The sequence below is a fragment of the Homo sapiens genome, chromosome 4 (genome assembly GCF_000001405.40).
Source record: "Homo sapiens chromosome 4, GRCh38.p14 Primary Assembly".
Classification (NCBI taxonomy): Eukaryota; Metazoa; Chordata; class Mammalia; order Primates; family Hominidae; genus Homo; species Homo sapiens.
The window spans coordinates 75,943,289-76,428,495 of NC_000004.12; the positions used below are offsets into that span (position 1 = coordinate 75,943,289).

At 40.1% G+C, this 485,207-nt stretch overlaps 11 protein-coding genes, 3 long non-coding RNA genes, 1 other non-coding gene and 4 pseudogenes across 94 annotated transcripts, besides 19 other annotated features; 9 read left to right on the forward strand and 10 right to left on the reverse strand.

The window, feature by feature from the left end:
- Positions 1-6,626: 6,626 nt before the first annotated feature.
- On the reverse strand, positions 6,627-47,657 carry SDAD1 (SDA1 domain containing 1). 5 transcript variants are annotated; one of them, NM_018115.4, is made up of 22 exons: positions 47,464-47,657; positions 38,645-38,749; positions 38,084-38,182; positions 34,358-34,468; positions 32,636-32,707; positions 32,456-32,556; positions 30,788-30,845; positions 30,029-30,103; positions 28,069-28,170; positions 27,021-27,090; positions 26,008-26,111; positions 23,989-24,046; positions 22,476-22,534; positions 20,847-20,923; positions 17,923-18,020; positions 17,740-17,816; positions 16,778-16,904; positions 14,559-14,653; positions 14,230-14,420; positions 14,037-14,121; positions 12,687-12,848; positions 6,627-7,509 (listed from the first exon to the last, which is right to left on the reverse strand). In NM_018115.4, the coding sequence occupies exons 1-22, from the start codon at positions 47,551-47,553 to the stop codon at positions 7,462-7,464; spliced, it is 2,064 nt and encodes a 687-aa protein (NP_060585.2). In that variant the 5' UTR covers positions 47,554-47,657; the 3' UTR covers positions 6,627-7,461. The 5 variants fall into 5 exon arrangements, with proteins under 5 accessions (NP_060585.2, NP_001275913.1, XP_005263159.1 ...); NM_001288984.2 differs by having other exon boundaries at positions 38,084-38,257; XM_005263102.5 differs by having other exon boundaries at positions 47,408-47,657.
- On the forward strand, positions 37,502-62,654 carry SDAD1-AS1 (SDAD1 antisense RNA 1). Its single transcript, NR_125906.1, has 3 exons — positions 37,502-37,677; positions 52,818-53,456; positions 61,785-62,654. It is a non-coding gene; the product is annotated as an SDAD1 antisense RNA 1 (long non-coding RNA).
- Positions 57,987-64,221, reverse strand: CXCL9 (C-X-C motif chemokine ligand 9). The gene is made up of 4 exons (NM_002416.3): positions 64,098-64,221; positions 62,860-62,986; positions 61,521-61,605; positions 57,987-60,411 (listed from the first exon to the last, which is right to left on the reverse strand). The coding sequence occupies exons 1-4, from the start codon at positions 64,159-64,161 to the stop codon at positions 60,310-60,312; spliced, it is 378 nt and encodes a 125-aa protein (NP_002407.1). The 5' UTR covers positions 64,162-64,221; the 3' UTR covers positions 57,987-60,309.
- Positions 67,832-68,476: an enhancer, noted in NCBI's record as "H3K27ac-H3K4me1 hESC enhancer chr4:76932273-76932917 (GRCh37/hg19 assembly coordinates)". NCBI's record gives its function as "activates a minimal SCP1, AML or CMV promoter by ChIP-STARR-seq in primed H9 embryonic stem cells {active_cell/tissue: H9 hESC(primed)}" and the evidence as "EXISTENCE:reporter gene assay evidence [ECO:0000049][PMID:30033119]".
- Positions 67,902-169,498, forward strand: ART3 (ADP-ribosyltransferase 3 (inactive)). Of its 45 annotated transcripts, XM_047415695.1 has the most exons (14): positions 67,902-68,032; positions 110,898-110,986; positions 114,702-114,782; positions 115,304-115,337; positions 132,593-132,670; positions 138,536-139,247; positions 154,356-154,388; positions 155,667-155,699; positions 157,003-157,032; positions 157,507-157,536; positions 157,702-157,731; positions 160,649-160,681; positions 161,309-161,341; positions 169,098-169,498. In XM_047415695.1, exons 5-14 carry the CDS (start codon positions 132,602-132,604, stop codon positions 169,229-169,231), a joined length of 1,137 nt encoding a protein of 378 aa, XP_047271651.1. In that variant the 5' UTR covers positions 67,902-68,032; positions 110,898-110,986; positions 114,702-114,782; positions 115,304-115,337; positions 132,593-132,601; the 3' UTR covers positions 169,232-169,498. The 45 variants fall into 45 exon arrangements, with proteins under 45 accessions (XP_047271651.1, XP_047271653.1, XP_047271652.1 ...); XM_047415697.1 differs by lacking the exon at positions 161,309-161,341 and having other exon boundaries at positions 114,691-114,782; XM_047415696.1 differs by lacking the exon at positions 161,309-161,341.
- Positions 68,764-68,823: an enhancer, noted in NCBI's record as "active region_21624". NCBI's record gives its function as "activates an Ori minimal core promoter by ATAC-STARR-seq in GM12878 lymphoblastoid cells {active_cell/tissue: GM12878}" and the evidence as "EXISTENCE:reporter gene assay evidence [ECO:0000049][PMID:35858748]".
- Positions 70,198-70,317: an enhancer, noted in NCBI's record as "active region_21625". NCBI's record gives its function as "activates an Ori minimal core promoter by ATAC-STARR-seq in GM12878 lymphoblastoid cells {active_cell/tissue: GM12878}" and the evidence as "EXISTENCE:reporter gene assay evidence [ECO:0000049][PMID:35858748]".
- Positions 73,796-74,295: an enhancer, noted in NCBI's record as "H3K27ac hESC enhancer chr4:76938237-76938736 (GRCh37/hg19 assembly coordinates)". NCBI's record gives its function as "activates a minimal SCP1, AML or CMV promoter by ChIP-STARR-seq in primed H9 embryonic stem cells {active_cell/tissue: H9 hESC(primed)}" and the evidence as "EXISTENCE:reporter gene assay evidence [ECO:0000049][PMID:30033119]".
- CXCL10 (C-X-C motif chemokine ligand 10) lies at positions 77,830-80,209 on the reverse strand. Of its 2 annotated transcripts, NM_001565.4 has the most exons (4): positions 80,083-80,209; positions 79,403-79,529; positions 79,078-79,167; positions 77,830-78,660 (listed from the first exon to the last, which is right to left on the reverse strand). In NM_001565.4, exons 1-4 carry the CDS (start codon positions 80,141-80,143, stop codon positions 78,642-78,644), a joined length of 297 nt encoding a protein of 98 aa, NP_001556.2. In that variant the 5' UTR covers positions 80,144-80,209; the 3' UTR covers positions 77,830-78,641. The 2 variants fall into 2 exon arrangements, 1 of the variants encoding a protein (NP_001556.2); NR_168520.1 differs by lacking the exon at positions 79,403-79,529.
- CXCL11 (C-X-C motif chemokine ligand 11) lies at positions 90,394-92,782 on the reverse strand. Of its 2 annotated transcripts, none has more exons than NM_001302123.2 (4): positions 92,639-92,782; positions 91,928-92,054; positions 91,759-91,831; positions 90,394-91,524 (listed from the first exon to the last, which is right to left on the reverse strand). In NM_001302123.2, the coding sequence occupies exons 1-4, from the start codon at positions 92,697-92,699 to the stop codon at positions 91,465-91,467; spliced, it is 321 nt and encodes a 106-aa protein (NP_001289052.1). In that variant the 5' UTR covers positions 92,700-92,782; the 3' UTR covers positions 90,394-91,464. The 2 variants fall into 2 exon arrangements, with proteins under 2 accessions (NP_001289052.1, NP_005400.1); NM_005409.5 differs by having other exon boundaries at positions 90,394-91,528.
- On the reverse strand, positions 93,462-93,776 carry RPL36P8 (ribosomal protein L36 pseudogene 8; annotated as a pseudogene).
- Positions 152,252-152,753: an enhancer, noted in NCBI's record as "NANOG hESC enhancer chr4:77016693-77017194 (GRCh37/hg19 assembly coordinates)". NCBI's record gives its function as "activates a minimal SCP1, AML or CMV promoter by ChIP-STARR-seq in naive H9 embryonic stem cells {active_cell/tissue: H9 hESC(naive)}" and the evidence as "EXISTENCE:reporter gene assay evidence [ECO:0000049][PMID:30033119]".
- A 1,877-nt stretch (positions 169,499-171,375) lies between the features above and the next one.
- On the reverse strand, positions 171,376-205,109 carry NUP54 (nucleoporin 54). Of its 10 annotated transcripts, XM_047415785.1 has the most exons (13): positions 204,191-205,109; positions 202,267-202,289; positions 201,102-201,185; positions 200,861-201,004; positions 192,898-193,124; positions 190,887-191,074; positions 189,235-189,431; positions 187,942-187,996; positions 187,368-187,461; positions 181,361-181,468; positions 174,787-174,906; positions 174,376-174,486; positions 171,376-172,206 (listed from the first exon to the last, which is right to left on the reverse strand). In XM_047415785.1, the coding sequence occupies exons 6-13, from the start codon at positions 191,054-191,056 to the stop codon at positions 172,078-172,080; spliced, it is 984 nt and encodes a 327-aa protein (XP_047271741.1). In that variant the 5' UTR covers positions 191,057-191,074; positions 192,898-193,124; positions 200,861-201,004; positions 201,102-201,185; positions 202,267-202,289; positions 204,191-205,109; the 3' UTR covers positions 171,376-172,077. The 10 variants fall into 10 exon arrangements, 7 of the variants coding, with proteins under 7 accessions (XP_047271741.1, NP_059122.2, XP_047271740.1 ...); NR_103782.2 differs by lacking the exons at positions 190,887-191,074; positions 192,898-193,124 and having other exon boundaries at positions 204,191-204,352; positions 205,020-205,109; NM_017426.4 differs by lacking the exon at positions 202,267-202,289 and having other exon boundaries at positions 205,020-205,109.
- Positions 205,059-205,218: an enhancer, noted in NCBI's record as "active region_21626". NCBI's record gives its function as "activates an Ori minimal core promoter by ATAC-STARR-seq in GM12878 lymphoblastoid cells {active_cell/tissue: GM12878}" and the evidence as "EXISTENCE:reporter gene assay evidence [ECO:0000049][PMID:35858748]".
- LOC124900718 (uncharacterized) lies at positions 205,261-215,479 on the forward strand. The gene is made up of 2 exons (XR_007058144.1): positions 205,261-205,314; positions 205,919-215,479. It is a non-coding gene; the product is annotated as an uncharacterized LOC124900718 (long non-coding RNA).
- Positions 211,060-211,889: an enhancer, noted in NCBI's record as "NANOG hESC enhancer chr4:77075501-77076330 (GRCh37/hg19 assembly coordinates)". NCBI's record gives its function as "activates a minimal SCP1, AML or CMV promoter by ChIP-STARR-seq in primed H9 embryonic stem cells {active_cell/tissue: H9 hESC(primed)}" and the evidence as "EXISTENCE:reporter gene assay evidence [ECO:0000049][PMID:30033119]".
- On the reverse strand, positions 215,449-291,244 carry SCARB2 (scavenger receptor class B member 2). Of its 4 annotated transcripts, none has more exons than XM_047416429.1 (12): positions 291,015-291,244; positions 252,419-252,576; positions 237,666-237,813; positions 236,229-236,417; positions 233,149-233,240; positions 232,503-232,622; positions 230,856-231,025; positions 226,579-226,697; positions 225,115-225,188; positions 222,962-223,013; positions 219,937-220,095; positions 215,449-218,463 (listed from the first exon to the last, which is right to left on the reverse strand). In XM_047416429.1, the coding sequence occupies exons 4-12, from the start codon at positions 236,364-236,366 to the stop codon at positions 218,425-218,427; spliced, it is 963 nt and encodes a 320-aa protein (XP_047272385.1). In that variant the 5' UTR covers positions 236,367-236,417; positions 237,666-237,813; positions 252,419-252,576; positions 291,015-291,244; the 3' UTR covers positions 215,449-218,424. The 4 variants fall into 4 exon arrangements, with proteins under 4 accessions (XP_047272385.1, NP_005497.1, XP_047272386.1 ...); NM_005506.4 differs by lacking the exon at positions 291,015-291,244 and adding an exon at positions 270,139-270,536; XM_047416430.1 differs by lacking the exon at positions 291,015-291,244 and adding an exon at positions 252,670-252,765.
- Positions 236,780-236,839: a silencer, noted in NCBI's record as "silent region_15485". NCBI's record gives its function as "represses an Ori minimal core promoter by ATAC-STARR-seq in GM12878 lymphoblastoid cells {active_cell/tissue: GM12878}" and the evidence as "EXISTENCE:reporter gene assay evidence [ECO:0000049][PMID:35858748]".
- Positions 252,230-252,289: a silencer, noted in NCBI's record as "silent region_15486". NCBI's record gives its function as "represses an Ori minimal core promoter by ATAC-STARR-seq in GM12878 lymphoblastoid cells {active_cell/tissue: GM12878}" and the evidence as "EXISTENCE:reporter gene assay evidence [ECO:0000049][PMID:35858748]".
- Positions 256,553-256,742: an enhancer, noted in NCBI's record as "active region_21627". NCBI's record gives its function as "activates an Ori minimal core promoter by ATAC-STARR-seq in GM12878 lymphoblastoid cells {active_cell/tissue: GM12878}" and the evidence as "EXISTENCE:reporter gene assay evidence [ECO:0000049][PMID:35858748]".
- Positions 256,763-256,822: an enhancer, noted in NCBI's record as "active region_21628". NCBI's record gives its function as "activates an Ori minimal core promoter by ATAC-STARR-seq in GM12878 lymphoblastoid cells {active_cell/tissue: GM12878}" and the evidence as "EXISTENCE:reporter gene assay evidence [ECO:0000049][PMID:35858748]".
- Positions 269,937-270,341: a silencer, noted in NCBI's record as "fragment chr4:77134378-77134782 (GRCh37/hg19 assembly coordinates)". NCBI's record gives its function as "represses an EF-1alpha promoter that drives an FKBP-Casp9 reporter gene in an ReSE screen in K562 erythroleukemia cells {active_cell/tissue: K562}" and the evidence as "EXISTENCE:reporter gene assay evidence [ECO:0000049][PMID:32094911]".
- Positions 269,937-270,874: a biological region, named in NCBI's record as "ReSE screen-validated silencer GRCh37_chr4:77134378-77134782".
- Positions 270,255-270,874: a silencer, noted in NCBI's record as "silent region_15487". NCBI's record gives its function as "represses an Ori minimal core promoter by ATAC-STARR-seq in GM12878 lymphoblastoid cells {active_cell/tissue: GM12878}" and the evidence as "EXISTENCE:reporter gene assay evidence [ECO:0000049][PMID:35858748]".
- FAM47E (family with sequence similarity 47 member E) lies at positions 270,752-340,495 on the forward strand. 2 transcript variants are annotated; one of them, NM_001242936.1, is made up of 8 exons: positions 270,752-271,136; positions 274,291-274,400; positions 320,416-320,555; positions 325,372-325,525; positions 328,280-328,480; positions 334,781-334,936; positions 336,976-337,053; positions 340,093-340,495. In NM_001242936.1, exons 2-8 carry the CDS (start codon positions 274,320-274,322, stop codon positions 340,168-340,170), a joined length of 888 nt encoding a protein of 295 aa, NP_001229865.1. In that variant the 5' UTR covers positions 270,752-271,136; positions 274,291-274,319; the 3' UTR covers positions 340,171-340,495. The 2 variants fall into 2 exon arrangements, with proteins under 2 accessions (NP_001229865.1, NP_001130042.1); NM_001136570.3 differs by lacking the exons at positions 270,752-271,136; positions 274,291-274,400 and adding exons at positions 308,433-308,532; positions 312,890-313,235 and having other exon boundaries at positions 325,372-325,480.
- Positions 290,608-291,484: an enhancer, noted in NCBI's record as "NANOG-H3K27ac-H3K4me1 hESC enhancer chr4:77155049-77155925 (GRCh37/hg19 assembly coordinates)". NCBI's record gives its function as "activates a minimal SCP1, AML or CMV promoter by ChIP-STARR-seq in primed H9 embryonic stem cells {active_cell/tissue: H9 hESC(primed)}" and the evidence as "EXISTENCE:reporter gene assay evidence [ECO:0000049][PMID:30033119]".
- Positions 295,418-308,389, reverse strand: LOC105377286 (uncharacterized). Of its 3 annotated transcripts, none has more exons than XR_938897.4 (3): positions 307,820-308,389; positions 301,807-301,882; positions 295,418-298,710 (listed from the first exon to the last, which is right to left on the reverse strand). It is a non-coding gene; the product is annotated as an uncharacterized LOC105377286 (long non-coding RNA). The 3 variants fall into 3 exon arrangements; XR_938896.4 differs by having other exon boundaries at positions 301,807-301,877; positions 307,820-308,333; XR_007058143.1 differs by lacking the exon at positions 301,807-301,882 and having other exon boundaries at positions 307,820-308,333.
- FAM47E-STBD1 (FAM47E-STBD1 readthrough) lies at positions 308,433-367,842 on the forward strand. Its single transcript, NM_001242939.2, has 7 exons — positions 308,433-308,532; positions 312,890-313,235; positions 320,416-320,555; positions 325,372-325,480; positions 328,280-328,480; positions 334,781-334,936; positions 365,856-367,842. Exons 1-7 carry the CDS (start codon positions 308,459-308,461, stop codon positions 365,883-365,885), a joined length of 1,056 nt encoding a protein of 351 aa, NP_001229868.1. The 5' UTR covers positions 308,433-308,458; the 3' UTR covers positions 365,886-367,842.
- Positions 358,122-358,266: an enhancer, noted in NCBI's record as "145 bp enhancer 290 fragment used in the MPRA reporter construct; PK_construct_3861". NCBI's record gives its function as "activates an SV40 promoter by MPRA in HepG2 cells {active_cell/tissue: HepG2}" and the evidence as "EXISTENCE:reporter gene assay evidence [ECO:0000049][PMID:23512712]".
- Positions 358,189-358,199: a transcriptional cis regulatory region, noted in NCBI's record as "NFE2L2 motif; enhancer activity is reduced when this motif is scrambled". NCBI's record gives its function as "necessary for full MPRA enhancer 290 activity {active_cell/tissue: HepG2}" and the evidence as "EXISTENCE:site-directed mutagenesis evidence [ECO:0005528][PMID:23512712]".
- On the forward strand, positions 363,445-367,842 carry STBD1 (starch binding domain 1). Its single transcript, NM_003943.5, has 2 exons — positions 363,445-363,701; positions 365,856-367,842. Exons 1-2 carry the CDS (start codon positions 363,482-363,484, stop codon positions 366,710-366,712), a joined length of 1,077 nt encoding a protein of 358 aa, NP_003934.1. The 5' UTR covers positions 363,445-363,481; the 3' UTR covers positions 366,713-367,842.
- A 1,908-nt stretch (positions 367,843-369,750) lies between these two features.
- On the reverse strand, positions 369,751-478,581 carry CCDC158 (coiled-coil domain containing 158). 15 transcript variants are annotated; one of them, XM_011531909.3, is made up of 26 exons: positions 478,453-478,574; positions 470,973-471,076; positions 468,802-468,844; positions 459,850-459,992; positions 452,981-453,198; positions 441,268-441,377; positions 440,800-441,127; positions 440,374-440,450; positions 439,322-439,432; positions 436,002-436,116; positions 428,129-428,248; positions 426,138-426,335; positions 424,006-424,488; positions 418,838-419,027; positions 414,086-414,238; positions 412,036-412,148; positions 409,835-409,993; positions 408,432-408,524; positions 407,708-407,833; positions 390,722-390,879; positions 389,144-389,203; positions 388,056-388,115; positions 385,612-385,679; positions 382,569-382,727; positions 380,014-380,121; positions 369,751-369,958 (listed from the first exon to the last, which is right to left on the reverse strand). In XM_011531909.3, the coding sequence occupies exons 4-26, from the start codon at positions 459,917-459,919 to the stop codon at positions 369,882-369,884; spliced, it is 3,354 nt and encodes a 1,117-aa protein (XP_011530211.1). In that variant the 5' UTR covers positions 459,920-459,992; positions 468,802-468,844; positions 470,973-471,076; positions 478,453-478,574; the 3' UTR covers positions 369,751-369,881. The 15 variants fall into 15 exon arrangements, 13 of the variants coding, with proteins under 13 accessions (XP_011530211.1, XP_011530210.1, XP_016863649.1 ...); XM_011531908.3 differs by lacking the exon at positions 478,453-478,574 and adding an exon at positions 477,677-477,853; XM_017008160.2 differs by lacking the exons at positions 470,973-471,076; positions 478,453-478,574 and adding exons at positions 476,887-477,500; positions 477,677-477,853.
- On the forward strand, positions 401,247-402,446 carry SNX5P1 (sorting nexin 5 pseudogene 1; annotated as a pseudogene).
- RNU6-1000P (RNA, U6 small nuclear 1000, pseudogene) lies at positions 413,322-413,427 on the reverse strand (annotated as a pseudogene).
- Positions 437,286-437,790: an enhancer, noted in NCBI's record as "H3K27ac hESC enhancer chr4:77301727-77302231 (GRCh37/hg19 assembly coordinates)". NCBI's record gives its function as "activates a minimal SCP1, AML or CMV promoter by ChIP-STARR-seq in primed H9 embryonic stem cells {active_cell/tissue: H9 hESC(primed)}" and the evidence as "EXISTENCE:reporter gene assay evidence [ECO:0000049][PMID:30033119]".
- Positions 445,090-445,589: an enhancer, noted in NCBI's record as "H3K27ac hESC enhancer chr4:77309531-77310030 (GRCh37/hg19 assembly coordinates)". NCBI's record gives its function as "activates a minimal SCP1, AML or CMV promoter by ChIP-STARR-seq in primed H9 embryonic stem cells {active_cell/tissue: H9 hESC(primed)}" and the evidence as "EXISTENCE:reporter gene assay evidence [ECO:0000049][PMID:30033119]".
- On the forward strand, positions 457,936-458,331 carry RPL36AP18 (ribosomal protein L36a pseudogene 18; annotated as a pseudogene).
- On the forward strand, positions 458,788-458,858 carry LOC124900891 (small nucleolar RNA SNORD50). Its single transcript, XR_007058526.1, has one exon. It is a non-coding gene; the product is annotated as a small nucleolar RNA SNORD50 (small nucleolar RNA).
- Positions 478,582-485,207: the final 6,626 nt, after the last annotated feature.

The window sequence follows — 485,207 nt, forward strand, 5'->3', positions numbered from 1 at the left end:
TAGCTGGGCGTGGTGGCGGGTGCCTGTAATCCTAGCTACTCGGGAGGCTGAGGCAGGAGAATTGCTTGAACCCAGGAGATGGAGGTTGCAGTGAGCCCAGATCGCACCACTGTACTCCAGCCTGGGTGACAGTGAGACTGTCCCCCCCCGCAAAAAAAAGAAACTGTGAAATAATGTTTATCACTTTATGCCACTAAGTTTTGAGGTAATTTGGTATGTGACAAACAGATCATTAATATAGATTTGTTTGGGAACGTAACTGTAGTGCTACCATAACACATGCCTAAAAATGTATTGCTTTGGAACTGGTAGTAGGGAGAAATTGTAATAATTTTGAGCAGAATGTTAGTGAGAGCCTAAAGTTCCTAACAGACTGATGATTAGTAGAAGTCTGATGATTAGTAGAAATCCCTTGAGAAACAAACCATCCTAAGAAAGAAACAGTCTGATGGTCTTGAAGGAGACTGCCAGCACTAGCCACTTCAGAAGTGAGAATGTTATTGGAAACTGGAAGTAAGAGGTTCCTTTGTTATGTAGTGCCAGAATGTTTAACATGATCACCTAGAGGAATGCAGAACACAGAAAAATGTACCTAAGGAACTAGGTACTCTAGCTAGATCTCCAAGCAAAATGTTGAAGTTGCTACCTGGCTTCTTGCTGCTTATAGTCAAATATGAGAGGAAAGAGAGAAGCTAGAGCAAGGACTGTTAAAAAGGATCCAGAAATGGTTTTGAAAATCCTAGGCCCAAAGTATACATGAGAACTTAGTTTATCATAGATATCGCATTGTTTATCTGTGGAGATATCTGCAACATAGGTAATTGATAAAGAATTAGTATCTAGAATGCGTAAAGATCTCCTATGTTTTTATTACTAAAAAAAAAAAAGGAAAACAAAAGGCTATAAAAAGAGGAAAACCCAAATGAACATAAAAATGTGAAGTTATTTCAACCTCTCTAGTAATCAATGAAATGCAAATTAAACCATGATACCATTTCATAAACAAAGGGTTGTCTTAAGTTTCAAAGTCTAATAACATCTTGTTGACATGGATGTAGTAAGATACAAACTTACATGAGTTACTGACGAGAATATAGTGTTAATTCAGTATTGCCTAGTAAAGTTGAAGAATTGCAGACCCTACAAACCCAGTGATTTCATTTTCAGTTTTCTGGATTTCTTTTTTCTTTTTTTGAGACAAAATCTTGCTCTGTCGCCCAGGCTGGAGTGCCGTAGCGTGATCTCAGCTCACTCAACCTCTGCCTCCCAAGTTCAAGCAATTCTCCTGCCTCAGCCTCCTGAGTAGCTGGGATTACAGATGCGCACCACCACACCTGGCTAATTTTTTTGCATTTTTAGTAGAGACAGGGTTTCACCATGTTGGCCAGGCTGGTCTCAAACTCCTGATCTCAAGTGATCCGCCTGCCTTGGCCTCCCAAAGTGCTGGGATTACAGGCGTGAGCCACTGTGCCCAGCCCATTTTCAGTTTTCTATCTAAACTTTGTTTAAAGAAAAAACTCTAAGACCATGAACCCTAGAAGACATGTTCAAAGATGCTTACTGCAGCAAGGTTTTAATTAAATTAATTAGTTAGTTACTTTTTTTGAGAGGGAGTCTCACTCTGTCACCCAGGCTGGAGTGCAGTGGTGTGATCTCAGCTCACTGCAACCTCCCCCTCCTGCCTTCAAGTGATTCTCCTGCCTCAGCCTCCCAAGTATCTGGGATGTGCCACCATGCCTAGTTAATTTTTGTATTTCTTAGTAGAGCAGGGTCTCACCATGTTGGCCAGGCTGATCTCAAACTCTTGACCTCAGGTGATCTGCCTGCCTCAGCCTCCCAAAGTGTTGGGATATAGGCGTGAGCCACTGTGCCCAGCCTGCAAGGTTTTTAAATAGCAAAAAAAGTGGAAAACTTTTTCTAACTGCTTTTTGGTAGAATGATAAATTGTGGATGTATGAATAAACAATGGAAACTATACAACAATTAAAATGAATCTCCATCTATCAAGAATCTAATGTTGAGTTACATAGCAAAAGAATTTATAGGATACTGCTTATGTAAAAATTTATATATACATACAAATATACAAGGGAAAGAAAAAACTGCAGGAATGATAGGCATCAACCTCTGGATAAGGATTATCCCTGAGAAGGGGGTGGGAAATGGCTGAGTGGGACATAGTTATACTCTTAATGTTCATCAACTTCTAGATAAGGGTTATCCCTGAGAAGAGGCGGGGAAATGGCTGAGACATAATTATACTCTTAACGTTCTAGTTTTTAAGTTTTTAAAAAAGCAAAATATTAACACTGAATAAAACTTGGAGATGAACAAGTTTCATTATTTTCTATATGTATGTTTTTTAAAAATCACAAAATGATAAAATGTTTAAAAGATTTAAAAAGATTTAAGTATCCTTAAAACAAGATGTTCTGTTGAACATCATTTATTCTTAGTTTCCATGTAATTCTTTTGAACTTCCCCTTTTGTAACATTTCCCAGAATTAGGGTTTCCATTTTGTTCTTAATTTTCTTTTCCTCCTTGGCCAAATTTCTTTTAAAAACACCTCTGATGGTAACATAGATATTAGGAATAGCAAGTACAACAAAATTGGATCTTACGAAGATGGAACTAGAAGTATTTTAGATTAAAAAAATTTTTAGTAGAAATGTTTGATAAGCAACATTACAAAATATTTAAAATGTAAAGGAGTTCATGGCCATGAGCTGTAAAAAAATTTTTTTAAATGTAAAGGAAAAAATCCAATCAGTTATATTCCCATCACCCAAACCTAGCAACTACTTTCATATGCATATTTTATTTATGAAATTGTAGTTATACGAAGCACCATTATTTTATGTATCTTGAAGAAAAATTCACTGCCATTTAAACTATGATACGCTGTCTTACTAGAATTTAAAAATGTGTATGTATTGAAAGAGTTTTCTTAAGTTTTTTGTCAAAATTATTTGAAAATCACATATCTACTCTTCTATGTTTTTAAAAAGTGAAATAAATTAAGCTATTGCTTAAGCTTCTTTGCATTCTGAATTAGATTCTCCTGAATCACCATTTGACTACAGATACCCATGTTTTTCCACACCACACTACTTTTCTGTGCCATTAAGAATCTTGGCTGGATGTGGTGGCTCACACCTGTAATCCCAGCACTTTGGGAGGCCGAGGACGGTGGATCACTAGAGGTGGTCAGGAGTTTGAGACTAGCCTGGCCAACATGGTGAAACCGTCTCTACTAAAAATACAAAAAATTAGCCGGGCATGGTGGTGTGCGCCTGTAATCCCAGTGACCCGAGATCGTGTCACTGCATTCCAGCCTGGGTGACAGAGTGAGACTCCGTCTCAAAAAAAAAAAAAAAAGAAAAAAAAAGAATCTTAGTGCTGGCCAGACATAGTGGCTCCCACCTGTAATCCCTGCACTTTGGGAGGCCAAGGTGGGAGGATCACTTGAGGTCAGAAATTTGAGACCAACCTGGGCAACATCGCGAGACCCTGTCTCTATTAAAAATAAATTTTAAAAAATGATTAATAGCTAGGCATTCTGGCCTGGGCCTGTGGAGGATCTCTGGAGCCCAGGAGTTCAAGGCTGCAGTGGGTTCTGATTACACCACTGCACTCTGGCCTAGGTGACAGAGCAAGACCCAGTCTCTGAAAGAAAAAATAAAAGTCTTAGTGATGCCTCATTTCTTAAAAGTTCTCCACTCACGAAGGAGGTTTCAAGGTGTTTGTAATGTTTCTTAATCTGAGTGCTGGTTACAGGAATGTATTCAGCTTGTGAAAATTCATTGAGTTTAAGTACACTTGATGGTACCTGTACTCTTCTTTACATGTCGATAAAGAGTTTGGAATTTTTTAAAAGTTCCAGTTTTTTTCTGGAATTTTCATAAAGGCTACTAATTCCCATTCTGCAAATTTTGATGTTGGTCCCTGCTTCATGTTAGCAGATGTCAAGTGAAAATAGCAGACCAGGTTTGTGAATGTGCAGGCAATGACAACTACATCAAGACTGTTGTCTGGCTGCAAACATTTTTAAACATCTCAATTTCAGAGATTAAATGTGTAAAGAAATTGTCTTAAAACCACTTGATCATTTTATTTATTTAGAGACAGAGTCTCGCTCTGTCACCCAGGCTAAACTACAGAGGCTTGAACTTTACTCACTGCAGCCTTGACCTCCGGCACTCAAACGATCCTCCTGCTTCAGCCTCCTGAGTAGCTGGTATGGCAAGCATGCACCATCACACCTGGCTAATTTTTACAAGGTCTCACCATGTTGCCCAGGCTTCTTTATCATTTTATACTCTGCTTTTGAAAATAATAGTGGCCAGGTACAGTGGCTCACGCCTATAATCCCAGCACTTTGGGAGGCTGAGAAGGGTGGATCACTTGAGGTCAGGAGTTCGAGACCAGCTTGGCCAACATGGTGAAGCCCTGTCTCTACTAAAAATACAAAAATCAGCTGGGTGTGGTGGCGGGCACCTGTAGTCCCAGCTACTCAGGAGGCTGAGGCAGGAGAATTGCTTGAATCCAGGAGGCAGAGGTTGCAGTGAGCTGAGATTGTTCCAGTGCTCTCCAGCCTGGGCTGGAAAAGAACAAGGTGATCTGCCTGCCTTGGCAGAAAAGAACAGGAACAGCCTGTTTTGAAAAGAACAAAAGACATTGTAAACACTGGAAATGTTTACAATGGGAAATGCTTATTATAATAATGGCTGCATAATACTCTATCATGTGGATAAATGATAGTTTTATTCAACCATCTTCACACTGGGATTGGACTGACAAAACATGAAAGCAGAATCTACAGAAGGAAATAAGTTTACTACCTAAGAAATGGTCTATACAAATATAAGCTTATGCTATTTAAGGAGTACAAAATTAGCTGTGTTCTCTGCTTTTATTTGCATTTGTAAACACGTGCAGACCAAAGACTCTGCTAATATTGGAAAGGTTCTTTCTAGAGCCTTGACCTTGTAAGAGAAAAGGCTACAAGTCATTGTCCTATATTTTTATTCATATTTAAGATCTTTTAAAAAATCTCATAAAGTACATTTCAAAAGAACATAAGCAATTGATGAAAGACTGTCACTTGGTAGAACTATATTATCTATATATGGTTTTAAAATGTGTTATCTAAAATAGTTTAAAGAACAGAATATTCTGAGTAAACATTCTAGTTGAAATGGAGTTGCAATGCAAGTCTATACAGAGTAAATTTTCAAAGGATTAGACTTTGAAGAAATAACATTTATATTAACCATGGTCACTTGCTGAGATCATATAGCTAATATATCAGCATTCTGGATTTATATACCACTTTTATACATTATGAGCCTGGACAAAGTTAAGTTCATCCCTGAATGGCTTCATTCTCTATGTTGACAAAATTTGAGACTAAATAGCTCAAGTTCAGACACTGATGACTTCTTCAAAGTAGAATTCACCTTGCAAGCTCACCTACCCTCTAATGAAGCATTCACCCTTCTGAGAATCTCATCTTCAAATGGATAGCAAACAAAATATTCTCAAGAGAAGATTTGGAAAACAATAAAAGGAATCAGATAGAAATAAGATACTATGGGATTAAAGAAATAAAAGTTCAGAATATGCATTTATAAACCACATACTGTATCTTTCTGTCTTGCATGTAAGAAAGGCTAGTTAAGAAGAGGGTGAGGGCACAGTAGAAGAACAGAAGTCAGAACACAGAATGGACTTTGGTCTCTTGGTATCTGAGTGGGAAAATCTAGAGGAAGGATGAAACTTCCAGGCGCCATCACAATTCACACAATAAAGCTATAAAAACTTGTTGCTATTTTGAATTGAATTTTTTTCACTTTCTGGATCCAGACACAGGAGGAGACACCCAGTTCAAAAATGCGAAAAAAAAAAAAAAAAGGAGCAGTTTCCGGTCTAAAATATACAAATTTGCATCGAACACTTCCTGTAAAGCACTGTAGTTGCTGGGGCTTGACTCTGGTGACTTGACTAATCCCCCAACAGCAATCTGGGGCATTTTAGGGAAAGTCTCTAAGTCTCATTGAAATAAAACTGAAGTTGAATGTAGAAAGTGAACAGAAGAAACTGGAAAGGAAATAAGAACACTGGTTTTAGAAACTGCTTTCTAGGCCAGGCGCAGTGGCTCATGCCTGTAATCCCAGCACTCTGGGATCACCTCACGTCGGGAGAAAGCCCGTCTCTACTAAAACAAAAATACAAAATTAGCCAGGCGTGGTGGCGCATGCCTATAATCCCAGCTACTTGGGAGGCTGAGGCAGGAGAATCGCTTGAACCTGGGAGGCGGAGGTTGTGGTGAGCCAAGATCGTGCCATTGCACTCCAGCCTTGGCAACAAGAGTGAACTTCGTTTCAAAAAAAAAAAAAAACAAATAAATAAATAAAAAAGAAAATGCTTTCTGAGTGCAGAAAATTGCCCTTTACTCTAACTTGAGGTAACATCTACCACAACATTATCTGAGAAAGCTGAAGCAAAAGGCACCAAACTATTTCCAAATGCAAAAAATTGCATGCAAACAGACTGTCCCCTGAAATGGATGTAGCACGCCTGTGGAACGTAGAACACCACACACCACTCCACATACAAAGGTACGTATTTGGCATTAGAAACCTTTTATTGAGACAAGGTAAACAGTGGGCTGAAAATATTACAGGCTGAAGGAAGGCTGAGGAAACCAGTATGAAGGCAGCTCAAATGATGAACTAAATATATTCCAAAGGTACTATTTATACTTAAGGCAGTTTTAAAAGTGAGGTCTTAACCAAAAAGCCTTTACATGGCATTCAAAACAAAAACAAAAACAAAAAAAACACGGGGGGGGGGGGGTCACTTAAATCTCTTGGATTGACTAAAAGAGCTAAATTATGTACCCAAAATCTGTACAGCAGGGGCCTGTTTTCAGCAGGAAAGCCTATGTACAAGTAAGAACCTCTTACTCTTGTAACATTGTCCTGTTTTGTTTTGTCTTATAAGAATATATAACTCCTATCCTCACAGAGTTAGTCCATAAGGCCTCAGTGACCTCACAGAAATATGGAGTTAACCTCTACTACAGAACTATTTACACTGCACTGTAAATACACATATGTGTGTCCACCCTCACAGCTAAGCTGTCAATGCCTTGAGTGAAGGGGTTACAGCTCATTCGTTTTGCATCTACAGTGACAATGAATAGGCACTCAATACATACTTTTTTTTGCATGAATGATAAATGAAATGATTTTACATTACCACCACTATTTACATTAACATTCCTACCATTAGCCGTCTCCAAAATAAAAACACAAAATTGCTGCCACATGTTCAGCAGTTTTCACAATACAGTGTGTCTGGACTTTTTAATGTAAACAAACATGCTTGATTTACCAATTTTCAGAGCAAGGACACAAACTTAGCATTCTTCTAGGAATGGAAAACTTGCCAGGAAGTTACTTCATTCTTTTTCTCTTTTTCAAAAGTGCATCTCGTAGTGCCAACTGTAAGATAAAAAAGTATTGAAACATGATAACTCTTGGGTACCCTATTATACGAATTTGGTTACATGAAAGTTTACTAAAAAGGAATCACCAAGTCAATACACCATCCTGAAAAACTATAAATGATAAAATATTCCAAAACAGATCACATCTGAATCGAGGATGGGGCATATTACTGCTAGGAAATATGCAAAACTCTTGACTGCTGTTCCCAACTCATGGAGGCATAAGCTCAAAACAGGAGCAGCTATGGAATGCAGAGACTACTATTTATTATCCCTGTCTCCAGGGATAATAAATAATACTTATTTGGTCTATGTGGCTCTTAATATTTTGGAGTTGTGGATGGAATACATTGTCTAAATTAAAAGTAACAGGAAAACAGATTTTTCTTCATAATCAATCACCTTTCCCAATATCACATATATTCCACTAAATATGGCATGTATGGATCACTCAAAGATTTTATAATGGCATTCAGCACTTGTGTAGATTTATGATAACTCTATCAATATAAAATCTGAAACAAAGAAAAGTGATACCTTACTAAGAAAATGTTCTAAGTATATGCTAACACTAACCCTTTATAATGGCTCAAACATGAAGATATTAACTCAGAAATTGAAGCCCTGACAATTGTAGCTTATGGCAAAATATTTATTCTAGTTAATACAGGCTCTAATTTTTAACTTGTTTAATTATTTTGTGTTGGAAGTATGTAAAGTGAACATGAAGAATGAAAGCAGTGAATTGTATATCATAATGAGACTCAGTCTAGGCTTTCATCTCCTGGAGTTTGTCTCTAACCAGAGGCTGGGTTCTTCAAGATCCCCAGGGTAGAACTGGAAGGTGAAGAATTTAACATCTAGAGAAAAAGAAGACTGAAGGATCAGTGTCTGACGCAAACCTACAAAAGCCCTTATAAAGTTTTACATGTCAAAAGAAAGCAAACATAGTATTAAAGATGATCAAAAATAAACCAAAATTAAAGTTAACCAAGACCAATGTATACATCTTAAGTTTGTGATGGATACTATTCCATTAATTCCCAAGTACTATTCTTTGTCCTAGAAACTTTTAAAAATCTCTAGCTTTTATTTAATTTTTATTTTAAAATTCTAGCTTAAATTTTAACAAGATACACCTAAAACAGTTTCGGGGTAGAAGTTACCTGGCTCTACATACAAATGTTCAAACTTTTTGGATTTTATGATTTCCAGTTGACTCTTTGCCTTTAACTCACACCTGGGTCTTGGTATGTCTTTGCAGAAAAGCAGAAGAGCTGGGATACTTAAGGCAGAACAAAAATCTGTAAGTTCATTTCAACTTAATTTGGCTAAGGAGGTATTTTCCAGATTCATCTAATTCTATCTTATTTTCCTCATCTGCAAAATTGGTTTAATCACAGTAACTGCACATACTGTTGTATACTGATTAAACAAGTTAATAAATGGAAAGCCCTGGAATAGTGAAGTCTCATGCTAAGAACTAAATGTGTTAGCTAATGTTGGTTATGGGAATTTACTTCCACTCATTAAGCTTTGTAGCAAAGCACAGCCTACTCTCACACATATTTCAGTTCCTTCCCCTTCAAATGCCACCAATTAAAGAAAAGGAACAGGTATATCCCCCTTTTCTTCTTTTATCTTTCTACAGGCTTTACTGCAAGATCCTCCTCTCCTTCCCTATCGTATGCTTTACTTCCCTCTTCTAGTCTCATCCCAGTCACCTCTTCATATTCTAACAATTTACAGTAAGACCTCATGTACACTTTCAAGCCAGGTAAGATTCCTTTATTTAAGACACTGAAATATCACCAAAGGGTAGGGGGGTGTGTGAAGTGTGATGCTCCTTTCTCACAGGGCCCTTGGGGTCACAGGGCAGTTTTGGGGATGCTCTGTAACTGTTGTGTCCAATAGGGTAGCCACTAACTACATGTGACTACTGAGCATTTGAAATGTGGCTAGTCCAAATTGAGATGTGCTGCAGTGTTAACGACATGCTGATTTCAATTAGCTCAGAAACAAAAATGTACAATATTTCACTCATAATTTTTATATGTTGAACTACATGTTGAAACAATACTATTTTAGATATACTGGGTTAAATAAGATATATTGTTACAATTTCCTCTTTTTTTACTTGTTTATTTTTAAGTGATATATGTGGTTCATATTATATTTCTATTGAACAGTACTGGTCTAAAGGGGAGAACAGAGAAAATCAGGAACTTAAAAGTTTATGTTTATAATGAAGAGATCTTGAAGAAAATACAGGGCAAAGGGACACACATAGAAATTCTGATTAATATCAGGTTCCAAATGACAAGAAAATTGGAGAACAAGAAAAAACATTCTTGAACCAACAAGTGCATATGTCCAATGAAATCTTAATTTACTCTCAAAAAGATTCTTCAATCTTTGAGAGTTATTTTATGACTCGAGGTGCTTGAAAGGAACAAAGCTGGGCTTTCCCTTCATGCCAGAAAAGGCATGCTAAAAAACAAAGGAAGTAGGGGTGGGGGGAGCCCTAACTAAAATATAACAAGCTCACAGAAACCTTATAATGAAACAAGGCCTACCAACAGGGTAATTAATACTTCCTCAACCCTGAAATGTTAGTTAAGGGCCAGTGAAGGACAGACTAATGGATTTAAGTCAATCCTATTATAATTTTAGGAGAATGTGGCAAAATTTAGAGTACTTAAAATCCTAAGTGGCACCTTTCCTTTCACCTCAGTTTCAACAGCTTCTATTAAAAATGCCGTCATTATTTAAATGATGTTGTTGAACACAGTTTAGAACTAGAAAGAGTCAACAGGGAGAGCTAAATGGTACCTTAATTCAGTGAATACTGACTTGGAACCCACAGACACAGCACTGCCCTAGAGGGCTGGCCGTTACATTCAGTGCTGGCAGGCTGATCCTTGGCTAGCTATTTAGGAACACTGATTCACAATATGAGACTGTTTAACCCAGAGCTGATATCCTGGCAATTCTTCAGAATGATATTTAGATACACTGCTACACCACAAGGAGAGAAAGATACAAAAGCATAAACTTGTTTTATCACAATGAATAACTGAAATAAATGAGCTGCCTAAGTAGCATGGGATTACCATTCAAAGGCCATGAATGGATAAAATGTAATCCCAAAGCCTGTAAACATCAGGGCTTTCAAAAGGGCACATACAGGAAGGATCATGCCAACACACTATTTATTTTGCATTGCTTTTCTGAAACTGTTTCTGAGATATCACCACACAAAATTATTGGGTTTTGAAAAGTACCCACGCCTGGGGCCAGGCGCGGTAGTAGCTCACGCCTGTAATCCCAGCACTTTGGGAGACCGAGGCAGGCAGATCACGAGGTCAGGAGATCAAGACCATCCTGGCTAACACGGTGAAACTCCGTCTCTACTAAAAATACAAAAAAATTAGCCAGGCGTGGTGGCGGGCACCTGTAGTCCCAGCTACTTGGGAGGTGGAGGCAGGAGAATGCCGTGAACCCGGGAGGCAGAGCTTGCAGTGAGCTGAGATTGCGCCACTGCACTCCAGCCTGGGTGACAGAGCGAGACTCTGTCTCAAAAAAAAAAAAAAGAGAAAAGTACCCACACCTATAATCCTAGCGCTATGGGAGGCTGAGGTGGACAGACTGCTTGAGTCCAGCAGTTTGAAACCAGACTGGGCAACATGGCAAAACCCCATCTCTACAAAAAATACAAAAATTAGCCGGGTGTGGTGGCAGACGCCTGTAGTCCCAGCTACTTGGAGGGCTGAGGTGGGAGGATCACTTGTAGGGAGACCCCCTGAATCTATTGCTACAGAATAAAAGATGAAATGCTCCTCATTATTGTAAATACAAAATTGCATGCAAGATTGTGTAAAAACAATGCCAGGTTGGGCTGCCAGAATGAGCCAACAGCACATGATGTGCTTCCCCCTGCAGAGAGCCTATGAACGGACGTGCAGTCAGGGAGGTTTCACATCACCAAGATTCCTATCCCAGAAAAGCAGATGTTCATAGCTCTGGGAATGGAATGTGACCCTTGTGGAGAGCCTATAAATGGATGCATGAGGGGCGCCTGTCCATATGGATAAGATAGGGTTATAAACGCCCTTATCTTGCCACGGCTCTTGTAGGTCTCTTCAAGAGTAAGGCATACTACCTTCTGAGAATTTGTGGTCTAACCAGTTGTCTAGCTTCACGTCCTGTTTCTATTGATTGTTTACAACCAGTTTTTGCTGCAACTGTTACTGCTGATTAATATCTTGCTAAACGTAGGTTATGGATAGACTGTGTTTCTGTTTTAAGGCTCTGTTAGAAATTGCTGATGCACACACTATATTGTAAATTCTTATCTCTGTATACTGTACTTCTGCATACCAATGTTATGTTAAAGAATTACTTCATCCCCATGTGACCATCTCACCTCATAATCAAACGACCCTAAATCCCTCACTAACCTACGCCCACTCTCACTAAACTTAATAATAAATGGTGGTATATCCAGTGCATTGGCAGCATCGCAGGACCAGAAGGCGGTGACCCCCCTGGACCCAACTTTCACTATCTTGTGTGTGTCTTTTATTTCTCCACCTGCCTTTCCACTTGGGAACAAAGAAAGAGCCCCGTTGCATTGCGGGCTGCTGGCCAGATCCCGCAATAATCACTGGAGCCTGGGAGGTCGAGGCTGCAGTGAGCCATGAGGCTGCAGTGAGTTGTGACTGCACCACTGCACTCCAGCCTGGATAGCAGAGTGAGACCCTGTCTCAGAAAACCAGGCATAAAATTGGCACTAAAAAGTTATTCAATTAATTTTGATATTATATTTCACAGATCAAATGTCAGAGAATTTTAGCATGGGAAGGAACCTCATGGATGATCTAGCTTGCATTCCTTTACTTATACTGGAGGAAAATGGATTCCCCTCTGGTCCCACAGCTGAGTCTCAATCAAGTCAGGTCTGGGATTTACATACCCTGAATCCTTCTCACCTCTCCATGCTCTCCAGCAATGCTCCCATTAATGGGAACTCTCCAACAATGCTCTCCAACAATGCTCCCAAGACACACACAATAATGCCCAGTCTTCAGAAGGCGCAAGTCCGTCTCAAATGTAAAGCTGTCTTGGAATTACAGTGCTGTTCTTGCCACCCAAGCTTCAAGTGGAACTCACCTGTTTTTCTCGGAAGGAACGCTTATTTTTTGACCGGACATTCTGGCTATACCGCATCATCATAAAGTTCTTCTGTTTTTTCTTCTCTTTATTTGTCGAACTGGAAAATGGATTTGTTTTGGTTTTCTTCCTCACAAATTCTTTTCGGTCTGTCTTTCCAGCCTACCAGAACAAAAAGTTTGATATTTCTTCTTCAACAACATACTTTAGGAGTCATCTAATCAACATTAATGTCTCCTCTGTGTCAGAAGCTCTACTAGGTGCCAAGGGCACAGAATGGACAGGACACAGTCTTTGCTCCTTGGGACCAAGAAATGGCCATACAGTATTATAACAGAGCAAGGGGAGCTCGGTGGAAGAAAAGTCATAATTTAGCCTGGTGAGGTCAGGGGAACTTCCTAGAAAGGGAGACAGGTAGACTGTTTTTTTTTTGTTTTTTTTTTTTTTGCAGGATGAAGGCATTCATGGTAAGGGAAAGGAGGGGAAAGACAGAGCATTTCCGGAAGAAGGGACAGTGCACACAAAGGTGTGGAGGAGAAAGGACACATGGAAGACAGAGGATGAGGTGGAACTAGGAGGGGACAGTGTCTCAAACAAGTGGAGATACAGAAAATGATGTTGGAAATGTAGGCAGGACACAGACATGAGCAGCCACAGCACTAGCCACAGGCAGACTCCAACTGGCTCTGGCTTTTCACTGGTGACTGTAAACACATTCCTACTTTTCTCTTAGCTTTGATAAATATAGTGGCTTCCTGACAATACAGACATGTAATACTGCCTTCCTGTGCTCTCTACCTTGTTTTGAGTGGTGGTTACATGGCTATATACAGTTGTCAAAACTCATCTAACTGGCTGGGCGCAATGGCTCATGCCTATACTCCCAGCACTTTGGGAGGCTGAGGCGGGTGGATCGCATGAGGCCAGGAGTTTGAGACCAGCCTGGCCAACATGGCGAAACCTTGACTCTACTAAAAATACAAAAATTAGCTGGGCGTGGTAGCAGACACCTGTTACCCCAGCTACTTAGGAGGCTGAAGCAGGAGAATCGCTTGAACCTAGGAGGCAGAGGTTGCAGTGAGCTGAGATTGTGCCACTGCACTACAGCCTGGGTGACAGAGAGAGACTGTCGCAAAAAACAAACAAACAAACATACTAACAAAAGCAAACCCAAACAAAACCCCTCATCTAACTGAACATCTAATATCTGTGCATTTTAATTTCTGTGTTAATTATACCTTTATTTAAAACATTTTTAAAAATTGCCATTCTGTGGCTATACAAGTTCTGGCTTATGTTTCATTTTATTTGCTTTCTGTTTAAAAAACTAGGAATGATATGCTCACTCACCATTGCAGTTGCTAGTCTTGTCTCTTTGTCAGACTTTGGCTTTTTATGAAGGCGTTCAATGTCCCGAAGAGAAAGTAATTCACCCCTGGGGTGAGGGAAAAATAACACATGAAACAAGAATGGAATTCTGTTTCCTGATGCTTTCATTACCACATGAGCTGACTGAAGTACTAAAGTGGATGTGCCATTTTACCTGGGCTCTTCATCACTGTCTATTTCAATGTATTTCCTCTTCTGGGATTTCCCGGGGGCAGCATCAAGTTCTTTTCTCATTTGGGCCATGCGGATTTTCTGGAAGTCTTCCTGAGTTAAAACTCGGCTAGTGCTGATGGCTGCAGCTTTGGCCTTCCGCTCCTCCATGGGCATGCTGTTCAGCTTCTTGGACTTGAAACCACACAAGGGCTTAAATGGCTACCAGCTCAAGTGAGAGCTCAGCCATTTAAATTGTAGCCTCCCAACAAGGCCCAGAATAAATTACGTCTTAATAAACACCAGGTTATAAGATGAAATTTTCAGACTTACGATTTCTTGCTGTTCTTCATCGGAAGAGTGTTGCACATCAATCCATTCACCATCAGCATCCTCCTCCTCACTGAGACTGGTACTTTCCCATCCATCTGCGTGAAAAAAGCAAACCCACTACTGCCATTTTATGTTGCACATTCAACATAAAGTTGAGATGAAGCAAGCAACAGAAAAGTAATGAACCTTGAACAGATACATTATTAACCAAGAACTGAGCAATATTTATTGTTAAATAAACAATGTGCCTTTAGTTAATCTAAGGAATAGGAAATAGGCACTGATCAAGTATCTACCATGAGTCAAAACCTTACAATCACTCTCTCTAACCCTCATAACTCCAAAGAAAAGGAACAGATGCTCAGAGTTTAGTAATGTGCCCCAAGCCACACCGCTAAAAAGGCATCCTACACTGAAATCATGAAAATCATGTCTACCTTTAGGGTCATGTTCTTTCAACTAAACCAACTGTGTCCATCAAAACTGCACTTGTACATTTATCCTGGCCACGCAGCAGGCATCTAATTTGTCCTATGCGTGTTACCCACGTATGAGAATCTAGTTAGTCATTCAGACAACTGAGGTAGAATATTTGGGATGTTAAAGAATCCTGAAGACACCTCAATAAAAAGGTATCAGGCTTCTTAATGGAGCCACCACAGTTTAAATTTTCTAAATCACAGACACTGCAATCTTTCCATGACTCCCTATGATCTTTAAGAGAACGTGCCAGCTCTTTTGTCTGGCATATACATAACCAAGTATGAAAAGGTCACCAAACTCTATCTCAAGCCTCCTGTCTTTCTATGTTCCATCTTGTATCCTACATTCTAATAGTTAGTTCCCTAAATCCTTCAAGACTTTGCTCACACTTTGCCTGGAAAGTCTCTGCTATTCTAGCATTCCTTGCCAAATACCTGGCTCATCAGTCACCATCTCTCCAAAGCCCTTTAAAAAAAAAAAAAAAAAGGCCGGGTGCAGTGGCTCACGCCTGTAATCCCAGCCCTTTGGGAGGCTGAGGCGGGCGGATCACAAGGTCAGGAGATTGAGACCATCCTAGCTAAAACGGTGAAACCCCGTCTCTACTAAAAAATACAAAAAATTAGCTAGGTGTGGTGGCGGGCGCCTGTAGTCCCAGCTATTCGGGAGGCTGAGGTAGGAGAATGGCGTGAACCCAGGAGGTGGAGCTTGCCGTGAGCCGAGATCACGCCACTGTACTCCAGCCTGGGCGACACAGCAAGACTCTGTCTCAAAAAAAAAAAAAAAAAAAAAAAAAAAAAAACCTAAAAAAAAACTTCCGAGGTGGACCTGACTGCTCTCCTGCCCTTATGCCCCCACCCACTCCAATCATAAATCCTGTTAACACTTCATTCTTCAGCCCTTTGGAAGCCCTCTAGAGCAGAAATAATACCATTCATCTTTGCATTGGCAGTGGCTGGCTCACAACAAATGCTTAAGAGGGCTTTGATCAAATAGGCTGGGTGCACTGGCTCACGCCTGTAATCCCAGCACTTTGGGAGGCCAAAATGGGAGGATCACCTGAGGTTAGGGGTTCAAGACCAGCCTGGCCAACATGGTGAAACCCTATCTCTACTAAAAATAAAAAAATAAGTCAGGCATGGCTGCACACGCCTGTAATCCCAGCTACTCAAGATGCCGAGGCAGGAGGATCGCTTGAACCTGGGAGATGGAGGTTGCAGTGAGCTGAGATCGTACCACTGCACTCCAGCCTGGGCAAGAGCGAGACTCCAACGTGAGGAAAAAAAAAAAAGATTTGCTGAATAATGAATGAATGGACAGGAAGAATACACGACTCTGGAAATTAGAATGGAGTTCCTCGAGTATTTGCCCACAAATTCAACATGCATTCTCCTTCAACAAGGAGAATTTTGGGGGATTCCTCTAAGGGCTAACCCCCGTAATTTTTTCTAGGCAACAAACACAAGATCATTGTCTTTCTCAAGCACCAAACAGCATGCCCTTGGATGAGCGGCAGCCACCCCGAAGGTCATGAAAAGGCATTTCCTATGCTAGAACATAAGTTCCGCAAGAGGAGGAACCATGCTCAATTGATCCCCCATACTTCTAACAGTGCGTGGCACATAGTCATTGCTCAATAAATATCTGCTGAATGAATGTTCAAATAGTATACAATTTAAAGGTCTGCACAGATACTGCAGGAGTGTTTTGCCCAAAATAAGGGTGAAATAAAAATCAACCTTCATCATTTTCAGCATTCTCTTCTTTCTCAACTTCCAGAACTTCTGCTCCTGGAATGTAATCTTTAGCATCTAATTCTCCATATTCTTGTACTCTTGCTTCTATGGAGGCCTCTGTAGGCTTACCCTAAAGGAAAAGAAATTGTTTGTAATAAGTTGCTTAGATCATAAAACCTTAATCATGAAAGGTAGTCTCTGAAATTATGAATTTATTTTATTTATTTATTTGAAGACAGGGTCTTGCTCTGTTGCCCAGACTGGAGTGCAGTGGTACAATCTCAGCTCACTACAACCTCCGCCTCCTGGGCTCAAGGGATCCACCCACCTCAGCCTCCCTAGTAGTTGGGACTACAGGCACGCACCACCACACCCAGCTAACAAAATTATGAATTTAAAAGGGAGCACTATAAAAAATGCTGGTAACCAAATGACAGCAACAGTTTGCTTATGTCTCAGGTCAAAATAAATCCCCAGCCAGCAATCTGTCCACTATTTTCTTGTTGTGTTTTGATCTAGATCAAGACACTGGTAGTTATTAGAGAGTAACTGCTCTAATTTTTTAAGTCTTGAAAAACGTCATCTCTCTTTCTGTTACATACATGCATCCCTCCTCCCTTCCAACTTGAAAGAGGTAGTATCTGGCTGTGCAATAGCCTGTTCACAAAACTGGCATCAGCTACTGACTGATCTTTGAGATTCCGATCTGTTAATAACATTAAAAGCTTTCAAGCTGAAACAGCCTGATAGGTCTTCAAGACACAGTCATCATCAATGAATATGTGCCAACTATAAAATATTCAGGGCCATGGTATTTGATTCCAAGCTTAAAGAATACAACCGTGTGCATCATAACCATGTAATCATAACAGAAGCATCATAAGTACTAAAATCCTAATTGTAGGAAATTTCTCTCAGTTTGTGAGACCATAACCTTTAGACCAACATAAGTGTGCTTTACCTACCCGGAATTTCTTCTGCAGCATCTGAGGATTCAGTGTTCGGAAGAGGTGAATCAAAGTTCTAGCAGACATCATTACATCTGTAAAATAATACTTTTAATTAGAAATTCTGGCCCATAGAGTACAATGAGGTAAAAAGGAGTCACACTGTACTCTTTGGTGTGTAGAGAGTAACATGCAGCTTACTCTTATCCTTGTGTGTTTTATACTGAGCCAGGTCTTGGAGAAGTTCTTCAGTCATGGCCAGAGGACATCGAGCTGTTATCTCCTTTATAGCATTGATTCTAGAAAAAGAAAAACAAAGTTTAAAAGAGCCCGAATAGCAATTTTTTCATGATTCAACACAGGAAGACTTCCTAAAAAGATTAACTCAAAAGGAAAACACGTTGAGTTTTATATAGCTTAGGTCTCCAAAACTGCAGCATGTTAGAGAATGTCAGGTAGGCAGCCTTAGAGGGCTTTTATTCCAGTTACTGCCATTTCCTCTACTGGTGGAATAAGGAACAGTGTCCGGCACACTAAATCAGAGAAGCATTTACTTGCCAACTCTAAGAAGAGATGGGACTAGCTCAAATAAGAAAGGTTAAAGTCTTTAGGGCTATTATCCTGCAATATTTTCCAAGGAAAATAAAAAGCTGCTGTTCAGCATATCACTTACTTATCAGGACAGATTAGACAATCCTTAAACCAGTGATTATACTCATTAAGTGTTTTTTAATCAACCAAAAGGGCTACTAAATTGCCCTAGGAAAAAAGAGTGCTTCAATAATAAATCACTCGTTCCAGGGTTCTATGGTTTGAATGTTCCCTCTAAAACTCATGTCGAAACTTAATTGCCACTGTAATGGTTTAAAGAGGAGAGACTTTTTTTTCACTGTTTTATTATTATTATGCTTTAAGTTATAGGGTACATGTGCACAACGTGCAGGTTTGTTACATATGTATACATGTGTCATGTTGGTGTGCTGCACCCATTAACTCGTCATTAACATTGGGTATATCTCCTAATGCTATCCCTCCCCACTACCGCCACCCCACGACAGGCCCCGGTGTGTGATGTTCCCCATCCTGTGTCCAAGTGTTCTCATTGTTCAATTCCCACCTGTGAGTGAGAACATGTGGTGTTTGGTTTTCTGTCCTTGCGATAGTTTGCTAAGAATGATGGTTTCCAGCTTCATCCATGTCCCTGCAAAGGACATGAACTCATCCTTTTTTATGGCTGCATAGTATTCCATAGCGTATATGTGCCACATTTTCTTAATCCAGTCTATCATTGTTGGACATTTGGGTTGGTTCCAAGTCTTTGCTATTGTGAATAGTGCTGCAATAAACATATGTGTGCATGTGTCTTTACATCAGCATGATTTATAATCCTTCGGGTATATACCCAGTTATGGGATGGCTGGGTCAAATGGTATTTCTAGTTCTAGATCCTTGAGGAATAGCCACACTGTCTTCCACAATGGTTGAACTAGTTTACAGTCCCATCAACAGTGTAAAAGTGTTCCTATTTCTCCACATCCTCTCCAGCACCTATCGTTTCCTGACTTTTTAATGATCGCCATTCTAACTGGTATGAGATGGTATCTCATTGTGGTTTTGATTTGCATTTCTCTGATGGCCAGTGATGATAAGCATTTTTTAATGTGCCTTTAGGCTACATAAATGTCTTCTTTTGAGAAGCATCTGTTCATATCCTTTGCCCACTTGTTGATGGGGTTTTTTTCTTGTAAATTTGTTTAAGGTCTTTGTAGATTCTGGATATTAGCCCTTTGTCAGATGGGTAGATTGCAAAAATTTTCTCCCATTCTGTAGGTTGCCTGTTCACTCTGATGGTAGTTTCTTTTGCTGTGCAGAAGCTCTTTAGTTTAACTAGATCCCACCTGTCAATTTTGGCTTTTGTTGCCATTGCTTTTGGTGTTTTAGATATGAAGTCCTTGTCCATGCCTATGTCCTGAATGGTATTGCCTAGGTTTTCTTCTAGGGTTTTTATGGTTTTAGGCCTAACATTTAAGTCTTTAATCCATCTTGAATTAATTTTTGTATAAGGTGTCAGGAAGGGATCCAGTTTCAGCTTTCTGCATATGCTAGCCAGTTTTCCCAGCACCATTTATTAAATAGGGAATCCTTTCCCTATTTCTTGTTTTTGTCAGGTTTGTCAAAGAACAGATGGTTATAGATGTGTGGTATTATATCTGAGGGCTCTGTTCTGTTCCATTGGTCTCTATCTCTGTTTTGGTACCAGTACCATGCTGTTTTGGTTACTGTAGCCTTGTAGTATAGTTTGAAGTCAGGTAGCGTGACTCCAGCTTTGTTCTTTTGGCTTAGGATTGTCTTGGCAATGTGGGCTCTTTTTTGGTTCCATATGAACTTTAAAGTAGTTTTTTCCAATTCTGTGAAGAAAGCCACTGGTAGCTTGATGGGGATGGCATTGAATCTATAAATTACCTTGGGCAGTATGGCCATTTTCATGATATTGATTCTTCCTATCCATGAGCATGGAATGTTCTTCCATTTGTTGGTATCCTCTTTTATTTTGTTGAGCAGTGGTTTGTAGTTCAAAGAGGAGAGACTCTTAAGAAGTGATTAGGCCTAATGTTGTTATCTTGGGAGAAGGTCCCTTATCACCAGTGAGTTATAAAAAAGTGAGTTTGGCCCTCTGTTGGCTCTTGTGCTCTCTTCCCCTTGTGCCTTCTGCCAATGATGCAGCAACGAGGCCCCCACCAGGTGCCAGACAGACACCAATGCCATGCCCTTGGACTTCCCAGCTCCAGAACTAGGAGCCAAATATTTATTTTATTAGCAGTACAAAGTTTACGGTGGGAGATCAGAAGAAAAGCACTTAGTTTGCTAATCAATTATTCATCTGTAAAAGTAAAACTGCTAAAAAACAAAAATGCTAATTAGAAGGAAAAGTATCTTTTCTCTGGCTCCCTTCTCAAAATTCTGACCAATAAAAAAATTATCAAGCCTCCCAAAAAGACTGAAATATATTTTAAACCAATTTTATAGAGGTGATACTACCAGCTACAATCTTACATCTTGGTAACTTATAGCAAATCTAGTCCATTAAACAATGTATCTTCTGCCTCCAACCAGATTCTACATACCCTACTGTCATGACTTCTCCAGAGTTCTTGTCGGTAACAAAATTGTTTGCCACAGTCATAAGCAATGATTGAATAATCTGAATTGGAAACAAAAAAGAGATGGGTGCTGATTAAATGTCTGCATACACAAACACATAAGAATGAAAGGACAATAGATTATTCATAGTGGAAAACCCAGCCTTCCACCTTCAGTTTAGGAATTGGAAGTAATCAAGATTAAGGAAGACAGAAGAAAACACTCCACTTAGGAATTCAGTGTTTTTCTTGGCTATCCTCAGACTAAATCAAAGAAAGGAATTACTCTATAAATTTACTAATATTCTTGACCTCCCCTAGTTATACAAAATTTGCTTATTAAAGAAAATCAGAATTCTAAACAACTTGTCTGAAAGAAACTTCTTTTTATGAGACGTACAACTGAACTTCTGTGTAGATCCCCTTAAGAGTTAGTGTCTCTTCTATCTATTAAAAGAAGAAAACGGTGAGGGAAGGGGGGACAGTAACCCTTGTGGGAAAAATGACCCTTGTTGTGGGAAGTCAGAGACCCCGAATGGAGGAACCAGCTGAAGCCATGGCAGAAGAACATAAATTGTGAAGATTTCATGGACATTTATTAGTTCCCAAAATTAATAATTTCTTATGCCTGTCTTTGCTGCAATCTCTGAACATAAATTGTGAAGATTTCATAGACATGTATCATTTCCCCAATCAATACTCTTGTGATTTCCTATGCCTGTCTTTAATCTCTTAATCCCGTCATCTTCATAAACTGAGGATGTATGTAGCCTCAGGACCCTGTGATGATTGTGTTAACTGCACAAATTGTTTAAACAATATGAAATCTTGAAAAAAGAACAGGGTAACAGCGATGTTCAGGGAACAAGGGAGATAACCATTAGGTCTGGCTGCCTGAGAGCCAGGCAGAACAGAGCCATATTTCTCTTCTTTCAAAAGCAAATAGGAGAAATATTGCTGAATTCTTTTTCTAAGCAAGGAACAGCCCTGAGAAAGAGAATGTGTTCCTAGAGGTAGGTCTCTGAAATGGCCGCTCTAGGGACATCTGTCTTTTAAGGTTGTAGATAAGGGATGAAATAAGCCCCGGTCTCCCGTGGCACTCCCAGGCTTATTAGGATGAGGAAATTCCCGCCTAATAAATTTTGGTCAGACTGGCTGTCTGCTCTCAAACCCTGTCTCCTGATAAGATGTTATCAATGACAATGCGTGCCCGAAACTTCATTAGCAATTTTAATTTCGCCCTGGTCCTGTGATCTCGTCCTGCCTCCATTTGCCTTGTAATATTTTATTACCTTGTGAAGCATGTGATCTCTGTGACCCACACTCTATTCTTACACTCCCTCCCCTTTCGAAAATCACTAATAAAACCTTGCTGGTTTGGAGCTTGTGGGGCATCACAGAACCTGCCGACATGTGATGTCTCCCCTGGACGCCCAGCTTTAAAATTTCTCTCTTTTGTACTCTTTCCCTTCATTTCTCAGACCATCTGACAAGAAATAGAAAAAAACCCACGTTGAATTATCGGGGGCAGGTTCCCCCGATAGACCCTGAAGTACCTAACAGTAACACTGTCATCCATGCCCTAGGTCCAGAAGTCAGGTTACAGGTTCTCACCTCTGGGGGTACTAGGTGATGAGATGCTTGTGCAGCAAACAGAAGGATCTTGGTTACTTCTGAAAACATAAGAGAACAGAAAGGTCATGGTCAGTGTATCACCCTGCCTCTGAGGACCACAGCAAACATGGCAAGCTCATTCTGGTCTAAATGGTATTGCTGCGTATTCCACCTGGAACACTCAATCCCCAGATATCTGCTTGGCTTACCCCCTCACTTTCTTCAGGTCCCTACTCAATAGCTGCCTTATCAAAAAGTCTCTCCTGACCACACAATGTAAAACAGAACCCGTCCCGACACTCCCTATTGTCCTTATCCTGCTTCCTTTTCCTTCAAAACACTTATCTTTACCTGGACATATTATATATAGCACATCTACATCTGCCTCCAGATGTAAGCCATGAGGGTAAGGACCTTGTTTTACGTTTACTGTGGAATTCGTACTGTCTTAATGCAGTGCCTGGCATAAAAATCATTAAATAAATACTTGCTGAATGAATGCATACACACACACACACACACACACACACACACACACACACACACACACTGTCTCTTTTCAAAGGGGCAGCATAGCATAGGTAACAAACAAGGCCACTGGCAAAAGAAGTGAGGTGAATCCTGATTTTCCATTTATTTGCTGAGTGACTCTAGTCTTTTTTTTCCCTCTCTTTGTATACCTCACAAGATTAATGTGAGGATTAGACAAAATGACGTATGTAAGGCACTTAGCACAGTGCTTGGTCCATGTTAGATACTGAATAAATGTTAGTTTCCTTCCTACTTTGGTTCAGGTTCAAAGACAAGAACAATCATCTCTTCTTTCCTGCTTTTGTGTTGTTTTTCATTGAGAATGCATGCAAGGTCAATGTGAGCAGTGAGATCAAATCTTAATATCTATTATGAAGATGCAATAAAACGTCAATTTTTTAAAAAAGAATTTTCCATGAGTATTTACAGTATTACAAGAAGACTTGCTTTGAGAAACCAATTTGTTGTTGTTGTTTTCTTTTCTTTTCTTTTTGAGACAGAGTTTTGCTCTGTCACCCAGGCTGGAGTGCAAGGGCACAATCTCGGCTCACAGCAACCTTCGCCTCCTGGGTTCAAGCGATTCTGTCTCAGCCTCCTGAGTAGCTGGGATTACAGGTGCCCGACACCACATCCGGCTAATTTTTGTATTTTTAGTACAGATGAAGTTTCACCATGTTGGCCAGGCTGGTCTTGAACTCCTGACCTCAGGTAATCCACCCATCTTGGCCTCCCAAAGTGCTGGGATTACAGGCCTGAGCCACTGTGCCCGGCAGTTGTTGTTGTTTTAAAAAAACAATAGTTTCTTAAAGTTGAGGGTAACGACAAACCCATAGCAAACTCTAGAAAGAAAACAAGGGCTTCTCTTCACATCTCTAATGTAGAGCACACTGCACTCCTGTCTTTAGTGATTCCAGAACAAAAGACTTTGCATGTTTATTCTATTACCAAGGCCACCAAAGAAACATGGCAAGTGGCAGCTTACCTCTTTGGTGGGGCTGCAGAAACCTTTGCAAAAAGGGATAGAAATTGAAGAGGAAAAGCTGTGGAGAGAAAACCGACTTTAATACTGATGCAGCTGACACTATGGAGTTCCATTTCTTCTCAATGCAAACATATCACCAAGCTCAACTAATTGCAGAACACTTTTGTTTTTTTCTCAGTAAGCAATCATGCCCTAGGATGATTCAATATGCTATATTAACCAAGGCTAGGAATTCTCTCAAATGAGGCTATGCTGCTATCCTTATTATGTAAAGGAGGAAGCAAGTATATGCAGAATGAACTAGAGGAAGGAAAGGTAAACAAAATGTAACATTCTTCTACTCTTAAAACTGGTGTGGCTGCAGAAACTAACTTTTTAGTGTTCTAAGGAGAGGGGATTATAGGAAGGAACAGCATTGATACCAAGGCTCCAAAACAACAGACAAGATCGGAATTCAAATCTGAATAGCACCGAGTATAATTTAATCAGCAAAGCTCACTCCTGGTTATATTCTTGTATACCAGTCCAACCACGTGGAAGGAGTTGGGTCCAACCACATGGAAGGAGTTACTCTGTGCACCATAATTCAGAGGGAAAACGTTAACACTCTGAAGTCCACCTAAACAAAGGTGACCAGGGTTATTAAGGAAATGGTAATGTTTAATTTCAAGAAGAGAAACTGGAAATAAACTGGTCTTTTTCAAGGTATATCAGTTAGGTGGGAATAAACTAATTTTTTCTATTTTAGCCACAGAGCAAAAGTAGGATGGGCCACTGAGAAGTTGCAGGGAAGACTTTGGTTGAACATAATGATGGATGTTCAATTGTAGTCAGTTGTGAAACTCCAGTATCATTTCCCTCAAACCACGCTTAAATCACAAATCACTTTTTCTTTCCTGTAGAGCTCAAACTCAGTCTGAATGAAATTGCTGCACAAATGTAACAAGAATTGATCCTACACTGGGACTACAGCCATGGAGAAAAAGCAATGTAGTCAGCAAAATGTTAACAGGTTTTTCTCAGAGAAAGGGAACAATTACTTTCACTCATGTGTACTTTCATTTTCAACGTGATATATGTCTATATTGTTTGAAAAGTGTTTTTCTTTTCTTTTCTTTTGGTTTTTTTAAATGGATGTTCAGAGCAGCACCAGTCACGAGATCAAAATGATAAGGAAAAACCTTAATGGTCATTTCTTCATGGCTTAAATTTCTGGGTATCTCTTTTTCTACAATGGCATCTAGTCTAACAGTATGTGTAAAGTTCCCATATATATACCACTGAGAAACTCTTGCAACTAACATTTGTAAACATGACAATTTCCTACTAGAGGGATCTGGAAGTCAGGAAAGCCAAGAAGAGTTAAACAAACAGTGAGATGTAGTAAGTCAATTAAAATATGTGCATTATATTGGCTCAAGAAAATGTGTATGCGTAACAAAGTGAACAAAAAGAAAGTAAAAAAGCAGAACAGGCCAGGTGCGGTGGCTCATGCCTATAATCCCAGCACTTTGGGAGGCCAAGGTGGTCAGATCATGAGGTCAGGAGTTTGAGACCAGCCTGGCCAATATGGTGAAACCCCGTCTCTACTAAAAATACAAAAAAACTAGCCAGGTGTGGTGGCATGCGCCTGTGTCCCAGCTACTTGGGAGGCTGAGGCAGGAGACTCACTTGAACCCAGGAGGTGGAGGTTGCAGTGAGCCGAGATTGCGCCACTGCACTCCAGCCTGGGCAATAGAGGGAGACTCTGTCTCAAAAAAAAAAAAAAAAAAAAAAAAAGCAGAGAATAAAATAGCCTGTCCATAAATGGAATATATGTACAAATTAACATCCACATTACTGCAAAGAAAATGAAGTGATAAAAATAGTTATTTTCAGAGATGTTACTCTTCTGTAAATTTTATGTGTTTAAATGTATGAGGGATAAAATTAAGCCACTGCTCTACCTAATGGCTTTTCTTTTACCATGGTAAATTCTACTTCAAATATTCACCAAGAGAAACATAATATAATTCAAACCTCATGAATTCCCACCAATCTGGAGATAAGGTTCATGAGCATCATCTTCACTTCAAACCTCTCCTTACAGCACTCAAGCTGCTTTAGTAGTTTTTCCGCAAAATCTGGCAAGGAGAGGATGAAAGAAGTACATTGTGAGTCTATGGTCTATGTGACATTTATGTAACAGGCGTAGGAAAAGACAATAGTTAGATCAGTGAATAGACTGACAAACAGGTGAATATGTCAATATATGTAATGGTGCCCAAAGTTAAGTCTTAATAATTCCCAAGTTTTTTAGCATCAACATCTAGAGTGACTGTTTGACAGGTGCTCGCTTCACTTAATAGCTCTCTAGATCCTTGCTTCTTAAAGGGGTAGTCCACAGACCCAGCAGCTGCTGGTCCACCGGGGAGGCTCATTGGAAATGCAGAAGCTCAGGCCCCACCTCCCCAGGTGATCTGTATCTACATGCAAGTTTGAGAAACACTGATCTAGAGCAGGGGTCAGCAAATCTTGCCATACATTAGAGTACTGAGAGCCCCAACGCCCAGCTACACCCCATACCAACTAAATTAGATTCTCTGGAGATAACAGGACCCAAGCATCAGTACAGTTTTTATAAATTCGCCAGGTGAGACCAATGTGTGGCCTAGTTTGAGAACTAGTGTTCTCGAACAAGGTTTCCCAGATTTTTGGTTTCCACAGACTAGGTTTTTTTTTTTTTTTTAAAAAAGGACCAACAAAAGACTGCCAGTTTATTTGGTCAAGTACAATGCCCTATTACAATTGTGTTGTTAAAAACATGAATCTCAGAAACATCCGTTTTTCCATATTTTTCTTGTTCTGCGATAGACTGGGAATCACTGCTTTAGATGACAATTTTGTAGGTTACAACCAACTAGTAACAACTAAGCATTTATTGACTATCTACTAAATGCCAGGGATCTTATATTCCCTGAAAACCCCAAAGGCAGGAAATAAAATAGGCAGAGATAAGGCCAACAAGGAACTCGGACGTCATAATAACGTACCTTGGGGATCATGAATCAAGTGAATGGCTGAAAAGTTAAACACCTCTGGTTTTTTCTTCTTTTTTTGTTTCTGAAAGGGAGAGGAAAAACATTTTCAGTCTGAGTTACAGTGATGATGCTCTTAGAACTTAATGTGCTAATAAGGCTGTTATAAGTCCATTAGACTCTTTAAAAAGAAAAAAAACTTTGTTCTAAAAACCTTTTCAACTAGAAGAATTAAAGTTGGTTTTTGCCTTTTAAGATTAAATGTGGGGAATGTGTTCCAACCATTAGCACCTATGAGACTTACAGGAATTTGGAAATGCAAACATTAATAATATGGTTTGGCTCTGTGTCCCCACCCAAATTTCATCTCGAACTGTAATCCCTGCATGTCGAGGGAAGGACCTGGAGGGAGGGACCTCGTGGGAAGTTATTGGCTCATAGGGGCAGTTTTCCCCATGCTATTCTCGTGATAGTGAGTTCTCACAAGATCTGATGGTTTAAAAGTGTTTGGCAGATCTCCTGTAGTGCTCTCTCCTGCCACCATGTAAGACATGCCTTGCCTCCCCTTTGCCTTTCCCCATGATTTTAAGTTTCCTGAGGCCTCCCCCACCATGCAGAACTGTGTGTCAATGAAATCTCTTTCCTTTATAAATTACCCAGCCTCAGGTTGTTCTTTATAGCAGTGTGAAAACAAACTAATACAATTAATAAACACACAAGGGCCAAATTAATGACTTTCAAAATAATCATTACAAAAATATGAAATGTACTGCATTTATGTACTCTTCTGACAAAACATGTCTAGCAAAGATACCATAATACAAGCCACCTTGATCAGAACAAGTAAAAAGTGAATTTAATTAAACTAATTTATCCAAGTCACTGATTTTGCTAGAGCTGAATACATTTATTCATCTAAAATATTAGTGCTTAAAAATTTATCTAACATTTCTAAGTATTCTGAAAATGGTACTCTGATTTTAAATTCTTAAAAGCTCTGGCTAACGACAACATATTCTTCACTCTAATCACTCCTATCTCATTTTCCAGATACAAGTCCCACCTTGAGCACTTTCATTGCCTTTTCCAACTTTTTCTTGTTTTTGGAACTTTTCTTCCCTGTAGCATATTGTACTAGCAGGTCTCTTGCTGTTGGTCCATCATCCTAAAGAAGAAATTACTTTGTAAAATTGTAAACAAGGAAAATCTGCATAGAATGAAAGAGTAAACCTTTCAGCCACTTCTTCGTTCTTATACTCTTTGCACACAGCTATTAAAAATGAATACTACTTTTAGACTGGGCGCAGTGGCTCACGTCTGTAATCCCAGCGCTTTGGGAGGCCAAGGTGGGTAGATCACTTGAGGCCAGGAGCTTGAGACCAGCCTGGCCAACATAGCAAAACTGTGTCTCTACTAAAAATACAAATACTTAGCTGGGCTTGGTGGTGCACACCTGTAATCCCAGCTACTCAGGAGGCTGAGGCAGGAGCATCACTTGAGCCCAGAAGGGGGAAGTTACAGTGAGCTGAGATCACGCCACTGCACTCCAGCCTGTCTCAAAAAACAGGAAAAAAGAAAATTAGGTGGAAAAAATATGCCCACATGTGCACAAACAGGTACATACAAAGATTTTCACTGTAGCACTATTTTTTTTTTTTTTTTTGAGATGGAGTCTCATTCTGGCACCCAGGCTGGAGAGTTATGGCACAATCTCAGCTCACTACAACCTCCACCTTCCAGGTTAAAGTGATACTCCCACCTCAGCCTCCCAAGTAGCTGGGATTACAGGCACACGCCACCATGTCTGGCTAATTCTTGTATTTTTAGTAGAGACGGGTTTTGCCATGTTGGACAGGATGGTTTTGAACTACTGACCTCAAGTGATCTGCCCGCCTTGGCCTCCCAAAGTGCTGGGATTACAGGTGTGAGCCATTGCACCCAGCCCTCATTTTTCCTTTAAAAACTGTTGTTGACAACCCGCTTGGGTCCCTTTCCATGCTGTGGAAGCTTTGTTCTTTCATTCTTCACAGTAAACCTTGCTACTGCTCACTCTTTAGGTCCGTGCCATCTTTAAGAGCTGTAATACTCACAGTGAAGGTCCGCGGCTCCAAAAAAAAAAAAAACACACAAACAAAGACTGTTGTCTTCCTTTACAAATATGTACATAGTTTACTATGGCATATGTATTCCCACTGCCCTATTCTGAAATAAGTATCATTTGCTTTTAGAGAGTTTCTCTCTTTTTGTTATTTAGGTTGCCATTTACAATAAAATGTATTAGTCATATACTGTTTAAAAGACGTTATCACATATTCCAGTACTTTGGTTACCAAAACACTAAAATGGGGAAGGATAATTTTTTTTTTTTTTTAGAAATTCTTATTTTAATATTTTATGCCATCATGAATCTTGATTTTTTTTTTTTCCTCAAAAACATGCTGGTGATGGCCAGGTACGGTGGCTCACGTCTGTTATCCCAGCACTTTGGGAGGCCGAGGCGGGTGGATCGTGAGGTCAGGAGATCAAGACCATCCTGGCTAACACGGTGAAACCCCATCTCTACCAAAAATACAAAAAATTAGCCAGGCGTGGTGGCGGGTGCCTGTAGTCCCAGCTACTCGGGAGGCTGAGGCAGGAGAACGGCATGAACCCGGGAGGCAGAGCTTGCAGTGAGCTGAGACCACACCACTGCCCTCCAGCCTGGGCAACAGAGCGAGACTCCGTCTTAAAAAAAAAAATGTTGGTGACAATTTTCATCCTAAATTTACATAGTGAGATATAGGTATAACTTTAGAACTAAGATCAAGGTTGAATAAATCTGTTTTATTAATTATATAACCAAGATAATCTTACTGAATACAAGTGACAAATTCCAAGTAGAGTAAAATAGCATGGCAGAATTCAATAACAGGGCAAAGGTGTCATCTAAGTTTCTTTCTAACTTCAGCAGTCATAGACTTTACAATGTGTACTCAGAGCAATAATAAAAGGTAAGATTCAGAAGCAGCTATGATTAAACTAACCTCAGATTCGGAGTCACTGTCCTGTTTTTCATCTTCATCTTTCCCAAGAAAGAATGTCAAAGCGGCAACTAATATCTAAACACCAATGAGAAAAAAGTCAGCTACTTGATTCAGCTTAAAATAAAGAATAAATCCTTTTGAGTATGCTTTATACATGTGCATGAACTAAGATCTGAAGAACAAATTCAAAGAGTGGTGGGATTTTTGTTCATTTTTTCTTAATTAAAAGTTGTTTTATGTTATTTCTCTAATAAATAATTTTAAAAACTAGATAAAAACTGCTAGGCTCTATATAGTTATCCTTCAAGACTGTCGAGAATTTCTACATCCCCTATAAGAAAAGTGACATTGCAGTTCTTCTAACAGACAAAAGTCAAACATTGACCTTAAATTTCTTTTAGCAGTGCCGAAGCCCAACGGAAGTCAAGAATCACAGGAGAAAACAGTAAAAAACCACTGAGGCTATCATTTATTACATAGCAATTTAAAAACTCATAATTCTATTGACTCTTTTAAAGTTCAGATGACCCAGGAAAGCAGTATAGGAACAAAGAAAGCATCACTTAACATAAACTGCATGCCTGCACATCACTGCATGCCTGGTGTGCAGGCATGCAGTTTATGCTGAGTGATGCTTACTTCTAACTGCATGCCTGGTGTGCAGGCATGCAGTTTATGCTGAGTGATGCTTTCTTCTAACTGCATGCAGAAGCAGACCATCCACAGACAGAGCTTACACACAGCCCTATAGGTGCTCACCTTGGTGACCTTAGAGAAACATGCAGTTGTGATAACATTGACAGTTTTTGCATCATTCCTGGGGGAAGACAATGAATGCTTTGAAGTAAATTTTCATTCTACTGTATTTCATAGCACAGACAATGGCACAAAATAAATGATATAACAAATGTTTGTGACGTACTAGAATTCCCAGTTGTAATATTTTAAAAAGATACGAGTTGCTAAATTACTTAACCACAGGTAAAACATTTCATCAGATTTTAGCCCAGACTTACGACAAAATTTGCAGCCATTAAGACAGACTATTTAAAGAATTTTTAATGACGTAGGAAGCTAGTCAAGTGCAAAAAAAAAAAAAAAAAACAACAACTGAGAAGATCGGGGACAGTGGCTCATTCCTGTAATCCCAGCACTTTGGAGGGCCAAGGCAGGCAGATCACTGGAGGCCAAGAGTTCCGGTCCAGCCTGATCAACATAGTGAAACCCCATCTCTACACAAAATACAAAAAATTAGCTGGGCATGTGCCTGTAATTCCAGCTACTTGGGAGGCTGAGGCACGAGAACTGCTTGAACCCAGGAGGCGGAGGTTGCAGTGAGCCAAGATCACACCATTGCACTCCAGCCTGGGCAACAGAGCAAGACTTTGTCTCAAAAAAACAAACAAACAAAAATAATCGAGAATTTAAAAACTATAATATATAGGCCGGGCGCAGTGGCTCACGCCTGTAATCCCAGCACTTTGGGAGGCCGAAGCGGGTGGATCACGATGTCAGGAGATTGAGACCATCCTGGCCAACATGGTGAAACCCCGTCTCTACTAAAATACAAAAAAAATTAGCCGAGCATGGTGGTGCATGCCTGTAGTCCCAGCTACTCGGGAGGCTGAGGCAGGGGAATCGCTGGAACCCAGGAGACAGAGGTTGCAGTGAGCCAAGATCATGCCACTGCACTCCAGCCTGGTGACAGAGCAAGACTTTCTCAAAAAAAATTAATAAATAAATAAAAATTAAAAAAAATAAAAACTGTAATACAGAAAAATTTCAACCATATTTAAAAATTCACATTAAACAAAAAAGACTGGGTGGAAATACCATAAATACTAACAGTAATTGATTAAAACCACTTTTTAAATTTCTCCAAATTTTCTGCTGTAATGAATATTACTTTTATAGTAAAAAAATGTTAGTCAATAAGAAAAGCAAAAGAAATGAGTTAGGGACACTGTATCAACAAACTGAAGTGTACGAAGCATGATATTTTATATAAATAGGATGAATTGACTTGAAAATCTTCAGAGCGGCAGAAGAGAGAGCACAGATTTTGGAGTCAGTTAGATCTGGGTCTGAATTTCAGCTCTGCCTCTTAATAGCTAAACTTTTACTAACTCTAAGAACTTCCATGTCATTACTTATAAAATGGGGATAATTCCAGATAAGCTACATCTTCTGTTCTCAAGTTGTTCTAAGTGAGGTCATGTCAAAGTGCCCGACCTCAGTAGCTGCTCAAGAAATGATAACCAATGTCATTAGTCATTTGAATTGCCTCTATTTTTACTTCCAACTTAAATCTATGACATAAGTATATTAAAGAGCTCAAGCTCAAGAAAAGTATTTGTATATGTGCTCTGTATTAATTACAAATGAAAAAAGAGTCTACTTCTCAAGAGACAAATATATATACACTACCAGATGTTCCTTCTGTAGAGTTCAATCATTACATCTAAAGACATCTTGGCTGCGGTTGCATTGCTATCTCTTAACATGGTGTACATGAAATTTTGCAATACCTGCAGAAAAGGAGGAGAAAGAAGACTTAATGCACTGATGGTACAATGCTGCAAACATGGAAGACAGAAGAGTACTTACTACATTCACTTTATTGTTCTTGTGTTTTGCATTTATATTCTTGATATCAGTCACAATATGTGTGTATAAAGTCTGAGGAAAAGAAACAAAAATATATACATTAAACCTAACCAACATTTTTAACCTTGCTAAATTTGGAGAACAGTATGAATGTACAGGATGACTTAATTTTACCTATTTTTCATTCTATCCCAAAAGAAACCCAAACCAAGCAAACAAACAAAAAAGCAACTACAAAGCAAAGCAAAGTTGTCCTCAAGAAGTTAAACATGGAGTTTAATGTAATACGGCACAATTCTCCTAGGTATATATCCTAGAAAATGAAAACATCAGTGTTCACACAAACATTCATAGCAGCCTTATTCATAGTGGCCAAAAAGTGGAAATAACTTAAATTTCCACTAACTGATGAATGGATAAACAAAATGTGGTATATCCATACAATGGAATATTATTTGGCAACAAAAAGGAATAAAGTACTGATACGTGCTACAACATGAATGAATCTTGGAAACATTATGCTAAGTGAAAGAATCTAGTCACTAAAGACCACATATTGTTATGATTCCACTTATATAAAATTTCCAAAACACACAAATCTATAGTGACCCAAAGTAGACTGGTGATTACCTAGAGCTAAAAGGGATGAGGAACAGGATTAACTACTAATTGGAATAGAGTTTCTTTTGGGGGTGACAAAATGTTCAAAAATTGTTTGCAGTGATGGTTGTACCACGCTGTGAATACACTAAAAAACACTGAATTGTACACTTTAAGTGGATGAATTTTACATAAATTATATCTCAATAAAAGTGTTATTAAAAAAAAAATGCTCCAATTTACCAAGCACCTAACTGCATGCAGGAAAATACTGTGAATGCATATATCACTGGTGCCCACACCATGCTCCCATGGACCACTTTTATTCCACAAATTAGACCAAGAAGTACAATTGCTAAAATCAAACAGTGGTAGTCTCTTAATACTTTGAAAAAAATTTTAAATTAATGAATGTAAACTTAAATTTTTCTTTCCTTTTTTTCTTTAAATACAGCAGTGGTCTTGCTGTGTTGCCCAGGCTGGTCTCAAACTCCTGGACTCAAGTGATCCTCCCACCTCAGCCTCCCAAAATGCTGGTATTGTAGGTGTGAGCCACAGTGTCCAGCCAAGTTTCTCCATCTTAAATTTCTTTCATAAATCTTCAGCTTCTAGTCTTATATAAGCAAATGCAAAATCATGGGAAAATGTTAATAACAACAAAAAAGTTTTTTGTGGGGGAGTGGGTCAGTTATAGCTGTGAGTACCAATGTCCTGATTTAGCCAGCCAGTATGGTGCAGTAGTAAAAGGCTTGGGTTCTGGAACCAGAGCCTGGGCTTATATCCAATCCCACCACTAAGAAGCAGTGTGAGAGTGGGCAAGTTACTCTATCTCTCTTTAACCTCAGCCCTTTCATCTGCAAAGTAAGAATAATAATAATGAGGATCCCTCTCTCATAGGGCTTTGTGAGTAAATGAGTAAATACACAAAGCTCTGAGAATGGTGCCTGGCACAAAGTATGCACTCAATAAATATGGCTATTAACACCATATAGCATGCACACAATGGTTGCTTTTTCCTGTTAAAGTTATTATTAACAATGTAAAGCATCGATAATTCAAGAGACAACAAAATTTTATGTCGCCTCAAGGAAGATGCAGGGAAATATTTGTTTTGCCCTTTACCTTTCGCAGAAGTTTATCATGGCAACGAAAAAGTTCAAAGAAGAGTTCTAGCAGGCTTGATGGATTGATGAGATTCTTATTTCTCAGCAAGATCAAAGCTTTGCAAAATGTCTCGGGAAGGAAAAAAACATACCATAAGACAATGGTAAAGTTAACAAGGTGAGAAAATACAGCGTATATGTCCCAAGACCTTAATGTCTTTTACTAACTAGACACTATTGTAGGATTCAGAATAGTCAGTCTCTGCCTTCATGGAGCTTACACTGGGGATAGAGCAGAACGGAGGACAGACAAGCCAAGTAAGCATATAAAAAGGAGGATCTAAGAAAATAAGTGTCATGAAGGAAGTAAAACAGGGTTATGTAATTGATCAACAGTGACTGAGGGAGGGCCACAGGGAGGTCAAGTAAGGTCTCTTTGTAGTGTCATCATACGGCAAAACCCTGAATCCATAAAGACAGGTGGGATAACAACATAATACACTAAATTGGAATAATCAATGAGAGTTTATGACCTTACGAGGCATTCTTCTGAAGTACCATCAGCACTAAGAATGGCTCAACAGCAGTTGTTGCATGCCTGCCCCCCGCCTTTTTTTTTTTTTTTTTTTGAGACGGGTCTCGCTATATTGCCTAGGCTAGTCTTGAACTCTTGAGCTCAAGTGATCCTGCTTCAGCCTCCTGATTAGCCAGGACTGTAGGTACCCAGCTATTTTTTTTTTTTTTTCTATTTTTAAGAGATAGAGTCTCATTATGTTGCCTAGGCTGGTTTCAAGCTCCTGGAAACTTCTCAAATGATGCTCCTACTTCAGCCTCCTAAGTAGCTGGGATTACAGGCATGAGCTGATGCGCCTAGCAGCTGTGGCACTCTTGCTTACCACCAACTCTTACATGTAGCCCTATCACCCAAATTTTGTGTTACCCTTCATTAGATGAAATACAATCCTTGAAGAATAGTTGATTCCAAGTCTTGGGGCAGGAAAAACGGTAAGAATGAATTTGGAACTATTTCTGCCAGAATTCAAGGATGCTTTCAAAAACAAGGGCAAGGCTGGGCATGGTGGCCCACACCCATAATCTCAGCACTTTGGGAGGCTGAGGTGGGAGAATCACTTGAGGCCAGGAGTTCAAGACCAGCCTGGGCAATGTAGTGAGACCTTGTCTCTACACAAAAAAAAAAAAAATTAGCTGGGTGTGGTGGCACACACCTTGTGGTCCTAGCTACTTGGCACGCTGAGGTGGGAGGACTGCTTGAGCCCAGAAGCTTGAGGCTGCGGTGAGCTAAGATCGTACCACTGTACTCCAGCCTGGGCAGCTGAGTGACAGACCCTGTCTCAGAAAAAAAAAAAAAAAAAAAAAAAAAAAAATTCAGGGAAATTGCTAAAAGGACTAAGAAGCTTCCCCTGGCAAGGTGGTGACAATCTGAACATAAAGTAATTAAAATAATAATACTAAAAAAAAGTTTTAAAGTACATAAAAAGGTAGTTATAATGTCAATGAAATACATATAACTTGACTTTTATTGATTTGACTAAGTAGGTAAGAATTACTATATATGGATATTTTATTTCTTCCAAAAAAAATACAATGTTTCTATCTGTGTAAGCAGGACAGAGTGAACAAAATCTTGGGAATGATTCAAAAAGTCTTGGAAAAATAGCAAATACACCAGGTAGAAAGATAGCCCAGTGGCTGATAAGAATTGTTGGTTATCCCAATAACCAATTAAAAAGAGCTTCTTCCAGTGTGTTCAATGCTTCCTCTAAAGAGCAATGCTAACTATACAGACGCAATCCTTTATCTCCTAGTAAAGGAAATCTCTATTATTATTATTATTTTTTTTTTTTGAGACAGAGGCTGGAGTGCAATGGCGCGATCTCGGCTCACTGCAACCTCCGCCTCCCAGGTTCAAGCAATTCTCCTGACTGAGCCTCCCAAGTAGCTGGGATTACAGGCACGCACCACCATGCCCGGCTTATTTTGTATTTTTAGTAGAGACAGGGTTTCTCCATGTAGGTCAGGCTGGTCTCGAACTCCCGACCTCAGGTGATCCTCCTGCCTCGGCCTCCCAAAGTGCTGGGATTACAGGCGTGAGCCACCGCGCCTGGCGGAAATCTTTATTATTTTTTAAAAACCTACTAATCATCATAAAGCACTATAAAGAAATATACATACACATTTTTTTCCATTTAAAAAAAAATTTAGAGGTGGGATCTTGCTATGTTGCCTAGGCTGCAGTGTAGTGGCTATTCACAGGCATGCTCATACCACACCTCAGCCTCAAACTCCTGACCTCAAGCAATCCTCCTGCCTCAGCCTCCCAAGAAGCCGGGACTACAGGTGCACCTGGCATATATATTAATTTAATAATGCCCACAGACCAGTTTGGTGGGGTACTGCCAGGAAAATAAAACTTAAAGAAATCCTAATTACTTGGAAAGCCATTAAGTCTCTATACTCAAAATATCAAATCTCTATGACCTACAAGGACTTCAAGAGTAACATGACATAGGTAAAAGCCTTTAGACTAGGGGTTCAAGTTTGGAGTCCCTTGGGCTATACTGCCAGGTCCCATGTACCAGCTGAGTATCAATCAGTTGACAACCCAGGGCCTGAAACCTTGGCTTGTCTGAGACAGTATTCTTTTTCTTTTTGGCCTAATCAAATTACTAAAATCCTAAAGTAGTATAAAAATGATAGAAATACAAAAAACCTGAGAAAGTCTAAAAGAAAACAAATATTCATCTAAAGACTTGGCATTTCTACAAGTTGTGCTATAGGATATTAGTACGTTTTGTGATCATATTTGCGTACTTATCTGCTGTAAAGAGGTTTGAAAAGCAGATGTATTAAATTTGGAAATGTCTTAGTCCCTAGAAGCAGAGACTGATTTATTACAAGTGATTTGTTGGGGGTATGATCTCAGAAAGGAAGTGAAGGAAGGAGGATAGTGCAGAGACACGCAAAGCAAAGCAAGGATGTGCCCTTGACTGGAGACTAGCTTTAGTCCCAACACAGGAAAACACTGGAGCACATCCTGCATTGGAGTCAGAGCCACCCTGAGGTAATGGGCTGGGCTTTTGTACCACATGATAATGGGCTGTGGGCTACTAGGGTAGGAGGACACCTCCCAGGCACTAGGACTCCGATTTAGCTGAGGACAATGTTGCAGAGAAAGGGCAGCTGAGGGCCACCAGCAGCTGACATTCACAACAAGTGGGGCAAACAGGTACACCGGCCTCGTGAAGGGAATGTCAGCCAGGACTCAACCCCAACCACTAAAAGGACAATGATGAAATGCTCAAACTGACTGTCTAATGGGTAAGTTTACTAATTTAAGGCATTATAAAAATGACAAGTTGTGATTAGGATTCTACATGCATATGAGATTTGAATGACTAGAAGAAATCATCTCAAAAGGTTAAAGAGCATCCTGTAGGGTTAGTGTGCTGGAAGAATAGAAAGATCACAGTGTAGCTGAAAACAATATGATATCAGAAACACAGGCTGGAAGCAGATCATGCAGGCACTTTTGAGCCAGGTTATTAAGTTTCCGTTTTACTCTAAGTATAAATGAGAAGCCATAGAAGGATTTTTAGGAAAGGATAATACATTATAATTTACGTTTTCTGAAGATAATTAGCTTAGAGGCTGTTCTCATTTAAATATATATGAACGCAGCACACATGAACACAGCACAATTTATTCATCCAACTACTGGTCCTACCATTCGCAGATCTGGATCCAATACGGTATGATTGCAGGAGAGAAGATCTTTCACCTCTTGAGGAAAATTACTTAGGTACTCTGGGTAGCAGTGACTAATCTGTAACAAAGCAAAGGCTCTTCTGAAGTTGCTCTCTTTCTCTCCTATAATTCAGATGCATACATTTAGGATGTTCTGCAAAACGAGAGTAAAAGGCTATGTTTCATAGAAGTAGATGGTTCCAAACAACCTTCTTTTCCTTCTACATGTTAATTTCTCCAACATTTATCATGGTTTCTCTAGTCTTAGTAATATTTATGGCATGATTTAGTACCTGCTTTTATGATGAATTTGAAGAAAAAAAATAGTCTTAAAGTTTTGTCCTGGTTAGTTATGCAAAAAGATCTAGTGACATTCTCTAACTCATGATAGGGAGAAAATAAAATTTGCAAAAAGGGAAAGTTAGAAAAATATTTTAATTAAGTTCCCATTCCAGAGTGGAATAAGGTTGAGTATTAGTGAAAAAACATTCAGCAAACTGTGTGTTAATACTGGTCTTTATTTAAGCAATTATATTCTTACCTGTGCCATAAACATCACCAGCTCTGCTAGTTCTTTGCTGGGTTTATTTGGTTGCAATTTGAAAATCTCCACATTGGATTTGTAGTGATTATACTGCTGTAGAAACTGCAGAAAAATAAAATTTAAGTTTGTCACATTGTATTACATGACTTTCTCAGTACAGACATTCAGTAGAGAAATTCTTAGTAGAAACTGTTGACGATCACATGGAGAAAAAGATAATGCAAAAGTATATAAAAACACTCCTTTTGCCTTATCTGCATTCTTCAAAGTGCGCTTTTTAAAGACCTGAGCACATCACAGATAATCTAAAGAACTTTTCCTTGGAATTATCACTACAAGTTTAGGCAGCATGGTGTAAGAACAGAGAAGCATGAATCCCAAATTCAGATTGTAGCCCTGTTCTGCCAGTTACTATCTAAATGATCCCGACTGCTGGGTGTAGTGGCTCACACTTGTAATCCCAGCACTTTGGGAGGCCAAAGTGGGAGGATCACTTGAGCCCAGGAGTTCGAGACCAAACTGGGTAACACAGGGAGACCTTGTCTCTACAAAAAATACAAAAATTAGCAGGGTGTGGTGGCGTGCACCTGTAATTCCAGCTACTCAACAGGCTGAAATGGGATGATCACTTGAGCCCAGGGAGGTTGAGACTGCAGTGAGCTATGATCATGCCACTGCACTCCAGCCTAGGCAACACGGAGGCCCTGTCTCACAAAATAAAAATAAAAATAAATGACCCCTACTACCATATCCATGTATGCAGAGCACTCAAATCAGCAGAAAAATAACAGGGCAGAAATATAAATTATATCTCAAGTACATGAAGCTCTCCAGTCAAAATCCCACCCCCCCACTGCCACCCCTTTTTAAAAATTATACTTTTAAGTTCTGGTATACATGTGCAGAATGTGCAGGTTTGTTACACAGGTATACATGTGCCATGGTGGTTTGCTGCACCCATCAACCTGTCATCCACATTAGGTATTTCTCCTAATGCTATCCCTCCCCTAGCCCCCCACCCCAACAGGCCCCAATGTGTGATGTTCCCCTTCCTGTATCCATGTGTCCTCACTGTTCAACTCCCACTTATGAGTGAGAACATGCGGTGTTTGGTTTTCTGTCCTTGTGATAGTTTTCTGAAAATGATGGTTTCCAGCTTCATCCATGTCCCTGCAAGGACATGAACTCATCCTTTTTTATGGCTGCATAGTATTCCATGGTATATATGTGCCATATTTTCTTTATCTAGTCTATCATTGATGGGCATTTGGGTTGGTTCAAAGTCTTTGCTATTGTGAATAGTGCTGCAATAAACATATGTGTACATGTGTATTTACAGTAGAATGATTTATAATCCTTTGGGTATATACCCAGTAATGGGATGGCTGGGTCAAATGGTATTTCTGGTTCTAGATCCTTGAGGAATTGCCACACTGTCTTCCACAATGGTTAAACTAATTTACACTCCCACCAACAGTGTAAAAGAGTTCCTATTTCTCCACATCCTCTCCAGCATCTGCTGTTTCCTGACTTTTTAATGATTGCCATTCTAACTGGCGTGAGATGGTATCTCATTGTAGTTTTGATTTGCATTTCTCTAATGACCAGTGCTGATGAGCTTTTTTTCACTGTTTGTTGGCCGCATAAATGTCTTCTTTTGAGAAATGTCTGTTCATATCCTTTGCCCACTTTTTGATGGGGTTTTTTTTTTCTTGTAAATTTGTTTAAGTTCCTTGTAGATTCTGGCTATTAGCCCTTTGTCAGATGGATAGATTGCAAAAATTTTCTCCCATTCTGTAGGTTGCTTATTCACTCTGATAATAGTTTCTTTTGCTGTGCAGAAGCTCTTTAGTTTAATTAGATCCCATTTGTCAATTTTGGCTTTTGTTGCCATTGCTTTTGGTGTTTTAGTCATTAAGTCTTGCCCGGGCCTATGTCCTGAATGGTATTGCCTAGGTTTTCTTCTAGGGTTTTTATGGTTTTAGGACTCTTGTTTAAGTCTTTAATCCATCTTGATTTAATTTTTGTACAAGGTGTAAGGAAGGGGTCCAGTTTCAGCTTTCTGCATATGGCTAGCCAGTTTTCCCAACACGTTTTATTAAATAGGGAATCCTTTCCCCATTGCTTGTTTTTGTCAGGTTTGTCAAAGATCAGGTGGTTGTAGATGTGTGGCGTTATTTCTGAAGCCTCTGTTCTATTCTATTGGTCTATGTATCTGTTTTGGTACCTTAAAAAAAAAAAAAAAAGACTAGGTCTCCCTCTGTCACCCAAGCTGGACTGCAGTGGCACAATCATAGCTCACTGCCACCTCAAACTCCTGGGCTCAAGAGGTCCTCCTGCCTCAGCCTCCTAAGTAGCTGGGACCACAGACGTTCACCACCATACCCAGCTGATTTTTCATTTTTATTTTTTGTAGAGACGGGATCTCTTTATGTTGCCCAGGCTGGACTCAAACGCCTGGCCTCAAGTGATCCTCTCACCCTGGCCTCCCAAAGTGCTGGGATTACAGGTGTGAGCCATAGCACCTGGCTCCCCTCTTTTTTTACCTCTTCTTTTAAGTGTCAGTAACTTTATGCTAGAGCTCTAGGCAGGATGTGTTAACAGCCAATAGCAGTAGACACATGGAAATAATAATAGCTTCCACTTATTCAGCACTTGTTATGTACTAAGCTCCTTATGCACATCAACTCACTTACTTATGTTTAGTTGTAACAGCCACCTGATAATCAAATGTTGGAATTCACCAGGCCTCAATTCCACAGTTCCATGCCTTACAGCTAACTACTCTCCACCCATACATAGTCTATGTCTTTAAATTATGTGACATACACACACACACACAAACACACACACACACACACACACACACACACACACTCTTTCTCATCATCCCTACCTGGTCCAGTGAACTCCCAATTCACATATCCAGTCACCTGTCTGACATCTCTGTTTAGGTGTCTAAACAGACATCATAAACTTAGCATGGTCAAAAAACACAACTTGATTTCCTCAACAAAACTGCCAGGCTTTTTCTAAGAACAGAAGTCAAGTCCCTACATGCTTCAGATAGAACCACTTCTCTCTTGACCCGACACCTCCACTGAATAGGAGTGAGGAGAGGGCTACACAACTCTTTATGCTACTGACAAAATCCTCACCCCATTTCTTCCCCCACCCCACCCATGGCCCAGCTAACACTATTTACCCGCCTTGAGATGATCAGGACTAATCTCATTACACCCTTTATGTGCATCAGTCACCACAAGAGCCCAGTATTCCCTGGCCATCCCTCATCCTCCTCACTGTAATCCTCATTCCACTACAATCCTGAAACTCTTGGGGTGGGGCCAAGGCATCTAAATCAAACAGCCCAGTCATTCAGATGCTCTATGGGAACAGTGGTTTTCTCCTGACACACTGCTACGTCGTTTCTTTCTCCCAGCATGGATGAGTCAGTAGGCATCCTCCTTTTTCATCAATGCTACTTCCAGAGCACTCATATCCCTCCAGATTAATATCCTTTCTCCTCAACTGTCCTCACCCCCAGCTTTGAATCTTATGCCACAAGACCCACTATTCCTCCTTGTAGTCATCTAAAGACTAGAGTTATCCTCACATTCCTTCAACATTTCAGCTCTTTGCTCACTGTCTTCTCACCCTCTATCTCAATTCCTGTTATAATACTTGGTGATTTCGTATCCACATGGAGGGTCTTCCCAATACTCTGGCCCCTCATTACCCTGACTTCTCCTCCTCTAATCATCTTGAACTTACTGTATCTTAGCACTCACTTCCATGGTCACACCCTAAATGTTGTCATTACCAATAACTATATTACAACTCCATAATCTCAACTAGAGGTATATTCCTCTCCAACCACATCTCTTATTTTCCAAACTCCAACGATCCTTCAATCTCATCAGAATCCACAGTCCACTAAGCCTACTACCTTTCCACTGCACCTAAGTAACCCCCACGCCAACTTCCCTTCTCATCCAGCTTCAATTCCATGATCAATCATTATAATCACCTCCATGCGTATACTTCAACTCACTTGCCCATTTCTCTTATCATTATACCCATTTGGTAAAATGCCCACCCTGTGCTTTCCTTCTCTACAGCTATACTCCCAGAGCTGAACATGGTTGGAGAAAATCGGCTAATTGGTGTCATTTTATTTTTTTCATTTTAATTTTTTTTAGAGCCAAGGTCCTGCTCTGTCGCCCAGGTTTCCGTGCAGTGGTGCTATCATGGCTCACTGCAGCATCAAACTCCTGGGTTTAATCAATCCAACTGCCCTAGCCTCCCAATTAGCTGGGACTATAGGCACAAATTCATAACTACAAACCTCAATTAAGCCCTGCGTGTACTCCAGCAATCTCATTACATTTCTCTAGTCCCTTCACTTTCCCACTTTTCTGGACAACCATTTCATACTTTGCAATCTGTCCTCCAACCTCACTTTTTCCCTGTCCCCATTCTCAGCAGATGATCTTATCTCCAATTTCACTAGGAATATAAGCAATCTGAGGATAATTTCCATTTAACCACCTATCTTCTCCTGTGCCCATATACTTTACCTTCTCTCCTACTACAAAAGCTATCAGGCCACCATCTAAGGCTAGCCCCTCCAGTTATGCATTAGATTCTAAACCCTGTAATGTCACTCAATCAAGGTCTTTGCTTCACTAGTCCCCACCTCCCATTTCCTGCCTCAACAGGTTCTGCCCCATCAGTATATAGACATGCTGTTCTTTCTGCCATCTTAAAAACAAAACAAAACAAAACAAAACAAAAAACACCTTTCTTGGTTGGGCATGGTGGCTCATGCCTGTAATTCCAGCACTTTGGGAGGCTGAGGCAGAAAGATTGCATGGTTTCAGCTTGGAGACCAGCCTGGGCAACTAGCAAGACCTCATCTCTACAAAAAAATCAACTGGGAATGGTGGTTGCACACTTGTGGTCCCAGCTACCCTGGAGGCTGAGGCGGGAGGATTGCTTGAGCCCAGGAGGTTGAGGCTGCAGTGAGCCGTGATCACACCACTGAACTCTGGCCTGGGCAACAGAGCAAGACTGTGTCTTAAAAAAAAAAATCCTTTCTTGATTCCACTTTACTCTGTACCTTCTACTCTATTTCTCTCTTCAGAAAAAGTCCTTTAAAGAGTTGTCCATATGTTACCTAATTGCCCTCCTTTTTCAAAAAATCCTTTAAATTGAGATATAATTCATATACCATAAAATTTACCCTTTGAAAGTATACAATTCGGTTCTTCAGTATATTCACCAAGTTGTACAACCATAGGTTTTTCATCATCACCAAAAGAAACCCCAATCCATTAGCAGTTATTTCCTATACCCCTTACCCTCAGCTCTGGCAAACACTAGTCTACTTTCCATCCATATAGATGCACCTATTCTGGACATATTCTATTCATATACATTTCATATACATAGAATCATACTCCAATTGTTTTTAAACCTTCTGTAATCAGATTTTTGCACCCATTCCTCTTCCCAAACTGCTCAATGAATCAGGGTAGCCAATGACATCCATGTCGCTAATTTTTTTTTGTTTTGTTTTTCTGAGATGGAGTTTCATCTTGTTGCCCAGGCTAGGGTGCAGTGGCGCGATCTCGGCTCACTGCAACCTCCGCCTCCCAGGTTCAAGCAATTCTCCTGCCTCAGCCTCTGGAGTAGCTGGGATCACAGGTGCCCGCCACCACACCTGGCTAATTTTTGTATTTTTAGTAGAGATGGGGTTTCACCATGTTGGTCAGGCTGGTCTTGAACTCCTGACCTCAGGTGATTCACCCACCTTGGCCTCCCAAAGTGCTGAGACTACAGGTGTGAGCCACCGTGCCCGACCCCATGTTGCTAAATTTAATGGTGGTCAACTTTTGGTATTCATCTTATTTGACTCATCAGCATCTGATGTGCTTGGGTTCTCCCTCCCTTGGGAACATCTTCTATACTTGGCTTCCAGAACACCTCCTGGTTTTCCTCGAAACTTCACTGGCTGCTTTCTCAGTCCCTTTTTCCAGTTACTTAGAAACTCACTGGCCTTTAAATGTTGGGAATCCCCAGGGCTTTCTCTACCTACCCAATCCAGGATCTAATCACCCTTCTTACTACTTCCTGTTACCATCCTAGCACCACTCAACCCAGCATCATCTCTTGCTGTGGATAATTCCAATAGCTTCTTATGTGGTGTCTCTGCTTCTATCTTTGCCCTCCTACATACAGTCTATCCTCAAGTAACGGTGATCTTGTTCTCATATAGGGTGGTTCATGTATTCTTCTGCTCAAAACCCTGTAAAGGCTTCCATCTCATTGGGAGGTAGAATCCCAAATTCACCCCCTTTCCTCATTCCCTATTTGGAGCCACACTGGCCTTTATGTTCCTGAAATCTACCAGGCATACCTACCCCAAGGTCTTTATACCTTCTGTTCCTTCTGCCTAGATCATTCTTCCTAAACATATGCACAGCTCTCCCTCATGTCCTTCAGGTTTTCACTCAAAGATTACTATCTCAAGAAGACCTTCCCTAACTATCCAATTTAAAACTGCAATACCCATCTCACCCCCAACATACATAAGTACTTTCCTATTGTCTTTTTTTCACAGCACTTTTCATTATTTAACATACTATATTATTTGTTACTGTATATCACCCCCTACTAGAATGTCATTTAATGAGCATAGAATTTTTATCGGTACAGCTCAATATTATGTAGTCCCAGGGCCCAGCATTGTGCCTTACATATAGCAGGTAATCAACAGTATTTGTCAAATGAACGAACTTCAGGAAATGGCACTATCATCTACCTAGACATATAAATAAAAAACCTGGGTGATCCTTCATTCCTTCTTTTTTCCTTATCCCCCACATCCACTCCACCAGAAATCCCAAGGCTCTACTAGCTCTACCTCCACGTAGAACAGCACGAATCTTTGCCCATAATTCCAATGACACCACAATCCCTTGCTTGGTTATTCTGAGATCCATTATATTAGTTACCCTGCTTCCAGTGTTGCTCCTCTACAAGCCATTCCACATGTAACTTCCAGAGTAAATTCTTAAAAAAAATATGTCAGATCATGTCACTCTCCTGCTTAAAACTCTTCAATCACTCCCCGAGGCACTCAGAGTGAAATCTAAACTCGTTAACAGGGCCTAAGAGGCTCTGAATAAGCTGACCCCTGCCTGCATTTCCTACATCATCTTCCACTGCCCTCTTCTATGCTGACTACACTTTAGCTACACTGGCTTCTTCTCTGCTTTTTTTCCACCAGTAGCTTCTGCACTTTCTATTCCTTGTACCTAAAATGATGTTTACCTGCCTGGCTCAATATCATCATTGCAGAGCCACCTTCCCTGTTTACGGGGTCTAAATCAGAAGCCTCCAATTCTAACCTATTCCCATCCAGTTTTATTTTCTTCATAATCTCTACCATAATAAGTCTACACTCACTTGAATGTAAGTCCAAGAGAAGAATGCTTTCTTATCTGTCTTATTCATTACTGTACCCCAACGCCTACCTAGAATAACAACACACAGTAGTTATATGTGATTTTGCATATATACTTAAGTGAATTAAAGAAGTAGTTATTACCCCCTTCTTACATATTAAAATACCCACATAGGCTCAGCGATTAACCTGCTTCGGTTACACAACTGGTTAACAACAGTCAGCAGCAGGAGTTATCTAACGGAATTATATAGACTCTCAACTTACCACTTTCTTTGCGAATGGCTATACAATGCTTTAAGCATCTCAAAGCCTTGCCTATGTTACTTAACTTCTTGTACTTGTTTCCTACTCTTTATTTCCACTACCTTGATCCTTGGAGAGGCTTTCTCTACTGGTGACCTAAGCCACTGAGATTGCCATGTGTTAAAAAGCACTCATAAAATACATATATGTGAAAATTTAGGGGAGGAGGGAAGTGAGAAGGGCAATGAAAAAATAAGTAATTGTGTTAGCCACTGAACAAATCACAATCTGGTAGAAGCACAAACATGTAATTGCAGCAAATGCCTAGCAGAGATACCTGTTTAATGCCCGTCTGATAAATGAGTGTCTGAAGGAAGCACCTGTCAGATTAATATATCAAAAACCACTTTCGTTTTGTCGGTACTTGGTTCAAACACCCCTAATGTTCACAACTTACATGAGGTCAGTACACAAAGCCCATCACAATGAGGGCCTAATTTTTCAACCTAATCTTTTCCCGAAGCAAATTCTGACATCCGAGTCATGCCAGTCTCCGGTAAGTTTGAATCCTGGCTTAACTAAATATACTAAGCTCCCGAGTCTGTCCGTTGTGCTTGAGAAACCCCCCCCCCCCCTTTCCTGGCACAGTCCAGGGTACACAGCCTGCTCTCAGAAACGGACGTCAATCGAAAGCATTCTAACATACGATTCATCAAAGGTTACCGACTAATTCAAGTTTGGGATTTCTGAAAAGAGGCTGAGAAATCCGCGTGGAAGTTGGTGGTTGGGTGCGGCCCATTTCTCTCTCCACTTCCGTGCGGACGAAGAAAAATATCTTAAAACAAAATGAGGTTTTAAAGGTGTTTCAGCGGCAGCAGGGCAGGTAGAAAATCCAAAGGGGCAACAGATTTTCAAGAGGTGGGGAACGAACCCTAAGGCATGTCCCGTCCCCAACCCCTTCTCTCCTCTGGAGGGACCCCTGAACCTAACAGAAGAATAGGCGGCGAGCCTGGATCCCAGCCCCACTCCATGCTTTCCCGCACCGGCGTCTCAACCATCCACTATCCGGCCTCTAGCGTCTGCCGCGCCGCACTCCCACCTCCTCGATGTAGGCCGGCGGGTCTCGCTTGATTAGATTCTGTAACTGCGGCAGGTTGCTGGGAAGCTTGTTGTTGTTTCTGTTGGACATTTTGGCTGCAGACAGACTTCGCGGCGAGCAGTTTTAAAAAAACTCAGACGGCCGGCACCCCGCAATCCCTGCCAGCTGCAGCTTGGACTCGTGTTTCCGGGTATGACCGGAAATAGCGCATGGGACTCTAGGCAGGCGACACCTTAGCGGTTCCTAAAGCGAGCTATGCTACGGAAGCCTCAGAGTGTCAAAATTACTCTCGTTGCCAAAATACTCTGTGGTGTATTGGAGAGCCAGCCACCGCCGACCCGCCCCTCGCCCTTGGGCATATGCTACTACTTAATATTGCCTTGCGTTTCTGAAAGGATCTGAAATGTAAATTTTTTCACGTGTGTTAGCATGTATCGTCATTCCGACACCCATATGAAGCACATAAATGAGGATTAATCGTTTATTTTTAATCCCGCAGTCTAAAATTAGAAACTGACGCCTGTAATCCCAGCACTTTGGGAGGCCAAGGCGGGCCTGAGGTCGGGAGTTCGAGACCGGCCTGATCCACATGGAGAAACCCCGTCTCTACTAAAATTACAAAATTAGTCGAGCGTGGTGGCGCATGCCTGTAATCCCAGCTACTAGGGAGGCTGAGGCAGGAGAATCGCTTGAACACAGGAGGCGGAGATTGCGGTAAGCCGAGATTGCACCATTTCACTCCAGCCTGGGCAACAAGAGCGAAACTCCGTATAAAAAACAAAACAAAACAAAACAAAACTGAAAAGAACCGTGGCGCTAGATAACACTATTCCCTCTTAGGAGGAAAAAAGAGCAACGAGGGTCATATAAGTTAATGTGTATGATTTTAGATATGTTTTTATTTTGGTTTTGGTTGTTTCAACTTAGCGTGACCCATACAAGGGAAAAGAGGGCTGGATAAAATGTGATCATGTTGACCATTAATAAATGCAATTAATCGTTAAAATTCAACCATCGTTATAAGCTTTGTAAGCACTCCTCAGTCAGAGTTTTTAATTCAGATCCTGGTAATTCGAAGAGGAGAATACATTTCTACAATCTCAAGGTGTAAAAAATCAATAAGGGTTGAATGAATGAGGTAGGGTGTTGTGAATTAGAGAGAGAGAAAAAAAAACCTAATTACCCACCCTGTGCCAGGCACTATTCCAAGCACTTGTATTAACTTATTTAATCCTCAGAACAACCCTCTAAAATAGGTGCTATTGTTATCTACATTTTACAGAAGAGGAAACAAGCTCAGGGAAGTTGACTGCCTCAATTCATAGCCTGTGAGGAAGATGAGATTTCAATCTAGACAGTCTTGATTGTAACTACATGAGAAAAAACATAGCCTAACAGCTGGTAGCTGGTTGCTGGTCTGGCAAAATAGCCAGACAATAGGGTTCTGCTTAACCAAAGCAATTTTATAGAACGCCAACCTCATCTGTGACGATGATAAAATGAGCCCCAAACAAAACAACTCTGTAATCACACCTGCACACAAAATAAAGAATGCTTCACAAACCATGTTATTCAGCTGCTTTTGGAGAATGACTTATTTATTAATTATCAAATCAGTTACCTGTGAAGTTAAGAAATAAATGTCAGCAATAAATCTTTTTTAAAAAGCATAGATTTAAATTAAAATTTTTTGGCTAGGTTGTTTTAGTGAGGGCAAAAAAAGTATTCTCAAAACAAAATCTGGCTAAGTGTGGTAGCTCAAGCCTGTAATCCCAGAACTTTGGGAAGCCAAGGTGGGAGAACCACTTGAGCTGGGTAGTTCAAGACTAGCCTGGGCAATATAGTGAGACCCCATCTCTACCAAAAAGTTGAAAAATCAGCCAGGCATGGTGGCACAGGCTTGTGGTCCAAGCTACTGAGGAGGCTGAAGCAAAAGGGTTGCTTGAGCCCAGGAGGTTAAGGTTGCAGTGAAGCACTGCACACCAGCCTGGGCAATACAGTGAGACCCTGTCTCAAAAAAAAAAAAAAAAGAAAAAAGACTGCGTACAGGTACTTGAAAATGTCTGGTGTATTGAAACAATAGCCATAAGTTTGGTGTGACTAAAGGCTGGGAGGGCAGGGTGCAGCAGGGAAAGAGCTGAGAAGGTTATATTGTCCTGATATGAAAGGCTTTAATTGCTATTCTAAGGAGGGCATATAGGTCAGTTCATTTTACCTCCAGCAGCATGGAAGGCAGGATTTGTTTTTGATAAATGAGAACTCTAAGACTAAGAGTGGCTAACTGAATATATATTTTTCAGATGTTAAATAATTTGGGTATCTAAGGCCAACATCTCTGCTTTCATGTGAAATTCCATCCTTTATTTTTAAAATTATAATGTATTTATTTTATAGCTTTATTAAGATATAATTGATGTACAACAAACTACCCAGTGAACAATTTGATAAGTTTTGACATATGTATGTACCCATAAAACCATCATCACAATCAAAATAATGACTATATCCATCATCCCCAAACGTTCCTTGTGCCTCATCATCCCCAGACAAACACACATCTGCTTTCTGTCACCAAAGATATGTCTGTGTTTGCTGGAATTGTATACAAATGGAATCATACAGTACCTATTATTTGAGGTCAAGGTTCTTTCACTTAGCATAATTATTTTGAAATGTATCCATGGTGTTGTATGTATCAATAGTTCACTCCTTTTATTCCTGAGTAGTATTCCATCATATAGACATATTGCAATTTGTTTATCCATTCACTAGTTGCTGGATATTTGGGTTGTTTCCAGTTTTGGCTGTGAACATTCATGTTCAAGTCTCTTTTTAAGAGATAGGGTGTTGCTCTGTCACCAAGGGTGGAGTGCAGTGGCATGATCATAGCTCACTGCAGCCTTGAACTCCTAAACTCAGCCTCCCTAGTAGCTGGGACTACAGGTGGTGTGCCACCATGCCCAGCTAATTTAAAAAAATATATTTTTGGCTGGGCTCAGTGGCTCACGCCTGTAATCCCAGCACTTTGGGAGGCCGAGGCGGCGGGTCACGAGGTCAGGAGATCGAGATCATCCTGGCCAACATGGTGAAACTCCGTCTCTGCTAAAAAATACAAAAAATTAGCCGGGCGTGGTGGCGCGCACCTGTAGTCCCAGCTACTCAGGAGGCTGAGGCAGGGGAGTCGGTTGAACCCAGGAGGTGGAGGTTGCAGTGAGCCAAGATCGCACCACTGCACTCCAACCTTGGTGACAGAGCAAGACTCCGTCTCAAAAAAAAAAAAAAAAAAAAAAAAAAATATATATATATATATAAAAGACAGGGTCTCACTATGTTGTCCAGGCTGGTCTTGAATTCCTGGCCTCAAGTGATCCTCCCGCCTTGGCCTCTCAAAGTGTTGGGATTACAGGCTTGAGCCACCATGTCGTGCCATCAAGTCTCTATGTGGACATAAATATCTTGGTAAATGTCTAGGAATAGAATAACTGGATCAATATGATAGGTTTACGTGTAACTTTTAAGAAACTGCCGATCAATCTTTTGCTTCTACCATTCCACTGAAACTGTTTTTTATCAAGATCACCAATCACATCAATTTTCATTATTTAACTTAACCTGCAGCATTGGACACAGTTGGTCTCTCCCTTCTCCTGGAAACATACTTGGTAACTGACCTTTAACTGGTCTCTCTGCATTTTCCCTTACCCTCTTACACTGTATTTCCATGTAGTGGTCAGAGAGAGCCTTAAATGGATCAGGTTATTCTTCCAACTTCCCTTCTCACTCAGAGTAAAAGCTGAAGTTCTTCAGTGGCATAGAAGGCTGTTATGAACTGCATGATTGTGTCCCGCCAAATTCATATGTTGAAACCCTAACCCCCAATGGGATGGTATTAGGAGGTAATTAGTTCATGAAGGTGGAGTCCTCATGATGAGATTATCATCCTTGTAAGAAGAGACACAAGAAAGCTTACCTCCTTTCTCTCTGATCTCTGCCATGTGAGGATACGAGAAAACATCTGTTTGCAAATCAAGAAGAGTGCCTCATCAAATACTAAGATACTAGATCTGCTGGCACCTAGATTTTGGACTTGCCAGCCTCCAGAACTGTGAGGAATAAATGTTTGTTGTTGAAGTCATCGAGTCTGTGGTAATTTGTTATAGCAGCCCAAAACCTTATATGATCTGACCCCACACTATCTCACTGGGCTCCTCTCCCATCACTCTCCCCTTTGCTTACTCTGCGCCCCTTCAACCCTGCAATGATCCCCTAGCTGCCTTAAATGTGTCAAACTTCAGGCCTTCACACTTGCTGTTTCCTCTGATTCAAGTGCCACAAGCCTTGCTCTCTCATTGTCAAGTCTCTGCTCAAATGACAACTTATTAGAGATGTCTTCCCTGACCTCACAGCCCTCTGCTCACCCCACACTCCCTTCCCCTGCTTCATTTTCTCCAAAGCCCTTATCCGTCTCTGATATATCGTATACTTACTAGTTTAGTTGTTTATTGCCTGTCTTTATGCACTAGAATATGAGCTTAATGAAGACTGTTTTGTTCATTGTCTATCCTGTACACTTGGAGCAATGCATGCATATAATAGGTAATCAGTTAATATTTGTTGAATGAATGAATGAATGCATGGATAATCTCTAATGACTTCCAATTCTTCAACTGTGTGATTTATTAAAGCAGGAACTTAAAATATCTTGGACAAACGCAGATAAAATTTACCTGAAAATCAGTAAGTGACTAACGTGTGAATCCTTGTTATTACCTTTCTCATTAGAAACCAATGATATTGACTGTGTTCGGAAAAGCCAGTCATGTCTTCATCCTTTTCTGATTAAAATATATTGTTTTATTATTATTATTATTTGAGACAGGGTCTTGCTGTGTCACTCAGGCTGGAGTTCAGTGGCACAATCATGGCTTACTGTAACCTCAGCCTCCTGGGTTCAAACTATCCTCCTGCTTCAGTCTCCCAAGTGGCTGGGACTATAGGTGTGCACCACCATGCCTGGTTAATTTTTAAATTTTTTTGTAGAAATGAGGGACCGGGTGGGTGGGTCTGGCTATGTTGCCTGGGCTGGTCTCAAACTTCTGGGCTCAAGTGATCCTCCCGCCTCAGCCTCTCAAAATGTTGGGATTACAGGTGGGAGCTGCGATGTTTGGCCTATTGTTTAAAAAAACTGTTAGATTAGCCACTAGAGGGAGCTCATGCTTTTCTTGTTAACGGGAAAATTACATGATTTGACATGCCCACAAACTAAACAGAAATCTCATAAAGAATTATAGTCCTTAAAGCTAATTTAATTTTTTATTGCATTTTCTTTCTTCTTTCTTTCTTTCTTTTTTTAGACGGAGTCTCACTCTGTTGCCACGCTGGAATGCAGTGGCACGATCTCGGCTCACTGCAACCTCCGACTCTCTGGTTCAAGCGATTCTCCTGCCTCAGCCTCCTGAATAGCTAGGATTACAGGCATGCGCCACCACGCCCAGCTAATTTTTCTAGTTTTAGTAGAGACGGGGTTTCACCATGTTGGCCAGGATGGTCTCGATCTCCTGACCTCGTGATCCGTCCGCCTTGGCCTCCCCAAGTGCTGAGATTACAGGCGTGAGCCACCGCACCCGGCCTTTTATTGTACTTTCTTCCTCCTCTCTCTCTTTTACAGCTTTGTTATGAGTTTTCCCCACAAGCCCATGTATTTCTTTGCTCCTGTGGGCAGCGAAAACTTTTGGCCTTGCCTCTGGACAAATCTATCAGGGCTGATAGATTTTGTCATTGGTACAGGCCCTCGCTTCTCATCCACCTCCACTGCCTCTCTTTTTGCTGATCCAAGGTCCCCAACATTCTCCCTAGCTGGCAGAGATCATCCCTGTTTCCCCATTATTCAGAGAAATTTAGCTTAGTTTTGCTTTAACTTCCATACCATCAAAAGTCCTAGGCCCATCTCTCCCTAATCAAAGGCTCCATACAAAAGAGACATCTGCCCTGAGGTAAATTCTGAGGCTTTCAGTATTGCAGAAGTGATTGCTGGCATTTCTTTTTCTAAGCAACACATTTTTTCCCTCTCTGTTATATAGTTTATTTTGACATGTATCCTCTTACCTAATAGATTGTGATTTTTAGTTCTTCATTCCAGAGGAAATGCAGGTTGTCTACTCCAATGGTTAAAGAAAGCTGGTGGTAGATGGCTGTACCTACTTGGTCCTATACTCTACCAGAAGGCAGAGGCCAAGATTTAGTTTTCTGGAGATGGAGATACCAGCAAGTCCTTCCTTCTTTTTTTCTTTGAGCAAAACAAATTCTTTATTAAAACAGTTGACTTGAAACAGTATATTATATCTAAAGGAAGAGTTTTTTTTTAATCTGTATAGCAGACTTTTAAAGAAAGCAACTAGTTATGTATAACTTGACACCTTTCCCTCTAATCTTTTGTCAGTTTGCCCCAGTTCATAATCTTATTAATGGACTTAGATTAGACTGTTCCTTTGTGATTTATTCATCTCCTTAAAATGTAGGGTCCAAAGTTGAAAGTTCCCTCCTGAGAACTTTAAACCAATGTGGGTATCAAAATGCCTCAAGTGACTTCTTGGCTTGTGATGACTTGGGAGCTAATTCCACTCCCTATTAAGAAGTGTTGCCTGTTTTTCTTTCTCATTTAATTTCATCTCCTGTCTATATAGGCCAAAAACGAGACAGTACCTAAAGTATCTGTGATTGTAGTCTCTCTTTATCTTCCTTTCCAATAAGAAGGCAACTTTCCAGTTTCCCCGTAAGGATAAAACAACTACAGATAGCTTCCTCCCAGTTAACTGACCTAGAGATCGCTAGCATTTATTTATTTATTTATTTATTTAATTTATTTTGAGACAGAGTCTCACTCTGTTGCCCAGGCTGGAGAGCAGTGGCACGATCTCAGCTCACTGCAAACTCCGCCTCCTGGGTTCAAACGATTCTTGTGCCTCAGCCTCTCAAGTAGTGGAGATTACTGGCGTGTGCCACCACGCCCAGCTAATTTTTGTATTTTGAGTAGAGACAGGGTTTCACTATGTTGGCCAGGCTGGTCTCAAACTCCTGACCCCAAGTGATCCAGCCACCTTGGCTGGGATTACAGGCGTGAGCCATGGTACCTGGCCACTAGCATTTAAATTCATAAGAATAGTTTACAGATTAAATACGTCTGAGTCTTTTATCCATTGCTCTAATGTATAAAATTTGTTCAGGCACAGACTGCTTTCTAGTATAGCAAAATAATTGAAGATTTTAATCATAGAACAATCCTTACTAGTTAAAGTCATTTTATGACAGGGCATGGAGGTGGATATCAGTGTGGCCAGGAGGATTCTGGGATGGAGTCATGGGAAAAGTGGGACTTGAATCATGTGTAGGTGGGAGTCAGATGAGTTGGAAAGTAGGACAGGGCGAATAAAAGAATGAGCAATGCGAGGGCAGAAATGAGCATGAGATGAACATGACAAGAGTAGTTGAAATTGATTTGGAAAAGGCCTAAAATGAAAATTTAGGGTGAAGTATATGTCAATCAACTAAAAAATACATATTAGGAGCTTCCTAAGTGCCAGGCACTGCTCTAGGCATGCAGTAGTGGGGAAGACAAAGTTTCCATGGTCGAGAAACCTAAATTTGTACATGTGGTAGGGTAGGAGGGAAGATATAAGTACACACATTATTTTAAAAGGTAATTGTAGATTGTGATGGTTTGATCATTATATCTAATCATGATAAAAGAAAATGAAACAGACTCTAGCCACCGGATTTTTAAAATTGTGTACCCTTCTAGTTAAAATTAGAACAGCCATCCCATCTATGTATGTTTTGTTCTCTTGTTAGTTTATATTAGCATTATTAATATGATCTTCCACAGGAATTTCTTAGCAGGAGTCTTTTAGAGCCACTTGCCCATTTTGTGAAGGTTGGCTTAGTGAGCACTCTGTCTTGTAATCCTTAAATCCCCTTAACTACATGCACATAAATGGAAACTCATGTTGCAATCTGCAGAAGGTGAATGACTGAGTGAGGGCACATGCCAGCCCCTCAGTTGTGGCGATGTCACCTTTTCCTCAGGAATTTCTTAGCAGGAGTCTTTTAGAGCCACTTGCCCATTTTGTGAAGGTTGGCTTAGTGAGCACTCTGTCTTGTAATCCTTAAATCCCCTTAACTACATGCACATAAATGGAAACTCATGTTGCAATCTGCAGAAGGTGAATGACTGAGTGAGGGCACATGCCAGCCCCTCAGTTGTGGCGATGTCACCTTTTCCTCAGGAAATTAGCACATGACAAATGATTTACAGTCAATTTTCAGTTTTTTCTTGTTTTTTAGACAAAAATGTAAGTTCTAAATATTTTCATCAACTCCATAAGGTACACACACTGGAACCACTACCACTACCAGAGAGAGAGTCTGGGGAAAGAGTGGTTATTTTACTAAGGGTCATAAGAGAAGGGGACTCTGTGAAGTGACATTTAAACTGAGACTTAAGTGATGAGGCAAGAACCGCCATGCAAAGAAGTGTGTGTAGGCCCAGGTGTTTCAGGGAAGCAGAGCCACTATGAGTATTATGAGGATAAAAATTTACTATAGGATTCAGATCTCACAGATGAGGAAGGATCTCAGGGAGTGAACATCTAGAAGGGAGAGTCAGGGGATCAGAGGAAGAATCAGTGACTGGTCCATCAGAAGCACTGGGACAGTTGGACAAATAGAGCTTGTGTGAAAAATCCAAGAAGTTAAGCCCGTTCAGCGCCAAATTGGGGCTGCTAGGGTCTATGGGAGCTGTTGCTTCTGTGTAACTACCGCCTCTGTGGGTCCACTGCCAAATATCTGGGTGGGGGGCCTGGGACCATCACTGATCATGAGGCCAGCAGTCCTGAGCATAAGCTGAACATGGAGGAAAAGAGCAAGGACAAGCTGGGATCCACTGGCTACCAGTGTGTCTGTCAATATGTCTAATCAAGATTAAGGGTCACTCCTTCACTTTTGATTTCCAAATCTCACATGAGTTCTTCTTTGGCTAACTATAACCTGGAACCACACAGGGAAGGAGATTCTGGGAAATGTAGTTGTAAGACTAACCAAGTTGATATAGTACAACCCAGAACCACAGGGAACAAAAACCCCAGAAGGCAATGAATTCAGTGTGCTCAAGAGACATACAGAAAAAAGGTGATGCTGAGGCTCAACAAAGGAGGGGAGGGTAGAGGGAGCATGATTAGATAAGCAGGCAGATCCCAGCTTATGTTAGGCCAGCTCATGGTATGTTTTGACTTAATGCTAAGCTGCAGGATTTTAAGCAAGGTGGCAGCATTCTGTAAGTTATTTTTTAAAAAGATTATTCTAGTTGTCATGGAAGTTAGGGAAGCAAGAGAAATGTTGAGAAGAAGAGCCAACAGGGAAAACAGCAGGCTACTGAGGTAGCTCAGGAAAGAGACAATGATGGCCTGGACTAGGATTATAAAATACAGATATTGAGAACTGGTCAGGAAGCCTTTTAGTCTCATTTCTCCAACATGTTTTTTCAGTGCTGGAAACATTTCTCTCTCTATGAGATGTAGGATCCATCTGCTGCAAGGAAGATGCAGCAGAGGTAAGTGGTTAGGGAGGATCTGGGACAAACATTGAGGACTTTCTCTGCACCAAGACCTATGCTGAACCTGCTCCTCACAACAATCTGGAATGAGGAAAATGATGCACTGGGAGGTTAAATATTATACTTTAACCAGGGTCACACAGTTAATAAGTAGTGGGCCCCTGATTCTAACCAGGATATCTCAGAATCCAGGATCTTAGCTCCTTCCAGAGTCCTGTTGCCTCTCAGGTGAAGGCCCTTGTGAGAATTCATGTCTACCATTAGCAGCTGTTATCTGCCCGAATATTACACCTGTCTGGCCTCTAAAGTGTACATCAAGTGTACAGGCTGATGCTCTTCGTTCCACTCTCAACCTTCTTAGAGACTCCACGCTGCGTAATGCCTCCAGCCCAAGTTTCCTGGACCCTTAAATAATTCATTCAGTGTTTAGGTCTCCATCATAACTACTTGAGGCTTTACAATATTTAAACATATACAATTTTAGGGATAGAAAAGAAGACGTGTTGGCTTCCTGGGGACACACCTCATTGGAATAGTGTTACTCTTGAGGATTAGGAAATACATTGAATTCTACATAATGCTTTTTTTTTTTTTTTTTTGACAGAGTCTCACTCTGTCACCCAGGCTGGAGTGCAGTGGCATGATCTTGCCTCACTGCAACCTCCACCTCCCGAGTTCAAGTGATTCTCCTGCCTCAGCCTCCCAAGTAACTGGGACTATAGGCGCATGCCACCATGCCCAGCTAATTTTTGTAATTTTAATAGAGATGGGCTCTCACCATATTGGCCAGGCTGGTCTCAAATCCCTGACCTCAAGTGATCCGCCCACTTCGGCCTCCCAAAGTGCTGGGATTATAGGCGTGAGCCACTGCGCCCAGCCCCACATAACTCTTTTAAATCAGTGTTGTTGTAAGGCAGTGTTGTCATATTTTCCATAGGTTTTTTTTCCTGTTCCCGATCGACCCTTTAAAGAGCTTTCATGTGTTATCTCAACTAGTGTTACACTTTATTTGAGAGAAAGCTAAAAAGTAAATAAGGACATATAAGATTTACTATTAAACATTCAACAGTTGAAGGGTACATTCAAGAGAAAAAAAATCAAGATCTGTTTTCTGATTAATGGTCTATTTATTGATACCATTCTATTTTAACAAAGAAAATATTTCAAATTACAAGGTATACAAGTCAATACTGTTTTGAAGTGAAAAATTATTTGCTTTGAGAGTGTATGCATGTATGTATATATATGATAAATGATTATAACGTGTGTGTCAGTGACAATATGTAGTCTTTGGTTGTTAGTTATATACTGTCTACCTGTGAGATGCAAGGTAAGTGGGTCACAGACTCTCAAATTTATGAAACACTTAGATTTTTCAGGGAAGTTACATGAAGGAACTAGGGAGTTTCATGATTAGATAAGACGTTCGGGTGGGATCTCCACCGGACAGCACTCTAAATCATCAGCAGTGTGAGCAGTGATTCAATTTGGGAAAGTGAGTATAGGTTTAAATTCTGGCCACAGACAACCTCTCCTACACAATTCACTGAACCTCCCCTGGAAGGAGGTTTCCACATCCTGCAGAGGCTAACTGGGCACCAATCATGCTTCCACTAACCGACTTGGCTGCTTCCTCTAGCGCTTAGTACTTCACCGTTCCCTTTCTTCATGGGAGATGGTGTGGTAATTGATAATCACAATACAAACTCTGAAACAAGTAAACGGACAATAAAACTCATATTTGCCTAAAATGAGTTTCGATAAGGATCTCGGTGGCTATCTTGTTAGATCTTAGAAAGCTGAGGCTTATTGAGAAAGCCCTTTTCCTTCGGGAAAAGGAATTTTTGTATGGTTGGGAAAAGGTTGGTCACTGGCTGATCTATAAAGTCCTTTTCATTGTAAGATTATATGATTTTCGGTAAACTGTATATTTTTTAAAAACAGTCCAGAATATCCGCAAGTGTTTTACCACGTGCTTCTTATTGTTGGAGAAGCTGAGCAAACATCCTGTCATAAAAAGACAAGGATGTTGCATCATCCCTGGTCCCTGTAGTGAGTGTCCTGAAGATAATAAGTAAGAGGTTACCAGAGGCTAGCCAACATGGAGTAGCCAGGAAAGAGCCAGCACCTGCTCTGAGACAATGGTCTGGTTGCCATCCTGCCCATAACAACATCAATTAAAAAATTATTAAAACCTAGTTCCACAGTATTATTAGGCACTGTGGAAGAAACAGGGAAATATACTGTGGCTCTTGCCCTCAAGGAGCTGACAATCTGGTTGGAGAGATAGGATAAACACCCAAGAATTAGTTAACCATTGAGTGTTCACCCATGTGGTACTGAACCAAGTGAAACAGGAGTTTTAAGATAATTTGTGTGTCCAAAAAGGTTTATTTAAGAGGCAGGACTTGAACTAAGCTGGACTGAGTGAGGATGAATTGGGAGAAGAAAGCACTTCTGTGGGGTGTTGGGGACAAGATGAGAAAGGAGTTGACTCAGATAAATCAGAGCATATGACAGGTGCACTGGAGAGAAGAAAGGCACTGCATTGTGGTAGGATGGAGAAGAGCTGACTTGAATGAAGCAAAGGGGAACAAAAAGAAATAAAGTGGTCAGCCTGAGCGGGCAAGATGGAATCACATGGCTTCCAAAGCCAGAAAGGAGGCTCTGAAAGCCACACACTGGTGATCTCCAGTGGTGATACCCAATAACAATCAGCATGAATCTCTCAGACACATTGTGTGTGAGGCCTGTAGGCTGATTCAAATACAGAGGTTGATGGCCACAGCAGCTTGGTGAGGTCCAGCTCAATTTCAAACTGCTTGGCTCACCAGCATGCTAACAGGCTTAGGACTTGCTGACATGTGCCTCAGATACTCTCTGGAGGCTGCAGTACGTGGAAGCCTAGGGCTGCTCTTCCAGGCAGCTGTTGTGAGTGGGATGTGGTTGGGTGAACATCTGTGTAGACATGGGTATTGCTAAAATCATGGCCTTAAGCATGATGAAATTCAACTGGTGGGTGGTAGAAGAACAAAGACAATCATAGCCTTTAACAATTCTTAACGTTTGGATTCTTAAAATCAACTTTCTAACTTTAGTTACAATTTCAGAGTAATGTTTTAAATTTTCTAGTCAAATTAATAAGCCTTTGTATTATATGCCATCCTCCTTTGGAATGATAGCGGTATAATTAAAATAGAACATTTTTAACACAGAATACTTATTGGTGAAGTGGTCTCTTATGTAGTCTTCTTTTGACGAGAACGTTGAGATTTTCGAACTTTCAGAACTTTCTTTTTTTGATGTTTTTTCCCATTCTTTTGCTTTTTCTTTTGGCTGACCTGTGAGAAGAAGGGGAAAAAGGGCAATGTTTCTGAATCTTACCATTTTTACTTCCTTTTATTTGGACTCTCCTGATCATTGTCTCATACCCACATAGTCTCAAAACCACATTAAAGTCACTTCACTCTCAGAGGGGCTCCCTTAGATTCTCTCTACTTTGCTCACTTTGAGGAGGAGGCAACAGCCTTCAAACTGGCTGTCTTTTGTCTATTCTTCTGGCTTATTACATTCTCCTGGCAACCTTGCTTACCACTCACCTGCCCCAGCTACAACCCTCTGAAGGTGGCACTATTATCATCCACGTTTTACATAGGAGGAGGCTGAGTTCTGGAGAGGGTGACTTTCCCAAATCTAGACAGCTAGTATGTGGCAGAACCTCCAGTCTGTGAGACTCCAGAACCCAATCTCCCACCCACATATTCTGTGGCTCTCTTCAAATCCAACTCCTTAGTATGCCATGCAGGATTCCTCCCGCTTTGTCCTGATCTACTTTTCTGCCTCAGTCCCTTCACTCTCTTCACACAAACTCCAGCCACATTAATGGAGGCTCCCTGAACACAGCAGGTTCTCTCATGATTCTACTCTTCTGCTCATGCTGTCCTTACCTTCCTGGCAAATTATTTATCCTTCAAGACCCAAATCAAATATCACCTGACATGAGAAATCTTCCTTAACACTTTCTCCTGCCCCATTCCCCCAGCAAAGTTAAGTACTCCCTCCTCTATGTCGTCAAGATTCTTGTGCATACTTTTATATTTCTCACATTGTACCATAATTATTAGCATATGCACTACAACAGGAAGGGACTATACCTTATTATCTTTGTATCCTGTGTCTACCATTCAATTCATTACATATTTATTGTATTAAATAAGGACAAGCTCTGTACCCCCAAGGAACACACATTCTTCCAGTGGGAGACAGAGAGGGGATACTATATGTAGGAACCTAATTTTGTCCTAGGAACAAAATAGAAGCACCATAATATGAATGAAAAATGTATTCTTAAAAGTTATGTATTCTTATAGTGTTAATGAAAAAGCAGATTCTTTGTCTTCTAAAGTTAATTTCTAAAAGAAAGAAAATTTTGATCTTCCTTTTCACCAACCTGTTTCTCCCACTTTTTAATCAGTTCCTTCACATCTGCTGAATCTGGGTTTAGACATGTTTGAACTCCATTCTTCAGTGTAGCACTGCCAAAGAAATAGCAATGAGATAGTTTTTTCTCATTAATAATTTAAATGCTTCTTCTCAGAAATAATGAAAATCAGTATGAATTGTGCTGAATTTTCTAATGAAACTACTTAAAATTATTTCCTAGGACAAGATGAGTCACTGGTTGAATTTTTTTTTTTTTCTTTTTTTGAGACAGAATTTCGCTCTGTTGCCAGGCTGGAGTACAGTGGTGCGATCTCAGCTTGCTGCAACTTCCAACTCCTGGATTCAAGCGATTCTCCTGCCTCAGCCTCCCGAATAGCTGGGACTACAGGCATGCGCCACCACGCCCAGCTAATTTTTGTATTTTTAGTAGAGACAGGGTTTTACCACATTGGCCAGGATGGTCTCAATCTCTTGACCTCATGATCTGCCCACCTCAGCCTCCCAAAGTGCTGGGATTACAGGTGTGAGCCACTGCACCCGGCCCTGGTTAAATTTTAAAAATTACTTACAGTAGACTGTCTGGAAATAATTTAAATGTTCCTTTAATTTTTCTGTATAGTCTGAGAATAAGAGTAGTCAAGGATGACTTATAAAGACAAAATATGCACACATCCTTCAACCTAGCAATCCTAATCTCTAGAAAGGAAAGAATTACAGACACAATACTGCCACAGTAAGTTTTATTTCAGCAGTAAAAATTTGGAAATAATCTATATTTCCAACAATAATCCTGGTCATATAAATTATGGTTTATCCATATGATGAAATACAGTTTGGCCATTAAAAATGACATTAAGTAAAAATGACATTATTAGAGATTTACTGACACGAGAAAATGTTCATGATATAGTGTTAATGAAAAAGCAGATTACAAAACAGTGTATAGTATATGATTTAATTTTTGTGCTTATATACGTGTATGTAAAAACATATCTATGTTATGTGCACACGAAGCAAGTAAGGAAGATTTAGAAAACTGTATACTAAGGGGTTAACAGTATTTGTCACTCAAGGGTAGAATTATGCGTGATTTTTATTTTCTTCTATTGTGTTACCTGCATTAAACATTTTGTACAATAAACATGTGTCATTCTTGGGGCCTAATCTACCAGAAATTCCTTGCATTTTTAAGGAGAAGAAAAGAAAGGAGCTGCCCAAATTTATGGAGGGGGTAACCATCTGATTTTTAAGTGTTTGTATGGGCAAGCACTCCAAGGGTAAAACTCATGCTAAATTTAATGTTCTTGCCAATATGGTGCATGCATGTTAGCTGGGTTGTTACTTACATGATTTCAATTTTCTCGCAGGAAGGGCTTGGGGCAAATTGTTTAAGGTCTTTCAAGGATTGTAGGTGGATAGTCCCTTGGTTGGTGCTGATGCAGGAACAGCGACCCTTTCTCACTACTGGGGTTCCTGAGGGAAAGAAAAAGATAGAACACATCAGTATAGGCCAATGTTTCAGTTTAGGTGATCTATCAAAATGATACACTTGACTGAGTCATGATTATTGCTATCATTTACCGAGTGCCTAAAAATAATCACCACAAACCTTTGAAGGAGGTATCATCTCTATTTTATACATAAGGAAACTAAGGTTCAGAAAGATTAAGAACAAAGTCATACAGCTTTTAGGGAGCAGGGGCAGGGTTTTAGCCCAGATCTCTCTGAGTCCAAAGGCGTTGCTCTTAACTACCACACCGTAAGTCCGTGGGAGAAAAAGAGACTTTCACAATATTTAATAAATGCCTATCACAAGACAAACAGATAACTAATTCATGTATGCTATGCTGATCACAGTTTCTTAAGCAACTCCTAAACCATCTATTATTTATTATCTGACCTTAAGGAATGGAACTGGTGTTGGTGTTGAATAGAAAGCACTCCTTTGTAACCAATCACCACTTTCATCCTCATCCTCTCTCCTCCCCACTGCCTTGCTTTTCAATAGTGTTTTAAATTTTTGAAAACCCCTTAAAATACATTATCTTAATTCTTAAATTCATATATTTACTTGGTACTTATTGTACCATATGCCATACATTGTGTAGCAGTCAGAAAAGGTATAACTACAAAGTTCTATTTTACAGATGATGAGGAAACTGAGGTCTAGAAAGATTAAGTAATTTGTCCAAGGTAACAAAGATAGTTAGTAAATAGATTAGGGACAAATTCTCTGATTATTGGTTGGATCCTTAATTGGTTAGCCACAGATATACTTAGCAAAAAACAGTATCAGGGAGAAGAAAATAATTTAGGAGATAGAGTTCTCATTATTACCCAGTTCAATGAACATTTATTGAACACTTACTAGGAATTCATACACCTAGACTACAAAGACTTGTGTTTGACTTGGCAGATCGAAGTTATGAACTTTGGATAACTGGTCATGTCACTGAGAAGCTTTTATGACTGACCAAATATTACTCTTCAATGCAGGCAGAACATTCACCTTTATCTGGCTAATCAAGATTCTTTTACAGTGAATCACTTCTCTTACTTTACAACCTAACTCAGAACCCCTTACCTTGCACTCCAATCAGAACCAGCAAGATGATGCCCAAGAGGAAAAGAACACCACTTTTCTTCATAGTGATAGAATGGAGTTCCAAGTCACTCCTGTATTGGATTTTGAGCCTGAGAAATTCTTTAGAGAACACATTTTGGGGATCATATTTATTTAGGATATTCATTTCTCTCCTAAACTCTGATTGGCTAGTATCTTTAGCTGAGCTAACTAAATTGACCACAAACTTGATTGTGCTGGGGGAAACCCTAGTCTCAGATCCAAGGGAATTTCTGCATGTTTTTATTTCCATTTCACATAAATGGGTGGTTTATAGTAAGGGATGTGAAACTAGCAACACTGATAGCCTTTGGCACATTCACAGTTGCTCACCTGTGTGAAGAATAGGTTATATAATGAATATACTAATGTTATACAACAAAGGTTGGAGATGTGGTTTCCAGATGGGAAATATTAAAGTCCAGATAAATAATATACTTTTCAAATTCCCTTACTATTTATGGCATATTCTTCTGTATAATAGATGGCTACATTGATATTTTCTTATATTGCCCACTTAACAACTTAAAGCACCTTAATTTCCTCTGGGACCAGGTCATTTTCTACTAGTGGTAAGCTCATTCTGTATCATTCCTGCTACAGTATTATTTTTTAAACTAATAAATTGGTTAGAATAAGGGGTCAGTTGCATGTAAGAGACCCAAATTAACAGTGGCTAAGAAATGCAATAAAAATGAAGATAAATAGCTGGGACCTAATTAAAGAGCTTTTGCACAGCAAAAGGAACAGTCAGCAGAGTAAACAGACAACCCACAGAGTGGGAGAAAATCTTCACAATCTATATACCTGACAAAGGACTAATATCCAGAATCTAGAATGAATTCAAACAAATCATTAAGTAAAAAACAAACAATCCCATTAAAAAGTGGGCTAAGGACATCAATATACAATTCTCAAAAGAAGATACACGAATAGCCAACAAACATATGAAAAAATGCTCATCACTAATGATCAGGGAAATGCAAATCAAAACCACGGTGTGATACCACCTTACACCTGCAAGAATGGCCATAATCAAAAAATCAAAAAACAGCAGATGTTGGTGTGGACTTGGTGATCAGGGAACACTTCTACACTGCTGGTGGGAATGTAAACTAGCACAGCCGCTATGGAAAACAGTGTGGAGATTCCTTAAAGAACTAAAAAGCAGAATTACCATTTTATCCAGCAATCCCACTACTGGGTATCTACCCAGAGGAAAAGAAGTCATTATTTGAAAAATGTACTTGCACATGCATGTTTATAGCAGCACAATTCACAATTGCAAAATCATGGAACCAACCCAAATGCCCATCAATCAATGAGTGAATAAAGAAACTGTGGTTTATATATACACAATCGAATACTACTCAGTCACAAAAAGGAATGAATTAACGGCATTAGCAGTGACCTGGATGAGATTGGAGACTATTATTCTAAGTGAAGTAACTCAGGAATGGAAAACCAATCATCATCTGTTCTCACTGGTATGTGGGAGCTAAGCTATGAGGACACAAAGGCATAAGAATGATACAATGGAGTTTGGGGACTTGTGGAGAAGAGTGGGAGCGGGGTGAGGGATAAAAGACTACAAATAGGGTGCAGTGTATACTGCTTGGGTGATGGGTGAACCGAAATCTCACAAATCACCACTAAAGAACTTATTCGTGTAACCAAATACCACCTGTACCCCAATAACTTATGGAAAAATAAAAAAAAAAAAAACAACAACAGAAAACAGTGGCTAAGATAGAAGCTTATTTCTCCCTGAGAGATGTAGGTGGATTAGCACTTGGATAGTGGCTCTTTCCCATGAGGTCTTCCAGGCTTCTCCTTTCTTGTGTTGTCACCATCTCTAGATTGCTGCCCTCATGCACATGGCCAAAGGTGGCTTGCCACCATGTCCAATTTCCAGGTATAGGATGATGAGAAGGCAGAAAAAGGGCATGTCCCTCCTTTTTAGACATCCTAGAAGTTGCACCCATCATTTTCTATCACCTCCCATGGAGGCAGGCCTTAATCACATGGCTACACCTAGTTGTAGGGGAAGTTAAGAAACGTCATCTTTATTTTGGTTGACTAGCTAAAGATTGGAGATTTCCTTATTGTAAAACAATGTTTCTCAACGTTTTTTTTCATTATGGACTCAGCACTGCATGCGTGTGTGCGCGCATGTGCACCCACACACACACACACACCCCCCCACATTTCACCTTGCTCTGAGAAAAAATAAAATGAACTGAAAACTAAATTTAATTTCTTCCTGAAGAGAGAAATCAAATGCTAAGAAATAAGATTTTGTTGGGTAGGGTTGAACCTTGGTAGGCCACTAGTCATTGCAATATCTAAAATTTTTTAGCTCTCCAAGAACCAATATTTTCCCCCTTGGGAGCAATTTACCTCTCTTCCCATTGACAATGCATGCTGTAGAATTGGAGGAAAATGGATATTAGCATTTCATGTCACATGGTGCACATTTTTTGACTGACTTCTATACAGATTATTAATACTTAAATGGAATTACAGAATTCTTTTTGAATAAAACATGTGGTGACCATTGATACAGCTTATCCATTTGCTCATGCTTAATTTTGGTACTGACTGTGGCAATGCATAGAGTGCAAATAGGTTCACGTTCCTGCTTTACCACTTAATGACTGTGTGCAAAATACTTAATTTTTGTGAGCTTCATCTCCCTCATTTAAGAAAATTATTAGACCTCACAGGGTGTTAAAATTAATGCCAAGGACGGATTGTCAACTGCAAAGCCTCACAGGGCTAGTGGCTGTTCTTTCCAGCAAAGAAAGGAGGATGGAAATTTCTTAGGATAAGAACTAAGGCCCAGCACTGTTGGTGCTACCCACCTTTCTAGCCTCTTCTTACACAGCTCTCTGCTCCCATCACTTTGTCTTCTCTCAGTTTTCTTTTCTTTTCTCCTTCTCCTTCCCCTCCCCTCTTCTTTTCTTTTCTTTTCTTTCTTTTTGAGACCGTTTTTTTTTTTTGCCCAGGCTAGAGTGCAATGGTGCAATCTCAGCTCACGGCAACTTTCGTCTCCCAGGCTCAAGCGATTCTCCTGCCTCAGCCTCCCAAGTAGCTGGGATTACAGGCATCCACCACCATGCCAGGCTAATTTCTGTATTTTTAGTAGAGACCGGGTTTCACCACGTTGCCCAGGCCGGTCTCGAACTCCTGACCTCAAGTGATCTGCCCGCCCTCCCAAAGTGCTGCAATTGCAGGCGTGAGCCACTGCACCCGGCCCTTCTCTCAGTTTTCAAAGGGGACAATGCTCCTTCCCATGGCACTGTTTTTGCTCATGCCATTCTTCTGCCTGGAGCGACTGTGCATGCTCCTCATTCCTGCCCTCCTGCATAGTAGTTACTCACCATAGTTACCCAGGCCAGCATCATTTCCCTGGGAAGACTTTCCTGAACCCCAGAGGGGCTCTCACCGCACACTTGCAGAGGCCTTGCTGAGCCCGTGTCCGCAGCAACGCTACGTTTCCCTGCAACCCTATGGTTAACATTTCCTTCCACCACTAGGCAAGGAAGGCCTGCGACGCTCCCCGTCTGAGCATGGTGCTAAACACAGTGCCTAGCACCCAGTAAGCGCACACGCATGAGGGAAGGAGCTGGGAGCTGGCTCGGCAGGTCTGGAAGTTGGATAGGGTCTGTAAAGGGCTGCCTGGCTCCAGGGGCCTCACACGCAGCGACCTCAGCCGGGCCCAAGGTGCGTGTACTGCGCATGCCCAGCCAACTGGTCTTCCAGAACCTTCTTCAGTGAGGAGGTTATACCCGGAGGTCTCGACGCTCGCTCGTGCTGCTCGTGTTGCCGCTGGGTACGTTTGCTGCCAGTGCTGATCCAGCCGGAGGCGAAGAGAAGCACTTTGGGGGCAAAAGGTAGGGGTTGTGCCTTCAGGATCTCTCCTCTCTGTCCCCTGAGCGGCCCGCAGCCTCCCCAGCCGAGATGGCCGTGCTTTTGGGGATGGGTGGGAAGGTTCTCAGCGGCGGTGGCCATGAGCGAAGAGGCCCGTTTTGCAGGTTTCACACGAGGCTTGGGTGAGGCCAGCAGGGAACGACGGCCCCAGAAGGGCCAGGGCACTGGGCTTAGGGGTAACCCTGGGCCGTGGGCTTCAGTGACTGGGAAAGAGGCCCTTCGGATAAGAGAAAGGAGGTGTTGGGGTCAGTTGGGAGTCACTGAGGCCAGATCTTATTTGTTACCCAAAAAGGGGCTAATTTTCTGAGATAGCAAGCGGAATGGGAGGGCTTCTCTCGCCTGACCCTACTTCGTGGTGAAACTGTTCTGCCATGGTAGGGTAGGGCCCCGCCCCTCTGAGCAGGCTGGGGCCGCTGCGCCCAGCTCAGGCCTGTCCAGACACTAGTTTCCTGGGCTTCGTTTAGGAACTTGTCATGCAAAGTCTGAGAGCAACCACATTCTCTCAGGAAGCAGGCAGCGGGAAGGAGAAAATCCCATTGATCGTTGCATTTATGGCTAGACAAGGCTTTTAGGAGAAACAGAAACCTGATGAGAGGATGTTGCAGGCGTTTCTCACAGCCCTGGGAATGGAGCCAAAGATGATCTAGAGTTGAAATCAACAGTTACCAATTCCTTTTTGGACAAGAATTTTAACTTCCTGTGCCTTGAAAAATTCCAGTTCTGTGTCCGTAGGGGATCCAAATGCTAATGTAACCCCAAAGAACTTTACAAAGCGGAATTCTTAGTTTTCACAAGTGTGGCCCAGCCTCCCTCTTGAATCTTTTTGGTTGTGGAATCGAGGTGTTCTGTTTAATTATCCAGTGTGACTGACTCTGTGGCAGGGACGGTAAGAGCCTTCCCTTTTTACTTGTGAGAGGAGAAGTTTCTCTCATAAAGAAACCTCCAGGCCTGTTTGAATTTCTCACAGTGTGGATTTCCCCTCCTCTCGGCAGCTGTTGTTAGTATTAAACTGACTAGAAAGGGGTTTATTTCTTGAAAGTCTTAGAAGCCCCAAGAGAATATTCTGATTTTTCTTTTTCCCTCTCCTCTCCCCACGCAGGGAGTCATTCCTTCCTTCCTAAATACAACATGGTGAGTTACATGCAGGCAAATCCTAGCTGTGGGAGGTTTTATATCCTGTCTGCATCTAAGTCACTAAGAGAAAGGACCAAGTTCTTCCTTTGCTAATCTTATTATCTGGCTTCTTGGTTTATATTTCTCATGTAAAACTTAAGGACTGGGTTAGGTTTGTGAATAAACAGTTTTGAGAGAGCATGTTAAGGACATGATGTAAAGGACAACTTTTGCAAAATGTTGACAATAGCAACATTTTTGCTTGGTGACTTTAGGCAAGTCAGCTTGTAGTCTGAGGATATGTAACAATAGCCATTAAGAAGCTGCTGACTAACCTGGAGAAAAATTATCCTGAAAAGAAAACATGTTTATACTTAAAATATCCATACTTATTTAAAATGTCACTTTAAAATTGCATATGTAAGTAATTTTACAAGAAAAAATCCACATTCTTAAAAATCTTCATTTACTGTTTATCATTCATTTCATCCACCAAACTTTTATTCTTATGGTTCTAGACTCTGAGGTCACATATGTGAACAATGATTTCCTCAGAGAGTTCACAGTTCAGTGGGGGAAAACAGCATGTACATTAACACTTATTATAGAAGAAGTGGTATGATAAAGGATTGTACAGAATAATTGGAGGTACAGAGAAGTGCACAACCCTGGCTGATGGGTTCAGACGCAGCTGTCTGAGTTAGGTCTGAAAAGGAGAATTGGCTGGAATTTGTTACAAGAAGAAGTTGGGGGAATATTCTAAGCAAGAGGCAGGAGAAGGTATGCCAAATTTGAGAACCTGCAAGTACTTTAGCAAGGGTGGACGGTAGAGTGAATAATGGAGTGGTGAGAAATTGGTCTAGAAATGTGGCAGGAACAAGACGATGAAGTGCCTTGTGAATCTCTATGTGGGGAGGAGACACTGCAGAATTTTAACTAAGGGAATAACATGAGATTTATATATACACACACACACACACCCCTGTGTATACATCTGCCCCTTGTCACCAGTCTTTAATCTTATTTTACTTGAACATTTCCTTGTGTCTACGTAGTTTATATATTTGTAAAATGTTCTCATATTTCTAGCCTCTTCATTCTCAGTTCTGTGTATTTGAGTTGTTTCCAATAATGTCTCAGTAATACAACAGTGATCTTACTATTTTAAAAAAGATTTTACTCTCTTGGGGTATTTCCCATCTTTGAAACTGTAGGGACAAAGGTTAAAAAACGTTTCTGTATCTTCTGTAACATTTTGACAGATTGCTTGCCAGAAAGATTGGGCTATCAGTATGTAGATGTATCTGTTTCACAATCCTCTTGTCATTTTATTTACTTTTGTTCATTTAGCATGTGAAAATTGGCACTAGAGACTAGTGTTAATTCCATTTTCTTTACAAATTGATATTTTACTTTGTATTGGTTTAACATCTGCATTTCCTACCTTTTTAAGACCACTTGTCAAGTAGAGTCAGAGTTTTGACCTTGTAAATATCTATCAATTCTTTACATATTTTGATTAGGAAGCTCTAATGCATTTTTAGTGAAAATATTTGCTTTTTCCATTTTGTTAAATTAATTTCCTTCATAATTAAAAAAAAGAAAACACAACTTAGGGGCTGAATTGTGTTCCCCCACCGAATGCTTATGTTGAAAACCTAACTGCCAGTACCTCAGAAGGTGACTGTATTTAGAGATAGGGTTTTCACAGAGGTAATTAAGTTAAGGTGAGGTCCCTGAGGAAGCACAGTCTTTGGACTTACTAGACCAAGATATTAAATCAGCTGTCTTAAATATACTCAAAGAACTAAAGGAAATCATGTACAAAAAAACAAAAGGAAACAAGACAAAATGAGAATATTAATAAAGGGGTAGAAATTATAAAAAAGGAAACAAATAGAAATGATGGAGCGGAAAAGTGCAAAACTGAAGTGAAAAAATTTAGTAGATGGGTTCAACAGCAGTTTTGAGCCAGCAGAAGAAAGAATCTGCAAATCTGAAGATAGGACAATTGAAATTTTCAAGGCTGAGAAGTAGAAAGAAAAAAGAATGAAGAAAAGTGAACAAAGCCTAAGAGACCTATGAGACACCATCAAGTGGACCAATATATGCTTAATATGAGTTTCGGAAGGAGAAGAGAGAGAAAGGGACAGAAGACTATTCACAGAAGTAATGACTGAAAACTAACGAAATCCAATGAAACGTATGAATCTGCGTGACTCCAAGAAGCTCAGTGAACTCCAAGCAAGTTAAACTCAAAAAGATCCACACTGAGATACCTAATAGTCAAACTGCTAAAACTCAAGAGACAGAGAATCTTGAAAGCAACAAGTGAAGTGATTCATCATATACATCCAAGGGATCCTAGATAATATTAACAGCTGATTTCTTATCAGAAGCCAAGGAAGCAAGAGGGCAGTGAAACAACATGTTTAAAGTGCTGAAAGAAAAAAAATCTGTCAATGAAGAATTCTATATCTGGCAAAACTACCCTTCAAGAATGAAAAAGAAATGAAGACATTTTTAAATAGACTGAAGCTAGGGGGAGTTTATTACTAGTAGACTTGCTCTACACAACATATTGAAGGCAGTCCTGCAGGCTGAAATGAAAGGATACTAACTCCAAGCCATATAAAGGAATAATACTGGTAAAGGTAACTATGTAGGTAATATAAAAACCAGTATTATTGCACTTTTGGTTTGTACCTTCTCATTTTTCCTATGTGAATTAAAAAATGCATAAAACCATAATTATAAATATGTATTAATGAGCACACAGTGCTGTAATCTGTGACAATAACAATTGTCAAAGGGGAGGGATGCAGATGTATAGGAGCAGAGTGTGTTTGTTTACTGTTGAAACTAAGGTGGTATTCAAACTAGGATGTTACAAGTTTAGGATGTTAATTATAATCCCCAAAGTAACCAGTAAGAGAATAACTAAAAATATACAGAAAAGAAAAGAGGGGACTCAAAATAGTACACTCTAAAAATTCAACTACTTACCAAAAAAGGAAGTAATGGAGAAATTGAGGAACAAAAAAATAAGACACTTAAAAAATTCAATAGCTGAAAGGCAAAGTAAAACCTTCCTTATCAGTAATAACTTTAAATGTAAATGAATTAAGCTCTGGCCTAATGAGCTTATATGTATAAAGGTTTGATTTGCTTTGGTTTGTTGAGACAGGGCCTCACTCTGTTGCCTAGGCTTGAGTGCAGTGGCATGATTATGGTTCACTACAGCCTCAACCTGGCTCAAACAATCCTCCCACCTCAGCCTCTCGAGTAGCTGGGACCATAGGCATGCGCCACCATGCCCAGCTAATTTTTGTATTTTTTGTAGAGATGGGTTTTTGCCATGTTGGTCAGTCTAGTCTGGAACTCCTGGGCTCAAGCGATCCTCTGGCCTTGGCCTCCTAGAGTGCTGGGACTATAGGCACAAGCCTGGCCTGGGATTATAGGCACAATGCCTGGCCTAGGTTTGTTAGTATTTTATTGAGGATTTTTGCATCAATATTCATGAGAGATATTGGCCTGTTGTTTTCTTTTTTGATGTGTCTTTGATTTTGGTATCAGGGTAATACTGGCCTTATAGAATGAGTTTGGAAAGTCTTTATTTCTCCTTCATGTTTAAAGGATATTTTCACTGGATATGCTATTCTAGGTTAAACATGTTTTTTCTTCAGCACTTTAAATATGTTATGCCATTCTATCCTGGCCTGTAAGGTTTCCACTGAAAAGTTTGCTGCTAGACATATTTCCAGATATTTGAAGATATTTGAGTGTTGCTATCTAAGCCATATTTGCGTTAGGAATACCCCAAGCCCAGTAATACTGTAGTTTTTGCAGACTCAAAGAGATACCGCCTTGGTCTTAGATAAGATTTGGAAGAATTCTCTGGATTACCAGGCCGACTCTTGTTCTCTTCCCTTAGTTTCTCCTAAACAAATGAAGTCTCTCTCTCTGTGCTGAGCTGCTTGGGGTTGGGGGTGGGGTGACACCAAGCACACCTGTGGCCACCACCACTGACGTTGTGCTGAGTCAGACCTGAAGCCAGCACAGCACTGGGTCTCACCCAAGGCATGTCACTGTAACCACTACCTGGCTACCATCTGTGTTTGCTCAAGGCCCTACAGCTCTACCATCAGCATGTGGAAAAGTCAGCCAGGCTTATATCCTTCCCTGCAAGCAGCAAGTTTTCCCAGGCACCAGATGGGCCCAGAGATGCTGTCTGGGAGCCAGGGACTGGAGTCAAAAACCTTAGATATCTCCCTGGTGCTCTATTCTGTTGCGGCTAAGCTGGCACTCAATCTATGAGACAAAGTCTTTCCCATTCCTCCCTCCCCTTTCCAGAGGCAGAGGAGCCTTTTACTCATGCCCATCACCACAGACCCATGGGATGTACAGACAGGCTACCTAACACCAATATTCACTTAAGGCCCAAGGGCTCTTCAGTCTGCTTATGGTGAATGCTGCCCAGCCTGGGACTCACGTTTCAGGGCAGTGGGCTCCCCTCTGGGCCAGGGCAGGTCCAGAAATGCCATCTAAGCCCAGGCTGGAATTGGGGGCCCAAGAGCCCACTTGGTGCTCTACCTCACTGTGGCCGAGCTGGTACCTGTGGTTCAAGAAAAAGTCTCCTTTACTTTTCCTTCTGCTTTTCTCAAGCAGAAGGAATCTCTCACTATGACCACCACAGTTGGGAATGTGCTGGGTCTCACCTAAAGCCAGCATATCTGAGTCTCACCCAAGGCCCACTGTGTACTACCTGGGTATTGGCTGCTGGTTATTCAGTGCCCAAGGGCTCTTCAGTCAGCAGGTGATGAATCCTACCAGCAGTGGGTCCTTCCCTTCAAGGCAGCAGGTTCCCTTCTGGCCCAGGGCATGTCTAGAAATGTCATCCAAGATCTAGGGCCTGGAATAGGGGCCTCATGACTCTCTGCCCAGCACTCTATCCTACTGTGGCTGAACTCGTATCCAAGTTTCAAGACAAAGTCCTCTTTATTCTTCCCTCTCCTCAAGCAGAAGGAAGGAGTCGCTTTTATTGCTGTGAGCTGTGTTGCCTGGAGTTGGGAAGGGTGGTGCAAGCACTCTCTTTGCTGTCCTGGTTGGTGTCTCATTAGGTCATGTTCCCCCAACTAGGTTGTGCACTCCCCAAGTCCACTGGCTCTTCAGCACAGCACTAGGACTGCCTAGGACTTGCAATCCTTGTGGCCTAGACTGCCTTTCAGATTTATTTAGGACCCCAGAGCACTTTAGCGAGCAGAGGCAAGACTTGCCAAAACTCAACTTCTAACCACTAGGATGGGTGATTCCCCTTTGCCTGGGGATGGTCTAAATGCTCCCTCCATGGGCATCCACTGAGTTCAGCCTAATTTTGCTTTCCACTGTGACAGAGCATGACTGGGTTCCCCCAAGCACACAGATTATCTTTCTGTGCCTCATGGCCACTGCCAGGGGAAGGGAGAGGGGTGGCATTGGCCATTCAAGACCATCTTTCCTACCTGGTTTTAACTTTGTATCACTGAAAGAAGTACTGATTGGTTCAGCCACTGTGAGAAGCAGCTTGGATATTTCTCAAAGAACTTCAAATAGAACTACCATTCAACCCAGCAATCCCATAACTGGGTATATACCCAAACAAGTGTAAATCATTCTACCATAAAGACACGTGCACATGTATGTCATCACAGCCCTATTCACTATAGCAAAGATATGGAACCAACCTAGATGCCCATCAACGGTGGACTTCATAAAGAAAATGTGGTACATATACACCATGGAATACTAAAAAAGAACAAAATCATGTCCTTTGCAGCAACAGAGATGAAGCTGGAGGCCATTATCCTAAACAAATTAACACAGGAACAGAAAACCAAATACTGCATGTTCTCACTTATAAGTGGGAACTGAACATTGAGTACCCATGGACACAAAGAAGGCAACAATAGATACTGGGACCTACTCGACAGTGGGGGTAGGGAGGAAGATGAAGATTCAAAAACTACCTATCTGGTACTATGTTCATTACCTGGGTGATGAAATAATCTATACACCATACCCCCACAACACACGATTTACCCATGTAACAAACCTGCATGCGTACTCCCTAAACCTAAAATAAAAGTTGGAAAGAAAAAAAATTCAAGAAGTATTAAATACAAAGTAATATGCCATGAAAAGTCTCCCTGTGCTATGAATGGAATACCAAGTTTACTGTATTTTACATTGCCATATAAAAGTGAATCTAAACAAAGCAAATGAAGAACATATGCCAGAGCTGAGCATGGTGGCTCATGCCTATAACCCCAGCATTTTGGGAGGCCGAGGTGGGTGGATCGCCTGAGCTCAGAAGTTTGAGACCAGCCTGGGCAACATGGTGAAGCCTCATATTTGTATTATCTACCAAAAATACCAAAAAAAATTTAGCTGGCGTGGTGGCACATGCCTGTGGTCCTAGCTACATGGGAGGCAGAGGTGGGAGGATTGCTTGAGCCTGGGAGGTGGGGGTTGGAGTGAGCCGAGATCACACCATTTGCACTCCAGCCTGGGTGACAGAGTGAGACCCCATCTCAAGGAAAAAAAAAAAAAAAAAGAACATATGCCAGAAAGGAAGTAATCCAATGAAGTCATGGGAATTTGAACATAATAAGATTCTTTGTGAAAAAAATGGCCCCACCAAAAGATGAAAAATATCAAAAAGATTAGAACTAAGTGTGTTTTTGTAATACTCAGGAAAGGAGTAAAAAAGAAAAGTAGAGTAATTACAGAGAATAAAAGCAGTACTATTCTGGTGATGGCTTGTATTGGCTAGGGAGAGCTAATGGTTAGATTTTCATGAATTATGTGAGTTAGTTTTAAAATACAGTCATTATTAAAAAATAAACTACGTATTTGCAATTGAATGAACTATGTTAAAATTATACTACAACAGATTTTATTGTTTCTTTCTAGGAAGATCAGTGTACTGTACACTGAAGCTTGTTAAATAAAAAAAATTCAATCTGATAAAAAAGCAATTCTTGGCTGGGCACCCTGTAATCCCAGTTGAGATCGCGCCACTGCAAGCTCTGCCTTCTGGGTTCACCCCATTCTCCTGCTTCAGCCTCCCGAGTAGCTGGGACTACAGGCGCCCGCCACTACGCCTGGCTAATTTTTTTGTATTTTTAGTAGAGACAGGGTTTCACCATGTTAGCCAGGATGGTCTCAATCTCCTGACCTCGTGATCCACCCATCTCGGCCTCCCAAAGTGCTGGGATTACAGGTGTGAGCCACCGCGCCCGGCCATATCACATTCTGATGTATGTCCTATGCAAGAATATCTGTGGTATATACATAGTAGTAGAATTGCTGGAACATGGGGTATGCCAGTGTTTAGCTTTGTGAGATAATGCCAAACTGTTTTCCAGAGTAGTCATAGCTATTTTTTCTTTCATCAGCAGTGGAAGAGCATTCCTCATTGCCTTGCATCCTTGGCAATGGTTGATGTTATCAAACTTAAAAAGTTTTGCCAGTTTAGTGGTGTGAAATGTTATTTCACAATGATTTGAATGTACATTTCCTTGATTACAAATGAGGTTGAACATCTTTGTATGTTAGGGGCTTATGCTTCTTACTTCTGTGAAATTCTTACTCACTTCTGTTTCCTTTTTTTTTTTCTTCTTTTTTTTTCTTTTAGAGATGAGGTCTCACTCTGTTGCCCAAGCTGGAGTGCAGTGGTGCAGTCATAGCTCACTGTAACCCCAGACTCCTGGGCTCAGGTGATCCTCCTGCCTCAGCCTCCTGAGTAGCTAAAAAAATATATTTTTTTTGGTAGAGACAGGGTCTCACTGTGTTTCCAGGCTGGTCTCAAACTCCTGAGCTGAAGAAATCCTCCTGCCTTGGCTTCCCAAAGTGCTGAGATTACAGGCATGAGCCACCACACCCAGCCTTGTCTTTTCCTTTTTGATCTATGGGAATTCTTTACATATTCTAGATGCTAATAATTTGCCAACTAAATGTATTGTGAAGATCTTCTTAGTAAGTAATTGGATGTGGGAGGAGAGGAAGAAGTAGTATAGAATTACTCCCAGGTTTCTGGTTTGGGAAACTGATTGGATGATGGTGCAATTAAACTAGGACATAGAATAGAGGAGGAGAAACAGATCTCAGGGAGAGGAGAATTAGTTTATTTTGGAGTTTAAACTAAAGTTCCTATGGGATATTCAAGTGGACATGTCTTAGAGAAATTTGGCCATAGGGCTGGATGTGGTGGCTTGCACCTGTAATCCCAGCTTCTCTGGAGGCTGAGGTCAGAGGATTACTTGAGCCCAGGAGTTCGAGGCTGCAGTGAGCTATGATTGCACCACTGCACTCCGGCTTGGGTGACAGAGGAAGACCCTGTGTCTAAAAAAATAAGAGATTAAAAAAAAAAGAAATTTGGCTATAGGGATTTGGAGATTAGGCCAAGCTCTGTTATGCTACATTAGTTCTGTAGGATCTTATATGATGGGCCTTTCAGGAGATTACAGTTGGAAGGAGAGAGAGTGGTAATTCTCTAACTCATTTGTCTTCTGCCCATGCCACCTTCTTCTCCAGGCCATAGATTTCTCCAATCTAAGTTTCTTATGAAATAAATATCCCAACCAAGTGACACACAAGGCACTTCATCTTAGTTATAATTACTTTATTAACCTTTTGATCTTTCAACATTTAGATAGTCTTTCTTAATATTTCCAGGAGAGTACCTCATTTTTATTTTGAAAACCATTCAGCACATTTATCTTATGTAACATGCAGAGCATATATCTATCTGTATTTTTAAAATTTTCCTGTTACTCATTGATACATAGTACTTAATTACATGTTATTCCATGTACACTGAAAACAATATAGGAAATATATACATCTAAGACTTCTACTTTGTACAGTCTTTCATTAAATAAGAATACTTACACATACATTTTCAGATATTTCTACCTTCCTGTATGTGTTTGGAATTGTATGTAGGTAGCCACTGAAAGAATTTGGGCCCCTTGGGAGGATGGCAGTGGAAGTCCATGAAGTAAAGAGCATTCTTTAAAAAGCAGATTTGATTGCATACCTTTTAGTTATTTGAGATTCTGAGAATTCTGATAAACCCCAAAGCAGAAAGATTCCTTAGTACCCTTGGAAGATGGGAAAGGTGAGGGAAATATTTGAAGCAGGGTCAGAACATCCACTAAGAACATAGCACCTCAGTAGAGCTTACATTATAGTGCCAGGGTAGAGTTATTACTGAATAGCTTAGGATGATGAACATTAACCTTCCTACAGGAGTAGTAGCAGCTGATTTGGTGACCATCATTGGTCACCTTTTAGTGTAACTGCAAACTAAGAACAATTATGGCTTGACATATACTCCATGTAGGGAAGTGATGGGAGAGGCAGCCTCTGTGTGGTCCATCCTTGGAAGCACTGCATCGATTTTGCTCCCCTCTGGTTTTAAGGAGATCTTTTAGACCTGTAAGAAGAGAAAGGGGATATAAAAGTGTGATAGTCTGACTCTGGCTTCAGATTGGGTTGTGTTTGGAAAGTACCGAGTTCATAGAATAGATAACTGAGCTTTCCTGCTGCTATGCATTCATTATGGATTATAGGGGTTGCTTTTTTCAACCATGAAAGACTTGGGGAAAATGTTGTCAGTTTTGCTTAGATAGTTATAGCTGTACTTCAAGGTTGACTGGTAATCAGGGTAACTTCTGATACTTATCACACAAGATGGTGCCTCAGCATTTAAATAAATGGAGGTAGGGGAGGGCGTGGTGGTAACATACTTTTAAACCAGCGATTGCACAGCAAACCACAATGCAAGTATTTCTGACTCCCAAGATTGCCGTTTCCTAAAGAGCAATTCTTCTGCAGGCAACAGCAAACCTACCTTTCCTTGCTAACTGCTTTCAGTAAATTCTTGATGGCCTTCGATTCTGGATTCAGACATCTCTTCTCACCCTTCTTTTTCATTGTAGCACTGTAGAAATAAATAGGGATGAAAATATTTAAAACTGTGTTGGGTCAATAAAACAGATGGCATACGCAGTTCTGAAGTCAGACATTTAAGTTTCACTCTGCATGTTTTTGTTTGCTGTACATTAGTTTTAGAATCATCACAAACCCTTTACTGATCTTTTTTTATTATCATTACATATTTAATACAGTATATAATTACAACCAGGGAAGTGATAATCAGATGGGATTTCACTCACATGATCTCAACACGTGGACAAAATTGGCTTGCAGGAATAATTTCAAGTTTTTCTAAAGACCTTGGATTAACAGGTTGATTACTAATGCTGATGCAGGTACAGCGTACAGTTCTAGAGAGAGGTACTCCTGTAGGAAAAGAGGAACAGCAGAGAAGGTTAGCACAGTGTTCATTTTAGGCATTTAATGTAGACTGGTGGTATTTAGCAGAACCTATATCCCCATATCAGCAAATAGTCACTTAATCTGAGGAGGAATGGATCACATCATAACACAACTGTAAATGATTAAAGAGTTGATTATCTGGAAGAAAAGAATTGCAGCTTGTTGATTATAAAGTCAAACCCTTAAGCACAGTTCATGTGGTTCATTGAGCTTAGTTAGGTAAGGAAGTATCTGTATCTCATCTCTGTCCGCATTCCCTCACATTTTCTCTCTCTATCCTCCCTCTTCCCCATCTCTTCTGTCCTCCTTCCCTTTTTCCTTCTCTTTCTCTTATTCTATTTGTTTCTCTCACTTCAATTCATATAAGTTTTATGATCTGAGGGAATCTCTATTTATTTCCCTCTTATTTATAAGCATGCAGTGAAACTTTTACAAATACATTATTTCTGTATTTTTAGAATTTATACCTATTCCTATTTCTCATTTTACAAATTAAGTATCCTTTGATGTTCCTTACCTTGAATGCCACTTAGAGTCAGAAAGATAAGGCAGCAAATCAGAATGGCAGTTTGATTCATGGTGCTGAGACTGGAGGTTCCTCTGCTGTAGGCTCAGAATATGTCTAAGCAATTGAGGAATGTCTCAGAAAACGTGGGGCTAGTGTGCCATATTTATCTGCAAAGCCATTTTCCCTCCCTAATTCTGATTGGATAAGGGCATTACAGTTGACTTAGCAAAACCTGCTGGCTGTTCCTGGGGAAGTCCCATGTTGCAGACTCGAAGGTATTATTTATTGTAGCCTCCAAGTTACGGAATTTCCCTCTGCTCCTCTTTTTTTGGTAATAGTGAATTAGGTTTCACTTTCCAAAACATGAACTGTTTCTTGAAAAAAAGAACTTCATTGCATATAGAAAAAAACAAAGGTTGCAATCCATTCTAACTATAATGCTTTTTCTCAACACTTAAACTTTTACAGTTACTTTCAGAGGTTATTTTTCAAAATATCCCCAGTAATAGAAATTTTTCATCCTTTATAGGTAAACCTAATTTTTTGGTAACAGCAAGTTGTGCCTGATTATTAGAACAGTGATTTACCTGGACAGTCCTCCTTGATCAAATACTATAAAGTAATAGGACTGGCCTGCTTTGACAGGGTCAAAGATCTGGAACTGGCAAGTTTTAAATAATTCAATAAATGCTTTGATCATTCATAACACCATTAGATTAAGTAAATAGCCTCCAACATAACTATTTTGAGGGAAAACATTGCTCATTTGGGTATCTGATTTGTGGTGTGTTAAAACAAGTTTCACGTCTTATAGCAGTCCCTGAATGAAAACATCATAAGATGGTATCTAGAATGGTGTGAGAAAAGGATTCATAGCTATCCTAGGGTTATTGTAAAAAACAAAGGGTGCTTTTTGAGGAAATGAATTTAAAAGCGGGGGGGCACGCATAGAGACAGACCTTGGGAAAGTAGCTTGAGACAGAAGGGAAACAGGTTGATTTACGATGGGGTTCAGCTCCAAGACACTGTTAAATGCAAAGAAAAAGAAAAAAAAAGTGTTGGCCATTGAGCTAGTAACAGTGATAACTGAAATTGGCACAATTTTAACTGGATGATGAATCGTGGCAAAACTTAATTTCACAGCATTCAATAGTACTTGACTGATTATTCATAGTAGCTAGCAGTAGAAAGCACATGATACTCATATAATGGAACACATGTTGAACCTGAGAGTGGAAATTTAGCAGTATCCATGGATATAGTGGTCCTTGGTTGTGTTCTTTGCAAATGATTAGTAACAGGGAATCCAAGATGAAATACTGTTTCAAAGGCAGGCACCACCCTGCAATGAGAGATCTGAGGCAAGTGATATTTAGAACCTAGGAAAATATATGGGAGTTCTTTTCATAGTCAGCTGGGCTGCAACAATGCAGGGATTGGTCAGGGAATGGAAAAGCTTCCATCCTAGGATCAGGCTACTGTACTAGGCAGATACTGTCTCAGAACCTGGTATCAGGGGCCAAGAATAAAGCCTGTATCTGCAAACTGGGTGCACATAAAACTTGGATCCTCAAATGTAGGAACTCCATCATTAAAGCAGAGAGTGAGTTGCTTGGGGTAAATGGAATTTGCTAGAGAGCTGAATCCCATGTTAATCTGTTCTAGGAACTGGAATAGAGCTAAGCTTTCAAGTGAATAAGTCAGTGGAATTAGCTGTGGGAAACCGGAAAGGCAAAAGAGAGGGAGGTGAGGTAGAGACTGACAGAACCCAAAAGACTTTCACCTAGCAAAGAGGCGTTCGTTCTGATGAGGGAAAGTCTTATGAGAAATAGTGACAATGGAGGGATCCTTCCATACCTATTTGTGCAGAACAAACATTTTACTGTGAATAGAATGCCAACAAATTTCAGAGAAATGTCTGACATCATGAATGGAAGAGGCCTAGAAAAGTTCAACATTAAACAATCAAAATGAGAGATGGTGACAGTTTTATTTTAGTTGGTATCTAAGTTGTCAGCTAAAATGTCTCTATATAGAAGACAATGTAAAAAGGAGATACTTGATAAATGGACTAAAAATCTGTTATTAGGGATAAAATATTTGATTTTTACTAAACATTGTATTACATTAACTGTGTGCCAGGCATTGTTTGAACTGCTTTGTGACTATTGACCATATTGACTCATTTTATTCTTATAATAACATCTACCTCTGACCCAGCCACTCTTCTATTTTTTTCACCATAGATTATTTTTGCCTGTTCTAGAACTTCATATAAATGGAACCACTTGAGTATATACTCTTTTGTGCAAGACATCTTTTGCTCAGTATAATGTTTCTTAGATTCATCGATGTAGTTGCATGAATTAGTAATTTGTTTCTCTTTATTGATGGGTAGTAATCCATTGCACAAACATATCAGTTTGTTTCTTGTTGATGGACACCTTGACTGTGTTCAGATTTTAGTTATTATATATAAAGCTGCTACGAAGATTTTTTTATAATTTTTTTTCTGGGCATATGCTTTCATTTTGTGGGGTACATATGTAGCAGTGGAACATGATCACTTACTTTTTTTATTTAAAAAACGTAAGTGATCACGTCACTCTTCTGCTTAAGACCTCAAACAACTTCCAGTTAGAATAAAATCCAAATTTCTAATTAAGCTGCTTTACTAAATCCTCTATGATCTGGCTGCTACCTATTTGTCCAACCTCATATCATTCCTTCTCAACCACTACAATCCAGTCAGTGGCCCATACACTGGCAATTTTCTCCATCTGGTATGCTTTTCCTCCTGTTCGTCACATAGAGAGTTCCTTCTGGACATTTAAATTTTAGCTGGCTTGTACCTTCTCTTGTCACACAATCTGAAGCAGACATGACTTTAATTCTCTACATGGCATTTCATACTATCTGATATTCAGTTCATTCATTTTTTTTAATTAGTGTAATGTCTGTTTCTCCATGCTAAAATGTATGCCCCAGGAGAACAGGGAACTAAAATGCATATGAGAGGCATTTGGTAAATATTGGATAGAAGGATGGTTGAATGAATCTTTACAGACTTTAAGTGACAGCATACCAGGATTGTATTTCAAGAAGTATTTCCATTTGTTCATCAGATTTCTGAATCTGGACATGAGTATTATTGTTTTCCTTAGCTTTAAGAACCAAGTTTAATTTAAGAAGACTATAATTTCCCCAGAAGTTAGTTTAGATTTAAGTAGGTAAAATCAATACAGATATTCTCAGCTAGCTATAGGACAGACTCTTCATTCCGGAACTCTGGTAAATATAGAGTGGTACCCCTAAAAGCTTCTTAGTTATTTGCTGTTTTTTTATCTGTAATTAAGCATTGAATGAATGAATGCAGGAATGCAAATATCCTCAGTGCATATCATGTATATGGCCATGGATGGTGTTAGAAGAAGGAGGAGAAGTAGGCTTGTTCTCATTATTTTCTGTGCACTTTGTGTAGGGAACTAAGCTAATCTCAGGGAATACTAGAAGGGTTGAGATCCAATATTTATCCTTGATGGGTTTACATTCTAATTGGGAAGACCAGAAACTATGAAACAATAAATATCAATAAGAGAAACTTTATGGGCCGGGCAAGGTGGCTCATGCCTGTAATCCCAGCACTTTGGGAGGCCCAGGCGGGTGGATCACCTTAGGTCAGGAGTTCTAGAACAGCCTGGCCAACATCGTGAAACCCTGTCTCTACTAAAAATACAAAAAATTGGCTGGGCGTGGTGGTGGGCGACTGTAATCCCAGCTACACAGGAGGCTGAGGCAGGAGAATCACTTGAACCCTGGAGACGGAGGTTGCAGTGAGCCGAGATCACGCCATTGCACTCTAGCCTGGGCAACAAGAGCGAAACTCCGTTTCAAAAAAAAGAAAAGAAAAAAAGAAACTTTATGATCAGTACCAAATGAGTGGTATAGAAAATAAATAATGTGGAGGTTCATAGGAGACTGTACTCATTAAGGTCAGAAGTTTTCAGAAGATCCTTCAGAAAAAAAGACCTCAGATGAGCCATAAAGTGTGAATGTTACTTAAGTAAGTGGCCAGGAGAGGAAAGCTTGTGCAATTACAGATAAATGTCATCAAAAAATGGTAAAGGGGGAAGCCAACCAACCAGTCAGAAAAATTGGTAGACTCATAGGGGTGATAATGCCGTGTTAGGATTCTATAAAATCTGGTCCTCAGTTTTTCCAGTCCAGAAATTCTCATTTTTTCCTAATCATCCAGGGTAAGCATATTCTCAGAGAGTTAACTCTGCTAACCAAATCTCAGATAGACTAAGATGAAAATTAAAAGACAGTGTATCCATTACAATCCATTACATTTGATGACAGATAAATGTCATCAAAAAATGGTAAAGGGGGAAGCCAACCAACCAGTCAGGAAGATTGGTAGACTCATAGGGGTGATAATGCCGTGTTAGGATTCTATAAAATCTGGTCCTCAGTTTTTCCAGTCCAGAAATTCTCATTTTTTCCTAATCATCCAGGGTAAGCATATTCTCAGAGAGTTAACTCTGCTAACCAAATCTCAGATAGACTAAGATGAAAATTAAAAGACAGTGTATCCATTTACAATGAGAACCTTTTCAGTGACTAGGATGATTGGTTTTGGTATCCAAGTCACCCCTTTCCCAAGATCAGATTGCCTAGGAAATTGAATTAGTATCAGAACAGTACCTGGTGAGCAGAGTCAAACGAAGGACCCTTCTCTTCTTGTTTTAAATGAGGGTTCTGCTCAGGGTAGAAACCTGACAAATGTGATCAACATGGAAAATCATTTAGAAAAAAAAAATCAAACTTTTAGAGACAGTAGCAAGCCCACTATTACTTATTTCACCCAAAGCCAAGACTGCATGTGTCATTTGAATAAAAATCTAAATGATAACTCTTTTTATATATTTCTCTCAATTTTTGCAACGTTTATGGTATAATCACGTTCCTAGAATTCACTGATCTGAGTATAATTTTGAAAGAAAATGAAAGTTAAGGAAGTATCCCGCTTTAGTTTCCGTTTCAGTCGCTATTGATTTATCTTTAAGCCTGTGATTATGGCATCAGGCCAAAAAAGACAACAATGAAAAAAGGAACAGTCTGCCCTGACAAACTAATGAGCACAGACGAAGGCAAAAATGCTTTCCCGGAAACTGTTATGCTTAGAAGAAATTTTCTAAAAAGTGAGCAGGAGGACATCAGTGATTTCTGTGGACTGGGAATCCCCTCAGCTGGTGCAGAATATGCCTTGGAAAGTATGGGAGAGCAGGGCAAAGCTTCCCCTTCACAGTTTTCACTCTGAGCTCTCAAAAGATTCCCCGAGCTCACAGTGTTTGGTAATACTGGTTACATACTTTTCAATTACCCATGTGTCTCATCCTTCATAGCCAGCCTAAGCAGAGGGCAAACTGAGTGCTGGCAAAGTGGGTGGTAGACCCTAACAATCATCATGGCATTGGAGGAGGCAGAGGCTCAGAATAGCTTCTGTTTGGATACATTTTAGGCTATGCAGTGTTTCTGAACTCGCGCACTTGAGAGGACTTTTACAAATATGGCAGATTTCATCATTTGGAGGAAGAGACAAAATTGGAGGACATTATAATAAAGTAAATGTGTTTGGGGGAAGTATGGTGCATTTCTTTCTCCTTCCCATAAATAAGATATTTCAACAAAATAAATTAGAATTTTGTGATACTTTGTTCCATTTTTAATCAAAATCTTTAGAAAATGTCTAGTTTTAATTTTAATTGATTCATCATTGGTTGTCTTTTCTTTTGAGAAGAGGAATCTTGAGATATGATATAGTTCAGTAGTGCCTGTTATTCCATATTTTAGATTATCATTCAGTTTTCTTCAACTTCTTATTGACAGTTTGTCTTTGTGAACAATTTGAAGAAGAATGCTAAGTCAGGATTTATTATATAGAGTCTATAATTCACGTTAGGGCATTTCCAATTTAGTAGCAGTTTATTGAGCAGCACTAAGGAACTATGAATACATCTGTACTTATGGTGCCAGGATTTTTAGGACGTATTCTTCTTAGGTACTTAAGTGAAACTATGGTTTCAGTGTTATGTGATAATCTCAGACTTGCTCAATTTCATTACCAGTGTCTGGTTAATAAAATTTGCAGACAAGGCAAGAAGAAGCAACTAAAATTGCCTCATTCACCCCTTCTCCAAAAAAAACCCTAACAGTTTTTTTTGTGTGTGTACTACTTATAATCCACAGAATGTGCTGACCATATCATAAAGATTTATAATTGTTGGCTATGAAAATCTTTTCAGAAATAGATACAAAGAGGTATATTAATTCCATGTGGGCATATTAGGTCCTGTACTCAGTAGCCAAAAATAATTAAGTATAATCTTTCCTTTTCTAATAGCATTATCCAAAACTACTCCATTTGTTTGAAAGCTCTTCTTGGCTAATTAGAGGAAACAGTCCTGAAATTTTAAGTCACTGTGAGTGTTTGGCATCTTAAGTTCCATGTATTTAAAATCGAATCTGCAGTTTTTTCTGCTAAACTACATCTTCCCCCTCATATCCCTATTTCTGTTAGTGACAGAACTATTCTTTCAGACCTCAGAAGTTCAGCCTTTTTTCCTTGTCTCTTCTCTGCTTTAAATTCAGACTCAAATCCTTAACATGTTCTTTGTTTCTTTTTTGCATCTTCAACTTTCTTTTTCTGAGATGGAGTCTCGCTCTATGTAGCCCAGGCTGGAGTGCAATGACGCGATCTCGGCTCACTGCAACCTCCACCTCCCGGGTTCAAGCGATTCTCCTGCCTCAGCCTCCTGAGTAGCTGGGATTACAGGCATGCACCACCATGCCCAGCTAATTTTTTGTATCTTTGGTAGAGACGGGGTTTCACCATGTTGGCCAGGCTGGTCTTGAACTGCTGACCTCGTGATCCACCCGCCTCGGCCTCCCAAAGTGCTGGGATTACAGGCGTGAGCCACCGTGTCTGGCCTCAGCTTCAACTTTCACATCCAATCTATCACTGTCTTGATTATTTTTGTACAGTGTACTTGTCATTATATTTCTACTCTTACCAATACCACCTTAGTGTAGCCCTTCTTCTTTTTATGATAGTAAAATACAAATAACATAAAATTTACCATTTTAACCATTTAAAAGAGTACAATTCAGTGGAGTTAAGTACTTTCACAGTGCTGTGAAGCCATCACCATAATTTAGTTCCAGAACATTTTCATCACCCAGAAACTCCATACTCATTAAGTAGTTACTCCTCATTAACACCTCCCCCAAACCCCAGTCAGCTAATTTGCTTTTTGTTTTTATGGTTTTGCCTACTCTAGATATTTCCTATAAAATGGAATCATACAATATGTGGTCCCTTGTGTCTGGCTTTTTTTACTTAGCATATTTTCAAGGTTCATCCATGTTGTAGCATGTATCAGTACTTCATTCCTTTTTATGGCCGAATAATCTATTGTGTGTGTATACCACATTTTATCCATTCACTTGTTGATGGATATTTGGGTTGTTTCTGCTTTCTGGCTGTTGTGTATAATGCTGCTATGAACATTTGTGTACCAGTTTTTGTTTAAAGAGCTGTTTCAGTTCTTTTGGGTATATACCTAGGAATGGAATTGCTGGATTATATAGTAATATATAATTACTATAATTATGTTTAACTTATTGCAGAGCCAGCCCCATTACTTTTCACACCAGTGTTTCCCAAAGTGTGGGACACTACCATGTACATTGATAATAACGTTTAGTATCAGTGAATTATTCTCTTCTTAACTTCAATCCCTCTGATTAATTAAATCAGGGGGAATATTAGTATTTTTTCATTGTATTTTGTTTTATCATTACATTTTATTTCCATGGCATGTATTACCGATTTTACATGTACAGTAGTGAAAGTTTACTTTTCATGTAAATGTACGTAAAATAAAGTGGTATACAGAGTTTCTAAAAATATAATGAAGATCAAACAGAGAAATGTTAAAAAAAAATTGTAAAGATGATATGAGAATGCCTTGAAGTTTTGGAAATACAGACCTGAGATATTGCAGCTATTGCAGCAAATCCCAACTGATTTTCCTCCTCCACTCTTTCCCACTTTCAATCAACCATTCATGCAATTCCCAGAATATTTTCCAATGACTTTGATAGGGTCACTCTCTTCTTCACAAACATTTATTGAATCCCCATTTTGTACAGAGTAAAATTCAAGGTTATTTACAGTTTCATGTCCTTCATCCTTCCAACCAAACGAATCTAATTATGATTCCTAAAAATCACTTTATACTTCCTACTACTGTACATTCCCTTGTGTCATTCCTCTGCTGTAAATTCCTTTTCCCTTAGTTTATATTGCCATTCAATAGGGTCTGATATGCACCAGAAACTGTACTGTTGGCCTGGGCTACAGCAGCTTTCTTTTACACTTATGAGAGAGCAGATATTAGGCACAGGAATAATTCATTAATTACAATTGCAGTAAGTAGTATGATGGAAAAATAGAGAGTGTTATGGAAATAAATAAATAGGACACCTAATCTAGTTAAAGCTGAAGTGGTGGTTTCAAAGGCTTCTTGGAGAAAAAGTCATTTAAGCTGAGACCTAAGCAATTAGTAGGCATTAGCTTAGTGAAGAAATGGGCAGAGAGAATAGTATGTGCAAAGGTACCAAGGTGGGGAGGATCTTGGCTCAAATATGTTAATTATTAATATTTCATATATTTATTTTGCTATGAAGAACTTTAGGTGTATGTTTTCTTCTCAGTAATAATGTACTGGCCTATAATATTTAATATACTTCTTACAAATACCAATTTATCATGCAGCCTTAACTCTGTGAATTTTTTTTTTTTTTGAGGCAGGCTTTTGCCCAGGCTGGAGTGCAGTGGTGTGATCACAGCTGACTGCAGCCTCAACCTCCCAGACCCAAGTGATCCATCCACCTCAGCTTCCCAAGTAGCTGAGGTTACAGGCATGTGCCACCATACCCAGCTAATTTTCCTATTTTTTATAGAGATGAATTTTCGCTATGTTGCCCAAGCTAGTCTTGAACTCCTGGGCTTAAGCCATTCACCTATGTTGGTCTCCCAAAGTGCTCAGATTATAGGTGTGAGCCACCATGCCCAGCTGACTATGTGAATTTTTATTTTTAAAGAGACTTAAAAAAAAAATCACTGTAAGTAGTCAAAGATTAGATTCAAGTCTTTTTTTTTTTTTTTTTTTTGAGGTGCAGTTTCACTCTTGTTGCCCAAGCTGGAATGCAATGGCATGATCTCAGCTCACTGCAACCTCTGCCTCCCGGGTTCAAGCGATTCTCCTGCCTCAGCTTCCTGAGTAGCTGGGATTACAGGCACGTGCCAGCAGCCTCGGCTAATTTTTTGCATTTTAAGTAGAAATGGGGTTTCACCATGTTAGCCATGCTGGTCTTGAACTCCTGACCTCAGGTGATCCGCCCGCTTCGGCCTCCCAAAGTGCTGGGATTACAGATGTGAGCCATCGCACCCAGCCAGATTCAGGTCTTAAAACTATCCAGGGAATTTATATGGAAGTCCCATCTCTATATAGATATTTATATAGATTTATATAACAATTTATTATAAATCTATATTGTATCTATAACCTATATAATAATGCAATATAGATATATCTGATTATAATCCTATAATAAATATTTTTATTTTTCAAATGTATGGGTGCCTATATAGAGAGTACTGCTATCAGTCAAGGCTTTTGGTTACATGCAGAGAAACCAACTCTGGCTATCTTAAGGAGAAAAAGAATTTAGTTGGAGGTTGAAGAATCCACAGGACAATGGAGAATAAGTCTTGGAAAATGGACAAAGACCTAAGGGAACTAGGTGATAGGAAGGACTAGCCAGAGTCATGCTACAGGAACACACATTGGGAAGACACTACTGTAAGACTTTCATTGTTTCTCCTGCTGCTGCCAGGCTTGAAATAATTTTCTTACTAATAGTATCTTTGTGATGCCAGCTGGAGTTCAAAGTCTAGGGTAGAAACAGCATGGCTGAGTCCTTGTTGTGGCTACAGGAGAGGATCTCCTGTCTTTGGCTTCTCTCTTTTGGCCTCCCACCAACACTCACATAAGGGATTTTCTCCAAGTAAGAAGGGGGTTTGGACTATCAAGACCCCCCAAGGCCGACAAAAGAAACAACTGTCTTTCCCACCTACCCATTAAAATATATTTCTAAACAGTTTTTCATGATGACGGATAGGTGTATGTTTCTGAAATATAAGGCAAAATTGTTAAAGGCATCTCAAATGTCCTGGAAAGTATATAGATCTTTTTTTAAAAAAGAAAGGTTGTGGTAGTTTATTAGAGAAAAAAATGACTTTGATTCTTTAAACTAGTCTTGAGTATACCTAAATTTTACAGTATATAGGCATGAACAAAGAAATTGATTAGATTATGTATTTTTCTAAGAGACAGAATTACAAAAAGTAAAAGTGATTGCTAGGTATACATTTGCTTATTTTTCAACATTTTTCTTTGGTAGACAAAAACATTTTGTATTTCAGATGTGTCCAAGATATTGCTATCATTTATACAAACGGATCAAAACAAAAAGTACAGTAAACACACATATCCTAATTGCTTCAAAACATCTCAATGAATAAAAGTTGAAAAACATCAAATTAAGACTGGTGCTACTAATTTGGTTATGAAATATGTGCACTTTTGCCAGTATCCCATAGCGTATAATTTTTTTCATAGTACATTTTATGAATTACATTTAATGAATTGGTTATAAAACAAACCAAATGATGCATAAGAATGTCTCCCTACATATTGATGTGCTACATGATGTTTGGGGAAAGAAGTGTGTATTTGCATGAAAAAATGTTTGAGGAATGTTTTACGACACATAGATGCTTTTGACTTATAAGGGCTTGACTCCAGTAATAATGTCAATGTCTCCACCGTAACCACAGATAGTAATATAGCATAAAGATCAATACAGACAGATGACTTCTAGAGACAGAAATGTTCTCATAGTCACAACAGAATAGTTGTAAGCATCAAATCTAGAAGGTTCTCTAGCCTAGAAATGCATGAATGTATAATGCAACAAGTAAGAACGTGAAAGCACTTTGTAAACTCCGATGGTAACCAGCCTTTCTTAAGGTAGCTTTTCCTAGAAATCCATTTAATTGTTGGACTCCTTTGGGCAGTGGAATTCTGATTGTCATTCATTCAGGAAGACTGTATTTCTGTTTTTGGTCCTTTCACCCACCTTTCATCCTTCACATAACTGTACAAAAGTTGAAAGTCACAAAACCATAGAAAAGTCTCAGTTTCCTACTGTAGAATTCTTGTCATTTCAGTAGTCACAGTTAAACTTGTTCTAGGTTTTTCAGATGCTCTTTTCCAGGACTTCATATGTTTTGATATTTTTAAAAATTCTTTCTTTCAACTTTCTGGAATAAGAAAACAAGAGTTTTATTTACTTGGGCTGTTCTTGTTTCCCCCAGGACATCTAAAAACATGTAGTAAGAAGGGGAAGCTGTTACAACCAAGGACCCCTTAACAGAATATTTCACACAGGATCATAGCAGAATCTTTCTGTAGTTGTCCACATTATTTTCTTTTTCAAAAGATCTGTCTTGGATAAAACAGATTATAACATGGGAGTAATTTGGTAACTTACTTTGATTATAAGCCTTGCTTGCTTCGATTTGGGATTTAGGCATCGTTGTCCTTTATTTTCTTTCAGGGTAATACTGTTAAAAGAACATACAAGAGTCTTAAAGTTTAGATGCAAATACATAAACAAAAAAGCCTGCACCATTGTCATCTTCAGCAAGTTCATTACTTACATCACTTCTATTTTGTCACAGTTGTTACTTGGGTACATTATGGAGGCTTTCTCAATATCTGCCACTTTCACTGCTTTTACCCCAGGGCCTATGCAAAGACAGCGTCCTCTTTTGAACATGGGGAAGCCTAGAATAGATCATAGCATTAGTTAGTAATGCATCTGATTGCAACAGATGGCTGTGGTTTATAGCTGGTGGTGAACGTGAGCAGAATTTTCATTAAGGGTAAAGATAGTAATTTGTCAAATAGCACTTAACACAACTGTTACTGGGAAAAGTTAAGTAAGATGTTGATTATTTTCTCATTAAATTAGTAAGCAAATCGCTAACAAATGGGAAGCATGAAGGAAGTTTATTGGAGGTGAAGCTTGTTTTGCCCCCTTGATTTTATCCTCAAATATTTTCCCAGGAAGCTTGTTAACATGATCGCTATATAAAATCTTCTTAACAGACATTTAAAACTGTTGCTAAAGGCTTTTGCCAGATATTCTAGCCAAATCAAAAATTCCATGAAGTTCATAATTTCTAGTTTCAATAATCATCTCTAGTATCTTAAACATGTCCACCATTTCTGTGCTAAAGCTGTAGTAACTTCTAATCTGTGAGATTAAATAAAACTTTATCATGTCTTTTAGGATAAAAGTGGAAGAAAAGACATTTGAAACATTAGAAAAGGAACTTATAGGTTGAGAAATAAAAATTACTGCATACCTTGAACAACTGTAGCACACAATATCACAGCCAAGGCTATAGCCATGCCCTTCACACTCATGTTTGTTTTTTGCTGTTGCTGCTGGTGCTGCTGCTGCTACTTCAGCTTTGCTGCTCTTCTTGGAAGGAGTAGAAATGCTGAACATGAAAGGAAATTGATAATTGGCATATATAGAGCATTTTATACACCAGCAATCCTTTTATGGCACAGGAATTTCCCTCTTTGAGTCATGCACCTTTCCTGCTTCCAAGAGTTTCTGTTTTGTTCTCTTCTAAATGTTACTGTCCCTTCCTATTTGCAGTAGTGTTGAAAGTGATAAGAATGTGAAAGCACTGTGAAAACCCAGATGGTAACCAGCCTTCTTAAGGTAGCTTTTCCTAGAAATCCATTTAATTGTCGGACTACTTTGGGCAGCGGAATTCTGATTGTCATTCATTCAGGAAGACTGTGTTTCTGTTTTTGGTCCTTTCACCCACCCTTCATCCTTCACATATCTATACAAAATAATATTCTGAAAAGCTTTTTTTTATTATCTCACTTTTGCTTTTCAGTCCAAACTCTTATAATAGATAAGGCCTATATTATTTGACACCAGATGACCTTTATTCAATTTCATATTTTTACCTGTAAATGAGTGCCTAAAGAAGTTTCCCTGTGTTTCTGTATTTATGTCCATATTGTTTTGCATTTTCAACAATTTTTACTTTATATATTTTATTTTGTTTTGCTTTATTTTATTTTTAAATTTAATTTAATTTTATTACTTTATTTTATATTTATTTTATTCTGCAAAGCTTTCATTATAGGCAGATGGCAGGGGGCTCAGTCCTTCTTGGCAGCTGCTTTCCTCATGGCAGCCAGGACGTTGCTCAGCTCCTCCTGCCTTCTCTTGGTGCAGATGTTTGTCCCTACCCTTTTCTTGATGAATTTGAGGGCCTGTTTGACCTTGGAGACCTTCAGTAACTCCATGCCACGCCACTCGTTAGGGGTGAAGCCACACACCTCTGGGATCATGTCCCACACAAATTTAGTGAGTTTGGTCAGGCGCCCACAGTGGCTGTGCCTGGGCTTGCTCACATTCTTGGTCACCTTGTGGCCCTTGTTGAGGCCCACAGCTATAGGGTAGTGCAGTGTCATGGCTGCTGCCCTCCAATGGTGGCCATGGTGGAAAGCTACTTTATATATATTTTAGCACTGTTACTTAGTACATGAAGTTGTATGAGTTGTATTAGGGATCATAAAAAAAAGTGATCCTCTTTGCTCATGTGATAGTTTTACCTCTGAGATTCTACTTTGATGTAATTCCTATTTTTTTGTCTTTATCTTTTCCTCTTAAGCTTCCTAAATCTTTGTTTTAAGTGTGTCACTTGTAGATGTTTAAGAAAATCATATCAAAGGAGCTTTCTAATGGGTAAGCTTAATAAAATATATTTACTGTATAACTGGTAATCTGTAATTTTTAAAATGCTTCCTTGCTGATTCTTTATGTTTTCTTTGATTTCTTTCTAACTTTAAATATATTTTATTTAACTTTTTGAAGCCATTTTTGTTTTTTTTAATGAGATGGGTCTCACTCTGTCACCATTCTGGAGTCGAGTGGCACAATCATAGCTCACTGCAGCCATGAACTCCAGGCCTCAAGCAATCCTCCTGCCTTGGTCTCCCAAAGTGCTAGGATTACTGGGATGAGCCACGGTGCTTGGCCTTCCTTAAGTAATTTGAAAGGAATACATTGTTTTACATTTTGATATTAATTCTTAAAATTCTTTAAAAAGATTTTTACCTGAATTTTTCTAATTATTTACATCAACCATCAATAATATTTTTTTAGCTCCTGTCTTTGTAACATGAGAAAATCACTGTAACTTTCTTTCAAGAATTTTCTCCTATTTCCTAGTTTTACCAATAAAAGTTGGTATAATCGGGGAATTTATAGCCAGTTTATTACTTTTAGATTATTATTTTATCTTATTCAACTTCTTTTTTTGAGAATTATCATTTGCATTTTATCTTGAAATTATATATTTATTTAGATATAATCCTGCATTTAAATTCTTTAACAACCATGACTAGTCTTTAAAACCTTTGAAAGTCTTTACAGTAGTCCCCCATTAAATGAGAAATTCTAGAAATAATTCATAAGTTTTAAATTGTGCACTTTTCTGAGTAGCATGATGAAATCTCACATCATCTTGCTCCATCACTTCATCCCATCACATAGACATTTTATCATTTCACAGCATCACTAGAAGAGTGAGTATAGTACAATAAGATATTTGAAGAGAGAGAGACTACACAGTCACTTAACTTTTATTACAGAATATTGTTGTAATTATTCTATATATTAATGTTGATGCTCTTACTGTGGCTAATTTATAAATCAAACTTTTTTATAGGTATATATGTACAGGAAAAAATACAATATATACAGGGCTCAGTACTATCTGCAGTTTCAGGCACTCATTGGGGGTCTTGGAACATATCCCCCAAGGATAAGGTGAGGGGGCTACTGTATTTTAATTAATTTCCAAGTAGCTGGAATATTCTTTCCTTCTTTTCCATTAATTCATTTAACATATGTAAAGAAAGACTAATTTTCCCTCAGGAATATGGGTAAAGTAAAAGGAATGTGTTCTTGGAGCTCATAAATCCTTATCTGTTATTATTTTTTAATGTTGCTTTTCATTTTCTCAGCATTAGAAACACAGTAGAGCATAGTTGTTAATAGGGAAGGCTCTAGAGTCAGCCTGTGTTCAAATCCACCCTTGATTATTTATTTATTTATTTATTTATTTATTTATTTATTTATCTTTGAGATGGATTCTTGCTCTGTAGCCCAGGCTGGAGTGCAGTGGTGTGATCTCGACTCACCACAGCCTCTGCCTCCTGGATTCAAGTGATTCGCCTGCCTCAGCCTCCCAAGTAGCTGGGATTACAGGTGCGTGCCTCCATGCCTGGCTAATTTTTATAGTTTTAGTAGAGATGGTGTTTAGCCATGTTGGCCAAGCTGGTCTTGAACTCCTAACCTCAGGTGATCCTGCCGCCTTGGCCTCCCAAAGTGCTGGGATTACAGGCGTGAGCCACTGTGCCCAGCCCACATTCAGTTATTTATGAACAAGTTACCTCAACTTTTTGAGGCTATTTTCTCATCTATAGACTGGGGATAATAATAGTACTTTTTTTTTTTTTTGAGATGGAGTCTCTCTGTGCCACCCAGGCTGGAGTGCAGTGGCATGATCTCGGCTTACTGCAACCTCCGCCTCCTGGGTTCAAGCGATTTTCTTGCCTCAGCCTCCCAAGTAGCTGGGATTACAGGCATGTGTTACCACGCCCAGCCAATTTTTGTATTTTTAGTAGAGATGGGGTTTTACCATGTTGGCCAGGCTGGTCTCAGACCCCTTTTTCATAGGGCTGTTATAAACTAGGTATTAAAAGAGGTAATGCATATTAATCATTTAGAAAAATATGTAGCACTCAAAATGTATTAACTGCTATTATTATTATCAGTGTCCTTTCCTGAATTGGCATACCACATCTAGCTTGTTTTCAGCTGTTTTTCAGCATTAACACAAACACAACCACTTAATAAAAGATGAGTTGACATTGTTATAGCATATAAAAATATTTTAAATTATAATAACCATGAATATAAAAATAGCATACTAATCATAAAAATCACTTACAGAAAGTGCATGAATGCAATAGCATAGTTCAAATAATATAGACAAACAATAGTGAATATTTCTGCTTACTAGCTAAAGTGTTGTCATATAGCTTTGGTGTAAGACAATTTCTTAAATAGGGATTCTTAATTTTTTTAAAAAGACCCTGGAAATTATTAAACATATTTTTACATTATACTATTTTAAATAGAAAATAGACATAATTCAAATTTACATAAAACAAGACTAAACTCTTCCTTTTGCCTTCATGTGTGAATTACTACTTAGCTGTGTAGAAAAACTGTGGATCACAATTTTCTCCTTCAGTACTCTGCTGGGAGTCTTGGAATGTATCCCCCAAGGATAACAAGGGGACTACTGTATTTTATTTTCTATTGTTTTATTTTCTTCCTTACTGCAAAGGTAATATCTGATATTTTAAAAAAACATTAGAGCTGGGCATGGTGGCTCATGCCTGTAATCCCAGCAGTTTGGGAGACCGAGGCAGGCGGATCACTTGAGGTCAGGAGTTCGAGACCAGCCTGGCCAACATGGTGAAACTCTGTCTCTACTAAAAATACAAAAATCAGCTGGGTATGGTGGCGCATGCCTGTAATTCCAGCTACTTGCAAGGTTGAGGCAGGAGAATCGCTTGAACCCAGAAGGCGGAAGTTGCAGCGAGCCAAGATCGCGTCACTGCACTCCAGCCTGGGTGACCCAGAGAGACTCCGTCTCAAAAAAACAAAAAACCAAACATTAGAAAATGTGTAATAAGAAGAACCTTACCACCAGAGATGACCACTGCTTTAGTTTTCTTCCCTCTGGATGGATACGCACATACACTGGATACACACACACACACACACACACACACACACACACACACACACATTTCGCCTAACAAGTTCTATATCAGACTATATCAGGTTCTCCCCCCCGCCCCCTCCATGTGTCAGGGACTATATAGATACTTCAGAAGGAGACAGAGGAGAAGACAGGGAGAAAAAAAAATTCTTCCTTTTCCTCTGTGAGGAAGACTACTGCATAATCTTCCTCACGGAGGCTGCTGCTTGTGTATGACCCTAGAGGAGGGGGCTATCCCTCCCCCATGTAGACACATCTTTGTCTGCTTTTCCTCAGAGCTAAATCACAGTTTGAAAACTGAGGGAGGTTTATTTAGTTCTTCACTTCTTCAGGTGATAGATCCAAAATTATGCAGAGTAAGGAGAGGGATTGGTTTTGTGCTGTAACCTTTTCACTTCATCTCCTTGAACCACAAAATAAGCCTAATTAGGCTTTAGCAGGTGCTAATGTGGATACTCTCTCCTTCTATAACACTCTCTCCCTCTTTACTGCTCTTCCTCCCAGTGTTCCTGCCTTAGAGTGTCCTGGAAAGCACTACCCTTTTCTATAGTAGTTCATTTATTCATTTACTCATTCATTCAGCAAATGTTTATTTTAGATGTCTGTCACATGTCTGGCACTCTTTTGGGTATTAGAGATAGAACAGTGAACAAAACTCACCAAGTCCTTTCCGTGTGTTCCAAATTTCAAACTTTCTGCCTTATTGTAGAAGTTAGTCTGCCTGATTTCTGCTGGCTTTGTAGATGTGTGGGGTCAGACGTGTCTTCAGGATTGTGACTTGTTCTGGCTCTATACTCTCTGACATCACATGAGGAAGATTACCTTCTTTCACAGCATCCCCTCATCTGGTGAGCCTGAGAGATCCCTATTTTTTATATTTGTATAATATGGTTTTTCTAGCATGAAAATGCACTTTCCTCTCCTCTTTTGAATCCTTTCCTTCGTTTAAGTCTTGATGTCTTCATGAAGCCTTTTTCATTATATCGTGGTATCTTCTTGACCTTTATACTTTGTAGAACTTACTGTCTTTTCTAACTTTATCCAGTAGAAATACAGTGCAAGGCATGGACATAATTTTAAATATTCCAATAGCCACATTTAGAAAGTAAAAAGAAACAGATGAAATTAATTTAAATATATTTTCTTTAATTAAGCATGAAAATATATTATTTCAATGTGTAATCAATGTGGATATAAAAATGTTAAATGAAATATTTTACCTTTTATTACTAAGTCTTCAAATTGAACTAGCTACATTTCAAATGCTTGATAATAACATGTGTTTAGTGGCTACCATATTGGACAGTGAAGGTCTAGTTATTCATTTGGCATGTATTATATACTGACTCCATACTTATTTTAAACTAAAGCTGAGGTTGGAGAGGCAGATAGATAACTGTCAAACTCCTGTAAATTTCCCTAGTTGTTTTCTTCTTTCTCTAAGTCATTATATCTCATTGCTCTTTTTCTTTGATTAAATGCAAAAAAGATCAGATACATTCTCTGTGTTCTTAGCAGTGTTGGCCTTTTTTATTGTTTCCAGAATTGGACTACTTTATTTTATTTTCCCAGGTTCACCCACTTAAATAAGTTTTGCTTTTAATTTAAAGACATAGGAGCATCCCAGGAAATGATGGAATCTAGTTTCCATAAGTAATCACCTTTTCAGCTTAAAAAATCTGTAATCTGTGCTTCATCTGAAATTTTATTAATGCTGCTAAGTTAGCCAATTAATGTAGAATTTTAAAATGTTTCCAAGTTAAAAGAGATTAATGTAAGCTATTTAAAAATAATTTCCAACTCACCATTCACCAGGTCTCTGAATAATATATTGCCTGACAAAAGAAAAAAGGTAGTATCAAGGATATTTTATTCAGTTAAGTTAGTGAAAAGTGGGTTAGAAATGAAAACTAATGTTTCCATTTATTATAAATAAGTATGACTTAAAAGAATCCTGTTTTGAGTGTTAGAAGACAGATGACTCACTCCTAGGGAAGAGGTTGCCAGGCATGTAATAGACACCTGAAATAATATAGATAGACTGAACAGATTAATGTAGAATCCTAAACTCTTAAAAGTGTGTCCAGAATTGGTGGGTTCTTGGTCTCGCTGACTTCAAGAATGAAGCCACGGACCCTCGCGGTGAGTGTTACAGCTCTTAAGGTGGCGCGTCTGGAGTTTGTTCCTTCTGATGTTCGGATGTGTTCGGAGTTTGTTCCTTCTGGTGGGTTCGTGGTCTCGCTGGCTCAGGAGTGAAGCTGCAGACTTTCGCGGTGAGTGTTACAGCTCATAAAAGCAGTGTGGACCCAAAGAGTGAGCAGCAGCAAGATTTATTGCAAAGAGTGAAAGAACAAAGCTTCCACAGTGTGGAAGGGGACCTGAGCGGGTTGCCACTGCTGGCTCGGGCAGCCTGCTTTTATTCTCTTATCTGGCCCCACCCACGTCCTGCTGATTGGTAGAGCCGAGTGGTCTGTTTTGACAGGGCGTGATTGGTGCGTTTACAATCCCTGAGCTAGACACAAAGGTTCTCCACATCCCCACCAGATTAGCTAGATACAGAGTGTCGACACAGAGGTTCTCCGGGGCCCCACCAGAATAGCTAGATACAGAGTGTCGATTGGTGCATTCACAAACCCTGAGCTAGACACAGGGTGCTGACTGGTGTATTTACAAACCTTGAGCTAGATACAGAGGGCTGATTGGTGTATTTACAATCCCTGAGCTAGACATAAAGGTTCTCCACGTCCCCACCAGACTCAGGAGCCCAGCTGGCTTCACGCAGTGGATCCCGCACCAGGGCTGCAGGTGGAGCTGCCTGCCAGTCCCGGTGCTGTGTGCCCACACTCCTCAGCCCTTGGGTGGTCAATGGGACTGGGCACCGTGGAGCAGGGGGTGGCACTCGTCAGGGAGGCTCGGGCCACACAGGAGCCCATGGAGGGGGTGGGAGGCTCAGGCATGGCGGGCTGCAGGTCCCGAGCCCTGCCCTGTAGGAAGGCAGCTAAGGCCCGATGAGAAATCGAGTGCAGTGCCAGCCCACTGGGGGACCCAGTACACCCTCCGCAGCTGCTGGCCTGGGTGCTAAGCCCCTCATTGCCCGGGGCCGGCAGGGCTGGCCAGCTGTTCCGAGTGCGGGGCCCACCAAGCCCACGCCCACCCAGAACTCCAGCTGGCCCACAAGCGCTGTGCGCAGCCCTGGTTCCCACTGGCGCCTGTCCCTCCACACCTCCCTGCAAGCTGAGCGAGCCAGCTCCGGCCTTGGCCAGCCCAGAAAGGGGCTCCCACAGTGCAGCAGTGGGCTGAAGGGCTCCTCAAGTGCCGCCAAAGTGGAAGCCCAGGCAGAGGAGGTACCAAGAGCAAGCGAGGGCTGTGAGGACTGCCAGCACACTGTCACCTCTCAATCCCACCTCTAAACAGGACACCCCAACTGCTGTTGGGAATTTGGCCGATGACCACTCTAGCTACTTCCTGCTGGATAGGGGTGAAGAAGGGGCCCTGCAGTTGTAGTGTCCTTCAGAGGGGAACTCTCTAGGCCAGGGGAAGTGCCAGCGGGTTGGTCCAGGGGTCCTTGGTAGAAGTTGTTAGTTGAACTCATTTGGGGTTCCATTTGTAAGACCATCTGTAGCTTGATGGCCTCGATTCTAGAGGAAACAAATTTGACAGGAAGGTTAAAAATACAGGGCCCAAAAGCGAGTAACAGCAAGATGGCTGCCATGGGACCTAGAAAGGGGAGAAGCCATGTTGCCCAACTCCAGAGATTGGTATAAGAATTTGAAAGGCGTTGTCTGATTTCAGAAGCCTTTTCCTGTAAACGCCGGGCGGCATCTCATACTATCCCCGACTGGTTAGTGTGAAAACCACATTCTTCCCCTAAGAAGGTGCAGAGTCCTCCTTTCTCAGCAGTGAGGAGGTCTAGGCCTTGGCGTTTTTGGAGAGTCACTGCTGCCAAAGAGTCTATTTGGGATTGTAAAGTAAGAATAGATTTCGTTATTTCTTGCAAACTGTCTGAGAGGCAGATATGGGTTGAAGATCCACATAAGTAGAATATGCCTTGGCTAGGAAGACAGAAATTTACCCTGGCTTTTAAAGGAAAAGGGTACACTGTTTTTTCTTTACTACTTCCATCTCTTTCTTTCTCTCTTCAACTTCTTTGTCTCTTCCTCTCTTTTTAACTCTCTCTTTGACTTTCTGTGTCTGTCCCTCTTTCTGACTCCTTTTCTTTGTCTCTGTTTCTGACACCCTCTTTAACGTTCTGTCTCTCTGTCTCTTCCTCTCCCTGTCTCTTTCTCTGACTTTCTCTTTCTCTCTTTCCTTCTTGCTGGTCTTTCCCTACCTCTGCCAGCCGCTTATGCTGCTGTTCTCCCCTCTCCTTCCCATTTTGATGGCCTTGGTAGTGTAAGACTCCCACCTCTTTGGGTTCCTGCACCATGTGCAATAACTCCATAACTTCCCTGTGGCATCCAGCGGGGGTTCCCAGAGGTTAGGAACTCCCATTCTTTCCATATTGCAGCATGGGCATGTAGGATTAGATAAGCATACTTGTTATCTGTATACACATTTATTCTTTTTCCCTTTCCCAGTTCTAAGGCTCGGGTAAGTGCCACTAGTTCTGCTAACTGGGCACTGGTCCCTGGGGGAAGAGGCTTGCTTTCAAGTGTGGTTACATCACTATGGCGTAACCTGCCCTTCGTATCCCATTCTTCACAAATGAACTTCCATCGGTATATAGGTTAAGGTCAGGATTAGTTAAGGGGACTTCTAAGAGATCATCTCGGGCGGCATAAGTCTGGACTATAATTTGTTGGCAGTCATGCTCAATTGGTTCCCCATCCTCTGGGAGAAAAGTGGCAGGGTTGAGGGCCACGCACGTGCATATTTTAAGCACCAGTCCCTCAAGGAGTAGTGCCTGGCATCTAAGAGGCGGTTGTCTGATAGCCATAAACTTCCTTTGGCACCTAGTATGCCATTTACATCATGAGTAGTCCAGACAGTGAGATCCTTTCCTTGTATTATTTTGATAGCCTCTGACGCTAAGACAGCCGCTGCTGCAACTACCCTTAAACAGTGAGGCCAGCCTTTGGCTACTACATCAATTTCCTTACTTAGGTATGCCACTGGTTGTGGGGTTGTCCCACGAGTCTAAGGACTCCAAGAGCTATCTTGGCTCTCTCTGTGATGTATAAAGAGAAGTTCTGTCCTGTGGGAAGGCTTAAAGCTGGAGCTTGTACTAGAGCCTGCTTTAAGCTTTTGAAGGCTGTTTCTGCCTCTGGTTCCCTTTCAACTAGATGAGTATTTGCCCTCTGGGTTTCCTTGATTAGAGTATAGAGGGGCCTGGCTATCTTGCTGTATCTGGAGATCCATAGTCAGCAAAAGCCAGTAATTCCAAGGAATCCCCGCAACTGTTTTAATGTCTTAGGGTGAGGATAAGCCAGTATAGGCTGTATTCATTCCTTGCTGAGGGCCCTGGTCCCTTTGGCTAAGATTAGGCTTAGATATTTAACCTGCTGTAGGCAAAGCTGGGCCTTCGACCTAGACACCTTGTACCCTTGATTAGCCAGAAAGTTCAAGAGATCCAGAGTAGCCTGCTGGCACGAGGCTTCCAAACTGGTAGCCAAAAGTAAATCATCCACATATTGAAGGACCAGAGTGCCTGGACTTGAGAAGTGGCCTAGATCCTGGGCCAGTGCCTGACCAAACAGATGAGGGCTATCCCTAAACCCTTGGGGCAAGACCATCTGTGTAAGTTGGGACGTGTGGTCTGTGGGATCCTCAAAAGCAAAGAGAAACTGGGAGTCAGAGTGCAGGGGAATAAAGAAGAAGGCATCCTTGAGGTCCAGAACCGTGAACCATTCTGCTTCCCCTGGTATTTGAGAGAGCAGGGTATAGGGGTTGGGTACAACTGGATATAGAGGAATTACTGCCTCATTAATGAGTCTAAGATCTTGCACTAGTCTCCACTGACTGTTCGGTTTTTGTACTCCTAGAACTGGGGTGTTGCAGGGACTGCTGCATTTCCTCACTAAGCCTTGAGCTTTTAAATGTTTAACAATATTCTATAATCCTTTATGAGCTTCAGGCCTTAAGGGATATTGCCTTTGATACGGAAAAGTGGTGGGATCTTTTAACCTGATTTGGACTGGGCAGGCATTTTTTGCCCTTCCAAATTGTCCTTCCAATGCCCAGACTTCAGGGTTGATTCCCTCCTCAAGTAGGGGACAGCAAATGGGTAACTTTTTCCCCATATTCATGTAGATAATAGCTCCAGCCTTGGCTAATATATCCCTCCTTAATAAGGGTGTGGGACTTTCAGGAATAACAAAAAAGGCATGTGAAAAGAGCAAAGTCTCTCAATTACAACTGAGGATGTGGGAGAAATACCTGGTTACAGGCTGTCCCAGGATTCCTCGGGTGGTAACGGACCTTGAGGACAGTCATCCAGGACAGGAGATTAACCCTGAGAAGGCCGCGCCAGTGTCCAGGAGGAAGGCAATTTCCTGGCCCTCAATAGTTAAACATACCCGGGGCTCAGTGAGGGTGATGACATGAGCTGGCACTTGCCCCGGGCACCCTCAGTCCTGTTGTCGCATCATCTGGTTGGGGGCTTCTGACCCAGGGAACCTTCATCCTCTGGGGCAGTGCACCTTCCAGTGATTGCCTCAGCATAGTGGACATGGACGAGGGGGCAGCTTGTTTCTCATTGGACAATCTTTTTTAAAGTGTCCTAGTAAACCACACTGATAACAAGCCCTACCAGGTGATTGGCCTGCTCCATTTTCTGTCCTCTCTGAACCACCAAGGCTTGTTTGTCTGAGGGCCATGACTAAGGCTGTGGCCTTTCTCTGATCTTGCTTTTCCTTTTGGGCCTGTTCCTCTTGGTCCCTATTATAGGACACCGAGGTTGCCAGGTTTAATAATGCCTCTTGATTTTGTTCAGGGCCCAGGGCTTGCTTTTGGAGCTTTCTCCTGATATCTGCGGCTGATTGGGTAATAAACTTACCCCCGAGTGATTCAGGTGACAGGGGAGTATATTTTCTTAAGGCCTCTCATAGCCGCTCGGGGAAGGCAGAAGGATTTTCTTCCTTTCCCTGAGTTATGGCGGATATCATTGAATAATTCATGGGCTTTTTTCTAATTCTCCTTAGTCCTTCTAGAACACAGGTCAACAGATGTTTACGACTCCAGTCCCCATGATCTGAGTCAAGGTCCCAGTGGGGATCCATACTGGGGATGGCTTGCTGACTGGTAGGGAATTTGTCCCTTTCTTCAGCTGTCATTCCATCATTTACTTGACTAAGATACCGGGTATCTCCAAACTCTCGGGCTGCAGCTAAAGCCACATTCTTTTCATTAAAGGCCAGGGTTTGATCTAACAGTGGCATGACATCTCTCCAAGCGAGGTCAAAGGTTTGCCCTAGACCCTGTAGGACATCTATGTAGGTACATCTGTGTACCTCTCAGGATCATCTGAAAACTTCCCCAGGTCTGCCTTGATCTGTTTTAAATCAGAGAGGGAGAAGGGGACAGGTACCCGGGTTGGGCCAAATTCCCCTCCCCCTACAGCTTGAAGGGGACATAACCTATAGCCCAGGGGTTTTTATGGTCGTTTGGAGATTTCTTTGCTTATTTCCTTCTGGGCAGGGGAGATTAGAGGAGGATTATCACTAATAGGAAGGGGAGCTATAGGGAGGCTAGGATATGGGGATAAGCTGAGAGGTCCTCCTGTAGGATGTAAATTGTAAGCTTTGCATAGTTGTGTATTCTCCCTCAATGAAAAGAAAGCTTGGACATAAGGTATTTCACTCCATTTCCCTTCCTTCTTACAGAAAAGATCAAGCTGCAGGATAGTATTATAATTTGTACTTCCCTCAGGTGGCCATTTTTCCCCATCAGAGAGAGAATATTGGGGCCAAGCCATAGTGTAGAAAAAAATGAGCCATCTCTTTTTCAGGGTTAGTGGGTCAAATTGGTCCCAATGGCTTAGGATGCATTTCAAGGGTGAGCCTGTTGATGCATGAGTGTTTCCCATCTGAAAGGCAAAACCACCCGTGGTTTTGGTTTATTTTGTTTCTCCCCCTGCCCAAGAACCCACAACGGTCCCTGGACCCTGCTGATTGGAATAGTTGCGCTCACCGATGCAGCAGCAGAAACAACCCCTGCCCAAGAACCCGCAACAGTCTCTGGACCCTGCTGATCAGAATAGTTGTGCTCACTGACGCAGCAGCGGAAACACTAGTTTTCCTCCCAGACCACATGGAGGACTGAGGAAGGTCGGATTTAGTGGTCCTTACCAATGCATTCTCGAAAACCTGCACCCTTGCCTGTCTTCCTAGACCACAAGGAGGACCGACCACAAAAAATCGGATTTAGTGGCCCTTATGATGCATTCTCAAAAACCTGTTAGAGTCCTAAGCATTCTCCTGTTAGTATTGGGACTTTACCCCTGTCCTATAAAGATCTTATGCCCCAAAAATGAAGTGGAGGGCCATACCCTGAGGGAGGGAAGGGATCTTCAGGGTTGGAAGAGTGACACCTTTTTCCTCACTTATATGAATAGGAAGGATACAATTTCTGAGGCTCCCCATATCCTAGCTTCAGGAATAGCTTTTGTTAGGCCTGTTAGTCTCAGGAGGGATCCTAAAATTCCAGGTAGTCCCCACTATGACGGGGCTTTGGGCAAAAATCATGTCTTTCTGATTGGTGAGCCTGGGTGCCTAAAGAAGGTAACAGAGTCCTGGAGTTTATACTATAAATCATTCTTATAGGAGAAACTAGAAAAGCACCAGGGACAGGTAGCAATTTTTAGAAGTGGGTCTAACCTCAGAGAAGACAGGCGAGAGGAAGTTTGTCTGGCAGGCATTAGGACCCAGGCGGCAAGGGTCAGGATAGATAGGATAGATGGGTGAGTCTTTCTTGGGCGACATGCTTTTGAGAGTGCCGCTCATGGCCGCAGGGTCAGCCAACATGTTGTCGGGACCTTGGAGCTGCATGGCTTTCCTCTCTGTCGACCCTCGGCTCAGCCCAGAAGTACAGGAAAAGCGGAAGCTGGTTCTAGGCAAACCAACGGTCCCAACTCCAAAGAGTCAGGGGTTGTTAGAGAGCCCTTTCCCAGACAGCCTGACACCCATGTCTTTAGTCCGGCAGCCTCACTAGTCTCTTTTAACTGGCCGACAGGTGCCCGGTATTTAGCCCCCGAAATTTTAAGGAAAAATAGGACAGAATAGCAAGCGAAAGGGGTCTGATGGTACTCACTGCTTGGCGATAGGCGATTGTCTCACCGCTCGGCGATAGGCGATGGTCTTACCGCTCGGCGATAGGCGAAAGTCCCTTCGTGGTTGCCAAGATGTGTCCGGAATTGGTGGGTTCTTGGTCTCGCTGACTTCAAGAATGAAGCCGCGGACCCTCACGGTGAGTGTTACAGCTCTTAAGGTGGCGCGTCTGGAGTTTGTTCCTTCTGATGTTTGGATGTGTTCGGAGTTTGTTCCTTCTGGTGGGTTCGTGGTCTCACTGGCTCAGGAGTGAAGCTGCAGACCTTAGCGGTGAGTGTTACAGCTCTTAAGGCGGCGCGTCTGGAGTTGTTCGTTCCTCCCGGTGGGCTTATGGTCTCACTGGCTCAGGAGTGAAGCTGCAGACTTTCGCGGTGAGTGTTACAGCTCATAAAAGCAGTGTGGACCCAAAGAGTGAGCAGCAGCAAGATTTATTGCAAAGAGTGAAAGAACAAAGCTTCCACAGTGTGGAAGGGGACCTGAGCGGGTTGCCACTGCTGGCTCGGGCAGCCTGCTTTTATTCTCTTATCTGGCCCCACCCACGTCCTGCTAATTGGTAGAGCTGAGTGGTCTGTTTTGACAGGGCGCTGATAGGTGGGTTTACAATCCCTGAGCTAGACACAAAGGTTCTCCACATCCCCACCAGATTAGCTAGATACAGAGTGTCGACACAAAGGTTCTCCAGGGCCCCACCAGAATAGCTAGATACGGAGTGTCAATTGGTGCATTCACAAACCCTGAGCTAGACACAGGGTGCTGATTGGTGTATTTACAAACCTTGAGCTAGATACAGAGGGCCGATTGGTGTATTTGCAATCCCTGAGCTAGACATAAAAGTTCTCCATGTTCCCACCAGACTCAGGAGCCCAGCTGGCTTCACGCAGTGGATCCCGCACCAGGGCTGCAGGTGGAGCTGCCTGCCAGTCCCGGTGCTGTGTGCCCGCACTCCTCAGCCCTTGGGTGGTCGATGGGACTGGGCACCGTGGAGCAGGGGGTGGCACTTGTCGCGGAGGCTCGGGCCACACAGGAGCCCATGGAGGGGGTGGGAGGCTCAGGCATGGCGGGCTGCAGGTCCTGAGCCCTGCCCCGCAGGAAGGCAGCTAAGGCCCGATGAGAAATGGAGCGCAGTGCCAGTGGGCTGGCACTGCTGGGGGACCCAGTACACCCTCCGCAGCTGCTAGCCCGGGTGCTAAGCCCCTCATTGCCTGGGGCCGGCAGGGCCGGCGGGCTGCTCCGAGTGCGGGGCCCGCCAAGCCCACGCCTACCCGGAACTCCAGCTGGCCTGCAAGCCCACGCGCAGCCCTGGTTCCCGCTGGCGCCTGTCCCTCCACACCTCCCTGCAAGCTGAGGGAGCCGGCTCCGGCCTTGGCCAGCCCAGAAAGGGGCTCCCACAGTGCAGCAGTGGGCTGAAGGGCTCCTCAAGTGCCGCCAAAGTGGGAGCCCAGGCAGAGGAGGTGCCGAGAGCAAGCGAGGGCTGTGAGGACTGCCAGCACACTGTCACCTCTCAAAAGTACAGTAGTATAGTACCTGATGCTGTTTTTTAGAGGGATTTAGGCATGCCAATGACTTTAGGGAGCTGCCGGTGGATTTTTTTTTAAGAGTTCTTAGTAGAATACTACTGTGAGTTTCTTATAATATTATTAAAATACCCGTCCCAGAAATGAGACAGATTCTGCAGGCTATATTCAAGGTAGCCATTAGGCACTGGGTAAGGCTCTATTTTTTTCATCAAAACTTGGAGTAAATTGTATAAATAACATTAAAATCATTAAGACGTTGAGGAATAATGCATGTTTTAATGCCATTGAAAAGAGTTCCAAAGTGATGATGAATTTTTTGTTTGTTTGTTTTAGACCTGCTCTATCGCCCAGGCTGGAGTGCAATGGCGTGATCTCGGCTGACCGCAGTATCTGCCTCCCGGGCACAAACCATCTTCCCACCTCAGCCTCCTGAGTAGCTGGGACTATGGGCACACACGTCCACAGCCAGCTAATGTTTTTGTATTTTTGGTAGAGTTGGGGTTTCGCCATGTTGCCCAGGCTGGTCTCGAATTCCTGTGCCCAAGTGGTCTTCCCACCTCAACCTCCCAAAGTGCTGGGATTACTGGCATAAGCCACTGTACCTGGCTGACAATGAATTTTAAATAAGGATGTTTCTGAGTTTATGTTGTATCTCTCTCTCTCTCTTTTTTTTTTTTTTTTTTTTTTGAGACAGAGTTTCGCTCTTGCTGCCCAGGCTGGAGTGGAGTGCAATGGCGCAATCTCAGCTCACTGCAACCTCCGCCCCTGAGTTCAAGCCTTTCTCCAGCCTCAGCCTGCCGAGTAGCCTGGATTACGGTCGCCTGCCACCATGCCCAGCTAATTTTTTTTGTATTTTTATTAGAGACGGGGTTTCGCCATGCTCACGCCTGTAATCCCAGCACTTTGGGAGGCTGAGGTGGGCAGATCACCTGAAGTCAGGATTTTGAGACCTGCCTGGTCAATATGCTTTATCTCTTTCTGGGACTTTGACATAAGAAGAGATTTCCAAAGGTTGTATTCTGCTAATGTAGTCTGGTATTTGAGAATGAGATATATCAATGCTCACATTTTATAAGGATGACTTCATCCTTGATATGTGCTACCCCAAACATTGCAGTCGCAAGTGCATGCACAGAATAAGGGCCAGTTTTCAGTGACTACCGTATCACCATACGGAACTTCTCATGCTTGAGAGAGCCACTGGTAGCCATCTACCTTTCCTTTCCTTGTCAGTATAAATTTGGGGGATACAAATATAATTTTGTTACATGGATATATTGCATAGTGGTGAAATTAGGGCTTTTAGTGTATCCATCACCAGAATAATGTACATGGTACCCATTAAGTAGTTTCTCATCATCCACCGCCCCCAACCCTTCCAAGTCTCCACTGTCTATCATTCCATACTCTATGTCTATGTGTACACATTATTTAGCTCCCACTTGTAAGTGAGAACATGCGTGTACCCAATTTCTTTTTTCCTTCTTTTTTTTTTTTTTAAGACAGAGTCTTGCTCTGTCATCCAGGCTGGAGTGCACGGGCACGATCTCGGCTTGCTGCAACCCCTGCCTCCCAGATTCAAGCAAACAGATTCAAGCAATTCTCGTGCCTCAGCCTCCCAAGTTGCTAGGATTACAGGCCTGTGCCACCGCACCAGGCTAATTTTTGTATTTTTAGTAGAGACGGGGTTTCACCATGTTGGCAAGGCTGGTCTCAAACTCCTGGTCTTAAGCCATCCACCTGCCTCAGCCTCCCAAAATGCTGGGATTATAAGCATGAGCCCCTGCACCCAGCTGGTGTGTACCAAATTTCTGACTTTAAAGGAAGGGCAGTTATTTGTTCCCTGAAAGTTGAGCACAAAAAGAAGAAATAAGCTTTAGTTTCCAGTGATTAAGGATTTGAAAAATAGTTACTGGTAGTTCAATTTACTTTGTTTTTTAACTATGCCTGTTCATGCTGATCACGTACAGGTTATCTCTATCTTGTCACTGGAATTGGATTGTTTCTCATTGGCTTAATTAAATTTATTGCACAGGAAGAGTCTTCCTGGAACATTTAAGCTATACCTGATTTATTAACTACAGCTCTCTCATTTTCTTATAAATTAATTAAGAGTTTGATCTACCATTCCTCTTCTGAAAAGAAAACAGTGTTTCTCTACCTTTTTGGTAGAAGAGTTACTAAAAAAAAACTAGCTATTATTTGTCTCTTTTTTCAACCTGGCAAAGCACAGTATATAAATATTGTTTGTTTTATCTATAACCAAATTTAATTGCCTTGGAATATTACTTTTTGCCAAGTCTACTGCCAAGTTAATTTTATTAGGGTATAATTAACAGTCGTCAAAGAAAAGCTACTTAATTTATTTCCACAGGAATTCAGAAGAAAAAAAGAATATGGGTTTAAAACCAATTACTTTCCTTTAAAATTGTAGGTAAAATTCAAAGTCGCATATGTTAAAATTTAGAACACAGAAGTAGAAATGATCAAGTTCTGCCAGCTCATTGAATAGACTAACCCTCTTTTCCATGTCCTCTGTACCTCTGTCAGAATGTTTGCTGTCATTTGTATGTATGTGAGCCAGGAACAGTGGGTTGTACAAAACAACTTCAGCATCACCATAAACTTCAGAGAAATCATGTTTCTCACAACAAAGCAGCTCTGTGCATGGCCTTTAGTTGGCTGCCTGGAAAATGACTGCACTCGACAACTGCCAGGTCAATGTAGACGTTCATGTTAATTTTTCAAGTTGGGAAACAACATGCCTATTGTTAGGGGATAGAAACGTGAGAGATTAAGCAATGAGCAACTTTACAAGCGACTAACTGAAGGAAGCTTGATTCAGTAAGAAGGGAGAAATAGTAGCTTCACTTACCATTATTAGTTTATTGCTTCTGCTACTCAGAGAAGCTGGAGGAGAGGAGAAAATAGATCTGGTCGATATTATTTCAGGGCTAGTTGGAAAGAGAATAAATGCACAAAGGAGCTTGCTTGGAGAGATGACCCCTGCATGTGAATGTTAGAAGAGCTATGTCTGCAAGGTATGAAGCTTCATTGGATTTATTTGTATTTTTAAAAAATAGAATATAGTAAAATGACCATTTATAAGGAGTATTTCAGGACACATCATTTGCCAGTTTGAACTAAGTGTTATTAAACTTAATGTTTTAAATAGATATAGTTGAGAGTGCGAATATAAAAAAAATAGGACAGGAAAGATGTTTTTTGTTCTAGCTATTTTATTTCTTATATAATCTTGATACTTAAATTACTTTCTTTTGGATTCAAAACAAAAATAATACTTTTAAAATATTTAGGCTGGGCTTAGTTGCTCATGCCTGCAATCCCAACACTTTGGGAAGCTGAAACAGGAGGATCACTTGAGCTTGGAAGTTTGAGACCAGCCTAAGCAACATAGTGAGACCCCCATCTCTACTAAAAATTTGAAAAATTAGCTGGTTGTGCTGGTGTGCACCTGTAATCCCACCTATTTGGGAGGCTGAGGCTGGAGGATCACTTGAGCCCAGGAGATCAAGGTTGCAATGAGCTATGATCATCCACTGCACTCCAGGCTAGGCTACAGAGTGAAACCCTGTCTCAAAATAAATAAATAAATATTTAGGCTATGTTTTCTAAAATTTTATACATTGTGCTGAATGCTATTTTCCTTGTAATGAAAAGCCAATAAAACATTTCTGTCAATTTTCTTGTTTTCTTTCTTTTTTTAGAGACAGTCTTGTTATGTTGCTCAGGCTGGACTCAAACTCCTGGCCTCAGGCAAGTCTCCTGCTTTGGCCTCCCAAAATGCTGAGATTACAGGCGTGAGCCACAATGCCTGGCCTCTTGTCATTTTTCTAAGGCTTTCCTAACATCCTGGTTTCACCTTTGAATCTACAACCTAGCTTACTTTCTGTGTTTCTTACTTCCCTGTTCTTACTTTCAGTATGAGCAGTAAAAGGTGTAGTCAGAGAAATGTGGCTCACTCTTCAGCTCTGAGTGTCTACCTCTCACCTTGTATTTGTGCAGTTGGTGGCTGGGTATGTGGTGGTAACTGGATGAGTGATGGAGTCCAGAATAATTGCCATCATTTGTTTAATGTCTCCCATGTGGCACGTAATGTACATAGTGTCTCACTAGTCCTCACAATAATTCTGTAAGAAGGGGCACTGTAAAAAGGACATTAGTGGCAATTTAGAGAAGAAGAAAGTGGGCCTTTAAGAGTTTATATAACTCCCCCAAATCACTTAACACATTTAGTTAAGAAGCGGGGTCAGAGGACAGCAGCAATGAAAAACACAAGAATTCCTTTCTGAGATGAAACGGGAGTGAAAGGCATCTCAAAGGTCTGACAATGTAATTCCCAGACCCAAGCCTCCCTGGAAAATAGAAAATGCAAAAGAAGATTAGAGCAGAAGACTAAATGTGGAACAATTTGGGATAAATAAAATCTGAGGGTCCTGGTGAGAAAGCAATTAAGAAAGCTAGAGAAGGTGTCTAGAGCCCCATTTAATTTACATTTCATTGAATAACAGGAGAATGATTATGTGAGACTTGTTAAAACTTGCATTTTGTTGGTAAAGTTTATCCTCTACTTCCCCATTGTGATTTGTAGCAGTAACCCTTAGAAAATTTCAGACCAGCCAATGTTTATTCCAGGGACTGGGTAAAAAGAGAGAAGCCTGTGTTATTTTCTGCATTTAGCTGTGATGAACAGAATCTCTGATCTGAGGCAGTAACTGATGTCAGTGCAATAGGTAGCCAGCAGGTCAACTCCTGTCCCTAAGGATTTATACCAGATGAAGGTCTTGTGACCTTCCAGAGGAAACAGAAAGGACAGAGAAGGAGGCAACGAAACTACTTTAAGACTTCGGTGACAGTGCTGCTCCCTCAGTGCCATCCCTCTACCCCACTACCTTTCTCCTTCTTTAGCTTTTGTTCTAAATTATTTCTCAGAGTCCCAGTAACCCTAGGTGTTATCTCTCTGCTCATTCTAGGTCCCTTTCCTTCCAGAACCCTTGAAGTTTGAGTTTACATTTTTGGAAGGATGCCAGGGATTAGCCCAGTTAGTAGATCAAGCTTCTAAGGGTTAAACTAGTGGAGGGAGACTTTTTACCTCTACCTGTGGGGTCTTCCCAAAATCTGATGAATATGCAGAGCCCGAAACTGAGTCTGGAAAGCCAGAGAGGACTTTGAACATATTCTAAAACTAAGGACTCTAAAAATAGGTCTTAAAAGCCAGGAATCAAGGGTTAGGGGAAGAGAAAAAGAGTTGCAGGTTTAGAGTAAGGGGGCAGCGGGCCTGGAAATTGCCAAGAACCAGCATTATAGTTTAATAGCACCAGAGTAATGGGAGGATGGGTTGGGGGTGGACAGTGTGTGTGAAGAGACCAGGAAAGGTGCAAAGTTCCTGTTGCCCATCAGGCTGAGGAGGAGAAAGAAATGTATTCCTGACATCTCACGTTGAGATTTAGAATACCTTTCTCCCTAGGAAAAAAAATACGTACTAGATTAGATTTCTAGGCTAGCCTGCTAAAATAGTTTCCTCATAATGAACTTGAAATACAGATTCTAAGTATCATGAGAAAAATCTTGGTAGAAAACAGTGGGTTATCAAATGAACTTTTGAATTAGGTTCCACTAATAAGAGGGGAATCACCTGTAAATTAGAATTAAAGAAGAGTTAGCCATACTTTAGTAGTTTATCATGGCTTACACATATTCATTAAGATTATTTACTATTAATTCTTTAAAAATTTAAAAAATAATAGTGACACTTTTGAAGAGTATTGATTAGTTATTTTATCAAATATCCCTCAGTTTGTCTTATCTGATATTTTCTCATAATTGGAATGAGGTTTTGTATTTTTGGCATGAAAACTACAAAATTATGTTTTCTTTTCAGTATGTTGTATCAGGGTTCATAATATTGATATGTGTTATTATTAGTGATGTTTACCTTGATTATTTTATTATATTTGCGATCTACTAGGAAATACCTTACAGGTTGGAGGAGACTTAAGAGAAATAACTAAATGCAATGTGGGTTCTGACAGGAACCTAGGAAAAGGATATTAGTGGCAAAATTGGTGAAATTAAAAGAAGGTGTGAAGTTTAGTTAACAATATTCCAATGTTCCAATTGGTTCCAAGTACCAACGCTCATTTCCTGTTCTAGATAATTGTACTATGGTCATAAAAGATGTTAATATTAGGGGAAGAGGAGTGAAGGAAATAAAGGTACTCTCTGTACTATCTTCTGTAAATCTAATATTAACTCAAAATAAAAAGTTAAAAAATAATGCTATCTAACACTTATATAGTGCTTCCTATTTGCCACATGTACTCTGCATCTATTAACTCTGGCTCTTTTCAACAACCCTGTGAGGGGAACTGCTATTATCACTATTTGACATATGAGGAGACCTAGATACAGAGAGGTAAGAAGCATGTCCAGTGTCACATGGCTGTGAATTGGTCACATAGCTAGAAAGTGGCTGAGTTGGGATTTGAACTGAGGCACTTTGGATCCAGAAATCAATTACAGCATACTGGCTTTCAATGTGCTATATATGCGCATAGTTTAAAAAGATTCAGTTATACTCTTCTGTGAAGCAATCTCTGTTACAAGTTTTTTGGCTTTTCTTTTAATCCTTCAAAGAATAATTTACTTTCGAACATTGATAGGAAAGCAACTCACTTTGGTTTTTATTTGTAATATTCAGAGCTGTGCTATGACCATGTTTTAGTCTCTCTTCAGAATCTTCTGATGGCATGCTAACAATTGTAGATGGCAACTGTGTTGGAAACTAGGGGATCCCATCTGAGTTGGTCAAAGTCTGTGAGTAAAGTGCTAATTGCTCATGATTACTATGTTATGATTAAGTACAATATGATTAAGTAGACTCAAACTTCATTCAGAATTTAACCAAATTCTGCAGTTGCTCTCATGAGTACTTTGGTTAGTATGAATGCCTTTTTCATTTTACTATTGGAATTACATTTTCTTAACTCAAAAACTGTCAGCTATTGTAACAATGACTTTGTTTGTAGTCTTTAAAATTGAAGAAAGAGTACAACATGAATTACTATACATTAGACCTTTGACAGTCTGAATGAATTGCTTGAGTTTGGTCTGATTAGTGTACCTAATGTAGAGACTGAGCTTCCTTAAATTGCCAGAGGTGTAAAGTTTCACAAGGTACTGGTTGCTGTAAAGGAAGAATGACTTTGAGTTAAATAGAGAGTTGATTAAATGCATATATTGACAGTTACTGACTCAGTAAGCTTCATAATTCTAGGAATCAATCACTGCTGATTCATATGTTTAGATATATTCATTTCTGTCTTTCTGTTTCTTAGGCCAAAAAGAAAAAAGAAAACCAATATTTAAGAGGTGAGAAAAGTAACAGGAATTTCCTATCTATTTATACACATACACACAAACACAACAAACCTGTAGTCTTTGCTGCAGAAGCAGCTTGTTTTTCATTCCATAGGGTATTTTTTTTTCTGTGCATTGAATTAAAATTTGTAAACAGCAGGAATTGTGGCTTGTTAAAAGAAAAACCTTAGACAAATTAAATTTAGCAGAGCTTAATTGAGCAAAGAATGATTTGTGAATTGGGTAGCCCCTCAACCAGAATAGAGAGGTTCCAGAGCTCTGTGTGGTGAAAGAAGATTATGGATAGAAAAAGGAAAGTGACGTAGAGAAAATGGAAGTGAGGTACGGAAACAGCTGGATTGATTACAGCTTGAAGTTTGCCTTATCTGAGCATAGGTTGAACAGCTGGCTGTCCTTGATTGGCTGAAACTTGGTGATTGGCACAAGAGTAGATTACAGTCTGTTTACACATCCAGTTAGGTTACAGTTCACTGTGTATGAAGAAACCTTTAGGTTATAGTTCACAATGTATGGAGAAACCTTTAGGTTATAGTTCACAATGTATGGAGAAACCTTTAGACTGAACTTAAAATATGTAAAGAGACAGCTTTAGGCTAAACTTAATTTAACAGACTTTTTGGTTGCCTTTGGATTGGTGGGGCAGGGGAAGAATCTAATAGCAGATATTTGCTTTGCAAGGTCCAAAGATCAATTTTGTTTTCTTGCTGTCTTCTCGTTATTTTCTCTTGTTTTTTTTTCTTTTTTTTTTCCTGAGCTTTATTTGCATCTCCAGTCCTTTTCTCTATCCTTACTTTTTAATTGACTATAATATGGAATTGAATTTTTTAAAAAATCTGTTAAATTTATTTTTAAAAGTTTATTTCTTGGTCTTGCATTTAAAAGGCTGTGAATTGAACCTTTCTTCTTTAACTAAAAAAAACTGTAATTAAGTGGCTTTTTTCTTAAATATGTTCTCAACTAATTTTCCTCCTTGTAGGTAGCTTAAAGGAAAAAGAAATGTCCTTTCAGTACTCTCATTACATATTCAGGCAATCCCAATTTGTATGGACAACTAAATTAAAGTAACAAGTGACTCTGACAATTTAGAGAAATGAATTAGTAAAGTTTAGTAGCATTAAGCACAGGAGGATTTACTTAAGAGAAAAAGCAGGCAAACTTTATAAACACAAGTTGGAGAACTATCAAGTTTGTACATGTCTCACAGAGATGAAGAATACAGAATAAACCACTGGCCAAATATAAGTTAGATATGTAACACTAACACATAGAATTAGCAAAGAGGATGTTGTGGGTTTATATGGAAGAAATCTGTTTGTGAGTCACTGGTTAGGAAATCAGAACCTACTTTCCTATAGATGTCAAATGGTAAGGGTGATTGTTCAGTCTGAGAGGTCCCTCCAGGGCAAGGAACCTTGTCTAATTTATCTTCCATCTCATCCTGTTGCCTTGCATGGAGTCAGGTCTTAAAAAACTCATTTCCGTAGTTCCTGGTTTATAAAGTCTAATTAACATGTAAGATACCCCAAATTCAAGCCTTTGTCCTATTTTCTTCTTAACCTACTGATGTCAGATGTTTTTCTATTTTGGAACATAATACTGTTGTAGAATATTGTGGAATCATAAGTTACTGATTAAGTTACTGATATCATAAGTACATTGGTAATATATAACCAAGCCCAAAGAACCCTTATTTCATATCAGTTTGATTTATTTTGGCTGTGACAATCAACTGTTTTCTCTCTCATGAAAATCTCTTTTCTTGAGGCTTCTTATTCTCCTTCTCAATCTCCTTCTTGAAATCTTGTCTCTCTCTGCACCTAAATGCTAGTGTTCTCTAGGGTATTATGCTCTCTATCTGCAAGCCTACACACCTATTGGCTAACATGGTAGGCAGAATAATTATTCCCCAAAGATTTCCATGCCCTAATTCCTGGAATCTGTGAATATGTTATATTACATGGCAAAAGGAACACTGGACTTATATTATGGACCTCAAAATACATATATACATTGGGTGGACCCACTGTAATAACATGGGCACTTAAAAGAGGAAGAGGAAGACAGAGCAGTCAGTTAGAGAGATGCAGTGGAAGAGGCAGGAGGTATTTGATTATGAGAGATTCCACTTGCTGTTATTGGCTTTGAAGATGGAGAAAGTGGACCACAAACCAAGGAATGTGGGTGGCCTCTGGAGTCTGTGAATAGCCCTCAGCTGACAGTCAACAAGGAAACACAGGTCTCAATCTTAAGTCTTCAAGAAACTGCATTCTGCTAACAACCCGAATGAGCAAAGAAATTGATTCTCTTTTAGACTCTCAGAAAGTAACTTAGCCCTGCCAACACTTTGATTTTAGCCTACAGAGATCTATGTTAGGCTTCTGATCTAGGAACTTTAAGATAAGAAATGTGTATTATTTTAAGCCACTAAGTCATGATAGTTTGCACAGCAACAGTAACAAACTATTGCAGCTAATGACTCTCAAATTTAAATGACTATCTCAGATCTTTCTCTGAACTAGTCAGTTGCCTATTGGATAGCTTCTCTACAGTATCTGGCTGGAACCTCAAACTCATTACATTGAGATAAAACTCTTTTCCCTAAAACCTGCTCATATTTTTTATCTTGATGTTGCTCCTAACCATTCAGACTCCTTAGCCAGAAATCTGGGGGTCAGTTTAAACTCCTTTTCTCAAAATACACTATTTCTCTACACATCCCTATGCTATATAATTGATACCAAATCATTTTGATTTGGGGTTTATTACCACTGATTTAGGTCAAGCTCCCACCACTTCTCACTTGGATTTCTCAGGTAATCTCCCAACACATCTTCCTGCCTCTTGTTAAAATGTCTTGGTAATTTATTCTTCTGTTCTATGAAAGTGACCTTTTCAATCAGATTATGTTTCTCCTCTACTTCATGGTTTCCCATTGCCATTTCAGTCAAGTTCCAATTTCTAAGCATTACACACAAGGCGCTCTTTATGATCTGATTCCTCTTTCCTCCCCAACTTTTTAACTCTTTGTGTTCCATAAAACATATCATGCTGTCCAGCTGTATTAAATGGCTTGCATTTTCTTGAACATGTGCTATGTATGCCATCAGTGCCTTGTACATACTTTTTTATCTGACTGGAAGGCCCTCCTTTCTTTGTTTCCCTAACTCCTACTTCTTTAGTCTTCAACTGAATTGTCACTTTAGTTAGGGGCTCAGTAAATGTTGGTTTAAAGAGTAAATGAGAAGAATGCCAAAGAATAAGAATTGTGAACCACTGAAGTGGATTTTTACACGAATTTCTAGAGTCCCTTTCCCTAAAGGACAATTTTAGATGGCAATGTTTCTGGAATAGTTTGAGGGTAGCCTTTTGTTAGTTTTATGTAAATGCTAAGAAGAGAGCATTTGAGTTTGGTATTTGGAGTAGGAATAGACAGGAACTCACTAAAGAGTTACTTCAGAAGAGAAAGTCATTATGGATGATGGTCTCGTATAAGAAAGCTACCAGACCTACTCATGTAATCATCCACTGTTCTTATCTGCAAGAGGGATTACCCCTTTTAGTTTTGCTTCCTATTTTTTAAAAGCTAAGATATCCTGTTCCAGAGAGAGTAAGCTTACATTAAAAAGCATTAAGTATCTTTAGTTTTCTTTTAAATTTGACTTATGTTCTAATGATTGTTACTTCATGGGGGTTTCCAACCTTGGGAAAAAAGTTAATAACTATTTTTTTAGGTTTATTATGAGAACTATACAGTTTAGTCAATATAAAATATACAGTGCCTTGTGTGTAATTAAGTAGTTAATAAAGGCTAGCTATTAGTTGTTATAAATTATCGTTATTGCTAAGCATTTAAAAATGATCCACCATTTTGCAGAGATTTAAACATCTCAGAGCATCTCATCCTTATGTGAAAGAAAAATAAATCTTTTTTTTTTTTTTTTTTTGAGACAGAGTCTCGCTCTGTTGCCCAGACTGGAGTGCAGTGGTGGGATCTCGGCTCACGGCAAGCTCCGCCTCTCGGGTTCACGCCATTCTTCTGCCTCAGCCTCCCGAGTAGCTGGGACTACAGGTGCCTGCCACCATGCCTGGCTAATTTTTTGTATTTTTAGTAGAGATGGGGTTTCATTGTGTTAGCCAGGATGGTCTTGATCTCCTGACCTCGTGATCCGCCCACCTCAGCCTCCCAAAGTGCTGGGATTACAAGTGTGAGCCACCGAGCCCGGCCCCAAGTCACATTTCAAATGCTCAGTAGCTACATGTGGTGGCTAGTGGCCATTGAACAATACACTTCTAGCTATTCTCTCTGTAAGGAATGCTTTCCTACAGCTAATCACTTGTTTAAGTCCCTTACCTCCTTCAGGTTTTTGCTAAATTTCACTCTCTCAGTGAGGCCTACCTTGACCACTCTATTTAATACTATAGTGTGCCCCAACTCCCCACACTTCACACTTCTTCATTCTTTATCTCTTTCACTGCGTAATTACTAATTTATTATTTTCATTGTTTATTGCCTGCCTTCTTTTTCTCTACTACTTCATGGACGGAAGCTTCCTGGAGGCAGGGATTTTTATTTTGTTCACTGACAACATCCCAACACCTAGAATAGTGCTTGGCCTATAGTAGGTGCTCAGTAAACATTTGTAGATTAAATGTAATGAAGGAATGAGTCATTGCAAAAACTTGTTACAATTATAAATAAGCATATACTAGATTCAAGACATAATTCAGGAAGAGTTAAAAGCATTGCTGACCAAATCTCTCTTAACTAGGTCTTGAATATATTCTCTGTACCTTATACCATTTTAAGCTGGGAGTAATGGGGAGAGAAATGAGGAGTTTAAAATGAGATTAAAAGAAGCTTATAATCTGTAGTTAGGAAGACAAGATTCACAAAAAGAAACTAGGAAAAAATCCTGAATTTTGTTGAAAAAATTAGAAAATGGACTTACAATAAGGTCTCTCCGGTTGTGCCATATATATTCCTTTGATGAGAATTTCCCAATAGGTATTTAAGTAGTCATGTATTTATATATCATTATTTGACAGAGACTCGGAGAACATAAAAACAAGAAAGCTAAAAGTAATATAAAGCCTGCACTTGAAAATTAGTTTAAAACAATGATAGTGAAAAATAGAATAATTTTGGCACTAAACATTGAATTTATACAAATCTTTTAGAGTTTCATGTATTATACAAAGTTCTGAGGAAAAATTATTTTGAACCTAGAATTATATACTAGCCAACTGTTCATCAGATTCACATTTCAAAAATGAAAGCACTGAAAATGTTTATCTTCCATGCATCCTTTTTAAGGAAATAATTTCAGAATATATTCCTACAAAACAAAGATAAATATGAAGCAAAAAGCTGTAGATGCAGTAGCATGAGACAAAAAATAAATTAAAAAAATAAAACCACTGTAGAGTACAAGAAATGGAAAAAGTACCCAGGGATTCAATTGAAAGATTTTCTAGTCTCCTAGTTGTTGGCCTGGAGAGCAGTTTGTCCAGGTTAGAACTGGTCTTCAAGAATAAGAACAAAATGGATTCCAAGCAATAGAATTGGAAATAGAAGCACATTAGGTACACGATGGAGACAAATACTACTTTTCCCAACAACCACCATGATCACCACTACCATCACCACCAAAAAAGGCACTCAGAAACTAAAGGAAAAATAAAAAATTTTAGTGATCTAAATACAAAAGAGACAAAAGTGAGGCATGATTTTAAGGGATTAGTGGAGTATGGGAAAGGAATATTCATTTGATCTTGACATAAAAATGTTTTGTTTTGAGTGTGAATAGTGATCATGACATTGAAACAGCAGAGATGGAAATAAAATCCTAACTTGTGTCTTGTCTTTATACTAAAGAATATATAGCTGGTTGCAATAAACTTGCAGTAAACTATACTTTTGATTTTTAATTTTAGAATAGACCTTTACTTAAAGCATGGCTACAGAACAAAAAGCAAATGTTATTACATTTTGACAACATAAAGATAAAAGAACTACTGATGGAAGCTGGGAGGTGAAAGGCAGAAAGGAGGTGAAGGGAAGGGTAACAGTGCTAACGTCCTCTTATTACAAAATGAGTACCAAAAAGAGAATATTGAAAGTGGATGCTTTAAAATATACTAACAATATTGCTTCAATTATCAGTGTTGGTAGAAAGATGGGAGTTGGAATATTGAGTAAATTTTTTTTTTTTTTTGAGACAGGGTCTCACTCTGTCACCCAGGCTGGAGTGCGGTGGCAAGATCATGGGTCACAGCAACCTCCACCTTCCAGGTTCAAGCGATTCTCCTGCCTCAGCGTCCTGAGTAGCTGGGATTACAGGCACCTGCCACCATGCCTGGCTAATTTTTGTATTTTTAGTAGAGACGAGGTTTCACCATGTTGGCCAGGCTGGTCTCGAACTCCTGAGCTCAAGTGATCTGCCCACCTTGGCCTCCCAAAGTGCTGGGATCACAGGCGTGAGTAATGGTAGCCATAGTGGTGGTGAGTTCAATCAAGGAGGAAGTGTTTGCAAAGCAAAAATTGTGAGGTGCACTTCTTAACACCACAAAGTTCAAAAACAAACAATTACAAATATGGCGAGCTCACTGAGTGCTTTTGTACTGAATCATTTAATCTTGTGCATTTGTATTATTATTGTATACTTTTGGAATTTTTATTATACAATAATTGGTGTTCATTCATTCATTTCCAAACCTGTTCACTTAACATGCCGATCTTTGGGATGTGGGAGGAAACCAGAGTCCCTGGAGAAACCCACACAGACATGGGGAGAATGTACAAACTCCACATAGACAGTAGTCCTGGCTGAGAATCAGGTTTTTTTCTCATTAATGGTATAATGAAATGGCCTTATTCAAGGACCTCCTGAACCTCCCACACTCTGATATAACCCTCCAACACACACACACACACACACACACACTCGTTGAAATCATTACCATAGAGACTCCTTGTCCTTGATAAGAATGTGTCTCTCTCACTGAAATAGGGGGAAAGAAAGTTGAGAATTAAAGCCTAGAGGCCTAAAATCTACCAATAGGATTTGTCCACAAATATAATATTACATTATAATAATATATACATATATGAATATGTTGTATTATATAACATCAATATATTAAATATAATAAAGCAATCTAATCATTATATATTGAATGGTGTAGGGATAATACGCATTATTTTGAAAATACTAAATAGATATATGTTTCATTCCCTTTATAAAGTCTGTCTGTACTCTGTAACCTTTAAGATTATCCTTAGTAGTCTGAAGGAAGGAAAAGGTTGATAATGCCAGAATAAGAAGTACATAGGATAAAGGTGAAAGAAATAGCACATAGGAAGCAATGCCTAACAGGAATTGGGAGTGGAAGACCTGATTCTAGAACAGAGAAAAGGAGAAAAGAGAATTCAGACTCCTGTGGCTCCTCTGGACTGAAACCCTAGAAAGCATTGATGTAGGGGTTTAGAAACACCCTAGTAATTTTCAGGGAATCTTTTAGCAGCAGAGATTTTTTCTTTTCATACTTCTCCTTGTGTTATAGGATCTTTGGGGTGTTGATTTTCTTCCCCTGTAAACCTCTGTTGCCAGTGGGGCCTTTGCCCCATTTCTTGTCCTGCGTCCAGGAAGAATGAGGTATGCAGACAAATGAAGGGTGAGGAAGAAGAAGAGGAGATTTATTTAGTGCTGTAACTGCTCAGAAGGAGACCCACAGTGGGTAGCTCCCCTCTGTGGGCAGGCAGGTCGTCTGTCAAGTGTTCAGCTCTCAACAGAGAGGAGGCCCTGGAGATGGCAGCTTCTCTCTGCTCGCTGGTCATCCTGAGGTCTGCTTTTCTCTGCAGGCAGGTCATTCGGCAGTCTCTGCAGATCTCTGAAGCTATTAGCAGAGAGCGTAATTAGCAGAGAGGGTAGCTCCTCTCTGCTGCTGGTCATCCCATCTTCTGCTCAGCTCTGGCTGAGCCCGGCTATTTATGGACCTCAGAGGGGAGGAAGTGCACACTGGTTGGCCCATGGGTGGTCATGGGCAGGCCTGGAAAAGGCACCAGTGTCCACTCCAGTCAGTGGAACTGGCAGCCTGGGCCCCAGCCTTCAGGCCCTCCCTGACCTGACAGAAGGACCTTACTGGAGACCCACCCCCTTCCACGTGGGACTCTGCCTCCTACTACTCATGACGCCCAGGCTCAGCCTGACTTTGCTCCAAGATTGGAGCAGGAGCCAACAGCAGGGAGAAGCCAAGCAGTGGGAGCAGGCACTTTTAAGCTTGTGAGGGCAGGGGGGCCTTCCCAGGCCCCCAAGAGTGCAGGGATACCTGAGTCTGCTGCCATAGTTTGGGCAGTTGCACCCCTGCCCAGGAGGGCAGGGCTCCTGCCTGCTCTGTGGAACAGGCAGCCCTGGCCACACCTTCCTGCCACAGCTGGGATGATGGCAGGCCAACTGGAGTGGCTGCCACCATCACTTGGGCAAACTGGAGAATTTTTAAGGTCTCTTAGAAAAAGCATTATATTTAACAAGTTGAACATAACAAAGTAGCAGAATGAGTTGGGAAAGGACAAAAGATTCTCTCCAGTTTTCTAAAATCAAAGTTGTCATGATAGAATTCCTAGGTTTCCCTTTGGGCTTAGGGAAGGTAACTGGGGTACAAACCAGTTTATGATCTTCTTTAAGAAGATGCCCGCCAAGGGCAAAGGAGTGCATCTTGAGTTTGTGGGAGGCCCACCGAACAGGGTGAAAGGACATAGAAATTGTTTGTCTTTAGAATGCCCAATGCCAGGAGGCTACGATGGGGGAATTTAGCAAACATTTTCCCAAAATCTATAAAAAAACACTAAATTACTGAGCTAGCAATTAAATGTCACCATTGCTGGAGACCAGACTAACAGCTAGAACTAACAGAGAACAGAGAACAAACTACAATTTTTCCCAGTGTCAGTATGTCATAGTGTGAGGAATCATGTGCAAAAAGGAATATGTATTTCTCTTTATTGGAAATCAACGTAGTTCACAAACCCCCATGTAAAACACTAATCTTGTCAGTTAAAATTTGGTAACAGTAAAAACACTTAATCTTGTCAATTAAAATTTAGTCACTTCAAAGTTGAAAGTTTTCTTTGAATAAATATTTAAATTCAGAGTTCTTTTTCTTCCTAAGAGCAGTGGCCTGCCATTGAAGAAATATCTTGTTCTGGTGCTGACCTCTAGCGGTCATTGGCCTTCCCCGAGGTATCTGATCCTGCTTGGTCTTTGGCTGATAGAAATTTGCACTCACCACTGTAATGTTGTGCCTTGGCATCCAGTCTCTAAAATATAAATACCTTGTATTTATCTTACCACAACCCTAGGCTCCTTTGACTCACCTAGTTCTCTTTCCTCATCATTCATGGGCCATTGCATTACAGATACTTTACTGTGGTAGTCTTCAAATTGGGATACATATATATCTGGGGGTACACAAATTTCAGGGAGTATGTAGGCAAGATAGTTTTTGTTGTTGTTTGTTAAAATTTGCCTTATTTAGGTATGACTTATGTAAATAAAATTCACAAATTTGAAGTGTACAGTTCTGTGACTTTTGACAAATGTATATCATCATGTAACATCTACTACAATCATGATATAAAACATTTCATCACCCAAAAAATGTGTTCCCTCATGCCCATATTGTGGCATGTATTAATAGTTTATTCTTTTTCAAAGCATGTTTATTGAGATACAATTCACATACAATACCATTCATTAAGGAAGACTGGATAAAGAAAATGTGGTACATATATACCATGTAATACTATGCAGCCATAAAAAAGAATGAGATTATGTCCTCTACAGGAACATGGATGAAGCTAGAGGCCATTATCCTTAGCAAACTCATGCGGGAACAGAAAACCAAATATCACATGTTACCACTTGTAAGTGGAAGCCAAATCATGAGAACACATGGACACAAAGGGGGGACCAACAGGCAGTGGGGCCTACTTGAGGGTGGAGGGTGGGAAGGGGAAGAGGATAGAGGATAAAAAAAAAAATAACTGTTGTGTACTAGGCTTAGTACTTGGGTGATGAAGTAATGGGTACAACAAACCCCTCTGACACGAGTTTACCTATATAACAAACCTACACATGTACCCTTGAGCCTAAAATAAAAGTTTAAAAGAAAAAAAATTCATTCATGTAAAGTATTCACTTGTATGGGTTTTGTTTTTGTTTTTGTTTTTAAGAAATGAGGTCTCACTGTGTTGCCCCAGTGGCATTGAACTCCTAGGCTCAAGTGATCCTCCTTTAGCTACTCCAACCACTGTGCATGGCTTAAATAGTTTTTATTGTGTGTACAGATTTGTGCAACCATCACTGCAATCATTTTTAGAACTACTGATACATGCAACAACATTGATAGATTTCATAGTGTTATGCTAAGAAGTTAGTCATAAAAAATTACATACTGACTGTATGATAATAGTTAACATGTCATGCTGGGAAAGGCAAAACTGGTGACAGGAAGAAGATCAGTGACTTCCAGAGCCTTGGGTGAAGGGAGGAGATTGACTACAAAGGACATGTGGTGACTTTTTTGGGGAGATGAAATGTTTTCATTACTCTAAAAAGAAGCCTAGTACGCATTAACAGTCTTCCTCATTTCCCCATTATACGTCCAGCCCTAAAAAAATCAATAATCTACTTTCTGTCTGTATAGATCTGTCTACTCTGGACATTTCATGTAAATGTATCAGTACTTAATTCCTTTTTTTTTTTTTTTTTTTTTGAGACACAGTCTGTCTCTATCACCCAGGCTGGAGTGCGGTGGCACTATCTCAGCTCACTGCAACCTTCACCTTCCGGGTTCAAGCGATTTTCCTGCCTCAGACTCCCTAATGGCTGGGATTACAGGCACGCGCCACCACACTTGGCTAATTTTTGTATTTTTAGTAGATACACGGTTTCACCATGTTAGCCAGGCCAGTCTCGAACTCCTGATCTCAAGTGATCCGCCTGCCTTGGCCTCCCAAAGTCCTGGGATTACAGGCATGAGCCACTGCATCCGGCCTTAATTCCTTTTTATTGTGGAATAATATTCCAGTGTGTGGGTATATCACAGTTTGTATATCCATTTACTAGTTGGTGGACATTTGGACTGAAATCTAGACCACTTTTTGACTATTATATTTATAGATATATTTATATTTATATTATATTATAGATAATACTGCTATGAACATTTGTGCACAAGTGATTGTGTGCACATATAACATACCCAAGATGTAGGCCTCAGAGTGGAATTTCTGGATCTTGGGCATATACCCAAGATATATGCCTAGGAGTGGGGAAATTTCTGGATCATGTAGTAACCCTATGTTTAACATTTTGAGGACATTTGTTCCTTTTTATTGCTGAGTGTTATTTCATTTGTTTATCCATTTACCAGTTGATGACATTTGGGTTGTTTCTACCTTTTGACTATTATGAATCAACCTGCTGTGAACATTTGACAGGTGTGAACATACACTTTAATAATTTCTTTTAAGTATAATGAATTCCTGTTCTTTTAAGTATAATGAATTCCTGTAAGTAGAATTACGGGGTCATATGGTAAATATATAAGTTTAACTTTATGAAAACTGCCAAATTGTTTAAAAAATAGCTGTATCATCTTGCATTCCCATCAGTAATGTATGAAAGTTTCAGTAGCTCCATATTCTCATCAACATTTTATGTTGTTAGTCTTTAATTTTAGCCATTCTAGTGGATGTATAGTGGTTTTAATTTGCATTTACCTGATGCTAATAATGTTGAACATCGTTTTCTACTTGTTTGTCATTTATATATCTTCCTTTGTGAAGTGTCAGTTCAGATCTTTTGCCCGTAATCATTCAATAAAATAATCATTTTATCCTTGCTTGAAAAAGCTACAGTCTTTATTCAATCCAATTTAGCTTAGTCTGCATCTACCATGGAACTGAACGTAGCTGGAGAAAAATACAACCATCTTAAGTGATTTCATTTTAAATTCAGGTAGCCCCTTAATGCAGCCCAGCAATCATAAGGCATTCACTCTTCTCCTTTTCTAGATGACTATTTCATTCTTTCTCCAATTTCTTCAAGTCTCTGTCACTTAAACCATCATCTTTTGTTACTACTTTTTTGAGAAAATTGAAGCAAGTAGAAAAGAATTTTTATTGCAACCCACTTCTTTCCAGCATCTGCCAATATACTGTGCCTTTCCTCCTGTTCATATTAGATGAACCTCTCCTGCTCTTATCTAAGGCCACCTCATCTGCTTGTATGCTATGTCTCATCCCCTTTTGCCTACTCAAGAAGATTGACCCAATCATTCTACCCTCTCTTTGCTATATTATTAGTTTTTTCCTCTATCTACTAGATCATATCCAACATGCTGGTTTTTTTCTGTCTTTAAAAATATTTCTGACCAAGCACAGTGGCTCATGCCTATAATCTCAGCACTTTGGAAGGCCAAGGCAGGCGGATCATTTGAGGCCAAGAATTCAAGACCAGCCTGGCCAACATGGTGAAACCCCGTCTCTAGTAAAAATACAAAAATTAGCCAGGCTTGGTAGTGGGCAGCTACTCTGGAATCTGAGGCAGGAGAATCGCTTGAACTGGGGAGGCAGAGGCTGCAGTGAGCCGAGATAGGGAGGCGGAGGCTGCAGTGAGCTGAGATCGTGCCACTGCACTCCAGCCTGTGTGACAGAGCGAGACTCCATCTCAAAAAAAAAAAAAAAATTCTTGGACTCTCTTCTTTACCTTTTCCCTGGTCCCACCATCAAGCTATACTGCCTCATTCCTTTTATGTCCTTTATAGAAAAACTCCTTGAAAGAGTTGAAGATATTAACCATCTCCAATGTCTCCAATTCCTCTTTTCATTCTTTCTTAGGCCATTCTAACCAGGCTTTCATCTCCACTCTTCTATCAGACCTGCTCTTAAACAAAACTTTCAATATCCTCCACATTGCTAAATCCAATGGTCAGTTCTCAGTCCTCATCTTACTTGACCTATCAGAAGCTTTTAACACATTTGATCTTTCCTTTCTTTTGTAAGTATTTTCTTCACTTGAGTTCCAGGATACTTTTTCCACACACGGTCTTCTCCATGTCAATCAATGACAACTCCATCCTTCCAGCTATTCAAGCTAAAAATCTTGGAACTATTCTTTACTCCCCTCTTTTTCTTGCAGCCCACATCTAGTTTGTCAGTACATCCTATTGCCTCAATCTTCAAATTATATCCTGCATTTAAGTCTAAACATTTTTTTTTGTTTTTGTTTTTGTTTTTGAGACAGGGTCTTACTCTGTTGACCAGGCTGGGGTGCAGTGGCACCATCATAGCTCACTGTAATCTGCAACTCCTGGGCTCAAGAGATCTTCCTGTCTTAGCCTCCCAAGTAGCTAGGACTACCGACATGTGCCACTGCACCTGGCTAATTTTTAAAATTTTTTTGTAGAGACAAGGTCTCCCTGTGTTGCCCAGGCTAGGACTCCTGGCTTCAAGCCATCCTCCTGCCCTGGCTTCCAAATCTCTGAGATTACAAACACTTTAACTGTATAATAAATTGATATCTTTATAGATCATTTCCATTTACTTTTTTGTGAGTTATTACATTTTTGAAAATACAGTAGACTTTTAGAACCCACAAATGCTTTTCCTTATCGTATCAGGAAATACTGTGTCTAATCTACAAAAGTCGGATTTTTAACAGGCTCAAATAAAAATGGCCTGTTTCTAACAACCAAAGAAACAACAAAGCAACAACATAAACATACACTCAGACATCCACTTCATACCACCTCAGCAACAGCAACAACACACATACACACACATCTACTTCTCATTACGTTTAATGCTGCCTTCCTGATTCAAGCCACCATAATCTCTGCTTGCATTATTATAATAACCTGTCATTTAGTCTTCTTACATTCACCCTACAGACCATTCTCAGCATAACAGCCAGAGTGATCCTCTTAAAAAATAAATCAGATCATGTTATACCTCTTTTTAAAACCTGTGATTTGCTCCTTTTCTCTTAGAGTGAAAGCCAGTGTTCTTACAGTGGCCTGCAGAGATTGACATGGTCTTCCCACCACCCCCTTACATCTCTGACCTTATCTTGTACTACTCTAATGTTCCAACCATATTGGCCTGCTTACTATTCCTCAAACAAAAGTAGGCATATTCTTGTCTCAGGGCTTTAGTACGTGCTGTTCACTGTGTTTGACTGCCACAGTCTTCATGGCTGATCTCTTTCAAGTCTTTGCTCAAATACCACCTTTCAGTGAGTCTTCCCTAACAATCCAATTTAAATTGCAAACACTCCATGCGCTCCTAGTCTCCTTTGTGCTACTTATAAACAAAAGCCAAAACCATAGCACTCACTACATTCTAACATACTTGCATAATTTACGTACTTATTTTAGTTATTTGACTGCCTTCCCTCACAAGAATATAAACTTCACAAAGGCAAGATATTTATCCATTTCGTTCACTGGTATATCTCTAGTACCTAAAACAGTTCCTAGCACATTTTAAGGACTCAAATATTTGTTCAATGAATGAATGAAAGAAATTTGGTTAAAAACTGGAACAAAACAGGAATGGAGGCCAGCGACAGGAGAACTTCTCTACCTCATTTCCTGTAGGCCTACATGCTTGGAACTTAAAAGCAGGTTGTTGTGAGCCTAAGGCCTGAAGACATGCAAACTTTCTTTTTTCTTTCTAACCAAACTCCTGCTTTTTAAAAAATCATATTATTTCTGGGAGTGAGTCTGTGCTGTGTATTTAATCTTGGATTGCCAAGCCAGTGAGGTGGGAAAAGGTTGGAACATATCTCTATTCTAAAGAGTAGAGTTGGATTTTGTAAATATAGGTGTATTTCATGATAATTTAAAATGTTTTCTTGAAGTAATATATGTGTGTACAAAAAAAACACATATCATAAGTATATAGCTCACTGAATTTTCACAAACTGAATTTGTCAATGTAATTGGCATCCATAGCAAAAAGCAGAACCCAGCTAACATCTCAGATGCTCCTCTGTGCCCTTTCCAGTTACTAGCTACTACCCAGGGTGACCACTATTCTGACTTCTCATGCCTTGGAAGTGTTTTGCCTAATTTTGTTCTTGATATAAATTAAATCATACAGTATAAACATGCTTGTATCTCTTTTTTTACTCAAAATTTTGTTTGTGAGATTTATCCACATTGTTATATATGGTCAGAGTTTGTTCGTTTTCATTGCTATATAAAATTTCACTTACAGTCTAACCATTCTACTGTTGATGGATATTTGGTTTCCAGTTTGGGGGTTATTATGAATAGTGCTACTATCAACATTCTATTAATGTATTTTGGTGTATGTATGCGTGAATTTCTTTGGACATTTTTGTGTTTTTTAAATCCACAGTCAGTGAACCCTAAGTGTTCCTCAGCATTGCAGTCAGTATATTTACCATGTATGCGTTACTCAAATGACAGCTGTAGTTGCAGGCATTACCAAATCCTTCCCTCCTTAATGTTATCACTGGACTTTGTCTATACTTGGGATTCTTAACATGTTGTATTTTGGTTAAGTATGCGTATTCATGTTTTTTATTAGATTTTGAGTGCTTTTTAGTACTTTGTTTTACTTGCTTATGTATCCCGACTCCTGACGAGGTACCTGAAATATAGTAAGCTAGTTGAGCGAATGGTGATAGCTGTCACCATTGCCAGTGATTAACAGAGCAAGTTTCCCTAGTTATGTGAATCACTTAGCCTAGAGTAAAATCCATGCTTTAGTTTGATATCTCAGTGTCAAAGGATTAGGAATGGGAAGTCATTTCTCTCTGAGAGAAGCCCAGAACTGTGGGCTCAGAACTGAATGTGCTGTGTGGCTAAAGGGAATTGCTATGGCTTTACAAGCCTCTTGGAGATTTAAAGTGTTAACAGCAGTGATTCCAAGGCATAGTGTGGGGGGGCCAGATATAAATAGCAGAACACAAGTAGCGTAGTGTGCCACTGCCAAGCTACTGCTGGGGGTGTTTATAAAAAGAAAAGCATTCCTGTCTCAGCTCTCACTGTCAACAACATCCCATCCTGAAGACTTGCTTACCACAACTGAGAGTGGGGAGTCAGTTTGAGGCCTAGCATCACTTAAACTTCCTCCAAAGGCACAAAAGCCAGGTAAACCTTTTGACTTATTTACACTCAGACTAAAGAAATGAACAATTTTTAGGAAAATCCTGATCAAAGCTTGCTTAAAACATATTGCCTTGTGACAGATATCTATCATCTTATATTCAAATCTTTTTTGGAAAGAGAAGTTTAACACAAAGTAGCATGTTGGTACTATATTTTAGTATTTTTAGTAAAAACAAAACAAAACTGCTTCTGAAGAAATATGGGAAACTGAGGCCAAAATGATCTATAAAAGGGAAGACTTCTCCCTTCCCCTGTGCTGTTCATTCTCATTTTTAGAATCCAGAATATGGTGATTGGTAGGGTAAAATAGAAGCTTCATTTGAGTTACATTATCATAAATACTGGGATGAATATTAGGCATTCGGCCAATAGTTGTATAATCTTAGAATTGCTGCCTACCCAGTTCCTTCTTATTCTTGTTCCCGCCTTCAGAAAGTTATGTAAGACACTTATTTTACCCTCGGGCTTCTCTTGATTGTATTTGGGGGAAGGGGGCCATCTCTGACAATCCACTGCTTTGTACCACTACTGACCTCATCATCTCCTCTGTCCCACTCAAAAGGGCATGACAATGTGCAAAGAGGATAGAAGAATGGATAATGTGCATGGACATATTCCTGGGGAATTCTTAGAAACTGGGAGCTAGGGGACCAATTTGAGACTGCTGTTTTTTAGTCTGATTGTGTTATTTCCTGTGCACGCTGAGGGGAGATTTAGAGATGGGAAGAAAATATGACTCCCAGTGACTGTGGTGGGAGAGATGACATGTCTGGAGGAGTATGGAAATGCACAGATTTAATCTTGAGCAAATCACTGAAATTCTAAGGTGTTTTTGTTTCCTCGTCTGTAGAATGAGAGCATTAGACCACTAGATAAAGCCTAATGGCTCTTGTAGCCCGTTAGGAATTTATTGATAATCACTTCCTGACCATCATGCTATCCACTCACATTCTAAATGAAAAAATACGCAGTGTCATCCTATTCTACTTCCCTACACCTCTTTTTTGAGTCTACTGAATTGAAATTTCTTTATTTTAATTTAGAAGAGAAAAATGAAGACGGGACATTTTGAAATAGTCACCATGCTGCTGGCAACCATGATTCTAGTGGACATTTTCCAGGTAATGTTGGGAATGGGAAGCATGTGGTCATTGGAATGGAAATTCGTTTTTTTTTTTTTTTGAGACGGAGTCTCTCTCTGTCGCCCAGACTGCTGGAGTGCAGTGGCTCGATTTCGGCTCACTGCAAGCTCCGCCTCCCAGGTTCATGCCATTTTCCTGCCTCAGCCTCCCCAGTAGCTAGGACTACAGGCGCCTGCCACCACGCCTGGCTAATTTTTTGTATTTTTGGTAGAGACGGGTTTTCACCATGTTAGCCAGGATGGTCTCGATCTCCTGACCTCATGATCCGCCCACCTCGACCTCCCAAAGTGCTGGGATTACAGGCGTGAGCCACCGCGCTTGGCCTGGAATGGAAATTCTTGATATAACATTACCTGAGGCATCTGTGTGGCTTGATGGTGGAAATGAAAGTAGGTAGGATAGGTAAATTAATTATAAGTAGCTCTTTTCATTTTAAATATGTGACAGATTAACTGTAAAAAGTTGAAAAAATTAAAATTAAGCAAAAAGAGGAAAGTAAAGATTATTCATAATTCCTCCACTCAGAGGGAATGATTCCCAACCTGTTGGTGTATACAGGCTTCTTGGCTTTTTTCTATGTGTATACTGTTTTTAATTTACAAAAATGGGTTCACACTGTACATAGAATTTTTTCTTTGCATTTTAAGTTAATACTATGCTGCATGTCACGCATGTCATCAGATATTCTGAATATATGTTTTTCTCCAAATAAGATAATGCTGCATTGTTTGATTACATGTTTTTTAATTAATGACCATTTTCCCACATTTTTTTTCTGGCAGAACTTTTATGATTTTATTTGCAATTGACTCTTTAAGCATCCTGTAACATATTTTTATGTAAAATATAATATTTCACTTGATTTTTTTTCCCCACGTTGTTAGCTGCCACATTACTTGTGGGTATTTGTGCACCATTTTAGATGCCTTTTTAAAAATATCTTAAATTCTTAAACTGTTATCCTTTTTTGAATTTAATATTCTAATCCATTTTCTATAGAATCATTGTGTATCCTGTTTCCTGTGTCGCAGTATGTTTTTTATTGAAATATAATTTACATACCATAAAAATTCACCATTTTTAGCTGTATACTTCAGTGGTTTCAGTATATTCATTATGTTCTGCAACCATCACCACTATCTGATTGCAAAACATTTCCGTCAACCCAAAAAGAAACCCTGTACTTATTAGCAGTCAGCCCCAATTTTCTCCATCCCCCATTCCCTGGCAACCACTGTCTACTTTCTGTGTCTATGGTTTTGCCTATTCTGGATATTTCGCCTAAATGGAATCATACAATATGTGACCTTTTGTGTCTGGCTTCTTTCACTTAGCATAATGTTCTCAGGAGTCCTATCAGTACTTCATTCTTTCTTATAGCCGAGTAATATTCTATTTTATGGCCGTACCGCATCTTGTTTATCCATTTATCAGCTGATGGACATTTGGGCTGTTTCCACTTTATGGCTATTACGAATAGTGGTGTTGTGAACATTTATGTACAAGTTTTTATGTGAACATGTGTTTTATTTTTCTTTTTAAAAAATTTTCTAATCATATAGTCTTGACATATTGAGATACTACAAACACTATTTGGTTATTTGGTAGCATTACAGAGTAAAGTTTACTTATATATAGGAAATATATATGTAAGAATGAATTTGGGGGTTATGATTTATGATTCATAGCAAAATTACCTATTGTTGTGAACATGTTTCACTTCTCTTGGGTGTACACCTAGTAGTGGAATTGCTGGGTTGTACGGTAATTTTATGTTAACTTTTTTAGGAACTGCCAAACTTTTTCACACTAGCTGCATGGTATTACAATCCCACCAGCAGTATATTAGGATTCTAATATCTCTGCATCCTTGTGTTACATGTTACTTGGTTTTTCATCATTTATAGCCATCGTAGAGGATATGAAGTGGTATTTCATTGTGGTTTTGATTTGGTTTTCAATATACTCTTGCAACATAATTTAAGTGTATTTGTTCTGTAATTGTTTCATGATTTGCTTAGCCAGTTTCTCTCCTTGACCTTTAGGTCATTTCCATATTTTTGTAAGAAATTTTTGGTAATTGAATTTCATTAGTATGGGCTTTTTTTCTCGGTGGTTATATCAGAGAAATATAATCAGCTTGTTCACCTAGCCTTTTGTACCTGTTTTTTAGTATCTGTTCAGTTGTCCCTGAATAGTGGTGGCATTTATGAACTTTGTCACTGCTCAAGGCACGCACCATACAAAATACACAATCAGCTATGGTGTCTGGCCAGAAAGACTTGATGTCTAAAATTAGACATTTGGAGACTGGTTAGAGGCATAGGGAAAAGACAGGAACATAGTAGATCAACTCTGATATAATGTAAGGAATGTGGGAGGTGTTTTCAGGGTCTGGTGTCTTATACGGTGTTGAAGTCTTGAAGATAAATCAGGCATTGGCACCCAAGCTGCACTCTGGTACATTCTGTGCTGTGGAGGAAAGTGCATTTCTTGGCTATGAGATGGCAGTGATTTGATCTCCTGAAGCTCAAATTCCCATGTCAGGAAACTGACCTACAAACCCAGGACTACGGGGGTCTTAATGACTTCCATGGCAGAATTCTCTGTGGCTAGTAATCAAGATAGTTTCTGAAGCTGGCACAATTCCCTCGTTTGTAAAATGGTGTTAACTATTTTTTGTTAACCTTTTATAAATGTTGTAATGAAGACAGAATTACACTCTTTTTCAAGTGCTACATAAATGTCCATGGTCTTCATAATTGGAAACATTCTGATTCTTTAGAGGCAACAGAACAGTTTGGTTAAGAGGACAAGACGGCCGGGCACGGTGGCTCACGCCTGTAATCCCAGCACTTTGGGAGGCCGAGAAAGGCAGATCACGAGGTCGGGAGATCGAGACCATCCTGGCTAACATGGTGAAACCCCGTCTCTACTAAAAATACAGAAAAATTAGCCGGGCGTGGTGGCGGGCGTCTGTAGTCCCAGCTACTGGGGAGGCTGAAGCGGGAGAATGGCGTGAACCCGGCAGGCGGAGCTTGCAGTGAGCCGAAATAGTGCCACTGCACTCCAGCCTGGGCGGCAGAGCGAGACTCCGTCTAAAAAAAAAAAAAAGGACAAGACTCTGGAATTAGACTGCCTGAGATCAAATTCCAATTCCATGTAAGTCTCAATCTCTTAGTTTCCTCATCTTTGTTAAAAAAAAAAAAAAAAAAGGCGGGGGGCTAATAATAGTACCTACCTCACAAGGTTGCCGAACACTTAGTGCCTGGCATATAGAAAGAACTCTGGAGATGTTTGTTAAACTTAGTGATAGAGTGTCCACCCAGTGTGTCTGAGAAGGAAATATGTAGGAAAAGTTCACAAATGAAAAATGGTTTTAAATAAGAACCAGGTCGTTGTGGCTGTACGATTGTAAGTTTCGTCTTAGACATGTTACGTATGAAGGTTCTTTGAACATTCAAGTGGAGGTGTTAAGTAGGCAGATAAATTTGATATATAGGACTGGCACTTACAGGATAGATCAGATATATTTAGATCATAATTGAAACTGTAAGCATGTATATAACTGCCTGGGGAGCGTAGAGTTGAGAGTTAGAAAATACGTAGCCTTGAGGAACTCCAACATTTAATGGCTAACTGGAATATGTTGGGTCTGCAAAAGAGTCTAAGAAGAAATGCTCCCTTAAGTGAGAGCTGTTTGGGTGGAGAAATGGGTGGGAAGCCATAATGGGGAGGGTTGAGCTATACGTGGGAAATGAAGTGGAGATGGCAAGGACAGACATCTCTTTCAAGATGTTTGTTCGTGAGGGAGAGAAGAGAGATGGGAAAGGAGATACCTAGAGCAGGATATGGAAGCAAGTTTTGTTTTGCGTTTACAAGTTAGTATCTCTGTCTCTCTCTCTCTGTCTCTCTCTCTTTCACTCTCTCTCTCTCTCTCACACACACACACAGAGAGAGAGAGAGAGAGAGTTTTTAAGTATCATTCACATAGAACCTGTAACTTTTTTTTTGAATCTGTAACTTTAACAGCTTCTAGCTAAATATGTCTATAAAGTCTCCAACTGAGGTCCCTAAGCAGACTTATGCAACTATGCACCATACAAGTATAGACTAATGGAAGAGGCATTATCCTTTTATTTGTAGAAACTCATAAATGGTATTCCTGGGGAGATTTGATCATCTTATTTTTTGATCCATAAGCCAGAGTACAGGGTTCTAATGTAGTTCACTTGAATATTTTGCCAGGTTCTGTGCTAGGTGTGTAGGATTCAAAGATAAAAACGATACAGACCGTACCCTTAAGGATCTAACAGTATAATACATATATTCCTAGCATGAAATAATACAAAAAAACCACATCACACTGGAGAAAGACCTTATGAAAAAATAATAATAACCACGGCATGTTAAAGACTTGATATGTGCCAGGCATGGGGCAGAGGGCTTTGCATATGTTCATTACATAATTTAATTCTCACAGCCATCCCACAGTTAAATACTATTTCCTCCACTTTGTCTTCCTTTTTTAATTTATTTTTTATTTTTTGAGATGGAGTTTTGCTCTTTTGCCCAGGCTGGAGTGCTGTGGTGCAGTCTCCGCTCCCTGCAACCTCCGCCTTCTGGTTTCAAGCGATTCTCCTGCCTCAGCTTCCTAAGTAGCTGGGATTACAGGCGCCTGCCACTACGCTCAGCTAATTTTTGTATTTTTAGTAGAGATGGGGTTTCATCATGTTAGCCAGGCTGGTCTTGAACTCCTGACCTCATGATCTGCCCGCCTCGGCCTCCCAGAGTGCTGGGATTACAGACATGAGCCACTGCACCTGGCCTTTTATCCTAATTTTTTTTAAAATTGAAAACTTGAGGATTAGAAATGTCAAGTAACTTTCCCATACCTAGTTAGTAACAAATGGGATTTGAACTCTGATCTGCCTGGCTTCAAAGTGGTGTTAATTACATTACACCACCCTGCTTCTTATGTTATGTGAACATATGTATATGTATAATTTAGTTGTATGTGGTATTATGCCTCTTCAGTTGTATGTGACTGAAATACAGTTCAAACTAGCTGAAGCAAACAGGGAATTTATTGATTCTTACAACTGGTGAAGAGTACAGTTAGGCCCAGCGTCTAAAGTATGTTTTCGGGTCCTCATCTCTACCTCTCAGCTCAGCAAGCCTTATTTGTTGCTTTATTTTAAGACAGAATTCTCCATGGGACTAAAGAATAACTGTTGGAAGCCCTAGGCCAATATTATCCTTAGAGCTTACAGCTTTAGAGGAAGAAAGATCCATTTTTTTCCTCTGGGAGCTCTGATTGCTAGACTTTAGATCACCTGCTTATCCAGGAGGTGCAAAATCATTTCTACCCAGGCCATATGGACAAGGGAGGGGGCAACCCCAAAGGAAAAGGGTAATGTTTGTCATTATGTGTTATAGATCATGAATAATATTTTGCATATGATACTTCAAATTCCCAACAGCCTTGAAGGGTTGAAGAAATCTAGCTAAGATGTTCAAAGCCAGGACTGCCACCCATTTCTTTAGCTTCACATCCATTGTTCTTTGCTCTGTGCCATAATGTCCAGATAAATGAGCTACAGGCACAATCTCACCCATACCTCTCACCCACTGACATTTACTCTTTCACACAAATATGGCACAGCTGAGAAAAGTTATCAATAGCAATGGAATATACTTCCTGCATAAAAACCTACCCAAAATTGGTTATAAGTCAGGCGAGAATTTTGGCAAGGGATGAGAAGGTGGGGGTAATAATGTGAGAGAAAATGATATTCACTGAATTTCTTATTTCAAGAGTATTAATTTCTTTTTCCTTTGAAGGTGAAGGCTGAAGTGTTAGACATGGCAGATAATGCATTTGATGATGAATACCTGAAATGTACGGACAGGATGGAAATTAAATACGTTCCCCAACTGCTAAAGGAGGAAAAAGCAAGCCACCAGCAATTAGATACTGTGTGGGAAAATGCAAAAGCCAAATGGGCAGCCCGAAAGACTCAAATCTTTCTCCCTATGAATTTTAAGGATAACCATGGAATAGCCCTGATGGCATATATTTCCGAAGCTCAAGAGCAAACTCCCTTTTACCATCTGTTCAGTGAAGCTGTGAAGATGGCTGGCCAATCTCGAGAAGATTATATCTATGGCTTCCAGTTCAAAGCTTTCCACTTTTACCTCACAAGAGCCCTGCAGTTGCTGAGAAAACCTTGTGAGGCCAGTTCCAAAACTGTGGTATATAGAACAAGCCAGGGCACTTCATTTACATTTGGAGGGCTAAACCAAGCCAGGTTTGGCCATTTTACCTTGGCATATTCAGCCAAACCTCAGGCTGCTAATGACCAGCTCACTGTGTTATCCATCTACACATGCCTTGGAGTTGACATTGAAAATTTTCTTGATAAAGAAAGTGAAAGAATTACTTTAATACCTCTGAATGAGGTTTTTCAAGTGTCACAGGAGGGGGCTGGCAATAACCTTATCCTTCAAAGCATAAACAAGACCTGCAGCCATTATGAGTGTGCATTTCTAGGTGGTAAGTGTCTGCTCTGTCTGTGCTTGGCTGGGAGGGAAGGAGTGGGATTCTTAGGCTTAGGGAAAGGTCAGTGAAAGGAGAGTGAGAGGTGTTTGAAAGGTGAAATGACATTCCGTCTAGCTTCTTTCATACTATCTCTTTACCCATAGTTAATTTTATGAAAATTGTACATTTACAGTATTATTAAAAGTTAAAAAAAATTAGCACTATAAGGCAGTGGTTCTTAACCAAAGGCAGTTTTGCCCTGCAGGGTCATTTGGCAATGGTCAGAAACATTTTTGGTTGTCACAGTTGGGGAAAAGGGGGATTGCTACTGACATCTAATGGGTAGAGGCCAGAAACACTGATAGACAATGCATAGGACAGCCCCACACAACAAAGAATTATATGGCCCAAAATGTTGGTAGTGCTGATGTTGAGAGACCCTACTATAAGGCTTACAATAAATAAATAGTGCAGCCTGGGAAACATAGGGAGACCACCATTTCTGCTAAAATAAAAATAAATTAAAAATTAGCCAGGCATGGTGGCACATGCCTGTGGTCCCAGCTGCATGGGAGGCTGAAGTGGGAGGATTGCTTGAGCCCAAGAAGTCCAGGCTGTAGTGAGCTGTAATCACACCACTGCACTGCAGTCTTGCAGCAGAGCAAGACCCTGTCTCAAAAAAGAAGAAAAAGAAAAATAGCAGTCGCCAGCCCCACCTTTCCTCAATTTCCACTCCTCAGTGGCATCCAGTTTTCATTCTTTTAGCTATTTCTTCAGGTGCTTACTGTCATGTTTCCAAGTAAATAACATGCTTCAACATGTTATTTCTTGGTTTTTAAATCTTTAGACATCATGTATTGACTTCCTACTACAGAGAATGAGTATGTAACCCTCATCTACCGTGTATTAGTTAAGAATTTTTTATGTGTTCAGCTGTAAATAACAGAAAACCTGACTGAGCTTTCATTTAATAAGTCTTAGAGGCAGGCTGTTCAGAGTCAGCGCAGTGGCTCATCCATGTCATGTCACTCATGCTCTTTCTTTCTGTTCCACCATCCTTACCATGTTTTGTTTGTTGATTCATGTTTGCACTTGTGACTGTTGCAGCTCTAGGCATCAATCCATGTCCAAGACAAAAAGAAAGTAAAGGGGATGACAGCCAAATCTACTTGTTCAGTAAGGAAAGTAAAAGTTTTCCCAGAAACCCTTACTAAACTCCTGATTACAGGTCATTGACTTGAACAGTTTCTTGGTCACCCATAGCTACCAGAGAAGCTTGGGAAGGGGGTAATTATCCTTTCTCCAGCCAAGGGAATATAGTGTGTGGGGGAGACAAAGGAAAAGGGAATTAGAAATGGCTGTTAGATCAGTAAACCAAAAGTTTCTGAAAGCCAACACCCTCCTTCCCAATGTACGTCCATTTCCCCCTTCCCATTCTCCCAGCATAGTAAAGACAGGTCATAGCTCAGTTAGAGTGGTTTTTCTGTGCTTAAATCCCTCTTTTACCCCAGGGTTATTCTATGATTTTTTTGTTTGTTTCCTTAGTTTTTTTAATATCCAATCAGTAATTCACCTCCAAATCCTTTGACAGAAATATAAATTTCTTCTTTCCCCTGGATAATTCCCTCATCATACTGCTCTATGATAAGCTCTTTAGGCCTGCTGAACATCCTGAAATCTCTCATTACCATTCTGAGATATTGCTTCTTCCCTATGAGAGATCTCCTATTTCTTGGATTTGCAACTCTTTCTTGGATTACTACTTTGTTTGGTGTGGTGGGGATGGGGGTTCTGCAGAAGTTTCGGAGAAATGGTCCACTAAAGAAAATTTTCTAAGTCTCTGCATCTCTGAGAGATCTGCCTTTAAGCTTGATTAATAGTTTATGTAGATTTGCATTTCTATTTTAGAAACTATTTTTCCTTGGAATTTTGAAGATATTCCTCCAGTGACTTCTAGGTTCTGTAGCTGTTGTTGAAAGGTATGAAGCCATTCTAATTACTAAAACTTTGAATAAGACTTTTTAAAAACAAAAATCTGGAAGGTTTTAGGTTGTTTTCTTTATTCCCAACATTCTGAAATTTTATGGTGTTGTGCCTTAGTGTGTGTGAGCAAAGGGTTAGTAAACTCCTTCTCCTGTCTTCTGTGAAAATGGCCTCCTGGTGATCTTCCAGCACTCTCTCTGCAATCTATGAAAGGTGGAATGACAGCTGTGTGACCTTACAGCATTGCCTGTGGTAAACATAACCCTTGATTGGTAAAGTGCATCTGAGCTGGGAGGATTGTGAATGAACTATAAATACTTGAGGAGAAGCCATAGCTTTGGGCTTTCCTGAATGTGGTGTGACATACCCAGGTGTTCTTCTTGTTGAGTCCTGGAAGGACAGCAGTACTCTCGTACCAATCCTGCATAGGTTCAAAATATATTGTATTTTATATGTGGCATGAGGCTACTAAGCTAGAGAGGCTCCTACACCCACCTGTGTAATCTTGTTTCCTTGAACCTGAGCTGTAATTTGGAAGCAAAAGAACAGCCCTGGACTCCTGTGAAGACTTGCATTAAAGGAACACATCTGATGCTGCTCTGCTGCTAGACAGTATGCTTTATTCACTGCTGTATATTCTTCTGCAAAACTGAGTAAACTGGTGAGGGGTTGGCCTTTTTGGGTCTTGAAGGTGTGATTGCCTAACTGAACCAAAAACCATCGCTGCTGGGTCAAGTAAAGTGTGCAGTAGGCCTCAAAGTGGGATAGACTTTTAGATCTTGACTAAATGTAGCCAAGGTACTATGAGATAAAAAAGGCTGGGTGGTAGGGAAGTGCTAATGAGACATTGATGTCTGGGTAGGGACAGATCCACTTATGATTGGATGGCAGAAGCTGTGTGGCTATTGAGGTGCCTAGGGTGAAAATTTTAAGGAAGTCCTCACTCTTAGGGCTGTACCTGCACTTGTATATTCCTGAGAGTGCCTCCTTAAATTTTCTCTAGGCACCTTATTTGCCTCACCCTAGTCCTGCATCTGAGTTGCACCTGAGAAGGACGATTCTAGTTAGAGCAGATGAAAGCTGAAATGAGTAAATTTGGTTGAAAGAAAAAGTGTTTATAAAAAGATAGGGGAAAAAAGACAAAAGACGAGATGAGAAATGCTGGCTAGGGTTTGGAGAAGAGGGAACCCTGGAACACTGTTGGTAGGAAGGTAGATTGGTGCAGCCATTATGGAAAACAGTATGGAGGTTTCTATCTTTAAATAGAAATTAAAAATAGAACTGCTGGTCAGGCACAGTGGCTCATGCCTGTAATCCCAGCGCTTTGGGAGGCCGAGGCGGGCAGATCACCTGAGGTCAGGAGTTCGAGACCAGATTGGCCAACATGGTGAAATACCATCTCTACTAAAAATACAAAAATTAGCCAGGCGTGGTGCCACGTGCCTGTAATCACAGCTACTTAGGAGGCTGAGACAGGAGAATTGCTTGAACCCAGGAAGAGGAGGTTGCAGTGAGCTGAGACTGCACAACTGCACTCCAGCCTGGTCAACAAGAGTCCCCCCCCCCGCTCCCTCCCCGCAGAAAAACAGAACTACCATATGACCCAGTAATCCCTTTCTTGGGTATATACCCCAAAGAGTTGAAATCACCGCCTCATAAAGATATCTGCACTCTCATGTTCACTGCAGCATTATTCACGGTAACCAAGATATAGAAACAACCTAAATGTCCACCAGCAGACAAGGGGGTAAGGAAAATGAGGTATATATACAATAGGATATTATTCAGCCTTAAAAAAAGAGAGAGATTCTGCCATTTGCCACAACATGGATGGACCTGGAGGACATTAGGCTAAGTGAAATAAGCCAGACACAGAAAGCTATTGCATGATCTCAGTTATATGTGGAATATATATGAGATCAAAAACGAGAGAATGAAACAGTAGTTACCACAGGTGTGGGGAGAGGAACTGAAGAGATGTAGATCAAAGGATACCAAATAGCAGACAGGTAGGATGAACAGATTTGGAGATCTAATGTGTAACATGAGGACTAAAGTCAGTAAAATTGTATTTTACTTAAATAAGGATTTTAGCTCTCTTGCTACATATACAAAAATATGTGAGATGATAGCTATGTTAATTTGCTTCACTATAGTAACCATTTTACTATCCATATGTATTTCATGGTTTCATGTAAACCTTAAATATACACAATAAAATTCAGTTTTTAAAAAAGGAAAGGTGCTCATTCTCACCAACCATACATTGGACCTGACCCAAAACCAAGCCAGCTGGGGCCAGTTTAGACGAGCTCATGGGAACTGATCGTGGGTATGCATGTCTTCTTTCCTGCTCCCCCTATGTGACAGTAGCCTGAAATTGGCCATAGTTTAGAGTTATACCATGGAAATCAGAAAACACTGCAAACCAGGGTCTCCCTCCCTCCCTACACCAATCTTGTGAAACTTTATCAGCATAGCACAGCCAAAAACCCGGCTGCAGCTGGGCTGACAGAAATGGTACCGCTTTTGGTGTTTTTGATGCCTTTGGCCAGATGCCGTTTGTGGAACCGTTAGTTATATCAAAGCCCTGGCTGCAGTGGCTACAAGCTAAATGTAGCACAGGGGTCTGGTTGATGGGCTGAGGTGGGCAATGGAGCCCACAGACTCCATGTTTGTGAGTGGGATTATGAAAGAACCAAAGAGGTTCTATTGGATTGATTCTGAAAATGCCAGAGTTCAGACCCGCGTGGAGAAGTGCGGGTCATTGTGGAGGCGCACGTGTACCATGTGTTTAGGGAGCTATGACAGTCAGCCATTGTACTCGAGTGTGTTGATTTAACCCTGGGCTGGAGTCCTCTGCCGCCATCTAGAGATGGAAAGTCAGGATCAAAAACTCCCTGGAGTAACCTTTAAAGACAGGCAGTTTGAAACAGTGTGAAGAACAATGGCCAAGTGTTTTAAGAGCCCTAGCTAAGGAGAATGTAGTGAGAATCTTGTTCCATTGTGACTGGATATAACTGAGCCTTTGGATTAAAAAAAGACAATGTTTCTAAAAGGGGTAAAAAAAATTTTTACTGCGTTACGTTTAGTGTGCTAAACATAGTCCCACAATGTTTTAAACTTGCCTGTGATTTCCAAGATAAATATATATTGTGAGTTTTTCAAAAACTAGTTAGCTGAAAACTTTGTTCGTTAGGAAGCAGAGAGAATATCAACATCTCTTTAGATAATATAGTTCCTGGTGGTCATAGACATTAATCTTGGTATTAATCCAAGCTGATGTGAGTGAAAAGGAGTAACAGAAACCTTTCTCCTTCCTCAATAGAAAATTAGCCCAGGTTAACTAACTTTTATGCTATTTTTCTAGAAAATGCGATAAAGTTGAAATGTTAGCTGTATAATCAAGCTACATCCATTATCATTAAAAATTACTCCATTGGGGCTGGGTGCAGTGGTGTGTGCCTGTAGACCCAACTACTGGGGAGGCTGAGGCAAGAGGATCCCTTGACCCGAGGGATTCAGGTGCAGCCTGGGCAACATAATGAGACACCCATCTCTTAAAAAAATTACTCCATTGGAAAATTATACCTCAATTGGGAGGACGGTGAATGAATTATAAATACCTGGTGGGAAGCCATGGCTTTGGGGCTCCCTGCACCCTACAGGGCAAATATACTAGGTTTATAGGAAGAAAATTTATATGCAGAGAAATAGTAGAGCACATATCATCCCCTGAACTCTCTTTTTTTTTTTTTACTGAACAGAGTAGGCAGAGATTATCTGGCATTTTGGTCAATGTTTCCATAGAGAGAGGCGTGCCTGTATAATGCTCTACATAATTTATAGAGTAAGAGGGCCAGGGAATATTGTTCCCTGGCTGGAAAGTAGCCTTGATAGAAAGGAGGAGCCTGTAGACTCCAGTGGCTAGTAGTATTATTTTGTAGAGTTTACTGAGACCTGTTGAGCCAGCTCTCTGCTAAGCCATCAAAAGGGGGAAAGAAGGTGAGCCTACAGGACTATCCAGATTTATTTGTTATAAATCTACCCCAGCCCTTGTGTGCTTATTAAATGTTAAGTATCTCCATTGGTTCTGATTGGCACCTTTCTTTAGCATTTCCTGGGAGTAGCAAAGTTTCTGTACTGTTGTCTGGGATTGTCTAAGATTGAGACATCAATAAGATCCATGTCTCTAGGCCTAATAGGAAGTGACATATCCAACACCATAAGAAATTCGTACTTCTAAACAGTGGCTGAAATGTCCCTGAATGCTATAGCAAATTCACCAGGCTGCCAAGGAATATTTTTAAATTTCAAAACAGACACCGCCATACTTGATATTTGTCAGACACTGGGTGAACTACTAGCTTGAGGTGGAACTCAGTTTCAAAGTTACATGTTATATCATAGTACATTCTGTTTGATGACATCATAAATTTGCAAAGCTGGATCTTTTTAGCAATTGTTGTAATGAAACCAAGTATATGTGAAAATCAATGTGGCATTTATCAATACCCCAAATTAATAAATATTTATATCTTAACACCTTAGTAAACATTTGAAAAAATAGCACATACTTTTTAAAAGTACTATTATTTTATTCTTAACAATAATTACTTGCTAATGGGATGTGTTTGCTTTTTGGACATTCACAGCTTCTCAGACCCTGGAATCAGATTGTGTACTATCTCATTTCCTGTTCCACACTGATTTTCACATATACTTGCTTTTTGCGACAACAATTGCTAAAAAGACCTACCTTGCAAATGATATGGTTTGGATCTGTGTTCCTACTCAAATCTCATGTTCAGTTGTAATCTCCAATGTTGGAGATGGGGCCTGGAAGGAGGTGATTGGATCATGGGGGCTGTTTCTAATTATTTAGCACCGTCCCCTTTGTGCTGTTATCATGATAGAGTTCTCACAACATCTGGTTGTTTAAAAATGTGTAGCATCTTCCCCCTCTCCCTCTTCCTCTTGCTCTGGCCATGTAAGACGAGCCTGCTTCCCCTTCACCTTATGCCATGAGTGTAAGTTTCCTGAGGCCTCCCCTGCCACGCTTCCTGTACAGCCTGCCGAATCATGAGCCAATCAAAACTCCTTTCTTTATAAATTACCCAGTCTCAGATATTTCTTTATAGCAGTGGGAGAACAGATATATGTCATCAAACAGTTTGTAACATGATATAACCTGTAGCTTTAAAACTGAGTTCTACCTCAAGCTAGTAGTTCACACGGTGTCTGACAGATATCAAGCCTGGCTGTGTTTTTCTTGAAATTTAAAATATTCTTTGGAGGCTGGGCGCGGTGGCTCACGTCTGTAATCCCAGCACTTTGGGAGGCCGAGGCGGGCAGATCACGGGGTCAGGTGTTCGAGACCAGCCTGGCCAACATGGTGAAACCCCGTCTCTACTAAAAATACAAAAATTAGCCAGGCATGGTGGTGGGTACCTGTAGTCCCAGCTACTCGGGAGGCTGAGGCAGGAGAATCACTTGAACCTGGGAGGCAGAGGTTGCAGTGAGCTGAGATTGCGCCATTGCACTCCAGCCTGGGTGACAAGAGTGAAACTCCATCTTAAAATAAATAAATAAATAAAAATATTCTTTGGTAGCCCTGTGAACACCTCAGCCACTGTTTAGAAAAACCACAGATCTAATGGCAGGTCAGCCACATGTTTGTGAAAGTGGATTAGGTTTTAGTAGCCAGGTTTGGCCCTTTATTGGAGGTAAGATTTCCATATGACAGTGGAGCTTTCGAGAGTTCGTCCAGCCTTATGGGAATTTAGTTCAGAGAGAACGTATTGCATAATAAGATACTGGTTTAGTGAATCATGACTTTTCTTTCGATAAGACAGTCTGTCTCAATTAGGCCCAGTTAACAGGCTAGCAGTAACAGCCCTGCAGAAAGAGGAAGTCCTCGTGACCTACAAATTCTGACGTAGCCTTGTTGCCAGAGATTCTAATCAGCTGTGAGTATAGTCATTGACATTTGTAATTTCTTTGGATCTGAAAGAGATAGGGAACTTGTGGGAGGGCTTTATTTACTCTTGTCCAGACTGCGTCTAATGTTTCTAACTGTAGACTTCTCTGCTAACATGACAGCCATGTAATCTCCAGTATTTAACAAGTCAGGGATGTGGAGGGCTTCTTTTGGTAGGGAACTAGAGACCAGATCCAAAACCTAGTCCTGTCCTGTTCATCCCATCCTCATAATTAAGAAAAAAAAATTTAATAGCTTTACTGAGTTATAATTGATATGCAATAAACTGCACATAAAGTAAAATTTAGTAAGTTTTGATATATGTATATGCCAATGAAATCATCACTACAATCAAGACAATGAGCATTTTACATTTGTTGCTTACAAAAGTTTCATTCCTCTTTGCAATTCCTTTCTCCTCCCTTTCCCTGTTTCCCAGTCCCCCCAGGCATCTACTAATGTACTTGCTGTCACTACAGATTAGTTGGCACTGTCTAGAGTTTCATTCAAATCTTATCATACAGTATATTCTCTTTTTTGCCTGGCTTCTTTCACTCGGCATAATTGTTTTGAGATTCATCTGTGTTGTTGCATGTATCAATAGTTTATTTATGCTGTTGTAGAATAGTGGATATAACACAGTTTACTTGTCTATTCACCTGTTGATGAGTACGTGGGTTGTTTCCAGTCCTTGGCTATTACAAATAAAACTTCTGTGAACATGTATATACAAGTCTTTGTATGGACATATGCTTTCATTACACTTGAGTAAATGCCTAGGAATGCATTGGCTGGATTATATGATAGGTATATGTGTAACTTTGGAAGAAGCTGCCAAATGGTTTTCCAGAGTACCTGTACCATTTTACATTCTCACCAGGAGTGTATAAGAGTTCTAGCTATACCACATTCTTGCCGACACTTGATAGATGTCTTTTTAACAGTTCTAAATAGATATGTGGTGGTATTTTATTGTAGTTTTAATTTGCATGTTCCTAATGAGTAATAATGTTGAGCATCTTTTCACATACTTATTTGCCATTTGTATATATTTACTGAAACACCTGCTCAAAGATTTTTGTCCACTTTTAATGAGGTTGTTTTCTTATCTTTTGAGAATTATTTATGTATTGTAGGTACGAGGTTTTTGTCTGATATGTGATTTGCAAATATTTTCTCTGAATTTGTAGCTTATCTTTTTTTTTTTTTTTTTTTTGAGACAGAGTCTCGCTCTGTCACCCAGGCTGGAGTACAGTGGCACAATTTTGGCTCACTGCAACCTCTGCTTCCTGGGTTCAAGCAATTCTCCTGCCTCAGTCTCCCAAGTAGCTGGGACTACAGGCATGTGCCATCACGCCTGGCTAATTTTTTGTATTTTTAGTAGAGACAGGGTTTCACCATGTTGGCCAGGCTGGCCTTGAACTCCTGACCTGAAGTGATCCACCTGCCTCAGCCTCCCAAAGTGCTGGGATTATAGGTGTGAGCCACTGTGCCTGGTGATTTATCTTTATTCCAGTATCATATATTGATCACTATAGCTATATAATAAACCTCAAAACCAGGTAGTGTTCATTGTATTCTTTTCTTGCAAAGTTGTTTTGGTGATTATATGTTCTTTATGCTTCCATATGAATTTTAGAATCACCTTGTCAATTTCTACAATTTCTGCTTGGATTTTGATTAAGCTTGCCTTGCATTTATAGATCAATATGAGAAGAGTTTTAAAAAATATACTTTTCCAACTCATGAACACAGCATAACATCTCCATTTATTTAGGTCTTAATTTCTGTCAGCTGTATCCAAATAGTGTTCAGTGTGTAAGGCTTTTCCATCTTTCGTCAGATTTACCTTTAAGTGTTGTATGTATGAAAAGTTTATTTCACCTTCAGTTTTGAAAGCTGTTTTCACTGGGTATAGAATTCTAGATTGATCTTTTTTTTGTCTTTTAGTAGTTTACAAATTTACTGTTCCTCTGTTGTTTTACTTAAATTGCTTCTGACAAAAAAATCTGCTGTGCTCCTCATTTCTGCTCCTCTTTATTTAGCTCCCCTGCTCCCCACTGGCTGCTTTTAAGACTTTGTGTTTATCATACTTATTTGGACCAATTTGATTATGATGTAACTTAGTGTCATTTTTTTTTCATGTATCTTGTGCTTGGAGTTCATTGAACTTATGGATTTGTAGGTTCATAGTTTTCATCATATTTGGAAAGTTGTGACTACTGTTTGTGCAAATATTTTTTCACCCCTCTCTTCTTCCTTTAGGGATTCTGTTTATATGTATATTAAACTGCTTGAGGTTGTCCCCAGCTCAATGAAACTCTAATGTTTCTTGTTATTAGTATTTTTCTCTGTTTCATTTTTAGATGTTTTCTATTGTTTTGTATATTTCAGTACTTCATTGCTGCCATAACAAATTACCACAAATTTAATGGTTTAAAACAACACATCTAGATTTATTATCATAAAATTCTGTATTTCAGAAGCCTGACATAAGTCTTGCTGAGCTGAAATTAAGGTGTTGGTAGGGCTGCATTCCTTCCCAGGAGCTTAGGCAAGAATCTGTTTTCTTGCTTTTTCCAGCTTCCAGAGGTTACCTGCATTCCTTGGTTTGTGGCCTCCTTCATCCATCTTCAGTCAGAAACAGCATGTTGATGGCCAGGTGTGGTGGCTCATGCCTGTAATCTCAGCACTTTGGGAGGCTGAGGCAGGAGGATCACTTGAGTTCAGGAGTTTGAGACCAGCCTGGGCAACATAGCGAGACCCTGTCTCTACAAAAAATAAAATAAAAAAAGTATCCAGGCATGGTGGCATGCATCTGTAGTTCCAGCTGCCTGTGATGGGCTGAGATGGGAGGATTGCTTGAGCCCAAGAGTTGATGTTGCAGTGAGCCACGACTGCGCCACTGTGCACTCCAGCCTAAGTGACAGAGGGAGACCCTGAGACCCCATCTCAAAAAAGAAAGAAACAGCATGTTGAGTCCTCCGCACCTCGCATCTCTCTGATCATCTCTTCTACTTCTTGTTTTTTCCACTTTTAAGAATTTATGTTATTAGATTGAGCTCACCTGGAAAATCCAAGATAATTGCCCCACCTGAAGGCCAGCTAATTAACAACATTATTTGCATCTTCAACCATTGTTCTCTTTTGCCATGTAAAATAACATATTCACAGGTTCTGGGGATAGGATGTAGACCTCTTTAAGAAGGGTATTATTCTGCATACCACAGTATGTCAAGTTTGCTAATCTTTTTTCTTCAGTGTCTAGTTTGTCAGTAATTCTATCTGGTGTATTTTTCATCTCAGAATTTTTATCTCTAGAAATTCAATTTGGGTCTTTTTATATTTTCCACGTCTCTACTTAACACCTGTTAGTAGTAATGACATACACTACTGAATGTATCCCCCCCAAAATTCATATGTTGAAGCCCTAATCCTCACTGTGATGGTATTTGGAGGTTGGGCCTTCAAGAAGTAATTAGGTTTAGATTAGGTTTTGATTAGGTCATGAGGGCTGGGAGTACCCATGACGGGGCTAATGTCCTTATAAGAAGAGGAAAGGAGACCATAGCTTTGTTCTTTCTCTGACATAATGAGGATATAGTGAGAAGGTGGCTATCTGCAAGCCAAGAAGAAAGCCTTTACCAGAAATTGAACCTGCCATTACCTTGATCTTGGATTTCCCAGCTCTGGAATTATGAGAAATAAAAATCTGTTGTTTAAGCCATCCAGTCAGGGTATTTTGTGTGGCAGCTGGAGGTAAGACAACACCTTTAACTATTTTTTGGACACATGGAATACAGTTGTAATGACTACTTTAATTTACTTTTCTGATAATACTAACATTTGTGTCAGCTCTGGGTTAGTTTCATTAGATTGAGTTCTCTTGTCATGATGAATTGTATTTTCCTGCTTCTTTGCTGGTAGTTTTTGATTGGGTGCCAGATGCTGTGAATTTTACCTTGTTGTGTGCATGGTAATTTTATATTTCTAAAAATATTCTTGAGCTTTGTTCTGGTACATAGTTAATTTACTTTAGAACAGTTTGATTGTTTTAGGGCTTATTCTTCAGATTTTCTAGGCAGAACCAGAGACACTTTAATCCAGGGCTCATTATTTCTCACTGCTGAGGCTGTACCCTTCTCAATACTCTACCTAATGCCTGTGAATTATAAGGTTTTCCAGCCTGGTTGATGGGAATAGACACTATTCTTGACCTTGTGGGTTCTTTCTCTGGCCTTGGGTAGTTTTCTAACACATATAATCTGATCAGCACTCCACTGAATACTTGAGGGAAACCCTTTGCAGATCTCTGGAGTTCTCTGTTTGTGCCACTCCTTTCTCTCTGGTACTCTGTCTATAAAAATTGAATTATCTTGGTATATTCTTTCTGGAAAAATTTTAAACTACTTAAGGGTTGGTAAGTTAAATTTTTCTGGGAATTTGTCCATTTGCCTTTGTATTTCAAATTAGTAGGCATAAAGCTGTTCATAATATTCTCATATCTTTTTACATCTGCTGAATCTGTTGTTAGGTTTCCTTTTTCATTCCTTATATATTTATGCCTCTTCTTTTATTTCTGGACCAATTCTCTTATCCATTTTTAACCCTGCTATTTCTTTAGAAACTCAAAATAGTTTGATTACTGCTATTGAAAATGCTAAACAGAAGATTAAATCCAGAGTTTAAATAGGGAGGAGAAATGCAATCTTAACAAAATGACTCTGTGTTAAACATTAAAGAGGCCAGTACAGTGGCTCATGCTTGTAATCTCAGCACTTTAGGAGGATGAGGCAGGTGGATCATCCAAGGTCAGGAGTTCAAGACCAGCCTCGCCAACATGGTGAAACCCTGCCTCTATTAAAAATACAAAAATTAGCTGGATGTGGTGGTGGGTGCCTGTAATTTCAGCTACTTAGGAGGCTGAGGCAGGAGAATTGCTTGAACCCAGGAGGCGGAGGTTGCAGTGAGCCGAGATCGTGCCACTGCACTCCAGCCTGGGTGACAGAGCGAGACTCCATCTCAAAAAGAAAAAATAATAATAAATAAAGATACCCATTCTTTTCTATTCAGGAGGCCTTCAAAAATTTTGTGCATAAAAATCACTTGGAGTGCTTATTTAAAATGCAGATCACAAGGCATCCCCCTCTAGAAAGTATGTAGCAATAATAGTCCTGGCTATGGTCCTGGAATTTGCCTTTTTAATAAGCACCCAGGTGATTCTGAAGTATGTGGCTGGAAAACTACACTTTGAGAAACATGCTCTAACTTGTGCTACAGACAAAAGGCTTTTAAAATCCCCCTGGTGCCTGGTCCCCAGGCTGCACCTTTCAACTTACATCTGTAGCTTTCTTATCCACAATTCCCCTCACCTTCACCTTACCCTCAAATAAGCCCTCTGGATGAGGCTTGTACTCACTCATCTCCTGCTGAGACAACATTTTTTTTTTTCTTTTGAGACAGAGTTTTGCTCTTGTCACCCAGGCTGGGGTGCAGTGGCGCAATCTTGGCTCACTGCAAACTCTGCCTCCCATGTTCAAGTGATTCTCCAGCCTCAGCCTCCCGACTAGCTGGGATTATAGGCACGCACCATCACGCTGGACTAATTTTTGTATTTTTAGTGGAGACGGGGTTTCACCATGTTGGCCAGGCTGGTGTCTAACTCCTGACCTCAGGTGATCCACCCGCCCTTGGTCTCCCAAAGTGCTGAGATTACAGGTGTGAGCCACCATACCCTGAGACAACATTTTGTAATAATCTCTAGAACCAATTTTTAAATTTCTAGTCTAGTCAAATGCCTGAGTTTAGCCTCAGGGCACTGTCCAGATTCTAACACATCTGTTATTTCCTGGACCAGTAGAAAGTGGACCAAATCACCTGGGTTTTTGGTTCAGACACTCACTACAAATGGAGCAGGACTTGAGAGCAGATTATAGAAGTATATATCTTTTTTAGGAGCCAGGCCTCTCTAGGGATTCTCCTATTGTAGGTAAAGAGGCTCCTCCTCAGGTAGCTGAACTTCCAGATTAGATTAGTGTGTTCGCCAGGTATGAAGTAGAGACCACGAGGCATCTAGACCTTTGTTATGCATTCTGGTAGGCCTTCCGTATGGCTCATACTGCACCCAATCTGTATACTGTCTCACTAACCTTCTTACCTTACTGCTGTTGGCTGGTAGATTCCCCTTTCTGTCAAGTCTCAGGGGAATCACTGCAGTGCTGACAACTTTTTCTAGGGCATCACCAGTGAGAGCATCTAGGGCCTTTCAAAAAGTACTGTCAGATGCCACGTTCTGTTCTCCAAATATTGTGGATTTCCTCATATACAAATGAATATTCTGGGGCATGCCAACCCGTTTTCTTTATATGAATGTGAAGGATCTTTGTTCAAATGTTAAAGGATGTTGAAGGTCTGATTGAGATTCTTCTTCTTCAAAGGATAGGAATTGTTGTAGTAGAGGGATAGGTTTGCTGTTGAGGACGTTTAGTATCTGAAGAGAGGATTAATTGGACAGGTAAATTTTCTCCTAAATTTTGCCGACTAATTATAGAATAGAATGATAAGGTATTAGCCCTGGATGGGCCCTTGAAAGTCATTTGAAGCAGTCTCCTAGTAAAAGATACAGATAAGAAAACTGAATTCCGGAAAGCTTAGGTGTTTTGTCAGAGGTCATATGGCTGTTTGGTGGCTGTACTATAAATACTAAAATATAATTGTTCTGCAATTTTTTTAAATAATTGAGATAGGGTCTCACTCTGTCACCCAGGCTGGAGTGTAGTAGCATGATCACAGCTCACTGCAGCTTCAACCTCCTGGGCTCAAGCGATCCTCCCACCTGACCCTCCTGAGTAGCTGGGACTACAGGTGTGTGCCACCATGCCTGGCTAATTTAAAAAAAAAAATTGTAGAAATGGGGTCTCCCTATGTTGCCCAGGCTGGTCTTGAACTCCTGGGCTGAAGCGATCCTCCTGCATCAGCCTTTCGAAATGCTGGGGTTACAGGCATGAGCCACCATGCCCAGCCTGCAATTTGCATCTTACTAATTATGAGTCTGATAAACCAGGAGCTGACAGATTAGGTTACCAACAGCCATAGATTAATTGAAATATTTACTAGGGTATATTATGTCTAACTAATAAAGCTTTATCTTTGTGTTTCAGGACTAAAAACCGAAAACTGTATTGAGAACCTAGGTAAGATAGCTTTAAAGTCTTATCCCTATAATAGGAATTTTATCAGTTACTTCTCATAGCTATGGGTCAGAGCTACCCCACCACTGTACTGTCGTTCTGTCAAACATCATTTTCTCAAGGCTAAATTGTGCTACTACTGCTAGTACCTTTTCAGGTGGAGAGCCTAGGAGCCTTTGCTGCCAGTCCCCACTGCCACCCTCATCCCCACCCCAAGACTTGCCTGTGGCTCTTCTCTCAGACACTGCATTGGCCTGGGCATGAAGGGAACACGCCACTGTCATCTGAGCCTGACCTTATAGGAGTTTAAGGACTCCTTAATTCCCCTACATCTTCAGCCATTTCCCACTTGACTCCTATGCAAAGAGCTAGCTCCTGTTCCTGTATTTTGTTATCTTAGGAAATAACATTTGGGAGACCAATGAAGGAATGGCATGAATATAGGTCGAGGAAGGAGGAGAATGGGATGACAGAAGGGTAATGCGGTAGATTTTAACTTCCTCGGGGAAAAATAAGAGGATGTGACCAAAAAAAAAAAAAAAAATCTTTCTTAGAGGACTATGGGAAAGATTTGGGAAGGCAGACAGAAAATTCTAAGAGTATTAAGGAACAGCATTATCAAAGAGGCCTAATAAATTTGAATTAAAGATACCAAAAATGCCTTTGGATTAAGACATGCTCTGGGTGGATCCTTTTGAAGATTTCCTCATTAAAAAGTTTAAAAACATACCAAAGGTATCAGAAGAGAGAGAAAAAAAGTTCAAAAGCAAGGTTCTGTTTCTAGCTGTTTTTCTGGCTAGCTTTCCTGTGAATTTTTTTTTCATGTAACTTAAATGAATCCACATCCAGAGGCTGAGGCGGGTGGATTGCTTAAGGTCAGGAGTTTGAGGCCAGCCTGGGCAACATGTGAAACTGGCTCTACTAAAAATACAAAAATTAGCCAGGTGTGGTGGCAGGCGCCTGTAATCCTAGCTACTTGGGCGGCTGAAGCAAGAGAATTGCTTGAAACCCGGGAGGCAGAGGTTGCAGTGAGCCGGGATCGTGCCACTGCACTCCAGCCTGGGCGACAAAGCAAGACTCTTGTCTCAAAAAAATAAAAGTGAATTCACATCCATTTGTCTTTGAATTGAAATTTTATATCTGTTATAGTAACTGTATTTTTATGTTTCTTAAATATAAGCCAACACAATCTTTATTTTTAATGAACATTTAAAAATAGACTGATCCTGACATTCACATCTGAGCATAGTACCATGTAATGAAAACATGTCTGTATTTCAGAATATTTTCAACCCATCTATGTCTACAACCCTGGTGAGTATGTTCTAATTTTTAAAAATAATCTTGGTTGGGCATGGTGGCTCACGCCTGTAATCCCAGCGCTTTGGAAGGCCGAGGTGAGTGGATCACTTGAGCCCAGGAGTTTGAGACCAGCCTGGGCAACATGGCGGAACCCCATCTCTACAAAAAATACAAAACTTAGCCAGGCATGGTGGTGTGCACCTGTAGTCCCAGCTACTTGGGAGGCTGAGGCAGGAGGATCACTTGAGTCTGGGAGGCAGAGGTTGCAGTGAGCCAAGATTGCACCCACTGCACTCCAGCCTGGGTGACAGGGTGAAACTCTGTCTCCAAAGTTAATAATAATAATCCTTACCTGGATGTTTAATAGCTCTTTCTTGTTTAGCAAATGTATTTCTTAGCTGAAGAAAATTTGCAGATATAAAGCAGTGACTTGGCCTATATGAGAGGAAAAAAATAAAGAACCTATTCTAGGGAAATATACCTTCCTCAAATAAGAGAATTGGCTTCGTGGAGATCTGAACAATATGGAAATTTTCCGGGGAATACGGGTGGTGAGAATGAAGAGCTAGAGTCATTCTTGACCAGTTATGAGGGCTTCTTAGGTATAGCTCTGTATTCAGTCATTGAAATGAACCTGTGTGACTCCAAATACTCAGACAAAAATACAAAACTCAGCATGTTTGCATCTCTCAAATATGCAGATGCTTGATGTTTACTATGATTTAACTAAAATATGTAGGTGATTAGATGCTCTTAAAGTTTCCACTGAAGGATATATGGCCCAAATCATTTCTTTGCACATAAGTTCCTTATCATGTGTTTGGCTCATGTGGCTACAATAAATTTTTCTTTGTTGAAAAGAGAAGAGGTTCCAGCCTTTTTAAAACATGCAATTTATTTCATGTTTGGGAAAATACTTCCTGTCCTGATAGAAGTGAAGCACTTTATGCCTTGAAGACTTGCTTAGCAGCCCTTCTTTTTATTGTTCCGTTGCAGTCACAGGTTCTACTGATCACTTCCCAGGGACTTTAGCTGACTCTTCAACAAAGACATTTTCTCGGCTCCTTGAGATCCCTGGTAGACAAGCTATTTGTAATGACTTTTCTTAATAGTAGGGGCAGAGAATGTTCCAGCTCATTAGCCAAGGTACATTTAGACTGTGACCGACAACTTAAGTTTAGTAGGGTAGTTTCCTGGACGTATCAAATGGTTCTTTATAGTCATATTTCCTGAAAATAATTTTGCTGTAGCAATAGTAACTGCCAGTTCTTTTGTTCCATTGTTAAAACTGATGAACTTCTTTTCTGTGACTCAGGTGAGAAAAACCAGAAGCTTGAAGACCATAGTAAGACATTTTTATAAATTCTGGGGGCTTGGCCAGGCGTGGTGGCTTATGCCTGTAATCCCAGCACTTTGGGAGGCCGAGGCGGGAGGATCATGAGGTCAGGAGATTGAGACCATCCTGGCCAACATAGTAAAACCCCATCTTTACTAAAAATACAAAAATTAGCTGGGCGTGGTGGCACATGCCTGTAGTCCCAGCTACTCGGGAGGCTGAGGCAGGAGAATCCCTTGAACCAGGGAGCTGGAGGTTGCAGTGAGCTGAGATCGTGCCACAGCACTGTAGCCTGGAAACAGAGCGAGGCTCCGTCTCAAAAAAAAAAAAAAAAAAATTCTGGGGGCTTGCATTTTGCAAGATACCTCCCTTTACAGGTGGGAATATTTTCATATTTCTTGCAAATAATTTTGCTGTAGCTGTAGTAACTGCCAATTCTTTTGTTCCTTCGTTAAAACTGATGAGCTTCTTTTTGTGACTCAGGTGAGAAAAACTGGAAGCTTGAAGACCATGGTAAGACATTTTTTATAAATTCTGGGGGCTTACATTTTACAAGATACCTCCCTTTACAGGTGGGAATATTTTCATATTTACTGAAAATAATTTTGCTGTAGCTATAGTAACTGCCAATTCTTTTGTTCCATTGTTAAAACTGATAAGCTTCTTTTTGTAACTCAGGTGAGAAAAACCAGAAGCTTGAAGACCATGGTAAGACATTTATGTAAATTCTGGGGGCTTACATTTTGCAATATATCTCCCTTTACATGTGGGAACAGGGAAGAATGTCGTGGTAAGAAAAGTGGGAGGAAGGCAGAGCTCACCTTAGCTTACTGGTTTGGTATATTAGAGACTCTCCTGGGTTTCAGGTAGAATTCTTTAGAAAAATGACATAGCAGCTCTGTTTCTCCTGTCTAACAATCTTTAGGTCATCCCACCAAATAGAGGAAGGTGTGACTAATTATTCCCCACATTCTTGTGACCTCTAGGATATTGGGCAGGGCATAACAAATATTGTTTTTTCTAAATTAAAATGACTATTCTTTGTATTTATTTCTGTCACCAGCAATCTGATTAATATATGCCATTAGCTATATCCATTTGATTATTTAGTACATTCCAAGTGTAACTTATCCTCAAGTATTTGTTTTTGTTTTATTTTTAATATTACTCAAATGGCCGGGCGGGGTGGCTCACGCCTATAATCCCAGCACTTTGGGAGGCCAAAGTGGGCGGATCACGAGATCAGCCTGGCCAACATAGTGAAACCCCATCTCCACTAAAAATACAAAAATTAGCCGGGCATGGTGGCACACGCCTGTAGTCTCAGCTACTCAGGAGGCTGAGTCAGGAGAATCACTTGAACCTGGGAGGTGGAGGTTGCAGTGAGCCGAGATCGCGCCACTGCACTCTAGCCTGGGTGACAGAGTGAGACTCCATCTTGGAAAAAAAAAATTACTCAGATGTCCTCAAGGATACCGGGACAGGAACAGTCTCATAAATTACTGGCGAGATTATAAATTGGAACTTTTTTGGAGAGCAATTTAGTAGTATGTATTACTAGTCTTAAAAATGTTTGTACCTTTTGACTCGGTTATAACACTTTTGGATATTTGTCCCAAGGAAATTAGAGATGAACACAAAGATTTGTGTACAAAAATGCCTATCACAGTGTTATGGTAGTGTCAAAAGACAAAATTACAACAAATTTAAAGAGATCAATTGGCTTTATTTGAGATTCTAGAATTGGGCAACACTTTATTCCATAGAATAAGCATTCATTGAGCTGAGCACAGAAGTTTGGCTTTAAAGACAGAGAAGAGCCAAAGAAAGTGGAAGCAAAGAACAGAGTATATTAATTACTTTTAGACAGAACAGTAGAAAAATAACTGATTAGTTAACATCAGTTTATTTCAGGCTACCTTTTTTGTGTGTAAGGATTGAAGCATCGGGAACTTCATTTATCAAGCTGATTGAAGATTTTAAAATGGCCAATTTGGGAAATTCTGTTATTTCTTTCTCCTGATTTCTTAGAAGTTCAGACAACTTAGTTTAGATGATGTGGAACTTTAGCATGGGTGACTCCATTTCGATTTTTAGTCTGGTCTGTTGGGGCCTTCTGCAGAAACTTAGTCTGAAGCAATGGCCTCCTATAATTTTTATTTGACAGTAGCAAAAATTTAGAAACAACCTGTGTCCAACCATTGGGTATTGTTAAATAAAATATTACCTATATTATGAAACACTAAGCAACTTAAAAATCATGTTTTCAAAACCATCTAAAGATAGAAGAAAGTACTCTTAATACAATGGTAAATAATTGGATATAGAACTGCATATAGAGTATAATATTAACTTTTAAAAATGTATATGTATATATATGTATGCATAGCAAAATGATTGAAATACACCAGAAATGTTAAGAATGAGTAGAGTATTTCCGAGATCTGCAGTTTTAAGAGAACTTTAATTTTTAATAATTTTCTGTATTTTTCCAAATTATCTATAACGTATTATATAGTTAGGAAGCATATTTTATATATTACATATAATGCCAATTTTGGGTCGAGGTCTTTGGGTTGAATTTTTAAAAAACGAACAAGAGGTGCTTAACCTAGGAGAGATTCTGGGTCACTAGCCTTAGTTCTTATCATCAGTTAGGCTCCAGTGGGTTAAATCTCTTCTTTTTGTTACCTTGTCCTCTGCCATTTCTCAAAGCGTTCTGAGTTTTCTACTACAGAAGTCAAGTATAAGGTCAAATTAATTTTCAAGCTGATGGCATTTTTTTACTAAATAGTTCTTATTCTCGTCCTTAGGAATAAAAAGCCAGAGGCTCACTGTTTCACCTGGGAAATAATCTATTTACTGAGACTAGCTACATGGTTAGGAGACGATAAGGATTCCTAGGATTAAGAACATTGTGAAAAGCCAGCACGGTGGCTCACACCTATAATCCCAGCTCTTTGGGAGGCGTAGGCAGGAGAATCATAGTGAGTTATGATCGTGTCATTGTACCCCACCACAGCCTGAGCGACTCAGCGAGACCCTGTCTCTCAAAAAAGAAAAAAAAATATTACTGAGCCTGGAGAGTTTGAGGAATGAGTTAGACAAGAACAAAGGGACTTCATTTATTGAGTACCTTTTTTCGCTCCGTGCAGTGTACCAAGCACTTTTATGCAGTCTTTCCTTCAATCTTCACTAACTACAAACCTAAGAGGTAAATATTTCTCTTGCAAAGTGAGAAACTAAAGTTAGGAGGGATTAAGTAGTCTGCCCAAAGTCACAGAGCTAATAACTATAATTACGATAGAGCTAAACCAAGCAGAAATGTAAAACCAGTAGTGTTTCATCCAAAAACTGATATATTGGGACTGCCTTCTGAAGATAAAGCTGGAGAGACGGGTTAGATCGTGGAAGTTCTTGAAGTCCAGGCTAAGGAGTTTGGACTCTGTCACATGGAGAATGAAGAGCCATTGAAAGGTGTTTTTGTTGTTGCTGTTTCTTTTTTCTTTCCCCCTGCCTTTTTTTTTTTTTGAAAGTTGGAAATGGAGGAAATATAGACAAAAGAAGAGTATTAACAGTATAAGATAACTGATTAATACAAACCAATATTTATTTCTGCCTTTAGGTGTGAAAATCCTTGAACCCACCCAAATACCTGGTAAGACAGCTTTCTATTTACTCCCTGAGCCCAAGAATGAGTTGAGCAGGATTCCCAGGCATTTAAGAGAATACTGTCATGAGACTATTATTCATGAATATTTCCCTTATAGCTACCTGCCAGTCATCTACAAATATTTAGCTGGGGAAGCGTAGAGAAGTCTCTTTCCTCCTGTGCATTCATGTGCTCCTGGAGCATTGTCTCTGGGGCAGGAAAGTTAGTTCTGCTCTGGATGTTGCTGAGGGGAAGGCTCCTGGGATCTGGATGCATCAGTCCAACACCTTCCAGGTTCTACAGCTAAAGTTATTCAATAGAAACCTACCTTTACGCACAAGTTGACTGTTAGTCTTGGCTAACATCTCATTGCCTGTATCTCCAGGTAACAAAACACGATATTCTCCTGGCATAAACATGCTCAGTGAAGTGCTATGGCAGAAGACTCCTCTAATCATGGTGTGGATTTGTATAATAAGGGTTTACGTAAGCAGAACTTTTAAATAAAAAGCCAGAAACTATAGTGCATTGGGGCCTTGGGTGCTTGCATCTCTTAAGCTCAGCAGACAAGAGTTTGAAAATTATACTCAGTGGAGCAAACTGTAAGTCATTGGAAACTTCCTTCTCATTTAGGAATGAAAATTCCAGAACCTTTTCCACTACCTGGTAAGCAACTGATAGGCATGCCAGAGGGGAACATGCCAGTTTGGGGAGTACAGTCACCATTAGATATGCATGGGACTTTCTATGCCTCATAATTGTCATCTATCAAATGTAGCCATCAGTAGTCACATGTACATGACAGGAATATTTGTAAGGACTATAAAACCATGGAATCTCAGGGTGCAAGCCACTGTCCAATGCATAAATCCCTTTCTCCTGAGTTCATGTAGTACTTTGAAATATTTTTTTGCAGGTTTTGTTATTATGGAAATGATGATCTGTTAAGGAAATTAGATATTTGGCATCTTAAAAACTATATCCAGCCACACAGTGCTGAACTTCACGTAACGCTGCTGTCAATGGAAGCTGCGTGCTGTATAAAGAAACAGCGTTTTCCATTAGTTAAATAAAGGCTCAGAGAACATAGGCTCAGAGAAAAGGGTCCAGGACCTCTTTTATATTGACCCAAATTTGCACTGTTGGATTTATTTGGCCACAACTTTGAAGTGAACCTCTAGTGACACTGATGACACACCTTGTGCGTCTACATCTCTTCAGCTCGCTAGTCCTGAGTTTGCACAGTGCCATCATTGGGGTCTTGCTCATCTGGCTATCTGAAAGGCAGCCACCGAGCATGGTGGGAGATGAACATGAGCTGTGTAGACAGATAGACCTGGCTTCAGGAAGTCTCTGCCACTTTCCTCTGAGTAGCTTTATATAAGTTACTTCACTTTCTACGCCCCTGCTTTCACATCTGTAAAATGAGGAAAGCTTCTGTCTTGCAGGACTGATGAGATAAAGTACCTAGCAAAGTACCTAGCAAAATGAATGGTGGTAACATAGTAGTAAATGGTAGCTGCCTTTGTTATTATCTGAAAACCTCTTTCTTGTTTAGGAATAAAAATGATACAACTGAATGAAAAACCTGGTAATATATTCTTTATTGGGGGTGGAGGCACCATGGATTCTAAGTCCTTTACCATAATCATTCAGTTAGTTCAGTCTTATGGGGTCTGGGGAAGACATCTGGGCTGTACACTTTCCGATATCCCAGTCTGCAAGCCAGACAGGGAAAGTGTTGAGAATTTCTTTCAGTGTGAGCAGCAGGCTGCTATTACGGTTCTCTGGGCCAAACATCAAAAAAGGCACTTGATCTTAAACTGGAACAGTTGGCTTCCAGCTGGGCCTGTCTATTCCAGAATGAGGCAGGCTTCTCAGGGTGAAGGAATCTGTAGACATAGAAATAGCATCATCCAAGAACTGTGAATGAGGACTGTGCAGCATGCCAATACTGGGACCAGCCATTCTGTGTGCTCCTCACCACACTCTACAATCGTCCAGTAGGCCACTAGATTTTGTTGGGACTACAGTGTATTGTGCCCTCTCCTGGAAAGCTATGTGTAGCTTTTTAAAAGGTGATGTGAAAACAGTACACAGGAGCTCATTTAATCCAATACGATAAATATTATTGACACTTCAGAGATGAGAACATGGAACATAAGAAGGCTAACAAATTTATAATAGGCTAGAGACAACCAGGACTCAAACTTTTCAAGCTTTGTTCACTTTGTGCTACACTTGTCTTCCAAACAGATTTAGTTATCCACTTCTATCCTGGGCACCTAGAATTGGTATTTGGCTTCAAAGCTGTTAAAATATGGTAATATCATAATATTTCTATGCTAGGCACACACTTGGTAGTACAGATGGTCTCCAAGTTACAATGGTCAGTCTGTAAGAAACACGAAAAGGTGGCTTGCCAGTTAGGACAGATTTATTTTAGAGAAAACAAACTTGAGAGGCGCCTTCTGGCCGAGTTAGGTTAGAGGCCCACTTTTTTACAGACTAAGAGTTTTTAAGGATTTAGGGTGGGAGAGTTTATCAGCGGCTTGGACTGCTTCTGTGTCTCTTTGTTGTGCTTATCTGGGAGAGAGCGTTGTGTGTCTGTTCCCATACATCATTCTGCAGCTGCAGGCATATTCCCCAAGTCTGCTTTTAGCTTCCCTAACTTAGTGCACCTGAAGAGAAAGGAATGTGCTTATTAAGGCCCACTGTTTTACTGGGGCCCACTGTATGAGGGCGAAGTTTGGGAGTTACTCAAGAGACTTCCCCCCCACCTCCCTTTGTGCCCGAGCTGTTTTATCTGTGTTTTACTGTTTGCTCCTTCTGGCTGCTTGTAGTTAGAAGAGGTGATTTCCTTGAAATGCATGAGGCTAGAAAGGGAGCTCGAATTTAAAGTGGTGGTGTTTGTCCAAGATGACGGTGCTCCTGCTCTATCAGGTTCAACTTGGGATTTTTTGATTTTGCAATGGTCTGAAAGCCATACACATTCAGTAAAAACCATACTTCAAGTACCCATACCGTTCTCTTTTTCACTTTCTGTACAATATTCAATAGATTACATGAGACATTCAATATTTTATTATAAAATAAGCTTTATCTTAGCTGATTTCGCCCAACTGCAGGCTCATGTAAGTGTTCTGAGCACGTTTAAGGTAGGCTAGGTTAAGCCATGATGTTCTGTAGGTTGGGTGAGTTAAATGCATTTTTGACTTATGGTATTTTCAGCTTACATTGGATTTATTGAGACACAACCCCATCATAAGTCGAGAAGCATCTGTATAGCATAGTAATTCAGAGCAAATTTGAAATTAGATATTTCTAGCACCAGTTACCCCCGTGATTTTATGCATGGCATTCCTCAAAACATTTCATAAATGTTTTAAGGAATATCTGTGAAATATGGATAATTATACCTGGCTAATAAGACTAAGAAGTAAAGGTGACAGTGTACATAAAGCATTTGCACAATGCATGGCACATAGTGAACACTCAATAGTAGGTATTAATGTACTTGGGAATCTAAGTTCAATATGTAGAAAATACTTTTTGTGAATAAAATTTTAACTTTTATTTTTATGTAAACACATATTGATGGGAAAAAAAATTCAAAGAGCACAGATGAGAACAAATTAAACCCTTCCCCTAACCCCACACATACCCGTAAACCTATTACCCTGCCCCTCAGACCCACTCACAGAGATAACCAAGTTTGCTTAATTTTTAATCAGATCTTTCTTTTCTGGATAAACAGATATACAATATAACTAACTCAAAATCTCTTTATATTTTAGAAGATAAAAGTCAAGGAAATATCAACAATCCTAGTAAGAAGTATCTCATTTCCTCAGTTGATAAATGCCTGCTTCTGTAATATAGAAAAAGTGAGAAATTTATTTTTCCTCAATAAAGGGAACAAAGTTGCAAGGTTTTAAGGCATCTTAATAACAGAGTATAATGTCATATCCAAAAGCTTGTGTGTGCATGTGTGTGTTGGGGACAATATAGCTTTGTTTTTTCGATAATCGTTTTCCATTGTATCTAGAGTTTCTACTCTTAGAACAGTGGTTCTTACCAGTCTGAAGACTGGGAGCAAAATATAAAAATAAAAAAGAAAATATATATTAAAAAAAAAAAGAACAGTGGTTCTCAACCCAATTCTCCCTTTATAACAAGTATTTTATAAAGTCCTTATATTATCCAGAAAGAAGATCCATAGATGAGATGCATTTGTACCCATAAAAATCAACATCATGTCTAAAGTAGACCGATGTTTACATTTATGCAAATAAATTTGGGTTGAAGAGAAGATTGGAAGCTATTCTATACAGGAAGTATAAGAAAATGGAGTGAAGAAATAGAGTAGATACTAAATAAAAACTGATGTTTAATGTTTATCAAAACTATTAAAAATATACATAAAACTGCTTTAGGTTCTGAGTTTGATTATTTTAAATAGGTTTTAACTTACATGTATGTCTAGCAGTACATTTTAAAGTTGTGCAGGAAGTTGGTCAATTTTTCATGGTCCAGAACTAGAGCACTGCAGGATATCTATCCCTCTACCTCCACTCCACTGTTAGCAATGATTAAAAAAAAAAACAAAAAACTCTTGACAATCGTCCAAACTGCCTCTTGGGGCAGTAATGCCCCCCTGAGAACCACTGGTCTGTGGTAACATACAGTCATGCATTGCTTAACAAGATGGGGTATGTTCTGATTAATGTGTTAAGTGATTTTGTCGTTGTGCAAACATCATAGTGTGTACTTACCCAACCCTAGATGGTATACCCTGCTACACATGTAGGCTACATGGTATAGCCTACTGCTCCTAGGCTATAAACCTTTACAGCATGTTATTGTGTTGAGTACTGTAGGCAGCGGTAACACAGTGGTAAGTATTTGTGTATCTAAACATAGAAAAGTTATGGTAAAAATATAAAAGATAAAAAATGGTACAGGTGTATAGGGCACTTAACATGAATGGAGCTTGTAGGCCCAGAAGTTGCTCTGGGTGGTGTTGAGCGGATGTGAAGGCCTGGGACACTACTGTACACTCCTGTAGACTTTATACATACTATACAGAGGCTACACTAAATTCATAACAAATTTTCCTTCTTCAATAGTAAATTAACCGTAGCTTAATGTAACTGTTTTACTTTATAAACTTAATTTTAATCTGACTCTTTTGTAATAACACTTAGCTTAAAACACACATTGTACAGTAGTACAAAAATATTTTTTCTTTATATCCTATTCTATAAAGCTTTTTTATCACCTTTTTTTTTAACTTTTTAAACTTTTGTTAACAACTAAGACACAAACATTTACATTAGCCTAGGCCTATACAGGGTCAGGATCATCAATATCACTGTCTTGCACCTCCACATCTTGTTCCACTGGAAGGTCTTCAGGGGTAGTAACGTGCATGGAACTGTCACCTCCTATGATAATGCCTTCTGGAGTAGCTCCTGAAGGACCTGCCTCAGGCTGTTTTATAGTTAACGTTTTTTAATAAGTTGAAGGAGTACAGTCTAAAATAATGATTAAAAGTATAGTAAGTACATAAAACAGTAACATAGTTGTTTATTATCAAATGTTATGTATTATATATAATTGTATGTGCTATACAGTTATACAACTGGCAGTGCAGTAGGTTTATTTACACCATCATCACCCCAAACACGTAATATGTTACAACGGCAACGATGTTGCTAGGCAGTAGGAAATTTTCAGCTCTATTATAATTATAGTCTTATGGGATCTCTGTCATACATGTGGTCTGTCATTGATGGAAACATCATTATGCATTGCACGACTGTACTAATGCATGTGTGCATCTGCCTATCCACTTCTCTGTGTGTATACATCCAACTGCATGTTTATAACTATGGCAAGTACATTGATAATATGAAGGCTTTTACAAATCTGACTGGCTATTTTTCTTGGTTTTATTTATGAAATCTGAGTGGTGATCCCATTTGGATACTTCCAGTCAACGCTTCCCCGTAGTTCAAACAAAAAGAGTTTAGGTCAGCATGAAACAGTTTATCCTGTGGATGGACTCCACTGCTCCTCTCCACTAGTTCAAATGAAAGGGAAAGAGTTTCTCCAGCAGTGTATGTATGGAGGGAAAAACATTTATTTTTTTTTTATCATCTTGCAGAGATTAGTGTTTAAAAAACAATGCAGCTATAGTTAGCCCTCTGTATCCTCTGGGATTCAACCAACTGTGGATCGAAAATATTTGTGGGAAAAAATAATACAAATTTAAAAACCCATACAGTACAACAACTACTTGCATTTCATTTACATTGTATTAGGTATTATAAGAAATCTAGAGATAGTATAAGGTATACAGGAGGATGTGTGTAGGTATATGCAAATACTGTGTATGCTATTTTATTTATTTATGTATGCTATTTTATATAAGGGACTTGAGCATCTGTGGATTTTGGTATCCTCAGGGGTTCTAGAACCAGTCCCCAAAGGATACTGAGGGATGACTGTATATCCAGTTGTATGTTGGTGGTTATCTTGTTTGAAATAGAAGACACACAGAGTTAAACTTTACCTTGCATGTATATACAGAAAATGGAAATAGAAAAATTGCTAAAAAAAAATGCTAGAGAACTTGAACAACAGAAAATCATTATATTGGCTATATAGAAATGTAAAAGCATGTGAAATCCTACATAAAACCTAGCGTAGCAGATCTTGATGATATATAGTCGACCCTTGAACAACACAGGTTTGAACTGCATGGGTCCACTTATACATGGATTTTTTTTAAATAAATATATTGGAAATCTTTTTGGATATTTGCATCAATTTGAAGAAACTTGCAGACAAACTGCATGACCTAGAAATATATATATATATAAAAAGAAAGTATGTCATGAATGCATAAAATATATGTAGATGCTAGTCTATTTTTATCATTTACTACCATAAAACATACACAAATCTATTGTAAAACGTTAGTATTTATCCAAATTTGTGCACACAGACCATATGTGGCACCATTCAAAATCAAAAGAAACGTAAATGTAAAGATGCGGTATTAAAACTTAACTGCATAAAATTAACTATAATACATACTGTATCATTGTAATCATTTCATGGCCACCTCCTGTTGCTATTGCAGTGAGTTCAAATGTTTCGAGTATCCTCTTAAAACACCATGTGTTGCTAAACATCTCTGAGGAGTTCATCTCCAGTAAATTGCACATCACAGCAAAAAGTGATCTCTCACAGTTCTCCTGTATTTTTTGTCATGTTTGGTGCAATACCAAAAACCTTGAATAACACCATAGGACTCAAAGGAAGTGCCACTAGTGAGGCCGGAAGTCTCACAAGCAGAGAGAAGCCATGACATTACAAGAAAAAGTTGAATTGCTTGATATATAGATTCAGGTCTGCAGCTGCAGTTGCCAGCCATTTCAGACAGATAATTCATCTTATAAACAGATGATGTAAACTTTGGGTATTAGTAAATACAGTACAGTACTGTAAATGTGTTTTCTCTTCCTTATGATTTTAATATTTTTTCTCTATTTTATTGTAAAAATACAGTTTATTTATTTATTTATTTGAGCTGGAGTCTTGCTCTATCACCCAGGATGGAGTGCAGTGGTGCAATCTCTGCTCACTGCAAGCTCTGCCTCCCAGGTTCACACCATTCTCCTGCCTCAGCCTCCTGAGTAGCGGGGACTACAGGCGCCCGCCACCACGCCCGGCTAATTCTGTATATTTAGTAGAGACGGGGTTTTGCCGTGTTAGCCAGGATGGTCTCGATCTCCTGACCTCATGATGTGCCTGCCTCCGCCTCCCACAGTGCTGGGATTACAGGCGTGAGCCACCACGCCCAGCCAAAATACAGTATATAATACATTTACAAAATATGTGCTAATCAATTATTTTTATCTTTTTAAAAATAGAGATGGGGTCTCGCTATGTTGCCCAGGCTCAAACTCCTGGTCTCAAGTGGTCCTCCTGCCTTGGCCTCCTAAAATGCTGGAATTACAGGTGTGAGCCACCATGCCCCAACCAGAATACAGTATATAATACATATAACATATAAAATATGTTAATCAACAATTTCTATTATCAGTAAGGCTTCCAGTTAATGGTAGGCTATTAGTAGTTAAGTTTTTGGGAATCAGGTTACATGTAGGTTTTCATTGTGTGGGGGTTGGCACCCCAACACCCGTATTAAGGGTCAACTGTATATGGAAATATAGCCTGAAATCTGTAATGAATTACACTTATTTGAAAATTGCTTTTGGCTGGAAGTATTTCAGGTAAGTTTCTACTTCAACTTTAGTGTCATTGTTTACATATTCAGGATATATTTTATAGGTGGATGATACTTGACATAAAAAATGATGTGTCAGTGACTGTGTATTCTTGTTAACAGCTCCAGGTCCAGTTCCTGTTCCAGGTCCCAAAAGCCATCCTTCTGCATCCTCGGGCAAACTGCTGCTTCCACAGTTTGGGATGGTCATCATTTTAATCAGTGTTTCTGCTATAAATCTCTTTGTTGCTCTGTAGTTTGATGCATTGTTTATCTTTCTTATTCTTTACTTGAAATAACTATAGGGATCCACAGGAGATCAAAAGGAATGATGTATTTTTTACGTGTTGGCCAAAGTCACTGGATAAAATGAGAATTGTATATTTGTTATTCATTTTGCAAATTCAGAAAGTTGGTCCAGATATATGTCACAGAACTTTTCACTTGTATACTACTCTTACAATGGAAAAAAATCCCGAAAACTGTATACTTCTGATTAAATTCAATAAAAGATTTTGATTAGATATTTCAGAATTGCCAGTATGCTCAATACTGTTAGTGTTTAACATCAATTTAATATCTGAATTAGAACTTTAAGGATAGTCTACTCATCTCTTTGTCTTAGTCTGTTTGGGTTGCTGTAACAGACCACTGTAGACTAGGTAACTTGTAAGCAACATTTATTTATTTCTCACAGTTCCAGAGGCTGGGAAGTCCAAGATCAAGGTGCCAGCAGACTTAGTTTCTGGTGAGTGTCCTCTTCCTTGTCCTTTCCTCACCATCTCACATGGCAGAAGGGACAAGAGAGATAGAGCACTAATCCCATTCATGAAGGCTCCACCCTCATCATGACCTCCCAAAAGCCATACCTCCTAAAATCACCATATTGAGTGTTAGGATTTCAAGATGAATTTTTTGAGAACACAAACTACTCAGTCTATAACACTTGCTTCGATAACTGAGTCTAGTTATCTCACCAGTTATATGCTCAAGGACCACAGGCCTGCCTTATATATGCAGTCACCAGTGGGACAGAAACCCAACAGGATGACTGGGCCTGCCTTTTTAAAAGGCTGACCTTAGGCCCTGTCTGGTATATTTATCTGGTTGAACTAGCAACCAGCAATATTAGAACATGAAAAATCAAAGGCTAGAGAAGCGACCATGGTATGCATGATGAGTGATCCATCCACTAGATTATATAGCTCAGTGAGTAACAATTCTCATCAATTAGACCAACAACTCTTCCTACTATAAGGGGGTGTGCAGAGGGACAAAAACTCCTATACTTGGCTACATGGGTAAGAATGATGGACATGCAGATCTTCTGGGCCACGGAGAAAATGTGGACAAGGCAAGAAATTCCTGTCCCAACACTGTTGGTATTGCAATATAATGGGTAGGAAAGAATGATGAGAGGGTAGTAGAGTAGTGTAACAAATTTACACACCATAAACTTGGCAAAAGTAGCTGCATACTTCTGGCAGTCAATTTGGAAAGAAACAATCAGTTTTAAAGTTCCTAGTCTTGGCCAGGCATGGAGGTTCAGGCCTGTAATCCTAGCACTTTGGCAGGCCAAGGTAGGAGGATTGCTGGAGTCTAGGAGTTCAAGACCAGCCTGGGCAACATAACAAGACCCCATCTCTACACAAAATAAAAAATAATAGCCAGTTGTGGTGGTGCATGCCTGTAGTCCCAGCTACTCAAGAGTCTGAGGTGGGAGGACTGCTTAAACCCAGGAGGTCAAGGCTGCAGTGAGTCGTGATTGTGCCACTGTACCCCAGCCTGGGTGACAGAGAGACTTGTCTCAAAAAAAAAAAAAAAAAAAAAAACCCACAAAAAATCCTAGTCTACACAACTGTAACCTATACAACTGAGGAGAAATCTCTTCAGTGGATTCTCAGAGGATGGACTCCAGATAGATATACAGTGCATCACACTCTTCACCATCCCCATAGTAAATACAATAGCAAGATTCATGGGCCTGTTTCTTCTAACACCTGTCAATACAAGCCAAAGCATCACAGAGAAGTGCAAAGTTAAAGCATCTCAAAAGCGGCCAACATGATGCAGCCCAAATATAGTGTAGTCAGAAATACTGTTTAAAATGATCCACTGGTTAAAGACCCACTATTTAACACTACTTAATCTGTTTAACTCAGATTTTCTAGTATTTCGAATACTAATGACATATTAGGGAATTCTTAATACTAGATGATATCTGAAGTAAGTTTTACTTGCCATACCCTAATCAAAATATAACAGCACTGACAAAAATCCCTAGGAGGCAAAAATAAGACTTAAGACTAAAATTCCTGACTTGTGATTATGAATTTAGTACCTATGTGGACAAAAAATGGTCATTCCTCAAAAGCCAAATAAAGCACCAGACAGAATTATATAAAAGTAATTACAAATTAAGAATTTATTTATAAGTTTTCATCTTTTTAGAAATAAAAAGGCTTAAAAAACAAAATGGTTGCAAAAATGGTTAAGTAGTTTTGTTATATCCTAATTGCTTAGGTGTGCTCTGTAAATTCCAAATAAGTAAAATAATATAAAAATACATTTTCATATCTTTATAGAACAAAAACAAAACATTAAATGCTTTTGGATTTTCTTTACTCCTCCCACAGATGAGTTCACAAATACAAAAACTGGTGTACATTTATACTCAAGTACAAATCTCCAACAGCCAAGTAATTATAGTTTGTTCTGTTATGTGCAAAGTAGATTATTTCATATTTACTTGGTATGGAAAGCAGAGTACAGGCTCAATGGACAATAATCATTAAACACAGATTATGTTTAAGAAAATGCTGTTGTAAAAATGTACAATAGTACATACAATTTTGGTAATTATGCACTTCTTTTAAAGTAAATACAGCTTTTAGATATAAATCTTTCAAAGGTTTTCTTTGAAGAGCTGTGAGGTGACTATTTCAGATTTGATGAACAGTAATTTGTCAGTAAACTTCTCAAAAAACCAATCCAAGAAAGAATTGTTTTCTTTTTCCCTCCATGTGGTCGGTTTCATTCTTAAGGAAGGTCTGATGCAGTAAGAAGATGCATTTCACAAACCTTTACACAAGTTTGTGAACTGTCAACTAAAGACACCACCTCTGATGTGGATGGTTTCATTCAATCCATGTTCGACCAGCTTTATATCTTCTAGATCGTCTTTAATGATGCTAATCAAATGGCTAAGGCCTTCCTGTTGTTGTTTCAAATGCTAGAACAAATTAAGAAACAACATATTAATGTATTAATTTCTTAAAACTGCAAGCTAGTCACAGGAAAAAAGACTCCACTTTGACTATTTTACTAGCAACACAGTACCTAGTAAGTGCTCTAAATATAGAGGGCATGCATATTTAAACATTTGTACTACATCTTTTGCTAACAGTGAAAGACAAACTCTAAAGAACAATAAAATCAAACAAATATATAATGAACAATATCTTCCAACAAAAATGTTTTTTAGATAGCTATTCCTTTTACCAACTTTTGATAAAGGCATGATAATAAAACAGAACTCAAAGGAGGTATTCAAATATAGATGACTAGCAAAATAACATTCTGAAAACTGAGAATATTCATGTTTTGAAGTACAAAGTACATAGTGATAATGGTGGTGATGACTACAGATGCTAACATTTTTTTAAGACTCCTCCTCATGGGTTAAGGTGCTGTTTTAACAGTACTGGTATTCACTCACTTAACTCATTTAAAATCCTTTTGAGCCCCCTTTGGGGTACCATTATCATCTCGACAGTTAAAGAAACTACAGGTAAATAACCTGCCCAAGGTCATAAAGTAGATGGTGAACCATGATTCAATCCCAAAACAATACACTGCTCATAATTTTAAAAAAGACAGGTGTTTAAATTATTCCCAGTTTTATTGCATATATCAACTCTATTTAATACAACTATTTATTTCAATATACTGGAACCTGTTAATTTATTGCAAATACTTAAAACAATGGAATATAATTGGTTATGTGTGTAATATCCAAGAACCTGGAAGCCAAAGTAGTTTTTGGTTGCATAAAACCAGCCATATCCATTCTAACATAATAAAATTGGATTTGTTGATGACATTTATAATCTTTATCTAAAATCCTCAGGGCCATGCCAACAGTCATTAGCTACCTAGTATGTTCCACAAAGTTCATCATCTTCATATATTTTCTTTAGATACAACTGTTCATTTTCATTAAACCAATCTGCATTTATACTAATGAAAATAAGCCAAAGCAGTGTTTCCCAACTTTTTCACACAATGTGAAAACCCTAGAAAAGTGGTTGGAGGTTCTGGCCACCTCAACCTACCTCCATCCAGATCTCCTGAGAGCTTAGGGGACAGATCAATAACCAAATGTTTATAACTTACATGCGACATATAGGCAGGGAAGGTATTATCTAGAGCAGTTGCTTCTCAAACTTTAAAGTGCATACAAATCATTCTATGATCTTGATAAAATGCAGATTGAGTACGTCTGGAGTAAGGACTGAAATTTTGCATTTCTAATGACCTTCCAGGTGCGGCTACTACCTACACTTTAAGGAGCAAGGTCTAGGAAACTTTAGTGTCTCTACTACCTCTAAATTCATCTTTTTGGCGAGGAGAGGGATAATTCACTTTTTTAAACAGTGGCAAAACAGGCATACCATAAAATTTTGCCTGTAACTATTTTTAAGTATACAGTTCAGTGGCATTAGGTACATTTATGCTGTTGTGCAATAATCAACACTATCCACTTTGTTTAGAACTTTTCATCTTCTCAAGTTGAAATTCTGTACCAGTTAAGTTCCTCCCATCCCCTCCTCCCCTCACACCCTGGCAACCACCTTTCTACTCTCTATTAATTGGACTACTAGGTACTTTTCATAAGTGAAATCATAAATATTTCCCTTTTATGAGTGGCTTATTTCATGAAGCATAACTTCTTCAAGGTCAAATTGCATTGTAGCATGTGTCAGAATTTCATTCTTTTTTCAAGGCTGAATAATATTCCATTGTGTGTCTATATACTACATTTTGTTTCTCTATTCTTTGATTGATTCTTGGGTTATCTCCACATTTTGACTATTGTGAATAAAGATGCTATGAACATGGGTGTACAAATATGTTTTGAGTCCCTGCTTCCAACGTACTTGGGTATATATCCAGAAGTAGACCTGCTAGATCATATCGTAATTCTATCTTTAATTTTTTGAGTAAACACTACACTGTTTTCCATAGAGGCTGAACCATTTTACATTCCCCCAACAGTGCAAGAAAGTTCCAATTTCTCCACATTCTCACTAACACTTTTCTTATTAGGATAATAGCCATCCTAATAGGTGTGAAGTGGTGAGCTCACACTTTAAATAATGCAGCCTCATGCAACACTTACCTGCTTGATTTCTCGTAACAGATCTGCATCTATGTAATACCTTTCTTCAGATCTGACTGCTCCAAAATGATTCTGCATCCTGATTTGAGACATCAATTCATTTAGTCGGCCCTAAAAGTTAAGACTGAGTCAAATTACAACTGCCGACGAAGACTTGTAAAAGACAATGTTTTCTTCTGAAAGGATGGTTTCAAAACCATCTATTAAAAATTTCTATTTCTCTCTCTGTACATTATATTCGAAACACTAATACTAGCCAAAAGAACCATGACTGAGTTTACTTTAGAAAGGAAGTTCTAATTGGAGATAAGAAACACAAGTATACAAAATTCCTGCTTGAAGATTACATAACTTTTTGTCTGCAGATCCACCTGAAACAAATTTTAGAATTATGGTCTTAGAAGTGGTTACCTTGAACTGAGTAGGTGCATTTAGTTCACCCTGAATCGTATCCAGCTGAACTCGCAACTGCTCTTCATCAGCCTGAATGGCATAACCACTCTTCCTTTGAATTTCCTGTTTGATTAGGACCTATACAAATAAAAACCACCAATAACAACAGAATCATCTCTTTTTAGTTATGCAAGTAGTAGTAGTACAATTAGTTACTGAAAGAAATCAGCTGAAAATCAAACAACAGTAGGGTTCAACAGTTCAGGATTTGAATTATGTTTCTGTCCATTTTAACTAGGCAAAAGTTATCATATAAATACAATGATATAGACTTAATTGTTTTTTTTGAGACAGGGTCTTGCTCTGTCTCCCAGGCTGAAGTGCAGTGGCGTAAACACAGCTCACTCCTTGACCTCTGTGGCTCAAGTGATCCTCCTGCCTCAGCTCCTGAGTAGCTGGGACCACAGGTGTGCACCACCGCACCTGGTTACATTTTTTAATTTTTTTGTGGCGGGGTGGGGGGGGGGGTCTCACTATGTGGCCCAGGCTGGTCTTGAACTCCTGGGCTTAATTAAGTGATCCTCTAGCCTTGGCCTCCCAGAGTGCTGGGTTTACAGGTGTGAGCCACTTTGCCAAGCCAACAATTTTAAAACTATGGTATGGCTTGGCCGGGCGCGGTGGCTCACACCTGTAATCCCAGCACTTTGGGAGGACAAGGCGGGTGGATCAAGAGGTCAGGAGATTGAGACCATCCTGGCTAACATGATGAAACCCCGTCTCTACTAAAAATACAAAAAATTAGCCGGACGTTGATGGTGCACGCCTGTAGTCCCAGCTACTCGGGAGGCTGAGGCAGGAGAATGGCGGAAAACCCGGGAGGCAGAGCTTGCAGTGAGCCTAGATCGCGCCACTGCACTCCAGCCTGGGCAACAGAGCGAGACTCTGTCTCAAAAAACAGACAAACAAAAACTATGGTATGGCTTAAAAGCAGTACAAAAAAATAGACAACATAATACCAGTTTCAGACATTTACTCACAGCCTTTCCAAATAAAGTGTTCTTTAAAGATGAGTTTATAATATTTAGGTCTAAAAATTATTTCTTGGATTTTTTTTGAGATTACAAAAGCAAAATGTACTTGTTAAGAAACAATACGAGAATGTAAAAGACAAATTTTCTCTCATACCCCCAAGACAAATAGTGCTAACTGATGTTTATTCCCCTGTACCTTTCTCCTTGCTCATCATACAGAGAGAGCACACACACACAGATCCAAAATAAAACTAAACTGTATATATCACTCTGTGACATGGTTCCTTTTTTTGGTTGTTGTTTTTGTTTTTCTGAGACGACCTTGCTTTCTTGCCCAGGCTGGAGGGCAGCTCAATGCAGCATCGATCTCCTAGGCTCAAGCAATCCTCCCACCTCAGCCTCCCAAGTAGCTGGAATTACAGGTGCTCACCACCATGCCTGGCTAATTTTTTTTCTTTTTTTTTTTTTTTAGTAGAGATGAGGTCTCCCGATGTTGCCCAGGCTGGTCTCAAACTCCTAAACTCAAATGATCCTTCTGCCTCGGCCTCTTAAAGTGCTGGGATTACAGGCGTGGGCCACTGTGCCAGGCTGCTTCTCTTTCTTTCCAATTTAACAATGCATCGGGGGAAAGGGTCTAAAGCAGTGGCCTCTAAAGGCAGACTCTTGGTTTGCTGCTACTCTCCAAGCCCAGCTTACTCTGTTAAAAACAGTGCAAATCCTTCCATACTCTCATCCATGCTCCTATAACCATATCTTTTTCATAAACACACACATAGACCGACTGCTTTTTACTCATCTAAGTTTTTAAAAATGGATTATATAAAATTAACAAAATTTTATTATCAATATTAACCATTAAATTTTATAATTAAAATAATTTTATTATCAAAATCTCATGAAATGCCTTAAGAAGTATAGCTCTAATTTGTTATTTTTAATGGCTGTATGCTTTTTAAATGTTATTAACCAATAATCAATAATTATTGTCTTGATGGATATACATTTTGTTTTCACACTACAATGCCATAATAAACATTTTTGTAGCTTTGACTCTATAAACAATGCTGTAATAAATTTTGTAGCTTTGACACTACAATGCTATAATAAACATTTTGGTGCATATATCTATTTAACTGGTATAGATCTTTAACAATGAGGCTGAGTTTTAAAGTATGTACGTTTTCAGTTCTAAAGCTGCTAGATTGCTTTTTCAAAATATCCTAATGATTTAGATTCATAGGCCACACATCAGAATACCCTTTCCCCACATTCCTGTCAAGAACAGGTGGTGGTGGTTTAAATTTTTCCCAACCGCATGAGTGTAAAGGGATCTCTTTTTTTTTTTTTTTTTTTTTTTCCCCAGATGGAGTTGCACTCTGTCACCCAAGCTGGAGTGCAGTGCCGTGATCTTGGCTCACGGCAACCTCCACCTCCCAGGTTCAAGCAATTCTCTGCCTCAGCCTCCCAAGTAGCTGGGATTACAGGCACCTGCCACCATGCCCAGCTAATTTTTGTATTTTTAGTAGAGTCGGGGTTTCACCATCTTCGCCAGGCTGGTCTTGAACTCCTGACCTCGTGATCCACCCGCCTCGGCCTCCCAGAGTGCTGGGATTACAGGCGTGAGCCACTGCGCCCGGCCAGGATCTCATTTTTTTTCTTTAATCTGCAATTCCCAGATTCCTAGTAAATTAAAGGGACCATCTTTTAATGACTAAGAACTATTTTGCATTTGCTTTTTCTATGAACTGCCTTTACACATCTTTTGCCCAAATTTCAATTGGGTTTTACTGTCAAATTATAGGATCTCTTTGTATAATATGAATATGAACACTAAATCTAAAATGAATGCTGTTTGCAAAATTTCCTTTTCCTAAACTCTATCACATGACTATTGACAAATGGCTTCTGGTATCTTTTGCTACACAATTTTTTATGTGGCCAATGTTGGTTTATAGTTTCTAGCTTTTTGATCAATGTCTCTCAAATCCCAGGCTGTACATACAGCTTTGAAAGTTTCTTAAAGTCTTTAGTCCACTTTATTTTTATACAATGCAATGGTCTAATTTTCTTTTCTTCCTTATGGATAGTTATACTCCAGCATTATTTATTAAATAAACCCACTGAATTGAAATACCACCTTTCTCATATATTAAATTTTCAGCACACTTGCATCTATTTGTAAATTCCCTACTCTGTTCCATGCATTGTTCTGTCCAATCCCATGCAGACACTATATTGATTCAATTATAAGAGGTTTAAAATAGGTTCTGAAATCTGGTAAAGAAGTCCCCTTCACTATTTCTTTTTTGTTCCTGAACAAGCTAGTCTCAAACACTTATCCTTCTTTATAAACTTAAAGAAATTTTAATCAAAATTTTTTTAGAGACAGGGTCTCCCTATGTTGCCCAGGCAACAGAGTGCAGTGGCTATTCATAGGCACAATCATAGCTCACTAGAGCCTCAAACTCCTGGGCTCAGGTGCTTCTCCTGCCTCAGCCTTCTGAGTAGCTGTGACTATAGGTGCCATGTCATCACACCCAGCTTAATCTATTTTTAAAAAGCTGTAATTCATTTTTAATTTTGTAAAGTGGGTATTAAGTATTCTCATCTAAGAATATAGTTTATCTATTTGTAAATACCTATACTTTCCTCAGAAATATATTCCTATTTTACAGTTTTGTCACCATAGTGAATGGAACATTTTCCTATTTCCAGATAGTAAAAAGGAAAGTTGATTTTTGTACTTTTATATCTAGCCAGCTTACTACATTAATTCTATGGTTTATTCCCTTGGGTTTTCCAGATATACAATCATATCAGCAAAAATAGATCACTTAATCATCTTCCCAATGTTTATATTATTTCTTTGCTTGTTTTATTTATGAAAACCTCCAAGATAGCAACAAATAATGATGATAATATTGGGTGTCCGTTGTCTAGTTTCTAAATGCGATTTTAGTGTTTTGCCTTTTGGAGTATTTGCTATTCATTTTTGGTTACAGTTTCTATTATATATTTTCCTTTAATGTGTTGCTATAATAAGTCATGTTGATAGATGTCCTGTTATTAAAACCAACCTTGCATTCCTGAAATAAACTTTACTTGGTCATAGTATATTTTTTAAGAAATTGATAAATAGCTGGATTCTCTTTGCTTATACTTCATTTAGAATGTGGTTTTTTGGTCCGATTTGAGGTATACTCTACATATGACAATTCACCTGTTTTAGGTGTTCAGTTCTATGAATCTGGCAAATACATACAGTCGTGTAACCACCACAGTGATTAAGATACAGAATATTTCCATCACCCCAAGCCCCTTGTAGTCACACTTCTCTCTTCATCTACAGTCCCTGGCAACTACTAATCTGTTATCTGTCCCTAATTTTCTTTTGTATAATGTTATATAAATAGAATCATGCCTTACACAGCCTTTAAGTCTGGCTTTTTTCACTTAGCATAATTTGCATCTCTTTAAAATAGCTGTTTATAATTTCTTTTTTTGAGATGCTACAAACAGAAATGTAAAATGGTACAGTTGCTTTGGAAAACAGTTTACGTAGTTCCTCAAAAAGTTAAACATAGTGTGCATATGACACAGCAATTTCACTCCTAGGTTTATACCCAAGAGAAATAGAAGTATATGTCCAAACAAACACTTGTAAATAAATTTTAATAGCAATATTATTCATAATAGCCAAAAAGGAGAACCACCAAAATGTCCATCAATTGAGTAAAATGTGGTATAGCCATATGATGGAATATTCAGCAATAAATGAATAATAATCATTTATTAGTACCTGAAGTACTATTACATGGTACAACACAGTTGAACTTTGAAAACATTATGCTAAGTAAAAGCCAGTCACAAAAGACCATATATCGTTATGATTCCATTTATATGAGGTTTCCAGAACAGGCAAACCCATATAGGCAAAACTGGTTGCATAGGACTGACAGATTTGCAGTGAAACGGGGAAGTGACTGACAATGGGTACGGGATTTGTCTGTAGGGTGACAGAAATGTTCTAAAATTGATTGTGGTAATAACGGTTATACAAGTCTCTGAATATACTAAAAGCCATTGAATTGTACACTTTAAATGAGTAAATAGTATGGTATGCAAATTATCTTAAGCTGTGAAAAAAGAACAAATGAAGCTGTATAAATTATTCCTCAATTGTCTAGAATAATCAAAATAACACTGGATTAGCTCTTTTGTGGTTAGACAAAATTTGGCAATGAAACTATCTGTCCCTAAGGCCTTTTTCATGTTTCATCTTTCATTTTTCCAACTGTTTCTGTGGTATTTGTTTTCTTACTTCTCTGTAGATTTTGGTAATTTTCATTTTCATAGAAAAATCAAAATAAAACTTCCTCTGAGTTCCAAATCTGTTACCCTAAAGTACATGCAGCATCTTCTTTTTTTTTTCTCCTTTTTTCTGAGATGGAGTCTTGCTCTGTAGCCTAGGCTGGAGTGCAGTGGCGTGATCTCGGCTCACTGCAACCTCCGCCTCCCAGGTTCAAGCAATTCTCGTGCCTCAGCCTCCCAAGTAACTGGAACTACAGGCACAAGCAACCATGCCTGGCTGATTTTTTTGTATTTTAGTAGAGATGGGGTTTCACCGTGTTGCCCAGGCTGGTCTTGAACTCCTGAGCTCAGGCAATCCACTCACCTCGGCCTCCCAAAGTTCTAGGATTACAAGAGTGAGACACTGTGCCCGGCCCATGCAGTATCTTCTTATTCTGTTTTGTATATCTACGGTGATGCCTCTTTTCCCACTACTAATTTTGTATATTTTACTCTGTTTTTCCCTTCTTCCAGCTGATGAGATGCTTAGTAATTTTAACGGTCTTTTCAAAGAAACAGTTTTTTAATTTATTCTTTCCACTATTACATTTTTTAGTCTTTCACTAATTTCACATTTATCTTTCTTTCTTTTTAGTTTCTTTTGGCTTATCTTGATATTCCTTTTCTAATTTAACATGAGTACTAAGTTCCTTTATTTTTCACATTTGATTTTTTTAAATGAGAATTTTTTATGGCTGTAAGTTTTCCTCTGAGTACAGATTTTGCTGTTTCCCACTGGTTCTGGTATGTAATATTTCTGTTTTCATGATAGTTTATAATTTCAGTTGTTATTATTCTTTTAATTCCTCCTGTTAATTTGGAAATTCTATTGTTTTTCGACCATTATGGTTACACTCCTTTTTCTAGCACTCAAAAAATTTTCTGAACTATTTTATGAAACTATTTTATGAAATTTATGAGACATCAATAATCTCACAGAAGCTTCCCTTGCACTAAGATGCTTTATTTCTTCACTGCTTTCCCTCAAACTGTCACTAAAATACGAACTTTAGGATATTTTTATTCTCCTCACTCAAACCTATGAGACTTGTTTTCCAATTTCAAAGTTTTACTGAAAGAATTCGGTACTTGTAATTTCACATTATTCTTTCATTTTAGTATTTTTTTTTCTATTTTAAAAATCTATATTTAGTACATTATTTCACACACATAGTCTTATAAACACTGGGGGGGAAAATCCAAATTACTACCTGTAAAGTTCTATGGGAAAGATCCATGAGTTTCCTCTTGTATTGTGCAATTTTGGCTACAGATGTAGTTTGATTCTTTTGTAGCTCACTAATATCTTCAGATATGATCTGTTTAAAAAAAAATTGGGGGGGGGAGGGTTAATCAAATATCACAACTATTTATCAGTTACACCTGTATGGAAATTCTAATCTTGGGATAAGCCTGAGATTCATCTCTCAAAATATAAACTCTTTCCCTATAAATCTGTGCTTTATATTTCTTCCCTTTTTACATACCTAAAATTTTTTTAAAAGAATCATGCAAAGATATCTTTAGAGCTCTAGGAAATTTAGCAATGAGGCAATACATAGAAAAAATAAGCTGGGCGTGGTGGCTCACACCTGTAATCCCACCACTTTGGGAGGACGAGGCAGGCAAATTACTTAAGGTCAGGAGTTCAAGACCAGCCTGGCCAACATAGTGAAACCCCGTCTCTACTAAAAATACAAAGAAGTAGCTGGGTGTGGTGGCATGCACCTGTAATCCCAGCTACTTGGAAGGCTGATGCAGGAGAATCACTTAAACCTGGGGGATGGAGCCGAGATCGTGCCACTGCACTCCAGCCTGGGCAACAGAGTGAAACTCCATCTCACAGAAACAAAAAACAAAAAACAGAGTGAGACTCCATCACACACACACACACACACACACACACACACACACGGCTGGGCACAGTGGGTCACTCCTGTAATCCTAGCACTTTGGGAGGCCAAGGCAAGAGGAGTGCTTGAGACCAGGATTTTGAGACAAGCTTGGGCAAAATGGCAAGACCTTGTCTCTACAAAAAATATAAAAAATTAACCAGGTGTAGTGCTACATGCCTGTAATCCCAGCTCCTTAGGAGGCTGAGGTGGGAGGATCACTTGAGCCCAGGAGTTTGAGGTTGCAGTGAGCCGTGATCATGCCACTGCACTCCAGCATGGGCAAGAGGGAGAGGGAGAGGGGGAGAGGGGGAGAGGGGGAGAGGGAGAGAGGGGGAGAGAGGGAGAGAGGGAGAGGGAGAGAGGGAGAAGAGGGAGAAGAGGGAGAGAGGGGGAGAGAGAGGGAGAAGAGGGAGAGAGGGGGAGAGGGGGAGAGGGGGAGAGAGGGAGAGAGGGGGAGAGAGGGAGAGGGAGAGAGAGGGAGAAGAGGGAGAAAGGGGGAGAGAGGGAGAGAGGGAGAGAGGGGGAGGGGGAGGGAGAGAGAGAGACAGAGAGAGAGGGAGAGACCTATCTCAAAAGGAAAAAAAGAAAACACATACTTCAGAAATAATTAAGGAATCTGAAGTAACATGGAATACAGCCAACAACCAGGTCTGAGTGGAAAAAGTTAAGATGTGTAAGATGATATCTAGGGGGTGTCTTAATAGACAATTAGCCCTGTATCTAACTACTGACAGCAAGTACAGTACATTTCAACATTAACTGTTACAGAATACTTGGAGGGAGTAATCAGAGTGCAGAGGAAAAGGAATGATATTAATTATGCAGCAGGATACATTTTTATGCCTCTGGATCTTTGACTTGCTGTTTTACCTGACTGAAATCCCACTATTCTGCCTTAGGAAGTCTTAACCTTACAGGGTAGGTTAAAATCTCACTATTTTATTAAAGCATCCCAATCAGAATTAATCCCATAATTGTCTCTATCATAATTAATCATTCTATGCCACTGGCTTACATTTACATGTTACAAGAAAGAGGTTAAGATTGTGCAAGACATATTTTAGCACATCCACCTGCACACATCACCTTTTACAGAAACTTTCCAATGCCAGGCCATGCTGAAAGGACAAAATTAGGTGGCCATGTTTTATATTACAAAACCTAGGCAATCTCCCCATCCCAATTTTGAAAAATCACCAGGGTTTTTAGATACAAGAGTACTTACAACATTATTTTCTACCAGTAATAACTAAAAAAATTAGACATGTTATCAGCCACAGTATTTATTAACAAATACTAAAACCATCTAGGAATTGATCCAAGAAAGCCATCTAGGAATTGATCCAAGAAAGAACGCATGAGATTTTAAAAGGGAATATTTTAAAATTATTTTAAAGGACATAAAAGACTGCAAGGATTAAAGAGACATACCACATTCATGGATGAAATGATTTAATATTAAAATTCAATTCCCACAAATTAGTCTTTGCATTTAATGCAATTCCAACCATAATTCTAGCATTCTGACAAATTGATTCTAAAGTTTTTATGGAAGAATAAAGACCCATAAAGACCCAGAAAACTTTGAAAAGAAGAACCAAGATTAGAGATTCATGCTACTAGATATTAAGATACACTACAAAGCCATAAGACTAAAAAAATGTGGAATGGGTGGGTATAAGAACAGACCAACTGGCCAATGAAACATAAGAGAGGGTCTAGAAATAGATCACATATATATATGCAAACAGTGTAATTTAAATTCTTTGATAATCATTGAGGAATATCATATTTTTATAGGCAATATTAAAAATATAGGGCTGGGCGCAGTGGCTCACGCCTGTAATCCCAGCACTTTGGGAGGCCAAGACGGGTGGATCACGAGGTCAGGAGATCGAGACCATCCTGGCTAACACGGTGAAACCCCATTTCTACTAAAAATACAAAAAATTAGCCAGGCGTGGTGGTGGGCGCCTGTAGTCCTAGCTACTTGGGAGGCTGAGGCAGAACAATGGCGTGAACCCAGGAGGCGGAGCTTGCAGTGAGCCGAGATTGCGCCACTGCACTCCAGCCTGGGCGACAGAACGAGACCCCCATCTCAAAAAAAAAAAAAAAAAAAAAATGGACCCACTATTTAGAGAAAAATAAATCTGAGTTCATACCACATACTTTATATAAAGGTAAACTTCATGATGACAACAAAAGACTCAAACGTGAAAGGTTAAACTCTAAATTTTTTTTAATGTAGGATACTCTCAGACTTTGGGGTGAAAAATTATTTAAGCAAATTCCCAAAAAGAAAATACAAGGCAAACATTTAATGGATATCATTACATTAAAATTAAGGATTTCTCTTCAACTACAGACACCAAAGACAGAATTAACAAAGAGATGAGAAACTAGAAGATATTTACAACGTTATAAACAGAGACTACAATCTAGAGTAAATGATTACTGAAGTTCAATAAAGAAAAAATAGGAAGCCCAGTGGAAACACTGGCCAAAGATATGAATGATTTCAGTTCTGGACAAGATGGACTAAGCATATACAACCCCAATCTCTCCCATTTAATATAGCTATAAAACTTGGATGGAATACACGGGGCAGCTATTTGGGAACTCTGGCAGGAAGATCAGGTAAGATAGGAATTTAAAGTACCAATAAACTTGTGGTGAGTTTACCCATTTTTCCCCTCAGGCGTCCCTAGTCTGGTTTCAACCCAGCCTCAAACCTGGAAATGAGCATAAATGCTGAAAGGGAGCTCCAAGGGAAGTCTGCTAGTTATAGTGGGAGGAGATACATCGTATTACCTAGAGAAAGGTTTCTCAACTTCAGCACTATTAATCTTGGGTAATTCCTTGTTGTGGGAGTACTGTTCTGTACACTGCAGAATGTGTGCAGCATCTGGGCCTCTACACATTAGACGCCTGTAGTACTCCCCAACCAAGAGTCTCCAGACATTGCCAAATGTGCTCTGGGAGACAAAATCACCACCACCACCACAAGCCACTACTAAGAAGTACTGCTCTAAGACTTGAAATAATAGATTAAAAGGAAATGCTGAAAAAAAAAAAAAAGTCCAAATAACTCAAAAGAAAGCAGAAAAGTAGAAACAGGAATGAAAAACAGAGGCTACAAACACAAAACAAATAAATGGTAGGACTAAATCCAAACTTTTTGCTGTCTACAAGAATCTCGCTTCAAATATAACAATATAGGTAGGTTAAAAGCAAAAAGATGGACAAAGGTATGCCATACAAACACTTTTTATCAAAAGAAAGGTAGCGTGGCTATGTTAACACCAGACAAAGACTTCTGAGTGTCTTGAGTAAGTGTCCATGAACAGATGAATGGATAAAGAAAACATGGTGTGTATGTGTACACATATATACACACACAATAGAATACTATTTAATCATGAAAAAGAATGAAGTGCTACCATTTGCAGCAACATAGATGAACTTGGAAGACATTTTGTTAAGTGAAATAAGCCACGTGCAGAAAGATAAATTCTGCATGTTCTCACTCATATGTGGAAGCTAAAAAAAGTTGATTTAGTAGAAGAAAAGAGTAGAATAGTGGCTACTAGAGGTGGAGAAAGAGTAGGAGTAGGGAACTGCCAAAGGTTGCTTAACAGATACAAAAGTACAGCTGGATAGGAGGATTAAGTTCCAGTGTTCTATAGCACTATAGGTAACTATAATTCACAACCATTTATTGTGTTTCAAATAGCTATAGGAGTGAATTTCCCATGATACCAACAAATGATAAATGTATGGGGTAATGGATATGCTAATTACTTTATTTGATCATTACACACTATATCCATGTATTGAATTATCACACTATGCCCCATAAATATGTAGTTATGTATCGATTAAAAACAATAAAAGAAAAGGCCATTAGAGAAGATTTAAAACTTACCGAGGATTAAGAGGGATATGATATAATAATAAAAGGTAAATTTGCCAAGAAAACACAACAATCCTATATAACAACAGCCCTTCAAACTATTAATACATGAAGCAAAAACTGAGAAATGAAAGGAGAAAAACACAAATCCGTAAGTGTTGCTGTAGATTTCAAATCTCTTCTCAAACTAGCAGACAGAAAAAACAACAAGAATACAGAACTGAGCAATACTATCAACCAACTGGATCTCACTGACATTAATAGAAAACTTCACCCAAGGACTGCAGAATACACATTATTTTCATAGGCTCCTGGGTTATAAAACCTCAGCAAAGTTGGCCGGGCGCAGTGGCTCACGCCTGTAACCCTAGCACTTTCGGGAGGCCGAGATGGGTGGATCACGAGGTCAGGAGATCGAGACCATCCTGGTTAACACGGTGAAACCCCGTCTCTACTAAAAATACAAAAAATTAGCCGGGCGTGGTGGCAGGCGCCTGTAGTCCCAGCTACTCCGGAGGCTGAGGAAGGAGAATGGCGTGAACTCAGGAGGTGGAGCTTGCAGCGAGCCTAGATCGCGCCACTGTGCTCCAGCCTGGGCGACAGAGCGAGAGACGTCTCAAAAAAAAAAAAAAAAAAAAAAAAACCTTAGCAAAGTTAAAAGAATTGAAATCATAGAAATTTCTCTGACCTTTAAGAATCTTTAAGTATTTAATTATGAAAGTTTTTTTTTTTTTTTTTTTTTTTTTTTTTTTTTTTGAGGAGTCTCACTCTGTCGCCCAGGCTGGAGTGCAGTGGCACGATTTCTGTTCACTGCAACCTCTGCCTCCCGGGTTCAAACAATTCTCATGCCTCAGCCTCCCAAGTTGCTGGCATTACAGGCGTGCACCACGACACCCAGCTAATTTTTGAATTTTTTAGTACAGACCAGGTTTTGCCAAGTCGGCCAGGCTTGTCTTGAACTCCTGATCTCAAGTGATCCACCCACCCTGGTCTCCTAAAAAAGTCTACTTTATGAAATAAAATATTAAGTATATTTAAGCATTAATTTTATCAACATACAATAATATACCAAGACAATTATATGTCAACATAAAATAATCATTACTATAACCTTCATTTTCATAAGGCCCCATAAATAATAATATGCAATCCCTGGCTGAAACTGGAAATGACAGTCTAATTAATCCACTAAGACAAGAATTCTAAATTCATTATTATATCAAATCAGATTCATGTGATTTGGGGACTTCTATCATAAAGAAGGTAGTTGTATAAAACTATTAAATTGCAGTGTATGCTACATTGTTTCCTGATTAAGATAAAACAGTAGCACATATACTAAAAAGAATTAAATGTCTATAATCCCTTTCCCTACTTCCAGGGCCAGGGAATAAAAAGCTAAATGCTTACATCTAATCTGGTTTGATGCTGCTTAGTCATCTGATCTTGAACCTTCAGTCTTCGGAGAAGTTCCTTAAAACCCACCATTGGTACAGGAATTAACCTGAAGAAACGCAGTGAACAATTTTCAGACCTTAAGCCTATTACTACAAAATACAAGAAGTGAAGGTTTTAGTAACACTCATGTAATTTTACATCAACTTTCTAGGGCTCTAAGGCAGATCTATGACTATGAGATAACCATGTTATACCAAAGAGATTTTATTCAACCTCCCTATTTTACAAATGAGGAAATACAGTTCAGTCAAAACATTACATTATTAAATGAAAACGCAAATAGAATTTTCCGCTCCTAGTTAGTTCTCACTATGCTATGCTGCCTTACCATAATCTTTTTTTTTCTTATTTTTTTCTTTTTGTTTTGGCTGAAGCTTTAGCTGGACAATAATCAATATTTTTTAAAGGCCAGGAAAATGAAAATAAACTTGTCTCATATGTAAGAATTATAATTAATAGCTCCCATGTTTGCTTTCCTAGTAGCAAATATTAGTTCTTAAATGAAACAAGATGAAGACATACTTACTTTTCAGAATCAGGGTTATCTACCTTGGCCTGTTCCCAGATAATAGGATCAACACCTACCACAAATAAAAAATATTTTTTCTAAAACAATTTTCTATTTTTATAATATGTGTATGACAAAGGCTTTCCTAAAGCAAGACCCTATACCTAGAAGCTATAATGAAAAGTGACTGTCAAATATAATCATGGTAAAAATACAAATTTTTGCAGAATAAATAAAGTTCAAAAAAAGCACAGATTGAAAGGAACTATCTATAACCTATAGGATAATAGATTAACCTCCAGAATATAGAAAGAGTTCCTATACATCAAAAAGGAAGACAAAAAAATCTAGAAAATGGGCAAAGGACACAAATAGGTAACTCACAAAAAATATAAATGTAGCTAATAAACATATTAAAAATAAGTATTAATTTTTAAATTAATTATTTTGCCATCAGTGGCCAGAAAAAATAACATTCCTGTTATGAATATAAACGGTAGAACTTTCCCTGGAGGGCAATTTGGCAATATCTAACATACATAATATTGACTCAAAAATTTCATTACCAGAGATCTATTCTAAAGAAATATATACCAATGTGTTCTAAGACATGTTTACAAGGATATTGTTAATTACTGTACAGTTTATAATAGTAAAAAGAAAACAACTTAGAGGTGTTAAGTAAAGGTGTATCCATGGAATACTATGCAATGTTTAAATACAGTAAGATTTATCTTCATGTATTGACATGAAAAGTGCTAAGGAATACTGTAAAAAGGCAAGCTGAAGGTGTATATGGAGAATCCTTTTTTAAAAGATCTACATGTAAATATGCTTACATTTCAAATCACAGATAAAGGATTAAACATAGTACCATAAATTGACAGTAGTTACTTCCGGGGAAAGGAACTAAAGGTAATCTATCACATAGTCAATCTAGTTATGCCATCCAGAATATTTTACAGTTAGAATACATTCAGGTTTTACTTGAATATTCAGTTAAAATGAGATAAGCTAGAAAAAAATAAGCCAAAATTTTACTAGTAAATTACCTTTGGGTAGATGGATTATGGACTATTTTTCTTCAGTTCACTATTTCTCAAAATTTCTATTTTAACATATACATATTAGCTATATAATAAAAAACTAAATGAATACAAATATTCAAAACTATTTCCCAAATAAGTAGATATATGACAAGATGATACTAATTTTATTAGCATTAATAACCAACCAACACCTCTGAAATACGGGGAGTGTTTAGTTCTAAATCTTTCTTTTTTTTTGAACTCTGTGATTCTAGAAACATACCAGCAGGAGGATTCTGTAAAAGCTGTTTGATCTGTGCAGGAGAAAGTTCTGTTCTAGTCATAGAAAGGGTTACACCAAGTTGCTGCAATTGTGTTTTTATATTGGCTTGTTCAAAATGGGCATATAGCGTTGTAGCTGGAACTCTTCTTGAAGTACCATTTGGCGAACGCTCAACAACATAAATAACAACTTCTGTCCTGAAGGAAGAATAACCAATTTATAAAATATGGAGCACAAAACTCATAGCGACAAACCTCAGCATATCATAGCATGTGATTTCAGAAGGGTTTAAGTTGAATTCAGAAATGGTTGTTTTAGGAGGCAATTAAAATGTTTCCTTTTTTTTTTTTTTTGAGCAAGGTTTGCTCTGTTGCCCAGGCTGGAGTGCAGTGGTATCATCACTGCAGCCTCAATGTCCCAGGCTTAAGCAATTCTCCCACCTCAGCCTCCAAGTAACTGAGAGTACAGCTGCACACCCGCTACGTTTAGCTTACATGTATGTGTGTCTATACATAAATATATATGATATATATATATATATATTTTTAAATTTTTTTGAGAGACGGACACTCGCTATGTTGCCTAGGCTAGTCTCAAACTCCTGGTCTCAAGCAATCCTCCCACCTTGACCTCCCAAAGTTCTGGGATTACAGGTATGATGAGCTGCTGTGCCCAACTGTTTTCTTCTTAAATCTTGGAAAATAAGAAAGTTTTACTTCATGTAATGTTCATTTACAAATCAACCTAAATGATAAAGTTAAAAAGAACCAGGTAAATAAGATAGTATTTGTTTTTTTTTTTGAGACGGAGTCTCTCTCTGTCCCTCAGGCTGGAGTTCAGTGGCTCAATCTTGGCTCACTGCAAGCTCCGCCTCCTGGGTTCATGCCACTCTCCTGCCTCAGCCTCCCTCGTAGCTGGGACTACAGGCACCTGCCACCACGCCCGGCTGATTTTTTTTGTATTTTTAGTAGAGACAGGGTTTCACCGTGTCAGCCAGGATGGCCTCGATCTCCTGACCTCATGATCCGCCCGTCTCGGCCTCCCAAAGTGCTGGGATTACAGGCGTGAGCCACCGTGCCCGGCCAATAAGATAATATTTATAAAAGGGTTTGCTTAGTTGCAAAATCCTATGTAAATGTTATTTACTATAGGAAATTCTGTTGAAATTTATGGGCTGCTTCTCTGCAATTACAACCACAAGTAAAATCTGTTCAATTATTGCATCTCATTAATAATCATTCCTCCAAATATCCTAAAATAAATGTCTTGCCACTAACACTGAGAATTATACTTAGGTCAAGGGAAGTAAAGCAATAATATTTATTCATGAATGAACATGAACAGTAATGAGTTAATAACATTTTCCAATAACATCTTTATGGCCCTCAATTTGCACGCATCTATGACAAATGGTCCCTTCCTGGCCTGAATGAAAATCTAGAAAATTATTAGCATCTAGTAAGTTAAAAAATCCAAAATTTTAAAAAAACTTTTAAATAAATGTTTTTATCAATACTGAATAATCACTAGCTGAGAAAAGGCATTCTGCTCTGAGAGTTAATTTGTGCTTTAGCAACAAAAACATTATTGATCACTCCCTTAGGACCAGAAATAAATACACAGAAATAAACAGTATATTTATGTATACTTACTGATCATCTGGCAATGTTTTAGTGCCCTCTACATTTACAGTAAGGGTCTGGTTTCCTCCCAAAACTTTATGCAATGATTCTACCAACTGTTGTTGTTGGCTTCGAATCTCTGTTTCTTTTTTGTTGAAAACTAAAACCACTAGCCCATCTTCATCTTTATTACTGGGCATGCAACTATAACCTACTGCCTGTGGAATGACAAAATAAACAATATAAAAAATATGTACAGATCTTAAATCAGGTGTTTAATATTAATAGCTTAATATCTGCTAAAATGGGAAAAACAACTTAATGTCTGGTAATTAAGGGAATAATGATTCTTCCCACCATTTTGTGCCCTAGGAGGTCACAAAATTATAAAGAAAAACTATTTTACCCAGGAATAACATTAACCTATAGAGTAAGATTAACATTTCCTCTTTGAGAGAGTAACTAAACAGCTTTCTCCCCTAAAAAATTTTGATATTCATTATTGTTGGTTGTTTCTGAACCATCTGCATGTCATTATAAAAGTGACTGCAAAAATCACCAACTAATTATAATTTATTTCACTATACAGATTCTCAACTTATGATTTTTCCATTTTATAGGGTGTGAAAGCAATACGCATTCATATATACATACATGTAAACCATACATGGAATTCTGATCTTTTAGTTTTTATTATAAAATTATTATTATTATAAGATGGACTTGATGTTAGATTATTCTGCCCAATTGTACACTAATGTAAGTGTTCTGAGCATGTTTAAAGTAGGCTAGGCTAGGCTATGATGCTTGGTAGGTTAGGTGTATTAAATGCATTTCTGAATTACAATATTTTCAATTATGATGGGTTTATTGGGATGTAACCCATAATAAGTTGAGGAGTATCTGTATATCTGATTCATGGAATCTTAAACTAAGTTTTAAATATATAAAGAAGTAATTTACAAATAAATACTTTTAAATCACAGTAATGACAGTCAACTTACAAATACTATAAAGAATGTCTGTATCACTTTATTGGTTTATATAATACAAAACTTTATGAAACAGGGTTGTTGTTTTTTTACATATTAATATGACCAATTATACTTTTCTAAATAATTGCTCTTTTAGATAGAAGCCTTTTATCCCTTTTCACCACTCACCTGCAACTTTTAAAAAAGAATTTAAATTAACTCAAGTGTACATTATGCATTTTACCATGTTATACACCAACTTTATTGTTATATTCAACTTATGTCTATTATTGAATACCTCTTAGCGACTAAATACATGTATCAAAATTTCAACTATATGCACTCAATATACTTTTTGTTAGTGATGACACAAAGAGATGTTCTGTAATAAGACAGGCTGACCACTTTATTCAAGGATCTGATCCTCAGCCTTACAGCTCCAAACACAGGGTTATGTACATATTGATTAGGTTTAAGAGACCAACGTAGGCCAATATAACTCCTAAGAGGCTGAGGTATAAACTGGATTGCAATACGTAATTTGTTATGGAAAATGCATTACCAAATGGACCTAAATACTCTCACTGGCTGATAAAGAGATTTTCTGAAGAGACAAATGAGAAGGTTGTTTGGTAGGCAGGGAATAAGAACACAGAAAATGGGCAATATTGTTTTAATAGCTTTGGGGTTATACATGCCAAGGGGAATTTCTGTCTGCTGGTTAGGGTATACTCTCCTGGCCAATGTTAAATGAATACCACTAAATTGTAGTTTGGTGTCTCCCCTTTACAGGTGCCAGGCAAACCATTCTCCTGTTTACATTTTTTTTCTTCAGTTATAAATCACATTCCAGTCACACCTTCCTTCATTCATATTCTGGTCACCTTCAACCACACATATGTATGAAATCACTTCAATTTTATAATTTCTATATTTTCAAAATAAAAGTATAATCATACCATGTTCAAGGAGTAAAGATCCAAGCAATTGTTATCTTGATATTAATCTAAATATATTTTCTGTTATACAAAATCTTCAACTGAAGATAAAAATAGTATTAATAATACCTTAAATCGGCAAAAGGGATTTTCTTGTGTGAATTCCACTGGCGGAATATTATTGTTGAAATACCCTTTTCCTGTTCCCCAAAAGGCCTGCAGTTGATTCCATTTTGCCAAAATAGCATCTCTCTCATCTCCCAACAGCGTTGGAGCAGAAAGAGCACTCGCAGTATTTATCAGCTGGTTGGACTGGGTAGGAGCTTGTGTAGGCTGACTGAAGAGACCACCTAATGCTAAAAATGTACCCAAAATTAGTATTTAAAAACAAAACAAAACAAAACTTAATCCAGATCCTAGGCGTGGTAGGCAAAATAATGGCCCCCTCCAAGATGCCCATATCCTAATCTACAGAACCTATAAATATGTTATCTTACATAGCAAAAGGGCCTTTGTAGATGTGATTAAATTAAGCATGCTGAGATAGAGGGTTATCCTGGATTATCAGGAGGGACTCAACGTAATCATAAGATCCTCAAAAGTGGAAGAGTGCGCTCAGAGTCAAACAGATCTGAAGATGCTATGCTGTTGGCATATGGCAAGATGGAAGAGCCGCGAGCCAAGAAATGCAGGAAGACTCTAAAAACTGGAAAATGCAAGAGAATGGATTCTCCCTTAGTGCCTCTAGAAGTAACGCAGTACTGCCAGGACCTTCATTTTAGCACAGTGAAACCCACTTCTGGACTTCTAATCTCCAGAAACTATAAAATAATAAAATTTTATTGTCTTAAGCCACTAAGTTTGTGGTAATTTGGTATGGCAGCAATAGGAAACTAACACACTAGGCCAAACCTTATAACGTTAAATTTGTTTTTCTAATAATATTTTTTTGAGACAGGGTCTTACTTTGTTGCCTAGACTGGAGTGCAGTGGCAAGATCATGGCTCACTGCAGCCTCAACCTTCTGGGCTCAAGCAATACCCCTGCTTCATCATCCTGAGTCGCTGGGACTACAGGAGTGCACCAATGTGCACCTGGTTAATTTTTTAAAATTATTTTTTGTAGAGACAGGGTCTTACTATGTTTCCCATGCTGGTCTCAAAACTTCTGAGCTCAAGCGACTCTCCTGCCTCAGCTTCCCAAAGTGCTGGGATTATAGGCATGAGCAACTGTGCCCAGCCCTAATGATGTTATCCAAATTAATTCCATTACCAGAACACAGATTGGGTCCACAATATTAAACCTACACATGAAAGAATGGAGGGAGGGAGGAAGGGATGCATGTGGATAAAAAAAAGTTTGTAAAGATGTAGGATTTTTTAAAATAACCTTTATTGCTGTTATATTTATATAATAAATACAAATTGGGGGATACAAAGTCTAAAAATCATTGTTATATCAAATACCAGCTTACTAAACATTTTCCTTTCTCTCATTATTAAAAAATATATATAGTAATAACAAATGGATTAACCATCAGTATTCTAGGCTAAAACTTTAGATGGCTGTGTAACTTTGGGCAAATCAACCTCTCTGGGATACCAATTTCTCTAATGGAAAGAAGGGCCAAGTTCTTAGGGCAGATAAATATGCCCCAAAGTGTGAGATAAGTATGTCATCTTTCAACAAAGCGAGGAGCAAGTCTAAGGCTCAGAGCTTAAGGCAAAGTTATCTACCTAGAATTTATTTACACTATATTTTCTTTGTACTTAATTTCAATTACCTTTTCCTTAGAGCAAATGATACTAATTTTCCACTTATAGCAGCAATAAATTTTACTTTAAAATAACTGTATTTCGTGTTTCAAAGTAAACTGATTTAAAGAAAATTCTTAAATAGTAATACAAATGGTATGTAGATGAGGAGAAAACGTGAATACCAAAATGACCTGAGTTTTAAAACACTGTATTAGATATTGTTTAAGTTCTCTTTCAGCTCTAAACATTGAAAGTACCACAAGGTCCATGGAGCTTCTACAGAGCTAGAGAGAGGCTCTTTTACTCTCCAGAAAAGTATTAATTCCCAAATTAGTATATATAAACATTGGCAAGAACTGGACTAGAACTCAGAACACTTGAATCCTGGTTTATTATAAGGTCGCTTTCTATCCTTGAGCAAGAAATTCCTGGGCTTTATCTTCCTCAACTTTTACATGAGATGAATCAACTGTGATCTCTATACCGAGACATATGCAGTCAGCCTCCCATGCTGTTGATTATTCCTTTGGCCCCCAAAGAAAATCTTCACCTTCTGTTGAATACACATCCTCCTTGAAAGCCCTTCTCCCTTAAATTTCCTGACAACACAGTCTCTCTTGGTTTTTTATAAACACATTCATTCATTCATTCACCATTAATTCATACAACAAATATTTACTGAGTACCTACTAAGTGCTCAGAGCCAAATACTAAAGATACAGTGGTAAACAAGGTAGACAAGGTGCATTAAACAAACTGAACACATCAAACAAATATTAACAATTGTGATAAGTCCTTCAGAGAAGTACAGAGGTTCTGGGAGTACTAAATAAGGGAGCTGATCAAGCCTGAGAGAGGGGTCAAGAGAAGACAGTTCCATTAGCACTTCAGTTAGGGCCTAAAGGAAGGAGTCAGCTAAGCCATGGGGTAGAGGTAAAGGCCAACAGTATGTGTAACATCTCTGTAGAGACAGAGAGAGGAAGATGAGTGGACAAAAGCAATAAGGAGGACTAACAATGAGGTAGGAAAAAACTAGACTGGAGTGTCACAGAAGTTAAGGTCTCCCACTGGCCAAATGCAACAACTGAAACATATTTATTAAAGCCCATGCATTCAAAATGGTAATTTTATAAAGTAAAGATCAAATTTTTTTTAAATCCTAACTCCTTGGATACCATTAGAAATAATGAGACCGCCAACTCCTTTTTACAAAAATTGTCCATTAAAAAGAAAAAAAATTATCTTGCCTTTACTATACAAACTGTACATCAGGGTGATCAAGCAGTCTTGGAGGATGAAGAAAAAGTTCCTTTTACAGAAGAAATTTCAGTGTGATAGGGAGGAAATTAGAAAATCACCATTTTGCAACTCCTAATAAGATAACTGATTGAGGCAATGATCATCAAGGAATGAAACCATTAGGTTAAAGTAGTAAGATAAAGATACGCTGTCACCATCTGAACCTACTGATCAATCTTAGCATCACCAAAAGTGAGATAGCCTCTCAACGTGACGTGATATGAAGCACACAGCACCACTTGCAAAATGTTCTTACCAAAAAAGCAAACGTCAAGTCCCTAAAGCAAACTTTATTTACCACAATTATGAGAGATAAAGTTAAATAATATTACAAGGAAGCAGAAGAAAAATACAGAATGGGGGGCATTTAACAAGACAACTGGAAAATTCATGAGGGAAAAAACAGAATGGGGAATTCTCTACACTAAAAAGAACTTAAGGGACATGACAAGAAAATGAATGTGTGGTCCTTGTTTGGATCATGATTCAAACAAACCAAATAAGAAAACGCTTTTGAGACAAATAGGGAACTCTGGTTATAGATGGGGTATTAGATAGTACCAAGGAATTATTGTGGGTTGGAATGAGGTACACATTTTTAAAGAGAGAAGTATAGTAAAGTAAGCATGAAATGACACGCTTGGGATTTGCTCTCAAATACATCAGTGATTTAAAAAAAGGAAAAAGGAGATGGACAATAACAAGTTCTGACTTTTGATGACTCCAGCTGGTAGGGTTCACATCACTTCTTTTTTTCTTTGTTAGCATTTTTCATAAAGAACAGTAAGTGTTCACTGGATTTACTGAGATGATTAATGACCTTAACTTATTTGATAAAATAAAGAAAACAGAAACCAGATTGGCGAATAGTTTGTAAAGGGGAGGAGAGTGGTAGCTGAAGTGAAATGTGGGATTAAAGTAGTTTTGTTGTTGTTGTTATTACTGTTTCAAGAAAAAATAAACTTTGAGTTACTTAAATGTGGATGAGAAGGTGAAGACTGGGGAACGGAGTACAGCTAGAATAATCAACAGCACATGCGCCCTGAAAAGGCAGGAGGTTATAAGATCCTGAGTCAGGTAAAAAGAGGAAAAGGTGGATAGAGGGAGAAAAAAAATAGATTTGGTGGAGGGAAGTTGAAGGAATTGCAATAAGGGATTTTATTTTCTCTTTGGTTTTTTTTTTTTTTTTTTGAGACAGAGTCTTGCTCTGTCACCCAGGCTGGAGTCCAGTGGTGCGATCTCAGCTCACTGCAACCTCTGCCTATGGGGTTCAAGCAATTCTCATGTCTCAGCCTCCCGAGTAACTGGGACTACAGGTGTGCACTACCACGCCCATCTAATTTTTGTATTTTTAGTGGAGATGGGTTTCACCATGTTGGCCAGGCTGGTCTCTGACCTCAGGTGATCCGCCCACCTCAGCCTCCCAAAGTGCTGGGATTACAGATGTGAGCCACTGCGCTCAGCCCTTTTTTGTCTTGGAAGTAGCAGTCAAGGCCATCTGCTAAAAGTAAGAACAGATAAATTTGAGATTTGAAGAGAATAAAGGTTTAAAATTACTGCTATAGAAAGCAGGAGAATAAGTTGAAAGTAGAAATTTCACAGGATTACCAGGCAACATTGAGACCTGAGGTTGGTGATCAAGAATTTAGAGAGGTATTATCCCCTCTTCCATAATGTGTGATCTTTCTCAAGCAATATCTACACAGACAGTTGGGCTTACAAAGGCTTGGGGTTTTTTCAGGCAAATGTGACACAAAAACAAGGAAGTTTAGCATATTGGCAAGAGATATAGAAATGGAAGGCCATGGAATCTAAGCTAGTTAGAGTAGTGAAGACAGAAAGAGCTAACAGAGCAGAAAGTATCAGTTGTCGAAAGATCCAACAGTCTTCTGAAGGATCCTCGATAATCCATGCTTTGGCTTGGAAAGGACTTCTGGCGGTTGTCACAAAGTCAAATGTGACTTTTCCCCTTGATTCACAGGTATTGCCAACTGAGATAGGAATAGCTGTGATTAGTAAAAGGGAGCTAATAAGTATGAGGAATACATGGACGGGCATCTCTATACTGAGATAGGACAAGCAGTGGTCCTAACAATGCTGCTCGCTAATTTATGGTCAAAATCCTACTTGGCTTGGGGATAGGAGATGGCAGCATTTAAGTGTTAGTGTTTCTAAGAGTTTTGTTCTAGTACTCTCCTCTTACTCTGGAATCAGGTCTCCTAAATTACATCATCCATATCTACCACTTTAAATACTACTTACGTTCTGATGGCTTTCATAAATATATACAACTACCCAAGGGACACCTCAAACTCATTATCTACCCACAAACATCTGCTCTTGCTTTAGTATTCTGGATCTTAGTGAAGAGCAAGGGATCCTTCAGTTACGCCACCCAGAAGCCCAAGATACCTTTATCCAGTCATTCGCTTTTATTGATTCTACAAGTTAAATCTCTCTCAAATTCACATCCTGTTTTTTCTCTCCATTCTTAACTGTCACTGCCTTAATTCAGGTCTTCACTATATCTTGCTCAGATTTTGGCAACAGCTTCACCAGATCTCTGCCTCCATTCCAACCCACCTATAATCTATCTTTGTATTTCTCTAAGAGATACTTCTAAAAATCTGATTATTTTCCTGTCTACTTAATCCTACAACAGTTTAGAATTGCTTAAAGGACAGCTCCTTAGTAAAACATATAAGGCACGCTAATAATCCAATTCATATCTATCTCTCCAACTCTCACTACTGACCCTGAGGTCATTTATGCATTAAAAAAACTGCACTGATCTAGTTATACTGGTCCCAAAGGCATTATACTCTGCCATAAACCATGCCATGTTATTTCCTCTGCGTGGATACCCTAGAATCTCCTTGACTATGAGCAAGGATTGTGGTCTTCAACCTTGTACACCCAATGCCTGACATACGATATATACAATAAATGGATATTACATAACAAAATGAGCCCCTTTCAATTTTAAAATAGCACCAGATTCAAATTCCCATTTTCCTAAAAAAACCAAATGTAACTACAGTTACTCATAGTTGGAGAGACTTTATTTCAAGAAACAAAGGAAACACTTCACTTTTGCTGTTCTTTCCTTAACTACTTAAATATTTCATCAAATTTTGTATTTTTGCAGGATTGTAGAAAAGACGAATGACTGGAATACTTGAAAGAATAATTCTGAGAATACTATTCTATTATCTTCATCCTACTGTTAGGCAATCCTTGAAATTCATGTTTAATAAGTTAATAACTAATCTTCAGTGACTGAGTAGGATGAATTTTAGCTAGTCAATCAAGTTACTTAAAAAAATGAAACAGAAGTAATTTTAAGAGGCATCAGATTGGAAAAGTGAAAAGAGCACTAGAATGAGTAGTTGAATTTGCATCCCTGTACTTCTTCTAGAGAGGTATACAGGTAAGTCACAATCTCTCAGGTTCCTCTCTTCACCCATAAAATGGGGATAACAAAAGTATTATTTCACAGGGTTCTTGTGAGAATAAGTTAATCCATACAGAACAACCCCTGGAACCTACTGCCATACCACCTAGTAAGGATGGTTAGTAAGGAAGCCATCAAAGACTAATAACCAGACTGTCTCAAAGGGACTTGGGAGCCAACTTGAAAAGGCTTGCACTGGCCAAAGATGTAACAATTTAAGCATCAATAAGAATGGTAACTGCAATGGATTAAAAAATAGTAACTAGTTTAAAGGCTGCAGTTTCTGACATTAAAAAAAAATTGGTCATCTTTGGAGAATGCTAGATAACCAACTCTTTATTCTGAAAACCAGTAATAAAGAGAAAGAATCAACCAAACAGATGAAGTCAAGTTTCTCCTCACAGAAGTATTTCAACAAATAAATGAATCCAGGTGGAATGGCACTATTTGTAACCCCTAATGAATTAATGGATCTAGGTAATGATCACCAATGGCTCAATGGCTGATCACTCAAAAAAAAAAGATATTATATGTCTTCTGATAAAAAATAGGCCTATAAAATAGTCTTGCAAACAAACAACAAAACAACAAAATATATATATGTACGCCCCAGATCTAACCCAATCATCAAGAAATACAGAGAACAAAGGAATGTGTTAAACTATACCATAGGCGTGCAATCAGAAAAGTCTTGACTAAAAAACTCTATAGGATAAATGATCTGTTTTCTTCAACAAATTAAAAAATAAAAAAGAGAGGCCAGGCGCGGTGGCGCACACCTGTAATCCCAGCACTTTGGGAGGCCGAGGCAGGCAGATCACGAGGTCAGGAGTTCCAGACCAGCCTGGCCAATATGGTAAAACTCCGTCTCTACTAAAAATACAAAAATTAGCTGGGCGTGGTGGTGTGCGCCTGTAGTCCCAGCTACTCAGGAGGCTGAGGCAGAAGTATCGCTTGAACCTGGGAGGCGGAGGTTGCAGTGAGCCGAGGTCGTGCCACTGCACTCCAGCCTGGGCGACAGAGCAAGACTCCGTCTCAAAAAATAAAAAATAAATAAAAAAGAGAGATAAAAGAGGAGCCTATGGAGATTTAAGACAGGCAAAACCAAATACTGTTTACATACTTGAATGACAAAATATAAAGTAAGAAAATGATCACCATAAAAGCCAAGACTGCAGGTCCTCTGATGGGGAAGCAATTGGTAGGGAAATGTGGTAGGCTTCTGAACTGGCTGGCCAGGAACCATCTCCTGACATGGGCAGTGATTACAAGGGTGTTAACCTTTGTAAACTTATATATAATTCATTAAGCTGTACTTTTGTGCAGTTTCTCTATTTGTTATTTTTAACAACAAAAATTTAAATGGAATGATCCTAAACACAGGGACCTTATAATCCTAACTGTGCCAATCAGTGTTCTCCCCAGTTGCTATCATATTTAAACATGAAAAGTAACATTCCTAATCCTTTGGAATATATTAATAATTCTTATAAAAAGTCCACTAAAGTATTCTGAATGCACTCAATAATGTCAGCTAGTATCATCACGGTTTTGTATTTGAAGCTGAAAACCTCATACTTACTAGTTTGCTGCTGCTGCTGTGTATTAAATCCTCCAAATCCCAGTCCAGTTCCCAAACCAGTACCTAAACCAGTACTAGTTCCCGTTGTTGTGCCAAAACCAGTACCAAATCCAAAACCTTTGTTCTGAGTACCACCAAAGAGTCCTTTGAATGAAAAATTGGAACTTCGTAAGTTAAAAAAAAAAAAAAATCTGACCTCTACTTCATTTACTTCTATGAATGACTTAAGATGGCCTCTTACCAGTAGTGCCTGTGTTAGTTGGGGCAGAAAAGCTGAATGCAGAACCTGCAGTTGTAGATGTTGTCCCAAATCCTCCAAACCCACCTAATTAAAAAAGAACAAAAATAGAAAGGAAGAATCTTTTGTATATATAAAGGCAACTTCTTTTTAAAATTATTTTATAATTGCTACATATAAAATCAAAATATATTGATCTAATTTTTCCTTTCCCTACTTTCAAGATCAATTTTTTAAAAAACTATACTACCAATCAAGAAGTCAAAATGTTACAAGAAATGAACTAAGCATTTAAAATAGAAATATCACAATGTAATATATACCCTTCAATTAAAGGGGTGGTTAACAGTTACAGCTGAGAAAACACATTAAGCCTATTGCCATAATTCTAAAATGACTATGTATGTACTTTTAGAGGAGGTGTTGCAAATTCATATGCCTAGAAGATTTAGACTGATAACAGTAAAGAGTAAAGTAGACTATGTGTTTACTGATAGGTGGAACTGTTTAAAATGAATAGTTTTTTAGATCAGCAGTTCCTAAATTCCAGCAGATACAAGAAAGGTAGTTTAGCAGTGTCACATATTCCCATTTTTTACCCCAAGAGAAACAGGAAATCTGGATTTTCTATGTAAAATTTATTGGTTTTTGGCTGGGCGCGGTGGCTCATGCCTGTAATCCCAGCACTTTGGGAGGCCGAGGGGGGTGGATCACAAGGTCAGGAGATCGAGACCATCCTGGCTAACACGGTGAAACCCCGTGTCTACTAAAAATACAAAAAATTAGCCGGGCGTGGCGGCGGGCGCCTGTAGTCCCAGCTACTCAGGAGGCTGAGGCAGGAGAATGGCGTGGACCCGGGAGGTGGAGCTTGCAGTGAGCCAAGATCTTGCCACTGTACTCCAGCCCGGGCGACAGGGTGAGACTCCGTCTCAAAAAAAAAAAAAAAAAAAAAATTTATTGGTTTTTAAACCCTAATTCAACTACTTTTTTTTGCAAGGAATTCAAATGTTTTGAAAACAGCATGCCAAACATATCACATTGGCAGACTTGTTGCCAGTTAGCAACCTTGGTTTTGGTGAATTAATTTATGTCTAAATTAACTTATATTTCTACTTAGTCTCTGTCAAGACTAAGTAACTTTTCAAAGGAAGCATACCAATATACTTACCTCCAAACAACAAGAATGTGTTTCTTGAAGGAAGAGATTTGACAGATAAATGGAATGCTAGCCAATCTAAAATTGTTTTGTTATTTTTGTAACTTATTGTCAGTCTTCAGCTGATTACCAATGTGGTATCAAAAAGCCTTTCAAGACAAATGTTTGAACCATTAGTGTCGAATTATATTGCAGATTTTTTGGAATCTTCCTTTAATCTCATTTATTTCTGGTATACAACACAGATTCATCAATATTGCAATATAGAAAATACAAGAAGAAAAACATGCAACCATTTTATATTAATCACCTCATTCTGATTTGGAAAACTACTCAAGAGTAAGCTGCATGTTGCATGCAGGCACAACTAAATATTCTATTTACTTGTAGGTTCTACTGCAGTACTGCAAACTATAAACATTTTCATAAAAGTCACCCACAGTACTAAGCACTGTTGTAATTTCTTTTCATTATTCTTCACTTCCATAGAATAACTATGATATAATCTGAATTGGCTACGCAATAGAAACACTAGTCAGTTTCTCATCATGCTCCACAACATCAAAAATGTTTTAGTAATAGCAGATCTGCAAGTATACAAAATAAAAAGTAAACAAGAAAGTCTATCAGCCCTTTGCTGAAGGTTAACACATATAAAAGTAGTTAAAACATATTACATTATCATAACTCAAAACTTAACAGTGATAACTCCAAATGAACATGAAATCAAGCAAATACCAACAAGTTTATTTATTGTTGTTGAATTATGAGCTGGGTGGCTTTATTCAGAAACACAAATTTCAAAGTAAGATTTCTGTTTTACCCAGTGCCAATTTTAAGCAAACAAGGAAAAGTAAACACATCAAAGGACAGTGATATGTGATTACTTCGAATACATCTTAATTAAAATGCATCATCTTGTCTTTGAAGTTTTCAAATATTCTTCGAACTGTTTTCAACTCAGATGCTAGGGTGATAATCACATTGCAGTAACCAGTGAATGAACAAAATAACAAACTTCCCAATTAACTTTTAGGGAGTAAATAATGTTTATCAAATGCATATAATTGGCATGGGCACAAGAGGCATAACGTAAGAGACTATGGACGATAAATTCATATACGAGCAGCTGAAGAACAAGTTTTTTTCTACAGTGTCACTATGTAAAGTACCCATAAACCTATTTTAAATGTATATATCATTATTGTTTTGCAAAATTTCTAATGAGCTGCAAACAACCCACGTGCATATGAAAATCTTCATAATTATCTTTTTGAATGCAAAGACGTCTAGCTTACCTTTTAGAATTCGATGCTATATCACATAAAACTAAACTGCTCTCTTTGAGCATTTCCCAAAATTCCAGCAAAGAACTGGGGATTCTTTCTATAATTACAAATCTTATAGAAATTACACATCTTATAGTATCCTAATCTGCTGAGTTGACCAAAGAAATACATTATTATCATTATAACACAAGTTAAAAAACAAAACAGGTTACTGCTGTTCGTATAAGACTTGTTTCTCTTTGGAAACACAAGGACAATAAAATGAAATCTCAATGAAAGATGCAGAAAAAATGAAAAATGACTGCAGGAGTCCAAGAATCCCAGGATGGGCTTGACTGGTGGTGAGTTTATACTTTGGAAGTCCTACCTAATAATTTTAAAGATCTATTCAAAATTATAATCCAAATGCTTATCATTTGGAAGATAAGTGCACATTTAATAAAGGAACACTGTAACTTGCAAAACTTTCCTAAACCACATCTTTTAAGGCAGTAAAAACTTGATACAGATGTTTTTGATTCGAGATAAGGAAATAAATTTCCTTTCCCTATTAGACAAGTAACTGTTCTTTCCCAAACTCCAGGAACCACAATATTCTTGGACTCCAGCTCCCAACACTGGTTACACATACAACCCGCAGTATCTACCTGCACTTGCCAGACTGTTACCAAAATTGAACGGAGTCGCCGAGGTAGTAGAAACACCGAAATTCCCAATATTAAAGTTCACTGCAGGATTAGCAGTTAATCCGAAACCCCCAAAATTAAACCCACTGGCGGTGGAGTTGGCAGTCTCAAGCCCACCAAATCCTGATAGGCGTGTAGGCAAAGAAACAAAATTTTAAAAAGGGGGAGAGGGAAAAAGAAAAGAAAGCAAGATAAGGATTAGAAGAATCAGCAGGAGGTTTCACAGAAGTGAACAAACCTGGTTTTGCTCCAAACAGTTTAAGAAAGCAGAGTGGGGGTGGGGTGGGGCAGATGGAAGAAGCATGACGGATAAACCCCACAGCGAGGACCACAGGGGGCCGGGGGTGGAACTAAGGGAGTCAATGGGCAGTGCCGGTGGATCCCCAGCCCTATCCTCGCCGAGTCCGGCAGCGGGAACCACGCAAGCGTTCCCGCCCATCCAGGAGGCTGAGGTGCAGAGGGGAGGGAGGTTCTCGGGCAAGGGGAGAGGGAAGCAACCTCCAATTTCTCTGAGTAGGACTCCCCGGCAGCGGGAAGCGAACCGCTCAAGCCAGGGCCCTGTGGAAACTCACGCGCGGCAAGCGAGCTTCTAGTGGGACCCCGAGTACCCCCGTGGCCTCCTCGGGTGCCGCCTCGGCCCACTCTGCCGCCGCCCGCCCTTTTCCAATGCCTCTAAAGTCTCCGCGTCGGCGGGAGATTCCAGGATCCCCAGGTCGGAGAGTCTCGGACAGAGGGGGCGGACCAGACCCTTCCCCTTCTTCCCGGGTGAAGGTCTAGGGGGATCACTCACCCGCGGGGGCCGCGGTGGCTGCAGCGGTACCGGAGGTGCCCGAGGGAGCCCCAAAATTGAAGGCCATGTCGCGAAAGCAGGAGACCAAGTAGGTTACTCCTGCGACGCGCAGCGCGCTCCCCTTCTCAGTCCGGCCGGGAAACCGCCAGTCAGATCACCGAGTTCCGCCTCCTTTCTGACCTAGCCTAAGAGGCCGGAAGGCGCCAAGGGCGTAGGAGGTGGGTGGTTGTGAGGGAACGCCCCCAGCCAGCTCACTTCCGGTGGGCTTCACATGCTGTGGGGTGTCACTGTTAAGGTAAAATGCTGGGACGCTCGCGAGGGTGTGCCGCCTGAGAGTCCTTTAAAAACTGCCGTAGGGAGGTTCTTTGGGAAAGGTGTGCAGAGGCTGAAGTTGTTACTGTAGGGATACGCGGTAGACAGCTAGAATTTGTATGTGGTAGGGTTGAAGTTGCTGCCTCATCAACTAGCGGGCCTGGGAGGTCGGGCAGCAGGGCTGGGGTTGAGAACCCCCCCAACACCCACGAGGAGGTGGTATTTGAACCCAGTGCTGAAGGATGAGTAGACGGAGCAGAAGCAGTAAAGAGGATGCACGTTGGAAGAAATGAAAGCGAATGGAATTGTAGCAAACACGTTGCGTTTACTATGTGCCAGGCACTCTTCTAGACATTTTACATAATTTAATCAGCTATCTTATGAGGTGGGTTGCTGCTATCTCCAATTTATAAAAGAGGAAACAGGTACCAAAGGGTCAGGCTGTTTACAGAGTAAATACTCCTAACCACAGCTCTAAGGGGAGCACTGAAAAAGAGGGGAAGAGTGGGCCCCCTCTGTTGTACTTGTAATATAATTTAATCCTCAGAATAAATAAATAGAGAAGATTCTGTAACTGTATTTTGCAGGTGAGATGAGAGAATTGAGGTTTGGAGTTGTTAAGCAGCTTGCCCAAAGTCACCTTGCAGGTAGGTTCTGGAGTCTGGTTTTGGACTCATGTTTCTCCACTCCAGAGTCCCAATTTGTAAAAATTACCATTATATTATATTGCCTTGTAAATTATGGTAAGGATTTCAGACTATTTCTTGAGGGTAATGGGAAACCTTTAAGGGGTTTTAGGCAGAGGACTAGTATGACTAGAATTTTGTTTTTAGAAGATCCCTCTGGCTGCCATAAGGAGAATGGATTGGAAGGAGCCAGAATGCCTGAGGAAGATAGAGCTTTTAGGAGTCTGTTGTAGTTGCACAGGTAGGAGATGATAATGACTTGGATTACATCTGGCAGTGGAATTAGGAGAATAAATTTGAGAGATACTTAAGAAATAGCATATATGAGACTCGTAGTATTTGGACGTGGGAAGTAAGGATTCAAGGACAACCTCCTGCTTTCTGGCTTGGGCAAGTTGGTGAATGGTGGACCCGTGTCTGACTCCTACAAACTGAGTATGCTCTCATACCCACTGCCCTGCCTTCTTTCACTGTTTGTCACAGATAATTTATCAATCTAATTTTTCCTTACAATAGTATATATTCCATAAGTGCAAGAACCATGTCCCTCTTGTTCCATGCCCATCACAAGTGCCTGGCATATAACAGGGGGAAATAAATAATGAATGAATGACAGATAGGTGGAAACCAGATCTTGAAAGACCTTCCTTAGCATGTTAAGGAGCTTTGATTTACCAGCAGTTTGTCCAGCTGCGGCCCACAGGCCACATGTGGCTCATGGCTTAGGATGGCTTTGAATGCAGCCCAACACAAATTCGTAAACTTTATTGAAACATTGTGAGGTTTTTTGCGATTTTTTTTAAAGCTCATCAGCTATTGTTAGTGTATTTTATGTGTGGCCCAAGACAATTCTTCTTCTTCCAGTGTGGCCCAAGGAAGCCAAAAGATTGGACACCCCTGATTTAGCACATAGCCTAACGCTTAAGTACTTAGCTTACCTTAAAAAAACAAACAACCATTCTTCTTCTTCCAGCGTGGCCCAGGGAAGCCAAAAGATTGGACACCCCTGATTTAGCACATTGTCTAATGGCTAAGTACTCAGCTTACCTTAAAAAAACAAACAGCCCTCCCAGTCTAGCAGAAAGGAAAACCAATGATTAATTTATGGAATCTGCCAGAAGCTCAGGAATTGGAGATATCACGTATCTTCATAAGTTGGGGTAAAGGGAAGTTAAAATGAGAGGAACTGGTTGAAAGTCTATTTAAGAAGCAGTTAGAGCTCCCCAAATCCTCTTCTGACCTCGTGCAGCCAAGTGAATGCTTCTTCCCCACTCTAGAAAAATAATGGAGGATTCTTCTCTACAGTGATTAAAATAGTATTTGCCAGGCACAGTGGCACCAGCCTATAGTCCCATCTACTCGGAAAGCTGATGTGGGAGGATTGCTTGAGCCTAGGAGTTCAGCCAGCCTGGGCAACACAGTGGGGACTCCCCCCCACCCCCCGTCAGTGTAAAAAAAAAAAAAATAGTAGTGTCTCTGGACTTGGGGGCACCAGACATTATTGAGAGTGGGTAGTGCCCTACTGAATGGTGGAAGACTGAGTGGAAATGCATGCCTATACACACCTTCCCCTACTGCTCCCAGAACATTGGCAGCCAGGCCTTCGCCCTCCAGGAAGATATAGGAGAATTTTTTATGGGTGAAATGACCAGTATCAAAGAAAAGACAATCATCTGACATCAGAAATCTCTAAATAAATGATTTAGCCACATGACATTATAGCAGTGGTTCTCAACTGGTGCCAATTTTCTACTTCTCCCATCCCCTGGCACATCTGGCAGTGTCTACAGACAGTTTTGGTGGTTGCAATTGGGAAGATCTTACAGGCATCTATTGAGTAGAAGTTGAAGATGCTGCAAAATACTCTAGGACAGACTCCCTTCCTACCCAAACAAAAAATTACCTGGCCCCAAATACCACTATTACAGAGTTTGAGAAATCCTGCTTTATAATAAAGCTCACACTTTGCAAGCCTCACTAAGGCACTCAGAACTTCCATTCAGCTTTTAAGTCCCACTCTTATATATGAGTAGACCAGCAAGGATTACCAAGCTGAGGAGAGCCTTTAACACAATGTATAGAGGTCAAAACAAATAGAGCAGCAAAAGCAGCTTGGAGGAAACTAACTGCAAGGAGAATAAAACTTTTAAAAAGTGAACATATCCGCAGAGAGATAGGAAGAGATATTGTAACCATGAAATAATATCAGGATGTTATTATTTTCAAAGAAAGGTATTCTTAGCAGAACAAAAGAGAGCTATTGGAATTTTAAAGCTATTACCAGAAATGAAAAACCCAGTAGAAGTGTCGGAAGATAAAGGTGAAGAAATCTCTCAGAAAGAAAAACAAAAAGACCAAGGATGGAAAATTGAGGAGAAACTAAAACTAGAGGACTAGTTCAAAAAGCCCTCTATCACACACACTGTTATATCATGCACACTAATACAATAATTTCAGAAAGAGTATAGAGAAAAATCTGTCCTTTAAAGTCCTTCAAGATTTGGTCTCTTCCTATTATTCGTTCATTCAGAGTTTATTGAGTCCTACTATGTACTTGGTACTATTCTGAGTGCTAAACAAAAAAGGTATGGTTTGTGCCTTTGAGAACTTACAGTTGAGTGAGGGAAAACCAGATATTGAGTTAATAGTACACTTGTGGGCCAAGTGCAGTGGCTCATACTTGTAATCCCAGCACTTTGGGGGACCAAGGCGGCAGAGTCACTGAGCTGGGGAGATTGAGACCAGCCTGGGTAATATAGGGAGACCCCATCTCTACAAAAAAAAAAAAAAATAGACCAAATTAGCCAGGTGTGGCACACGCCAATAGCCCCAGAGGTTGACGCTGCAGTGAGCAGCCATCATGCCACTGCACTCCAGCCTGGGTGACGGAGTGAAACATTGTCTCAAAAATAAAGAAAAAAAAAATAGTATACTTGTGACTGTTCAAGAAGGCAGCACAGCTGAGGAAATTATTAAATAATTCAAGAAAATTTATCATAATTGAAAGACACTGCTGGGTTGAAAATGGTTCACCAAATGCTCATTACAATTAATCAAAATAGACTCACACTAAGGCACATTCCAAAATAACAGAACCATGATGGCAAAGAAGTTTCCAGAGAGTAAAAGAGGTCACACACACAAAAACAAGAATCAAAATGGCATCAGACTTCTCAATGGTAACACTAGCTAGAAGGCAGTTGAGAAATGCCTTTGAATTTCTGAATACAAATTATTTCCAGCTACAATTCTATTCCCAGCCAACTTATAGATCAACTATGAAGGGAGAATAATAGCATTTTTAGACAAAAAAAAAACTATTAAAAAACAAAATACCTCCTATTTCTTAGGCAGTTAGTTACTAGAGGATGTTTGCCACCAAGATGGAGCCAATGCTGAAAGAGGAAGACATTAGGAGCTCCAACACAGATGGCAGGAATCCTCAGGATGACTTGGAGAGCAACCAGTCCAGACTGTAGCAAGTCAGGTTCTGGGGAAGGCTACTTCATAAGGATGAGCAATTTGAGAGAGACTTAGACAATCAGCAACAAGGTTGGGGTTGAATTGGTAATAAATACATGAAAACTAAGCCAGTGGGACAATTAATATTAGATGAGAAAGGAAAAGTGTTGAAATGTTACTACATGGCTCAATTGTGCAGTTTCCACATCATCCCAATAATGTGAATTGAATATTGAGCTAGACAAAATTATGGCATAACTATACTGGAAAGATGGGGGAATGAAAAGAATATTTATGTGCATAGAAAAGAGCTAAGCCCTCATCCTCCATGGTGGGGAGTCAGTGGGTAATGCTGAAACAAAATTCACCAAGCAGCGTATCATTTATCTGGAGACAAGGGGGTAAATTTAAAAAAAAAAAAAGGCTAAAAGAGGTGCCTGCAAGCACTCTGAGAGTAGTATCTGCTTTTCTTATCTTTTTTAAAAATAACAATTGTAGAATTGTTTGATTGTTAGTATGTGCTTATATGTATAACTTTAATAAAAATGAAAACAAACAATAACAAAAAGCCTTTGTACTTATTAAAATTACTAATGTCGTTTGACCCAGCAATGCTACTTCTAGGAATTTATCTTATAAATGATTTGGCAAAATAATGGAATACAAGGTAATTCATTACAACACTATCTATAATAATGATTGGAAACAAACCAGGGTTTGGGTAAATAAATTGTTGCTTTTATACAAAGGAATACTATTCCGCTATGAACTGGGAACAAAAAAGCCCTTTATGTACTGAAAAGAAAGACCTCAAAGATAAATTACATGTGGAATGTTCATCCTTGGAGTTGAAAAAACAAAATTACATGAAAAATGCACAATTCAGAACACTGTATGTATGCTACAATTTGGGTTTTAAAAAAAAGAGGGCTAGAATATATAAATACACATAATTTGTACAAAATATTCCTGGAAAAATACATTTGAAAAACCAAATAATATTGGTTGCATGTGGGAAGATGTATTGGGTGGCTAGGAAATGGGTAGAGGAAGACTTTTACCCTAAACCCGTTTTATGCATTCTGAAAATGTAGAAGGGTTACTTATTTAAAAAACTAAGTAATGCTGGCTAATATGGTGAAACCCTGTCTCTACTAAAAATACAAAAAATTAGCCAGGCGTAGTGGCACGCGCCTGTAGTCCCAGCTACTTGGGAGGCTGAGGCAGGAGAATCGCTTGAACTCGGGAGGTGGAGGTTGCAGTGAGCCAAGATCGCGCCACTATAGCCTGGTGACAGACTCTGTCTCAAAAAACAAAACACACATACAAAAAACCCTAAGTAATGCTAATTGTTTCGGGAAGTCAGGGACCCCAAACGGAGGGACCGGCTGAAGCCATGGCAGAAGAATGTGGATTGTGAAGATTTTATGGACATTTATTAGTTCCCCAAATTAATACTTTTATAATTTCTTATGCCTGTCTTTACTGCAATCTCTAAACATAAACTGTAAAGATTTCATGGACACTTATCACTTCCCCAGTCAATACCCTTGTGATTTCCTATGCCTGTCTTTACTTTAATCTCTTAATCCTGTCAGCTGAGGAGGATGTATGTCACCTCAGGACCCTGTAATAATTGCATTAACTGCACAAATTGTACAGCATGTGTGTTTGAGCAATATGAGATGTGGGCACCTTGAAAAAATAACAGGATAACAGCAATTGTTCAGGGAATAAGAGAGATAACCTTAAACTCTGACCGCTGGTGAGCTGGGCGGAACAGAGCCATATTTCTCTTCTTTCAAAAGCAAATGGGAGAAATATCGCTGAATTCTTTTTCTCAGCATGGAACATCCCTGAGAAAGAGAATGTGTGCCTGCGGGTAGGTCTCTGAACTGACCCCCCTGGGCTTAGCCGTCTCTTATGGTCGAGGCTGCAGAGATGAAATAAACTCCAGTCTCCCATAGCACTCCCAGGCTTATTAGGAAGAGGAAATTCCCGCCTAATAAATTTTGGTCAGACTGGTTGATCTCAAAACCCTGTCTCCTGATAAGATGTTATTAATGACAATGGTGCCTGAAACTTCATTAGCAATTTTAATTTTGCTTCGGTCCTGTGGTCCTGTGACCTCGCCCTGCCTCCACTTACCTTGTGATATTCTATTACCCTGTTAAGTACTTGATGTCTGTCACCCACACCTATTCGCACACTCCCTCCCCTTTTGAAACTCCCTAATAAAAACTTGCTGGTTTTTGTGGCTTGTGGGGCATCACGGATCCTACCAATGTGTTATGTCTCCCCCCGACGCCCAGCTTTAAAATTTCTCTCTTTTTGTACTCTGTCCCTTTATTTCTCAAGCCGGCCGACGCTTACGAAAAATAGAAAAGAACCTACGTGATTATCGGGGCAGGTTCCCCGATATCTGGCGCCCACGTGGTCTTTCTTTTGCAGGATTCCTAGTGACAGTGCAGATGTGCAGGTGAGGACAGCAGGAATGAAGACTGATGGGTGATTGCTTAATTGATTGTATATGGAGGGGAGGGAAAGGAGGAGTCTAGCATGAGTCCCTGATTTCTGGCTATACAGTGAGATATGATTGTGATGCTATTTTCTAGTAATGGGAATTTGGGAAGAAAAGAAAAATGAGTTCCTTTACTTACTGCATTTGAGGCATCCTGGCTAAGGATATCCAGCAGGTGTCTGGATATGTGAGGCTGAAGCTGAACAGTAAATCCCATTTACTTCGCCGACTTCAATTACAACCCAAACACAAACCAACCTGTATTGTGGAAAGAAAGACCTCAAAGATAAATTACATGTGGAATGTTCATCCTTGGAGTTGAAAAAAAAATTACATGAAAAATGCACAATTCAGAACACAACCCAACCTGTGTTTAGGTTGTAATTGAAGTCTGGGAGGTAAATGGGATTGTCAGGGAGAGAGTATCAAGTGAGAAGAGGTTGTAGCTGAGCACTAGTAGTAAGAAGAGAGCAGAGAGCCCTCAAGGGAGCCTGAGATACAGGGGCCAAATCCAGCCCACTGCTGATTTTTGTAAAATACTCTTTTGTTGGAACATAGAGACATCATTTATGTGTTGTCTTTAGCTGCTTTCATGCTGTTAAGAACAGAATTGAATAGTTGTGACAGGGCACCTGGCTTGCAAAGCAAAACGATTTTCTGTATGGCCCTTTGGAGAAGTTTTTCAAACCCCACCTAGACTACTGCAGCAGCTCCCATAGCATAATGAGCAAGACTGTCTATGACCTTGGCAGTTCATTCTTGGTTGCCTGCAGAATAAGTTAGCTGTGGCTGGGGTTTCCTCCTTCTAGGGAAAAGGCTGCACCCAAGCTCAGGTTCCCATGGGACTGGTGCCTTCTTCATCACAGGAGTGGAGATTTTTAACATTCCATGGACAGCTGGCATTTCCAGACAACTCCTGTAAATCATTGGCACTCCAAATCCAAACCACCTGTTGCTCAGCACCTTGTGTATTCTCCCGTTGACGAGACTGCTTCTTCAAGCTTGCCCTATTAAAGGGGAGACTAGTAGGATGTGCTCTTCTGAAACCAAACAGCGTTGTGGGCCTTGGCTCACCTCTCCATGGGATAACATGAGGATGGTACCTTCTTTTTTCCCGGCCCTGTAAATTTGTATTTCCTCCAGTGAAGCTCATTCCTTAACCCATGCTATGTAGCTTTGTGGATTCACCCTGAAGGGTGGTGTATGACAGCTGATGACCCAGAAGACCCATCTTGCATGCCAATGGAGACCTAGCACAACAGCTCCTAATTGATCTCTCTGCATCCATGTTGATTCTCTTCAATTGTAGTCTTCATCTTGCAGCTAGAATGGGTCTTTCTAAACAGACTTGCCCACCTTCCTCCCACAACCCAATTGAAAACACAATAGCTCCCCATTGGTCTTAAGACATACCAAAATACCCAAATCTTTAATATGGTTTAATGAGACTCAAGATGATCTGGCCTCTGCCTTTTTCTCCAGCCTTATTTCCCACCGTTCATCCCTCTCTGGACTGCAGCCAAATATTTTCTCAGTCACTTGTAGTAAACACGTTTCCTCCTGCCCTTGACCATGTCCTGTTCCTTTTGTCTGAAATACCTTGCTTTGCTTAATTAACTCCAGCTCCTAGTCATGTTCCCAAAACAATGAACTCAGTTGAAATTTTACATTTATCTGTATGATTATTTGGTTACTGTTTTCCACACTAGACCATAAGATCCATAGATCTCTTTTAAACCAGTAGCCTAGTTTATATTCAAAGTGCCTAGCATAAAGTGAGTGCTTAATGAAATTAGTTGAACACATTTTTAGGTATAATGTAGAAAGAAGCCAGGATCCAAATACCACATACTGTATGATTATATAAAATGTCTCGAGAAGGCAAATCTATAAAGACCGACAGATGATTAGTGGTTTGCCAGGGGCTAGGGTTGGCAACGCTGAGTGGCTATAAACTGGCATGAGGAATTTTATTGAGGTTATGGAAATGTTCTAAAACTGCACAACTCAGTAAATTTACTAAAAATCATTGTACATTTAAAATGGGTGACTTTTATGGTATGTAAATTATACCTCAATAAAGGTGTTTAAAAACTTGACTAAATGAAAAAATATAGTTATTGGAAATGAGATCTTTATCTTGTGCTGAATGTGTATACATCTTTTTATACTTTGTATTCTATACCACTCATCCTATACTATTTTCTTATTGCTAATGGATATATGTTTTAACATACCTTATTGTTTTAAATTTTTTTTTCTGGATTTTTCTTACTCCCTGATTTGAAATAACTAGGCTTGGCATGTTACAAAGTTCCAGGTGTCTCTAACTACCTTGAGTAAGAAGAAATAGGTACAAGGAGCTTCCCTGTGACATAAACCAGCTGCAGAGTTAGGATTCCTAGGAAGTATGTATCTTAGGGATCAAGTGTCCTTGATACATGACATTTGTAACACTGAGCCAGATATTTTAAGACTGATCTAGATTTGCTGATTTCAAAAATAAGTTGCAATATTGGGATGAGAAAGGTTTTAAAGGTAATCTGAATTTTAGAACTAATAACTTTAGTACCCTAGATAGTACCATAGATAAATATCCCTAGAAACAAAAGCCTCAGCACTTTGGGAGGCTGAGGTGGGCAGACTGCTTGAGCCCAGGAGTTCAAGACCAGCCTGGGCAACATGGCAAAACCTTGTCTCAACAAAATATACAAAAATTATCCAGGTGTGGTGGTGCACACCTGTAGTCCCAGCCACTAGGGAGGCTGAGGTAGGATAATAACTTGAGTCCAAGAGGTCGAGACTGCAGTGAGCCGTGATTGCACGACTGCACTCCAGCCTGGGCGACAGAGCAAGACTCTCTCAAAAAAAGAAAAAACAAAAAACAAAAAAAACCAGTGCCTCTCCAATAGCTCTTGGATCCTACTGAGCCCTTTTGGGTGGACTTATCTGCATTTTGGTTGGGTTTACCTGGAAGCAGACCTAAGATAAGGATGTTAGGACAGGTGGATGATTTGGGAAGCAGCATTGAAGGGCTGGGCGATTAAGACAGGGAATAAAGAAACACTGATAGAAAGTAGTTACCACTGTGGGCAACCCTAATTGAGGACCCATGTGGAATAAGCCTGAGAACTGGTCCTCTGAGGATTGAAACATCTATCAGCTGACTGACTCCTGCCCCATTTAGTTGAGGGTTGCCTTGGGTTATTAACTCCCTGATACTCCTATGGTGCTTTGAGGGCTCTTGAGAAAGACTTAAGACAGAAAAGCAGAATGTGGGACTGCTTGGAGTGAAACTTGTCAGGCTGATTGTAACTGTCCACTACAGCGAAGCTGAAATCAGACATGGCCCAAGTGTGTGACTCAGGGCTGCATCTGTCAAGGAACATCTTTCCAGGGAAACTCCATAAACAACAGGACATCCAATGACATATGACTTCTAGAGCAATTTTATATAAAGTGGTTTTTTATTAATGAAACATTTCATTGCATTAAGGGTAGAAATAAACATGTCAAGAACCGCATGAAGTGAACCAACTGTATAAGCTACATGAAGAGCATTCTGGTCAGTATTCTTGTTAACAGGCACAAGCAATTTAGTGATAATGTCCAGAGGGCCAAGGATGCGGACCACCTTTTGCAGAACTCATATCTCGAGCAGTTTAAATTAAAAATTAGCCTCCCTTAAGTTAAAAACCCCAATAGGGGTTAGTCGTGTAGTGCTTGTTCCACTTGACCATTAGTGATCTTTCTAGAACATGAGGAAATCAAGTCTGGTTAGAAAAGCCTGGAGCTAAAAGTGGCAAAGCCCATTTCCTGTCCTGTGCTCAACTCCTAATTTTCCCTGAGAGAAGTGAGTTAAGCTCTCTGTCTTGGTTTCTTCCTCTCTAAGTTGAGGATCATGGTACCAGAAGCTTGCATTCTGTGATCATGACAGTGCTTACAATCACAAAGCCTTTGGGGGTCTTTCTAAGATAACTGCCGCAAGAAAATGAGCATGAGAAATAATTCATCTTCAACTTAAAGCCAAATAGGTGCATTCATTCCTCTTAATCTATAATTTTGACTGTAGTTTGTAGATCTGTCTCAGACTTTTCAGAAGGATAGTATCAAATGTGATTTAAACCAAGTAACTATTAAGAATCATAAAACAGGCCAGGCCCGGTGGCTTACGCCTGTAATCCCAGCACTTTGGGAGGCTGAGGTGGGCAGATCGCAGGGTCAGGAGATTGAGACCATCCTGGCCAACATGGTGAAACCCCGTCTCCACTAAAAATACAAAATTTAGCTGGGCGTGGTGGCACGCACCTGTAGTCCCAGCTACTTGGGTGGCTGAGGCAGGAGAATTGCTTGAACCCGGGAGGCAGAGGTTGCAGTGAGCCGAGATCATGCCACTGTACTCCAGCCTGGCGACAGAGTGAGACTCTCTCAAAAAAAAAAGAATCATGACACAAGTATGGAAGTAATGTTTTTGGTCTCCCTGCCAGTGTGCAACTCAGTCTAAATGTGTATATCATTAACTGTTATCATTTACAGTATTTAAAATATCCTCCTCACAGATGATTATATCCTGATAATAGGACTAAACCAATAAGTATGCACTAGCATTGTCAATTTTATTAGTATGGATAAGTACATGCATAATTAAGACATGCCCAATTATCTAGTTAAATGTTGATAAATTCTAAAAATGTAGATATTTAGCATTATTGAAGACCAAATATTTTTGTTAGTTTTTTTACATTTTGGTGAGTTGGAGTATCTAAAGGTTCTATCTTGATTCTATAGAAAATTTGAGAGTTTAATGAATTGCCTCTTCAAGAGGGGAAATATATCACATATTGTTTTAGTGTAGAAAAAGGAAAAATTGTCAGTAAAACAATTTATTACCTCAATACAGGGATAAGAAGCTATGGAAATGAAATCTATATTTTTTTCTTCATTTGCTTACATTGAAATCCAGTTTTAAACAAAAAAAATCCTTTTGAATGGTTCAGTTGTTAAGAAATTCTATAAGCACTTTGTCAGCTAAATGTATAGGCTTCTCAATTCAAAATGAATGCTGAACTTTGAGAATCAAAGAAAATGCCCTTAAATATGCTTGAATTCTGAACACTGTGACATATGATGGCTCCCAATTCCCTGTCTTAGGTTATGCTGAAACCAAGAAGTCCTTTGAAAAGTGGTGTCTCTGCTTCTGGTCCTAACAGACCTTTCTTTAAAGTACTTTGTGCAATATTTTAAACATCCATCATTCTGTCAGCAAAATGATTGTCACAGGAAGTATAGGGCACACGTTTCTCTATTCAGTGAGTGACAGTGAGCTACAAAACACTGGAAAGAACTGAAACTGAGGAAGGAACTTGTAAAAAGAACTTCAAAATTACCAAGAAGGCGGCTGTCCCAGAAGAAATATCTCTTTAGTCTAATCAGACTTTCTGAAACTTATGTGTAACTTAGGCTGTAGATAGATGGATTTCCCATATTCATAATTTTACAAATAATCACTCAATATTAGATTAATTAATACAGTAACATATTTGGCAAGGGCGACTCAGGAAGAAAAATCAGTTACTCATTACATTCTCTCAGAAGCATCTTTTCGTAGCATGATCATTTTGACTAAAAAAAAAACAGTTAACTATCCACAAGCATCATAACTAGCAATTAATTCTACATGAAATATCTGTACTTTATCCTCACCAACATTATTTATGCATTCTCTTCGTTCACAAAAGTACAAGTTAAAAATCCTTAGGAGCTTATCACTATCAACTCATGGGTATTGCCCCACCCAACCCCTTTCCCATTTGATTCTACCCAGTATTTTATTGCAGTTGGAAGACTGAGTTTTCCTGGAAGAATTATGAACTGAAGATCAGCATAAAATGTAATATGTTTTAGAAATCAGATGCATTTGAATGATATATTGGATGAAGCTACCATTTTACCCTGGGTCCCGAACTCTTATTTACTTCTGTTTTGCAAGTGAAATGGAGGAATACAACATAAAATGGTATATACGCATTTTGAGCACAAAGTTCGGTGAATGAAGCATACTGAATGAAGTTAGACCAGTAGCATTAACAAGTGATGCAGAGACATTTTACCCACAATAGTGGTCACAAAATTCTGGAGCTACCAGCACCCAACAACAACAAAATTACTATACAAGGGTTTATTAAATACTTGCTAGACACATAAAAGAACAATTTCAGAGCCCACATGATTTTATAAAGCTTAATGGCCAGCCATGTCAGCCTGCTCTTTAACCTCTGGCCAGAATGTTCCTATCACTTGCCAGCGCCGTGTCTTTTTCCTTCTTTCAACAGGCAACAAGCCTGCAAGGAGGTGGAGGGTTTCCCCACGTCATCGTCCAGGTCAGGACAGCTCACACAGTTTCTTCACCAAGCAAAGGCAATGTTTAGGTTCGAATGAGGGGTGCTCTTTCATCCGCTGTTCCCTGAAACACAGAAGAGAGAAAACAAGTTAGATGTTCATGTCAGAAACTTCTCCCCAGTGTGAAAAGTTTGGGTGGGGAGTGGGGGCATGGAAGGAGGAGAGACCTATAGGAAGGTGGCTCATCTCACTCACCTCCCCTCTTGGGCTGCTGCTTGTTCTTGAAGATTCAGCAGGCCTAACCTTTCCAGGAGGCCTTCTCTGACCACTCCCACCCTCAATACCAGAGCAGTACCCTTCTCTGTGTTGATCTGGATTATAAAACTTAGACTCTATTCAACTTGCCTCCTTCCTGGTTTGAAACCTACTAAGGAGTAGTGTCTCAGAGGTATTAGTTCTCAATAATTCCTTGCTTGTTGAATATATGAGGAAGGTTAATTGTAGGAGCAGTAATTAACATTTCCATGAGGTTTCATTTGTGCTTAAGACAATTTCAATGACTGCATAAAGTCACACTGGAAGATCCACACATAGAAATGGCAAAATAGTTTGCCTCACAGCTAATTCAGGCTAAAGTGACTGGCAGGGGATAAGAGAAATAATGGAAGAATATGGAAGTCAGGGAAATTCAGCTAATTTTACTCAGATGGTTTCACGTATTTATTTTCTACTTCACATTTGCCTTGGACACTTAGTTGAGGAAACTGGAGGAAAAAAGGCCACTGTTGTAAAAAAAAGGAAGCTGCAGAAAATTTAAGAAGGGCTTCTACAGAAAAGGCTCATTGCAGGTATTCAGGTTCCTGGCTGGGCTGCTGGTCACTTGGAAAGGCGAACCCAACTCTTTATCCTAGCCTTCCAGGAAAGTAACTACACCCATGTTCCAATCATTTATTATGCAGTGATACCTAAATCATAGGTATCTTCGGATACATCAGGGATTCTTTCCAAGCAGGACCCTGGCTGTCTTGCTCTATAATCTTGGAGCTGTTTTATCATATTTAATAATACTTAAACCTTTATTGAGCTCTTACTATATGCTAACACTGGGCCAAGTCCTTTAAGTCTACTATATCATCTAATCCTCATGAAAAACTCATAAGGGAGGCTTTTATTATCCCATTTTACAGATGAAGAAACTGAAGCACAGTTTCTAGGGTCGTATAGCTGTTAAGTGGCAGAACTGGGATTTGAACTCAGGCAGTCTGACACCAAAGATCAGATGTGTAACTGTTATATATTCTTCCTTTTCTTTCAGGTTATTGTTTTCAAAGACATAAAGTTAACTCCCAGGGGATACATCCAAAGAGATTCTATTCCCCAAATATTAGATGGTACCTTCTAACCCTCCACCTTCTTTGACACACTTCCTTTGCTTCCCATTTGGTCCAGCAGTAAAATAAGCACGAAATCACTATGCCCAGCATAAAATCCCAGAATTTATCCTAATAAGCCAGCTGACAGCCCTTCAGTGAAGTACAGTTGAATTCCTCAGGTAAAGTTATCCAGTAAGGAAGAAGTTCCTTCAGCCAGTTCTCACCTCATCCATGGATCCCTGTCCTTTGCATGCAAGCCAGGTAAAAACCAAACCAAAGAACACACCCAGCGCCATGATGATGTAGGGTATGTTGGTGATGATCAAAGTAGTGTTAATCATAGACTTCAGTCGACTCGCCGTCTCTTTATCAATGTGAACACTCTGGAGAGGCAAGAAAATAGTATTCTTGATGACTAAACATCCAGTGTGTAACTGTTTTTTGCTATATCTTTCCTTTGTTTAATACAATTTGGGAATGTCCTCCTGTTAGCAAACCAAACATACTGAAAATCCATTTATAAGTCAGAGTAATCAGAAGGGACATTTATTCATTAATATCTTGTCTTCTCCTGAAGACATTTTTTTTACTCTTAAAATAGATTGGAAAAAGGAGGTAAAATGTATTCAGAAATATTGAGACAGTATCACCTTTTGTTTTATGTCAGATAATTCCAATTCATCCTTAAAAATCCAGCTCAGCATCACTTCCTTCCAAAAGTTTTCTCTGGCTACCTCAGGCCTAGTCAAAGGCCTCCTCCCTAAGTTTCCATCTCACTCTCTACTTCCATCATTGTCCTTGCACTCTGCATTGTAACTGTTTGTCTTGCAATGGCTGTGAAGTCCCTGAAGGCAAGACTTAACCTCAGTCACCTCCACACTGGGTATAGCACCCAGCACACAGTAGGTGCTTGATTAATGCTGGCTGATTAAATGAATAAATAAATGAAACACTGCAAAAATGGTATGTGGAAAGTATAATTTCTTTCTTGGTTACATCTATAGTAATCAGGACCACAGCCCTCTACAGAAAGTGCTCAGCAAAGTTGTGGGCTAACTAGAATTCCAGAGACTGCTGATAGAAGGAAATGTACTAGAATAACACTTAGTGTATGCAGAGCAGAGGAATTACCACCTAGTGTAATGAGTGAGGTATCTGAAGAGCTTAATTCCATAGAAATAATGAGCAACAATTCTGGCCTAGTTTAGGCTTAATTTGCACTGGAGGCCTGGCATAGTTGCACACGCCTATAATCCCAGCACTTTGGGAGGCCAAGGCAGGCGGATTGCTTGAGCTCAAAAGTTTGAGACCAGCCTGAGCAATGTGGTGAAACCACCTCTCTACAAAAAATACAAAAATTAGCTGGGGCTGGGCATGGTGGCTCATGACTGTAATCCCAGCACTTTGGGAGGCCGAGATGGGCAGATCACTTGAGGTCATGAGTTTCAACATGGTGAAACCTCATCTCTGCTAAAAATACAAAAATTAGCCAGGGGTGGTGGCGGGCGCCTGTAGTCCCAGCTACTTGGGAGGCCGAGGCACGAGAATTGCTTGAACCCAGGAGGCAGAGGTTGCCGTGAGCTGAGATTGGGCCACTGCACTCCAGCCTGGGCAACAGAGCAAGACTCCATCTCAGGAAAAAAAAAAAAAATTAGCCGGGCATGGTGGCACACACCTGTAGTTCCAGCTACTTGGAAGGCAGAGGTGGGAGGATCACTTGAGCCCGGGAAGTCGAGGCTGCAGTGAGCCAAAATCGCACCACTGTAGAGGGTGAGAGTGAGACCTTGTCTCAAAAAAAAAAAAAAAAGAAAAGAAAGCATTTTTTTTCATTGGACCGAGTCAGTGGATTGGGTTCTAAGACATTTTTTCCAATAACTGGATAGAGTTTCCTCCTCGGTAAAAAGGTGGTGTGGCAACAGTCTCCAATGTCACTTCCAGACTTCCAGGTCTAATATTTTATTTTTCTAGAGAAGAGAATAATCACGCTCTTCCTAGGAGGCAGCAAAAATACAAGGTTCCACTCCACACACCTGGACTTAATCTAGTCTTTCACAAAAAAGCAAATTAGAAGTTGGGGGTGGAGGGACTTCAAATATGCCACTACTGAACAGAAGTTGGCAGAAAAGGGCCCTTCTGCATTTTCAAAAAGATCTTTCATGCCCCTGCCCACAAACAGGAACATGGATGATCAGGAGCAATTGCAAAGAGATCCTATAAATTGGTAAATATTGCTTGAATTTTTCCTATGAAACGATAAAAACCTCATCTTAGAATTGTAATAACAAACCCTTAAAAGTTTGTAAATGTGAATACCAATATAATGCTAAATGGAGAAAAAAGATATAAAATTGTATCTATCGTATGATTTCAACTATGTAATATCAAGACCAGAAAATATCAGGAGTTGACATCTGAACTGCACCTGCCTCTGATAGAGAGGGACTTATCAGTAATTTACTTTTTAAATCAATTTTTAAAAAAATTTCTAAGAATTTTATAAAGAGCACATGTTTTATAAAATGTAAAACATTAGATTACCTTTTAAAGTTGTTATTGGAAAAAATTGTACAACACATTGAGTAAAATAAAATAAAAATATTATCAGGCTGACACAGATTTTGTGAATAGTGATTTTAATTTTTCTTTTTCTTGCTAATCTCTGTTATTCAATATTCTACAAACAGCAAGTATTTTTAGGAAACACAAAAATAATAAAAAGGAGAAGTTTGCCAATCAAGAATTTATTGAAGAAAAAAACCTGCGTTTTTTTTTTTTCCCTCAAACTGGGCGGAAGCAGGAGAAACTGAGGAGATATAACTACAGTAAACGTGATATGTGATTCAGAAAAGAATTTATCATAGGTGTCTTAAACCAGCATGGTTTCAAAGAAGGGGGAGACAAAGGGCTAGCTGGCATCTATCTGAGTGTGAGCTATTTCCCTGCTTCAACAATGTCTGCCAATGGCTCCTTTTACCTGTTTCTGTTTCCTACGTGAGCAGCTCCCCAGAAGGGAGTTTTGCCCAAATAGTGTTCTTGAGAAGGAAAATTTCTTTCCATCATTTCTCCAAATCAGCTCTCAGACACAGGCAGATTCATGTGAACATTTAAGTGAAATTTTCTGAGGAATAACAGGTTTTAAAAATCTTTTGCCCTTCTGTCATAACTTACATGTAACTACAACAGTAGACATCATAATGGATTTTTTCTGAGTCTGAAAACACCCGTGGCTCCCTCCGTCTCAGGACTTACCTCATTGAGGTACATCACTGGGAAAACCATGGTTCTAATGTCTCCCGTTTCACTACAAAGACAAAGGATGAGATTGTTTCAGAAACATCCTCATCACAATGGCACACTTTCCCGGACAGACACATTTATATGAAGATTCTAGTACACTTATTTCTTAAATTACCCAGAATTTGCTGATTTCTTAGTTATCTTTGCAAACATGTACCCCAAAAGTTAGATTCCAGTCTGTCTAGCAATTCCATGTGCTGTACGTTTATCAAAACACAAGATACTGAAGGCAGATTCCTTAAAATGATGACTAGTCTCCTTAGAGTCATCAGGGAAGGCTCCAGTCGACAGAACAAAACTGTCACTCCTCAGAGTGTTTTGTAACTAGGCCACTGAAGTACTGTCTTTGCAACAAGAGCCAACTGAGCATGTACCACGTGCCAGCTCTGTGCTGGGTGTTTTTGGGATATTATCTCATTCAATTCCTAGAGTAGTCACCTACAGTAGGTATTACTGTCCCAGGTTTACAGATGAGAAAATTATGACTCAGAGAGGCCTAGGATCACCACAAGTAAGTGATGGAGCCACAAATGTAATTCCACTTTGCTTCTAAGATTCCAGCTCTTAACTACTAAATTATACTGCCTCGGAAATAGATATGCAGATGACAAAATGCATTCTTGTAAACCACCTACTTCTTAGAAAGAGCCATGACACCTGGTATTAAATCTGGCAAATTCAATGAGGTAAACAAGCCAAGTTTTATAGATAAATATATTATGCATAGTTTTGCATCCTGTTTATTTCACTCAACATTATATCATAATTTTCTCATATCTAAAAAATTCCCATTGAAAAGTCTGAGCAGGAGATTATACTTTGGAATCCAAATTAAGCTGCAGCATGGGGAAGTAAGGCTAGACTCAAGAGATTATAACTATACAAATGAGAGCTATGGCTGGCCCCAAGTGGGATCAGTGGGAATAGAGAGAGAGGAAGAGGAAGAGACTCTGTCTCAAGTCTCTGAGTGATATAGTTTGGATACTTGTTCCCCCAAATCTCAGGGTGAAATGTAATCCCCAGTGTTGGAGGTGGGGCTTGGTAGGCAGTGACTGGATCATGGGGGTGGATTTCTCATGAATGGTTTAGCACCATTCGCTTGGTGCTGTCCTTGTGATAGTGAGTTATCATGAGATCTGTTATTTAAAAGTGTGTGGCACCTCCCCTCCTCTCTCTCTTGCTCCTGCTCACCCCATGTGACGTGCTTTATTCCTGCTTCTCCTTCTGCCATGAGCAAAAGCTCCCTGAGGCATCCCTAGAAACTGAGCAGATGCCAGCACCATGCTTCCTGTACAGCCTACAGAACTGTAAGCCAATTAAATCTCTTTATAAATTAACCAATCTCAGGTATTTCCTTTCCTTTCCCTCCCTCCCTCCCCCCCCCCGCTTTTTTTTTTTTTCCTGAGACACAGTCTTGCTCTGTCGCCAGACTGGAGTGCAGTGCCACCATCTTGGCTCACTGTGACCTCCGACTCCCTGGTTCAAGCGATTCTCTTGCCTCAGCCTCCCGAATAGCTGGGATTATAGGCACCCACCACCATGCCCAGCTAATTTTTGTATTTTTAGTAGAGACGAGGTTTCACCATGTTGGCCAGGATGGTCTTGATCTCCTGACCTTGTGATCCACCCACCTTGGCCTCCCAAAGTGCTGGATTACAGGCATGAGCCACTGTACCCAGCCAGGTATTTCTTTATAGCAACACAAGAACAGTCTAATACACCAAGAGAGTCAAGGTGCATGAGGGAAAGGCTTAGTGGAGTGGATAAAAGTTGACTAGATAGTAAGGCTTAGCCAAGTTACCTAAACACTCTGCTTCTGTTTCCTCATCTGTAAAATGGGGATAATACAAGGTTATATGTGAATCCACATAAGGTGCTGAGAACAATACCTGATCCATGGGAAGTACTCTGTAAGTGTATGATTAAATAAAACAAGTAAATTCCAAGACCAAGGCACCCATGAAAATGCTGATCATGCCCCATCCCTGAAGGGCAGGGGTGAGCAGGCTTAGATGAAGTAGGCTGTACTCCTCCTGACATCAACCCCACCAGACGGGCAATGGAGCAAAACTGCTGTCCCCTCCATAGAAAGAAGCAAAACTTACACAAAGTCATCTAATTTTTTGACATAAATGTTGATTTGGAACCTCTTGGCTGCTTTTAGGATTATTCCAGTCAACTGCAAATCAGAGAAGTGAAAAGGAAACATTAGGATTTATTAAACTGCAAACAACTTTTTCAATAGAGCACCATTTCTGTGTAGTCCTCATAAACAAGGTGACCATTACCATGTGTGACAGGCAGAGTGGAAACAAGTAAAAGTGATCCCCAGAACAGAATGAGAACCATGGGTTGTATTAGGTGGCTGATAGACCAGTGTGTCTCAAACATGAGTATGAATGTAGGTCCTTGGGAATCCTGTTAAAATGCAGGCTCTGATTCAGTAGACTGGCCATTTCTAACAAGCTCCCAGGATGCTGCCACTCTGAATAGCACAGCCTTAGAAGGGATCCAACAGGAAGGAGGCCTAAAAGATAGCCTGTCAGGTCTGGATTTCCAGGCAGTTGTCCAGAGAGCTAAGAAGAGGGTGGTGGTCACTGCCAGAGAGTGGCATCCTAGTATAGGGCCCGCCTAGCGTAGCCATGGGGCACAGCTGCAGCACTTGTCATCCTTAGGGCAGCTCCATCTTTGCACTAAGGTTATAAGACTGTGTTCGTCCCTTGGTGACAAGCACTGCTAACAGTTTGGCTGATCCAAGGGAACTGATCAGCTGATGGCTAAGAGAAAAGGGAGAAAACCACACACGATTTTATTCACCAGAGCATAAGATCACTGGTTTCTCAGATACAAATGCAATGTATGCAGCTAAGAGTGTGAAGTACCCATAAAATACTGTGCTAAAAGAATGTTCTTGTTTTTTTTTTTTATTGGTCCATAATGTTCAAATTCCAAAAATGAAGACATGGTTAGCATGGTTTTTGTTTTTCTCGTCTATGAATACAGGAGTAAATGTGTATTATACACACACACACACACACACACACGTGTGTATGTCTCCTCTATGTATATCTGATACCTTTACAATTAATAATATAATAAACTCTCAAATAACCTGTAGAAAGAAGTTTGCCAAAAGTGACTGAGGTTAATATACATATTCATATTTCAACCAAAATATTCCTGGCAGTGAGGAAGCAAAGGGACATCTTTAACCTTATCGATCTGTGTCCCAAGGGGAGAAATAAATATATGTTGAGGTCCAAGGCTAGCATCAGAAGATTGACCAGGTTATATGGGTACATCAGTAGTTTCCAATAACTGAGTTTTCACTGTTGCTTTTTGTTAAAGGCAGGTTTGCTCGTATTTCTGCTATTCAATCCACAAAATTCAGCCTTCTAATTACAGGGCTATGAGACAATGCCTCCATCAGCACTGAGCTGAATTTCTCCCACTTGAATATGTATATGAAAGTAAGGATATTTTTAAAGAAGGCTCAGGACTAAACTGGTGAACAATGTATAGACAGAATAAAACATATGCTCTTTTACCAGGAGGAAGTATGTACTCACAGGATTAATGTCCACAAATGTCTCATGGTCTTCCTGATTTGGGTGCATGCCTTCTATGGCAGAAACAAACCTCTCATCTGCTTGGTAAAAGTGTGGGAAAGACATAATGATGGGTGCACCTGCATTTGAAGGAAAACAGAAATGAATGATGCTGTTTTTAAAATCTAAGCTGAGCTGAATATAAAAGTTCCTGGCCACAGCCTGGTTCCTAAAGAAAAACAAAAAAGCTACATATAAATTAACTTGGGTAGGCTAAAACACCATCCTTTACCTCCTAGTTCAGGATTTATACTTCATTTTCTGACATCTCATTTACCCCCAATTTTTTATTCCACATTATATATTGAAGTTCAGGCTAAATTATTTATTCTTCAACAAATATTTACTGAAGTTAAAGTATAAGTGCTTCATACACATTATTTTATTTAATGCTCCCAACAGCCCAGTAAAGTCAGAACTATTAGCCTCACTTTGCATTTGAAGAAAGTGAGGTTCATAGAAGTTACAAAATTTACCCAGGGACAGCTAGCCATCAGGCTATGAAGGCAGAATACTAAGTGAATGAAGGGTGTTGTACCTCAAAGCACTAGTTTCAACTACAATTCTCTATCAGTAAGTGGACTGACTTTTTATTTCTTGTCCTTTTTAAAATTAAAAAAAAATTTTTGGTGGTTTTTTGTTTTGTTTTGTTTTGTTTTTACCAAAGACAGGCATAATCTCAGCTCACTGCAGCCTCCGCCTCCCAGGTTCAAGCAATTCTCCTGCCTCAGCCTCCCAAGTAGCTGGGACTACAGGCATGCACCACCACACCCGGATAATTTTTTTGTATTTTTAGTAGAGACAGCGTTTCACCATGTTGGCAAGGCTGGTCTTGAACTCCTTACCTCAAGTGATCTGCCCGCCTCAGCCTCCCAAAGTGCTGAGATTACAGGCTTGAGCCACCACACCTGGCCTACATAATTTTTTAAGAGTTAGCCTGGTTGTGCTATACACCCAGCCTCTAACCAGATCACAAAGATTCTGGGGTTTTTCCTTTCCTATTCATTTTAAGAACCAAATAAGTGCTTATGTAAATTTAAATATATATATATATATATATATATATAACCAAATAGGGAAACAAGTTACTAAAGGAAACCTATTCTAGATCTGGCTATTGAAAAGAAGAGAGGGACCCAACAATTGCTGCCAGGGAAATACATTTTTGGAGAAAGGAGCTTGTCGGCAAGTTATTTAAATTTGCTTACATATTCACCAGCCCATGGCTTAAGGAACTCATCCCTCATCTCTCACATGCACATGCATTTTGCTGTTTACTGCTGAATAGTTCCACAAAGGCATGACTTCCTTCTTTGTGACCTATAATGACCTTGAAAATGTATTTTTTAAATCTGTTGAGGGCTTAATAGGGGCTACTGTCCTGAGTGTTTTATATATATTATTTCTAACTCTCACACAACCTCAAGAAGCTATAACCACCTCCATTTTATTAATGAGAAAACTGATGTCTGGAACCCTCCTTAATAAACTTTGGCCAATTTACCAACAAATAGAATAGGACTCAAACCCAATCTGCCTGACTCCAGAACACTCATCCTGCTATCCAAAATGTTTCCCTGGAGAATTCAAAACACTGGAGGATAATCCTGGGGAGTTTCACTTCAGTCCAAATTCGGGAATACGTTAAGAGGGAAGAGGAAAAGGATTGTAGCAAGAAGTTTAAATGTGTAAAGTAGAATACTTCTGTTGATTCTGGCATCAGCTTCTTAAGGAAACAGAATTTAATAAAAACAGCAAGAGAAAATATATCTACATTTTTGCTTTGAGCCAGATGCACACCAGATGAGGGGGCAGGGACACTGTTTCAGGACTATTACCAGTAAGGCAATGGGGGAGATCACAACCAGGAACTTGTTCCCATTCACCCTTGGTCTTTATCTCCAGGTAAAGGGTACCATGTTCCCTTGCACAATGGTCCCCAAATACCTAGACGCCATCTTTATGGAAATCAGCTGGAGTACTTGTTAAAAGTGTAGATTCTGGGGCCCTGGTATATCCAACATGGGACCCTGGGACATACATGCATGTGTGTGCACCATGAGTGTGTGTGCACACTTGCGCACGTGTGTGTGTATACCTATATATATATACTATATACATATATATTAAAATATAGCAAATATAAGTATATGCAAATATATGCATATTTATATATAACTATAAAATTTGTTAATATACTCATATATTAACAAATATATTAACATATACATACATAAATATATACATGTGGCTGTTAAAACTAGTCTTCAAGATGAAAAATACTTTTGTCAGTTGTATATATATATGTATATATACACATATATATGATATACGTATATATAAACAATTTTTTATATATATATAATTTTTTTGTTTTTTGAGACCAGGTCTCACTCTGTTGCCCAGGCTGGAGTGCAGTGTTGCAATCATAGCTCACTGCAGCCTTGAATTCCTACGCTCCAGCCTCAGCCTCCTGGGTATCTGGAACTATAGGTGTATGCTACTATGCCCAGCTAATTTTTAAATTTTTTGTTCAGATGGGGTCTCCCTGTTGCCCATGCAGGTCTAAATTCTTGGCCTCAAGTGAGCCTCCTGCTTCAGCCTCCTAAAGTGTTAGGATTACAGGCATGATCCACCATGCCTCACCAATATATTTTTAATAACTCTCCAGATAATTCTGATGTAAAGCCAGGTGTGGGGGTCACTGCCCTGTCAGACAAGGATCAGGAGGTATACTGCTGACTTCAGACTTATTCCAAAATGATATCTTATTCTTTTTTTTTTTTTCTTTTTTAAAAGATGGAGTCTCGCTATGTTGCCCAGGCTAGAATCAAACTGGGCTCAAACGACCCTTCCACCATAGCCTCCTGAGTAGCTGGGTCTACAGGCACACGCCACCATGCCAGGCCTGAAAGGAGATTTTAAAATGAGATAGATAAGGGAGCAAAAGTGAGCACATTACTATTCAGGAGAAAGGGACTACACAGAGAGCTCTCCAGAGAAATTTTAAAGAGGAATTACAGCCCAAGAGGGAATCACAGGGCAAATATGAGAAGACCCTGAGTTCCGCCAGGGATCTGCTCAGAGGGAGGAGTCGCATCAAAATCACGTTCCCTCTCTGAGCCCTAGTTTCCCCAATTATAAAAACAGGCCGCTGAATGTCTACTATCTAGTAAGTTCATTGTGAATAATTCTGCAACATGTGGCTGTTAAAACTACTCTTCAAGATGAAGAAAATAGTTTTGTCAGTTGTGCCACTGATAATTCTGCCTCATTCATGGAAAGGAGCAGAGTAGCTCTGACATTAAGAAACACTGGGACATTTGTGTCAGGGTTTAAAACTAACTCTGCTTCAAAATCACTGAGAATCTTTGCCATGATACGTACTTTCTTAAAACTGAGTTGTCCACTTTTTCTTTTAGCTTTTTTTTTTTTTTGGTGGGGAGGTGCGGAATCACTCTATTGCCCAGGCTGGAGTGCAGCAGCACAATCATAGCACAGTGCAACCTCGAACTCCTGGGTTCAAGCAATCTCTCTGCCTCAGCCTCCTGAGCAGCTGTAACTACAGGTGTGTGCCGCCACACCCAGCTAATTTTTTAATTTTTTTTTTTTTGTAGAGACAGGGTCTTGCTATGTTGCCCAGGCTGATCTTGAACCCCTGGCCTCAAGCAATCCTCACATCTCGGCCTCTCAAAGTGCTGGGAATACAAGCATGAGCCACCGTGCCCAGCCTTAGCATTGTTTTGAACATGAAATCAGTTAATGTTTTGCATGCATTAACTACATGTAAATATGTAAAGCACTTAGGACAGTGACTGGCATACATCAGGTGCTTAGTAAACATGAGCTATTATTACTGTTAAGACTTCTAAACCACTGTCCAGAAAAAAAAACACAACATGGCATTCTAGAAATAAAAAGCATCACAGAAAAGCCATGATTTTTTTTTACCATTCAATAGCCATGTTATGAAACATTGTTCTTGAAAGAAACTGATCTTTCTATTGGGCTGACAATATATTCTTTTTTGTTTGTTTTGTTTTTTAGAGACAGTGGTCTCGCCATGTTGCCCAGGATGGACTTGAGAACTCCTGGGCTCAAGTGATCATCCCACCTCAGCATCCTTAGTAGCTGGGACTGTAGGTGTGCGCCACTACGCCCAGCTACATATTCTTTGTTGAACTCCAATCCTTCTGCATTCTTGACACCCCTATCATGTCCCCTCTCTGAGTTCTTACCATTCTTGCAGATGCTGACATTCAGAACTCCTGAGCCCAGGCAGTTTCCCTCAGGTATACAGAAGCCGGCATTGTCTGACGTATTGGCTAATATTTCTGCAGGAACTTTATACCGAAAGGCAGGCAGTCCCTGTACACTCTCATAGTCACTGAAAGTAATATACACTGACCTGTTAGGATGTAAGAATAAAAAGTGAATGTGGACTCTGGTCAGTGTAATCTGCCCGAAATCCGCAAGTTAGCAACAGTTCTCAGGTACAACATGGCCAAAAGCTCACAGGGTAAGTAGAAAGGAATGTTTGGAAGGCATTCTGTCAACTCAACGTGTAATAAAGCAGAAGATGAATTGTAGTGGAAGGTGTTTATTGTAGCAACGGTGATATCATCCAAACAAGAAAAAACAATATGTGGTACAAAATTAAGATGATAACATTTAGAATGGAGACTCACATAAAAAAGAAATAAGAGGCCTCTCTAGACCTGCATGGACATATGCCAGTGTGGACGGGCCACCGGCAAAGCCAGGGAAGCCAGGGCACGGCAGAGCCAAAGCTAAGGTAGAACAGGCAGCGATGGCCGTGGCCTCGTAGGGTCTTAGGCACTTGAAAAGTGTCACATTGGACAGATACTTTATTGGAATACACACTTTGATACTCAATCCCCCCCTCCAAGAAAAATCAGATTCCATATTTTGCCCCAGTCATTTATTTAAATGGAGTTCAACGTAATTCTGCCTTTCATTCTTACTGATTTCAAACATAGTCCCATGTAATATGACCACTGCTTACACTGCATAGTGCCTAACCACTTTGATGTACACAGTCACCACTGAGCCTTCAGCCCTTCCTTTGAAGGCTGGCCGGAAGAGCCTTCTGGGCCTCACTTTTTCATCTCTGAACCAGAGCTGTTGATACATCTCTCGCAAGGTTGTGAATAACATAGGTGGTTTCACTGCACAAACCAAACCACCCCTACAGCATTTTTTAATGAAAAATTTTAGGCACCAGAAAGAGATAAAATACTCTAACAAATACCTTTGTATCTGCCACTTAGACAAATAAAAATTATATTATGGATATAACTGAACCTGTCTACGTAATGCTCTTGATTCCATTCCTTCTCTGCCTCCCCTGAGGAAACCACTCTGCTGAAATATGGACAACAGTATCTTTTATTTGGCTTCCATGTAGAGACTACCTATTGACTGGAAGTAGACCAGGTCAGTTGATGCTTGACAGAGCATATCATAGTAACTAAGAGCCAACACTTAATATTGGTTACTGTGTGATGGGCCCTGGGCTAAGTATTTGACTAATACTAACTCATTTGTCCTCATAACAACCTCTAACATAGTTAACAATTTCTATCTTTGTTTTACAAATAAGGAAAGTGAGGTACAGAGTGGTTAAGTAATTTGCCCAAGGTCACACAGCTATAAGTGGTAGAGCCAAGATTCAAACCAACAGTCAGAAGTCTGTGCTGTGAACCAGTACACTATACTGTCTCGATGTGCCATCAGCATTTATCACTGATTATGCATAAATATCCATGCATAATAAGTGTGTCTGCATATATTCCTCATGCTTTTGGTGGTCTTGCAGTGAAAGACCTTATTTTTGAAAAAGAACTTATCTTTAAAGCTTTTACCTGCAAAAGTCAGATGGGAAGACATAAAGGACCTCATCTTTGGTTATTAGTGGGTGAAAAGAATCTCCATCTGTTCCATTAATCATATTGCACTTGTCTGTTATCCACCAGTCAAGTGACCTATAATTGATAAGCACAAGAAAGAGTAAAGATGATCACATTTGAGTTTAGATTCTCTTAAATGGTCAGGACTTTGCAAGATTTAACTGGAGCTGTCTATCCACAGTATCTTATTCATACACAGACACAACAGTTTTAATTAGATCAAGGGGGAGAAAAAGTAGGTCCCTGGCCCAAATCAGCTTTCATAGAGGCAATGGCCAAATAGCCCAAAACATGTGGTGGTTTGAAAAGTATTTGTGCTGTAGCTACTACACATCACTCAATGACTACTAAGCAAGAGTGGGACTTTTCACTGGCCTGTAATTCATGCCTGGCCATGATAAATCTACAAATCACTAATATTTAATCTGTAAGATGTTTTACCACCATCTTGATTTGTAGAATAATAATTACAAGACTATTTACATGTTTTTATATTTTTCATCCAAAAAAGGCTAAACACATTTTTAAGCAATGTAGAAGTAGACATGTAGTTTAAATGAAAACTGAAAAAATAATTCCACTGATAAATCATTTGACTTACGTTTTCCCATTCCATTCCACAATTTTTGTAAAGTTAAGGTAACTGTCTTCTCCAGTTAGAAAAACATAGTCTCCATCATTAGTCCCATTTTTCTGAAAATATGTGAATATGATCATTTAAAGTAACTGTGATAATTTTATGACAACTTGGCTAGACTATGGTGCCCAGTTGTTTGGTCAAACACTAGCCCAGATGGTGTGGTGAAGGTATTTTGTAGGTGTGATTAATATCTACAATCCGTTAACTTTAAGGGAGGTTACCCTCAATAATGAGTGGCTGGGCCCCCTCCAATCTGTTCAAAGCCTTACAAGCAAAAACAGAGGTTTCTTAGAGGAGGAATTCTCCTCAAGACTGCAACATCGAAATTCTGCCTGGATTTCCAGGTTGCAGCCCACCCTACAGATTTCAAACTCAAGACCACATCATCAACTTTTACCTGAGTTTCCAGCTGCTGGCCTGCTCTATGGATTTCAGACTTACCAGCTCCCATAATCACATAAGCCAATTCCATAATATAAATTTCTTTCTCTCCCTCTTTCTCATCTCTACATATACACCCTCTTGATTCAGTTTCTCTGGCAACCCTAACTGATACAGTAACTAAAAAATTTAATCTTCATCTAACTGTCCTACTAGGGCCTAACTGCTACACAAGACTGAACCAGGACCAGAAAATAGTGACTATTTTGCTAAATACTATATTAACCATATTATTATTTTATGGTTTTAAAAAGTAGGAGCTCAATTTTAAAATGGGCAAAGGATTTGAAGAGACATTTCTGAAAAGAAAATATACTAATGGCCAGAGAGCACATAAAAACATGTTCAGCATCATTAGTCATTAGGGAAATGCAAATCAAAACCACAATGAGATACCACTTCACACCCACTAGGAGGGCAATTAAAAAAAAAAAAAAGAAAAATAGTAAGCGTTGGTGAGGATGTGGAGAAATTGGAACCTTTATACATTGCTAGCAGGAATATAAAAATGTTGCAGTCACTGCAGAAAACAGTTTGTCAGTTCTTAACAAAGTTAAACAGAATTCATAGGACTCCAAAATTCCACACCTATGTATATACTCAAGAGAATTCCACTTCAAGGTATATACCCAATGTTCATATAAAAGCTTGTATGAACAAATATTCATAGCAGCACTTCTAATAATAGCCAAGAAGGAACACAACCCAAATGTCCATCAACTGATAAATGGATAAGCAAAATGTGGTATATCTACACAACGGAATATTCCTCAGTTATAAAAAGGAATGGAACACTGATACATGCTACAACATGGATGAACCCTGACAACATTACACTAAATTTAAAAAGCAGACACAGAAGGGCATATATTATATGACTCCATTTATATGAGATGTCCAGAATATGCAAATTCACAGAGCCAGAAAGTAGATTAGTGGTTGCCAGGGCCTGGGAGAGTAAGACAGGAATAGGAGTGACTGCTAAGAGAGTATGCAGTTTCTTTTTTGGGATAATGAAAATGTTCTGGAATTAGCAGTAATGGTTGCACAACCTTGTGACTATACTAAGGACTACTGAATTGTACATTTTAAAATGGTAAATGTTATAGTAAGTGAATTATTTCTCAATAATAACAAATTTAAAAGCCTAAGTCCAGGACCAGGACCAATTATACCAGAATAGCTACACTGGAAGAAGACGGTATTAATATAGCCCTATTTTCAATTAAGGTTTCTTCAATTGTATATTCTCTCCAAGTTATACTTCTTAAGGGCACATACAGACACTACATTCCTAAAATTCTTTATTTGGGCATGTAGCTATGATTTCTCAGAAATAGCACAGGTAGTAGCTCCTCTATAATAATAGGAGTGAACAATTGTTGAGTATAATATTCCTGGCTCTGTTCTAAAATTTTTGCATGAATCATCTCATGAAATCCTCACAACCACATAAGATAGTGTGGCTATCAGTCTGGTGAATTCAATGATGTAAAAACAAAAAAAGTGAGTTATATAATGCAAATTATCTGAGAAACAGTGAGATATTAGCAACAAGATCTACTTGGCTGATGGATTGAAGCCACTGGGAACAAAAGGGCCTCGAGGGAACCTTTGCATAATATCTCTCAGTAGGAGGCTCTCCTGAAATTATTTCTAGAAGGGAGGTTCAGTCAGGGCTTGACAGGAAATCTGTGCTTCCTCTGGTCCTGTGAAGCTGTATTCCTCTGAGACAGGACCCTCTAGGGAACTCCTGCCTGGTCTGCTTCTCCCGAATGATGCATTCAGAGTTGGTGAGGCCCTACTTTTAGGACTCCTGTCTCTCACACATATAATTTTTTAAAACTTGCTCACAATTCTATTTTAACAATTTCTACGTTTTATATAACCTTGAAGGCCCAGGGACACAATTATTGCTGTTTGCCATAAAAACTGGAATGCTACAGGATTACATGAAGAGGGTAAGACTCTTGAACAGGCAGAGCCAGAAAACAGCTACAAATTTAAAGCTGAGGAGACCCATCACAATCCCAGAGCACACCCCTAATCTAATCCTCTTCCTGGGGTTATTTTATCTTTTACCAACTTCCCAACTATCCACTGCACTCCAGGGTTTTTGTTTTTGTTTTTGTTTTTGTTTTTTTTTTGGCTTTTTTAGACAGAGTCTTGCTCTGTCACCCTGGCTGGAGTACAGTGGTGTAATTTCAGCTCACTGCAACCTCTGCCTCCTGGGTTCATGCAACTTACCTGCCTCAGTCTCCTGAGTAGGTGAGATTACAGGTGTACATCACCACAGCTGGCTAATTTTTGTATTTTTAGTAGAGATAGAGTTTTGCCATGTTGGCCAGGCTGGTCTCAAAGTCTTAACCTCAAATGATCCACCCACCTCGGTCTCCCAAAGTCCTGGAATTACAGGCATTAGCCACCGCACCCGGCCTCAAGTTTTTTTTCTTTCCAAAAAACACTCCATTTTTCACACACTCTATAAGATAACTTAACTCTAGGCAATTTCTAGAAGAAACTCAAAGTTAATCTGGCTTGGGGTGCCCCAACCCACTGTCAGCTAAAAAAAGAGGTTCTGAAAAGAAAAATCTACTTACCTCATAGAATAGGCCAAAATAGGGAGAGATATCGGGCCTGAAAACATGGATAAGGGACAAGATTTCATCTTTGTAGCCCCAGAGCAATTCGTCAACTGTGTGAGTCACAAAGAGCTTCTGCTGATAGGCTTTCAACATGGCCTCGATGATCTCCCTGAGGAAGTGCACCTGGGACCACTCTATGACAGTCTGCGGAGCAGAGGTATATTAAGACAGCAGCATCCCCTCCAAAGCACCTCCATCCACTCTCTCCTACTACCCCATAGCAAAGGGGGTTGGAAATATAAATGTAAAGGTTGAGATTAAATAGCTGAAAAATCAGGCAGTGAGCTCCTTTCTGGCTGCATATGGAAGACAAAGCCTCTTCTCTGTCCTTTCCCAGTACTGCATTTTGTAAGTGTAATATTTACAAAGAGACCATTTGCAGGCTCTGAGTTATCCAGACACCACAAAAGGGGAAAAGCTCTTGTAAACATGTGGGCATCTTTGGCCACAAGGTGGCGCTACCTTCCGCCTAAGCAGGGCCAGAGGCTCATTATAAACCCGACCTACACCCCTGGGACTAGGTGGCAGGGACCTCATACTGTCTAGGTCCTGGGTCCATCATCAGTGTCCAGCTGCATATGGAGCGGTCACCTAGGGGTTAGGGTGGGAGAGTCGGCAGGGGTTGGTGTAGGTGAATTAGAATGTTTACTGGGCCAGCCCAGGAACAGTGGTTCACGCCTGGAGTCCCTGGCCGACACAGGAGGATCCCTGGAGCCCAGGAGGTAGAAGCTTCAGTGAGCTGTGATGGAGCCACTGACTGCACTCCAGCCTGGGCGACAGAGCAAGACCCTGTCTCAAAAAAAATTAATAATAAATAAATTAATTTAATTTAAAAAAAAAGAAAGTCTCATGGGTCTCAGTATAGAATAGATGTAGAATAGGTGTCGTTATTAGGTAGAATTACCATTATAAACAGAGCCCACTGAAATCACAGTAGGCTGCCAGTCTATTGATTTCTGGTGTCAATTTATGAATTTTGAGAGTATAAAATCCAACATAAAAATCTGAAGTAAGAAATGGTATACAAATTTCATTGCTAGAATTTCTGAATGAAAACAAGGGGCAAATAAACATTTTTAAAATTATTAGCTACCAAAAAATCCTAGGGGCATATTTATTTGCACAATTGCTAATCCTGAACACCCAGGAAGAAATTATGAAAACAAATCCTAAAATCTGAATTTTGTCATCATTTGAAAAGACCTTATTTGATACATCTTAGAAAAAAGTCCAAGATGTACTTTAAAGAAAAGAAAAGAAGTATTTTTCTTTTTATATATGTATATTTCAACATAACTTAATGGCTCCTAAATGTAAAATCATAAAGAGCATTAACTTAGCTTTTTCCTTTCTTCCAAAATCCAACTTAATGGTATTAAAATGCCTACTTACCAATACAGGAATATTTAATGTTCTAATTAAGTCAATTTTAGGGTCTCCAACAGATTGGTCTCGTTCAAAAACATAGGCCTTGTTGCTAACAGCAGATATTGTTGTTCCATTATCTCCAAATTGAATATTTGCTTTGTTTCTGAGTTCCCTAAAAGAAAGAAAAGGGTTTTATTTGAAAATAGACACCACTTTAATAAGCAAGACTTTTCCTTTCTTTCAGCATCCAAGTTATATTTTCAATATAACATTCCCAATATAACATTATATAGAGACTGCAGCTACTAAGCCTTAAAAAGCTGGAGATCGAAGCTATAATGTGGGAAGGAAACGAGGCCTAGGATAGAGTCTTCTCAAAAACTTTGTTTTCCTTCTTTTCTTCCCTGATTAGGGAGGTGCAATAGTTGAGGGTCACCTTGACCGGGAATCAAAGCCGATGAACTCTCTCCTGGGTTATGGTTTGGTCCTGAAGTATTTTCAAAATTTTCAGTTTGGTTCACAGATTTAGTTTGAATTTCAATTTGTTTACCAATGTCTTCTTGTTTCTACATTGAATTAAATTGAAATTTTATTTTAAAAAATAATGCCCAAGGCTTAGTAAATTACAGGAGTTCACTCCTGTTTCTTTTTTTGAGATAGGGTCTCGCTCTGTTGCCCAGGCTGGAGTGCAGTGGCATGACTACAGCTCACTGCAGCCTCAGCCTCCTGGGCTCAAACAATCCTCCCACCTCAGCCTCCCAAGTAGCTAGAAGTACAGAAGCATGCCACCACACCCAGCTAATTGTTTTATTTTTTTGTAGAGATGAGGTCTTACTATGCTACCCAGGCTGGTCTTGAACTCCTGGACTCAAGTGATCCTCCTGCCTCGACCTTCCAAAATGCTGGCATTACAGGCATGAGCTACCACACCCGGTCTCTGTTTCTGATATACAGCACAGTTTGGTTCAAGTTAGAGCCCCCAAATGAAGCATTAGAAAGTTCTTAGAAAGCGCCTGGTGCCAGGGCTGGGCCTAGAGTCAGTGTGAGTGATGTAAGAGGTGCCTAAACAAGTAGTAATCAAGATAAATAGTTTAATGCACTATTTATTAAAACCAAAATTTATGCCAAAAATTTATGATGAACAAAATTTTAAATAAAAACAGAATCTGATCTTTTGTTCATCAAATGCCTCACACTAGCCCTAGCCCTAGCCCTGCCTGGTACATAGTAGGTGTTCAATAAATTCCAGTGACTTTTGTTTCTTTCCCTTTGCTTATCTTTCCTTCTTCCTAAACCAGCTAGGGTTATTATGTCTGACATGGTAGCCACTAGTCACATGTGACTACTGAGTACTTAAACTGTGGCTAACTGGAATTGAGATTTGCTGTAAGTGTAAAATATATACAGAATTTCAAAAACAGTGCCAACCTTTTTTTATATTGATTATATATTGAAATGATGCTATTTCAGTTATAATGGGTAAAATTAAAATATATTATCAAAATTAATTTTACCTGCTTCCTTCTACTTTTTAAAAAATGTGGCTACTAGAAAATCTTAAAATCTTAAATTACACATGTGGTTCATGTAATATTTCTATTGAACAGAGCTAATTTAAGAGCACAGGTTAGGAAGGCATTGGCCAGCTGGGCTACCCACACCTCCTCTGAGGCCTTTCCCAACCATAGCAGCACAGGGATTTTTCTCACCCACCTGTGGATGTCCGTACATGTCTTTAGCATTCAATTAGAAACTTCTGAGTGACATCATTTAGATTGTGAAATTATCATGTAGCCTCAGGTAGACTGCAAGCAAGCTGAAGGCTGAAACTGGTACGTAAAAATGCGCCTCGGTGATGATGGAGTTATGTCCCAGTAAACCCATCATAAGTTGAAAACATCGTAAGTTGAAAGTTTGTTTTTGATTCAACAACTTAGTATCTTTCCAATTTACAATGGGTTTATCTGGATGTAACTCTATCGTCATTGGAGGGGCATGCCAAATACATCACTTTCACACAATCGCGAAGTCAAAACATCATTCAAGTTGAACCATCATAAGTCAAGGACTGTCTGTATATTGTATCTCTTTATACCTCTTAAATCCCTTCTAGACTTTAAAATAAAAACAGATGAGAAAATAAATGCATTCATATAGATGCATACAAATAGATGAGTCTTTGTATCTTCTCCAGTAGAAAAAACAAACCATTTTTTTCTGTGCTCTCATACTGTAACAACTTACACAGAAGACTTCTAAGACTTCTGAGACTTCTGGTCACCAAGAAGTGTGTGGCGTTTTCTCTGCACCAATAATTCTGCAGTGTCCTCCAATTCAATTCAATTCTGATACTTTCTACTTGGACATAGCATCAGATTCTACAGGTTGAGACTGCCTTCCACCTCCTATGCCAATCAAAAGCCCCAGGCTGTTTTACCTGTGCTTCTGAACTAATGGCTATAAATTGGGGTTCCCATCCCCCTGTGCTTGGGCTCAATTAATTTGCTAGAACAGCCCAGAGTACTCAGGGAAACACTTACATTTTATTATAAAGGATATTACAAAGTATACAGATGAAGAGATGCACTGGGCAAGGTGTAGGGGAAGGAGCTCAGAACTTCCATGCCCTCTGCAGGCTCGCTACTCTCCAGGAACCTCCCCATGTTTGGTTCTCTGGAAACTCTCCAAATTCAGTCCTTTTGGTTTTTTATGGAAGCTACATTACATAGGCATGATTGATTAAATCACTGGCCATTTGTGATCAACCCAACTTTCAGCCCCTCTCCCCTCCTGGGAGGTTGGGGGGTGGGGCTGAAAGTCCCAACCCTCTAATCCTGTCCTCTTCTTTCAGGACCAGCTCCCATCCAGGAGCCATAGAGGCTGCCAGTCATCAGTCAATTCACTAGCATACAAAAAGACACTTATCACTTAAGCGATTCCAAGGATCTTAGGAGCTGTATGCCAGGAAATGGAGGAAGACTAAATATATATTTCATCATATCACATGTCTATATCCTATACTCTGTCAAGTGTATAGAAGGAAGCATACTTCCTATCACATATACACATATCACACATCATATCACACTAAGCACCAAGCTATGCCCACTAATCCTATAAATAGCTGACCCTTGCATAGCTCTTCAAAGAGTTTAACCCACATTATTTTATTTTATTTAATCCTTACAAGTATGTAGTACAAATACAGCATGTAGTATTGCCCCACTTCACAGCTGGGGACACAGAGCACAGGCAGAAGAGTGAGAACTTGATCCCAAGTCTTTCTCATTAGCACAAGGTGCTCCTCTCTCTGTATGAGACAACCTCTCCTAACAGGTACCTAAGAAACGCCTGTAGGATGAAACCAGCTAATGCCTCTAACAAATGCCTCTAACCAAAGCCAAATCTAATGATAAATTACATGCCCTTCCAGTTTACAAAGAATATATTTAAAAATTTGATAGACACTTCCGTGTTAAACCACTTACACAGCTTGAAGTTCAGTGTTTGCAGTGGACTTTTCATTTGTTAGACAACCATTCCGCTTTCTGCTGGTAATAGCCCTGATTTGCTTTCCTCTCTTGTATTGTACAGCTGTGTAAGACCATCAGTCAAGGTTGCTATGGGACCTGAGCTCAACCAATTCCTTTCCTCTGGCCTCTGAATCCTGAGCACAGTGCCTCAAGATAGAAAACACAGTAAAAGAACCAGGCGTGGTGACATGTACCTGTAGTGTCAGCTACTTGGGAGGCTAAGGTGGGAGGATGGCTTGAGCCCAGGAGTTTGACGTTACAGTGAGCTATGATCATGCCACTGCATTCCAGCATGAGCAACAGAGCAAGACTTTGTCTCTACCAAAAAAAAAAAAAATTTTAATTTAAAAACAAGAAAACTCAGTAAAAGACAGGATTCCTCCCAGTGGCAGACACATGATGTGATGATCAATACACTCTCGTGACCTGGATCTTTAAAGCTGCCCTGCATCCTGCTTTTGTCTTCCAAGCTGCTTTCCTTGATTCTGTTAACCTACTTTATAGCCTTCAAATAGATTCCCGTTTTACTTAAATTAGCCAGAGGTAGTTTATTTTGCTTATAACCAAAGACCCTTCACTTAGAAATCATTAACTCCACCTTTTTATAGATAAGGATATGTGGATTCAGGACCAATCGAAAGTGTCAGGGCCAGGTTTAGAATCCTGGTGACCTCACCTCTCATTCAGGGTATTCCTTGATTTTACACAGAGGTTAATTCACAGTAATTTATTGGAATATGGAGGAGGAGAGGAAATTTCAAAGCCAAACTTTTGTGTAAGCCAAGGCTGGTGCCTGCAGAGAGGGGCATATTGATCAGTTACTGTCCTACAAGATCAAAGAAGACCAAATGAACTTTCAGAAATACAAAGAAGAGTTTGAAAAAACAAAACAAAAACAACAACAAAAAACAAATCAAATTTTCAGCCTAGGCAATTAATCAAGGAACTATACTTAAAAGTGCCCGGCATGGTCCCTGGTATTTAGTAGATGCTAATGAATCTCAGACTATAGTATAACATTTGTGCATTACTATGACGGTCCTTGTCATTAAGACAAGGTTCAGTTATGCTCCATGAACTATTTAATCAGGCAGGAAAATTCATGGTTGGTTTTAGAAATAATTTTAGAAACAATAGACTGAGATAAGGAGTGGAAATCAAAAGGAATAATTTTAATTAGGTGGAAAATTAACATCGGTATATCTAATTCCTCAGAGGTGTTTGATAAATTGGATGCGTATAATACTATCATAGTATCGTTATCTTTCAGTCATATTGGTTCCTTCATTCACCTAATCCTCTGTTGAGAATTACTATTAAGAAGTGATTGGGCATACACTGGATACAAACTAGACTGAGATCTGGCTGGTAGGGTTAACATTCAACCCTGGTTTCATCTTACTCACTGCTTCTGTGCCTCAGTTTCCTCATCTGTAAAATGGAGGTAATAACGTACTCACCTTGTAGGGTTGTTGTGAGAATGAAATCCACATAAATCCAGTTACAACACTACCTGGCACACCTGCTGCTTAGGAGGGATTAGCTACTGATACCATGTGCAACGGCTTGTGCTAAGCTCTTGAGATGGTGTGACATTAAGTCCTGGTTCTGGTCCTCCAAGAATCCACAGTAGAGCATGGGAGACTGCCTTCAGAGGCCACCTCCTTCACAGTAAACGCACTGTGGGCATACAGAGGAGGGAGGGATGGCAACTGGAAGGGGACTCCTGCAAAAGACACTTTTGCTTGATTCTGGAAAGAGTGGGCTTCTGCAGGTGGGAGGGTGAAGGGGGTGTTCCAACAGAGGCAGCGGTGGGGCGAAGGTGGGCAGCAAGCATGAAAGCATTCCCATGTGGGGAGTGAGAAAGCTGTGGTCCTGGAGGAGGAGGACACGCTTTAAAAGACCATCACAGATCCAGGCGAGGCTGGGGTGATGAACACATCAACGTGAAAGGAGTACTGAAGTCCTAGGGTGACCACAGAGAAGAGGGAAAGCAAGGGGAGCCAGCCAAAGGCACAGGCTGAGGAGCCTCTACCCTTAACTTTGAGTACGCTGCCCGCTCAGGTAACTGAAGGCAGCAACCTGTAGATACAAAGCAGGATACTGAGAAGAAGTGGTAAGAGCAGGGTCGGGAGAAGACTCACCCGCTTGTTGACAGTGTGCAAGAAACAGTTTCACTCCTTAAGATGGAAATATCTCCCTGGTCTCCCTGTCCCCAGGCAGTGACCCATAGGCTCACGTAGGCAATTCACCTAATGTACCACGTGCATTTAAAACTCACACATACCTGGTCACAACCTTTTGTGCATGATAAGATGGTGTGAGAGATCTTTTTCTATTTTTTTTTACTTCTGAGCAGTTTAAGGATTTTTTTTTTCAAAATCTGTTTCTATTTTGGCAAAACAAATACAGTTTTAGCTACCAATCTAAAAACACTATCAGAGAAAAGCGAGGCAAGTTTAGAAAAAAGGAGAAAGCATTCTCCTATAATAATGGAAACAATGATCACGGTGTTCCTAAATTTTTTGTTGTCTCTTTATGTTAAAAAAATTTCTTATACAGCTTGGCTCAGACACGGTTAAAGAACTAAAGGGTTAATAGGACAGAATTAGACAGTATAAACAAAATTCCTGCCTTTGCTAAATTGCAAGGAAGACACTTAGATCCTGAAGAAATTAAATGTGGAAAAACAGAACTATAAGAAAATCGACTTGAACATCAAACCATTGAAGGGAGTAAGACTTTTAAAGCTCAGACCTGATAGAAATGTTGAAAAAGAATAGACTTGACTACAACACATTTTAAAAATTGACAAGGTAAACAATGGAAAAGCAGTTGCCCCAAATGAAACATAAAAGGTTCACAGAGTGCCATGAACACTCCAGAACCCAGATAAGCAAATGGACAAAGGACAAGAACTAAAAGTGTGGAAACACAACTGGCTGGCAAACATGAGGAGAACATTCAACCCACGAGGTAACCAGAGGAGAAAATGAAAACGGATCTACATGTTCAGGAAAGGAACAGTTAAGTGTAGTAATACATTTACTCTATTAAATATAATCATCATTAAAATTCATTTGTATGAAGACCAAAATATAACATTGAAAAATCCTATGCTATAACATTAGGTGAATAAAAAATATGTATATTTTGTATATGTACATGCATATGTACATAGTATGATAACCATCTAAAACTCATCCATGGAAAAATGGCCAAGAAGATATCCACTAAAATGTTAGTTAGCATTGGTTATTTTTGAGACAGTGAAGCCATGGATTAGTAGTTTTTGTTCAAAACTTTACTGCATTTTCAAGTTGATCTTTAGTGATTATATATATGGAACACATATATATGTGTAATTTTTATAATATAAAATATAGTCTACACTCTTAAAGATAATGCTGTATATATTATATATGTTGATTATATTTGAAAATCCAGTATTACTTGTTATCAATGAATAATAAAATAACTTAAGATCTAGCCCTTACATCTTTTTAAATAATACAAGCCTAAAATAGAAATGAATAATCCAAACAGCAAAACTAAGAAACCCCAAAATAAGATATTTCACGGGATACTGTAAATTTAGTAAATACTTCTTAGAAATACGCAAATTAATTGGAAGTGCCCTTAGACAAATTGTTTTCTTTTTTAATTCTTGAAATGTTAAATGGTAGGCAAAATAGAAAAAGGTATCTGACAAGATAAAAAATAAACCTCAAAAAGGCTGCAGAAGCCATGGGATACCACAACTTTGATACAAATTTTATACAAATATGTCCCTGAGCAAAAGGATCATGAGGCCAATGAGCCTTGTATTCACAGACCCATTCCAGGGCTGCTCAATCTGCAGCTTTACAAAAATGTAAATAATACACTTCATTCCTTAAACCAGACTGACTGGCTGTTATCAACATTTGGAATGCCCATCATCTTTTTCCAAAAACATTACTATTCTGAACTCCCCAGTATGTGAAAGGTTTGGGAAATGTGCCACTGTAAATCCTGTGTCAGATGAGTTAGGCCCTCCACAGTCTTGCTTGGCCCTTCCCCATCTCAGAGGTTTCCCACCACCACACCAATCTGTACTAACTGGCGAAAGGGGCTACATGCCCTCCCCTTCCTTTGCCCCAGGCCCCCTGGCATACAATTGATGGAGTCAGCTGACTCAGTTGGGAGAAAACACTGGAGCAGAAGCTTCTGGAATGTTCTGTCTTATCCAGCCTAAACAATAGCATCATAAAGCCACAAGTGACAGAAATCAAATCCAGTGAATGACCGCAAAAGGCACATGTAGAGACTAACAGGCCCCATAGAAGGTTTGGACAGCTCCCTAAAAAGCCATGTTTTTCTACAAATCCCAGATCTCACGACCCACTCAGCCCTGTAAGGAGCTCTTAGCAGCCTGCACTGCACATATGCATATTCCTAACAAAGCCATTCATTTTCAGGGCCTGATTCCCCTTTCTTGAACCTATATTTGGGTTTCCTGAACTAAGTCCTATGGTTCCGGCTATTAGGTGGGTGCAAAGTAACTGCGTTTTTTGTCATTACTTTTAAATACTTTTTAATAATTGTGTCCTATAGTGTTAGTTTTTCCATGTGTCCTATGAATTTAAACCACAGTTGAAGATGTTTAATTTACATATTCCACAAATATTCATTAAATAGTAGACAGTCAGAGACCAAAGGACTTGGTCACTGCACCCCATGGAGCTTCCAGTACATTGGGAAGAAAGACAGATACCTAAGCCAATTATTAAAATGCAATTAGTCACTGTCATAATGGATGCACATATTTATTAGTCTGTTCTCATGCTGCTAATAAGGACATACCTGAGACTGAGTCATTTATAAAGGAAAGAGGTTTAATTGACTCACAGCTCAGCATGGCTGGGGAGGCCTCAGGAAACTTACAGTCATGGCAGAAGGGGACACAAACACGTCCTTTTTCACGTGGCAGCAGCAAGGAGAAGTGCCCAGCAAAAGGGTTTTTGTTTGTCTGTTGTTGTTGTTGTTGTTGTTGTTTGAGACAAAGTCTTGCTCGGTCGCCCAGGCTGGCATTCGGTGGCGTGATCTCAGCTCACTGCAACCTCTGCCTCCGGGGTTCAAGTGATTCTCCTGCCTTAGCCGGTGTGTGCCACCACACCCAGCTAATTTTTTTTTCTTTTTGTATTTTTAGTAGAGACAGGGTTTCATTATGTTGGCCACATTGGTCTTAAACTCCTGACCTCAAGTGATCTGCCTACCTTGACTTCCCAAAGCACTGGGAATATAGGCATCAGCCACCACACCCAACCAAAAGGGTTTTTTAAAAAGTCCCTTATAAAACCATCAGATCTCGTGAGAACTAACTCAGTATCAAGAGAACAGCATGAGGGTAGCTGCCCCCGTGATTAAATTACCCCCCTGGGTCCCTCCCATGACATGTGGGGATTATGGAAACTACAATTCAAGCTGAGATTTGGCTGGTGGGGACACAACCAAACCACATCAACATACCACTTTACAAGTGCTATAAAGTGGTATACTTGACACTTTTTTTTTTTTTTTTGAGATGGGGGTCTTACCCTGTTACCCAGGCTGGAGTGCAGTGGTGCAATCTCAGCTCACTGCAACCTCCACCTCCCAGGTTCAAGCGATGCTCCCACCTCAGCCTCCCACGTAGCTGGGGCCACAGGCACATGCCACCACGCCTGGCTAATTTTTTGTATTTTTGTTAAAGACGGAGTTTTGCTATGTTGCCCAGCCTAGTCTCGAACTCCTAAGCTCAAGTGATCTGCCCACCTCAACCCCCCAAAATGCTGGGATTATAGGTGTGAGCCACCGTGCCCAGTCTACTTGACATTTTAAATAAGATGTAACAGGGAGAGTATCCGAAGTCAGGCAAGTCTCAGGAGGAGACAGCATTTGCACTAAGTAAGATGTGAAGGTCAAGAGAGGTAGCGCTGAGGAATTCATTCTTGACTGAAGCAACAGCATGAATACTGGCAAGGCAGTGTGTCTGGGGAGCTTATAAATCATGGGAGTGGCCAAGCATGGTGGCTCACGCCTGTAGTCCCAGCACTTTGGGAGGCCAAGGCGGGTGGATCACTTGAGACCAGGAGTTCGAGACCAGCCTGGTCAACATGGTGAAACCTTGTCTCTACTAAAAATACAAAAAATTAGCCAGGCGTGGTGGCCGTGCCTGTAATCCCAGCTACGGGGGAGGCTGAGGCAGAAGAATCACTTGAACCTGGGAGACAAAGGTTGCAGTGAGCCAAGATCGCGCCACTGCACTCCAGCCTGGGAGACAGAATGAGACTCTGTCTCAAAAACAAACAAACAAACAAACAAACAAACAAAAAATCATGGGAGTATGGTTGGAATTATGCTGTCTAATAGGGTAGCCACTAGACACATGTGGCTATTGCACATTCAAAATGTGGCTAGTCTGAAATGAAATGTTCTATAAGTGTAAAATGCACACAGGATTTCAAAGACAGTATAAAAAAAGATTGTAAAGTATCTCATTAATAATTCTAAATATTGCTAACATGTTGGAATGACACTATTTTGGATAGTTTGCAGAGTCTCCATCACATCTTAAGGAATTTCATTTAAAAATAACAACAACAACAAACAATGGGACACTTAGATACTGATCCTGGTTCAACTTCTAATTATTGCCAGTGGGAGAGCTTAAAATACAAACTTTCTCTACCCAGTACACAGTGTTTCATCAGGCATAGAACACATACAAAATGGCTTTTTAAAATGAGGACCCAAGTATTTTCTTAGATTTCTTCATATAGCAACAGGGTTCATCTTTATAATTCTACATATTGACTTGTACAGACTAAAACAATTAATCTACGAAGACCAATAATATAGTTTTGGTGTCCCCTCAAAATCTCATGTTGAAATATGATCCCCAATGTTGTAGGTGGGGCCTGGTAGGTGTTTGGGTCATGGGAAGGATTCCTCATGGCTTAGTGCTGTCCTCGAGATAGTGAGTTCTCACGAGATCTGGCTGTTGTAAAGTGTGGCACCTCTCCCCTCTCTTGCTCCTGCTCTGGCCATGTGACATGCCTGCTCCCCCTCTCTTACTTCCACCATGATTATAAGTTTCCTGAGGCCTCCCCAGAAGCCAAGCAGATGCCAGCATCATGCTTCCTGTAGAACCTGTGGAACTATAGGCCAATTAAACCTCTTTTTTAAGTAAATTACCCAGTCTCAGGTCTCTCCCTCTTTCTTTTCTTTCTTCTCTCTCTTTCTCTCTCTCTCCCCTCCCTCCCTCCCTCCCTCCCTGTCTTTCTTTCTTTCTTCTTTTTTTTTGAGACAGGGCCTTGCTCTGTCACCCAGGCTGGAGTATAGTGGCATGTTCTCGGCTCACTGCAACCTCTGCCTCCCAGGTTCAAGCAATTCTCCTGCCTTAGCCTCCTGACTAGCTGGGAATACAGGTGGGCACCACCATGCCAGGCTAATCTTTGTATGTTTAGTAGAGGTGGGGTTTTGCTGTGTTAGCCAGACTGGTCCCAAACTCCTGACCTCAAGTGATCCACCCACCTTGGCCTCCCAAAGTGCTAGGATTACAGGTATGAGCCACCATGCCCAGGAAGGTTATTTCTTTATAGCAATGTAAGAACAACCTAATTTAGAAAATTGGTACTGAGAGTCAAATATTGCTATAAAGATAGCTGGAAAATGTGGAAGCAGCTTTGAAACTGGGTAATGGGCAGAGAAGGGAAGAGTTTGGAGGGCTCAGAAGAAGACAAGAAGATGAGGGAAAGTTTGCAATGTCTTAAAGACTGATTAAATGATCGTGACCAAATTGCTGACAGTGACATGGACAGTGAAGTTCAGGCTGAAAAGGTCTCAGATGGAAATGAGGAACTTATTGGGACTGGAGCAAAGTTCACATGTGTTATGCCTTAGCAAAGATCTTGGCTGCATTGTGTTCACACCCCAGGGATCTGTGGAAGTTTGAACTTGAGAGTGATGATTTAGGATATCTGGCAGAGATTTCTAGGCAGCAAAGCATTCAAGATGTCGCCTGGCTGCTTCTAACAGCCTACACTCAGATGTGGGAGTAAAAAAATGACTTAAAGTTGGACCTTATTTTTAAAAGGGAAGCAGAACATAGAGGTTTGGAAAATTTGCAACCTGGCCATGTGGCAGAGAAAGAAAAGCATTTCCGCAGTCTGGGCAACATAGGGAGACTCTGTCTCAAAAAAAAAAAAAGTTAAAAATTAGCCAGGCATGGTGGCACTTGCCTGTAGTCCTAGATACTTGGGAGGCTGAGGCAGGGGGAACCCTTGAGCCCAGGAGGTCAAGGCTGCAGTGAGCCATGATCATGCCACCGCACTCTAGCCTGGCAACAGAGACCCTGTCTCAAAAACAAAACAAAACAAAATATTTTTGTGGGGAGATAAATTCAAGCAGGCTGTAGAGCAACCATTGCTAAAACGATTTGCATAACTAAAAAGAAGCCAAGTGCTGAGAGTCAAGACAATGGGTAAAAGGCCTTGAAAACATTTCAGAGATCTCTGAGACAGCCCCTTCCATCACAGGCCCTGAGACCTAAGAGGACTGAGTGGTTTCAGGGACCAGGCCAGGGGCACTACTTCCCTGTGCTGTTTCCCACATCCCAGCCACTCCAGCTCCAGACATGGCTCAAAGGGGCTCAGGTACAGTTCAGGCCACTCCTCTGGAGGGTGCAAGCCATAAGCTTTGGCAGCTTCCATGTGATGTTAAGCCTGCAGGAACACAGAGTGCAAGAGTGAAGGAAGCTTGGCATCCTCCACCTAGATTTCAGATGATGTATGAGAAAGCCTAAGTGCCCCAGCAGAAGCCTGCTCCAAGGGCAGAGCCCTCAAGAGAAACTCTACTAGGGCAGTGAGGAGGGGAAATGCGGAGCTGAAGGCTCCACAAAGAGTCCCCACTGAGGCACTGCCTAGTGGAGCTGTGGGAAGAAGGCCACCGTCCTTGAGACACCAGAATGGTAGAGCCACCATCAGCTTGCAATCTCAGCATAAAAAAGCTACTGAGGCGGAGCTGCCTAAGGCCTTGGGAGCCCACCCCTTGCACCAGTGTGCTCTGGATGTGAGACACGGAGTCAAAGAAGATGATTTTGGAGCTTTATGATTTAATAACTGCCCTGTTGGGTTTCAGACTTGCTTGGGGCCTGTAGCCCCTTTCTTATGGCCAATTTCTCCCTTCTCAAATGGGAATGTTTGCCCAATGCTGATACACCCATTGTATCTTGAAAGGAAATAACTTGTTTGATTTTACAGGCTTATAGGTAGAAGGAATTCATTTCTAGATGAGACCTGGGACTTAGGACTTTTGAGTTAATGCTGGAATGAGTTAAGACTTTGGGGGACTATTGAGAAGGGATGATTATATTTTAACATGTGAGAAGGACATGAAATTTGGAGGCCAGGGGTGGAATGATATAGTTTGGATGTCCCCTCCAAATCTCATGTTGAACTGTAATCTTCAGTGTTGGAGGTAGGGCCAGGTGGGAGCTGTTTGGGTCATAGGGGAGGATCCCTCAAGGTTTGGTGCTGTCCTCACAACAGTGGGTGACTTCTCACGAGATCTTGTTGTTGTAAAAGTGTGGCACCTCCTCACCCCTTGCTCCTGCTTTCACCATGTAACGTGCCTGCTCCTGCTTTGCCTTCTGCCATGAGTAAAAGCTCCTTGAGGCTTCCCCAGAAGCCGAGCAGAGCCAGTGTGCCATGTGTGTACAGCCTGCAGAACCATGAGCCAATTAAACCTCTTTTCTTTATAAATTACCCAGTCTCAGGTATTTCTTCATAGCAATGCAAAAATAGCCTAATCCAACTAATAGTAAGAGCAAACACTTAAGTATCACTAATTATGTGCTAGGCACTAGTCTAAGCACTTTATACATGACTCATTGACTCAATCTTTGTAAAAACCATGTGGAGGAGGTCCTATTTTTATCCCCATTTTATAGATAAGGAAATGGAAGCACAGAGAACTAGTAAGTTGCAGAGGCGGGAATCAAAATGGGTCATCTGACTCCAGAGTCAGAGCATGAGCACCCAAGGCAGGAACTAGGATTTTTATCTCTGAATTCCCACCACTGAGAATAGTACTGATTCATAGCACATGAATCAGTCAGCAATAATTTATTGAGCAATCGATTACAACAGAATTGTCAGGCATTTTTATCATTCAGCAGTTTTGAAAAAGAAAGATCTTGTTGTCTGCTTCCTCTATTAATTTGTTTTCTAACCTGGTAAGGAGAGACTTTATTGGAAAGATTATTGTATGGGAGAGGGAGGAGGTATTGTAATAGGGAAAAGGGGAACATTGCAACAGAGAAAATGCTCTGATTCAAGCGTCTCCCTCTACTAATCGTTTAAAAATGATTAAAGGGATCCTGATTCCCCAGTGTTTGGAATTGGTGGTCACCAGCAAAGACTCTAACAGCCTCTGCTACTTGCTTATTGCTTATACGCAGGATAGGTGGAGAAAAGGAGCGGGTAAGAAACAGAAAGATCTGTCTCAGACAAAAGTAAATTCTGGAACTGCTTTAAAACTAGTTATGTGGGGAATGGAAATGGAGGGAGGCCCTAAAAGTCACTTAAGAATATCAAGCAGTAGCCAGGCATGGTGGTGCTCACGCCTGTAATCCCAACACTGTGGGAGGCTGAGGCGGGAGAATCACCTGAGCCCAGGAGTTCAAGACCAGCCTGGGCAATATAGCAAGACCTCATCTCTACAAAAAAAATTATCTGGGTGTGGTGGTGAACACTTGCAATCCCAGCTACTAGGGAGGTTGAGGCAGGAGGATCACTTGAGCCCAGGAGTTGGAGGTGGCAGTGAGCTATGACTGCTCTACTGCACTCCAGCCTGGGCAACAAAGCCAGACCTTGTCTCTTAAAAAAATAAAATAAAATAAAATAAGAATATCAAGGGGCAACCTTAAAAGGGTCAGGGTAAGGAGTAACCCTTCATGGTTTAATAATCACAGTCTGCCAACTCAGGAGGAAACCGCTGCACTTCAAAACACAACACGCTGAGACTTGGCCCAGTCTACAAAGCCATTCTCTGCTGAGGTTTCACACACACATACAAAACATCAGCAGCGTTTCAGACAATGAAATCAGAAAGTGTGCTCCCACACAGCCCTGGAGCCTTGCTCCTGGGAAGAGGCAAGGACTCAGGCCATATTGGGGTCACTCTGTATTTCTTTCAAGACAGGAGGTGGTCAAGACTTACCTGTAGGTGTATGGCCCCACTTCTTCCACCCGAGGGGTCTCCCCTCTGAGGATCTCCTCTGGATTGGTGACATTGAAGAAATAGAACTGAGTATACACAGGCAGAGGGGGCTTCTCCCAGGAGTCAAATGCCTCAGTACCATTCCTTAACACAATTTTCTAGGAAAAAACCAAAAGGAGATTTACAAAAATGTAAGGCAATAGTTGGCTTTAAACCCAAGAAGCAGAGGAAGGGACGCCCCCTATTCTGACCTCCTAGATCACTATTTTAATCATTTCACAGGCATTCAACTGCAGTCTCCTGAGAACAGGGCCATATCTTACACCAATAGAGCCCACAGTTCTAATAAGTCAGAGAAGGCCTTCGATAAATATTTGTAAAGGGGCCGGGCCCAGTGGCCCAACACTCTGGGAGGCCAAGGCGGGCAGATCACTTGAGGTCAAGAGTTCGTGCTTGGTCAACATGGTGAAACCCCGTCTCTACTAAAAATACAAAAATCAGCCAGGTGTGGTGGTGCGTGCCTGTAATCCTGGCTAGTCGGGAGGCTGAGGCAGTAGACTTGCTTGAACCTGGGAGGTGGAGGTTGCAGTGAGCCAAGATCGTGCCACTGCACTCCAGCCTGGGTTACAGAGCAAGACTCTGTCTCAAAATAAATTAACTAGTTAATTAATTAATAATTGTAAAGGAAGGGTACTAAAGACAGCACTTGGGCAGAAGCATGAAGCATAGTGTTTCCAAAACCTAGGGCACAGATTGAGTGCCTAAAGGGCCTGCTGGCTTTGTTATTTTTGAAGATTCCATGGATGGTGTATCTTCTGTAGAAGTTAAGCAATTCTGAAAAGCACCATACACTCCCAGTTTGCCCAGATGAGAGAATAACAAGGGGAAGGGCCCAAGAAGGCCAGTTTTGGTCCTTTTTCAAGTCAAACCACATCCATCCCTACCGCCTCCACCACCAGGGGCTTTAAATGTATTTTCTTATTGGATCCCCAAAAACCCTAAAATGGAACTGCCTATCCCCGTTTCAAAAACCAGGAGGCCTAGCCTCACTGAGGTTAGCTGACAATGGAGACTGCACTCTGCACACAATCCCTCCTGCACTTTCCACCCCTGTTCTGTGTTACAGGATGAATAATGCCCCCCATACTCTAAATTCCTAAGCTGAAGTCCTAACCCCCAATACCTCACAATGTGCCTGTATTTGGAGTCGGGGTCTTTAAAGAGCTGATGAAGGTTAAATGAGGTCATGAGGGTAGGCCCTGCTAATAGGACCGGTGTCCTAACTGGAGGAGGAAACTGGGACACAGACAAGCACAGAGGGAAGGCCACGTGAAAACACGCAGAACTGACAGCCCTCTACAAGCCAAGAAGACAGGCCTCAGAAGAAACCAACTCTGCCAATACCTTGATCTCAGACTTCTAGCATCCAGAACTATGAGACAAATTTCTGTTGCTTAAGCCACCCAGTCTGTTGTATTCATTCGGGAAGCCCTAGCAAATTAATACACCATGACTCCCCTAAGGGTGAAGTATTCTCCCTGCCTCACTGACTTCAGGCTAGGCCAAGTGACTAGATTTGACCAACAGGATGTGGGTGGAATGGCAATGTATCAATTTGGAGCTAAGGCCTTAAGATGCATGGCAAGTTTCTATCTGCCACCTTGAAGTTGCCACCCTTGGAAAAGAGAAGAGCAGGCCACAGGTAGCTGCTGATCCTTCAGCCTAGGTTCTAAAACGGAGATGTGTAGACTAGTCCTAAAGCGGACCAGAAGCCTGGAGTCCAGCCTCGTTCCACTGAGCCAGCTGAGCTGGCTGCACACCCACATATTATTGTTATAAGCAACGAGACTGGGGAGTTACTTGTTACTCACCGTGGCAGTAGAGGCCTGATAAATACAGCGCCTGAGGTTAACAGAAACCTAACACCTGGTATTCCCAACAGTCCTCTATCTGTTAATGGAGAAAAGCCTTGTATTTTTACTGTAAAAACGGCTGAAATACAAAAATAATATAAAAGCACAGACTGCAAATAAACAAACCAAAATGTGAACTTTGAGTGTCGAGAATTTGTATCAGTTATAATTCAGGTCCGGATTAGGAGGAGTCTTCCACTCACTGTTGCTTTTGTTTGGATTTTTACACCAGAAATAAATTACTTCTGTAAGCAGAAAAAAAAATGTTCCCTTATCTTTTTTTTTAAGTGAAAATCTAAGAAACTCAGATTCTGTAGCATGTTATGGATAGACCCTAAGGCAAGGAGAAGGAATGGACACAAAGAGAACTCACTTCATCTTGGCTTTCCTCTGTTCTAGCAAAACAAAGGCGAGCCTGATGCTGCCTCAGCTGCGGTCTGCTCTGCTGCAAAGGCCCAGGAGCAGCCGCCCCCACTCTCGACTCCACCGCACTTCTCTTCCTATTACTGTCAGGACAGTTGAGTGAGCACTCTGTATTCCTGCCTAATTTTTCCTGACAAGCATCATAGTGTGTGAAGTTTCCAGTGAGAAAGGACTTGAGATCTCATTTATTTGTTCATGTGAAGAAAATCACCTCAGAATTAGGAACCCTGAAAGAATCAGCAAACATAAATGAACAGATGGCTAACCTCCCTGGTTTATCTTGCTGGGCTGGCATCCAGCTTTTAGGCAACCATAAATCCAAAGACAAGTGGAAGGGTTTCCAGAAAGAAGGGGTTACCAGAAAGAAGGGTAAACCTGGCTGTTCTGACATGCGTAAACAGTGTGACTTGAACTTGTTCCTCCAACTTTCAGGATAGAAATAAACATTTAGTACATTTGACTTCTTAATGAAACAAAGCAAATGAAAAACAAGAACAATAAAAACTGTCCTTGGCAGCATGCCAGAGTCATAACCAACCCAGACCATGTTACAGCTGGGGCTTCTCCTCTGTCTCCCTCCACCCCCACAGCCCTTCTCTGCCTGGCCACTTCTTAGTTGAGTCACCAGCACTCAGACAAATCCTCATAGCCCCTTTTACTCCCTTCAAATCTTGCCCTCAAGAGTGGTGGCTTTTCCTGCTGCTTTCATATGTCTCTTTTCCTCCACCTTACAAGTTGGATGTTTGTCAGGAAACCCTCTGTCAATCCCAGAGTAGATCACGTGCTGGAGAGTGAGTGAGTGTGTGTGTGTGTGTGTGTGTGTGTGTGTGTGCTCATGCGAATGCACTAAGTAGGAAGAGAGATGGGGAATGAGAGAACAGAGGGAAGTTGTAAATACAGCTGCTAACATTTCTAAAACAGTGTGTCTTTATTTTTATTTTCTCACTTTCAGCTCAGAGAATGGCAGTTACTATTCAGTTACCATTACTGCCACGCCAGCTGCAATCTACTGTGAGTCTGCTAAAGTCAGGTGCTATGCTAGGGGCTTTATAATGTACCTTATCTCTGAGTTTTACACTGACACTACAAAATAAAAATCCCCATTTTGCAGACAAAGAAATGGTGGCACTGGCTGTCCCAAGTCACAAAGCCAGTAAATGAAATCAAATCTGACCAAGTCCAGGAGTGCAGATTTACTCACCCATCCAGCAGCTGCCACCCCATGGCACCCTGAGGGTAGAGTTGCCAGATTTAGCAAATAAAACCTGGGATACCCAGTTAAATTTGTATTTCAGATAAACAACAAATAATTTTATAATATAATTATGTCCCAAATATTGCATGGGCTACATCAAAAATGTTTTTATTCATAGGAGATGCATGCTGAAGGATTTAGGAACAAAGTGTGTGATATCTACAACTTACTTCAAATAATTCAAGAAAAAGTGCATCAGAGAGATAAATATGGCAGGACATTAACAACTGATACATCGGACTGAACCGAAATATCACACGAGACAGACTCATACTAAAATGTTATTTGTTATCTGAAATTCAAATTTAACTGGTTGTCCTGTATTTTATTTTATTTGGCAACTCTAGCCCAGAGGGACAGTGAAACTATGGAGAAGCCATAAGTTGGACTCTGAACTCTCAGGGTTTCCTCGAGTGTTACCCGTGCCATCTGGAGGAAAGGAAACTAGGGCAGCTGCGTGAGGTCACTGTCAGCTCCTAGTAAGGAGCCCACAGGTGAGGAACCGAAAAAGGGAGAGTTCAACTCTAGAGTTTCCAGGCAGCCGCGCAGCCCCAGTATGCTAATGGGTCCAAAGAAAGCACCTCAACCTCCTGCCACAAGATGGCCCAGAGAGGGCTCTGTTTTGACTTAAACTTTTAATTTCTGCCCCTTCTATTTCTGATCCTCAGGGCATTCAAGTGTGCACTCCCAGGAGCTTGCTCGGCAAAGGAAGGCCTGAGAAACTAACAAATAATAACCTCAGCCTCAAGACCGCGGACTGTCTGGCACAGGAAGTTATTCATTCCGCCAGATACAACGAGCTAGTGTCCCCCTCAAAGGCGCCCTTTGCCAGTCTGAACAGAAAGCCATGGCTTGGGAACAACTGATCTTCCTCACCGAGGGTTCTGCTGTGGTGATGACAGCCACCAGACAAACCTTGTAATCAGCTGAGTCTTCTTAGTTACACTAAATGAAAAAGCAACATAAGGCCTTAAATCAGTTTTACAGTGTGACTCTGGATATTAAGAGTGGCACTGTGGAGTCACAATATAACTGTTGCTTATTAGTTTTAACCAAGACGAACATAATGAATTTTTCCACGCACAATACTGTGGCACTACCACTAAAACAAAATACTGGAAAATTATCAAGTTCTATGGTGAATTCACAGTGTCAACAGCTAAATTAATAATTGGACTAAAAAACATACTTTTCAGTTAATCACCCAATATGTACCTACTGAGAGCTTTCTATGTGCCCGGACTATGCCCTGCAAACAGGCATAGGCCCTGTCTGTAAGAAGAAATTTAGCTAAGGACACAAAACCAACATGCATGTAACAGGGAGTGAAAAATTATGTGCAAGACTCAGTAATTCAGCCTAACAAACAGCTTATGCCTGAAATTATTTAGATCCTTCCAGTAGCATGGATCTGTGATAAAATTCCCCCATCTAAACATCTCACAGGCTGCTCCAAGACAACATGACCAAAATGGACTCATGATTTTCTCCCCTAGTTGATCACTAAGTCCTGCTGATTTCACCTCCTCCTCTTCCCCATTTCTACCCCAAGGCACATTTCATCATTGGCTTGGACTGTGACAATACTGTATGTAGGCTCCTAACTGGTCTCCCTCTCTCCAGCCTTTTTCCTTTCAAATGCTTCATCCATCTCAGGCTTCAGAGAAGCCTGTCAAAAGTGCCTAAGGGAACAGATACTCCACCCCTGCTCAAAGGATAAAGTCCACAGTCCTTGACCTGTTGTGATCTGATGCAACTGCGTCACCTGTCGCTGTCTTTTCCTGGTAGGCACTTTATGCACCAGTAACACGCAACCATCTACTGTTACCTAGCACCCACCACACAAGTTCTCAGCCAGTGCCTTGGCCTGAGTCACTCACCGCCCTTCACCCAGAAGTCTCTGCAGGGCCCTTATCACCTGGTTCACTTCTACTTGGGCTTCAGGGCTCAATTCAGAAGTGCCATCTCTCAGAAGGCCCCTCTGAACTATGTGTTTTCTCTCTGCTTTCATGAAACTTCACAAGTTTTATAAGGAAAATGTGTTCATTAGTCTTTAGTGTCAGATTGGGTCTGATACTAAGAACTGTATCTTTTTCATGGATCCCCAGCACATAACATGGTTTCTGGCACAGAAGGGACACAATAAATAATTAATGAAGAAACAGATGATACCGCAGCGTAGAGCACAACGCTGTGCCAGGCATTCATCTTCTGCTGTTTACCCAGTTCTTCTTGGTAAAATCTTCAATGTGGCAAAATGCCGCATATTCTAAATAATATGTAAGAAAGGTGATCTGAATAAATAAAAAGTCTGAATTTCAGTACTGCAGAATCAAGAAGAGACAGTAACTTTCTTAGCTGCAAATATTATTTTTCAAGGAGACATTTTGGCCTCCTTTCATAAATGGTTAAGACTAGTTTGGAATTAGCAGGGTCTATTTTTATGCATAATTAATATGCCAAAGGCACACAAACATTAGTTCTAAGTCTGTTAGATCTGTCTTTAGCAATTTTGGTTTTAATGAATTTTTTATAACATCCTTTTTCATAGCAAGTATAGCATAGGATTTTCACAACCTTAAAACTGATGAAACTCTTTCATTCTTTCCACAAATATTAACTTAGCAATTCCTTTGTGCTAAGCCACTGTTCTAGGTATTGGAGATATAATGGTAGACAAGATCTCCTACCTTCTCATTTTATTGGTGAATTCTAAAAACTCCTTGATATAACAAGGAACAAACTAGACTTGTAAGCAATAAAACATCACATTTATCTAAGGGAAAAATACCTAGATATTATGATAAATTATCAATCTACAGAAATTTCTATATTCATATTAGAAGAGATGTTTAAAGTAGCAGATAACATTACTACAAATGTGCAGAAAAAGTCATGTGTTGCCTCCAATTTCTATTCACAAATGATGCTACTGATTGTTGTTACTTTATTTTTTATTTATTCAGTTACTTATTTATTTTTTGAGAGGGAGTCTCATTCTGTTGCCCAGGCTGGAGTGCAGTGGCATGACTCGGCTCACCACAACCTCCGCCTCCCGGGTTCAAGCGATTCTCCTGCCTCAGCCTCTCGAGTAGCTGGGATTACAGGCACACATGACCACACCTGGCTAATTTTGTATTTTTAGTAGAGAAAGGGCTTCACCATGTTAGTCAGGCTGATCTTGAACTCCTGATCTCAGGTGATCTGCCCACCTCAGCCTCCCAAAGTGTTGAGATTACAGGTGTGAGCCACCGTGCCCAGCCTGTTGTTACTTTAAATCAGGTAAATGCTACTCCATCCATTCCCTACCCATTCCATTATATTTGTCACAGAAAATTTGGACAATGAAGAAAGTAAAAGGAACAAAATTTAAATCCCCTGTAATCCACACTATCGCTGTTAACATATGGGTTTATTTCCCTCTGGTCTAGTCATATATATGTGTATTTTAAACAAAATTGAGATCATATGTATTGTATCATTTTTTGACTCATCTTTTATAAACGATTATCCTTGTTATTAAATAGGTTTTGAAACTGTTATTTTAATGTCTGTATACTAATCCACTGTATTAGTATATTTAAAAAAATATACTAAATCAGTTTATTTAATCATTCTTTTACTATAGGACATTTGTGTTGCTTTCATGCTGAAGTAAATGTTCTTGAATATATTTGTCCAAATTAGTGAATAATTTTGTTTTCTTTTTTTGAGACAGAGTCTTGCTTTTGTCACTCAGGCTGGAATGCAGTGGTGCAATCTTGGCTCACTGCAACTTTTGACTGTCATGCCTCAGCCACTGGAGTAGCTGGGATTACAGGTGCACACCACTACACCCAGCTACTTTTTGTATTTTTAGTAGAGATGGGGTTTAACCATGTGGGCCAGGCTGGTCTCTAACTCCTGGCCTCAAGTGATCCACCTACCTCGGCCTCCCAAAGTGCTGGGACTACAGGCATGAGGCACCACACCTGGCCCAAATCAGTGAATAATTTCTTAGAATAGACTCCTAGATTGGGATTATTGGGTCTAGAGACAAAAAGTTTTCATGAACTCATCAGCCTTTAAATATCAACAAGTTGCTCCAGAAAGCAGTGTATGAGCAACCATTTCAGCATATCCATCCCAATATTGGTGTTTAAGGTTTTCAGAAATCTTTGCTTCCTCAGTAGTGGCAAAATAGCATCTTCTTGTTTGAACTTGCATTTCTTGAATTACTGGAGAAGCATAACAGTTTTTACCATGTATGAAGTGAGACTGTTTTAAAACAAAAGTAAAAGAATCTTCAACCAGCATAAGCTTCCATTTGGGTACACAGAAGGCTGGTCAGAGACAGAACTGAGAACAACCTCTCTGAGCTGTGTGTAGTGAACATGGAGTCGCTGGCCAGGCTGACACCTGACCTGCAGATGAAGGAACAGATGCAGGCTGGATTAGCTTGACTGCTGAACACTGACATGACTTAATACAGCCACAACCCAAGTCAGCCTAACAGCAATCTTTTGGGAAGGCAACACCATGAGAGTGGTGAAACCAGCTGTCCTGATGTAAGCCACTTCCAAGTGATAAAAATAAGCACTCAGGGAATCCATTAGGCTTTCACGGGAATCAGTAATACCTTTAAGGAAAGTTTCGGGATTCGAGAGCACTACTGGTTGTTCTTTAAGGTCAGTAAAGTGCTACTTCATAATTAAACACAACTTAAGCATCCATGTTGCCATCTGCACAGTCTAAATTCATCCAGAGATAATGCAGACCAACTTGGAGAACTTGCCCTAATTGTGTATGGATGGTATATTGGCCTAATTGTATACTGGACTCCAGATTAATAAAACTCATCAAATGGCAAAACACCAATTGATTTGCTTTGTTTTTTAAAATTGCTCCCTGAAACGAAGCAAACCCAACCCAGACTCATGCAGTAATTTAAGTAATTTCCACTGTTTACATAAAAGAAAGAAACTGCCATTAACATTCTACTCTTATTCCCTGACCTTATTTTAACTCAGTAAAAATGTATTGGCATTCATTTATTTATGTCACTGTTGCTTAACTCATTTTCATTTTGCAACTGTCATAATTTTAACTAATGAGCTCTGATAGTTCAGATTCAAATGTAGCTCATGGGTGAACTGTACTTTGTTTATAAATTACATACAGGACAATATGGTGGAATGACAATCCCAAAAAACCTCCTGCTACAAAATACCCACTAACTTATTTTTGAAAGTTTCTAGGTGATTACAAATGTACAGCCAAGTTTGAGAACTGATGACCTAAAGGGAAAAAAAGCAGCTACCGATAGAAACTTAAACATAGAACCAGGTGAAAATTGGGAGCGGGAGGGGAATATATATATACATATATGGGGAGTGGGGAGGCGGGTGAGAAAGAGGAGTTTCAGATGTGAATAAATAAGAAATAAGGCCACGGAAACAAGGCCCACATTCTGTGTGTAACTTGCACAGCCAGTCTCATTATTTTGCAACCTGTTTGGTTGTGATTATATCTCTCAAAATTGAAATAAGTAATATTTTCATTACCTACCTATTTCTATGTCTCCTCTTCCACTACTGTTGATTATCAGAAGTACAGTGTTAAAAGAAAATATCCTTAAAATGGGAATTGTGGGCGCTGGGAGGACTGGTGAGATGTTAGTCAAAGGACACAAAATTTCAGTTTGATATAAACAAATTCAAGAGATCTAATGTACATCATGGTGATCACAGTGGATAACAATATATTGGGCCAGGCACAGTGGCTCACGCCTGTAATCCCAGCACTTTAGGAGGCAAAGGTGGGAGGATTGCTTAAGCTCAGGAATTTGAGACCAGCCTGGGCAACACAGCAAGACCCCATCTCTACAAAAAAATATTTAAAAATTAGCCTGGCATGGTGCACACCTGTAGTTCCAGCAACTTTAGAGTTTAAGGCAGGAGGATGGCTTGAACCCAGGAGGTCAAGGCTGCAGTGAGCCATGGTAGTGGCACTGTACTCCAGCCTGGGTGACAGAGAGAAGCCCTATCTCAAAACAAAAACAAAAACAAAAACAAAAATAAAATAAAATAAAACCCCAAAATATTGTATATTTGAAAAATGCTGAGATTAGATTTTGTGTTCTTACCACAAAACAAAGATAAGTAATTGAGGTAAGGTGTATGTTAAACAGCTTGATTTAGCCATTTCACTATGTATATCTATATGTATATCTCTCTCAAAACATCATGTTGCATGCCCTAAATATGTACAATTTTGACTTGTCAATTAAAAAATGAATTTTAAAAAATGGGACTTGTGATGAGTGATTACATTAGTGTAACAATGGCACTCTGCCTCACACTGTCTCTGGAAAGTGTGTAAAATTCAGATGCTGAAGGGGCCAGATGGCTAGGGCAAATGAGTGACACAGGCCATGGGTTTGTACATTTGTTTGCATGTCAAACCCCAGCAGCAATATTCATTTCTACAGAGAAACATGCCCTCCCCCATTTCTGTTAAACACATGATCCTCTCAAGCTATCTTTCATTTTCCTTCTTTTGGTAAGGAGTGTCAGATATAGAGAAACATTTCTCTACTCTAAGAAACACAACAGCACATGCACAACAACGGATACCTTCACTGGGCCTTGGGAGCCAATAAGGGCGCAAAGGACGGTGGGTGCTGTGGTCTGAATGTTTATGTCCCCTCAAAACTCCTTTGTTGATATCCTTACCCCCAAGGTGGTGAGATTAGGAGGTGGGGCCTTTGGAGGTGATTAGGTCACGAGCGTAGAACCCTCTCGAATGGGATTAGTTCTCATAAAAGGTACCCCAGAGAGCTCATTTGCCATGTGAGGTTAGAGTGAGAAGACCATAATCTATGAGGCAGTGGACCCTCACCATACCCCAAATCTGCCGGGGCCTTGATCTTGGACTTCCTAGCCTCCAGAACTGTAAGAAATAAATTTCTGTTGTTTATAAGCCACCCAGTCTATGCTATTTTGTGACAGCAGCCTGAATGGACTAAGACAGTGGGAAACAGGGAAGGCAGGTCTCTTCTAAGGGTCAGCCTCTTTTCTGCCGAGACAGCTACCACACAGAACTTGGTATGACGAGTACCAAAGAACATCCACATGTTTCAAGAGAAGCTGGAAATCTGGACCAATACGTGAAGTTTCCAGATTTTAAAGGTATAAATCATTCATGAGACAAACATGTGACCACTGGCCTACAGAGTGAGGCAAAATGTGAGACTAAACAACAAAATGCAAACAAAATCATTTCCAAAGAAATTATTTTCTCTATTCATCCAAGTAACACTTACTGACCATCTATTTTGAATAAGACATTGCATTTGGCAGTAAGAAAAGACACAAAACTAAATACGACAGGACATCTACCTTCAAAGAGAGCTTTCATACTAGATTAAAATACCAAATTACGTCATATGGGTTGAAAATCCCCGCAGGGCTGAGGCCAGAAGGGAATTACTGAGTAATTCAATTATGGAGATATGAATGCTCTTGTCTACTTTGATCAGCACTCGGGGAAAGACAAGAGATTGTGGAACTGGAATTACTGATGGCCCAAACTCCTATTTTTAACACTGGACTCACAGGAAAGCCAAAAGGACACAGTAAATCAAAGACACACCAAGCAAAATCCTGGTTGTTTGAAAACATTAACAAGATAGCTTCCAAACTGGCCTTACAGGAATATAAAACAGGGATATTATGTATTTTTAAAAATATTCTAAAAAAATAATTAAATGAAAACTAGATCAACAGTTCTCAAAGTGTGATCTCAGGACCCCTGGGGAGCCCGAAGACCTTCTTAGGAGGCGCCCACAAGGTCAAAACTATTTTAATACTAAGGTATCATTTGCGTTTTTAATTCTATTATTTCTCTGAGTGTAGAGTGGAGTCTTCCAGAGGTTACGTGATATATAATGATGTCATATTGGAATATGTGCTTGTGTAGTCTTCTGTTTTAAACATTTCTCAAAAATACATATCAGTTTCAATTTCTAATATTGTAACTATCAATAGGTATGGAAACATAAGTTCTTTGGGGTCCTCAATAATTTTTAAGAATATGAGGGGCCCAGGAGTTTAAATTGGATTATAAAATCTGCAAGGGTAGAGACTGCCTCTTGTTTAGTGTTATATCCATAGCTCTTAGCACACTGCCTTGCAAATGGTACACACTCAGTAAATATTTGTCAAATGAAAGAATGACTGCCAAAGCATGTACCCAAAAGTGCATTTAGATATAGAAAGCAAACACCTAAAGTGGTCTTTATTTTTCCTTGGTTGTTTTTTCCAGTTACCAGCTTGGATTAAAAATGGTCCCTTCCTTAGTGTATAGTGTATAGATAGTGCATATCTTGATGATATGGCCAGGAATGTCTAGTAACTTGGCCAACATCCTATGTTTTCATCAATGAGCTTATAATTCCACCTCCTGATTCTTCCTGGGAAATAAGCAAATGTCTGGCAGAACAGATGGCCCCTCTGCTGTGGCCTGACAGAATGAAATCTTGGATTTATTTAACAATAAAGCAAAGTAGTTTCCACAGGCAGGAATCTTCCCCTCCTCACCAAATAATATTTCCTTTAATGTAAACTTGCAGATTAATAGTAATTATAAGTAGTAATCTCCTCAGTCAGAATTACCATCTTAAGGAATGAAGACATGGTCTAAAATAATCACTATACAAATATAAACACCTTTTTTAAAAATGCATATTCCCAAAATTGCAGATTACGATCCCACAGCAACCTGCCTCCAGTAATGGATTTTATGATAAGCACTTTAACCTGAGTTCTGTTCCTAATGAGTCTGATTCAGCAAGTCTGGGATGGGGTCTGGTATTTTCTAAATCTTTGTAAGTGATTTAGATGCATCTCCTAGAGTCTAGGGGCTATGCTGACAACTGTTAGCCTACTATATTGTCTTAATCATTAATAAGGAATGCACTCATAGTCAACATGAATTAGTAAGACACTAAAATAAACTTAATATGATTTTGATATCACAAGATCGTGTTTCTAAAAGCCAGGAAAGAATTTGGATAATTTTGCTTAGGAGTTAGAGAATCTTGCAAGGAAATTAACGACACTGCCTCCGTTTACAGTGCTATAGTTTCTTCCTGTGCTGAGCCAATCACATTGCTCCGTTATAAACTTGGAAAAGAGAAACTAGGAGATGAAGCATGTCTATGAGAGGTCAACAGCTGGAAAGTCACACTGAGGCGGGGCTGAGCAAGCCCGGATGAGTACAGAGCCAGGCTGAGTAAACAGAGGAAGCCTGTTGGTGGAGAAAGCAGAGGAAAAAGTGGGAGGCAGAGTGTGCCTGCTTCCTGCTGACTTTCCACTTTCGGTTGTCCTCTCAGGAGGCCTTACTGTGCCGTGGTTCTTGCCCTTTGATTTCTATGAGCTTCCCCTTCCAGATTTACAGAAACAAAAAAAAGAATCCTCTCTTGCCAGAGCTAGTTTGAGTAGGCCTCAACTCCTTAAGAGAGCCAAGAAGCGGGATACATTGTGGTCTGTAAGGACAATGTAGCATGAGAGGTGAGGGATGGCCATAGAATTTATTGTCCAAAGCAGAAATCTTTTGGAGGAAAGGGGGTGTTAGTGATTACACCAGCACAACAGGTACACAGAAACCATGTAGGACTATTCCAGGCAAATGGGATGTATGGTCATCCTTGAGATGGGAAAAGTGGGTTCAGGATCAGAAGGCTAGCTGGCACGCTCTCTCCTTCCCTCTCCATTTGACTTTAGATAAGTCACTTCTATTCCAAGAGCCTCAATTTCCTTGACCGTAAGATAACAGATTTAAGATATCTTTACAGGTTTTTTTCTGATCAAGAAAAATCTCAGACTAAGATAAGTCTTCTTTGAATAGAGGCAACTCAGGAGATGAGGTAGATATGCAAGAAGGAGCCTTTTAAAATGATATATAGCTGAATGCCTTTACATACACATCAATAAAGATGTTTTGCTGATTTGACTTTAAAAAACAAGATCCCATAGTCACCAATCAAAGCAATCTGGTTATCAGTGATTACATTTTACTTCTTTTTTTATTTTTATTTTTATTTTTTTTGAGACAGAGTCTTGCTCTGTCGCCCAGGCTGGAGTTCAAGGGAGCCATCTTGGCTCACTGCAACCTCCGCCTCCCGGATTCAAGCGATTCTCCTGCCTCAGCCTCCCGAGTAGCTGGGACTACAGGCACCTGCCACCATGCCTAGCTAATTTCTGTATTTTTAGTAGAGACAGGGTTTCACCATATTGGCCAGGCTGGTCTCGAACTCCCGACCTTGTGATCCACCCGATTCAGCCTCCCAAAGTGTTAGGATAACAGGCGTGAGCCACCACGCCTGGCCTATATTTTACTTCTTGAGGAATCGGTAGAACAGCTCCAGAGTTTCTATGGCTCCCAAAAGAAACCAGCTGGTACTGACTTGCCCAGAGCCTCAGGTCCAGATGAAGGGGAAGTGTATTTGTCCTGTTCATTGCATCTCTGAGACCTAATGCTACAGTCCTGCCTTGACCTGTGAAGAGGAAGTCAAAGGTGTAAACAGTCTCCCACTGGTTCCCTTGCCATCCCATCCCTTGTTGGCCAGCCCTGACTGTGGCCAGTTCTGCATCCCTATTACTGGGAGACAGTCAACCTGCCAGCACGTCTGCAGAGATTAGGAGCGCAAACTTAATATTCTGAACTGCATAGCTGCTCTTAAAGGTCATGGGATCTCAGAAGTTTGGAGCTAAGAGGAACCATAGCTTGTATAATAAGTTTCAATTCACAGATGACAAATATAGCTAAAGACATAACAACTGTTAACGTTCAGGCATTGTGCGAGGCATTGTGCTGGGTGCTTTATAGATATCATATTATTTCATTCTTGTGACAACTCTGAGTTAAGTATTCTTATCCTTATTGTTCCTATTTTCAAAATGAGGATCCTTAGGATTTGAGGGATTAAATAACTTGCCACTGTGCTTGTTCAGCTTAGTCCAAGAAATCCTTAGGGACAGAAAAAAAATGTTTGATTCAGTTCTGCTGATTCTCAGGACACTCTTCTTTCTATTAAAATGATCACAGGCGAGTGAAGAGGCATTTAATATGTATCTCAGGCACTGTGCTAGGTGTCAAGGCAGTTCACTGGGATACCAGATGAAATGTAACGTAAACTCCTGCCTTTCCAGGCCTAAGGGAGGAAAAGGAACTGCTGGGTCTCTGCAAAGCTCTCTCTTCATGAAGGCCCAAACGCTTGTAAGGAAATGCCTTATTAATGCTCACAATATCCCCTAGGAAGAGGGTGTGGGAAAAAGAGAAGTACTATTATGCCTCTCTTGCAAATGAGAAAATTGAAGCAGAAACAATTACAGGCCTTGCCCAATACGAGGCAGTCACCACTGAGGCCAAAAATGAAACAAAATTGTCTTGGTTCCTTCCACGATATTCACTGGCCAAAATTAAAAGTCTCTCTTCAGTTACCTCTGGTCACTGCAGGGTTCAAGGACAATTATCATTTGAGACAACTTTTTGGATAGGAATTCTCTTACTAAGCTTCCCACACCTACTCATTTGAATTTCATCCCTTTTCCCTCTTCCCTTTTTGACATAGACAAGTCGGGGCATAGACAATCTTCAAATGAAAAAACAAAGAACTGGAAATATCAGAGTAGATTATATTATAACTACATTAGAATCAAGTTATGAATGAATTCTCCCATAGTAATACTAGTGGCAATAAAGATGACTGCCACATATTGATTACCTATTCTGTGCCTGATACTATGCTAAGTGCTTTATACTTGGTCCTACAATAATACACATGCAGAGACAAATCCAGGTTTTGTGGGTCCTGAAGCTTATACAATTTGAAGGGTCCTTCTTAAGAAAAAAGAAAATTTGGGATATAGAATGAGGTACAGGGCTTCGCAAGGGTCTGTGCAAGTGAGAGACCCAAAGCTTAACTTTGCGAGTTTCATGGTAAATGCATCACTGTGCCCAAGTTAGCTAACAGCTCATATCCCCAGTTTTACAAGCAATGAAATTGAGGACCAAGTAAGTTATTTGACGTAAGTCATAAAGCTTATACTGGCAAGGATAGGATTTGAACATATGGAATCTGACTCCAAATCTCACGTATTTTCTTTGTGTGGCTTCTAATAAAAATAAAGTTGCTATCACCTATTAAGCACTAACTATATCCCAGAAAGATCACACCTTAAGGTTATAAGAATTATTTGACAAAGCAGATGTGATCGTTAGTCCTTATTATCCCTATTTACAGATGGGGAAAACATGAATCAAGTAAGATTAAACAGCCCACGGTCACCGAGCTGGGACATAGTGGAAGCTAGGTTTCATGCCCAGGAGTGTAACATCCTCAATCTTTCCCACTGTCCCATGCTACCTACCACCCTACAGGTAATCCAGGAAAAAGCAGAATAGCGATGTGTGACTTACCTCTAATGACAACAGTATTTCCACACCTGCCCACTGAAACTAGCCCTGTCCTTTAGTTTCATACAATACACCGTGCAGTCCTCCTTAGCTGGGATTGAGCAGCTCTGAAAGTCCACTTCCCTGTACTATTACTTATCAGAACAGAGTCCATTCCTCATGGAGAAAAACACTTGGAAATATCAACACAAACTCAGGCCCCAGCCAAGTTGCCTTACAGCCACCCCCTCACCCAGAGAAATGGAGACACACAGAGAATCTAAGGGCTGGCTATATGGGAACCACGGGGAAGATCACTCATCCTATAGGGCTCCTTGAAACAGCCTTTCAAGGCCATATAAGAAAACTCACATATTTACTATAATTGGATTGCTTTACTCTAGTCACCCAAAGCAAGAGTTTACATCCTCAAACACAGCTCACCATGGATTTGGACATGGACAGGAGTGGAGAAAGGATTCAGTTTCTTTTTTCCTTGAACATGATTGCTCAAAGGAAACTGACCCTCGAGACGCTCAGACAGTGGGCCTTGTCTTCCCTTGGCAATGTGAACTTTAAAAATTACATTATGCTTTGCCATGGTGCTTTTTGAAAAACTGCCTTTAACTGCCAGATTTCAGGTACTCACTTAATTACTTTTGGAAACTCAGTTAAAGGAAGATATCCATTGCCACCTGGAATAAAATAGCTTTACTGACTGGAGAGTGCAGTGATTCAAAGTAGACTAGGCCTGGGCTTTTTTATCTGGCCGCAGCAAGTGCAGACCAGTGGGAGAAATGAAGCGTGCAGTTATGGATGCTAACAAGAAAGGCTGCTGCTCCAGTGATTATTTTTCTTTTTTAAGGAAAAAATGATCCCAGTAATTCTCTTTTGTTCCTCTTTTGACACAGCTTGGTGGATGTGGGGGAAAGGGCAGATGAAATGACCAGTGAAATCAAAAGATGAAGTCTTCTTAAAGGACTGGCTCTCCAGCCCAATCATCTAGAGGAAGAGACAAGTTCAGATTCTTGTAGGGTATCTAAATGCATCTGTGCCTGAAAATTATGGCCGTTTGAGAAAAACAAGAATTCATGGTGAGACAAAGCAACACAGACTGTTGGTACAAGATACAAAGCCACTAAGTCAGCGTTCAGCAAAGACTGATGGATGAATTGTCACCCAGCCTAAAGGACTGGCCCAGCTACCAACTGCCCCTGCCCAGCCCAAGAGGGCAAGAACACAATAGACCGCACACCCACGTCTCATCCCCAGGCGCACACCACTTCAAAGGCTACAGCAAGCAGACAACATAACCTGCCTCTTCTGCGGTGTCTTTCATTCAGTTCTGTTTCTTCATGAAGTGGGAAGGAAACAAGTTTGGGCCCACCTGAGATTGGGGTGTAGACGGAAGGAGTGGGGAGAGATGCAAACGACAGAACACAACCGAAGGCCTTTTTAAAAGTCAGGATCCATAGCCTTACTTATCACTGTAAAGGGAACAGAGTCGGCTCCATCCTTCCTCATCCTTCTTTAACCCTCGCCTACCAAGCCCTGGAAGACAGGGACGCAAGAAGAGCTCTAGCGCGGAGGGTCTGCCTGAGTGCTGGTCTTTCCCATACAAGATGTAGCAGCAGGGATGGGAGGGTGAGCTGGACGACTCCACAACACACACACAGCCCGCCCCGCCTCACCTTCTCGATACTCTGGTCTACAGCCTTCTGGAAGACCCGGGCCACCAGCAGCGTGACGCTGGTCACCAGCAGGAGCAGGGACAACGTCCCCGCCGTGTAGAAGCAGCATCGGCCCATTCTGTGCGCCGCTCACGGGCCGGGCCGGGCCGCACCCGCCAGGGATCCAACTGCAAGGAGGGAGGAGCCGCCGCAGAGGCGTCGAAGACCCGGGACCCTTCGGCGCCACGCCCACGCCCTCCCGGCGCACGGTTCGTGCGCGCAGCTCTGGGCTCCGCGGCCTGGCGAGCGCGGCCCCGGGTGCACCGGGCGGATGGGGCCGCGGAGGGACGGGCCCGGACTCGGTTTCGGTTTCCTTCGCCGGGCAGCCGTGGCGCCCGCCTAGCGCAGCTCGGGAGAGTGCAGGGAGCGCGCAGGGACGTGACGTTCGCGGGCCGGGCTCGCCGCAACCCCGCGAGGCAACCGCCGGCGACTGCGCGGGGAGGCGGGCGGGGGCGGAGGCCGCAGTCATGTGCCCTGCGGCGGCGGCAGTGATTCGGCCCGCGCCCTCCCCGGCCGGTCCCCGGTGGCCCTGAGTGGCTGCGGCGCCTGAGCCAGGCCCGGCCTGGCCGCTCCCAGCGCCCTGCACCGCAGGCCCAGCGCTCGCCCCACCGAAATTGCCGAACCTGGTTCACACACTCATTTACTCATTCCGCAGATAGGTCTGAGGGCCTCCCATGGGCCACGCGCTGGGGATTCAAGGTGGCTGGGACATTCCCCTGCTCTAGAGGCGCTCGCAAGTTAGCGGGGACACCGTTACCGCAATTACAACACAATGTAGCAAGTGCTTCTACCAGGTGCCTGCTGAGATCATGCCAGCAAGCATGTTCTGCCTGGATGACCTAGGGCCCCACATTGAACTGGGGCCTGGGGGATGCATAAGTTTGTCACGTAAGGGGCATGTGCAAGAATGGAAGATGTGCAAAAAAGGGAGGAGGAGGCATTTCACGGAGAAGGAAACGGTGAGCAAAGGCATTGGGGGTGAAAGAGCAAAACCTGTAGGAAGCAAGAAGGAAGTTCCTTTTGACTGTAGGCTCAGGTGTTCAGGGGGTGGAGTCGGAGGTGTTGAGGCCCCAAGAGGTCAGACTTTGAAGGGCTCTTGGTATCCTGTTAAAGATGTGGAAGTTGGGAAGGAGCTTAAAGCAGGCATCGCTGGTGTTCTTGCCTGCTTTGCTCACTGTGGTGTCCCAGACACCCAGGACCAAGACCTGCACACAGCCAGGACTCAAGAAGTGTTCGTTAAATGAGTGTTTCTTCTACGCCAGCCCTTTACTAGTTTCTTTGCACAGTTCTACTCATTTAATACCCTTGGCAGTCCTATGAATAGGAGGTTGTGTTTGTCCCAGTCCTCCAGAAACAGTCCCAGATGGGGGTACTATGCAAGAGAGTTTTGAGGGAAAACAGGGAGCTGGACCTGGGATGCAGGTGTGATCCTTGTGAAGGAAAGAGGCAAGCAAGGAAGGAAGGTTGGGTGGAAGGAAGCATTTGATATATATACAGTCCATGTATAAAAAGTTCAGCAAGGCCATTGGGGTGGGGAATCCTTTAGCCAAATGGGCTTGTCCCAGAAGTCTGGCATCTCCCAGAAAGAGGCCCGCCTTAGTATCCCTGCTGTGCTCAGTCATGAGCTGGGAGCAGCCTTAGGAAGCTGGCCTTTGCAGCAACCTAGGGATAAATATCAGGGTATGGATTTCAGCAGAGCTCAGCAGTTGAGGCGGAGCCATTGGTCAGTTATGCTATCTACACTGCAAGATCCAAGAAGTACATTTTCTTGGCAACTATAGTGTATTATCCTCATTTTACACTCAAGAACACTGGGGCTCTGAGTTAAGTAACCTAACAAGCTCAACTGGTTGCTGAGTGGTGGATCCTGCTTGAACCAGGATGTAGGGCTGGCTGTTGGCTTCCAAAACCCTCACTTTTTCTACTCTGCGCATTGCTGCATCCCGATCTGTCACTAATGAGAATCTGAGGACAGCAAATCAGTTAGGAGGCTTTGTTGAGGACTTGGTGAGATAGCATGATGGTTTAAAAATGGTGGCAAATTATTTGTTACTCCTTTCGTTGAGAGGTGGGGTCTATACTTTCTCGCTTTGAATTTGGGCAGGTTTTAGCAATTTGTTAAACCAATAGAATACAGTGGAAATGACCATATCCTGGAACTTCTGAAGCTAGATCATAAATGCCTTGCAACTTCTGCTGGGGCCTTTGCAAATTCTTGCTCTTGGAGCCTCAAGTCACCCCTAAGTTCAGCTACCCGGAGACTGCTGCAGAGAACATGGGAAAGACTGTGGGGAGAAGCCCTGAGTCTGTAGGAAGAGAAATGTCCCACCAGTCCCCAGCTGTCCCTAGCCTTTTGAGTCACAGGCCCTAGACATTACAGAGCAGAGGTGAGTGGTCCCTGCTGAGCCCTGCTCAAAATGCAAAATAAAGGATTGTTGTTGTTTAAGCCACTGAGTGTTGGTGTGGTAGGTTACTCAGTAGATAACTGGAGCAGATGGTAAGGGCAGAACTGAGGCTGGGACATTTTGTAGCTACCAAAGCTCTTCAAGCAGCAGCCCCAGAGGACCAGTCCTGTGTTCAAATAGAACCTGGTGGGGTCCTGAATGATTCAACTGTCCCCAGCCTGATGGGTGGGTGGTCTCCAGTCCTCAGGTGTCCACAATCGGCAGCCTTTCTCTTCCCCTAATCCTGCCTCTTCTCTGCTGTTAAGTTTCAGTTAGCTACATTAACTCTGCTCTGTGCCCCAGTTTGCTTAAGGAGCAATGCTAGCCCACTAACCCTCACATGTCCCCTACCTAGGCATTGGTTGAAGTCCTCCTGTCATCTATATGTCCTCTCCTTCCCTAACTAGAAAAAAAAATTTGGTAACTTGCCTGCCTAGGTACTTTGGCACTCAGAAGTTCATGCTCACACTGAACTTCCACCCCCTACTCTCTGACTGCTACAATCAGATTTTCTGTTTGCGGGCTCCATTCTGGAGGGCAAACTCCATAGGTACCCACTCCTCCCATCCCTGGACCACCAATCCCAGGGTACTCTTCCTTTTCATTGTTCATTGAGGTCCCTTCTTCTCTCTTGTCTGGGCCACCAGGACAGTAACAGACTGTGGGGATGGAGAGATGGAGACAAATTTGATAAATGTATCTTAGTGTGGGAGAGTTTCTAAACAAGGGTTTACAGCTCAAGTTGCCCTCAGTTTACCTGCTCTCTGAGGATCTCACTCTGTTTCCACTATGTCAGGCGGTTAGTAAGCCACTTCCCCTTTAAAACTCTGGACAAGCCGAATGAAAATCTCTTTCTTGGTTCTTCTTAACACAGCTGACCAGGCTAGCATTTTTAAATGTGTTAACATAAGACAGAACAAAAAGGACCTAATTACAGAAAATATAAACAGCTTTTAAGAAAATAATGTATGTTCCCAAAATAGCAGTCTGTGATCCCACAGTAATCTCTGTCTTATCACCGAGGCTGGCATAACTTTTTAGCAGCTGGCCTGGCTGTCTTTCTGTTCAGTTCCATCTTCTCTACCCACAGCTATGTTCAGAAGCTTTTGACACAAAGCCCCAAAATCCAGATTTAAGTTTCTCAATGCCCTTTGGGACTTCCTCCTCATTTCTGATCTATAGGACATGTCTGCACCGCTAATTGGCATTGTTAGTTTATTGCCACAGGATCATCTCACCCTATGAGAGACTTTGCCCTCTCATCCAGGGAGTAGCCCCTGCTTGCCAGCCACTAATAACCCTGAACACACTCTGGAGGGGCAGACAGCTTGGGAAGGGGTTACTGCTCCCAGAGTTTAGATGAGGAGGCTGATGCCAGGGCAGGGAGACAATCAGGACTCTTCCTGGTGACTTCTCTGCTATGGTTTGGATTTGTGTTCCCTCCAAATCTCATGTTGAAATTTGATCCCCAGTGTTGGAGGTGGGGCCTAATGGGAGGTGTTTGGGTCCTGAGGAGAGATTGTTCATGAATAGATTAATGCCTCCCTCAGGCATGAGTGAGTTGTCAGAGAGCGGGTTGTTGAAAAGAGCTGGCACCTCCTCCTTCTCTCTCTAGCTTCCTCTCTGCCCATGTGCCTCACACAGGTGTGCTCCCTTTCTGCCTTCCCAGGAGTGGAAGCAGCCTGAGGCCCTCATCCAATGCAGATGTCTGTGCCGTGCGTCTTGTCCAGCCTGCAGAACCATGAGCCAAATAAACCTCTTTTCACTACCCAATCTCAGGTATTGTTATAGCAACACAAACAGACAAGGGCGGAAAATGAGGAGACTGATGCTGTGGCAAGGAGATACGGTGATCTCTCTATACCTAAAATCAGAAGACTTTATCTGAGAAGAACAAGTACACTTAATGAATGATTGCTGGTGCCTGTTGAAATTATGCAATCATTCGGGACTTAGAAAAAGAGCTTTCTTCACAGACTCTAAGGGCTATCGAGGGGAAGCAAGAGGGCTCTTTGGGCTCTACCTTAAATTTAGAATGTTGATACTATACTCAAATGAGTTTAATGATGTAGTCATTGTATACTTTTATGTTCAAAGTGTTAATGTGTTAAATATAAACATTTAAAATACACCACAGGCCGGGCCAGGTGGCTCATGCCTGTAATCCCAGCATTTTGGGAAGCCAAGGCAGGAGAATCACTTGATCCCAGGAGTTTGAATGGAAATGGCCCTAGGCCTTGCCTACTTTGGGACAGGTCAGGCTCCAAGATACTTCTAAAAGTCTTGGCTTTCTTCTTATTGAAGGTGATCTATAAAATGTACCATCACACCCTAGTGATTTGACATATGTTATTCCTAAATGTTTGTGGGGCATCCTAAATCCTGAGCAATACAGCCTCCATAAGAAAAAATTACTCTCTCCTCCCTCCTCCCCTACCCATCATTCCAAAGTTCTTACATTACAGAACTGCTTTATGCAGATAGGCTTACATATCCCAGAGGAGAGCTCATATACCATTTATATTATATCACATGCACCTGTGCCAGGCCACAGGGACTCTCTGTGAAGTTACCCATGTCCCTGTCTACCGCCTCCTCCGATCAAGAAGACCTCATGGCTTCCTCATTATCATCTTTGCACCCCCAACTAGGGGAATCTTTTCCAGTTTGTTTTGGTTTGGTTTGGTTTTTATTTTGTTTGGGGTTATGGGAAAATGAGAATTCCCCTCTTCAAATTCTTATTTTCCTTTTTGTTCCCCTAATAATGCAGACTTATTGAAACACGGAACTAGGAGGAGATATCCTATTCACCTTTTTCTCTTCCCTTTCCTGAAAACACAAGCGTAGTGTTGTCTAACTAATAGAATGTGTGGTTGGAGGGCGAGGAGTCAGGAGATCAAAGAGGAGAAAAATATAGTGGGCAAAAAGGGTGAATATGTCAGCAATATTATCTGCTACTTGTACATAGTACTTGTACAAGCACTATGCTAGACAGTGGGCTTGCATTACTTCATTTACTCCTTACAATGCCCTATGATGTAGACATTCTATTTTAAGGATAAGGAAACTGAGGCACACAGAGATTGACTAAGTAGTCCAATGTTACTGGCCAGTAGGAAGCAAAGGTATTACTAAATCCAAGTCAGTCAGATGCTTTAGCCAGGCTCTTAACCCCTTAGCCACTGCTTGGGACTTCTGGCCTCATGCTTATTAAGAGTAAAAGGAAAGCAGTGAAAATTGCAAAAAATAAAAATAAAAATAAGCAATGGCACTGGAATACTCATGGTGACCTGGGCATCCAGGAGGGGCACAGGTTGGAATTAGTGTGTGTGGGAGACAATGCCTCTGCCTGAACCTGATGTTGAACTAGAATGGAGAGCCAGGAAGGAGTTGCCAGTCCGGTGGCCAAAAATATACTTTGCAATATATCTAATGTATATTCTGACGTGAAATGTATTCTAGTCTGTTCTCACTTGAGGTACTTTGATGGTACTTTCTAGAAGCAAATGAAGCTTGGGTTGGGTTTAAACTCACTGTGGCAAAGCCAGCATATTGTGAAATATCAAGGCTGTCTGATTTCCTGCATGTTGTGAAATCAGGGCTAAATAAACAACACGAGAGGTCACAGTTATTCTTTAATGATGTGTTCCATGGGGAGAAGCTGTATAAACGAGAAAGCCAGGTTTACTCAGCATCTCTTTCTGAGGGGAGAAAGGGGGGATGGAGAGTGAAGAGGGGACTGTCTGAGGGTAGAGGCAGACTTTGTCAGCCTGGAGTGGTGGGGAGAAGATATTTGGCCAGAGATAGGGGTGCAGTAGTGGAATGGGGAATGGGGGGCTTAGATATTAGACTATGGAAAGGGTAAAAATAAGCCCCGCCCCTCACCACTAACCTGGTCCCCGCATGACTTCTAACCACTGCACTCACCACATATCCTGAGAGTCTGAAATGATTACCTAGAAGCCTCCTATACTCATCAAACCTCAGAGAAGACTGCTATTCAGTTAACTTTACAACAGTTGTAAGCATTTCCAGTTCTTTCATAAATAAATACTGTTTCTTTTTAGTGTCAATGAAAAACGTTTCAGAATATTAATGAGTAGTGTTTGCTTCAATTGCACTGCAAGCTATCTTAAGCAGAACTGTTTCCTCCATTTTGAATCAAACCAGAGGAGATAGAGATGCAAATCACAGTTCTTTAAAAAGTTAAACAGAATTATCATATGACCTAGCAACTCTCTTCCTAGGTATATAACCCCCAAAATTGAAGACAGGTACTCAAACAAATACTTGTAAACCAGTGTTCATAGCAGCATTGTTCACAATAGTCAAAAGGTGGAACCGACCCAAATGTCATCAGACAATAATAGATACACAAAATATGTTATAGACATACAGTGGAAAATACTATTCAGCTATAAAAAGGAAAGAAATAGGCTGGGTGTGGTGGCTCATACCTGTAATACCAGTATTTTGGGAGACTGAGGCAGGAGGATTGCTTGGGACCAGGAGTTCAAGACTAGCCTGGGCATCATAGCAAGACCCTATCTCTATAGAAAAATTAAAAATTAGATGGGCACGGTGGCATGCACCTATAGTCCCAGCTTACTTATGAGGTGAGATAGGAGGATTCCTCGAGTCCAGGAGTTCAAGGCTGCAGTGAGCTGATTGTGCCACTGTACTCCAGCCTGTGACAGAGCTAGATCCTGTCTCTTAAAGAAAGAATGAAGTCCTGATACATGCTACTACAGTGCAGACTTCTTTTCTTTTCTTTCTCATCTGCCATTTCTGATGTGAGTAATGGTCCCTCTTAGAATATGATCTTTTTAAAAATCAGTGATGGGAAAAGAATTCTAGAAAGTTCTGGCAGTTTTTTACCCAGGGAGAAATAAAAGGGATAACCAGTCATAGGTACATTTTCTGTTACATAAGAAGCAAGATTGTACAAGAATGCTTCCAGGTGCTCACCTGGGATCAGCTGGGACCACAGGGGTTTCTTCATTCTCTCAGCGGAGTCAGTACACACACTCAGCTTCCCCTGGGGATGGCAGCTTCCTCCTGGTCCTCTTTATTTCCCCATGGGAAACTGTACAACTCACAGGCCCCAAGGTCCCTCACTGATTCCTAATCAACTCCTGTAAAGAGTCAGCTCCCTAAGTCCAGACTGCCTGGCACCATGCAATCTGTATATTCCCTTATGAACAAGGCCACTTTCCCATACCTGCCCACAGGAAGAAAAACCCATTGTGGCAGGGGAAGGGGACAGGCTTTCTCCTCTGGAACCGAATCATACAGCCCAGCAGCCTTCACCTGCTTCACTAATGGTAAGCTTGGGCGACCACTGCCTCACTGGTCCTGGCCTGGGGAGTTTTTCTTTTCCCCACTAAAGCCTATTCCCCATTACTCCTCTTTTGTTTGGCATGGGGGAGATGAAGTTTCGCTCTTGTTGCTCAGGATGGAGTGCAGTGGTGCAATCTCAGCTCACTGCAACCTCTGCCTCCTGGGTTCAAGCGGTTCTCCTGCCTCAGCCTCCCGAGTAGCTGGGATTACAGGCACCTGGTACCACATCTGCCTAATTTTTTGTATTTTTAGCAGAGACGGGATTTCATCACACTGGCCAGGCTGGTCTTGAACTCCTGACCTCAGGTGATCCATCCGCCTTGGCTTTCTAAAGTGCTGGGATTACAGGCATGAGCCACCGCACCCGGCCTATTCCCCATTATTTCAAGCGAACTACTGCAAAAACAGAGAAAAAATACCGCATGTTATCACTTATTAGCTAAAGAGCTAAGCATCAAACACACACGGACACAAAGATGGGAACAATTGACACTGGAGACTACTTGAAGGAGGACGTGGGTGAGGAGTATAGGTTGAAAACCTACCTATTGGGTATCATGCTCACTACCTGGGTGACAGGATCCTTCGCACACCAAACCTCAGCGACACCCAGTTTACCTGTGTAACAAACTTGCACATGTACCACCTGAACCTAAAATAAAAATCAAAGGAAAAAAATGCGTATTCCTTAATCTATGCCACATGATGTTGTGGAATTCATCCCAAACTCTTTAACAATAGGTGACTACCATGAAGGGATCCACCTGGTATACTAATATCTCTATATGAAACAACAAAAAGAAACTGCACATTTAAGAATGAGGCCTACACAGAATTTCAGGGAGGCTGGGCAGGCCCAATCCTTTATCTGAAGAAAAATCTCAATATTCAGTGGTACAAAATACTACTTTTAAATTCAGTCTCCAATCCTTCCAGTGTCCAATTCATGAACATCTGGGCATCATATTTCCTATCTTCTTTTTTTTTTTTTTTCTGAGACCGAGTCTCACTCTGTTGCCCAGGCTGGAGTGCAGTGGTGTGATCTCAGCTCACTGCAACCTTGGCCTTCTGGGTTCAAGCAATCCTCGTGCCTTGGCCTCCCCAGTAGCTGGGACTATAGGCGTGAGCCACCATGCCCAGCTAATTTTTGTATTTTTTAGTACAGACGGGGTTTCACCATGTTGGCCAGGCCAGTCTCAAACTCCTGACTTCAGGTGATCCACCTGCCTCGGCCTTCCAAAGTGCTGGGATTACAGGCATGAGCCACCGTGCCCGGCCTTTTTCCTATCTTCTCCTTAGTCCTTAACTCTCCGCTGCCTCCACCAGCCCTGTCCTAGAGGAGCCTCTCAAGTTCCGGGTAATCATCAGAGGAGGGTTTTGGTCCTTCACATTCTTTCAGAGTCAACAGCACAAACCCATCCTTTGCTTGTCACTGTTGAAGTTCTCTCAAACTCTATTTACTATGTCTGAGCAAAAGGTAAATATTACTTGCTATATGCCAAGCTCTGTTCTAAGGACTTCACATCTATTAATTTTTCAAAGGTCTGGGTAGGGGAAGAAGACCCTGGTCATGGATATTTCTACCATGGAGGACTAGTAAGCCCCAGCTGAGCGCCTAGTTTAAGTCTTGGTCAGGCAAGAGTTCCAAGCTGAAGCTCAGAAGAAAGGCAGGGGGGGAAGAGGCCCAGGTGAAGCCTCGTGCATGGGAATCGACCATGTAGGTGTAAGAATTCTCTGGCAGGATCAGACCTTGACAGGTGGATGCATCAGACTAATGATAATTGCACACCCCTTCAAAGCCATATTTTTGTTCAATATCAAAGGTAAGGCTTTGTGGGGGCTGGTAGCAGATGTCAACCTCTTGTCAATCCAGCTCTGGGGGCATGTTTGTACACCATTCAGTAAAACAGTCCTCCAGGTGTTAATGAAAACTACCTTCCTTGGAAGTACTTTATTTTAACCTCAGCTCATTTCTGCAAGTGGCTTAACCAAGTGTTCCCTCCAAACACATACAGTGCTTGGCCTGTGAAAGGCTTTGGGAGACAGAATTGTCTCCTTCTTGGTAGATTTCCAGTGAGTTTTGGGTAATCTGCATCCTGGGGAGTGGTACAGTAGCCCACCCCTTATTGGGTCCTACTTAGCCAGAAGTCTAACTTTGAGAATTCATCAAAATTTGGCTGGGTACTGTGAGAAGACAGCAGAATCCTGTATAATCCAGAATCAGAATCAGAATGTGATGTGCATCACAATATTATCACAGTTGTCTTTATTATCACCGCCCTCTTCCTCTAATCCCTTGCTACTCAAAGTGTGATCCCAAGACGTTGCATTGGAACCACCTAGGAGCTTGTTAGAAATAGAGACTCTCAGGCCCTGGTCTGGGCCAACTAAACAAAATTTGCATTTGAACAAGAACAACCTATGACCCATGAGTAGAGTAAAGTGTGAGAAGCATAGCAGGTTAGTCCATAGTCCCTCAAGGCCCAGTCACAAGTGTGCTTTTCCATAACCCTTCTTCAGGGGACCTCAAAACTGGTATTTGGACTCTCCACTCTCCACCTCACTAAAAGGAGAGTGTCCCTGGCCTGCTTTCCACCCTCAGAGTGAGTCTCCCTGGACTATTGAAGATCACTATGTCTTGGGACATTCAGGCTTGATCTTTGGGCTGCTACCCTATCCCTGAGCGATGTGTGACACAGTCATGCTGTCTTCCCAGGTTCTGATGATGTTGGGGGAATGTAATTAAAAATAAAATCTCCTGCCAAACCAGGAGACCTCCCCACAAACACAGAAGGGAAAGACAATTTATTATTGAATAGGTATTAAACCAGAATGTGACGTGCATCACAGGCAATCTGCTGAAGAGATTGCAGATTGCAAAGTCAGAAAGAAATCTTACCCTTTCCTATATCTAGGCAGATACAGTCCATTACATACATGTTTTCAGGTAGAAGACTTGACAGCACCATTGTCACACATAGTTCATCCGAAATTCACGGGATAATTGGGCTGGCCATCTGTGTTAATTGCCTTTATCCGAAGGAAAAATAAAACTTCTCATATCTTTATGACAGGAGGTAGTTTTGCAACTTAGAGCCAGGCACCTTAGAGTTAGGCTCCTGCCCTCCCACAGAAATGGAGAGAGGAGGGGCTGTCTTTCTTGATGATTACACTTCAAAGGGTTCACTCCCAAGTCCTTAAGAAAAACATTCCTGTGTTGTAAAGGTGGCAGGAGACTTTTTTAAAGCTTTTAAGAAGATGTTCATACATCTTAAAAGGGCAGAGAAAGAATAAACAATTATAACTTTTTAAAAAATCCTTTTTATTTTATTGAGACAGGATCTCACTCTGTCACTCAGGCAGAGTGCAGTGGCATGATTTTGGTTCACTGCAACCTCTGCCTCCCAGACTCAAGCAATTCTCCCAGGTCAGTCTTCCAAGTAACTGGGACTACAGATGCAAGCCACTAGGCCCAGCTAATTTTTGTTATTTTATTTTATTTATTTATTTTTAATTTCAGAAGTTTTTGGGGAACAGGTGGTGTTTGGTTGCATGGAAAAGTTCTTTAGTGGAGATTTCTGAGATTTTGGTGCACACATCACCCAAGCAGTAAACACGGTATCCAATGTGTAGTCTTTTATCCCTCACCCGCCTCCTACCCTTCCCCCCAAGTCCCCAGAGTCCATTATATCATTCTTATAGGCATAAGAATGATATAATGCATCCTCATAGCTTAGCATCTTATATGCATCCTCATAGCTTAGCTCCCACTTGTGAGAAGATACAATGTTTGGTTTTCTATTCCTGAGTTACTTCACTTAGAATAATGATCTCCAACTCCACCCAGGTTGCTGCAAATGCTATTATTTTGCTCCTTTTTATGGCTGAGTAGTATTCCATAGTAAATATATATACCACATTTTCTTTATCCACTCGCACTCGTTGGCACTTGAGCTGGTTCCATATTTTTCCAGTTGTGTATTGTGCTGCTATAAAGACACATGTGCAAGTGTCTTTTTCATATGATTTCTTTTCCTCTGGGTAGATAGAGTCTTCAGCATTTTCTAGGTATATGATCATATCATCAGCGAACAGTGACAGTTTGACTTCTTTACCAATTTGGATGCCTTTCCTTCCCTTGTCTGACTCCTCTGGCTGGGACTTCTAGTACAATGTTGAATAGCAGTGATGAAAATGGGCATCCTTGTCTTGTTCCAGTTCTTAGGGAAATGCTTTCAACTTTTCCCCATTCAGTATAATGTTGGCTGTGGGTTTGTCATAGATGGCTTTTATTACCTTAAGGTATGCCCCTTCTATTTCGATTTTACCAGGGGTTTTAATCATAAAGCGATGCTGGATTTTCTCAAATGCTTTTTCTGCATCTATTGAGATGATCAAATGATCTTTGTTTTTAATTCTGTTGATGTGATGTATCACACTTATTGACTTGCGTAAGTTAAACCACCCCTGTATCCCTGGTATGAAACTCACTTGATCATGGCATATTATCTTTTTGATATGCTGTTGGATCCAGTTAGCTAGTATTTTGTTGTAGATTTTTGTTTCCATGTTCATCAGGGATATTAGTCTGTAATTGTTTTTGTTGTTGTTATGTCTTTTCCTGGTTTCGGTATTAGGGTGATACTGGCTTCATGGAATGATTTAGGGAGGATTTCCTCATTCTCTATCATTGGAATAGTTTCAGTGAAATTGGTACCAATTCATCTTTGAATGTCTGATATAATTTAGCTGTGAATCCATCCGGTCCTGGACTTCTTTTTGTTGGCAGTATTTTTTATTACTGTTTGTTGGGGTGATCAGACTCAACACCAGGTCGTGGTGGCTATGAAGTCCGACGGAGTCAAAGGAATGAGACAAGACAAGTTAAGAGTACATACGGTGGGTCCAGGGAGCCAACGCTAGTATGGAGGCTGCGAAGGCCCTGAGCTCTGGGAACCCATACTATTTACTGGTAATCAAACAAAGAAGCAGGTGGTGAGGACGTGTGGACATGGGGGTAAACAGGTGAGGACATGAGGACATTGAGGGTAGAAAGGCAGTGGTGCATCAAGTGTAGCTGTCACAGTTTAGCATTATGCTCTGCTACTTGAGATAATGGAGAACAGGTTCTTCTAATTCAAGATACAATCAATTTATGATTTTGGGAGAGCAAGGAGCAAGGGGCCAGTGAGTCTGGACACATTCCAGAGGCTAAGAGGGGTTTTATGCCCTGAGCCCTGGATTCCATCCAAGCCACAAGGGGTTTTATGCCCTGGATTTAGATTGTAGTGCTGTGGGGCAGCCTTCCACTCTTTGGCACAGAGCTTGGTGTTCCATAGGCCACAAGGGGTTTTGGACCCTGGACCCAGGACATGTTCCAAGACTCTTCTACGTTATGTCAGACAAACAAGCCCTGCCTCAGCCCTTCTACCAATACTGTTTAAGTCTCACTGCTTGTTACTGGTCTGTTCAGAGTTTCCATTTCTTCCTGATTTAATCAGGAGTGTTGTATATTTCCAGGAATTTATTCATCTTCTCTAGATTTTCTAGTTTGTGTGAATAAAAGATGTTCATAGTGACCTTAAATGATCTTTTGTATTTCTGTGATATTGGTTGTAATAGCTCCCATTTCACTTCTAATTGAGCTTTTTTGAATCTTCTCTCTTCTTTTCTTGGTTAATCTCACTAATGGTCTATCAATTTTGTTTATCATTTCAAAGAACCAAGTTTTTTTTCATTTGTCTTTCGAATTTTGTTTGTTTGTTTCAATTTCATCTAGTTCCGCCCTGACCTTTGTTATTTCTTTTCTTCTGCTGGGTTTGGGTTTGGTTTGTTCTTGTTTCTCTAGTTTCTTGAGGTGTGACCTTAGAGTGTCTATTTGTGCTCTTTCAGACTTTTTGATGTAGTCAAAAGTTTGATGAACTTTCCTCTTAGCACCACTTTTGCTGTGTGCCAGAGGGTTTGATAAGTTGTGTCACTATTATCGTTCAAAGAATTTTTTAAATTTCCATTTTGATTTCATTGTTGTTCCAAAGATCATTTAATGTCCAAAGATCATTCAGGAGTAGATTATTTAATGTCCATTATTTGTACAGTTTTGAGGGTTCCTTTTGGAGTTAATTTTCAGTTTTATTTCACTGTGGTTTGAGAGGGTACTTGATATAATTTTGACTTTTTAAAATTTATTGAGACCTGTTTTGTGGCCTATCATATGGTCTATCTTGGAGAATGTTCCATGGGCTGATGACAAAAATGAATATTCTGCAGTTGTTGGGTATAATGTTCTGTAAATATCTATCTGGGGTATAGTTTCAGTCCATTGTTTCTTTGTTGACTTTCTGTCTTGATGATCTGTCTAATGCAGTCAGTGGAGTATTGAAGTCCCCACTATTATTGTGTTACCATCTATCTCATTTCTTAGGTCTAGTAATACATGTTTTATAAATTTGGGAGCTCCAGTGTTAGGTGAGTATATACTTAGGATTGTGATATTTTCCTGTTGGACTGATCCTCTTGTCACTATATAATGTGCCACCTCTTTGTCTTTTCTAACTGTTGTTGCTTTAAAGTCTGTTTTGTCTGATATAAGAATAGCTATTCCTGCTTGCTTTTGGTGTTCATTTGCCTAGAATATCTTTTTCTAGCCCATTACATTAAGTTTACGTGATTTCTTATGCATTAGGTGAGTCTCTTGAAGACAGCAGATACCTGGTTACTTGATTTTTATCTATTCTGCCATTCTGTATCTTTTAAGTGGAACATTTAGGCCATTTACATTCAACTTCAGTATTGAGATGTAAGGTACTTTTTTATTCATTGTGCTAGTTGGTGCCTGAATACCTTTTTTTTTCATTGTGTTGTTGTTTTATAGGCCCTGCAAGATTTATGCTCTAAGGAGGTTCTATTTTTGCCTATTTTGAGGTTTTATTTCAAGATTTAGAATCCCAGCTGGGCGCAGTGGCTCACACCTGTAATCCCAGCACTTGGGGAGGCTGAGGGGGGTGCAGATCATTTGAGATCAGGAGTTAGAGACCAGCCTGGCCAACATGGTGAAACCCCATCTCTACTAAAATACAAAAATTAGCTGGGTGTGGTAGTGCATGCCTGTAATCCCAGCTACTCGGGAGGCAGAGGCAGGAGAATCACTTGAACCCGGAAGGTGAAGGTTACAGCAAGCTGAGATTGTGCCACTGCACTCCAGCCTGGGCGATGGAGTAAGCCTCCATCTTAAAAAAAAAAAAAGAAAGAAAGAAAAAAAATTTAGAATTCCTTTTAGCATTTCTTGTAGTGCTGGCTTGTGGCAAATTCTCTCAGCATTTGTTTCTCTGAAAAATACTTTATCTCTTATTTATTTATGAAGCTTAGTTTTGCTGGATAAACTATTCTTGGCTGCCAATTATTTTGCTTAAGGAGGCTAAAGATAGTACCCCAATCCTTTCTGGCTTGTAGAGATTCTGTTGAGAAACCTGCTATTAATCTGATAGATTTTCCTTTATAGGTTACATGATGCTTTTGCCTCATAGCTCTTAAGATTCTTTCCTTCATCTTGATGTTAGATAACTTGATGACTATGTGCCCAGGTAATGATCTTTTTGTGATGAATTTCCTGGGTGTTCTTTGAGCTTCTTGTATTTGGATATCTAGATCTCCAGCAAGGCCAGGAAATCCCTCAAATAAATTTCCCAACTTTTAAATTTCTCTTCTTCCACAGGAACACCAATTATTCTTAGGGTTGGCTGTTTAACATAATCCCTAATTTCATGGACGCTTTATTCATTTTTTTAATTACTTTTTCTTTGTCTTTGTCAGATTGGGTTAATTCAAAAGCCTTGTTTTCAAGCTCTGAAATTCTTTCTTCTACTTGTTCTATTGTTGACTTTATATTTTTCTAAGTGTGCACTTTATATTTTTCTAAGTGTGTCTTTGATTTCCAGAAGTTGTGATTGTTTTTTCTTTATGATGTCTGTTTCTCTGGAAAATTGTTCATCCATGTCTTGTATTGTTTTTTAAATTTCTTTACGTTGGTTTTCACTTTTCTCTGGTATCTCCTTGAGTAGCCTTAATAATCAACCTTCTGAATTCTTCATGTGGCAGTTCAGACATGTTTTTCTTGGTTTGAATCCATTGCTAGGGAGCTAGTGTGGTTTTGTGGGGTGTTATAGAACCTTGTTTTGTCATATTACCAGAATTACTTTTCTGATTCCTTCTCATTTGGGTAGACTGTTTCAGTGGAAAAAGCTGGAACTCAAGGCCGCTGTTCAGATTCTTTTGTCCTATAGGGTGATCCCTTGATGTGGTATGCTCTCCCTTTCCCTAGGGACGTGGCTTTCTGGGAGCTGAACTGAATGATTATTATTGCTCTTCTGGGTCCAGCCACCCAGTGCAGCTACCAGGCTCCAGGCTGGTGCTGAGAAATACCTGATTCCTGTGATGTGATCCATCTTCAGGTTTCCCAGCTGTGCATACCAGCACCTGCTCTGATGGAGGTATCAGGGGAGTGAAGTAGACTCTGTGAGAGTCCTTGGTTGTAGATATGCTTAGTGTGCTGGCTTTCTTGGATGCTGGTTATGCTAGCAGTGAAGTTTTTATGTGGACAGACCCAGGCCATCTGGTTAGCCATGATGTTGCAGGCAGTGAAATTAGGTGTTGTTTTCTCCTCCCTTGGAGCAGGGTTATTCTGTCATTAATTGCTATTATGTCCTGAGGTGGATGATCTCCAGCCAGGAGGTGGTGCTTTCAAGAGAGCACCAGCTACGATAGTAGAATGGGGATATAAGCTTGCCCTAAGTTGGCCAGGATATGTATTTGGGTTTCTCAGGTAATGGTCAGGGCCATGAAGCTCCCAAAAGTTTATGTCTTTTGTGATTGGCTATTGGGATGGGTAGAGAAAAACCATGAGGTGGGTGCAGGGTTAGACAAGTCTGAGCTCAGACTCTCCTTGGGCAGGGCTTGCTATGGCCACTGTAGGGGATGCTGGGTGGTTCTTGGGCTAATGGGGTTATGTTCCAGAGGGGATTATGGCCACCTCTCTCACTAAGAAAGTGGGGGAAAGCCAGTAACAATAGGCCTAACTCAACTCCCACACAGCTGGTGAGGCTGGTCTTGCTCGCTCTGTGCCCTCCTAACAGTGGCAAATTAATCTCCAGGAAGCCCAGGGAGAACTCAGACCTTGCCCCAGGCTATAAGCTTCCCTGCTGAGAAAGCAAGCATCACTTTCAGGCCTCACCTGCCCCTCCCTGTCTGCCCACACGATGGGCCATGGCTCCTGTGCTTCTTTCTGCAGCAGTTCCTGTTCAACACCTGGATTCTGCTCAAGAGAGTTTATGCCCAATAAAATTATTATAAAGTTCAGTTTGAAGCTTCCCTTCTCTTCCTAGCAGATATCTGGGGTATGTGAGAGAGAGAGGAAAGAGCGTCCTCTTTCCCTCTTCTGTCCTTCCATCCCCGAGTCCAGGCGACCTTGGCAGTCACCACCATAGGTGTTAAAATGACTTACACTCATGAAGCAGGGGGTTTAGGGGGTGAAAATCTGCCATTCTTACCCACATATGCCCTATCTCCCTTATTGTCAGTAGCCTTGAATTCCCTAGACCTCATTTATGCCATGGACACTAACGTGGCCTTTATCCATCAAACAGGAAGCTTGGGCATGGCTTAATTGGCAGGAATCAGCCACGATCACCTGTGCTGTGCCTTTTAACCTCTGTTGTTGTCTACCTCTGGATCCCTTAGATCCAGTTTTCTTTCCTAGGGCTTTGACCCAAAGCTTGGAATTGAGTTTGGAACAAAAATGTGTCTCAGGGGAGTTGCATGGACTCCCTATCATAAGCTGCATGCTAAGGTGAAACCGTAGAACTGAGTCCTCCTCCAATAAGGGAGAGGAAAGGATGTCTTGTGACACACCCAGATGACTGATAGCTATAGTTATGCTTGCTAAGATTTGGGTGCATGATGCTTGGCTTTTGTTAGCTCCCTTGGTCTTATTTTCCCAAAGGAAATGTCCAAGTGATGGGCATCCTATTCATTCCCATCACCTGGCAGGGTTTTCAGGATAATTCCTCAGAATTAGAATGTTGATCCAGATTTTCACATTACCCATCCCTCTTGTTCTTTCTGAGCTGCAGCTGGAGACTGCCGGTTGGTTCACAGGAACAAGTAGGATTAGTCTTAAAATGTAGGTAAAAACTTAAAAACAACTAGTGAGTTTAGAATTTAATGACAAATATATGATAGGTTTTGAAACACGATTTCTCACTCGCCAGTCCTCATTTTTGTTAAAAACAAACAAACAAACAAATCATGACAGGACTGAGTTGTTTGCAAAATAGACTTTACATTTTTATACTTGGCCTGATTATTTGCATAAAGTACAGCAAGAATTATTATTTCCGCAAAGGCCTTTCGGATTGGCTTCGATGGAAGTTTGTTCCACAAGGAATCAGATAAGACCTTTTAAAGCTGAGCCCAGGCATGGGTTTATCCTCAAATACCTGTGAGTTTGGTGATCCTCTCCTCTTAAGGTTCCAAGATAAACTTGGAGTTCCTGGACCTGTTAAAAGTGGCATTCTTTACTGACCATAGGAACCCTGTGCAGGGACTGTGTAAACAAGGGTATGAGGCCAGTTTCCCCACTGGGATTTTATTGGCGCTGCAAGTCAAGATTGACTCCTTAAAGGAAAGCATACCCTTCCAGTCAAAGACTTGGTAAAGTAACCAGTTTTTCCAATTGTGTCCCGTTGCAAGAGAGAAGTGGATTCCTATTGCACTGATGTAAACAACTATATTGCCATAAGTTATGAATACTCACAGATAGTTTTCAAATTTTAGAGGAACCAGGCAGAGAGAAACAAACATGCTTCAAATTTTGGTTACAGAAGTATACCTTGCTTAATTATTAAAGGCCATAAATAGTTCAAAATAAGTTTCCTTGACTCTGAGAAACAAAACAAGGATGAGCAATATTCCAAGCAAAAGTCAAAAAGATTGCTTTAGTTTTCTGAGTTCAGTCCATTTAGTTAATTCTTGCTTTGGTTGATATTCGTGAACATTTCAGCTCTTCATGAGTCCTGTACATTTTCCTTTATTCCAATGTCACAATCTCCAAAGTTATCAGAAGCCTGTATTTGAGAGCACCTGTTACAGTTCTACGGCTTATTCTAAATCATCTCTTGAAAAGGATTAAAACAAGACAACAATTGTCTCTGAATAGCAAAAATGTCCAGGGTAGTTACACTTGGAAACACAATTGACAAAGGAGTTTGGTTTTCTCTGTGGTTTACAATAAGTTAACATAACAACCTTAATTATGATTGGTAGCATAACTTAGACATTAGAATTTTAGAAAGTCCCATACAGTTTTGGAACATGTATTAATATTACTCACAAAAATATAACCTAAACAAGATTGAACATCATTATGACAATTTCATTTACCTAGACATGTCAAATCATCTCGTTTGCCTCTCTTTTCTGGATGTTTCAGGGGCCCTCTGGACTATCTAAAAGCCAGGTATCAGAAAAGACAATTATGAAACTTAAGTTTGATTTTTGGAAGGCTGTTAAATATGTTTAAAACATTTGATATTATGAAATAGTGTTCCAGATTACTATAAACAATTTTGCCAAAATGATGACTCAGAAATTTTAAAGCAGCAAAAACCTTTAATAACCCTTTTGAATTTAGTTAACATGGTCACAGAGAACCTCTTCTGCAAGATTAATTTCCATAATTCTTGCACCAGTTGTTTGAACCTTCAGCTTTTCCTATCTAACTCAAAACAATCCTTTAACCCTAGGCAAAAATTTACATTTCCATGCTTCCTTATAACCTTTTACTAAAAAACCACATTTTACCGTTCTTACACACCTTGCATGTAAATCTATTTCCAGTAGTCTCAATTACATGTTGTAATGGTAACTCCTAGAATTTTTAACGTTAATTTAAAACCTGGTAAGTTGTTCTAATTGTGTGCTAACTGCAGCCAAGTTTTGCCTTCTTAATTAAGGGTGTGGTTAGTTCCATGTGTCCCCAGGCCTTACCAGCTGTGAAGCCAGCAAGTCATATTTCTCAAAACCCAAAAAGCAGTTTGTAACCTTAAAACATTTAGCAAACCTTGCATCTGACCTGCATTATGCAGCCCACCTATTTACATTTTAATGACATCTGTTTTTACCAATAATCTTTAAGGTTGCTTTTATTTCTCAAAGATTAAAGTCGCGTGAACTGAAAGGCATCACAGCTTTTATCTTCCCTTAAAAAAATATTAGATCTGAGCACTTGTCTTTCTTTAGGCCAAATTAATTAGAGCTCTTTTTACAGACATCACACACACACACGCACACACACACACACACATATGTAACTGACAAGCATATAACACACACATATAACAGCCAGGCAGGAGAAAACCCAGTCCCCGGGTGGGGTTCTTTAAGAGACAGGGCTAGGAAAACATCCAGATACCAACCACAGCAGGCTCATCCCCTAAGGCAGGATTGCTGAACAAAGCCCTATCAAGCAGTTACAGGCAGTGCCCCCAATATGTAAAACCAGATGAAGGCTTCATTTCAGAACCAAAACTTTGCAGATAATACAAACAGAGATAGTTGGTTGGGGGGGGCTTGGTTTAGTAAAGCATCTTCTAAAAGGAAAAGAACTTTAAAAGTTACTACTGATGGGGTGAAGAAGAGGAAAGAAAAAAAGTTTAAAAAATGCCTGGGGAAGAACCTCTTATTCTTATTCAAGTGGTTCCTTCACCAGGGAGACAAGTTTAATTGCTGCGGGTCAGAGATGGCCTTTCAGGCCCAGGGTGTGTGGCAGAAAACACCAGCCAGCTGCCCGCGGCACCTTGGGCCATGTGTCTCAGCCCAGGCAGGGAGGGGAGGGTGGAGGGGAGCCGCTGCTCACTGGTCCATCCCGAAAAAGGAAAGAAAAGGCCATGAAAAGGCTGGGGAGCAATGCGGGGGTGTGGGCATGATTTCCCCCACTCTCAGAAGTCTGAGGATGAAAAGGCTTAGGAGCAACAGTGAGAGGTTTTGAGTCATTTCACTCACCGCTTCTTGAGCCCCATGTTGGGGGTCAAAAATGTTGCAGGACTTTTCCTTTGTGAAGCTAAAGATGGCATTCTTTGTCCCATGGCCACAAAAATTCAGGCTTGCAGACAATTTGAATGGTAAGACAGAATTGTACTGGGTGAAAAGGAAGAAAAGGAAGAAACAGGGACTCTTGCTAGGCCAGAGTCCCTGCTAGAATGCTTCCTGCTTTACGGTTGGAATCCTAGGTTCCACACAGGAAGTGAGGCGGCCAGGCTCCTCCCCGCTGCAAACAGCGTGAACTTCCCGAGACTCCACCCCAGGGCGCAGGTTGGTTGGAGTTTTTCCGGGGACCCCCTCCCACCTGGCTGTCTCACCAGCACTTTGGCAGGCCAAGTTGAGAGGATCACTTAAAGCCAGGAATTCAAGACCTGATCGGGCAATATAGTGACACCTTTATCTCTATGGAAGGAAAAAAAATGTTAGCCGGCCATGGCGGTGTGTTCCTGTAGTTCTAGGTACTCAAGACACCCAGGTGGGAAGAGAAGTTGAGCCCAGGAGTTTGAGGCTGCAGTGATGCAGCCAGCTAGGATTGTGCCACTGCATTCTAGCCTGGGCAATAGAGCAAGACTCTGTCTCTCAAAAAAAATTTTTCTTTGCCTGATTTAAATAGTAAAATTAAAGTAAGATAGTAGGGACAGGGTGGGGACCAGCAGCCATCCTCCCTCCTGAAAAATAAACATAAAAATAAATTGGCCGGTCGCGGTGGCTCACACCTGTAATCCCAGCACTCTGGGAGGCCGAGGCGGGCAGATCACGAGGTCAGGAGATAGAGACCATCATGGCTAACACGGTGAAAACCCGTCCCTACTAAAAAATACAAAAAATTAGCCGGGCGTGGTGGCGGGCTTCTGTAGTCCCAGGTACTCGGGAGACTGAGGCAGGAGAATGGCGTGACCCCGGGAGGCGGAGCTTGCAGTGAGCCGAGATCGCACCGCTGCACTCCAGCCTGGACGATAGAGCGAGACTCCGTCTCAAAAAATAAATAAATAAATAAAATAGAAATAAGTTTCATTTTGGGAAATATATTTTAAAATATAATTCTAAGCTACCTGTCCTCACTAAAATTAAGGTGGGGATTAGAAGGAGTTAGGAAGAGAAGCCTCCTATGCCAGGGACAGCAGTAGGCACTCTCCATATTTTACCTCCTTTACAACTGTGGGAGGTAGGAATTATTATCCCCATTTTACATTTGAAAAAAAACCTGGAAAAATCTCAGATAATAATTAACTTGTCCAAGATCATGAAGCTAGGAACTAAGCACAGATAGGGATTCCCAGTTAAGGGCTCAAGAGAGATCAACCTGTTAAGAGAAGAGAAGGTGTTTTTCATTCTCATATTACCAACTTAAGACCATATGCTGCTGTTTCACAAAGGAGACTCACAAATTCATTGACTAGTTCTAGATCGATTCCCCATTTCAGAAATCCTCTGCATTGTAACGCTAATATTTACTGGGAGCTTAACTACATGCTAGGCATGTTCTAAGCAGTTTATATGTGATAATCAATTTAATCCTCTCACAATCTGATGAGGTAAGTGCTATTATTATCATCATTTTAGCAGATGGGACACCAAGGCACAGAGAAGTTAGATAACTTTCCCAAGGTTGCATAGCTAGTAAACAGTAGAGCCAGGATTCGTTCCTGGCAGACTGGTGCCAATGTTATGCTCTTACCTGTCTTTTATAACTGTGGCACCAGAGCAAAGTATAACAACTGGTTTGAATTTTTTACATATCAAAAGTGGCTTGGAGAGATTAAAGAACATTTTTTGTGTTTTTTTTTAGTTGTCCCCACCCAACAGAAACCTGTCAAACTGGTTATTCAGGTTTAAGTCACTTTATAGTTCTCACAAGAATGTTAAAGGAAAATAATGAAAACAAACAGATGTTAAATGATTCACTCCAGTATAAGCTCAATTATCTAGGTTCCTTTGCTTTTGTAGCAATCAAGATGTCTTTGGACTTTGACCAAGTCTGAAACTTTTTCATATTGTATTTATTTCAAATAATGAGATGATCAAAGGTGATCTGTGAAAAACACAGGATAGAAACTGCAGCACCCTGATAGAACCCACATCTGGGTTGTTGATGAAAAGAGTCAAACTCTGTAGAATATTTGAAGAGATTTATTCTGAGCCAAATATGAGTGACCGTGGCCTATAACCCAGCCCTCAGGAGATCCTGAGAACATGTGCCCAAGGTGGTTGGGGTGCAGCTTAGAACATTTTAGGGAGACATTTACACATTAGAGAGACATGAGACTTCAATCAAATACATTTAAGAAATACATTGGTTTGGTCCAGAAAGGTAAGACAACTGAAAGTGGTGGGGTAGGGTGGTGGGGGGTGGGGTGGGGGTCAGGGGCTTCTTATAGGTGGGTTTAAAAATTTTCTGGTTGACAATTGGTTGAATTTAAAGACCTGGGATCAGCAGAAAGGAAATGTCTGGGTTAAGACAAAGGATTGTGGAGACTAAAGTTCTTATTTGCAGAGGAAGCCTTCAGGTAGTAGGCTTCAGAGAGAATAGGTTGTAAAATATGTTTCTTTTCTTTCTTTTTTTTTTTTTTTTGAGATAGAGTCTCACTGTGTCACCCAGGCTGGAGTGCAGTGGCATGATCTCGGCTCACTGCAAGCTCCGTCTCCCAGGTTCATGCCATTCTCCTGCCTCAGCCTCCTGAGTAGCTGGGACTACAGGCGCCTGTCACCACGCCCGGCTAATTTTTTGTATTTTTAGTAGAGACGAGGTTTCACCGTGTTAGGCAGGATGGTCTCGATCTCCTGACCTCGTGATCCACCCGCCCCGGCCTCCCAAAGTGCTGGGCTTACAGGTGTGAGCCACCGCGCCTGGCCATAAAATGTTTCTTATCAGATTTAAAGTCTGTGTTGATGTTAATGCTGGAAAGGTATAATGAGGTATGCCCAACCCCACTTCCCATCATGCCTCAGGTTTAATTTTAAAAGTGCCCTGGCTGAGAAAGTCCATTCAGATGGTTGAGGGGCCTTAGAGTTTTTTTTTTTTTGTTTGTTTGTTTGTTTTTTTTTTGGTTTACAAGGTAAAAGTTGGCTTGAGATAGTATGAAAAACAGTGAAGGTATATAGGACTCAGAGTTAATTTTAGTCCTTTTGATGTCTGTCTGTCCCAATCCAGCTCCATGTATCATTAGTATCACAGAGCATAAAGTACAGTCATTCTGAGGACAAACCAAGGAGTTTGGACCCTGTGTTAGTCCATTCTCACGTTGCTATAAAGAAATAACTGAGACTGGGTAATTTCTAAAGAAAAGAGGTTTAATGGCTCATGGTTCCACAGGCTGCACAGGAAGCATGATGCTGGCATCTGCTTAGCTTCTGGGGAGGCCTCAGGAAACTCACAGTCATGACAGAAGGTGAAGGGGGAGCAGGCACATCACATGGCCAGAGCAGGAGCAAGAGAGAGGAAGGAGAGAAGTGATACACACTTTTAAACAACTAGATCTCACAAGAACTCACTCACTATAACAAGAACTGCACCAAGGGGCTGGGGCTAAATCATTCCTGAGAAATCCACCCCCGTGATCCAATCACCTCCCATCAGGCCCCACCTCCAACACAGGGGATTACAATTCAACATGAGATTTGGGTGGGGACATTTGTCCAAACTATATCAGACCCATAGTTGAGTTTGCAGTGTAGCCCTGTAATGATATAGAGAGGAGAAGGATTGGGAAATAAGGGAAGATAGGTGAGCAGGCCAGACCCGGGAGGCTTTGAATACCAGCTTGAAGAATCTGAATTTATTCTGTGTCTAATGGGGAGCCATGATCCATAAGGAAGGCTATGGAATTATCAGGTCTCTTCCTGCCAAGACTCTAAATATTCCTTTGTATCACGGTTGACCCAGGTCAGGCTGAATGTTCCCAGGTTACTTTGGGTTAGCCTGGCGTTTCCAAGTCTGGTTCACAGTCTTCAGGAGCTAGGAACGGGGTTTTCTCTACCTCCGCTTCCCTGTTGAATTTTGATCTAGCTCAGGGAAACTGTTTGTCCCTTTCTAAAAATATGAGTGTGTAGTTTCCAAGACAAATGGGCAACAACTGCTCTGTGGGCTGGCTGAAGGATCCTGCCAGGGTGCTGGTGAGTTTGTTTCCTCATACTACATTTATCTTTAGCACAGGAACTAGCAGTAGGCAGAATTCCTAGCTCAGCCCAGTGATCATCAAGAAGTAAGCAGGTAAAGGTAACTATGAGTCCAACAAGGAGCGGACTTAAAGGGGGCAATCAAATGAAACTATTGCACCTGCTTAGGTTCAGATGCCCAAGATAATCTAGGAGAGATGTGATGGGAAGGAGAATAGGAGGGTGCTTAGTCATGTTAGGTACAGAGACAACATTTAAAAAAACTTTATTGTTTATTTACCACAATTTTTAATTGTGGTAAAACATACATAACACAAAATTTACTATCTTAATCATTTTTAAGTGTACAGTAGAGTGGCATTAAGTACAATCATATTGTTGTGCTGCCATCACCACTACCCATCTCCAGAAGTCTTTCCATCTTGCAAAACTGTATTCATTAAGCAATAACTCCCATTCTTCCCTCTGCTCAGCCCCAGGCAACCACCATTTGACTACTCTAAGTACCTCATATAGGTGGAATAATACAGTATTTGCCTTTTTGTTATTGTCTCATTTCACTTAACATAATGTCCTCAAGATTCATCCATGTTATACCATATATCAAAATTTCCTTCCTATTTAAGGCTGAATAATATGCCATTGTATGTGTTTACCACATTTTGCTTATTCAGTCATCCACCAATAGTCACTTGGTCTGCTTCCACATTTTAACTACTGTGAATAATGCTGCTATAAACACAGATGTACAGATATCTCTTTGATACTGCTATCACTTCTTTTGTGTATATATTCAGCAGTGGAAATGCTGGGTCATATGGTAATTCTACTTTTAGTTTTTAAAGAACCACCATTTTACACTGGTGGTGCCCTTTTACATTCCCACCAACAGTGCATAAGGGTTCCAATTTCTCCACATCCTTGCCAACACTTATAATAATTATTATTTTTTAAATAGTAGCCATCCTAATAAGGGTGGGGTGGTATCTCATTGTTATTTTGATCTGTATTTCCCTAATTATTCATGATGTTGAGCATCATTTCATGTACTTACTGGCCATTTGTATATCTTCTTGGAGAAATGTCTATTCAAGTCCTTTGCTCATTTTTAAATCATGTTGTTTTTTGTTGTTGTTGAGTTTTAGGAGTTTTCTCTATATTCTGGATATTAATCCCTTATTAGAGATGATTTTCAAATATTTTCTCCCATTCTGTGGGTTGCCTTTTTTACTCTGTTAATAGTACTTTTGATGCACAAAATTTTAAAATTGTAATACAATCCAATTTGTGTTCTTTTGTTGTTGTTGTTGCCTGTACTTGTGATGTTATATCCAAGAAATTATTGCCCATTCTAATGTTGTGAACTTTTGCCCTATGCTTTCTCCTATGAGTTTTATAGTTTTAGTTCTTACATTAGGTTATGGATCTAGTCTGCATTAATTTAATGTAAATGGTATCAGGTAAGGGTCCAACTGTATTCTTTTGTATGTGGCAATTTTCCCAGCACCATTTGTCAAAAAGATCATCTTTTCCCCATTGGATAATCTTAGCACCCTTGTGCTAAGAGGGTTTTTTTCTGGACTGTGTTCTATTCCATTGGTCTATATGTCTGTCTTTGTGCCAGTACCACACTGTTTTGATCGCTGTAACTTTGTGGTAAGTTTTGAAACAAAGAAGTGTGAATCCTCCAGCTTTTGAAGTGAAGATTTGCTGGATATAGGATTCTTAGTTGATAGTTTCTTTCTTTTAGCACTTTATATCAGCCTACTGCTTTCTGGCCTCTGAAGTTTCTGATGAGAAATCTGCAGATAATCTTATTGAGGATTCCTTATATGTGATGATCACTTCTCTCTTGCGGCTTTCAAAATTTTCTGTCTCCAGCTTTTAATAGTTTGATGGTAATACTTTTGGTGTGTCTTTGAATTTATCCTACTTGGAGTTCATTGAGCTTTTTGGATATTTATATTCATGTCTTTCATTAAATTTGGCAAGTTTTTGGTCATAATTTCTTTGAATAATCTCTTTGCCCCTTTCTCTTACTTGTCCTCAAGGACTCCCCATAAAGCCTGTGTGGGGCTGTTTGACGATGTCCTACAGGTCCTTTAGGCTCTGTTTTCTTCAATTTTTTTCTTTATATTCCTCAGATTCAATAATTTTCCTTGTCCTTTCTTCAAGTTTGTTGATTCTTGTGCTTGCTCAAATCTGCCATTGAATCTCTCTAGCAAGTTTTTTTAACTTTCAGCTATTGTACTTTTTAGTTCCAGAAAATTTCTGGAAACCAATTTCTTTTTGGTTTCTTTTTAGGTTTTCTCTCTCTTTATTGATATTTCCATTATGTTCATACATCATTTTCTTGACATTTTCCACATCTTCCTTTAGTTCTTTGGGTAACTTTAAGACAGTTGTTTTAAAGTCTTTGTCTAATAGATCCTCCATCAGATCCTTTTCAAGGACAGTTTCTGTTGGTTTATTTTTTCCTTTGAATGGGCCATATTTGCTTGTTTCTTTGTATCTCTTGTGTTTTTGTTTTTGTTGTTGTTGTTGTTGAAAACTAGACTTTTGAATCTAATAATCTGGTAATTCTGAAAATCAGATTATTTTCCTTCCCCAGGGTTTACTAGCTTTTTGTTTTTTATTGTTATAGGCTGTCTCTGTGCTGAGGATTAGCCTGAAATATAAGCTTACAGTCTTCTTGGGTCTTTTCTAAGCCTGTCCCTGGGCACGCACAGTGACTTTCTAATATCTTCTGTAACAAGTGTATATACAGTTGTTTTGAATGTCATAGCCTTCAATGTCTGGCTTCCAAAAATGGAGAAAAAGAGAAAAATGAAGGGCAGAAAAAGGCTCATCGTTTAAATCCCCTGGAAGGTGCTTCAGCCAGAGGAGGTGGAGTTTGCCACAATGGGGGGGAAGGTGCAACAACAAAACAATGGCTGTCATTTCTTCTTCTGCACCTTTGTAAAGCAACAATCAGCAATCAGAGCCCTAATATTTGGAGGACAGTTTTTTTTTTTCAACCTTGATTCCAGCAAGTTGTGTGCAAACTGGTCCAGGAACACATACACAGCTGCCTGACACAGGGCTGAGGAGTAGGGTTTGGCTACTATTGGCTATTACTGTGCTGAAATTCACTGAAATTAACTGCAGCTTACTGTACAACTTTTCCCCTAGAAGTTGCTAGCTTTCAATAGACCCCAAAGTTTTAAAATAGTTGTGTCAGACAGATGCTGCTAGAACAGTTGTTTAGGTGGGAAGTCGGATTCCTGGTGCTTTCTACTCTGCCATCTTCCCAGAATCCTCTCTCTAGTTTTAAAGACATAAGAATTTATAATATACTTTTAACTCCAGTGGTAATAACAGCACATTAAATATCTACTCATCCAAATAAAATTTGTTCATTAGTACAAAAATCCAGTGAAATCCTTTATAGAAGCTGCACTCTTCACGTTGGTTCTCGGCAGGAAAGTCCCTCATCTGAGCAGCTTGAGGGCTAACAAGTATCTTCTCATATCAGAAGGAGAAAGGGGGAACATCTTATTTCCTGGAGAAAAAAGGACAAGAATAGCTGAAATGGAGGAAGTATGTGGCTTATATGTGATTTCAAGCTTGTGTTGCCAACAGATCTTTTCTATGCTTATAATAGGGTAAGGAATACAGGAAACTTACGGATAAATTTAGTGATATGGTTTGGATATTTGTCCCCTCCAAATCTCATGTTAAAATGTAATCCCCAGTGTTGGAGGTAGGGCCTTGTGGGAGGTATTTTGTCATGGGGGTGGATCTCTCATAAATAGCTTGGTGCTGTCCTTGCAATAGTGAGTGAGTTCTCGCAAGTTCTGGTTGTTTAAAAATGTGTGGCACCTCCTCCCTCTTTCTCTTGCTCCCACTGTCACCAAGTGAGATGCCTGTGCCCCTTTCATCTTCTACCATGACTGTAAGCTTCCTGAGGCCCTTACCAGAAGTAGTTGCCATTACCATGCTTCCTCTATGGTCTACAGAACTGTGAGTCAAACAAACCACTTTATAAATTACCCAGCCTGAATATTTCTTTAGAGCAATGTAAAAATGACCTAATACACCTAAGGAATGTGTTTGAGCCAATATTCCTTGAGTGCCTCTTTGTGCTAGGCACTTGGCTAAATACTTATTATTTCTATTGTCTAATATGGTTGCTACCAGCCTCATGTGGCAAATGAATACTTGAAATGTGGCTTGTCAGAATTAAGATGTGCTGAAAGTAAAATACACACCAAACTCTAAAGATTTAGTATGAAAAAGAATGTAAAATATCTCAGTAATATTTTATGTTGATTACATGTTAAAATCATATTTTTTATGTGGAGCTAAATAAGACATATTATTATAATTAATTTATCTGTTTCTCTTTACTTTTAAAAATGACTACTAGAAAATGTATACTTACGTGGCTCACATTTGTGGATTGCATTATACTTCTATTAGAGAGTGTAGCTTTACATTATTCCCATATTGCATCCCATAACAATCTTATAACATAGACTGCTGTTAGGTCTATTTTACTGAAGGAGAAACGCTGAGATGTAGACTGCAGTGAGTTGCCCAGCATTAGTAATGTACCCCAGAGGGTTCTCTTGCCCTATTTTCTGCCATGTAAGAACACAGCAAGAAGTAGTCAGTCTGCATCTGGGAAGAGGGTCCTCACCAGAACCCGACCATGCTGGCATCCTGATCTCAGACTTCCATTCTCCAGAACTGTTTCTGTTGCTTATAAACCACTCAGTCTATGGTATTTTGTTATAGTAGCCTGGACTGACTAAAACACATATTAAGCCACAAGACACCAAATCATAATCTCTGCTCATGTCTGATATAGCTGGCAAATAAATCAGCAAGATTCACATAAAATTGCCATGGAATTTTGACAACACCTCCTGCTTTATCTAGTACCTGATACTAGCTCTGGGTCTTGTTTCACCATCTCTCCCATGATTTTGTTCCTATTACTGCAAACTAACTTGGATTTGGGGCAGGTATTATTTTAGTATTTCATAACCCACAAAGCATTCTTTGAATTGTATCTCATTGCCACCAAGTAACTATTTTTCTGGCAACTTTGTTTTCTACTTCAGGTGCAGAGCATTGCTTAATCTTAAATTCATGGCACTCCACTATCAATTGTATGCAAGACCCTCTCTTATTCATTCATTCATTTTCATCCCTATTCTCCACTTCTGTTCCTCTGCCCTCTCCATAGGCAGTCATTCTTTTTATGTTTTTTTGTTTTAAGTATTTTTAAAGTTGTATGTCTTTTTAAGTTTTAGGTTTGTTTAAGTTCTGGGGTACATGTGCAGAACGTGCAGGTTTGTTACATAGGTATACATGTGCCATGGTGGTTTGCTGCACCCATCAACCCATCACCTACATCAGGTATTTCTCCTAATGCTATCCCTCTCCTAGCCCCATAACCCCTGACAGGCCCCGGTATGTGTTGTTCTCCTCCCTGTGTCCATATGTTCTCATTGTTCAACTCCCACTTATGAGTGAGAATATGTGGTGTTTGGTTTTCTGTTCTTGTGATAGTTTGCTGAGAATGATAGTTTCCAGCTTCATCCATGTCCCTGCAAATGACATGAATTCATCCTTTTTTATGGCTGCATAGTATTCCATGGTGTATATGTACCACATTTTCTTAATCCAGTCTATCATTGATGGACATTTGGGTAGTTCCAAGTCTTTGCTATTGTGAATAGTGCCACAATAAACATACGTGTGCATGTGTCTTTATAGTAGTATGATTTATAATCCTTTGGGTACATACCCAGTAATGAGATCACTGGGTCAAATGGTATTTCTAGTTCTAGATCCTTGAGGAATCACCACACTGTCTTCCACAATGGTCGAACTAATTTACACTCCCACCAACAGTGTAAAAGCATACCTATTTCTCTATATCCTCTCCAGCATCTGTTGTTTCCTGACTTTTTAATGATCATCATTCTAACTGGCCTGAGATGGTACCTCATTGTGGTTTTGATTTGCATTTCTCTAATGACCAGTGATGAGCATTTTTTCATATGTTTGTTTGCAGGCATTCTTCTTTTTTTTTTTTTTTTTTTTTTTTTGAGATGGAGTCTCACTCTGTTGCCCAGGCTGGAGTGCAGTGGCGTGATCTCAGCTCACTGCAACCTCCACCCTCCGAGTTCAAGTGATTCTCCTGCCTCAGCCTCCTGAGTAGCTGGGATTACAGGCACCTGCCACTGTGCCCAGCTAATTTTTGTATTTTAGTAGAGACGGGGTTTCACCATCTTGGCCAGGCTGGTCTTGAACTCCTGGCCTCGTGATCCACCCACCTCGGCCTCCCAAAGTGTTGGGATTACAGGCGTGAGCCACTGCGCCTGGCCTGTCATTAAGTGTTGACATATGTTTTCTCTCAGAATTCTTATAAGAGGTACATTTTTGTTTTTTATGCACAGTTTTATATAAACCACATTGTAGTAAAAGTTTCATTCTGTTTTTCTTCATTCAGCAATATATTTTTAAAAGTCTAATCATGTTGCTGAGTATCTATCTAGACTATTGCTTCTAATGATGCCTAATTATCCATCCATTTTATCCACTCATTTCACAGAAATGGACATGCACATTGCCCCCAACTCACCAACACTAGTAACGATGCTGCAGCAACATCCTCATACGTCTTGCCTTGTGTGTGAGAATTCCTCTGGATTCCTATACTTAGCAGTGGAAATACTGAGTCATAAGTAACATACGTATCAGAGTAAAACCAGGAAAACAGAAGCCACTCTAAGTGTGTAAAACTAAGATTTTAATGCAGGGAATAGTTACAGAGGTGATGAAAGAGCTGAGAGCCAAACAGGGGACATAGGTAATCTAGAGACTGGCAATAATAGGAAACCCCTACCACACCTAAACTGCACGAATTGCTTGGAACCAAGAGTTTGAGTCATGTGACAAAAGCCGGAATCATAGCACCTGGTGGGAGCTCCAAGAGAAGGAAGAAATATAGATGCCTCTATAAATAGGAGAGAGATGGAGAGAGAAAAATAGCCTGACTGTTCCCTTCCTCCATCCCCAATCTCCTATTAGTGCTTTCCACTAGCCGAACCCAGCCCCCAGTGCAGCTTGCTGACGCCAGGGCAGAGCAGGCAGGGGCAGTGAAGAACAAATCAGCCAGCAGATACCATATACTTGGTTTGACTAAGTCCTTTCAGATTGTTCTCCTAATAACTGTTCTAGCTACACTCCCACCAGCAATGTATCCCTACATCCCATCTACTCTTCATGGCCCACTGTTCAACAAAGAGTGGAGGTACAGATCTCCACTATCTTCCTTTAAGTGTGTCTAGCCTATTGCAGATGGCTCAGGCATCTCCTCAAATCTAGCAGCCTGACCGAACTAAAGGACCCATCCATCCACTTAACCATAACCTCCTGAGGGCAGGAACCTTGTCAATTTTATCTGTAATCCCCTATCTGCCATCATGCTCAATGCTACTGACCAAGTGAGAAATGCTCCTGTTGACTATTGGTGTCATGCCTTTACCCCCATTGTTATTTGGTTTGCAGGTGTAGTCTACACTGAGGGCAGTTTTCAAGAAGCCACTTAAAACACTATGCAGGAAAATCTCTAGAGAGATTCTGTGGGTGAGGGAGAAGGTTGACAGTAAGCTGGTAAGCAAGGTTTAGGACTATAATGGTTGTCAAAACACTGTGTTGGTTGGTAAATAGCCACTGCTCTGAGCAATTCTGAGTGACTGCTGTGCTCTGGTGGCTCCAGCCACTCTCTACAAGATCAGCAACTAAAGGAAGGTATTGCCATTATGATTAGGGGACTCTAGGACTCCGTTGTTGCAATCTGGCTGGCCATCTTCCTGATTGGTTAGTGTATATGCTTTACTGGTTGTTAAATATTTTAAATATCCTTCCCCTGGATGAGTACCACAAAATAAGGAATGTTTAGGGGAAAGTCTGCAGACTTTAGGGTGCCCTAGGGCTCCCAGGAAGCTTGTTTCTTTATGTGATAATGGGGTAGAGATTTCTCTAGGATTATTTTCCTGATGGAAAATGCTGCATTTTTTGCTTTTCTCTTATTGAATAACTTACATAGTAAAATGCACAAATCTGATGTGTATAGCTCATTAAAATTTTACATATGTACTAACATATCCACCAACTAGATCAAGATGTAGAAGATTTGCATCTTCCTAGCAGACTCCCTCATGCCTTCTCTTTGTCAGTTACCCGCCAAGTAACCACAATTCTGACATTTATCATTATAAATTAATTTTGCCTGTTTTAAAACTTCATGTTAATAGGAACACAGTGTATACTCTTGACGTCTGGCTTCTTTTGCTCAACATTAAAAACATACTTCTTTTGGGATTTATTTGACTATCTTTCCAATTTGTTAAGTTGGATTCTTAGCTCATTAATTTTCAAATTTCCTTCTTTTTTTGGTATTTTTTACAACTTTAAAAAATTGTGTCAAAATATATGTAACATGAAATTTGTAACTTTAACCATTCTTTTAAAGTTTATAATTTGGTGGCATTAATTACATTTACAATATTATGCAATCATTATCACTATTTCAAAATTTTTTCATCATCCTCCAAAAAAACCTCTGTATCCATTATGCACTAACTCCTCATTTCTTCCTTCTCCCAGTCCCTAAAAATCTCTAATTTACTTTCTGTCTCATGAGTTTGCCTATTCTAGATATTTCATATAATGGAGTTATACACTATATGTCCTTTTGCATTTGACTTCTTTCACTTAGCATGTTTTCAGGGTTAATCCATGTTATAACTTATCAAAATTTCATTCTTTTTATGAATAATTTTCCATGTATGTATATGCCACATTTTGTTTATTAATTCATCTGTTGGTGGACACTTGGGTTCTTATCACTTTTTGGCTATTGTGAATAATGCTGCCATAAACATTGATGTACAAATATCTGAGTTCCTGTTGTTAATTCTTTTAGGTATATACCTAAGAGTGGAATTGATGTGTCATATGGTAAACCTTTGCTTAGCTTTTTGAGGACTGCCAAACTATTTTCCACAGCAATTGCAAGATATTATATTCCCACCAGCAATGCATGAGTGTCCTAATTTCTCCACATCCTCACCAACACTTGTTATTTTCTATTCGTTTGTTTTTATTATTATAACCATCCTAATTGGTGTGAAGTAGTATCTCATTGTGGTTTTGATTTGCATTTCCTTAATGACTAATGATGTTGAACATCTTTTGATGTGATTTTTGGCCATTTGTATATCTTCTTTAGGGAAATATCTATTCAAATATTTTGTCTATTTTTTAATTGGGTTGTTTGTCTTTTTGTCGTTGAGTGGTGGGAGTTTTTAAATATATTACGGATATTAAACTCTTATCAGGTATATGATGTGCAAAGATTATCTCCTGTGGGTTATCTTTTCACTCTCTCTCTTTTTTTTTTTTTTTTTTTTTTGAGACAGAGTCTTGCTCTATCACCCAGGCTGGAGTGCAGTGGCGCAATCTCGGCTCACTGCAAGCTCCACCTCCTGGGTCGACGCCATTCTCCTGCCTCAGCCTCCCAAGTAGCTGGGACTACAGGCGCCCACCACCACGCCTGGCTAAATTTTTGTATTTTTAGTAGAGATGGGGTTTCACCATGTTAGCCAGGATGGTCTTGATCTCCTGACATCGTGATCCGCCCATCTCAGCCTCCCAAAGTGCTGGGATTACAGGTGTGAGCCACCGCGCCTGGCCTCTTTTCACTCTCTTGATCATGTTTTTCGATATACAGAAGTTTTTTATTTTAATGAAGTCCAATTTATCTATTTTTTCTTTTGTTGCTTTGGCTTTTGGTATCATTTTAAGAAGCCATTGCCAAATTCAAAATTGTGCAGATTTGTCCCTATGTTTTATTCTAAGAAGTTTGTAGTTTTAGCTCTTAAATTTAGGTCTCTAAGCTGTTTTGAGTTGATTTTTGTATACAGTATAAGGGCCCAACTTCATTATTTTGCATGTAGGTAGGATTTCTCCAAGACTTAGGGTAGGGATCTTGTCCATCTTGTTCCTAGTACTGTGCCTGACACACATTATATACTCATTCAACAACTATTGATTTGTTATATACCATACTAGGCACTGGAGATGCAATGGAGAAGAAAACAGACCTGATCCTCGTCACCTTGGTACTTTGTTGCTAGTGTTTGCTGAATAAATAAATAAGAAACCATCTATTTTCATGACATCTGCATCATCACAAGTTGATAATTGCTCTATATGGTAATTTTGACTCCATACATTGCATACCATAATTGTAGTCATTACTTAGAGAATCTCTCAGTCTCTCTCTCTCTCTCTCTCAACTCAAAGGTGAAATGTATTAAATACAGTAATCAAGTGAGTATATGTTATTTAAGAATGAGGTTGGTGATTTTCCAGGTGTTTATTTCTAGACTTTTTGCCAGGTAAGCTGGCCATTTCATTCCCAAAAGGATTATTCAAATATATAAAATAGTATTTTCAAACACTATTATATATTCCAGAAAAACAAGCATTTGAATAACAAAAACAATAGAACTTAGCAAACATGGTGAAACTCCCATCTCTATTAAAAATACAAAAATTAGCCCGGCATGGTGGTACGTGCCTGTAATCCTAGCTACTCGGGAAGCTGAGGCAGGAGGATCGCTTGAACCCAGGAGGTGGAGGTTGCAGTGAGCTGAGATCACACCACTGCACACCAGCCTGGGCAACAGAGTGAGACTCTGTCTCAAAAAAGAAAACAAAACAAAACAAAAAAATAGAACTTTAAGGTGAGAAATGGGAAAGCAGTCCTGAATTGGTAGAAACCCTAGGCATATGGACAAATTGTTTATTTATTATTTGTTTGTTTATTTAAGAGTGATAATTTGCCAACATATTATTTTGCTAAATATTTTTAAAAGGATTATTGCAGCTGTAGAAAATATATAGAAAGCCATCTTAGGAAACTCTACCTCTTGCTTGCTGATATATAAATTGTAGTCAGCTTTTTCTTCTTTTTGTCACAACCTTTGGAGATTCCGGTAAAATGCCTCCTTCAGAATATTTCTGGGCATCCGTTATTTGTTTATTTATTTATTTTTTTTTTGGTTACATGAGTAAGTTCTCCAGTGGCAATTTCTGAGATTTTGGTGCACCCATCACCCAAGCAGTGTACCCTGTACCCAATGTGTAGTCTTTTATCTCTTGTCCCCGTCCTATCCTTCCCCCCAAGTTCCCAAAGTCCATTTTATCATTCTTACACCTTTGCATCCCCATAGCTTAGCTCCTACTTATGAGTGAGAATGTACAATGTTTGGTTTTCCATTCCTTAGTTACTTCAGTTAGAATAATGGTCTCCAGTTCCATCCAAGTTGCTACTAATGCCATTATTTCATTCCTTTTTATGGCTGAATGTTATTCCATTATATATATGTGTATATATACACATATATACCACAATTTCTCTATCCACTCATCGATTGATGGGCATTTGGGCTGGTTCCATAGTTTTGCAACTGCAAATTGTGCTGCTATTAACATGTGTGTGCAAGTATCTTTTTTGTATAATGACTTTTCTTCCTCTGGGTAGATACCCAGGTAGTGGGACTGCTGGATGAAATGGTAGATCCACTTTTAGTTCTTTAAGGAATCTCCACACTGTTTTCCATAGTGGTTTTACTAGTTTACATTCCCACCAGCAGCGTAAAAGTGTTCTCTTTTCCCCACATCCACACCAACATCTAATTTTTTAAATTTTTTGATTATGGCCAGTTTTGCTGGAGTAAGGTGGTATTACATTGTGGTTTTGATTTGCATTTCCCTTATAATTAGTGATATCTAGCCTTTTTTCATATGTTTGTTCACCATTTTTATATCTTCTTTTGAGAATTGTCTATTCATGTCCTTAGCCCATTTGTTGATGGGATTGCTTGTTTTTTTCTTGCTGGCTTGTTTGAGTTCCTTGTAGATTCTGAATATTAGTCCTTTGTTGGATATATAGATTGCAAAGATTTTTCCCACTCTGTGGGCTGTTTACTCTGCTGATTATTTCTTTTGCTGTGTAGAAGCTTTTTAGTTTAATCAAGCATTGTTTGGGCAAATTGTTACAAATCATTCCTGCAGGACTCCATTCAGCCTAGATAACCATACTTTTGGCCCAGTTCTCACAGAATTTCTACAGAAACCCTACCTCCTCAAAGTAATAAAAAGTTTGCATTACAATCGGACTAATATCAAAGAAAATAAAAATAACAATTGGGCTAATTATAATGATTACCTACATAGCTTTCTCCATTAACTAACTCACAACAGCTCTGTTAAGTAGTCAGGACAAATATTACCACCCCCGGTTCACAGCTGGAATAATAGTACTTGCATAATAATAATTCTTGAGGGATTCTTAAATGCTGGCACTGTGTTAATTTCTTTATATTCATCGAATATCCCCAATAACCCTACAGGTAGATACTATTATTTTCCCCATTTTCAGGCCAGGTAATTAATGAAGCTTAAAAATGTAAGTACCCTGCCCCCAGGAGTGCATAATTATTAAGTAGCAGAACCAATGCTTATATTTAAATCAGAAACACTCAGAAGTAGCATAAGAATTTAGTAAAAACGAAACACACCCTCGTGCAATCCGTATTATGTGGCCACGTGCCTACCAGGGTCAGCTGGATGGTACTTGTCTGCTAGAAGTGAGTCGAGGCAGAAGAATCAACACAGGAGCTGGAAGGGCCTCTGGAAATCAGCTGGGGACTAGAGACAGGTGTGCAGCCCTCGGTTTACAGAGGCTGTGAGACCAAGAGAGTTCCAAGACCTCCAGGAAAACATCTCCCTGCTAAAAGGCTTTCCCAACCTTTAGAAATCTATTCATTTTCCCCACTTTCCATCCTCTTTCTCTTGCTATCTCTTTATCGCTCCTCCTGCCTTCTTCCTTTCTTTCCTTCAGTAAACGTTTTTTGAAACGATGATGAGCAAAAAACGCCTGATCCAGTCTATGGCGCGTTTCGGTGGGAAGATGAACACGCCTTCCCAGCAGAGTAAAACGTGATTACACCAAGGACCGGTACCCTCTCCCTTCCCTCGGCCAGGTCCACGTCCCCAGGCGTCGGAGAAGGGGTTGGACCGCGCAGCGGGGCGTCAGAGTTGCCAGGCGCCCGGGGCAAATACCGGCAGCGGTGGTTGTGCGGTGTCCTAGCAACGGGGCGGCAGCAGGGCACACACACCGCCCAAGCCCGGACGGTGGCCGCGAAGCTAGGGCCACCATGGCGGACCGCAGGCGGCGGCTCCGGCCGGGGACGTTGGCCCCGGTGCGCGAGGGCGTGAACTGCAGGTCCAGGTAAACACTCAGCGCCCGGGCCGAGGGCGCATCCCACGCGGGCCGCGCGGGGGCGCCTGGAGACCCGCGCTTGCTGGGGCGGGGGCGAGGGGAGAGGTCCAGCCTGCCTTCCCTCCTCAATGCTTCCTGTACGTACAACATAATACGCTGAGATAACCAACGCTTGGCGCTGCTCTTTGCAAAGGATTTTTCCTGCTGTCATCCTCACAACCCCCGCCTCCCACGCCCCCAGGGATGTAGACTAATATCCCCATTTCTGATGGGAAAGTGATGGCCGCAGAGTCCGCTGCGGAGGCTGGTGCCCTCCTGCTAGCCACCCACCCTTTTCCGGCCTAGCCAACCAACTGTTCGCCAGATGCCCCGGGGCGCCTGGAGCCCTGTATCCGATGTTAGGCATCTGCTGCCCCTGGAGCCTTTGGTATCCAGATGGCGGCTGTGGCCAAGTGGAGCCCAGGGTTGGGGGAGCGCCTGGGGTGCTAGGGAGGTCTGCTAACATTTTGTACGGTTGTGGTAGCCTCAGAGCAGGAACAAGAAGGTTTTTGCCTTTACCGACTCCTTGACAATCTTTTGAGAATGGAATTCGTCTGTCTTGGAGACAGCACGATGTGGTGGTGAAGATTCCAAAGTCTAGAATCAGAAAGGCTTGAGTAGAAGGCTAGTTCTCCTCTTGTTTGCCTGGTGACCTTAGGCAAGTTGGTTGCTCCTTCTGGGCTCACTTTCCTAACTATAAAATGGGGCAATAACTTAGGAATCAGCTTTCTAAGATTGTCGTGAGGATTAATGGAGATAGCACATGTAAAGTTGTCACTGGCACATAGAACGTATCGTGTACATGTTAGCAATTATTCATAGTTGTTTCTAGCAGTTATTCATAAGAGCTTCTTTGGGAAGCTTCTCCCCCCCATTTAAAAATTTTGTTTTGAAATAACTGTAGGCTCACCAGAAGTTGCAGAAATAGTACAGAGGTCCCATGTACCCTTCCCCTAGCTGCTTACAGTGGTACCATTTTACATAACGATAGCACATTGCCAAACCAGGAAACGTCATTGGCAGAATATGCTAATTGAACTAGAGACCTTACTTGGATTTTATCAGCTCTTACTTGCACTCAGGTGTGTGAGTTCTGTAACATTTGGTCATATGTATACATAAAGATACAAAACTGTTCCTTCCCCACAGAGGAACTCTTAGTATTACCCCTTTGCTGTCACTTCTTTTCCCACCCCAGCCTTGTCAATCGCTAAGCTGCTCTCCATTTCTGTAAGTTAGTTCTTTTGAGAATGTTAGATAAACAGAATAATACAGTATGTAACTGTTTGAGACTGGCTCTTTTTCACTCATCATAAAGCCTCTGAGATCCATCCAAGTTGTGTGTATCAGTAGTTCATTTTTGTTGCTGAGTCGTGTTCCTTGGTGTGGATGTACCACAGTTTGTTTATCCATTCACTTGTTGAAGGACATTCAGGTTGTTTTGGACATTCCAGTTTTGGGGCTAATATGTAGAAAGCTGCTATCGACATTTGTGTACAGAATTTTCTGAGAACATACTTTTTCATTTCTTTAGGATACATGTCCGGTATCCTTTTGCAATTCTTAAAGAGGGAAATATCCATATATCATGTACTAGTGTCTGTGAAAACAGTAAATATTTAGAAAAATTGTTTCCAGTTTTATTTTATGGGCCAAGCAAGATTTTTCCTGAACCTAACATAATGCAGAATGGTAAGCTTATTAACTATGAGAGGCCATGTGGGGGAGAGGAAAGCCCTCCCTTTACACTGGTTGCCTTACTCTCCTCTTGGAACTTAGTTTCCTTATTAAAAAGAGGAAAGCGGTAGCCAGGCATGGTGGCACATGCCTGTAGTCCCAGCTACTCAAGAGGCTGAGGTGGAGGGATTACTTGAGTCTGAGAGGCAGAGGTTGCAGTGAGCCAAGATTACACCATTGCACTCCAGCCTGGGTAACAGAGTGGAACCCTGTCTCGAATTAAAAAAAAAAAAGAAAGGAAAGAAATGAGGAAAGTGGCTCGCGCCTGTAATCCCAACACTTTGGGAAGCGGAGGCAGGAGGATCACTTGAACCCGAAGTTTGAGACCAGCCTGGGCAACATAGCAAGACCCTGTCTCCTCTCTCTACAAAAGCAATTTAAAAATTTAGCTAGGCATGGTGCCGCACACCTGTAGTCCCAACTACTTGGGGGACTGAGATTGGAGGATCCCTTGAGCCCAGGAGTTTGAGGCTGCAGTGAGCTATTGAGCTATAATTGCCACTGTACCCTAGCTTGAGCAACAGAGTGAGACCCTGTCTTGAAAAAAAAAAAAAAAACAGAAAAAGAAAAGTGAAGAAAGTAGACTGGATTTCTTTTAGGATCTCTGCCAGTTCTAACATTCTATGAAGTTTCAGCTCACTGCCACGTACATTCCCCATTTTGAGTTGTATGGCTGTACTTAAACAAAAATATTTGTTCTCAGATTTGATTTCATGAAGTGCTTGGATGCATGAGTTAGTTGTAAATGTGCATATAATGAACTTTGTAAAGACATTTAATATGGAGGGTTACTTACTAATAAGTAATGCTGAATGGGTCATTAATCTTATGATTAGATGTAATTTCAGCATCTTTCTGCCATTTAGCTATTTAAGAGTGATCTGTTAAATGCAGAGAGTAACTTTTTGTTAAGTTCATCTTTTTGTGTCCTTTCATCTAGATCTTCACAGTAGAGTTGGGTTAAGCCCTTAAAACAACACCTACACATCTATGCAACAAGTAAGAAGTTTCTAGGACTCACTAGAGAAGAATTGGGGCCAGGCTGGAATCTCTTAAAAACACTTTGTAGCAATGGGTGTAGCAAGGATTAGATTTGGTGTAAAAAGACATTATAGATAAAAGGGGTCTGAAGGTGGAAGAGGCTTCAGGGAAGGACACAAAGACTCTAGAATTACCTAACTAAGGCACTGTAATATGTGAGGATAATGAGACGCTCAGATTCCAAGTCGTGGCTTTGGTGTTCGCTGGTTGTGTTAGGTTATTCAGGAGCTTGTTCTATTTTCCTTCCTGTTTGCCCATCTGTCTCTTCCATCTCATCTATATGCCCTAACTACTCAATGCTAACAGGGCGCTGGTGGATAAGGAGGCTGAGTGAAGCAGCTATATATATGGCGGTGGGAGAGGTGGAGGTTGTGAATGAGAGAGCAGATGATTTGTCTCCAGTGGGCAACCAATATGCCAATTGGGGCTCCTTGGATAAGTGGACCCACTTTTCACAGATCTTGAAAAATCTGGCTTTTCAAGAGGAGCCATTTTTCCCGATTATTTATGTGAACATTTTTATTTATCATAAACTCCAGTAGAGTGATTAAGCACCTTTTTCTGGAGCTGCCTACCTGGGTTAAACTCCCAGCTCTACCATTTATTAGCTGTGTGACCTTTGACAAGTGTTTTGTTTTTTAACTTCTTTGTGCTCAATTTTCTTATCTGTAAATGGGAATAATACTCGTGCCTAATTCATAGGGTTGTTATGAGATTTAAATATGCTCGTATGTGTAAAGCATTTAGAACAGTAGAACAGTGTCTGTTATGTTGAAAATTCTCAATTTATGTTAGCTATTATGATTCTTATTAAAACACAAGGAGGACCAAATGACAGGTTTGTTGGCCCAATGTAGCCCATGGACAGCCATTTTGCAGCCTTTGATCCCCTGAGTTTAGGGGGAACCCACAGAGGTTACATGAAGAGCCAACGCCATTCAGCTAGTTAGGGGCTGAGTTGTCAGTGGGATCCAGGTTCTTCCCGCTCAACTGCACTCTGTCCCTTTTAGTGAAGAGAGAGAGTCCTTGGGAAAGGCAACAACTTGAGTGTCCTTCACAAAGCGAATGGAGAGATGAAATGTGGTGGCGGCAGTTGGAATAATGAATTAGATTTACATAGAGTGACATGGAAGGGTCTTTAAAATATAGTGCTGGGTAAACAAGAAGCAGAATAGTGCCATTTACGTAAATTAAGAGTGCATGCACACATAAGGATGCTTCAGAATTTCAAGGATGTGTACAAACAAAGGATATATTCCAAATCCACTAGGGCAGTTTTGCTTTTGCAAGGGAGACCAGTGAGAGTCGGATGTGGGGATAAAATAGACAAGAAAGCAAGAGAGGGGCTTTGTACGGAGCAGCAATTCTGTGCTATGAACTAGGAATATGATTAACTCCAGCTTCTCCAGTGAATCCCACTTCCCCTACCCCCAACCCTAAAAGCTGGAGACCAGCCTTTTTACTACCTCCTTCTCCCACCCAAGTCCTGTGGTTAATATGAACAGGCATGTGGTATTCTAGGTACAAAGAGAATCTATCTACCTTCCAGATGTTTCACAAAGCACAAGAACGGGCTGAAGTTCCCCACCTCTCTGCACAGCCGGCAGTTGGTATTTCCAAGAAAGGGGCTGGACGACTTCAGGAAGGGCTGCCCGCCTTGCACTGGTCTGGTGACTCAGGTCCCTGTGGAGGGCTTTCTGCCCCAGATTTATCACAGAGCTCCCCAACTGGCCCCAAAGAAGAGGCAGATCAAGCTGCTCAAGGAAGCAGACGTGCTTTCCAAGCTCTCGCCAGCCCAGCAGGCTCGGAAGGCATTCCTGGAGGACGTGGAGGCCCACCTGACCCCACATCCCTTAGCGCTCTACCTGAATCTGGAAGAAGCTATGCCCATAGAGGTGATGTGTCCTAGGGTTTGTGGGAGGGGCTTCACTGGGGCCTTGCAAATAATTCTATCTAAATGTCTAGGAAGTCCCCATGAGAGGGTGACATATTTATAAGAGGAGTGATGAATGTCTCCCCCAGGATGCGAGTTCTTATGGGCCTCAGAGCAGCCTTCTGTCCTCTGTTCCCAGAAAACACAATCAGCAGCAACATGCACACTGCTCTCTTTGCTTCCTGTGAAGCCCTTCAATTTACAAAGATGCCACAAACCAGAAACGTATGACTTCTATTCCCCATAATTTCTACCCATCTACTGTACTTTGTGTTGTGACTTTTTGGGGAGAGGAGGAAACAATGAGAGGGAATTGTCTAGTCTTATTTTTGTCACTTTAGCCTGGTATTAGGAAGTGCCCTTAAATACTTACTAATGGGTGGAAAGAATGAGACCAGAAAGGTCATGGGGAAAATCCTCCTAATGGTCCAGACTAGGGCTGGACAGCAGCAGCTCTGTGATGTCACCAATGTCCCAGGCCTCTCCTGACTTTAGCTCTATATCCTTAGTATGCATCTCTCGTCTTTGTATCTCAAAGTGGCTTCCATGCTTCCAGGCATTGAGTCTGTATTTCAGACAAGAAGAGGGAAGGGACAAAGGTTAAAGGGTGCATGCCAGCTGACTCTGTCTTTTAATTAGGCAAATAATAGCTTTCCCAGTAAACATCTCTTTCATCTGACTACTCCTAGTTGCTAGGGAGTCTAGCAAATGGAGTTTCAGAGTTGGGCATTGAACCTGAGCAAAACCCAGGTTCTATTAGATTTAAAGAGAAAAGGTAGAATGGATATTGGGCAGGGAGCTAGCAGTGACTGCAACTCCATCCGCATCCCTGCAGCCTGTATTCTACACAGAGAGCGAGACAATGGTTCAGAAAGGCAAATCTCTGCTCAGAGCCTTCCAGTGTCCCCTTCTCTCTCAGAGAAAGCCAGAGTTCTTGCTGGGATCTGAAAGGCCTTGGCATTCTGCTCTCCACAGTACCCCTGTTCTGCTCCCTCTCCAACTTCACCCCTGCTCCTGCCACTCCAACCACTCTGGCCTCCTGGCTGCTCCATCGACATTATGAGCATGTCCAATTCAGCTCTCTGTTCTGGTGCCTGAACACTTGCTCCAGACGGCTGCTTGGCTTACTCCTTCACTCCCTTTAGATCGATGCTCAAATGTCTCCTGATTGGAGAGGCCTGTATAAAATAGCACTTCCCTTCCACCCTCACATCTACTCCTTACTGTGCCCTACTTTTCACTGTAGCACTTGCCACCACTGAGCTCCTCCCACAATGAAAGCTTATAAGGGCAGGGACTTTATTTGTGTCTTTCACTGTGTACCACCAATACCTGTCCTATGGCGGACACTCAATAAATAATTTTGAATGAATGAATAAATGAATGATCGGTGGGAGAGAAGTCTACAGAAAGGACAGCTAGAATTGCTGATCAGTTAATTTCTCTCTGGGGCTTTCCCTCACTGCCTCCTGCAGGCCAGAACTTCTGAGTCCATGACAAAGAGATTGATTGTTTCCACACCTCAGATGGCACATGAGCATGGCTTGGGATTGTGGCGCTTATTTCCATGTGTGACTTCTGCAAATAGGTGTGTTGGCTTCCTGCTGAAGCAGGATCTTTTATGGTGCTAAGGTGGCCATCAGAAGATCCAGGTTTAAGCCCTACCCACTTAGCAACCCCAGCAGAAAGAGAATGCACCTTTTTGCATGATCCCAGAAAACTTCCATAGCCTAATTATCATGGATCCAACTTTGATCATGTGTCTATTCCAAAGTCAGTCACTGTGGTTCTGATTGTTTGGTCGGCCTTAGGAGTGAGGATGGGGTCAGGCTAATTCAGACCATGCAGGTTGAGAGTGGAGAGAGAGGTGGTTCTCCAAGGAAAAATCCAGATATTCATGCGAGGGAAAGTAGACAGTGGGCAGTCAAAAACCACAGAAATCCTTTAGAGGCGCTTCACTCAGTGGGGCATTTGGGGACAGGGGTAGGCCCAGAGACATATTCCATTCTAGAGGAAGTAGAACTTTAGTAAAAGACTGTGTACCCAGTGTCCAGGTGATGGGAGGTTTATCCAAGTGGTGCTGATTATAATCCCAAAAGACATAGTCCCAAACATCATAATCGTGAATGTTGAGATCCCCAAAGTCTAAAATCCCACAAATCACAATCCTGAAAGATTGAATTCCTGAATGTTGAAATCCTGAAAGCCAAATTCTGGGGAAGGGATTAGTGTGTTTTTGGTTGTATGCAGGATAGTTGCATCGTGGTAGGTGGACCTATTACCTTGCTATTGTCCTTATTTGGAAATTAAATATGGTTTAAGGAGATGAGTATAAGTGTCAACCTGACAAGAGGTGGACTTGTGGACTTAATTTTAGGTGTCAATTTGACTGGATTAAGGAATTTCCAGAAACATGGTAAAGTGTTATTTTGGATGTGTCTGAGAGGATGTCCCCAGAGGAGATTAGTATGTGAGTCTGAGTGGAGCAGGCCAGAAAGATCTACCCTCAGTGTTTCAGTGCTTCAGAGATCACAGAGTAAGTGAAAATGCAGGTGAAAAATACAAGAGATCTCCTCTGCCAAATTATTCAATTGTGTACAATTTATGCCTCTTCACATATAACACCGTGGTTGCCTTCGAGCATGTGACACCGTTTGTCAGAGAATTAAAAGAATTTGACAAGCTCAGCAACCTTCTGAACCAGACATTTGCTGATATTGAGATTCCTCCAATGTCATAACCACATAAAATGGTGAACTACTCTTGGTTAAAGATTTGACTGTCAAGAAAGATAGACTTCTTATATTTACCACTAAATCTAACATAGAAAAACTAGTGCGTGTTTCGCTTTGGCTATTGGATGGCACTTTCAAGACTGTCCCTACTTTTTAAAATCAGTGATATACAATTCATGCCCCTGTTGGATCTGGAAATTCTAAAACTTATCTACTTCTTTATATATTAATGACTGGAAACAAATGAAGTATTTTATAATCACTTATTTGAAGATTTGGTGGACTGTGCAGAAGAAAATGGATTTCTTGGAACTCCCAAACCAAAATGACAGGTTTGGAATTAAGTGTAATCAAAGCTTCTAAAAGTGAACCTGAAAGAGTTATCAATAAAAATTTTTTTTCATGTAGTCTAACACATGTGGCAGAAATTCAGATGAATGGATTGGTCATGAGATTTGGCAATGACAGAAACTTGAGTTTAAAAATGAATAATTTCATGATCCTACACCCAGAAAACCTTGAAGATTCATCCAAAAGACTCCTAGACCTGATAAACGACTTCAGTAAAGTTTCAGAATATGAAATTAATGTTCAAAAATCAGTTGTGTCTCTATACATTATCAATGCTGAAGCTGACAACCAAATCAAGAACTCAATATCATTTACAATTGCCACAAAAAACTAAAATACCTAGGAATGCATTTAATGAAGGAAGTGAAAGACCTCCACAAGGGGAACTACAAAACACTGATGAAAGAAATCATAAATGATGCTAATAAATATAAAAACATTCCATGTTCATGTAAAGGAAGAATCAATATTGTCAAAATGACCATACTATCCAAAGCAATCTACAGATTCAATGCCATTCCTGTAAAATTACCAACATAATTTTTCAAATAATTAGAAAAAACAATTCTAAAATTCATACAGAATCAAAAAAGTGTCTGATTAGCCGAAGTAATCCTAAGCAAAAAGAACAAAGCTGGGGTCATCATGTTACCCAACTTCAAACTATACTGCAAGGCTACAGTAACCAAAACAGCATAGTATGGGTACAAAAATATGCCTATAGATTAATGGAACAGAATAGATAACCCAGAAATAAAGCCACACACCTACAACCAGCTGATCTTTGACAAACTTGACAAAAATAAACAATGGAAAAAGGGCACCCTATTCAATAAATGATGCTGGGAAAACTGGCTAGCTGTATGCAGAAGAGTGAAACTGTGTCCCCATCTCTCACCATATACAAAAATTAACTCAAGGTGGACTAAAGACTTAAATGTAAGACCTGAAACTATACAAATTCTAGAAGAAAACCTACAAAAAAACTCTTCCAGACATTGGCTGAGGCAAAGAATTTATGACTAAGACCTCAAAAGCAAATGCAACAAAAACAAAAATAGACAAATGAAAGTTAAGCTAAAGGACTTTGAACTGCAAAAGAAACTATCAACAGAGTAAACAGACAGCAGCCTGCAGAATGGGAGAAACTATTTGCAAACTATACATGTGACAAAGGACTAATGTCTAGAATTTATAAGGAACGTAAACAATTCAACAAGAAAAAACAATTCTATTAAAAAGTAGGCAAAGCCATGAAGTCTCCCCAGGAGGTTAAGGCTGCAGTGATTGCACCATTGCACTTCAACCTGGGTGACAGAGTGTGAGACCCTGTCTCAAAAAAAAAAAAAGTGTACAAAGGACATGAACAGCCACTTCTCAAAAGAAGACATACAAGCAGCCAACAAACATATGAAGAAATACTCAACATCAGTAATCATCAGAGAAAAGCCGATTAAAACCACAATGAGATACGAGATACCATCTCATATCAGTCAGAATAGCTATTATTGAAATAAAAAAAATAACAGATATTGGCAAGGATGCAGAGAAAAGAGGATGCTTATACACTGTTGATGAGACTGTAAGTTAGCTCAACCTCTGTGGAAAACAAGATGGAGATTTCTCAAAGAACTAAAAATAGAACTGCCATTCAACCCAGCAATTCCACTACTGGGTATCTACCCAAAGGAAAAGAAATTGTTTTATCAAAAAGACACCTTCACTTATATGTTTATCACAACACTATCACAATAGCAAAGTCATGAAATCAACCTAAGTGTCCATCAATGATGGATTGGGTAAAGATAATGTGGTATGTATATACCATGAAATACTGTGCAGCCATAAAAAGAATGAAGTCATGTCTATCGTAGCGACATGGATGGAACTGGAGGCCATTATCCTAAGTGAAATAACTCAGAATCAGAAAATCAAATACCATGTGTTCTTGCTTATAAGTGGGAGCTTAACAATGGGTATACATGGTCATAAAGATGGAGATAATAGACACTGGGGCCTCCAAAAAGGGGGGTTAGGAGGGTGTTGAGGATTCAAAAACTACCTATGGGGTACTATGTTCACTATTTGAGTGATGGGTTCACTAGAAATCCAAACCCCAGTATTACACAACATACTCATGTAACACACCTGCACATGTACCCCCGAATCTACAATAAAGAATTAAAAGGTAAAATAAAAAGTTTTTTTTTAAGGAAAAAAATAAACATGAAAACAAGTGTCATTTGTTCGCATTAGCATTCCTTACAGCTGCTGAAATTCCAGGAGCTTTTAATAAATTAAAGCTGCATCTGCCTGAAGAGATCAGTGATATTACTGACTGGTTCAAAAATAATTATAGGATAAGTAAGATAAGAAGATGGTGTTGCTACTGGATCACCAGTATTGTTTCTGCCAACTTTGGGGTCTGTATATGAGTATATGTGGAATGGATTTCCCTATACCCAGAACAACATAGAAGTATGGCACAGAAGAGGGGAAAATGTAATAGGGAGTACTCACGTGAGTGTATATTGAATCACAGAAGAATTTTAAAAAGAGCAGTGCATGTAGAAAATGAATATGAACGTATTCTCCAAGGAGAGCCCTAAAAGAAAAAAAGCAACTATTTACTATGATGCAAGACTTCAAAATATAGTTAATGATCATAAATGCCTGCCAGTTCTTATGGAATACCTCTGTGTAATTGCCCATAATCTATCTCTCTTATACATTTTTTAACATGTTGAATTTTCTTCTTAGCTTTTTTTTAGTGCCCCCCACACTATTTTAAATTGTAAGTGTTATTTTTTACAATTCACTATGTTATGTGTTTCATCTTTGCATCATTTCTAATGCTGGAGATGTACATTGTGTAAAGACTTTTATAGAGCTCTAATTCATTTCATGCCTTTTTTGCAAATTCGACTTCATGAAAATGCATTGTCACAAAACTAACTTTGTGTGTAAGCATTGTGGATTTACATAAAAACATTGAAACTTCATCAATGAATGAAGAGATGTCCTTTTTTGTTCATCTGTATTTGTGAAAGATAACATTTTTTGATATCTTGGTTCTTTGGGTAACTGCACATAGAGTGGTGTCCCATCATGATTGTTTTTTGTTTGTTTTTTTGAGACAGGTTCTCATTCTGTCACCTAAGCTGGAGTGTAGTGGTGCAATTATAGTTCACTGTTACCTCAAACTCCTGGGCTCAAGGGATCCTCTCACCTTAGCCTCCAAGTATCTAGGACTACAGGAGGGCACCACCATGCCTGGCTAATTTAAAAAAATTTTTTAAATAGAAACAGAGGTCTTGCTATGTTGCCCAGGCTGGTCTCAAACTCCTGGCCTCATGCCATCTTCCTGCGTAAGCTTCCCAAAGCACTGAGATTATATGCCTTAGCCACTGTGCCTGGCCCCATTGTGCTTTTTGATTGATTTTGTCAAAAGGCTTAGGTTGTACATCACTGTGTTTCAGATGACTGAAATTATAAAGCAGAGTGCACACAATTGCCAAACATAGTGGTATGCGTTTATACATATCACTTTTTGAGCTATTTCTTCATGAATATGGTTTCCCTGCTCATATTATAGCCATGTGACTGCTAGTACACCTGACTGTTTATGCTTGCAAAACTATGTATATTGTTATTGCCTAATTCGTTGTGTAAAATGGCCAATGAAGTGTTCTCTCATTTTTACATTTCTCAAATAAATCTCCATCTAAAAATTTAAGTGCCTTTAAAATACTTTTTTTGCAATTTTTTTTCAGAATTATAGTTTTGGGATTTTAATTTTGGGGATTGTGATTTTGAGGATTTTAGACTTTAGGGATTATGATCTTTTAGGATTTTAACATTTGGGATTATGCCTTTTGGGATATGGTCCAAATCTATCCATAGCACCCAGCATAATACTTGGCACAGAAGTTGGTGAACAGCACTGATGGACTGAAAAGGAAAAGTGAAGGGCAAGTTGGTCTGTTTTGTTGTAGAATGGGGACTCCCTTCTTCAGCATGTTTTTCTTTTCCTCTAAGACTATTTTCTGTTTGTAGCTCTTATCAAAGGTGCTGGAAGTGCTTGATCCTGACCGGAAGCTGGAGGACACATGGGCTTATTGTCAGGACACCAGGAAAGGAATGAAGGAACCCACGAAGCTTTTAAAAAAACATTCTACCCAAGTCTACCTGGGACCGTGAGTATTGTTCTTAACCCTTCGATCATTGCTGTCACCTGATGAAACATTCTAGGAATTACCTTCTTAAAACTTCTCATCTTTAGAATACTTCTAATGAAGCAAATGTAACTAAGTTCCCAAGGAAGAGGGAAAGGAGTCCTAGGTACCGCTCTAAATAGTGCTTATTTCTTCAAGGGATGTGATTTATCCAGCGACGACGCAGACACAGGCGTCTATAAGGAAATTCCAGAGAGAGTCCCTCCCTATGCTTGAGGGGTAGAAACAGTGAAGGTTAGAAAATCCTTGATTTTGAGGCAGCTTCTAAGGCTTTCCAATTTCCTTTAATTCAAAAGTGCTCAGCATGCCAAAGCACCATACTTTTGGGGTATCATCCTTTGTGCCCCAAGAAATGTCAAGGCTGGAGGGCAGTGAAGAGATCACAACTCACTGCAGCCTTGAGTTCTGGACTCAAATGATCCTCCTGCCTCAGCCTCCTGAGCAGCTGGGACTTCAGGTATGTACCACCATGCCTGACCTAAGCCTTTTTTCTGAGTATAGGTCTACTGCTTGGAGTTTCCACCCATCTTTTTTGCATAAACCATACCTGTAATACTACCTTCATTGACCCTTCTCAAAGCATTAAGCTTAACGAAAGCACCTCCCTTTTGTAACACATTCTTGATTCCCCAGTCAATATAATATTTAATTAAATAACATAAACGCAGTGATAAGTTTACTGGACACAAATAGATTTGGGATACACATTTTTTGTTTGTTTGTTTGTTTTTGAGACAGAGTTTTGCTCTGTCTCCCAGGCTGGAGAGCAGTGGCACAATCTTGGCTCACTGCAACCTCTACCTCCTGGGTTCCAGTGATTCTTATGCATCAGCCTCCCATGTAACTGGGACTGTAGGTGCCCACCACCACACCTGGCTAATCTTTGTACTTTTGGTAGAGGCAAAGTTTCGCCATGTTGGCCAGCCTAGTCTTGAACTCCTGGCCTCAAGTGATCTGCCCACCTCTGCCTTCCAAAGTGTGGAGATTACAGGCATGAGCCACTGGGCCGGGCCTACATTTGACTTTTGAAATTAAAGACCTCACTGATGGGTGCTGAAGAGTACGGTGAACTAGAGAGTAGCCTATCCACAGTACCCAGACACTTAGAGGAGTGTGGACTGTGGTCAGTGTGTTTGGTGGGGGCCATGTAGAGCTTGTTGGTCACACACATTACCTACGTGGAGGTGGATTTAGAGGGAATCTACTGCATTACATTATATATGTTTTTTAGGGTAAGACACAAGGTGAGAGGAACTCTAGTCTTAGGACATTTCTGACTCTTCAGTCCACCTCCTGGTAAATGTAGGAAGGGTAACTGGACGTGCTTGTCTCAGTTCTGCCTTTCCTCCATGAGGAGCAAGATGGCCCATGGGAAGCACAATTTCTCCTTGCTTCCCCATTCTAGAGGGGAGGACTGTCCTGGTCCAGCCTTGCAGGGGACTGGGTGGAAGGGTCTGCCAATTTCTGAGTGTCAGTTAGCAAGTCCTCTTGGACCTAAAGCCATGTCGTCTATCATGGCTGCTGTTATCAGTGAAGGGGATATTTTGGCTACTGTCTTTGCTCTCTGTATTGTTTTTGAAGTTGCTCAGAACTTGGGTGAGGGAGCGAGAGGAGTGTTATATGTAGGGATCTGTGATATAATAAATATATTTGGTCTTTGTCCCCAGTTACTGACACAGGGCTCCTAAAACCCTTGGGATTTCCTGAGTGACAGGAATGCTTTTTGTTATTCATAAGGAGCCCCTTTTAGTCACTGGTGAGTTTATGCTAATGAGGTGCTCAGGTTGAGGCCCCTAGATTGTCTTAGAATGTGGCTGGTCATCAGAAAGACCAAGTGATTAGAGGGTTAGAATGTTCAGTCCCACTCAGTGTGACCTCTCAGAGGGGAAAGAGAGGGGCGTGGCTGAAGATTAAAAACTCTTGAACACATATATCTGATGAACCTCCGGGTTGATGGACACATCCAGGTGCTGGCAGGATGCAAGCGACACCAACTTCCACTCACCAGATAATCTGTCCTTTCCTTTAGAGCAAAATTTTTTGAAAGAGGCATTCATACTCACTTAGTCTTTTTCTCTCCAAACAACAATCAGGCTCTTATCTCCACCACTCCACTGACCTGACCTTAGTCAAGGTCTCCTTTGACCTCTATGTTAACTAAATCAGCTCTCAGGGATCACCATACTTGTTGTATACATAGTAGCAATTGACGTAATTGATCATGTCCTCTTTCTCATAACACTTTCTTTACTTGGCTTCTGGAACATCCCTCTTTCATGGACCTCTCCGTAGTCATCTTTTACTGGCCGCTCTTTACCTTCTAGCCTTGAAGTACTTTGGTCTTTGACGTCTTTTCAGCACGTTTACTCACAACCAAGTGACCTCCTCTGGTCCATCTGTATATGGTTAATTCAGTATTTGTCCTTAGTTGTATAATTGGCATCTCAGACTAGACAAACCCAAAACTGAACTCTTGTTTTCTCCCCCGAACTTATTCCTCCTTCTGTCTTCCCCAGTTCAGTAAATGGGAACCCCATCTTTCCAGTTTTTTTCTGGAACAATAGTTGCAATCTGCCAGCAAATGGTAATGACTTTACTTTTGAAATGTATCCAGAATCTCACCTTCTCCACTACTACCAGTCTATTCCAAGATTCCATCACCTCTTGCCTGGATTGTTGCAATAGCTTACTAACTGGTCTCATGGCCTCCACCCAAGCTCCCCTCTCTCAAGTCTATTTGTCACACAGTAGCTGACATAATCCTTTTAAAAATGTAAGTCAAGTCGTGTCATTCCAGTGCTTGAGATTCTCCAATTGCTTATTTTTCTGAGTAAAATCCAAAGTCCTTACAACTGCCTTCAGAGTACTGTATGATTAGGTCCCTGTCACCTCTCAAGCCTCATCCTCTACTATTCTACTCTTTAATTACTCCGCTCCACGGGACTTTGTGTTCTTTGGACATGCTCAGCACACTCCCAGCTCAGCTCTTTGCACATGCCATTCTTTTCTGTCTGTTATCTGCATGACTTGACATTTACATGGTTTGACCCCTTTCTTCTTTTGGGTCTTTGGTCAAATATTACTTTAATAGAGACAACTTCTCTGTATAAATAAAATGCTCCCTACCATCACTCTCCATCCCCCTCCTGTCCTATTTTACTTTCTCTATATAACTTATAATCACCCGGCATATGTTTGTTTACTATCTGTCTCTCCTATTCAGTTGTATACTCTATGAGGACAGGGGCTTAAGTTTATTTACAGTTCAATTCTAATGCCTGGCACATAGTCTGTGCTTACTGAATATTTGTTGAATGAATGGGTGGATAAATTAATATGAGTGTTATGAATAAAAGGTACAGGGGCTATGAATAAAGAGTAGCTTCAGGGGACAGCTTGTGGGGATGCCTCCCCGAGGAAGGCACATGTATGTTGAGATATGAAGGGGATAAGGAAATGGTGACAGCATTGCAGTCAGATGCAACAGCTCAAGCAAAGGCCCAATGGCTGGAGGGAGCAGCATGAATTCACAGAACTGAGAGAAGGCCACATTGGCTGGAGCTCAGAGAGTAAAAAATGGTGGTGGGTCCCAAAGAACCTGGAGAGCCAGGCCATGCAGAGCCCTGGAGGTTGTGTCAAGATTTAAGTCTTTATTGGAGGAATAGCAAGAGGCTATTGAACACAAAAGCTTGTTCATGAATATCCATAGCAGCATTGTCCTTAACAGGCAAAAAGTGGCAACAGCCCAAAAGTCCATCACCTGGATATGTTTGTGAATGGATAAACAAAAAGTGGTCTATGTAGACCATGGAGTATTGGCCATAAAAAGGAATAAACTACTAATACATGCTACAACATGGATGAGCCTTGAAAACATTATGCTAATTAAGAGAAGCCAGACACAAAAGACTGCATATTGCATGGTTCCATTCAGATGAAATATCCAGAACAGGCAAATCTACGGAGACAGAAAAGTAGGTTAGTTGTTGCCAGGAGCGAGGGAAATGGGGAAATGGTGAGTGATTATTAATGGCTGCGGGGTTTCTTTCGGGGTAATAAAAATGTTCTGGAATAAGATAGTGGTGGTGGTTGCACAACTTTGTGAATATATAAAGGGTACTCTCATACACTTTTGAAGTGGTAAATTTTATGAATTTCATGGTGGATGAATTATATCTCAATTTTTATAAAGAAGCTATTGATGGTGACGAAGCGTGGCTGCATTTGATATGTCCAGAGTTACATTTTGAAATGACTGCTTGGGATGCATTGTAGGGAATGGATTGGGGGTTGGAGGTTGGGGGAGCCATAGGAGTTGATGATGCAGAGACACTAGCATTTTGCAGCAGTCCAGAGAAGGAGACAGTTACAATCTGCCAGACCTTAACTGAGCTGGATTTTAAGAATGTTAGAGAAGTCAAGGATGACTCCTACTTGTCAAGGTTGCCTGAGGCTTTGGTAGACTTCAAGCACAGTAATTTGGGCTTTTACCCAGTACATGTTTTAATAAATGGTACTCAAAATTTAAAAAAATCAACTTATAATGGTAAATGCTATGTAAGTTTTAATTATTATAACTAATCATGATATACTTGTCTTTATGATATTCGTAATGAGAATGTGCTCTTTGAAAAATTAAAATACAATTTGTATGTGAGCTTGCAAGAGACTGTTAGAAATACTTGCTTTATGATTTCCTTTTGCCTCTAAAACTGTTTGAAATCCATTTGGATTCATTGTGTCTCATATTGTAATTCTTTAATGATCTTATCTTTAGTTCCAAGAAGACGTCTGTGTCAAACGCAGGCCAATGGCTTTATGAAGAAAAGCCACATAAAATGGATTTGCTCCATGAAAATGGTCCTCGTCCTGGTCTTCATGAAAATGTATGCAAAGCAGTTAGTGACTTCTGCAAGTGGGTTACTACTTTTGTAAGTTAGTGGTAATATTTAAACCTACTTTTAAATGTCAAGCTCAAAGTTGCTTTTATTAAAAAACAGTATTGGATAAAATCTAAGTCAAATCCTCAAAGTCGTAAAGGAATCATTTTCTTCTATTATGTATAAATAGAAATATTTCTGGTAGATGAAATTTCTGGAAAGGTTGCAAACTTGCTGCTAATTTGAATGTTTATGTTTACATCTCACATCATTGCAGCTGTTTCATATTTTTATTTTCCATTTTATTGTTAGGACTTTCTTTTCTCTCTTTCACTCCTTCAACTCATTTTTCTTAGTTAGATTTACCTAGAAGTACTCTGGCAGGTACTCCTTGATTATAATCTTCACACAAAAATGTTCTGACATGCCAGGTGCAGTGGCTCATGCCTGTAATCCCAGCACTTTTGGAGACTGAGGCGGGCAGATCACTTGAGTTCAAGAGTTCAAGACCAGCCTGGGCAATATGGCAAAACCTTGTCTCTCTTGTATTTTTGTAAAAAATATAAAAATTAGGCCGGGTGCAGTGGCTCATGCCTGTAATCCTAGCACTTTGGGAGGCCAAGGTGGGTGGATCACAAGGTCAGGAGTTTGAGATCAGCCTGACCAACATGGTGAAACCCTGTCTCTACTAAAAATATTTAAAAATTAGTCGGGTGTGGTGGTGTGCACCTGTAATCCCAGCTACTCAGGAGGCTGAGGCAGGAGAATTGCTTGAACCTGGAGGCAGAGGTTGCAGTGAGCAGAGATTGCGCCACTGTACTCCAGCCTGGGTGACAGGGAGAGACTCCGTCTTAAAAAAATATAAATAAATAAATAAATAAAAATTAGCTGGGCATGATGGTGTGCCCCTTCCCACACAGGAGGCTGAGGTGGGAGGATTGCTTGAGCCTGGGAAATCGAGGCTGCAGTGAGCTGTCATCATGCCATTGCACTCCAGCATGGGCAACAAAGCAAGATCCTGTCTCAAAAAAAAAAAAATCTGACATAAAGAGACTTTTGACTCAGTTATCAAGGTCTTCCCTTGTGCGCCTTCCAAGAACCTATATAGTTGCCTATTCCTGTTCCTGAGTCTCTGTAGATGTCTAAATACCTGATGCTTTTCTTGGATTTAAGGTCTTTAGGATTTGCATTCCATGTCCCCACCCCATCTTTTGAGTGTTAGTTTTAGTCAATGTATTTTTTTTAGTACTTTAAACATCAAGCTACTTACTTCATTGGCAAGTGACTTAAATATAATTCAGATTGGTTTAAGAGAGAAAAGGGAAGCATCCAGATATAGTAGGAACTTCAGGCACAGCTGGATCCAGGTGCTGAAATATTTTTAGATGTTGTTCCTATCTTTTGGCTGTGCAACTTGGACTTCATTCTCAATCAATATTTCCCCAAGAAATGGCAAAAGTAGCCACTAAAATTTCCAAGCTTATATCCTACCAGCGAGCAACCTAAGTGTGAAGACAGCAAAGCTTTTCCATTAGGGAAAAGTCCAGGAATTACTCTCACTGGACTAACTTGGGGCACATGCTTTTGCTTGAATTAACCATTATGATTAAGGAGATGGAATATGCTTATTGGCTAGGCCATGACACACACCTAACCCTGAAGCCAAGAGTGGGGGTGTCCAGCCCAGCTGCAACAGAGTGAGAGTGACGGACAGAGACTCCTCAGAGGGTGATTGAAGCGGGGATGCTGGATGAAGCAGACGACGCCCACTATGCCTAGTATCCAAACTACTGCTTGTCCATAATCTGTTCAGATTGGATTGCCTGATTTCCAGCGTCCACTTCTCCCATTCCTGCTGCTGGAGGCGATTCGTCTCTCAAGGCAGGAAACTGAAGGAACCTTAGAATAAGAGTTTAGCTTCTCTGGTAACTGCCTGTAGTTTCAGACCCTGTGACCAAGCTCCCATCTTTACTGTCATCCCACAAGCTGGGTCCCTGTCTCATCACCCTGTGGGATTTTCTTCACAGCACTAGCTTGTGCTTTTCCTTCCATGCTGTTTGTTTATTTTTCACCTCATTGATTCTGCTTGCTTTATTTCTGCTTCATTATTACGTTAGCCTCGTTTTGCCTGTACTTGTCCCTTTATGTCCCTGATTCTGTTTCATGACTCCTCTCTATAAATTTTACTCCAGCCACAATGCCAGCTGCTGGTGACTTCATTCTCTCTGTGTTTCCCAGTTTCTGTTTTCCAGTGTGAGATTCTATTGAGTCTAAGATATAGCCTTGAGCCATATCATAGGTAAATGCTCAGCATACAGATTAGCTGCTCTTAATGTGCCCATCTCTACTCCCACCAGCTGTAGCTGAGGGAAGGAAATGGTGAAGGTTGTTCTGTGTACAGAATGCGGCTGACTAAAACCGCCTCCTTCAGCAGGAGCTGTGAACCTGGCAGCTTCCATTATACAGAGTTATTGGCAGAGAAAACACTGCCATATCTACACAAGTCTGGAAAATACTTCTAGAGATGGCACCACTATAAAGTGCTGGAGAAGTTTGCTATGGATCAAACTGAATTTCCCTCGGGCTCATGATTTCCCTCACTGCTTCTTGCAAAGTCCTAAGCTGTCTCTTAATGACAAAGCCCTCCAAACCCCAAACACTTCTTGTCTTCAATGAATGCTGACTGAGCATTTTCTACCTCTCCCCAAACTACCTCTTTCCTCAGCGATGGCCCTCAGATTAAAGAAGAAAGCAAAGAGCATTTCACCGATTGCCCTCAATTCATGCAATGTGATATTCTTCCAGGGAATTTCGGACATCGATGAAGAGTTCATCTTGAAACAGTTTGACATTGACTATGAGACCAAACCAAGCCATGATGCGCTCCACACGATGAAGCTAAATCAGGTTCCTCTGGAGCTAAAGCGTAGTGTGGGGCTCAGTAAACTGCAGGAGACAGAGTTCTTCCAGAAACTAGGCTATGAGAGGAAACTCCAGAAACCACAGGTAATTGCAGAAGGGGACCAGACCGAAAATCAAAGAAAATTAAGTTGTATTGAAGTCTTAAAGTTCTTGAATTCTGATGTGTCATGGGTACTGGTTTTTTAAAGTAGAATTCTGGAATTTTTTTCATGATTAATATTTGTTAAATAAATGCATGTTTAATACCTATAACAAAGTCAGTTATACAAATGAGGCATGTCATTTGGGATTATTTTTAATACCTGAATAGTCATTTTCAGAGATAATTTGTTAGGTGTTTTATATGTTGGAATACTAAAAGTCAGTAGAAATATACATGAATGGTTATTATTGCAAGAGCAAAATGCTGCAATTAATTATTATGAATGCTGTTAATATTATGTCCAAAGAATTCTTAAATTTTTGCTGGAGTCTTATTGACCACAAACCATCATTCTTGACCACATGCTTGCCTAATGATTAACAAGTTTCCTCAGCACCAAGTTTCTGTAAAGATGGAAGAACAAGGTAACAGAAAGGAGAAATAACATGCCATGTTCCAAAGGGAAGTATTGTGGGCCCCTAAAGTACTATTTACTTTTCTACAGTGTGTCACTGCAAATATATATACACAAGTCAAGTTATGTGAGTCAACAACAGATTTAAGTTCCTAAGTTGGAGGGGAGAGCCCTTCCCTGAAAATGAAAAACAATATTTTATCTCTAATTGTCTTCTGCCTTTTACACATAATCTTTGATATTATACTTCAATATTTGGGACATATTAATTTTGTCCTTTACAGTTGAACACATTTGCCAACCTATTTTGGCACACATTATGTTTCTATCCTTTACTCCATTGCATACGGTTTATGAAAACTATGCATTTCATCATGAATATCAGCACTTTTATTTTTCCATTCTCCTTTCATCTTTCTAAAAGGTAAAATGCAAAATGGTATTAGACAGGCAAATTATGTCCATCACACCTGAGGCCTGAACCACTGCTTGTCCTGATTCTGGGCTGAATAAAATTGCTCAATTCCCTGTATTTAGAAATAGTTATGCAAACACTACTTTATAAACCATGGAAGTTATTGCCAAAATTGAGCTTTTGACTGGCAAATGGAGGGTCACTATACAAAAGTTGAAAATATATTTCCACATAATATATTTTCTCTTCTGACTAGAAGACCTCTTTTGACATTTCTTCCAGGGTGGATCTGCTGGTGATGAATTCTTTCAGCTTTTGTATGTCTGAAGACAACTTGTTCTGCCTCATTTAAAAAGATTCAGTAGTCGCCTGTTATCTGTTACCTGTAGGGGTTATGTTCCAAGATCCTCCAGTGGATGCTGAAACTTTGGATAGTGCTAACTCCTATATATACTGCGTTTTTTGATATGATAACAGGCGGTTACTCAGTGACTAAGGGTGGGTAGTGTGTACAGTGTGGATACTCTGGACAAAGAGATGATCATATCCCTGGAGGAATGGAACAAGGATGGCTTGAGATTTCATCATGCTACTGAGAATGGCTCACGATTTAATACTTATGAGTTGTTTATTTCTAGAATTTTCCATTTAATACTTCAGACCGTGGTTGACCACAGGTAAATGAAAATGCAGAGAGCAAAAACATGGATAAGGGGGAATTTTGTATTTTGTGGGAAAAGAATTCTAGTTCAAAGTTAATTCACAGTTTTAAAAATTTCACTAAAGGTCTTGCCTTCCTGTCTTCTTGGTTGTACTGTTTCTAGGAGAAATCTTATATCATCCTCATCTTCTTTTTGGGGGGATGTGCTTTTTCCTTGGATGCTTTTAATATTTTCTCTTTGTCACTGGTTTTGAGCATTTTGATTATCATAAACCTTGGTGTATCTTTCTTCATGTTTCATGTACTTGTGGCTTGTTGAGCCTTTTGGATTTGTGGGCTTATAGTTTTCATTAATTTTGGAAAATTTTGGACTATATTTCTTCAAACTTTTTTTTTGTTGTTTTTCAATCCCTTCCCAGAACTCTAATTAACTGTAATTAGGCCGCTTGAAGTTGTTTTACAGCTCACCACTGCTCTGGTCAGCTTTTTAAATTCTCTTTTCTTTTTGTGTTTCTATGGCTATGTCGTTAAATTCTCTATTTTTTTTTCTGCAATGTCTAATCTTCTGTTAATCCCATCTAGTATTTTTTTAGAATCTCCTATGTTATAATTTTTATCTCTAAAAGTTTAACTTAGGTCTTTTTAATTTATATCTTCCATGTCTCAACTTCACCTTTTGCGCATAAAAAACATAGTTATAACAATTGCTGTGATGGCATTGTTTACTGATTCTAACATCTGCATCAGTTCTGTGTCAGTTTCCACTAGGTGATTTGTCTCCTCATTATGGGTCATACTTTCCTGAATCTCTGTGTGGCTGGTAATCTTTGATGGATGCTAGGCAGTGCTAACTTTATCTTACTGGGTGTTGACTATTTGTATTCCTATAAATATTCTTGAACTTTGTTCTGGGATGCAACCAAGTTACTTGGAAGTTTGATCCTTTTGAGTTTTGCTTTTAAGATTTGTTGGGGTTGGGTGTGGTGGCTTATGCCTGTAATCCCAGCATTTGGGGAGGCCAAGGCAGAAGTATCACTTGAAGCCAGAAGTTCAAGATCAGTTCGGGCAACATAGTGAGACCCCAGTCTCTACAAAAAAAAATTTAGAAAAGAAATTAGCTGGATGTGGTGGCATGTACCTGTAGTCCCAGCTACTTGGGAGGCTGAGGCAGGAGGATTGCTTAAGCCTAGGAGTTCAAGGCTATAGTGAGCTATGATTGTGCCACTGTACTCCAGTCTGGGTAACAGAGTGAGACTTTGTCTCTATTAAAAAAAATTTGTTGGGAAAGACCAAAGTAATGTGGGGTAATTATTCCCTGCTATTGAGGCAAGACCCTTCTGTGTGTTCTGCCTAGTGTCCTGTGGATCTTTAGGTTTTCCAGGAGGAAGAAGGCAGTGTTCCTGGCCCTGTGTAAGTGCTGGACACTGCCCTCTTTTCCTTTTGGTTCTTTCCCTGACCATGGGTAGTTTCCTCCCACACATGCACAAAGGGTACCCTCTGAAATCTCCTGGAGTTCTCTCTCTGTGCAGCTTTTTCTTTTCTGATACTCTGTGCTGCAAACTTTCTCTGCCTTGATCTGTCTGGACTCTCGGTCCTGTCATCTCAATTCAGAGAGTCCATTGGGCTCCTCCTGGGCTCTCCCTGAAGGCAGTGAGCTAGGGCAGTCGTGAGGCTTATCTTGTTTGTCACTCAAGGATCACTATCCTTGGTTACCCAATGTCTTGTGTCTTGCACAGTATTAATTCATGTATTTTTTCTTGTTTTTTGATTGTTGAAGGTGGCAGGGTAAATCTGGTCCCCATTCTGAAGTCCCTGTCTTTGTTTTCTGGGCATCCCTGTCTTTATTTTCTGACTCCACATACCCTCAGGCCTGCTAAACTGTGGTCTTTGGTGTATGAGCTTTCCTGCCACCTTAGCCTTGCTCATAGTATTCTCGCTGCCTGGAGTGCCCCTCCTCTCCATGTCCATAGGTTCTATCTTCCTTTAGACACAGGAAGTATGCTGATTTTTCCATGGAGCTCTTCTAGGTCGCTTGGTTGACATTAATTTGTTCTTACTTCTAATCTCTCACAGCAATCTGTGCCTCTATTTTATATATCTTTCTTTGCCGTCTATATTAATTCATCAATTTGTGTATGCATTTATTCAAAAACAGTAGTAGGTTTTTGAGCACCGACCACTATGTGTCCAAAAGTGCTGGGAACAAGTGAAGCAAAAATGGAGGACTGTTTCCTGCACTTATGGAGATTACAGCCTAGTGGGGTCAACAGGTAAATGATTAACTATAGCGAAATGATGTCATGGTTTGTGCAGGACATAGGAAGAGGTAATCAATTCCATCAAGCACGGGGTGAGGGCATGTTTACAAAGGCATCACAGAAGGAATTATGTTTATCTTGAGTCTGGAAAGATCACCAGTTACCCAACAACATAACATATTCCAGAATTCAAGTTCTTCAGTGTGGCAGTAATGTAGATTCCATTCCTCTCCTTCTCCCCTTTCTACCCCAATCTCTTTCCTTCCCTTTTTCATTTCAGTGGTTCACATCTGAGGGCAATTTGCCCCCCTTCCTCCACCTCAGGGATATTTGGCAATATCTAAAGATGACATTTTTGGTTGTCACCACTTGGGGGATGCTATTAGAATCTAGTGGGTAGAAGCCAGGAATGCTGCTAAACATTCTATGATGCATGGGACAGACAGACAGACAGACAGACAGACACACACACACACACACACACACACACACACCCCTCCCCTACATACAAATAGTTCTCCAGTACCAAATGTCAATAGTGCCAAAGTTAAGAGACCTGACTTTCATTCAACAAATACTTATTAAGCACCCATTATGTCCTAAGTATTTTTCTAGATGCTAGGGAGATGTAGCTGGGAATAATTTCCGAAGCTTATATTTTAGAGAACAAGAAGAGAGACAGACAAACGATCAGAAAATATATAGCATAGAAATGGTGATGAGGGTCATTAAGAAAAGTGAAGCAGAGAAAGAAGGCAAAGACTGTTGGGAGGGGGTTACTTTTTTTTGTTTGTTTGTTTTTTTGTTTATTTGGGGAGACAGCGTCTCACTCTGTCGCCCAGGCTGGAGTGCAGTGGCGTGATCCCAGCTCACTGCAACCTCCACCTCCCGGGTTCAAGCGATTCTCCTGCCTCAGCCTCCCGAGTAGCTGGGACTACAGGCATGCGCCACCATGCCCAGCTAATTTTGTATATTTAGTAGAGACAGGGTTTCACCAGGCTGATCTCGAATTCCCAACCTCAGGTGATCCGCCCACCTTGGCCTTCCAAAGTGCTGTGCCCGGCCCAGGGTTACCATTTTTTAAATTGGATGGCCAGGGAAGATGCCACTGAAAAGATGACATGAAATAGGTAAAAGAGCAAGCCATGTGTGTGTCTTGGGGAAAAACATTACAGTAGAGGGAACAGTGTGTGTAGAGGCACTGAGGCAGAAGCATGACAAGGGTGCTCTGGAAATAGCAAGGCGGTCTGTATGCTCGGAACAGAGAGATCACAATGCTGAATCCAGCTCTGGAAGAGATTTCCCTCCCGTCTCCTCTGTCCCATCCTCTCTTTCTTGGAGCGTATCTGGCTCGACTCTAGAATGCCCCACACATTCTGCCACATAGTTTAAATGTGCATGAGAGGAGACAGAGACAGAATCTTTGTGGTTTCATGTTTCTGACACCCAAGAGTTAGACTCCCTTTTGTGGTGAGACAGTGTGGGTATTGCATTCACAGTATCAGTCTATGAACCAACAACAGGTTCTCCTAACGTCCTTGATGTGCTACTGAGGAATCGGGGAAAGAAGGGAATGAGATATGTTCATCGTCCTCTTTCTCTCTTCCAGTTATAAAGGCAAGAGCTTGGCTGGGCGCAGTGGCTCAGGCCTGTAATCTTAGCACTTTGGGAGGCCGAGGCGGGCGGATCACGAGGTCAGGAGATCAAGACCATCCTGGCTAACATGGTGAAACCCCGTCTCTACTAAAAAATACAAAAAAATTAGCCGGGCATGGTGGTGGGCGCCTGTAGTCCCAGCTACTTGGGAGGCTGAGGCAGGAGAATGGTGTGAACCTGCGAGGCGGAGCTTGCAGTGAGCCGAGATCGTGCCACTCACTGCACCCCAGCCTGGGCGACAGAGCGAGACTCCGTCTCAAAAAAAAAGAAAGAAAAAGAAAAAAAAAAGGCAAAAGCTTGGTGTTAGCAGTTTGATAAAAAAAAAAATATTGTAGCATGTGCAAGGCTGAGCACCGTGCTGGGCTCACACTATTTAATAACTTACTATTTTGGTTGACTGAGTATTGTTCAAGGTCTTTACCCTAGGGGGAAATATGTGATTTTTACGTGATTCCTAGCTGCTTTACATACATTCTCTCCTTTAATCTTCACAACAGCCCTGTGGGGATGTATACTATTGTTATCTCCATTTTACAGATGAAGAATTTATGTAACTTGATCATGGACTCCACCTACTAAGTTGGGGAAAGCTGGATTTGAACCCTGGTCTGTCAAAATCCAAAGGCCATGTTATTAACCACTGCATTATTTTTAAATCATGAACTTTAATGTTTACTTTGTAAAATCAAAGCATGCTGAAACTTCACAAAATACTTTGGCAAGGACCAACCTAAATTCCAAAGTAATGATCCTGCTCTCCTAAGCTAAGCTTTAGATTTTTGAAATGACAAACAAACAAAAAATCAATGGCACTGGGAATTATGTTACTTTCCACAGAATCCTTATAAGCCAAAGTGGGTGAAGATGAGGTATGGAGCATGGTATTTGAACCCCAAGTTGTGGAAAAAGCAAAGAGTAGACGAGCCTCTGGTTGACCCTGAGGTCTCACATAAGGCTCAAGAGGAGAATTTTAAAAAGGAGCTGCAGGAACAGGTATGTATTTATACTGAGATTTGATCATCTGAGCTTCAGATGATCACAGTGCATCTGCCACCCTCCTACTGAACCAGACTCTGCGGCGTAATACAAAGGCTCCTGAAAGCCCTCCACCTTGCATATTGAATTCAGCAAGGAGAAAGCTAAGTAATGTTAAGGAGAATGTGTAATAAGCAAGACTTGGAATCTCCTGGCTTTGTGGTAGACATGACATCTCTAAAGATTGGACAGCTACTCATGCTATTCCACCATTCTTGGAACAATTTATTCCAAGGATAATTGTTCAAAGGGTGGTGTGACTTGGTACGACCACCTCAGTGCCCAGAATAGATGTGCTGTCATGAGTTATCTTTGGGTAACAAAATGTGAAGCTTGTTTCCTATCAGCTATGGGTGAATGTCAAAAAATTCAAAATTTCAACCAGGAAATTTCTTTTAGGCAATTCATTTGAGTTGCAGGATCTGTCTGAGAGGAAAGGGACAAAGGTTAAGCACTGTTTGATATTGCAAAGCAACAAACACTCACAACAAGGGTGTGCTCTAATTTTACTACAGATAAACCCTGCCTGCTCATTGCTTGTGTAAAAGTAGCTAGTGGAAAGAAGATACTCATTATGGCCCTGGAAATTTGGAAATAGTGATGCAACACTTGCATAGTACTCTAATGAGGATATTTGCAAACCTCTTCTCTTTTTCAACAGACCCCAAACTTCTCCTAGATAACAGACGTGAAAACACTTTGAGAAAGTAAAATACAATACAAATTAGACTTATTATTCTTCAGTAATCACTCATCAATTGTCTTCTTCAGATTGGAAAGCTAAGACAGGAAGGATGGTCATTTTAATCTTTTCCAGTACTGAATATAAATTCTTATTTTCAGGTGTGAGGTATGATACAAATTTATGAGCACCCCATGTTTATATAAGTCTCAAAATTATGTAAATAATGTTTGGCAGAATTTCTTAGTATGGTTTTTGGAAAGCCTAGGTTTATGTGAATTTAATATATAACATAAAGCTATTCCAGTTGCACTTTTATTATAAAAGGTAACATCATTTTTTCTCAAATTAAATATTTAAAAAGAAAAATAGCTACAAACTTTTGCTTTAAGGTATCTAGAGTTCTCTTTTTAAAAGCATATTCTTAATTACTAATTCTTAAAGACTTCAAAAGTTTTACAAAACATATTTCATTTTGATGACAAATGCTATAAAGATGTTTGCCAAAATGGTTACAGTGAGCTAATAAAGTAGCATTATTTAAATATAATTGATATAACTCGTATAGTAAAAGATTGTTTATCAGGCAGTTTAGACACAGGGAGGATGCATAACAATGGAATTGTTCTACAATAATTTTTATAAATCACACCTTTTTAATACCTGAGGAATGATTTACATTATCGACTATAGGTGGCACCACCAGGCTGTGGCACCCCAGTTTACAAGACGCAGGCACTGTGGGGTACTGGTAAGAGACAGTAACTATGACAACATGACTGTCTTTCTGGGAACTCGTGAGTTTTGACTATTCTTGATAGATTTGGTTTGGAAGGTGAAATGGTTTTAAAGTACTGAATTGAAATTATGTAAACTTATGCATCCAATTTTTAAATTAAAATAAATGTAAAGAAAAACTAAAAAGATGCATAAATATTGTAGATGTTGGGACTGATCAAATCATATTTGATTGTCCTGTCCTTTGAAGTTAAGATCTATGATTTGTGGACATACTGTTAATCTTAACTAGGTTAGATTCCAGACATCATAGGTCAATAATTGTCTAATTGCTAAAATGTGTTGCCCATCCTTAATATGGGGATAAGGAAAAGGCTAGGGGAAGGAGAGAAAGCTGGACATCTTTAAAAGCCTTCATATTCATCAACTCATGAACATTACACACATATTCAAAAACAAGAAGGATATGGGTTAAAATGAGATACTTTATAAGGAACTAAATGCTTTTAATGAGAACAAATATGAAATCAAGCTTCTGATGGCTGACCCCTTTCTTCAAATGTGGGTACTCTTTTAGGAGGAGTTACTTGCAGACCTTCACGGAACAGTTGCCTTTAAGGATTTCATTCTAAGCAGGGGCTACAGGACGCCACGTGTGAGTAAAGGGTCCTTTCAGAAGGCCCTGCTGAGGGGCTTCATGGCTCACAGTTGTTGACGGGAAGAGGTTATGACCCTGACAAACCCAAATAGTTCTCTTACAGGCACATACCAAGACAGGCCCCTGGAAGAAAGGGCATGCTTCTCCCCAGACGGGGACTCAGAGATAGGATATGGCATTTTGCCCTTTTTATTCTGCCTATTTGGTTTCTGCTACTATCAGAGATACTATTTCCCTGTGATCTTTGACTCATCTTCCTTGGATTTGGCCTCAATAGGAGGTCTATGTACAGGGCATGGGCCTTGCAAATTCCAACTGTTACTCAACACCCTGAATTCTCTAGGATGTTTTCAAGTCTCCTTTGCGTCCTGGTCTAAGGACAAAGAGCTGTGGCTTGGGTTAGGACAAAATAGCGTTGGGATTTGCAATTTCATCATTGCACTATTAGCTCTGCCTCAAGTAGAAACAGGCTAAGGCAAAAGTTCACTTCCTGGGGGGCCTGGCCAGTGTCTTCTGTCTTTTTTCCCTTTCTTCATTTCTGCCTCCTGGTTTCCCCTCACTAACTTGTAAAGCTGGCCCCAGCATCTCCACACAATGTGGTCCCCCTTTGGACAATCACTTGTAACAGGGTTGGGGTGGGAGGTTGGCAGAAGGGAACATGGAGCGGGAGGGCCTGCTGCCTCGAGCAGTGTGCCCAGATCAGCCCTGTCACTGCAGCAGGAGACTAGATAGGCATCTGGGGCTGAAGTCATAGCTGATAATGTCAAGCATTTGTCCACTGTCCTCTGTGTGCACGTACCTTGGGGTCTTTAGGGGACAGTGCAACTGAGATGGTCAGAAGTTTCTGGAAATGGGAGATTTGATTTCTGTTTTTCCAAGAGTGATAGAACTAACAATAGCTGATACAGCTAGCAAATAAATGTAGGACAAAGTTCAGAATCAGACTGGTTTCAAAGTTAAATCAGGCAAGTCTAGAGCATGAGATGGAGATTTGAGACTGGGAAACTCCATTATAGAACTGGTTTGGAGGAACTCCTTTAGCTTTGAACATCAATACTAGGTCTGCTAGATATATTTAATATACAAATAACTGCCTAATCTGTATATAAGGTTTGCATAACTATATTTATATATAATATATAAAATATAAAATATGCATCTATAGCTTTAATATTACATAATTATGTGTTTACGAGTCCATATTAGATATGTAAAAATGTACTTCTGTGGTATATGTGTGTGTATATATAAATCCTTATTTGCCATTGATATTATTGTGGCTCATTTTTGTATCTTAACATTTTTAGTGGCAAAACACCCTTCTTTTTTTCATTTTGATGTGTTCCCTATTGATTTAATCCATACTGTTCATGAACATTTAGTTCAGTTTTGGGCAAAAGGAAGCATGCCTGACACACTGGCTATTGCAGGATCTGGCCAGCAGCCCGCAATGCAACGGGGCTCTCTGTTCCCAGGCGGATTGGCAGGTTGAGAAATAATAGACACACACAAGATAGTGAAAGCTGGGTCCAGGGGTGTCACCGCCTTCTGGTCCCACGGTGCCAACAATGCACTGGATATACCAGCATTTATTATTAAGTTTAGTGAGGGCGGGGGTAGGTTAGTGAGAGATTTAGGGTCATTTGATTGTGAGATGAGATGGTCACATGGGGATGAAGTAATTCTTTAACATAACATTTGTATGTAGAAGTACAGTACATTTGTATGTAGAAGTACAGTGTACAGAGATAAGAATTTACAATATAGTGTGTGCGTCAATAATTTCTAACAGAATCTTAAAATAGAAACACAATCTTTCCATAACCTATGATTAGCAAGATATTAATCAACAGTAACAGTTGCCACAAAAGCTGGTTACAAACAATCCATGGAAACAGGAGGTGAAGCTAGACAACCAGTTAGACCAGAAATTCTCAGAAGGGAGTATGCCTTAACCCTAAAGAGGCCTAGAAGAGCTGTGGCAAGATGAGGGCATTTATAGCCCTATCTTATCCATATGGACAGGCGCCCCCCATGTGTCCGTTTATAGGCTTTCCACAAGGGTCGCATTCCATTCCCAGAGCTATGAACATCTGCTTTTCTGGGATAGGAATGTTGGTGATGTGCAACCTCCCTGACTGCACGTCCGTTCATAGGCTGTCTGCAGGGGGAAGCACATCATGCGCTGTTGGCTCGTTCTGGCAGCCCAACCTGGCATTGTCTTTACACAATCCTGCATGCAATTTTGTATTTACAATAATCAGGAGCATTTCATCTTTTATTCCGTAGCAATAGTTTCAGGGGGTCTCCCTACATCTGGCTGTCCTCTTTTCAGTCACATTGACTAGAGAAATGATGCCCCTGGTCACAACAGAGTCCTCTGAGAACACCTGTCACTCAAAACCCTACAATATTTTGTCCCTTTATTCTTACATCCTATATTCTTATTTTATCAATAAGATTTCAACTGAAGGAGAGAAGGGGCTCTATCACAGGGAATAAGATATATATGCATATACACACACACAGTATATAAATATATGTGTGTGTATGTGTGTGTGTGTATACACAGTTATTATTTACTTAAATCTATATGTGAACATTCATTCTTTTTTTTAACCTCCTGTGTACATTCACATATGTTATGTGAACATATGCACTTACCTACACATTCCAGTATCTGCTGCTGGATTAACTACTTGATGCATCACCCACAGCCTCATTCCCTCTGCTGCACGGATGGATCCCAAGCCTTAGTAGCAGGGATGGGCAGCACAAGGCTATGTTGAGCTGGGCTGGGCCAGACTTGGGCACAGAACAAGTGTGAATTCCATCTGAGTGTTTCTGATACTGTGTGACTACCTTCCAAAGACCAACATCTATCATGGTCAGATTATTAACATGTGATTTTGCATAGTGTAAGGATATATATTAGAGTGTGAAATTTTGAGTTAGATATGGTAGTGGTTGTGGGGAGGACTGTACTGTGCAAGTTTTGTTTGCCAATCTAATGAAGGTTCTCTCATTTTTTTTTAGTTCCTTGAGAATATGTATATCGGGAAGGAATGTAAACGTGCATGTAATAAGACTCCTATAAAACGAACTCAAGCATAGAAGAATCGTAGGAGAATGATTAGGCAGATTTTATTACTACGTACTTGGCTATTTCTCTGTCTCCTTTTAAAGATTAAACAGAGTTTATGATGAGTGTCCCACTGTGGATGTTCAACTTTGACTTGGCAACATCTGTAAATGTAATACCTGATGGTTATAAGCATTTCTCAATGGATTTCTGCTTCAGTTAATCAACATTTTGTATACTTTATCACCCATGAGATCAATATTCACATGTAATCTTCTCATATTTTTGTGGCACGTGAATATTATATAGGTATATCAACTATTGGTAAAAATAAATAAAGGCATAAATAAAAACAGACTTACTCTATTGCCTTTTTCCCAGGTTTTTCCCCTGGTATTGAATGAGTACCTCCTTTCCTCTTCCTTTACAATATTATTTTCTTTCATTTTGAATTAAATTTACTGAGATATTTTTTCCTTTTGTCCGCATTGCCATGGGTGGATATGGTCTGTTTGGCCCCGCTAAATCTTATGTTGCAGCTTGATCCCCAGTGTTGGACATGGGGGCTGGTTTGAGATGTTTGAGTCATGGGGGTGGATCCCTCGTGAATGGCTTGGTGCCATTCTCACAGGAGTGAGTGAATTCTCACTCTTAGTTCCTGTGAGAACTGGTTATTGTAAAGAGCCTGGCTCCTCCTCCTCTCTCTTGCTTGTTCTCTCACCATGTGATGTCTGCACATGCTAGCTCCCCTTTGCCTTTTGCCACGAGTGGAAGAATCCTGAAGCCCTCACCAGAAGCAGATGCTGGCACCATGCTTCTTGTACACCCTGTAGAGCTATGAGCCAAATAAATTTCTTTTCTTAAAAATTACCCAGCCTCAGGTATTCCTTTGTAGCAACACAAATGGACTAAGACAGGCATGTTAGTGTTGATAATAAATGTGTATCTATAACATAAGGTCATAGGTCAGAAGGTTTAATGGAAACTCAAGATGACATGTATTTTAATTACCTTTTAAAAATTATATTTTATTTTAAAATGTTAATACTCTCTGGGTGTGACCACTCACTCCTATAATCCCAGTGCTTTGGGAGGTCAAGTCAGGAGGATGGCTTGAATCCAGTAGTTCAAGGCTGCAGTGAGCTATAATCATGCCAGTGCCCTTTTGCCTAGGTGACAGAGTGAGATCCTGTCTCTAAAAAAAAGTTAATGCTCATATTAGGAAAATCAGAAAACATAGACTAGCAAAAAGAACATAGAAAATACTAATTCTTCCTATAGAGTTAGCAGTAACTGCTCTTTGCTCATTGGAATGTATCCTAGATTTTTTTCTATGAAACATATAGGGAATAATTTAATCAAAAAAGGATTTATTGAAAGGAAATTATTTATTAAAAACATATTCTGTCCACAGAGTATCTTTTTTTTTAACTTTTACTTTAAGTTCCGGGATACATGTGCAGAATGTTCAGGTTTGTTACATTAGGTATACATGTGTCATGGTGGTTTGCTGCACCTATCAACCTGTCATCTAGGTTTTAAGCCCTGCATGCATTAGGTATTTGTCCTAATGCCCTCCCTCCCCTTGCCCTCCACCCTCTGGCTGGCCCCTGTGTATGATGTTCCCCTCCCTGTGTCCATGTGTTCTCATTATTCAACTCCCACTCATGAGTGAGAACATGTGGTGGTTGGTTTTCTGTTCCTGTGTTAGTTTGCTGAGGACGATGGTTTCCAGCTTCATCCATGTCCCTGCAAAGGATGTGAACTCATTCTTTTTTATGCTGCATAGTATATGTGCCACATTTTCTTTAATCCAGTCTATCATTGATGGGCATTTGGGTTGGTTCCAAGTCTTTGCTATTGTAAATAGTGTTTCAACAAACATACATGTGCTAGAATGATTTATAATCCTTTGGGTGTATACCCAGTAATAGGATTGCTGGGTCAAATGGTACTTCTGGTTCTAGATCCTTGAGGAATCACCACACTGTCTTCCACAATGGTTGAACTAATTTACACTCCCATCAACAGTGTAAAAGCATTCCTATTTCTCCACATCCTCTCCAGCATCTGTTGTTTCCAGACTTTTTAATGATCGCCATTTTAACTGGCATGAGATGGTATCTCATTGTGGTTTTGATTTGCATTTCTCTAATGACCAGTGATGATGAGCTTTTTTTCATATGTTTGTTGGCCACATAAATGTTTTCTTTTGAGAAGTGTCTGATCATATCCTATACCCACTTTTTGATGGGGTTGTTTGTGTTTTATTTTGTAAATTTGTTTAAGTTCCTTGTAGATTCTGGATATTAGGCTTTTGTCAGATGGATAGATTGCAAAAATTTTCTCCCATTCTGTAGGTTACCTGTTCATGCTGATGATAGTTTCCTTTGCTGAGCAGAAGCTCTTTAGTTTAATTAGATCACATTTGTCAATTTTGGCTTTTGTTGCAATTGCTTTTGGTGTTTTAGTCATGAAGTCTTAGTCCATGCCTATGTCCTGAATGGTATTGCCTAGGTTTTCTTCTAGAGTTTTTATGGTTTTAGGTTTTATGTTTAAGTCTTTAATCCATCGTGAGTTAATTTTTATATAAGGTGTAAAGAAGAGGTCCAGTTTCTGTTTTCTGCATATGGCTAGCCCATTTTCCTAGCACCGTTTATTAAATAGGGAATCCTTTCCCCATTGCTTGTTTCTGTCAGGTTTGTCAAAGATCAGATGGTTGTAGATGTGTGATGTTATTTCTGAGGCCTCTGTCCTGTTCCATTGGTCTATCTGTCTTTTTGGTACCAGTACCATGCTGTTTTGTTTACTGTAGCCTTGAAGTATAGTTTGAAGTCAGGTAGCATGATCCCTCCAGCTTTGTTCTTTTTGCTTAAGATTATCTTGGCTATATGGGCTCTTTTTTGGTTCCATATGAAATTTAAAGTAGCTTTTTCTAGTTCTATGAAGAAAGTCAATGATAGCTTGATGGGAATAGCATTGAATCTATAAATTGCTTTGGACAGTTATGGCCATTTTCACAATATTGATTCTTCCTCTCCATGAGCATGGAATGTTTTTCCATTTGTTTGTGTCCTCTCTTATTTCCTTGAGCAGTGGTTTGTAGTTCTCCTTGAAGAGGTCCTTCACGTCCCTTGTAAGCTGTATTCCTAGGTGTTTTATTCTCTTTGTAGCAACTGTGAATGGGAGTTCACTCATGATTTGGCTCTCTGCTTGTCTATTATTTGTGTATAGGAATGCTTGTGATTTTTGCACATTGATTTTGTATCCTGAGACTTTGATGAAGTTGCTTATCAGCTTAAGGAGATTTTGGGGCTGAGGCGATGGGGTTTTCTAAATACACAATCATGTTGTCTGCAAACAGAGACAATTTGACTTCCTCTCTTCCTAATTTAATATTTCTTTCTTTCTTTTGCCTGATTGCCCTGGCCAGAACTTCCAATACTATGTTGAATAGGAGTGGTGAGAGAGGATACCCTTGTCTTGTGCCAGTTTTCAAAGGGAATGCCTCCAGCTCTTGCCGATTCGGTATGATATTGGCTATGTGTTTGTCCTAAATAGCTCTTATTATTTTGTTCCATCAGTACCTAGTTTATTGAGAGTTTTTATCAGGAAGGGGTGTTGAATTTTATTGAGGGCCTTTTCTGCATCTATTAAGATAATCATATGGTTTTTGTCATTTGTTCTGTTTATGTGGTGGATTATGTTTATTGATTCGTGCATATTGAACCAGCCTTGGATCTCAGGGATGAAGCCGACTTGACTGCAGTGGATAAGCTTTTTGATGTGCTGCTGGATTCGGATTGCCAGTATTTTACTAAGGATTTTTGCACTGATGGGCCTTTTTTGGTTGGTAGGCTGTTAATTACTGCCTCAATTTCAGAACTTGTTATTGGTCTATTTAGGGATTCAACTTCTTCCTGGTTTAGTCTTGGGAGGGTGTATGTGTCCAGGTATTTATTCATTTCTTCTAGATTTTCTAGTTTGAGTAGAGTTGTTTATAGTATTATTTGATGGTAGATTGTATTTCTGTGGGATTAGTGGTGATATCCCCTTCATCATTTTTTATTGTGTCTATTTAATTCTTCTCTCTTTTCTTCTTTATTAGTCTGGCTAACAGTCTATCTATTTTGCTAATCTTTTAAAAAAACCAGCTTCTGGATTGTTTGATTTTTTGAAGGGTTTTTCTTGTCTCTATCTCCTTCAGTTCTGCTCTGATCTTAGCTATTTCTTGTCTTCTGCTAGCTTTTGAATTTGTTTGGTCTTGCTTTTCTGGTTCTTTAAATTGTGATGTTAGTGTGTCGATTTTAGACCTTTCCTGCTTTCTGATGTGGGCATTTAGTGCTACAAATTTCCCCTGAACACTGCTTTAGCTGTGTCCTGGAGATTCTGGAACGTTGTATCTTTGTTCTCACTGGTTTCAAAGAACTTCGTTATTTCTGCCTTAATTTTGTCATTTACCAGTAGTCATTCAGGAGCAGGTTGTTCAGTTTCCATGTAGACATGCAGTTTTGAGTGAGTTTCTTAATCCTGAGTTCTAATTTGATTGCACTGTGGTCTGAGTGGATGTTTGTTATGATTCTTCTCCTTTTGCATTTGCTGAGGAGTGTTTTACTTCCAATTATGTGGTCTATTTTAGAGTAAGTGCTATGTGGTGCTGAGATGAATGTACATTCTGTTGATTTGGGGTGGAGAGTTCTGTAGATAGGTCTGTTTAGTCCAGAGTTGAGTTCAAGTCCTGAATATCCTTGTTAATTTTCTATCTCGTTGATCTAATATTGACAGTGAGGTGTTAAAGTCTCCCACTATTATTGTGTGGGAGTGTAAGTCTCTTTGTAGGTCTCTAAGAACTGTTTTTATGAATCTGGGTGTTCCTGTATTGGGTGCATATGTATTTAGGATAATTAGCTCTTCTTGTTGCATTGATCCCTTTACCATTATGTAATGCCCTTCTTTGTCTTTTTTGATCTTTGTTGGTTTAAAGTCTGTTTTATCAGAAACTAGGATTGCAACCCCTGCTTTTTTTTTTTTTTTTTTTTTGCTTTCTATTTGCTTGGTTAATATTCCCCCATCCCTTTATTTTCAGCTTATATGTATCTTTGCATGTGAGATGGGTCTCCTGAATATAGCACACTGATTGGTCTTGACTGTATCCAATTTGCCAGTCGTGCCTTTTATTTGGGGCATTTAGCCCATTTACATTTAAGGTTAATATTGTTATGTGTGAATTTGATCCTGTCATCATGATGTTAGCTGGTTATTTTGCACATTAGTTGATGCAGTTTCTTCATAGTATCACTGATCTTTATATTTTGGTGTGTTTTTGCAGTGGCTGGTAGCAGTTTTTCCTTTCCATGTTTAGTGCTTCCTTCTGGAGCTCTTGTAAGGCAGGCCTGGTGGTGACAAAATCCCTCAGCATTTGCTTGTCTGTAAAGGATTTTATTTCTCCTTCACTTAATGAAACTTAGTTTGGCTGGATATGAAATTCTAGGTTGAAAATTCTTTTGTTTAAGAATGTTGAATATTGGCCCCCACTCTCTTCTGGCTTGTAGGGTTTCTGCAGACAGATCCACTGTTAGTCTGATGGGCTTCCCTTTGTAGGTAACCCGACCTTTGTCTCTGGCTGCCCTTAACATTTTTTCCTTTGTTTCAACCTTGGTGAATCTGACGATTATATGTCTTGGGGTTGCTCTTCTCGAGAGTATCTTAGTGGTGTTCTCTGTATTTCCTGAATTTGAATGTTGGCCTGTCTTGCTAGGTTGGGGAAGTTCTCCTGGATAATATTCTGAAGTGTATTTTCCAACTTGTTTCCTTTCTCCCCATCACTTTCAGGGACCCCAGTCAATCATAGGTTTGGTCTTTTCACATCGTCCCATATTTTGTGGAAGCTTTGCTCATTCCTTTGCATTCTTTTTTCTCTAATCTTGTCTTCATGCTTTATTTCATTAAGCTGGTCTTCAATCTCTGATATCCTTTCTTCTGCTTGATCGATTCGGCTATTGATACTTGTGTATGCTTCACGAAGTTCTCATGCTGTGTTTCTCAGCTCCATCAGGTCATTTATGTTCTTCTCTAAACTTGTTATTCTAGTTAGCAGTTCCTGTAACCTTATGTCAAGGTTCTTAACTTCCTTGCATTGGGATAGAACATGCTCCTTTAGCTCAGGGGCGTTTGTCATTAGCTACTTTCTGAAGCCTACTTCTGTCAATTCGTCAACCTCATTCTCTGTCCAGTTTTGTGCACTTGCTGGAGAGGAGTTGCGATCATTTGGAGAAGAAGAGGCATTCTGGTTTTTGGAATTTTCAGCCTTTTTGCACTGTTTTTTCCTTATCTTCATGGATTTATCTATGTTTGACCGTTGAGGCTGATGACCTTTGAATGAGGTTTCTTGTGTGGGTGTCCTTTTTGTTGATGTTGGTGTTACTGCTTTCTGTTTGTTAGTTTTTCTTCTAACAGTCAGGTCCCTCTGCTGCAGGTCTGCTGGAGTTTGCTGGAGGTCCACTCCAGACCCTATTTGCCTGGGTATCACCAGTGGAGACTGCAGAACAGCAAAGATTGCTGCCTGCTCCTTCTTCTGGAAGCTTCATCCTGGAGGGGCCCCAGCCTGATGCCAGCCAGAGCTCTCCTGTATGAGGTGCCTGTTAACCCTCGTTGGGAATTTTCTCCCAGTCATGAGGCACAGGGATCAGGGACCCACTTGAGGAGGCAGTCTGTCCCTTAGCAGAGCTTGAGTGCCGTGCTGGGAGAATCCTCCTTGTCAGGATCCACTGCTGTCTTCATAGCAGGCAGGCAGGCAGGAACATTTAAGTCCGCTGAAGCTCGCCCACAGCTGCCCCTTCCCCCAGGTGCTCTGTCCCAGGGAGATGGGAGTTTTATTTATAAGCCCCTGACTGGGGCTGCTGTCTTTCTTTCAGAGATGCCCTGCCCAGTGAAGAGGAATCTAGTGAGGGAGTCTGGCCACAGTCACTTTGCTTTGCTTTGTTTGGTTCTACCCAGTCCTTAGCATGGTCAGGGGAAAAGCCACCTACTCAAGCCTCAGTAATGGTGGACGCCCCTACCCCCACCAAGCTTGAGTGTCCCAGGTTGACTTCAGACTGCTGTGCTGGCAGCGAGAATTTTAAGCCAGTGGTTCTTAGCTTGCTGGGCTCCATAGGAGTGGGACCTGCTGAGCGAGACCACTTGGCTCCCTGGCTTCAGTCCTCTTTCCAGGAGAGTGAACAGTTCTGCCTCACTGGGGTACGAAAAAAAAAGTCCTGCAGCTAGCTTGGTGTCTGCCCAAACAGCTGGCCAGTTTTGTGCTTGAAACCCAGGGTCCAGGTGTTGTAGGCACACAAGGGAATCCCCTGGTCTGCAGATTACAAAAACTGTGGGAGAAGCGTAGTATCTGGGCCAGATAGCACAGTCCCTCATGGCTTCCCTTGGCTTGGGGAGGGAGGTCTCCAACCCCTTGCACTTCCCGGGTGAGGCAAGGCCTCACCCTACTTCTGCTCACCCTCCATGGGCCACACCCACTGCCTAACTAGTCCCAATGACACGAACAGGGTACCTCAGTTGGAAATGCAGAAATCACCCGCCTTCTGCGTTGTTCTTGCTGGTAGCTGCAGATAGGAGCTGTTCCTATTCATCTTCCGAGATCCTCTGCTTTTCATCTTGATCCACAGAATATCTTTATGGACAGAGGCTCGGATTTGAGTCTGCCCTCCCAGGAACAATACCCGAATTCATGCCTCAAAACTGAGCTGGTGAACACATCTCTATTGATGCCCTTGGCGTAGACATGGCAACCAGCACAGAAGTCACCATCATCGGATGCTGGAGTTACCCCCAGGGCCACCTCCACTGCTGTCTTTGAACATAGATGCAACACCAGTGCCAGCACCTTACCCAGCAGCAGCATCCATGCCCAGTGTGGGTTCTGCCTACTCATCTCAGGGTCTCTGATGAGGCACTTGACTGGCGGAGCCAGATCCATGCCTATGAGTGAAGTAGGCAAAGAAAAGTAGTATATGGCATTTCTAGCTCCTACAGTGTAAGGGGACTCTGCCCCCATAGGTCAGGGGGTTCAGGTGCCTCTTAGAATATGGAGTTCAGATGACTAGCCTCTTGAATGCCCAATATCAATATCTACTTTTTTCATAAAGAAAAAAGCATAAGAAACAAACAAACAAAAAAACCTTTTTTCTAATTAATACAACCATCCCTCCTGCAGAAGAGGACACAATCATGTTCTCAAAAGTGATGAGTTCAAAGTTGTATCCATTACTGCATTTGCCTTCAAATACAAAATCCCTGGGGGCTGGCATTTCATCCTCTGGGTCTGTGATGACCTCATCTCAGTAATCTGTATGCTGAACTGACTACATAGTAAATTTGATCACCAATAACACACCCTTTGTGGAGAAAGAGACAAGAGGAAGAAACTTAAAAAAATGGCATATACATGACATGGAAGAAAATGCAGATAGATGCAACAGTGTTCATTTCTACAACTGGTCAAGAGGCCATAGTTCCTATATATAATTTCCCTTCTCCACTTCCCATTTCACATTCTTTTCACCTTTGGCTAGTCCCTTAACTGTTACAAAATATTTAAGAGAGTGACCTAAACCTTTATTCACAAAGCGCCTGAGTCTTGCTGGTCCTGACCAGCCAGGACATTTTTATTAGTAGACATGACAACACTAGGTAGAACTCCAAGGGGTCCTTTGATTTCCATGACTCTACTGTCAATCAGTTTTCACTTGCTGTTGATGATTCATATAGTTCTCTCCTTTTCTTGTTCTTCAGGGATCATGAAGAGTCCATACAATGACCAGGTGGCAGTCTCAGATTCTAATTCAATGGAACTATTATTTTTTTTCTACTGATAGACACCTTGTCTCAAGCTTTTAAATCACCAGAGCCCAGTTCATGGGGCTAAGAAGTAACAGTTTTGCAAGTGGTTCTGAAGGAGGTGCTCCTCCTGATGCTACACCCATGTATGCTGAATATGGGAAAAACAGCATATATTGGTTGCTGGTGCAGAATAAATAATGAATGTTGGTGTGGGCAGAAATTTGTTAGGCAGGGTCAGCAAATCCCAATCCAGAATAAGTTACTATTCCAGTAAAGATAAATTACTGCCCCTTTCATGATAATGGAAGAGGTCTGGGACATTCTTTGAACCCACTCATTCAACGACCATTATGACCTCCTTCTAGCTTGCCTTCCTACTGTAGAGGCTGGAAAACTAATGGCTGCATTTCCCAAACTCTCTTAATGTTTCAACTCATTAAAGTGCCCACATGTTTGGAAGTCCAAGGGAGCACCAAGGGGAGAGCTGATCCTCTGCAAGCCAGTCTGGCTTTCAGGTGCTGAGCAGCAGAGGCTACGGGAAGTGGTAGTCTGGAGGGAATCCACTTCTTTCCCCAGGCACATTGTTCCTGGCTTTGTTCCATTCAAACCTAATTCACATCAGGGACTTTAGTTTTATTTCCTGGACAAATAAATATTTAACAGAAGCAGTGGCCAGATCAGGTTTGATGAGGGAAATCCAAGTTGCTAAACCCCCGTGTAGCCTGTGATTCTGCTACTATGCCTACTTCGCTCATTGGGCAACACTGGAGTGCCTGCAGAAAGGAGAGAGTTGGCATGCAGGAGCCAGGTCAACCTCTTCTCTTGACTATTGAGCACTTCCTCTCCAGTGGGGGCCTTTGGGTGGCATTCACAAAGAACCAAATATCCTCATACTCTGGATTCATTCTCAGAGATCCCATAGATACCTCTTCCTCTGAACATCTTTGTCACCAGACTTGCATTCTTGATCCTTCCATGTCTTGGCTGCTGAGCTACACCGTCAGCTAATGACCATTAACTGGTGATATCTGTGCCTCATACCATTTCTCCTTTCAGACAAAGTGGTCAGCAAGATAAAATGCTTAAAATTCTGCCTTCTGGAAGATTCCTCTTTGTTGATCTTCAGGGTCACCCTCAAGTTGGCCTATAATGTTGCTGTAGTCTACTTGTGGCTGGTGCTGTCATATTGTGCTGGTTGCTGTCTAGTCAGTTGGACTTAGAGAACATACCATGAAGTCAGAGGTGTAGGCTGAGGAAAAAATGGTAATGTGGTAGGAGTGGGAACACCATGCAATTTGTTGTGTCTTCAATTTCTGCTCAAGCCCAATCTTATGTAGGAAACTTTCACTTGATCATAAGAAGCAATACAATTTGGTAATTTAATATGTGTACTTTGAAGCCAGGGGGCCTGTGTTCTAACCAAGTCCTGCCACTTATTAGATATATGACTATGGTCAAATTGCTTTTATCCTCTCTCTGCTTCAATTTTCTCATCTAAAATAGGGATGATTACAATAACAGTACTATTTCCCAGAAATGTGGTGAGGATTAAAGGAAATGTTGCAAGTAAAGTACTTAGAGCAGAGCTTGGCACACTGTGCACACACACTAAATGTTAGCTGACTTTATGGCGTGGTGAATCAGATAGTCCCCAGCTTATGATGAGTGCTAGCCATGAGATTAGGCTGCTGTATTTACCAGTGCTCAGCAACAAGCCAAAATCTGTTTCTCAAAAGGAGAAAAGTTACATGCCACAGAATCCGTGGCTTGGCTGCAAAACTCTCAGAGCCTGTGCTGGATGTTCCAAAGCTCCATTCAGCAGCCCTGTCTGCCACAGGCATTTCAATAACATTGGATCCACTGGATCAGAAGACAGAGCTTCCTGGACCAGTGAGAAAGCATACTCTTGCTTCAGGCTGCACTCAAAATTGGCAACCTCTCAGATTATTAAAAAAACTAGCTGAAACAGCATGTCTAAATCTGGTCTCCAAAATTCAAAGACACACCATTATAGAGTATTTCCAACACCCAGTTATAATACATATAAATAATCTGAGCAGCATAGATAATAATAAAAAGCTGTCAACTAGGAAGTGATGAGTTTGTAATTATCTTTGTTTTTCACATCATTTATTTAACTGTAAGTATATATAATTTGTTTTAATAATGGTTGTGTTTAGCAATCAGCTCACTAAATTCTTGAAAATTTGTCAGTTGACCTTTGTGAGTTGGTACAACCTGTCTCTAGCACCTTATTGACTATAGAATTCAAGGCAATGAGGGATGTTAGGAGCAAAGAATGAAGAGAATTGTTTTCCCCTACCTCCAGTAAGGTTACTCCCACAAAGAATAACATTACAGAGTCTTCATGAAAGATGGAAAAAGCCTCATCATGAAGGGAGATTTTCTCTGACGAGGAAGGCTGCATTAATTCAGGTGTGCCAAGAAGCAATGGCAAGATGGGAATAGATGTTCTTGAGCTTTACTGAAGGAAGGAATGGGAAAAGATAGAGAGAGCTTTAGACTGTGATGCCTGTCTGATATCTGTGGAAGGAATAAGGGAAGGAAAGAAGATTGGTGTAAGAAGAATCTTGGACTGTAGCACAATTCAAATAAAGGTTTCGCCAGTCCAGCAGGAAGTCCTCAAGTTGAAGTTGCCTAGAGGAGGAGTTTCACTTCTTGCCAGAATGGGACTACCTTGGTGCTTCTGGCATGCTCAGTCATTGGTTAGGGGTAGCCCATGAGAAGCATGGCCTCAGTGTGAGGGTGGAGGATCCAGGGAGGCAGCAATTTGGTCCACCAGCCAATGATGCTCTCTGCAGCAGATGATCTGAGTAGCATATTTTCATAGGGTTGGGAGTTTAGGGTACTTGGAGCCCACCGTATCTTCCCATATGTTCCCATTTCAGGATTCAGGGTCTCACTTTTTCCAAACAATGTTCTAGCTTCACATAAGGTATCCTAAAAACCTGTGAATTCAAATGATGTCTTAACTTAGCAAACTAAACAGTCAATTATCTCTCTCTCTCCCAGTTCAACAGTTTCAAGACATATTTCTTTAGAAAATTCCAAAGAGCCCCTGATTTGGGGATTTGTGTTTGTTTTAAAATATGTCCACAAATTGGCCAGGCTGGTGGCTCACACCTGTAATCCCAGCACTTTGGTGTGCCAAAGGCGGGTGGATCATGAGGTCAGGCGATCAAGACCATCCTGGCTAACACGGTGAAACTCCATCTCTACTAAAAAATACAAAAAATTAGCTGGGCATGGTGGCAGGCAACTGTAGTCCCAGCTACTCGGGAGGCTGAGGCAGGAGAATGTCCTGAACCCAGGAGGCAGAGCTTGCAGTGAGCCGAGATAACACCACTGCACTCCAGCCTGGGCGACAGAGCAAGACTCTGTTTCAAAAAAAAAAAAAAAAGTCCACAAATTATTTGATACTTTTTCAAAATGTGGTGTCTAATTCCCTCCACTCAAGTGTAGTTAGTGACTGTAGTTAGTGGGCTGTACTTAGCGACTTGCTTCTAATGAAGACAATGTGGGAAAGGTGATGATGCCTGATTTCTGAGTCCCAATCACATCAGGTGAAATTGTGGCTTCCTTCTTGTTCTCACTTGGATCATCTGCTCTGGGAGTGTCTAGCTGCCATGTTGTGAGGACACTAAAGTTGTCTATGGAGAGGCCCACATAGCAAGGAACTAAAGCCTTCTTCTAGCAGCCATGGGGCAAGCCATCTAGGAAGTGGATCCTCCAGTCCCTAGTAAGTCTTCAGATGAGACTGCAACCCCTGCTGACATCCTGACTGTAGTCTTACGGGAGGTCCTGAGCCAGAACCACAAAGTTGCTCTTGAATTCTTGAATCACAAAAACCACTATAATGTTTGTTGTTTTAAGCCATTAAGCTTAAGATTTATTTGTTAAGCAGTAATAGGTAACTAATATAGATTTTGTTACCTGGAAGTGGAGTGCTGCTATAACAAGAACCTAAAGTGTGGGAGGGAGAAGAACTGGGTAGTGGGGTGGAAGCTGGAAAATTTTGAGAAGACTGTTAGTAAAAGCTTCAAGGGCCTTAAAAACACTGTTAGTAGAAGCCTTTGAGGAGGTGACAGCTTGTAGGAAAATGAGGTAATGTTATTGGAAAGTGGGAGAAACAGTCTCCTTGTTATGAAATAGCAAAAAGTTTAGCCCACATGGAATGTAGAAAAGGCAGCTGATGAGCTGGATGATCTAACGAAGGAGATTTTCATACAGAATGTTGAAGATACTGCCTGGTTTTCATTTGCTGCTTACAGCAAAATGCAAGAAGAAATAGATAAGCTAAAGCAGGACAGCTTAAAAAGAGGAACCAGGATTTTATGGTTTCGAAATGTCTAGCCTCTTGGATAGCAGATAATGTTTAAATTAAGGAATGATATGGGGCAAAGACAAAATCCAGGACATTGCCAGGAAAACATGGTCTAAAGAAGACTCCAAGGATGTAAGGATGTAACTGTTAAATCCTTTGTTAAGACCTCAGAAAGATAAAAGGTGTTGCCTCAGCGTACTGTTCAACTAGACAAAAGGCTCCCTAAAATTTTCTTAGGTGTGCTACAGTTTCTTTTGATCAAACAAATAAAGCTTCTAAGAAGCTGAAGATGTTGTTCTTCACCAGAAGCCCATGGTAGAGAAGGGCTTATCTTGAATTGATTTGTAGATTTGGCTTTTGAAAAATGGCATGGACCCAATAAGAGTCACAGGAAATCTGTAAAGTTTTTCAAAGAATTGTATTGGAATAAAAACTGCCAGCTTGGACTAAAAGGGACAAAGACAGTATGAAATGAAAAGAGGCCTCTGGATCTCCATAGTTCTACTGGCAGAAAGCAGACTGAGAGAACTTCTCAGCTACACATATGTGCTTCCATTATAGAACAGATGACTCAGAGGACATAACCAAGAAAGTGGAAACAAAGGCCATGCAGAATTATTCCTAGTTGAACAAAGTTCTAATTGAGGACCTTCTACAATTTCCTTGGCTGCTTTACAGAATTGCCATGGAGCAGTGACTCCTGTATGCCTCTATTTTTCTCCTATTTTTGGAATATGATTGTATATGGTGATTATATTGTGTCTGTTCTACTATTATATGTTGGGTGATGTTACAGAGGGTGGGGGTGGGAGGGATAGGCATATACCTTTCTGTCTTCAGATTGAAAGGAAATGCATTAGAATAATTGTACTTAGGAAGTACATCTAAGCAGTTTCATCTGTACCTGGGCCTGATTCAGATTCTAACATTCTGGATTCCAAACTGATGCTGTAAAGGGGTTATGGGAGGATTTTGTAAGGGTGGGGCTGTGGGGGTAAGTATATTTTACATATGAAAAGAATGTAAGTAATTTGTGGCTAGAGGACAGATTGGTCTTGTCTTAAAATATGTTCACAAATTCTGTGATACTCTTTCCTTCAAAAGATGAAGCTTGATTCTGCTTTTCTTGAGTGTGGGCTGTGCTTAGTGGCTTATTTCTAAAGAATAGAATGTAGCAGAAGTAGCGATGTGTGATTCCAAAACTAGACTGTAAAAGGCATTGTGTTCCCTCTTTGCTTTCCCTGAGATCACATGCTCTGGTGCAGATTTTCTCAGCCCAGGCAATATTGATGTTTTGGATCGAATTTTTCTTATTATTCTTTGTTGTGAGGGACTGTTCTGTGCTTTGTAGAATATTTAGTATCACCTCTGGCCTCTACTCACCCAAAATTCCCAGAAGTTGAATTGCTATGTCAAAGGATATATGTACATGCAGCTACACACACACACACACACACACACACACACACACACTCACATAGTTGTTTATTCTGTCTTGTTCTTTAAGGTTTTTGGATATAGAGTGCTAAGTTGCCTCCAAAAAGGTTGAATTTTTTCCCTATTAAAATATATTGTTTATATTTGAATTTATTTTTATCATTGGTGAACATTTTTAAAAATGAACATTTAAAAATGAATTTGGTCTATTGCATTTCTTTGTGACTTAGCTCAATTTTCTCCTGGGGCATGAGCAATGGTGTGCTCACAGGGCCTGCTTTCACTGTGGGCAGAATAGGCAGTATTACACATTCTGGTTAGAAGAGGTGGGGAAGCCCTGCTTTCCCCCATCACCCTCCAAGGTAGGTGTGCAGGGTATAAAATTCTTACATTAGAAATGCATTATTTGCCCACTTTTTAATGGGATTATTAGTTCTTTTGCTGTTGAGTTACTTGTATATTTTGGATATTTGTCCCTTGTTGGATGAATAGTTTACAAATACATAATGAAATCTAAGTTGGCTATAGAATGAAATCTTGTCATTTGCAACAACATAGATGAAACTGGAGGATATTATATTACGTGAAATAAGCCAAGCACAGGAAGACAAATATTGCATGTTCTCATTCATATCTGGGAGCTAAAAAAGTTGACCTCGTGGAGGTAGAGGGCAAAATGATAGTTACCAGAGGCAGGGAAGGGTGTGTAGGGGGTGGGGGAGGAATAAAGAGAGAGGTTGGTTGGTTAATACAGACAGTTAGATAGAAGGAATTAATTGTAATATTTGACGCCAGAGTAACAAAGTACTATATATTTCAAAATACCTAGAAGAGAGGACTTGAAATGTTCCCAACACATAGAATGATGGATACTCTAAATACCCTGACTTGATCATTACACATTCTGTGCATGTAACAAATACCACATGTACCCCATAAAAATGTACAAATATGACATATCAATAAAAAAATGCATTATTTTAGTTTGTCCTCCCTCTAAACTGATTTTAAAATATCAAACAAGTTCACTGTAAGGTACTGGTGACACATCAACTTTCTTTTTGACAAATGTTCACAGATAACAATATTTACAGTTCCGTGGTTGGGTGGATGGGTGGAATCAGAAAGCAGTTAAAGAATAATACTGAGGCCAGGTGCAGTGGCTCACACCTGTAATCCCAGCACTTTGGGAGGCTGAGGCGGGCGGGTCACAAGGTCAGGAGTTTGAGACCAGCCTGACCAACATGGTGAAACCCCGTCTCTACTAAAAATACAAAAATTAGCCAGGTGTGGTGGCACATGCCTGTAATCCCAGCTACTCAGGAGGCTGAAGCAGGAGAATCACTTGAACCCAGAAGGCGGAGGTTGCAGTGAGCCGAGATTGTGCCAACCGCACTCCAGTGTGGGCAACAGAGTGAGACTTTGTCTCACAAAAAAAAAAAAAAAAAGAATAATACCAAAAAGAGGAAGAAGACAAGAAACGAGATAAAGGGACACCCCAAACTTTGCCCTCATGGTGGCTTTGCTAGATCTGTCCTGGTCTAATCTACCTCATTCTCTCCCAAGAAGATAACTGTCAATGCTTTTAAAAAAATCTCTTGGACATTTACAGCCTATATTTTGGTGGTACATGCTAGTGCTTGACCATTCTTGATATTCATTTATTCATTCACTCAATAAATACATATTTTGAGCCTCTACCGTGTAGGACACTAGGCACCCTATAGGTCACTGGGAGAAAACTATAAATTCCCTGCCCTTGTGAGCTTACAATCCAGTGAGGGAAACACACCTTTAATCAAAGAAGATAATATGGAGAGTGACATGGGCAATTAATGGGGTGCAGGGATGGAGAACAGCAGGGGGCAGGCCTGCGGAAGTGAGGGCAAGGGCCAACTTTGGTTGGGGAGGATCTCTCTGAGGAGAAATTTGGCTTACATTCTCTCTAGTAACAGTGTGCACCTGGTGGGAATTGGGAGTCTTTCACTCATGATTACAATTATTTGAATTGTATCTAATTGTGTGAGGAGCTGGAGTGCATGGCGTGGTCCGGCAGGTCTGACTGGAGGAAGCAGAGATTGCCAATGGCACCCATGGGCTCTTCCCTTTTCTGTGTGCCGGGCCCGCTGCCCCTGCCCTGGACTCTCCCTGACTCCACCCTTCAAAACTTGCCTGTTCTCCTCTTCCTTCCTCCCTCATATTTCCCTCCATTCTTCCTCACTTCCTCTTTAAGCCTGCAAGGTTTGAGTTCACCTTACTCCTTAGTCTCTTTGCTACTTACAGTGAGGCCAACAGACCAGTATCAACTGGCAGCTTGTTAGGAAAGCAGAATCCAGACCCCACCCTGGACCTCTTTGTTTATTTATTCATTCTCCTTTTATCCCAACTCCTATTCCTATACTTTTGCCCACCAAACCACTTCCTTTAATGTGTTAAGAATTGTTCCTAAATATGCATGTATCTTTGAAGCCTCAGTAGTGCTATTTTGAGTGTTTATGTATTTTCAACTTGCATAAATATTATTGTACTGTAAGTCATTGTTTCTTGCCTTTCTAGTCACCATTATGTATTTAAGATTTAATTACATTATGTCTAGATCTTGTTCATTGTTCTAACTACCGCATAGTATTTCATAGGCATCTATCGCATTTTATTTAGTTATTACCCTATGATGAACAGCCAGGGGCTTTGAACTTGCCGTTGGCCCAAGTAACACTGTATGTCCCTTATAGTCTTGTGCACATTTTTCCCTGGGCCTACATGTTGAGGAGTGGGATTGCACAGCCATTGGCTATGTGCATACTTAGCTTCACAACACTCTTCCAGAGTGTTTGTACCTGTTGGCTCTCCCAACAGCAGCACCACACAACTTCTTTCTAATATTTGTCTCTCTGATGGATGTAAAATGGCATATCATTGTTTTAATTTGCATTTTTCTGACTATCAATGAGTTTAAGCATTTTTTGTGTCTAATTTTATTCAGCCAAAAATTATTGTGCCTATTATGTTCCAGTCATTGTTCTGGGCACTGAGGAAAGAGCGTCCCTCGTCCATTTTTATATTGGATCTTGCGTCTTTTTCTTGCCAATTTGTACGAGTTCATTGTAGAGCTAGGTATTAATCTCTTATCAGTTTTAGACAACACAAATATCTTCCCCCAGTTTGGCTCTATCTGGTAACTGTTTATGGCACCCTTCATTGACCAGATAGCATCATTTTAATGAAGTCAAAATGTTTTTGGCCTCCTATGTTAGGCAATGTCACATTGCCAGTTTCCTGGATTTTGTTCTATTCATAGTTTTACCATTTACATTTAGGACTTTATTTCATCTGGAGTTCAGCATTTATGTGGTACAAAGTAGTAATCCAGCTTTATTTTTCTGTAGATAGTGAGCTAGTTGTCTAACACAGATCTCCCTTTTCTAAAGTTTTAATGACTTAGCATGACTGATGTCAGCCTTGAGTCTATTCTGGAACTAAGATGAGTCAGAGGTTTGCAAACAGTTTCAGTTAGAAAATGTCTCTGTGAAACCTGAAACTGGGCAGCTCCAATGTGACTGCTTTGCAGAGAGGTTGTACTTGTGGTTAATGTTATGTGGCTCCCCAGGAGCCAGAGGTCTGACAGCAATGGACAGGTGCTGAGGGTGATAAGTGCATTCCCCTAATGGAGAGAGGGGTTGCAGAGTTATTACAGATCAAGAACAAGTCTGAGAGTCACCACAAACACTGAAACACAACCATAAGGGTTCTCTAGTATAACACATCCAAATTTGCACACTCACTTCTAAAATCTATGCTTTGAAATTTGAACATAGTTTAAGAATCATCAGACTTCAGTGTAGCTAGGGTTTCAGAGCAGGTCCTGGGGATCAGAACACCGGGTTCAAATCCTAGCTCAGTCACTCATTAACTGTATGACCTTGACCAGATTACTTCCCTCCAAGCATTCCATTTATAAGGATGAGATAATCTTTATAAAGCACTTAGCCTGGTGCCTGCATATTTTAGTTATTCAATAAACAAAAACAATAAAAAGAAGGCCTATTAGATGATAGCCTTGACATTCCAGGGAATAGAAAGATGTCCAAGCTGTGACCAGCAAGGGATTTATGATCTAAACTAGGGATGAGACAAACCTCAAAGATACTGATACCATAAGAGAAAACCTGGTGTGATCGAAAGGATCCCATTAGGAATAACAAATCCCAAGGGTTCTACGCTCTCTGTGCCAGCAACAAAAGGACAAGACCAAATCTCTTTCTTATTATACCCCACTGTGGAGAGGCAACAGGACTATGCAGAGACACCTCTTCTACTGGCCATGTCTTCTCCCAGTGGTCATTATCTACTTTCTCTGCTTTTCTTAAAACTCCAGCCAGATTTTCTTTCTCCCACTCAGCTGATAACCTCATTGACTACTTCCTTTGTGGCACAAAATGTCTCTTATTTTCATTCTTTTCTTTTTTTCATGCCCTTCTAATCTCTTTCCTTCATTGAAGGCCAATTCTTCCACTGGCATTCCTGACCCATCTCCCTCTTGTGCCTTATGAAAGTCCAATGAAAAAATATTTCCTCTGCTTCTCATGTCTTCAAGCTCAGTCTCCACTGGCTCTTTCCTGCTCCCAATCGTGCTTAAATCTCTCTTGGTTTATAGGAACTGCCCTGAGTCCTGGTCTATTTCTTTTCTTTTTCTTTTTGGGGGGGGGGGGTTGGTGGAAGGTGGGGGGGGGGGGTCTCCCTGTGTTGCCCAGGTTGGTCTCGAACTCCTGTCCTCAAGAGATCCTCCCACCTCGGCCTCCCAAAGTGCTGGGTATCCTGTTCTATTCTTAAGCAACCCTTCAATTTCTCTCCAACCTATTGCCTCCACGTTTCTCAAGAGAGAGATAACTCAATGCTGGACTTCTTATCCTTTCACAACATTTATATCTTAGCATTCTGAAATCCAACTTCCACCCCCACAAACACTCCAGAGCTACTGATGGCCTCTTATGTGCCAATTGCAACCATTTTCCCTTCAGTTCTCTATCAACTTCAGTTCTGCAAAGCAATGCCTCCATTCCCTCTCCTGGCCACCTTCTTGAACTGCTTTTCTTATCTGATTTTGGTTCTCCTTCTTCTCTGGCTCTTCCTTCCCACAGTCTTTAGTCTCTCTGACTTTGCAAACAGAGTTGCTTTTCATTGTTCTGTCCTCATCCCTCTAAGCCAGGATTGAGCAATCTTTTCTTGCATAAGTTTAAAGGAAAAAATATATAATAAAATAAACTTTAAAATATCCATCTATATCTATTCATACTTTATTAAATAGAATAATATCAATTAGAAAACGGGTTCTACATTATGGCCCATAAAATATAATCTCAAGACAGAATTGCAATATAAATAGCAACATGGAGGCAACTTCCCAATCTTTCTTCTTGCAATTGTGTCAAGGGCTCATCCATCCTTCATTTCTCTTTATAACATTAATCTTTACTATGGATTTAATTACCACATCTCTATGCAGAATTTCCAACATCTCCAGCCTTGATCCTCTTAAACTAAAGAAACCGAGTTCCAACTTCCTGCTCGTGCCTCCAATTTAACACGTCCCAGCAGAACTCATCATCTTCCTCCTTTGTCCGCACAACCGTTCTTGCCTTTTTTGCTCCCTGACAACACTATCTTCCTAGGCACTCACAGTTTTCTATATGGAGGCAAACATGATTGTTTTGCAAGTGTATAGCGATAAGCATGGGTATCATCAGTGCGGCAAGAATGTTTTTAGGATATGTGGCTATGAACCTTTAATATAAACATATGACTATGATTGGAGCATTTTTTAAAAGAGCAGCAACACAGAAATTAATGAGCCAGCACTTAAGTTTGGAAAAGCCAAAAGGAAGGCCAAATAATGTTCTTTAAAAATGTTGCATTAGCTTCTTGGGATTCCCAAAGAAAAAAGTAAATTAAAAAAAATGTTGCATGATCAATATGATACAATGTAAAAATAATTCTGATGGGTTGAGAAAATAATTTTTGGTATTATTTTAAATAAATGAATGGACATTTATGACAGCAATAAATATTAAGAGCCTTTTAGGTATTATAAGTGAATAGTGGGGCTTACATCTGAAGGATTTTACAGATTCTCTGGGATTTTTATCCCTTAGACAGGAGTCCCCAGACCTTGGTCTGAGGCCTGTTAGGAAGCAGGCTGCACAGTAAGGAGGTGAGTGGTTGGCAAGTGAACATTACAGCCTGAGCTGCACCTCCTATCAGATCAGTAGCGGCATTAGACTCTCATAGGAGCACAAACCCTATGTGAACCGCACATGCAAGGGATCTTATATTTTTATCAGATTTTTTGAGACAGTCTCCCTCTGTCACCCAGGCTGGAGTGCAGTGGCATGATCATGGCTCACTGCAGCCTTCACCTCCCAGGCTTAAGTGATCCTCAGCCTCCTGAGTAGCTGGGACTATAGGCGCCACTGCCTTGCCCAGCTCATTTTTGTATTTTTCCATAGAGACAGGGTTTTGCTATGCTGCCCAGGCTGAAAGAATCTTATTTTATACAGTGACATTCATTCTCTTAAAAATATAGCTTTACGGTTACTTTTTATTATACATAAAATGAATTTCAAGGAACGGTAATATCCACATGGGCTAAAAATGCATATGGAATCTACGTAAGAAAAATGCCAATAATGCTCTAGGGTGAAATTACCTGGGGCTTTTAATTCATTCATTCAACCTGTACTTCTAAGCGCTCACTCCGGAGAGGTTACAGGTGCTAAGAATTCAGCAGAGAACAAAGGACAACCATCCCCGCTGTCATTTACACTCTGAAGGGAGGAAAGAGAAATTAAACCACAGACACACAGATTATAGAGTGTATTAGAAATGACGCCCTAAGTGCTAATGAGAACAATGGAGCAGGGGAAGGATATAGGGAGTAGGATTGTAATTAAAACTGGGATTGTCAAGGAAGGGCTGGGCAGGGGAGGGGGTAGTGGGGATGCAGATGACACTTGTGCCAAGACCTAAAGGGGATGAGAGAGAGAGGATGTCTGCAGGAAGGATGACTCTAGGCAAGGAAGCCAGTGTGGTTGAAGGTGGCAAGATGGAGATGAGTGCACAGTGGTCATGGGGAACAGATCCTGTAGGGTCTTAAAGGTTCTTCCGTGTGATCTGGAGCAACTGGAGGGTCTTGAGCAGAGAACTGGGGTGTTTTAACAGGATCACGCTGACTGGTGGTTTGAAAGTGGCCTGTGGGAGCTTGCTGTGTTTTGTTTTGCAGCAATGGGAAGGATGTGGTTGCCACTTCCTGAGATGGGGAAGGTGGGGAGAGTAGTAGGTTTGGGGAGTTAGGTGGGGAGTTCAGGTCTGGATGAGTTGGGTTTGAGATGTCTATTAGACATCCACGAGGAGATGCCCAGTAGGCAGTCTTCGCCCTCACCTCTCCTCTACCTCCTCTCTTATGATTACAGAAGTTGTGGCCTGCATCAAGGCGTGCATCAGCCTTCCAGTAACCCCACTGGCAGAACCTTGCACCCCGTTAAGGGCTACTGTCCATTCGGAGCAAGGGGCACATTAGATAATTTGCCCTACCAGAGAGAGCAATTATAGCAATTACTCCAAGGCAGGTGTTTGGTATCTGTGGCCTTTAGCAGTTGAATGTCGGAGTCCAAGGGAAAGGTGTGAGCTGCAGACATAGACGTGGGGATCATCAGCTTGAAGCTGTTGTGCAAAGTCATCAGATCAGCAGAGGAAAGGATTTACAAAGAAATATATATAACACCGCACAGGGTTGTTGTCTTGTGAGGATTAAATTAAATACACACTTAAAACATCCGGAATACAGACAGTGCTTAATAAAGAGCTGCTGTTTTTATTAACAAACTTATCTGTAGGAGCTCGTCCATGGACAACATCCAGTTCATACAGATGCGTGCGCATTTCGCAGCAGCCATACACGCCCAAAGAGGACGAGACTGGATGTGATTGAGCTGACTGGCATCTTTAGATGGATGGTCCTCAGTCCAGTCCTTCCATTTTACAGGCGAGGAGGCGGAAGCTTGGGGAGGCTAAGCGCGCTGAGCTGGCGGCGGAGCGGAGCTTCCACTAGGGCTCCCAGTTTCCCCGCACCGCGCCCGCCGTCCTCCGGGCCACCCATCCCACCCGAACGCGCCACCGCTCTAGCCCGCGCTCCAGCCCGCGCGTCACCGACGCCCGCGGCCTCTCCCACCTCTAAGTTCCAGGAAGCTCTCGGCCTCTAGCTGACCGCGTTGCTGCTGAGCTTCCCTGGGGAGAAGGCGCCGAGGTGCCCGGTGCGGGCCGAGGCAGGGCTGGGCCTCGCGGGCAGCAGGCGGAAGAAGGAAGGGCGGTGGGGCAGGTCCCGGCTGCGCGGGGCAGTTGTGCGCACTTGGGTTCTTCACGCGGGACACACGTGGAACGCCGACCCCTGCGCCCCTGGCCGCTGGCAACTGGCAAGGCCGGGAACAGAAAGTGTAGGGACAGAAGAGCGCTGGAGTCTTCCCCGGGAGGGAGCCCGGGGCTGCAGCCCAGGGGCGGGGAGCGGGGCGGGGCTGGGAAAGTTGAGTACTGGTCGCTCAGGGCCGGGCTCCGCCGGAGTGCCCGGCGCAGAAACCGTAAAAGGCTGGAGCGGGCGGGGTAGGTGTGGCTCTGTGTGCGTGACCTGAGCCCCGGTCCCAGTCCCTGTAGTCTCCTGCGGCCGCGGCCTCTCAGCCATGGGCGCCGTCTGGTCCGCCCTGCTGGTTGGAGGGGGTCTGGCCGGAGCACTTTTCGTTTGGCTGCTGCGGGGCGGCCCTGGCGACACCGGGAAGGACGGGGATGCGGAGCAGGAGAAAGACGCCCCTCTTGGGGGAGCTGCGATTCCGGGAGGCCATCAGAGTGGCAGCAGCGGACTGAGCCCTGGACCTTCCGGGCAGGAGCTGGTCACCAAACCAGGTATTCTTCCCCCCGTGACTCCAGGGCACATCTGCCAGAGCTTTGAGGTTCATCGAGGAAGGGAGCAAAGAGACAAACCCACCTGGAGCTTTCCTAGGGGCCCATTCCTGCGGACGGGCTCTCCTAAGGGGACTGGGCCATCCCCACGCCCCTCGGTTTCCCAGGCTGGTTGGTACGCGCAGGCAGGTTTCTTGTCTGGTCCTCCAAGGGCCGCGCCCTTGCCGAGTCCCTCAGCGCCCGCGCCTGAGGACTTGGTCCTGCCCCTCCGGCGGGGATGAGCTCCTCCACTTGGCGGCGCTTGGTGCAGTGCGGGCGGCTGCAGTGGCGGCGCCCCTTCCCGGCCTTTGGAAAGGGGGGCTTAGGTTTAGGGGATCCTACAAGCCTCTTCGATCTCTGCCCAAGCAGGGACATTTTCTAAGTCCCAATCCGGGTAGTCTGACATCCTCCCATCGCACAGCCCATGAAGAGCTGGGTTTGGGAACACCCGAACTGCGGGCGCCTCCTGCTATCTGGATGCTTCTTTAGGAAGGCAAAGTTCAGGTTGGACTCTGGCCATGAAGGCTGTGGCTGAGGCCCTGGGGATGTGCCTTGGTCACCCCTTTCAGCACTGTCGGCAGTCCCCTCCACGCTGCCCCAGAATAGGGCCGGATAGTCATCCCTAGGAAGGGACTACTTAAATAGGGGACCCAACCCTGATGAGTAGAATTGACATCTGGGTTTAAATTTCTGTATTTTAGGGACCGTTTGCTAAGCAGAGAGCGAACACTGGCAGAAAAGCTTACCGTCCAGTGCCCTCCCTTGGCAAGCTGCCCATGCCTGGACAGAAGCCTAATGGTGAAAATGACATCTGTGAACTTTATTTTTAGCCCAGTGGTGTTCATGTGCAGCCATATGAAAATCTGCCCGTGTGCCTTTACTGTGATTGGTCTGGGATGCCTAGACAGTTCACTTATCTTTTTTCTGAAGACCAATCTCATGCTTTAGGTTGAAAAGTTGGGAATCCAGAATAATATTTGTTCATTCTCACTTCCAACTCCCACCATCACCGAGGCGGGCAAATCACAAGGTCAGGAGTTCGAGACCAGCCTGGCCAATATGGTGAAACCCTGTCTCTACTAAAAGTACAAAAATTAGCTGGGCGTGGTAGTAGGCGCCGGTAGTCCCAGCTACTTGGGAGGCTAAAGCAGGAGAATCGCTTGAACCCGGGAGACAGAGGTTGCAGTGAACCGAAATCGTACCACTGCACTCACTCCAGCCTGGGTGACAGAGCGAGACTCCATCTCAAAAAAAAAAAAAAAAAAGGGATAAAATGAAACAAGACTGTTGTCCCCATACCACCACCACCCCCACACCACATAAAACCACAGCTGTGCTGATTGTATGTATGATTTGGAGATTTCAATCTTGTAGGGAGCTATTTGGACTACCAATGGCATGGCCAAGAAGGAAACTGCATTTTTAGAGGACTTGGATTTTGTATTTTTAAGAACGTTTTTTAAAAAATGCTTACAATGGAAGGGGATACAAAACACCGTTTTGTTGGGGAGGTTCCTAACGCATATGGGATTGGCAAGGAGAAACCAGCCCCTTCCCCCAGTTCTCCCTCCACTCCTGCCCAGGGAAGCACTACTGTTCTCCGTATCTCCCCAAGGTGACAGCTCCTGCTGATCTGCCCGCAGGTCTGCGAGAGCCAATCCCTGCCCTGCATGCCTCCCCTGGGAGAACAAGTGTACTCTTCTGGTTTGTAACGTAGCCACGCAGCCCTTTGCCCCACAGCCTGGACAACATTCTTTGATGATAGGAGCCAAGCAACTTAACTTGGCTGCATGCCAGTATGGCCTGGACTGTGGAGACTGGGGACCATGGGGGGGTTACACGTCTGCCTCTACAGCTTACCACTTCATTTACACTTGTGCTGGCACACTGATACTCCTGGATGTCCCTTTTGTTGTCAGATATACATGTGTATTCTTAGAGCACAGTGTTGGGAGCATACTGGTTAATTAAGTAGTACTTGATTTTAATAGAGGGGGACTTTGTGAATTGCAGATTGATTAGTAGTAAAGCTTTCAGTAACTAAATCTATTTTCTCAGCCTGACTTTTTTCTTAAATGAACTACCTGACTCTATTACATTTTTCCTTTGATTTCTTAGAGCATCTTCAAGAAAGCAATGGACATTTGATTTCTAAGACCAAAGACCTTGGTAAACTGCAAGCAGCATCATGGAGATTGCAGAATCCTTCCAGGGAAGTCTGTGACAATTCAAGAGAACATGTTCCTTCTGGACAGTTTCCAGACACAGAAGCTCCAGCTACCTCTGAGACCAGTAACTCTAGGAGTTACTCTGAAGTTTCAAGAAATGAAAGCCTTGAATCTCCTATGGGAGAATGGGGATTCCAAAAAGGACAAGAGATATCTGCTAAAGCAGCTACATGTTTTGCAGAGAAGTTGCCTTCTAGCAACCTGCTCAAGAACAGAGCTAAAGAAGAAATGAGCCTCTCTGATTTGAACAGTCAGGACCGGGTTGACCACGAGGAGTGGGAAATGGTGCCTAGGCACTCATCTTGGGGGGATGTTGGTGTGGGTGGCAGTCTTAAGGCTCCAGTGTTAAACCTAAACCAGGGAATGGACAATGGAAGAAGCACTTTGGTGGAAGCAAGAGGTCAGCAAGTGCATGGGAAAATGGAAAGGGTAGCAGTGATGCCTGCAGGGTCTCAGCAAGTTAGTGTCAGGTTCCAGGTCCATTATGTCACAAGCACTGATGTGCAATTCATTGCAGTAACTGGAGACCATGAGTGTCTTGGGAGATGGAACACTTACATCCCACTCCACTATAACAAGGATGGGTTCTGGTCTCATTCCATTTTCCTGCCTGCAGATACAGTGGTGGAGTGGAAGTTTGTGTTGGTAGAGAATGGGGGAGTTACCCGCTGGGAAGAATGCAGCAATAGATTCCTAGAAACTGGCCATGAGGATAAAGTGGTTCACGCATGGTGGGGGATTCACTGATTCAGTTTGCAAAGTAATGGAGAAGCTGTAGAACAATGTGGAAGAGGCTGAGGTTGTGGAACACACTGAATAAAATAAAGGCAGTGTGACTCCAAATTCAGCCATCTGAATTGTTTAAATTTGCTAGTGGATTTTGTCTAATGTGCAGAAATATATATGTCTAATGTGCAGAAATATATATGTGTGTATGTGTGTATATATATGCACACACACACAGATAATGCTTCCAGTGAATGTGAACTTCTTTTCCCTGTGGCACTGATTGACAGACTTGTGCTGATCCATTATTACTTTAGGGCTTGATTCTCTTGGGGAGTGACTTGGCTAAGCTTCAGGTGTAAACTGTGGTCACGGAGCAAAAACATTAACCAGCTGCCCAGGGTTCAAGCTTGAGCCTTTAGGTGATCTTTAAACTATGGTAGTAAAATAAGCCTCACTCAAACATAGCTGACTTCCTATTGGTACAGCTTGAAAAGCACTTTTTACTACATACACATTTTATGCTTAAAAAGTTAACATGATACGAAACTGTGATTAGAAAATATCTGGTCTGGATGTGATTAGTAAGGATACAAGATAATGTTCTAAGACTGCCTAATGCTTTTTGTTTGATTTTCATCTGCCAGGCGTTGTTATGTGCTATGAGGGTAGCAAGTACGTCTTTGTCTTAATGATCTAAGGCTGGTGTAGAAACAAAGGGCCTAATGAGAACCAATCATCATGGAAGTCAGTTGCGGGGGCAGCCCATAAGGAAAGGGAAAGTGAGTGGGGTTGGGCATAGGCTGAGTGAGGTGGCCTGAATGACACCTCTTAGAGGACTGTGAAGTACAGGCACAGCCCGACTGCAGGGAGGGATGCACCCATCATTTACCCATGGGAGCATCTGTAGGACCATCTCTCTCCCACTTCTTCTCCCCTCCCCCACCGCATCTGGCCAGATGGACTGTCCTACAGCAATCGTTTCCATCTGTCACCCTCTTCCCTCTCCTTTCATACCAGTCACTATCTTGGGTAACAAATTTATACAGGACAGTGGTACAGAAATACATCTTTGCTCTGAGAATACAGCAAATATTAACTTAAATTATTATAACTGAACAAATAATAAAACCTGAATTTTAATATCTTCATTTGATGTCTGAATTATTTGTCTAAATTTTAGTATCACAATAGCCTAGATGTAAAATAAAATACAAATATTTTCCTCCACTAATAAGAGACATATACAGAAAAGCAAACATCAAAAGGTACAGAAGACATGAAGATTCTGTTTTTCTCCTCCCTTTGGAGAAAAAGTTGACAATATTTATTCTCAAAGTTCACCTTTGACTGGAGGGAAATTCAGCACGCCTGTACTTGAAAATGAATTCTTACATGTTAAAATAACTTTTAATAAGTTTAACATCTATCAGTGAAATAATGTTTAATCCTTTTAAACAGATGGTCTTTGCTGAAAAGAATAAACCCAACTGAAAATAGCATTAGAAAGTACTTAAAAGAACTATGTTTGACAGTTTTTGGCTCATAGCACTTTTATGTTAAATTCATGTATACTGTTTACAGACTTCATAATGAATTTTATATTGTACCAGTAAGCTCTGCAGAAGGCATTCACCATTACTGCATGGAATGCCCAAACATGCCCATGAGGAAAATTAAAGGTAAAACAATTTAAGTAAAAGTCTCTCTAGAATTCTATTACTGGCTATTTTATCACTACCTGGTAAAATTAAAATTAATCTTTCAGTAAAGCCAACTGATCTAAGAGAGAAATATTACACTTTATATTTTAAAAATTCACTTAAAATTGGATGTGCTTACAGTTCTAACATTGTCCTTGAGAGCAGAAGCGTGAGGATCTTCTGGTGAGAGCATGCATGCCCTACTCCATTTGTTGTCTGCATAGGTTAGGGCTGCTGCTAGCTGCTGTAATAGACACCATCCATTTAAGAAGGCTGCAGCACCAGAGGCCGATTTCTTGCTCATGTAACTGTCAGCAGTGAGTCTTCCTGGCAGGAGGGCAGCTCCCCTCCTTGCAGAGATTCAGTTACCCAGACTCCCTTCTGCCCTGTGGCTCTGCCATCCCCTATAATAACCCTCATGTCCTCTGCATCCAGCCCATGGAGGGGAAAATAAAGTTAGGAAGAACACCCATGCATGTTAACACTTTGACCTGAAAGTGCCACATATTGCTCTGTCCACATTCTGTTAATGAGAACCCTCAGGCCACACCCATATACAAGGGGAGGCAGGATTGGGAAATAGAGACTCTTGCTGGGCAGCTGTTTCTCAGTGACAATTCCAGGTTATACAACAGGAACATAAGATTTATTTTGGACAGCTAGCCATCTGCCACGTTGTCCCTGATGTTTTGACACAACTGATACATTTTTGTATTTGTTCTTCTCTCATTTTATTTAGTTCACATATAAACCTCCCTAATTTATTAAAATTTAATTAAAGCAGACTGAATAGATATAATCTAGAAGTTACCAACTTGCTAAAGAGTAACAAAATCATTTTCTTTACTATTATTAATATGCAAAAAAGGGAAACTTTTGTAAAAGTTTTGACTGGGGGCCCTGATGTTAGGTTATCTGATTACCCTCACTGATATTGACAGAACAGTGAGTTCACAGTCACAAAATGAGCCCCTGTTAGTATGCTGAAATTTGTCCTCTGTCCTTGGTATTACACCACGTCTTTCACTTTCATGTGAAAGTAGTTCTTCCCCCAGATTTTTTTTGAAGCTAAATTAGATTGAATAAAACATTTAAATTAAATTAAAATTTAAGTAGAATAAAATAAATAAAATAGATTCTATTGTCTTGGGACCAGTAACAATAAAAAACCACAATTATTCCAATATATTAGAATAAGCACAAATTATATCTTATAATTAATCACCTTATAAGGTAATTATAATACCTTATTATGTATGAATACTTTATAGGTATTAATTGTTATAATGTATGAATACTAGCTAGTAGATGTTTGAAGTTTTACTGTGAGGGATTCAAGAATAGTTTATTTCAAAATAGAGTTTACAAGACAGGGTATCTTTTATTAAATTTTCACATAAAAAGAAAAAGTACACAGGGCACTAATTACGAGTAACACCACAATTAATTGGGCCTCATTCCTCTGTAAAGAATAGGCAAGCAACGAGTCATTTTAGTAACATTTTTTCCTGGTCTTTTACTTTCTGTATCCTCTTTTCTTGATTTCTGATCATTGAAGACATTGCTGAAAATGTTGATAAAACAGTTAGAATAACAAAATCTACTTAGGCTTTAATTCTACTATGTGCTACTTAAAAGATCAGCTTGATAGTATAGAATAGACATGTTCTGAGCTCAAGACATTCTTAAAAATTGTGATGTAGCATATTTTTGAAAAGGTTGGTGTTATGGAAGAGAGCTAAGGGTAAATCTTTAGTGTTTCAGGTGTTTTATTTACTTATTTATTTTGTAGAGACAGGGTCTCTCTATGTTGCCCAGGGTGGTCTAAGACTCCTGGCCTCAAGCAATCCTCCTGCCTCGGTCTCCCAAAGTGTCAGGATTACAGACATAAGCCACTGTGCCCAGCCTCAGTTGTTTTAAATGGGCATGATAATTGTAAAAGTAATACTAATTGTAAATAATTCAAACACCTCAGAAGGACACAAAGATAGATGAAGGTCAGTCTTTGTCTCTGCTCCCTCAATCTGCTGGAATCTGCCTCCGCCCAAGAGGTCATTACCATAAGCAATTTGGTGAATATCTGCACATATACATGAATGTGCACATGTTTTATTCTTTACACAAATGAAAACATATGCTATAGACTGTTCTGTAGCTTCTTTTTCATATAACAAAACGTCAATAAGTTTCCAGTTCAGCTTATGTTTTGTTGTAACTGCATAGTATTTACTAGTATTTCATTATACAAATGTATTAGAATTTAGTAAACAGACTAAAAAAGGTTACATCCTTTTTCTAAACATCCTTTTTTCTTTCTTTCTTTCTTGCTATAATAAATACTTTTGTATAAACACTTCTGTGCATTTGTACAATCATTTCTTATAGAATAAATTGCTAGAAGTGAAATTTCTGGGTCAAAGCGTAAATGCACTTCAAGTTTTGACAGTCCTCCCAGAATTCCCCCTAAAAATATTTGTTTTAGAATTTTCAAGAGGCGTCCCATCCAGACACTGCATTCAGCAAAAAGGTCTTTTTATTTTGTAAATATCTTCCATGTGGATTATTATTTGGTGGCATACATCAGATAAATTCAGAAACATATGTCATGGTGTGAGTAAAAATAGGATCAATAAGATAATGCATCTTCCTTCAAAAAACTCACAATAGATGTGGAGAGGAAGATGGCAGATAGGAGACAGGGCTAACGTGCAGCTCCAACTTGGATGGACAGAGCAACGTGTGGAGACTCACACTGTTGACTTTTGCTCCAAGAGCCACTGCAGGAACATACTGGGAAAACCAAAAGAATTTACAGATACTTTGAAAAAAGTGGCATGCCACTGCAAATTCCACAAGATAGGTAAAAAACTGTGAGTTCCCAAAGTGTGGAGGGGGAAATCCTGCCTCTCAACAAATACCCCCATTGGGGAACCTGAAAATCCAGATTACGGGAGAAGGATTTAACCTTACCTAGAGCTGGAACAAATTTAGCGCAAAATATAAAAGTAGAAGGAGCAGTGGGAAGAGCCTTGGAGGCATTCCCATTCTCCAGCTCGAGCCCAGGGAAGCCATCCCTGACTATATCTCACAGGGGCCCTCGGGAAAGGTGGCTGGCAGAATTTGGGAGTGGTCACAGGGTGAAAGAAGCTTCCAACTGAACTCTGTAATAATTTCAACTGGGCACAAACTCTTTTGAGCGGAATCTGGGTGGTGAATGGGAAATGCTACAGAAAGGAGCACAGAAGCCACTACTGACAGTGTGGGCAGACAGGAAGGGGCAGGTGAGACGTGAAAGCCATACTTGCTTTGTCAGTGGGGAAGTTTATAGCACGGGCAAGGTCTGATCTGCCCGCCACCCCCAACCACCACCCTGCACTGGCTGCCTGGAGACACTGGCGCTGTTAGCAGGGCATGGTGGGAGCAAGATTGGCCTTGCCAACTGTGTGGGAGCTAGGTAAGGCCTATCACACAGGCTTTCCCCAACTTCCTTGGCAACAGAGGCAGCCAAAATCACCTCTGGAACATAACTCCACTGGCCCAAGAACCATCCTGCGTACCCCACAGTGGCCACGGCAAGCCCTACACAAGGAGAGTCTGAGCTCAGACCCACCTAACTCTGCCCCAACCTGATGGTATTTTTTTCCCTGCCCTGGTAGCTGATCACAAAACACACAAACTATTGAGAGCTTGATGGCCCTGCACATCACCCGATAAACCCAAATACTTATCCTGGCCAACTTAGGGCAAGCTTACATTCCCCTGTCTACTATCATAGCTTGTGCCGTCTTGAAAGTGCCACCCCTTGGCTGGAGGCCAACCAACTCCGAACATTACAGTAACTCATGATAGAAATGATAGAATAACCCTGCACCAAGGAAGAAGAAAACAGCAGCTAATTCCACTGCCTGCAACATTCTGGCTAACCAGAGGTACTAAGTCTGTCCATGTGAAAATATCACTGCTAGCATAATCAGTATTTGATTAAGCCAGGACACTAAACATATCTATGACCAAGGACTCTCACAGAGTGTACTTTACTCCCCTACGTCCTCTACCAGAGGAGGTGCTGGTATCCACGGCTGGGAGACGTGAAGATGAATCACATCACAGCACTCTTTGCAGAAATTTCCCAGCACCAGCCCCGAGTCTGGTAGCCCTACTGAGTGGCTAGATGTGCAAGAACAATAATGATCATTGCAGTCCAGCTCTCAGGAAGGCCCATCCCTTGGGGGAGGGGGAGGACACCACATCAAGGGGTCACCCTGTGGGACAAAAGAATCTGAACCTTGAGTTCCGGGCTTTTCCACTGAAATAGTTTACCCAAATCAGAAGGAATCAGAAAAGCGATTCTGGAAATATGACAAAACAAGGTTTGATAACATCCCCAAAAGGCCACACTAGCTTGCCAGCAATGCAGTTAAACCAAGAAGAAATCTTTGAATTGCCAGATGAAGAATTCAGAAGGTTGATTAAGCTACTCATGGAGATACCAGAGAAAGGTAAAAACCAACTTAAAGAAATCTAAGAAACAATACAGAATATGGATGAAAAATTCTCCAGAGAAATAGATATAAAGAAAAACAATCACAATTTCTGGAAATGAAAGACACACTTATAGAAATACAAAATGCACTGGAAAGTGTCAACAATAGACTAGAACAAGTAGAAGAGAGACCTTCAGAACTTGAAGACAAGGCTTTCAAATTAGCCCAATCAGACAAAGACAAAGAAAAAAGAATTTAATAAAATTGAACAAAGCCTCCAAGAAGTCTGGGATTATGTTAAACGGCCAAACCAAAGAATAATTGGTGTTCATAAGGAAGAAGATGAATCTAAAAGTCTAGAAAACTTATTTAAGGGAACAATTGAGGAAAATTTCCCTAGACTCACTAGTGATCTAGACATTCAAATACAAGAAGCTCAAAGAATACCTGTGAAATTCACTGCAAAAAGATCTCCACCTAGGCACACGGTCATCAGGTTATCTAATGTCAAGATGATGGAAAGAATCTTAAGAGCTGCAAAGTAAAAGTATCAGGTAAGCTATAAAGGAAAACCTATCAGATTAACAGCAGATTTCTCAGCAGAAACCCTACAAGCCAGAAGGAACTGGGGTCATATTTTTAGCCTCCTCAAACAAAATAATTGCCAGCCAATAATTTTGTATCCAGCAAAACTAAGCTTCATGAATGAAGGACAGATAAAGTCTTTTGCAGACAAAAAAAAAAAAAAAAAAAAAAATGCTGAGAGAATTCACCAGTACCAAACCATCACTAAGAAATGCTAAAAGGAATTCTAAATCTTGAAATAAAACCTCAAAACACACCAAAATTGAACCATCTTAAAGCATAAATCTCACAGGGCCTATAAAACAATAACACAATGAAAAAAAAAACCAAGGTAATTCAGGCACCAACTAGTAGGATGAACAAAACAGTATCTCGTATTTCAATACTAACATTGAATGTAAATGACCTAAATGTGCCACTTAAAGATACGGAATGGCAGAAAGGATAAAAATCTACCAACCAAGTATCTGCTGTCTTCAAGAGACTCACCTAATGCACAAGGACTCACATAAACTTAAGGTAAAGGGATGGAAAAAGATATTCCATGCAAATGGATACCACAAACGAACAGGGGTAGCTAGTCTTATATCAGACAAAACCCACTTTAAAGCAACAACAGTTCAGAAAGACAAAGAGGGATATTATATAGTGATAAAGGATCAGTCCAACAGTAAAATATCACAATCCTAAATATATATGCACTTAACACTGGAGCTCCCAAATTTATAAAATGATTACTACTAGACCTAATAAATGCAATAGATGCTAATACAATAATAGTGGAGGACTTCAATATTCCACTGATACCACTAGACAGGTCATCAAGACAGAAAGTCAACAACAACAACAAAAAACAATGCACCTAAACAATGCAATGAACTTAAACTATATCCTAGAACAAACAGACTTAACAGATATTTACAGAACATTCTACCCAACAACTGCAGAATATACATTCTTTTCATTAGCCCATGGAACATTCTCCAAGGTAAACCAAATGATAGGCCACAAAACAAGTCTCAACAAATTTAAGAAAAGCAAAATGATATCAAGTATTCTCTCAGACCACAGTGGAATAAAACTAGAAATTAACTCCAAAAGGAACCCTCAAAACTATATAAATACATGGAAATTGAATAATCTACTCTGGAATCATCTTTGGATCAATAATGAAATCAAGATGAAAATTTAAAAATTCTTCGAACTGAATGAAACTAGTGACACAATTTATCATACCCTCTAGGATACAGCAAAAGTGGTGCTAAAAGGAAAGTTAATAGCCTTAAATGCCTACATAAACAAGTCTGAAAGAGCACAAATAGACACTCTAAGGTCACACCTCAAGGAACTAGAGAAACAAGAACAAACTAAACCCAAACCCAGCAGAAGAAAAGAAATAACAAAGATCAGAACAGAATTAAATGAAATTGAAGTAAATAAATAAAAAACAATACAAAAGACAAATGAAACAAAAAGCTTGTTCTTTAAAAAGATAAAATTATTAGACCATTAGTGAGATTAACCAAGAAAAGAAGATAGAAGATCCAAATAAGCTCAATTAGAAATGAAATGAGAGATTTTACAACTTATACCACAGAAATACAAAAGATCATTTAGGGCTACTATGAACACTTTTATGTGCACAAACTAGAGAATCTAGAGGAGATGGAAAATTCCTGGAGATATACAACCCTCCTGATTAAGCTAGGAAAAAAAACAGAAACTCTGAAGAGACTAATAACAAGTAGTGAGATTGAAACAGTAATTAAAAAAATGCCAACAAAAAGAAGTCCAAGACCAGATGGATTCACAGCTGAATTCTATCAGGCATTAAAAAAGGATTGGTACCCATCTTAATGAAACTGTTTCAAACATAAAGAAATAGGGAATCTTCCCTAAATCATTCTGTGAAGTCAGTATCACCCTAATACTAAAAGCAGGAAAGGACATAACAAAAAAAGAAAACTACAGAGCAATATCCATGATGAACACAGATGCAAAAATCCACATATTCTATGAAGTCAGTATCATCCTAATACTAAAACCAGGAAAGGACATAACAAAAAAAGAAAACTACAGACCAATATCCATGATGATGCCGGGTGCAGTGGCTCACACCTGCAATCCCAGCACTTTGGGAGGCCAAGGTGGGCAGATCACGAGGTCAAGAGTTCGAGACCAGCCTGGCCAACATGGTGAAACCCCATCACTACTAAGAATACAAAAATTAGCTGGGAGTGGCCAGGCGCGGTGGCTTACGCCTGTAATCCCAGCACTTTAGGAGGCTGGGGTGGGCAGATCTTGAGGTCAGGAGATGAAGACCATCCTGGCTAACACAGTGAAACCCTGTCTCTATTAAAAATGCAAAAAATTAGCCAGGCGTGCTGGTGGGCGCCTGTAGTCCCAGCTACTTGGGAGGCTGAGGCAGGAGAATGGTGTGAACCCGGGAGGCAGAGCTGGCAGTGAGCTGAGATCGTGCCACTGCACTCTAGCCTGGGCAACAGAGCAAGACTCCATCTTAAAAAAAAAAAATTAGCTAGGCATGGTGGCATGTGCCTGTAATCCCAGCTACTCAGGAGGCTGAGGCAGGAGAATCACTTGAACCCGACAGGTGGAGGTTGCAGTGAGCTGAGATCATGCCACTGCGCTCCAGCCTGGGTGACAGAGCAAGACTCCGTATCAAAAAAAAAAAAAAAAAAAAAAAAAAAAAAAAAATATATATATATATATATATATATATATATATATATATATATATGTCCATGATGAACATAGATGCAAAAATCCACAACAAAATATTAGCTAACTGAATCCAACACCATATCAAAAAGATAATACACCATGATCAAGTGGGTTTCATACCAGGGATGCAGGGATGGTTTAACCTACTCAAGTTGATAAATATGATACATCACACAAACAGAATTGAAAACAATAATCATATCATCATCTCAAAAAATGCAGAAAAATCATTTGACAAAATCCAGCATCCCTTTATAATGAAAACCCTCGGCAAAATCGGCACAGATGGGACATACCTCAAGGTAACCAAAACCATCTATGACAAACTCATAGCCAACATTATACTGAAAGGGGAAAAATTGAAAGCATTTTCCAAGAGAACTTGTACAAAACGAGGATGCCCACTTTCACCACTGCTATTCAACATTGTACTGGAAGTCCTAGTCAGAGCAGTCAGACGAGAGAAAGAAATAAAGGGCATCCAAATGGGTGAAGAGGAAGTCAAACTATTGCTGTTTGCTGATGATATGATCCTATGCCTAGAAAACCTTAAAGACTCATCCACAAAGCTCCTAGATCTGATAAATGAATTCAGTAAAGTTTCAGGATACAAAATCAATGTACACAAATCAGTACCATTGCTACACACCAACAATGACCAAGCTTGGTATCAATTCAAGAACCCAGCCCCTTTTATAACAGCTGCAAGAAAAATAAAATACTTGGGAATATACCTAACCAAGGAGATGAACAATCGCTACAGGAAAAACTACAAATGCTGCTGAAGGAAATCATAGACAACACACACAAATGGAAACACATTTCATGCCCATGGATGGGTAGAATCAGTATTGTGGAAATGATCATACTGCCAAAAGCAATCTACAAATTCAATGCAATTCCCATCAAAATACCATCATCATTCTTCACAGAACTGGAAAAAACATTCCTAAAATTCATAAGGAACAAAAAAAAGATCCCACATAGCCAAAGCAAGACTATGCAAAAGAACAAATCTGGAGGCATCACATTACTTGACTTCAAACTATACTACAAGGCTATCATCACCAAAACAGCATGGTACTGGTATAAAAATAGGCACATAGACCAATGGAACAGAATAGAGAACCCAGGAAGAAAGCCAAAAATTTACAGCCACTGATCTTCGACAATGCAAACAAAAACATAAAGTGGGGAAAGGACACCCTATTTAACAAATGGTGCTGGAATAATTGGCAAGTGGCATGTAGAAGAATGAAACTTCAACTCAAGATGGGTCAAAGACCTAAACCTAAGACCTGAAACCACAAAAATTCTAGAAGATAACATCAGAAAAACTCTTGTAGACATTGGGTTAGACAAGAGTTCATGACCAAGAACCCAAAAGCAAATGCAACAAACACAAAGATAAATAGATGGGACCTAGTTAAATTAAAAAGCTTCTGCATAGCAAAAGAAATAAGCAGCAGAGTAAACAGACAACCCACAGAGTGGAAGAAAATATTTGCAAACTGTGCATCTGACAAAGGACTAATATCCAGAATCTACAAGGAACTCAATCGAATCAGCAAGAAAAAAACAAATAATCCCATTAAAAAGTCGGCTAAGGACATGAATAGACAATTCTCAAAAGAAGATACACAAATGGTCAACAAACATATGAAGAAATGCTCAACATCACTAATGATCAGGGAAATGCAAATCAAAACAACAGTATGATACTACCTACTCCTGCAAGAATGGCCATAATTTAAAAATATGACATAAGTTAAAAATATGACCAACAGATGTTGGTGTGGATGTGGTAAAAAGGGAACACTTTTACACTGTAAACTAGTACAACAACTATGGAAAGCAGTACAGAGATTTCTTAAACAACTAAAAGTAGAACTACCATTTGATGCAGTAATCCCACTACTGGAGGAAAAGAAGTCATTATATGTAAAGGACACTTGCACACGCATGTTTATAGCAACAAAATTCACAATTGCAAAAATATGGAACCAGCCTAAATGCTCACCAACCAACTAGTGGATAAAGAAAATTATATCGATCTATCTATATATATAGAGAGACTATTACATGGTGTGTATATATATATAATATAATATATTATATATATATGCACACACCTCAGCCACCTCCCATTCTTCCCCCATATATATACCATGTATATTTTTATATATATATATATTTACATGGTGTGTGTATATATATATATGATATATTTACATGGTGTGTACACATATATATGTAAATATATATATTTTTTATATATATATAATAAATATATATATGTATATATATACACACCATGTAATACTACTCAGCCATAAAAAGGAATAAAATAATGGCATTTGTAGCAACCTGCATGGAGTTGGAGACCATTATTCTAAGTGAAGTAACTCAGGAAAAGAAAAACAAACATTGTATGTTCTCATTATATGTGGGAGCTAAGCTATGAGGACGCAAAGGCATAATAATAATACGATGGACGTTGAGGACTTGGGGGAAGGGTGGGAGGTGGGTGAGGGAAAAAAGATACATCATATACTGCTTGGGTGATGGGTGCACCAAAATCTCAGAAATCACCACTAAAGAACTTTTCCCTGTAACTAAACACCACATGTTCCCCCCAAACTATTGAAATTTAAAAAAAAATGCTAAAACCCCACAAATTCACAATAAACTTAAAACCAAATGCTTTTCCTAATGTTCATATACATAGGGGTCTTGGGTTATCACAGGGACTTGGAATTTTCTTCAACAACAATTTGCTAAAGCCTTACTATATTAAAAACATGTGGATTTTGGAGTCAGAAATTGCAGAGGCCAAGTCCCCGATCTACTCTTCACTGTGACTTGGAATTTATTGACTGTTCTTTTATCTTCAGTTTCCTCATTTTCAAATGCTGTAATAACAGTACCCATTTCCCAATGTTGTTGTGAAAATTACATGAAGAAAACGCAAGTGAAGCTCTGAGTAAAAGGCCTGGCACACAGTTGGGAAGTGCTCAATTAAGTGTAAATAGCAACTATTATTATTAATAAGGTTAAGTTTATTTTATGAAGATTCGTTCTTAGAATAGTATTTTCCTTTACCCAGCAATTTATTGTTTTCTAGGGATAGAAAAGATGGCATAAAAAATGTACTTCAAAATTCATTTCTCTCTGATAAAGGCTCCTGGATTCATGAAGGCGGGTTATAAAAGCATGAATCATGAGGGCTCCCCCATATTCATGGTACTTAGAACTTATGCCCAAAAAGCTGCTGGTCATCTGCAGATTAGAACAGTTTCTTATTCAAATAGTTTTAGCATTTTTAGAAGTGGATTCTTTTTATTTTGTGATTCGTTGGGTGGCATAGTGTCTTATAGTGCTATGCTAATTTAAATCCTGTGTAAAGATAAATACCATTATTTTGCTTTCTTGCTATTGACTATACTCTTTTCTTGGCTATTATTGTATAAATGTTTATCTATAGACCTAATAGCAACAAGAAAGACGGTGTGTGGGAAAGTCCCATGTGACAAGCCACTCAGAACCTCAAAACCACTCCTCCTGAGGGATGGCCGGCAGGATTGTCATCCCCATTAGATAAGAGAGTATAGCAGGGCAAGAGTGACCTGCCCATGGTCACACAATTAATCCAGGGGCTATTAATGGTTAAGACCCTTATATTTAGACTTCAGTTTACAGTTGTTAATTCAATACCCTTTCAGCAGGTCTATAGACAGGAGGCTTAATCTGAAAAGAAGGTGAACATTCTCATGAGCGAGGAAGATCTCTCCAAAAACGTACACTGTACCTTGGTTCTTCAGCTGTAAATCTTCTACCAGAGTTTGCAAGCTTTCTAGTCTGTTCTGAAGCTTCCTGCATGTTTTTCCTGTTGTTTCTATTGGCGGAGACTGTGAATCTATTAGAAAATTGCTTAGATGTGATATTAAAAGTCTACTCAACATTTCCTTTTAGAAATCTTTGAATTAAAGGCTAAACAATTTTTCTTTAAAATAAAGGGAACTTTTTTTCATGACAAATTCTAAAAGAGCTATAACACTTAAAGGAAACTCTAAAACATGATTTTAAAAGAGAGAAAAATGAGTTTTATCTAAATATTGCAATGCTAGCCTATTTGATTGTGCTCAAACCAATCCGATGTATCATTATTTAACTACATAATATTAAATAAGATGGGTGAAAAGAACACTTCAAGTTTAATGATGCATTCTGCATTATAAATGACAGCTTTTCGTACCAAGCCTGAGTAGTTTGATTAACTTGGGGTTTGAGGGAGTATGATCTAATATAGAAACTGCACCATTTTCAAGGTATGTGAGGCCAGTGCCCACGTTAGTTCTGTCACCTAACGTGAATGGTATTGTATGATGGCAGAGGGTGGCATGGATGCCAACATGATCACACTGAACCTAGAACAAATGTGGCAGTGGCAACTAAAGAAGGCCTAGGAGCATGTAAGCTATTCTCTTACCAGTATGCTGTTTTGTCAACCTCTAAAAGTACTTAATTGACAATCTGAAGATTTAAATTTTGATCTTAATCCCTGCCTAGCTGTATAAATTTGACAATATTTTTAATGGTTAATTTTCTTATCAAAAAATACCCTTTTCATTACAGCATTCAAGGCAATTATCTAGGAATTACTCCAGTTTAAGAGAATGAGAAACAGTTTCTTGGAGAGTTTCTTTTTTTTTTTTTTTTGAGACAGAATTGTTGCCCAGGCTGGAGTGCAATCATGGGATCTCAGCTCATTGCAACCTCTGCCTCCCGGGTTCAAGTGATTCTCCTGCCTCAGCCTCCCAAGTAGCTGGGATTACAGGCATGTGCCACCACGCCCGGCTAATTTTGTATTTTTAATAGAGATGGGGTTTCTCCATGTTGGTTAGGCTGGTCTTGAACTCCTGACCTCAGGTGATCCACCCACCTCAGCCTTCCCAAGTGTTGGGATTACAGACATGAGCCACAGCGCCCAGCCAGAAGTTTTTAACATAAATAATATAAAATATAGGTTTGATGAGTATCTGACAATAAGCGGGGGGTTGGGGGTGAGAAGAAAATGCCATGCCTTTATGTAACAAAAATTAATAATGAAGTGTCAAGCAGCATTGCTCTATTCCTGCAATAACCACAGCTTTAAAAGGTAACATGGAGGCCGAAGCAACTCCATCTTGGATGCTAATCTGCCAAGTTGACTTCTGATTAATCCCAGTTCCAGGAAGGCATCCAAGATTTCCAGTTTCCTTGTACGGCAGGTAGCAAGTACCTGCCATAAATTCTACCCTTAAGCAATTGTCCTGTTCATCCTTTCTGAGGCAAGTATACCCTTTACCTATGGTATAGAGGCCCTGCATCTGCGGGGATAGTGGTACAAGGATCCACCACCTTGTTTCACTGCTGCAGAGACACAGACATGGCTCCAATCTTAAGTCCCTATTAAATGTTTCTTTCTGAGAAATTGGATTTGTCAGTCTCTTTCTTCAGCCTCTCAGCTTCCTCAGTCTTTGTGGGTAGGTTTGCACACACTTGCCCACCACAGAACAGGAAAGTAATTTCACAGTTAAAATTGAAGAAGATAGTAAATGAATAGCTTAGAAACATAAGAGATGAAAGAGGACACAAGTACAGAAAAAAAGATGTAAAAAATGTACTAACATGTGATTAGGTATTTTTTAGGATCTAGAAATGTGTAAGCTATAGAATTTCAAAAGACTAAGAAATAACTTGATGATAATACAACTTTGTCTAGTTTATCTCTTACAAAAGGGAATGATGTCATAGAACACTGGGGTTGTTTGGTCACTGTCATACATGATGAGAAATATTTCAAGTTCATTCAACACATAATATTTAACTCTCACTTATTTACCAGGCATTTATTCTAAATCAAACATTTTTTTCTCATTTGTCTTATCAAATAACAAACTAACTTAAAATATTAAAAATGAGAAAATTTTGAAAAGTTTGTACGGTATGCACTTATACTCACTAAGGCAGAGACTGAATAAGAGCTATGATTTCAAAGAATGTAAATAAGAAAGAAAAGTAGTTCACAGCATTTAAAAGAGGATCCAAAATCTTTTAATAAAATAGAGGCAAAAATGTTCATTATTCATTTAGAGAAAAAGAGAGATAATGTTTACATATAATATCTATGTACATTTACTAAGGCTTGCATGGTACACAATAGCTGTTCTATTTAAAAAAGACCTGTTTAAATTACACAGAATCAGTTAGAGCTTACACATAAGAGCAGCATGCAAAACCTTAATTCTGAGTAAAAAGAACTTACAGTTCAGCAGTGTAGGAAATCAATTAATCACGTCAATGATATCAGATCTTTCTTACCTTTAACAGAATCAGATGAATGAATAGGTTTGGCAGATCTATACTGTGATGTGGAACCTATTGAACCTTCAACTGAACTAGTTAGGAGTGAGTGCACTGGAGACTTCTTAGGAGAAGAATTGAATGAACGAGAAGCTGAGTTTTTCACAGATGGACTTGCTAAAAGTTTGCAAGAATAAAAGTAAAAGGACAGAATTAATTAAAAATAGCAAACTGCACCTCTCAAAAAGTCAAGCTTTCATGAGAAAATGTTCCCAATGGTGGAGGGACAGGGGGACATTCTTCTAAATACCCAAGATTTGGGGTTGGAACTGAAAAGGGTTACGCCTTGGGAATAAGGGTGAACAGAAATTAGACCTGCCCTTGGGATCCTGAGGTCTAGCTTCAAATCCTCTTTCTAATGTGATTAAATTGACCTGGATGCCTTAGTTGTCTACCAAATGCAAGCATGAATGCTCCCTAGAGTAAGGTAATCTCATTCATAGCATGAAATCATCTGTACAACTTTTCATATATAATATGTCATACAATAAAAATAACCAGGCATATAAGGAGACAAGATGATATGGCAGAAAATCAAGAAGAAAAAAATATAAATAACGACATAGATCTATAGGGTCCAGATAATGGGCTTATCAGGCATAGACTTCCATAGATTCAAGCAGCATTACTTCAAACTCCAAGTGAATTCTTCTTATCTGCATGAAAAAATCATATCTGCACAAATGAATAAAAGCTGCTAAAACAAACCAATCAAAAACAAAAACAATCTTAAAGCAAAAGGGGAAAAAAGGAACAGACTATATTTAAATAAGCAATAATTAAACTTACAGCTGACTTCTTAGTAGAAACAATGAAAGCTAGAAAACAATGGAAAGTGATATCTTCAAAGTGAAGAAAAAAATGCCAATCTAGAATTCTATACTCAGCAAAAATATTCTTCAAAAATTAGGATGAAATAAACACAATTTCAGAAAAACAAAAATGGAGAGAATTTATCACCAGCAGATTTACATTAAAAGAAGCTTTAAAGGCATAAGTAAAATGATACCAGAAAGTTAAGTGTAAATATGTGGGTATATCTAAATGAATATTAACTGTACAAAACAATACAAATAATTAAATGTGGTATTCATATTTTTATAATTCATATTTTTAATTAAAATATATGACAATTGTATGAAAGTTGGAAGGATAGTGAATGCAGTTAATATATTCTAAGGTACTGCCAATGTATGAGAAAAGGTAAAAGCATTCATTTATATCAATATAATAAGGCAAGGATAAATGTTTTACTGTCCTGAGTAATCACTGAAACAATAGTAAAAAACATATAAACGAAGTAAACCTGAAGGAATTAACTTCACATAAATGTTCTTTTCTTCAAAATATTAGTTCCTCAAAGATCTTCCCCAAGCCAAAGATTATTTAAAAATTAAGAATTTGCAATTATTTTATTTAAGAATATTACATTTTGATTATAAATATAGTTACAATTAACAATGGGGATATGTTCTGAGAATTGCGTTGTTAGTTAATTTTGTCATTGTGCAACCATCATAGAGTATACTTTCACAAACCTAGATGGTATACAGGCTATATGGTATAGCTTATTGCTTCTAGGCTACAAACCTGTAGAGCATGTTACTGTACTGAATACTGTAGGCAACTGTAACATAATGGTAAGTATTTATTTATCTAAATATGTCCAAATATAGAAAAGGTAACACACTGTGGTATGACATTATGATAGCTACAACATCACCAGGTATCAGGAATTTTTCAGCTCTATTATAATCTTATGGGACCTCTGTTGTATATGACATGGTCATTGACCAAAACATTACGCAGCACATGACTGTATATTGACACGAAGAAAAACAATGAAAATTTATCTTTCTCCCATCTCTTTTTACCTTACCTCAATTTTCTCTATTTACAATTTACAGTCCAGATTTATAACTACATTTTTGTTGAACAATCATCATCACAGTTTCATTCTTTCTCATTTATTTTGTTCTCTTCCATAGGAAGACCAATTACGTGTCTGTTGGTTTGCCTTTGCCTTCCAAATCTAACATATTCTGTATAATTATTTTTGGTCCTTATTTTTAAAAATTCCTTTTGTGTAATTTTCTCCATGGCTATAATTTCAGTCACATCTATTTTATTTTTCATTTTCTAAAACTTTTTCCTCTGATGTTTTTAATCTTTCTCTTCCATTTCTAGTCTGAGTTATGCCACTTTGCTTATCAACAAATTGTGTTGACTTTCAATCTCTTCTTTCTGGAGCTTTTTAATTTTTAATGGAGATCATCTTATCTATAATTCTTTGGAAATTTTATGGAGAGCTGTCCATCTTGATTCTTCTGCTTTTCCTTTTGTCTATTCAATAAATATTTATTCAGCACCTGCTATGTGCCAGGAAGGCTCCAGGCACCTGGGATATATCCAGGAACCAAATGGCTAAAGACATCTGCCCTTGCACAGCTCTTGTCTCACAGGGGTGACACAGTATGTGAGAAGATGCTAAGAGTAACTGATAAAAGGAAGAAGGAGCACTGGAAGTGTGGGAAAATCGTGATTTTTATTTTATTTTAATTTACTTTTAGAGACAGGGTTTCGCCATGTTGCCCAGACTGGTCTTGAACTCCTAGGCTCAAGCAATCCACTCACCTTGGCTTCTCAAAGTGCTGGAATAACAGGCATGAGCCATCACACCTGGCTGGTTGTGATCTTTAAATGAGGTGATGACAATTAAGTCCCACTGGGAAAGTGACACCTGGGCAAAGGCTTTAAAGGAGCTGAGGTTTTAGCAACATAAGGGAACAGGGCATAAAAGCCCTAACATGGAAGCTGCCTGACGTGTTCAAGGAACAGTTTGAGAGTGGATAAAACAGAATGCATGAAAGAGGGAGTAGCAGGAAATGAGGCCAGAGAGTTAAAAAGGACTTGGAAGATACTGCAATGACTTTGGCTTTTACCCTCGTGGAAATGGGGAGACATTGTAGGGCCTATTTCTGTGCTTTCATTGGAAACTCACCTGCAGATGTGAATGTGAAGCAACCAGAGGGATCTTCCCTGTCTCCTGCGTGTAATGTGACTGGCTCTCTGGAAGCATAAGAATGGTAATGCAAGCATTCCATTTCACAAACACAGTACTAAGATTCATAGATAGAAGCAAGTGAACACAGGCAAATGTGATGGTTTAAAATATAACCTCAAGATGGCAATCATAACCCTAAAGTCCTAAAATACTCTAAGAGGTAGGTTCAAAGTTGCATTATCTTTTTGTATTCAGAATCCATGAACATTTTACAGAATGAAAATATATAATCTTCATTAGAAAATCCATTTTTGCATACTAATAGCTATAAAATCCACGTCATCTGTTCATGGATTCTAAGAGATGCAATCTTAATGACTCATTTAAAAATAAAGAAATTAGGTCGGGTGTGGTGGCTCACCCCTGTAATCCCAGCACTTTCGGAGGCTGACGCAGGTGGATCATGAGGTCAAGAGATAGAGACCATTTGGCCAACATGGTGAAACCCCGTCTCTACTAAAAATAAGAAAAATTAGCCGGGCGAGGTGGCGGGAACCTGTAGTCCCGGCTACTCAGGAGGCTGAGGCAGGAGAATGGCGTGAACCTAGGAGGCAGAGCTTGCAGTGAGCCGAGATCACGCCATTGCACTCCAGCCTGGGCGACAGGGAGAGACTCTGTCTCAAATAAATAAATAAATGACAATGACAACAACAACTCATAACATTAGTAGTATCAGTGTACAAAACTATAAGACATATAAGTTGAAGTAAACTACATAGTTCTCTGTGAGTTGGGTACCAATATGAGAATATTATGGCAGCAGTTCTCAAAGTGGTTCCCTTTCAGGAGGTTTGTGAGGTCAAAACTACTTTCATTATGATATCAGGTTGTTATTTGCTTTATAACTTTCAGTCTCTCACAAGTGTACAGTGGAGTTCTCCAGAAGCTCCATGATAGTTGATATGCATTTAATCACAACAGATTAAATGCATAAGCAGATATGAGAATCTAGCTGTATTTTCTTAACCCAGTTACTGAAATGTAAAACATGTTTTCTCAATGACGTTTTGGAGCATATAGTTATTTTTCATAATAAAGAAAAAGTTATTTTTCATAATTTCAGAATAAAGAAGTATTACAGTACTTTCATTGCTGAAGGAAGCAGATTTTTCTAGTCATGAAGAAACTCTACTGCAGAGCTTTAATTATCTCAGGGAAGTAGCTTCTATTTGTCCCATGCCTAGGACTGGGCTCCATCCCCAGTAGCTCAGTGTGGGTACTCAGAGGCAGTAAGCAGTGGTCATAAACACGGGCTCAGGAGCCAGCTAAACCTGAGTTCAAACCTGAGCTCCACTGTTTTCAAGCAGTATGACTTTGACAAGTTGCTATGCAATCTGAGTCTTCATTTCTAAGGGAAAATAATGTTTCCCTCATACATGAGATTAGACTAATGAGACAAGTCTAAATCAACTGGAAAATAAGAATTTTTATTAAGAATAAAAATATAAGAATAAAACATATGCAGTTGATAGTTGTGGTTATTAATAGGTATGATATAGTATCATATACCCAGGTGAGACGGAAATAAAAACAACATTTCTTTTAGGCTACAAGAAAGATTTACACTTGGCTAGTCTGCATCCATGGGTTCTGCAATCACAGATTCAACCAAATGTGAATTGAAAATACTTGGGGAAAAAAAAGATGGTTGCATCTATACTGAACATGTACAGGCCTTTTTTCTTGTCATTATTCCCTAAACTATACAATATAACAACTATTTACATAGCATTTACATTATATTAGGTATTATAAGTAATCTAAGAATGGTTTAAAGAATATGGGAAGATGTGTGTAGGTCATATGCAAATACTATGCCATTTTATATAAGGGACTTGAGCATCTGTAAATTTTAGTCTCTGCAGGGGTCCTGGAACAAATCCCCCATGGATACCAAGGGACAACTGTGTTTAGAAAGATTCAAATTCACTGTATTTTGATCAGGCAGCAGAGACAGTATGAAAATATTTATAATACTATCTTCATCCATTCACTAAACAAATATTTACTGAATGGCTACTAGGTGGCAGTCATTATGCTTGGTGCTGAAGATACAGCAATGAATTAGCCCCTATTCTAACTAGATCTTAACAGTAGAATTCACATTCATAATTGTTAATATATATAGAGGGCTCGGATATCTCTGTCTATTTAGGTGGTGAAAACAGAAAAGACAAAAGTAAGTTTTTCCAGGCAGTCCGTCAAAAGACAGACTTCACGATTGTAAGCAACTTGAGGACAGAGCCCATATCTGTCTTGCTCACTATATTCTAAGGGTCTACTGCAGTGCATGGCACATTACAGACAGTTAAAGATCTTTTGAATTAATAATGAACAGTCGTAAAAGGGACATTTTGAAAATGGGGGCTGGTATTTCCTACCTACTAAGAGTTTCACTTGATTTGCTTCCTTCAGTGGAGTCCCTCAACGAGTTGTTGCTTCTGTTGGTAGAGGGATGGGAGAAATCACAGTTTAAATAATGTTATTTCCTTACCAATATAACAAAAGTTTGTGAGAAAAATAATGTATTCTTATGTAGGGTGAAATGGTATCATCTGACAGCTGGATAAATAAATCATAAACATTAACTTAATGATAAAATTGCTTCTCTCAACATTACTTTTAGATAGATATGGATTCAAAAGAGTGAGAATGGGGCATTGGCTCTTCCAGGTGGAGGAAACAGAATGGAGAAAAAGCTTGAAGACAAAAATAAATGAACTTTTGGGAATCAGGAGGAGTCTGGTTTGATTAGAGGATAATACAGGAGTGAAAGCAGAGTGGTCACAAGAGAGATTCGTGTGACCACTCTGGGAGATTCTTCAATGTCAGACTGAGGGACATGTACTTAATGCAGTAGGCAGTGAGGAGCTACTGAAGATTTTCAAGTAATAGCTATAGTGTCTTAAAGTACGATAAATAATGAATTAACATTAGCCTTTTTTCTTTTTTGGCTAAAGTCAATTTTTGAAAGCTGTCTTTGATTATGGTCTTATTTGGAGTTATGGATTTCATTTCTTTGTGCTTTTAAAATTTTTCATTTAAGAATTCAGCTATTCAATTATTGATGAAAATAGGATGGTTTTCAGTAAGGTGCTTATAGTCCTAAATTGAAGTTTTTACAGTTTCCTTCTGAATCATCCTTTTCTCAAAAGTTATGTAAGCCATTGTAAATATGTGTAAATGTAGAAAAAGTCTTCCATTTTTGATATGGCATACCATAATAATAGCTTCATATGGATAAACATCAGCAAATTTTAAAGAAAAAATGTCTATTGAGTTGATTTCTAGAAACTAAATTACTTCAGTACATTTCACTGAAATCTTTCTTAAAGTCAGTTAAACAACGAACCCAATATGCCCATTAAGTGTCATGTAAACTTATGTCCAAACAGACTTCTCAAATTACAAGGCCACATATAAAATATTTGGACAATTAATTTGATTCAGAATCTCAGATTCTTCTTACCTATGGCACATGTCTGATCTCAGGCTGGATTCAGTAATGCAATCTCTTACCCTATCCTCTCTGTATAGAAAATATAACTCTCAGTTAATCATATAAAGCACAATTTCATCCATGTCTTTTTTAGACTAATCAATTGCTTACATATATTCAATTTTTCTTTTAGTGACAGCTGTAGATTTTAGGCCTCCAAGCAAATTTTGCAAAGGGCTCTGGAGTTCATCGACAGAGAAATGCTTTCCTCCCATGAATTCTTAAAAGCTTTACGCTGAGTTTAGGCTTTAGTGACAAGGACATTTATAGGATTATAGCAAATTAACATAAACTCTCTAAAGGTAGGGATCAAATATATTCACGTTCAATACAGTCCAATAGCGTCCAAGCCCATCATTAGTGGCTGGAGTGGTGGAAGCTGATCAGGGAAGTCCTGGTAATCCCTCAGAATAATCAGTGCTGGGAGCAAGGGTCTGTAACTTTTACTTCTGGCTTTTCCTCTGCTTCATAGGAGGAGGCATGTCAATATATGCCTAAGTTTACAAATCTGTCAAATAAGTGTAATAATACTGCCCTGGTTTGGAAGGCATATTATAGTTATGACAAAAATGAAAGTGCTCTGAAAATGAAAATGTTCGTTGGAGTGGCTAGTGGGACAGTTCTGACATTATGTGCTTCAGATAATGTAATGTTATGCTAAGGTAACTGGACTGTTACTAATGTTTTACTATTATTACTAATAATTAACAATTAGATAAACTCAGCTAATATTTTGCTACCTCAGGTAAATACGAATTGGACATCATAAGAAACTGGAGATTATTTATATATAGGTATCATTTCAGGAAGTATTACTTTTAGGTATTTGTCATATAATCAGAAAATGAATATTACAATAATGGGCTATTATAACACTAAAATATATATACCATATTAAAATGCTTTAAGATAAGCTAAGCTAAATGATAACACAAAAAAGTAAAACCCACTCTCTGAAAGAATAGGAGACTCCCATTGTTGTCTGTAGCTATGTGCAAAGAAGGGCTGGTGAACTGGCTAAATTCTTTTTGGATCTAATCTTTTACTAATATGATATAATCAAATCAAGTCATTGGCATGAATACAGAGAAAACGAAGTATTTCCTATTATCTCCTACTTGGAGAGTATATAGTTCTCAAGGTTCTAGTTTTATCTCCACCATTGAACTTGTGGCTGCAGACACGTCGACCTTTTGAGATGTGTTTTTCTCATTTACAAAATGGGATAAATAAACCCTGCTCTGCCTTGTCTCAATCAATAAGATTATGGATATAAAATCTTTTGAGAATTAAAATTTACAAACATAACTTTGGGTGACACCTTGCACTGGGTATTTTCTGAATAGAATGACTGTATTGTTTTCTCTTAGTGTCAAGTTGTTTTACATTTGCTTAACTCCTCCATTTTCATATTATTTTCTGTGGTAGTAACTTCAGATACTTTTAAAGTCATTTAAACCTCACCCTCCCAGAGAGTAACATGTGAATAACTCAATGGCAAACCATTCAAGAGATGAGCTTTCCCATTCTGTGTGCACACAGCCTTACACAGCCACATACAAGGCTCCCAGAGATGTTCTTCCATCTTCCTCTGTCTTGCTCAGAGACACAGCTGGCTCCTCATTGATCACGCTTCTCAACTCTTGGAGAAGCTGTTTCAGGTCCCTTGTTGGATCTTCCTTCAGTGTGTTAGCTTTTGTAGAGTGCTGAGTTAAAACAATTTACAAAGACACTTATTTTTTCAGATTTCTATGCTATTTCCTATCACAAAATTAATGCAACTGGTAAACAGAAATTATGGAAAAGCAAGAAGAGGAAAACAAAAAAATCACCCACAAGCTTATTACACAGAGATAATCAATAATAACCAGGAAATAATCAATAGAGTACTATATCTAATTTATATGTGCATGGACACATATACACATATGGGGCCAAACTACTTACATTTATTTTTAAACTACTTTTGTTTTAAAATTTTAACAATGTAGTATGAACATCCTTACTATGTCATTAAATATTTTCAAGTACACCTGGACAAAATAACTTTCAATACTTTGTTTAAAGCTAAACTAATTTGATAAAGCAACAAAACCTGAGAATTAAGGAGCTATTTAGAGATGAGTTAATCTACTCCCCACATCTTACTGATGAGGAAAGAAACATCCAATATTTTCAAACTGTGTTAGTTGGTGTTTAAGAATAATATGAGATTTTCAGATTGATAGTGTACCCCAATAAATATTTATAATATAATAAGGAATACTGACATTTTCAATAGGCACATCAAGAGGGGAAACCAAATGATCAGAGTGCACTGGTGAGCAGGTAGACTCAGGCTATCCTTGAGCTATTCTAGCTGAAGGAGTCCATCCCACTGAAAAGTTACACCTGTCACACAGATTGGCTGCTGAGGGATGAACACTGCAGATTTTTTATTCACTGGGCTTTAATTTTCTAGGGTTTATGCCAACGAAGAGCTGATGTTACTGGTATAATATAATTCTCATATTCTCCTCTTCTCAACTCCACTAATAAACCAATATAATATCCAGCTGAAGATATGAGAGTTCCAACTCACTGAATGTGTGCTAAGTATGTCTTTCCAGTTTACTGATGGCTATCTTACCTGGAAATTGTCATGATGAGTCAGTCTAAAGTTTCATAAATTAGACTCCACTCAATTATTAAATTTGACTTCATTTGCTTAAAAATATAAGGATGTGAATCACTTTGTCAATTGTGAATAAAAACATTTGTCTCTAAAAAGATGATCCAATTTTACGAAACACTGGTTTTGTTCTTGCCCTCACGCTAATATGCATAATACCCAATATGGAATAAAACCTCATAAAGTTAATAAAGAAAAACTTATCCTATGGCAATATTCACTCACCTTAGTTATAACCTGGACTTCTTATCTTCCCATCTTCTGCCCACCAGAAAGTTTATCAAATAAGCTTTGGCAATTATTGTTAAAATTTTTGAGCCATTGACATTTATTATAAGTGAGCAATGTAAAACCCATAAACATATATAAATATGTTGTTCTCCCCTGTCATTGTGGCACCTAGGTTCTTTGAGAGTGACTGATGCTTTACAATACATAAGGTTTTTTTGTTTTGTTTTGTTTTTTGAGACAGAGTCCCACTCTGTCACCTAGGCTGGAATGCAGTGACATGATCTCAGTTTACTGCAACTTCCATCTCCCAGGCTCAAGCAATCCTCCTGCCTCAGCACCCCCAGTAGCTGAGGACTACAGGCCTGCACCACCATGACCAGCTAACTTTTTTGTAGAATGGAGTTTTGCCATGTTGCCCTGGATGATCTCAAACTCCTGGACTCAGGCGATCCACGCATCTTGGTTTCCCAAAGTGCTGGGATTACAGGTGTGAGCCACTGTGCTGGCTGACATGAGGTTTGAAAAAGCATTCAATTGGCAGGGCGCGGTGGCTCACACCTGTAATCCCAGCACTTTGGGAGGCCAAGGCAGGCAGATCACGAGGTCAGGAGATTGAGACCATCCTGGCTAACATGGTGAAACCCCATCTCTACTAAAAATACAAAAAAATTAGCCGGGCATGGTGGCAGGCACCTGTAGTCCCAGCTACTTGGGAGGCTGAGGCAGGAGAATGGCATGAGCCCAGGAGGCGGAGCTTGCAGTGAGCCGAGATTGTGCCATTGCACTCCAGCCTGGTGGACAGAGTGAGACTCTGTCTCAAAAAAAAAAAAAAAAAAAAAAAAAAAACCATTCAATTTACCATTCACTTAGAAATTAATTATAATCAGTCCTATGACATTCTTTTATTGACTTTATCCCAATACTTACCTTTCAAACTTCTATGTGTGTTGCTCCTCCAGTGAAAATGTAAGCTCCACAGAGGCAAGGACTTGATTTGATCATCATTGTCTTTATATATTCCATTACATATAACCCATAATTTGTTTGGGTATAAAACCACAAAAATATCAAGGCTGGAGGCGTCCTGAAAATCATTTGGTTCTAGTCCAACTCCCATATCAAAAGTGATGAAGAATTCTCTCTACGGCATTCTAGTAATATGCTTATCTGGCCTTTGCTTGATCACCAAAGATCAAGGAAGGCAGTTTAATTTTTGTATAGCTTCAAATCTTTTAAAGAAAAGCTTCCCTCCATACCCATACACCTTCCAACCCTGGTCACAGTTCTAACACCTGGGGTCATAAGAAACAAGCATAACATAACCTTGTAAAAATGATACTTATTTTATCCTACACTCATACACCCCCTCCTTACTTCCTGACACACACCTCAAGCTAAATGTTCTCAGGAAAATTCTGAGCAGAGCAGAGAACTGTCCCCCTTGCTTGATCTGGATGCTATCGTTGAAACCATTTTTGGTTGCCACACAATAACGCCGACTGAGACTGAGCAGGCAGTCAACTCAGAATCCTTATGTCTTTTCCAGAAGTTCTTAATAAGCTTCCTCTTCTGTGTCCTATACCTTGTATTTTTGGGTATTCACTACAACAATAGAAATGTCTTTTTTTTTCCTCTGAGACAGAGTCTCATTCTTTCACCCAAACTGGAGTGCAGTGATGCGATCACGGATCACTGCCGCCTTGACCTCTCAGGCTCAATTGATCATTCTGCCTCAGTCTCCTGAGTAGCTGAGACTATAGGTGCATGCCACCACACCCGGCTATTTTTGGGTTTTTTTGTATTTTTTGGAGAGATGGGGTTTTGCCATGTTGGCCAGGCTGGTGTCCAATTCCTTGGCTCAAGCAATCTGCCCGCCTCGGCCTCCCAAAGTGCTCCCATGTGAACCACCATGCCTGGCCGATTTAAATTTTATTTAGTCAAAATTATCAATCTTTCTTTTTAATGTTTGCATAGCTTATAATGGTTTTATTAATTCATGTTAAATACTTCATTGGTTAATTCATAGGAAATATACCTTGATTTATAAAATGAGCAAAATACACTTTTTAAAATTAGAAAATAGCACTGCTGGGTGTGGTGGCTCATGCCTGTAGTCCTAGCACTCCGGGAGGCCAAGGCGGGTGGATCACCTAGGTCAGGAGCTCGAGACCAGCCTGGCCAACATGGTGAAACCCCGTCTTTACTAAAAATACAAACAATTAGCTGGATGTGGTAGTGCACGCCTGTAATCCCAGCTACTTAGGAGGCTGAAGCAGGAGAATCGCTTGAACCCAGGAGGCAGAGGTTGCAGTGACCCGAGATCGTGCCATGGCACTCCAGCCTGGGCAACAAGAGCAAAACTCCATCTCAAGAAAAAAAAAAAAGAAGAAAATAGCTAGGAAATGGTTCTAAAATATAGTTTCATATAACTCTTATCAGGCTTGTAAAGAAATAAACACATGCTCTTCCTGAAGTTAGCAGAGCCCAACAAAGGATCCTGCTCTCCCCTACCCCAGTCCTTTGATCCTTAGAACAAGGGTCCCCAAACCCTGGACCGGTACCGGCCCATGGTCTGTGAGGAATGGGGCCACACAGCAGGAGGTGAGTGATGGGAGAGTGAGTGAAGCTTCATCTGTCTTTATAGCTGCTCCCCATCACTCACATTACCGTCTGAGCTCCACCTCCTGTCAGATCAGGGGTGGCATTAGATTCTCATAGGAGTGCGAACCCTCTTGTGAACTGCACATGCAGGAGATCTAGGTTGCACACTCCTTATGGGAATCTAATGCCTGATGATCTGAGGTGGAGCTAAGGCAGTGATGCTAGTGCTGGGGAGTGGCTGCAAATACAGATTAACATTAGCAAAAGCCGGGTGCAGTGGCTCACGCCTGTAATCCCAGCACTTTAGGAGGCCGAGGTGGGCAGATCATGAGGTCAGGAGTTCGAGACCAGCCTGGCCAACATAGCAAAACCCCGTCTCTACTAAAAATACAAAAATTAGCTGGGCATGGTAGCGTGTATGCCTGTAGTCCCAGCTACTCGGGGGCCTGAGGCAGAAGAATCGCTTGAACCTGGGAGGCAGAGGTTGTGGTGGGCCAAGATCGTGCCACTGCATTCCAGCCTGAGCAACAGAGAGAGACTCCGTCTCAAAAAAACAAAAACAAAATGAAAAACATTAGCAGAGAGGGTTGACTGCACAAAGACCATAATAAATCAATTGCTCACAGACTTATCAAAACCCTATCAGTATGTGGCAAGTAACAATTAAGCTGCATCTGGTGGCTGGTTTTATAGTGGTAAGTGAGTTGATGTACTTCAACTGTACAGCTGCACCTGGTGGCAGGGTTTAAGTCAGAACTAGACACTGATTTTTGTCCATGTGTGTCCTGCCCATTATTTGATTTACCACTTTGCCTGTACCTCTTTCCTGCACTGCACACTTGTCTCAGTCAGTTTTGGTAAGCCCACAAGAGAACCCTAGCCAAAATGGATAAAAACAATCATCACTGGAAAGCTTCTTTGAAAAGGGGGAAAGACCCAATGATGAGACAGCAGAAGGCTCTAAGACTGCCAACGAAAAGAAAGCTGCATTGAAAAGAAAGCTGCATTGAAAAGAAAATACCAAGAGTCCTACTTAAATTACAGGTTCATTGCAATAGACGGTTCAAATTCTCGAAGCCCTCTTTTTATAATATGTGGTGACCGGCTATCCAATGAAACCATGAAACCTTCAAAACTGCTTTGTCACATGGAGACAAAGGACCATGCATTAAAAGACAAGCCTTTGGAGTTTTTCAAAAGAAAAAAAACCATGAACATGAAGAACAGAAGCAATTATTGAATGCCACCACTTCGTCAAATGTGTCTGCACCGAGAGCATCATTCTTAGTGGCTAACTGTATTGAGAAAGTGAAGAAGCCCCTTACTATTGGTGAAGAGCTGATCCTGCCTGCTGCTACATACATTTGTCATGAACTTTTAGGAGAAGCTGCAGTTCAAAAGGTGACATGTGTTCCTCTTTCAGCTAGCACCGTAACTAGACATACAGATGAAATAGCAGAGAATAGTGAGGCACAATTGTTAGAGAGGGTTAATGAATCACCATGGTACACAACCCAAATTGACAAGTCTATTGATGTTAACAACAAGGCAACAATGCTTGTTTTGTGCTGTGTATTTTTCAGGAGGATGTGCAGGAGCACATGTTATGTGTGCTTTTACTGCCAGCCAACACCACAGCTGCAGAACTATTCAAGTCTTTGAATGTTTACATATCAGGGAAACTGGTCATTTTGTGTTGGTATATGCATGGACAGAGCAGTTGCCATGACTGGACAGCTTTCTGGTTTCACTGCTCTGGTCAAAGAGGTCGATTTTGAATGTGAGTTTATGCACTGTGTCTTCCATAGAGAGATGCTGGCTAGCTGAAAAATGTCACCTGAACTTAACAATGTTTTGCAGGATGTGATTAAAATTATTAACCACACTAAAGTACATGCCTTTAACTCATCTTTTCACACAGCTCTGAGAGGAGATACACCCACAGCATACACGTCTTCTCTTATACACAGAAGTGAGATGGCTTTCTAAAGGTAGATCACTGACCAGAGTTTTTGGGTTATGAGAGCCGCTCCAGAGATTTCTTTTAGAAAAAATCACCACTGGCAGCACATTTCAGTGACACAGAGTGGGTCACAAAACTTGCTTACTTGTGTGACATATTCAACTTGCTCAACAAAATCTATCACTTCAGGGGAGAACAACAACTATGTTCAAGTTGGCAGATAAAGGGGCTGCATTCAAAGTCAAACTGGAATTATGGGAGCAATGAGTTAACATTGGGATTTTTGACATGTGTCAAAATTATCAGAGATTTTGAAAGAGGCTGTGCCAGGGCCTCCTTTCTCCCAGCTAGTGCATGATCACCTATCTCAGCTTTCAAAAGAGTTTAAGCATTACTTCCCAACCACAAAAGGCCCCCAAACTGGGAAGGAATGGATCCGTCACCCATTTGTGAATAAACCAGGTGCACTGGCTTTGTCCATGCTAGAAGAGGATCAGCTTCTTGAGATTGCAAATGACAGTGGCCTTAAAAGTATGTTTGAGACAACTTCAAATCTCCCTATATTCTGGATTAAAGTCAAGGCAGAATATTCTGAGATTGCCACAAAAGCATGGAAAAGCCTGCTTCCATTTCCAACATCCTATCTTTGTGAAGCAGTGTTTTCTGCAGTGACAGCAACCAGATGAGATTAGGGAGTAGACTGGACATAAGCAACACCCTTCGGGTGTCACTGTCTCCCATCACCTCCAGATGGGACCATCTAGTTGCAGGAAAACAAGCTCAGGGACCCCACTGATTCCACAATATGGTGAGTTGTATAATTATTCCATTATATATTACAGTGTAATAATAATAGAAATAAAGTGCACAATAAATGTAATGCACTTAAATCATCCCAAAATCACCCCCCGCCTCAACCTGTTCCATGGAAAAACTGTCTTTCATGAAACTGGTCACTGGTGCCAAAAAGGTTGGGAACTGCTGCCTTAGGAGACACATTAAGGCTATTTCTAGGGCACATACATTTGCAGGGTAAAACTTGTACAGCTTTTTGTGCTATGGGAAGAATACAAGCTTATACAATAAGTTGTTAAGCTTAAGGTTTATTTTGTGGTTTGGTTAGTTTCCTATTACATTGTGACTCTGAAAACATTGACTCTGAAATCATTTTATGTTAGACTTGTTTCTAAAATTTTTCATAAATTATATCTTTAATGTACTTCTATCTTCTCCAATACTGTTTTTTCTAATGGCCTTAAGTCTATTACAGGCAAACTTATGAGTCATCAGTCATGATGTAAGATAAGTGAGGCCTAGGGAGAGTGTACTCCTCAACCAGTTCTGTCTCCATTCTCCAAAGATAGAAGATAAATGAAAAAGCTAAAAATAACAGCTTGATCTCATTCAGCTTGAATTCAACCATTCTATTTTGAGAATGTCTGCCCCAAACTCATCTCTTATATTTTAGAACATTGTAATAAAAATGGAATATAAGTATACCATTTACATAATATATTAGGAATAGATGGACAGGAAACAGGAAAAAAGTTACGAAGCATTGCTAAAAATCTTGCCCACATCATGTATATTTCATTGGCAAAGATCAAGCACAGTAGTAACAAATTGTAGTGCATAGGAATAGAATCTGATACACAACCAAAATCAATTCTATCATCCTAGATATATTTTATTTCTTATGTTAAAATAGCCTGTATTTGAAATATTAATCTAAAATGCTCCTATATCAAACTATCAGTTACATATATGTGTATATGTATGTATATGTGTATGTGTGTACACACACAAAGATACAGTAATAACATGTTCTAGGTGTTTGAGTTTGGGCCAAATCACATAATATTACTTTTCTGGTTTTCCTACTTTCTTACTTTTAACACAAGAAAATCACCTGGATAATTTCAACTGCCTTTGAATCTTTAAAACTCTATGATCCTCATTCACAAAGACTAATGAAATACAATAATAGTTCATATAGGGTATCTATTTACGTCATCAACTTAAAATTATTTTTATAAACATCAATCAGCTGTATAATGTAGAGAAACAGTACAGTATAATAATTAAGGACATAAGTTCTGGACTCAGGCTGTCTGGATAAGTCCTGCCGAAATTATTACTATTATTATTATTTTTTTTTTGAGAGAGAGAGTCCTACTCTGCTGCCCAGGCACTGCAACCTCGTACTCATGGACTCAAGCAATCCTTCTGCCTCGGCCTCCTGACTAGGACTACAAGCAAATGCCAACATGTCTGAATAATTTTTTTATTTTTTGTAGAGACGAGGTCTCACTACTTTGCCCAGGCTGGTCTCAAACTCCTGGTCTCAAGCAACCCTCCAGCCTCAGTCCCTACAAAGTGTTGGAATTTCAAGCATTAACCACAGTGCCCAGACTCAAGTGTCTTTTTGCTGTGTAAACCATGTGTAAGTCACTTAGCTTCTTCAAGCCTCATTTCCCCTGTCTGTAAAACAGGTATAGTAATAGCACTTACCTCATGTTAAGTAGTTGTGGGAAATGAACTAATCTCCAAAGTACTTTGCACTGTGCCTGGCAAAGGAGTTTTCAGTAAATCTAAGCTATTATTAGAATTGTAAAATAAAGAGACTAAAATAAAGATAAATAATAAATGAAGGGGCAATGTAGAACAATGTAAACAGTAATATTCTGCTTATAAACTTGGCATTAATTTCTGTACTATCTTAAGCCCCACTAAAATGACACTAAAGGAATTAAGAAGGGTAAAGAGGAAAGGACAGATAATAATAGATTAGTAATGCTAACAAAATTTTGGGAGATGGCAGGCATATGGATAATTCATAATTAATTTAGCAAAATGAAGTTAAAACTTACAGTACCTGCACAGAAGCTGCCAATGTGAAGCAAGCTACCATGCCTCTGAGTATTCCAGGAAGGCTCACGAATTGGAAGTCTCATGTATTTCAAAGTCCAGGGTAAGAAACAGGGCAGCAAAATTGGAGGATTGGCTAAGTCTATAGGAGAAGCTGTTAGAATCCCAGAAGCTGTCTCCATATACTCAGGTGATTACTCATTCTTTCCCCCTAAATGAATTTAGAGGCTTAATCTTTGGGTAAGGTTGAACCAAAGGACTTTGGACTCCATAGAGATATCTATCTTGTATAGCAGGAGTAAGGTTGCAAATGTTAAATATGAGTATTAAGTGAGACTGCATAGATATATGTTAATAGTTACCCTAGACTTCCTCTCCCACTCACGTCACAGAATTCTGACAGATTTATACCTATAAGTCAGGAATAAGAGATCCCTCTTTAGGGAAACTGATCAGCCCAAGAATAAAGACCTATAGAAAATTTTTGGGTCCTTCAATAAAAAAGCATTACCTAACCATCTACCAGTTGAAAAGCCCTGACAACCTTACATAAAGCTTTGGATAGCTTTTTAGGGCCTCAGTCTTAAATATGAATGGACATCCAAGGGTCACCAAGCATTAAAAGAAAGTCTACAAAAACAAAACAATGAATTCCAAGAAACATTAATAATTCAGGTAACACAAAAAATTATTTAAAAACCAAAGTTAATATCCTTAAAGAGAAGCAAGAAAGTATTGGCTGGACATGGTGGCTCAAGCTTGTAATCCAAATAGTTTGGGAGGCCGAGGCAGGCGGATCACTTGAGACCAGCCTGGCCAACATGGCAAAACCCCATCTCTACTAAAAATACAAAAATTAGCCAGGTGTGGTGGCGGGTGCCTGTAATCCCAGCTACTCAGGAGACTGAGGCATGAGAATTGCTTGAACCCAGGAGACGGAGGTCACAGTGAGCCGAGATCATGCAACTGCACTCCAGCCTGGGTGACAGAGTGAGACTCCATCTCAAAAAACAAAACAAACAAACAAACAAACAAACCAGGAAAGTGTTGTATCCATGAAAGAACGGAAAGCTACATAAAGAGAAGACTTTAGAAAACAACAAAAAATATGGGCAAAAGCTGGAAGCATTCCCTTTGAAAACTGGCACAAGAGAAGGATGCCCTCTCTCACCACTCCTATTCAACATAGTATTGGAAGTTCTGGCCAGGGCAATCAGGCAAAAGAAAGAAATAAAGGATATTCAAATAGGAAGAGAAGAAGTGAAATTGTCTTTGTTTGCAGATGACATGATTGTATATTTAGAAAACCCTATCGCCTCAGCCCAAAATCTCCTTAAGCTGATAAGTAACTTCAGCAAAGTCTCAGGATACAAAATCAATGGGCAAAAATCACAAGCATTCCTATACACCAGTAATAGACAAGCAGAGAGCCAAATCATGAGTGAACTCTCATTCATAATTGCTACAAAGAGAATAAATTACCTAGGAATACAACTAACAAGGGATGTGAGGGACCTCTCCAAGGAAAACTACAAACCACTGCTCGAGGAAATAAGGGAGGACACGAACATGTAAGCCATTAAATCTTTTGAAGAGGCAGCTTTGCTGGTGGTATTGTCTTGTGCCACAGTGAGTTGTAAGTGAAGTTTGGACCAAAAATGAGTTTATGAAGACTGGTGGGCAGGAGCTCAAGAGCTACAGGCTTGTCCTCCAGCCAGTGCCTGATGTGCCCCAGCTGGGAAGCTGATGAATAGCTGACATCTGTATCTCTGGACCTGAATGTTGATCCCTCGCTTCAGGTTGACATACCTGATGTGCTCAGTGAGAGAGATAAAGTCAAATTTACAGTGCACACAAAGACCACACTGCCCATGTTTCAGAGCCCAGAGTTTTCTGTTACAAGGCAACATGAAGACTTTGTGTGGCTACATGACACTCTTATTGAAACAACAGACTATGCTGGGCTTATTATTCCACCTGCTGCTATGAAGCCCGACTTCAATGGTCCTCGAGAGAAGATGCAGAAACCGGGAGAGGGTGAAGGGTCTATGACCAAAGAAGAATTTGCCAAGATGAAACAAGAACTGGAAGCCTAAGTGTTAGGTGGAAAAATACTAAAGAAATGTTTGGTGGCTTCTTCAAAAGTGTGGTGAAAAGTGCTGAAGAAGTCCTTTTTACTGGAGTTAGGGAGGTAGATGACTTCTTTGAGCAAGAGAAGAACTTCCTTACTAATTATTACAATAGGATCAACGATTCTTGTGTGAAAGCTGACAAAATGACCAGATCTCATAAAAATTGTTGCCGATGTCTATATCCACACTGCAGCCTGCTTACATTGCCTGGCTTTAGAAGAGCCCACAGTCATCAAAAAGTACCTATTGAAGGTTGCTGTGCTATTTGACAAACTTAGGAAAGTAGAGGGTCAAGTTTCATCAGATGAAGATCTGAAGCTAACAGAGCTCCAACGATACTACATGCTCAACATCGAAGCTGCTAAGGATCTCTTATACAGACACACCAAAGCCCTCATTGATTATGAGAACTCAAACAAAGCTCTGGATAAGGCCCGGTTAAAGAGCAAAGACGTCAAATTGGCTGAGGCACACCAGCAGGAGTGCTGCCTGAAATTTGAACAGCTTTCCAAATCTGCAAAAGAAGAACTGATAAATTTCAAACCGAAGAGAGTGGCAGCATTTAGAAAGATTCTCATTGAAATGTCTGAACTGGAAATAAAACATGCCAGGAACAATGACTCCCTTTTGCAGAGCTGTATTGACTTGTTCAAGAATAACTGATATGCCTTCACTCAGAAGAAAATAAATGAATGTGAAAGAAAGCCAAGCATCACTTGCACTTAAATCATTACCATGGAAGATTTATTAGCTTTAACTTTAGTTTAAAATTATGTGAATAAATATTTTGATTTCTACAAATCTTAAAAAAGAGGACACAAACAAATGGAAAAATATTTGATGCTCATGGATAGGAAGAATCAATATCGTGAAAATGGCCATACTGCCCAAACTAATTGGTAGATTCAATGATATCCCCATCAAGCTACCATTGACTTTCTTCAAAAAATTAGAAAAAACTACTTTAAATTTCATATGGAACCAAAAAAGAGCCCATATGGTCAAAACAATCCTAAACAAAAAAAACAAAGCTGGAGGCATCATGCTACCTGACTTCAACAATATAACAAGGCTACAGTAACCAAAACAGCATGGTACTGGTACCAAAACAGATATATAGACCACTGGAACAGAACAGAGGCTTCAGAAATAACGCCACACATCTACAACCATCTGATCTTTGACAAACCCAACAAAAACAAGAAATGGGGAAAGGATTCCCTAATTTAATAAATGGTGTTGGGAAAACTGGTTAGCCATATACAAAAAACTGAAACTGTTTCCTTACACCTTATACAAAAATTAACTCAAGATGGATTAAAGACTTAAATGTAAGACCTAAAACCATAAAAACCCTAGAAGAGAACCTAGGCAATACCATTCAGGACATAGGCATGGGCAAAGACTTCATGACTAAAACACCAAAAGCAATGACAACAAAAGCCAAAATTGACAAATGGGATCTAATTAAACTAAAGAGCTTCTTCACAGCAAAATAAACTAGGCTGATGCAGTGGCTCACGCCTGTAATCCCAACGCTTTGGGAGGCCAAGCTGGGTGGATCACAAGGTCAAGAGATTGAGACCATCCTGGCCAACATGGTGAAACCGTGTTTCTACTAAAAATACAAAAAATAGCTGGGCATGGTGGCACGTGCCTGTAGTCCCAGCTACTCAGGAGGCTGAGGCAGGAGAATCACTTGAACCCGGGAGGCGGAGGTGGCAGTGGGCAAAGATCATGTCACTGCACTCTAGACTGGTGACAGAACAAGACTCCGTCTCAAAAAAAAGAAACTATCATCAGAGTGAACAGGCAACATACAGAATGAGAGAAAATTTTTGCAATCTATCTATCTGACAAAGGGCTAATATCCAGAATCTACAAAAAACTTCAACAAATTTACAAGAAAAAAACAAACAATTCCATCAAAAAGTGGGTGAAGGATATGAACAGACACTTCTCAGAAGAAGATATTTATGAGGCCAACCAACATGAAAAAAAGCTCATCATCACTGGTCATTAGAGAAATGCAAATCAAAACCAAAATGAGATACCATCTCATGCCAGTTAGAATGGCGATCTTAAAAAGTCAGGAAAAAACAAACGCTGGAGAGGATGTAGAGAAATAGGAATGCTTTTACACTGTTGGTGGAAGTGTAAATTAGTTCAACCATTGTGGAAGACAGTGTGGCAATTCCTCAAGGATCTAGAACCAGAAACACCATTTGACCTAGCAATCCCATTACTGGGTATATACCCAAAGGATCATAAATCATTCTGCTATAAAGACACATGCACATGTATGTTTATTGCGGCACTATTCACAATAGCAAAGACTTGGAACCAACCTAAATGCCCAGCAATGATAGACTGGATAATGTGCCTGGATAGACTTTATCCAGTCTATCCAGGCACATGGCACATACACACCATGGAACACTATGCAGCCATAAAAAAGGATGAGTTTATGTCCTTTGCAGGGACATGAATGAAGCTGGAAACCATCATTCTCAGCAAACTAACACAAGAACAGAAAAACAAACACCGCATGTTCTCACTCATAAGTGGGAGTTGAACAATGGGAACACATGGACACAGGGAGGGGAACATTACACAATAGGGCCTGTCAGGGTGTGAGGGGCTAGGGGAGGGATAGCATTAGGAGAAATACCTAATGTAGATGACGGGTTGATCGGTGCAGCAAACCACCATGGCACATGTATACCTATGTAACAAACCTGCACGTTCTGCACATGTATCCCAGAAGTTAAAGTATAATTTTTAAAAATTAAAAAAAGAAACAAAATCGCCTAGAACCCAAAATTATCTCTGTAATTTTTTCACATACAGTGTCCAGACTCAATTATTTAAAGAGGAAGCAAAGAGACCAAACAACAAAGTGACTAGAAACCAAGGGAAAAAATCGACACAGGCTCGGAGGGGATTCAAATCATATAATTATCATGTGCCAATTTTTAAAACAGTTATTTTCTTACTCTGTTTGGGTTGTTATAGGAAAATATCTTAGAGTGGGCAATTTATCAACAACAGAAATTTACTGTTCACAGTTCAGGCTGGGAAGTGCAAGATCAAGATGCCAGCAGATTCAGCATTTGGTGAGGAGCTCTTCCTCATAGATGGCACCTTCTATGTGTCCTCACATGGGAGAAGGGGCAAACAAGCTCTCTCAAGCCTGTTTTATAAAAGGGCACTAATGCCGGGCGCGGTGGCTCAGGCCTGTAATCCCAGCACTTTGGGAGGCCAAGGTGGGTGGATCCTGAGGTCAGGAGATCGAGACCATCCTGGCTAACACAGTGAAACCCCGTCTCTACTAAATATACAAAAAAAAAAAAAAAAATTAGCCAGGCGAGGTGGTGGGCACCTGTAGTCCCAGCTACTCGGGAGGCTGAGGCAGGAGAATGGCGTGAACCCGGAAGGCGGAGCTTGTGGTGAGCTGAGATTGTGCCACTGCACCCCAGCCTGGGCAACAGAGCAATACTCTGTCTCAAAAAAAAAAAAAAAAAAAAAAAAGGGCACTAATACCATTTGTAAGGGCAGAGCCCTTATGACCCAATCACCTCCCATTGGTTCCACCTTGGGGTTTAGGTTTCAACATATGAATCTAAGGGAAAACACAAACACGTGGACCATAACATATACTTAACAATACAAAAAAGTAAAAGATAATATTGAGAATTTCTGTAAAGAACTTGTTAAAAAACATGAATTAAATGGAAATCTAGTACTAAATACCACAATTTCTAAAATGAAGAACTTAATTGATGGGTTTAATAGATTAGACTCAGGTGAAGGGAGAATTAATTATCTGGAAAATAGGCCAGGAAAGCACAGAGAGACAAAAGGATGGGCAAAAGTGTAAAGATATAAAGACATATAAGGCATGATGAATAAACAATTAATACGTGTGTTAGAGTCCCAGAGGGAAAAAAGAAAATAGAGAAAACAAACTGAGTAGATAAGGGATGAAAATTTTCTCAAATTGATGAAGATTTCAATCCATGCATCAGGAAGACCACTACCCTTAAGAAAGATAGATATAAAGACCAGCACATCTAGGCACATGATAGGCAAACTGTTATACACCAAACCAAAGAGAAAATCTTGAAAACAGTCAGAGAAAAAACTACCTCCAAAACAGCAACAACAAGATTTACAATTGACTTATCAGTGGAAGTAATGGAGACCTGAAGACAATGTTCTACAGTGAATTCATTCATCTATGAGATAAATATTTATTGAATATATGCTAGACACTGTTATAGGTACTTGGGAAACATCAGTGAACAAAACAAAGAATGAATATTACTTTTATTGTGTAAAATTATATAATAAACATTTTTAAGAGAAGGAATTAATTGTATAAAGCATGTCTGACAGTATATTTTAAAAATCTAGTTCATTTTTGCTGTTAGAATTATTATTTAAAAACTTAAGCTGAGGCCAAGAGCAGTGGCTCACACCTGTAATCTCAGCACTTTGGGAGGCCAAGGTGGGAGGATTGCTTGAGCCCAGGAGTTTGAGACAAGCCTGGGCAACATAGTGAAACTCTGTTTCTATAAAAAATACAAAAATTAGCCAGGCGTGGTGGCACGCACCTTTAGTCCCAGCTACTAGGGAGGCTAAGGTAGGAGGATTGCTTGATTCTGGCTGGTTCAAGCTGCAGTGAGCATGACTGCACCATTGCACTCCAGCCTCAGTGACAGAGCAAGACTCTGTCTCAGGAAAAAATAAATAAATAAACAAATAAATACTTAAGTTAAAATTTAAAGTTAAACAAGCTAATGACTAGTACTTTTTCAGTGATGGATGCCATTCTTAATAATCAAGTACAATCTATATATTAAGCTGCTAGGAAAAATCTAATAGATTTTGGGTAATTAAAAATCACAGAATTTCAGAGCTAATCTTTCTTGGTGACCCTAGAGGTCATCTTGTCCAGACTACTTGTTAGAGAGGAAAAGATCAAGGTGCAATATATTTAACTGACTCGCCCAAGGTCACACAAAGAGTTAAAAATATGGTTCCAATGACTCCTGGTCAAATGTTCTTTGTTGTTGCTTGATGTGCAAAATTACTTTTGGAAAGGGGAGGCTAATTTAATTTTTATCAATGGAACATGTACATATTTTTAAAAATAAAATGATTTCATAACACTTAAAAAGCAGCAGTCTCCTGCCCTTCCCCTGTGCATCTCTGAATTTCAGTGTCCAGAGGGAAACATGCTTAACTTCTAACACTAATATTATTATTCTATTGTTTGATAGACTACTCTTTGTTGTATGATAGTTTATGTTTCAGCGCACACATCTTAAGTGTGTGAGAGGATTCCATTTTAGTCATTTAAACAGTACATAATTTTCATTTAAATGGTACAGGTGAAACAACAGATTACTGGTGATCCTGTTGCCATATGTAAGATAGGACTTTTAACTAATTTAATTGATTTTCATGTGTGATTTATGGAATGCCTTATTTCTTTACAGTTGAATACTGGTTGCAAGGGATTTGTGGTTTCATAAATACATATTTTCAGAGAAAACAAACTTGAATTTTACATTGCACATATTTTTTTTCTGAGCATTAAAAATATAAAAGATTAAACTAAAAAATTTCCAAAGTTTCTAATATTTTAATTAAAGGGAATAAAAGTGTCTTATAATTAATAAAATTCTGTTATAAATAAGTTAACAAAGAAACCACATATAGCAAATAATTTTCATTTTGGTAGACTATTAAATATACCACCAACTTGCCTTTGCCTTTTGAAGTGATGTTTATTTTAGCCATCTCACTATTTGCTTTGTAATCTGGAAATTCTTGAGATGGAAATAACCAAAGAATTGAAGATAAGAAAACACCAAATAGTGAAGAAAATATTTTTATTCACCTGGACTCCATTGAATTTATAGGAAAATGTATAAATCTAAAATCTAGTAATTGAAAATGCTATGGATATAGAGATATTATTTTTTAACGTAATTCTTTCCAATTTAAAATTACTTACGCATATGTCATTTGCGTAATGGATCATAAGACTGGTTACTTACATGAGACAGGAAGCTGGCTGTAGACTGCGAAGATGGTACATTAGAATGAGAACGAGTAACAGATGCTGGCTGGAGAAGGCGTGGTTTCAATGAAGAATTTGAGGTGTATCCAGGGCCCTGAAGTTCCTGGAAAACAATATAGAGGTAAGCAAAATAACTGCCAGCCTACAATTATAAAGAAATGTGAAATCAAAATGTATTTTTTGATTTCACAGGCAAAATCCATTATTGAGATTTTAAAATATGTCTGTAGCTTTAAAGTACACTTCTTAAAATAGACATATATTTCAGTGTAAAATGTACGATTTAAAAAAAAAACGTTTTGTCATGTAGATTACATCACTTTTGCTATTCCCCAAACAAGCAAATATATTTGCACTTAGGGTTTTGTACTCGCTTGACTCCTGAGCATGGAAAACTCTTGCTTTGGGTATTCCCATGCAGGTACTCGTAAACTTCACTAGTACCTTCACTCACCTATTTTAAACTCACCTATTTTAAACTCACCTATTTTAAACTAAGGATAGTGGTGCTTCTATTTGTTACCATATATGAAAAGGATAGGTATAGTATATAACAATGTACACATCTTATCATTGCTATTAATAGTATCAAGTAATGTTGAAATATACTTGAATGTGTATCTAAGGTACACAAGAAAATATAAAAGCATATCAAAGAACGGCATTATTTTCGCTTAAACTAATATTTATGATGACCTTACTTTTATATCCAAAGTGTGTTGAAGTTTTAAGCGCACTGATTCTTGCTCCTGACGCTGTATTATATCTTGACATTCTGCAAACTGCAAAGATGCCTACAAATGGAGCAATCATAAATGGTTTATCTTGCATTCTTTATGCACTTATATTTTATTAACCTATGAATGCAGAGCTGCCATCTCTTCAAAAAATCTTCCTGCCCTTCTACCAAACTATATTACAATGATCTATTTATCTGTTTTATTTAGTGAACTGTGAGCAACTGGAGGCCATGTTTTTATCCTCTATACCCCCAGCAAATACGTAACTTTTAGTATGTGAAGGGCAAACAATGAATGAACTAAGGATGGAATGAGCAAACAGCTTTACCAAAGTATAAAAATTTATATTAAAATAACCATAACTGGCTGGGCATGGTGGCTCACACCTGTAATCCCAGCACTTTGGGAGGCCGAGGCAGGCAGATCACGAGGTCAAGAGATGGAGACCATCCATCCTGGCCAACATGGTGAAACCCCGTCTCTACTAAAAATACAAAAATTAACTGGGCATGGTGGTGCACAACTGTAGTCCCAGCTACTCAGGAGGCTGAGGCAGGAGAATCGTTTGAACCCGGGAGGCGGAGGTTGCAGTGAGCCGAGATCGTGCCACTGCACTCCAGCCTGGCGACAGAGCGAGACTCCGTCTCAAAAAAATAAAATAAAATAAAATAAATTTTAAAAAATAACCACAACTGAAATTCACAGAGTCAATATAGCATGTTTTAAGAAACAAAGGTAGCAGAGATGAGATCCCAGATTATTGTATCTAACCATAAAGGCACTGTTTTCTTAGCAATCAAGGATGGTTTTGGTACAATTTTAGGCTTCCAGAGTTTCTAGGTGACAGGAAGGGAGATTTATTTCTCTACAATAAACGGCAATGACAAAAAGTATCACTGATCCTTCTCATTCTTTAAGCTATGTTTCCTACATGCACCTTCTGGACCCCACAAAGTGCCAGCCATTAGCATTACTTTATCATTTTATTGACATTATTAACAGACTGTATTCTACCAAGTACCCAAGTCACTTTTTGGTGGTAAATCAGGTGCTCATGGAGACCTTTTTACTTATTCATGTCACTATGGATATCAGGAACATCTTACATCTTTGATCTTACTGCTCCTGTGACTATGTTAGCCTGAAAAAGAAAATTTGGCAAAAAGTATGCATTATGACCACATTTTAAAATTCAGAAACGCCTTCTCTAATAGGATAGGGTTTTCCTTTGTGCTAGGTGATTGGGATACAACACAAATTGATACATTCAGTTCCTGTCTACATAGAGCTTTTGTTCAGAACAATTCTATTTGGTTAATAACTATTTAGTTGATAATTACTTCATATGTTTAGTTAATAATTACCTTATCCAGAGCCACTTCCATATTAGTAACCTTTTCTTTCAAACGGCGTTCCTGAGATCGCAGAACTTCCAACTCCCCAGCCATCTTGTTTTTTTCTGTGGCAACAGTACTCAATTCCTGACTGAGTTTACTTTTCTCTTCTTTCAGAAAATGTTTCTCCTACAATTATATGAGAGAAAAACATCAGAAATAACCTGTTGATGTAGATGCTGAAAGGTAATGGAAATATAAAATTCTTGTTTAAAGGACCCTGAACTAGGTAAGTTTAATTTATATGCCATTTAATTGCTTCTGAGTTGTGGTTGGGAGCTGCTGGGAGTATGTTATTATGTACTCTCTCCTATTTTAATCATTGCTGGTATTATTACTTCTTTCTAGTCTTAATAAATCTTTGATAAAATCTACAAAATATGAAATAACTATATTGTCATAAAAAGACAGTGTTTTAGTGAATTAGGATCAAATAATCGTATATCAAATTTTACTAAAATTTATTTTAAACAACAGAGATTTTTAAAAGATGCATTACTTGAAAGTTTTATGGATTTCTATTTTGTTTCAAGGTTGAATATTCATTTCACAAATTCCTACTGCATACCTGCGACAGAAAAACAAATGGGACATATAGTTCCTGCGCTCAAGTCACTTAACAGCCCAATGATGACAGTGAGCTTACTGATACAATAGTCTCTGCTATTAAACAACATTTCATTAAAATTAGTTCATCCCTCCAAAAAAGCGCCATGGAATATGTATACAAAAATAATAAATGTATAGTTGTCAAGTTAAAATACATCAGTGCATTGAGTCTACATTTCTTTATGTATTTTTTCATAGTGAAAAACATTTATTGTAAATAAGGTAGAAGGTGTTGCTACTGTAAAATGCAAAAAGTTTTCCTTTTCTGAGTAGATTAGGCAGAAAAGACTTCAGAAGGAAAGAGGAATTAATTGTATAGGCTTTCTCCTTTTTGTTTGGAGGGAATATCTTAGAGCTACGATGAATATTTTCCTTTAGGCAAGGCAGGCATCTTTGTTGACAGCAGGCAGTAACCTCTTAAAGCCATAAGCGCCATCAGGAAGGATAAGCACTGCTTTAGGTTCCCAAAGGCAAAAAAAAAAAAAAAAAAAAAAAGGAGAAAGAAAAAAGTGAATTCAGGATAAGAGAAAGGAAGGGAAGAAAAAATTGGAAAGAAGAAATAAGTCTATATGATAAGGGGTATGCACAAATGTAGGTTTATATTTGCTAATATTTAGCTGCAAATACTCTGAAGTATTTTGGCAGCTCATCATGGATAGTAAGTTAGCAATTACTTTGGTTGCACTTATTTTCTACTTGTCATTTACTTTTTCACCTCTATTATGGTCAGTTCTGTTATAAATCTTCTTCTGAAATAGACGCTTTTTCCAAAGTAATGGATATACCAGAGAATATTTGAGCATTAGGCAAACTTCATGGTTGCTTATTCGTGAATGAGTCTCATTCATGAGAACCACTAGGTCAAGGCAGAAAACTCAATCCAGCTAAACACAGCAGCATAGGAATACACAAGAAGCATACATGCACACTCCTCAAACACCCACCTACCGGCGACCTCAGTTTTACCATGTGTTATGAACCACATCCATCCACATCCGGTGTTACAGGAAACTCTCCTCCTACTCCTCCACAATAACATACGAGCTGCATATATACTTAAGAAAACTTCAGGTCATTTTCAAGACAAAGAGCTATACTTATTGTTGTATTTATATATTTCTTAACAATTTAGTATGTGTAAAACTGCTATTGTTTTTATTAGGTTCCTATTATTTTATGTGTCACTAATAAAATTTGTTAGTGTGGTGCTCCTGATCCCATTGTTCCCATAAGCCCTGTGGTTTTTATTACACAATTTTGCATAGCACAGCGATTTTTACAAACATGTATGTCACATTATAATGGAACTCACTGTATTTTGTTTATAATCATTCCTTGCCTCTACCAAGAATGTTCTTTTTCCCATTTCCCACGTTTAAAATAGTAGCTGTCTTTCAACATCCTGCTCAAATGCTTTTCTAGGAACTTTTCCCTTGTTCTCTCACCTAGAAATAAGCTTTCCTTTTCCCCTTGCACTTGCATCTCTGCTTCATCTTATTCTGCCTCGTGGTCTGCCTGTGAGTGAACATGTTGGTTTCCCCACTCTGAGGACAGCAACCCACCTTATTTGCATTTGTCATTGCCTCTTCCAAAAACTGTATCTTGCTCTGAAGGGCATCTATCTGACCTCTTTTGGCTGTGATTTGCTTTTGCATCCCCATTGCCACTTTCATAGCTGGAAAAAAAAAAGAGGCAAACTATGCCTTAGGTTCTTAAGTTTGAGAGACTATGGTAATTTGATGGTTAAACTTTATGAGAAGGTGACAAGTAAGATCCTCCAAGGTATCTGGGCAGTTTCAAGGAAAAGATCATGGACGAATGTCTTCGGTTTTTATAATGTTGGAATATAATAACTTTTAACTACTACTAGAGATTTTTAGCTGGGAAACATACATATAATCATGTTTTGTAGGGTTTTTGCCACTGGGATTAATTTCATTGACCATGATACGTTGCCAGCTTTCCAGTAATAACAATAACATTGACTAAACTCATACTTACCCATGTAGGGAAATATATAATATATAATATATGTACGTGTGTGTGTGTGTGTGTGTGTGTGTGTGTGTAGACATGGGGGGTGTCACATAAATAATAATATATATTGTATTATTACTAAAATGATTTTTCAAGAACCTCATACTTAAAATACTGCACAAGACATCTAGTGTATCTTTTAAAGGGTCCAGTGATATCACAAACCCTTCAATTTTTATTCTCATGATTGTTGTCATGTGCTTGGAACTCACTACCATCTCAGTAGCCAAACTGCCAGCATAAGCATATCTGATTTTTTCTCTTATAGTCAGCTGAGGAAAAAGGATTGAAAATGCCACAGCTTTGAGTCCAGTCTGGCTATAACTTAGAGGTTAAAAAGAAAAATGAAAATATACCATTCATTATAAACAAGCTATCAGAATGAAAGGTCTGACTTCTCATTAACAAGATACAGTTCTTCTATCTAAACTGTCAAAACAGGGTTAAACTGACACTGTATATTGATTTATTAATAGGGTAAAAGTCTGACATCATTTGCTCACCACTTTGAAGAATTATGGTCTGATTAAGTGGATCATGGTTGGCCTTGAAAGGAAATTTTCTAAAACAAATGTTTTTTTTTTTATTTTAAGCTGATTTAATAAATAGAAACAAGAATTTGAATGAGAACACAAGGGTTCTCTAGGTAACTTAATAATTGTAATGTCCCTGGGGTGGTTGTGAAGATGCCCAACAGTGAGGCTGGGTTGCTGTCTGGGGAGCAGGGGCAGCAGACCCCAAAAGACCTCTCGAGTGACTTCTCCAAACCCAACAAGTTTATCTGTGTTAACCAGCAAAGGGCCAAACCACACAAAATATGAAACACATCAAGAATTTGTGGTCGTCCTTGCACAGAGACTATGGTAATCTTCTTTATATCGTTCTAATTTTAGTATAAGTGCGGCCAAAGCGAGCACAAAAATAAATCTTCTGACATTAAAAAATATTGAGAAATGGAAAAGTATATACTTTAATTAGATAAATATTAATTTTTATGGTCAGCTAATATGGTCATGTCAACAATTATATGAATAACATGAACTGGAAGATAACCTCTTTATCTCTCTGCATTAGTATGGGCAGCAAGGTAAAAGGGGAATAAATCTGGGTGGTGAGAAGGTCCCCTCACCTAACAATTCAATTTCCAGGATTCCTTCCCATTTTTATCACGGTGAAGCAATCAAGAACTGCCAACTAGCCAGGGACCTACAGTTTATATAGTGTACATGTTGAAAAATAAAGGATTGAATGGAAATTACAGGTAACTTGTATTTATATCCTTAAAAATAATTACTTGACGTTAATAGATACTGAGATCTGTTAGAAATTACTGAAATAGCCACTAGAAAGGAAAGATTCAGATAGTTTAGGGATTAAATTAACTCCATGGCAATTTCCTAAAAACAATTAACTACTGCTACATAACCTCCATCATTAATACCTACTATTGTATATTTCTTACATCATTTAGCACTGTGAAGAGGTGGTAGGTAACGTATTTGAGTTTCTGTTTTAACAAATTTAGTCCATTAAATTAAAAACAGAAGAAAAAATTTTAAATCTAACAGAGCATACCATGACCATCAGATCCTTCCATTGACTTTAATGTATTTCTTGTCTGTTCTAGTTCAGACTGTGCAGATTTTAATTGCATTTTCAACTTATTTGTAGTCATTTCCATTTCTTCACTTTTGTTTCGGAAATTCCTTTTTAAGACTTCATACTCCTCTATACAATGTGATAATCAATAATAGATGGTTACTTTTTTCTATCCCATTGTTAATTAAGTATATTTTATTTGTAATTAATGATCACAGAATTTTAGAACTGGAAGAGAAGTCATTTAATTACATCTTCCTTTGTTACAGAAATGAGATGTACATACACAATTCCAGGGATATGACCCTTTCTTTTTAATCTGCTTGGGTGGATCCTATTCCTCCTCTACCCACTTATTACTCATTGTTTTTTCCCAAACATTATAATTAGTTTGCAGTTATCTCATCTTAAACCTTCTTCTTGGATGACCGTGTTCACTAGAGTAGATTTAACCACCATCTGCTGGTAGATGAATCTCCATGACACTATAAGTAACCTGAGGCTGCCATCTGTCTTATCTGACTTATCTCCAGTATCTGTGAAAATACTTGGCACAAACTCATCATTTGATATACTACAATACACACATGTGTGCACACACACACACACACACATATTTATTTATATGTATCTATTTATATGATTAGATTTATATAGAAAAGGATCAAAGCTCCAGCTCCATTTGTCCAGACATCTCCATGTAGATGTCCTCGTGCCACCTGAAACCAACTGCCTCACAGTGCCTACATCTCATCCTCCAGCCCTCAAGCCTGCCTTTCCTTCTGGTTCCCTCTCCCAGTTGCTTACATTGCTTTTCCAATACCACAAACTAAAATCCTGAAACCTACACTTAATCCCTCCAACCACTAAGTGCTGTTGATTTAACCTCCAAAAATATCCTTAATTCTTTCCTTCCATTCTCACTGCCACTGCCTTAATTCAAGTCCTCATTCTATTTATCTGGGACGACTGCAAAAATCCTCCTTAACTGCTTGGTCTGCTTTTCTTTTCTCTAATTTACTTACTGACACAGTCCATCTAAAATCTGACAAAAAATCTCCTACTTAATATCTTTTGTGGGCTCCACATTACCCGGCTCTACCTATCTATTCTGCCTTATTTCTTAGCCCTCATTCGTTTCACTTTTGCTCCAGCTAATACTTCTGAGGTCACATTTTGATATTTCATGGCTTCATGCATTTGCCCATAATGTTCTCTCTGCCTGGAATGTCCCTTGCACCCCTTTTTCACCTGCTGAATTCCTTTTCCTCTTTCAAACCCAGTACAGATGTCACTTCCTACAGGAGGTAAATTCTGTATCCTCTGTGCTATCTTTGTACTCAATACACTTTCACTGTGCCTCACACACTGGTTATTCACCCATTTCTATCTAGGTTTATCTCCCTACTAGACTGTGAGCTTCATTGTGGGGTTTCCAGGTTCTACCACAGTGTCTTGCATAGTAAATGCTCAGTAACTTCTGACTTTATGAAGTACATGATACTTCATACCATACTAATATGCTTTGGCTCTGTGTTCTGACCCAAATCGCATGTCCTGTTGTAATTCTTAGTGTTGGAGGAGGGGCTTCGTGGGAGGTGATTGGATCATGGGGAAGGATTTCCCCCTTGCTGTTCTTGTGACAGTGTGTGAGTTCTCATGAGATCTGGTTGTTTGAAAGTGTGTAGCACCTCCCTCTTCTCTCTCTCTCTCTCTCTCTACTGCTACCATGTGAAGATGTGCTTGTTTCCCCTTCACCTTCCACCATGATTATGTTTTCTGAGACCTCCCAGCCATGCTTCCTGTGCAGCCTGCAGAACTGTGAGTCAATTAAACCTCTTTTCTTCACAAATTACTCATTCTCAGGTAGTTCTTTATAGCAATGCAAAAATGAACTAATACAGAAAAATGGTACCAGAGAGGTAGGATACTGCTCTACAGATACCTGAAAATATGAAAGCAGCTTTGCAAGTGGGTAACAGATACAGGTTGTAACAGTTTGGAGAGATCAGAAGAAGACAGGAAGATGTGGGAAAGTTTGGAACTTCCTAGAAACTTGTTAAATTGTTGTGACCAGAATGCTGACAGTGATATGAACAATGAAGTCCAGGCTGAAGAAGTCTCAGATGGAGATGAGGAACTTACTGGGAAATGAAGTAAAGATCATTCTTGCTATGCTTTAGCAAAGAGACTGGCAGCATTGTGCCCCTGCTCTAGGAATCTGTGGAACTTTGAACTTGAGAGAGATGATTTAGGGTATCTGGCAGAAGAAATTTCTAAGCAGCAAAGTGTTCAAGATGTGGCCTGGCTGCTCCTAAAAGCCTGTGCTCATTTGCATTAAAAAAGAAATAACCTGAAGCTAGAATTTATATTTAAAAGGGAAGTAGAGCATAAAAGTTTGGAAAATTTGCATCCCAACCATGCAGTTGAAAAGAAAAATCCATTTTCTAGGGAGAAATTCAAGGCTGCAGAAATTTGCTAAGTAAAGAGGAGCCAAATGTTCATAGCTAAGACAATGGGGAAAATGTCTCCAGGTCATTTCAGAGACTTTCTCAGAAGCCACTCCCCTCACTGGCCTGGAGGCCTAGAAGGGAAAAATGGTTTAGTGAACCAGATCCAGAGCCCTGCTGCACTGTGCAGCCTTGGGACATGGTGCCCTGCATTTCAGCTGCTCCAGTTCCAACTCTGGTTAACAGGGGCCAAGGTACAGCTCAGGCTGTTGCTTCAGAGTGCAAGCCCCAAGCCTTGGCAGCTTCCATGTGATGTTGGGGCTGTGGGTGCACAGAGGGCAAGAGTTGAGGCTTGGGAGCCTCCACTTAGATTTCAGAGGATATATGGAAATGCCTGGATGTCCAGGCAGAAGTCTGCTGCAGGAGCAGAGCCCTCATGGAGAACCTCTACTAGGGTAGTGCAGAGGGGAAATGTGGGGTTGGGGCCCCCACACAGAGTCTGCACTGGAGCACTGCCCAGTGGAGCTGTGAGAAGAGGGCCACTGTCCTCCAGACCCCAGAATGGTAGATCCACTGACAGCTTGCACTATGTGCCTGGAAAAGTCATAGGCACTCAGTGCCAGCCCATGAAAGCAGCCATGGGGGCTGTACCCTGCAGAGTCACAGAGGCAGAGCTGCCCAAGGTTTTGGAAGCCCACCCCTTACATCAGCATGCCCTGAATGTGAGACATGGAGTCAAAGGAGATTATTTCAAAGCTTAGAAATTTAATGACTGCCCTGCTGGGTTTCAGACTTGCATGGGCCCTGTAGCCTCTTTGCTTTGGCCAATTTATCTCTTTTGGAACAGGAACATCTACCCAGTGCCTGTACCCTCCATGTATCTTGGAAGTAATTAACTTGTTTTTTATTTTATAGGCTCATAGGTAGAAGTGATTTGCCTTGTCTCAGATGAGACTTTGGACTTGGACTTTTGAGTTAATGCTGGAATGAGTTAAGACTTTGGGGGACCATTGGGAAGGCATGATTGTGTTTTGAAATGTAAGAAGGACATAAGATTTGGGACGGCCCAGGGGCAGAATGATATGGTTTGGCTCAGTGTCCCAACTCAAATCTCATGTCCTGTTGTAATTCCCAGTGTTGGAGGAGGGGCCTTGTGGAAGGTGACTGGATCATGGGGGCGGATTTCCCCTTTGCTGTTCTCATGACAGTGAGTGAGTTCTCATGCGATCTGGTTGTTTCAAAGTGTGTAGCACCTCCCCCTTTGTGTGCTCTCTCTCTGTCTCTCTCTCTCCTGTTGCCATGTGAATATGTGCTTGCTTCTCCTTCATCTTCCACGATTTTAAGTTTCCTGAGGCCTCCAAGCCATGCTTTCTGTACAGCCTGCAGAACTGTGAGTCAATTAAACCTCTTTTCTTTATCAATTACCCAGTCTGGGCTGGGTGGGGTGGCTCATGCCTGTAATCCCAGCACTTTGGGAGGCTGAGGCAGGTGGATCACGAGGTCAGGAGATCGAGACCATCCTGGCTAACACAGTGAAACCCTATCTCTACTAAAAATACAAAAAATTAGCCAGGCGTGGTGGTGGGCGCCTGTAGTCCCAGCTACTTGGGAGGCTGAGGCAGGAGAATGGCATGAACCCGGGAGGCGGAGCTTGCAGTGAGCTGAGATCACGCCACTGCACTCCAACCTGGTGGACAGAGTGAGACTCTGTCTCAAAAATAAATAAATAAAATAAATTATCCAGTCTGAGGTAGTTCTTTACAGCAATGCGAGAAGGGACTAATACACATACCAACCATAAACTGGAGTGTTTCACTGTTTAATATAAGGCCATGGATTTTTCCTGTCAATAAATTCACATGTCTATTTTCACATGTCACTTCATTAGTAAACTTCTAATCAAGCTATTTGACTCCAAGGACTCAAGGTTTTCCACTTTCATAAACACAAAACTGTGCAGACAATGTGATTTATGTGAACACCTGTTTTCCTTTTGGAAGCCTGGACTCTGGACACCTCACACTTCTCTTAGAAATTCAGTACAGAATTTCCAGTACACTGAGGGCTGACTAAAGTTAAGGTCAGTAAGTGTAAGATGTGGGAACTCTTCATGAAAACTATGAGATTTCATGCTATGAATAACTCCATGGGGGCAGCATAACTATTCATGTTTGTCATGTGAGTGAGACACCCTTCTTTTGCAATTGTGCTAGGGTCTACATTGGCTTCACTGCTAAGACTCTTATTTTTTAGTAGGATTTGTGCTGAAGCAACATACCTGAAAGATTGTTTAATTCACTCCTACTTGTTTTCACCTCATTTAATAATTGATCTCTCTCTTGTTTGATGTCCTTCACTGCACGGAGCCGCTCAGAGCCTGCATTCACCAGCTTCACCTTTTCCAGCTCCAAGTCACTCACTCTGGCCTCAAGCTCCCGGATCTTTGCATCTTTTTTATCTTTTAATATCTAAATATATGGATAAATACAAAGGATAGAGAAGTAAAAAATATGTACATGTATAGTTATAATTGATAGCTGCTAACACAGTCCTAAAATCTGACAACAGTCTCCTACTTAATATCCTTTTCTGCCTCCTATCTGTATTCCATCTATATTTATTATCTTTTCATTACTTCCCAGGACACTAAATTTGTATTTTATTATAAAGCATCAATAGAAAGTGGGAAAATATTTCACTTTCTTTTAACCTTAGATGTCAATTCCTAGTATTGCTTGCAACAACCCTTCATTATTCCTATTCTATCTCCATTCACTCAAAAAATACATATTAAGAACCTTCTTTGTGGCAGGAACTATTTTACAAGCAAGGGATATAGAAGCAGGGCTATGACTAGGGTAATGCAAGTGAAGCAGCTAGGTGAGGGCCTCTAACCTGGGCACCTCAGTTACCTCACCCTAGTCCTGGCCCTGGATAGCAATAAACAAAACAATGTCTTTGTCTTCATGTCCTCCTCTAGTAAGAAGAGAAGAAAACAAACAAATATTTAATATGTCAGGTAAGAGAAGTGGCAAGAATAATAATAAAAGCAGGTGAGGGGTACAGAATGAATGCAAGGGAGGGGTTGCTACTTGAGGTAAGCTGGTGTGCAGAAAGAGTTCACATAGCAGGTTTGGGTGCTCTCCTCAAAAAGGCCGCTTACAAGGTTGGCCCTTGACTGTCGTCTGGGAACTTGGATTTTGGGAGGGTTCCCACCACCCTAATAAGAGTGGCTCAGTGTGCCTAAACTGTTTGTGCAAACAATGTGTTCATGCTGAACCCCTGCTTTCCTTCTGGGAACGTGGAATCTGGATACCTGCCAGGTAGAGGGGCCTATGGGACCAAACTCCAATATAAAAACCCGGGCACTGAGGCTTTAATGAGCTTCTCTGGTTAGCAGCACTTGACAGATGTTGTCACGGTGTCTTGCTGGGGCAGGGGGTGGAGTAGGAAGTAAGCATGTCCTGCATAACTCTACTCGGAGAAGGCTCTTGGAAGCTCATGCCTGGCTTTCTCTGGATTTTGCCCCGTGTGCCTTTTCCTTTTGCTGATTTTGCTTTGTATCCTTTCACTGTAATAAATCCTAGCCTTGTGTATGATTATATGCTGAGTCTGGCGAGTCCTCCTAGGGAATCATCAAACCTGGGGTCGGTCTTGGGGACCCTGCCACAGTTGGCAAGGAAAGGCCTCTCTGATGATGTAACATCTAAGCAGATGCTCCTTGTGCTCCTGAGCATAAGGACAAGACACGTGGACAGTCTGGGAAGAGCTCTGTGTACAGGTAACGTGTCTGGGGAAGAGCAGGGACATCAGTAGGGCTGGAGTGAAGTGAGCTTGGGGTAAGCAGGAGATGAAGTCAGAGAGGGGCCAAGGGAATGATCAGGTTGCTCAGAGGCAATGTAAGAACTTGAGCATGCATTGTGAGTGAGTCAGGAAGTCATTGGACAGTTTTGAGTATGAGAGTGATGTAGTGTAACAATTTAAAAATACAACTCTGGCTCTGGTATGAAGGAAAACAGTGGTTGGCGTGGGGGTAGGGGGAGAAGCATGGAGACCAGTGAGAAGGCAACTGGAAGAGCAAACAAGAGAGGTGGGAGCTTAGACTGGGGTGGTTTGTGGTGGTGAAAGTATCTGGTCCTTTGACTAGGGTAGGGAATGTGAATATGGCAACTCTAATTCGGCGTTTCCAACTAACTGTCAGAAACCCCCAGCATGGCATGCTTCTGCAAACTCTGACTCAAACATTCCTATTCCTTCTTCACAGAGGGCCTTCCCCTACAATCCTTTCTGACTCTTCTCTGTTAGAGGCACTACCATGTTGCCAGTCTAAGTTTGAACTCACAAAGTCACCATGTCTTTCCCTGTCCCTCGCCCCTCATACCCAATTGTTGATCAAATCCTGCCCAACCTGCAGGTCTGGACTGCCATCACTTTGCATATGGATTGCCACAGTGCCTCCTAACTGGTCTCTATCTGTGTTGGTAAGGCTTCCTAGGAGGACCCCTCTCTTCCCAGGGTGTAGGTCTGTGTCGTCTAACACAATACCTGCACATGACTCTGGAGCACCTGGAATGTGGCCAAACTAAGTTATGTGCTGTAAGTGTGAAATATACACCAGATTTCAAAGACTTTGTATAAAAATAGAATATAAAATATCTTGGTGATCTGTTGTATTGATTATAATATTAAAAACACTATATTTTGAATATGAGTTAAATAAAATGTTATTAAAATTAATTTCACATTTCTTTTATGTGTCTACTAGAAAACTTAAAATTATATATGTCACTTACACTGTATTTCTGGTGGACAGAACTGACCTAGATCCTTCCGAATAAGTGACATTTGAAAAAAATATTGACTTTCTTTGGTCATCAGATTGTTTCCCCAAATTATCGCCCTACTGGCCTTAGTATCCTGGCAGATGCAATTTGACTGCTATAGCAGCAGTTTAACTGTGGAGACCAATGATACATCTGAAATATAGCCACATGACAAGCTTTTGGCTGTTCAAAAAGGATTGGTGGGGAGCCCCAGGCTTGTCTCACTGCCCGCCTGTGATGGGTTTGGGCAGTAAAGGCCCTAATCTGGGCTATCTGATCTCTGCCTAGCCACTCCTGGCAACTGTCACACTAAATCCAGCTGACCTCATGCAGTAAGGGACGGGGAGGGCTTTCCCTGGGACAACCTGAGGCATCACAACACACATAGGACGAGTGCTGCTCCTGTTCCACCTCTTGAGGCCAGCTGATAGAATTCAGTCCTTTCTTAGTCTTATTATTTATTTGTTTTTAAGAAAGGTCTAGCTCTGGGGACCCACAGTTATTGAAATAAAAGTCACTCTGCTTCTCTGCTGTCAATGTGTGCAGTACCCACTCTGAAGAGGGGACAGAAACCAGGAGAGAAACCATACCTTCTACAGCTATGATTCCCCCACCTTTTTTTCTTATCAGATCACAGAGGGAAGTGGATGTGGCATTAGGACTTGAGTTTTAAACTTATGTTCTTTGTGTCTGTGTGAAACTCTAATTACCTAGGAAATTATTCCCTGAAGCTGCTCCAGCTCCATATTTAGGAACTGAAAATTAGTTTTACTCTCTCCAAGCCACTTCTGCATACTGATGCCAGATTAATCCACTTCCAACACTGTCTTCTTCATGTTACCCCCTCCTTCCTACCCCTAAACCTTTAATGTCTCCCACACCATCTCTAGGCTAAATTACAGACTAGGCTTCTTCCCGGGCTTGGAATGCCATCCTTCCTTCTCTTTGCCTAGTTTTTGCCCATTTCAGGTTCCCAGCTCTCTCTGAAGCTTTCACTGGCCCTCTAGTCAGGAGCTCCACATTCCTTTGAGGCACTAACACAGATCCTGATGGATGCTCTCAGGACCAGCAGTATCCACGTCATCTGGCAACTTGTTCAGAAACACCAAATCTCACACCCCATCCTAGACCTACTGAGTCAGAAACTCTGGGAGCAGGCCAGCAGTCCATGCTTTAAAAAGCCCTCCAGGCGATTCCGGTTCTCACTGAGAACCACTGCACAGTAACATCTACTTAGGCTGCCTAGGTTCAAACCACAAGGTAGTGCTGCTCTCCAGAAAGTTAAACTCTCTGTGTCTCAGTTTCCTCAGCTGTAAAATGGGATAATAATAGTGCCTCCCTCATAAGGTTTTGTGAGGATTAAATTGATTTAAGTTTTAGAGTATAAGAGTGGGATTCTCCTGTTTAGAACCTTAACACACTAGCAATCCACTAGTGATCTTCCTAAGCAAGGTAGAACAACCATCCTTTCTCCTCTGATATGCTCTGCCCTGCATCACACCTGTTCTAAGGGTTTCATTGTAGGGCTGGCCATTGAGAATCCTTTCTATGTCCCTTTTCATGGTGAGTTTGGCCATTTAAAAATGTATATAATCAGGTAAAAACTTAAGCAATAGAAAATTCTATTTTTAATGCAATGAACTTGTTTATTTCCATAAGATGGATAATTATCTATTGCTGGCCCTATTTTTAGAAGGAGGAAACTGAAGCATCTACAGTATATGTGATTTGTCTCCTACTACTCACCAAGTCAGAGATAAAGGTGACATTAATCCTATGAAATCAATTTTTTTAAAAAACCCATTAAATTGTGTTAAATTTTGATAAGTATTTATCGAGCACCTTCTGGGTGCAAGGCACAAAAATATGGGGCAGGAGGTACAAAGGCTAATAAGATGTGTACCCTGGTTGAAGAAGTCTACAATCTTGTAGGGAAAAGGAGACACTGCTACATAAACACACACACAAACACACACACACACACACACGGCAATATAGAATGTGAACCAGGTTTTAACAGGTACAAATAAAGTATGAGAAAGTTCAGAAGGAGACCAAAACAGGGGAAAGAAACTAATATTTATTAAATTTTAAATTATTAAGTTATTTAAATTTTAAATTATTAAATAGCCAGAAACTATTAATAGGCTCATTCCTTGATATATACTTTCTGATTTAAGCCTCACAGTAACCCAACAGGTTGTTGGGAGTTTTTTGTTTTGTTTACTTTTTGGTTTGGTTTTGTTTATCAGATATCGAAGCCAAGATTCAGCAAACAGTCCAATGTTTCACTGTAACTAAGTAGTGAGAGACGGGGTTCAAATTTAGGTCTGTCTGAAGAGGGAGAAAATACTTTCCTGTGGTATCAGGAAAGACTTCATAGATTTTCTGATCTTTTTTCTTTTGTACCCGTGATTTTGAGCCATTTTCGAGTCATCCATTCCTTCTATAATCTGATAAAAGTATTTATCCTTTCTCACAAAAACACACATATACACATAGAAACAAACACCTTCCAACAGTTTCAGAGTGTCCACAGATACCAAGAACCACTTTTCAGTACAGGTCATACCTGCTAATAAATGATATTTCAGAAGTTAAATCACAAAAAAACTCTACAGACCTTAAGTTCCTTTAGTTCCATCCGCCTATCATTAATTTCTTTCTCCAGTTGAGCTTTTTCTACTTGCATAGCTCCAGCAGTTCGTCCATGCTGGCCCACCAGCTGTGTCATGTTCTCAATCTGCTGTCGCAGAATCTCGATCACCTTGTCCTTCTCTGTCATCTGCAGTTTGAGGGCCTCACATTCTGTCTGCACATTTCTGAGATGATCCCCTTCATTTTTCAAGTGTTGCAGCTCCTGCAATTTCAAGTCCACCCGGGAGCGGAGCTTTGTGATCTCTGCATTGGTAGCCTCGATGGCTCTCTCTTTTTCCTGGAGAGAAGTTGTCAGGTCCGATATTGTCCTCTCTGAGCTCTCCAGAGTCATTTTCTTGGCTGTCAACTCTTCTACTACTTTGCGCAGCATCTCTTTGGTGGATTCAAGCTGAGCAGTCAAGGAGGATACTTTTTCTAGACTTTCATTCTTTCCTTGAATTGCTGCCATCTGATTGTTAAAGAAAAGAGAATTTCATAGATTTGGGAGGATAGGTATAGGCAACCTCAAGAGATACAAGTTAACTTAAAAGCATGAAATCATGAATTAGGCAATGTTTAGTAAGATCTTTTTTTTTTTTTTTAAGAGATGGGGGTCTCACTGTGTTCCCTAGGTTGGTCTTCTCAAATTCCCAGCCTCAAATGATCTCCTGCTTCGGCCTCCCAAAGTGCTGGGATTTCAGGGATGAGCCACTGTACCCAGCCATGTCTAGTTAAATTAACTCAATCATTTTGCTGTCAGAACTCTAGCTCTTATAACATATGTAAGACTGACATATGCTAATTAGACCAAGGTGGAGAGGGCTTAATTAAATAATAACGCTCCTCCACAACGGTGTTCTAGAGTGCAGTCTTGGGAAGTTTCCTCTGTGGATGTTTTCTGTACTGATTTAGATTAAGATAACCCTGGCAATGGGGGGAAGGGTGGCGGAATTTACAATAACTACCCCTTATTTTTAATTTCCCTCCAACTTTACCTTTAATTCTACCTCTGAGGAAAAAAATGAATAATGGCTTTTATCCACACACACATTCATATTCTCTGATCCTTGTTTGGAAAAGCTGAAAATTCTAACTTCCAGTTGGTCCTTTCATCTTTCTTCTTGCCCAGGTTAAGCCAGAGAGTAGGTTAATGGCTTTGCCTGGGTCTAAGCCAAGACCAGTCCCTTGGTTTGCTTTCACATTCTGAGAAGCTTACACTTTTGTGGGATGCTTTTTATGTCCCTGTGGCAGTAACTGGCATTAGAACCATGTCTTCCTAGCACAGAAAGTACACTGCTATTAAGAAGGCAGTCCACGTTTTGCTACTGGAGGGTGCACCGGAATGGAATGCACTCATCAGTCTCAATCAGTGATGAGACTTGGGGAAAGAGAGGCAAGTCTCTTTTGGGAGAAAAATAAAGCAAAAAAATCTGTTAGAAACCTTCAACCCTGTTGCTTCTCAGGCTGCCCAATAATTTGATGCTTCTCTGCAGCAGAAATAAGCAATTATTAGGTTACCAATTTTTAGGTAAACGTGAAAAGGCAATGGGATAAGAGTTTAGTTCTTCAACAATGTACAAGTGAGATAAAGCTTGACACATTTAGTTTAATTAGTGTCTATATATAGGCCGGGCGCAGTGGCTCACGCCTGTAATCTCAGCACCTTGGGAGGCTGAGGTGGGCAGATCATGAGGTCATGAGATCGAGACCATCCTGGCTAACATGGTGAAACCCCATCTCTACTAAAACTACAAAAAATTAGCTGGGCATGGTGGCACACGCCTGTAATCCCAGCTACTTGGGAGGCTGAGGTAGGAGAATTGCTTGAATCCGGGAGGTGGAGGTTGCAGTGAGCCGAGATCGCGCCACTGCACTCCAGCCTGGGTGACAGAGGAAGACGCCATCTAAAAATAAATAAATAAATAAATAAACAAAAAATGAAATAAAATGAAAAATAAGTATCAGGTTTTCATAAATTGCTCACAGAATCCATAGCTTTATTTTAGGAGCCATTTTAGGTCCATATATGTTAAAAATAAAAAGCTCTATTTAGACATAAAATATTTATTTCCCCAGAGGAGATTGTTTGGCGATGGCACAGCCTGTGCAGGCACTGACCTGCCGCTCCATCTGGCCCTGACACTCGCTCTTCAAGGCCTTGAGCAGGGCTTCCAGGCGCTGCACCTCCATGTTCCGGTTGTCCAGTTCCCGCCGCAGGTGGTCAATGGTGATGCTGTTGCCTGTGTCTCGGTCCCACAGACGCTTATTCTGCTCCTTCTCCAGACTCAGCTCCTTCTCCCTTTTGTGTAGATCAGCCTAAAAAAAGAGAGGAATGCTTTTTTCCTCCCTGCTATTAAATAATTAAGATAAAACATATTGTCTTTATATCATATTTGGAGTTTTTATGTGATTTCAGACACCTTTGATTTTGGAATCTGATTCCTTTTTAATGGCTTAAGAGCAATTATTTCCAAGAAAAATAAGTTAACATTTTGCTTAAAATTTCTAGCATTACTAGTCTATCTCGAGGGACTAGACCTCAAATAATATACAATGAAAAGGAAAATACAGTAGATTTTAAAAGTCATCCTGTTTTTAAGTCTTGCATTTTCTAAGAAAGACATTATGTCTCACATCAGGTATGCTCCTATAATAAAGAAATGCTCAAAAGCATGAAGGAAAAATGATAAGTAAAGGAAAAATGATAAGTAATGGAGAGATGGCAGAATAGTGGCTGGTACTGGAATTGGAGTAGCATCTGGGCTGTGAATAGAATTACCTCCCTTTTCAGTCACTTAAAAAATACATAGTGTTGAATAGGAGCAAAAACTCTAGTCAGACTAGTAAAAACAAAGATATATCTACACTCAAATGACTTAGGATCCAAGAGAAAGTTAAGACATAGACATAAGTAACTGGAAGTGGTTTTTCATTAAAGGAACAAAGATAAGGAATAGCAGACAGAATCTCACTAAAGGGATCAAAATGCTTCAGGATAGTATTTGAGTTAGACCTGAAGATGTAGAGATTAGGAAGAAGGGACAGGAAAGGGGCCTGTGTGTTTGCTTGGTGCACTGGGTCCGGGTAGAGAGAAAGGATTGGAAAGGTTAGCAGGGTGATGGATCATGAACAGTATTGAAAGGGAGGGTGTCTGACTTTATGGAGAAAGTAATTTTGAGTTGAACAGTGACATCATCGGAGCTACATTTTAGAGAGATGTATGCGGCAGCCCTTTACAGGAAGGAGTGAAGAGGAGAAAAACTGGAGTTGGGAACATCAGTAAGGAGACTGCCATGCTTCAGGCAATGAGTAATGAGGGGTTGAACGAGAGGTGGTGATGGTAAGAATGAAAAGGGAGGCCAGGTTTGAGGATCTTTCAGACATTCAGTCTCCAAGATTTTCAAATTAGATAGGAGAACACTGAAAAACATGCAAATGTTAGGTAAAGAACTGAAGAATTATGCCAAGATTAAGAGCTTCTCTACACAGCTCTCAGTTCTATCCTTACCTCAGCTCATCAAACCCTTGTCAGCCTGCAAAGGATGGCTTTACCAGCAAAGAGCACCATTCCCTGGAATGGGGTTTGGTAAGCCGAGAAATTTATTCTGTTATACCACTAATACCGCAAAAGGGGATTCCAAACATTTCCTTTCCTAAATTTCTCATCCTATAGTTCCTCTAACAGAGGACAGAGTGGCTTCATTATGAGCACAATCATACTGTCCTTTTCTTTTAAAACAACTTCACCTAACCGTCCATTCCAAATTTCTATATACACAATTTTTATGTGTTTTGAATGTTATTTGGCCTTAAAATGAACGTGTAACACTACTTCAATTTAATGGAATATGGTATCTACTTGAAAGACTATGGCTATGTCAAGATCTCCTTCACCTAATACTGTAATAGCTCTGCTTAAGAAAAAAGTTAAGTATACAGAATATCATATTTTATATGCAAAACTTGAATTGTGTCTAAAATAATCTATTGCATGTATGCACAAATATTTTGTAAATTTGTAATTTTATAAAGGAAACGAGTTTTGTGATATATTTCAGTGAAAAACTTCCCAGAATTAGTCTTATTCATATTTTAAAGCATAATCTTACCAACAGCTTTTGAAGTTGATCATCTAAATTTCCAGATTCCTGACTGAATTGATCACGCTCTGTCCGGGCTTCAGTTAGCTCTGAGTTGGCAAGGACTAACTGCTTTTCCAGCTCTTCTGTCTGAAAGGAAAGTACAAATTGAACAGTGTCTGATTATGACAGTGGGTAATATAAAATAAATATAGACTTTGGAAAACAAATGGTATTATTTTGAGAACAAAAATAAAAGTTCGTTGTGAGGCTGGGTGCAGTGGCTCATGCCTGTAATCCCAGCACTTTGGGAGGCCGAGGCGGGTGGATCACCTGAGGTCAGGATTTTGAGACCAGCCTGGCCAACATGGCAAAATCCCGTCTCTACTAAAAATACAAAAATTGGCCAGGCATGGTAGTGGGCGCCTGTAATCCCAGCTACTTGGGAGGCTGAGACAAGAGAATCGCTTGGACCCGGGAGGCAGAGGTTGCAGTGAGTCAAGATCGTGCCATTGCACTTCAGCCTGGGTGACAAAAGTGAAACTACATCTCCAAAAAAAAAAAAAAAAAGTGTATTGTGATGTGTCTTGTAAAGTTTTTTTTTTTTTTAAAGAAAATCTATGCTGAGTTTAGCCAGGGAAATTAGACAAAATGAAATATTTAGTACTGTTGAATTTGGGAATTGCCTGTAATACATCTGTCTCCTGTTTTCATACTATTCAAGATTTATCTTCTGTGAAGACATGTTCTATAATTTGGTATTTAAGAAAGCTTGAGGGTTGGCACAATGGCCCATGCCTGTAATCCTTTGGGAGGCCAAGGCAGGAGGATCCCTTGAGCCCAGGAGTTCAAGACCAACCTAGGCAACACAGGGAGACCCCATCACTACAAAAAATATTTTTTTAAAGGTTAGCTGGCCATGGTGGTGCACACCTGGGGTCCCAGCTACTTGGGAGGCTGAAGTGGGAAGACTGCTTGAGACTGGGTGGTTAAGGCTGCAGTGAGCCATGATTGTGTCCCTGCACTCCAGCCTGGGTGACAGAGCAAAACTGTTTCAAAAAAAGGAAGCTTGATATGGCATAAACAACATGCTGCAGAGCCTAAATAAATGAACTGTATTGTACTTAGAAGAGCTATTTTGCTTCAGAATATCAAAGTTTCGGTAATAAAAGGCATTGAATATAAAAGAATGAATGGTAACAAGTTATTAGCTATTGTCATTATTTTATAGCCACTACTTTTTTAAAGGATGAATTTATATATATTTATATTTACAGTAGGACAATTTATTTAACCATTCTAACCCTCATTTTGTTCAACTATTAATATAAAATGGGAATAAAAGTACCAATTTTAGAGGATGTTAAAGTGCATTTTATTCTGACAAGGCAGCTGTTTGATCTGTTTGAATATGCATTTCTATGACACATGCCATAAAGTGCATGACTGTTAATAGCGTTTCTATAGTTCTTTTTTTTTTGAAATGGAATCTCGCCCTGTCGCCCAGGCTGGAGTGCAATGGCACGATCTCGGCTCACTGCAACCTCCGCCTCCTGGGTTCAAATGATTCTCCTGCCTCAGCCTCCCAAGTAGCTGGGATTATAGGTGCCCGCCACCATGGCCAGCTAATTTTTGTATTTTTAGTAGAGATGGGGTTTCGCCATGTTGGCCAGGCTGGTCTCGAACTCCTGGCCTCAGGTGATCCACCCGCCTCAGCCTCCCAAAGTGCTGGGATTACAGGCGTGAGCCACCGCGCCCGGCCTCTATAGTTCTTTATGTCTAGGTTCAGCGTATGCTAAGAGGCTAGGATCTCAGACTGTGGAGACTAAGGGTTTAGATTTTAGCTGAGCCACACAATATCATAACTTAAATAATAAGATATTAAAACAATGAGAACGTGTTGATACTTAGTTATATGGTGATATCTTAACTTTAAGTAGGTATCTACATTACTATTTTATCATCTACTTTCTAGTAATAGGAAATCTTTCATGTCTGCATAAATGGTGCATATTCCTTCTTAGCTTTAAGGTGGCTATTTAGTAGGTTTCCAATCTACTGTCAATAATAAAACCTGGTTTGGATGATGTACTATGATAAAACTTTCTTAACTAGAGAACATATGACTAAGACTAACTTTTTCTTGAGAACTTTCTAGTTTTACTATTTACTATTTATTTTTAAAGATCTTCACTTATTCAACACATATTGAATTATATTATCTATACATACATACACACATCTCTCTTTAATAATAATCATAAGGAATAGAAGTTATATATATATCCACATATACATATATGACTAAGAAAGTACTAATATAGGACTATCAGTTTCCCATTTACCTACAGAAATCAGAGTATAGACTTTAATATTTATATTGGCTATATTCCTAAACTGACTTTGTATCTGGCTGCATGCTATGTATAAAAAGTATTTCACCAGAATTAAGTACACGTAAAATATTAGATCACTGTCTAAAATGTATTCCTAGACTCTATTAATCTAATAAAGAAGTACTTTCCAGGAGACTGAGGTGGGAGGATCACTTGAGGCCAGGAGTTCGAGACCAGCCTGGGCAGCATAGTGAGACCCCATCTCTACAAAAATAAAAATAAAATTAGCCTGGCATGGTGGTGCATGCCTGTAGTTTTGGCTAGTCAGGAGGCTGAGGTGGGAGGATCGCTTGAGCCTGGGAGTTTGAAGCTGTAATGAGTCATGTTCGTGCCACTGCACTCCAGCCTTGGCAACAGAGTGAGACACTCTCTTAAAAAAACAAAAAAGTACTTCTTGTGCTCCTTTTGGGGCATATACAGGAAAAGAAATGAAAAAGTCCCATAAAAATTCAAGCTCTGTAACACAGGTTACTTCCTAAGAAAAATGAATGAACAATATCAATTGATAAAATCTCTTCACTTTTGTTATTATCAGGAAAGACTAAATCAGTACACACTTAGTAAATACAGTAAGGGGAAGAAACACAAACTTTACTGTTACACAATTATGTTTGCCTGGCAAGGAATGGGTACATGAACATGATCCGAGGGGCAATATGATCAGGCGAAGAGCCAAACACCTTAGGTTCTTGTCTAGTTTCTGTTACATAACTTCCCTGTGTTTCCATTTTTTTCATCTGTAATTGGAAAGAGTATTCTAGACGATCTCTCATGTTCCTTTCAATTCTAATACTTTATTCCACAAGAACAGTATTAATAAAGCTGAAACAATTTATTCTCCACCTGTCTTTTGAGCTATAAATTTAACAAGAACATTTCCAATTTGAATTAATCATATGATTAAAATAAATGTTTTCTACTCCTAGCCTGGCATAAACCATTTCTATCCTTGAGCAAAGAAAATAATTTGTATATATGCTTTAAAAGCTTAAATTAAGATTTTCTCTTTTGTCTGCTTTCACTTAAAAAAAAAAAACTTCTGGATAATCATTTCATAACATCAAACTTGACATGAGACCAAATTAAAAAAAGAAAGAAAAAGAAACGAGCCAAGTCTTATCTTTCCATCTGTCTATTAAGTATAAGAAGTTCCTCCAGCCCCCTGCAGGAACATTTGTTTTGTAGTTGTCAGTACTGACTCAGCTGCTATAGGTCTGCTTTTACCTTTCACTTTTTAGAGTAAAAACATTTATATTAATCAATCAAAAAGATAAATAGAGAGTGAAAGGGAAAACCATTGAAGTAGCAGCTGAGTTGATATAAACAGCTGTAAAAAACACTATAAAGAAAAGCCTTTTAAAATATCCAGAATAAATATTGACATCTGAGATGTATTAAAGATTTTTTCTTTTTCTTTTATTTTTACGTAGTAGCACTGGTTTTCCCTTTCACCATCTATGAATGCACTTTTTGGTTTGGATCACTGGACAAATGAGTATTGGGATTTCATTCTAATCTCACATTGATTTTAGAGATATTGCCAATCATATCAAATCACACGAGGTTTGGTTTGTCTGTTGGTGGTGGTGTTTTCTGTTTTTCTGTGCTCAAAAAGACACAGCTATGGAATAATAAGGGATGCTACAGGCCAGCATGGCGGTGCATTGGCAGAACTATGCAGAGGTTTGCACAGAATCTTCCTGCACAGTATATAGCTCCAGCCAGTGCTACTAAATCATCACTTTTTTAATACAAAATTCAGCCCCAACTGCTTTCAAAGTAGTAAAAATAAATGCTGAATCAACATCAGGAGATATTTTTGTTGTCAAAAAGCGAAAGTTAAGGGTAAAGCCAAATCTACAGAGCCAATAGTGACAGCTTCTACTGGTCCAAATTCGTAAAGGGGAATTCTGGAGGTTCTCCTAAAGTGGAAAGAGAAGAATAGAAAACAGCATTACAGTAAAACACTTTTGTAAGCTACGAAAGCTACATCTCACATTTTTTTGAAGTACAATTTCTATGTTCACCAGCATAAAATAACTGTGTTAATCTGAAGAGAAATATTAACTTCCAAAACAAGTTTTCTCTTAATTTATGCATTCTAGTTGGAAAAGTTTTGTTTAGACCTGTCATGTCATCAATTTTTAAAAATGAAAACACTTTTTAAAATGAAGAAATCTGACCTTGGGAGAAAATACTAATACTGCCCCTCATAAAACATGTTGATGTTTAATATCAACACACCTTTATTAGTTTCCTTTCACACAAATCTCACTTTTTTTTTTTTTCTGAGACAGGGTCACCCTCTATTGCCCAGGCTAAAGTGAGTGGTGTGATCATGGCTCATTGCAGCCTCAATCTCTCAGCCTCAAGCTATCCTCCCATCTTAGCCTTTCTAGTAGCGAGAACTACAGGCGCACGCTACCATGCCCAGCTAACTTTTTATTTTTGTTTTTATTTTTGTAGAGACAGAGTCCCACTATGTTGCCCAGGCTTGTCTCAAGCTCCTAGGCTCAAGTAATCCTTCTGTCTCAGCCTTCGAAAGTGCTGGGATTATGGGTGTAAGCCACTGCACCTGGCCATGAATCTCACTTTTAATCACAGCTTTTATGTATTATGTCCTTTGATATTTTTCCTTGTTGTTATTTGAATGGTATATACTGAAATATGCACTGAAGCAACAGAGAAAAAATAGATTTTAAGGTTTTAATAGGCTTTAGCAATGCCAAGTCATATGAAAATGAAAAATAAAGCAGAATAATTTGTGTTTTTAGATTTTATATTCAATTCATTATAACAAAAACATTTTATAACAATACAATTTTTTATGATCCCAAGTGAAATCCTTGTTATTAACTTGTTTGATTTTCCTTGCTCAGCTACACCATGTAATTAATGTCACCTTAGGCCAGAGTGTACTTAGCTATATTTACATGGCAGTCATCTCTCAGTGCTCCCTGACCAAACCAAAGGGAGTTACTGTTAAGACAGTCTAGTTAACCATCAACTAGGTGCCAACTCTATTTAGGGTCACTGTGGTGTATTATAAATCTCAGTGATTTATTAAAACTAATGAAGCTGATATGCCCTCCTTATTTCCGTTAGCTCTTTACTATTTAAGACTGTCAAAATTCTTGCTCAGCCACTATTTACATTAGAGCAAAATAAGAGAATGATTCTAATATCATGTTTGTATCTATATGACCCCAAAACATTCATGTAAAAAGCTTGCAGTCATTCATCTGGATCTCGTGCTTCTACAATGCCAAAGATTTAAATGCTTATAAAAACTTAGAAATTCTTTTTATACATTTTAGATGGACATTTCAGTATTTGTGAAAAAATTTCCCAATATGTCCAAATCAGCATGATACTGTATATTGGACCAAATGCAAATTAGCAAACAATGGGTGAGGCTTCTGAAAGGATAATTTTTCCAAACAACAGTATAATGGAAAGCTATAGCAGTTACCAATCATGTAAGAAACCACAGGTGAGTTGAGCTTTATTTAGTACTTTGCGGCTTTTCAAAAAGTTTGTCAATAGACAATGAGTACTTAATCTTTCCAAAATGATTTGTGATTATTCATGAATATGCATTATTATATTGGACTGTGACACAACAGCTCTCTTATTTCCTCTCTCATTGTCAGATTGTCAGCTCTCACTTCTGCCAGAGTGCCTACCTCCACTAGACCCAAGTGAAAAAGCACCCTCCCACCTCATGGTGCACTAAAATCAGCCCCTCCTGCTGTTGTCTGCAGGGTGCGGTCATGACCTTTTGGTATAGGCTTGGTCTGCCCAGACTGGGGTGGACATTCCTGCTATAAATCATCAGGGGAAAAGCTTGTCCTGAGAAAAGACACTAGAACATAAAAAGCAGGCTTCAGAGAGGCAGAGAAAAGCGTGTGTTCCTCTCTGACCTTTTGTTTGTTGAGTGTACCCTTTAAGCAGTCTAAGGTTGCTTAAGGTTGCTCAGAGGCGGCACTGGTTGAAATAACATTGCCACAAGGATTTAGGTTAAGGGTTATGCAAGGAGGTTTACAAAAGGAGGCAGTGTTATTCAAACGCAACCCCCCAATAAATTATGAAATCAATTTAGTGAGCTTCAAATAAGCATCTGAAGAGAACAGAAAATAGCTGGCATCACATGTAATAGGAGTAAATATTGTTTTATGAATCTTGCTTCAGTTGCATGTGTGTTGGATCATAAGATGAACTATATTTCTTACTTTGGAAGACACTGCTGTAAAGGACCCACATCTATAACTGAGATTATACAGTTTCATGTTACTCTCTATGGCTTAGACTTTAGTAAAGTCCTGTCTAAATTCCATCCTTATCTTAGCTTTGATAAATGTTGAGGTATCTTATTTCCATGCGCGAGCCAAGTAGAAACAGCCCCCTCCTGTGGCCGGCTGGAGTGATAGCGGTAATTAAAATGGGGTGCCCAAAGAAGGGCAAATGTCTGGAAGAATTCGTGCTGCAATATATGGAGCTTTCCTCCATGTACTGTTACCCTATAGAATTGGTTTCATTTTATAAAGGGAGTATGGCAGCTTCCTTATACTCTATTTCTTCTAACCTACTGCTCCAAATAGCTAAGGTGTGAGAAACTGACTACAAGTGACAGAACTGTATGTAAATTGTTTCTGCTTGGCTGTCTAAGGGTCTCTTATAGGTAGGATGACTAAATATAGACTTTATCTTCCAAATGGGGACACTATGGAGATGAGAGGTAGCATTCATAAAACAGGACACTGGGCTAGCGGGTGTAAACCGAGACTGTCCCAGGCAAGCCGCCTTGGGTGATCACCCTTCTCACAGGGAATGAAGACCACCACTCCTCTTAATGGCAGCTCCTTGTTTGTTTTTTAGGGTCTTACTGTTTTACAAATGGTTGAAATGAACAAAAGTCTAAACTCTGGATAAACAGATGACAATGATACTGAATAGCTTCTCTTTAGCTATGGAAAGTGAAAGAAAAAAACAGAATATCAAATATTAATGTGGTTTTAAAAGGAATTACATGATGATGAGAGATGACTTATCCTCCTAATTAATTTTTATGTAATTAATTCATTTAATTAATCTTAACATTAATTCAGTTTGGTAGCTTCACAATGATTAGGAGTTAGGAGTTGAAGTAAGAGAGGAGGTAGGCCCCAAAAATATTGAGTAGCAGGGGGATCTGGCTGGTATGGAAGTATTTGCTAAAGTTTAGCTAAGTAAAAATAATTAAGATGGTCTCATTTTTAATGCATTTTTTAGAAACTCACTTGAACTATGCAAAAAATTTTGCTAAGAATGAATCAGAGTACACAATTTAAATAAAAATAGTTTATAAATAGTTTAAAATATAATTTAGCATGCTCTTACTCCAGCTTATAAACTGCTTTTAATTTGAAATTACTTTGATTCCTTATTTTCAAATAAACTATTACTAATATAATATTGATTCTGGATATTAAAGTCTCTAGAAACAGACCAGCAAAACCTAAACTCACCTTGTCTTCATACATCCTTTTGGCTTCCCTTAATTCAGAACGTAGCTGAGAAACAGTAGATTCCAGATCGCTGAGCTGACGCATATACATAGAGTTTTGGTTTCTTGCTTGCTCTCTAAGAAGAGTTTAGAAGGGGAATAAGTGCAAATAGCAAACTAAGAATAAGAGTAACACCTGAGTATTCTAGCTTTTTGACACTACCACTAGTTATTTTATATGGCATTATTAAGCCAATAGTCTTTTATTTTCCAAAACTGACTCTCAAAAGTTTCACCTCAAATATATTGTAAACTGCTGAAGCTGGGTGACAGCTGTATGGGAGTGCATTACACTATTTTCTCTCTACTTTTGTATATGATAGAAAATGTCCATATAAAAAGTTTTAACATACAACTCAAATAAAATTATTTCTACACATATGCATACATTTTACTTATATATATTCATATATATTACACACACACACACACACACACACACACACACACACACGGTTTGGCTCTGTGTCCCCACCCAAATCTCATGTCAAATTGTAATCCCCACATGTCAGGGGAGGGACCTGGTGGGAGGTGATTGGACTGTGGGGGCAGATTTCCCCCATACTGTTCTCATGATAGTGAGTTCTCACAACATCTGATGGTTTAAAAGTATGGCACTTCCCCCCTTTCCTGCTCCGCCATGGTAAGATGTGTTTGCTTTCCCCATGATTGTAAGTTTCCTGAGGCCTCCTAGTCATGATTTGTTAAGCCTGTGGAACTGTGAGTCAACTAAACTTCTTTTCTTTATAAATTACCCAGTCTTGGATAGTTCTTTATAGTAGTGTAAGAATGGATTAATACAGAAAACTGGTACCAGGAGAGTGGGGCACTGCTATAAAGATATCTGAAAATGTGAAAGTGAATTTGGAACTAGGTAACAGGCAGAGGTTGGAACAGTTTGGAGGGATCAGAAGACAGAAAGACGAGGGAAAGTCTGGAACTTCCTAGAGACTTGTTGAATGGTTGTGACCAAAATGCTGATAGTGATATGGACAAAGAGTCCAGGCTGAGGTGGTCTCAGATGGAGATGAGGAACTTCTTGGGAACTGGAGTAAAGATCACTCTCACTATGCTTTAGCAAAGAGACTGGTAGCATTTTGCCCCTGCCCTAAAGATCTGTGGAACTTTGATCTAGACAGAGATGATTCAGGGTGTCGGGCAGAAGAAATTTCTAAGCAGCAAAGCATTCAAGATGTCACCTGACTGTTTCTGAAAGCATACAGTCATATATATTTACAAAGAGATGGTGTGAAATTGCAACTTCTATTTAAAAGGGAAGCACAGTGTAAAAGTTTGGAAAATTTGCAGCCTGACCATGTGGTAGAAAAGAAAAACCCATTTCCTGGGGAGAAATTCAAGCTGCCGGCTGCAGAAATTTGCATAAGAAGAGGTGCAAGACAATGGGGAAAATGTCTCCGGGGCATGTCAGAGATCTTTAGGCAGCCCCTTCCAACACAGGCCTTGTGACTTAGGAGGAAGAAATGGTTTTGTAAGCCAGGGCCCTCTCTATCGCTCTGTGCGTCCTCGGTACATGGCACCCTGTGTCCCAGCTGCTCCAGCTCCAGCCATGGCTAAAATGGGCCAAGGTACAGCTCGGGCTGTTGCTTCAAAGGGTGCAAGCCCCAAGACTAGGCAGCTTCCATGTGGTGTTGAGCCTGGAGGTGTACAGAAAGCAAGAGTTGAGGTTTGGAAACCTCTGCCTAGATTTCATAGCATGTATGGAAATGCCTGGATGTCCAGGCAGACATCTGCTGTAGGAGTAGAGCCCTCATGGGGAACCTCTACTAGGGTAATGTGGAGGGGAAATGTGGGGTTGGAACCCCCACACAGAGTCCCCACTGGGGCACTGCTTAGTGGAGCTGTGAGAAGAGGGCCACTACCCTCCAGACCCCAGAATGGTAGATCTACAGGCAGCTTGCACTGTGCACGTGGAAAAACTACAGGCACTCAGTGTAGCCTGTGAAAGCAGCTGCGGAGGCTGTACAATGCAGAGCAACAAGGGCAGAGCTGCCCAACGCCTTGGGAGCCCTGCCTTGCATCAGTGTGCCCTGGAAGTGAGACATGGAGTCAAAGGAGATTATTTCAGAGCTTTAAGATTTAATGACTGCACAGCTGGATTTTGGACTTGCATGGGGCCTGCAGCCCCTTTGTTTTGGCCTATTTTTCCCATTTGGAATAGGAGCATTTACCCAATGCCTGTAACCCAGTTGTATCTTGGAAATAACAAACTTGTTTTTTATTTTACAGGCTTATAGGTGGAACGGACTTATTTTGTCTCAGATGAGACTTTGGACTGAATTTCTGAGTTAATGCTTAAATGAGTTAAGACTAGGGGACTGTTGAGAAGGGATAATTATATTTTTTTTATTTTTGAGATGGAGTCTTGCTCTGTCGCCCAGGTTGGAGTGCAGTGGCGTGATCTTGGCTCACTGCAAGCTCTGCCTCCCGGGTTCATGCCATTCTCCTGCCTCAGCCTCCTGAGTAGCTGGGACTACAGGTGCCCACCACCATGCCCAGCTAATTTTTTGTATTTTTAGTGGAGACAGGGTTTCACCGTGTTAGCCAGGATGCTCTCGATCTCCTGACCTCGTGATCTGCCCGCCTCAGCCTCCCAAAGTGCTGGGAATATAGGCGTAAGCCACCATGCCCAGCCAATAATTGTATTTTAAAATGTGAGAAAGACATGATATTTGGGATATTACAAATCTGAATTGTAATCACCATGTGTCAGGGGAGGGGCCTTGTGGGAGGTAACTGGATCATGGGGACAGATTTCCCCCATGCTTTTCCCGTGATAGCGAGTGAGTTCTCATGAGATCTGATGATTTAAAAGTGTGGCACATCCCCATTCTCTCTCTCTCTTGCTTTGCCATGGTATGATGTGCTTGCTTCCCCTTTGTTTTCTGTCATAATTGTAAGTTTCCTGAGGCCTCCCACTCACGACTCCTGTTAAGCCTGTGGAACTAGGAGTCAATTAAATCTCTTTTCTTCATAAATTACCCAGTCTTGGTTAGTTCTTTATAGCAGTGTAAGAATGGACAAATATGAATACTTAAAACAGCCAATCCCAGGAGCCCCAAATACTTGCAAAAATACTTCTTATATGGTCAGATAACAGTACCTATGTTACATAATACTTCCTGTTCATTTAAATGTTAGAAAAATGTTTCACTTTCTTATGAAATCTTACTAAGCAAGTTCTAAAAGATTATAGAACAGAAAGTTAATGAGAATAATATCTTTAAAATGAAGATGAATGACTAACAGTTTCAAACCACATACTGAATGATTTCCATTTGACTCTGGATACTATTGGCTTGGCTTCGAGCACTGCTAGCTTTCTCAGTAAGTCCTGTTATTTCAACTTCATGTTCACTTATTAACTGCTCAATCCTATAAAAAGAATGTGGTGATTGTCATTTGATACAGAAGATTTTCCTGACTATGAATTATTTTAAAAATTAATGATTTTCAATACTCTCAAATTTAGTATTTTGCTTTGCTTTTGTATATGCTACTCTTTTAATAACAAGTGTCTACAACAAGTCCAAAACCCTTTATCCAAATCTTTTGGGAGTCAGATAGTTTTGGAATTCAGAATTTTTTTTTATTTTACAATGGTAATAAATTGCAAGTAGTAAATATTATATGACACCCCCAATGAGATCTAGGGAAGTGTCCCATTAACGAAACATATCATGAATGCAATAATTTATAAGTATTCACACTAAATTGTAGACTATGGAAAGGTTTACATTAGCTCTGGTCAGGTTTTTCCAACAAATGAGTGACAAAAACTCTCTCCTTCACCAAACTTTAGTCAGACTCTTCTGAGGCCTCTTTTCAACTATGCCTCAACCTTTGGCCTGCCTAGCCCAGACCTAGCAAGAATCTTGCCAAGTCAGTTTAGTCCTCCCACCCTCGATATCTGATCAAGTTCTTCATCCCCTGCCTTTGATATCTAAGCCCTTGGCCTGCATTTAGCAAGAATCCCCCTACTCTTGATGCCTTTTCTCAGTAATTTTCCATCCACAGACCCCCTCACCATGCCCCCTGGCTATAAATCCCCATTTGGCCTTGTATTGGGAGCTGAGCTTAATCTCTCTCTCTCTCTCTCCTACAGCAATACTCCTATTGTAATCATCTCAAATGACATCTTCCTTACGATTTTATAACCAGGGTCAGGAAAACAAAATGTTAACATGAGTTTCCTATAAACCTATAAAAAAACTTATGTGTTTCAGAGCTGTTTAGATTTTGGAATTGTGGCCGAAACACTGTAAAACTGTGGTTTAGTTTCGCTAGGCTTTTCCATACCTCAGTCAGAAACCTACCTATCTTGGTGTTGTTGCAGAAGTAGTTCTATTTTGTTCTGTGATTCAGATTTCAGTGCTTCAAGTTGATCCTCTACCTGGTTTTTAAAAAGAGACACTGATTTAGTTACTGGTAAATATAAGGCTTGGAAAATCTGGAGATTTTCAACTAAAGGAATGCTTTAAATGCAAGTAAAAATAATACTAAAATCAGATACATTCTATCCCCATATTTTATTAGATCTTTTACTTTGTCTATACTCTCATGAAGCTATACGGTAAACCAAGCTAGTTCCTATTATGAGAGATTACTGTGGAAGTAACTTCTGTTATTTCAGAAAAATGAGAACTTGGCTTATTTTAAGAATTTTAAAAATTATACATCTAATGCTATTCTCTTAATGCATTTTAATATAAAATTATTTAAGTAGCATTCTCACCACTTACTGGAAATATCCTCCCTTTAAGATAAGAAATCTCTGTGTCTAATTCTCTTAGTATTTTACTAATAGCTGAGCCCAAGCTGCGGAAGTGCAGAGTAGACATGCTGTCATGTTCACATATTTTTTTGCCTGAGGCTTCTTCAAAGTCAACTAGGATTGACCGGATTTCTTGAAGCACTCCCTCATGACTAAGCATCATTTTTCGTAGTTGCTCTATCTGTGTGTTGCTGTCTTTCAGCATGTCCTCTTTAAGGCATTTGGCAGCTTCAAGTTCATGAACTGTATTTTGAAGCTGATTTCTTAAATCCTCCTGGGACTGACTCTCCCTTCGTCTATGAAATAAATGAAAGAAAATAAATAACATTGATAAAACTCATATTCACACAAGTAGTTTTACTACAAACAGTAAAACTTTAAAATAATTTCACATAATGAAAATATGTGACTTTAAAATAATTTCACAAATCCCAACCTGATGTCAGCCATAGCATCTCTCTCCATTTGCATCTCCTGAAGTTTTGTTTGCAAATCAATGACTGACTGCCTCAAATAAAACTTTTGTTTCTCATGCAATTCATTGCTCTGAAAAAAAAAGCCATGCAAATTAATCTTCATTAGAGAAACACATTTCCTTATAGCTAGTAACTTCCAAAGATCTATATATATTTTCAATTCATTTTTATGTCTACTTCCTTCCCTCACTGCTGCAGTTCAAAGTCTAATTAATAATTTCTCGCTTAGATTATGAGAATACCTTAACCAGTCTCCCTGTATCAAGCTTGACCCCTTTTAATCCATTCTCTACAACCAACACTCTGCTTCTAAAACAAATCTTACTTCCAGCTCAACATGGAGATAGAAATACATTTTTTACATGAAAACATGAGAATTAGTTGAAATTCTGTACATAAAAAAGTCAATCCCTACCTCCTACCCACTTAAAATACCTGGCAGCAAACACCACCATCCAAAACTCCAGGTGTCCTACTACAGAGAAATACACAAAGATTTCTAAGATCAGGCACTGAGGGATCTCCCAGAATAGGAGATGCTGTAGGAGATGCTCCCGTACATAGTTGATGCCATACCTAATCCTCCCAAAGCAAAGCCATCAAATTCTGCCCATGAATAGAAAGTTTGCCATCAGATTTTTTATTGCCTAATTGTAGAATATAAACAGAAAACCAAAAACCACTGAACACTTGAAGAAAAATCCCAAAGTAATAAATAGATCAAGATCAAATAAACAAGCAAACACCCAGAAAAAAAAGAACCAGAGGAACTAAAGAAAGATAATGCAAGGAAAAGAAGAACGCTTCAAAAACTTGTATTTACAGAGAAATTCAAGAGACATTATCAGCATAAAGCAAGAATAAGATGCTATGCCAAATAAGTGATCAGGGGAGAAAGGGTCACGAAAATTAAAAATATGGTTGTAAAGAAAAAAGTTCAATTCAATAGAAATGTTGCAAGTCAAGAAATTTCCTCCAAAGGTAGAAAAAGTAGACAAATTTTTGAAACAAAAAGTAAGAGATGTAGAGATTTAACCGAGGTGAAAATATGTTTCCAACAGGAACTTTGGAAAGACAGAACTGAAAAAACAGAAGAAAGGAAACGGCCAAAGAAAAAAACGCAACTGAATTCCTCCAAACTGAAAGGCACACATCTACAGACGAACAGGTCTACTGAGTCCCTAGCAAGGTGAATGAAAAAAAACAAAAATTCATATCTAAGTACATTATGGTGGCATTTCAGAGACAAAGAAAAGATGTTAAAGATGAAATTCAAGTAAGTAAAAAATAAAAAATCATCTACAAAGGAACAAGAACCAGACAGACATCTTCTCAGTAGCGATACTGAATGCAAAAGCACAGTATCTTCAAAAGATTGAGAGAAATTACTTTCAACTTTACCGAGCCAATTATCAATGAAGTACGAGTGTAAAATAGAGTCATTCTCAGACATGCAAAGATGCATAAAATATATCTCTTTCTTAAGAATTTAACAAAGATGTGTTTTGACTAAATGAAGAAGCAGATCGAGAAAGAAGACAGGAGAGGCTGGAGGCAGAGCAAGATGGCGGAATAGAAGCCTACACCATTCATTCCCTAACCCCTGCCATCCTCGATGGGAACACCAAATTTTAAAAACTATCTGCACACAGAAGAGCACCATCATAAGAACACGAAAGTCAAGTGAAAAATAGTGAGGCAGGAAAATAGGGTCTGGAGGCAGGGAACATAAGGCTGATTCACACTTCAGCTGTGACAGGAAATATCCTCTCCTTAGGGTGTAGGCTGTAAATGACTTTGTAACTTTATTTCATTCTCCCCATTTACATAGGGCATACCCCCAAGTAACCAATGGAATCCTCTAGGGAGTATTTAAACTCCCAAAAATTCAGTAATGGGGCTTTTGAGTTCCTATGCTCAGGCCTGCTCCCACACTGTGTAGTGTACTTTCATTTTCAATAAATCCCTTCATTCCTTCCTTGCTTTGTTTGTGTGTTTTGTCCAATTCTTTGTTCAAGATGCCAAGAACCTGGACACCCTCCACCATTAAAAATATTATCTGGTTTTAATTCATATGGTGGAAAGAGGCATTGAGGAGGGCAGGAGAGACAGTCTTGAATCTCCAATGCCACCCCTTCCACCATCCCCCAGCAGTGGCTGTGCAGAGAATCTGCATAGGGCAGGGAGAGCACAGCAACTGGGGGGTTTTATATTTAACTCAGTGCTGCCCCGTCAGAGGGGAGAATCAAGCCATGCTGAGCTTAGAGGGAGCATTTGGACCAGCCCTAGCCAGAGGGGAATGGTCCATTTCAGTGGTCAGAACTCGAGTTTCTCAGCAAGCCTCACCACCACATGCTGAAATGCGCTGGGGTCCTAGGTAAACTTGAAAGGCAGCCTAGGACACAAGGACTGCAATTCTTAGGCAATTCCTAGTGCTAGGCTGGGCTTAGAGCCAGTAAACTAGGGTGGCATGTGACCTAAGGAGACCCAAGCTGGTGTGGCTAAGAGAGTGCTTGCACCATCCCTTTCCCAACCCCAGACGGTGTAGCTTGCAACAACAAAAGTGCCTCCTTCCTTCTGTTTGACGAGGGGAGAGCAAAGCGTAAAAAGGACTTTGTCTTGCATGTTAGGTACCAGTTCAGCCACAGTAGGGTAGGGCAGTGGGCAGAGTCATGAGGCCCCCATTCCAAGCCCTACCTCCCAGACAATAATTCAAGATACACCCTGGGCCAAAAGGGAACCCATTGCCTTGAAGGGAAGAACACAGTCCTGGAATCGTTCATTACCTGCTGACTAAAGAGTCCTTGGGGACCAGGCATGGTGGCTCATGCCTGTAATTCCAGCACTTTGAGAAGCTGAGGTAGGCAGATCATTTGAGCTCAGGAGTTCGAGACCAGCCTGACCAACATGGTGAAACCCTGTCTCTACTAAAAATACAAAAAAAATAGGCTGGGTGCGGTAGCTCACGCCTGTAGTCCCAGCACTTTGGGAGGCTGAAGTGGGCGGATCATGAGGTCAGGAGTTTGAGACCAGCCTGACCAAGATGGTGAAACCCCATCTCTACTAAAAATACAAAAATTAGCCGGGCGTGGTGGTGCGCGCCTGTAATCCCAGCTACTCAGGAGGCTGAGGCAGGAGAATCATTTGCACCTGGGAGGCAGAGGTTGTAGTGAGCTGAGATCGCACCACTGCACTCCAGCCTGGGCGACAGAGACAGACTACAACTAAAAAAAAAAAAAAAAAAATCAAACCAAACAAAACAAAAAAATTAGCCAGGCATGGTGGCACATGCCTGTAGTCCCAGCTACTTAGGGGGCTGAGGCAGGAGAATCATTTGAACCCGGGAGGGAGAGGTTGCAGTGAGCTGAGATGGCACCACTGCACTCCAGCCTGGGTGACAGAACATAACTCCATCTCAAAAAATAATAAAAGTAAACATAATAAAAATAAAGAGCTCTTGGGCCCTGAATAACCAGCAGTGATACCCTGAGAGTATGCTTTGGGCCTTGGGCTCTGAGATGTGCTGGCTTCCGGGGTGACCTAGCACATTCCCAGCTATGGTGGCTACAGTGAAAGACTCCTTCTGTTTGAGAAAAGCAGAGGGAAAAGTAAAGAAGACTTTGTCTTACACCCTAGGTACCAGCTCAGCCACAGTCGGGTAGAGCAACAAGCAGGCTCTTGGAGTCTCTAAGTCCAGGACTATGCATTGGGACCTGGGCAGGGCAGCATTTCTGGACCTGCCCTGTGTCAGAAGGGAACCTAGTGCCCTAAAGGGTGAGTTCCAGGCCTGGCAACATTCACCACAAGCTGATCAAAGAGCCCTTGGCTTTAAGTGAACATCAGTGGTGGCCTGGCAGAAACCCCATGGACTAGTGGTGGTGGTAGCCACAGGGAGAAGCTCCTCTGCCTTTGGAAAGGGGAGGAAAGAATGGGACAGACTTTGTATTGTGGTTTGAGTCAGCTTAGCCGCAGTAGAAAAGAACATAAGGTAAACTCCTAAGGTATTTGACTCCAATCCCTGGCTCCTGGACAGCATGTCCAGACATGCACAGGGCCTAGGGGATCTTATCACCCTGAAGGGAAGGACCTTGGACAAGACTCAGGGCAGTGCTGACTTCAGGTCTGACCCATCACATTCCCAGTGGTGGCAGCCACAGGAGTGCTTGCATAACCACACCCCCAGTTCCACGTGGCTCAGCACAGAGAGAGAGAGAGAGACTCCATATGTTTGAGAGAAAGGTAAGGGAAAAGAACAAGAGTGTCTGCCTGGTAATCCAGAGAATTCTTCCAGATCTTATCCAAGACCACCAAGGCAGTATCCCTATGAGTCTGCAAAAACCATAGCATTATTGGGCTTGGGGTTTTGAATACCTGGAAAGCCTTCCCGAGAAGAACAGGCACAAATAAGCTCAACTGTGAAGACTACCACAAATAACTAACTTCAATGCCCAGACACCAAAGTACATCTACAAGCATCAACACCATCCAGGAAAACATGACCTCACTAAATGAACTAAGTAAGGTACCAGGGACCAATTATGAAAAAACAGAGATATATGACTTTTCAGACAGATAATTCAAAATATCTGTTTTGAGGAAATTCAAGGAAATTAAAGACAACTCAGAGAAAGAATTCAGAATTCTATCAGATAAATTTAACAAAGAGATTAAAATAATTAGAAAGAATCAAGCAGAAATATTAGAATTGAAAAATGCAATTGCTGTATTGAAGAATGCATCAGATTCTCTTAATATCAGAAATGATCAAGCAGAAGAAAGAATTAGTGAGAAGACAGGGTATTTGAAAATATACAGTCAGAGGAAACAAAAGAAAAAAGAAAAGAAAACAATGAAGCACACCTAAAGCTCTAGAAAATAGCCTCAAAAGGGCAAATCTAAGTTACTGGCCTTAAAAGGGAGTTAGAGAAGAAGATAGGGGTAGAAAGTTTATTCAAAGGGAAAATATCAGAGAACTTCCCAAACCTAGAGAAAAATACCAACATTCAACTACAAGAAGGTTACAGAACATCAGCAGATTTAACTCAAAGAAGACTATCTCAAGGCAATTAATAATCAAACTCCCAAAGGCCAAGGATAAAGGATCCTGAAAGCAGCAAGAGAAAAGAAACAAATAACATACAATGGAGCTCCAATACATCTGGCAGCAGGCTTTTCAGTGGAAACCTTACAGGCCAGGAGAGAGTGGCATGACATATTTAAAGTGCTGAAAGAAAAAAACCATCTACTGTAGAATAGTATATCTGGTGAAAATATCCTTCAAACATGAAGGAAAAATAAACACTTTTCTAGAAAACAAAAGATGAGGAATTTCATCAACACCAGACCAGACCCATCCTACAAGAAATGCTAAAGGGAGTTCTTCATTCTGAAAGAGAAGGATATTAATAAGCAAGAATAAATCATCCAAAGGTACAAAACTCATTGGTAATAGTAAGCACACAGAACAATATAACACTGTAATTGTGGTGTGTAAACTTCTCTTAAGTAGAAAGGCTAAATGATAAACCAATCAAAAGTAATAATAACTTTTCAAGCCATAGATAGTACAATAAGATTCAAAGAGAAACAACTAAAAGTTAAATAGTGGGGGCACAAAGTCAAAGTGTAGAGTTTGTATTAGTTTGGTTTTCGTACATTTGTTTGTTTATGCAATCAGTGTTAAACTGTCATCACTTTTTAAGTGATGGTTTTAAGATAATGGTTTATAAGAGAGTATTGCAAGCCTCATGGTAACCTCAAAGGTAAAAAAACATACAACAGATACGCAGAAAATAAAAGCAAGAAATCAAAGCATGGTAGTGGGTTATCAGAACTTATTAACATTAGTGTCACTAGAGTTGGTATAAAACCAACTGCTAAATTTGACTGGCTTAAAAATAAAGAAATCAAAGCATACCACCAGAGAAAAATCACCTTCACTAGGAGGAATACAGGAAGGAAAAAAAGAAGGAAGTGAAGACCACAAAACAACCAGAAAACAAATAACAAAAATGGCAGGAGTAAGTCCTTAGTCATCAATAACAACATTGAACATAAATGGACTAAATTGTCTAATCAAAAGACATAGAGTGGTTGAATGGATTAAAAAACAAGACTCAATGATCTGTTGCCAACAAGAAACACACTACACCTACAAAGACACACATAGCCTGAAAATAAAGGGATGGAAAAAGATATTCCATGCCAATGGAAACCAAAAAAGAGCAGATGTAGCTATACTTATATCAGACAAAATAGATTTAAAGACAAAAACCATAAGAAGAGACAAAGAAGTCACAATATAATGATAAATGGGTCAATTCAGTAAGAGGATGTAACAATTTAAAATACCTATGGAGCCATGACTGCAGCACCCAGATATATAAAGCAAATATTATCAGAAATAAAAGAGAGATAAGCCTCAATACAACAATAGCTAGAGACATCAACACCCCACTTTCAGGACTGGATAGATCATTCAGACAGAAAATCAACAAAGAAACATAAAACCTAATCTGTACTATAGACCAAATGGAGCCAATAGATATTTACAGAACATTTCATCCAAAGGCTGAAGAATACACAGCCTTGTATACACACAGGAATAGACACAGGAATGTTCTGGGCAGAATACATTCCTCAGCACATGGATGATTCTCAAGGAGAGACTATACATTAGGTCATAAAACAAGTCTTAAAACATTCAAGAAAACCTGAAATAATATCAACCATCTTCTCTGACAACAATGGAATAAAACTACAAATCAATAACAAGGGGAATTTTGGAAACCATACAAATACACAGAAATTAAACAATATGCTCCTAAATGACCAGTGAGTCAATGAAGAAATTAAGAAGGACATTTAAAATTGTATTGAAACATATGATAATGGAAACACAACATCCCAAAACCTATGGTATACAGTGAAAGCAGTACAAAGAGGGAAATATATAGCTATTAAGTGCCTACTTCAAAAAAGAAGAAAAACTGCAAATAAACAATTTAAATGATGTATTTTAAAGAACTAGAAAAGCAAGAGCAAACTGAACCCAAAATTAGTACAAGAAAAGAAATAATAAAGATCAGAGCAGAAATAAAATGAAAAAAATACAAAAGATCAATGAAACAGAATGTTGGTTTTTTGAGAAGATAAACAAAATTGACAAACCTTTAGCAAGACTAAGAAAAAAAGAGAGAAGACCCAAATAAATAAAATCAGAGACAAAAAAAGGATACATTACAACTGATACTGCATAAATTCAAAGGATAATTTGTGGCTACTATGAGTGATTACATGCCAATGAACTGGAAACATCTAGAAGAAAAGGACAAATTCCTAGACACATTCAACTTACCAGGATTGAACCCTGAAGAAATCTAAAACCTGAACAAGTCCCAGTAAAGAAAAGCCCAGGACCTGATGGCTTCACTGCTGAATACCAAACATTTAAAGAAGTAACACCAATTATACTCAACTGTTCCAAAAACATAGAGGAAGAAGAACTTCTTCCAAACTCATTCTATGATGGCAGTTATTACCCTGATACCAAAACCAGACAAAGACACATCAAAAAAAGAAAACTACAGGTCAGTATCTCTGATGAATACTGATGCAGAAATCCTTAACAAAATACTAGCAAGCTGAATTCAGCAATACATTAAAAAGATCATATATCATGACTAAGTGGGATTTATCCCTGGGATGCAAGGATGGTTAAACATATGTAAATCAATCAATGTGATACATCATATCAACAGAATGAAAAACAAAAACCATATGATTATTTCAATTGAGGCTGAAAAAGCATTTGATAAAGTTAAACATCTTTTCAGGACAAAACTCAAAAAAAATGGGTATAGAATAGAAAATAATGAAGCACACTTACAAGATCAACATAATAAAAGTCATATATGACAGAACCACAGCTAGTATCATACTGAAGGGAGAAAAATTGAAAGCCTTTCCTGTAAGATCTGGAACATGACAAAGATACCCACTTTCACCATTGTTATTCAACATAGTACTGGAAGTCCTAGCTTGAGCAATCACATAGAGAAAGAAAGAAAGGACATCCAAATTGGAATGGAAGAAGTCAAAATATCCTTGTTTCCAGATGATATAATCTTATATTTGGAAAAACCTAAAGACTCCACCAAAAAAAATGTTAGAACTAATAAGCAAATTCAGTCAAGTTGCAGGATACAAAGTTAACATATAAAAATCAATAGCATTTCTATATGCCAACAGTGAGCAATCTGAAAAAGAAATCAAAAAAGTAATCCCATTACAAGTTCCACAAATAAAATGAAATACTAGGAATTAACCAAAGAAGTGAAAGACCTCAACAATGAAAACTATAAAATGCTGATGAAAGAAATGGAAGAGGACACTAAAAATCAGAAAGATATCCCATGTTCATTGATTAGAAAAATCAATACTGTTAAAATGTCCATACAATCCAAAGCAATCTACAGATTCAATGCAATCCCTATAAAAATACTAATGACATTCTTCACAGAAATAGAAAAAACAATCTTAAAATTCATATGGAATCACAAAAGACACAGAATGGCCAAAGCTATCCTCAACAAAAAGAATAAAACTGGGGGAATCACATTACCTGACTTCAAATTACACTACAGAGCTACAGTAACCAGAACAGCATGGTACTGGCATAAAAACAAACACATAGAACAATAGAATAGAATAGAGAACCCAGAAATGAATCCACTCACATACAGTGAATTCATTTTCAACAAAGGTGCCAAGAACATATATTAGGGAAAAGACAGTCTTTTCAATAAATGGTACTGGGAAAACTGGATATCCATATGCAGAGGAATGAAACTAGATCCCTATCTCTCACCATATTTAAAAATTAAATCAAAATGGGTTAAAGACTTATATCTAAGACCTCAAACTATGAAACTCTATGAGAAAACATTGGGGTCAACTTCTCAGGCACTGATCTGGGCAAAAATTTCTCGAGTAATACCCTACATGCACAAGCAACCAATGCAAAAATGGACAAATGGGATCACAAGTTAGAAAGCTTCTACACAACAAAGGAAACAATCAACAAAGTGAAGAGAAAACCCACAGAATGGGAAGAAATACTTGCAAACTACTCATTTGACAAGGGATTAATTACCAGAATATATAAGGAGCTCAAACAACTCTATAGGAAAAAATCTAGTAATCTGATTAAAAATAGGCAAATGATTTGAATAGACATTTCTCAAAAGAAGAAATACAAATGGCATATAGGCATATGAGAAAGTGCTCAACATCACTGATCATTAGAGAAATGCAAATCTGAACTACAATGAGATATCAACTCACCCCAGTTAAAATGGTTTTTATCCAAAAGTTAGGCAATAACGAATGCTGGCAAGGATATGGAGAAAAAGGAACCCTTGTACACTATTGGTGGGAATGTGAATTAGTACAGCCACTATAAAGAACAGTTTGGAGGTCTCTCAAAAAACTAAAAATAGAGCTACCGTATGATCCAGCAATCCCACTGTTGGGTATATACTCCCCAAAAAGGAAATCAATATACCAAAGAGGTATCTGCACTCCCATGTTTGTTGCAGACTGTTCACAATAGCCAAGATTTGGAAGCAACCTAAGTGTCTATCCACAGATGAATGGATATAGAAAATGTGGTACTTATAAACAGTGGAGTACTGTTTGCCATAATAAAGAATGACATACTGTCATTTGCAACAACATGGATGGAACTGGAGGTCATTATGTTAAGTGAAATAAGCCAGGCACAGAAAGGCAGACATCACATGTTCTTGCTTATTTGTGGGATCTAAAAATCAAAACAATTGAACTCATGGAGATAGAGAGTAGAGGGATGGTTACCAGAGGGTGGGAAGGGTAGTGGGGGAGTGAAGGAGAAGTGGGGATGGTTAATGGGTACAAAAAAAATACAACGAATAAGACCTAGTATTTGATAGCACAACAGGGTGACTATAGTCAATAATAATTTAATTGTACATTTTCAAATAACTAAAAGAATATAATTGGATTGTTTGTAACATGAAGTATAAATGCTTGAGAGGATGGAAACCCAATTTTTCATTATGTGATTTTTTTACACATTGCATGCCTGTACCAAAATAGCTCATGTACTCCATAAATATATATACCTTTTTGTTTAATTAAAAAAAAAGAAAGAAGATAGAAAACAGTGATTCCTGGAAACCATGGATCCAACCTGGAAAGTAGTGGCAGGAGTCTTTGGAAAAGAGTTATACAAGATACCTAAGAGAAACTAATCTAGACTGAGCAAAAGGTCAGAAGACACTTGGAGTGTCCTGGGTCAAAGGAGGATATAGAAAATCTATATGATATGTTTTTTTCTAATAAGGATATGTAAAGGCAAATAGTGTAAGGAAAAAGGCAATTAGGAACCCCAGTAAAAACAAAAACCTACACAAGAAGGGAAATTTACTGATTTAACACTTATTTATTGAAGGCCAATTAAGTGTCATATACTCTGTTAGGGGATAAACATAGAAAACAAATTAAGACACTGTTTCTTCTCCTCATTAGTGCCTCTGTGCTTCGTTTGTCTATATATACAACTTCATTAGTGTATTTATCATAGGTAATGCCACTGTTTATATGACAAGCTCCCCTCCCAGACTATGAATTCCTTGTAAGTCCTACCTTATTCATTTTTGTATCCCTGTGCATACTGGGGTACATAATTTTCAACACTTAATAAAATTGTAGATTTTTTTTTCCTAAAAGTGCTCACACAATCTGATGAGGTAGAACAATGTGGTAATGAGTAAAATTAGATGTACTAAATACTGCAATAAATGTGCACAAATGGCAGTAACTGTACAGAGGAGAGCACACCTAATGTCATCTAGAGGAAAGGCTTCAGAGAAGAAAATGCATGGGCTGAGTCTTGGTGCATAATAAGAGTTTGCCAGGCAGACAAGGTAGAGAAGAGAAAATGGCCTGGGCAAAGGCATGCAGGTCTGGAATAGCGCAGTATATCTAGGGAAGAGCAAGTGGCCTGATACTACCAGAATAGGTACCAATGGAGAATGGGTAGCATATGAGGCTAAAATGTACCAGGGAGAGGTTAGAGCATGAAGAGCTTTGTATGTGGCAGTAATGAGTTTGACTTTTAGACTGTTAACTACTGGGACCAAATATGCAATTGTAAAGCCAGTTTGATTCTACGTAATGTCCACTTGAAATTTTTAGCAAATAACTTCTAGATGCTATTTAGCTATAATGTATACACACATATCTAAAAACCTACCCTCTACCATTGCTTTGTAAAGAGAAATCAGGTATCATGATAGCAGGACAGCAGGTCTATGCCAATTATTAACTATAAATGCAGACAAATGCTACTTATTATAATTTTGAGTTATTCAAGTTTCATTAAAATTTATATCATGAAACCAAGATGTTTTGAATAATTATTTAAAAAAGAAAAATAAATATGTAGACTTTTCATTAGCCCAATTTTAATACCGAAAATAGAAGGCACAGGTCAAATTAACAAATTTAACCAATAAACCCATTTGTTAGTTTTTTCTTCCAGGAAGTTGTATAACTGGCTTTACAACTACATACTGGATCTCACTGTTGTCCCCCAAATAGCATCAGGTGCTAGAAGAGAAGGCAACTCACTTCATTTAGTCTTCTCTGTAAATCTTTGACTTGATGTGAATATTCTTCCAAAACACGTTCAAAGTGTTCCTTTCCAGGAGATGGGATGATTTTTCTAGGAGAATCAAGTTCCACTTCATATTTAGGGAAAAAAGGAACCTGTGTCAAAGTCCCAGCTGAAGATGTGTTTTCAATTATTGTACCACGAATAGATGACACAAAAAATGAACTTGAAGAACCTAAATATTAAAGAATTCATTAATTAACTTTTCGTTTTTTTTGAGAAGGAGTTTCACTGTTATTGCCCAGGCTGGAGTGCAATGGCGCGATCTTGCTCACTGCAACCTCTGCCTCCCGGGTTCAAGCAATTCTCCTGCCTCAGCCTCCTGAGTAGCTGGGATTACAGGAGCGTGCCACCATGCCGGGCTAATTTTTTGTATTTTTAGTAGAAACGGGGTTTCACCATGTTAGCCATGGTGAAACCATGGTCTGGTCTCGTACTCCTGACCTCCTGACCTCAGGTGAGCTGCCCACCTCGGCCTCCCAAAGTGCTGGGATTACAGGCATGAGCCACCACGCCTGGCCCATTAATTAACTTTTTCATAAAATAATTTTGTGCACACTTTATGCTAACTGATTCCCTTATTGAACCCCGAAGAAGCTCAAGGTCTCAAGGGGAAAATACGCATGTGAAAGGATAAAGCAATTTTGGCCTTAAGCTGATGCTGTAGCAGGATGAGACTGCTGGGGGCCTTCTTGGGAGAAGGTGAATGTAATTTGCATGTGAGTGAAATGTAAATAATTTGTGATCGGGGGCAAACTGGTGGTGGTTTTAAAATATGTCCAAAAATTCTTCGATATTCTTCCCTTGAGGAGGTAGAGGTTAATTTCCCTCCTCTTTGTAAGAAAGGAGAAGGAAGAGTGTATGTGTTTATGTGTGTTTGTAGCATTTGCTTAATTTTGGAAAAAAAAAACCCACCTGGAAGAATAAAACAGAAACTCATAAATGCAGTTATCTATGGGGTATAGGGATAGGTGGAAACAGAGTGGTGCAGATAGGGATGGGAGCAAGACTCTATTTAGAGCACACAGTTTACAAAGTTTTTATTTCTGAGCCATATAAATGTTAGATGTATTCAAAAATAAAATTAAAAACAAAATGAAAATAAATTAAATACTAACAGAAACAAGTAAACCTAAGTAAATAAGGAAACTAATAACCACCTCACAGAGAAAAGAAGATTGTTCCTTCAAATAACATTAGAACACAGTGTTAACATTAGAACACTGTACAGCCAGCCTTAGTTACTTAGTAAGTTGTTAATGTTGGTAGTATTGTTATAATTCTGAAACTAGTTCATGTGTATTGTAGAAGAGAGAAAATGAATAAATGTACTGAAGTCTTTGGAAATTAGTGTTTTCACTGTAGGAAAGACACAAATATGAATGATAAGGAAGAACTCTATGGTATTGGATTTGAATTTGAGTTATCAGTGCTTCTAACTTATGATTTTTAAAAATCGACTTCCAAGCTTTAGCCACTGAAAGGTCCTAGACACAATGGCACCTCAGTAGCAATATGCATGCCAGACCTTGATTTCTAAATATGATTCCCTCCTAAAAGGAACAAGGGCTTCCTAGCAAGATAGTTGAATCCAGGTCTGAGGGAACAGGCAAAATACAAGGTGAGCCTGAAACGTTTTGATGTGTCAGAGAGCAAAAAATTGGGGCCATGCCTTTAAAAAGACACAGGAGCCAGTTTAAGGAGCTGGTCAAATTTCATACAACTGAGAATCAAAAACAGTAGTGACAGCAATGCATCATAGCACTTTGAATTAAAAAAACAAAAGATGGTTCTATAATGATAATAGGGAAAGCTGTTTTATTCCTGAAGAATGTCAGCTAATAACTATGATAAAATTAGAAAATCATCAATGTAACAATTGATTTAGGCACAGATCTTTAGTTGATGCTAAAGCCACTGGATGAAGGATTATTTAGTAGCAGGATATTCACAAGGTTTCAAAAGATACACTATAGATTACATATTAATTATAAAGGGGGAAATGTAACTTTCAATTAGTGGGATGTGGCATTATGTGTTCCCTGGTGTAGGCTGTAAAAGTATATATCACTTGGCCGGGCGTGGTGGCTCATGGCTGTAATCCTAGCACTTTGGGAGGCCAAGGCAGGTGGACTGCCTGAGCTCAGGAGTTCAAGACCAGCCTGGGCAACACGATGAAATCCCATCTCTACTGAAAATACAAAAAATTAGCCAGGTGTGGTGGTGTGTGCCTGTAATCCAGCTACTTGGGAGACTGAGGCATGAGAATCATTTGAACCCGGAAAGCAGAGGTGGCAGTGAGCTGAGATCATGCCAATGCACTCCAGCCTGGGCAACAAAGCGAGACTCTGTCTCAAAAAAAAAAAAAAAAAAGTATACATAACTTATGTAAAACTCTTGTCAAATGAGTATAATCTAAATCTGAACATGAGAAACAATTTTTAAAATTCTAGAATGGGGACATTCTATGATACATTCTATAATAACTGGTCTGAACTCTTAAAGCCAATGCCATGAGAAACATACAGAGAGAGAGAGAGAGCGAATGGTTATAAATTTAAAGAGAATAAGGAGAACAAACAACCAAATACAATTCATGATCTTTGATTTGCTCCTAGATTAGTAAAAATACCTAAGACTTTTTGGGAGGACAACTGGAGAAATTTAAATATGAACACATTAGATAATACTGTATTGACAGTATTTATCTTAGATATAATAATGTGATTTGAGAAAATCATCCTTATTCTTAGGAGATGCACATTCAGGTTTTAAAGCAAGAATCATGATGCTTTCAACTAATTTTCAAATGGTCTGGCAAAATAAGATACATATTATAGGTATAGAGATAAAGCAAATATGACAAAATGTGGACAGCTGGTGAATCCAGCTGGAGGGTATATAAGATGTTCACTGTATTGTTCTTTCCATTTTTCTACAACTTCAGAAAATTTCAAATAAAAAGCTGGGAGGGGAACAACACACACTGGGGCCTATTGGGTTGCAGAAGGAGGGAGAGCATCAGGATACATGGCTAATGCATACGGGCTTAATACCTAGGTGATGGGTTGATAGGTGCGGCAAACCACGATGGCACACATTTACCTATGCAACACACCTGCATATCCTGCACATGCATCCCAGAACTTAAAATTAAATTAAATTAAATTTAAAAATAAATAAATAAAAAGCTGTCCATTGGACTTAGCAGAGGGGGAATCTGGCTACATTGGCCAGAGTGATTTCACTGGAATACTGGGAGCAAAAGCTGTAAGATAATAGCTTGTAGAGTGAATGGATGGTGAGAAAACGTAGGTAGGGAATACAGATTTTTCTTTCAGAAGGCACAGCTATGAAGGAGAGATCAGGAAGGGATAGTTTGGGGAAAAGGGTTTTTGTCATTTTGGTTTGTGTGTTATATGTATTTGTTAGTGTTTTCAGATTGGGAGAGACTTGGCATGTTTTTATTGATGGAAAGGTTCAAACGGAGAGAAAAAGGCTGAAGATATGAATGAGCAGGGTGATTTCTGAGCCAGATCTCTGAAGGGGCAGAGGAGTTGACAGTGGGGGGTGAGAAGAAATGCATGGGTAGTGAATTAAGAAGCTGACTCTTCCATTGAGCTATGGGAGAAGGAGGCATGGACTGTGAAAAATAGTGGGCCTTCAGCATAGGATATGAGGAGAAAAGAGAGGACCAGCATAGGGCTTCTATTTTCTCTAGAAATTAGGAAATAATGTTATCTGAGAGTGAGACAGAAGACAGGGGAAGGGAGTTAAGAATGGTGTGATTTTCGTATGTTTATTGCGGCACTATTCACAATAGCAAAGACTTGGAACCAACCCAAATATCCATCAATGACAGACTGGATTAAGAAAATGTGGCACATATACACCATGGAATACTATGCAGCCATAAAAAAGGATGAGTTCATGTCTTTTGTAGAGACATGGATGAAGCTGGAAACCATTATTCTGAGCAAACTATCGCAAGGACAGAAAACCAAACACCGCATGTTCTTACTCGTAGATGGGAATTGAACAACGAGAACACTTGGACACAGGGTGGGGAACATCACATACCGGGGCCTGTTGTGGGGTGGGGGGAGGGGGGAGTGATAGCATTAGGAGATATACCTAATGTAAATGACGAGTTAATGGGTGCAGCACACCAACATGGCACATGTATACATATGTAACAAACCTGCACGGTGTGCACATGTACCCTAGAACTTAAAGTATAATAGTAAAAAAAAAAACTCATACTCCTTCCTCTGCACTACCCACCCACCACCCCCCCAAAAAAAAGAATGGTGTGATTTTGAAATAAGTATTATGGAAAACTGGAAAGATATCTGGCTAAGATCATGAGAAAGATTTCTTAGCAGCATCCAATTGAGATAAGAGACTGACTTTGAAGTGGAAAATCCACATTTGTGTATTTTCCCTAGCAAATTCAAAATCTTGCAGCAGCCCATTGAATAACAGGGAAGGCAGTCAGCCTGATAAGGATTTGGTTTTTCCTGTAAGAGTGCAAGAGAATAATAAAGGGGAAAGGAAGTTGAGAATACTGGCAAGTGACTGGCTGAAATAAGGAATGATACAAAAGAAAGTGAAGATAGAAAGAGGTTGATAATTTTGGAGAAAATGGCAGAACCTAAAGCAGTTGTTCCCAACCTTTGTTATAAATCAGGATCACCTGGGGAGCTTTAAAAAAAACCCAGCGGTGCCTGAGCTCCACTCTAGACCTACTGAATCAGAGTCTCAAGGTGTGGATCTAAGCCATTTAAGTGTTTAAAATCTCAAAAAGTGATTTTTGATATGGGTACACTACCTTCATGTGCAGAAAATAGGTGTACTCTAGGAATAAAGGAGTGAGATGGTTGAAAGATAGGAGCTTAAAAGAAAAACAAACTTCTTCGCCAGTAGCACTCCCACAAGCATGGTGAATGTTCCCAAACACCCATCAGACTTTCTATAAAAAGTGTGGCAAGCACCAACTCCACAAAGTGACACAGTACAAGAAGGGCAAGGATTCTCTGTATGCCCAGAGAAAGCAGCATGATGACAGGAAGCAGAGTGGCTATGGTAGGCAGACTAAGTCAATTTTCTGGAAAAAGACTAAAACGATCAAGATTGTGCTGAGGCCTTGAGTGCATTGAACCCAGCTGCAGATCTAAGAGAACGCTGGCAACTAAGAGAAGCAAGCCCTTGAACTGGCTTGAGATATGAAGAGAAACGGCCAAGCAATCCAGTTATCAGTGTCATCTTTTGTTTTATTATGAAGACAATAAAATCTTGAGTTTATGTTAAAAAATAAAAGACAGGAGGTTGAATTTCAGAAGTCTATCAGTTCTTGGTAATAAGATCCAAAATAAGGGAGTGGGTAACTAGAGTAAAGGTTAAAATAATAAGAATTTAAGAGGTCAAAAAGCTGTAAGTCTAAGATCTCAGATGGGTCACCTATGAGGACAGTATTACAGGATGACGATGCACCTAAGCAGGGAGGGACAACCCGTGATCTAAGTGCCAGTGCCAATAATGAGTATGAGGATGTGGCTATGTAGGAAGTGAGCAAGTGGAGGTGGGCAGGGGAGATGGGTGTGGTAAGGTGGAGATGACAATGGCATTTTAGGATATATGAGCATAGTGAGAAGCAGAAATGTTTATACAATAATGGTGCTGAAAGAAACGTTTTTAAGCAGACCAGTAAAACAACAGATCAGTAACTGAGAATAACCTCTGCATGCACTAAAAGAATGAGTTACATCTGTGATTATCCTATTCTGAACCTGAATTTCTACTAGAAAAAACTTATATGAATCTGGCTTCTGAGATAGACCATTAAATTGAAAAGAAAAAAAGAATGAGGAGAGAGGGGCAAGGAAGGGAAAGTGCAGGTCATTTGCCTGATTGCCCTTGAATGCATTCTCTGTCCTTCCCCTTCTCTGTTGAGTGTTGTAGGTTCCCTTTCTAGTTCTCTTCCACATAGGTTTGCAATGGGAAGAGCTCGCAGAAGAGCTGGAGGCAGCAGAAGAGGGGAAGCCAAGGTCATGGTCCTCTCACTGTCTCAGATGAGGATCTGGTAGTTGGTGGTGGCTTCAGCTCCTTCCAGGCAGCCCTCTCCGTGGTTCTACCTCTAGCTTCCATGCCCTTGCAACAGCTGCTTTTCTCATTGTCCTTCTAGCCAAAGGCATGGTTGGTAGCAGCTTCTTGCAGTTGGTAATTTCTGTGTTGTTTCATCCCTTTAGGCTTTGCAGCTCTTTCAACACCTATGTAACCATTCCTTGTATTAAATTCCAACTATTTATTCCATCTGTGTCTGTTTTCCTGACATAGGAATCACCTTTGATTGAAATAATTTGGATCAGAGGTGATGGGGGCCTGAACCAGAACACCAGTAATGGAAATGGAGAGGGAAAAAATGGATTCAAGAGACATTTCAAAGGTAAAATCAGCAGGGCCTCAGTACCTGACTGGATGTAGCAGCAGGTGAGGAAAAAGAATGAAATGATACAAAATTCTGACTTAGGGCAGACCAAGGAAGGCAGGCTAGGAAGACACAGGAGGAAGAGAAGGCATTAGGGAGGCATGGGGCATGTTGAGGCTGAAGTACTTCAATGTAGAAACATTTTTAAAACAAAAAATTCCTTAAAAGACAAAGGAATCTCTTCTTCAAAAAGTAGAATTATAAACAATATGGTAGACATTCATGATCATGGTCTGTAACCCACATGGTTAAAAATAAAACATACTAGAAACAGCAGCTTGAATGAATATCATGGTTAATTCTATTTTTTCCCCATTTTGTTTTATAAACAGCACATACCTCCATTAGATGTGACACCACTACTTGATAAAAGATCTTCATTATTTGATTCCCAAGCTTTTGATTCCATATTAAATATTGCTACTTCTTATTAGAGATCTTGAAGTATGAATGGTTCCCTCTTTGGTTCTTTTGGTTCCTGTCTATGAAAGACAGAGATTCAATCTTTATTAACAAGGTACTATGTGAAAAAAGTTCATAGAAGAACAGGAACTGACTTTTTAACATTGAAATTTAGTAATAATTTCTTCTCCAGAAAAATAATTATTTATACAGAAATACATTATATTACATAAAATTAATAAGTGAATACAATCTTATGGTGAAAATTATTGATTTTAATAGCCAAGTACATTATTAAAGACAACCTGAAAATAAGAAACTAATTATTGTAGAGGTTTCTCATAAGGTTACACCATCAAATAATGGAAGAAAATATCTCCTTAGCAAAAACCACAAATCATCAAAATGGAAGTCACTAATAAAAGTTGAAGAACTTCTCTGATGTCAAATAGTGCTCACAATTTTCATTTAAGCTAAGAGGAGAATTCTAAATGTGGAGAACAATGGTGGTGGTCTGATTTCAAATCTTCCTCACATCTTCCCAAATAACCATAAAATCAACCAGGCACTCCACACCCCTAGCATCACTGGAAGACAGAGAGTACCACAACCTTCAAATAATCTGCAAGTACAGGGAAATCTTTTTCCAAAACAATTCCCGCAGCCCACCTACCAACACTACAAGCCTAGGGGTACAGAAAATGGGAGGGAAGAGGTAAGCAGAAGACAGAAAAAGTACAGATAAATTCATCCCCAGAGGTGAAAAAGTAAAGGCCAAAATATTAAGCACAGGTTGGAACTTGATAGTCCATAGCCCTGACAATGGGGTAAGGGTTTGAAGAAGTAGCGGCCTCAGAGAAGCAGGGTTTCTTGGGGTGAATGAGATACAGAGAGAAAAAATGGTCTCCCCTAGGGACATGGCAGTCAAGGGAAAGAAGGAAATGAGAGAGGAACACCAAGGAACCAGCAGAAGCAAAACACAAGCTAGATATACCACCCTTCTTCCATCCTTCCCACCCAACACCACTACCCATAAAGAAAGTGCATGGCAGAAGGCAGTCTCAAAGTAGGACCCTTGTCCACAAAATGAATAGGAATAGATAAAAGCAGACTATATCTACTGCAAAATGTCAGAAAACATGAATACAATCTTTTCTGCTGATGAAAAGTCTCTCCCACAAACAACAAACATGAAGCCAAAGAAAACTGAAACATAATACTCCAAACTGAACCCAGTAGGCTCAAACAAGAATTTAGGGTATGAAAAATCACCCCTGAATTAGAAATGTAAAGCCAAAGAATAAAAATGGACAAGAAACAAAACAAGCAAACAAACAAACAAACAGGAAGAGATGAAATGAGAGTTGATTAAAGTTAGGAAAGACAGAGAAATAAAAAACAAAACTATATCAGAAATAAAGACTGAATCACAAAGTACACAAGCGATGACAGGTTGTAATAAAAATTTAATAAAGGCACTGAAGAAAATCAGGAAAGCCACCATGAGAATAAAAAATAAAATAAAGAAGTAAAAAGGGTGAGAGCTGGGTGTGGTGGCTCATGCCTGTAATCCCAGCACTTAGAGATGCAGAAGCAGGAGGATAGCTTGAACCCCGGAGTTCAAGAACTGCCTGGGCAACAGGGCAAGACCCCATTCTCCACAAAAAGGAAGAAAAGAAGACAAAAAAAAGGAGTGAGAGAGGACTGAAATTGAAGACAGGTAAATGAGGTTGAATATAATACAACTGGGTTTCCTAAAGGAAAAACATGAAACAGAACTACTATTTAAAACTATAATCCAAGAAAATTTTCTAGAAATAAAGACCCGAATCTACACATTTTCCATATCAGGGAAAAGTGATCAAGAATGATAAACTCTGAGACATACACTAGTAATACAATATTAAGACTTTAAAGATAATGAAAAAATCCTCAGTGTGTCCAGGCAAAAAAGATGAAATAATTTACAAAGGCAAGAAGATTAGACTGGCACCAGGTTATTAAAAAACAATACACACAGTAAGGCAAGAGTGTAGTAGTACTTTCAAGAAGGGAAAGAAAGGACAAACCAAGGATATTACAGCCAGCCAAGATGTCCCTCAAAAGGTTTGAAGCCACAAAAAAGCAGTTTTGACTGTACCGGGACACTGTGCCGTGTGCCTCTGCTGAGGATTCTACTAGAGAAGATGAGCCTCATTCACCCAGAAGACCACTGTAAAATGTGGCAGTGTCTACAACTGGTGAAGATCTTCAAGGTTTTGTGTAGGTTCTAAATTTTTAAAAGTAAATTTGGAAAAAAAGGATAAAGACAAACATTTAAAAAACAAGACCGGGAAAACTGCAAGGGGACTGATGGTGAATATTTAAATACTCAATTATAGAGTTGAGAAAAACAAAGGTGAGGTAATGGCACTGAATAGCGATATAAATATTATGTGCATGACAAAGGAGAATAAATGTAACTAAAAACGGAAGGAAGAGGGAGAAAAGTGGAAAGTAAAAGACCATTGACTTAAAATGGAATAGACAGCAGTCAAAGGACACCACTTAAAACTGAGAAAAAGTAAAAGGTCAAGTAAGAAAAAGCAGGTTTAAAAGTGCACTATAAAAAGCATAAGTACAAAAGTAACCACTAGAGTAAAAATACAAACCTTCTTAAATGACAAAGAATTTTAAATGGAAACATAAAGAAGAAACACCAAATAAAGAAACTCTAGCAAATATAACACATTCAGTAATTACACCCACAAGATAATAGAATGATGTGAAAAAAATACCACAGAATTTAGACCAAACAGTCATGTTGATTAATGTAAGAGGACTTAACTTGCCTATTGGAAGAAAAGGATTTTCAAATTGACTTTAAAAAAAACAACCCTGCTATGTACAAAAAAGTATGCCTAAAAACACACGCAGAGATTCAAAAAGACTAAAAATAAAAGGATGAACAAAAATTGCCAGGCAAATGAAAACAACAAGAAAGCACGGGTTAAAATCCTAATACCAGACTAAGTTGTCTTCAAGCCAGAGAGCATTAACTAAAACAAATTGCAGTGCACTTGAAGTTAAAAGCCACATTGCACAATAAAGATATGTACCATATAACACAGCAATCACTTGGATAAAGCATAAATCCACAGAAGATACGGTAAGAACTGCAAACGCAGTAATAATGGGAGGCTTTAACGGACAATTAGTATGAGACAGGCCAAGTGGACAAAAAATAAGTAGAGATATAAAAGATTTAGAAGAACTAATCACTAAGGTAGACCTTTTGGCTATATATTAAACACTATACTTTGATAACAGACAATATACTTTCCTCTCCAAGGGCACATGAAACATTCACAAAAATCAGTCATATTCTAGGGCACAAATCAGTAGGTTCCATAAAGTAGGTTTCCATAAAGTAGAAATGTTACAAACAACACCTTCTGGTCACAGTATAATAAAGCTAAAAATTAAAATCAAAATCTCCAAATTAAAAAGGTCTTTCTACCTGGAAATTAAAAGGCCTTCTATTAAACAACTCTTGTGTGATAAGGGAAACACAAGCTGAAATTAAATAATTTCTGAAAAATAATAATGAAAATAGTACATATCAATCTGTGACATACATTAAAATAGTAAAAAGATGAAAATTCCCAGCCCTGGACACCTACATCAATAAAAATGAAATAATAAAAGTAAATTCATTAAGTGTCTAACACAAAAACATAGAAAAATGGGTGAACTAAAAGAAAGCACAAGTAGGAAATAATAAATGCAAAAGCAGAAATTAAGATAGAAAAAAGAAAAACAATGAGTCAAATTCATGAATCAAAATCTTCATTCTCTAAAAAACAAAACAAAATAGATGTGGGTGAGGACCACTAAAGTGATGGGAAGAGGAAGATCATGTAACACGCTGCTTATCATTTTTACATTAATTCATGATTGTAAGCATAAAGTCTCTAAAAATTTAAAAAAACCCTGAGCTTAACAGTTTTTATTAAACGGAATTCATTTTTATTTCACTCACATTTTCTTCCTTTTGATTACTGAGATGCCACCTGTCAAAACTACAATTAACGATAGAACATATCTACCTTAATATGCTTCGTGCTATCGTTTTTTAGGAAGTAAGTAGTAGGTAGGGAGATATTCCATAAAGAATTATAACAAATAGAATGTTAGTCAAGATTGCTAGGCAATTTAAATGTTCTAAATAGAAGAGACTGCTACTTGAGGAAAAAAAAACCTTGCCTATTGAAAGAAAAGGATTTTCAAATTGGCTTATAAAAAACGACTCTATGCTGTGTACAAGAAGGATGCCTTCTCATTTAAACGAGTTTCATTGTGAATGTTTGTTGTATAACTTTACTGATACACTAACATGATACATTTTGGGATTCTTCAGGATAATGAATGACACTAAGAAAGTTCAAATTGCTGAGTAATGTTATCATGAATTAGAGATCAATCAGAAGCATAAAGGAATGAGTAGGACAGATATAGAACCACAACCAAATACTGGCAAATCATATAGTAATTCACTATCAAAGACTTTAGTATTAAGCAGGAAACAGAATCTAAGATCAAGGTAAGCAGAATTGAAAATAGGAGTTAGAGAGTAGAGAAAAGAAGAAAGAGGAAGGTTTGGCTTTAGAATATTCTGATGTGGAAACCACACTTGTCTACTTCGACGTAAGATGATGAATGCTTGCGTTATTCATCATAACTCACTATGAATGCTTGTGTTATTCATAACAGGCTGTTGGAAAGCAGCAGTCCTTCAAAGGGGAATTTTTTTCTTAGAAAATTAGTAGTTTACAGAAGACAGCATAGGTTTATTCACTTAAACAAGAGTTGTTTTTTTAAATTTTTAATTAAAAAATTTTATTATTATTATTTTTTACTGCTCCTTGTGCAGCAGGGCTACCCCATAAGCAGTGTGCCCAGAGTAGTCAGGAGTTTCACTTCTTTATATACATATATGTATATATATATATATTTTTTTATTATACTTTAAGTTCTAGGGTACATGTGCACAACGTGCAGGTTTGTTACATATGTACACATGTGCTATGTTGGTGAGCTGCACCCATTAACTTGTCATTTACATTAGGTATATCTCCTAATGCTATCCCTCCCCGCTCCCCCCACCCCACAACAGGCCCTGGTGTGTGATGTTCCCCTTCCTGTGTTCATGTGTTCTCATTGTTCAATTCCCACCTATGAGTGAGAACATGCGGTGTTTGGTTTTTTGTCCTTGTGATAGTTTGCTGAGAATGATGGTTTCCAGCTTCATCCACGTCCCTACAAAGGGCATGAACTCATCATTTTTTATGGCTGCACAGTATTCCATGGCGTATATGTGCCACATTTTCTTAATCCAGTCTATCATTGTTGGACATTTGGGTTGGTTCCAAGTCTTTGCTATTGTGAATAGTGCCGCAATAAAAACACGTGTTCATGTGTCTTTATAGCCGCATGATTTATAATCCTTTGCATATATACCCAGTAATGGGATGGCTGGGTCAAATGGTATTTCTAGATCTAGATCTCTGAGGAATTGCCACATTGTCTTCCACAATGGCTGAACTAGTTTACAGTCCCACCAACAGTGTAAAAGTGTTCCTATTTCTCCACATCCTCTCCAGCACCTGTTGTTTCCTGACTTTTTAATGATCGCCATTCTAACTGGTGTGAGATGGTATCTCATTGTGGTTTTGATTTGCATTTCTGACGGCCAGTGATGATGAGCATTTTTTCACGTGTCTTTTGGCTGCATAAATGTCTTCTTTTGAGAAGTGTCTGTTCATATCCTTTGCCCACTTTTTGATGGGGTTTCAACAAGAATTTTAAAACAACTGTTTATTTGTAAAGAGGATGCTTAGTATCTCTGTTGCCAATGCTGGTAGTTATTTTGTGTGTGTATTTTAGAGTAATGAAAATCTGCATTTAAATAATATTTGTAATTCATTTTCACTATTTTAGACTGACCATATATCCTGAATTTGGTCAAGTCATCAGTGTTTCTCTACTTTTGTGACACTATAGGAATTGAAATATTTTTCCTATTTTCAGGCATAAAGCTTATGAAATGATTAAAGATTTCTAGAAAAAGCAAGGTTTTTTGCTTCAATAAATCATAAAATTGTTAAAAAAAAAACTCTGCACTTGGTTGAATTGGGGATCATAACATGAACTTACATGTGTTTATTTTAAATCTCTGAGTAAAATACAGAGGTGAGATCTTGGCCTCTTCTGACATGCCGAAGGTCTATTATGAACAGTTCTGCCTGATTTAAAATTATGAACAGGTTCACATTAAAAGGAGCCTTACATTTTTAAAAAGTAGTATCTAGGCCGGGAGCAGTGGCTTACACCTGTAATCCCAGCACTGTGGGAGGCTGAGGCAGGCGGATCATGCGGTCAGGAGATAGAGACCATCCTGGCTAACATGGTGAAACCTCGTCTCTACTAAAAATACAAAAAATTAGCCAGGTGTGGTGGCGGGCGCCTGTATTCCCAGCTATTCGGGAGGCTGAGGCAGGAGAATGGCGTGAACCCGGGAGGTGGAGCTTGCAGTGAGCGGAGATCACGCCACTGCACTCCAGCCTGGGTGACAGAGCGAGACTGTCTCAAAAAATAAATAAATAAAAATAAAAATAAAAAGTAATATCTGTGTATCTATTCTACTCTAGTTATTTGATTGGAATGTTGCCAAAAAAAAAAAGGTCTAAGAAACCACAGACCACAAAGAGGGAACTTTTGGAGGAAAATTCCCTAAAGCCTTAGGCTTTGTTATATAGCTGAGATAAAGCGTTTAAAAGTACCTCCTGGGTTCTGACTCCTGCTCCTTGGAGTCGAAAGGCCCTGGTGGATGTGCACTTATACTTTTCCTAGTATGAATAATCCTCACCTTGATTTCTTTTTGTATGGCTACTACTTAAGGTGGACCTCTCCTGTGACTATCATAGAATGAATAACTGATTTAGAATCCCTTTTTTTTGTTTTGAGACAGAGTCTTGCTCTGTCGTCCAGGCTGGAGTGCAGTGGCACAATCTTGGCTCACTGCAACCTCCACCTCCCATGTTCAAGCAATCCTCCCACCTCAGCCTCCTGAGTAGCTGGGATTACAGGCATGTGGCACCTTGCCCAACTAATTTTTGTATTTTTAGTAGAGATGGGGTTTCACCATGTTGGCCAGGCTGGTCTTGAACTCCTGGCCTCAAGTGATCCACCCACCTCAGCCTCCCAAAGTGCTGGGATTACAGGCGTGAACCACCAGGCCTGGCCCAAGTTCTATTTTGATTGCGTACAGATGACTTATGATGTATGTTCTATTTAGATTCCTGGATTCTTCAACTGACTCAAGCTCCTAGGTTGATGAACCACCCTACCTTCCACAGAAACCTGAGACTGGGGATCTTACAGAACTGATCTACATTCTTCTAGAACCAGTCTGCAGGTATGTTTTCCTTGGGAAATTCTGAGGTACCTCGGGACTGATTCAAAGAAACATACTGGGCTGGTACAATCTCAGAAACACAATAAGGAGAACCATTCATGTTGAACAGTATTGTACTACCTGAATTGCTGTTAGCTGCTTATTAACTTCACATGCTCTCAGTGTCTGTTTTCTCAATCACACTCTTTCAAGTCTCTGGATGTTGTAATCCTAGCTCTGTGATCTACTAGCTGTGCCACCTTGAGAACAATATTTAACCTCTCTATGACTATACGAGGGAGATAAAAAGTATACAGCTTAAAAGGTAAAAGAGTGTATACCTCAAAAGAATAAGAGTTAACTGAGATAACTCACGTGCAGGCCTTCCTACATAGTAACTGCGGCCTTCCTACATAGTAACTGCCTCAACACATACAAGGTACCAGATAATTGGACAGCAATAACATGAATAACAATACTATCTGGCAGGGCACAGTGGCTCACGCCTGTAATCTCAACACTTTGGGAAGCAAAGGTGGGCGGATCACTTGAGCCCAGGATTTAGAGACCAGCCTGGTCAACAGAGTGAGACTCTGTCTTTACAAAAAATGAAAAAATTAGCCGGGCATGGTGGTACTTGCCTGTAGTCCCAGCTACGTGGAAGGGTGAGGTGGGAGGATCCCTTGAGCCCAAGAGTTCAAGGCTGTAATCAGCCATGATCACCACTGCACTCCAGCCTGGGTGACAGAGCAAGACTCCATCTCAAAAAAACAAAAACCAAAAAAAGCACCCCAAAATCCCAATACTATCTTTATAACTTAAGCAGTGTATGTAAACTAACTCATTTTCCCATAATAAAGAGCAATATTGAGTTTCATATAGGCCCACTAACAAAAGAAAGTGGGTTTAATCTGCATTGACTAAACACAGGGACTATTATAATGTAATACGGAATTAAGCTACTTACGATCGCATTTCACCCATACATAATACCATCTAGCAGGGAGGCAATATGGAAGATGCACAGAACTTAGAATCAGGAAACTTAATTCTGTCATTGGTTAACTGTGAGAGCATGGGCAGACCTTTTCATATCTCTGAGTCTCAATTTCCATCCTTACTAAATGAAATTACAGTTGTGTTTTTCAAACCCTTCTTAAGCAGTGGAAATGTTTCTTTAAATCTAAGCGCCACACACCCTCCTCTCTGCCCCAGAGACACCTCTATGGAACACAGAGGGCCCCACTGAACATAGTCTGAAAACCACAAAGATAAAGCTCTTGCAGCTTTTATATTGTAGGCCTACGATATATTTATATTCTGGCCTAGGCATCCATCAAATTCAAGGCTTCAGGTTTTCTAAAATAAATCAGATATAGATACAGATAAAATAGTATTATCAGTTGTATATGTTCACAATTCTTAAATATAACTACAAGTAAAATAAAAGTTACCTTAACTTCTGGATATTCTTATTTTCACTTATTCTATTAATATCTGAAAAAACAAAATATTTAAAATCTGTTCATTTATATATATTTCATTAACTGAAATTTATTATTTCAAAAGTTCAATTTACAAATTCATGTTCATCACTTAAGACCTTGACAATATGTAAAACACACATATAACAATGGCAACAAGAAGTGTTATTTTTTCCTTTTATGTGAAAGTACATTTTAAGAGCCTAGAGCAGGCCAGGCATGGTGGCTAATACCTGTAATCCCAACACTTTGGGAGGCTGAGGAAGGAAGACTGCTTGAGGCCAGGAGTTTGAGATCAGCCTAGGCCACATAGTAAGACCTTGCCTCTACAAAAAATTTTTTTAAAAATAGCCTATAGTGGCCGGGCATGGTGGCTCATGACTGTTATCCCAGTATTTTGGGAAGCTGAGGTGGGCGCATCACTTGAGGCCAGGAATTCAAGACCAACATGGGGAAACCCCGTCTCTACTAAAAATACAAAAATTAGCTGGCCATGGTGGCATGTGCCTGTAATCCCAGCTACTTGGGAGGCTGAGGCAGGAGAATTGCTTGACATGGGAGGCAGATATTGCAGTGAGCCGAGATTGTGCCACTACACTCCAGCCTGGGTGACAGAACGAGACTCCATCTCAAAGAAAAGAAAAAAATAGCCTATAGCACTTATCTAAATCATGTTTTTACAACAAAATGTGTTTAATTATATGCTATTGGCCCAATTTTAATTTTAGTGGCACAGATCTCATTGGCACTATCAAGATAATGTAGCAAGTAAACCTACAGGCACATATGACCTAATATCAATATTCTCAGACCTGGCCTTTCTCCAGGTACAGTCCAAACTGACTTAAATAGACCAGCTAAATATCTTCTGACCATTTTAACTGCTCTTCACTGTTTGGAAATGCTCTTGACCAGGCAACATCACTTGTGCTTGGTTAGAGAAGTAATTGGGTAGAGAAACTTCTGTCTGGTGAGTCAAAACAGGTCTATCTATATATTGTAAGCAGGTATACCGAAATGATAAACCACCAAGATTTTTGGAATATCTCGGTGGAATGTAAGCAGTTTTTCCACATTTAAAAAAATGAATGAGCCTGTAATCCCAGCACTTTGGGAGGCCAAGGAGGGATAATTGCTTGAGCTCAGGAGTTTGAGACCAGCCTGGACAATATAGTGAGATCCCGTCTCTACAAAAAATTTTAAAAATTAGCTGGGTATGGTGGTCCATACCTGTAGTCCCAGCTCCTCAGGAGGCCGAGGTGGGAGTATAACCTCAGCCCAGGAGGTTGAGGCTGCAGTGAGCCGTGATCACACCACTGCACTCCAGCTTGGGCAACAGAGTGAGACCTTGTCTCAAAAAAAAAAAAAAAAAGGAAAAGAAAAAAATGAATATATTCTATGTGCAGAATTCAGACTAATGAATGGAAGTAAAGAGAGACAGAGTTTAGTTCAAGGTGGAGATGGATTTTCTAAAGACTAGAGCACCCTGAATATATATGTGGAGGGCTTCCTTGAGAGGTGTTGAAGATAAGAATGGGTGAGCACTTGTTGAAATGGCAACTGCCACTGGTATTCTTTCTTGGGTAGAGTGTTGGACTAGAAAAATCTCTAAAATCTTCTCCAGTTTGGACATTCTATGATTTCCCATGGAAAACATCCAACAAAAACCTGACCTAAAATATGATGACTTCTCACAGATGATATCAGTCAACAGCAAAGCCAGATAGGAACAATTCTAAACTGCTTCCAGCAAGTTTCATGCTATTTTGTTAAAAATGTTTGGCTCTAGATAAATTAGAATAAAGTTTTTACTTTTCTTTTTTCTTTCTTTCTTTTTTTTGAGACAGGGTCTCACTTTGTCACCCAGGTGGCTGTGCAGTGGTGGCTCAAGTGATCCTTCCACCTCAGTCCCCCAAGTAGCTGGGACTACAGCTGCACACCACCATGCCTGGCTAATTTTTGTATTTTTAGTAGAGACGGGGTTTTGCCATGTTGCGCAGGCTGGTCTTGAACTCCTGAACTCCAGGGATCTGTCTGTCCCAGCCTCCCAAAGTGCTAGGACAGGGATAAGCCACCATTCCCAGCTAAGTTTTTTTCCTTTAACATTTCTGCATATATGTTTACAGTCGTATTAAATTCACCTTATCCCAAATCTGCTCTTTTCATCTCCTCACTAAACCTTCTTTCTTGGGTGTTTCAAGTATCTTCATCAATTCAAATTCCATATCCAATTAATCACCATATTCTGTTAAGTTTAAAATCAAGACCAATCAAGTTTCCACCCTCATGAATTTATATTCCAATGGGGAAAGAAAGGCATTAAGGGGAAAAAAATCACAAATATAATTTTGGAGAGTTGTCAAGTACAATAAAGAAAATAACAAAGAACAGTGGTATAAAGAGAGATGGAGTTGAGACTCCTGATATGGTTTGGCTGTGTCCCCACCCAAATCTCAACTTGAACAGTATCTCCCAGAATTCCCACGTGTGTGGGAGGGACCCAGGATGAGGTAATTGAATCATGGAGGCCGGTCTTTCCCGTGCTATTCTTGTGATAGTGAATAAGTTTTATGAGATCCGATGGGGTTGTAAGGGTTTTCCGCTTTTGCTTCTTCATTTTCTCTTGCTGCTGCCAAGTAAGAAGTGCCTTTTGCCTCCTTCATGATTCTGAAACCTCCCCAGCCGTGTGGAACTGTAAGTCCAATTAAACCTCTTTTTCTTCTTCTCAGTATGTCTTTAACAGCAGCGTGAAAACAGACTAATACAGTAAATTGGTACCAGTAGTGTGGGGCATTGCTGAAAAGATACCAGAAAATGTGGACGCGACTTTGCAACTGGGTAACAGGCAGAGGTTGGAACAGTTTGGAGGGCTCAGATGAAGACAGGAAAATGTGAACTTCCTAGAGAATTGTTGAATGGCTTTGCCCAAGGTGCCAATAACAATATGGACAATAAGGTCCAGGCTGAGGTGGTCAGATGGAGATGAGGAACTTGTTGGGAACTAGAGTAAAGTTCTTGCTATGTAAGAACTTTAAGCATAGTAAACTCTTGCTATGCTTTAGCAAAGAGTCTGGTAGCATTTTGCCCCTTCTCTAAAGATCTGTGGAACTTTGATCTTGAGAGAGATGATTTAGGGTATCTGGCAGGATAAATTTCTAAGCAGCAAACCATTAGAGAGGTGACCCGGGTACTGTTAAAGCCATTCAGTTTTATAAGGGAAGCAGAGCATAAAAGTTTGGAAAATTTGCAGCCTGACTATGTGATAGAAAAGGAAAATCCATTTTCTGGGGAGAAATTCAAGCCGGCTGCAGAAATTTGCATAAGTAGCAAGGAGTCTGTGGGCGGCAAGCCATCCAGGTGCCGAGGCAAGAGACCGAGGGCATGAGCTGTTCCAGTATAATAAAATATACAAAATAATAAGAATAGTTATACTAGATATAGATCTTAGATATGATTATATATGAATATCATTAATCATTAGCTTGTAGCAATTATTCTTTATTCCAATATTATAATAATCCTCACTCTACAATCATAACCTAGGAAAAACCAGGCCATACAGAGATAGGAGCTGAGGGGACATAGTGAGAAGTGACCAGAAGATGAGTGCAAGCCTTCTGTTATGCCCGGACAGGGCCACCAAAGGGCTCCTTGGTCTAACGGTAATGCCAGTGTCTGGGAAGACGCCCATTTTCAAGTGGACTGTGGTCTAGTGGTAGCGTCAGTGTCAAGGAAAAATACCCGCTACTTAGCAGACCGGGAAAGGGAGTCTCAATTTCCCCGGGGGAGTTTAGAGAAGACTCTACTCCTCCACCTCTTGTGGAGGGCCTGACAGGCCCGCCTGCAGTTATCCAGAGGCCTAACCGTCTCCCTGTGATGCTGTCCTTCAGTGGTCATGCTCCTAGTCCGCCTTCATCTTCCATCCTGTTCACCTGGCTCTGCCTTTTAGATAGCAGTAGCAAATTAGTGAAAGTACTAGAAGTCTCTGATAAGCAGAAATAATGGTGTAAGCTGTCTCTCTCTCTCTCCTCTCTCTCTCTGCCTCAGCTGCCAGGCAGGGAACGGCCCCCTGTCCAGTGGACATGGGACCCATGTGACCTTACCTATCATTGGAGATGGCTCACACTCCTTACCCTGCCCCTTTTCTTGTATCCAATAAATATCAGCACAGCCTGGCATTTGGGGCCACTACCGGTCTCCGCGTCTTGGTTGTAGTGGTCCCCCAGGCCCAGCTGTCTTTTATCTCTTTGTCTTGTCTCTTTATTTCTACACTCTCTCATCTCCGCACACGGGGAGAAAACCCACTGACCCTGTGGGGCTGGACTCTACAGAGTCTAATGTTAATCCCCAAGACCATGGGAAAATGTCTCCAGGCCATGTCAGAGACCTTCATGGCAGCCCACCCCAACACAGGCCCAGAGGCCCAGGAGAAAAAAGTGGTTTTGTGGGCTGAGCCCAGGGTCCCTGTGCTGTGTGCAGCCTAGGGACTTCGTGCCCTGTGTCCCAGCTGCTCCAGTCATGGCTGAAAGGGGCCAATGTGCAGCTCAGGCTGTGGCTTCAGAGACTGGAAACTCCAAGCCTTGGCAGCTTCCATGTGGTGTTAAGCCTGAAGGTGCACAGGCCTCAAGAATTGAGGTTTGGGAACCTCTGCCTAGATGTCAGATGTATGGAAACGCCTGGATGCCCAGGCAAAAGTTTGCTGTAGGGATGGGACCGTTATGGAGAACCTCTGCTAGCTCAGTGCTGAAGGGAAATGTGGGGTTGGAACCCCCACACAGAGTCCCTACTGGGCACTGCCTAATGGAGTTGTTAAGAAGAGGGCCACCATCCTCCAGACCCCAGAATGGTAGATCCACCAACACCTTGCACTGTGCACCTGAAAAGCTGCAGACACTCAACACCAGCCCATGAAAGCATCTGGGAGAGAGGCTGTACCCTGCAAAGCCACAGGGGTTGGAGCTGCCCAAGACCATGGGAACCCATCTCTCGCATCAGCGTGACCTTGATGTGAGACATGGAGTCAAAGGAGATCATTTTGTAGCTTTAAAATTTGACTGCCCTGCTGGATTTTGGATTTGCATGGGCCCTGTAACTCCTTTGTTTTGGCCAATTTCTCCTATTTAGAATGGCTATATGTACCCAATACCTGTACCCTCATTGTATCTAGGAAGTAACTAGCTTGTTTTTGATTTTACAGGCTCATAGCCAGAAGGGACTTGGCTCGTCTCAGATGAGACTTTGGACTGAAGACTTTTGCATTAATGCTGAAATGAGTTAAGACTTTGGGGGACTACTGGTAAGGCATGATTGGTTTTGAAATGTAAGGACATGAGATTTGGAGGGGCCACAGGTGGAATGATATGGTTTGCCTGTGTCCCCACCCAAATCTCAACTTGAACTGTATATCCCAGAATTCCCATGTGTCATGGGAGCGACCCAGGGGGAGGTAATTTTCTCTTGCTGCCGCCATGTAAGAAGTGCCTTTTGCCTCCCACCATGATTCTGAGGCCTTCCCAGCCATGTGGAACTGTAAGTCCAATTAAACCTCTTTTTCTTCCCACTCTCGGGTATGTCTTAGCAGCATGAAAACAGACTAACACAGCTCCTCTAGTTAGGGTAGGTGAGGGAAGGCCTTCCTAAGGAGGTGGCATTGAACTGAATGACAGAAAGGGGTCAGCCTCACAGTGGCCAGGGATAACTTCTTAAAAGAAATGCCATCACAAAGGCCCAAAAATGAGAAGAGCTCAGTGTTCACTGACTCCCAGTGAAGAAGGCTAATGAGGCTGCAGGGTAGCTAAGTGGGGATGAGAGGGCTTCTAATGGAGGCCAACTATGTGTCATGCCAAAAGGAACACTGTGCTTATCACTTCCTTTCCTACACTATCCTGAGAAGATGTCAGTGAGGTTGGCGGAGGTAAAGCTCATGGGGCCTTGAAAAGGCCACATACTGAAGACTTTGGGGCTTATTCTAAACGCAACGCAAAGCACTGGAGGATTTTAATCAAGGGCATATGATCCTCCAGCGGCTGAGTAGAGAATACACTAGGAGAAGCTGGGGCTAGCTATAAAGCCATTGGAGCAGTCCAACAAAGGGACTAAAACCCAACTCTGAAGTAGGCCAGTCATTAAAAGCAGATGGTGCTGGGGTTGGGAATGGGGATTGACTACAGAAGGGTACAAGGCATCATTTTTGGATGATGAAAATGTTCTAAAACTGAATTGTGTGCTGATTGTACAATTCAGTAAGTTTATTAAAAATCACTGGACTGTCCACTTAAAACAGGTGAATTTTATGGTATGTAAATTATACCTTATAAAGCAGTTTGAAAAGAAAGCAGATGTGGGGAGTGTATTAGTCTGTTTTCATGCTGCTGATAAAGACATTCCCAAGACTGGGTAATTTATAAAGAAAAAAGAGGTTTAATGGACTCACAGTTTCACATGGCTGGGGAGGCCTCACGATCATGGAGGAAGAGCAAGGGAAGTCTTATGTGGCGGCAGGCAAGAGAGAGCTTGTGCAGGGGGAGCTCCCCTTTATAAAACCATCAGATCTTGTGAGGCTTATTCACTATCACGAGAACAGCACAGGAAAGACCTGCCCCCATGATTCAATTACCTTCCACTGGGTCCCTCCCGCAACACACGGGAATTGTGGGAGCTACAATCCAAGATGAGATTTGGGTGGGGATACAGCCAAACCATATCAAGGAAAGTGGGAAGTGTAAATTAGCTGCCTGGGTCCCAGAAGTGAATCATTAAACTTGAACACTGAATTTTCCTGTATCCTGAAAACTCCAAAGTATCTTAATTCCAGATGACTAGCGGTTGCTTTTAGCCATATTTTAATACATGGAAGCACTTCTGCATTCCCTCTTTTCCCCAGGCCTGGACCTCAATCCCCAGGTGTCTGCAACTCTTACTTGATATACACACAATGGATAATCAATAATGATTCAGCTAAGGTAAGGACAAAGCCTTTGCCACTTTTTACCTTTATTCTTTTTAGCCAGAGCAAATAGTGATATATTAATAGGAATACTCTTAAAAAATTGCTTTAAATGCCAGACTACCTCCTTCATATGCACCACTTAAATTTCTTTTCTTACCAAATTCCCTATTCAAATCCTTTCTTTAGGATTTACAGGATTCAGATAAATATACAGTGATCTCCACTACTGTACCCCACTATTGCCCCAGCTGAAGACCTGTAAACTATTCATCAGTACAGCATGTATGTGATTTATGAGCACGCTCATATGTATTAGTTCCCTACAGTTTCCATAACAAATTATCAAAACTCGGTAGCTTAAAACAATAGCAACTTATTCTTTCATAATTCTGGAGGCCAGGAATCCAAAATCAGTCTCATGGGGAAGAAAGCATGGTGTTGGCAGGGCTCCCTCCCTCCCTCTGGAGGCTCTGCAAGAGAATCAGTTCCTTGCCTCTTCTAGCTCTGCTGGTTGCCAGGCATTTGGTGACTTGTGGCCACATCACTCCAATATCTGCCTCTGTGGTCACATTGCCTTCTCTTCGGCCTATATCAAATCTGCTTCTCTCTCTCTCTTAGGACCTTTGCGTTTGCATTTAGGACCCACCTAGATAATTCACGATAATCTCTCCATTTCAAGCTACTTAATCACGTATGCAAAGGCACTTTTCCCTTATAAGGTAACATTTACAGGTTTCAGGGATTAGGACCTGACATATTTGAGTGGCCACTGCTCAGCCTACCATATAATTTGGGGCCATCTAGCTGGGGGACGGGTGGATCACAAGAGGCCCTGTTTAATAAATGGTGGAGGTCTAAAGTGGCTCACTCATAACATACTAGATAAAACTAAGTCCTCATTGTAAATGCACAACAACAGTAAGGGCTTTGCATACATACAAATAAATTGCTGTCCTCAATTTGTTTTGGGAGTATAATATTAACTCTATGGCATGGAAACCATTTCACCCACAACACAAGTAAGATAACCGCACTAAGATTAAAAGCAATGAGCGCAGTACAGAGATAGGAGGACCACATCTCTCTCAGCACTCCTGCACCCTTACCTGATGAGCTTCCGCACAGAGAAACAGTCCTACCTAGCATGTCTCTGGGATATGTGGAAGCCCTGGTCCTTTCCCCACACGCCCCCGCCATACCCGGCCACAACGCCTTAATCTCCTGCTGAGAGAAGCAGCAAGAACTGGTTGCCAGTCAAAAAACCTGGGCAACAGCCGACCTCACTTCTACTTTCCCCTGACGTTGGAGTTCAGCATGAGGCACAAACAAAACCTGGAGCAGCCTGAGTGGGGCCTGGAGCAGAGTGCTGTGGAAAAGGATGGAGACTTTCCAGAACTCATTGTGTTGCTGATTGATGCTGATAATGAGGGAAAGCTCTGACCCCCACATGTGGTTTAAAGACAGGGCTCAAGCTGAAAGGGCCCTTGCGCCGGCATTTAACACCATTCCGTCTTGGATGCGAGGCTGTCCTCTCTACCACCAAGTCTTCCCCATCTCCTCCCCCTGTTCGCGGCAGCGCGGTAGACACAGAGTCAGCAGTCACGTTGGGGCAGGTTACTCGGTGATTCTCTTCCCCACAAATCAAATCAGTTTGCGCAGGCCCCTGTGTTCTTCAAGGTCCAGGTTTCAGCGCCACCGTCCCCAGGGGTCTTGCAATCCCCTAAAACAACAGCAGCTCATTCCAGTAAAGAAACAATTTATTGGGCATCTTCCATGTGCAGAACAAACACGAGGCACCGGAAGATTCCAGAAATGAACACGAGTCGCTCCGGGTCCTCAGAAGAACCCCACTCCCACCCCACCATCCTCGTCTCCCGGGCCGCGCCCCGCTTGTACCTGCAACCAACACCTAATCCTAAGACACCGGCCACATCTCCGCGGGGCGCCGGCGGGCGCAGCGGCCCCACCTACGTCGACCTGGCGGCTGGGACGGGGCGGCTCCCCACTCTTCGCCCCTAGGCCCCGCGGAGGCTGCGGGGCGGCTCCTCCTCCTCGGCTGCGGCGCCGGAAGCTGCCCGCGCCCGTCACTCCTCGCGGCTGTGGCGCTCGGGGCGCTGCCCAGTCCGCGCGAGCCGCGTGGGTGACGGTTAGGACGCTCTGCGAGGCTTCGTAGTTGGGGGAGGGGAGGAGGGGGGTGCTCGGCAGCTGCCCGGCGGGGACCCCTCCCGCGCCTGCGACTCCGCCCGCCGGACGCCGTCGCTGGGGCATCCGAGCGTCGAAGTCCCCACCACCGCCCGGGCGCCCTAAGGAGTGGGGGTGTACCCAGCCCGGAGTCAAATCCTGGAGCCCTGCCCCAGAAACTACCCTGGGTTCGGACCTGCACCCGGCGCCCTCTGCCGCTTCTCCCACAGCCTCCTAACTGGTCTCCGGCCCTACTCTTGCCCCCACCCGAGCGCCTCGGGCCACTCTCGTAGCTGTCCCCACCGTGGTCTTCCCAGATAACTCACTGACCCGCACCAGTCTGAGCTCTTACCTGCCAAAGAGTCAAGCCCAATCTGGAGTTGCCCGCCGGGCCTCCTACTCTGACACCCCCACCCGGCCCCACCTCACCCCCCCCTCCCATTCCCACTCCTGGCATTCCCATTTGACCATTTCAAGTTAACAGAATTCACATTTTGCAGCTCTGTTTTCTCTGTCCCCGAATGTTCAAGTTCAAACGTGTTCTCGGCATAGCTGACCCTTCTGCCTCTGGAGACTTGTTCCCTCCGCTGTGCTACAGTTACCCTCTGTCATTATCTCTAATATAGAATTTATCAGATTTTGCTGCCCAAATTATCGATCAAATGGAACGCATCCAGAAAGGCCAGTGTCTGATAGATGCAGCCTGAGGCATTTAATTCTGCTAGCAATCACATTGTGCAGACACCTACAGCAAATAACTTTTTATGTATAAGTTGATTAGAAATATTAGTAAGTCTTACATTAAATAATGTAGCTACAAATTTTAATAAAAATAGATTAAATGCCATTAAAGATTGTTTATCATATCTTTGTAGTTAATCCATTTATTGGCTTATAGAGATCTAGGATTAGCTATAGAATCGAGCATTTTTAACAGGAAGTGAAACCATAAGTATTACATAGAAAGGTAAATAATTTAGGTCTTGTGGTTGGACAAAAAGCAATTTCTAATTTTTTCTTTTTTCTATCAAAACATGAGTGTTCAATGACATAAAAATTTTCCATACCTAATACATGGTTTCCATTGGTGTCTCATTTTGTGCTTGTACCCTGGACACACACAAAAAGGTTTTTTTCTTTTCAACGTCTTTAATTAAAAGGTGTGTTAATTAGTGTAGCATGAAATTATCTACACCCACATATATGTACGAAAAGTTATGTGCCCCTGATTTTACTATAAAATTCATCACATTTTGAAGTGTCCTGCGGTTTTACAACATTTTTTAAATATTGTATTAAAAACAGCTTCTTAGCTTTTTAAATAAAGAATTAAAAGATCAAGAAAGGGATCCAAAGTCCTTTTCCATTCATTCATTCATTCCATCCATATTTATAGGGCACCTACAACATGCTATGTGTAGGTTGTGACAATAAAGCTGGGGCCCTCTCCCTCTCCCTCTCCCCCTCCCCCTCCCCCTCCTTTTCCCTCTCCAAGGTCTCCCTCTCCCTCTCTTTCCACGGTCTCCCTCTGATGCCCAGCCGAAGCTGGACTGTACTGCTGCCATGTCGGCTCTCTGCAACCTCCCTGCCTGATTCTCCTGCCTCAGCCTGCGGAGTGCCTGCCATTGCAGGCGCGCGCCGCCACGCCTGACTGGTTTTCGTATTTTTCTGGTGGAGACGGGGTTTCGCTGTGCTGGCCGGGCTGGTCTCCAGCTCCTAACCGCGAGTGATCCGCCAGCCTCGGCCTCCGGAGGTGCCGGGATTGCAGACGGTGTCTGGTTCACTCAGTGCTCAATGGTGCCCAGGCTGGAGTGCAGTGGCGTGATCTCGGCTCGCTACAACCTCCACCTCCCAGCCGCCTGCCTTGGCCTCCCAAAGTGCGGAGAGTGCTGCCTCTGCCCGGCCGCCACCCCGTCTGGGAAGTGAGGAGCGTCTCTGCCTGGCCGCCTATCTTCTGGGATGTGAGGAGCCCCTCTGCCTGGCTGCCCAGTCTGGAAAGTGAGGAGTGCCTCTTCCCGGCCGCCATCCCATCTAGGAAGCGAGGAGCGTCTCTGCCCGGCCGCTCATCGTCTGAGATGTGGGGAGCGCCTTTGCCCCGCCGCCCCGTCTGCGGTGTGAGGAGCGCCTCTGCCCGGCCGCGACCCCGTCTGGGAGGTGAGGAGCATCTCTGCCCAGCTGCCCCGTCTGAGAAGTGAGGAGACCCTCTGCCTGGCAACTGTCCCGTCTGAGAAGTGAGGAGCCCCTCCGCCTGGCAGCCGCCCCATCTGAGAAGTGAGGAGCCCCTCCGCCCGGCAGCCACCCCGTCTGGGAAGTGAGGAGCGTCTCCGCCCGGCAGCCACCCCGTCCGGGAGGGAGGTGGGGGTCAGCCCCTCTGCCCGGCCAGCCGCCCCATCCGGGAGGGAGGTGGGGGGGTCAGCCCCCCGCCCGGCCAGCCACCCCATCCGGGAGGTGAGGGGCGCCTCTGCCCGGCCGCCCCTACTGGGAAGTGAGGAGCCCCTCTGCCTGGCCACCACCCCGTCTGGGAGGTGTACCCAACAGCTCATTGAGAACGGGCCATGATGACAATGGTGGTTTTGTGGAATAGAAAGGGGGGAAAGGTGGGGAAAAGATTGAGAAATCGGATGGTTGCCGTGTCTGTGTGGAAAGAAGTAGACATGGGAGACTTTTCATTTTGTTCTGTACTAAGAAAAATTCTTCTGCCTTGGGATCCTGTTGAACTGTGACCTTACCCCCAAACCTGTGCTCTCTGAAACATGTGCTGTGTCCACTCAGGGTTAAATGGATTAAGGGCGGTGCAAGATGTGCTTTGTTAAACAGATGCTTGAAGGCAGCATGCTCGTTAAGAGTCACCACCACTCCCTAATCTCAAGTACCCAGGGACACAAACACTGCGGAAGGCCGCAGGGTCCTCTGCCTAGGAAAGCCAGAGACCTTTGTTCACTTGTTTCTTTGTTCACTTGGTTATCTGCTGACCTTCCCTCCACTATTGTCCGATGACCCTGCCAAATCCCCCTCTGCGAGAAACACCCAAGAATGATCAATTAAAAAAAAAAAGATCGAAAAAAAAAAAAAAAAAAGAAAGCTGGGAACAAATACAGTCCCTACCCTAGTAGTGCTTACATTCTTGTAGAGGAAGATGAGCAATGCACAAATAGACAAGTTCAAATATGCCAGATGGGGATACGTGTTGTGGAGACAGAGGTAGGAGGTTAGGGAGTGTGGGGCTGCTGTTTCATAGTGAGGTCTTGAAAAGGCCTCATTGATAAAGTGACATTCAAAAGAGACTTGTAGGGCTGGGGGAAGGGATCTGTGTGGTTATTGTGGGACAGAGCTTTTCAGGCATTTGGTTGGTGTGTTTGAAAAAACCCAGAGGCTAGTGAGGACTGAGCAGAGTGGATGAACAAGCAGAGGTTGGGGCGTTGTGGTCATTTAGGGCCCAAGTCACCGAGAGCTCTTTAGTAAGAGTCCATGCATAGGTCCAAGGTTGTTGTGTCTCCCTTCACTGGTTCTTACTCTGCACTAGACCCTGTGCTGGGTACTGGGGAGATGCAAAGAAGCTCCAGTTTCTGCCCTCAAGGAACCTGTGTCCCTCCTAATGTCAATCCAAATGGTGGCTGGGGTTTGTGAGGATGCAGTTAAGACTCAGGAACATGGAACCCAGGCCTGATCTGAGCTTTGGCACTAGCTTGGGCAAGCCATTTGAACTTACAAAGCGTTAGTATTTTCATCTGCAAAATGTGAGATGTAGAAATATCAGAAGGGGCTTTTCTAACTGAAGAAAAAAAAAAAACAAGAAAAAGCCCTATGATTTTATAAAATCAAAGCATAGAACTTTATCTTAATACAAAAACTTTTGTTAAAATTGTGTCAGAAAAGTACTTCAGACATAATATACATAATGCATATACAGGGTCACTTAAAATTTAATTCACAATTTGCTAAGTTCAAAAAAAGTCTTGGTTCAGCCAACACAACGAGCTTTGTAAACAGGTGGTACTTAGGAAAAACCACATATTTTAATTTAGCATATGGTGTAGATTATATGAAATTACTTTAACCATTGTGTTTCCTTTATGATCTAGACCTTGAAACTTTTCTTTGGCCAAAGATCTTCAAAACTAAATACAGTGTTAAAGCAGAGTTACAGAGCAGCCTGGATTAGGGGGATAGATATTTTCCTTTCCTGACTATGGTTTAAAACTTTCTGTTGTACATTTTATTGGGCAACGACTTTTCCCCAGTGCCCAGTACAGAGCTGGACATATAGAAGTCATCAATATATATTGTGGTGGAGGGGATAAGTGGCAAGTCATCTCTAATACATAGTATTAGTATGCAAGTACATAGAGCATAAAATATTAAAAGACCATGTAGTTAATGTTCTGACATTCTTCTCTCCACCAGCGACACAAGGAGAGAAATATATCTAATTAGAAAGCTTGAGTTCAATAAACAAATATTTATTGAGCACCAACTGAGTATCAGGAACATCAGTGAACAAAACGGACCCAAACCCTGCCCTCATGGAACTTACGTTTCAGTGGTGGGGGACGGATCATAAATAATCACCGTGACAAAATTAATGCACTAGAAGGTGGTAAATGCCATGGGGACAAAGGAAGCAGGGAAGGAGAAGAGGAAGTGTGGGATGGATTGTGACTGAGTCCAAACTTGTTCTTCTTGCCACATCACGTCAATAAGTCAAGAGACAAGGAGGTGGAGGAAGGAAAGCGACTTTATTTTGGGGAGCCAGGAAACCAAGAAGAAGCAGACCAATGTCCTAAAGAACCATCTTAGAATTATGCGAGCTTTGCCTTGTCTTTTATATTTAAGTGACAGGGAACCGCAGACATCTGGGCACCAACAAGGGTCCAGGGGAAGTCTGTGAAACTTCTTTGTCCTTGGGTAACGTTCTCTCATGTAACGATAGCCAAACCTCCTTGTTCCTGTAAATCTTTAACAAAACATAGTTGTTTATATACTTCTTCTTTAATCCTAGGGTTAGTTTCCAAGACTACATGATTGCAGTTTTTGCATTGTATCTTAGTGCTCTAAAATTATCCTAACCGATGTGCAGGAATGGGTATCCCCTTAAATAAAAAATGGAGTTAGTTATGTTAGTTCTTTTACTGTTTCGCTGTTGCAGTATGGAAATAGAGCAGAGAAGAGCCCCTCCAGGTGTGAGCAGAACCTTGAAGGAGACAGGGAGCAGCCATGTGGCTCTCAGAGGAACAGCATTTCCAGGAGGAATTGTGATTGTATTTCTGGGAACACATCTTGGCAGGGTAAGTAATTTCTAATTTGGGACTACTTTTGAATTAGTTTTAAAAGGAAACTTTTCATATGCCATCTTAATTTAAAGAGTAGAAATGTTTGTATTATTTGGAGCTGATTGAGGTTTTAAAAATCAACTTTTTTGAGTTATACTTCATTTCCAATACAATTTTTTTTTTTGAGACTGAGTCTCGCTCTGTTGCCCAGGCTGGAGTGCAGTGGCGCGATCTTGGCTCACTGCAAGCTCCGCCTCCCGGGTTCATGCCATTCTCCTGCCTCAGTTTCCCGAGTAGCTGGGACTACAGGTGCCCGCCACCATGCCCGGCTAATTTTTTTTTTTTTTACTTTTATTAGAGACAGGGTTTCCCCATATTAGCCAGGATGGTCTCAATCTCCTGACCTCGTGATCTGCCCGCCTCAGCCTCCCGAAGTGCTGGGATTACAGGCATGAGCCACTGTGCCCGGCCAATTCATTCATTTTAAGTGTGCTTTTTGTGTGTGGAAGTCATAAAAATCAAAGTTTTTTTCTTGTCGATATGATGACAAAATATTTAATAGAATGCTAAAGATCAACAATCTTGGCCGGGTCTAGTGGCTCACACCTGTAATCCCAACACTTTGGGAGTCTGAAGCGGGAGGATTGCTTGAGGCTAGGAGTTTGAGACCAGCTCAGGCAACATAGAGAGACTCTGTCTCTATTTTCTTTTAAAAATAAAAATTTAAAAGAAGAATAACAGGCTGGGCGCAGTGGCTCACGCCTGTAATCCCAGCACTTTGGGAGGCTGAGGCAGGTGGATCACTTGAGGTCAGGAGTTCGAGACCAGCCTGGCCAACATGGTGAAACCCCACCTCTACCAAAAATACAAAAAATAAGCTGGGCGTGGTGGCGTGTGCCTGTAATCCCAGTTACTCAGGCAGGAGAATCGCTTGAACCCAGTAGGTGGAGGTTGCAGTGAGCCAAAATTGCGCCACTGCACTCCAGCTTGGGTGTCAGAGTGAGACTCTGTCTCAAAATAAATAAATAATAACAATCTTTAATTAAATCATTTATATTGTTATCACAATGGTATAGTTTACAATCCTAGATAAAACCACCAAATGCCTTTTTAGATATGGGCTTAGAAAATGGAAGTAGTGTAAGATAAACCATTTATTTTCTATGAAGGGAAAATATTCAAATTGGCAGCATATAAATTTTGATTCACAGATTGTTTTGGAATGCTTAAATAAAGATAACATTAGCAGAGGTATAAACATGATGGAAACCTTCAATAGCAAACAAAGTACATGTTTTATAACAAGAAAATCAATGAGTAAACAACCAAAAAATAAACAGATGAATAAAGCAAGAAAACATATGTAAGTTCTTTCTTTGTGTTGTATTAGTGTGTAATTATTTTTACTGTCCTGTCTATAATTCATTGGGCTTTTTGAATCTGTAGTTTGTTTCTTTCAAAGGTCTGAAAAACCCTCAATTTTATGTATATATAAATTGAGTGAGAGAGAGACAGAGGTGAGGGTATTTATTACAGAGTGGGGAGAGAGAGAAAAAGACACAGAGAGAGAGACAGAGACAGAGAGATGGGGAAGGGGGATTTATTATAGGAATTGGCTCACACAATTTTGGAGGCTAAATTCCATGACATGCCCTCTACAAGCTGATGACCCAGGAAAGCTGGTGTTGTAATTTAGTCTAAATTTAAAGGCCCTGTCCCAGGGCAGGAGAAGATGATATCCCAGCCTGAGAGAGAATTTAAGTGTGCTTTTAAGTGGTGAGTTTTGAGAAATGTGTATACCCAGTAACGAAACACTTCGGTCAAGATTTCTGTCTCCCCAGAAAGTTCCTTGTGTTCCTTGGCAGTCGTTCTCTCCCGCAACACTGATATGGGTTTTTACAAATACAAGTCTTTTTTTTTTTTTGATTGACAAACTCTTTTACAGACTGATGAAAAAAGGGGATAGAAGTAACAGA

Bases quoted from the DNA above. Each gene is read 5' to 3' on its own strand.
- SDAD1 (NM_018115.4), bottom strand. From the start codon at position 47,553: ATGTCCAACAGAAACAACAACAAGCTTCCCAGCAACCTGCCGCAGTTA. The intron at 28,171-30,028 runs GTTAGTTTAATC...TTTCTTCTTTAG, and splicing joins ACAGTGACTCCGAATCTGAG to GATGATGGACCAACAGCAAG. The intron at 20,924-22,475 runs GTGAGAACCTGT...TTTCCAATTCAG, and splicing joins ATCACCTAGTACCCCCAGAG to ATTATTCAATCATTGCTTAT.
- CXCL9 (NM_002416.3), bottom strand. From the start codon at position 64,161: ATGAAGAAAAGTGGTGTTCTTTTCCTCTTGGGCATCATCTTGCTGGTT. The intron at 61,606-62,859 runs GTAAGTAACAAC...TTTCTTTGGCAG, and splicing joins TGCGAGAAAATTGAAATCAT to TGCTACACTGAAGAATGGAG. The intron at 60,412-61,520 runs GTTGGTGAAAAG...TTCTTCTCACAG, and splicing joins TTAAAAAGTGGGAGAAACAG to GTCAGCCAAAAGAAAAAGCA.
- CXCL10 (NM_001565.4), bottom strand. From the start codon at position 80,143: ATGAATCAAACTGCCATTCTGATTTGCTGCCTTATCTTTCTGACTCTA. The intron at 79,530-80,082 runs GTAAGGAACATC...CTTTTCCTACAG, and splicing joins GACTCTAAGTGGCATTCAAG to GAGTACCTCTCTCTAGAACT. The intron at 79,168-79,402 runs GTGAGTGAAATC...TTATTTCTACAG, and splicing joins TGTCCACGTGTTGAGATCAT to TGCTACAATGAAAAAGAAGG.
- CXCL11 (NM_001302123.2), bottom strand. From the start codon at position 92,699: ATGAGTGTGAAGGGCATGGCTATAGCCTTGGCTGTGATATTGTGTGCT. The intron at 92,055-92,638 runs GTATGCAGTAAT...GATCTATTCTAG, and splicing joins GTGTGCTACAGTTGTTCAAG to GCTTCCCCATGTTCAAAAGA. The intron at 91,525-91,758 runs GTAAGTTACCAA...TATTCCAGAAAG, and splicing joins AAGCAAGGCTTATAATCAAA to TTGAAAGAAAGAATTTTTAA.
- ART3 (XM_024454053.2), top strand. From the start codon at position 132,602: ATGAAGACGGGACATTTTGAAATAGTCACCATGCTGCTGGCAACCATG. The intron at 157,732-160,648 runs GTAAGACATTTA...TTCTGCCTTTAG, and splicing joins CCAGAAGCTTGAAGACCATG to GTGTGAAAATCCTTGAACCC. The intron at 161,342-162,233 runs GTAAGCAACTGA...TTTCTTGTTTAG, and splicing joins AGAACCTTTTCCACTACCTG to GAATAAAAATGATACAACTG.
- NUP54 (NM_017426.4), bottom strand. From the start codon at position 205,086: ATGGCCTTCAATTTTGGGGCTCCCTCGGGCACCTCCGGTACCGCTGCA. The intron at 187,462-187,941 runs GTAAGTATGTCT...GCGTTTCTTCAG, and splicing joins GATAACCCTGATTCTGAAAA to GTTAATTCCTGTACCAATGG. The intron at 181,469-187,367 runs GTAAGCATTTAG...TTTTTTAAACAG, and splicing joins AGCATCAAACCAGATTAGAT to ATCATATCTGAAGATATTAG.
- SCARB2 (NM_005506.4), bottom strand. From the start codon at position 270,255: ATGGGCCGATGCTGCTTCTACACGGCGGGGACGTTGTCCCTGCTCCTG. The intron at 223,014-225,114 runs GTAAGTTTTGCT...TTGTCTTTGTAG, and splicing joins AAAAAATTAGATGACTTTGT to TGAAACGGGAGACATTAGAA. The intron at 220,096-222,961 runs GTAAGTCCTGAG...TTGCCTCTCCAG, and splicing joins CAGTGATGTACCTCAATGAG to AGTGTTCACATTGATAAAGA.
- FAM47E (NM_001136570.3), top strand. From the start codon at position 308,459: ATGGCGGACCGCAGGCGGCGGCTCCGGCCGGGGACGTTGGCCCCGGTG. The intron at 325,481-328,279 runs GTATGCAAAGCA...ATATTCTTCCAG, and splicing joins GTCCTGGTCTTCATGAAAAT to GGAATTTCGGACATCGATGA. The intron at 334,937-336,975 runs GTATGTATTTAT...GTACTCTTTTAG, and splicing joins AAAAGGAGCTGCAGGAACAG to GAGGAGTTACTTGCAGACCT.
- FAM47E-STBD1 (NM_001242939.2), top strand. From the start codon at position 308,459: ATGGCGGACCGCAGGCGGCGGCTCCGGCCGGGGACGTTGGCCCCGGTG. The intron at 313,236-320,415 runs GTGATGTGTCCT...TTCTGTTTGTAG, and splicing joins AAGAAGCTATGCCCATAGAG to CTCTTATCAAAGGTGCTGGA. The intron at 320,556-325,371 runs GTGAGTATTGTT...TCTTATCTTTAG, and splicing joins ACCCAAGTCTACCTGGGACC to TTCCAAGAAGACGTCTGTGT.
- STBD1 (NM_003943.5), top strand. From the start codon at position 363,482: ATGGGCGCCGTCTGGTCCGCCCTGCTGGTTGGAGGGGGTCTGGCCGGA. The intron at 363,702-365,855 runs GTATTCTTCCCC...TTGATTTCTTAG, and splicing joins GGAGCTGGTCACCAAACCAG to AGCATCTTCAAGAAAGCAAT.
- CCDC158 (XM_011531911.2), bottom strand. From the start codon at position 459,919: ATGGAATCAAAAGCTTGGGAATCAAATAATGAAGATCTTTTATCAAGT. The intron at 409,994-412,035 runs GTGGGTTGCTGT...ATATAATTGTAG, and splicing joins CAATGACAAATGCAAATAAG to GAGAAACATTTTCTGAAAGA. The intron at 390,880-407,707 runs GTAAGTAACCAG...GTTTTAACTCAG, and splicing joins CAGCCAGCTTCCTGTCTCAT to CACTCTACAAAAGCTAACAC.